Here is a 573,004-nt window from a genome sequence, read left to right on the forward strand (position 1 = left end):
CAAAACATTTGCAGTAAACAACTCATCAGAGTCAAATAGACAATATTTCAGATGAAGAAAACAAGACCAAATCTGAGATAGAGAGACAGCGAGGGAGAAAGAGATATTTCAGAACTAATAATACATCTAGCTGGGACTTTGATGCTAGTTTAGGTTTACAGAATGCACTCAAAATAGACAGTTAAAGATAGATAAGGTGCTAAGGCCTGTTAAAATCCTCTCTGTGACAGAAGGTCAATAGATTAAATATGTAAAAATAAATCTCACAAAATTGCATGTTTAATCATTAAAGTTATTTGTGGGTAACTGCCCTCCCTCAGTAAATTAGTCTGATGTATTGAATGACACTTTGAAGAAGTGAGAGGGCTCAAAATGTTCTTTTGTGGGGAGATGGTCAGCTTCAATGTTTATCATCAACAGTGAATCAGTGGCATTTCTGTAGAGTGAGCCAGCTGGGTGCTGAAGGGCATGGCTGCCAAACTGGGTGTGGGGCAGATGGTGAGGGAAGCAACTGTAAGACCTTATCCTCACCATTCTGCGTGTGGCAGCTATATTTATCCCCTGACAATCTCAGTCATAGTGACCATCACTCAGCCCATCCGTAAGAATTGCACTCAATCGCAATCTGTAATTTCATCACTTGGCATGTCCATATCAGCCCATCATTCCCATCAGGCAATGGGACCAACCCTGGTTCGGTAAGGAATATAAAGAAACATGCCAGGAGCAGCACACCTAAAAGTCATACGTGGATCTAGTGAAGACGCAACACACTCATGCTAAAGAGAAGTTTGCTGTAGACACAGTAAGACAAACCTACAAACAGTAAACCAGATGAAAGCTTTGCAGATTTATCAAATCCAACCTCAGGGGGTCGATGAGCATTTGTGGTGGCTCAGTGGGCAGCATTCTTACTGTGGAATCATTCAATCCCACATAAATCATTAACAAGCATCATGAAGATGCCTGATTAGTTTTCCTGTAACTTATGGAAGACACTTTGGGGAACTTGAACCACAAATGATTATCTGCAAAGCAGATCTGTCTGAAAAGTGGCACACCCTCGCAACATCATTCTGGCTGCCAATAGATCCATTTAATTTCTCACCATCGCTTTTTCAAGGGCAACGTGGGATAGGCAATAAATGCTGGTGCAGCCAGCAACACCCATGTTCCACGAGTGTGTAAAACAAAAATGGACGACGCTTATTCATCCACATTATGTATCTATCAATTTCAGAGTCCAACAAAGTCAATGGAAATAAAAATAAAGAGAAATGCATCTTGGGTGATTGAATAGGTAACATCTGTTTTACATTTTTGTTCAAAATTAAAATTGATCCCAAAGTCATTTTTCATAAAGAAAGTATACATTGATCTTAAAAATTCAAATATTCTTTTCAGAAATTTCAAACGGGAACCTTTGAACATTCTATGAAGTAATTTGTATTTGTTTTTGGAAATGCATGCTTATTAAGTCTGTAAAAAAATGGCAAACTGGCCAAAAGTGAATTAGATTTTCCGTTTCTTTGCAATTGGTATGTCAGGAAATTGCACACCCTCAGTCCATGATGTTCCTGCCAGATATTAAACATAGAATGGAAAGCAGCAATATAAAGGGCAGACAAAGTGGTCAGTGGGTCGACTGAGTTCAAGGGGAAGAGAGACAGGGGTTTACAATGCTGTTCAGGATGTGGACATCATTTGTAAGGCCAGAAAGTATTGTCAACTCTTAGTTACTTTTGGGAAAGTGAACCATCTTTTTAAATTAATCTGAATAACTCACTTGGCTATTTCACAGGCAATTAAATGTCAACCATCTTGCTGTGGGTCTGGAGTTTCGTATAAGCCAGACAGGATAGGAATGGGATATTTTATTCCTCAAATCCTGATGGATGTTTACCAAATATAATAGCTTTGTGGTCACCTTGAGGGATTTTGTTTTATTCCAGCTTTTATTTTCCCTCCAGAATTGTCTCTCACACGTGACATTTTTGTAAAATTGAGTTGATTGAAGACCCTGCTACCTGTGTCATCACTTGCTTGAATTCTTGTTTGTTTATCCCTCTTCCTCAGGATTAAAGATGGCCAGATCAATGGGCTCTGAGAAGATTGAAACGTCTAAAGTTCCACCTACAAGTGGTCGAGGGCCGGGCAAATGGCATTTTTGAAGGCTGCACTCTCCCTGATGCCTCAACACCACCTCTGTGAGTTCCAGTCAAATGTCCTTGATATGTTTAGTGCCTTCCCATGTGAGCCTCCTCCATTCAGTCAGCCAGAAACTAAGAACTCTAATGAGTAGGCCTATTTGACCTCTGCAGGGTGCTTTTGAGGCCATGAGCAAGAGGTTTCCACTGTCCTGCTGGGAGACATCTGTCTTGACCAAGTTCTCAGTCGAACAAGGTGTAGAGCTGGATGAACACAGCAGGCCAAGCAGCGTCATAGGAGCAGGAAGGCTGACATTTTGGGCCTAGCCTCATGAAGGGTCTAGGCCCAAAATGTCAGCCTTCCTGCTCCTATGACGCTGCTTGGCCTGCTGTGTTCATCCAGCTCTACACCTTGTTATCTCAGATTCTCCAGCATCTGCAGTTCCTACTATCCATTCTCAGTAGAACAGAGTCTGGTGTCAGCCATATGAATGATAAATCTTGTCCAGCAATCCATTAATGCCTCGGTGCCAGGCTTGTTGGTTTAGCAGAACATGCTGATGTTGTACATCTCTCAGTGCTCTGTGGTGCCTACTGCGGGTCATTCAAGTCTCCGTAGCACGTAGGAGCGTGGGGATCATTGCTGTCCGGTAGACCATGATTTCAGTCTCAGGATGCAAATGGGAAAGGAACTGGTTTAAAAACCAAGGATTGTTGAACAGCTTCTGCACTTTTTAAAAGCAACTAACCTGACCCTGATTATAACCATTATTTACACACTGCTTGTATGGAAGTATAGTTTGTAGATGAACTGGAGCTGAGAATTGTGGGCACATGGCGTTTGGTTAGAGAGAAGTAGATAATTGGTCTGTGGACCATCGACTAATTATCGATGAAAATGAGGCTGTCTGCCTGCCAACAGCTTTGTGATTGGCTCCCAGGTAGCAGGTCAGTTTCAGATAGTGAATGTTTGGGGAGAAACCATTGGGGACCTCGGGAGAAAAAGGAGCAGCTTTTGTTCTGCTATCAAAAATCATCTCTAGCCTGAAGGTCATCAGCCTTATTCCTTTTTCCAGTTGTTGTGCCTGTTATAGTTATAGTTGGGATATTATAGTTGGGATCCAGTCACCCTGTGCCTGCTGCATACAGGTAAAAGTATCCAGCAAAAGAAGATTCAGAAGCAGTGTTATGATCAGCACAAGGATCATCTCAGAAATCCATGTGTACAGGGATGACTGAATCACCTTTCCAGCTTTCCCCTCTGCCTGTAACACCAATATTTATTTGTCTGTCTTTCTCTATTTGTATGTATATGTGTATAGAAGGAGAGTTGATAAGGAGATTATGATATTAACTAGTAGAGTTACATGACAACAGTTCATAATAGTTAAGCGTAGCTGGACTCTATTCATTTGTAATGAATTCTTGTTAAGTAAATAAACCGGGTCTGTGCTTTCTGTTAACCTGGGTCTAAAAAAGCAGGTCAATCTTATGCAGTTTAATGAAATCTTTAACTTCTGCAACATCTCTGGGAATAGCAAACTGGATATCATAATCTTCTGAACAAACTGAGTCTTCTGGTCTGATGAATAATGAATTGCCTTAGTGTATTTACTCTGTCTGCCATAAACACAAGAGCATAAACACTTTATCCATTAACAGTGCAGGAGTTTCTCACAGGCATGTGTTTGTGGTCATGTGTCCTCTCAAAACTGATGCATTTGGGTCTTGTCTAATTGACTTTTTGACCTGGCTAAAACAACATCCTTCACAAAACTGACCAAAATCCATAAACCTTGATTTTTTAAAAAATCTAAAATTCCAAAATGATATATATTTTATCCCTTTTCATTGTAAAGTGTGCATTTCCTGACATTTCTTACTGTTCATCCTAATTGATGAGGGGAGGTATTGTCTTGTGTTGTAGATGGAAGATGACTTTAGTTTTCTGGATGTTTACTGAAAGATCTATTTTCCCATTTGCTTTCGAGGCATAGATAATGGCCTGGAGACCAGTTTCTGAGTGTGCACTACACACAAAGTGTCACCTGCACATTGAAGCTGAGGTTGATTTAGCTTCGGTTTTGGATCGTGTAGGTTGAACTGACCACTATTCTGTAGGTTATCTCTAACCCAGTGGGATGTGCGATGATAATTTGCCTATAATTTGTTATTTTGACCTGGGCATTTTTGAAGAGAGGTTTTAAGGCAGAGGTAGATAGCAGTCTACCATAACCACTAGAGTAACCAGCTTGTGAAGTCTTGGGTATTTTTAAAATTTGGATCAATAGAAGCAGCCTGAATGGGTGTGGTCAAGCTCTCATGGTACCTGGGTTTTTTGTTTCTTTTTCAGCAGTGTTTGTTGCAGGGGTCTCAGGAGGGTTGGAAGCTGCAGTAAATCTTTCCCAGCTGCTACCCTCTCTCTCCTAGAATTTCCTCTCGATGTTTTTCCTCCTGGGCTCCAGGAGTTACATGTGAAAAAATCTGTTTTCTGATTTTATGTTTTGCCAAGGGTGTGCTAATGGGATGTTAATACATTAAAACAGTTAATTAGTAATAGTTACAGTATCTATTGTTCTGTTAAGTTTTCCAGTAGAGTTAAGTTATTCCAATCCTGTCTTTCTTTTATTGGATGATTATGTGTTTTGCTTTTATTCCAGTAGTTTGACCAATCGAATTGCATCCAGCATGCAACATCTTACATTTACCTTTAAAATAAGAAAAAGTTAAGGTCTACCTTCTGAATATTTTAGACTATCTTCTGAATATTTTGAGGGGGTTTGGTCTGGTCCACAACAGAGGTGAGGTGTAGTATTGCAGTGAGAAAGGTGGAGGAGAGGGTAGTGCAAGGACATATCCTGGTTTGACCACAATCTTTGCTGAGATTGAATGTGTTATTATTCTGTAGTGCATGCTATGGTATACATGTCATTGCACAGCAGAGAGAGGATGGTGGCAGATTTCTGAGCCCCATTTGAGGACGATGTTGCATAAGCCTTTGCAGTCAAGAGAAATGCTCTTGAACAGTTGACGTAGGCAACAATGGTACCTTGCATTTGTCCTCGAAACTATATCTGTGGTGTCTTTTATTGGGCAAAAACCACACAGTGGCCCTGGAAGGAATACTTTGATGAGGATCCTTGCAATGATTCCCCTTGTGGCAAACAGGAAAAAGAACACTTTCCAGTCACTGTAATTAGTAATTATTTTCAGTTACTCCTTCAGTACTACACTGAGGTGTTAGCGTACATTTAGGAACATAGTTAACCACTTAATCCTGTGAGCCTGTTCCATGCCATTTAATTAGTTGTGAGCTGAGCCCTAATATCCACCTTTAACAACTTTGGTGAACAGAATTCTACCAATCTCAGTAAAAATAAAAATAAAACTGCGGATATTGTAAAACAAACAAAAACAGATTTCTAGAAAAACTCAGCAAGTCTGGCAGCATCTGTGGAGAGAAATCAGAATTAATATTTTGCATTGAGTGGCCCTTTTGAGGAAGGAAGGGTCACAAGAACCAAAGGTTCTGAGAAAGGATGACTCGACCTGAAACGTTAGCTCTGATTTCTCTTCACAGACGCTGCCAGTCCTGCTGAGCTTTTCCAGCAATTTCTGTTTTTGTTCCTATCAATCTCAGTTTGAAATTCAACAATTGATGTTGCAGTAATTGTCCAGCATTTGTGGATTAGATAACATAATACCCCTCTCAATGCTAATGTTTTGCATCTGAGAAAACATAAACATGATGATTGAGATGCAAGACTCTTTGGGATCTTGTCTGTTCTGGAGCAGAAATGAGATGACACACCAGTTAGTGCCATTTTTAGCTTCACTGCAGACACAATGTGCACTTTCCAGCAGCTGTCACCAGATGGCGATCATGGGACTCTGGTCGAATTTTCTCTTGAGGCCAATTTCAATGTAAAGACAACACTGCAGACTTTACTCGAGTGACAGACCTCATGACTTACCCCTGCCACTTCACCCCTTTGCTCGAACACAGCTTTCCCTGTAATTTGCTGCATCTGTGAGCTGGAAACAGAATCATGAGGACGGAAGGACTGAGAAAGAAAGAGTGACAGATAGAAAGGGAGAGTGAATCAGGTCCAAATATGGTGCCAAAATGAAGAGAGGAAAACAAAACAATCAGTAGAGGAATAAAGCCTGGCACCCGGTTTCCAGGGTTTAGCGACCACACCTGGAATACCATGGGCAGCTTTGGTCCCCGTGGTTAGGGAAGGATACACTTCCCTCAAGAAGTGATACAGTGAAGGTTCGCGAGATTAGTCCCTGGGATGAGGGGGTTATAAACAGCGGGAGACTGAGTAAATTCAGCTTATATTCTCTAGAATTGATAGGAGTCGGAGATGGTCTAATTGCAACATTCAAAATTCTGAAGGGGTTTGACAGGATAGATGAGATTGCGCACCAGGTGGGAAGCGATCTAAAACACAGCGATGTAGTTAAGGAGCTGATTAGTTAGGATGCAGACAAAAGGTAAATTATTTCACTCAGGGGGCTGTAAATCTTTGGTATTAACTATCCCAGTGGATTGTGAATGCACTATTGATTATATTTAAGGCTGGGATAGACGGATTTCTGGCCTCCCAATAAACTAAGGGATATGGGGAGCAGGATCAAAGAGTTGAAGCCTAAGGTTATTCATTGATCACGTGCAATGATTTCATTGAAATGTGGAGAAGGAGTAAGCCATTTGGCTGATGTCTTGTGTTCTTACAAATTTTTCTTTAAATTCTACGATGAAGTTAATTGGTAATTAGAGTGTAAATGCAGCAATTTGCTTAAATCTATCAAGAGGTTGAAAGAGAATTGCTATTTTTGCAAGACTAATGGTGGAACAGCATGCATCATCTGCAATCCAGACTGATTCACAAAACACCTTGATATTTGTGTTCTTTACCTCAAACTGCCAGGTCAATTTACTCATGACTAACAGCAAGCATCACGAAACTATATTTTAACAACAATCTTTGCATCAGTGACTAAAAGCAAGAGAAGTCTTAATCTCAGCATTATGGGTCACCCTTTTAGGAGAGAGATGAGAAGGAATTTCTTCCCTCGGAGAGTTGTGATTGTGTGGAATTGTTGAATGTAGGGCGCCGTCAAGGCTGAGTATTAAGTATATTCAAGGCTGAAATGGACAGACTCTTAAAGGCAGAAAAAGTGAAGTTGAAGATTATCAGTCCAGCCATGACCTAATTGAATGGCTGCATAGTCTCAATGGGCTGAATGGCCCACATCTGCTCTTAGTCTTCTGAACTTGTGGTTATTGATTGATGAGTGGAGAGGAGAACTGAAACACCTGCGAATGGGGTGCCAGGATACCTGTTTCAAACGAAACCCACATACTGTGGTTGCTGGAAATCTGAAAAAAATACGGAAAAGGCTAGAGAAAATCAGCAGGCCTGGTAGCATCAGTGGAGAGAGAAACAGAGTTAATGTTTTGAGTCCAGTGTGACTTTGCTTCAGAACTGGAGTAGTTCCTGAAGAGGATGAGTCAGAGAGAAATAAGCAGTTAACTGAATGGGCAAGGATTTGGCAAATGGAGTAAAATATGGGAAAAACTGAAACTGCCCACCTTGGCAGTGAGTGTAACAGAAGGATATTTTATAAATGGTGAAGGATTAGAGAGATCTGAGATGCAAAGGATTCTGAATAACCTTGTGCACAGAATGCAAATGGTTAGTATGCAGATACAGCAAGTAACTGGGAACGCTAATAGTACATTTTTGTTTATTTCTTCAATACATAAGGCATTGGTGAGATGAGATCTGGAGAAGCTTGTACGGTATTTGAAAATTAGGTTTACCAGAGGAAAAACCTGGATTGAGTGGATTGTCTTATGAGGAAAGTCTGGACAGGCTAGACCCTTGTCTATTAAGAGTCAACTTGATTGCAACATAGAGTCATGGAGATGTACAGCACAGAAGCGGATCCTTCGGTCCAACTCATTCAAGCTGACCAGATATCCTAAATTGATATAGTCCTATTTTCCAACATTTGGCCCTTTTTCCTCTACATGCTTCCTATTCATGTACCCATCCAGATGCCTTTTAAATGTTATAGTAGCACCAGCCTTCACCACTTTCTCTGGCAGCTCATTCCACACAAACCACCCTCTGTGTGAAAAAACATTGCCCTTTAGGTCCCTTTTAAATCTTACCGCTCTCACCTTAAACCTATGCTGTCTTATTTTGGACACACTTACCTTGGGGAAAGACCTCAGCTATTCACCCTATCCATGCCACTCATGATTTAATAAACCTCTATAAAGGTCACCCCTCAGCCTCCGAAGCTCCAGCAAAAATAGCCCCAGACTACTCATCCTCTCCCTGTAGCCCAAACCCTCAAACCCCAGCAACATCCTTGTAAATGTTTCTGTACCCTTGGAGTTTCACAACAACTTCCCAATAGCAGAGATCTAATTCTGAGGGACCTTGGTAGGAGTGGAGAGGATGTTTCGTATTATGCGGGAATTGAGATTTGTCAACCACTGTTTAAACATGGGCTGTCCAATTAAATGAGCAGAATTTGTTTTTCCCTGAGGATTGTGTGATAGAAGCAAAGTTTCTGGCTGTGTTTAAGCGGAGGTAAATAGATTTTTGCTAAGCAAAGGGCTGAGAATTTATCAGGCCGGGGGGTAAGAATGTGAAGAGATCAGTCAGATCTTATTAATTGATGTAGTATTGATATAAGCCTATTCCCTCTCCTTATATATTTATGTGTATTTTTGATCAACATAGCATGACTGGTTGGGCCATCGTTTATTACCCATGCACAATTGCTCTGGATAAGGTGGTGGTAAGCTGTCTTCTTGAATCACTGCAGTTCGTTTGGTGTTGATAGTGAGACAGTTGCACATCCTTTAGAATACTGCCTTTTATTTATACTTTGTCTGCCTATGTTCTTCATATCAAAGTGCATCTCCTCACAATTGTTCATATTGAGTTCTATCTGCCACGTACCTGCGCATTCTTCCTATGAGTCATCATTCTTTTGAAGTTCCACAATGTTCCATTCTCAGTTGACATAGAACATAGAACATTACAGCACAGTACAGGCCCTTTGGCCCTCGATGTTGTGCCGACCTGTCATACCAATCTCAAGCCCATCTAACCTACACTATTCCATGTACGTCATGACAGATGGCAGATTCTCCTGGGCATTGTGTTACCTGAAAACTTCAACATTGTCCCCTCCTGACTAAGATTGAAATTATTTATGCAAAACAGGAAAAGCAAGTGGGCCCAATACTGGCCGCTGGGGAATTCCAAGACAAACCATCTTCCAGACTATAACACTATAAGTCAAAGGAGCAGAAGTAGGCCATTCTTCCCATCAAGTCTGCTGGAACATTCAGTCAGATCTACCCTGTCAGATCCCCAAGGAATCTTGTATGTTTCAATAACATTACCTCTCATTCTTCTAAACTGAGTACACCTATTAATGCCTCCTCATAAAACAGTCCTTCCATACCCAGGTAAACTTATTAAACCTTCTTTAGACTGCCCCGATGGCAGTATATCTTTCTTTAGATAAGAGACACAAAACTGTTCACAATATTCCAGTTGTAATTTAATTAGTGCCTTGTATAGTTTTAGCAAGACTTCCCTACTTTTATGCTCCATTCCCTGAGAAATAAAGGGTAACAGTACATTTGCCTTCCCCAATATCTCTGAACTTGGATGCTAGCTTTTGTGATTTATGCACAAAGATTCCCAAATCCCTCTGTGCTGTAGCTTTCTATTAACTTTATCCATTTAAATAATATTCACACCTTCTGCTCTTCCTGCCAAAATGCATAATCTTACACTTTGCCACATTATATTCCATCTGCCAAATTTTGTCCACGCACTGAATCTGTCTGTATCCCTCTGTAGACTTGTTGTGCCATCCTCACCATTTCTCTTCTTACCTACTTTTGTGGCATCTGCAAACTTGGTTACAGAATATTCATTTTCCTCAAAAAAGTCATTACTATATATTCTAAATAATTGCGGTAACAGTAGTGATCCCTGAGACACTCCCTGAGCTGCAGATTACTTCCCAATAATGTTCCCATATCCCAACACTCTGTCTTCTATTAACTAGCCAATCCTCTATCCTAGCTAATATACTAATCCAATAACATGGGTAATTTATCATATTAAGTAACCTAACATATGAAACCTTATCAAATGTTTAGTCAGAGAGGCAGCTCTGGATTTGTTTGCTGTTCAAGGGAATCTATCTTGACTGTGCCCAAACCTTTCCTCTTCGGGGTAGTCTATTGTTCAGCTGCTGTTTTTCCTGTCAATCTTTACACAGAACATAGATCAATGCAATGTAGGAACAGGCCCTTCGACCCATGATGTTGTGCCGAAAATGATGCCTAATTAAACTAATTCCTTCTGCCTGCCCTTGGTCCAGATCCCTTTAGTTCCACTCTATCTAATAAAAATCTGTTCTTGTCCCCATTGAAGTTTGCTGTCTGCAAGCTGTTTATTCTTATTCCTGGATTGAGCAATGTCACCTTCTATCATCAACCCAATCATTATGATACAATGATTACAGTCTCCTCAATGTTGCCCATTGTGTCTTGCTATACTTGGCCCATCTCACTCCCAGTAGTAGGAATGTCTGAGGAATCCTCAGCGAAGAGAGAACTATGAAACAAAATAAAATTATAGCAATTATTCAAAGAGAACATTTTTCCTTAGAATTTACTAAGAAGGTTTAGATGACTGTCAATTTTCAAAGGAAAGATTTTCTTGCCTGTCCAAAGAGTATCAGATTATTGCAGGCTCTAATCTTTTCTCATCTGAAATGGAAGCCTATGTGAATAGGTTATGTGAATGAGGCAAGTTGGTACATGGTGTTTAACATAGATACTTGTGTGGTTTTCCATTTTGATCAGAAGAATAAAAAGGCAATTTATTATCTAAATGGAGAGAAATTCCAAAATTCTTTACAGAGGGATCTGGGTGTCCTCAGGCATGAGCAGCTAAAAACTTGTATGCAGGTACAGAATGTAAAAAGGAAGGCATTTATTCCAAAAAGAATGGAGTGTAAACAGAGAGATTTTGTTCCAAATGTATAAGGCATTAGTGAGACTGCATCTGGCGTGCTATGTACAGCTTTGGTCCCCTTACTTTAGGACAGATGTAATCACACTGAACGCAGTTCAGAGAAGCTTCACGTGTTTAATTCCATAGATGTCAGGCTTGTCTTGTGAGAAAAGGTTGAGCAGTTTCGGCCTATATTCTCTTGAGTTTAGAAGAATGAGACCCCTAACAGAGGTATAAATGATATTAAAGAGGATTGTCAACATAAGGAGGATGTCCCCTCATGTGCTGAGGAGCAGCAAATGGAGTTTATTTGAGATAAATGCGAGGCACTTCATTTTGAAAAGGCATACCAGGGCAGGACTTATATACTAAATGGTGAGGTCCTAGGCAGTGTTACTGAACAAACAGACCTTGGAGTACAGGTCCCTTCAAATTGGAGCCCCAGGTCGAAAGGATAGTGAAGAAGGATTTGGATATAAGCCAAAAGAACTGTGGATGCTATAAATCAGGAACAAAAACAAAGTTGCTGGAAAAGCTCATCAGGTCTGGCAGCATCTGTGAAGGAGAAAACAGGTTAACCTTTCGGGTCCAGTGACCCTTCCTCAGAAGGATTTTGGGATGCTTGCCTTTATTGGTCAGTGCATTGAATATAGGATTTGGAAGGTCATGTTGTGGCTGTACAGGACTGTGGTTAAGTCACATTTGGTAAACTGTGTGTAATTCTAGTCACCATGCTTTAAAAGAGTGGTGTGAAACTTGAAAGAGTTTTGAAAAGATTTTGAATGATGTTGCCAGAGTTGGACTACAGGGAGAGACTGAGTAGGCTGCTCAGAGAAGGTTCCATGGATGCTGAGTGGTGGACTAATAGAGGTTAAGATAATCATGAGGCACATGGATAGGGTGAATAGACAAGGCCTTTTCCACAGCGAAGGGCTGTTCGAAACTAGAGGACATAGGTTTAACATGAGAGGGGCAAATGTTAAAAGGGATCTAAGGGGAAACTTTTTCACACAGAGGGTGATGCGTGTATGGAATGAGCTGCCAGAGGAGTTGGTGGAAGCTGGTATAATTACAATATTTAAAAGGCATCTGGATTGGTATATAGATAGGAAGGGTTTAGAGGGATATGGACCAAATGCTGGCAAATGGGACTAGATTTATCTAGAATAGTTGGACCAAAGATTTGTTTCCATGCTGTACAGTTCCATGACTCTGTGACTTTATGTGCAGCAATCTAGAATAAAAGCTCATAGTTTGAGGATTAAGGGGTGGCAGATTTAAAACAGAAGATTAGGAGGAATTATTTATCTCCAAGGATCATGGATCTATGGAATTCACCACCTTAGAGCCCAATGGGCACTGGGACGCTGAATGAATTTAAGGAGATGTTTGATTTTTAATTAGTAACGATTGAAGCGTCATGGAGAGTAAGCAGGAGAGTGAAGTTGAGGCTAAGATAAGATCAGCCATGATCATATAAAATGGTACAGTAGACTCAAGGGGCTGAATGGCCTACTCCTGCTCCTAGTTCTTATGTTCTTATGTATCTGCTTTCCTTCAAATCATGCTCGTGAATCGGTAAAAATATTGAAAGATACTGGAGCAAGTCAGTCACTGATGCTGCCCGTGATACTACTTGTCTTTTGTCAATTTGTTAATGCCAGAGAAAATAAAGTTGCCATAATCGTACCTGATCTCTCATTAGACAGAGATGAACTGGTGGTGGTTTAACCTGAGGCTCACCACACCTCAGGCAAGTGGAGAGAGGAGTGCCCTTCACAGTAACTTCATTCAGTGCAGGATTTGGACCAATGCTGTTGGCATCAGCCTACATTGCTAACCAGCACCCCCAGCCAGCTCAGTTTAAGCAAAACCTCAATGGAGGAAACATGGTTGAAGAAATACATGGAGATTACAAAGTGGTTCCCATCACCATCATTGCATTAAGGAGTGAATCAGTAAATAGAGAAGTAATAGTTGTTGTGATGAAACCAATCCCAATAGAAAGACATTAAATTATCTTGGGAAATACCCTGGCTGGTTCATAAGAATGTAAGAAATAGAAGCAGGAGTAGGCTATCTGGCCCCTTGAGCATGCTCCGCCATTCAGTAAGATCATGGCTGATCTTTATTGTGGAGTCAGCTTAATTTACCCACACACTCACTGTAACCCTTAATTCCTTTACTGTTCCTAAATCTATCAGTCTTTGCCTTAAAAGTGTTCAACAAGGTAGCCTCAACCGCTTCAATAGGCAGGAAATTCCACTGATTCACAACCCTTTGGGTGAAGAAATTCCTCCTCAGCTCAGTCCTAACTGCTCCCCCTTATTTTGAGGCTATGCTCCCTAGTTCTAATTTCAGCCGCCAATAAAAACAACCTCCCTACTTCTATCTTGTCTATTCCCTTCATAATTGTATATGCTTCTATAAGATCCCCCCTCATTCTCCTAAGTTCCAATGAATATAGTCCCAGTCTCCTCAATTTCTCCTGTATGTTATCCCTCTCAGCTCCACGGGTGGAATAATCAGTGGAGTACAAAAAATTGAGATGCTACAGCAGGAACAAATTGCATTGTCTCTTGACTGTGTTGTGAATAGATCTTGGGTCCAAGAAATTAAACTGGAAGAAGGGAACTCTGTAAAATAAAAAAGGGAAATTCAGGCCTAAGGTGTAATTTTTTGAAAATTTTAATAGAAGTGATGATGATTAAGAAAATGACACTGGCAAATGCAACAGATCCTGAATTAAAAGACTAATATCAAACAGCCTATTCAACAATGGAATCATAACCTACACCTGAGTATTATTGCTTGTACGCCAAAATACGAATTACGAAATGGAGAACACTTCAAATGCCAGCCGACAAGGAGTGATCCCATCTGAGTATCATAACAAAGTTATACAAGTGACTCACTAAGTTGCAATAGCAGCTCACTAAGATATTTGGAAAACACAATCTAAAATACCCAAACATCTTTTATTGGCCTGGGTTACATAAAGTTGTGATCAAATTTTGATGCACATGCCATACAAGTTCAATGGTGATGATATCCTAATCATCACTTCAGTCTGCACCTTTAATTCCAATACCAGGTTTAGAGAATTTTTTTTTCCTCTCTGAGGGTCATGAGACTTTGGAACTCTCTTCTTCAGAAGGCATTTGAAACAACATCTTTGATTATTTGTAAGGCAGAGATAGATAGATTCTTGATAAGCGATAGGGTGAAAGATTATTAGAGGAAGTTAGGCATATGCAGTCATCAGATCACAATCTTACTGAACAATGGATTGAATGCCTGAATGGCCTACTCCAACATCTAATTTGTATGTTTGTCTGAAAACCAGGCTGCTTGAATTAGATCCAGACTGTTAATAGACACCACACCTATTAGCACACAACTAATCAGTAACAATTAAGGAAGCAAGTTGAATCCAACGCGAAATCTGTTAAGCATAGCCAGAAATGTTTAGCTCAAACTAGACATGCATTTCTTGAGTATTCTGTCCAGGATGTGTTACCAAGACACACTGAGAACACTCAACTCAAAAGTCCTGCCTGATTCTTCATGCCAGGCCTGATGGGGTTGATGCAGGGGTAAAGTTCGGTGCATCCATTTCTGGGTACTACCTGCTGCTTTAATGCCCTACACTAAAATGGTGAAGTCCGAAGAGCCCAGAGCTCTTCAGGCCACATGTGGTGCTGTGTCAGGAGATTTCCAAAACTCTTCCAAAGTTCGGTCTGGAAGCTTTGAACCTGCTGCCAAAAGTTGGGCAGACAGTTCAGTTTTGCCCCATGCTGTTTAATGCACAAAAGTAATATCCTGAGAAAGGACTCTGTAGGGAAAGTAAATCCAAAATCTTAACTACATGTCAGCAAGACAGTAGATGGTGAGGGCTGACTGTACACCAGCAAAGGGCCAGTTTAGGACTTTGTCAGAAATAATTACTTCACACAATGAATGATTGAAATATTAAACAAACATTTGGAGGAACCCTGCAGATTTTAAAAGGATGATGAATAGTAGGGTTCTGTAAGCTTCTCATCCTTGAGTAGTTGTACTACGCTGAATGAATATTTCTGGTGAATCACATTCAGATAAAAGCCCACCAGCCGAGAACTTTAACTTTAGACAGGTAAAACGGTGAAATTGGAACTTAATGGAGCAAAGGAGGCTCAGCAGATTGTTCCAACATCTGTTAAGATCACAGTGGATCGGTATCTTAACTCCACCCAGCCACTCATTTTATTCCATTGTCTAATAAAAAAAACTATCAATCCCAGATTTAAGATCTGTTGTTTATCATCAGAGAAGTTTCCAGACTTCCAGGATCCTATGCTCGAAAAGCTACAGGGCATAGTCTGAGAAATAGGGCCAGACCTTTCAGCAGAAATGTTAGGAAGCATTTCTACACACATGGGGTGAGAGAGGGTTGGAACTCACTTCCTCAAATGGCAGTGGATGTTAGGGTTAGTTGTTAACAGTAAATCTGAGGTAAACACATATTTGTTAAACAAAGATGTTAAGGGATATGCATCAAAGGCAGTTATATGAAGTTAGACAACAGATCAGTCCAAAGAAATGCTGACTAGGTGGATCGGCCATGCTAAATTGCCCATAGTGTTCGGGGTGTGTGTGGGTTATAGGGCGATGGGTCTGGGTGGGATGCTGCAAGGGGCGGTGTCGACTTGTTGGGCCGAAGGGCCTGTTTCCACACTGTAGGGAATCTCATCTAATCTAATCAGCCATGATTTCAACGTATAACAGAACAGGCTTGTGGGGACAGAATAGCTTATTCCTGTTCCTATATTCTTATCAGAAGTGATATCAAGCTTGTCTCCTGCATAGTCTGTCCCTGGTATTAAGGTTACGTTGCCTTGACCTAGACTTCTAGGCCAGTGGGAAATGTTTCTCTCGAACTACTTCATACATATTTTTCACAACTTTAAAAACCTCAAACAGGTCACCCTATATTCAAGCTAAAATAAACCTAGTTTAAATCTTCTCTCCTCACACTCTAATGATTGGGCCTCTGCTGACATTTTAGTGAACCTGCACTGTACTCTTCCAATGGTTAATACATCTTTTCTAAGATGTAATGCCCAGAAAGGTACAGTGTGTTCCAGATGAGATCTAATCAGCACTGTGTAGCTGCAGCAAAACCTCCTCCCCTCTTCACTCTAGCTCTCTTTTTATAAAGGGTCACACTCCAGAAAAACATAAAAGCTGACAATTTGCTGGGGCAGGATTTGTATCATTTTCCCAAAATTAATTTTACCTCTCACAAGAGGTTAAACAGTTAGAGGGTTCTGTAGTTACAATTGGCAGGGGAATGAAACTTAATGCAGGAGTTAGGGATACTGTCAACTGTGCTATTTTTGGATCTGGACAGAGGTTGGTAAATATTGCAGTGGGTTTTGATGGAGTGTCAAACATTACCTTACTACTTAAAGATTGTAAACTCTAAGTATATGCTCAGACTTGTGCTTAAAGCTAAAACTGCTCCCTATGCAATGAAATATTGGTCTCTGAGCTGTGGGTATCTGCACATACACTGGAGGTTGCTTGCTCCATTTCTCTAATTTAGAGCTCTTTACGCACTGAAACATTCCTCTATTTACATCTGTACAGAGTGGGTTAGCAAATAAAGCTGTCTACTGCAGAGTCTAAGACCCCTCGCGTCACATGCTCAGTCTAGGCTGCAGGTTTCTTTCTGACTGATGTCAGGGTCACGTTGTCAGTATCATCACCTTAATTTACATGAATCTCATTACCCCACAGTACATACAGGTCAGGGAGCTACCTCTGACATCAGGCTATTGGGAAGGGATAATCTCCTCATATTCAATATGGCAGCCCCGACACGGCAGGTAGTGTTTGGGCTCCTGAATCTATCCTCTCCAGGCCGGCCGCATCCTTCTCACTTTCTCTCCTTTCTTATCTTTATTTTTGTCTCTTTTCTACTTTTCTTCACCTTCTGACATCCTGGGGCAGCCAGAGCGGTGTCAGCAGGGTGCCAGCTGCATTGGTGGCAGTGCCCAGAGTAAGGGCTCTTGGCTATGGTAGGCCCAAAGCGTGGGGCCTTGGAGGAGTCCTTGTTACTGTAGCCAGAGGGAGATCTTCTTGAGGGCTGGGGCTGTGTTTGAAGACCCCTTGTACAGAAAATGAACTCCATTTAAGTAACTTATACACAGATTCATAGAGTCATCCAGCATGGAAACAGATCCTTCAGTCCAACTCATCCATGCAGACCAGTTTACCCAAACCAAACTAGTCCCATTTGCCTGTGCTTGGCCTATATTGCCCTAAACCTTTCCCATTCATGTATCTGCTCAAATGTCTTTTTGGGGCGCACGGTGGCTCAGTGGTTAACACTGCAGCCTCACAGCACCAGGGACCCGGGTTCGATTCCAGCCTCGGGCAAATGTCTGTGTGGAGTTTGCACATTCTCCCCGTGTCTGTGTGGGTTTCCTCCGGGTGCTCCGGCTTCCTCCCACAGTCCAAAGATGTGCAGGTTAGGTGGATTGGCCATGATAAATTGCCCGCGGTGTTTAGGATGTGTGGGTTACAGGGGGATGGGTCTGAGTGGGATGCTGCAAGGGTCGGTGTGGACTTGTTGGGCCAAAGGGCCTGCTTCCACACTGTAGGGAATCTAATCTAATCTAATCTAAATGTTCTAACTGTACCCGCATCGACCACTTCCTCTGGCAGCTCATTCCACACATGAACCACCCTCTGTATGAAAAAGTTAACTTCTTTTTATTCATTTTGTAACACAAATCGGACCAGATTGTGGTGACAAAACATCTGTCACTGTATCTTTCTAGACATATTTGGCAATAAATAACTCATAGTAGACAAGCGTCTGTATATCGCTTCCCCATGATGATGTAAACGTTCATATTACATAGTCACTTAAACATTTTACACTACATCTCCTCCCGAGACTCTGATTCTACATTAACTGTTGACATTACATTGCCCCCAAGACTAATGTTACCTTTTCCACAACATCTTATTATTTACATCTCCCTGTCGTGCATCTACGAGCAAGGGAAACTTGAACAAATCATTACATGGAACACAATAACTAGGAGCTGGAGTAGGTAATTCAGCCTCTCATGCTCTACCATTTAAAACAGTCATGGCTGATCCCATCTTGGCCTGAATTCCACTTTCATAGGAATGTAGGAACAGGAGTAGGCCACTCAGCCCCTCAAGTAATGTTCCTTCATTCAATGAGATCATGATTATCTATGGTTTAACTCCACATACCTGCCTCGGGCTCATATCTCTCAATACCTTTGCTTAATAAACATTTATCTGTCTCAAATTTAAAATTAACATCTGATCTCGCATCTACTGCCATTTATGGAACAGAGTTTCAAACATCTACCATCCCTTGTATGTAGCAGTGCTTCCTGACATGTCTCCTGAATAGTCTGTCCCTAATTTTTAGTCTATACCCTCAGTTCTAGAATCTTCAACCAGTGCAAATACTTTGTCTACCCTGTCTTTTCCTGTTACTAACTCGAAGCTTTCCATCAGATCATCCTTCATCTTTTTAAATTCTAGAGAAAACAGGCCAAATTTATTTAATTGTTCCTCATAACCCTTGAAGTCCAGGTATCATTTTGTAAACCCACATTGTACTCCCTCCAAGGCCAATATATTCCCCCTCAGCCTGCACCCCTTCACCCTCTAACCTGTTACTCATTGAAAATCTGTCTATTTCCTCTTTGCATTTATTCATTATTTGTTATGAAATAGACTGTTGCCAAGTGGCCTCATATAGGAGAAAAATGAAAGGTGGTGGAGGCCCATGGCCAAATTTTAGGAGGAACCAAAATTGGCCACGTAGAGATTAATGATGAAGTTCTATCTGGAGACCCTCACAGGGTTAAAGTCCATCAAGTTGTTCAACACATCTCCCTTTCACTTCCCTGTAGGGAAGTCATCAGCTCGATTTAGCAATAACCTACAGTGGCATGACCATGTGATCAGAGAATGGGAAATCACAGGCACAGACCTGTATTCCAAAGCTCTCGCAGGATGTTGCAGCATTCCAGAGAGCCAGCATTATATAGGGTTTTCTACTGGGATTAAGACAGACTGTTTAAGTACAAAACAGCATATTTAAGAAGTTATTATCCCATGTTCCAAAGATGTAAATTTGCTTAAGGGATTTTACTTCAGTCACCAGGTAAGGGAGAATCAGATAAACTATGGACAGGAAGACAAAGGCTCACAGAGAAATTATTCAACAGAATTCTTATGGTGGCTTGTCAGAGTTAACAAAATGGTGAGATGTAATATTTCTGCTCTCCATATTTATTTTGCGGGCTGCTAATTGCACCACCACAGCAGTCATATTGTTGAAGGTAATTCACAGTCAGTACCAGTGCTGCTTTCTGTCTCGCTAATCCCAGTTGCCTGAATCTGTCACAGGATGTACTGAAGCTAATGAAGAATGGAATAGTATTAGAGTCGTGTCAATCACCAAGCAGGGAATGGAAGGAATGAATGGATTTTTCTGTCTTGATAAAAGACATATTGGCCTTGGAGGGGATTCAGTTCTGATTTACCAAGGTGGTACAGAGGCTTAAAGGATTAATATATGAAGATAGTTTGCATTAATTTGACCGGTAGTTTCTTGATTTTCCCCTGTAGCTCAGTGGGTAACCTTGGTATCAGAAGGTTTTGTGCTCAAGCCCCAGTCTAAAGCCTTGAGCACAAGATTCAGATTGATGCTCTGGTGTATCATTGTTGAAGTGCTGCACTCTCAGAGATTAAAACAAGACCTTGTCTGTCCTTCTAAGTGGCTATAAAAACACTACTTAAACAAAAAGAATCAGCTGCAAGATAAAGGTGACTGTTTTTATCATAAGGCAGTTTTCTGACCAGGTATAGCATCAAGGAACCCAAGTAAAACTGGAATCAATGAGAATCAGGGAACAAACTCTCCATTGGTTGGAGTCCTTCTTGGCACAAAGGAAGATGGTTGTGGTTGTTGGAGGTCAGTCATCTCAGCTTCAGGATATTTCTGCGGTAGCTCCTCAGGGTAGAGTCCTAGGTCCAAATATCTTCAGATTTTTCTTCGACAACATTTTCTCCATCATAAGGTCAGATGTGCAATGTTCACCAGTGACTGCACAATATTCAGCACTATTTACAACTCCTCAGATTCCAAAGCCTGTGACTATTTGCAGCAAGACCTGCACAATATTTGGGCAAGTGCCAGAAATTGGCAGTCCTTTACAAAAGAGAGTCCAATCATCTCCAAATGATAGTCAACAGCATTACGATATCACTCTCCCATTGTGCGTACCATATGTCCCGTATCAGGATGCACTACGGCATCGCATCAAGACTCCTTCAATGGCATCTTCCAAACTAATGACCTCTACCATTGAGAAGGGCAACAGCAACAAGTGCATGGGAGCATCAACATTTACAACTTGCCCTCGAAGGCATTCATCATCCTGACATGCAACTACATCACTGTCAGAACCCTGGAATTCTCTTCTTGACAGCACTGTGAGCCTCCCTACATCCCAAGATCTGCAGTGATTTAAGGAAGTGATGGCAATAAATGTAGGCTTTTCCACTGACACCCATATCCCAAGGCAATTTAAAAAAAACTATCAAAGGAAGAAAGGATAGGAACGGGAGTAGGCCATTCAGTCTTTCAAGCATGCTCTACCAGTGTAGATCATGTTTGACCATGTAGCTCGATGTCATTGTCCCATGCTATCCCTACAGCTCTTGATATAGTCAAGAACTATAAATGTATCAATCTTTATTTTGACCTACTCAATGACAGAGATTCCATGGCCATCTGGCTAAGAGAATTCCAAAGGTTCATGATCCTCTTGGGGATCTCTGTCCAAAATGGCTTGCCCTTTATTCTGAGACTGTGTACGCTGTGGTTCCAGAGCCATCCTTTCTGCATCTAATTTGCCAAGCCCTTTCGAAATTTTGTAACTTTCAATGAGATCACCGCTCAATCTTCTGAACACCAGAGAATACAGGCTGTTTGATCTCTGTACATAGTTCCACCATCCCAGGTATCAGCCTGGTGTGCCTCACTGACTCATAGAATCCTAAAGTAATAGGGAATGGAAACAGACCCTTTGGCCCAACTCGTCCATGCCAACCAAGATTCCCAAACTAAACTAGTCCCATTTTTCTGTGTTGGCCCAAGTCCCTCCATGCCTTTCTTATTCACGTACTTATCTAAATTTCTTTTAAATGTTGTAAATGTACCTACATCTACCCTTCCTCGAACAGTTCATTCTACATATGAACCACTCTCTGCGTGAAAATATTGCCCCTTAGGTTCCTTTTAAATCTTTATCCTCTCAAATAAAAAATATGCCCCCTAATTTTAAACTCCCCCATCCTGGGGAAAGACCTTTGCTATTCACATTATCTATGTATCTCATGATTATATAAACCTCTGTAAGGTCACCCCTCAACTTCCTAAGCTCCAGTGAAAAATGTTCCAGCCCATCCAGATAACTCAAACCCTCTAGTCCCAGCAACATTCCAGTACTTGTTTTCTGAACTCTCTTCCTATAACAGGGAGACCAGAATTGTACACAACAGTCCAAAAGTAACCTCACTAATGTCCCGTACAACATCAACATAACATTCCAACTCCTATACTCAAACGTTTGAGCAATGAAGCAAGTGTGCTAAATGTCTTCTTAACCATTTTGTGATGCAACTTTCAAATAACTATGTAACTGAGCCCCTGGGTCTTTCTGTTCAACAACACTACCCTGGGCCTGACCATTAATATTTCCACCAAAGTGGAAAAGCTCACACTCATCTAAAATTTACACCATCTACTGTGTTCTTTTTTACTCAGTCAGTCTGTCCAAGTCTCCTTGAAGACTTTTAACATTACTACAGCGTATTCGCAAACAGTTTAGTGTTATCTGCAAACTTGGAAATATTAAAATTGGTTCCCACATCCACATCATTAGTACAGATCATGAATAGTTGTGGCCCAAGCAACTATTGTAGGAATACTTCAGCTACCATTAGCAGTCAACCTGAGAATAACATTTATTATTGTCATCCTTCTGTTAACCAATCCCCAATATATGCCAATATATTACCCGAGTTACAATTGTCATGAAAATGGGCTGTGAATATTAAACTTTGTAATTTGTATTTACCATCTGGGGATTACACGGACTAAAAATGCTACTTATCTCAAGTGGATGTTGTGATCATCTGACAAGTCTCAACAATGCACATCGAATATACAAAATCAGTTGCATCAAAATTACCATTAATCAAGGGATAGTAGAACACACTCCCCACATGGCACTGGAGTAGTATTAGCTCCTACACGGCCTAATGGAGAGGAATGCCCAATAGTGTATGCATCCAGGGCTTCAGCTAATGCAGAGGGTAAATACACACGGATAGAGAAGGAAGGTTTGGCGGTCATATTTGGAGTCAGGAAGTATCACCAAGACTTTTACTGACGTAAATTTCTAATAATTACGAACCACAAACCCCTGTAAGGTCTGCTTAAAGAGGACAAGGCAGTACCACCTATAGCTTCAGGCCAAATTCAGCACTGGGCTCTAATATTGAGTGCATATAATTACAAGTTGGAACACCCTTCAGGAGGCTGAGTAGCAAATGCGGATGCGTTGAGCTGCTTCCACCTGGCAGATACACCACCAGAGGTACTGCCACTGGAAGAATCGTAATAGTTTTAAATTTTCTGGACACACTTCCAGTCACAGCTGATAATATCAGACCTTCGGATGCAGAAATATCTGATCCTGGCGTAACTGAAACAGCCGGTAATGATGGGAGAAACCAAAGGACCATCACAACCAGAATTAAAACCTTTCGGGACCGTGAGGGACAAGATCACTGAAGAGGATGGCGTATTATTACGGGAAGCAAGAGTGATTGTCCTAAGCAACGGTCACTGCCAGAAACTTGCTGAATTACAACCATGGTCATCCAGAAGTTTCCAAAATGAAGGTGTTGGCCAGAAGTTATGTCTGGTGGCCAGGATTGGTTGCAGACATTGCCACATTGGTGAGACAGTGCCCAGAGTGCCAACAAGGACAAACGTTACTTCTAGTAGCTTCCCCACATTCGTGGGAATCGCTGGGTAAACCCTGGACTCAGTTACACAACAATAATACAGGTCCTTTCAATGAGCTCAATATTCTTTGTCAATATGACCCACTCAAAGCAGTTGGACATGCATTGAGTTAATTCGTCAAACACAGGGATGATGACAGAAACCCTGCATGCATCTTTTGCAATATGTGGGCTCCCAGAAGTGTTGGTCACAGATAATGGGCCAATTTTTATCAGCTGAGAATTTGAATATTTCCAAAAGTTAAATGGTATTCACCATATAAGGACAGCTCCATGCCAACCATCATCCAATGGTCTGGTGGAAAGAGTAGTCTAAACTTTGAAGCCAAGCATAAAGAAACAGCCTACGGCTCACTGGATGACTAACTGTGCCAGTTCCTATTTGATTATTGGATCACCCCTAATGCAACTGCAGGGATAGCTCCAGAAGAGTTGCTAATTGGGAGAAAACTCCACATCATCTGATCTTCCCAAACATGAGTGAAACGGCATCAAGAATACCAATGCCGGATATAAGAGTCCACTAAAAAGAGAGACAGTTTACATCAGAGGACAAAGTTTGGTGTAGGAACCACAGAAATGACGCTGCATAGGGAAGAGGCTTGGTCGATATGAGGTCAGGTCCAGTCACAAATATAGTTCAGGTAGGTGCAAGTTCCTGAAGAAGCACATGGACCATATGAAAGCTGCACACCTGCAACCAGTGTGGGAGCTCTTCGTCTGCTTTTCCAACTGCTCTGCAACACGTAGGTTCTCCCCCTCATCAAGCAGCGAAGATTCCTTGGAATCTGAGATGGAATGGTGGATGTCGTCACTTCAATGCCTTTGCTGCCTGAGGAAGAGAATGAATTTCTTCCAAGATGCTCTGGGTGAAAGAGGCGAGCTACTATATGTTACGCACCACCCATATCCAAGGCAGAGTTGGAGGAACCTTATGCCAGGTTAAATGCTCCAGAAGGAGCTACAATAAAAGGAACTGGCCTATATCCTTGGGCTCAGAGGGGGAGAGATTTCATGATTGTAATGCGGTCAGCCAGGTGGACTTCATAGAATGTGAGTTCCCTGACTGGGGCTATTAACCAGGTCCAATCAGGGAACACTGACTGACAGATAAGAACAGTGTCAGAGGTTCTTTTCACTCTGAGAGCTGGCTCTAAGGAAGCTGGATCAATGTCAAGAGTCTCCAGATGTAAGTAAAAGTTGACTTGGTGATGGGATACCAGCCTCTACAGCTTTATTTCGCTAGCTTGTAGTTCATTCCATCTGGATATATTTCTATTTTCATTTGCTTTAATTTCACTAGTGCTACATTAGTACTAATGCTTAGTTTTTTCAGTTTCTCATTCTTACTTCTTCCTTGGATCATTCTGTAAGTGCTAGCTGTTGCCACTCTGCAAGTTTTCCAATTGACCACAGCCAAATTTGTCTTCATACCTTAATAATTTTCTTTGTTTAGTTTTAAGATTTTATTTCAGAATGAACTACACCTTTTTCAAACTTAATTCAACATTCCTACATATTACGGTCACTCTTCTCCAATTTCTTTTAAGACCAAGATTAAAATCTTCTCATCATCTAATATCAAATCTGGAGGAAGTCATCCCTAGCACGCTGCAAAATAGCTATCTCTCAGCCAATTACATTAAGAGCTGATAGCCTAGTCATTATCACGTTGATGTTTATGGGTGTTGGCTGTGCATAAAATTGTGCTCCTGAGATGCTGCTTGGCCTGCTGTGTTCATCCAGCCTCACATTGTATTATCTTGGAATTCTCCAGCATCTGCAGTTCCCATTATCTCTCATAAAACAGCTGGTGTGTTTCCATATATCGCAACTATGACTGCCCTTCCTAGTAATTGTATTGGTTGTAAAGGGCATTCTGTCCATTTTGTTTAATGCCTTCACCTACTCTGCAGCCTGGAAGGTGTCTGCTTCTGAGATGATTGTAAATTAGCTCTGGAAGGAAAAGATGGGAGGATGTTAAGAAGATATGTCCACTCAAGGGATTTATATATTGCTGATATCATCTTTCGGTTCAATTTAAGAGCAGATCATAGAAGTATTCAAGGGAAAGCTGGATAAGTACTTGAAGCTGAAAGGAATAGAAGGTTATGCAGCTAGATTGAGATAAAGCAAACCAGACTCATACTCCTTGGAACACAAATGTCAGTGTTGAACAATTTCCTGTTTCTGAGCTGCACATCAAAGCAAAATGAAGAGCATGTGCCATTGTAAACATGCAATGTTCAAGTTGTACAAAAGGCTGTCAAAGGCTATCAGGGTCACAAAATATTGGCCCAGAAAGAAGTGAAGTATTTGGCTGGGAATGTACGTAGATTAGCAGTACGTAAATCCAACGCAAAGCGGAAAGAGACCATTTATAAGGTTGGGGCAGTCAGATTTGTAACAAATGTGTTTTATGGTTTAGAGTTCTTTTTTTGATATTCATTCAAGACATGTCAATATCACTGGCTAGGCTGGCACTCTTACCGATCCCTAATTGTCCTGAAAGAAGTTGAGATTCAACCACATTGAGTGCGCTGGAGTACTGTGTGTAATTTTGGTCAGCACAATGTAAGAGGCACGAGATTGCACTAGAGAGTGCGCAGGAGATTCACCAGGATGTTGTCTAGGGTGGAGAAGTTTAGCGATGAAGAGAGTCTGGACAAACTTGGGTTGTTTACTTTGGAGCAGAGAAGGTTGGGGGGGGAACCTCATGGTGGTATAGAAGATTATGAGGAGCAGGACAGGGTAGATCGGAAGCAACTGATAGAGCTGTACATTAGAATGCACCTAGAACTGTACTACTTCAAACTTACTCCGGACCAAGGCTTTATTTCTTACTATCGCCGCTCTCTTTATCTTTTGTTAGCCATTATGTCATGTCTCATCCCGTATCCAAACCTTCACATTTATTCTTCCTCCCCTTCTCGAGAGCATTAAAAACTGTCGTATTTCTACCCTCCAATCCACAGGAAAAACAAATATTAATTGCTTTTCTCTCTGTAGGTGCTGGTCTGTCCCAGAGAAAAAAACAGAAATTGCTGGGGAAACTCAGTAGATCTGGCAACATCTGTGGAGAGAAAGCAGAGTTAACGGGTCCAGTGACCGTACTTTCTGTTTCGAGTATTTCCAGCACTTTGTTCCTATCTCAGGTCTCCAGTAGCTGCAGTGTTTTGCTTCCGCAACAACACGGACATCTTGGCGATCTTGTTCCTCTATATAATTCTATGTAATACAGTTTGATACTATTGCAATATCTGCAATAGAGGGAAACAGGATCAGAAATAACTTTTAGAATGCTTTGTACCAGTGTCCATTACAAAGCAGTGTGAAGCGATAACAGTCGCAAAATAAAAAACATATTTTGCTCCATCTCATTAAACCAGTGAACTTTTTTGAATAAATTTGTATCAATTGAGGGCTTGCAACGCCCTATTTTCTATGCAGATTCCACCACAACCTGTTTCACAGCTCACTCGAAACAAAGTAACGCTATTACAGTACGCTGATGGGTGTGTCCTTACTTATTTGTATGTAAATAGTGCACACATCAAAAATAATATGCACAGACCACAAATTACCCAGGAGTTCCCTTTTGCTGAGGGCTGCCTTATGTATTTAATTAATGCACAGTAATTGATGGTTAAGGATATTTTTGTATAAAGCCATTTGCGGATTTTAAATGCAAAAAAGAGTGCATAACGGAAAGGTGGTGACTGATGGTCGAGTTCGATCTGGTAACGATTTTTATCTTTGCAGGTTCCTTTACACATTTTATTAAGTCCACACCAGAGGCAAGGTGATCCAGGCGTGCTGCATGCAAATAGCTTTACGCGATTGCTTGTATCATTTCTGTCCGATAAGGGGAATTAAAAACAGAGAAATAACATAACGTCCACTTATTTCTTCACATCAGCTCACCAAGCATTCTGGGAAAGTAAATCCAGAGTCTGGTGTTTAATTTTTGTTGTAATCTGCCTCGGGTCAATTTTGTTCTCATTCAAAGTGCCTCCTGCTAGGGAGGGAAGTGTGAATTATTTTAATTTCTGCAAGCTGAGCTATGACAAATTTATCTATTGGACTAAGGTAGCATGACGGGAGTTGCAGATGAACAGAGAGAGGAAGCAGGAATTATAGGTAACTGTAAGTAAATGCTGCCAATGAGGGATACAGGGATGAGGATCCCTTTGGATTATGGAGAAACATCCTCAGGACGCTGTAATTTAATTAAAACCTGCACTCACAGAAATGCAGTGTGGCCAGCACACCTATTGTGTCACATCTAGGCTTCTTATTGGCTACTGTTTTGGGGAGTGACTGGTTAAAAAGGCCTCCGCTTGCAAGGGGTCCCTGAGCATGAAATGTATTGTATGCTGAAGTTGACATGACTGCATTCTTTGGCAAAGTAGGTCAGAAAGGGGAAGAGAGAGAGAACTGAACTCTAAACGCTCCACAGTGTTGTCCTCACTTTTTTTGTATATATAAACAGATTTTAATTTATCTCATACCCCTGCCTGGCTCTCCCTCCCTACTGTCTCAAACACACTGTTAAGGAAACGGCTCATTGCTAGCTTTCTCGTGCGTGATCCTGAAAAAAAACTTTTCTGGGGACAGATAAAGGGGCGCTCTGTGTGTGCTTTATATGAAAAAAATCACAATTTCTGGAAGTCGCCGGTAGCTTATGAGAGAAATGTTCTGAGCAATCGATTTAACATTAAAGAGACAGATGTAAAATGAAAATTTCTGTTCAGAACAAAGAATGGGAAATTCTAGCCTGAGACACTGAAACCACAGGTCAGCTCACGGTTTTTATTTTATTTGTTTTGTTTTTGTTGACCCAAGAATTCTTCGCCAAATTGTTTTTTTTTAAAAGAGAAAACCCGTGACGGTTCAGTCACCTTGGTTCCAATCTGTAATATGAACACGTAGATTATTTACTTTGCCGGTTGTTTCACCAGATAGGGCATTTACCCCCCTCGTTTCATATAAAAAGAATCACCCCAAGGAAGGAACGCAGTCTGGGCTTAATGCCAAGGGCTGGCATTTCAACAGCCGTTGCTTTTCAGCATGGATTGAGAGGCTGTGGGAAGGGAGGGTGGTTCTGCCTCTCACTCTCGCCTTTGCTTTCTCTATCTCGCTGTTTCACTCTGTCTTCTCTCTCAATCTCTTTGTTTCTAATTCTACATCGCTATCTGTTGCTTCCCTACTTCCACCCCCGCCCCCCCCCCCCTGTCTAATTTCCCCTGTCGTTTTCTGTGTCTAGCTTTCTGTTTCCGTCGATCTCCTCTGTATCTCGGGGAACCCAGTACTATGGAGACATAGCTGGGTCTGAGAAAATTGCATGTGAAAACAGCAACACAAGACAGAAACCAAGAGAGAACCAAATCTGGGTCTCGGTCGCTGCCAAAGTTGAAAGGCTTCAGGAGGGACAGTTGCCAATGCCAGCGAGCTCCCTGTCTCAGCCAATCTGTCACATCATTGGTGAGGAACCTATTTGCATCATACGTTAATGAGCTTTGTTTAACATTTGGTTTCCAAGCCATTACAGCTTGTCATTAATGACTCTGTGTTTGTATGGAATAATTCCTTGTGGCTGTAGTGCAGCTAGCGCTCTCATTCCGGGTTGTGGAGGATGTACTGGGCTGGGGAAGGTCAGGGTGAACAGATCGTTTCATCATTTTGTTAGAGACCTTTCTAAATCATTAGCGATACATAACACTAACTCGTAACTATCAGCATCTCAGCTTCTTTTCCTCTTCTGACGCTTTCATACCCTTCCTTTCCCTCCCACCTCATCTCTCTGCACTCTTCAGCTCTCCCTTCCTCTTAAACCCTCCCTAGCTTTTCCTGCCGTGCCCCTCCCTCTTGTCGTTTGCCTTTTTCTTCCAGCCTTTGGTCTTTTTCTACAGCCCTGTTGCTCACTGCCACTATTTTCTCGGCCATCCTCCTGCGGTCCTGCTCCACCTCTCCCTCTGCCTTCCTCCCCTCTACCCTCACAGCATCGCTATGTTTGAGAAAGATCAGAGATGCTTGCTGAGAAGCAGCAATCGTATCTCCAATGCGGATGAATGTAGCATTTAGCAGATTGATGTGCATAGCAGATACCACAGTACAATGTTCTTAACTCTTTCCCCCACATTTACCTATTAATTGATACCAAAACGGCAGTGAAATCAGTATCTTGTAAACATTGAATTTAATACAGGTTATATTCTCATTTTATATACTCACTGCTTCGTGTGTAATATATAACAAATACGGCAGATATTTAGCCTTTTTTTGGACGGGTTTGCTGATGGGAAATGGCTTCTGGAACGTTGATTTATTCAATAGAATTGAAGACGGTCTGCCCCTTTTCACAATTTACACTGATTTGCATCTGCTTTATTGGAACAGTCAAGCGTGCGTGTGTGTGAGAGGGAGGGAGATGCAGAGGGGGGTAGGGAAATGGTGGAAGAGAAAGATAGACGGGACAGACAGTCGGTGGGAGAGGTGAAGAGAGGTGGAGACAAGGCGACAACATAGGTGTAACATGCGGGGATGTGACAGGTCGATGGAAGCGCGGCTGGTATCCAGTTGCTGTGCCACATTGCAGTGGGGTCTGCAAGCATTTTATCAGCACCACATCAGTATGCACCTGGCATGGCTGTTCTCATTTGCTCCCCTCGCTATAAATCTTGGAATCCGAATCGTGCATAATGCATCAAGAACACACCGGAGGGGAGGGGGGTGGGGGTGTTCCTGGGGAAGGAAGAGGGGCTGTGGGCGAGGAGAATGGAAGGGGTGGCGATTGTGGGAAACGGTTTCTTTTTTTGAAGATGAGCTTGTTTCCCTCCCACTCGCATCGTCGAGGACTCTTGGCTCAGTGCCAGAACCTAACGCATTATTCACCCACAGTCTCCCTCTAAGATTTTACAGCTGCAGCAGTCACGTGCTCCATAACAAAATGTACACCCTGCTCCTGCCTCCATAAATTAAGAATTCAGAGACACTTGTGCTCTGGTAAAGGTTACTGGATAATTGAGAGGAGCTTTCCTCTCCATTTCCAACCCCCACCACATTGGTTTTGTTATATTGCTCTCCCTTGTGTATGCTCTGAGCCGCTGGCCCCTTTTTCTTTGTGTGTGCATTTTGACAGAGGGAGAAAAATACCAACAAATAATAATGCTTTCTGCTCAGACAGGTATGGGACACATATTCTAGACCTTCAAAAGGAAATGGTGAAGTGCAATTTGATTTTTTTAAAACAATCTCACCTTTGTTTTGAAGTCTGTGTATGGCCTGGCTCCTTCTACCCCTCCCCTACCCCTGTAAGCCCCTCCCCCCAGTTCCTGCCTCTTATCATTCCCTTGCAGATCTCTACGCTCTTCCAAACCTGAACTCTTGCATATCCTCCAGTTCCATGCACCATGGATGTTGATGCTTCCAGCTATCTGGGTCCTAAACTCTGAAATTCCCTCCCTAAGACCTTGCTCCCCTTTCTCTCCCCTTTAAGATATTCATGAAAACGCCAACATTTTGACCAGCTTTTAGCCACCTCTCCTAATCATCGAATTACAAAGGCCCTTCAGCCCATTGAATCTGTACTGCCAAAAATACACGACTGCCAAGACTAGTCCCACTTCCCTGCACTAAGCCCATAGAGTCTTGAATGTTACCTCACTTCACTTGTTCATCCAACTACTTTTTAATGGCTGCGAAGTTTCCCACCTCCCTCCCAGGCAGTGCGTTTCAGACCCCCACCACCCTCTGGGTGAAAAGGTTTTTCCTCAAACTCCCTGCCTTTCTCTTTAAACACAGGCCCCCTTGTTAATGACCTTTCAACTAATTTGAGTAAGTGCTTTCTATCCGTCTGGCCCATGCCCTTCATAATCTTATACACCTCAGTCAGAATCCCCCCATCAACCTACTCTGCTCTGAAGAAAACAGTCCATGCTTATCCAGCCTCCCTTCACAGCTGAAATGCTCCTTCCCAAGGCAACATCCTGGTGAATCTCCTGATCCTTTGCTTTGGGTATCAGTTTTTGTTTGTTACCATTCCTTGAAATGCGTGGAACATTGTACTGTGTTAAGTGTGCCATATAAATGTAAGATGTTGTTCAATATGTTCAACGTTAACTACCGCTGATCATATACTTTCTGACACTCTCCACCCAAAAGGCCTTTTAACTGCATTGCAACTCTCAAATAAACCCTTCATTGGAAGAAAGAACAAAAGTTGCATTCATGTATTGCGTAAAGAAACAAAGTTGACATTTTGCTTCTTCATATGTGATTCTTCATATTGGACTGTCGCTTCATAAATGCTGAAGGACCTGCTACATTTCTCTGGCATCCCTGTTTTTATTTCAGATCTCCAGCATCTGCAGTACTTCGCTCTTATTTGTGCCCTGATACAGTGCCGGTTAGGGGGTGTAGTCAAAAAATTAAGGCCAGACCATTCAGGAGCAATGTTAGGAGCTCTTCTACACACAAAGGGTGGTAGAGGTTTGGAATTCTGTTCCACAAATGGCAGTAAATGCTGGATCAAATGTTAATTTTAAATCTGTTAAGTAAAGTAAGCAAGAATTATGGGATATGGGCCAAAGATGGGTGTACGGAGTTAGTCCGCATGATCTCGTTGAATGGGTTCAAGGGGATAGAACAAAGAACAATACAGCACAGGGTCCCTTTGGCCCTCCAAGCCTGCACCAACACAGTTTGCCCTTCCGTATTGAAACTTTCTTCACTTACAGGATCCATCTCCCTCTATTCCCTTCCTATTCATGTATTTGGACAGGTGCTTCTTGTTTTAGCATTGGTGGTGATCTTTCACCTGGATTCAGTACAGTAAGGAAAATTTGCAATTTCGTTTAAAGGTCTAGGAAATCTGAAACCGTTTGTAAGCAGTTTCAAAAGGAGTTTTAAGCACTTCTATCAACTGTAAAGTGATTCATTGTAACTTTCGTATGAAGTGCTGGTCAGTGTTAGTTGGTGACCCTCAGCCTGGAAGTAGTACCAACAAGAAAGAAGTTTACATAGAAAAGCTGTGAATTTTGTGAGAAAATCACTGTTGTAAAGTCAAAAAGCAGAATCATAAGCAGAAGAGCTTGAATATGATCATGGCAGAGACATGGACGCAAAGAGAAAATGTAGAGACAGAAAGAGAAATATGAGTTTCTTGTGAGCTGACAAAAAGGGGCAAATAAAACTGAATTTGTGTCAATAACTTAGGGATAGTAAAAGGCTGAGTGTTTTCATAGAGTCAGCCAAATTGAGGTGTTACTGTTTACTTGGGAGAAAGTAAACTTTTGAAAGCGGCACCATCAGGCTTATTGTGACCTGATGGAGAAGGGAACACAGAAGTGCGCTTTGCTTATTGTAACTCAAAGATGAAAGTTTGTTTTTGGATGGGTCCCTGATCTAACCTGGATAAATAAACAATTATCAGAGAATTGTGTGGCAATGTAGTGCCTCATTTTTGTGGGTAACAAGGCAACGCTTTTGGGTCTATAAGACATCTTTTGTTCTATTGATATTTGACATGATATCTATCTTTTTATTTGTAGCATTATTCATGGCTAGTTCATGTTAGTTCTATTTCATGGCCTTGTAAAAATTGCAAAAATTAAAAATTTTTGGTAATTTCTTCAGTAGAAGTCATTCAGCAAATTTGGCTAATGTAGATGATGGATCCCCGGCCCAATGAGATTGTAACAAAGTTGTGGGCTTGAGTCTGGAAGCAGACTCTAAGACTGTAAAACAGTGTTCCAGGATCTTTCTAGAATTTAACAAACAAGATTTCAAATTTGCTTTTGCTACATTGAATTGTCGCTGAAAAGAGAGACATGTTTCTGAAGCTTTTCCTTTTGCTTTCATCAGGACAAATGCAAGGATGCCAAACTTCAACTGACCACACAACTTATACTGTCAAGAAATAAGGGTGTTAACTGGTGGGAAAGTTGACTGTAATTGGGAGGTATTGTCTTTGGAGGAAGAGTGAGGCAATACAATCTCCCAGGCACCTGGGTAACACAAAATTGATGAAAGGCTTGAACATGTTCCCTTAGTTTGCAGAGAATGTGCATGAATGAATGTCACCTCTGTCAAATGTGTATTACTTTACGCATCCAATAGATTGCCATAATTGGCAGTTAATGCAGCTATTAGCACTCTGTCTGACCTAGAGTCATAGAGATATTCAGCACGGAAACAGACCCTTTAGTCCAACTCCTCCATGCCATCCAGGTATCCTAAAATAAATCCAGCCCCATTTGCCAGCATTTGGCCCTTATTCACTCAAAATCCTTCCTACTCATATACCCATCCAGATGCCTTTTAAATGTTGTAAGTATACCAGCCCCCAGCACTTTCTCTGGCAGCTCATTCCATACACGCACCACCCTCTGCATGCAAAAGTTGCCCCTCAGGTCCCTTTTAAATCATTCCTGTCTCACTTAAACTAATGGCCTCCCGTGTTGGACTCCCCATCCTGGGGAAGGGCCTTGTCTATTCATCCTACTCACACCCTTCATGATCTTATAAACCGCTGTAAAGTCTCCTCTTAGCCCCCTATGCTGTAGGGAAAGTAGCCCCAGTCTATTCAGCCTCTGTCTATAGCTCAAACCCTCCAACCCTTGAAAGATCCTTATGAATCTTTTCTGAACCCTTCAAGTTTTGCAGCATCCTTTGTATAGCAGCCAGGCAAGAATTGCACACAGTATTCCAGTAGAGGCCTAACCAATGTCCTGTACAGCCACAACATGACCTCCCAACTCCTATATTCAGTACATTGACCAATGAAGGCAAGCATACCAAACGCCTTCATCACTATCCTAACCACTTGCAACTCCACTTTCAAGGAGCTATGATACTGTCCTCCAAAGTCTCCTTGTTTAGCAACACTCCCCAGGTCCTTATCATTTTATCCTGCACGGATTTACCTTTACAAAATGCAGCACCTCACATTTATCTAAATTAAACTCCATCAATGGCCCACCTGATCACGATCCCATTGTACTCTGAGGTAGCCTTGTTCCACTTCGTATCATTTTTGAATTACGTTAGCTAACTCACCAGTTTTCTGATTAATCTTTGTCATTGTGTACCATTGACTCTGCTATCTCTATCTTGCTTCTTGAAATATAACCAATTCAAATCAAGATCATATTCTTTCTAACTTTGATTAATTTATCTGTTTTCTATTACCTCCCTATGCTTTTATGACCTTTTTGATGTCTTCTAATGTCATGTTTGCCTTCCATGTCCCCCTGCTAAATACCTATATCAGCTTATCAATGGCTCTCTGGAACCTATCTCTCCTTCCCTTCCATCTGATGTTTATCCCCTCGCCCAACCACGCCCCCCACCACTCCTGTCGGGTATTCACCATCCCTCCTAACCTTCCGCTCTCCGAAGCTGAATGCTCTGTACTCAGCAAAGGTCTCAGTTTTATCCCTCTGCGTCCCCACCTTAACGAATTTCAGGCATGACATGACGCTGAACTGTTCTTCGGCCATCTTCGCCTCCGTGCTCATTTCTTTGTACAAGAGTCCTCTCCCCACCCCACAGACCGCTTCGCCCAACTCCAACACCCTCCCTCCACCTGGATCCCTCCCTCTGGCCTTTTACCTGCACTTGATCTTTTCATTGAGAACTGTCGATGTGACATCAACCACCTCAATTTCCTGTCCCTCTCAACAAATCCAACCGATCTCCCTCCAAACTGACTGCCCTCCATGCACTCAAATCTAACCCTGACTTTGCCATCAAGCCTGCCGATAAGGGTGGTGCTGTCGTAGCCTGACGTACTGACCTCTACCTTGCAGAGACTGAGCGCCAACTCTCAGATACCTCCTCCCACCTTCCCCTGGACCATGACCCCACCTTGGCACATCAGGCCATTGTATCCAGCACGGTTACGGATCTCATTTCATCCAGTGATGTCCCCCGATCCGCTTCCAAGCTAACAGTCCCCCAACCCCGCACAGCTCGTTTCTACCTCCTGCCAAAAATCCACAAACAGGACTGGCCTGTGGGTAAAACTGGCAAGGTGAGCATTTATTACCAGCAGGCATGAAGAGTCAACCACAATGCTGTGCATCTGGAAGCTGGATCAGGTAAGGACACACAGAAACAGAAATTGTTGGATCAACTCAGCAGATCTGGCAGCACCAGTGGAGAGTGATTCAGAGTTAACATTTCGAGTCCAGTAACCCCTAAGAACTTTTCTTCAGGAGGTCAGGTCCCTAAAAGTCATTAGTGAATGTGGATTTTTATGCCAATCAACATCATTTGACTCTCATTGTTTCAGCCTGCTCATGCCCCACAGAGCTCGTCTCCTCCTACCTTGACTCAGTCTTCTCCCCCCAGTTCAATCCCTCCCCACATACATCCATGATGCATCTGACGCCTTACACCGGTTTCAAAGCTTCCAGTTTACCGGCTCCAGCCACCTCCTCTTTACCCTGGATGTGCAATCCCTTTACACATCCATTCCCCACCAGGAGGGTCTTAGGGCTCTCCACTTCTTCCTGGAGCAAAGACCTGAACCATCCCCACCCAACACCACCCTCCTCCACTTGGCCGAGCTTGTCCTCATCCTCAACAACAGTTCTCAGGAAGGGCCACCGGACACGAAATGTTACCTCTGTTTTCTCCTCCACAGATGCTGCCAGACTGCTGAGCTTTTCCAGCAACTTTGTTTTTGTTCAGCTTATCAAGGCTTCACCACCAAACATATGTTTTTATCTAGTATGCTCTAGTCTTACCTTCCTGCACTAGGCCTATAGCCTCGAATGTGCCCATCTCAGTACTTTTTAACAGCTGTGCGTTTTCCTCCCTCAGCTGTCCTACTAGGCACCACCACCTGGGTGATAAACCTTTGCTCAAACCCCCTCTGAACCTTTCTGCGTTTGAAAGTATGCCTCCTTGTTATTGTCTCTACAGTGGATTGTAGAATTTTTATCACATTCAACTTTGGTCACCATCTGACTTTTAATGAGTTCCAAATTCCACCATCTACATAGAACGTGGAACATTACAGCACAGTACAGGCCCTTCAGCCCTCGATGTTGTGCCGACTTGTCATACCAATCTGAAGCCCATCTAACCTACACTATTCCATCTACATCCATATGCTTGTCCAATGATGACTTAAATGTACCTAAAGTTGGCGAACCTACTACCTTTGCAGGCAAAGCGTTCCATTCCCTTACTACTCTCTGAGTAAAGAAACTATCTCTGACATCTGTCCTATATCTTTCACCCCTCAATTTAAAGCTATGCCCCCTCGTGTTCACCGTCACCATCCTAGGAAAAAGGCTCTCCCTATCCACCCTATCTAACCCTCTGATTATTTTATATGTTTCAATTAAGTCACTTCTCAACCTTCTTCTCTCGAACGAAAACAGCCTCAAGTCCCTCAGCCTTTCCTCGTAAGACCTTCCCTCCATACCAGGCAACATCCTTGTAAATCTCCTCTGCACCCTTTCCAAAGCTTCCACATCCTTCTTATAATGCGGTGACCAGAACTGTACGCAATATTCCAAGTGTGGCCGCACCAGAGTTCTGTACAGCTTCACCATAACCTCTTGGTTCCGGAACTCGATCCCTCTATTAATAAAAGCTAAAACACTGTACGCCTTCTGAACAGCCCTGTCAACCTGGGTGGCAACTTTCTTCTGCGACAGGATTCAAATCAAAATTCGCAGGACATGACTGTGCCTCTGGATTACTTGTCCAGCAACAGTATCACCACACCAATCCCTCCACCAAAGAAATTATCACTGCTTCTTGCCATTTCTTTACAATTGGCATTGTGTTTAACCTATGTATCCTCTAGCATCATTTCCCCCGATGAAGGCTATGAAAGGTTAAGGAGCGAAGACGGAAAAATGAGTTTCAACACAGATCAGCCAATATCAAATTGAATGTCCCTGTGTAGTTTCCCACTGACTAAGGAAAATTTGACGTGTTGGAATATTTAAAATTGGAACAAAATTTAAAATAATTAGATTATCGTTAGCACAAACCTTCCATGAAAATTCTGATAAGTGGACAACACAGTCCATGGAAGAAATTAGTCAAGGTTCCTGCTGTTTTCATGGATAATAATTTGAGATATCAGTTCCCACGTGTTAGTAGATTACATAATATTTGTGTGAGCGGGTTGGGCTTGTTGACTAGCGTAATTATTAGTTGCATGTAATTATAGGTTAATTGAAAGCACATAATTTTATTTATCATGTGGTTTTGTTGAGATTAGTTTATTTATTCATGGGATGTGGGAAAAACTGGCAAGGTGAGCATTGATTACCAACAGGTATGAAGAGTCGACCACAATGCTGTGCATCTGGAGGCCAGACCAGGTAAGGACATGCGGTTTTCTTCCTGAACAAACAGAAACAGAAATTGTTGGATCAACTCAGCAGATCTGGCAGCACCTGTGGAGAGTGAAACAGAGTTAAAATTTTGATTCCAGTAACTCCTAAGAACTTTTCTTCAGGAGGTCAGGTCCCTAAAAGTCATTAGTGAATGTGGATTTTTATACCAATCAACATCATTTGACTCTCAGTTTCAGATTTTTAAAATTGAATTCAAATTACACTTCTGCCATGGCAGAATTTGTACGCAAGATCTCACAATATTACCTGGGTCACTGGATTAAAAGTCTAGCAATAATACCACTAGGTCATCATTGCTCCCTTAGTATTAATTATTGGTCAGGAAAAAAGTTGCCACTCTTCCTTTGAAATAATTACTGGTGTAAGATCTTCTTATCATGATTGGAAAATCCCGTTCTGATCCTGATCAGACCCAAAAAAAAATGCAAACTTGCTTTCCTGCAATTTTTCTGAATGATCTCCTGATGGAAGATCCTTTAGAACTGGCTAAACGCAGGATTGCTTGGAGAGATCAGTGAAACTGTGGAGGAGCTACGTTCTTTGCTCACAGCATTATCTGCCATTTCCCAGCAAGTAAAGAGTCCAGAGATCGTGGGAACTGCCAAAGGTGGAGAATCTGAGATAATAAAGGTGTAGAGCTGGATAAACACAGCAGGCCAAGCAGCATCAGAGCAGCAGGAAAGCTGACATTTCGGGTCTACACCCACCTTCAGAAATCAGTCCAGCTCAGAAAGAGCCCAGATGCCTGGGAAAATGTCAGGGAGAGAAGGTGAACAAGTAAGTGGGTGAGGTGGGGGAGTGGCAGATGGGTCAGATGGTGGATAGGCAGGTGGCTGAGATGGGTGTGGATGTTGCTGGTCGGTGGGGGGGGGAATAGTCAGATTGGTTTGGGAGTTGCCTTGGGTCAGGTGTCGGTCAAGGGTATCAGAGATGCTATGGTCTTGTCGTAGGGTAGTTGGATCTGGTCAGTGGGATCTCAGGTCGGGTGGTTTCAGGGAAATAGTTGGGAAAGTGGGGTTGAGGAAGGCGTTGAGTAGTACGTTTTTAGTGTGAATCATTGGGAAGCCCATTACGTTGTTACCCAGGAGACAGACTAGGATTTTTCGGTCTAATATTTCCAGGATAACTTTCAAGGTATATAAAATGGGACTGTCTTGATGAAGGGTTCCAGGGAGCAGTGGAAATCTACTGTTCTCATAGTCTGGTCAGTTCCCACAGTCCACATGTTGGGTCTTCTAGTATCTTGGTGCTTGTTGTGTTTTCAACCATCCACAATTTTGGTGATTTGGGCCAGTATCTGGGAAGTTTTACATTCACCTGAGAGATCAGGCAACATGATGGTGGTGTCCCTTCCTTAAACTGCACACCTGGCAATACAACAGTTCCTTAATTATTTTGAGCTCAGTCTTTAATGTGGGGCGTGAGCCCACAAACATCTGAGCACAAGATGCTGCTCAGGGCCTTATGGTTTCTGTGTCATCTTTTACACTCAGGAAGAGTGACTGTCACACAGTCCTTGTGGAAAAGAAGTCCCGCCTTCACATTGAGAATAATTTCCATCATGTTGTGTGGCACTATCACTGAACTAAATGGGGCAGACTTCGCACAGATCTAACAGCTCAAAACTGGGCATCCATGAGGTCCTGTGGGCCATCAGCAGCAGCAGAATTGTACTCCAGCGCAATCTTTAACCTCATGGCCCGGCATATCCCCCACTCAACCATTACCATCAAGCCAGGCAATCAACCCTAGTTCAATGGCGAGTGCAGGAGGGCATGCCAGGAGAAGCATCAGGCATACCTGAAGATGAGGTATCAACCTGGTGAAGCCACCAAACAGGACTACTCACACACCAAACAGCAAAAGCAGCAAGTGATAGACAGAGCTAAGTGATCAATGCATCAGATCTAAGCTCTGCAGTCCTGCCACACCCAGTGGTGAATGGTGGTGGACAATTAAACAACTCACTGGAGGAGGAGGAGGATCCACACATATTCCCATCCTCAGTGATGGAAGAGCCCAGTATATCAATGCAAAAATAAGACTTAAACATTCACAACAACCTTCGGCCAGAAATGTCGATTGGATGATCCAACTCGGCCTCCTTCAGTGGTCCCCAGCATCACAGATACCGGTCTTCAGCCAATTCAATTCACTCCATGTGATATCAAGAAATAGTTGGAGCCACAGAATAGTGCAAAGGCTACAGGCCCTGACAACATTCTGGCAATAATACTGAAGACTTGTGCTCCAGAACTTGCCGCTCCCCTAGCCAAGCTGTTTCAGTACGGTTGTGACACAAATATCTACCCGACAATGTGGAAAATTGCCCATGTATGTCCTGTACACAAAAAACAGGACAAATCCAACCTAAACAGTTACTATCCCATCAGTCTCCTCTCGACCATCAGTAAAGTGATGCCAGTAACAGTGCTGTCAAGCAGCACCTGCTCAGCAATAACCTGCTCAGTGACACCCAGTTTGTGTTCTGCCAGGGTCTCTTAGCTGCTGGCCTCATTACAGCCTTGGTTCAAGCACGGACAAAAGAGCTGAATTCCAGAGATGAGGTGAGAGTGACAGCCTTTGGTATCAAGGCTGCATTTGACTGAGTGTGGCATCAAGGAGCCCCAGCAAAACTGGAATCAATGGGTGTCAGGGACCAAACTCGCTGGTGGTTGGAGTCATACCCGACACAAAGGAAAATGGTCATAGTTGTTCGAGGTCAGCCACCTCAGCTCCAGGGCATCTCTGCAGGAGTGCTCAGGGCCAAGGAACCGACCTAGGTAGGTTCGTTAGGTATGTCCTAGGCAAAACCATCTTTAGCCGCTTCATCAATGACCTTTCCTCCATCGATAAGCTCAGAAGTGGGGATGTTTGCTGATGATTGCACAATGCTCAGCACCATTCACAACTCTTCAGATACTGAAACAGTCCATGTTCAAATGTAACAAGATCTGGACAATATCCAGGCTTGGGCTGACACATGTCAAATGACACAAATACCAGGCTATGACTGCTAATCATAAGAGACAATCTAACCACTGCCCCTTGACATTCACTGGCGTTACCATCACTGTATCCCCCACTATCAACATCCTGGATGTTATCATTGACCAGAGACTCAGCTGGACTCACCACATAAACACAGTGGCTACAAGAGCAGGCCTGAAGCTAGGAATACTGTGGCGAGTAACTCACCTCCTGACTCCTTAAAGTCTGTCCACCATCTACAAGGCACAAGTCAGGAGTGTGATGGAATACTCCCCACTTGCCTGGATGAGTGCAGCCCCAACAACACTCAAGAAGCTCGACACCATCCAGGACAAAGCAGCCGCTTGATTGGCACCACATCCACAAACATCCACTCCCTCCATCACCAACACTTGGTAACAGCAGTGTGTACCATCTATAAGATGCACTGCAGGAATTCTCCAAAGATCCACAAGCAACACCTTCCAAACCCACTGCCACTTCTATCTAGAAGGACAGGGGCAGCAGATACATGGGAATGCCATTACTTGCAAGTTCCCCTCCAAGCCACTCACCATCCTGACTTGGAACTATATTGGCATTCGTTCACTGTCACCGGCTCAATTCCTGGAATTCCCTCCCTAAAGGCATTGTGGGTCTCCCAGCAGCACATGGACTGCAGTGGGTTCATGAGGCAGATCACCCCCACCATTTCAAGGGCAGTTAGGGATGGACAACAAATTTTGGCACAGCCAGCAACCCCCACATCTCAGTAATGAATAACAGCAACTCAAAGTTCTACTGCCCATCTGCTGATTTTCTCTAAGCTCAATTTACCCATTCTCTGATAATAAAATGTGAGGCTGGATGAACACAGCAGGCCCAGCAGCATCTCAGGAGCACAAAAGCTGACGTTTCGGGCCTAGACCCTTCATCAGAGAGGGGGATGGGGGGAGGGAACTGGAATAAATAGGGAGAGAGGGGGAGGCGGACCGAAGATGGAGAGTAAAGAAGATAGGTGGAGAGAGCGTAGGTGGGGAGGTGGGGAGGGGATAGGTCAGTCCAGGGAAGACGGACAGGCCAAGGAGGTGGGATGAGGTTAGTAGGTAGCTGGGGGTGCGGCTTGGGGTGGGAGGAAGGGATGGGTGAGAGGAAGAACCGGTTAGGGAGGCAGAGACAGGTTGGACTGGTTTTGGGATGCAGTGGGTGGGGGGGAAGAGCTGGGCTGGTTGTGTGGTGCAGTGGGGGGAGGGGACGAACTGGGCTGGTTTAGGGATGCAGTAGGGGAAGGGGAGATTTTGAAACTGGTGAAATCCACATTGATACCATATGGCTGCAGGGTTCCCAGGCGGAATATGAGTTGCTGTTCCTGCAACCTTCGGGTGGCATCATTGTGGCAGTGCAGGAGGCCCATGATCGACATGTCATCAAGAGAATGGGAGGGGGAGTGGAAATGGTTTGCGACTGGGAGGTGCAGTTGTTTGTTGCGAACTGAGCGGAGGTGTTCTGCAAAGCGGTCCCCAAGCCTCCGCTTGATTTCCCCAATGTAGAGGAAGCCGCACCGGGTACAGTGGATGCAGTATACCACATTGGCAGATGTGCAGGTGAACCTCTGCTTAATGTGGAATGTCATCTTGGGGCCTGGGATGGGGGTGAGGGAGGAGGTGTGGGGACAAGTGTAGCATTTCCTGCGGTTGCAGGGGAAGGTGCCGGGTGTGGTGGGGTTGGAGGGCAGTGTGGAGTGAACAAGGGAGTCACGGAGAGAGTGGTCTCTCCGGAAAGCAGACAGGGGAGGGGATGGAAAAATGTCTTGGGTGGTGGGGTCGGATTGTAAATGGCGGAAGTGTCGGAGGATTACCCATTCTCTATTTGCTTACATTGACAGTGCTTGGCATGGTCTCACTCTGCCCAATTTCCAATGCAGACATGATGGTCTGAATGGCCTCCCTTGTAAGCATAAACATTCTACTCTGTGATATCTGTTAGCTGTTCCAGTTTTACTCTGCACTCTATGTCTGGCCTCGTGAGATCTGTAATTCTCACCATTCCACCTCTGGTTGACATGCCTTCAGCTGTCAAGGTCTTAAACAGATGGGGAGTTGGTGCAACTGTATATTCAGAGACCAGAGAATGTTCTGGGGACATATTCTTGAATTCCGTCATGGCAGATGTTAAACGGAAATTCATTCGGAATCTAAAGGTGACCATGAAACTATTACTGATGGTCAAGGAGAGAAACCTATCTGGTTCATTAATACTAGATAACAAAGTGTGGAGCTGGATGAACACAGCAGGCCAAGCAGCATCTCAGGAGCACAAAAGCTGACGTTTTGGGCCTAGACCCTTCATCAGAATGTCTGATGAAGGGTCTAGGCCCAAAACGTCAGCTTTTGTGCTCCTGAATGGAATGTCTGATGAAGGGTCTAGGCCCAAAACGTCAGCTTTTGTGCTCCTGAGATGCTGCTTGGCCTGCTGTGTTCATCCAGCTCCACACTTTGTTATCTTGGATTCTCCAGCATCTGCAGTTCCCATTATCTCTGGTTCATGAATACTGTTTAGGAAGGAAACTGCTGTCCTTTTCTGGCCTTGCATACATGTGATCCCAGACAGACATTAATGGGGTTGATGATAAAGAATGGTCAATAAATGCTGTCCTGGTCAGCAATGCCCACATTCTTATGAATTAATAACAGATAGTTTAAAATCATAGAATGCCTATACAGAACGAAACAACTACGCAGAGGCCAGGAGCCTGTCACCAAGTTACCTCAGTAGCAGCAGTGGATACAATTGACAAGATGCACTGCAGAAATTCACAAACAATCCTCAGACAGCAACTTCCAAAACCGTGACCACTTCCATTTAGAAGGACAAGGGCAGCAGATACATGGGAACACCACCACCTCCAAGCCACTCACTATCCTGACTTGGAAATGTATTGCCGATCCTTCACTGTCGCTGGGTCAAAATCCTGGAATTCCCTCCCTAAATGCATTGTGGGTCAACCCACAGCACATGGGTTGCAGCAGTTCAACAAGACAGCTTACCGCCACTTTCTCAAGGGGCAAGTAGGGACGGGCAATAAATTGCTGGCCAGCCAGGGATGCCCACATCCCACAGATGAACAAATAAAATTCCGGAGAGGAGCTGGAGCAAGCTTCCAACTTCTTTCTTTCCTACCTGTGTTGCAGCCAAATACAGGCAAACATCTTTGCAATTAGGGCAAAGAACTCTGGATGTTTGAGATCTAAGACAAAAAAATAAATTGCTGAAGAAACTCAGGTCTGGTGTGGAGAGAAAGCAGAGTTAATGCTTTGGGTCTGGTGACTGTTCTGATGAAGAGTTACTGGACTCAAAATGTCAACCCTGCTTTCTTCCCTCAGATACCGCCAGACCTGCTGCATGGAGGGACTCCAGGAAAATTCCCATTTAATTGAGTAGATCTAGCATTTCCAATAATTTGAGAAGCAAGCAGATCAGGAGGAGATCATGGTTTCTGTAGATTTTCTTCTCTGTCTGTGCCCCTTTGATGGTTTTAAAATCACTCTGTGTGTAAAGTGCAGAAATGCAGTTTTTATGTCGACTGATCTCACTACCATGAATATTTGGCCAAAAAACTAAATAGATTTTCAAGATTACTTTTCCAGCTGTGGGGCAGTCAACTCTCACTCTGTCCAAAATCCCGAGCAACTACTTTCGATTTAACCTGTCAAGTCTTACGTACAATGGCATTTGCAATATTTTGCATTTTTCTTATTGGAGAAAACCGAGTTAACGTTTCGAGTCCGGTGACCCTTCCTCAGAACTGATGGTGGCTGGGAAAACATCAGTTTATATGCAGAAAATAGGGACGTGGGTGGGGTAGGGAGTAAATGACAAGATAGAGCCTTAAGAGAGAGAAAGACAGTTGGACAGACAAAGGAGTTGCTAACGATCAGGCTGGGAGGGGGAATAGTTGTTAATGGAGACTGTTGGTGACTAACACCAGGCCTTGTTATAGCTTAGATTCCCTATAGTGTGGAAACAGGCCCTTCGGCCCAACAAGTCCACACCGCCCCTTGAAGCATCCCACCCAGACACATCCCCCTATAACCCACACACCCCTGAATACTGCGGGCAATTTAGCAGTGGCTGATCCACCTAACCTGCATATCTTTGGACTGTGGGAGGAAACCAGAGCACCCCGAGGAAACCCACACAGACACGGGGAGAATGTGCAAACTCCACACAGACAGTTACCTGAGGCTGGAATCAAACCTGTGTCCCTGGCGCTGTGATAACAAAGTGTGGGGCTGGACGAACACAGCAGGCCAAGCAGCATCTTAGGAGCACAAAAGCTGACGTTTCGGGCCTAAACCCTTCATCAGAAAAGGGTGATGAAGGGCCTAGGTCCGAAACATCAGCTTTTATGCTCCTAGGATGCAGCTTGGCCTGCTGTGTTCGTCCAGCCCCACACTTTGTTATGTTGGATTGTCCAGCATCTGCAGTTCTCATTATCCCTGGCGCTGTGAGGCTGCAGTGCTAACCACTGAGCCACTGTCCCACCAAATCACACAGCCTGCCACTACACACCCCCTGTTAGGATGGAGGACCCTGGCTAAGTTATTGCAGTGTATCGCAGAGCTGTTACACACTGGGACCACTCTTTCATTGGATATTTGTAGATGTGGTGCCAATCAAGTGGGCTGCTTTGACCTGGGCAGCATCAATCTTCTAGAGTATTGTTGGCACTGAACCCATCCAGGCAACTGGAGAATAGTCCACTATACTTGTGACTGTGCCTTTGTAGATTATAGTGAAGCACAGGCAAAACAAGAGGTGAGTTACATGCTGAAGAATACCTAGCTTCTGACCTCTTCTTATAGCCACAACATTTATACAGCTAGGGCAGCTCATTCTGTTCAGTGGGGATTCACCTGTGCTGGTGCCATTCAGTATCAAGGGGTGATGTTTGCATTCTGTCTTGTTAAAATTGCCTGGCACTTGTGTGGTGTGAATGTACTTACCAGTCCAAGCCTGGATATTGTCCAGGTCTTGTTGCACATGGACAGGTTTTGCTTCAGTATCAGAAGAATCACAAATGGTGCTGAGCATCTTTTAATCGTAAGCAAACATGCTCATTTTTGATTCATGCCGTTCTTACAAATGTCTCTGAACTCATCATCGGCAAATTCCCTCTAATTCAGACAGATAATTGTGGGGAGTCTAAGTATGGTCACCAGGTCTACAACATGTAGAATGACAGTCTTTGAATGTTAAAGCCATGTCTTTGCATTAATAGCAACCACCTTGTTAAAGGTATCTGCGAATGAAAGGTTTATTTTGGCACGGTAATTTTCACCCATGCTTTTCAGATAATTCACACTTTTCACGAATATCTCCCAGCAGGTTTTCGATAAGCATTATCAAACACAACTGTGTGCCTTGGCACAATTTCTAATCAACAAATAGCATGAGAACATTGTCCATACAATTTTTAAAATATTTGCTTTTCTTCTTTCTCATTTATATTTCCTGATACCATTTAATATTTCCCTAAAACACCAACAAGAGGCATCTGATGAACATATGAACTATTTCCTGGAGAAGGCCATTTGGTCCTTTGACCCTATTCAGCCATTCAGTAAGATCATAGCTGATCTGACTCGTCCACATTTTCTCTGGGAATGGGTGGGAAATGAAGTAATATGATCAGCCATGGCCTTGTACAGCAGACTCCAGGGCCGAGTGGCCTATTCCACCTCCTAGCTCACATGAGTATACATGCATTCAGATATGGAGCATTTATTTTTGCTATTTTATTATTTTGTAAAGCCTAGCCTTATCTACAGATTCAAGATCAGATTTTGACTTTGTATCCCTTCCTTTTGGAGCTTAACGACCATTTCCTGTATACTTTTCTATCTTCCCATGTCTCTGTGATGTTTCCAAATTGAATTGCTAGCTCCCACGATTCATTTAAAAGCCCCTCCATTTCCCCAGCTATATTGCTCTTGTGAACATTGGCCCATTATAATTCAGGTGGAGGCTGTCTTTTTAGTTCAGCTGCTATTTATCCAAGTACTGGTGCCTAAGCCCCATGAACTGGAATCAATTTGTCCCACACTACTCTTTGAACCATATATTCATCTCTCTAATCTTATTTGCCCTATGCCAATTTGCAGGTGGCTCAGGCAAAATTCTGGAGATTATTAACCTTGAAGTCCTGCTTTTTAATTTAGTGCCTAGCTCCTGATCTTAACTATGAAGAACGCCTTTTGTTATTGTGCCCATATTACTTTGTTAAGGTGATGCAGAAAGTGCACGCCAGAGGGACTAGTATAGAATTGGCATAGTTTTGATATTACACACCCAATGGGCCAAAGGGCCTCTTCTGTACTGTTTGATTCTAGGTCGACATTCTGTAAGAGTTGAACAGCATTTTGTCCAGGCCTGATAAGTGGCAAGTAACACATGTGCCATTGGAAATGCGAGGCAGTTGTCATCTTCAAGAAGAGGGAATCTATTGCCCTAAATGCTGCCTATCATTGTTTCATTAGTAAATTTAGATATAAATGGAATGGGTAGGTTGCTTTATAGTGAAAGGCTTGACAGGCCAGGCCAGAATTTGCTGCAGCTTAGAGTAAAAGGCAATGTGATTGAAACATATAAAACTTTGAGAAGACTGTGGAGGAGGAGGTTAAGTCTTACAGAGGAATCTGGACCTAGGAGTCGCACATGTAAAACAGAGATTGGACAAAAGGCTTTCTCCAGAGTGTCATGACTCATTTTGGAACTCTGTTCCAAAGAGGCAATGGAAGAAGTGTCCTTGAATATCTTTAAGACAGAGGTAGACAGATGCTTCTTAAGTAAAGAAGGTGGAAGTTCACTGGGAGGTGTGGGGGTAGGGAGCTGGTGGTTTGGGGAGTGCTAGATGGAAATATGGAATAGAGGCTACAGTCAAATCAGCAATGATCTTACTGAGTGGAGTTTAGTTTGCAGGGACTGAATGGCTTACTCCTCCAAATGTGTACATTTGTATGTAGAAATGTGGATCTTGAACCCATCATTTATGTGACTAAATGAACCTCCCCCCCAACACAGATCTTTACTGAATGCTGCTATTCAAATTCAGCCAATTAGATTACCTGCCCATTATCCCTACTTTCTTTCAATCAGTTTCGTTTTACTGATAGAATTTTTGGACACAGATTTTTAGTTCACTGATTTACAATTCCCTGATTTCACTTGCTCGTCCTGTTTAGATAGTGGAGTGATGTATAGGGTTTTCCAATCGAAAAGTGCTGTGCCAATTTTAAAGAAATTTGGAAGACTATTAAATATCTCAAATATGCTCAACTACTTCTATTAATCCATAGGATAGAGACCACTGGGAATTAGTAACTGTTTAGTACCATTATACTGCGCTTTACCTTGGTATAATCCAAGTGAATCTCTGTTCCTGTTTAATAATCGTTTCCTTGGTGTTTTGTCATTAAGACCTCTTCCATCTCTGTAAATACTGACATAAATTATAAAATCCAGTATATCATTCGTTCAATCATTTTCACAGGAACATAAAAGTCAGCTGATAAGTTGTCCTATGAAGCCTTGAAAAATCATCTCCAAAAATGTGAGATAACAATGTGTAGAACTGGATGAACACAACAGGCCAAGCAGCATCTTAGGAGCAGGAAAGCTGATGTTTCGGGCCTAGACCCTTCATCAGAAATTCATCTGATGAAGGGTCTAGGCCCGAAACATCAGCCTTCCTGCTCCTAAGATGCTGCTTGGCCTGCTGTGTTCATCCAGGTGTACACCTTGTTGTCTCAGATTCTCCGGCATCTGCAGTTCCTATTATCTCCAAAAATGCGAGCATTATTTGCCAACAATAAATGCAAACTAAGTGGAATGTGTTTTAAACTCATGCATACTTTTGCAGTTTATTGTCTGTGCTCAGGAGGCCTATGTTGGAACTTTCCCAGATGACAACTCCTGGTACCTGTGCCAGTGTGTGATAAGGGATGTTTGTAGTGGTTCACAGACGCAAATTTTATATTGTTTGTGCTTTGCTTTGGACTTTTCCAATGGTTCGGCAGAGGATGCATCATCATAGATTATCTACAGAAAAGATACTGTTCCGTAATAACAAGAAGGCTAATTGCAAGACAGCAATAAATCCAGCTACATTTGGCCAGCATCATTACCAGAACCTAAGGGAGCTGGCACAGGTGCATTCCCTCTGAAAGCTGGAGTAGAATCTCCTTGTCTCCATCCTCAGACATGCTGGGTCTGACATCAGTAGAATGGGTGGTACCTGTGTAACATGGACATTAAACCCTTCAGACCTTTTATAATACCTATATTGCACCTTCTTCCAAGTAGAGTGAGAATATCTTCTTTTGTTGACATCAATATTTCTTGGAACTTCCTTTACAAATTCACTTTTGTAGCTCTTGCAATCTATTTGCAGCCTTGCAGTTTGTGTATTCCCCATATCCCTGAGCATGTATTGTAGTTTGCATCTTTTAAAAGCTGGTTCTTTCAGTTTTATGTTGACACTTAACTCTTCAGTCATCCATGTTGCTTTTTGGCAAGCATTAATTTGGCCCCTTAGGGGGTATAAATTTGTTCTTTATCAGATTGAATTATTTTTCAACACCTCTGTCAGACCTTCTGTTATTTTATCTAATAAGAGATTTGGCTGGTTTACACGAGGGACTGGGAACAAAGGAAGTGGGAACAGTGGCAGGCTGTACAGTCTTGTAAGTTATCCAATATGATCGTGGACTTTGGACTTGGATGCTCTCTCTACCCACCCATCATTTCTGTTCATTCCCCAAGAAACATAAAAACATAGAAAATTGGAGCAGGAGTAGGTTATTTGGCCCATCATGGCTGCCTACCAGTCAACTTGATCATGGTTGATCATCCAACTCAGTTCCCAGTTCCTGCTTTCACTTCATATCTTTTGATCCCATTAGTTCTAAGTTCTACAGCTAACTCCTTCTTGAAAACATTCAATGTTTTGGCCACACTTGGTTATGAATTCCACAGGATCACCACTCTGAGTGAAGAATCTTTTCTCCACCAGCATTTTACATCCACAAACCCCCACCCCCACCTGCCACAACTAAAACATAAAAGCTGTCCCTCCAAACTTCACATTAGCTCTGATAAAGAGACATCTAGACTTAAGACATTAGCTTTCTCTCTCTCCCTTGATGCTGTCTGACTCACTGTGATCTCCACCATTAGTTCCTCTCCCCATCTTAGTTCTAAATGGCTTACCCCATATCTTTAGATTGTGACCCCTAGCTCTGGGCACCCCAGTCACAGGGAACATTCTTCCTGCATTTACCCCATCTAGTTGTGTTAGAATTGTGTAGGTTTCGATGAGATTTCATCTCATTCTTCTCTAGCGAGTACAATTTTAACTGATCCAGTCTGCCTTCATGCATCATTCCTGCTATTCCAGGAATCTGTCTGGTAAACCATTGTTGTATGAGATCCACAGTAAGACATTTTTCCTCAGATAAGGAAACCAAAACTGCATACAGTACTATGGTGTGGTCTCACCAAGGCCCAATACAATTTCAACAGGACATCCCTGTCCTTGTACTCATATCCTCTCACTATGAAAGCAACATACCATTTGTCTTCTTTGTTGCCTGCTGTACTTGCATGCTTACATTTAGTGACTGATACACAAGCACTTCACCAGTTACAACCTGCCAACATGGAAATGCTCCATTTATTCCTACTCTTCACTTCCTGTCCATTACCCAATCCTCAATGCATCCTTATATGTTATTCACTGTCTTCACAGTCCTGGGACATCATTTCTGGTAATCTTCAGGGTAGTTTCCCAAGACCAACCATCTTCAGCTGCTTCCTCAATGACCGTCCCTCCACCATAAGGTCAGAAGTGAGGATGTTCGCACAATGTTGAGCACCATCTGCAACCATCAGATACTGAAACAATCTGCTTGCATGTACAGCAAGAACTGGACGCCACCGAGCTTTGGGTTGATAAGTGGCTAGCGACATTCATGTCAAACTAATGTCAGACAATGACCATGATAACAAAGTGTGAAGCTGGATGAACACAGCAGGCCAAGCAGCATCTCTGATGAAGGGTCTAGGCCTGAGCTTTTGTGCTCCTGAGATGCTGCTTGGCCTGCTGTGTTCATCCAACTTCACGCTTTATTATCTTGGGTTCTCCAGCATCTGCAGTTCACATCATCTCAGACAATGACCATGTTCAACTCAGGAGAATCTAACCATTGAGCCTTCACATTCAATGGCATTACTATTTCTAAAAATCCCAACAATCTGCAGGTTGTCAATGACCAGAAACTTAACACAATTTAAATATTGTGTCTACAAGAACAGGTCATAGGCTAGGAATTGTGCAATGGATAACTCATCTTCGGGTGCCTGCCTACCATCTACAAGGCACAGTCAGGAGTCTGATAGAATCCTCCCCACTTGCCTGGATGAGTGCAGTTATAACGGCGCCCAAGGACCTTGAAATCATGCAGGTAGAAGCGGCCTGCTTGATTCAAACTTCATCCACCACCACTTTCAACACTGATTCTGTTAATAACAGATACATGGTGGCACCAATGTGCGGACACCTGCAAGATGCTCTGCAGTAATTCACCAAGGCTCCTCTAATCAGCAGTTTCCAAATCCATGACCTCTGCTGCCTGGGAGGTCAAGGGAACTATATCAGCATTTCTTTACTGTCACTGGGTCAGAATCCTTGACCTTCCCCTCTGTGGTATTCCTATGCCCCAAGGACTAATAGAAAGCATCTTGCTGCCAACTTCTCCTGGATAAACAGAAATTGGCAATAAGTCCTGGCTGGGCCAGCATCACCTAGATGAATAGAAAAATAAAATCTACTGATTCCCCATTATCGACTAGTTACATCCTGAAAAAAAGTTTGTCAAACGTGATTTTACTTATTGTAAAACTATTTGAATTTGTCTGATGATACAGTGATTTTGCAATGGCATTCTTACAATAGATTTCAGCATTTCCCAGTTGTCTGATATCAGGCTTCCTGCTTCCCCGCTCCCACACTTCTAAAATGACAGTGTTCCATTTGCTACATTTCTATCCTCTAGGAACATTTTAGAGTCCAGGGAATTTTAGAAATCATAACCAGCATATCCACTGTCTGCAGCTATTTTTTTGTTAGAATAGGAAGATGTAAGCCATGAAGTTCTGGCAATTTGTGGGATTTTAGCCCTTGATATTTTTACAAGTATGCTTTCTCTTCTGACATTAATTACCTCCAATTGCTCACTCTTATTAACCCTTTGGTTGCCATCTATGTCTAGTATGTAATTTGCATCTTCTGCTGTAAAGACTGACGCTAAATGTTGGTTCAATGTCTCTCACACTTCCTGATTCCACATGATAATGACTCCACCCTTTGGCTCTAACCAAACTTATATTTTAGCCACTCTCCTTCTTATATACTTGCAAAAGCTCTTACCATCTGATTTTATGTACGTGGCTAGTTTACTTGGAAATGATTTTTTTTCTCTCTTTTTATCAACTTCTTGAGATCCCTTTTGTCAACTTCTAAAACACTCCCAATGTACTCAACTAGTACTGCAAAATTATAAGCTTCTTCTTGCAACCTAATACTATTGTTACTCTCATTGGTAAGCCATGGATGGATCTTTCTTGTTGAGCTTTTTTTTGGTGGAATGTATTATTTTTGTACATTGTAGAAATATTTCTCTAGTGGGGAAGTGATGGCCTAGTGGTTTTATCACTACGTTCCAGTGTACTGGGTCATGTTATGGGGACCTGGGTTTGAATCCTGCCATAAAATGAACCTGAAATTAGGAGTCTGATGGTAACTAAGAAACCATTCTTGATTGTCAGGAAAATCAATCTGGTTCACTGAAGAAGAGTCCCGAACCGAAACATCAAGCTTTCCTGCGCCTCTGATACTTCTTGGCCTGCTGTGTTCATCCAGATTCACACTGTGTTATCTCTATTTCCTTTAGGCAAGAAAATCTGCTAGCCTTACCTGGTCAGGCCTACATGTAACTTCAGACCTATAAGCAATGTGCTTGATTGTTAACTGCCCTGTGGGCAGTTAGGGACAGATAGTAAATGCTGGTCAAGCTGGTGACACTCCACATCCTGTGAATGAATTTAAAATATCAATGCTTCCTACTGTTTATTTATTGTCGTCGCTTTTAGCCTTTTAACCCAATCAACCTTAGCCTGCTCTCTCTCGTATGTACATAATTGGCTTAGTTTAAGTTGAAGATTATTTTTTGAGACTGGAGTATGTGTTTCTCAAATTCAATATTGAATTCAATTACAGTATGATCAGTTTTCCCATGTAGATCTTGTACCAGAGATTGCTCAATAGCCCAAAAGTACGAAACATCTAAAAACAAACTGTGGATGTCAGAAATCAGAAACAAAAACTGAAATGCTGGGTATAATTAGCAGGTCTGGCAGTATCCATGGAGAGAAAGCAGACTGACCATTTCAGGTCCGGTGACCCTTCTTCAGAATTCTAGTTTAGTTCTTTAGTCTGCTTGGCGCACGTCTCACCGAACAACCCAAACAAATTACCTGCAAGATTTTCCAATTTTAATTTCAACTCTGATGCCTCATGCCTTTATTGTTGTACCATTACAATGGAATTCTGTCTGTTACACTCCAAGTACATCTTCAACCACAGGGAAACTCAATCACTTGCAACCAAGCAGGTGACATAACCTTTGAAACCCCCATTTGCACAAGCAAAGAGCAAGAGCACTAGATATTCTCCCCAACCACCCACCCTAAATTACTGTTTCCATTCAGTACCAGCCCGATTTTAATAGCATCCTTCACCGTGGTACCCCAGTCAGTTTGCTCAGCCAGCATGCAATCCCTGCAGTCATCCACACACCTACCATGTACTTCATACCTGTTATTCCAAGCCAAGGGCCATGTTGGGTCTCCCAGTCTGCCTGACCCGTGATACCCTGTTGTCCCTGACTTTCAGTCAGCTTGAGCTTTCTACTGAGAGGTATTGTTGCCTCCCAGAATAAAGTATCCAAGTGACACTCCTCTCTGATGCCTGTAACATCGCAACATTGACTTCAACACAGCAATAACTATCATGAGGGGGCATAATTTTGAGGTGATTGGAGGAAGGTATAGGGGAGATGTCAGAGGTAGGATTCTTACACAGAGAGTGGTGGGTGCGTGGAATGCACTGCCAGCTGTTGTAGTGGAGACAGATACATTAGGGACATTTATGCAACTCTTGCATAGGCACAAATGTAGGGTATGTAGGGTAGTTTGATCTTACAGTAGAATAATAGGTCAGAACAATGTTGTGGGCCTAAAGGCCTGTACTGTTCTATGTAAACAAGCTGCAAATGTTTTTATTCATTCATGGGATGAGGATGTTGCTGGCTCGGCAGCATTTATTGCCCATCCCTAGTTGCCCAGAGGGCAGTTTAAGAGTCAATCACATTGCTGTGGATCTGGAGTCACATGTAGGCCAGAACAGGTGAGGATGACAGTTTTTTTCCCTAGAGGACGTCAGTGAACCAGGTGGGTTTTTCCGACAGTCATCATTCAACTATTACTTCTGGATTTTTAATACATTTGAATTCCACCATCTACTGTGGCAGAATTTAAAACCGGGTTCCAAAATGTTACCTTGATCTCTGAATTAACAGTCCAATGATAATACCACTGGGCCGTCACCTCCCCACAAAATTCAAACTGCAGGTTCGTATAGTAGCTATGTTCTTCTGGGTCTGAAATGCATTCTGCAATCTCTTCCATATTTTGTATGCTACATCGCATGCACTGCCATATTGAAACCATGGAAAGTACCTGAGGATCAGAGGGACCTTGGTGTGCATGTCCACTGGTCCCTGAAGGTAGCAGGACAAATGGATAAAGTAATTAAGATGGCATATGGAATACTTGCCTTAATGAGCCAAGGCATAGAGTTTAAGACAAAGAAGACTGTGCTGGAAATGTATAACACATTAGTTAGGGCATAGTGAGAGTATTGTGTGCAGTTCTGGAATCCACATTACAGGAAGGCTGTGACTGTACTGGTGAGGGTGCAGAGGAGATTTACTAGCATGTTGCGTGGCCTGGACAGTTTCAATGATAAAAAGAGTTTGGAGAGACTGGCGTTGTTTTCCTTAGAGGAGAGAATATTGAGAATGGCCAAGATTGAGATATTTAAAATTATGAGGGGCACTGATAGTGTAGACAAGAAGGAACATTTCATCTTAGTGGAGAGATCAATGTTTGGGGGTGTTAGATATAAGGTAATGTGCAGTAGGTTTAGAGGAGAGGGGTGGGAATCTGGAACTTTCTGCTTCTAAAGGTGATAGAAGGAGGAACCTGTATAACATTTGAGACATATTTAGAAGTGTCCTTGCAACACCAAGACAAGCAAGGTTATGAGTCAAATACTGGAAAGTCAGACCAGAATAGTTAAGTGGTTGTTTTTGATTGACTGAGACTCAATGAGCCGAAGGGCCTTTTTTCTGTGCAGTGGACCTCTGAGACTCTAACCTTATTTACATATTTGGTTACTGTACAAAGTAGTAATGAGCTAGCTGAAGAAACAGAAAGCTACAGTCTCGTCACTTGGATAGAAGAGAAGATATTTCTCGATGACGGGTGATAATTCAGAAACAAAAAGGAGTAGCTCCCTTTCCCTCAGCATCAAATTCTCACTTGCACCAAATTGCAACCTTCGTACTCAGTTCACAAAGCATCCTTTGCCACCAGACCAACTTGTGTGGTAACAAATTCTGTCAAGATTTAGGATTCACACTCAAGCTGCAACTGCTATGTTAGCTTCCTGTTGCAGTGATTGACATTCATTTAGACAACCAATTTTAGTTAATTGACAGGAAACCATGACTACAAGGTGATTTCTGGCAACGAGGTATTTTAATGGGCTTTCAGTTTCTTCTGCGGTTTCAGAGATCGAAGTCTAGTTGTTAACCTAAATTGCAGCTTTAGAAATACTTAGCAGAGAGATCCCACTTTCAACAACTTTGCAACTTTCTCCTCTGATCAGTCTGTGCCCTCTCCAAAGTCGACTGATCATATTGAAGTAGATTTTACTTCAATCCAAAGTTTCAATATCCATTGTGTCTTTCTTCCTTTAACCTATTGTGGTGAATTTGATTCTATTGTGATTGCTATGGGATTAACGCTCATGCATCTTTAAGCTGTTAGCCAAAATGGGCTAATTTCTGATTGAATCCAGTAAGGTGAGACAGTTCTTGTCCTGCAGTGGGAGTGGCCTCACCCCTGAGCTAGAAGGTTTGAGCTGAACACCCATTTTCTCAAGCCATAGTCACAGAGTCATGTATCGTAGTATGTCTAAGTAGGTTGATTTAAAAATATCAAGCAAAAGTTGACTGTTTTCTCAGAAAATAGTTCCAACCGTGCTGCTGAAGAACGGTGATAATGGGAACTGCAGGTGCTGGAGAGTCCAAGATAACAGAGTGTGAGGCTGGATGAACACAGCAGGCCCAGCAGCATCTCAGGAGCACAAAAGCTGACGTTTCGGGCCTAGACCCTTCATCAGAGAGGGGGATGGGGAGAGGGAACTGGAATAAATAGGGAGAGAGGGGGAGGCGGACCGAAGGTGGAGAGAAAAGAAGATAGGTGGAGAGGAGAGTATAGGTGAGGAGGTACAAAACCAGCCCAGCCTGTCTTCGCTTCCCTAATCTGTTCTTCCTCTCACCCATCCCTTCCTCCCACCCCAAGCCGCACCTCCATTTCCTACCTACCACCTCATCCCACCTCCTTGACCTGTCCGTCTTCCCTGAACTGACCTATCCCCTCCCTACCTCCCCACCTATCCTGTCCTCTCTACCTTGTGGGGGAGGGGATAGGTCAGCCCAGGGAAGACGGACAGATCAAGGAGGTGGGATGAGGTGGTAGGTAGGAAATGGGGGTGCGGCTTGAGGTGGGAGGAAGGGATGGGTGAGAGGAAGAACTGGTTAGGGAGGGAGAGACAGGTTGGACTGGTTTTGTACCTCTTCACCTATACTCTCCTCTCCACCTATCTTCTTTTCTGTCCATCTTCGGTCCGCCTCCCCCTCTCTCCCTATTTATTCCAGTTCCCTCTCCCCATCCCCCTCTCTGATGAAGGGTCTAGGCCCAAAAGGTCAGCTGAAGAACGGTCACTGGATTTGAAATGTTGACTCTGCTTTCTTTCCACAGATGCCAGCAGACCTGCTGAACTTCTCCAGCAGGCTTTACTTTTTTTTCCCCAATAAGGCTAATTAGTTAACATAAGAACATAAAAAAAAATTGCAGGAGCAGGCCGTCTGGGCCATTGATCCTGCTCTGGCAGTCAATAAGATCATGGCTTATCTTTTTGTGGCCTTACCTCCACTTACCCACCCGCTCACCATAACCCTTAATTCCTTTACTATTCCAAAATCTATCAATCTTTGCATTAAAACTCTGGGACATGTTGTTGGAGAAGATTTATCCCATGCCTGTGATGAGGAGAAATTTCTTCACTCAAAAGGTTGAGTATTCTTGAATTCTTGACCTTTAAATCATTGTGGGTGCTCTCTGAACTAATGTGATTAAAGCTGGGGAATATCAGGAATTAAAAGAAATCGGAGTGGGAAACAAAAATAGTTTGTTTCATTGGATTAGTTCAAAGAAGATTCACTAAAATGGTCCCCTGTATGAAGGGATTATGAGCAAAAATTAACACGTTGAGATTCTGTTCATTGGAATTTATGATCTCATTGAAACATGTGGGATTTGTAAAGGGTTTGACAGGGTGAATGCTGAGAGGATGTTTCCCCTCATGGGAGAGTCTAGGACCTGAGGGCATACTCCCAGAATAAAGGGTTGCGAATTTAAGACTTAGATGAAGAGGAATTTCTTCTCTCAAAGGGTTGTGAAGCTTTGGAACTCCTTGCCATAGAAAGCTGTGGGAACAAAGTCCTTGTGTATATTTAATGTTGAGATAAGGGTTATGGAGATAGGGAAAGAAAGTAGACCTGAGGAATGTCAGATCAGCCGTGATCCAATTGAATGGAGGAACAGGCTTGAGAGGCTGACCAACCTACTCCTGTACCTTTCATCAGAGCTCTGATGAAGGGTCTAGGCCAGAAATGTCAGCTTTTGTGCTCCTGAGATGCTGCTTGGCCTGCTGTGTTCATCCAGCTTCACACTTTGTTATCTTGGATTCTCCAGCATCTGCAGTTCCCATTATCTCTACTCCTGTACCTATTTCTTATTGGTGGGAAAGTGGAAGAGGTCCAAGATCAGCTGTGAATTGTTTTGAGTAGCAGGGCAGGCTTGATGGGCTGAATGGTCCACCCTGTGATTTTTTTGTACAAAAGTAGCCAAGATTTTGAAAATTTAGTACTTTCTGAAGATTTTCTATCTTTCTTATCCAATTCAAATTAAAATATAAAATGGCCCATTAATCCCACAATGTTTTTATTATCTCTTGCTCATTTGTGCATTTATACAATTTACCACTTTGTACATGCAAAAAGGGGGTCAAAACAGACATCCCTCACCAAATCTAAAATCCTTTTACTTCTGCCTATTAAGGCTCCACTGCTTTCTAACTCTCATTATTTTCTATCATTTGAAGTGATTCCATTGTTGACCAGAGTCACAACTTCAAATCCCTGCAGATGACTTTGTGATGCTCTGGAGGGAATGCAGAGGACATTCGCCTGGATGTTGTATGAGGAGGAGCATTTCAGCGATGAAGAGAGGCTGGATAAGCTCGTACTATTGTTTTTTTTGGCACAGAGAAAGTTGGAGGGTGAACCCAATAGATGTGTATAAGATTATGAGGGGCATGGACTGGGTCAAGAGAAAGCAACTGCTCTCCTCAGTTGAAGAGTCAATAACAGAGGGCAAAAGTTTAAGCAAATTTTTAAAGTAAAGGCAAGAGATTCGGAGGGAGCTTGAAGAAGAACCTTTTTTCACCCAGAGGATGATGGGCATCTGAAATGCACTGCCTGGGAGGGTAGTTGTGGCAAGGAACCTCACAACCTTCAAAAATACTTGGATGAGCGCGTGGAATGCCATTACATTCAAGACTACTGAAGGAAGTACTATATTTTGGGCAGTACAGATTTGATGGGCTGAAGGGCATTTTCTGTATTGTATGATCTTAAGATTCTATGACACAAAGCTTAAGGTATTGAGAACTGTCTGGAAGAAAAGTGAAAGACTTCAAGAGGACAGAGACAGGCTCAGAGAATGGACAAATATGGCAGATGAAATGCAAAACAAATAAATGGGAAGGGACACAACTAAGAAGTGAAAATGGGGGAAAAAAGCACAAGACAGTTGAAGGATTCTGAAGAGCCATATCAGACTCAAAATGTTAATTCTGTTTCTCTCACCACAGAGGCTGCCAGGCCTGCTGAGTTTCTCCAGCACTTCCTGTTCTTTTCTCATTCTGATCTCTGGTATCTGTCGTACTTTATTTTTGTACAGGTATAATTTCAAATAGAGTGAAAGAGCAGAGAGAGACCTAGAGATGTCTTGCACAGACCAAGGTGGCAGGGCAGGTTCAGAAAGTAGAAACAATATAAATAGGAGCACAGACAACAAAAGTGAGGACATCATTATGAAACTCTGTGAAAGTTCAACTGGAGTATTGAATTTGATTTTTGGCACCTCACTTAAGGAAGAATGTGAAAGAGAGTGGAGAGGGTACAGAATAGATTTAAGAGAATCTTCCAGGAATAGGGGACTTTAGTGGATAGATTGGAGAAACTGGGACAGTTCTCTTTAGACAAGTTTGAAAGGAAATTTGATTGAAGTGTTCAAAGTCAGAGGGGGCCTGGACAGAGTAATTAGAGACAGGCTGCTGCCATTGAAAGAGGTTTGGCAAATGGGATTGAAGATCTGGATGATTGTCTCATTAACTTTTACAGCTAATTCCACATAGAGCAGTGTATCAAATGAAAGACCTTCCTACCTGTGTGTGCATCTCTTAGTGTGTGCATGTGTGTCTTGTTTATGTGTGTTTATTAGTTGTACTTCGGTGAATGTGTGTGTGTGTTTATACACTTGCCATGACAGATAGCTGTTAACTTGTGATTCCAGTTTCCTGTAATGCTATTAAAACTGAAAAATTACTGGATATTGTTAAAATGGAGAAAGACTGCAGGAAATTACAGAATAGAGGGATTTGGAGGCTCTTGTGCACATGTCACAAGAAACTAGCAGTTCAGCAGATAACAGGGAAGGGAAATTGAATCAGTGATAATGGGAACTCCAAATGCTGGAGAATCCAAGATAACAAAGTGTGGAGCTGGATGAACACAGCAGGCCAAGCAGCATCTCAGGAGCACAAATGCTGACGTTTCGGGCCTAGACATGAAGGGTCTAGGCTCGAAACATCAGCTTTTGTGCTCCTGAGATGCTGCTTGGCCTGCTGTGTTCATCCAGCCTCACATTTTATTATCAGGGAAATTGAATGTTGACCTTCATTTCAAACGAATGGAGTATGAAAATAGGGATTTCTGCTAAAACTGTACAAAGTACTAGACAGGCTATAGCTGGAATACTGTGAACAGGTTTGGTCTGCTTGCCTAAGGAAAGATTTAGCAGAAAGCAATGCAAAGAAGGTTCACTTGGTTGGTTGCAGCAAAGGCGGGATTTTATTGAAAGAACAGGTTGTGTAGGTTGGGCCTGTATTCATCAGAATTTGGGAGAATGAGAGGTGACCTCATTGAAATGTGCAAGATGCTTAGGAGACTAAGGGCAACTGTGGATAGGTTGTTTTGCCTTGTGGCAAAGCCTAGGACCAGAGGACACCATCTCAGGATAAAGGATTGTACGTTGAAGAGATGAGGAATTTTCTCTCAAAGGGTAGTGAATCTGTAGAATGCTTTACTGCAGAAGACTGTCAAGGCTAGGTCATTAGCATATTCAAAGCTGAGGTAGACAAATTTTTAATCAGTAAGGGAATCAAGGGCTATAGAAAAAAGGCAGGAACGTGGAGTTGAGGATCGTCAAATCAGCCATAATTTTATTGAATTGTAGAGCAGACCCAACAGGTCGAATGGCCTACTTCTGTTCCCGTGTCTTATGCCTTAGCGTGCTGACAGCTACTTGATTGAATTTACCATTTAATAATTTCCTTTTGTAACCCATTCTTTAGTTTAAAACAATGACTTGCATCCTCAACACATAACCAGGGAGTTTACTCAGAGGAGTTGTACTTCGAAGAACATTTTTCATTTGGCACAAAGGACTGAAGTTTTGTTAATCTTAAATGTTGAATGAATTGAATATTCACACCATACTGAGCAAGATCCCAAGAAAATAAACTTTTGCACACCCTTGAATGAGGCATTTCACATCGTATGGACATCCCACTGGCCACCCTGTGCACAAAAAGATCCCACAACCAGTAATGGAATTAATCAGTAGCTAAACTGGGAGCTTCAGGAGATTGCAAACGCAGCAAACCATTCAGTTTTGTATGAAGAATTGCTGTCTCGTTTTGTTCCTAAACAGCCTAGTTCTAGCTTTGAGAGAATGTCCTTCTGCCCTTACTTTCTCCCACCACAGAAAATTGAGACTCCATATCTTCTCTATTGGACACTCATAGACTCATATTGGCTCAAGGGAAGGCGATGGCCTGAGTGGCATTACCGTTGGACTGTGAATCCAGACACCCAGGTAATATTCTGGGGACCTGGGTTTTAAACCCGTTGCAGCAGATCGTGGAATTTGAACTCAGTTAAAAGAAAATCTGAAATTAAGAGTGCAGTGATGACCATGAATCCACCATTGCTTGTCCATCTGGTTCACTAATGTTATTTAGCGAAAGAAATCTGCCATCCTTACTTGGTCTGGACATTTAGGGATGGGCAGTAATTGCTGGCCCAGCTGGTGATGCCCTCAATTCAGCTGTAGCTCAGTACCGCAGTCTCCCCTGAATCAGAGATCTATACGTATAAGCCACACCAGAGACTTTGACATTTCAATGCTGCACCAGGGGAGTGCTGCACTGTTGGGGATGCTGTTGTACAGGGCACAGGTTAGACCCAGGAGATGTTGGGCCGAGACCCAATGTACTTTCTAAGGTGGACATAAAGAATCTCTTGTTCTATTTGAAGATGACAAAGGAAGCTGCCAAATGTCCGGACTAACATTTATTCCTCAATCAACATGATAAGAGTGGATTATTTGGTCATTATCCCATAGCTTTTTGTTGCAGCATGCTGTGCACACATCAGCTGCTTTTTTTCCAACATTTCAACATTAACTATCCTTTGACAGTACTTCATTGGCTGTAATGTACTTTGGGACATGATGAAGTTACGATCAACTGTGGAATCAAGGGTTAGGGAGAAAGGGCAGGCAACTGGATGTGAGGAATTTTGGATCCCAGTGAATGGCAGAGCAGGCTTAAGGGGCCAAATGGCCTACTCCTTTTCCTGCTTCTTACGGTCTTTTGGTTGTAATAGTTGTGAGATTCTTGAAACAGAAAAAGATCCGTGTCCAGTCAAAAATTTTTATTAATAAAAATGAGAGCTGGTATACAGGGATCTTATCTTATTTCTTCCGAACAGCCTCCCTTGACTGATACATGTGGGTGTACTAATCTCAAAAGGTCAAAAGACACAGTGCAATTGCCAGTACTCTATGATAGACACTTTGGAAATACACTCTTCAATTATTTTCATGTTCAGTCTTAGAATGAAGTTTGAGGCCTTGCCTTCTATCCAGTAGGCTGGAACACCACCTCAGAGGTAAAGTGACAGTTATCTGATGCAGTGAGCAAGGAGGAGGAGATCGTCGGTCAGTCATCTTGTTGGAAATGCTCCGGAGCACCTCAAACGCCCTTCCTAGCCAGTTTCTATGGCTCATGACTTTCTCATTACAACATTCCAAGGTCTGAAGACATCTCCTCCCTTTGATTTTTCACTGTGGAATTTGACCATCCTATAGACTGAGGCTATGTAAGGGTTAATGTGTGTTGGGTGAAAGTTGATGGAAAGTTTACCGATTCCGAAGTGTTACTTTTTTTTAACCAGTTTACCAGTTCACAATGGATGTTATGTTCTTAATCAGCATAAAGTTGTCTCTAGCTGCGGCAATGAGAGGGTTAATCAAATCCCATGAGAACCACGGCTCATATTTATTTTTAAAAAGAGAAAGGCGATGATGATCAGGGAATGCAGCAAAAATGTGAATTGTAGAGAAAGCTGCAACATCAAGAAATGGCCTTTGACCCCAAAAACCCATCCCTTCTACCTCTTACCACCCCCACCGCCAACCCCTGTCTTAACTGTTGCACCCTCTGCACAACCCTCTTGCGGTTGGCTGTGGAAAGGAGGACCCTTTACCGAATTCCTGAGACAGGAGGCCTCCTTGTGAAGCAATGACTGAGGCGAAAGAGTCTGCAGGCTCTCTCTGGACTGTCATCCCATCGAAAAATGAAAACAAACATATAAACGGTGTTTCTTTTTCAAACAAAAGGGAAAGCGAGTTAAAGTTACATAACTTTGAAATGTCCCACTCCTTCCCTCCCACACACACACACACACACACACACACACACACACACACACACACACACTCTCTCTCTCTCTCTCTCTGACTTAAGGGTGACCTTATGTCACAAATAATGACTGCAGGTTAATTGATTCAGAAAGCCTTGTCTGGGTAGGTCTCTCCCTGGGCCTCTTGAGCCAGGCGAAAACATTCCAATGTACTGTGCAAAAAAAACCCAGCCTGGCTTAGGCGGGAGAAAAGCAGGAAGTTCCATGAGTTTTGATTATGTGTAGACTATTAGTTTTCCTGGTTCGAGTTCCATTCTCTTTCCCCCACCTCCACCCCCATTCCTCTCCTCCTCCTCCCTCCCTCTCTTCCCACCTCCTTTCGTCTTCCAAGCCTAGTACCGATAGCTGCTTTAATTGAGACCGTGCGCACACACACACACACACACACACGCACACATACACACACACACACACACACATACACACACACACATAAACACACACATACTCTCTGATTTCTGGTGTTGCTAAACATGCAGAACTGAACCGGATGGGCCATCCTGCTCTTTATATATAGACGTCAACAAAAAAACCTTTGTGTGTCGACAATTTCCTCGAAGTGTTTATTCTTTTAGGGTTCGATGCCTGAGGCTGAGAAGGTTGTTTTTTATTCACAGTGTAAGAACCGTACAGTGATAGGAATTCATGGAAAGGAGCCTCAATCCAGGAGGACAAAACAAAAAAAAACTTTCAGCACTTCCTCTGACTTCCACACAGCAGTAACTGGAACGCTTGTGAGTAAGACAACAAAACGAAATCTTTATTTTCTTCTCCAATGATGATTTGAACTGTGCATTCTTTATTTCTAAATTGAGAATTAGAATGCAGCAGATTTTAAACTTTTGGCTATACAGTGTTTCCCTTTTGCTGCATCTCGGATAAATCTTAAATCTCAGCAGAATATTTTATTCAGCTAAAGTCTCGTGTGCTTATTCGAAATGCAAGTCGATGAGTGAGTAAAGCATGAGTTTCTGCGTAATTTACAAGGGCTCTTGTTTCTCCTGATCTTACCAGTTCCCCATTCTCACTGTTCACACTTTCTTTCTGTTTTGTCAAACACCCACCCCGACGATCCCATCCTTGCCTCATCATCTAAATCACATTTTATCCCCCTTTCTCTCTCTCTCTCTCTCTCTGTCTCACTCTCTCTTTCTCTCCGCCCACTACGGCTGCAGGATCCGGTTAGGTTTCTTTGGCAGAATCTTTGCTCTCCATCTTGGCCCAGCTCCTTGCCTTCCGAGAGAAATGGCAGACCGGTTATGAACAGGCAGCTTTGTGTATGAATTCCTGGCCATTTGTGGGTCAGCTCCCGGGGGGGATTCTGTCTGCTTTCTGAACTAATGTAGAATGTCCTTTGTGTCTGCTGAATTGTCAGTTGCAAACCTCCTGTCCCTGTTTTTTTGTATACAAAAATGCTTTAAAAATGCAAAAGAGAAATCAAAGCCATTTCTTTTTAAGTTTTGAACGTGTATTAATTTGAGTGCATTTTCATGTGTGTAATGAATTTAATTTGGGTCAGGGAATATTAGACAGAGGTTACCTTGCTGGAATTTCAGCCAATCCCTCTGGTTGTGAATCGTGAATGGCTCGTGAACGTGTTGTGAGGGAATTTTTTTCTCTCTCGCTGTTCATTGCCAATTCCCCCCAACCCCCCACCTCTCCTCCCCTCACTCCGCCGCACACTGTCTCCCCGTCATTCCCCTCCACCCCCAACCCTCTCTGGCTGAGGACGGAGAAGCTGGTAGGACTGATCGAGAATGCGGTTCAGCTGTTCCAGAAAAGCAACTCTAACGCTCCTGAGGCACCAGTGGCCATTTTGAGGTCAGTGCTGAGAAACGTAGACATCGGCAGGGTTAACTGAAAGCAGCGAGGGAGCCCTGTTTGGCCTCCGTTCTGCAACTTTAGCAAAGCTTCCTCGCTGTTTATTTTTCCCTCCAGTGCCCTGTTTTTATGCTCAGATTTTTTTTTCTGCCTTCACAGCCCACTTTCGAATCAGTGTAGCTCATGGCACTTAAAATGCAAGTAATAACTTAATGGAAAGGAAAAGTGTGTGGTCAAGTTTGAAAGAGGGGGAGAAATACAAAATCTGCAGCCGCTTACAAAGAAATCAGTGACCTGTACTCTGCCCACCCTCTCCCTTGCTCTCTCTCTCTTTCTTTATCGTTCCCATTTGATTGCAGAGAGGAACACTGCTCACTGGACGATATGTGGTCAAAGAGACCAGTTCTTCATCAAGGTATACAGTCAGAAAGCGGGAGGTTTGTCAGTTTTAATCCCTGAAGGGTGATGTCTTGTGCTGAATTTGTGTAGCAACTCTTAATGTTCCAGAAGAATATTTAGTAACAGAATGCCCCTCTCCTTCAGTTTGATATTTTCATTTCAGAAGTTTGGGAGGTTATAGTCTGTCCTCCAAAACCACACGCAAACACACTGGAAACCATCCATTCATAACTTGTATCTGATCATTTCTTCCCTTCATCAAATATCTTCATCTTTCCACGCTTTCTCCTCCTCCTACCCTGCCACTACACAACTTCCAGCCCCTGCACACCACATTGAACTCCCACTTCACCTTGCCAACCAGGTGAATGTGTGCCTGGTCACGAGGTGACACTAAACATGAGTACATTGATGTCCCCACAGCAGCCTGGCCTGAGTTATTCCACTTCACTCGCTCCACTTCTAAGCCTCTCCACACCCCTCGTACTGTTCCATGGTTTTTCTGTTCTTTCCATTCTCACATGAAGATGTTAACTTGCTCTTGGGAGCCCAAATCTAAATCCTAACTGGCACCAAATTCCATTTGCTCGATGCCTCCTGGGCTTCCCAATCAACATTGGCTCCCAGGCCACCCAGGTGTGGAGTTTAAAATTTCATCCTTCTGTACAAGGCCTCCCAGCTTCTGTCACCTCTATCAATCCTTTAACTCTCTGTGACCTCTGCACTCTTCCATTCTTCTCTCTTATGGGGGGCACAGTGCTTAGCTCTGCTGCCTCACAGCGCCAGGGACCCGGGTTTGCTTCCACCCTCGGGCGACTGTCTGTGTGGAGTTTGCACATTCTCCCTGTGTCTGCATGGGTTTCCTCTGGGTGCTCTGGTTTCCTCCCACCGTCCAAAGATGTGCAGGCTGGGGTGGATTGGCCGTGGGAAATGCAGGGTGACAGGGATTGGTTGAGCAGGTGTTTGGTAGGTATGGGTGGGATGCTCTTCAGAGGGTTGGTGTGGACTCAATGGCCCAAATGGCCTGCTTCCACATTGTAGCGATTCTGTGATTCACTTCTGCCATCGCGTACAGTTTGATTTGTTGTCGCGCCATTGCCTTCTGTGCCTTTAATTGCCTGGAGCCAAAGCTCTGGGAGTCCCTCTCAAAACCACTCGACTCTTTTACCTCTCGCTGTCTCCTCCATTAAGCCGCATCTCAAAACTCTGCAGTCCAAGCTTTTGGCTGCTTGCCTCAGAGGTGGCTCAATGCCAAATTATGAAAGGCTTTCTATCAATGTAAGTTATTGCTTTTTTTGTTTTGAATGTATCAGCTCTTCTGAGAGGCCTTCCAAGATATTCTATCACCAGCTATCAGTGACTCCACCTATGTCAGGATGGTTCCAAACGCCATTGCACATTGAACTCAGCAGTTAGTCATGGAGTGTTTGAGAGAATGTTTGCTGTGATACAAAGTTACTAAGAAACTGGTCTTTCATACGTAGTAAGAATATTACTGTTACCACAAGGGCCAGAGACAAGTAACGACGATGGTTCCAATAATCAGAAACATAAGCTGAAAGGGCCATTTGTAAAAGTTGCACATGATTTCCTGGGAAAATACAAGTGATGTGGTCGTAATTTTCAATGTTACGAATAGAACTGAACAAAATCGATCCTTTTTAAATTAGTCTGTGTAGCTCTATAAGACGTCAGTAATGACTCTTTCAGCGCACTGCATACAGATGTGGTTGCCATGTTCCAGGAAGGATGTAATTAAACTGGAAAGTGTGCAAAATAGGTTTACAAGGATGTTACTGGGATGGGAAGGTTTGAGTTATAAAGAGAGGCTGGGATATTTTTCCCTGGAGCGCAGGAGGCTGATGGTGACCCTATCGAGGTTTTAAAAGGTATGAGAGGCATAGATAAGGTGAACAGCCAAGGTCTTTTCCTCAGGGTAAGGGAGACTGAAACTAGAGGGGCATAGGTTTAAAGTGAGAGGGGAAAGATTTAAAAAGGACCTGAGGAGCAACGTTTTCACACAGTGTGGTGTGTATATGGAAAGAGCTGCCAGAGGAAGTGGTGGAGGCCGGCTGTTAAGAAGGCATACAGTGTTTTAGCTTTTATTAATAGAGGGATCGAGTTCCGGAACCAAGAGGTTATGGTGAAGCTGTACAAAACTCTGGTGCGGCTGCACTTGGAGTATTGTGTACAGTTCTGGTCACCGCATTATAAGAAGGATGTGGAAGCTTTGGAAAGGGTGCGGAGGAGATTTACTAAGATGTTGCCTGGTATGGAGGGAAGGTCTTATGAGGAAAGGCTGAGGGACTTGAGGCTGTTTTCATTAGAGAGAAGAAGGTTGAGAGGTGATTTAGTTGAAACATATAAAATAATCAGAGGGTTAGATAGGGTGGATAGGGAGAGCCTTTTTCCTAGGATGGTGATGGCGAGCACGAGGGGCCATAGCTTTAAATTGAGGGGTGCAAGATATAGGACAGATGTCAGAGGTAGTTTCTTTACTCAGAGAGTAGTAAGGGAATGGAACGCTTTGCCTGCAACAGTAGTAGATTAGCCAACTTTAGGTACATTTAAGTTGTCATTGGATAAGCATATGGACGTACATGGAATAGTGTAGGTTAGATGGGCTTGAGTTTGGTATGACAGGTCGGCACAACATCGAGGGCCAAACGGCCTGTACTGTGCTGTAATATTCTATGTAATTACATCATTTAACAGGCACTAAGATAAGAAAAGGTTTAGATGGGTATGGACCAAACACAGACAAATAGAACTAGAGATAACAGGTGTAGAGCTGGGTGAACGCAGCAAGCCAGGCAGCATCAGAGGAGTAGGAAAGCTGATGTTTCAGGTCTGGGCCCTTCATCCAGCTCTACTCCTTGTTATCTCAGACTCCAGCATCAGCAGTTCCTACTATCTCCAAATGGAACTAGTTCAGTTTAGGAAGCCTGGTCGGCATGGACAAGTTGCACAGAAGGGCCTGTTTCCATGCCGAATGACTCTATCACTCTATGACGCTAAGTCGGATGTCAGGATTCAGAGTCAGGAATAGTGGAATTCTGCAGTAGGTTATCATGGAAGAACACTGGTGTGTTACTTGAGGGGTCAGTGAATAGTTCAATGTGTTTACAGAAAGGTTGGAGACTAAGGGACATGGTGGAGAGATGGTAAAGAGGGACACCTAGATAAGATAGGATTGAGGAATATGCTGAGCAGTGGGAAAGGTGGGGTTGAGGAACTCATTGAGAAGTTACTTAATTGGATCATTAGGATTCAGGAGCTCACTGATTGAGAAGAGATTATTTTATTGGACGTACTTACTTTTTACCGTTTCCTGAAGTGCTTACATTCAATCATGTAACCTTGTGAACAATTTCTTGTGATGTGCACTATCAAAGTAACAAGTTTCAACTATTGTTCAAAAACAACAGCACATTTAACATGGTAGCAAATGTAACCCCACTATTTAAAAAAAAGAGAGGAAGAGAAAAAAATGAATTATTAAGGGACCCATAGCCTATTGTCAGTAATGGGGAATCTGTTAAAGTTTATTATAAAAGATGTAACAGCAGAACTCTTAGAAAGCATTAACAGGATTAGACAAAGTCAATACAAATATATGAAAGTTCACTAATCTACTGGAGATTTTTGAGTGTGCAGCGAGAATAGTTAAGGGGGAACCAGTGGATGCTGAGTATTTAGATTTCAAGAATGCTTTTGATGAAATCCCACTTAAGAAGCCAGTGGACAAAATTAAAAGCACATGGGATTGGGGATCATACACTGGCATGGGGCGAAAATTGATTGACGGATTGAAAGGGTGGGAATATATGGGTTTTCAATGGCAGACAGTGACTGGTGGGGTACTGGCAGTTCCGAGGAAGGGTCACCAGACCCAAAACGTTCACTCTGATTTCACTTCACAGATGCTGCTTGACCTGCTGAGCTTTTCCAGCAACATCTGTTTTTGTTTCTGATTTACAGCATCCTCAGTTCTTTTGGTTTTTAACCAGGGATGGCAGGATTGTTAAGTAAGGAGAGATCAATTTGACTGGGCCTATATTCACTCGAGTTTAGAAGGATGGGAGGGGATCTGATTGAAATGTATAAAATTCTAACAGGACTAGACAGACTAGATACAGGGAGCATGCTTTCCCCTGTTCGTGAACCTGCTTGCGTGTGTGGTCAGGCTTTTGTATCTTCTGCCTGATGGAAGAGGTTGTAGGAGATCGTTATCAGGGTGTGAGGGGTCTTTGATGATGTTGGCAGCCTTTCCGTGGCTGTGAGCCATGTAAATAGAGTCTATGGATGGAAAGTTGACTTCCGTAATGGTCTTGGCTGTACACACCACCTTCTGTAGTTTCTAACGGTCCTGGGTAGAGCAGTTGCCAGACCAGGCCATTATGCACCCGGACAGTATACTTTCAATGGTGCATTTGTAGTGCCAGTTAGGTTTTGAGAGTATCTTTAAAGGAGAAAGTGAGGTTGAGATCTTTAGGGATGGAGTTGCAGAGCTCGGAGCCCAGGCAGCTTGGAAGTACAGCCACCAATAGTAGAATCACAAAAATCAAGGAAGTAAAAGGGACCAGAATTAGAGGAGGACTGATACCTTAGAGGGTTGTTGGAGATTGCAAAGACACAAAGGGGTGAGGCTATGGTGGAATGTGCAAAAAAGGATGAGGCTTTTAAAGAAAAATGGTTTCTGGATAGCATTCAATCTGGGTCAACATGCACAGGGATGATGGGTGAATATCACTTGATATAAATTAAGACACCATCAGCAGATTCAGAATTTTCTGAAGAAGGGCCTGGACCCGAAACATCAGCCTTCCCGCCCCTCTGATGCTGCTTGGCCTGCTGTGTTCATCCAGCTCTACACCTTGTTATCTCAGATTCTCCAGCATCTGCAGTTCCTACTATCTCTGAAACTAGGAATGTTAGATTTGTTGAGCTTAGGAAATGTTACTACTGAATAAATCAGATTCCAGTATGAAATCTAGCCTGATAGATCATATTTTGATTTTTTGCTCAGATTAATGATGTGGTCTTTCACTGAAACATAAACATGCTAAGCTGCAGATTTGATTTTAATCAGGAAACAGATTTTTGTTAGGAAAAGAACAATAAGCTAAAACAAACCAAGCTACCTTAACGTAACACAATCTAAAAACTTTCAAATGCCTAGCAAAACAAAATCCCATTTATTCCAGAATGCCATCAACATACTAATAGTTAAAATCTAGAAATTTTTATTTCCCTATCAAATAGGAACGTAGGAACATGAGTAAACCATTCAGCTCCTGACCCTGCTCTGCCATTCAGTAAGATCATGGTTGATCTGAGGTCTAACTCCATACATCTGTCTTGGTGACCCATACCCTGATACCCTTGCTTCATAAAAAATTGTTTATCTCAGATTTAAAGTTAATAATTGAATTGGCATTGACCACTATTTGAGGAAGAGAGTTCCAAACCTCCATTACTCTTTGAATGCAGAAGTTCCTTCTAACATCTTTCCTGAATACCCAACCCTAATTCCTAGACTGTGATCTCTGGCCCTACAATCTTCAACCAGTGGAAATATTTTATCTACCCTGTCTTTCCCTGTTAATATCTTGAAAACCTTGAATACATAACCCCTTAATCTTCCATATTCTGGAAAAAAAGGCTAAATTAGTCTACTCTGTCCTCATAACCTAACCCCTGAAGTCCACGCATTATCCTTGTAAACCTGTGCTGAGATCCCACCAGGGCTGTAAACATCCTTCCCAAGATCTGGTACCCAGATCTGCTCACAGTTTTCTCAGTGGGTCTAACTAGGGTTTTGCCTGACTGCAGCATAATGTCTGCATCTCAATGCTCCAGCCCTTTAGATATGAACTTGACTGCTTCTTTTTAGTCATGGCCCTATGAGATGCAAAGCCCTTTCTTTGACTCTCACAACTGAAATGTTAGGCTTTCTCACCTTAGTATAACCAATTACAGATGTTTAACCGACTTCTTTTGTATGGAAATTTTCATAAACTGAGAGTGCATAGTTCCTCAACTGCTTGAAACAAACTACTTCTTTCCAGGAGAAAAGATGCTTACATATAAACTGAATTCAAAAACTTTTTAAGTAAATTTAAGAAAAAAAAACTTGCCAGCCTTACTTTCTGCTATGATAACATCTCAATTACATTTCTTTTCCTATCATGAGACCTCACAATGTCTACAAACTTCCATTAACCCTCCAGGAGGCCTTTAATCATCTGCTTTCTGATACAGATTGATTTAAAATCACCATTCTGTAATGGCTAACCTAATTAATTATTTGACCCTTGCACACAAAAAGACCAAACCCATATCCCACTTAAGGAGGTAGAATCTTTTTTAAAAATAATAAATCACACATATTTCATTACACAGTGCAAAAGGCCTAACCAGGGGTTTCACCAGCAGATGAGCTGAGGCAGGGATGGAATAGAGTGATGTTATGGAGGTGGAAGTAGGTTGTCCTAGTGATGACATAAATAAGTAGCTGGAAGCACATCTTGAAGTTAAATGTCACACCAATGTGGTGAGGAGACTAGCTCAGTCTCAGGCTATTGCCAGAGTGTGGGATGGGGTCAGTCGTTCAGGAACAGAGTTTGAATTAGGATGTGGAAGCAATGGCATCAGTTTTTCCAATACTTAATTGAAGGAAATTTCAGCCCACCCATTTCTAATGCGGAATAAAAATTGAAAGAACTGCAGATGCTATAAATCAGAAACAACAAAAAACATTGCTGGAAAAGCTCAGTGGGTCTGGCACCATCTGTGGAGAGAAATCAGAGTTAATGTTTTGGGTCTGGGGACCCTTCCTCAAAATGTTCTGAACCTGATGAAGGGTGTAAACCTGAAATGTCAACTTTCCTGCTCCTTTGATGCTTGACCTGCTGTGTTCCTCCAGCTCAACACTGTATTGAGTGAGAGAGGTGGTGGTGGCCTGGGTATCATCATTGTTCATTTAAAAAGTAACGCTCAACTTCTGGATGATTTCACAGCTCATAGCTGATCTGTAAGCGGGAGTCTAGGCTAGTTCCTTTGGGATCCTAGAGCAGCAACCGAAAGACAAGCCATTCTCAGGTTCCATATATATATATATGTTTTTAATCAACCTGTTCCTCTTGAACCCAGGCTGCATAGCCCGCTGTGCCACAAAGGCCACCTTCCTTAAGCTGTACTTAAATAATTTGAATGAAAAGAGGTGAAAGCACTTCCACCCAGTGGAGAGTCAGTGGAAGAGGATGGTATGGTCAGTTTTGTCAAAGGCTACAACTGGTAAAGAAGTAGAAAATTTTTCGTGAGATGTTAAAATTGTGATAATGTCACTAGTAACCTAGAGCCGCACGCTAATACACTGACGACATGGGTTTAAATTTCACATTCAGTAAAGTCTGAATGGTGACCATTTAACCATTGTGAATTGCCACAAAAACCCATCTTGATCTCTAATGTTCTTTTGGGGAGGGAATGACACTGCTATCCTTACCAGGTCTGGTCTACATGTGACTTCAGATCTACAGTACTGTGTTTGACTTACACCTGCTGTCTGGGCAGTTAGAGACAGGGAATCAATGCTGGCCTAGCCAGTGATATCCACATGCAATGAGTGATTAAAGAAAATGTTTGCCTCTGTCACAGTCGTACAATGGTGACTTTTGTTTCATTTATGACTTTGATATTGTGATTGTGTTGGATACCTGATTGGAAAAAATTTAACTTGGAGTCCCAGGAGTGATGGGCACAGATGCTGGAGGTGACAACATGCTCCGGGTAACAGAGAGGCAAAGGTGGTAAAAGATGGGTGGTAATTTGTAAAAAGACCAGGGAAAATGTATTGTCTTTTCAGCAGATGAGTTGATGCTGGCAAATTTAACAGAAAACATCTGAAGTGAGCGAGGCATTTGGAATATTAGTCAGTATGGGGACCTGGAGGGGACACCGGATGGTCAGCTCTTCAGTGGAAGTAGGACTGAGGGAGCAGAAACTGAGTCTCATAGATAAGAAGAGTTGAAAGAGAGAAGGAGAAAGATGCAAGTCTATGGCTGAGGCTGGAGGCCTTAAGAGAATGTTCAGCCCATTGATCGTGAGGAAAGTTGGGTTGTGATTGAGGCAGCTGACTAAATAATCTTGAGCTTAGTAAGAAGACATTTATCAGCTCCTTGTATTTGATTTTGGGAGTGAGGGTTGGGGAGACAGCTTTAAATTTATTTACAGAAAGGGAAAAACACAGAGATCCTGGAATATTGATGAGAAGTTTCAGCAGCCAGAACAAGACAAAATTGCGCTTTATGTTTCTCTAAGTGAGTCTCATTGGCTAGGCCTGTATTAATTGCTATCACTTATTGCCCTAGAGAAGGGTGCAACCTTCTTGAACTGCTAAAGTTCACTTGTTGCAGGTAGGTACACTGCAGTTGGAAAGGGCGTTCTAGGATTTTGACCCAGTGACAGTGAAGGGATGGTAATCTTTTTCCAGGCCAGGATCATGTGGTGAGTGAACGTGGTGGGCTTCAGTGCATCTCTAACATTTGTTTTTCTGGATGGGAGCGGCCGTGGGTTTGGAAGGTGCTGACTGAGGAGCGTTCACAAATTTCTGCAGTGCATCTTGTAAATGGGACACACTGCTGCTGCTGCTGAGTGTTGATGGTGGAGGGAGTGAATGTTGAAGACGGTAGATGTGGTATTAATCAAGCGGGCAGCCTTGGATGGTGTCAAACGTCTTGCACCCATCCAGGCAAGTGATGTGGTCCAGCCAGATATCAGGTGGTGATGAGTTTAGCCTGTTGATATTTATATCCTTTCAATTCAGCGTCCCTGGGACTTAAGGAAGTGGAGATTCAGACCACACCGAGAAATTAGTCAGATTGAGAAAGAGAGTGGGTGTGAGTGGGAACTGGGCATCAAATTTGGAGGTGCAGGTCTGTTTAAATAATCAGCAGCTATCAAAATGTGTGGGTGAACAGAAAGATTAAGACTGTAGAGTTGAATGTACAGTTGGAACTTTTTTCCCTTTATCTGTCTTTGAATGTGAGCGTAGTCAGCATTTATTGACTATCTCTTATTAGCTCTCAATTTGAGTAACTTGCTTGGTCATTTCTGAGGGAAAATAACAGTCAACCACATTGACTTTGCTATGGACCTGATCACCATCAGTGAGATTAGCTTTCAATTCTAGATTTATTAATTGCATTTAAATTCCACAAACCAAAATGATAAAGACTGAAGAAAACAACAAAATAGAGGGATTTGGCAGTCCTTGTCCATTAATCACAAAAAGCCAGCATCCAAATTCAGCAGCTAATAGGGAAGGAAAATGAAACATTGGCTTTTATTTAAAAGGGAATGGAGTATAAATGTAAGATAACAACATGCAGAGCTGGTTGAACACAGCAGGTCAAGGACCATCAAAGGACCAGGAAAGTTGATGTTTTGGGCCTAGAACCTTCTTTAGAACAGACCCGAAATGTCAGCCTTCCCTGCTCCTCTGATGCTGCTCAGCCTGCTGTGTTCATACACCTTGTTATCTCAGATTCTCCAGCATCTGCAGTTCTACTATCTCTGGAGTATAAATGTAGGCGAGTTTACTAAAATTATATAGGGCACTAGTCAAGTCACAGTTGGAATACTGTGAACAGTTTTGGGCCCCTTATCTAGGAAAGCTGTACTGGCAATGGAAGCAGTCCAGAGAAAGTTCGTTCTGTTGATCCTGGGTATGGAGGGACACTGGTATGAGATTATTTTGAGTATATTCGGCCTGTATTCATTGGAATATAGAAGAATGAGAGAAGATGTCATTGAACCATGCAAGATTCTTAGGTGATTTGACATAGAAAGGCTGTTTCTCTTGTGGGAGAGTCTAGGAGCAGAGGGCATCATGTCAGATTAAGGACTTGCATATTTAGCAGAGGAGGGAAGAATGGTGGCAGCATCCATGGTATCATCAAAATGCATCATCACATGACACTACACCAGAGAGATCATAGAATCCCTGCTGTATGAAAACAAGCCCTTCAGCCCAACAAGTCCACCCTAACCCTCACAGCATCCCACTCAGAACCACCCACCAGTAACCAACCTAATCTACACATTCCTGAACACTACAGGAAATTTAGCATGGCTAATCCACCTAACCTGCACATCTTTGAACTGTGGGAGGAAACCGGAGCACTCGGAGGAAACCCATGCAGTCACGGGGAGAATGTGCAAACTCCACACAGACAGCTGCCCGAGGGTGGAATCGAACCTGTATTCTTGGCACTGCGAGGCTATGTGAAAATAGCAGTCCAGAAGTTAATTGGAATGGTTTTACAATAAGTTGGCACAAGACTGATGGGCTGAGTGGCCTCTTTCTGTGTTGATTGAACGCTGAGACCCAAATTATTCCCTCCATGTCTTGTCCCATTGGAGACATTCTTATTTGATGAAACAGGCAGAAATCTAAACTGGCTCTTTCCATTAGTGCACTCTATCAGAGAGGTAACACATTTAATTTCAGTACCATTTGATGGGGATGTGTATTGTTTCCTCTCAGTTTTGAATAAATAAAACTTTTCCCACCACCCAACAAAAGTCATGGATTGTCCTGGCCTTGACTTGTTATCCAAATCCCTAGATTCGTTTTTAATCATGAAGCTCTTCTTACCAAATGTAAGGAAGATTTGAGTTTAGAGGAGAGTCGACAAATCCTTGGTACTAAATATTGAGAAGTGTATTCAGAGCCTGACCTACATTATGTAAACGGTAGTAGATTCGCCAACTTTAGGTACATTTAAGTCGGCATTGGACAAGCATATCAACGTACATGGAATAGTGTAGGTTAGATGGACTTGAGATTGGTATGACAGGTCGGCACAACATCGAGGGCCGAAGGGCCTGTACTGTGCTGTAATGTTCTATGTTCTATGTTCTAGTGGTTTAGACATTTTCATAGTGATCAGAAATTTGAAGCTTTACCCTGTCAAGTTGTAAAGTCGAATTCTACAAATCAGGTCATTTTCTTGACAGTGCCAAGAAAAGTCAGCCTTGGAGAATTCCAGATTATTTTAAAAGTGCAGCTAATTCGTTGATAACTTTGCAGAAGAAAAGTCCTGCTACCCCCCATTTGATGTGAAACTTTATTAATAGGGCTGACATGTAGAATTGCACAAACTTCTCCAGCTCCATTCAACATAATTGGTCCACCCTGTATGCTCAATCTGAAACTCATTCCATCTCTTTCAAATGCATATCTTTTATTCCCTTTTCCTCATTTTCCAGCGAACTTTCAAAAACACTTATGCTGGTCATCTCAATCATTCCACATTCTACATTCTCACCAGTCACTGGATTCATTAGTGATAGTCTTATATTGGTGGCCCCTTTAGTATTGGTCTCTTCCCACAACAGAAATGTAAATCTTATCAAACTCTTACATTATTTTAAAGGGCTCTACCATATCAGTACTTTGGTATCTCCTTTCCAGAGATCAAAGCTCCCTTTTAGTCAATCCTTCCTGATAATTATAACCTCTTAGTTTCAGTATTGACCTGGCAAGTTTTGTTTCTACACTTTCTCCAGTGCTTCTGCTTAATTTTTATAAAGCTGAGACCAGAAATGACAAAGAGTATTCTGTTGTGATTGATCAATAGGGATACATGAGGCATCGTTGCATGAGTTCAGAATGGATAGACCATTTTTTTTCTATTATTCATTCACAGAATGTAGGTGTTGCTGGCCAGGCAGCATTTATTGCCTATCCCTAATTGCCGAGAAGGCAGTTAAGAGTCAATTACATTGTTATGAGTCTGGAGTCACATGTAGGCCAGACCAGGTAAGGATTGCAGTTTCCTTCCCTGAAGGACATTAGTGAACCAGAGGGGTTTTTCCTGACAATCAGCAATGGATTCGTGGTCATCGTTAGATTCTTAATTCCAGATATTTATTGAATTTAAATTCTACCATCTGCCACGGAGAGATTCAAACCCAGGTTCTCCAGAACATTATCTGGGTCTTTAGATTAACAGTCCAGTGATAATACCACTAGGCCATCATCTCCTCCAATCTACTGTACTCTGAGGACTCTAGAGTATGTCCACCACCAAAACAAAATGGCAACAGCATGTACCATCTGCAAGAACCTTCTTAAACCCATAACCTGCACCATCTAGAAGGTCAAGGGCAGTAGTTGCAAGGAAGCACCTGCATGTTCCCCTCCGAGGCACACACCATCCTGACTTGGAATTCTGTTGTCGTTCCTTTACTGTCACTCGGCCAAAATCGAGGACTCCTCATTTAATAACAATGGGAGTATATTTACACTACAAAGCCAAGAGCATTTCAGGGAAGTGGCTTACAGCCAACTTCTCAAGTGTAATTAGAAATGGGCACTAAATGCCCTTCAAATAAATATCTTTCAATCTTAGTTTTGACTTTTTCACTTGAGTCCCTAGCCTCCAATTCTTTCGGAGGAGAGGGTGTTCTATATTTCCATTGCTCTTTGAATCAAAAGGTATACTGGAGGTATACTTTCTCAAGGTATACTGGAGCCTTGGCTTTCCATGCTGTAGAATCCCATACATTTCTTGGGGATCTTGACAGGGTAGGTGCTGAAAGACTGTTTCCTCTGGCTGGCTAGTTGAGAACTAGTCAGTTTTGGATAAGATGTAGAGAAATTTGTTCGATTTTTAAAAAAAGACCATTAAGATGTGGGAGCAGAGGATGGCTCTTCAGCCTTTTGAGTCTGCTCCACCATTCAGCGAGTTTGTGGCTGATCTGATAATCCTGAACTGCACCTTCCTGCCTTTCTCCACCTTCTTCCCCCTCCGCCCTGAAACACATACTCTCAATTCCCTTACTGGTTAGTGTTACGAATCATTAGAATTTTCTACTGCAAAACTCCTGCAATCAGCAATCTGGGAATAAGGTAGGAAGATGTTGTGGTGAAAGATCAGAAATGGACTAACTAAATGATGGAACAGGGTCTGAATGGTTTCCTCCTGCTCCAATGTTTCTTATATTGGCATCATTACCTGTTTCATTCCACCTCGTTAAACCACTGTGAGACATCCTGAAGTCTTAAACAGTGCTTTATAAATGTGAGCCTTATTGTTATTGGAGAAGAGCTGTAAAACATATCTTGATAGTTTTGTAGCCTTCATTGAGGTAATGACAGACTTTACAACTTTCAGTGCAGTTACCACATGACTTCTCCAAAATGAGCTAACAGTTAAAACATCTTTGTGTGACAATGTTTTCTCCATCCTTCCCTTGCCTTTTAACAATTGAAGTCTTCATTGAATCCCTGACTTGAAATGGCATCACCCTAACACTAAAGCTGCAATCAAAAAGTTTAGTTTCCACCCTCGTGCCTTAAGACACCATGTAAAAGCCAAGGTCATCAAAACTTGAATACTGCTTGTATCATAGTAAAGTTTTGTAAGAAAAACTTGTTTTGTTTTAATGGTACTGTTCATCTCACAGGCAGCCGCAAAGCACTTTACAGTCAATGAAGTGATTTGAAGTGTGGTCACTGTTGGACAGTCAGAACCATGGCAACCAACCAATTTGCACTCAGCAAAGTCTCACATACAGTAATGAAGTTTTGATCAGATTACCTGTTGGTTGAAGACAGGATACTAAGTCATACTTACCTGCTTCTCTTCAAATAGTGTGATAGGATTTTTTTTACATGCAGTTGTGAGGTTAGATAAGACCTTGTCAAAGCCTTGTGGAAATCCAAATAGACCATGTCCACTGGCTCTCCGTTGTCTAACTTGCTCATTATCTTCTCAAAGAATTCTGACAGATTTGTCAGGTTTGACCTCTCCTTAACAAAGCCGTACTGATTCAGCTCTATTTTACCATGTACTTCCAAGTACGCCACAATCTCATGTTTAATAATGGACTCTTAAAATCTTACCTAGACCGAGGTCAGGCAAACTGGCTTATGCCTCCCTCTGTTCTTAAACAGGGGTGTTATATTAGCCAGTTTCCAGTCCTCTGGGACTCTCCCTGACTTCAGTGATTCCTGAAAGATCACCGCCAACGCCTCTATAATTTCCTCAGACATCTCCTTTAGAACGTTGGGGTGTAGTCCATCTAGTGCATCCACCTTCAGACCTTTCAGTTTCACCAACTCCTTAGTAATGAGCATCACACTCAAGTCTGCCCCTGGCACTTGAAGTTCTGCTGCGCTACTGGTGTCTTCCACTGTGAAAACTGATACAAACTACCTGTTCAGTTCCTGTGCTATTTCTTTGTCTCCCATCGCTACTTCTCCAGCTTCATTTTCCAGCGGTCCAACGTCAAACTTGCCTATCTCTTACCTATTTTTTTAAAAAAACTGCTTACCCTCATTTCAGTTTTTCCCCCCAGTTGCTTTTTTTTTAAAGTTATCCTCTGTTGGCTTTTAAAGGCTTCCCGATCCTCTGGCTTCCCACTAATCTTCACCACACTGTATGCTTTTCCTTTTGTTTTTATGCCACCCTGATGTCCCTTGTTATCTCACCCTCCTTCTATGCTTCTTCTTCCTTGGGATGAATTTCTGTTGTGCCTCCCGAACTACCCCCAGAAACTCCATCATTGCTGCTCCACTGATTTCCCCGCTAGGCTCCCATTCCAATCAACTCTGGCCAGCTCCTCCCTCCTGACTTTGTAGTTACCTTTACTCAATTATAATACTGTTACTTCTGATTCCAACTTCTCCCTTTCATCTGCAGGGTGATTTCTACCAGATTATGGTCACTGCTCTATAGGCGTTGCTTCACCTTAAACTCCCTAATCAAGTCTGCCTCATTACACATCACTAAATCCAGATTTGCCTGTTTCCTAGTGGGCTGTACCAAAAGCTGCTCCAACAAACTACCTCACAGACCTTCTACAAATCCCTTTCTTGGGATCCGCTATCAACCTGACTTTCCTGGTCCACCTGCGTATTGAAATCCTTCATGATTATTGTAAAAGTGACTATTTTGCTTGCCTTTTTGACATCTGATTTATTTTCTTACCCAAATCCTGATTGCTGCTTGAATGCCTGTATGTAACTCTCATCAGGGTGGTTTTCTTCCATGGCTGTTCCTCAGCTCTACCCACACAGATTCTATGCCTTCTGACTTTACATAATTTCTTGCTGTCGATTTCATTTCTTACTAACGAGGCAACCCTGCCCCCTCCATCAATTTGATAGGGCGTGTATCCTTGGATATTTAGTTCCTAGCCCTGATCTCCTTGCAGCCTGTGATACCCACAATATTGTACCTGCCAATTTCAGTTGGTGGAACAAGCTCATTTACCTGGTTTTGTACACTGTGTGCATTTAAATGCAACTTCCTCAGCCCCATGTTGACTGCTCCCCTTATCTGCTGCACCTGAAGTTAGATTCCTGACCCTTTCCATACTTTGTTCTACTGCTTGTTCTGGAATCTCGAATAACCTCTGCTGCGCCCTCACTCCCTTTACCTTTTCCCATAAATTTCCATGCAATGGAGTCCATGCTCCCCCTCCCCTTCCCAACCCCATTTAGTTTAAAGCCCTATCCACAGCCCTAGTTAAGTGATTTGCAAGGACTGTGGTCCAAGCATGATTTAAGTGGAGACCATCCCATTGGAACAGCTCTGTCCTTCCCCAGTACTATTGGCAGTGTCCCACAAATTTGAACCATTTCTTCCTTTACCAATTTAAAAACAAAATACTGTGAATGCCTGAAATCTGAAACAAATGCAGTGGCCTGGCAGCATCTGTGCAGAGAGAAAAACAAATATAATGTTGCGAGTCTGATATGATTCTGAAGAAGAGTCATATCAGACTCAAAACATCAACTGTGTCTCACTGTCTCCACAGTTGCTGCCCAGAGTGCAGAGGATCTCCAGTATTTCCTGCACTCTTTTCATTAACGTTCCTGTGGTTACTATGGACAGAGCAAGAGTTGCTTCTCATTGTCCCTCAATAGACATGGTGGCCTTCATCAGCCTACCTTAACACCCTGTCCATTCTTCCAGACACCCCCAACAGCTGTGCATTCCTCTCTCATCTCTCCCCCTCCAAACCCTTGTCCCAGGTTAGATCTTACTGACAACTACACAGAACAAGGCGTTGACCTCAAAATTTCATCCTTGGCTCTGCACCAACTGCCTCCAGAGGAATGACAAGATGTTGCGTACACTTTTGAAAGGCGTTCTCAGGGATCCAGAATGGCTTAATCACATAAATCAGGTGCCAGACTGTTGCTGCAGCTCATGGTACCAAAAATGAAGTCTTAAATAAGCATTATGGTCCTTTAGTGGCATTGTTCCACACTTCCACCACCCCTGTCATTCTGGACTGCATTCCTAGCCACTGACTAAACAATCCTCATCCAGTTCTCTGAAATGTGCTCTTCAGTGGGCTTAATGGATTATTTCTGCTCCTACATCTTTTGGTCTATTCAGAGACAGAGTAAGGGAATCAAAGGTGAAGGGTAAAAGGCAGGAAAGTGAAGTTGAGGATTATCAGATTAACCATGATCCCATTGAATGGTGGAGTAGATCCCACAGGCTAGTTCTGTTCCTGCCTCTTACGATCTGACAGAGTGAGGGAAGCAGATTCAGGAGTGACTCTCAAAACAAGGAGATTGATCAGTACTCAGCAGGGCTGAGAATTGCAGGACTGTTGAGATAGAGAAAGAAAACCCAGGATGATTAATTAGATAATAAAATGTGAGGCTGGATGAACACAGCAGGCCAAGCAGCATCTCAGGAGCACAAAAGCTGACGTTTCGGGCCTAGACTAGGCCCGAAACGTCAGCTTTTGTGCTCCTGAGATGCTGCTTGGCCTGCTGTGTTCATCCAGCCTCACATTTTATTATCTTGGAATCTCCAGCATCTGCAGTTCCCATTATCTATGATTAATTAGACCTCTCTTTCAATGGACCAATGCAAAAACCATGGGCTGAATGGCCTTCAACTCAAAATGGAAACGAGAAACTCAGGAGATAATGGGAACTGCAGATGCTGGAGAATCCAAGATAACAAAGTGTGAAGCTGGATGAACACAGCAGGCCAAGCAGCATCTCAGGAGCACAAAAAAGGGTCTAGGCCCGAAACGTCAGCTTTTGTGCTCCTGAGATGCTGCTTGACCTGCTGTGTTCATCCAGCCTCACACTCTGTTATATCAGCAACTCAGGATGCTTGAGCAGGGTTTGTTTCAGTGGCAACTAAGTTGGATGTGAGCTAGTTTGAGTCAACTTGGAAAAGGACCCAATTTTCAAACAGGAATAAGATTGAGGGAAACAGAAGCAAATTACTGCAGAGATAGTAGGAACTGCAGTTGCTGAAGAATCTGAGATAACAACATTTTCTGAAGAAGGGTCTAGGCGCAAAACGTCAGCCTTTCTGCTCCTCTGATGCTGCTTGACCTGCTGTGTTCATCCAGCTCTACACCTTGTTATCTCAAATCACTGCAAATGCTGGAATCTGCGGTGTCCAGAATTTTGTTGCCTTCAGCAGAGCCCAGCACCTGCAGTAATTTTCGCTCTCTCCCATGGATGCTGTCTGACCCGCTGTGATCTCCAGCATTTGATGTTTTCAACCGAGGGAAACAAGGACCTTTTCCTTAATTTCACAATTCCATGACAATACAAATGTAAAAGAGAGAAAGTAGTGCGGGAGAGAACCTCTTAAAGTCATAAAGCCGCAAGATTGGCTACGTTTCTCTGAAGTGAATCGATAACTTTGCAACATTCACTGCAACATTCCGCATCGACATTAAGAAGTGCAAAGCCTAAATAACGAGTTTTTATTTGTGGGCTGTGGTTCTGGGACAGCACCTATTGTTCCTGGGTGCTTATCCAGCGAGCTGTGAGGTCAGTCCTCTGCAAAAAGGAGTGTGATCTGATTAGAGCGAAAAAATAAGACGAGGAGAGAAAATGACAGGAAGGAGGGGGGCTGCTTTGAATTCTTCATGCATAAATTGTTCGATAGCTCCACTTATCGGCGTGGTACCAGGCTGTGCTCCCGGACACTCGCTTGCCGTAAAGCTCCAGAAACAGAAAGAGAAAAACCCTGTTTTTCAGGGCAGTCTTGCAGTTGTCCCTGTCTGGTTTTGAGTGATTCTCCGCATTGACCTGATTCACAGCAAGCATCTCTGCAGAGCGCATGGCTTCATTGTTTGCAGCTCTTGGCTGAAAAGGCGGTGCTGATAGAGGGCTCTGAGGTGTACAAAAACAAACAGCGGGGCGATGTTAGAGCTGACAGTCTCTTGGTAAGACTTTCGACCCTTCTAGGATTACAAAGACAGCAGCTTCTTTCTGAATGACTGGTGACAGCCTTCTGTTATAAATCCATTGCCTTGTTTACAGAACAAGCGAGTTAAAGACAGCTGTAATTTGTCTTTGATTCTTTAAAGCCCACCAGGTGTTACTCTGTATATAAAACGGAAAACAATTCATGTCTGATGTGAATAAACACTGGGAGCAGCGTGTAGCTCAGTGAGTGATTCTTCGTTAATTGCGGATAGTTTGTTTTAAGCAGCTTCCCCACTGAGGAGGTAGTGAATGGAGGCTCTGTCTTGATTTACTGAGGTCTGTAAACACTTCGAGCTGCGAGCTTATTCCTCTTCAATTCAAGTGCTTGTCTGAGACCTTAAAGGGCCCTTGTGCTGCAATGGTAGCGTCCCTGCCCCTAAGCCGAGAGACACGGATTCCAAACTCATATGCTCCAGAGCTGTGTAATATCATCTCTGAACGAGTTGTTTAGGGGAAAAAAAAGGTGAAATAACAAAAAAAACCTCAACTGAAGTACTTTTCCAGGCCTGAAGGCACAGTGTTCCATGTCCCTGGACCAAGTGACCTGAGATAACACGGTGTGAAGCTGCATGAACACAGCAGGCCAAGCAGCATCAGAGGAAGAGAAAGGCTGACGTTAAAGGTCTTGACCCTTCTTCAGAAAAATTTCTCAGATTCAGCACCTGCGGTTCCAACTGTCACTCAGTTCTAGGCCTACTTGCTCCAGAGGTGTGTAATAACATCTCTGAAGAGGTTGATAAGGAAAATGGGTTAAATAGCAAAAAGTCTTCTGCAACTACTTTTCCAGGGTCTTCAGGGCTCTTGTGGCACAGTTGTGGTGCCCTAGCCTCTGACCGAGAAGGCTTGGGTTCAAGCTCCAGCAGTATGCAATAACTTTTTCAACAGTTTTTGTTTAAGTATTTGTTTCTCTTCAAATCTAACACTTGTAGGCCTTTTGTGGTGCAGTGGCACAGTTCCCACTTCTGAGCAAATGAAACCAGGTCCCACTCCCGCCTGCTCCACCTTTCTGAACAGGCTCAATAATACAATACCTAGTACTTTTCCTTACTGCACCCTGATCTCTGCCTCACTCAGTCTTCTCTCTGACTATCTTCTGACAATGTTGACTATCACTAAGATATAAGCCTTTCCTTGTAAGACCTTCCCTCCATACCAGGCAACATCCTAGTAAATCTCCTCTACACCCTTTCCAAAGCTTCCACATCCTTCTTATAATGCGGTGACCAGAACTGTACGCAATACTCCAAGTGCGGCCGCACCAGAGTTTTGTACAGCTGCAGCATAACCTCTTGGTTCCGGAACTCGATCCCGCTATTAATAAAAGCTAAAACACTGTATGCCTTCTTAACAGCCCTGTCAACCTTGCATCACCTCACACTTGTTTAATGCAGACAAGTGTAAGATGATGCACTTTGGTAGGAATAACTGGAAGGCAAAGTACTGGGCTAATGGTAAGATTCTTAGTAGTGTAGATGAGCAGAGAGATCTCGGTGTCCATGTACACAGATCCTTGAAAGTTGCCACCCAGGTTGACAGGGCTGTTAAGAAGGCATACAGTGTTTTAGCTTTTATTAATAGAGGGATCGAGTTCCGGAACCAAGAGGTTATGGTGAAGCTGTACAAAACTCTGTGCAGCCGCACTTGGAGTATTGTGTACAGTTCTGGTCACCGCATTGTAAGAAGGATGTGGAAGCTTTGGAAAGGGTGCAGAGGAGATTTACTAGGATGTTGCCTGGTATGGAGGGAAGGTCTTACGAGGAAAGGCTGAGGGACTTGAGGCTGTTTTCATTAGAGAGAAGAAGGTTTGTTGCAGCTCTCTAAAGCTTTGGTTAGACCGCACTTGGAATACTGCGTCCAGTACTGGTCGTCGTATTATAGGAAAGATGTGGATGCTTTGGAGAGGGTTCAGAGGAGGTTTACCAGGATGCTGCCTGGACTGGAGGGCTTATCTTATGAAGAGAGGTTGACTGAGCTTGGTCTCTTTTCATTGGAGAAAAGGGAGGAGGAGAGGGGACCTAATTGAGGTATACAAGATAATGAGAGGCATAGATAGAGTTGATAGCCAGAGACTATTTCCCAGGGCAGAAATGGCTAGCACGAGGGGTCGTAGTTTTAAGCTGGTTGGTGGAAAGTATAGAGGGAATGTCAGAGGCGGGTTCTTTACACAGAGAGTTGTGAGAGCATGGAATGCGTTGCCAGCAGCAGTTGTGGAAGCAAGGTCATGGGGGACATTTAAGAGACTGCTGGACATGCATATGGTCACAGAAATTTGAGGGTGCATACATGAGGATCAATGGTCGGCACAAAATTGTGGGCTGAAGGGCCTGTTCTGTGCTGTACTGTTCTATGTTCTATGTTCTAAGGTTGAGAGGTGACTTAATTGAAACATATAAAATAATCAGAGGGTTAGATAGGGTGGATAGGGAGAGCCTTTTTCCTAGGATGGTGCGGCGAGCACGAGGGGGCATAGCTTTAAAAAGAAAGGTTTTGCCTGTATTTAGCAGTTTTGAAGACTTCAGAACATTACTGAACTCCTCATCATCAATAACATAAATTTGAAGTGTGGTAATGTAGGATGCATGGCAGCCAAATACCATAAAAAAGTGTCTTAAGTAGATAATATGCTTGTAATCTCCTTAACTGAAGGATTAACATTGGTTTAGGAAAGAAGGGACCTTCACGTTTTTCCCAAATTCCATTTTGGAATCTTTTACCTTCTGAGAGGGTCTCAGTTTAATGTCCGCCAAAAGGACAATACTCTGTCAGTAAGGCTTGGTGCTACACTGGGAGGGCTAATCTAGATTTTGACTTAATGTCTCCATTGTAGGACTTAAATCCACATCATGCTCCTTCTGACTCAGATCAGGATCAGAAGCAAGACGATTGAGTTTGTTCCACCATTCAATGAGGTCATGGCTGATCTCATAATCCTCGGGTCCAGTTTCCTGGCCTTTCCCCATTACTCTTGGCTCCTTAACTGATTAAAAAACTGTGCATCTTAGTCTTGAATATGCCTAAGAACGCAGCCCTTTTTTTAATTTAAGAGATAATAGGAACTGCAGATGCTGGAGAATCCGAGATAACAAGGTGTGGAGCTGGATGAACACAGCAGGCCAAGCAGCATCAGAGGAGCAGGAAAGCTGACATTTTGGGCCTAGACCCTTCCTGAAACGTCAGCTTTCCTGCTCCTCTGATGCTGCTTGGCCTGCTGTGTTCATCCAGCTCGACACCTTGTTATCTTTTTTTTTGTTTAACCTATTTTTCTAATTAACCTGCTCATAGATGTTATTACACATCTTTGGAGCAGGTGAGACTTAAACTCAGGACTCTTGATCTGGAATAGGAGCCCCACAGCACCACAAGATCTGTTAAGGCCTCTGCAGTAAAGAATTCCACAGGTTCACTCTGAAAGAAGAAATTCCTCTTTATCTTTGTCCTGACCCCTTGTTTTGAGATGATGCACTCTGTTCTTAGACAGCTTCACAAAGGGAGACCAACTGTCTACATCTACCTTGTCAAAACCCCAAAGAGTGCTATTTGCTGAATCTTAGATGACATCTGGCATCTTACTATCATAACGAAAATACTCAGAAAGTTTCTCCTGCTTGTGTTACACTGGGCAGGTCATGGCATAGCACTGTTATTACTAGAGTGGTAATGCAAAAATCCAAGACATGTTCTGGACGTCTGGATACAAATTGTACCACAGCAGGTGGTGGAATTTGAATTCAGTAAATAATCTGCAAGTCTAATGTTGACAATGAAGCCACCTGGTTCACTCTAATGTTCTTTAAGAAGGAAATTGGCTGGGTTCTTACCTGATCTAGCCAAAGTGTGACTGTCAATCCACAGTGTTGCTCTTAACCAGTGACCCCCACATCGTGTGAATGAATCAAAATAAAAGTTATTTAATTTCCTGGCTTTGACTTTTCACCCTTGTACCTTTCTCACCACTAAGCCACAAATCTTTGAGCAGCTGCTTCTGGCCTCTTTGAGGTTGTTACACAATCTATCGTGAGTTGTGATTGAAATTGAGAGTGACACTTGAATGTTCTGAAAATAGAAACCCTTAGGAGTTGCATGCATTACTTCTGCAGTTGTTATTCAGAGAGCAAAACCATGGAGCATCATTTAAATGTTTTCTGTTGCAGGAACACACTGACCATGATGATGAAGGTAGCACATGATGAAAAGAAAGATTAAATGAGTAAGTACATTTCCCAATAACATTGCCAGCTGTATATGACAGTGGTTTCTCCTGATTTATTGCTTTGAATGAATTAGAAAGCTGTTAGTTTTAGAGATGTTTGATGGACAACAACCTCAAAAATAGGTTAGTGTTAGAAAGTTCTTGGCATATCCCTTATTTTCCCCACTCTCTCACAAACTGCTGATTCATGCCTTATCCAAATAAGTGCCCATGATACATCAGACAGATGCTGAGTCACAGAATCATAGAACTGTACAGGATAGAACGAGGTTCTTTGGCCCATCAACTCTGCTCCAGCCATGTGGAAGAGAAATCGAACTATTCCCAATCTTCACTCCCTGGAATTTTCCGTCCTGCAATTACACATCCAATTCCATAAAACTGTACGATATAGGAGCAGAATTAACCCATTCAGTCCTTCCAGTCTGCTCTATGATTTGACCGTGGCTGATGTGTTTCTCAACCCCTTCAATGCCCCTAACTAATCAACAACCAATTTATTTCTGAGTTAAATACACTCAATGACCTTTATTTTAAAGGCTACTCTTGAACTTATTTCCACCAGCCTCTTTAGCAGTACATTCCAGATCCTAACCACTAGAACAGTTGACTTTTCTAAACAGGCCTAGTATGGAAACCATGTCTAGTCTTTTTAATTCTCTATTCGGGTGTGACTGAGACTCTACCTGCTTCATCTAAATTACCTTTATTGTCTGAGATGGTTTGATTTGGAATGTAGGCGTCACTGGCAGGACCAGCATTTGTTGCCCATCCCCAAATGCCCTTGAATTGAGTGTGGTTTGCTTGGTTATTTCAGACAGCAATTGGGAGTCACCCACATTTCTGTGAGCCTAGAGCCACACGCAGGCTAACGAATGGTAGATGTTCTTCCCTGGTAGAAAACATTGAACCAGATGGTTGATAGCCTCATGGACTGATTTTCAATTCCAGGTTTATGAATCAAACTTAACTTTCATGAGGTGTTGTGGTGGATTTGAACTCTAGATCTTAAGTCTTGCAAAGTCACCACCAAGCTACTACATCCCCTCAAACCACCATGCTACTGTTACCTTGATCTGAAGTTTGAGTTATTGATAGAATATAACCCTAACCACTTCTTGTATTTTCCTCACCTTATCGCCTTGCTCATTTAAACCATCTCCATTTACCATTGAGACAAAAGGAATTCTACAGAAAATAGGAGCAGCAGTAGGTCTGCCAGCTGCCCCCTCCGAGACTGTTCCACCATTCAATTGGACTTTTAAAAAATTACTCAGTGGAAATGGGTGTCATTGGCTAGACCAATACATATTTCCATCCCTAATTGATCAGAGGACAGTTTAGAGTCAACTTTTCCATTGTTACTCTTGTGTCACGTGAGCTAGACCAGATAAGGACGGCAGATTTCCTTCCCTGAAGAGCATTAGCAAACCAGATAGGTTTTCATGACAATCATCAGTGATTCCATAGCCACCTTTGAGCCAGCTTTATTTTATTTCCTGTTATTTTTATATTGAATTCAGATTTCACCAGCTGCTGTGGTAGGATTTGACCCTTGTCTCCAGAACATTAACCTGGGATTGTGGGTCACTGTTACCAACTCTAGGTTATGCTATTGCTTCCTCAACATCACTTTTATGTTCACTGGTGGGACATGACATGGTTGATCTTTTATCTCTACATTTTTTTCCTGCACTATTCTCGTATTTGTTGATACCCTTAATTTCTAGTTATCTGTTGATCTCGGTTAATGATTGAGCCTTGAGGGCCCTATCTTGCCTGAATGCCAAACCCTTCAGAATACCTGCTGTTGTTTTCAGATGTCAGCTGTAGCTCAGCTGCCAGGGCTCTCACTTCTGAGTTTGAGGACTGCGGGATTTAAGTCCCACAACATTTAGGCCGACATTCCACTTCAACTAAAAACAGAAAGTGCTGGCAAAAGTTGAGAGGCCTGGCAGTTCCTGTGGAGACAGAAACAGTTCATGTTTCGAGTCCGATATGAAACATTTCATACTCTACAAATGCTGCCAGGTCTGTAGAGTTTAACCCGCACTTTCTGTTTTTATTTCAAATCTCCAGCATCTGGAGAACTTTGTTTTTATTCCACTGCAACTATGTGGCTTTAAAGTCCGGTATTACTAACATGGCCAGAGCCATCTCCAGCAGCTAGAGCAGAGAAGGCTGAGGGGTATCTGACTGACCTGTACAAAGTTATGAGGGGCTTAGGTAGAGAGAAACTTCACTCAATATTAGAGGGCTCAGCAACCAGGGAGCACATCCTTAAGGCAAAAGGCAGGAGGTTTAGAGATGATTTGAGGAAAAGAATTTTCACCCAGAGAGTGGTGGATACCTGGAACTCATTGCTCAAAAGGGTGATAGAGACAGGAACCCTCAAGACATATAAGAAGTATTTAGATTTAACATGCTGAAATGTCACAGCGTTTCTCCCTACTGCAAACAGTCTGTAACTTTATGACTCACTTTAACTGTGACCCAACTGAAAATTTCCTCAAAGGGTCAATGAAACAATGACAGGAATGAATCGGGGTGAAGTTATGCTTGGAAACCTGCCACCAATGGGCAGGTGACCTCAGTTCTGGCAGTCAGTAATGTTCAGGTGGTGCCATTCCACAGCGGCACTGCCAGGCTTGATTCCTTCAGTTACAACAGGACCCAAGGAATTTTGGGACCCTGATGTGTTTATCTCTCCTTACCTTAAACCTGCTTCCTTCTCACAATATTTTCTCACTATTAATTGCTAATTTATACCCTGTTAATCTTCACATACAGTTTATTTCTGATAAGCACATTACCGATTCCGTGACCAGGGTGTGACCTATTTCATTTCCTTTCTTCTTTGATAATATTTGTTCAATGCTTGCCGAGCTGCTGCTTCTGTTCCAACAGCTTCATTGACCCTTATGTTCCTCTCCAATCTCAGGCATGATTGTGGATCCCACCCGCTTCAGGCATAGAGAGAGATATTAATGTTCAGAGCAGGCTTTGTTCAAACCGTCAGCAGGAATGTCCAAATTGTAAATACTTGTACAGCAGCCAGTTTTGTTATTTGCTCACTGATTCAATCTAATCGAGACCATAAAAATGTGTATGTTTTACACAAAGGTGATTAGTTGCTCAAATCTTGCAGATGCGTGTCTGTGTGATATGTCTGTCTGTGCCTGTGTCTGTGTGTGCCTGTGTCTGTGTGATGTGTGTGTCTGTGTCTGTGTGATGTGTCTGTCTGTGTCTGTGTCTGTGTGTGCCTGTGTCTGTGTGATGTGTGTGTCTGTGTGATGTGTGTGCCTGTGTCTAGGTGATGTGTGTGTCTGTGTCTGTGTGATGTCTGTGTCTGTGTCTGTGTGATGTCTGTGTGATGTGTGTGTCTGTGTCTGGGTGATGTCTGTGTCTGTGCCTGTGTGATGTCTGTGTGATGTGTGTGTCTGTGTCTGTGTGATGTCTGTGTGATGTGTGTGTCTGTGTGATGTTTGTGTCTGTGTCTGGGTGATGTGTGTGTCTGTGTCTGTGTGATGTGTGTGTCTATGTCTGTGTGATGTGTGTGTCTGTGTCTGTGTGATGTCTGTGTCTGTGTGATGTCTGTGTGATGTGTGTGTCTGTGTGATGTGTGTGTCTGTGTGATGTGTGTGTGATGTGTGTGTCTGTGTGATGTGTGTGTCTGTGTCTGTGTGATGTGTGTGTCTGTGTGATGTGTGTGTCTGTGTGATGTGTGTGTCTGTGTCTGTGTGATGTGTGTGTCTGTGTCTGTGTGATGTTTGTGTCTGTGTGATGTGTGTGTCTGTGTCTGTGTGATGTGTGTGTCTGTGTCTGTGTGATGTGTGTGTGTGTGTCTGTGTCTGTGTGATGTTTGTGTCTGTGTGATGTGTGTGTCTGTGTCTGTATGATGTGTGTGTCTGTGTCTGGGTGATGTGTGTGTCTGTGTCTGTGTGATGTGTGTGTCTGTCTGGGTGATGTGTGTGTCTGTGTGATGTGTGTGTCTGTGTCTGTGTGATGTGTGTGTCTGTGTGATGTGTGTGTCTGTGTCTGGGTGATGTGTGTGTCTGTGTGTGGGTGATGTGTGTGTCTGTGTGATGTGTGTGTCTGTGTGTGGGTGATGTGTGTGTCTGTGTGATGTGTGTGTCTGTGTGATGTGTGTGTCTGTGTGTGGGTGATGTGTGTATCTGTGTCGGTGTGATGTGTGTGTCTGTGTGATGTGTGTGTCTGTGTCTGTGTGATGTGTGCGTCTGTGTGATGTGTGCGTCTGTGTCTGTGTGATGTGTGTGTCTGTGTCTGTGTGATGTGTGTGTCTATGTCTGTGTGATGTGTGTGTCTGTGTCTGTGTAATGTGTGCGTCTGTGTCTGTGTGATGTGTGTGTCTGTGTGATGTGTGTGTCTGTGTCTGTGTGATGTGTGTGTGTGTGTGTCTGTGTGATGTGTGTGTGTGTGTCTGTGTGATGTGTGTGTCTGTGTGTGGGTGATGTGTGTGTCTGTGTGATGTGTGCGTCTGTGTCTGTGTGATGTGTGTGTCTGTGTGATGTGTGTGTCTGTGTGATGTGTGTGTCTGTGTCTGTGTGATGTGTGTGTCTGTGTCTGTGTGATGTGTGTGTGTGTGTGTCTCTGTGATGTGTGTGTGTGTGTCTGTGTGATGTGTGTGTCTGTGTCTGGGTGATGTGTGTGTCTGTGTCTGTGTGATGTGTGTGTCTGTCTGGGTGATGTGTGTGTCTGTGTGATGTGTGTGTCTGTGTCTGTGTGATGTGTGTGTCTGTGTGTGGGTGATGTGTGTGTCTGTGTCTGTGTGATGTGTGTGTCTGTGTGTGGGTGATGTGTGTGTCTGTGTCTGTGTGATGTGTGTGTCTGTGTGTGGGTGATGTGTGTGTCTGTGTCTGTGTGATGTGTGTGTCTGTGTGATGTGTGTGTCTGTGTCTGTGTGATGTGTGTGTCTGTGTGTGGGTGATGTGTGTGTCTGTGTGATGTGTGTGTCTGTGTGTGGGTGATGTGTGTGTCTGTGTGATGTGTGATGTGTGTGTCTGTGTGATGTGTGTGTCTGTGTGATGTGTGTATCTGTGTCGGTGTGATGTGTGTGTCTGTGTGATGTGTGTGTCTGTGTCTGTGTGATGTGTGTGTCTGTGTGATGTGTGTGTCTGTGTGTGGGTGATGTGTGTGTCTGTGTGATGTGTGTGTCTGTGTCTGGGTGATGTGTGTGTCTGTGTGATGTGTGTATCTGTGTGATGTGTGCGTCTGTGTCTGTGTGATGTGTGTGTCTGTGTCTGGGTGATGTGTGTGTCTGTGTGATGTGTGTGTCTGTGTCTGGGTGATGTCTGTGTGTGATGTGTGTGTCTGTGCCTGTGTGATGTGTGTGTCTGTGTGATGTGTGTGTCTGTGCCTGTGTGATGTGTGTGTCTGTGTGATGTGTGTGTCTGTGTGACGTGTGTGTCTGTGCCTGTGTGATGTGTGTGTCTGTGTGATGTGTGTGTCTGTGTGATGTGTGTGTCTGTGTGATGTGTATGTCTGTGCCTGTGTGATGTGTGTGTCTGTGTGATGTGTGTGTCTGTGTGATGTGTGTGTCTGGGTGATGTGTGTGTCTGTGTCTGTGTGATGTGTGTGTCTGGGTGATGTGTGTGTCTGTGTCTGGGTGATGTGTGTGTCTGGGTGATGTGTGTGTCTGTGTGATGTGTGTGTCTGTGTCTGTGTGATGTGTGTGTCTGTGTCTGTGTGATGTGTGTGCCTGTGTGATATGTGTGTCTGTGTGATGTGTGTGTCTGTGTCTGTGTGATGTGTGTGCCTGTGTGATGTGTGTGTCTGTGTGATGTGTGTGTCTGTGTCTGTGTGATGTGTGCGTCTGTGTGATGTGTGTGTCTGTGTGATGTGTGTGTCTGTGTGATGTCTGTGTCTGTGTGATGTGTGTGTCTGTCTGGGTGATGTGTGTGTCTGTGTGATGTGTGTGTCTGTGTCTGTGTGATGTGTGTGTCTGTGTGATGTGTGTGTCTGTGTCTGGGTGATGTGTGTGTCTGTGTGTGGGTGATGTGTGTGTCTGTGTGATGTGTGTGTCTGTGTGTGGGTGATGTGTGTGTCTGTGTGATGTGTGTGTCTGTGTGATGTGTGTGTCTGTGTGTGGGTGATGTGTGTATCTGTGTCGGTGTGATGTGTGTGTCTGTGTGATGTGTGTGTCTGTGTCTGTGTGATGTGTGTGTCTGTGTGATGTGTGTGTCTGTGTGTGGGTGATGTGTGTGTCTGTGTGATGTGTGTGTCTGTGTCTGGGTGATGTGTGTGTCTGTGTGATGTGTGTATCTGTGTGATGTGTGCGTCTGTGTCTGTGTGATGTGTGTGTCTGTGTCTGGGTGATGTGTGTTTCTGTGTGATGTGTGTGTCTGTGTCTGGGTGATGTCTGTGTGTGATGTGTGTGTCTGTGCCTGTGTGATGTGTGTGTCTGTGTGATGTGTGTGTCTGTGTGATGTGTGTGTCTGTGCCTGTGTGATGTGTGTGTCTGTGTGATGTGTGTGTCTGTATGATGCGTGTGTCTGTGCCTGTGTGATGTGTCTGTGCCTGTGTGATGTGTGTGCCTGTGTGATGTGTGTGTGTGTGTCTGTGTGATGTGTGTGTGTGTGTCTGTGTGATGTGTGTGTCTGTGTGTGGGTGATGTGTGTGTCTGTGTGATGTGTGCGTCTGTGTCTGTGTGATGTGTGTGTCTGTGTGATGTGTGTGCCTGTGTCTGTGTGATGTGTGTGTGTGTGTGTCTCTGTGATGTGTGTGTGTGTGTCTGTGTGATGTGTGTGTCTGTGTGATGTGTGTGTCTGTGTCTATGTGATGTGTGTGTCTGTCTGGGTGATGTGTGTGTCTGTGTGATGTGTGTGTCTGTGTCTGTGTGATGTGTGTGTCTGTGTGTGGGTGATGTGTGTGTCTGTGTCTGTGTGATGTGTGTGTCTGTGTGTGGGTGATGTGTGTGTCTGTGTGTGTGTGATGTGTGTGTCTGTGTGATGTGTGTGTCTGTGTCTGGGTGATGTGTGTGTCTGTGTGTGGGTGATGTGTGTGTCTGTGTGATGTGTGTGTCTGTGTGTGGGTGATGTGTGTGTCTGTGTGATGTGTGATGTGTGTGTCTGTGTGATGTGTGTGTGTGTGTGTCTGTGTGATGTGTGTGTGTGTGTCTGTGTGATGTGTGTGTCTGTGTGTGGGTGATGTGTGTGTCTGTGTGATGTGTGCGTCTGTGTCTGTGTGATGTGTGTGTCTGTGTGATGTGTGTGTCTGTGTCTCTGTGATGTGTGTGTGTGTGTCTGTGTGATGTGTGTGTCTGTGTCTGGGTGATGTGTGTGTCTGTGTCTGTGTGATGTGTGTGTCTGTGTGATGTGTGTGTCTGTGTCTATGTGATGTGTGTGTCTGTCTGTGTGATGTGTGTGTCTGTGTGATGTGTGTGTCTGTGTGTGGGTGATGTGTGTGTCTGTGTCTGTGTGATGTGTGTGTCTGTGTGTGGGTGATGTGTGTGTCTGTGTCTGTGTGATGTGTGTGTCTGTGTGATGTGTGTGTCTGTGTCTGGGTGATGTGTGTGTCTGTGTGTGGGTGATGTGTGTGTCTGTGTGATGTGTGTGTCTGTGTGTGGGTGATGTGTGTGTCTGTGTGATGTGTGATGTGTGTGTCTGTGTGATGTGTGTGTCTGTGTGTGGGTGATGTGTGTATCTGTGTCGGTGTGATGTGTGTGTCTGTGTGATGTGTGTGTCTGTGTCTGTGTGATGTGTGTGTCTGTGTGATGTGTGTGTCTGTGTGTGGGTGATGTGTGTGTCTGTGTGATGTGTGTGTCTGTGTCTGGGTGATGTGTGTGTCTGTGTGATGTGTGTATCTGTGTGATGTGTGCGTCTGTGTCTGTGTGATGTGTGTGTCTGTGTCTGGGTGATGTGTGTGTCTGTGTGATGTTTGTGTCTGTGTCTGGGTGATGTCTGTGTGTGATGTGTGTGTCTGTGCCTGTGTGATGTGTGTGTCTGTGTGATGTGTGTATCTGTGTGATGTGTGTGTCTGTGCCTGTGTGATGTGTGTGTCTGTGTGATGTGTGTGTCTGTGTGATGTGTGTGTCTGTGTGATGTGTGTGTCTGTGCCTGTGTGATGTGTGTGCCTGTGTGATGTGTGTGTCTGTGTGATGTGTGTGTCTGTGTCTGTGTGATGTGTGTGCCTGTGTGATGTGTGTGTCTGTGTGATGTGTGTGTCTGTGTCTGTGTGATGTGTGCGTCTGTGTGATGTGTGTGTCTGTGTGATGTGTGTGTCTGTGTGATGTCTGTGTCTGTGTGATGTGTGTGTCTGTGTCTGTGTGTGTCTGTGCCTGTGTGATGTGTGTGTCTGTGTCTGTGTGATGTGTGTGTCTGTGTCTGTGTGATGTGTGTGTCTGTGTGATGTGTGTGTCTGTGTGATGTGTGTGTGATGTGTGTGTCTGTGTCTGTGTGATGTGTGTGTGTGTCTGTGTGATGTGTGATGTGTGTGTCTGTGTGATGTGTGTGTGTGTCTGTGTGTCTGTGTGATGTGTGTGTGATGTGTGTGTGTGTCTGTGTGTCTGTGTGATGTGTGTGTGTGTCTGTGTGTGTGTGTGATGTGTGTGTGTGTCTGTGTGATGTGTGATGTGTGTGTCTGTGTGATGTGTGTGTGTGTCTGTGTGTCTGTGTGATGTGTCTGTGATGTGTGTGTGTGTCTGTGTGATGTGTGTGTCTGTGTGATGTGTGTGTGTGTCTGTGTGATGTGTGTGTGTGTCTGTGTGTCTGTGTGATGTGTGTGTGTGTGTCTGTGTGATGTGTGTGTGATGTGTGTGTGATGTGTGTGTGATGTCTGTGTGATGTGTGTGTGTGTCTGTGTGATGTGTGTGTGATGTGTGTGTGTGTCTGTGTGATGTGTGTGTGTGTCTGTGTGATGTGTGTGTGATGTGTGTGTCTGTGTGATGTGTGTGTGTGTCTGTGTGATGTGTGTGTCTGTGTGATGTGTGTGTGATGTGTGTGTCTGTGTGATGTGTGTGTGATGTGTGTGTCTGTGTGATGTGTGTGTGTGTGTCTGTGTGATGTGTGTGTGATGTGTGTGTCTGTGTGATGTGTGTGTGTGTCTGTGTGATGTGTGTGTCTGTGTGATGTGTGTGTGTGTCTGTGTGATGTGTGTGTGATGTGTGTGTGTGTCTGTGTGATGTGTGTGTGTGTCTGTGTGATGTGTGTGTGATGTGTGTGTCTGTGTGATGTGTGTGTGTGTCTGTGTGATGTGTGTGTCTGTGTGATGTGTGTGTGATGTGTGTGTCTGTGTGATGTGTGTGTGATGTGTGTGTCTGTGTGATGTGTGTGTGTGTGTCTGTGTGATGTGTGTGTGATGTGTGTGTCTGTGTGATGTGTGTGTGTGTCTGTGTGATGTGTGTGTCTGTGTGATGTGTGTGTGTGTCTGTGTGATGTGTGTGTCTGTGTGATGTGTGTGTCTGTGAGATGTGTGTCTGTGTCTGTGTGATGTGTGTGTGTGTCTGTGTGATGTGTGTGTGTCTGTGTGATGTGTGTGTGATGTGTGTGTGTGTCTGTGTGATGTCTGTGTGATGTGTGTGTGATGTGTGTGTCTGTGTGATGTGTGTGTGTGTCTGTGTGATGTGTGTGTCTGTGTGATGTGTGTGTCTGTCTGGGTGATGTGTGTGTCTGTGTGATGTGTGTGTCTGTGTCTGTGTGATGTGTGTGTCTGTGTGATGTGTGTGTCTGTGTGTGGGTGATGTGTGTGTCTGTGTCTGTGTGATGTGTGTGTCTGTGTGTGGGTGATGTGTGTGTCTGTGTCTGTGTGATGTGTGTGTCTGTGTGATGTGTGTGTGATGTGTGTGTGTGTCTGTGTGATGTCTGTGTGATGTGTGTGTGATGTGTGTGTCTGTGTGATGTGTGTGTGTGTCTGTGTGATGTGTGTGTCTGTGTGATGTGTGTCTGTGTCTGTGTGATGTGTGTGTCTGTGTGATGTGTGTCTGTGTCTGTGTGATGTGTGTGTCTGTGTGATGTGTGTGTGTGTCTGTGTGATGTGTGTGTGTGTCTGTGTGATGTGTGTGTGATGTGTGGTTTTTGAATGCTTTCACATGATGCAGTCAGGGGGCAACAAGCTCAGGTAAAGAATGTAGGTGACTTAAGGCCTATACTCACTGAGTTTCTCAGTGATGTTAACAACCAGAAGAAATAGCACAATTGAATGTTGCAACAGCACAATTGAAAGAAGTAGCAGAGGCCGCATTACACACCAATGGGTATATCCTGTCCCTGACGAAGAGAAGGAAAGATTTAGAGGAGCGGTTTTTTTCGGAACATCGCAATGGGATTCAAACAATAAAACGGGAACAAAAACAGAGGTTGCTGGAAAAGCTCAGCAGGTCTGGCAGCTTCTGTGAAAAAAAACCTCGAGAGTTAACGTTCTGGGTCTGGTGATCCTTCCTCAGATACTGGCGGAGCTTCTGTCAGTGTGGTAGAGCAAAGACCAGAGAAGGGGGAAAGGTTTTCAAGTGTGGTCAGTGAATAAGCTTATTCCCAGCTCAAAGGAGAAGAAGATATTACTGGTGATGCCATAATGGGAACTGCCGATGCTGGAGAATCCAAGATAATAAAATGTGGAGCTGGATGAACACAGCAGGCCAAGCAGCATCTCAGGAGCACAAAAGGAGGCTTGGGGACTGCTTTACAGAACACCTCCGCTCGGTTCGCAATAAACAACTGCACCTCCCAGTCGCAAACCATTTCCACTCCCCCTCCCATTCTTTAGATGACACGTCCATCATGGGCCTCCTGCAGTGCCACATGCCACCCGAAGGTTGCAGGAACAGCAACTCATATTCCGCTTGGGAACCCTGCAGCCCAATGGTATCAATGTGGACTTCTCCAGCTTCAAAATCTCCTCTTTCCCCACTGCATCCCAAAACCAGCCCAGTTCGTCCCCTCCCCCCACTGCACCACACAACCAGCCCAGCTCTTCCTCTCCACCCACTGCATCCCAAAACCAGTCCAACCTGTCTCTGCTTCCCTAACCTGTTCTTCCTCTCACCCATCCCTTCCTCCCACCTCAAGCCACACCTCCATCTCCTACCTACTAACCTCATCCCACCTCCTTGACCTGTCCGTCTTCCCTGGACTGACCTATCCCCTCCCTACCTCCCCACCTATACTCTCCTCTCCACCTATCTTCTTTTCTCTCCATCTTTGGTCCGCCTCCCCCTCTCTCTCTATTTATTTCAGTACCCTCACCCCATCCCCCTCTCTGATGAAGAGTCTAGGCCCGAAACATCAGCTTTTGTGCTCCTGAGATCCTGCTGGGCCTGCTGTGTTCATCCAACCTCACATTTCATTATCTAAGATATTACTGGGTCTGGTTCTGAGGAATGAGATCAGTCAAGTGGATCACGTCACCAGAGGAACATTTTGGGAACATTGATCACTGTGTACTTTAAGAATTAGGTTAGCTGTGGAGTAGAACAAGGAGCAGTCTAGGGTACAAATAAATACTTCATTCAGAGAGTGTGAATTTCAGTGACATGAGAACAGATCTGCCCAGGAAAATTGGACTCAAAGGTGGGAGGATAAAACTATAATACAACAGTGGGCTGCTGTAAAAGGAAAAAAAAATATTTAAGGTACAGTGTAGGAATGTTCCCACAAGGTAACAAAGCAGAGAAAATGCATTTGGCATTCCTGGAATGGTGATGTTGATAGCAGGTAAGATAAAGAAGACATAGGACAGATGTCAGAGATAATGGGAACTGCAGATGCTGGAGAATTCCAAGATAATAAAATGTGAGGCTGGATGAACACAGCAGGCCAAGCAGCATCGCAGGAGCACAAAAGCTGACGTTTCGGGCCTAGACCCTTCATCAGAGAGGGGGATGGGGAGAGGGAACTGGAATAAATAGGGAGAGAGGGGGAGGCGGACCGAAGATGGAGAGTAAAGAAGATAGGTGGAGCGAGTATAGGTGGGGAGGTAGGGAGGGGATAGGTCAGTCCAGTGAAGACGGACAGGTCAAGGAGGTGGGATGAGGTTAGTAGGTAGCTGGGGGTGCGGCTTGGGGTGGGAGGAAGGGATGGGTGAGAGGAAGAACCGGTTAGGGAGGCAGAGACAGGTTGGACTGGTTTTGGGATGCAGTGGGTGGGGGGGAAGAGCTGGGCTGGTTGTGTGGTGCAGTGGGGGGAGGGGACGAACTGGGCTGGTTTAGGGATGCAGTAGGGGAAGGGGAGATTTTGAAGCTGGTGAAGTCCACATTGATACCATTGGGCTGCAGGGTTCCCAAGCGGAATATGAGTTGCTGTTCCTGCAACCTTCGGCTGGCATCATTGTGGCACTGTAGGAGGCCCATGATGGACATGTCATCTAAAGAATGGGAGGGGGAGTGGAAATGGTTTGTGACTGGGAGGTGCAGTTGTTTATTGCGAACCGAGCGGAGGTGTTCTGTAAAGCAGTCCCCAAGCCTCCGCTTGGTTTCCCCAATGTAGAGGAGGCCGCACCGGGTACAGTGGATGCAGTATACCACATTGGCAGATGTGCAGGTGAACCTCTAGGACAGACGTCAGGTTGATAATAATACAATCATGGGTTGGTATAGAAAGTACAAAGAGGTAGTTTAAAAGAAAACAAAAGAGACAAAAAGAGAGTGTGAGAAGGGACTGGCAGCTGAAGTAAAGGGGAATCTAAAAAAGCCTTTTCAGTTTTCATGTAAATTTTAAAAGGAAGGGACCAAAAGAAGTTTTGATGCATGAAAGCAGCAAGAATGACTGGGTTATCAAATGAGCCTTTTGCATCTCTCTTTGCCTAGGAAGAATATAATGACTAAGTCTAGTGAAGGAGGAACAACACAGAGAAAGCTGGAGAAACTTAGCAAATCTAGCAGCATCTGTGGAGGGAGAAAATGAGTTAATGTTTCAAGATTCATTTGACTAGCTTACGTGAAGGAGAAGCTAGATGAGACAATATTTTAAAAAGTGCATTAGAAAAACTAACTACTTAAAATGATATAACACGGTGTGAAGCTGGATGACACAGCAGGCCAAGCAGCATCAAGCAGGAAAGTTTGACATTTCGTGTCGAGACCCTTCCCGTTGAGACTTAAAATGATAATTTTGCAGGACAATTTGGGATAGGGCTTAGGATACTGAGGGTTGTACGTGAGAAAATTGGAGAGCATGGGCCATATTGTTCCAATCCTCCAATATAGAAATGGTGGCAGATGTCTGGAGAATTACAGATGTTACACCATTGTTCAAAGCAGTGTATAAGGATAAACTGAGTAACTACAAGTCAGCCTCTCTGATGAAGGGTCTAGGCCGGAAACATCAGCTTTTGTGCTCCTGAGACGCTGCTTGGCCTGCTGTGTTCATCCAGCTTCACACTTTGTTATCTTGGATTCTCCAGCATCTGCAGCTCCCATTGTCTCTAACTACGAGTCAGCTGGTTTAATCTTGGCGGTTAGAAATAGTTTAATGGGAGAAAATGAGCAGTTACTTGGAAAAGTGTGGTTTAATTTGGAATCTAGCACAGAATTGTGTTGAACGAATTTTGATAAGGCAACAAAATTGGTCGATCATGGTAATGCTGTTAATATGGTGTACATGGACTTCCAAAGATGCTTGCTAAAATGCTGCACAATTGACTTGCCAATAAAATCTTCTCATGAAAACAATACATTGTGACATGGATAGAAAACTGGTTGAGTGACACGAGACAGAGATTAGTGGAGAACAGTTGCTTTACAGATTGAAAAGTGGTATACAGTGTTACTCTCAGGAATTGGGTGCTCAGATATATGTTGCTATGTTAATGATTTAGACGATGCAGGACATAATTTCAAAATTTGCACAAAATTTCAAGTTTTTTGAACTGTGAGGAGGACAGAAGTAGATGGAATGGGTGCACATATGGCAAAAGAAATTCAATATAGAGAAGTAATAAGTGAAGGGAAGAATGAGGGTATTCAACATAATAAAAAAGGCACAGTTCTATTGAGGAAGACCTTGGATATATGTACGTGAATTGTTGAAGGTAACAAGGCAAGTTCAGAAAGCTGTGAAAATGTCACTAGATTCTGGGTTTTATGAAAGAGGGAGAATACAAAGGTGAGAAAGTTATGATGATCATTTATTAAGGGTTGGTTTTGGTTCTATCATTAAAATGGAAGGACTTTAACCCGTTGTTTGGAATTGCTTTGCGTAATGAGAAGGGGTTTGACCACTGGGATTCTGTACATGGAAACAAATTGATGCACTTGATTCTGAGTTGCAAGAGATTTGCTTACTCCATTACTGGCCAATAACAATGGGAGTGAATGGGAACGATTTTAATCCAATGAGATTCTATGCAATAGGAGTGAATGGGATGGCATTTAGTCTGATGGGATTCTGTACAGTAACAGTGACTAGAATGGAGTTGGTCCAGTTAAATCCTGTGCAGAGAGGATAACTAGAAGTGGAATCATATGTTTGATTTGATTTATTACTGTCACATGTACCGAGGTACAGTTAAAAGTGTTGTCTTACATGCTTTACAGGCAGATCAAACTATACAAGTGCGGCAGGGTAACAGGACAGAGTGCAGGATATAGTGTTACATCTGCTGAGAAGATGGTAGAGAGATCAACATTATCATTAAAGAGAGCCATTCATAAAGTCTGATAACAGCAGGGAAAGAGCTTCACTTGAATATGTTTGTATGTACATACAAACTTCTGGGTATAACATTTGCTGATTTGATGCTGAATATTTATCAAGACCTGAAGAATGTGTAACAGTGGAGGTCTGACTGTGAAATCAAGCACGTTATGTGCTGTTTAGCACATAATATTGCACTATGTATAATGCACATTCATTTCAGACATACTGTATTAATTTTGACCTGGTATCTGCATTGCTCATAAAAGTAGGGCAGTTCAGAAATCTGAAAGTTAAACTTTAAAATCACAAATGTTGTGATCAGTAACAACATAAATTTATGTATCATCTTTAATAAAATGGCCCTTTGATGCTTCCTAGGACCGTGATGACACAAAGTATGACATTGAGCCTCATAAGATATTAAACCAAAGCCTTGGGCAAAAAAGAGGACAGCCAGTTAGAGAGGCAGAGAGTTTAAAGGAGGGACATACAAAGTTTGGGACCAAGGAAGCTGAAGGCACAGCCGCCAGTGGGAAATCAACTAAAATCAGGGAAGCTGAAAAAGCCAGAATATGAAGATTAGACATGTCAGGGAGATATGAGAGACTGGAGGAGATTACAGAGAGTGAGGACCAGGTGGGGAGGGAATAGCATATTGGTATTATCACTAGACCTAATAATCCAGAAACTCAACAGATGTTCTGGGGTGCCAGGCTCAAGTCTCATCATGGCAGATGGTGGAATTTGAATTCAATGAAGAATCTGGAATCAAGGGTCCAATGATGACCATGAGTCTGTTATCGATGGTCGGAAAGAAACCATCTGGTACATTAATGTCCCTTAGGGAAGGAAACTGCCATCCTTACTTGATCTGGTCTACATGTGACTGCAGACCCAGAGCAATATGGTTGATTCTTAACTGACTTTTGTGGCAATTAGGCATGGGCACATCTGTGAATAAATTTTTAAAAAATTGTCAACAGAGGGTTTTGAAGACAAGGATGAGAATTGGAAAATCAAGCAATTGGGAGCCAGTGTAGGGTTATCAAGTCACAGTTATTCAGGGTGGCGAAGAAGTCTTTTGGCACACTTACCTTCATTGCATTGAGTGTAGGACTTGAGAGATGTCATGTTGCGGCCGTACAGGACATTGGTAAGGCCATTTTTACAATATTGCATACATTTCTGGTTGCCCTTCTGTAGGAAGGACGTTGTTAAACTTGAGAGGGTGTAGAAAAGATTTATAAGGATGTTGCTGAGATTAGAGAATTTGAGTTAAAGTCAAAGGCTGAATAGGCTGGGACTATTTTCCTCTGCAGCATCAGAGACTGAGGGGTGACTTTATAGAGGTTTATAAAATCATGAGGAGTATGGATAGGCTGAATAGCTGAGATCTTTTTTTCCCTAGGGTTGGGATGTCTAAAACTAGAGGGATAGGTTTAAGGTGAGAGGTGAGGTTTTAAAAAAGACCTGACGGGTAACTTTTTCAAGCAGAGGGTGGTGCGTGTATGGAATGAACTGCTGGAGGAAGTGGCGGAGGCTGGTGCAATTGGAAGGCACCTGAATGGGTACACGAATAGGAAAGGTTTAGAGGGATATGGGCCAAATGCTGGCAGATGAGATTAGGCCATATTGGGATTTCTGGTTGGCACACATGAGTTGGATTGAGGGATCTGTTTCCGTGCTGTGTGAATCTATAATTCTCGGAAGAATCTGTTTGTGGTATTTTTTTCATTCAGAAAAGTATACTACAATCTTCAAAGGGTTTTTGGGGAGCTCTGGAACAAATGTGTGACGGGTACAGATTTATATTGTAGGCTGTACTGAGTCAACTGGTCTGAAGTGGGGCAGTGCTGTGAAAGGTTTTAGTATACCTGAAAGGGAGGATATTGACCGTGTTCTTCAGTCATGCCCAATGGCAAGTTGAAATCCTGAGTGGTGACAGGTTGCCACAGCTGAAAGTAACCCTATGCAAGTGAAGAAGCCTCTGACATTCACCATCGGGGCTTGGGCAAAATAAGCAGTCATGGGTCACTTGGATCAGAGCCATTGAGTAACCAGCATTCACAGAGTGGAATCTGACCCAGCAGAAGTCAACAGCTAGAGGGAAAGAGGGAGAAAACAGAGCTGCTTTTGCAGTGTTTTGGGTGTCTAAACTCAGCTGTTTAGTGTCAATGATTTGAATGTATTGACTGCCATAGGACCTTAGGACTGAGGAGCAGGCCTTTCAACCCTTTGAGCCAGCTGTTATATCCATTCCTAAATGCTACTGAACTGATTGGCTTGCCTTTTCAGAGGATAGTTAAGGACCAATCACATTGCTGTGGGTATGGAGTCAGGTATGGGCCAGACCAGGTAAGGACAGCAGATTTCCTTCCCTAAAGGACGTTACTGAACCAAATAGACTGTTATGACAATCAACGATGATCACGTGGCCGTAGGCTGTAATTCTATATTTTAATTGAATTGAACTGCCAAGGTGGGATTCAAACCTACATCCCCAAGATGTTGGTCTGGGATATGGATTGCCAGTCTAGTGACATTACAGTCTCCAATATGCAGGAATGTGGTTTCTGGTGATAATCAGGTCAGTCATGAACTAATTAAATGGTTTAGCAAGCTCAATGATCCAACTGGTGTCTCATCCTGCTCCTAATTCATATAATTGTGTATTCTCAATTGGTAAAGGAGCAATGTTAGTGGTTGACAAGGATGAAAAATAAGGATCACCTTCTGGAACTATGGCTACCCCTATTAAAATATTGCTGTTGTAATTAATGTTAAAAAGAGCCAAAATGAGTTAAATGCATCTCTGAAGGAGGTCAATTTATAGATGAAGGAGAGTTAGAACATGTAGGTCAGGATCCAGGTGAAGTGTGAATGAATTGTTTTAGACAATGAGAGCTGTGTTCAGGAGTTTCATTACTTACTCAAGTGAAGGAGATTCTGTTCCTGCTTACCCATCGTAACCTGTCTGTTGACAATGCATGTCTTTGGAGAAAGAAGATGAGTTTGAGTTACCTATTGTCAGATCATTGCTTGGGGAGTGAGTTGGATTCCCAACCCTTTCCCTTCCTGTTGACTAGGAACATAGGAACTAAAAGAGGTCACTCATCCCCCAGAGTCTGTTCCAACATTCAATTAGATCATGGCTGATCTACAGCTTGACTCCATCTACTGCCATTTGATCCTTTTGATACGCTTTGCCAAAATTTTTAAAAAATAAAGTTCGGTTTTAAAATGTACAATTTGTAAACCTCAGTGGTTTTATCTGGAAGAGTGTTCTAGACTTCCACTGCTCCTGAACAGCTTAGCTCTGATTGTTGAGCGATGCTGCCTTGTTTTAACTTCCTTGATAACAGAAGAAATGGAGTGATATAGAGAGAAATTATTGGCTTATTTGATCATCTTAAGCACACAGAGCAATGGTCATAGAGGTAGTGATACAATCAACTAAATAGGGAGAGAAGCTTGTTGACAGCACGGAAGCTTGTGGGAAAATGGGATTGAGGTGGAAGATCAGCCATATCTACTTCAATGGAGAGAAGGCTCAAGGGGCTGAATGGCCTATAGACGCTTCTATTTCCAAGGCATCGTGGAGAGTCATACAACATAGAAAAGACCCTTTGTTCCTGTGTCCTAAGGAGAGACGACTTCCTCATTTCAAACTTCTAGCTGGAGTGAATTTGGAGGTTGACTAAGAAAAGGTAAATAAGCCTGAGAATAGGGTTAACGTAGTACATAGTTGGTACTTGGAGAAGTTCATGTTGTTTGTGTATACATTGATCTGTGTTTTAGTGCCCTCTTTCGAGAAAAGCAGCTTAATGGCTGGTGTGAATTTGAGAAAACAAACCAAAGAAATGTGGCTCAAAATCGAGAAGAAAGGCTTCCATTGGCCAAGTGAAGAGTATGAAAAGGATGAAGATGGAAAACTTCAGCTGCAGGGGAATGAAGGTTGTGTGTGTTGAGAGAATGCAAACTGAAGGAAGTCAATGAATTATGAGTAAAGGTTTGAACAGAGTGGGTTGATGAGTGGCTGAGATAATTGATAGAGAAAGTAGAGGGAGTGAGAGATGAAAAGGCCTACAGGAAGAAATGAGAGATGAGGGGAAGAGGTTGGAAGATGAGTCATCATCTGCAGCAATTGAACAAAATGTTAGAACATAGTTTTGTTTGGAGACACCATGATTGTGGCAGATCTGTTAAAGATTTTAAAGATGTCAAAGCAATGACAAATTATGCAATAAAATATTTCCAGACTAACAGACCACAGCTAAAAAACACGGAAGGAAATAAATTATACAGTATGTCTGACATGGTAACAGACCATTTAACCCAACAGTTCACACTGCCGTTGATCTTTCGCAACCTTATCCCTCAAACTCTCTCACCATAATTCACCCAGTCCTTTCAGATATTAATTGTACTTTTTTAATCTTTGATGTTCTTGGAACATTTCAAATCACCTCACACCCAACTAGTTTTAAAAAAAGGAGCCAAAAGAACTGCAGATGCTGTTCTAACTGCTGTTATAACTGCAGTTCCGAGGAAGGGTCACCGGACCCCAAAACGTTAACTCTGTTTTCTCCTCCACAGATACTGCCAGACCTACTGAGCTTTCCAGCAACTTTGTTTTTGTCCCTAATTAAAAAAAAGTCTTCTTCATTACCGCAGAGGGCAGCATTTATTGTCCATCCCTGTTTATCCTTGATTCACTTATGAGGCTTTCTGAACATGTTGCTGGGGACCTGGGCCCTCATGTAATCATAATTGAGAATCATGCATTTCTGTCCCTGAAGGATGCCAGTCAACCAGACGATTTCCGTAAAAACTGGTCATTTTTCAGTCGTCATTGGATGAGCATATGGACGTACATGGAATAGTGTAGGTTAGATGGGCTTCAGATCGGTATAACAGGTCGGCACAACATCAAGGGCCGAGGAGCCTGTACTGTGCTGTAATGTTCTATGTTCTATGTTCTATTTCACAGTCAATTTTACTGATTTCTTTTTATTCCCGTTTAATGAATAAACTGAGTCTAAATGCCTCAGTTGTCGTGTTGTGGTTTGAATGCTTGATGAGTGGCAATTGTAGTCAGATTATCGCTCCATTCCTATTTCTTCGTGTTAACAATGACTGTTCTGATTGTGCAGTGGTTGTTCAATAACAATGACTGCATCTCTGACTGGAGATTCTGATCAATACCACTTCAGAAGTGCAGAGTATACCTTAAATCTGACAGGTCTCTCGTAGTGCAGGATAGTCAGGGTAAGTCAAACCATCCTCCTTCTTCACAATTTACTTACGAGGGGAAGATACTGGTGCCCTAGTGGTAATGCCTCAGAAATGGAAATTGAAATATAGGTTAATTGCTCTGGGGAATGGATTTGAAACCCATTCGGGAAGATGGTGAAGTTTGAATTCAGCTTGGGTTTAGAAATCTGGATTAGAAATCTGGATTAGAAAGCTTGTCTAATAGTGAATATGTAACGTGTTGATTGTTTCAAAAGACTCACAAATGACTTTTAAGGATGGAAATTCGCCATCCTTATCTGGTCTGGACTACATGTGACTCTAGACCCACATCAGTGAAGTTGATTTTTAACTGCTATCTGGATGATTAGGGATGGACAATAAATGCTGGCTTAGCCTGCGATGCCCATATCCCATGAATAAAGTGAAATAAGACTTGTATTCTGCAATTGAAATGTCCAGCATCGCAGACAGTCTGACTTTGACATACTCTGTGAAAGGGTCAATATGTGAAGTTAGGGTGCACCATGGGAAGGGAAATGATGGCATATTTAGAGGGGTGGGAAATGAATGGTTGAATGACATCAGTGGGTTGGGGTGGGATGTAGGAGGAAGGAGATTGATGGATCTGGTCATGGGAGATGTAGGGATCCAGGAGGGCTGGCAGAGTTAGGGAGTAGAGTGTCAGGTCCCATTGGAAAGGGGAGGTCCAATGGAAAGAGTGGTGTGTTGGGTCCTGAGGGAAGAGCAGAGGAGTAAATGGGGGGAAAAATTGAATGGTTACCCAGGGGTTAAATTATATTTTTAATTGTCTAGCTTTTTCTGTGTAAATATTTACGTAACTGCAGTGGAACTCTCTGTTTTGTCCAACATGACTGGGTAATTTCCGAGGCTTCCAGGCGTAGGGGAATTTCCTAGTGGAAATTACAATTTCCTGGGTAATTTCCTCGGAACTCATATCTCTGCCTCAAAAATGATTATATAGCCATGTGAAAATCCAGGCTATAACGCCTTTGGATTGTTGACCCAGTAAAGTAGCCACTGTGCCACCTTATCTTCTAACGACCCACTTGTGTTGAAGGGTGATGTTGAAAATGAAGTGGTGAAGCTCCAAGGATATCAGTGAGATAAATGGCCCGATAACTAGGCCTAGCAGCATTCATTGAGGGTTTGAATTCATCTGTGTTTCTTTAAATAGTGTCATTAGACCTCTGAGAGGGAAACTGCAGCCTCCGTTTCGAAGAGTTGAAAGACAGCACCTGTGATAGTGCTGTATTTAAGTGTCAGCTTACTTTATGATGCTGAAACCTCAAGAATGAACTGCGAACCACAGAGGAATCCAGGTATAATAGTACTTAAATTGCAAAAGGTGAGTATGCAGGAACAGCAAGTAGTTAGGAAAGTGAAGCGCATATCGTCATTTATTGTGCGATGAATACAAAAGTAGGGAATGTATGTAGGAGCAAATTACATCAGATGCCAGAATCTGTACTGAAAACAAAAAGTGCTTGAGATCACAGCAGTTCAGGCGGCGTCCCTGAAGAGAAAACTTTCTCTCCATAGATGCTAATTGACCCGTTATGATCTCCAACATTTTTTGTTTTTAGTAGGAGGTATATGACTTGGTTTTACAAGGCGTTGGTACGACTACTTCTGGAATATTGCGTACAGTCTTGGCCCTCTTTTATTTATAATAGGATGTAAATGCATTCCAGCAGTTCAGAGAAAGTTTAGTAGACTAATACTTGGAATAGGTGGGATACGCTATGAGGAAAGGTTGGACAGGCACAGCTTGTATCCACTGGGCTTTAGAGGAAAAAGAGGCAACTCACCTGAAATGGATAAGATCCTGAACTACAGAGATAACATAGAAACAATGTTTTCTCTTGTGGGAGAATCTAAAACTATGCAATCGCTGCTTAAAAATATTTAATATGTAGATGAGGAGCTTTGTTTTTCTTAGAGGGTCATAAGCATATGGAGCTTTTTCGTTTAGAGGGTAATATAAGCAGAGTCTTTGAATGTTTTTAAGGCAGAGGTAAAAAGACTAATCATAAGCAATGAGGGCAGTGAAAGGTCTTCAGGAGAAGGTGGGAATGTGAAATAATCAGGTCTGCCATGTTCTTATTGAATGGTGAAGCAGCCCTGAGAGGCCGAGTGGTCTGCAGCTGCTTCTAATTCGTGCGTGTGTATGAAATTGTCCGCGACGTGCTTGCTTTTTGTTGATAAAATGCTATGTGGAACTGGACAGAGAGTTTGGCCTTGGTTTAATATCTCAACGAAAAGACATCACCACTGGGAGTGAAGCAGGCCCACAGTACTGCATTTGGAATGCTAGTGTTAAATGTTGTGCTCCAGTTGAGAGTAGGAATTCATAGAAGCTCGAGGCTCAAGCCTGCGAGCCACCAACTGTATCACAGTTGACACCTGAAGTGCTATTTAGTGAGATTCTAAGGGAACAGAAAGCCTGAGTAGTGTGAGTTCTATGTTGTTGAAACCTTGGTAAGAGATCGTGAAGAAAATATTCAGTCATTGAATCTAATAGCATCAAAGGAGGCCATACTGCCCATTGTACCTGTGGCAGCTTTTTGAAAGAGCTATCAGGTGAGCTTCAGTTGCCTGCCCTTTCCACATAACCCTGTAACGTTTCCTGTTAACACTGCGAGCACAGTGGGAGCATTTGCTTATTTTTTTTCCCTTCTCTGCCTCTCTAACAGTGTGTTTTGCTTGCTGTCCCTGATTAGTGGGATGCCTTTCTTGCATCTATCTTACTCAGTAGGGTTTCCATGTTTCACTGCTCCTGAGCAGCAAGTGATTTCTTCCTGGTTTACAGTCAGGGGGAGGGAGGGCGAGAGCCTGTATCTTCTCCCCTGGCTGTCTGTCTTCTACCATTGGCTGGGTAAATGAGATATTCTTTTAATTAAAATGTCTTAGAGCACTACATTGATTCCAGCCTGCAGACCACTTGGTAAACACTAAAGAGTTAAAAGTAATTAATGCTCAGGGGAAAGTCCAATGCATATGGAATGGCTCAAGCTGTAGTAATCAATGCTTCATTTTCCTTTCAAATAAATTATTAATCCTATTTAAGACTTGAAGATCATTCTTATTCCTGGAGAAACCCTTTTCTCACCTGTCAGATATGTTTTTTTTATTTTGGGTGAGATATTAAACCAAGGCTTGAGGTGAATGTAAGAGAACAGATCTCGAGATGTTTCAAAAGTACTTTGTTATCTGTGGAAGGTTTTGAGATGCCTTGTCATCAGCAAAAGTGTCTATAAATGTAAGGCTGTCTTTCTTTCTCCTTTGCCTTGTTTTAAAAAATTTGTTCATGAGACATGGCATTGGTGGCCGGACCCAGAATTTATTGCCCGTCCCTAGTTGCCCTTGAGATGGTGATAGGTTGACCCACAATACCAATAGGGAGGAAAGTCTCACATTTTCATGCAGTGACAGTAAAGGAACAACAATATATTTCCAAGTCAGGACGGCGAGTGGCTTGGAGGGGTACTTGGTGTTCCCATGTATCTGCTGCACTTGTCCTTCTAGATGGAAGTGGTCATGGCTTTAGAAGGTTCTATCTCAGAAGCCTTGGTGAATTTCTGCAGTGGCATCTTGTAGATAGTACACAGTACTGCTACTGAGCATGAAGGGAGTCGATGCTTGTGGATGTGGTACCAATCAAACGGGCTGCTTTGTCCTGGATGGTGTCAAGCTTCTTGAGTGTTGTTGGAGCTGGTCGATGTAAACAAAAAAGTTTTGTTGCCTATTTCCTCCTTTCTTTGTATCACAACCTTCATTGTCAACCTTCCTTTCTCAACCTCTGTATTACCATTACTTCTGTGGACTCCCATTCCTCCTACTTTTTATATATATCCAACTTCTTATATATATCCAAAAATATTCACATTCTTGCTACTTTGCATTATAACTCAACTTATTACTTCCTCCTGTAATTCCTTAATTTAAAATGTTGCTGTGAGGCCATTGCTGAAGAGACATGAAACTGGAGCCTGAGAAGACGGTCCTGACTAGTTAGACTGTTGTTCAGTCAGCACTCACTTCCAGAGCTGTTTAAATTGTTGTTTCCCTTCTAAGTCGGGTTTCTTGTGTTTCAGTTTTTATGAGAGCAAAACAATAAAAGCCTCAACTTCATAGGGGCAATTTTTTTTCCCTCATGAGGGCTGGGAAGAAGTGGAAATAATGAGAAGAGTTGGCCCTGGTCAGATATATGCTCTATTCTCTCCACATTGTTTGTTAAATTCTGGGCAAGAAGGTCCATAGGCAACCTTGGTCTCCTCTGTTTCCCAGCTGGGACTATGGTTGGATGCTCCAAAAGCGGAGTCCTCAATTGGCAATCTTTAGGAAGCTCTAATTTGGGAGCTGGAATGTCAATGTTAACGCTGCAGATCAGCTAAGAAGCTCGACTACACTTGGCTGTCATCATTTAACAAATTGATTGATTGGCACCCAACCAGATCTATTACCTTGGCATTGGGTGGTGTATTGTTCACCACTAATATGCTCCCCACTCCCCCCACCTCCCACCCACCATAGTGAAAATCAGGATGTCGTGCCCCCTTTGTCACTTCTTAGCAACGTTTAAGTTCTGCATTGCTGACTTATAACTCTGCAAGTCACTGATACACCAGTTTGTGGCCACTTTACTATTTGACGCGGGAGTGTTGGTGAAGCACATAAGTGAGGTAGTGCTAGTGTATATCTGAGGTAGGGATAGCATCCACCTAATGCAAACCCAGGCAAGGTTCATACATAGCTGAGCTTGTATATGTGAGCCAGGGTTTGCATATGTCAAGTTGAGATGTTTAACCTGAAAATGGATATTACATCGAAAACTAATTTCAATGAAATAGATTGAGTAGCAGGAGAGAGATTAAAATTAGAGCAACAGAAATTATAATATCATGAAAAAGGGAAAGAACAAGACAGAGAAAGAAAGGATCAAGAAAGAGAGAGAGAAGTAGAAAAATGGGAAAGAGAGGAAGGCATAAGGAGAGAAAAGAGAATTTTAGGGAAAACTGTAGGAGAGGGAGTGTGAACTACGTCAGGTCAAACTGAGCAGCAGGAATCCTGCAATTTTTTCAAAAAAATTCATTCACAATATGTGGACATCTCTGGGCATGCCAGTATTTATTGCCCATCCCTAATTACCCAGAGGACACATCTGGATGGATATATGAATAGGAACGGTTTAGAGGAATCTGGGCCAAATGCTGGCAACTGGGACTGGGTCAGATTGGAATGTCTGGCTTGCGCGGACTTGTTGGACCAAAGCTTCTGCTTCCGTGATATATGACTCTATGTCTCCACGGTATTAAAGCATATCTGCTCTAAGTTGGCTGACCTGAGCTGGGATAGCAATTAGTGATTCCTTCGATCAGAAGGGGAGAAAGACAAGCTATGTTTCCACCACTGATTGTTACCTCATGCCGTGAACCCTGATGAGAAATGCAACTGTGTGTGTATCAGTGGAAGCTCAACACGGTATATTTAAACAGATTAAGTATTCATGACAACTTTTACCTCTAGGATTTTTATTTCCATCCAGTTTGCTAATTATAATGAGTTTGGCAGACTCGACTGAATTCTCAATTGGCATGTAATATATAACAGCCTCGTGTCAGTGCTAAATTGTCACTCTTACTAAGGGATCAGGGGAGATTGTGGCATTGTTACTGGACTCTTCAGCTGGAAGCCCAGGTTAATGCTGTGGTGGCATGGGTTCAAGATAGTGGAATTTGAATACAGTAAAAATCTGGAATTAAGAGTCTAATGATGACTCAGAATCCATTGTCAATTGTCAGGGGAAAAACCCGTCTATTTCACTAATATCCTTTAGGGAAGGAAAACTTCCGTACCTGGTCTGGCCTACATTTGAATTCATTGATCGAGTCCCTACCAGTGCGGAAACAGGCCCTTTGGCTCAACAAGTCCACACCGATCCTCTGAGCATCCCATCCCCTGAAACACACACCTAATCTACATACCCCTGAATACTACAGGCAATTTAGCATGGCCAATCCACCTAGCCTGCATAATAAAATGTGAGGCTGGATGAACACAGCAGGCCCAGCAGCACCTCAGGAGCACAAAAGCTGACGTTTCGGGCCTAGACCCTTCATCAGAGAGGGGGATGGGGTGAGGGTTCTGGAATAAATAGGGAGAGAGGGGGAGGCGGACCGAAGATGGAGAGAAAAGAAGATAGGTGGAGAGGAGAGTATAGGTGGGGAGGTAGGGAGGGGGTAGGTCAGTCCAGGGAAGATGGACAGGTCAAGGAAGTGGGATGAGGTTAGTGGGTAGGAGATGGAGGTGCGGCTTGGGGTGGGAGGAAGGGATGGGTGAGAGGAAGAACAGGTTAGGGAGGCGCAGAGACAGGTTGGACTGGTTTTGGGATGCAGTGGGTGGAGGGGAAGAGCTGGGCTGGTTGTGTGGTGCAGTGGGGGGAGGGGACGAACTGGGCTGTTTTGGGATGCGGTGGGGGAAGGGGAGATTTTGAAGCTGGTGAAGTCCACATTGATACCATTGGGCTGCAGGGTTCCCAAGCGGAATGTGAGTTGCTGTTCCTGCAACCTTCGGGTGGCATCATTGTGGCACTGCAGGAGGCCCATGATGGACATGTCATCTAAAGAATGGGAGGGGGAGTGGAAATGGTTTGCGACTGGGAGGTGCAGTTGTTTATTGCGAACCGGGCGGAGGTGTTCTGCAAAGCGGTCCCCAAGCCTCCGCTTGATTTCCCCAATGTAGAGGAAGCCACACCGGGTACAGTGGATGCAGTATACCACATTGGCAGATGTGCAGGTGAACCTCTGCTTAATATGGAAAGTCATCTTGGGGCCTGGGATAGGGGTGAGGGAAGAGGTGTGGGGGCAAGTGTAGCATTTCCTGCGGTTTCAGGGGAAGGTGCCGGCTGTGGTGGGGTTGGAGGGCAGTGTGGAGTGAACAAGGGAGTCACGGAGAGAGTGGTCTCTCCGGAAAGCAGACAGGGGTGGGTATGGAAAAATGTCTTGGGTGGTGGGGTCGGATTGTAGATGGCGGAAGTGTCGGAGGATGATGCGTAGTATCTGGAGGTTGGTGGGGTGGCGTGTGAGAACGAGGGAGATCCTCTTTGGGCGATTGTGGCGGGGGCGGGGTGTGAGGGATGTGTTGCGGGAAATGCGGGAGACGCGGTCAAGGGCGTTCTCGACCACTGTGGGGGGAAAGTTGCGGTCCTTGAAGAACTTGGATATCTGGGATGTGCGGGAGTGGAATGCCTCATCGTGGGAGCAGATGCGGAAGAGGCGGAGGAATTGGGAATAGGGGATGGAATTTTTGCAGGAGGGTGGGTGGGAGGAGGTGTATTCTAGGTAGCTGTGGGAGTTGGTGGGCTTGAAATGGACATCAATAACAAGCTGGTTGCCTGACATGGAGACTGAGAGATCCAGGAGCCTGAGATGGAGACTGAGAGACACCTAGCCTGCACATCTTTGAACTGTGGATGGAAACTGGAGCACCCAGAGGACTCCAGATCCACAATAGTGTGGGTGGCACGGAGGCTACCTCATAGTGCCAGGGACCTGAGCTCAGTTACACCCTCGGGTGACTGTCTGTGTTGAGTTTGCACATATTTGCTGTGTCTGCGTCATTTCCTCCCACAGTCCAAAGATGTGCAGGCTAGCTGGATTGGCTATGCTAAATTGCCCATAATGTTTAGGGATCTGTAGATTAGAGGTGTTAGCCATGGGAAATGCAGGGTTACAGGGAAAGAGTAGGAGTATAGAGCTAGGTGGGATGCTCTTCAGAGGGTCACTGTGGACTTGTTGGGCTGAAGGGCCTGTTTCCACACTGTTAGGATTCTATGACTCTATGAACATAGTGATGAAGAGTCGCTGGACTCGAAATGTTAACTTTGCTTTCTCCCCACAAATGCTGCCAGACCTGCTGAGTTTCTCCTGCAATTTCAGGTTTTGTTTCAGATCTCCAGCATCAGTTCTCTGTTTTACTTCAGGGAAGGAAATCTCTGGTCCCCTGCTGAAATAGATTGGATTTTATTCATAGGCTGCTGCATTGAACCGCTCTCTGGATGGGTCCAGATCATTGGGATGTGAGAAGTGTTGCCTTTAAGCCCACTCCCCATGAAAGAATATATAAAAATGTGCAAATTAGCAAGGAGCGGTTTTATACACAGGCACACATGTCTTATAAGGCTGTTATTCTTTACTGACCAACTTTAGGCATGAGTTTTTGAATCCTTAATGTGGCAGGCATTATAGGAATGAAATCTATTTATTACCATTTTGAGCAGAAGATTGCCTTTGATAGAAACTCAGCATGATAGCACAATTGGCATGACGTTTCATTGCATTGATGTTTATGGGACAAAATCTTGTGTGATTATAAAGATGTTACAATATCCCCTGAGGTGAATTTTTACACACCCCTTTGCCTTGTATCCATAAAGCATCCATCATCTAATGTCTTTTTGAACTCATTCAATTAGGGAAGATGCTGGCCTAGTTGTAACGTCAATCCTGAAGTAAAACATTTCAGGTCCAATGATCCTTCATCAGAACAGTTCTGAAGAAGAGTCACTGGATCCAAAATGTTAACCCTGCTTTCTGTCTAGAGGTGCTGCCAGACCTGCTGAGTTTTCCCAGCAATCTCTGTTCTTGTTTCTGCTTTCCAGCATTTGCAATTCTTTGAGCTTTATTTGTTCTCCAGTGGCTTTTTTTTGGTTCCAGAAGAATTTCCTGTTTTAACTTTTACAGTGCCTACACTGGTGATTGATCAGTGCAAAGATAGCAGCCCAATCTTTCTGCAGTCATGGGATTGTATCATCCAACCTGTACTGAAAAGTGGTGACTGATGGAATTTGTTTATAAAAACATGAACCACAAGCCAGAGGGGTAGGGCAGTGATAATGGGAACTGCAGATGCTGGACAATCTGAGATAACAAAGTGTGGAGCTGGATGAACACAGCAGGCCAAGCAGCATCTCAGGAGCACAGGGGTAGGGCAGTGCTAATTTAATTTTTGTTGTGTGCTAGGTTAAAGATTCTAGTTACTGACTGCTGCCAGGTACAGCTCAGCATGTCACGCATCTCCATTGGGGGTCTCCCCATCTTGCAGTGTCACTTCAGCAGAGGTCAGGTGCTGGTCCCAGAGAAATGATTCTTGGCTGTGCAGAACCTTACTCTAGGAGGATGAGACTGGTTTCATGCCAGGAATCCTACATGGAATTTCCCGGTAATCTATAGTTCTGTTCACTGTTAATCAATTGAGTTTAGTTATGAATGGAATGGCTGAGAGCTTGAATTATTGTCTTTGCTTTGTTGAGAGTAATTTGAATCTCTAGCATTTCTTGCAATTGGAGAGTGGGAAAGTCAAATAGATAGAGTAAGATATAGTTGAAGCGAGAAAAAGAGATTATGAGAGACATGCAGTGGGGATAATTTTAATTTTGATCGATAGCAAATTGGAGGCTCTCACCTATTTTCGATCTGGTGATAAATGTTAAAATTATGCCTAGTGAGTGAGAGACAGATGTAGAGAGACCAAATGAGAGTGAAAGAAAGACGAGGAGAGAGAGACAAGGCAGGGAACAGAGAGAATGGAAGTGAGGAAGCAAGGACAAAGAAAAAGTGAGTGACATAGAGAGAGAGAGAGAGCGAGAGCGAGAGAGACAGGCAAAGAGAAGGAAAGGCAAAAGGTGCAAGAGGTGAAGTACAGAATGCGTGAGGGAGAGATACTGCTGTGGAGTATCTGTGGGAATAGACTGCTCTTGGATAATAAGGTCTATTGCACAATAACAGTAAGTATGTTTGGCCAGACATAATTACTAGGACTATAGGCAGCTGCGACAGCTATATCTTCTGTATGCTAGTGTAGAACTAGATGCTACACACAGACTGTGTGTGATATCAGTAGAGTAGGTAGAGCCAATACAACATGAACATTAACCCCTTCAGAGCTATTACTTTGTATAGCATCTTCCCCCTGAGCTCTTAGTTCCCATGCTTAGCTCATTGTACAGTCATGTATATGGCTATATTACGTTTACTACTGTACCATCTGTTCCAGCTCCCCCAAGACCTTGACTTTACAAATGCAGTGGGTCCAGACAGTTCACCCATTTCTCAGAGTGCTCTCTCTTTAGACTTGAAAGAATAATAGGTTCCTTGTTTGAGGACTGCTGACCTGGTGCGGATCACTTCTTTGCTGGAGGATATTTCATGTCTTGGCTATCCTTCGTGGAAAATGTCACCTTCTTGTAGACCTTGTTCGTTGATCACATTATCTGGTTGAAGCTTAATCTCCTGAATTTCTTCTCTGGATGACAGATGCTATAGTGGCACAAGTACTTCATTCCTGTAGTGGCCTAGATTTATGAATCAGGAATTCACTTTCTGTTCAGAAGAGGTAGCATCTTTCGTGCAGTATCCTGGATGCTTCAACCAGGCAGTTTCTTCCTCTTGGTCATGTACTGGATCCAAGGACATCTGTCTGGCTCCCATCAGTTTACATGTAATGTCTCTCCATCAGGATTTTGATCAGTCTGAGCATCTTCCATCTGCCTTTGTGATTGTTTGATCGGTGTGACAGTTGTGTTGCTGAAAGATGGCCGCTCAGCCAGCACTATCTTTGTGGCTGCCGTTGACTGCTCTGCTTCAGAAGATGAGCATGGAGTATAGTTGTGCAGGTAACCTTACACACAGCAAGATCCCACAAACAACAGCAGGTCAACTGAGGAGGTAACCAATTTTGAACGTGTTGATAAAATGAGAAATATCAAATATTATATAGACCAGTAGGACTTCTCTGAAAAGGAGAACTGGGCACAATGTCAATGATCTCAGATGGCTCATTATAATTTACTGTCAAACTGGCACATCAGCCTGGACTATGGAGCAGGTCTCAAGTGTCAAGCTTATGTTTTCTTGCCTATCCAGTTACAACAAAGGCATAAAGGAGACCAATTTACGTGGCAAATTAGCCTTGGCCAAACCTTGCTCTTGATTGCAATCCAGTTTTCCCCTCAAATATTGCCGAATTTTGCCAATGACAGTGGATGCATGCCATGATACAGCTGGCCCATTTGTGCCAGCGAAATTGGTAATTGGCAGCAGATTATATGTTTTGGAAGGGTGCTTCTGGACATTACCTTCCAGTGAAAGTCAACACTCTCAGAAGGGGAGAGAGGATGCTTGTGGGCAATTCAGACAAAGGTTTGCACAATTTTATTTCCCCACTACCACCACACCCCCCCCCCCCCAACCCCTGCAGTGACTGTCCCTTTAAGCCTGTTGCATGACTGGGGGATTTAATAAAGTAAATGCCTAACTGCGATTCCTGGCTGGCATAGGTCCAACACTTTTGCATGCAGCTTTGACGCTAACCATTTCCATATGGGCTGCTAACACACAGCGAGGTATTTATGAGAGAATTATTCTTCTGTGAAAAAAAAACTGCACATCTTAGTGCACCAGTGAATCAGGAACTGAGCTCCCCTGATGCTCTGAGAGCATAGAGATCTAGCATTGAGTCATACTGCTTGCAGAACTCCAAGTGCAGTTTCTGCATTGCTAACTGATCTCATGGTGGTGGAGTCTAGGTGGCTGTCTTAACATTGCAAGGTACACAAGGGCAAGACTCAGTTTGCGTTGACTCAGGCTGCCTACATGCGTATCTTGAGCATTGGGTATGGATTGACTATGAATTCCACCTTTCTTTTTATCCTTTCGCCAATGTTTGTGTCATTGCCCAGGCCAACACTGGTTGCCTATTGCCCTTGAGAAGTGGCGGTGATCTGCTTAGTTTCAAGGGAGGTGTACCCACACTGACGTTAAGTACTGAATTCAGGGGTTTTATTTTTTAACTCCAGTGATGGCGAAGGAATGGTGATGTAATTCCACGTCACGATGGTGTGAAGGGAACTTACAGCTGGCAGTGCACCTGATGCCTTTGTCTTTCGAGACCAGGGAGGTTGTGTGTTTGGAAGGTGCTTTGGAAAGAGGTTCATTGGCACAGTGCAGAGCCTGTTGTAGATGGTATACACTGTTGCCACTGGACGTCCAGTGTATCAGTGGTGAACGGAGTAAATGTTTAAGGTGATGCTAATCAATTAAGCTGCTTTGTCTTGGATGGTGCCACGCTTTTCAAGTGTTGTCACAGCTGCAGCCAGTACTCCATAACACTTGTGCTTTGTGGGTCAAATCTGGGAAGTCGGGTCTTGGCTAACCCATTGTGGGATTGTCAGTCTCTGACCTGGCAAGCTTTTGTAGCCAACATATTTCTATCACTAGCCAATGGCAAACCCCAGAGTGCTGATTGTGGGGACTCAGCAATGACCAGTGCTGCTCAATATTGGGGGAAATGTGTTTGATGCCTGCTTGGTGAAAGTGGCCATTGGCTGGCACTTATTTGGCATGCATGCCAGTTGCTATTTATCAGTCCAGTCCTAAATGTTGTCTAAGCCTTGCAGCATATGGTTACAGGCTATAACAGTATCTGAGGAGTCGTGAATAGTGCTGAACGCTGTGGTGGCACTCCTAGCATACCTATAATAGACTGATGCATCTGCAACAGATAGATCAGAGAGAGCAAACATGCTATTCCCTCTTGTTGGTTCCCTCACCACTTGCCGCAGGCATAGTCCAGCACCTATGTCCTTTAGGATTGCACCAATTCCGTCTGTAGTGGTGCTGCCAAGCCTGTCTTGGCCGTGGACATTGAAGTCCCACCCAGAGTAGATTCACCATCCTTGCAAGCCTCAGTGCTTCCTTCAAGTGTTGCTCAACATGGAGGAGTCCTGATTCATCAGCCAAGAGTAGCAGTAGGTTGAGGTCAGCTGGACATTTCCATGTCTGTATTTGATGGCCTGAGCTTTCATGGGATCCAGAGACAATACTAAGGATTGTGACGACAACTCTGCCCTGACTGTGATGGTGGTGTCTAGGGCATTGTTTGTACGGTATTATTCTCTGAGTTTGACTACTTTAGCTTAACTCTCTCAATTTTGGCAAGAGCTGTCAGATGTTAGTGAGGAGGAGTTTGCAGGGGAGACAGGAGGGTTGTGTTTGTTATTGTTAACATTAGTGCCTAGGGCGATGCCAGATGGCCCATGCACTTTCATTCCTGTCCCTAGAATTTATAGAAGTTTGATACAACTTAGTGTCTTGCTGGTTTATTTCAGAGGGCAGCCGAGAATCAGTCACATTGCTGTGGATCTGGCGTTACTTATAGATCAGACCAGGAGGGCAGATTTCCTTCCCTAAAGGACATTAGTGAATCAGATTTTTATGACAATTGACAATCAGTATATGGTTGCCATTGGACTAGCAATTAATTCCAGACTTTCTTTTTATTGAATTCAAACTCATTTCCCCACACCAGTATCTTGGCTCCCTGAATTACTAGTCCAGTGTCATTACTATTAAATCACCGCTGCCCTTCGAGTTTTGAAAAAAGTCAGGGTTCTGGAGGATATTCTGGAGCTGAAGGCATAGTTTTGAAGTAATTCCTATAAGTAGCAAAAGTCACATGAAGAAAAACCTTTTCACAGTCACTTAGAGTCCAGAATGTATTGTCAGCATGTGTCGCGGAAGCAGGTTCAGTCGAAGCATTTAAGAAGGGAATTCAATAATAATTTGAAAAGGAGTAACCCACAGGGTTTTAGGGAGAAGTGGCACTAATCGAGCTACCCATTTGAAGGGTTGCTGTAGATACCTTTGGGCAAGAGGCCTCCTACTGCATTGTAACAAATCAGTGACTCTTTGATGACCAAGAAGATGCACTAAGGAGGCCAGAATTGGAAGGAAACAGGAGTCTTGTATGATTGTAGAGCTGGAGGAGATTACAAAGAACAAGAAAAGATCAAAGAAAATTACAGCACAGGCCCTCCAAACCTGTGCCGATCCGGATCCTCTATCAAAACCTGTTGCCTATTTTCCAAGGATCTGTATCCTTCTGCACTCTGCCTATTCATGTATCTGTCTAGATACATCTTAAATGACACTATCGTGCCTGCCTCTACCATCTCCGCTGGCAATGCATACCAGGCACCCACCACCCTCTGCGTAAAGAACTTTCCACACATTATCTCCCTTAAACATTTCTCCTCTCACCTTGAAATTGTGACCCCTAGTAATTGAGTCCCCCACTCTGGGAAAAAGTTTCTTGCTTTCCACCTTGTCTATACCCCTCATGATTTTGTAGACCTCAATCAGGTCCCCCCTCAACCACCGTCTTTCTGATGTAGATAGTCCTAATCTAGGATCAGAGATATGGGGAGGGGTGATCTGTGGCCATGTTGGAAAACGAGAATGGGAATGTTAAAATTGAGTTATTGCCGTACTGGGTGCAAATCTGGACACCGAAAAGTGAATCGGCCTGAGGCGATGGCATCAGTTTTGGGAGAGCTCAAGTTTGTGTTGGGTACAAAGTGGAAGTCAAAGAGAGCTAAAATCGTTGTCTCCAGATGCCGTGATGAGGTATTCAGGATCAGTTGAAGCCAAGTGGAAGATAGACATAATTGCAGAGATGATAGTGCACAATTTCAGCTCAGTGTCAAATAGAATGTCATAACTGTGTATGGTCTGGTTAGTAATTCACCACATGTAAAGAGTTTCAAGATGTTTCTGTGAAATATGATAAGGTGCTGTGCTTCCTTTCTACCACATCTTCACATGTTTCTCACTGACTGACAAGGGCAATCTGAAAAAAATGGCGCTGTTGCTCACATCACTCCCCGGACACTTATGGTCATTAAGAATTTCATCACATTTAAAGAGAGGCATTCTGCATAATATTCACTTTAAATGGGTGTTTGTGTTTGTAATGATAACTATAAAATGGAACAAAGGTTTCAATATTCTTTACTAACAGGTGTAAGCAAAAGAATAAGACACTCATCAAAGAACATGTCATAAAAGAAAATTAGGGGTGAGGAGGGCAATTGAGATGAATAAGCAAAGGGCTTTAGGTCTGAGACTCCACACAGTGGAATATAGATAGTTGAAGATGGCCATCAGCAGTGGAGCGAGTGTGTTGAGAGATTGGCCATGCTGAATAGCCCATAGTGCCCAGGGATGTTTGGGTTAGACATGGGGAAATGGGTCAGGATGGGATGCTCTTCAGAGGGAGAGTGTGGACTTGTTGGGCCAAATGACCTGTTTCCCCACTGTAGGTATTCTGTGTAAAAAGGTGGTGGAGTTGAGGTCATTGAATATTTTTAAGGTGGAGGTAGATTCTTGTTTGGAAGAGGAATCAAAGGCTATCAGGAATTTGAAACACAAACAGATCAGCCATGGTCGTAATGAATGGAGAAGGCTCGAGGGACTGAATGGTCTGCTTCTGCCTCAGATTTGTAGGTCTGTATATTATGGACGAGTTTGGTCAGGGTTGTTTTAGTGTTAGAGGAAGTCCGGCCTAGTTTTGGGAGATAGAAACACCGTCAAGGCCCTGGATTTGGCAAGGACAGACTGAGTTTTTGAAGACAATGTGGTGATAACAGTTTTGAAAGGAAGGAGAGCCATTTGCAACATCCACTAAAATGGAGGCCAGGAAGTGGGATGAAATGAACAGTGGTTTAGTGTGGATGAGATGGAAGAAACAGTTTTGCAAGGTGTCCCAATGAGGATGGGCTTGATTATTTCAGGAGGAATTAGAGATAAAATGTACAGAACAAAACAGAAGCTATTGGAAAAGCTCAGTAGGTCTGGCAGCATCTGTGAAGAAAAAAAAAGAGTTAACATTTGTGTCCAGCTCTGAGGAAGGGTCACCGGACCCAAAATGTTAACTCTGACTTTTTCTTCACAAATGCTGTCAGACCTGCTGAGCTTTTCCAGGAACTTCTGTTTTTGTTCCTGATTTACAGCATCTGCAGTTCTTTCAGTTTTTATAAAACCCACAGAGACAGACACCCTGCATAATCACCCATGCATTCAAAACTCTGCTACATAAATCCTACTTATGCCAAGTTCTGTTTTTCTGTCATTCCTACAGCCCACTCATCCTTGTGCTTGCTGACCCACATTGGACCCTGATTTGGCAATGTCTTGGCGCTCATATTTTCACCCTTGCTGATAGGGTGGTATGGTGGCTCAAAGGTTAGCACTGTTACCTGACAGCACGAGGGACCTGGGTTTGATTCCTGCCTCGGGGGTAGTGTGGGGTTTTCACATTCTCCCTGTGTCTCTGTGGTGCTCTGGTTACCTACCGTTGTCAAAACATGTGCAGATTAGGTGGATTGGCAATGCTAATTTGCCCACAGTGTCCAGGGATGTGCAGGCCAGGTGAGTTTGTCATGGGGAATATAGGTAGAGTGGGATGATCTTCAGAGGGTCAGTGAGGACTGAATGGGCCAAATGGGCTGCTTCCACACTGTTGGGATTCTAGTCATTGACTGACTTCAAATCTCTCCACTGTCCGCTATTAGTCTCCAGTATCAATTGAGATGTTCAGGAGGGCACTGGATGATTCTGGATGTGAGTTTGCTTGCTGAGCTGGAAGGTTAGTTTTCAGACGTTTTGTCACCATTCCAGGTAACATCATCAGTGGGCCTCCGATGAAGCGCTGGTGTTATGTCCCGCTTTCTATTTATCTGTTTAGGTTTCCTTGGGTTGGTGATGTAATTTCCTGCGTTGGTAATGTCATTTCCTGTTCTTTTTCTCAGAGGATGGTAGATTGGCTCCAAATCAATGTGTTTGTTGATGGAGTTCCAGTTGGAATGCCATGCCTCTAGGAATTCACGTGCGTGTCTCTGTTTGGCTTGTCCTAGGATGGATGTGTTGTCCCAATCAAAGTGGTGTCCTTCCTCATCTGTATCAAAGGCACCAAGATAGAAGAGGATGAAATAATGGTCTCCTTTGACCTAACAGCCCTGTTCACATCCATCAACATCAACCTGGCCAAAGAAACACTGATGACACTATTAGAAGAACCGAAGACACATACACCAGACACCACCAACCTCATCAGCAAGGACAACATCATCAAGCTAGTGGACCTATGCCTTACCACCCACTTCACTTTCAATAACAAAACCTACAGACAAACCAACGGTACACCCATGGGATCTCCGATATCAGGGTTCTTAGCAGAGGCAGTAATGCAGAGACTTGAACAAACAGCTCTGCCAATCATCCAACCCAAACGTTGGGTCCGCTATGTGGATGACACCTTTGTCATCACTAAACAAAACAAATGAGAGGAAACCTTCAAGACCATCAATAATACCCTTTACTGGCATAACATTCACAAAAGAGGAGGAAAACAACAATAAACTGCCATTCCTAGATGTCACAGTAGAGCGAACAGCCAATGGGGAACTTCAAACCAGCGTCTACAGGAAAACAACACACACGGACCAAATACTGAACTACAGGAGCAACCATCCCAACACCCACAAACGAAGCTGCGTTAGAACATTATTCCAACGAGCCACCACACACTGCAGCACAGAGGAACTACGCAGAGCAGAGGAAAATCACCTATACAGCGTATTCAAAAAGAACGGGTACCCTATGAACACAGTCCGCCGATTCCTCAGCAACAAGCCCAAACAAACAGACAAAACGGGCTCAGAAACCATAACCACTCTCCCCTACATCAAAGACATTTCCGAAATGACTGCCAGACTACTCGGACCTCTTGGCATCAGGGTAGCCCACAAACCCACCAACACACTAAAACAGCAGCTAATGAACTTAAAAGACCCTATACAGACAACAAATAAAACGAATGTCATCTACAAAATACCTTGCAAGAACTGTGACAAACACTACATTGGACAAACTGACAGAAAGCTAGCCACCAGGATACATGAACATCAACTAGCCACAAAACGACATGACCCACTATCACTCGTATCCTTACATACAGATGAGGAAGGACACCACTTTGATTGGGACAACACATCCATCCTAGGACAAGCCAAACAGAGACACACACGAGAATTCCTAGAAGCATGGCATTCCAACCGGAACTCCATCAACAAACACATTGATGTGGAGCCAATCTACCATCCCCTGAGAAAAAGAACAGGAAATGACATCACCAACGCAGTAAATGACATCACCAACCCGAGGAAACCTAAACAGATAAATAGACAGCAGGACATAACACCAGCGCTTCATCGGAGGCTCATGAATAATGTTATCTAGAATGGTGACGAAACATCTGAAAACTAAGCCTCCAGCTCAGCGAGCAAACTCACATCCAGAAACTCAACCTGAGCTACAAATCTTCTCAAAACTAGACGATTATTTGGATAAACGTAATGTGCAAGGGAATGGGCAAAGAACAAGAGATTGGCATTGGGAAATGATGCTCAGTTAATAAGTCAGGCAGGCATATTGGGCATAATATCCTCTTTCTGTGCCATAACATGCCTGTAATCTCTCTACTCTTCTAATTTTTGAGCATTTCTAATTTCGTTTACACTGTTATTTCTGACTGTGCTTTCAGTTCACAGCCACTTCAACTCTCTGTCCCCTTCTTTATGATACTCCTTATAACTCCCATTCCAACCAAGCTCATGATCATCCAGCCTAATGTCTGTGCACGTGGCGAATTTTGTTTGCTTTACAATGTGGTTCTACACTGTGAGAATAGCCCACCAGGTGTTTCTGCGAAGCAGCTGGGACATATTTAGGGGCAGCATGGTGGCACAGTGGTTAGCATAGCTGCCTCACAGCACGAGGGAGCCTGGTTCAATTACACCCTTTGGCGACTGTCTGTGCGGAGCTTGCATGTTCTCCCTGTGTCTGTTTGGGTTTCCTCTGGGTGCTCCACTTTCCTCCCACAGTCCAAAGATGTGCAGGCTTTGTGGATTGGCCATGCTAAATTGCCTGTAGTGTTCAGGGACATGTAGGTTAGGTGGATTATAGTGGGATGGGTTTGGGTAGGTGCTCTGAGGATCAATGTGGACTTGTTGGTCCGATGGGCCTGGTTCCACACTATAGGGATTCTATTCTATGATTAACAGTATCACGTTAAAGGTGCTTTATAAATGCATAAATTGTGTGGATTGTTGCTGGCTCAGCACTAGTACTGAATAATCTCTGCTCTTCTGAAAGCATTTTAATAACTTCACTTGTATTGAAATATGCCAGCATGCACTGAAAACAAACCACTGGACTACTTCTGAGTAGTTTCAGAACACAGTGGTGTTGTGACTAATCTCTTCTGAGACCAGTGATAGCCACCTTTAAAGGCAAGACTCTTTCCATTAGACCTGGATAAATACGGAGCTATTCACCGTAATGAATAGAATCCATGCCTAGGTGTTGCATATTGGGCTTCGCAAATAAAACGACACCAGGTTGTTCTAGGCCAACAGGGTTATTTGAAAACACGAGCTTTTGGAGTCTCTTTCTTTCTTCAGATGCTCGTGGAAGGGGAAGCAAAAAGACACGGAGTTTTTCAGTAAAAGATCGAAGGGTCAGACAACTGATGCGAGTTGAACAGACCTAAGATGCTGTTAAATCTTTAATCAGCGAGGGAAGGAGATGCAGGTTTCAATTTGTGAATATGAAAATCCCTCAATTTCTACCCAGAGACAAGTGAAGGTTTTATCATTGTGAAGAAGAAGCAGTGGTATCTCAGGTCAGACAATGGGTTTTAGGTGTGAGGCCCTGCTCAGAATCAGGAACAAAAACAAAATCGCTGGAAAAGCTCAGCAGGTCTGGCAGCATCTGTGAAGGAGAAAATAGAGTTAATGTTTCAGGTCAGATGACCCTTCCTCAGAGGGAACCTTTGTCTTTTTCCTTCATAGATGCTGCTAAGACCTGCTGAGCTTTTCCAGCTGATTCATGGCATCCACAGATCTTGAGTCTATTTTTTCGTTTAACATAGGAATTTATAAAACACCACCTTGACTGTCTACAAATTGTGTGCTTTTTGAACAAAATAGAATGTATGTGCAAATATAAATCTGCACATGCAAATTCACCCTGTAGACTTGTGTGTGTGTGTGTATAGAGTAATGAGGCCACTTTTAGTGCACCATGAACCCAAGATCTCTGTTGAGGCCGTCCTCATGGGTAAGGAACTTGGTACCACCCTCTGCTCAGGGACTCTGCATTTGTTCTGTATTCCGAAGTCCGCCTTGGAGGACGTTTATCCAAAGATCCGAAGACGAATGTCCTTGACCGCTGAAGTGTGACCCCACTGGGAGGGAACGTTCCTGTCTGGTGATTGTTGCAAGGCGTCCAATGATTCATTGTCATAGCATCTGCATGGTCTCAACAATGTGCCATGCCTCAGGGTATCCTTGCAGCATATGAGACAGACAACACTGGCCAAGTCACATGAGTATCTGCCGTGCTTGTGGTGGATGGTGTTCCCATGTGTTGTGGTAGTGTCCATGTCGATGATCTGACATGCCATGGAGAGGTTGCCGTGGCAGGGGTGTGTGGTTCGTGGTCAATGTTGTCCTGAAGGCTGGGTAGTTTGCTGCAAACAGTGGTCTGGTTAAGATTTGGCGGGTGTTTGAAGGTGAGAAGTGGAGCTGTGGGCAAGATCTTGGTGAGGTGCTCATTGTCATCAATAATGTGTTGAAGGCTGTGAAGAGCATGGCGTTTCTCCACTCGCGGGAAGCACTGGACGACGAAGGGTAGCCGATTGGTCATAACCAGTGTCCATCCTCTGAGGCGGACGTTATGGTTTTCTGCTGTGGCACGTTGGAACTGGCAGCTGGAACTGATGAGTTGAGCATCGTATGCTGTTCTTATGAGGGCATCGTTCAACAATTTCAGGTGTCCTTTGTGTTCCTCCTTAACTGATTAACAAATTGAAACCTGCATTTCCTTTCTAACTGATTAAAGATTTAACAGCATCTTAGGTCTGTTTAATTCGCATCAGTTGTAAGACCCTTTGATCTTTTACTGAAAAATTCTGTGTCTTTTTGCTTTCTGTCGCATGGGCACCTGAAAAAGGAGAGTGTCTCCGAAAGCTTGTGTTTTCAAATAAACCTGATGGGATATGACCTGGTGCCAGGTGATTTTTAACCTTGTCCACCCCAGTCCAACGCCAATACCTCTGCATCTTCACAAAGAAAGTCCCGGAATACAGAGGTATGAAAGTGAGGTGAAACATACAAACAGAAACATAGGAAATAGGAGCAGGAGTCGGCCGTTCAGCCCTTCAAGCCTGCATCGTCATTCAATATGACCACGGCTGATCATCGAACTCACTACCCTGGTCCTGCTTTCTCCCTAAATAGATGGTTGTGTTCATGCTCTGAAGTTGCCCTGAAAGACCATAAGATACCTCGGTGGAAAGTAAGGTGCTGTTCCTCCAGCTTTCATGGGACCGTGCTGGCTGAGGACTGCAATGTTTTCATGAAAACAAGCATGTATCAAGTCAGGTGTAACTCAGAGTGGAGCTGGAGGAACACAGCAGGCCTGGCAGCATCAGAGGAGCAGGAATGTTGACGTAACATCAGCTTCCCTGTTCCTCTGATGCTGCCTGGCCTGCTGTGTTCCTCCAGCTCCACCCTGCGTTGTGTCTGACTCCAGCATCGGCAGTTCTTACTATCTCCGTTTAACAAGGCAATTAATTTCAGCTTAATCCAATGATTGCTGATAACAAGTAGGAAACACTCAGATTGGTGACCTAAGCCATGGCCAAAACCATATGAGGAAGATTCTTAAAGGAGAGGTGAAGAGAAATTTCCAGAAGTTTAGCTGAGGAGGCTGCAGGTAGGGCTGTTAATGATGGCCAAGATGAGTCAGTATGAGTTATTGCTCCTGACTTAGATACTAAAAACCTACTCAATTGAAATCTGATAGTTTGGACAACTTGGGACCAATCCTATTGTAAGAAATTGTCTTATGCCATCAAGAGTATAAAAAGAGGGCAGTTGTACAAAACCCCAGAGCTGACTGCCAACCACCAGAGCTAGCTGCCATCTGCCAAAGCTAATGGCCTTCAAGTCTCAAGAGAAAATCGCTGTCTCTCACAGCCTTCTCAATGTCTTAGAGAAAGCACCGTTTAAATAACAGTATTACCGACAGCACAACTAGTTAGCATTCCTGACAGAAGAAGCAATGGAGAAGGCACAGAACATTCCAGAAGACATGTAACCTGGAAGTAAGTTCAAGAGACCAAATTCCCTTTTCTTAAATAAGATAACAGCCTACCAATAGAATCTTGCTTTATTTAAGAATAGTTAGTAGTTAGAAGGGATTTAATTGGTTTGTTAATAGTTTGGTTAATTTGTTCACAGTGAAAGTTAGAGGAGTGAATTGTTACTTGTTGATTTTTAAAATGAGCATCAGGGATTTATTTTATTTAGCCACTGAAAGGTAGGTTATACCAATTTCACAGATTATAGGGTGAGGTGCTCCTCCTTAGGTGTTCTGGTTTTTAGTTCTGAAAGGGGGTGGGGGCGTCAACCTCCGCTTTATAACAGATTGGGGGCTCATCCAAGATTTGAACAGGTTTGGGGTACGAAAGGTTCCAACAGATTTAAACAGACTTGGGGATTAGTGTCCTAGATTTTTAAATAAAGTAAAAACTGGAAAATCTGTTTAATTCCAATTGTGTATTGTTGGTTAAATCCAAAAGTGGGGAAATGGCTCTTAACATTGCCAAAGAGGTCCTGGGGGGGTCAAAGATGTTTCCTAAATTTGCCAAGAAAGTTGAGAAAGACAGAAAAAGTTGACACTTTTATAATTAGCAGACAGGCTAAAATTGGGGTTTAACTAGGGACAAGAAGAAAGCTGAAATTGTAACAAATTTGGTAAAGCATTTAGTTATATCAGAGAAACAGTCAAGTGCAGTAGAGTTAGGATAAATTAAATTACAATCAAGACAACTAGAGTTGGGGGTGAAGGAAGGGGAATGACACTTCCCAGCAGAGCAAAAAGAAAAGGAGCAACAAAGAAAGGGAAAGAGAGTTCCAGCCGAAGGCAAAGAAACAGAAAGAAAAATTCTAGCTGAAGAGAAAAAAATGGAAAGTGTTGGAGTTGGTAAAGATGATGTTGGAACTTGAAGCAAAAACACTGAAGTAACAGAAGTAAAAACACAAGGTAGAAGTATAAAGAACAAACTAATTGTAGCAAATAGCCTAGTAGGGATCTATACAAATATGCCCAAGCCTTACCAAAATTCAATGGAAAAGATGTAAAAACTTTTTTCATTTCCTTTGAGAAATTGGATAAATAGGTGAACTGGGTGCAGACCATGTGGATAATGTTAATTCAGACCAAGTTGGTCGGCAGGGCTAGTGAGGTGTTTGCATGCTGTCAGAGGATTAGTCAGGAGAATATGAAGAAGTAAAACAGGCTATTTTGAGTGTCTACGCATTGGTACCAAAAGCGTAGAGACAATGGTTCAAAATGTCAGAAAGGAACCAGGTCAGACTTATGTTGAGTTTGAAAGAATTAAACAGAGCAACTTTGATAGACGGTTGAGCACTAAAGATAGAAAAGAAATGAGTTCTTAGAAATAGTATTCTGCTGGGAGAATTTAAAAATTCACTTCCAGAAGTGATAAGAACTAATGTTGAGGAACAAAGTTAAAACAGCGGGAAGAGCCGCAGAGATGGCAGTTGAATACGCATTAGTGCAGAAATTGAAATCTAGCTTCCGATAGCAATTTCATTCCGTGACGGATAGAAATTGTGAAGGAGGGAGATCCTTCAATGAAAAAACAAAAAACAGATCATGCTGGGAACAGTTTACGACATGTGAAAAAAGAAACCCAAGGGGGTGGAACAGAGGCGAAAGACCTCAGGTATTTTTCCTGCAATGAAGTGGGACAAACACTGTCACGTTGCTGGTGGGTTAAGAAAGGCATTGAGAAAAAGGATGTGGTCAAAGAGGATGAAACAATGGAACTAGTTGAGATAATGAATGAAATCCCAAGAGAAGTCGAGGAGCTGCAGGAGAGCACACAGCCTAGTCATGGGCTGGACAGTAAGATAGTGCCTGATATTTTCAAAGACTTCACCTGTGTGGGTAGGGTTTACTCAGGTAGAACGGGGTGGTAGGTAAAGATGTTAAAATATTGAGTGATACGGGAGCTAGTCTGCCTTCTTTAGTAAGAGATGAAAATATTTGTACACCTTCAGAAATATTGCCGGAAAGAGTGGTATCCTGTGGGGTAATCGGAGAGAGAAGTGTTCCCTTGTGTAAGATGAGGCTGGAACGTCCAGTCAAGACTGGGGAAGTGATAGTGGGAGCGTTGGAAAAATTGGCTATTGCAGGAATACAGTTTATTCTTGAAAACAATATAGCTGGATCACAGGTGGCAGCGATGTAGTGGAAAAGCTAACCCAAAACCAGGGAACTGAGGAGTTAGAAGAACAATACACTGGAACTTTTCCGGATTGTGTGGTGACAAGATCCCACAGCCATAAGTTAAGGCCAGAAGGGAAAACCAAAGAGAAAGATGACCCATTTGAGGTCCAGTTAGCTGACACTCTGTTTGATGAGGTGGTAAAGGGAAACCCTAAACAGTTAGATGATCAGGCAGAGGTGTTTAGTTCTGAAAGACAAATGCAATTACAACAAAAAGCTGTGATGGTAAAGGATTTTAATCATACAGCCTACTTCGAAAAGCCATCAGAGTGTATTGCAGAATGATGTTACCTTAAGGATAAAATGTTATGGTGGAAATGGAGACCTTGGCAGGTTAGTGCAGAGGAGAAATGGGTGGAAGTTCATTAGATCATGTTGCCAGTAAATTACAGACAGGAGGTATAGTGGGTAGCATGTAAATTACCTGCAGAAGATCATCTAGGCCAAGATACAGAAGCATTTCTATTGGCCTGGATTACATAAAGATGTGGTTGATTTTGCTGTACCTGTCACATGTGTCAGACGGTAGGAAAGCCACAGGCAGGAATGAAACTAGAGCTTTTGATGCCAGTTCCCACATTTGAAGAACCTTTTACACGGGTTATAATTGATTCTGTCGGTCCTCTCCCTAAAACTAAAAGTGGGAACCAGTATTTGCTAACCATGATGGATATATCTATCAGGTTTCCGGAGGCTATTCCATTACGGAATGTTGAGGCAAAAAAGGTGGTGGAGGAGTTGCTTGCTTTCTTACCTGTTATGGACTACCCAGGGAGACTGAGCCAGACCAAGGGACCAATTCTACTGCCCAATTATTTAAGGAGGTCATGGATACTTTAGACATCCAATACTTCAAATCAAGTGTGTACCATCCTGAATCCCAGGGAGCATTAGAACAGTGGCATCACACCCTAAAGACATTGCCAGGATTACCCAAATGATTGGGATGAAGTCATCCTGTTTATATTATTTGCTATTAGAGATGCTTTAAATGAATCAACTCAGTTTACTCCATTTGAATTGATATTCACACATGAAGTAAGAAGACCTTTCAAATTAAATATGGAAAAGTTGATAGATCTGAAGTCAGAGATCTCACAGTTGGATTATATATCTGAGGTGCGAGAAATATTAAACAGATTAGGTGAATTAGCTAGATAACATTTGAATGTAGCACAGCTTCAAATGAAGCAGAATCAGATAAAAAATTCCAAATTTGAATGTTTACCCATGAGGATAAAGTATTGGTGTTGTTACCAATGGTAGGAGACCCCTTCAAAGCAAAATTTAATGGTCCCTATCAGGTTGAGAAGAAGTTAAATCAGGTAAATTATCTGGTAAAGATGCCAGACGGAAAAGAAATTGTCATATGAACATGGTGAAACTTTACTATGACCAGGAAAGGGAACCGAAGAAACAGGTATTGGGTTACTGCCACTCAGAGTAAGGAATCAAACTCACATGAGTTGAATGTTGATATGCATCAGAATAAATTAAATAATGCAGAAGCCCTTAAAGAATGGGAGAGAATAGTGACCTATTTGTTCCAGAAACAGAACTGAATTGAAAAACTTGTTACAGTGCTATGAGGACCCTATTTAGAAATAGAATGGGGAGGACTAAGTACATCAGGTTGACATAAGGAATGTTGTTCCAATAAAACAACATCCCTCATGGCTTAAACCTCTCAAAGCAGCACAGGATAGAAGGAATTGGAAGTGATATTCCAAAAAGGCATCAGAAAGTTGAGTCAAAGCGAGTGGATTTTGTTGATTGTGTTGGTTCCCAAACCTTATGGTACTCGATGATTTTGCGTAGCTTATCGGCATGTTAACCCTGTGACCAAATCTGACTCATACCTAATTCCAAGCCTGGAGGACTGTGTGGAAAAAGTAGGACAAGCCACTTAGGTCACAAAGTTGGACTTACTTCGCGGTTACTGGCAAGTACCTTTGTCAGAGAGAGCAAAAGAAGTTTCTGCTTTTGTAACCCTAAGTGGTTATCAATTTGAAGTAACGCCCTTTGGAATGAAAATCTCATCATTCACCTGTCAAAGGCTTATGAACAGAGTTGTGGCAAACTTTAGTAATTGTGCCGATTATATAGATAACTTAGTGATCTTTCGTCATTTGTGGAAAGATTGCATGGAGCATTTGGCAGAGCTCTTTGACTCCGGGAGGCAAAGTTGGCCAAAAACTTGGCAAAAACATAATTTGCGAAGGTGGAAGTGACTTTCTTAGGGCACAACATCGGACATGGACGGATGACACCAAGAAATGTGAAGATGAAGGCCATCGAGGAATTTCCAAGACCATCCTTGAATAAGGAAGTGCCACAATTTTTAGGATTGAACAGATTCTACAGGAAATCTGTACCCACTTAAGTAGTGTGGTGGCATTGTTGACAGATTTGTTAAAAAAAAACATAAAATTTCAGTGGACAAACCAATGCCAGGAGGCATTTGAGAATTTAAAAGCAGTGTTAACTACCACACCCGTTTTAGCCACACCAATTTTTTTGAAACCATTCAAAGTTGCCACTGACACAAGTGAAGTAGGTGTTGGAGCTGTGTTGTTGCAAGAGGATGATTGTGGAATTGAAAAGCTAATCAGTTATTTTTCAAGAAAATCTCAATGTCCACCAGAAAAAAGTATTCAATCATTGAAAAAGAGTTATTGAGTTTGGTAATTGCCTTACAACATTTTCATGATTACATTGCAAATAATGCATCAGAGATGATTGTGTACGCTTATCCTAATCATTTGATACTGCTGGAATGATTTAAGGAGATGAACACCAGATTATTTCATTGGAGTCTCATGTTACATGAACTTAATTTACAGATTATACATGTTGCTGTTCGTGAAAATATTATTGTAGATGCTTTTTTGCAAGTTTAAAAGAAAAATGCTTATAGAAGACAGAAATGATAGTATTCAATGTTTTATATGTATATATTTAGAGTTAGTATAAAATGTGTAACACTAGGTAATGAGCCATGGATCTAATAATATAATGGAATTCAGTTCTTTTAATAAATGAAGCTATCTTTTCATAATGATGGTTCATTTTTTTCTCAATGGGGAAGGTGTTGTGAAGTTAGGTAGAGTAATTGGGAGACAGGAAGTTATAATTTGGTGTTTGTAAAATGCTAATGAAGAAAGCATTGCATGGTCCCTTTAAAGGATGATGTGCTTTTTCTGTGCTTAGAGATTTAAAATGGATTTCATTGAGCAGCAGCTTGAAAGTTTGCAGGTACACAGAGAGTGCCTGATTTCAAACATTTATATTGAAAAGCCGCACACTAAGCAGGTCAAGCAGTAGTTTTCTTTAACTAAGACAACAGGCATTTGAATTTAGCCAATCAATTTGAACCAGCAGTTAGATACTGAAAACCTATTAAATTTAAATGTGATGGTTTTGATAACATAGGACCAATCCTATTGTAAGTAATAAAGCACAAAGTGACATGGGCAGCCAGACAAAGCCCCAGAGCTAGCTGCCATCCGCCAAAGCTAATGGCCCTCAACTCTCAAGAGAGAATCACTGTCTCTCACAGTCTCCTCAATGTCTGAGAGGAAAACACCATCTAAATAACAATGGTACCGACAGCACAACTAGTTAACATTCCTTCCAGAAGAAACAACAGTGAAGGCACAGAACATTCCGGAAGACATGTAACTTGGCTGTAAGTTCAAGAGACTAAATTTTTTTTTATATATGCTGGTGGGGCTTTATTTATTGGAACAGCATACCATTAGAATCTTGTTTTATTTGGGAATAGTTAGTAGTTAGAAGGGATTTATTTGGTTTCTTAATAGTTTGGCTAATGTGTTCACTGTTAGAGTTAGATAAATAAATTGTTACTTGTTGCTTTTAAAATGAGTGTTAGAGGTTTATTTTATTTAACCACTAGAAGTTGCTGAAAGGCAGGTTATACCACTTTTTTGCCCATTCTCTTACAGATTATAGGGCGAGGTGCTCATCTTTGGATGTTTTGGTTTTTAGTTCTGCCAGATGGTCTTAGAACCTTGTATTGCTGAACGATGGATCAGGAAGATTCCAGTCTCAGTCCCCAAGCGCCTAGAGAGATAATCAGCTCAACAGGGGAGAAAAATCCTTAAGCTAGAGAAAGCAAAGAGGAGGGGGAGGACCTTTGGCTTTTTGACTGGTCATCCAGTGATCCAGCATGTTTGGATAAAGATTATTTTCAAGATGATATTGTTTTGAATCTAAGATAACAAAGTGTGGAGCTGGATGACCACAGTAGGCCAAGGAGCATCTTAGGAGCACAAACGCTGACGTTTCGGGCCTAGACTGTTAGCTTGTGCATATGTCTTGTGGAATTTGATCATAGTGCAGCTCTATTTTTATGTTTTGTTTTAGAACAGAGTGAAACTTAATCTAGATCTACGTGCACTCTTGTTAGCCCTTCATTTATTTTTGTCTGAGTTATGTGATTTACTTAGTTATTTGGATTTATTTGGTTGAGCAGAAAGGTGGGAGAGTTAGGCTTTGCTCTTTGTGGGAGAGAATGGTGTGAGGAGATTTGACCTTGGTGACCAAAATCACAGGAGTCCAGAGAGAGTAGATCAAAGGAATGTGTTCTCGTTGGTGGGAGGGTTAAGAACCATGAAACCAAATTTAAGGTAATGAGCAAACACAGTTATGGAGACACAAGGAACTTTTTTTGCCTTGCTCAGCATGCAGTTATGATCTGAAATGTGGTTCCTGAGAGCATGTGGCAGGCAACCAAGGCTTCCCAAAAAGAATAGTGCCTGAAAGTAGGAGCAGGGAACAGCCAGTGGAGTGGCACTAGTGAATTGCTGCATTAGAAGGCCAACACAAAGGCCAAGTGTCAAATAGGTGACTATAAGACGTGGGAGCAGAAGAAGACCATTCAGACCATTGAGTTTGCTGTACCATGCTGGTATACCATACATCAAAATAGCACATTGGTTAGCACTGCTGCATCACAAAGCCAGGGACTCAGGCTCACTTCCACACTTGGCTGACTGTCTGTGTGGAGTTTGCATATTCTCCCTGTATCTTTTTGGGCTTCCTCTGTGTGCCCCGGTTTCCTCCTACAGCCTGAAGATGTGCAGGTTGGGTGGATTGGCCATGCTAAATTGCCCCTTAGTGTAAAGGAATGTGCAGGCTAGGTGGGTTAGTCATCGGAAATCGGTTAGGAGGATGCTGGATCTGGGTGGGATGCTCTTCAGATGTCGGTATGGTGTTGATGGGCTGAATGGCCTCTTTCTACACTGTAGGAATTCCGTGGTATCTATGATTCCAACCAATGAGATCATGGTTGATGTGATAACCCTCAACTCCACTTTCCTGCCTTTTTGTTCTAACCCTCGATTCTGTTACTGATTAAAAACATGTCCATCTCAAGTATCTTTTAGTATTCTTAAACACCCAGCTTTGACAACCTTCTATGGCAACGATTTCCAGATTGACCACTCTCTGTCAGAAGAATTTGTTCCTTATTGCTGCCTTAAATAGGCAACTCTTTATTCTGAGTTGATGCACTCTTGTCCCAGACTCTGCCACAAGGGCAAATGACCTTTCCATTGTCTTGTCTGTTTCAATAAGGCCACTTCTTATTCCTCAAAACTCCAATGAATCCTGGCCTAACCTACTGAACCTCTCCCAACATAACAGATCCTCTATACCTGCAAACAGCTCAGTGAGCCTTGTCTGGATTGCCTCCAATGCCAATATGTTTTTCCTTTCAAAAGGGGTCAAAATGAATGATGTGTGGTGCAGCTAATCTATGATTCCATATTTTGTCCACATACCTTTAAGCCTTTGATGAAGACATAGAGAAAGCATGTTTGCTGAAGCATCCAAGATAAATCACACTCATCAGAAAGAAAAGAATCCCCTCCTGCATTTCTAGATTTGCCTCCTCCATTTCAGTTCAACTACAGTTCAGTGGGTAGCTCCCTTATCCTGGAGTCTGAAAGTTGTGGGTTCAAGTCCCACTTGAGGAGCTTGTACAGAATTTGAGACTTGCAGTAGAATGCTGCGTTGTTGGAGGTTCTGTCTTCCCTGTTGAGGAACGAGACTGAAGCTCTGCTTGCTCTTTTTGGGTTGGAACAAAAGATCCCACGGCCACTATTTCAAAAAAAGGGTAATTGCTTGGGACTGAGTACCCCACAGTCAACATCACAAAAACCGGATTGTCGAGTTGCAACAGTGTCTGTGAAGTGCTTTCAGACATCTGGAGGTTATGAAAGGTGCTATAATGATGCATTTTTGTTTTCTTTTTGTCCCTGCTCATTTATTAGAATGCAAGGCGCGAGTAAGTGTTGGAGTTGATCCAGGTGTGGTGCTAATGCTGAGAGAAGGGGGAGAGGGTAGGCTGGGGATTTGTTGGCCAGGGGGTCCATTTTGTTCATCCTGACTTGATTATGCCCCCGTGAACAACAATTGTAAGTTTTTATTTTTCCATTTGATGGAGTGGTTTCTTGATTATTTACCTTAGGAATTACAGCGGAGCTCTGGAGGGGGGAGAACGAGAGAGAGAGAGAGAGAGAGAGATGGAGAAGAATGTCTTCCTTTTTCTTTTCACCACGCGGCTGTATCTTTGTCTGTGTTTGCCGAGAGCGACAGATTGCTGGGAGATTGTGTCCCAGGTCTGACTCACCACCAGCTGTCCGCAGTCTGTGTGTTGCCCATAAGGCTGACGGAAGCCAACCCAAGTGACGGGTCTTCGCTTGGGGCTAATATGGATGGGCTATCCATTGTGATTTCCCACGCACCCCAAATAAAACACAGTCTTTTCTCCCCTTTCTGTCTCTCTCTTTCTCTTTTTTTTTGTATGTGAAGGGCACGTTACTCCGCATGACTTCCCCCCACTGATGTGGTCATGTGCTCCCCCACCCCCCAACTCCCCCACACTCCCACCATTGCCATTTTATTAACGATTGATATGGAGATTGAGGGCAGGGGTGGTGCAGTTTCTCACATAAACCTGATCTGTTCATGAATGCAGCCCTCTGTTAGCTGTAACCCTGCGTTAGCTTAAGACTCTGCCAGCCAGCAACCAGACTGACAGACGGAAGAGAGAGGGAGAAAAAAAGCAGAAAGGTGGGGGGTCGGGGGTGGGGGGGGGGGGATGTTGGGGGGAGGGGAGGGGGGAGGTGGAAGAAAAGGGCAACGAGACCTTGACACAATCCAACAGGATTGTACAAAGCTAACAGAGCCCAGCCCTTTCTATAGAGTCCTGTCTCATCTTTGCACACAGCTGCCTAAAGTTTATTTATGTTCTTTCAGCTCTTTGGGTCTCCTGAACTCCCCTTCATTAAGGCATATGCTCAGCAACTCACAGCCAAAAAAGCCTTCAACAGATGTTTATTTCCTCATTAGGGGAAATGAGGAGATGTGTTTTTTTTCAATTTTACACAGAGAGTTATTATGATCCTGTACTCAAGGCACTAGAAGCTAATTCCACACTAACTTTCCAAAGAGCAACTGGCTGCACTGTTTTAAAAAAAACTGCACTGCTAAGGAGCGGCATTTGATTGGATGCCTGGTGCAGGCAGGATGGGCCGAACAGCTCGCCCCCTCTGTCTCTAAAGATTTTTGAAAAAGTTTAAGAGAAGTGTATGGACTTATTTTTTCTGCCTCTCTCTCTCTCCCTCCCTCTCTCTCTCTCTCTCTCTCACTGTCTCTCTCTCTCTCACTCAACCCTTTCCTGTTCATGTTTCAGAACAGGCATTCAATATAACAGAGAGAACTCAGTGTGGAATCTATACAGTCTGCTTTTTGTTGAGGCCATGCATGAAAATGGCTTATGAGTTCTGCACCCACCCCCCCCCCCACCTGAAGTCAGAGGTGCAGAGAGAGGGAGAGACCATGACTAAACCAAATTGGTTTAACCTCTACCCCTTCCCTGCTTTGCCAAAAGCATATTGAGGTTTTTTTCTGAGGAGCTGATGACCTTTCACCTGATCAGATGCTACTTCTAAAAAAAATTTTGTGCTGTCTTTGCCTCTCCCTTCCTTAAGGTATGAGGCCAACTGCAGCAGTACTAATGTATTGGGTGGCAAGGGTAAGCCTGACGAACATGACAGATCGGATCAGATGTAAGCCATCTTGAATTGTTCTACATTCTCCCCCTTTCCAATCAATCCCCAAATCTCTTTGTTGCCTTAATATCCAAACAATCTGTCACAATCATATTTAAACCTCCTCAATGACTGAGCACTCTCACCCCTCTAGGGTAGAGAGCATGTTTACTTTCTTGCATTGGCTTCCTCAGTCGTCACCTCCAGTGTGAAATGATTATCCATGTTTTCCAATCCTATTTTTCCCCATGGCCTCACTCCTCCCTACTGCTGTAATCTCTTCCAGTCTTTTGAGATCTATGTGTTCCTCCAATTCTTGGAATCTTCCTATTCCTAGTTTAAATTGCTCCATCGTTCGCAGCTGTACTTCGAGCTGCCCGGGCCCAAAGATGTGAAATTACCTCCTTCAACTTCTGCATCTCTCCCTCTCCCTCTAGTCTGTCTTCCTCAATGACCTTGCTCAAAATCTCACCTCTTTGACCAATCTTTTTGTCATCTACTCCTCCAATTTTTCATCTTCTTCTATCTCAGTCATTTCATTTCAATTATGCTTGCTTATCACTTTGGGACAGCTTGCTGTATCAAAGGTGCTAAACAAATGCAAGTTGTATAGAATTTCTAAAATTTCATAATAATCCAAATGCAGAAACGTTGTTGCTGCCCTAAATGGCTGACCCCTTAAACTGGAAACCCTCACCTCTCATTCTACTCATTGTAGATAACCTTTCAGCCTATCAAGCCCTCTCAGAATCTGTTTCCATTTCAATGAGATGACACCACAACCTTCTAATTTAGGATGGAGATTGGCTTTTTCCATTTCTCACTACACGCAGTTCCCACTGAGTCATCCCAAGTCATTAATCTGTAGGATAATTTGCCAATGCCCAGAAACCAAGGGTGGCATGGTGACTCAGTGGTTAGCACTATTACCTCATAGCACCAGGACCCAGGTTCGATTCCACCCTTGGGCGACTGTCTATGTGGAATTTGCACATTCTCCCTGTGTCTGTGTCGGTTTCCTTCAGGTTCTTTGATTTCCTCCCACAGTCCAAAGATGAGCAGGTTAGGTAGATTGGCCATGCTACATTGTCCGTAGTGTCCAGGGATGTGCAGGCTAGGTGGGTTAGCTGTGGGAATTGCAGGGTTGCTGGGATGGGAGTATGGTCTGGGTGGGATGATCTTCAGAGGGGTGGTGTGCACTCAGAGGGCATAATAGTCTGCTTCCACACTAGAGGGATTCTATGATGAAATGTCTAAAGACAGTAAGAGACTGGACAAGAAATGCCACTGTGCACAGTGTTTGTCCACATCCTGCAAATTAATAATAGAAGAAAAGCTGTTTAAGTGGAGCTCCTGCACCATCATGCAACACTGTAGTTAGTATATGCTTTTCCTTGATGTAGAAATGACAGCACAGGAATAGACCATTGAGGACTTTCCAGCACTGTAGACTGGATAAGGGAAGGACAAAGGGAGGACATGCAGCACCTCTATCCTGTTTGTGCCATTCATTGAGCTCATTGCTAATTTGTATCTTCACTCCACCCATCCAACATAACCTCAATTTTCTCTATAGCTTTCCTTTAGTCACCATAGTCTGTTGCACTGTGCTGTCCCTTTAAGATCTGCATGTCTACATACATACATCATTTAGAGGAAACTTTGGTTCAAATAGTGGAGGTGATGACTAAGTGATGTTGTTGTTAGCCTGTTAATCCAGAAACTCAGCTAATGTTCTGGGGACCTGGTTTGAATTCCACCATGGCACATAGAGGAAGTTGAATTCAGTAAATATCTGGAATTTGGAGTCCCATGTTGACCATGGAACCATTTGCTACTTTCAGGAAAGACCCATCTGGTTCACTAATGCCCTTTAAGGAATGAAGCTGCCATCCTTTTCTGGTCTGACCTACATATCTGTACCAGACCCACAGCAATGGGTTTGACTTCTGACTGCTCTCTGGACACTTGCCATTACTGTGGTTAATGGGTTTTTCCTGGACAATCATTTCATAACTATCATTATTGTCAAATTCAGACTCCACCATCTGCCACGGTGGGGTTTGACCCAAGTCCCAGATCATTACCAGGGTTTCAAGATGAATAATCTAACAATAATACTAGTAGGCTGGTGCCTCTATACACCAAAGAGATCGGTAAGATTATAAAAGGAGTGATCTCTCTCTCTCTGTCTCTCTCACATTCCAATAGAGGCATGCACTCTCTGAACTTAGTTGTACATTTGATGCTTTCCTTTGCAATTACTGCCTTGTGACTGGGTTCTGGATCCTAGCCCAGCTACTGCGCCTAGTTACAGTGATGCTGGTGTGGAGTTGCCTCGTGATGCACTGCTCCACCCCTCTCCATCAACCGGTAGCCCCTTAGGAATAGGAGGAGACCATTCAGCTGCTCCAGACTGTTCCGTCATTCATTCGGATTGTGGTGGATATGCCCATGATGGCTCTGACTATCAGTCGTGCAGACAATGAGGAGTCAAAACAATATTGCCTGTTTTCTCTTGAATTTCTATCGGAGGCAAGCCCAAAGAGACTCGTCTAGGCCCGAAACGTCAGCTTTTGTGCTCCTGAGATGCTGCTTGGTCCGCTGTGTTCATCCAGCCTCGCATTTTATTATCTTAACAGAGAGAGAGGGAGAGAGAGTGTTTTAGCTGGGGCTGGTCCTGTTGTCAGCTCGTGTTTATTTACATTCCAAAAGTAGTCACCGCACGGTGGTCAGAAGTGTAAAGCTTAGATCATTCATTGCCACATGTGTGTACAACACAGCCACACATGCACACTCACACAACACACACAAAGACACAGTACCTACCCTGCCACACGGCACAACAACTGTGAACGCCTGTCCACAGCAGTATATCAACACTGGTTTCAATTGCCACCTTGGTTGCAATTTGCTGAGTCAGCTCTCTCAGTTGAGCATAGGAACGATCTGGGCTTTATGATATTTTATGGCACTATTTTCCAAAGGATTGATGACCTAATGGCTCCATACCTTGCTGGAGAATCTTGAGGAATGGTAGGGTGAGTGGATGCAGTTGGGGGTTGGGGAAGGATGGAGGGAAGCAAGGAAGGGGAGTGGTGAGAATGTGTGTGGGGTGGAGCGGTTGGAGATAGATGATGTCTAGGTACAAGAGCATGTAAAATTGCTTTTAGCCTGTGACCGGGTTATCAATAATGCATTGGCAAATTTTCAGCATTCAGAGCTTGCGAGCGAGTCACAAGGGGTTATTGTGTAGCTGCAAGATTGAAGCTTGAGAAGCCAGCTTAAATAAAACTCATCTTGAACAATCCTTTTTTAAGAGGATGTCTAGGTTTGTCCCAAAGGACAGAATCCTTGTCACTTTGTGTGATATTTTTTGATTTTGTTTATGTTCGCCAGTTTGTAGAGGGACCCCTCCTTAAAGCCTCCTTCACCCCCTCCCTCGAACAAACTGATGTGACAGGCACACCTGCTTATGTTTTCCCATCACGAACATCTTGGGTAGCAGAGAGGCAGAATTAGTGAGTGCAGAAATGCAAAGCTGCCTCCTGTTACCTGTTATCGATCTCATTTTTCTTCTTCCTGTGCCATTCAATTAAGGCAGTGATGTTGATGGATATCTCTGCATTGCTGCAGTCTCTCCCTCTCCCTGTGCCTCCTGTAGAGTGCCAGATCAAGCCTTTTTCATAGCCCAGTGCAACTTGCCCGTGTGATTAAATTTAAGATAATTTTAATACCACCTTTCCACACACATGCTAACCCCATTTCTAACCGAGCGAACATCTTGAGGCATTCAAAAGATCACTCGATCTTACTTACTCTTCTTACTCAAGTGTCCGGTTTGCAAGTTAAGCAGAAAAAGGGGGAATGGCACTGAGCCATTGGCTGGCAGATATGATGGGTAAAATGGAGTCAGTCCTTCTGTGCCAAAATCCATGTTTCTAGTCTCTACAAAACATGGGATTTTCCCTTGAGCTTTGTTAGGCCATAAAATAGCACAATTGTGTCGCCAATAAACTGAATTTCTGCAGCACCTTCCACCTAGTTAAGAATATCCTATGCCATCCCACAGGTAGGATCAGCCATCCGAGCCAGCAACAGAAATATTTGCTGGAAGCTACAATAATGCAGGTGCTGGAAATCTGACATAAAAACAGACAATGATGGGATCATGAGGCAGAGTCTGTAACGAGAGTTCTTGGGTCAGAAAATTGAGGTTCACGTTAAATGAAGTAAGAAATAAGTGCTGCACTAAGTGTATGTTTTACAGTGAGCATTGGTATCTAAAGGGTTTGTTGAATTAAAGTCCATTTATCTTACCAACTAATCCAATGGGACCGTCTGACACCTCTGCAAGTGCAATGGCACGTACCGTCTCTGTCAAAGCTGCCTTCATTACAAAATTAATTGAATATTGGAAACATAGAATCTCATAGCACAGAACATACTTTAAAACTGTTGTGTCTGCAAACACTTCCTGGCTCTAAGAGCTTTTTACCTTGTGTTATATTTTCACTGCAATCTTGTGCCAACATTTTTGCATTTATTGAAGGTCCCATGTCCAAGCTCATAATGGAACCTGCCTTTGTAAACTTGTACACCTGTGATTCACTCCTCCACCTTGTGGGAGATTTTGCCTCAAATTTGCTTGACTTGGTTCTCGGGTCTTGATTGAAAAGAGACTCCTAACCTCCAACCAACCATAGTTCAGACATGTCCAATAGCTTGGTGGTAGATAAAAGGTTCAGCTGATAATATATTAACATCTGGATTTTCCTCCATCCATTTTGTAAATTTTGTACAGATAGTTCTGGTATAATACCTATCTCGTTCAAGCGAATTGGCTGTAACACAATTGATAAATAGCGGATGCTGTTTGGATAATGCAAATTTTTTGCTTAACAGTTAATAGTGATTTTCTGCAGCAATTTCCATATAACATGATTTTCTTCAACATGAATTTTTTTATAGCATGAAGTCACACAAGAATGCAACTGTTGTGTTACAGGAGAACTACCTGTAAATGTGGAAAGCACTGTCATGTAGTATTTTTCGTCTCTTCTGTTTGATTTGATTTGATTTATTGTTGCCACATGTACCTAAGTATTGTGAAAAGTTTTGTGTTGCATGCAGTATAGGCAGATAATAACATGTAAAGACTCACAGACCCCATTGGGCGTTTAGACAGAGCAAGGTATACAAGGTTATGGCTGCACAGGAGGTGCACAAAAGCAAGATCAAGATTGGGTTTGGAATTAGAGAGGTCCATACAACAGTCTAAAACAGTGGGGAAGAAGCTGTTCTTGAACCTGTTGGTATGTGCGTAGGGGGTGCTAAGCCTTTTGCTGAGGAATTTCCTAGCTGTTAATGCAAGGATGTTGGCAAAGAAGGAATGGCAGTCTGTGTCATAATCAGGACAGTGTGCGAAGCAAGGATCACAAGGATACAGATGTCTTAGAAACATAGAAAATAATTGCTGGAGTAGGCCATTTGGCCCATTCATACCTGTTCTGCTATCCAGTATGATCTTGGCTGTTCACCCAACTCTGTACTCTCTTTCTCCCTGTACCCTTTGAGATCTTTGGCCCTGAGAATTATTTCTAACTCCTACTTGAAATCATTCTGGATAATTTTCTACAACAAAAAATTCCACAGGTTCATTACTGTCTGGGTGAAGAAATTTATCCTCATCTCAGTCCCAAATGGGTGACTCTTTATTCTTAGATTGTGACATCCAGTTGTTGACTTGCAGTACTCTTTAGTATTGATGTTTGTTATTCGATTAATTTTCTAATGGCCTACTGACCTGTTTTTTAAAAAAAGGTTCAAAACTTTAAAAGAGAAACAGAAAAGGTTGAGTATAATGGTTGCAGGATGAGGGTTTGCAGTTAATTTTTGTTAGTTTCTTAAACCAGGAAAGGATAAGAAGATATTTGATAGACTTTATATAAAATATATGAAGAGAAATGTTTTCACTTGCCACGGGGAAAGTCTAGTGAGCTGCCTTCTTCAATCATGAAGACCATGTGCTGTAGGTCGACCCACAATGCAGTTTAGGCTTATACTTGCTAGACTTTAGAAAAATGAGAGGAGATCTAATTGAAGTCAATAAGATCACACTGGGCAATATAGAATGACAGGCTTTTGTTTTAGGCTAAGCGGTAGCAGATTTAAAATAGAGATGAGGAGGAATTGGTTCTCTCAAAGGGTTGTGAATCTGTGGAATTCTCTCCCCCAGAGTGTGGTGGGTGTTAGTGCACTAAATAAACTTAAGAAGGAGATAGACAGATTTTTAATTAATAATAGATTGAAAGTTAACGAAGGGTAGGCAGGAAAGTGGAGTTGAGATCGACCATGATTATATCAAATGGCAGAGCAGGCTTGAGGGGCTGAATGGCCTATTCCTGCTCTTAGTTCTTAGGTTCTTACACTGTTAGAAAGGGACTTCTAGGACTTTGTCCCAACAGGAGCCCATTAGCATGAGAGGTTTGAATAGTGTGCACTGACTTCTTGAACTGAATGGTCTCCTGTGAGGTCCTATTCTGCAATTTTATGCAATCACCAAAGACATTATGGGTGGCACGGTGGCTCAGTGGTTAAAATGCTGCCTCACAGCACTAGGGACCTGAGTTCAATTCCACCCTCGGGCGACTGTGTGGAGTCTGCATATTCTCCCCATCTCTGTGTGGGTTTCCTCGGGGTTCTCCGGCTTCCTCCCACATTCCAAAGATGCGCAGACTATGTGGATTGGCCATGCTAAATTGCCTGTAGTGCTCAGGGATGTGTAGATTAGGTGGGTGTTGGGGGATGGGCTGGGTGGGATGCTCCAAAGGTCGGTGAGGACTTGTTGGGCCAAATGGCCTGTTTTCATACTGCAGGGATACTATGAAATGCTAGTAAACTGCACCACCATGTGTCCTCTTTAATTTTTGAAACTTGTGATGTATGTGACAGGTAATAATAATAAATTATACTTATATTGCACTCTTTAAAGTAAAGCAATGTCCCATGGTGATCAACTGAGCCATGTTGGGAGACATACTGTCCGGTGACCAAAGTTTGATCAAAGAGTTTTAATGCACCTTTCAAAGGGGGGAAGTCAGGTATCAAAGTAGAGAGGGTACGGAGGATATTCCAATCTCAGGGCCTGTACCATTGAAGGCAGAGCCACTGGTGGTGGATCAATTAAAATTTGGGATACACCAGGGACAGAATTAGAGTATCTCAGATATCCTGCAGGACAGTTGGGCTGGAGAATATTTGAGAGGAAGGAAAGGACTTTGGTGAACCTGATGAATGATAATTTTTTTTAAAAATTGAATACAAATTTCACTACCTGCCATAGCAGGATTCAAGCCCATGTCCTCAGAAAATTAGCCTGGGCATCTGATTACTGATCTGCTGACATTGCCAGTATGCCATGGCCTTGACTGGGAGTCAATGGAGGTCAGTGTGTATTAAGAGATGATGGGGAATAGAACCTTCTGCAAGTTAAGACATAGGTAGCAGTGTTCTCAACAATGTCAAGTATACTGAGGGAGATCATGAGAAGTGTGATGGAATAAATGAGTTTATAAACATTGAAAGGCATGAGTGTGGATGCCACAAGGTGAGAAAATGGTGGCCGTACCAATGTCATGAATGTGAGCTCTCAAAACCCAGTATGACACAAAAAAGTTTGACTAGATGGGCTTCATTTTGGATTATTGTGGGGTGGGAGGGAATTTGCAGAGATAGGATATAATCAGTAGCTGGCGAACACATTCTGGAGTAAGTCCAAAAACAGTGACATCGGTAAAGCATAATGATGCAGTCTGGTTCCCAAGTGACTCATGGGTTACAGGAGTGGTGAGGGTTCAGCTGGTGCTGAGCTCGGAAGAATATACATAGCTTTGAAAAGAAAGATAAGTTGAGACAAAGGAAGGGGAGGAGGGAGGGGAACACCTGCTTTCTGGAGAGAGTTCCCTGATGCAGTTGCCCTTACACTAACGTTCCATGTCTTAGCTCCAAGGTGATATGCGAGGACTGGCTGCATTTTGTTGTTGAGACAGTGGTGAAGTGTGTGATCCCATGAAGCAACAAACTTTGAACAATCATAAGCACAAGGATAGCGGCTGGTATATGAGCTTTGACCTTCTACGTAGTTAAAGCTTTCCATAGATGCAAAGCTGACATAGCAGCAGTTCAGTGGTGTGTAAGGCAGTTGACAGAAGCCTTGTTTGCCAGAACCAACTCTTTCGAAATCAACACCCAAGTCAAATGACCCGCAGAACAAGAGAGCACTGCATGTTGCAGGCTTCCAATCCTAATCCTGCAGATTTTGTGACAAATATCTCTGTGCCTAAGAAAATCTTACACAGGCATAGGAATGAAACTGTACGCACACAGCCTGCACCGGTAGCTGTCCTCAAACCTTAGCTTCATTTGCTGGACAACCAGCCTAGCAGCATCAAGTTGATGCCAACAGTGTGGGTTCAATTCCCACCCTGGCTTAGGTTACTATGAAGGACAGTCCATTTCAACCTCTCCCCTTGCCTGACGTGTGATAGCCAGTCATTCCTCTCTCTCTGAAAGAGAGCAGCCTGATGGTCTGGTAACACTGGTGTCTTTATTGTTGTGACCTGTTCACCTGGATGAGGAAACCCTGTAGACAATTGAACAGTTTTGAGATAACCAAAGACTAGAGAGTAAGGGTTTTTCAATGTAGGGATGTATTGAAATATTAAAGTTTAGATGCCTGACAAGATCAGGGTGGTGCCACAAACATGGCCCAGAGTACAAGATTGCATGGATCATTCTAACCTGTTGCACCCATGCCCCAGACGAGACAGCAGGGCCTTGGAAAAGATGTTCATGCAGAAGAAGCCAAGGAGCCACTACGATTGAAGATTAACACTAAGGCCCATCTGGATAAGCCAGTAGATCAATGAAGGTAAAAATTGAAAGAACTGCAGATGCTGTAAGTCAGAGACAAAAACAGAAATTGCTGGAAAAGCTCAGCAGATTTCTGGCAGCATTTGCTGAGAGAAATCAGGGTTCATATTTCAGGAGCAGTGACCCTTCCTCAGAACAGATCAATGAAGATGTCTTATTGCACTGACTGATGTGCCTGTTTCCAGGTGATATGAAGAATGGATACCTGGAAGTTGTTATTGTGTAGAGAGTAATGGATGTTTAGTTGTAAAATTTAACAAATAGAGTATGTGGAAATTATTTTAGACAGGGTGCCGTAATTATAGGGGATTGAATGTGCAAAGACAATGTGCTGAGCCCACCTTGCTGCCGCTGCTGATGGCGTCGCTGCGACCGATCCCTTCACAAGAGGTACATTTTATAAAAAAATGGAAGGATAAAGGAGAAAAACAAATAAAAGCAGGCAGAGAGGACGAGCATTGGGCCAAGGCCCCCTCCTCGGTCGCCATCTTGGATGTCACCAACGGCAGTGTCAGATATATATGAGGGACTGAACATGCAAGGAATAGTCAGTGTTCTAAATGATTATTACATAGAGAGTAATAGATACAAGGGACTGAATATTCAAGGAATAACGGGCACTTTAAAGTGATGATTGCATAGACAGTAATTGGTACTTGGGATTGAATGTATAGAGAATATTAGTTCAACAATGGAGTTTCTCTATCTTTATTGCAGGCAAGTTACTTCAGAGTAATGAGAAATTATTGCAGTGTAACTCAAATTCACACACACACAAAAAATTCAAGTCAATTTTGCTGCAAAAACAAACTGTCCTACAGATTATTTTTTTCTGAACTGTGGTGCGTTTTCATTTGGGTTTTCCTGGTGTATATTTTGACTAGCATCTACAAAGCCAATGTTGAACCATATAACCAAAAACTGTAGAGTTCAGCTTGAAGAAGTGATATAAATTGGCATATTCTCCTCTTGCATTTGGCAGAATGAAAGGTGATCTAAATTTGATGTATAAAATTCTAAGTGGGATAGACAACATTAATACTGAAAGGTTGTTCCTCCTGATTTGAGAGTCTAGAACGTCGCCTTGTCGACTCAGAATGAATGGTGTGCCATTTAAAAAGAGGCTGAGAAGAAACTACTTTACTGAGGGGACTGAAAAGCTTTCAAATTCTCTACACCAGAGAACTATAGATGTTTGAGAGCCAGACGTAGTGGTCGTAGAGAGTACAATTTTGTCAAGAAAAGTTTAGACAGGTACATGGATGGGATGGTTACTGAGGGATGTGGCCCAAAAATGCACAAATGGGACTAAGTTAATTGTGAAAACTGGGGGGGGGGGGCATGGGCAAGTTGGGTTGAAGGGCCTATTTCTGAGTTGAATATGTTCAAGACTGAAACTGATCATCTTTTGGACATTATGGGAATCAATGGATTTGATGATTAGCTGGGAAAATGGAGTTGATCTAGAAGACTGGTCTCCTGAATGGTGGGACAGACTTAAGGGGCTGACTTGCCAATTCCTACTCCTATTTCTTGTGCATTATTCTCTGGTCAGTTCCATCCTTGTGTGTTGTGTTCAAGCCTGATCATGGGATAAGGGAGACTATGGATTTATTTGGGAGCATAACTGATTCATAGATCAAATGTTAATTTGTAACTCTTAATTTATTACTTATGAATTATAAATTATTACTTTATAATTTACATAATTATGTTACAAATTATAGAATTCATAACAGAAACTTATTTGCCTCAGAGAATTATGACAGTGTGGAATTTTCTACAGCATGGTGTAATTGAAGCAAATACCACATAAGGGAAAATTGAGGGAGAAGGGGTTGGAAAGAAGTGCTGATAGATTAAGGTAATGAATTGTGGGAAAACTCCTAAATGAAGCAAAAACACTGAGACATTCTGTGTAGTAAGAAATCTGTGCATCAATTGGACGCCAAAAAAGAAATTCCCAGATGGTTAGGTTAGAGTGCACCAAACATTTGTCATGGGCATCTATCGATCTGCTGTGAATAATATATAAAGAATAAGAATTAATCTGAAAATACTTTGTTCATTCTGGACTTCCTAAAATGGGGAAATATTTCACCCTCATGATTGATACACTGGTTCAGTGAATGTGGAATTTGTAGACGAAATGTTAAAAAAAATCACTCTTTAGTTGAACCCTTGACATCAGTACTCAAGTGCACCTGCAATTGATGCTTATTAATTACATTGGACTGTGGGGAGCTGCTGGCTAAGAGTGCTTGAGTGTTCCACTGGTGTTCAGTGTTGAACAAAAACAAAATCTACAAATGTTAACTGTTACGTGTGTGTTTATCTCTCAATTCAGCGACAACAAAAGCACAAATAACTCTGTCAGCTCCTGTTGACCAGGAAGACCAAGGTCAGAATCATTATAAAAAATGTGGATGCTGTAAATCAGAAATTAAAACAGAAGTTGCTGGAAAAGCTCAGCAGGTCGACCAGCATCTGTGAAGAGAAATCAGAATTAACGTAAGGTCAGTGCTGAGCCAGCATATCTTTGCAACGACAAGGGTTGCAGCTGCAGTAGACCTCAGTAGGCAAGGGAAAACAATACCAGCTCCATTTCAGTGACAGCGTAGGCCATTGACCCTCCCAGGCCCATGTAACCTATTTGCTAGAGCACTCCAAAATAACCTCTGCCCATTGCCTTTTATTTTTCTCAGCTTCAACGGTCCATTCAATCTGCTTTTAAAACATGAAAAGACCTCTGTTAAATCTATACACCTTTGGCAAAACATTTTATCCTCCTTTATTTATTTGATTAAATATATTTCACTGCCTGTGTTTCAAATTCTGGTCCTTGGCTACTGACTCTGTTTAGACATTTAAATTAAGCTTGAAACATTACCTGACTTGGAGTAGCAGCTTATCTGATGATGAAATGTTCATTTGTGCCTTTGTTACCTCTGGATTTAATGATTCCAATGCATTCCTAACTTCCGCCCTGCATTCTCATCCTCTATAAACTTGAATTCATCCAAACCTTTGAAAATAAAGTGTGAAGCTGGATGAACACAGCAGGCCCAGCAGCATCTCAGGAGCACAAAAGCTGACGTTTCGGGCCTAGACCCTTCATCAGAGAGGGGGATGGGGTGAGGGTTCTGGAATAAATAGGGAGAGAGGGGGAGGTGGACCGAAGATGGAGAGAAAAGAAGATAGGTGGAGAGGAGAGTATAGGTGGGGAGGTAGGGAGGGGATAGGTCAGTCCAGGGAAGACGGACAGGTCAAGGAGGTGGGATGAGGTTAGTAGGTAGGAGATGGAGATGCGGCTTGGGGTGGGAGGAAGGGGTGGGTGAGAGGAAGAACAGATTAGGGATGCAGAGACAGGCTGGACTGGTTTTGGGATGCAGTGGGTGGAGGGGAAGAGCTGGGCTGGTTGTGTGGTGCAGTGGGGGGAGGGGACGAACTGGGCTGGTTTTGGGATGCGGTGGGGAAAGGGGAGATTTTGAAGCTGGTGAAGTCCACATTGATACCATTGGGCTGCAGGGTTCCCAAGCAGAATATGAGTTGCTGTTCCTGCAACCTTTGGGTGGCATCATTGTGGTACTGCAGGAGGCCCATGATGGACATGCCATCTAAAGAATGGGAGGGGGAGTGGAAATGGTTTGTGACTGGGAGGTATAGTTGTTTATTGTGAACTGAGCGGAGGTGTTCTGCAAAGTGGTCCCCAAGCCTCCGCTTGGTTTCCCCAATGTAGAGGAAGCCACACCGGGTACAATGGATGCAGTATACCACATTGGCAGATGTGCAGGTGAACCTCTGCTTAATATGGAAAGTCATCTTGGGGCCTGGGATAGGGGTGAGGGAGGAGGTGTGGGGGCAAGTGTAGTATTTCCTGTGGTTGCAGGGGAAGGTGCCGGGTGTGATGGGGTTGGAGGGCAGTGTGGAGCGAACAAGGGAGTCACGGAGAGAGTTGTCTGTCCGGAAAGCAGACAACGGTGGGGATGGAAAAATGTCTAGGCTGGTGGGGTCGGATTGTAGATGGCGGAAGTGTCGGAGGATGATGCGTTGTATCCGGAGGTTGGTGGGGTGGTGTGTGAGAATGAGGGGGATCCTCTTTGGGCGATTGTGGCGGGGGCGGGGTGTGAGGGATGTGTTGCGGGAAATGCGGGAGGCGCGGTCAAGGGCGTTCTCGACCACTGTGGGGGGCAAGTTGAGGTCCTTGAAGAACTTGGACATCTGAGATGTGCGGGAGTGGAATGCCTCATCGTGGGAGCAGATGTGGTGGAGGCGGAGGAATTGGGAATAGGGGATGGAATTTTTGCAGGAGGGTGGGTGGGAGGAGGTGTATTCTAGGTAGCTGTGGGAGTTGGTGGGCTTGAAATGGACATCAGTTACAAGCTGGTTGCCTGAGATCGAGACTGAGAGGTCCAGGAAGGTGAGGGATGTGCTGGAGATGGCCCAGGTGAACTGAAGGTTGGGGTGGAAGGTGTTGGTGAAGTGGATGAACTGTTCGAGCTCCTCTGGGGAGCAAGAGGCGGCGCCGATACAGTCATCAATGTAACGGAGGAAGAGGTGGGGTTTGGGGCCTGTGTAGGTGCGGAAGAGGGACTGTTCCACGTAACCTACAAAGAGGCAGGCATAGCTGGGGCCCATGCGGGTGCCCATGGCCACCCCCTTAGTCTGTAGGAAGTGGGAGGAGTCAAAAGAGAAGTTGTTGAGGGTGAGGACGAGTTCAGCTAGGCGGATGAGGGTGTCGGTGGAGGGGAACTGGTCGGGCCTGCGGGACAGGAAGAAGCGGAGGGCCTTGAGGCCATCTGCATGAGGAATACAGGCGTATAGGGACTGGACGTCCATGGTGAAGATGAGGTGTTGGGGGCCAGGGAATTGTAAGTCCTGGAGGAGGTGGAGCGCATGGGTGGTGTCATGGACGTAGGTAGGGAGCTCCTGGACAAAAGGGGAGAAAATGGAGTCCAGATAGGTGGAGATGAGTTCCGTGGGGCAGGAACAGGCTGAGACCTTGTTCGCTCCACACTGCCCTCCAACCCCACCACACCCGGCACCTTCCCCTGCAACCGCAGGAAATGCTACACTTGTCCCCACACCTCCTCCCTCACCCCCATCCCAGGCCCCAAGATGACATTCCACATTAAGCAGAGGTTCACCTGCACATCTGCCAATGTGGTATACTGCATCCACTGTACCCGGTGCGGCTTTCTCTACATTGGGGAAACCAAGCGGAGGCTTGGGGACCGCTTTGCAGAACACCTCCGCTCAGTTCGCAACAAACAACTGCACCTCCCAGTCGCAAACCATTTCCACTCCCCCTCCCATTCTCTTGATGACATGTCCATCATGGGCCTCCTGCACTGCCACAATGATGCCACCCGAAGGTTGCAGGAACAGCAACTCATATTCCGCCTGGGAACCCTGCAGCCATATGGTATCAATGTGGACTTCACCAGTTTCAAAATCTCCCCTTCCCCCACTGCATCCCTAAACCAGCCCAGTTCATCCCCTCCCCCCACTGCACCACACAACCAGCCCAGCTCTTCCCCCCCACCCACTGCATCCCAAAACCAGTCCAACCTGTCTCTGCCTCCCTAACCGGTTCTTCCTCTCACCCATCCCTTCCTCCCACCCCAAGCCGCACCCCCAGCTACCTACTAACCTCATCCCACCTCCTTGACCTGTCCGTCTTCCCTGGACTGACCTATCCCCTCCCTACCTCCCCACCCACACCTTCTCCACCTATCTTCTTTACTCTCCATCTTCGGTCCGCCTCCCCCTCTCTCCCTATTTATTCCAGTTCCCTCCCCCCATCCCCCTCTCTGATGAAGGGTCTAGGCCCGAAACGTCAGCTTTTGTGCTCCTGAGATGCTGCTTGGCCTGCTGTGTTCATCCAGCCTTACATTTTATTATCTTGGAATCTCCAGCATCTGCAGTTCCCATTATCTCTGAGACCTTTGTTGGCCATGTCTCAAATTGCACTGCCTTTATTTTTCCACAATCTCTGGTTCTCGGATCTACAGTTTCTTGATTAAACATTATCTTGACGTTACAGTGCTTGTGCTTCTTTACAAAGCCCTCCTTATCTCTGAAATTTTCTCCAGCCACCCCCAAGTCCTCCAAGTTATCTGCCCTCACCCAATTCTGGTCTCAGGAGCATCCACAGTTTTAATTACATCACCATCAATGTTCATCCCTTCAGCTGCCCAGGCTTGATCTTTGACATCACTCTCCCTCCATCTCGCTGCCTGTATTTCCTCTTTTGAGATACAACATAAAACCCACCTCCTCGGTCAAGTATTCGGTAATCTCTTCACAATTTCTGAGAATTGTTACAGTGCAGAAGGAGGCCATTCAGTTCTTTGGATCTCTATACCACACCTCTGAAAGAGCATCTCGCTTAGCACCATTTTCCTGCCTTTCTACCAAAACCTGTGGCTCAGAGTCATAATTTGTTTTAAATTGCTCCTGTGAAGACCTTGAGATGTTTTGTTATATTAAAAGGGTGTGATGGTGGACTAGTAATGTCACTGGATGAGCAATCCAGTAGGCCCAGATGAATTCTGTTTTCAAAAATATACTTTATTCATAAAACAATCTTCATGTTCATACATTGTCACTAGAGTAGTTCAAATCTGTACAGTTTTTGCAGAAGGAGGACAAACAAACATTGGAGCTTGACTTGCCTGGCAGTTCCAACTCTCAAACCCAAGGCATTTCTTACTAATGCAAGGTACTATTTACATAAATTTTAGGCATCGGGAGGGCCCAAGAGCTGAACAGACCCCTGTTGTACTTTGTCAGAAAGACCTTAGACAGTGTTCTTTCCCCACTGCGCCTTGGCAACAGCTGCCCCAAGCTTTAGTGCATCCCTCAGCACGTAATCCCAGACCTTGAAATGTGCCAGCCTGCAACACTCCGTCGAGGTCAACCCCTTCCACTGTACAACTAACAAATTTTGGGCAGACCAGCAAGTGTGTTTTACTGAGTTGATGTTCCTCCAGGCACGATCGATGTTTGTCTTGGGCACAGGTGAATGCTTTAGTGATGTGCGCTGAAATCCCAGCCCTGTAGCTGGTGGAATTTGAATTTGGTGAATACAGCTGGAACATGAAACTGGTCTCGCTGATGTTGGCCAACATTCCACCTAACCTGTACAGCCACTCAGACAGTCTGCACATCACAACCTGTGTGCACACGCGCCATTTCCTGAACCTCCGATTCCAGAAGTTGCCGCTGCACATGGACCTCACTCCGATGCAAACAAGATCAGCGAGAATGCTGATGGTAATCAGTCAACAGTCATCATCGACTGTTGTAAAATCCTACCTAGTTCACTAATATCCTTTTAGGGAAGGAAATCTGTCATCCTCACCTGGTCTGGCCTACATGTCACTCCAGACCCACTCTCGAAGTGATCTGTGAAATGGCTGATCAATGGCAGTTAGAGACGGAGAGCACAGCAAAGGGAAAAATAAAACAAAAACTGATGTATAAGTGTTGCTAACATCTCCTCAGGCAGAACCAATTGTAGGTTAAAAAGCTGTATAGCTATTTCTACTGAAAAATGCGGACATTTAAAAAAAATTATTTCAGGAGGACACCAAAGTGGGGTGTGTGGAATAAATCCACCAGTGGGATGTAATTCCATACAGTCAGGAAGACGAACAAGTGAGAATATAATATCTTCCTTTTATTAATAAAAGAAGTGGATGTAAAAATCGAGTTATTAAAACTAATGGAACAACCTGGCAAAGAGGTGATGGGCTGAAGGGCCTGTTTCTGTGCTACTGAGATCTCTAAGTCTCTATTTATCAAGAAAATTAATCACGTCAATACCCCACATAACACAAGGTGAATAGATGTCTTTGATTAATTATGACTTTAATGTAAAGAGAAATTTAACTTGACCAATGATGTCTAATAGTCTCCAGTGCATCAGTTTAGGATGAGCACTGGAAAAAAAAACCTCAACTTCAATTTAGATTTAAATTGATGTAAGTTGATTACCTTCAGAAGAACAATTTTATGAATAATCACCGTCCCTCCTTATTCTTTCAGCCATTTATGTGAATGTCATATGAAATGATATTAATGACACGAAAATGAAACAGGAGCGTATCGATTTCAGGAATCATGATTAAATTGTGGAAAATAATTTCTGTCCCTTTTGTCATATGTGTTCCAATGATGCAGACAAAATGAAGTTTGGGAGATGTGGGGTGTCAATATAAAGAGTTCAGATGGAAATGCTGGTTGAGGTTTTGTTTTTAATTACCAGAACACTGGGTCAAGTCTTTCAGACTGGAAGCAGTTTTAAATACATTTGGAAAGCTTATCAACTCTTTCGCACCAAGTAGCACAGGGTCCCAGCAGGCAGCTGCTACAAAACTGCTTGTTCAGGTCATCCTGTCTTTCTCAAATGTCCCACAGTCATTCATTTTTGTGCAAAAATGCACAATTGGAGGGATTTCTTTTCCACTCGGAGTTTCCATTTTTTTTTCTTCTCCCTCTTTTTCTCTCTCACACACACAGACACACATGCACACCACATACATATTCCCTCCTCTCCCTGTGTCTCTCCATTCCCTATCACCCACCTCCCTCCCCAACCTCCTCTTCAGTTCTGCATTCACTCCAGACATGTATATACACACACACACACACACACACACACACACACACACACACACACACACACACACACACACACACACACACACACACACACCTGCACCATGGGAATTTGCAAGAAAGAGAGAGGGAGAAAGGACATTCTAGCCCGATGGAGAAGGCGTATCCTCCCAGCATCATGAGTACCCACCTCTTCATGTCACCATTACCACCATCAAAAGTCCACTGATGCCAGAGGTAGGAGGGTGAAGATTCCACGTTTACAGACAGATTTAGGGACCATCCTAACCCTCTGTGTGCCAACTGTGGATGTCTGCCTAGCACTCTTGTTTCCAACTAACCCCGAGGGTTCAAGTCCCATGCTGGGATTGAGCATAGAAAGCTGAGGCTGATACTCTCGTTGCAGTACTGAGGGAGTGCTGCGCTGTTGAAGGCACCATTTACCACGCACCAAGGACCTGGGTGGATGAATGCAAAAGATCCCATGGCCAATGGTTTGGGGAAGAGCACTGGGAGACTCTCTCAATCCACATTGCATTAGCACATTGCTGCTCGTGGAAGATGGCTTTGCACAAGTTGCCTATCACATTTCCGGCATCACAACAGTGACTGTACATCATTCGTCCCTCATTCAGATGTCTAGTCTTTGTGAAAGGCGTTATGGAAATGAAAGTTTTTCATTCCGGGATGGACTGTTCCCATGCAGCAGTGCATGGCAAGTTGGAAAATTGCTGTAGTTAGTCAAGAATATAATGAAACATGAGCACGTGGCTAACAGGAGAAAAGAAACAGAGAAAGTCACATGGCTGCTAAGCAGCCGTAAATGTTTTCTCAGACTGAGGGGATTTGGAAGGAAGAATTTTTTTTGAGAGAGGGGGGCTGCACATTTAGTCGACAAGACAGTCCAAAAGACAGATCAGACTTTTCCCAGTGTTGAACCTTTTGACTACAGGAAGGTCAAGGTTCAAGGGTCAAGGTTTATGTGGCAGCAGCACAGACCCCCTTTTGTGAAAAGTTGTTTCCATGTGAACGGCTAGACAAAACAAGAAATAAAAGAAGGGGTTTCTCGTCCGAATGCTTCTGCTTTCATTTTAAATGTGATGGGATTTGTAACTAATGAGTCTTCAGTCAGCCGACTTCTCCGGTTTTAATCGGCTCTCCCTTCTGACACCCCCCTCCAACACCCAACCCACCCCCCCGCCCCACTTCGCGCAACGCCCTTCCTTCCCGCCCTCTGATCCATCCTTCATTTCACTGCCCTGGATGGAGCGGTCACGGATACAATGTCCGCATCTGGACTGTCGCAGAATGTGCCGCGCTCTGTCAACTCGGCAGGCTGGCAGGTGCTATTCCTTGCATCGCCGAATCTCATTTTCTTGTTTGTTTTGGAGGGGAAAAAAAAACTAATGCAGCCTTGACGCCTCTGCCCTGATACTTCGGGACTGAAATCTTTGTTTGGAATGTGACGCCCTGCTTTCTCTCCCGACCCAGTCATGCAGCTTTGTTGAATGCTGTTTGTGAGTTTGGCCGTGAGATTGCAGAGAAAGACTGGGATTGAGGCTGTTCTTATAGCATGATGATTTTGGAGAGTGAGTATTTGAAGCGTTTGAATCTCTTGCCTCCGATTCTAGTTTTGTGGAGACGAATGTTGAGGGTAGTGGGATACCTTACGTTAGAGTTTGGTGGCATACTGCGACAGAGAATTCCTCCAGTCCTGTCTTCACTGTTCTCAATGTTAGCCAGGCTGAGTGGATTTCTTTGCATTGGCACAGAGAGAAAAGAAAACAGTCAACTTTTGCTTTCCGAAGCACCATTTTGAATTCCATCAGTTCCCCATAGGCCAGGAAATAAATTGTAACCAGCAGGAGATGCAAGGACTAGAGGTGGGGTGGGGGTATTTGGTGATGACGATTTGAGGGGAATTTGAAGGCAAGATTTGTGGTTCCATAATATCTCAAAGAGTTTATACAGTTTTGAGAAAGCTAGGGTATTATGTTAAACCTTCATAAATCAATGTCTAAGCCTTGGTTGCTGTAATTTGTTCATCTGTAGGCATCACACTTTAGGCAAAAGGTGAACATCTTGGAGGAGGTGCAGTGGAGATTTACTAGACTGGAACCAGGGATGAGGGAGCTCAGTTAAGTGGAGAGATTGCAAATTGGGATTGTTTTCCTTGGAGCAAGGAAGATCAGTCGGATATTTTATAGAGGTATTCTCAATCATAGGGTAGTTTAGAAGGGTATGTAATGAGAGAGTGTGTCCAGTGACTGGAAAGTTATTAACCAGTGAGGATAAGTATACAATAGTTGGCAGAAGGACAAGAAGGAGAGATTAAGTGATTTTTTTTAAAACCTGAATTTTCTATAGATCTGGATTGCACTGTCTGGTGGGAGATCAGGAGTCGGGGTGGGGGTGTGGAAGCATGATTTCTATAATAACGTTCAAATGAAGACAGTAGAGTAGGCTCAATGGCCTGTTATGTTTCAAGTATGGAAAAAGAGAAAAGCAGAGGCCCATGGAACTCTTTCAAAGAGGTATCACAGACACAGTGGACCAAATGGCCTCCTCCTGTGCTCTACCATTTCATAACTCTATGAGTAGCTGTGTAGATCAGAAAGATCTCATGGTTGATTGATGAAATTTGTTGAACTAGCTAATTTCCATACAACAGAGATGAGAGACGGACCACTCTAGGAGAGTGGGGCAAACATTTGTCCAGGAATCGAGCTCTGGCTACTAGTTAGTCTCAAGCTATTGGTTATCTTCATGAGGTAAACAAGTGAGGGTGTTGTTGGGGAGCAGTGGCAGGTTTACCTGCAATGCCTTCCATAAGGGAAGAGCTCACTAACATTTCTTTGCACGTGAAAAATAGATACTTGGCGTCAAACAGCTGATGAGCCACGTCCACAGAAGAGAGAGGAGCTGGAAAGACTGGAAGAAAACTGACAGGGAACGAGATGGCAGGAAAAATATTCTTTGAGGTGAATTTAAGACCATAAGACTATAAGACATAGGAGTGGAAGTAAGTAAGTAATTAGTTAGTAAGTGATTTGGAAGTAAGTAATTTGGAAAGTAAGTCCCCATATTAGGTATACAGGGGGATAATTCCCCTCTGAAGACCAAGTGGATGATAACTTGTTTCACCCAGGTCTAATAGCCAAAATTCTACAGTTATGGGAGAAATATATAGTGCAGAAGCAGGCCATTTGGCCCATTGTATCTATGGCAACTCTTCGAAAGAATCCATTTAGTTCCACTTCATGCCTTAACCTCACAACTTTCCTGTTTGAAAGTAGATATCCGGTCTCATTTAGAAAGTTACTGATCTTGGTGTTGTTGTTGTGAAATTACAATTCATGGATCAGAGAGATAGTTATGGTAAAAGGGGGGAAATTGGATCCTGAAAAAAATATTTTTCTCTCGTTAGTGGCAATATCAAGTGCAGGAAAGAGAGAGCTTCTTGGAAATTTTTTAACCCTATCATTGACAGTGATTGATTGTCAATGGTCATTAGGAAAGACTGTTTGTGTGAGTTGAATTGGGAAAAATTGGCATTGGCTATATCATGTTGAATTCCATTCACATTTTTAATTGCAGAAATAGTCAAAAACAGTGCCCAGGAATTCACATTAACAAACCCTGCTGTGGTATGTGGTTGAGTTTAAAATTCATACATTAAAACTGGAATTAAAAGCTAATGGTGGTCATGAGAATTATGGTAAATTGTTGCAGAAATCCATTGATTTACTCACGTCCTTGAAAGAAGGCATGCTCTTGTCCTCACCTGGTCTGGCCTACATCTGACTGTAGACTCATAGCAATGTGCTTGACTCTGAAGTGGCCTAGCAAGTCTCTCAGTCGTACCAAACACACACCACACAGACTGCAGCAAATGAAGAAGGAGCTCACTTCCTAAAGGGTAATTAGGGATAGGCAACAGATGTTGGACTTGCCAGTGACATTCACATCCAGTGAAAGAATAAGTAAAAGTCAATATTTAAATAGCCAAAAGTACATTTTAAAAATAAGTGGAGTTCAACTTCAAATGGTGTGCAATGAATTGGAATTCAGTTTTTCGGACCTGTGATGGAAATTAGCATCGGAAAATCTGATTTGAATTTGAAAGTCTCTGTGCTTGTATTAGTCTTTAAACTTTTCAAAGGTCATTCAATTCATTGCTCGATATCTTTATTTTATCTGTGATGCTTACACTTCTTGATTTTTCAGCCTGGATTGAATTTGTTGAGGATTGTAGAGAGTGGTGGAGGTTTGCAGTGTATTACCTGGGAGGATTGTTAAAGCAGGACACCAAACAGCGTTTTAAGATGTACTTGGCTAAACACTTGAAGTATCTTAACAGTCATAACTGTGGGCCTAATGTAGGAAAGCGGACTTGTGTAGATATCAGTGTTATTTGGTGGTGCAGATTCAATTGGCCGAAGGGCCTCTTTTGTACGGAATGATTTTATGGTCCGAGTTGCTCCCAATTTTGAGATGGATCTCGCAGCACTTGCTGCCTAATTCTGCCACTGATCTCACCATTACCCACGTGACTCAGAACATGAAGTTTCAGGATGATTAATTGTTCAGAATATGGAATCCCAGTGGTGAGCTATTTCATGGAATATTTGAGTTATTACTAATGATACAAAAATGCCAGTTGGATTATCACGTGGAACATATAGCATTGTAGTGTTATATCATTTGGAATACAGAAGATAGACTGTTTACAGATAAATGGAAGTATGAAGAGTAGATGTGATATTCATATCAGGAAATGCAAGGATGCACATTGCGATACCAGACTACATAACTAATTTATTAGTTACAGTTAGGAAAACAGGAGTTATTATACATTAATAGGGAACATCAAAGGCAAGATATTATACACAATATATTTGTACATCGCAAATATTTCTTGAGCCATACATAATCTTCTATATCTTTAATGGTCATTCCTTTATTGTAGGATAGTGACGCCTACTTCAGGATTCTCTAGCCTTTCAGGGGAACACTCTCTTAGCTTCCACCGTTCTAAGACCTGTGAGGATTTCAGATATTTCACCAACATCACCACTCATGTTGGACCAATATTGTAACTCATGTTCAACGTCATTCCAATGGATGAAAGAGCTTCAGAATTGGACTCTGCTGTTCCATATAGCAACATGCCTTAAAAGCAGTCAGATAGGAATAGAGGAAACTCGCATTTATATAGTACTTTACATGATCACTGGGTGCCTCAGAATGCATTCATTTTCAGATTGAATTTTAATTTTCTTTATATTTAAAGGCACAAAGATGTATTGAAATACAGTGGGAATATGATGTTAAGATAGAGGATCAGCCATGACCATTTTGATGGAAGAGCAGGCTCGAAGGCTGAATGGTGTACTCCTGCTCCTAATTTTTCTATTTCTTCATATCTTTGCACCTTGTGCAGTACTTGTTTTGAGGGGTGCTCTGTTGTAATGTAGGAAGTGCAATAGATAATATGTGCTCCGAAAACACCTCGCACTCATAATTATGGTAATGACCAGATTTTTGAAATGTTGTTTGAAGGAAAAATGATGACATGGAATCTTTTGCATTCATCTGAACTGGCAGAAGTGACTGCAGTTTAATTCCTCAGTGAGAAGATGGCACATCTGGCAGTGCCAAGCTTGCTCAGTACTGCATTGTTAGTGCCAACTTTAATTTCTGTTGTCAACAGTATCCAAACTCGATATACTGTAATACTTGACCCTAAAGATCTAACAGTAAATTGGTTATTGTACATAAGCTGGAAGCATCAGCTATGGGATGCTTGATATAAACTGAGGTGGACTATTATATGGAATCAAGAGAAGATGATCCCACAGGATAACAGTCGCATGGTGCACGATCAAATAAAGATCAAAAACAAAAGCTGTTGGAAAAATTCAGGAGATTTGGCAGCGTCTGTAGGAAATAAAAATCAGAGCTAATGTTTCACGTCTGGTGATCTTTTCGAAACGTTAAATTTGATTTTTTTTTCACAGATTCTGCCTGACCTGCTGGGCTTTTCCAGCAGCTTCTGGTTTTGTTCCCGATTTACAGCATCACCAGTTCTTTCAGTTTTTAAAGATCAAGGATATCAGCTCCTAGGTCATTGTATAAAATCGTGAATGTAAGTAGGTAGAATAATTTAGGAAGTGGGTTATAGATTAATAATATTGAGGGAGCTGATGGCCTAGTGGTATTATTGCTGGACTGTTAATCCAGAGACCCAGATAATGTTCTGGAGACCTGGGTTCAAATCCTGCTACAGCAGATGGTGGAGTTTGAATTCAATAAATATTAGGAATTAACAGTCTAATGATGACTGTGAATCCATTGCCGATTGTTGGAAAAACCCATCTTGTTCACACATGTCCTTTAGGGAAGGAAACTGCCATCCTTACCTGGTCTGGCCTACATGTGACTCCAGACCCACAGCAACGTGGTTGACTCTTAACTGCCCTCTGGGAACTTAGGGACAGGCAGTAAATGCTGCCTGGCCAGCAACTCCCTCATCCCGTGAATAAATAAAAAGAAAGGCAGACAGCTCTGATTTGGATTATGGAACAATTGGGGAAGAGTTATTGCATGGAATTGCGGCTGCTTACTGAGTACCCCAAACCCAGCAGTTCAGAAACTATAGTAATCAGAATCTGTTACATTAATGATTTTACTTCTTTATTTCACTCATGGGATGTGGGTGTCACTGATTGGGCTCGCAATCGCTGTGTCCCCTGTTGCTCATCGGGAGGTAGTGGTAAGCTGCCTTCTTGAACTGCTGCTATCCTACTTCTGCCCGTACCCACAATGTCATTAAGAAGGGAGTTCCAGAATTTTGTCTCAGTGACACTAAAGAAAAAAAAGACATCAACAGAGTAACCAGTCCCAGTACATTCTAATTGGTGTCTGTCTGAATCAGTTACTGTATTGTTTGGGGTCAGTTTTCTGAGAGTTAGTTTGTTGATCAGGGCCTGTCCTGCTCAGTAACAATATTTATTAGATTTTCTCAAGGGCCAATAACTGTATTGATTGGGGTGTGTCTGTGGTCAGTTACTATATTGATTAGGTTCTGTCTGTGGTCATTTGCCCTACTGATTATGGTCTGTCTGGGATGGGTTACTTTATTGACTGGGGTCTCTCTGGGGTCAGTTACCATCTTGATTAGTGGCTGTCTGGACTCTTACAACATACACTGGAGAAAATGGTGGACAGCTGTTTTGTTGAACTGCTAATCGGGCCTATCAATGCTGATAGGCACTTTGACCTAGCAACAGTGAGAGAGATAATATAGTTGCAAGTCATTACGGTGAGTGGCTTGGAGAAGAACTTAGTGGCGGTGTTCCTATGCATCGGATACCTTTGTTACTCTTGATGATAGAGTTTGTGGGTTTGGAAAATGCTGTCAACAGAGCCTTGTTGAGTTGCTGTAGCTTATCGTGTAGATTGTACTCGGTGCTGTCACTGTGCAATTGCAGCTTTGTCCATGAACTTCTTGACCTTAGTGGAGCTGCATCCATCCAGGCAAATGGAAATATTTCATCAGATTCCTGGCTCAGACCTTGTAGATGGTGGGCAGCATCGGAAAGGCAGAAGTTGGATTATCCGTTTTAGAATTCCTAGCTTTTGGCTTGTTCGTAACGTCACAGTATTTCTGTGGGTGATCCAGTTCAGTTCATGATCAGCAGTAATCCCCAGATTGATGATGAAGATGGCTTTACCATTAATGACCATCACTTCTAATGTTGTTTTGTAGGGAAGGTGAGGCAGTTGGAGATGGTTGAGTCAAAGACAATATCCTGAGCAATCCTTGCAGTGGCCATAACCATCTTACTTTGTGCTTACTCAGACTCTAACTAGCAGAATATTTTCCCTATGATTTGATTCCAATTCTGCCTGACCTCCTTGAAGCATTGTATTACATTTTACTGGATAAGTCATTATATTGATTGGGGTTTGTCTCGAGTCAGAGTTAAACAGCACAGAAACAGATCCTTCAGTCCAACTTCTCTGCGTCAATCTGACCTCGGCCCATTTGTCAGCATTTGACCCATACCCCTCGAAGTCCTACCTCTTGTAATTGTACCCACCTCCACCACTTCCTCTGGCAGCGTGTTAAATACACATGCCACCCTCTGCTTGAAACAGTTACCCCTAAGGTCCTTTTTAAATCTTTCCTGTCTCACCTTAAACCTGTGCCCTGTAGTTTTGGACTCCCCCACCCTGGGAAAATGATCTTGGGTATTTACCCTACTCAAGCCCCTCATGGTTTTAAATTAGGTCTATAAGGCCCCCCCCTCAGCCTCTGACACACCTGGGAAAATATCCCCAGCCTATTCAGCCTCTCCCTGTAACTCAAACGCTTTGCCCCGTCAACATCATTGTAAATCTTTTCTGCACCCTCTAGATTCACTTGTTGTATTGATTAGCAACTGTCTCAGGTTGGTTCCTTTACAATGTATGGACTAGGTTATCTTGTATAAGTTACTACATTGATTAGTTTCTATCTGCAGTCAGTTACTGTATTGATCAGGGTGTGTCAAAATCAGTAACTCTATTCATTAAGGCTTCTCTGAATTTATTATTTTGTTTCGTGACTATCTGAGCTCAGTTACTGTACTATTGATTAAGATACATCTGGTGTCAGGTACTATATTGATTAAGGTTTGTCTGGTGTCATTGATGATATTGATTAGAGCCAATTATTGTATTGATTCATGTCTATATGTATCCCTTGCTGAATTGATTCTAAGCTGTCTGGTATCAATTGCATTATTGTTTAGTGTCTTCCTGGGGTCAGTTACTATATAGAACATAGAACATTACAGTGCAGTACAGGCCCTTCGGCCTTTGATGTTGTGCCCACCTGTGAAACTAATCTGAAGCCCATCTAACCTATACTATTCCGTTATTATCCATAAACTTGTCAAGTCTACTACTGTTGCAGGCAGGGCATTCCACGCCCTTACTACTCTGAGTAAAGAGCCTACCTCTGACATATATCAATGTCATATATCAATCACCCCTCAATTCAAACCTATGTCCCCTCATGCTAGCCATCACCATCCGAAGAAAAAGGCTGTCACTATCCACCATATCTAATCCTCTGATCATCTTGTAAGTCTCTATTAAGTCATCTCTTAACCTTCTTCTCTCTAATGAAAACAGCCTCAAGTCCCTCAGCCTTTCTTCATAAAACCTTCCCTCCATACCAGGCAACATCCTGGTAAATCTCCTCTGCACCGTTTCCAATGCTTCCATATTCTTCCTATAATGCGGCAACCAGAACTGTACATAATACTCCAAGTGTGGCTGCACCAGAGTTTTGTACAGCTGCAACATGACCTTATGGCTCCGAAACTCAATCCCTCTACCAATAAAGCCTAACACATCGTACGCCTTCCTAACAATCCTATCAACCTGGGTGGCAACTTTCAGGGATCTATGCATATGGACACTGAGATCTCTCTGCTCCTCCACACTACCAAGAATCTTATCATTAGCCCAGTACTCTGTATTCCGGTTACTCCTTCCAAAGTGAATCACCTCACACTTTTCTGCATTAAACTCCATTTGCCACCTCTCAGCCCAGTTCTGCAGCTTATCTATGTCCCTCTGTAACCTGCAACATCCTTCCGCACTGTCCACAACCCCACCGACTTTAGTGCCATCAGCAAATTTACTCACCCATCCTTCTACGCCCTCATCCAGGTCATTTATAAAAATGACAAACAGCAGTGGCCCCAAAGCTGATCCTTGCGGTACACGACGAGTAACTGAACTCCAGGAAGAACCTTTCCCATCAACCACCACCCTCTGTCATCTTACAGCTAGCCAATTTCTGATCCAAACCACTGAATCACCCTCAATTCAATATGGATTGAAATCCAAGGTCACTCATTACAGTGTGGGGAACTTTTTGAAGTCGGTCACTACATTTGTTATCTGGTGTTATCAGTTTATCTGTGATCGTTTATAAGATTGATTTGCGACTGTTTGGGGTCGGTTGCAGTTTTGTTTAGCGCCTGCCTTTGATCCATAACTACATTTATTTAAGATCAAAAAGCAGCGATACAGAACATTTAAATATTTTAAGGCAGAGGTAAGTAGATTCTTGATTGTCATGGAAAGATTATCGGGGTATGCAGAAATATAGAGTGGAGGTGAAAACAGATCAGCTGTGATCTTATTAATTTGGTGCAGCAGGCTCAAAGGGCCATGGGGACTACTCTTGTTCCTTGTTTGCAAATTCACATCTGCCTGGGGTCTGTTACTGCATCGCTTCAGGATTTTCTGAAGTTTGTTGTTGTGTTCCTGGCCGATGATAATACCGGACAAGTCAGATTCCAGAATATGATCTGTCTTGACAGGGGGCGCACGGTGGCTCAGTGGTTAGCACTGCTGCCTCACAGAGCCACGGACCCAGGTTTGATTCCAGCCTCGGGCGACTGTCTGTGTGGAGTTTGCATGTTCTCCCCATGTCTGCGTGGGCTTCCTCTGGGTGCTGGTGCTCCAGTTTCCTCCCACAGTCTAAAGCTGTGCAGGCTGGTTGGATTGCCCGTAGTGTTCAGGTGAGTGTAGGTTAGGTGGGTTATAGGGTGAAGGGTCTGGGTGGGAAGCTCTGAGGTTCGGTGTAGACTTGTTGGGCCGAAAGGCTTGTTTCTGCACTGTAGGGATTCTAGACCGTACATTTTGTTTATCATGGAGATAAGTCACTGAACATATTCAGAAGAGGCTGCCAATGTATTCTTTTTATGAAATGACTTAAAAACTTGCTACTCAAAAAAAAGCACAAGGGTCTTGAACAGCGAGGAAATCTTGAATAGATTTCTGTTTACCAAATTTCTGCATTCATTCAATGTTATTTTCTTTAACTAATATGTTATCCTGAGACCCTTAAGCTGCTAACTCAGCTCTTATTTTTTTGAACATAGCTTTGCAACTTCATGTCTTCAGCCTCCTGGTTCTGGAATTGTCTTCTAAGTCACTCAGGAATGTCTTTTTCCTAACCACGACTGTTTTAGAGACTGCTAGGAATAGCAGTTTGGCTGTTAAGGACCTCTTCTCTGACTGAAAATTACACAGTGCTAACCTTTTTCTGTTCTGTGCTGACCTTGTGCTGCTGGAGCCCTGTCATGTCGAAACAGAAGTTTTTTTTCTCTCCTACCCTTTTTTGATATTTCCTTTCTTTTATTCACTCATGGGATATGGACATTGCTGACTGGGCCAGCATTCATTGCCTGTCCTTAATTGCCTTTGGGAGGGTGATGGCGAGCTGCCTTCCTGAGCTGCTGCGGTCCTTTCAAGGTAGACCCACAGTGTCAATATGGAGGGAGTTCTATGATTCAAACCCAGGAATAGTGAAGCAGTTGTGAAACATTTCCAACTCAGAAAGTTGAGTGGTGCAGAGGAAAACCTGCAGATGGTTTTGTTACCATATATCTGCTGCCATTATCTTTTCAGTTTGTAGTGGTTGTGGGCTTGGAAGATCCTGTCTAAGAATCTTTGATGAATTTCTGCAGTACATCTTGTTGATCTATTCACCGTAAGGGCTTTAAGATTTCACTTAAATGCTTATAAAGAAAACAAACATTCAGATGCCCCAATACTATTCTCAGAACACTCTAAAATGGAATCTAAAAAAATGCCTCCCTTCTCAGCATACAGGATATAGAAATACAAATCAAACTTAAATCTATATATAATTCACTCACTTTAAAACCCAAACTCTCAAACATTAAAAGTATTTTGTGAACTTTCATCACTCTGTTGTTTAGTCAGTCTGGGTTGTTATTATATTGATTGGGGAGTATCTAAGGTTAGTTATGACAATGGTTAGTGCTTGTTTGAGATCAGTGAGAATATTGGTTAGTATCTGTCTGGGGTTAGATACAATATTGATCAGAATATGGGATGAGTTACTACGTTACGTGTAAACTGTCTGTGATCAGTCATTATATTCATCAGTGAATTTCTGCTGTCATTTGCTTTGATTAGGATCTGTCTGGGGTAAGTTACTATATTGTTCAGAGTCTGTATGTTTTCATTTGATGTATTGATTAGAGTGTGTCTGAGGTCTACTTCTGTATTGATTAGGGTGTGTCTGGAGTCTGTTGCTGTATTGATTAGGGTTCTTCATCATAATGACTAGGGTCTGTCTGGCATAAGTTGCTGTATTGATTCAATTTGGTCTGAGGTCAGTTGCTGTATTGATTTGGCTTTGTGTGGGTTCTTTGACTATATTGATTAGTGCTTGTCTGCCATCGGTTGCTGATTGATTAGGGTCTGTTGGGGTTCTTTACTGTATTGATTGAGGTAAGCTACTATATTGGTTGGTGAATGTCTGATATCTGTTATGATATTGATTAAAGTCTGTCAGGTGTCAGTTATTTGCTGTCATTTAAAATATGATTAGTGTTTGTGTCAGCTCTGTTAGAACTGTGACTAGGGTCTGTCTGTGGTCAGTTATTGGCTAGTATTTCTCTTGCGTCATATGCTATATGTCTGGAGTCCGTTATTGTATTGGTTGAGGTCTATCTGTATTGATTAGAGATTATCTAGGTTCAGTTGTTATATTGCTTATGGTTTGCCTGTATTGACTAGGGCCTGTCTAGTGTCAGCTGCTATATTGAATAGGGTCCATCAGGGCTCAGTTAGCTTATTGATTAGAGTCTATCCCATGTCAGTTACAATCTGCCATTGTATGGCATTATCCTGGGTCTGGATTAGTAGTCCAGTGACACTAACACTACCCACCACCGTCCCTATTTCCTTATTCCCTGGTTACCATGTTGAATTAGGTCCCTCTGGGGCTTACTATGGTGCTTGCAGTTTGCTTGAATGAATATCTGCCTGGGTCAGTAACTACAATCGTTAGGTTTGTCTTGGCTTTGTATTGATAAGGATTCTTTTGAATATAGTTACTATATTGTTTAAGGCATGTCTCAGATAGGCCATTATGTTGATTATGATTTGTCTGCTGTCAGTTTATTGTTGAGGATCTGTCCACGTCCAGTTACTGTTGGTGAGGATCTGTCTGTGTTCAATTACTGTATAGATTGGTCCTGGATTTGGGTCAGTTTCAACATTGTTCAGTGGCTGACTGATGTCAGTATCTATATTGCTTTGGATCTTTCTGGGCTTACTTACTACATTAATTGATGCATGCCTGCAGTCATTTACTGAAATAAAACAAAAATCTGTGGATGCTGCAAATCTGAAATAAAAACAAAAATTGTTGGAGAAACTTAACAGGTCTGGCAGCATCTGTAGGGAGAAAGCAGAGTTAACATTTTGAGTCTTCAGTTTTTCCAGCAACTTCAATTCCTGTTTTCCACTATATTGTTTAAGGTCTCTCTGGGGTCACTTAGCATATATAGAGACAAGGTTCCACTGTGACGTGGTTGGCACCTGAATATTGAAGGCTATAAGATATTCAGGATGGGTTAGAAAATAGAAGAAGGTGGTGTGTGGCTCTCCTAGTTAATAATGATATTAACACAACAAAGGGGAATGACTTATGCTCAGGCAATCAGGATATGGAAAGCATTTGGGTAGAGAATAGAAATTAAAAGGCACAAAGTCACTTGTGAAAGTTGTTTGCATGCCCCCGACTAACCAAGTGATAGTGCGCGACATAAAGGAAGAGACAATTGATTTTATCAGAGAGGCAGTGATATCATGTGAGACATTTAGACTTGAAAAGTTAGATTGGCAAAGGGAGTCTCAATGAGGATTTCATAACAATTTCTTGGACCAGCATATTCCGAGAGAACCAAGCAGCATGCAGTACAAGATCTGGTATTCTGAAATGAAATGGGATTAATTAATAATTTCATAGTGATGGCGGTCCTGGGTAGCACAATATGATTGAATTTTACATTCATTGAGAGAAAAAGGAATGGATCTAAGATCTCTTTTTAATAAGGGCATTTATGACGGTATGAATGCAGAGCTGACTACTGCAATTTGGCAAATTTAGTCGAAGGGGAGTGAATAGAGATGCAGTAGTAGATATTTGAGAGAATATTTCAGAATTCACAAAATAGATATATTCCAGCAGGCAAGGAAAATTCTAACAGATGGACCCTTACCTACGATTAACTGGAATAGTTAAAGATCGTGTTAAGCTTAAGGGAAAAGCATATAATTGTGTCAAAATAAGTAGCAGGTCAGGAAATTTGGCAAAACATTAAAAAAAATTACTACAAGAATAGTAAGGAGGAACAAATTAGAGTTTGAGAGAAAGCTAACTAGAATCATTAAAACAGACAGTAAGAATTTTGGTAAATAGAAAAACAACAAAGTTAGCATTAAAGAGTCCGGGGAATAATATTAGAAAATAAGGAGATGACAGATGAATTGAACATCTATTTTGCATTGTTCTTCATAATAAGAGGATAAAAGTAATATCCCAGAAGTGACAGTAAATTTTTTTAAAATGAAGGGAAGTAAGAAATCAAGAAAATTGCAATCACCAGAATGTAGTACTGAGTAAATTGGTGGAGTTGCACACTGACAAGTGTCTAGATCTTGATAGATTCCATCAAAGAGTCTTAAAAGTACTTGTTGCATGGCTTTTAATTTTTCCAGAACTCCCTACATTTGGGGAAGGTCCGTTTAGATTGAAAGATAGCAAATATAACTCTTTTATTCAAAAGAGGACGGAGACTGAAAGCAGGAAACTACAGACTGGCCAGCTTAACATCTGTCATTGGAAAAATGTTTGAAACTATTGCAAGGTACTTAGATAACTTCAGGATGATCAGGTAGAGTCTGACATGGCTTTGTGTAAAGGAAGATCATGTTTAATCTTTCATTGGAGTTCTCTGAGGGCTTGATGTGCAGTGGATAAAGGGGAACCAGTGACTTTACTATACTTAGGTGTTCAGGTGACATTTGATAAAGTGTCATACCAAATATTATTGCAAAATAGTAAAAGCTCATGGTGTAGAGGACAGAATATTGGCATAAATACAAAATTGGTTGGTTCACCAAAAGCAGAGAGTAGGCATAAGCACGTCTTTTCTGGTTGGTGAGATGTAACGAATTGTATGCTACCAGGATCAGTGTTGGGACCTCAACTGTTCACAATTTTTATGAATGACTTGGATAAAGGCAAGGTAGCTATGGCTGTCAAATTTGCTAATGACACAAAGGTAGGTTGGAAAATATGTTGTGGAGTGAGTGTAAGGACGCTACAAAAAATATTGATAGGTTAAGTAAGTGGGAAAAGTTTGGCCAAAGGAATGTAATGTGAGAAATGTGTAATTGTAAATTTTGGCAGGAGGAATAAAGGAGAAGCATTTTATCTGATTGGTGAGAAATTTAGAGCTCTGCGATGCAGAGAAATCTGGGTATACTAGTGTTTGAATTCCAAAAGGCTAGCATGCAAGTACAACAAGTAATTAGGAAAGTTAATGAAATGTTATCCTGTGTTGTGAAGGGAATTGTGCACAAAAGGAGGAGTTTATGCTTCAGTTATATAGGGCACTGGCATACCAGTTCTGGAGCACTGTGTACAGTATTGACCACCTTATTTAAAGAAGGATGGAGACACAATGAAAGCACTTCAGAAATTTGCCAGACTTATCATCTGGAATGAGGAAAAGTTGGACAAGTTAGGTGTGTATTTGCTAGAGTTTAGAAAAGTAAGATGCAACTTGATTGAAAGATTTAACATCCTCAGATATCTTGACAGGGTAGATTTGGAAAGGATTTACCTCTTCTGTGAGAATCTAGAACAAAGGGCAGCTGTTTAAAACTAAAGAGACACCCATTTAAAACAATGATGAGATACAATCCTTACTTTCAAAGGGCCTTGGAGTCTTTGAGACTCTTTTCCTCCTATGGCAATGGAAATAAAACTTGTCAATAGTTTTAAGCCCGAGGTTGACATTCTTGTTATCAAGGAGACTAAAGGTTATTGGGGTAGATGAAATGTGGATTTGAGGGTACAAGCAGATTGGTCATGATCTTATTAAATGGCAGTGCAGAATCAAGGATACAAAAGTTCTTTTTTACATTCAAATCTTGATTAGGGACTACGTTTCATCAGTTACTGTATTGATTAATGTCTGACTCACCATATTGGTTAGGTTCTGTGTAGGGTGATTTGTGTTATTGATTAAGGCCTATCAGGCGTCTGTTAATTTATTGATTAGCGTCAGTCTGGGGTCAGTCACGTTATTGGGAGTCTGACTGGGGTCTACGAATATAATGATATGAGTTTGTCTGGGATCAATTATTATGTTGATCAGAGTCTATCTAGTATTAGAACTTGATCAATACAGTTATTATCTGGGCTCATTAACCAGATTGATTAGACCGTATCTGGGTTCATTTACTATATTGTTTATGATCTCTCTGGGTTCAGTTACTATATTGATTTTCATCTGCCTGGGGTCAGTTACTTAATTATGGACCCATCAAGATTTAGTTACCATTTTAATTAGCATTTGTCTCAGGTCAAATACATTATTAAATGAGTTTAGATTCCCTACAGTGTGGAAACAGGCCCTTCGGTCCAACAAGTCCACACCCCCTCTTGAAGCATCCCATCGTGATGGTCATTCTGGGTTAAGTATTTTATTTTTTGTTTCTGCCGTGTTCCAATTAATTATTGATTGTGTCCTGTCTGGGGTCAGTTACTACATTGATAAGGGTTTAGTTGAAGCCAGTTACTGATATTGACCCCTGTCTGTCCTAGGCCAGTTACAATATTGATTCATGTCTATTTGGAGCCATTTATGATCATAATTAGGGGCTGTCTGGGGTGACTTACTGAATGGATTCGTGCCTGTGGTGGGTCAGTTACCATATTGATGTCTGGTTTCACATGCTGTGTTGATTAGGGTCTGTTTGAGGTCAGCCAGTAAATGGATTTAGTTCTGTCTGCAGTTTGTTCCTGTATTGATTACCATCTGTCAGTGGTCAGTTATATTGATTAGAGTCTGTCTGGCTTCATTTATTATATTGATCGGAGTCTGTCTGGGGTCAGTTACTGAAGCGATAGGGTTTGTCTGGCATTAGTGACTGTAATAATGTATGTCTGTCTGGGATGAGTTACTTTATTGATTATCATTTGTCTAATATCAGCTGCTATATGATTTGGCTCTAACATGGGTCAATTGCTCTATTGACTAAGTTCTGTCTGGTTTCAAGCATTACAGTGATTAGTTATTATATTAATTAGGATCTTTCTGGAGTTATAATTACTTTAAACAACTTGTTCAAGGATGTTTGACACAACTCTGGAGCAGATGGGACTGGAACCAAAGCCTCCTGGCTCTGAGGTAGAGTCATTACCACTTCTCCACAGGACCCTCTTTTCCAAAGTTCAACAAATGTTATACTGATTAAGGACTGTTTGAGGTGAATTGCTTTATTGCTGAGTATCTGTCTGGGTTCAGTTATTGCATTGATTTGTGTCTTTTTGAAGTGAAATACTTTATTGATGAGTCTGTCGTGGGTTAGTTGCTGTATTGATTAGGATCTGTTTGGGCTTGGTTGCTATATTCTTAGTGGTCTTTCAGGGATCAGTTACTGTATTGATTAGGGTCTGTCTTGTGATCAATTTTGGCTAGGTCCTGCCTTGACATAGTTACTGTGTTGAGGATGGTCTGTCTGAGGTCATTTACTATACTGATTAATATCTTTCTGGGTCATGTACGTCATTGATCAAGATTTTGTTAGTTCAAGATGCTATATTGATTAAAATCTGATTGTGGTCAATTTCTATGTTGATTAGGTTGTGCCTTGTGTCAGTTGCTAGACTGATAATAGCTTCTATTTGGTTATTCATTATATTGATTTGTTTTACTATGTTCATTTACTGTATATGTTATGGATTGTCCAGTACCAGTTATTATATTGATTTCAATGTCCAGTTTTAATGGATCTTGCATTGAATGGTCAGAAACAATAGATGAACTCTTAATTGAACTGAAAAGAAAGGAGACTTCTCAGACTGTGTAATCTCTCCAGGTTCCCACTATAATCACTAATAGCAGATGTATCACCTTACCTTCTGTAACTCTATAAGCAGCTCTAGCCCTCCAGCCCAGGATAACCCTGACCTCTTGTTTGTTTCCTGCTTGACTTCACCCCACCACTGGCAGTCATTCGTCCATCTGGTGAGCTTTAAGTATCTGGAATTCCCTCACTTAATCTGTCTGTCTCTGCACATCTCCCACGTCCTTTACAGATGCCCCTTAAAATCTATCCATAGACCAAGCATGTAATCATGTGATCTGATGTCTCCTCCTTTGGCTCAGTGTCAACCTTTTGACGCTGGTTGTGTTCATATGAAGCCTAGGAATGGTATGGGTGGCATTTAAATGAAAAAAATAATTTTGTCAAATTTCTGAGCTCCATGTATTTGGGAAATGCTACCTTTCAAGCCTTTTTAAAAAGTTAATTCATTGAATGTAGATGTCACTAGCTAGGCCAACATTTTATTTCCCACCCTGCATTGCCCTGGAGAAGTTGCATTCTTGAATAGTTGCAGTCCTTGAGCATCTCAATGCTTTTAGGACATAAGAAATAGGAGCAGGAGTAGACCATCTGACCCCATAAGACAGCTCCATCATTCAGCAAAATGATGACTTACCTTCTTTCGAGTCTCAGTTCTACTTAGCCGCCCGTTCACCGTAACCCTTAATTTCTTTACTTTTCAGAAAGAATTTCCAGGATTTTGACCCAGCAACACTGAACAAATGATGAGATACTTGTAAGTCAGGATTTAAAGGGGAACCTGCAGGTGGTGGTTACCCATGAGTCTGCTGTCCTTGTCCACTTAAGATGAGTCTCAAGTCGTGGGTTTGGAAGATGCTGTTGGAGGAGCCTTGGTGGGTTTTGGTCATGCATCTTGTAGGTGGTACATGCTGCTGCTACTCTGTATCGGTGGTGAGGGGAGTGAATGTTTAAGATGGTTGAAAGGGTGTAAGCCAAGCAGATCACATTGGCCTGGCTGGTGTCAAGCTTCTCGAGTGTTGTTGGAGCTGTACCCGTCCAGATAAGTAGGGAGTATTCCATCACACTCCTGTCTGCCTTGTAGATGGTGGACAGGCTTCAGGAAGTCAGGAAGTGAGCCTTTTCTCATTGACAATTGGCCATTGCTCACTCTGCACTTTCAAGATTGTAACAGTGACTACATTCAAAGAAAGTTCCTCCATCGTTACTTGCTTTAGGATGACCAGAAATCACGAGTGACGAGAAAATGCCTTTCTTTCGATTTTTTTTGTTTGTTCCTTCTTTCTTTTTCCTTTTTTTTGTTTTCCTTCATTTGTTTGTTCTTTCTTTCCTTTTTAACCTTTCTGTTTGTGTTTGTACTGAAAATGGCAGCAAATCAGGGACTGCGTTCAAAGCAGCAGGATGTTTTGTTCTAATATTGATTGGCGATAAATTACTCAGACTGCAGCAAAGTCAAGGGACAGCAGAGGAAAAAAACTGAGCACTTAGCTAATAAATGTTGAAGTAAAACATTTTTCCAGCCTTCTAGTTCAGACTTCAGTCTGCCAATTTGCTTTGGCAGCTTTTCTTTCTTTCTCTGTCTGTGTGTGAAGTACAAGGATTTACTGGGAAAGGTAAAGGGACATTTTAACCTAGTATAAGTGCTTCGTACTGACTGATGTTCTCCACTGTCTAACCTGTTAAAAGTAACATCTCTGGCTGGGTTTAGAATGTGAAAGACACCAGACCTTGATCCAATTAGTCATTCTTCAATTGTAAGCCTAGAGGGTGAATCACAGACAGCTATTTGACCGTTGGTGTCATCACGAACCGTCCCGTTATTGGCTGACACCCACTTTAAAGTGGTGAGTGCTGGCTAGTGAAAGGAGACTTGAGAGCATATATTAGTGTCCCTGTCTACTGAAATAGCTGTGTCTGCAACAGATAAATCAGAAGGATTTATTAATATCAATCTGTCGAAGGTTCAGCTTGCATTTAGCAGGGAGGCCTGAAGGATTTGTCACTGTCACTGTCAGCCCAACACTATCTGTTACAGTGAGGCCTGACAGCATCTGTTACTGCCCTTGTTCTGTCTGAGTGACCCTGTGTCTGGAACAATGAGGCATGACAGGATTTGTTACTGAACCTCTGACTGCGTTCCACTGTACAGCAGCACTTCCAACTCTACCTCAGAGTGGTTCTGGAAGTTTCGTCGTCTGATGTTTTGCCTTCAAATGCTCTGCAAAAGACTTCCTCCCAACTCCATTATTCTTGTAAATAAACAAAATTATTAAAGCAATTTAGGGCCGGAGAGGTATGATGTTTTTGATTTTGTCCTTTTGATTTTATCCCTGCATTGCTCACAGCGTTGGCCACATTGAAATAGTCTTGTGTCAGCTCGTGGCTCAATGCTAGCAGACTTGCTACAGTCTGAAACACGAGCTTCTGCGTTGAAGTCCTGACTTGCAGTGTGGGCACATAAGATTACAGTACTGGGGAGCACTGTATTGTCAGATGTGCTGTCTTTCAGATGCACAAACAAGACTTCATCTACAGGCTTGATTTGAAGTGAAGGATCCCATGACATTGTTTTGATGAAAAAGTGTGGCAAGGTATATCGGCCACCATTTATTCCTCAACTGACATCATTGAAACCTGAACAGTCGGTCGTTGTCACATTGCTGTATGTAGGAGCTTGTTGAGTGCAAATTAACACACCCCATGTAATAACAGCAACTGGTCTTCTAAAAGCACTTAATTGGTTTAAAGCACTTCACGATGTTGGCTGGTTGGAAGAAGAAGTCTTCAATAAATGCCAGGTTTTCTTTAATTCCCAGAAGATTGGCATCCCTACCACTGTAACAGTTTGACCTGACAGGATGTATTACTGATTCTGTCTGAGTGCCTCTGCATTAGAAGTGGTACTTGACAAGCTTCATTAGTGGATTGGGACAGTGGTCATATCAGTGGACTAGTATTCCAGAGGTAATGGGAACTGCAGATGCTGGAAATTCCAAGATAATAAAATGTGAGGCTGGATGAACACAGCAGGCCAAGCAGCATCTCAGGAGCACAAAAGCTGACGTTTCGGGCCTAGACCCTTCATCAGAGAGGGGGATGGGGGGAGGGAACTGGAATAAATAGGGAGAGAGGGGGAGGCGGACCGAAGATGGAGAGTAAAGAAGATAGGTGGAGAGGGTGTAGGTGGGGAGGTAGGGAGGGGATAGGTCAGTCCAGGGAAGACGGACAGGTCAAGGAGGAGGGATGAGGTTAGTAGGTAGCTGGGGGTGCGGCTTGGGGTGGGAGGAAGGGATGGGTGAGAGGAAGAACCGGTTAGGGAGGCAGAGACAGGTTGGACTGGTTTTGGGATGCAGTGGGTGGGGGGGAAGAGCTGGGCTGGTTGTGTGGTGCAGTGGGGGGAGGGGATGAACTGGGCTGGTTTAGGGATGCAGTAGGGGAAGGGGAGATTTTGAAACTGGTGAAGTCCACATTGATACCATTGGGCTGCAGGGTTCCCAGGCGGAATATGAGTTGCTGTTCCTGCAACCTTCGGGTGGCATCATTGTGGCAGTGCAGGAGGCCCATGATGGACATGTCATCAAGAGAATGGGAGGGGGAGTGGAAATGGTTTGCGACTGGGAGGTGCAGTTGTTTGTTGCGAACTGAGCGGAGGTGTTCTGCAAAGCGGTCCCCAAGCCTCCGCTTGGTTTCCCCAATGTAGAGGAAGCCGCACCGGGTACAGTGGATGCAGTATACCACATTGGCAGATGTGCAGGTGAACCTCTGCTTAATGTGGAATGTCATCTTGGGGCCTGGGATGGGGGTGAGGGAGGAGGTGTGGGGACAAGTGTAGCATTTCCTGCGGTTGCAGGGGAAGGTGCCGGGTGTGGTGGGGTTGGAGGGCAGTGTGGAGCGAACAAGGGAGTCACGGAGAGAGTGGTCTCTCCGGAAAGCAGACAGGGGAGGGGATGGAAAAATGTCTTGGGTGGTGGGGTCGGATTGTAAATGGCGGAAGTGTCGGAGGATAATGCGTTGTATCCGGAGGTTGGTAGGGTGGTGTGTGAGAACGAGGGGGATCCTCTTGGGGCGGTTGTGGCGGGGGCGGGGTGTGAGGGATGTGTCACGGGAAATGCGGGAGACGCGGTCAAGGGCGTTCTCGATCACCGTGGGGGGAAAGTTGCGGTCCTTAAAGAACTTGGACATCTGGGATGTGCGGGAGTGGAATGTCTTATCGTGGGAGCAGATGCGGCGGAGGCGGAGGAATTGGGAATAGGGGATGGAATTTTTGCAGGAGGGTGGGTGGGAGGAGGTGTATTCTAGGTAGCTGTGGGAGTCGGTGGGCTTGAAATGGACATCAGTTACAAGCTGGTTGCCTGAGATGGAGACTGAGAGGTCCAGGAAGGTGAGGGATGTGCTGGAGATGGCCCAGGTGAACTGAAGGTTGGGGTGGAAGGTGTTGGTGAAGTGGATGAACTGTTCGAGCTCCTCTGGGGAGCAAGAGGCGGCCTCCTGCACTGCCACAATGATGCCACCCGAAGGTTGCAGGAACAGCAACTCATATTCCGCCTGGGAACCCTGCAGCCATATGGTATCAATGTGGACTTCACCAGTTTCAAAATCTCCCCTTCCCCTACTGCATCCCTAAACCAGCCCAGTTCATCCCCTCCCCCCACTGCACCACACAACCAGCCCAGCTCTTCCCCCCCACCCACTGCATCCCAAAACCAGTCCAACCTGTCTCTGCCTCCCTAACCGGTTCTTCCTCTCACCCATCCCTTCCTCCCACCCCAAGCCGCACCCCCAGCTACCTACTAACCTCATCCCACCTCCTTGACCTGTCCGTCTTCCCTGGACTGACCTATCCCCTCCCTACCTCCCTACCTCCCCACCTACACCCTCTCCACCTATCTTCTTTACTCTCCATCTTTGGTCCGCCTCCCCCTCTCTCCCTATTTATTCCAGTTCCCTCCCCCCATCCCCCTCTCTGATGAAGGGTCTAGGCCCGAAACTTCAGCTTTTGTGCTCCTGAGATGCTGCTTGGCCTGCTGTGTTCATCCAGCCTCACATTTTATTATCTTAGTATTCCAGAGGCCTGGGCTAACAACCCAGAAACGTGTACAAATCCTCCTAGAGCAACTGGGAAATTTATATGCAGTTTATTAAAACACGTAGACTGAAATTATTTAATATCAGGAATAGTGTGGTTGAAAAGATTTACTAATGTTTGATAGGGTAGGAAATCTAATAATCTTGTGCAGCCCAGAAAGTACAGTACAGAAATAGGCCATTCAACCCAATCAATTTGCACTATCATTTAAACTGGTAATTACATTTTCTCTGTTCCCTTCTCCCTGACGTACTTGTTGAGCTTTCCCTTTAACTGATACAGTTTGCTTTAAGCGCTAGGTGATGGCTCAGTGATATTACCGCTAGACTATTAATCCAGCAACTCATCTAATGTTCTGGGGAGCCAGGTTCAAATCCCTCCATAGCACATGGTGAAATTTAAATTCGGGATGGCATGGTGACCCATTGATTAGCACTGCTGCCTCCCAATGCCAGTGACCCAGGTTCAGTCCGACCCATGGGTAGCTGTCTGTGTGGAGTTTATACATTCTTCCTGTGTCTGCATGGGTTTCCTCCCACAGCCTAAAGATGTGCAGGTTAGGTGGTTTGCCCATAATATCCAGGGATGTGCAGGGTAGGTGGATTAGCCATGTGAAATGCGGGGTTAAAAGGTTAGGTGGGTCTTGGTAGCATGCTGTTCATTAGGTTGGTGTAGACTCGATGGACGCAATGACCTGCTTCCACATTGTAGGGATTCTGTGCTGATTCACCCCTGACGTTAGTGCATTTTAGATGTTTACCGCAATCTGGGTGGTGAAGTTTCTTCTGAATTTCAACTGGATTTCTTCGGGAGTGTCTCACCCGGATGACATCCACAAGTGAAATCTCACAAGTGAAAACATTGCCCATGAAATATAAACGGGAAGTTCTGGAGAAATTCACCAGGTCTGGAAAGCCTGTGGAGATAGAAACAAAAAGCTGCTCAGAAGAAGTCAGGTTGAACTCAACATTAACTCTGTTTCTCTCCCAACAGAAGCTGCCAGACCTGCTGTGTTTCTCCAGGATATCCTGTTTTAGTCCAGATTTCCAGCATCTTGCTTTTATATTTTCTTTTCACTCTAACAAAATCTTTGACAATAATAAAAACACTTCAGGGTAATCCTTTGGACATATTTTATCTGATAGCAGGGAGCAAATATTTCCTGTGGTATCATTCTTGCCAATTGTCTTTGCACCTTCTGGAGTATCTGTCTTTTTCATAACATAAAGCTTATATTTACATTTGAACTTCATTTGCCATTTATGGGCTAGCTTTGTAAAGACACTTTATTAATGCCCTTTTCTAATTTGTTGCTATCCTCTTCATAGCATTTTACAGTACAGTATCATTGAATCCCTACAATGTGGAAGCAGCGTATTCTGACCCTCCAAAGGACCTCCCACCCTATCCCTGCGTTTCCCACTGCTAACCCACCTAGCTTGCGCATCCCTTGACACTATGGGCAATTTAGCATGGCCAATCCATCTACCCTGCACATCTTTGGACTGTTGGAGGAATCTGGTGCACCCAGAGGAAACCCACACATGTGCTGGGAGAATGTGCACACACCACACAGACAGTAAGGCTGGAATCGAGCATGGGTCCCAGATGCTGTGAGGCAGCACTGCTAACCACTGAACCACTATCCCACCAATAGGAGGTCATTTCTACCCATTTTGCCTGTAATGGTTCTCACCAGAGCTACCCATCTCATTCCATCCTCCAACCTTGTCTCTGTAGCCCTTGAATTTCATGCCCTCCAGCTCTTTTTTGAAACCTCCGATGGAATCTGCGTCCAACACTCTCCAAGGCCGCACACTGCCAATTCCAACAACTTTCTAAGTAAAGATGTTTCTCCTCATCTCACTCTTCAGTGTTGACTAATGTCCCCAATTTGGTGTTATCTGCAAGTTTTGAAATTGTTTGTTTCCAAAGTCTAAATTATTAACATAACTTGTCAGCAGCAATGATCACTGTGGAACACCATTTCCCACCTTCTGTCACTTTAAATAAAATAAATATTCTTTACTCTCAATCTGCCTGCTTTCTGTTAGCTAGGAATCCATCTGATGACTTGTTCCTTGACTTCACGTTCTCTGGCTGCATTCATTTGTCTATTACGGGACAGCTTATTGAAAAGCTAAGTGAATTATGTGTGCTGTGGGGCTTCTTTGTGTGACTGCAGACCCTCAGGAATGTAATTAACTCCCTCAAATGCCATCTTAAATAACATAACAAGCAACTCAGCCAAAACTGCCACACCAAACTGAATTCATATGGACTTTAGCCATTCATGAAGCCACTTAACCCTACCAGCTTCTCAAGGACAATTAGGGTGTGTGATAAAAGCTGGTCTAGACAGTGAACCCTGCATCCCATGAATGAATAAAAATAAATAAATCTGATTATCGCTGCACAGTAACCGTGTGGCTTGATATTCCTTATTACTGAGTTTTTTTTACAGTCAAGGTGAGATATTATGCTAATTTAATCTGAGGACAGGGTGAGGGCATGATATTTTCATTGACTGACGCTAGAGGAAGCAGCTTCCTCATTGCTGTCACAACTATCGAAATCATTTAGCAGTTGGATTTACTGAGACTGAAGACCAATACGCTTGTTCCAATCTGTCACCTCTCCAAATTAAATAATGAACCCGGGAATTTTCCACCAGTGCATTTTGTTGTGTATCCTGCTGTCCAGCCCATCCAGAGTTGGGGCAATGATGACCTAGTGGTGTTATTGCTGGCCTATTAATCCAGAAACTCAGACAATGTTCTGGGATCCGGGGTTCGGGTCCCACCGTGGTGGAATTTGAAATTGATTAAATGACGTCCTAATGATTGACCATGAAGCCGTTGTTTGGGGAAAACCCATCTAAGGTCCTTAGGGAAAGAAACAGCTGCCCTTAACTGGCCTGGCCTGCCTGCATTCTGTGAATGAATTTAAACATACTGTGCTATCCTATAACATAAACCTGCTCACCCATTATTTCTGTGCTTGCTGGCCGAGATTAACTATTAGGAAACTAATTCTGTCTAATTCCCTTCAGCCTAACAATGCTCCAAGATCTTTGAATTCTGTCAGCTTCATCCCTCTAGAATTTCCATGCTTCTCCCCAGCCTCCCTCCCCAAAACACACACACACACACACACACACATACACACACACACACACACACCCACCCCTTCAATTTCCCTCACTGTGATGCATCTGGAGGTTCTCACTATGAGAAAGGTGTTGTATAAGTTAAACCTTTGTTTCAAAGCTTTAAAGATGGAAAAGTTTCCGAACGTTTTAATTGACCATGAATGGAATGACAATGAGTCAAATTTGTTAAATGCAATTAGCACTGTGTAAGGAAAAGTGTGAACCAACCCTGTGGGCTTTTGTAAACTGAATTGTGCAGAGCGGAAGAAGCTTATAAAGATCTCAGACTAATTATGTGAAAGTTTATAAAGTACAAGAGAGGTGTAATCATACCACTGCCTTCTGCAAACTCCGTCCAGGGGTCAAGGCAAGGATGCAAAGCAGAACTCAATTATAGGATCCAAATACCATTAGAATTCAAGGCAGGCAATTTGTTGGATGACAGAGTCAAGGTTTGAAAATTCAAAGAACGCCAGAAAACCACTTAATGGCGAAGTGTGAGAAGGGACTTTCTGAGCATTTCTCCTTTGTCTCTCAGGCTGTTGCACTCCACCTATTACCACAGAAACAGTTTATCTATTGCTGACTTTAAAAGGCGCCTTGGCTTCAAACAAGCAGAAAAAGGGCTTTAAGTTATTCCTTATCACAACTGGTGTCAAACCTAAAAGATATCGCACTTATTGAAGAGCTTTCTCAGACAGCAGAATCCTGTGGAAGAACTGCCCTGGAAGTGTGACAGATTGGTTTGAAGTCAAGAGTTGGAATATATCAAGAAGTTGTCTTGTTTGCTTTGCTGTTTATCACCTTCACAGAGACAGTCACCGGGCTATAGGCTTTAGAATGCAAGTAAGTGGCGTCAGTATTCCAGTGGCTGAGTACACGTTTGAGATTGATGTCGAGTTCAACTGTTTGAAGCAGACTTTCAAGTGTTCCACCTGTGTGACTTGAGTGCTGAGGGAGTGGTGGTTCGGCAGATGAAATTGCACCTTATCAACTGACAAAGATGAAGGAGGCCTTACAAGCCTGAATCTTCTCTGAAAATGCAGACAAACAATATTACACTGAGTCAGGTCCCTGTGTTTACCTACACTCAGAAAGGAGCATGACGTATTTTAAAAGAATCCATGGAAGAGATGACAGAGGTACTGGTGCTCAAATTTCATAAGACCATAAGAAGTAGGAGCACATTGAGGCCATTCAGCCCATTAAGTCTGGTCTGCCATTCAATCATGGATAATAATGTTATAATAAGATGTAGTGTTGGTGACAGAAAACAGCAAATGCTGGAGAAACTCAGCATGTCTGGCAGAGAAACAGAGTAAACGTTTTGAGTCCAGCATGACTCCTCTTATAGAGTCATAGAATGATAGAGAAATACAGCACGGAAACAGGCCCTTTGGTCCAACTCGTCCATGCTGACCAGCTATCCTAAACAAACCTAGTCCCATTTGCCAGCATTTGGCACATATCCCCATAAACCCTTCTTATTCATATATCTATCCAGTTACCTTTTAAATGTTATAATTTTACCAGCCTCCTCCACTTCCTCTGGCATTTCATTCCATACATCCTCTGTGTGAAAAGGTTGCCCTTTAGGTCCCTTGAAAATCTTTCTCCTCTCACCTTAAACCTATGCCCTCTAGTTTTGGACTCCCCCCATCTCGGGAAAAAACCTTGCCCATTTATCTTACCCTTACCCCTCATGATTTTATAAACCTCTATACGATTACCCCTCAGCATCTGATGCTCCACGGAAGATAGCCCCAGCCTGTTCAACCTCTCCCTATAGCTCTAGCTGTCTAACCCTGATAACATCCTTGTGAATCTTTTCTGAACCCTATCAAGTTCCACAATAACCTTCCCATAGCAGGGAGATCAGTATTGCACTAAGTGGCCTGACTAATGTCCTGTACAGCTACACATGACCTCCCAACTCCTATACTCAATGCACTGACCAAAAAGGCAAGTGTATCAAACCCCTTCTCCACTATCCTATCTACCTGCAACTGAGGAAATATGAACCTGCATTCCAAGGTCTCTTTGTTCAGCAACACTCCCTGGAACCTTACCATTAAGTATATAAATCCTTACTGACTTACCTTTCAAAAATGTAGCACCTCACATTTATGTAAATTATTCTCCATCTGCCACTCCTTGGTTCATTGGCCTGTCTTTTCAAGATCCCATGATACTCTGAGGTCCCCTTCTTTGCTGTCCACTTAACCACCAATTTTAGTGTCATTTGCAAACTTACTAACCGTACTTCCTATGTTCACGTCTATATGGGAAGTGCTTTGTTGGCTGTTGAGTATATTGCAATGTCCTCAGCTTTGGAAAGGCATTGTGTAAAAGGAGTTGATTTATTTTCATCATGACCATCAGTTTAAGGCTCAGACCTGATCCATAGTACATCAGTTCAACCCAGCAAGTGCCATATAAATGATTGATGGTTGAGTTCATCATCCCTGGATAAGGGAAGTTGTGTAGTATTCTTCTACTTCTTAAGTTCTGTTAAGAAATAGAAGCAGCAGTAGACCATTCAACCTCTTGGGTCTATTCTGTCGTTCACTGTAATCATGGCTGATCTTCTCAACGTCACTTCTCTGACCATTGCACCAACTCCCAAGAGACCAATGTTCTGCTCATCCCTGCCCTTAAATATGTCCAAAATGGAGCATCTGCAACCTTGAGATTATTGTGAGTTTTATTTAGGATAGATACGAGATGATGTCGTGCAGCTGCCCCAGTGTTTCAGGTATAAATACAGATTATTTTTGTATAAACATAAACAGTTTCAAGTGAAGAGACACTATACTTAACACATCTGTTTCAGGCACAATGACAGTCTGTAGGTATAGGTTTGTCACATTCTAGTGTAAGTCATACATATTCAGCTCACACCTAAACCACTTGCCCTCGAAGCAGATGTTTGTGGGTTCAAGTCCCTCTGTGGAATCTTGAGCTCACAATCTAGGCTGCCATTGGATGGAATCTTGTTAAGGTGTTGGAGGTCTCATCTGCCAATGAGATACTCACAAAGGCCTCTTTTCTTAAGGACAAGCACCACAAGCCAATGGGCTTTGGCAACACCACCTGCTGGAACCAGGGCAGGGTGGCAGGGTCTTGCCTACTGAGAACTGCCAGCTAATCAGAAGCTTGGGGAGATTGGGTGGTAGATTTGTGGTGAACGTTGGGGAAAAGTGCCTCAGAGTAGGAATCATTTCAGAGAGTTGCAGAGGGCTTGGCAGTGAGAATTGGAGGGTAGTTCTCAAGCAGCCTACCTATCGCGATTTCCCCCTGTCTCTTGATCAAACTTTGAGTGTCTTGCATTTAGCAATACATGCCCCAGAGAACTGACAGGTTGACTGCACACCCTGTGGCAATAGGCACGCTAATAACATACCTTCCCTTTTGTGAGACAACCAGCGAATAAAGGGGAAACCAATGGATATACTGTGCTGATGTCCAGAGGGCATTTGATAAGGTGCCTCAACAAGGATTATTGTGGAAATTAAAAGGCCATGGTGTAGGTGGTAACACATTGGCATGGACAGAAGATTGGCCAGCCAATGGGAAGCAGAGTTGTTAGAAATGGAACCTATTCTGATTGGCAAGATACAATAAATGGTGGACCACAGGGATCAGTGCTGGACCTTCAATATTTAATGTGGGAAAATGTAAAATTGTCATTCTTTGCAGGGAAAATAAAAGAAAATCACATTATCTACTGGCCAACATTTAGAGAGTTCTGACATGCAGAGGGATCTGGGTATCTTCATGCATGAATTGTAAAAAGGTTAACAACCAGATGCAGCAAATAATTCAGAATTTTAATTAAGTGTTGTCATTTATTGTGTGTAGAATTGAATACAAAAGTAGAAAGATTATGTCCAGTTACCAGGTTATTGGTGAGACCATACCTGGAGTACTGAACACAGTATTGTTCTCATTTTATTTAAGGAAGGATGCCAATGTATTGGAAGTAGTTCAGAAAGGTTCACTAGACTAATATCTAAGGTGGGTCTGTTGTCTTATGAAAAATGGTTGACAGGCTAGGCTGTTTTCCCCTGAGGAAGTTAGGATCAATGTGGACTCAATGGACTGCTTCCACACTCTTGGGATTCTATGATTCTATGAAGAGTAAGAGTGACTTGATTTTTAGATAAAGATATCAAGGTGTCTTGACAGGATGGATGTGGAAATGATTGGCTGAAATTTAGCATTTTTTTGGCTGAGTGCCACTTCTGCAGACTGGAGGATAATCTGCTGTGAGGACCAGCGAGATTTCTTGCCGCATTTTACCAAGCTCACTTCATTTAACTATCGACGCTGCCCCTATGACATCTCTCTCATCTGATTCTATCCTGACCTTGCTGTTCCCCGAAGAACTCATCACTCGGTGGATATCTGCCAAGAGACCAGCATCACTGGCACCTATGCCATCATTAAAAGGCAGCAATGTACCTGGATAACCATTGCCAGTCTGGCATTTTTCCTCACCAGCAGTGTATTGATACAGCAGCCACAAAGCCACACTGTTCATGGCAGATGTCTGACATTCCCTTGATGATTCTCTCGCCCTAGTTGCTGTTGAACCACCAGACCACCTGCACCCTTTAGTTACAGCCCATCTAAACACACTTCCTAGGTCACCGCTAATCTACCCCTATAGCCCACCGGAGACCCATCCACTTGGGGAATATCACATACATACAAGCAATCAGATAATTCCAAAGATGTGCTTTTATGTTCAGATGGCAAAAACAAAATCAAACCAAATGAAATGACGCCACAGTTTGCACCCACAATGCAAACCAAATGCTGGCAGCCTAACCAAGGACTGTTTTATATTCTGTGATAATCTGCTGTGCCCAGGTCTGGCTTTTTACCAAGAAACTTGCCCTACTGCAGTGAGTTGCTCCCAATATCGAGATAGACCTTGCTGGACTTCTCGCCCAATTTCGAAATCTTACCCTAGTTCACACCAAATCAAGCCCCGTTAAGATTCCACTCATAATTTCCTTTTTGGGAGAACCACAAATCACTGTTTAAAAAAATAGGAGATTGCCCATTTTGACAGTGATGATAATTTTTTAATAAGTGGTTGGTGAGTTTGGAACTCTTACTGAAATGACAGTGGAAGCAGAGTCTTTGAATGTTCTTAAGGTAGATGTAGGTAGATTCTTATTATGCAAATGAGGGAAAGGTGAAGGGATAACAGCGATAAGTGTAGTCTGATCAGCTGTGGTCTTATTGAATGGCAGAGCAGTTTCAAGGGGCTGCTTGGCCCACTCCTTCTCCCTAATTCAGTTGTTCCCATCTTCAAGCTGACCACCAGTGAGAGCAGAGGATTCTACCCTCTGTTGGTTCCAAGGGAGTGTTGTATTTCTAGAAATAGTGTCTTTCAGATGAGAGGTTAAACCAAAGCTCCATCTTCTCCCTGTTGATTTGGCTTTATATTTCATATTTTATGAAAAAGGCAAATCAGTTGAGAGTTGCTTATGAGCATTCCAACGCTTTACAATCCATTGTGGCATGAGTCTATGTTCTACCATCACATTATCTCTGCTTGCTGACCTACATGGTTTATTCAGGAGCTAATGACTTGACTTTTCATTCCTGTTGTCAAATTAGTCCATAGCCTCGCCTCTGATTTTTCCGCTAATTTTTTCCAGCCCTACAGCCCTCCAAGCCTTTCTTTGAACTTTCGTCTCTCATGCTTCACTGATTTCTGTTGTTTCCAGAGACCATTATGAAGAATGAGATGGCGGAGTATTTGGAAGCGTGTGGTAAAATAGGACTGAGTCAGCATGGCTTCATCAAGGGAGGTCATGCCTGACAAATCTGTTGGAATTCTTTGTGGAAGTAATGAGCAAGATAGACAAATGGAGAAATGCTTCAAAAATCTGAAGCACAAAGGGACTTAAGGAAATCCTGAGCTAGAAATCCTTAAGTTAACATATATGTTCTGTTGACAGTTAGGAAGGGAAATGCAGTGTTAGCATTTAATTTCAAGAGGGCTAGAACAGAAGACCAAAGATGTGTTGCTGAAACTGTGTAAGGTTCTGGAATATTGTGAGCAGTTCTGGGACTGTTTCTAAGGAAGGATGTTGGAGGGCATCCAGAGAAAATTTACAAGAATGATTGAAGTGAAAGGCTTGTTGTATGAGGAGCTGTTGAAGACTCTGGGTGTGTACTCAATGGGGTTTAGAAGGATGAGGGGGGAGTCTGATAGAAACTTATAGAATACTGAGAAGCCTAGGTAAAGTGGACGTGGAGAAGATGTTTCCATTAGTAATAGAGATTAGGACCCGATGGCACAGTCCTAGTAAATGGACAACCCTTTAGAACTGAGGTGAGGAGGAATTTCTTCAGCCAGAGGGTGGTTAATCTATGGAACCCATTGTCACAGGAAGGTGTAGAGACCAAACTGTAGAGAGTATTTAGGACAGAGATGGGTTCTTGTTTAGTAAGGGGATTGAAGGTTTATGGGAGACAGCTGGAGTGTGGCAGCACGATAGCTCCATGGTTAACACTGTTGCCTAACAGTACCAGAGACCCGGTTCAATTCCAGCCTTTGATGACTGTCTGTGTGGACTTTGCATGTTCTCCCCGTGTCTGTGTGAGTTTCGTACGGTTTCCTCCCACAATCCAAAGATGTGCAGGTTAGGTGGATTGGCCGTGCTAAGTTGCAGGTAGTGTCCAGGGATGTGTAGGCTAAGTAGGTTAGCTATGGGAAATGCAGTGTTACAGGGATAGGGTAGGGGGATGAATCTGGGTGGGATGCTCTGCAGAGAGTTGGTATGGATTTATTGGGCTAAATGGCCTATTTCCACACTGTAGGGTTTTTAAGGTGAGTTGGGTGGAGAAACATATCAGCCATTGTCAAATGGTGGAGCAGACTTGATGGGCTGAATGGCCTAATTCTGCTCCTACACCTTATGGTCTTAGATGAAAGTGGGCTAGTGTCTATAAGCCCAGCTCTCATTCTCAAACCTGTTATACCACGCCATGGGTTAGACATCCATAAATAGAGGAGAATCAGATACAATCGTGATGTTTGACAGACATCTTGATATATACATGAATAGGCAGACAAGAGGAGGGGATACAAACTCTCTGGGGGCAAGGACCTTTTAGTTCAGAAAGTCATGTTGTCAGCACAGGTGTGGTGGGCCAAAGGGCCTGTTCCTGTGCTGTACTGTTCTTTGCTTCTTTGTTCATTGTTCAGGCCCCTGAAGTCAACCCAGCCTTGTTAATGTGCAGCACTCAAAGTAGCTGGTAGATTCATTGAGTCATAGAGATACACAGCATGGAAACGGACCCTTCAGTGCAACTTATCCACGCTGACCAGATATCCTAAATAAAATTCTTCAGGAATGTGACAAAACACATTGATGAAGGTAGAACATTGGATGTGGTATATATGGATTTTAACAAGGCATTTGATAAGGTTCCCCATAGTAGGTTCATTCTGAAAGTAAGGAGGCATGGGGTCCAGGGAAATGTGGCTGTTTGGCTACAGAATTGGCTATCCAATAGAAGACAGAGAGTGGTAGTAGATGGAAGGTATTCAGCCTAGAGCTCGGTTACCGCTGGTATGCCGCAGGGATTTGTTCTGGGACCGCTGCTCTTCATGATTTTTATAAATGACTTGGATGAGGAAGTGGAAGGATGGGTTAGTAAGTTTGCCAATGACACGAAGGTTGGTGGAGTTGTGGATAGTATGGAGGGCTGTTGTAGGTTGCAACGGGACATAGACAGGATGCAGAGCTGGGCAAAGAAGTGGCAGATGGAATTCAACCCAGAAAAGTGTGAAGTGATTCATTTGGGATGGTCAAATTTGAATGTGGAATACAGGGTTAATGGCAGGATTCTTGGCAGAGTGGAAGAACAGAGGGATCTTGGCGCTCACATCCATAGATCCCTCAAAGTTGCCACCCACGTTTGTAGGGTTGTAAAGAAGGCATATGGTGTGTTGGCTTCCATTGGCAGGGGAATTGAGTTTGAGAGCCACGAGGTTATTCTGTAGCTCTGTAAAACCCTGGTTATACCACGCTTGGAATATTGTGTTCAATTCTGGTCACTTCCTTATAGAAAGGATGTTGAATCTTTAGAGAGGGTGCAGAGGAGATTTACCAGGATGCTGCCTGGACTGGAGGATAAGTCTTATGAGGAAAGGTTGAGGGACCTAGGACTTTTTTCATTGGAGTGAAGAAGGTTGAGAGGTGACTTGATTGAGGCGTACAAGATGATGAGAGCATAGATAGAGTGGGTAGCCAGAGACTTTTTCCCAGGGCGGGAATGACTATTATAGGGGAGATATTAGAGGTAGGCTCTTTACACAGAGAGTGGTGGGTGCGTGGGATGCATTGCCCCCCAGTGGTGATAGTGGAGTCAGATACATTTGGGACATTTAAGCGACTCCTCAATAGGCGCGTGGCAGTAAAATGTAGGGTATGCAAGATAGTTTGATCTTAGAGTAGGATAATAGGTAGGCACAACATTGTGGGCCGAAGAGCCTGCATTGAGCTGTGGTGTTCTCTGTTTTATGTTCTAAATCTAGTCTCATTTACCAGCATTTGGCCTATATCCCTCTAAACCCAAAACTAGAGGGCTGTCGGTTTAAGGTGAGAGGGGAAAGACTTAAAAAGGACCGAAGGGGCAACTTGTTCATGCAGAGGGTGGTGCACGTATGGAATGAGCTGCCAGAGGAGGTGGTGGAGCTTGGAACAATAACAACATGTAAAAGGCAACTGGATGAATATATGAGTATAAAAGCCCCTTTCCCCTAAGCAGTCCATATCCACCTATTATCTGCCTATTCATGTATGTGTCAAGATGCCTGTCACACATTGCTGTTACATCTGATTCTACCACTATCTCTGGCAGTGCATTCCAGGCACTTACCAATCTCTGTGTAAAGAACCTGCCACTCACATCTTCTTTAAACTTTCTGCTTTTTACCTGAAATCTATGTACCTAGTCATTGACATTTCTACCCTGAGTAAAAGACTCAGACTATCCGTTCTATCCATGCCTCTCATAATTTTGAAAACTTCCAGCAGGTTGCCCTTCAGCCTCTGTTGAAGTGAAAACAAACCAAATTTGTCCAATCTAACCTCATAGCCAATACCCTTCAAACCAGACAACATGCTGGTAAGCCGTTGCTATATCCTCTCCAAAGCCTCCACACCTTTCTGGTAGTGTAGTGACCAGAACTGTACTTAATATTCCAAATGTGGCCACACTAAAGTTCCATACAACTGTAATACGACTTGGCAATTTTTACACTCTCTGCCCCAGTAGATGAAGGTATGCATGCCAAATGCCATCTTGACCATTTTTATCCACTTACATTGCCACTTTCAGAGAGCTGTTGACTTGGACACCCAGATTTCTAAGGGTTTTGCCATTTACTGAATGCTTCCCTTCTGCATTAGGTAGTAATGAGGATTTGTCAGAATCATACCCTGGGGGAGGAGGGTTAAATTATAAAGACAAGTTACATAAGCCTGAATGAGTGTAGAAAATTGAGAGGTGGTTTAATAGAGATATTTAAAATGTTAATTCGATACAGTGAAATTTATATCCTGTACTCAAAGAATGCAGAATGTGGAGACATAACCATAAAACCGAATTTAGCAGAAAATCTAGAAACATATTTTAAACATGAAAATGAATATAAATTTGGTCTGTGGATGTTGTAGACAGTTAGCAGAACAGTCAAGGGCCTTAATGGCTGCCTTCTGTTCATATCTTCCCGATGGCATTGCCTCGCAGTGTGGTCATGTGATGGTGAGAAGCATTTATTTATTTCAGTGAGTTGGGGTGAGTAAATTGATTTTGAATGGCTGCTTATAGGGAAGCACGACACAGAATGCTGGGGCAGGGGAGTTCTACCTGACTGTTGTTCGTGCAGCAGGAAGATATGTTCGCCCTAACTGTGGGAGCTTTGCAACAAAGATAGGGAAACCATGGAGTATAAACTGCATGTTTAGGACCAGAGATAAGAACTATAGTTATGAGTAGACACTTGAAACTTTATGAGACTATTCCTGCTGCAGCACGGTTGGCCTAAGGATGATTTACAAAGGATCACGGTGACAGGCCTTTCAGACAAACACATTCTGCACCAGTGTTTATGTTTGTGTGGCCATCCTAATCCATTTCACCATTTCAACGTAGACGTTTTAGAGTATTTTGAAGGGTTTGTAAGATTCAGAGGGGAGGGACTGTTTCCTCTGAATGAAGACTCTGTGATGAGGAATCGATTTATCTAAAGGGCAACAAGGATGAGCAATAAATGCTGGCCCAGTCAACAATGTCTACATCCCGTGAGTGAATTAAAAAAAATTAAAATTTACCACTGAGAGAAATGAAAAATATTTGTTTTGAGTTGGAATGTTTTTCAACATGTAATAGTTAAGCTGGAGATCATTTTATCTTTTAGGGGAATAGTATCTAAAGCAAAGCAAGTCGAGAGGGCCATGTGTACAAGGAAAGGCAATAAAATTTGCCCCAGCAAAGATCCAATTGCAGAAAATTGGGGATAAACTGGATCGTGGGATGCAAACCTTTGTAGTTCCAGCTGTTCTACCATTTCCAAACTATTTGAAGGATACCTGGGGAATAAATCTTTTAAATAATATTTTCTTCAGGTTGAGCAACATTGAAGTTGCATTCAACGACAGAACTGTCAGTAAAAGGCAAAGACAGGGCAGGAGAGAGAAATAAGCAGGCACAACTTCTGACAGGACAGTCAGTGCTAATTCCAAAACAATTGGACCATAGTGAGGAAGATTAATTGTATCTTTATGTGGTGGTTCAGTTTGTGCATTTTTGATGACCTGAATACAAGTGGAGGTTAAAGGTTTTCAGGCACAGGAGGATGTCATTTCGCCCCTCAAATGGTTACACCTTTCAAGGAGAACATGACTGATCTGTCACCTAATTCCAATTACCCACCTCCTTTATATCGTCTTCGTGTGTTTCCTAATTTCACTTCTAAAAGAGCTGGCTCGAATTTTTAGATGCTCCCAAACGTCCCACAAAGGGAAATAGTTTCTGTCTGCTGACTCATTTGTTGGAAACTTTGCTGAAGTCACCCCACTCATAAATGTCAAGGACTACAATTCTAATTTGTGTATTGTCTCCTCTGTACCTTCACCCTCGCATTTATGATCCTGGTAAATATAACATTGCGCTCTTTCCAAGGCTATCTAATCCTTCCAAACATGTGTCACCCAAAACTGATCATTATTGGATAATTAATAATGTACTTCCCATTTAGGAAATTAAGTACATTCAGAGGAAAAGAGAGAGAGAGGCCCAGAGTGAGAGATGAAATCACCTTTTCCTCTGTTGTCTGCAATGCTATTATCTTGCAAACAGTAGCTTAGTGGTTACGGTATTGGATTTGTAATCCATAGACCGTAAATAATGATCTGGGAGTTTGAGCTCATGGAATTTGAAAAATGCACTATATTCAATAAACCTGAAACAAATAAAACCCAAAATCATGAATAGTGATCAAAAGCCTCTTGTGGTGCAGTGGTAATGTCCTTATCTTTGAGCCAGGAGACCCAGGTTCAAATCCCATCTTCTCTGGTGGTGTGTATTAAGATCTGTAAACAAGTTGATTGATAGAATATTTTAATAATGGTCATACATCTACTGGTCTGCTTAATTAGATTCTTGATCGAGCTTGAGGAAGGTAACCTGCCTTCCTTACCCAGTCTACATGTGACTCTGGTTGTTACAACATTATATTTGATCATTCAAGGGCAAACAATTCTGTTGTACACAAGAGCTCACTGTACCTTCCAAAGGATACAGCCAGACAGGTACTGAATTTTTGCTTTCCCAGCCATACTCCCATTCTGTGATTAAATGCAGAAGAACAATATGTATCATGAGATATTGCTATCAGGGTTTTTATCTGAACTGAATTATTTTTACCGAGGTAAAGATAGTTGCTATAATTTAAAGAGCCCTTGCTGATAGGTGGTTTGATGCCAAAAGGAGGTGCCATTTCCTCGTGTTCTCCTTGGATACACCACTCTCCCCAGGAATTGCCAAATCAGGGATAGCAATTACAGTAGCAACAAGTACTTACAGTGTGATTACGTTGGAGGAGGCCATTCAGCCCACCAGAGTCTGAATAAAAGCAACTTAGTGAGAATGTTAAGAGATTAGGAAGTGTTGATGTCCAAAAAGATCTGGTGTCCTATGACTAAAAGCTTGCATGCAGGTGCAGAAAGCAATCAGCAAATAAATTAGCAAGTAGTGAGAGGATTTGAGTAAGGGTAAAGATATCTCGCTTTGGTTGATACAATCTTCATGAAGCCTCGCCTACAGTACTATGCATTGCTTTGGCCCCTTACCTAGGGAGGAACACACTTTTCACAGAAGGAAGTGCAACACTTAATGTGACCAAATCTTCACATGGAGTGACAGTCCCATAAAGAGAGATTGAGGAAACTGTGATGGTGTTGGTGAAGAATGAGGATACATAGTTCCCCCAGTAAGGAGCAAGCCATTTAGGAGTGAGATGAGGAAGGACGCGTTCCAAGGGGAGCTTGTGGGGAGTGGTGTTCCCATGTATCTACTGTTCTTGTCCTTCGAGATTATTTGGTGCAGTATTCCTAGCCTCTGACCTGCTCTTGTAGCTGTAGTATTCATATGATGAGTCCCTTTGAGTTTCTGGTCAATGACAACCCCAGAATATTGAAGATTCAGAGCTGGTAACACCATTGAATGTCAAGGGGCGATGATTAATTTCTCTCTTTGGAGATGCTGTTCACCTGGCATAAGTGTGCTGCAAACGTATATAAAGGGCAAACGTATTTAAAGGGAGTTTGGTGTTTAGGTGGCTGATGGCAGGGCCGTGATGTGTGAAGCAATTAAAATTGGAGGTGCAGAAGGTACTAGAATCGGAGGAATGCATATTTCTTGGAGACGTTTTGAGCTGAAAAATAATTAATAGAGATAGCGAGCAGGTAATACCCTGGCAAGTTTGGAATATAAGGACAGTTTTTCAGGACCAGGAGCTCAAAGGTCAACAAACATAAATTACCTCTTGTACATACGGAATGTAAGAAAATAATTGAAGGTTTCAGAATCAGAATTATCGTTCCATGCTTCACTAAGCATAGTTACAGGAAATGGTCCAGGAATTCCCCTCGATTTTGTTCAGTTCTGTTTCCTGTTCATAACCAGGGCTTTAACAAAACAAATTTCCTGCCTGACTTGATTAATCCTCTGAGATAATGCAGAAAAAAGACCTCACAGATTTTTTTTGGCTTTCATTCTGGACATCAGGAATTTAACATGCGACGAAGGATTGAGGAAATTGGTTTTGGGGTACTTGTGGATAAAAGAAGATTGATGCCTGAAAACCTAAACTGTTTTAAATTATAAGAATCCTTGGATGATATATTTTGTTAGCTGTGTTGCGTGTTAAGAACAATTCAGAAGTGGCCTGAGACTTTTCTCAGACAGATGCCTGTTGTCTTTGTAAAGAGGAGAGGCTTTCTGTTCATTATTACCAGTCAGTCTGATGAGGCTATCTCTGGCGAAGACTACATTTACTTGTCCATTTGTAGTCACCCTGAGATGGGACAGTTAAGTCTTCCTAAACAGCTGCCATTCTTGTCCTGATGGCCGAGGAAAATCGGGATTTTGGTGCAAGCATGACGAAGCAATGTTCATGAATTTTCAAGTTGGAGTGAAAGGTGATTGTTGAGCCGAGGAGAGGCGAATGGTGCAGACTTGAGATTTGCGGTGCTCCCACAACAGTATGGCTCTTGAACTTCTTGGTACCTGAGGTCAAAATATCTGGTGAGAATAGAATACAATCCCTACAGTGTGGAAACAGGCCCTTTGGCCCGACCAGTCCACACCGACCCTTGTAGCATCCCACGCAGACCCATCCCCTATAACCCACCTAAGTTACACATCCCTTAACACTGCGGGTGATTTAGCATGGCCAATCCACCTATCCCACGCATCTTTGGATTGTGGGAGGAAACCGGAGATCCTGGAGGAAACCCACACTGACGCAGGAGGAATGTGCAAACTCCACACTGACAGTCGCCCGAAGGTGGAATCGAATCCGGGTCCCTGGCGCTGTGAGGCTGCAGTGCTAACCACTGAACTTCCTGTTGAAATAACTATTAGGGTTTATGGAAAAGTATGAAAGTAGGAGAAGGATAGAGGCCATTTGGCCCATCAAATGTGCACTGATTGTTGCAAAAAGAAAGCCAGCTGGTCCACTTATGCACTCTTTTCGCATATCCCTGTGATTCTTGATGTTTCAAACAAGTACCCAATTCCCTTTTGAAGGCTGGTGTTGAGTCAATGTTGACCATTCTGTTAGGTAGTACGTTACAAATCCAAACCATTCACTGCATGAAACACTTTCTGCTCACAGTGCCTCTGTTCTTTTGCCAGTTGTCTTAAATCTGTGTCCTCTGATTATTGCACCTTCAGCCACTGGAAACAGTTCCTCCACTTAATCTGGTAATTTTGAACACTTCTATCAAATCTCTGGTAAGACCCCACTTGGAATAGAGTGTGAGCAGATTGGGGCACCACGCCTTAGGAAGGACATAGTAATCTTGGTGGGAGTAAAACATAGGTTTAAGTTATGAGGAGAAATTATACAAATTAGGCCTGTTTTCTCCGGAATTTACAAGTTGAAAGGATATTCTTGGCAACAACTTCAAGATATTAACAGGAAAAGACAAGGTAGATGAAAATAAACTTGTTGGAGGTTCTGGAATCAGGATGCATAGGCTGAGAATTAGGACCAGACCATTCAGGAGAGATGTAAGAAAGCACTTCTATGGACAAAGGGTGGTGGATGTTTGGAACTCTATTCCACAAATGGCAGTTGATGGTAAATCAGTTGTTAATCTTAAATCTGAGGTAGCTAAAGTTTTGTTAAGTGAAAGTATTAAGGGATATGGGCTAAAGGCAGGGGTATATGGAATTAGGGCACAGATTGGCCTTGAACTCATTGAATGATGGAACAGCCCAGAGTGGTTGAATGGCCTACTTCTGTTCCTGTGTTCCTTTCAGCCTATCTGGTTTAAGGAAGACGATAATCCATATAATTCTAATGTCTTAACCAGCGGAACCATTATTCAGCCATATCTCCAAAACATCCACTTTGTTCATGTCTACTGCTGTGTATTCAGGAGAAGTTACAATCTGTAGACACCAGATCTACAATTATATAGGCTTTTGGTGAGACCATACCTGGAGTGCAGTGAGCTTTCTGTGTGTGAGAAGAATAAACTTGCATTGCAGACAGTACAGTGAATGTTCAATAGACAGATCCCTGGGATGATGTGTTGAGTAAATTGAGTATACTTTCTAGAATTTCTGAAGGATAATTTCATTGAAACATACATTAAGGTCACCATAATCACAGAGGACCATGTGGCTCCTCCCTCATCAGGGAGATGACCCTTTAAGGGTCACCGGACCCAAAACATTAACTCGGTTCTTTTCTTCACAGATGTTGCCAGAACTGCTGAGCTTTTCCAGCAATTTTGTTTTTGTTCCTGATTTACAGCATCCGCAGTTCTTTTGTTTTCTTTTTCAGTTAATTACTGCTTTGAGCCAAGGACAGTCACTTCCACCTCACCTCTGGAGTTCAGATCTTGTTTTTACACTTTTACCCAAGGGTTGCAACAAGGTTAGGAGCTGACTGGTACTGGCAGAACCCAAATTGCCTATCAATAAGCAAATTATTGATAATTAATATTGATACAGAATTAACTTATTTAAAGTTAAAATCCCAAGCTAATGTAGGGGATTTGAACACATGCCTGACTTATTATGACAGACCATTGGATTAGTTCTCCAGCAGTAATGAGAAAGAGTGCACATATTGAATAAATTGCACTTGGAGAATAAGTGATTGCCACGTTTAATTTTAGAGTAACATTTCTCCATAAAAGTTTATACTGTTAGCCTAACAGAGGGCTTTCATGACAGCTGTGCATGCTGGGATAGTCTTGCGGACATAATTGTCACCGGAAATGCTCATAAAAATCACAGGTTACGCATCCAGAAATGTACATAAGAGAAATTTCCAGAAAAGAAGACCAGAAAGAAGGATACGCCAACAGAAATTGCTGGAGAAACTCGAAAGGCCTATCAGTATCTTTGGAGAGAAAGCAGAGTTGACATTTTGAGTCCAGTGACCCTTCTTCAGAACTCCAGAAGGGTCACTGGACCTGAAATTTTAACTCTGCTTTCTCTCCACAGATGCTGCAAGAGTTGCAGAGCTTGTCCAGTAATTTATGTTTCTGATTCGGATTTCCAGCATCTGTGGTTCTTTGTTTCATATAAAAAGGATACATCACTTGACCCTATGTGCTGGAAGAATTTCCTAGTTTCTAGCATGTTTCATTTTTTTAAAAAAATCATTCATTAGATGGTGGTGTCCCTGGCTAGGCCAACATCTGTTACCTGTCCTCGTTGTTCTTGAGAAGGTGCTGGTGAGCTATCTTGTTGTATTGCTGCAATTCATTGGGTGTAGGCTCATCAAAAGTGCCATTAGTGGGGGAGTTCCAGGATTTTGACCCATTGATATCCTTCTCTATTTTTATGGTACATAGAATGCAGTGCATTAAGTATATAACTGATATCTGGGTGGTCTTCAGATGTAGTGGTAGTGTCCCAACCTCTGGGCCAGAAGGATTGGAATCAAGTCCCACCTACTCCCGGAATGTGCCATAACAACTTTGAACAGGTTAATTAAGAATATTCTTTAAATGATGCCCAAAGATTGAAACATCAGCTTTGTCCTTCTGGCTATATTTTTCTGTAACACTGAAGTCTTGTTGACTACCACCCCTCTTATCAGGAAACAAGGCAGTGATAGTAGACTGTTCAACTTGTCAGATTTACAGGCCACAGACAAATGAACATGCTTATTTATAATAATGCCAGTTGTTCTGCAGTTGTTCTGGACGAGGAGCAAATCTGAGTTGTAATGCTCCCTGTGTTGACGTAGTAATTAATGCATTGAGCATTCTGATCCAGTTTGGAGAGGGGCATGTCAAGTTAACATTTTCCAAAACTCTTCTGCTCTAAATACTTTTCTGCTATAATGTTGTAAAAATGCACACTGATAGAGGCACAGAGGAAGTAACAGAACTTATTGGACTTTGGTGAATGGTAATACCAGGAGTCCCTTTTTAGTAACCACTGAGAAGTAAGGATTAAGAATACAACAGAAGAAAATGAGGAAAGGGCCAAGATCAAAAATCATATGACACCAGGTTATAGCCAAACAGGTTTACTTGAAAACACAAGCTTTTGGAGTCTCGTTCCTTCTTCAGGTGTTAGCGAGAGTGGTGGCGTCAGACACTGAATTTGTAAGCAAAAGATCAAAGGGTTGTAGAACTGATTCGAATGTATTGAACCAACCTAAGATGGCTGTTTAAACTTTAATCAGTTAGAAAGGATTAATATGCCAACCCTATATTTCTATCAAGTCAGTGCCCCAAGGTAACTAAAGCTTTTATCAGTATACCAGAGGTGACATCTCAGGCCAGACAGAGCATTTTAGGAGTGAAGCCTTGTTTAGAAACTGGCTGCGTATTAATTGGAAGTGAGATTGGTTTTATTTGCAAAGTAAGAATTTATAAAATGCCACATTGACTGTCTACAATTGTATGCTTTTTGAACAAATTGGAATACATCTGCAATTACGAATCTGCAAATGCAAATTCACCCTGTTGTTTTGTTTGTGTGTGTGTGTGTGTGAGTGTGAGAGAGAGAGAGTGAGTGTGTGTGTGAGGGATAGAGAGAGTGTTCAGGGGCAGTGTGTCTGAGAGAGAGCACGTGTGTGTGTGCGCCTGCTTGAGAGACAGTGTGTATGAGAGAGGGTCTGTGTGTGTGTGTGTGTGTGTGTGTGAATGTGTTTGTGTGAGAGAGTGTGTGTGCATGCGTATGAGAATGTGTAGTGTGGTGAGGCCACCTGTAGTGCAACATGAACCCAAGATCCTGGTTGAGGCTGTCCTTGTGGGAATGTCCTTGACTGGCCTCAGATCTTCAGGTAAACATCTACCAAGTGGACTTTGGGATACACAACAACAGAGTCACTGAGCAGAGGGTGATATGTAAGTTCAGTACTCATGAGGATGGCCTCAACTGGGATCTTGAGTTCATGTCGCACTACAGGTGATGTGCCATGATTCACACTCACTCATTCTCACACTCTTACACACTCTCACTCTTTCACACTCTTACACACTCTCACTCACATACACAAAAACACAAACACAATTACACACGCACACTCTCACACCCTCACACATTTTCTCTCACACACGTGCACACACATTTTCTCTCAAACATACACATATACACACACACACACACACCTATTCTCTCACTCTCTCTCTCTCTCCTTCTCTCCGTCTCACACACAACCCCCTCCAACTCTCTGTGTCTCTCTCACTCTCTCTCTCTCACACTCACAAACACACACAAATCTGTGTGGTGAATTTATAATTGCACATGCATTCCATTTTGCTCAAAAGGCATACAATTTGTGGACAGTCAATGTGGCATTTTATAAATTCTTACTTTGCACATAAAACCAGTTTGACTTCAAGCTAACACACAGCTAGATTCTAAATAATACCCCACATCTAAAATGTGTTGTCTGACTTGAGATGTTACCTCTGGTATACTGATAAAACCATTAGTTATCTCGGAGCAGTGGCTTGAAAAAAAGTTGGGAATTTGCATATCAGTCCTTTCTAACTGATTAAAGGTTTTACAGCCATCTTAGGTTGGTTCAATACATTCAGGATAACAAAGTGTGGAGCTGGATGAACACAGCAGGCCAAGCAGCATCATTCGGTCCGCCTGAGACGGACCAACCTCAATACATTCGCAGCAGTTCTATAACCCTGTGATCTTTTGCTTACAAATTCTGTGTCTGATGTCACCTCTTACAGACACCAGAAGAAAGAGTGAGACTCTGAGAGCTTGTGTTTTCAAATAAAACCGTCGGACTATAACCTGGTGCCACGTGATTTTTGACCTAATTCACCCCAGTCCAACACCAGCATCTCCACAAGAGTAGGGAAGGTGGGTGAATCAGAAGTGAACCGAGCACAGAAAGAAAATAGGGAGATGAAATGTAAGACTGAATTGAGAGGAAAAACAATTGGGAAAGTAATAAACAGTATTGAAATGTAACATTTTAACGTTCTCTGAGAAGAAATTGCTTTGTCCATGCATGAATGAAAGTAAACAATTTAAATTGTTGGGTTTGTAGATTGGAAAGATTGACTGGAATTCCATTAATGATGATCATGTCAGTAAAAGAGTACTTCTCTTAATTACAAGCTTGAACTTTCTGGCATGAACTTAATGGGCAGTTAATGAGCGACTCCAGCAAGTTGTTAAAAATAATTGGGAGAAAGCAGGTGAGGTGCCAGTTGTGTGAAGCGAAGAGTGGAGTGACTTCAGTTGATCACTCCAATTTGAAGATTTGCAAAACACAGTATATCTTTCAGTTCTTTGCATTTATTGGAATATTTTCTTGTTAACAAGCAGTTATTTTCTTCGTGAGTTTTGCTTTTAATAACTGTTCCTTTTTAAGTAGAGACAGTTGGCAATATCCTGTAATATCACCTTGAGAAGGTAAGGATTCAGGATGTAGGTATTTTCCAGAGGTTGCTTAAACACATAATGGGAACAATAAGTTGAAACCAACATGACACCACCGGGTACAAAAATGCAGAGTGGAATGATCCACCATCCAGACTGAACAACTTCTGTAAAAACCACAAGAACTGCAGATGCTGTAAATCAGGGACAAAAACAGAAGTTGCTGGAAAAGCTCAGCGGGTCTGGCAACATCTGTGAAGAAAAAGCGGAGTTAATGTTTCGGGCCTGGTGACCCTCTTCTGAGTTGTTCCTCAACAACTTCTGTGTCGTTTATTAATGTGTTAGCATATAAGATGCAAGCATGTAAAGATATATTGTCTAAAGGAACAGGAGAGGAGTTTTCTGAGTGCTTTTTCTCTCCTCCAAATATTTTTCTGAATTTTCTGCTCTCCCAGGAGATCTCACATGAGCTGTGAGCAATGTTTCTGTTAAGCTGCGTGCACGTGTGGTTACCCGCTAGTCTAGTGCATACCACACAGGCCCTGTGAGTTAAAAGCAGTGCATGTGGTGGATGAGGTGGGATGCAGCTGCTCAAAGAATTTTGAAGTAATTACACATTGGAAAAACTGGTCATGCAAATAACAAAACTTTACATAAAGCACTGGTGGGCAGTGTGTATACATTATAGATGTATATAGTGGCTATAAGGCATTGGAGTTTTGTGTGATGGACAGGATGGAATCAGGTGTCTCTTTGCTATCTACCATTGCTCTTATGTATGCAAATATACATATTGACACACATACACTAGGAGCCATATGTGTATGCATACTGTATATAAACAAACACACAAAGCATGCAGACACACCACACTGTGGTCGGAAGAGTAAAGGTTTCGGAAATCTTTGGGACACCACAGTAGTGATATTTGAGGTTGTAGGCCTTGTCCTGATCCAAAACCCATCTGAGGGTTGTTTGAGTGTTGCCAACCATCCAAGATTGTGCTGGGGTCTTCAGGAATTAAAGATTAATTTGCTGAGCAACGCAGCAGTTAAATCCAGAAAGAAAAATCATAAGGACATGTGAAAAAAAATGTCTTGTGTTTTATATTATTTCTGTTGAGCATAGTGTTTTATTAGTGATGTTAGCAGGTTGACTGGGTGGGGTAGTTGGAGGCAGGGAGCCATTGATGAAGCCTCAAGAGACAAGTCCAACCAGATTTGGTAACTGGTCTTGAGGAAGATCAAGCCTGAGATTGCTGGTTCAATTCTGCAAACGTCCTCACAGATGATCAAAATCTCTTTGTACATTTTAAAAACCTTCCGTTACCCAAAAATGCCCAGCAAAATGTCCGGAATGAGAAAAACAAGCTCTGTTTTGAAAACAACAGGCTTCTATTAAAAATGAAAAGCTGACTTCTATTTAAAAAACAGACCTGCTATTTAAAAAGACTTGTGGTGTTTGGTTTACATTTGGGTTCCAGACTTTATAAGTGTGAAGACTCAGCCAAATGTCAAAAACACGAGTCGTAGCCACATTTTCTGTGAACACAGGGGCTATTTTGGGCCTTTAGAAATATCACGCTTTCAGAATTCCTTGCATTTGTTCAGCTTGAAGCAAAATATTTCAATAGCTAAAGTTATTGAACAAGGGCGTGTAGTATATTTATAAAAAGTAAGTTAATCTTTTATGAATACTGTGTAACAATAGTTGCACAATCACTATTAGATGAGCTTTTCATTCCTAATTATTATTCAGTTCGAACTTTGCCATCCACTATGAACATAGAACATTACAGCACAGTACAGGCCCTTCAGGCCTCGATGTTGTGCCGACCTGTCATACCGATCTGAAGCCCATCTAACCTACACTATTCCATGTACGTCCATATGCTTGTCCAATGATGACTTAAATGTACCTAAAGTTGGCAAATCTACTACTGTTGCAGGCAAAGCGTTCCATTCCCTTACTACTCTCTGAGTAAAGAAACTACCTCTGACATCTGTCCTATATCTTTCACCCCTCAACTTAAAGCTATGCCCCATCGTGCTCGCAGTCACGATGGTGAGATTCAAATCTCATGTTCCCCGAACATTAGCCTGGGGTTCTGGATTAGCAGCACAGTGACATTACCACAAAAACACCACACCCTCTCTGAGATTGGGAAGCAAGAACACAATTTGTATTAATGTGTGGGGATCTCAGAAGCCTATGAAATTCTAACAGGACAAGAAAGGATAAACACAGGAAGGATGCCCCCATTGACCAGGGAGTCCAGAACCAGCAGTCACACATTGAAGGTATGGAATTGGCCATTTAAGACTGAGATGAGGAGAGATTTCTTCACCCAGAGAGTGCGGAATCTATGGAATTCTTTGACACAGAAAGCAATTAGGACCAAAACTGAATGAATTCAAGGAGGAGTTAGATATAGTTCTTATGGATATAGGGATCAAAGGGAGTGGGGAGATAGCAACTGAGTCAAATGATCAGCCATGATTAACTTGAATGGTGGAGCAGGCTCAAAGGGCTGACTGGCCTACTCCTGCTTCTGTTTTCTGTGTTTCTAATGTTTACCATCTTCACCCCCTCAATTACATTGGTTATTCATCTTGTGTAATCACGACAATGCAAGCCTTGTGAACAATTGAAATTCTTTCCCTCAAAACACTGTTGTGGGGTCAGTTGGAGCTTTCACGACTGATATTCATTCTTTTAATGAGGAGTGTCAATGGAGCTTGGGAGGCTCAGTGAGGTTGAGGTATGGAGCAGCTGTGACATAACCAAATGGTGGGGTGAGATTGAGGAACAGAACGGGCTCCTCCTTTGTCTAAAATCCGTTTTCATTCTCTTGAACACAGACTATAAGATTCGAGGGAAGAATGAGGCCATTTAGCCCATTGTGACACTCCCCCATTTGATTATGGCTGATACATTTCCCGACTCCATTCTCCTGCCTTCTCCCCATAACCCTCGATCCCGTGATAACTAACTAAGAACCAGCGGTTAATAGTGGCATCCATATTGCTGTACTGAATGTGAACTATGGCTTGTTCTGGTTTGGTTTCACACTTTCACTGGCAAAGACTTGAGTTGCACTCGGTGTGGTATCTGCCAAAGCTGTCCATCTCAAAACTGAGCTGACCTCATTTTTCTTTTCTTGTCCAGCAGTGTTGTCCCGTCAGATGTTGACCAGCTGTTGGTTGTAGCTTTGGGGATTGTTTCCTGAGGCAACAGGATGGTGAGTAACGTCAATATTCAATACAAAAGATGTGATTCATTTCTCTTTCCAGAAAAAAAGGGATCGATTTTCCTTTGGTATTTAAATATTTAGCACAGTGTTGCCTTTCAAAACTTACCTCAGTGTAGGATGTGCAAGTGAAGATGCCACTATTAGTTTTTGAAATGATGAAAAAGTAAGTGATAATTTTATTAGACGAGCAATCCAGAGCCCCAGAGAAATGATCTGTGGGAAAAGTTTCCATGGTGTTTGAAATTCAATTTGGAATTTAAAAAAACTTAGCCCAGTTGTGGCCAACGTTGATTGTTAACAAAAAAAATCTGGTTTGCGATGTCCTTTGAGAGGAAGGATATCTGCTGACCTATCACCTCCCCACCTACACTCTCCTCTCCACCTGTCTTCTCCTCTATCCATCTTCAGTCCACCTCCCACTCTCTCCCTATTTATTTCAGAACCCTCTCCCCATCCCCTCTGTCTAGGCCCGAAACGTCAGCTTTTGTGCTCTTCTGATGCTGCTTGGCCTGCTGTGTTCATCCAGCTCCACACTTTGTTATCTTGGATTCTCCAGCATCTGCAGATCCCATTATCTCTGCTGCCCTTACCTGGTTTGGCCTACCTGTGACTCCAAACATACAGCAGTGTGTTTGTCGTCTGGGATGATTAGGAAATGCTGGACAAACACCCGCACCTTATGAACAAATAATTTTAAAAAAGGAGGGGATTTTCAGTGAACAGCGGATGCTATAAATTAGAAACAAAAAGAGAAATTGCTGAGACCTCGTTCTGACCCGAAACATTAACTCTGATTTCTTTCCACAGCTGCTACCAGACCTGCTGAGCATTTCCAGCAATTTCTGTTGTGTAACGGATTCCTGTGTTTGGTGAGGCCAAGCATTTGGCTATCAATTCTCTGAGGGGCTGGGATTTTATACGTTTTACCATCCCGACCCCACTCAGGTGCTAAAAATGACTTCCTACCAACCATTTTTAACACAATAACTATTGGGTACATGAGCATGGGCAAACCAACTGGCCCAAATATTAGACAATAAAATGTGGGGCTGGATGAACACAGCAGGCCCAGCAGCATCTCAGGAGCACAAAAGCTGACGTTTCGGGCCTAGACCCTTCATCAGAGAGGGGGATGGGGAGAGGGAACTGGAATAAATAGGGAGAGAGGGGGAGGCAGGCCGAAGATGGAGAGAAAAGAAGATAGGTGGAGAGGAGAGTATAGGTGGGGAGGTAGGGAGGGGATAGGTCAGTCCAGGGAAGATGGACAGGTGAAGGAGGTGGGATGAGGTTAGTAGGTAGGAGATGGAGGTGCGGCTTGGGGTGGGAGGAAGGGATGGGTGAGAGGAAGAACAGGTTAGGGAGGCAGAGACAGGCTGGGCTGGTTTTGGGATGCAGTGGGTGGAGGGGAAGAGCTGGGCTGGTTGTGTGGTGCAGTGGTGGGAGGGGACGAACTGGGCTGGTTCAGGAATGCGGTGGGGGAAGGGGAGATTTTGAAGCAGGTGAAGTCCACATTGATACCATTGGGCTGCAGGGTTCCCAAGCGGAATATGAGTTGCTGTTTCTGCAACCTTTGGGTGGCATCATTGTGGCACTGCAGGAGACCCATGATGGACATGTCACCTAAAGAATGGGAGGGGGAGTGGAAATGGTTTGCGACTGGGAGGTGCAGTTGTTTGTTGCGAACTGAGCGGAGGTGTTCTGCAAAGCGGTCCCCAAGCCTCCGCTTGGTTTCCCCAATGTAGAGGAAGCCACACCGGGTACAATGGATGCAGTATACCACATTGGCAGATGTGCAGGTGAACCTCTGCTTAATGTGGAAAGTCATCTTGGGGCCTGGGATGGGGGTGAGGGAGGAGGTGTGGTGGCAGGTGTAGCATTTCCTGCGGTTGCAGGGGAAGGTGCCGGGTGTGGTGGGGTTGGAGGGCAGTGTGGAGCGAACAAGGGAGTCACGGAGAGAGTGGTCTCTCCAGAAAGCAGACAGGGGTGGGGATGGAAAAATGTCTTGGGTGGTGGGATCGGATTGTAGATGGCGGAAGTGTTGGAGGATGATGCGTTGTATCTGGAGGTTGGTGGGGTGGTGTGTGAGAACGAGGCGGATCCTCTTTGGGCGGTTGAGGCGGGGGCGGGGTGTGAGGGATGTGTTGCGGGAAATGCGGGAGGCGCGGTCAAGGGCGTTCTCGACCACTGTGGGGAGAAAGTTGAGGTCCTTGAAGAACTTGGACATCTGGGATGTGCGGGAGTGGAATGCCTCATCATGGGAGCAGATGAGGCGGAGGAATTGGGAATAGGGGATGGAATTTTTGCAGGAGGGTGGGTGGGAGGAGGTGTATTCTAGGTAGCTGTTGGAGTTGGTGGGCTTGAAATGGACATCAGTTACAAGCTGGTTGCCTGAGATGGAGACTGAGAGGTCCAGGAAGGTGAGGGATGTGCTGGAGATGGCCCAGGTTAACTTGAGGTTGGGGTGGAAGGTGTTGGTGAAGTGGATGAACTGTTCGTGCTCTCCTGGGGAGAAAGAGGCGGCGCCGATACAGTCATCAATGTAACGGAGGAAGAGGTGGGTATTGGGGCCTGTGTATGTGCGGAAGAGGTACTGTTCCACGTAACCTACAAAGAGGCAGGCATAGCTGGGGCCCATGCTGGTGCCCATGGCCACCCCCTTAGTCTGTAGGAAGTGGGAAGAATCGAAAGAGAAGTTGTTGAGGGTGAGGACGAGTTCGGCTCGGCGGATGAGGTGTCGGCGGAGGGGAACTGGTCGGGCCTGCGGGACAGGAAGAAGCGGAGGGCCTTGAGGCCATCTGCATGAGGAATACAGGTGTATAAGGACTGGACGTCCATGGTGAAAATGAGGTGTTGAGGGCCAGGGAATTGTAAGTCCTGGAGGAGGTGGAGGGCGTGGGTGGTGTCACGGACGTAGGTAGGGAGTTCCTGGACCAAAGGGGAGAAAATGGAGTCCAGATAGGTGGAGATGAGTTCGGTGGGGCAGGAACAGGCTGAGACAATGGGTCGACCAGGGCGGGCACCTTCCCCTGCAACCGCAGGAAATGCTACACCTGCCACCACACCACCTCCCTCACCCCTATCCCAGGCCCTAAGATGACTTTCCACATTAAGCAGAGGTTCACCTGCACATCTGCCAATGTGGTATACTGCATCCACTGTACCCGGTGTGGCTTCCTTTACATTGGGGAAACCAAGCGGAGGCTTGGGGACCGCTTTGCAGAACACCTCCGCTCGGTTTGCAATAAACAACTGCACCTCCCAGTCGCAAACCATTTCCACTCCCCCTCCCATTCTTTAGATGACATGTCCATCATGGGCCTCCTGCAGTGCAACAATGATGCCACCCGAAGGTTGCAGGAACAGCAACTCATATTCTGCTTGGGAACCCTGCAGCCCAATGGTATCAATGTGGACTTCACCAGCTTCAAAATCTCCCCTTCCCCCACTGCATCCCAAAACCAGCTCAGTTCGTCCCCTCCCCCCACTGCACCACACAACCAGCCCAGCTCTTCCCCTCCACCCACTGCATCCCAAAATCAGTTCAACCTGTCTCTGCTTCCCTAACCTGTTCTTCCTCTCACCCATCCCTTCCTCCCACCTCAAGCCACACCTCCATCTCCTACCTACTAACCTCATCCCACCTCCTTGACCTGCCCGTCTTCCCTGGACTGACCTATCCCCTCCCCACCTCCCCACCTATACTCTCCTCTCCACCTATCTTCTTTTCCCTCCATTTTCGGTTCGCCTCCCCCTCTCTCCCTATTTATTCCAGAACCCTCATCCCATCCCCTTCTCTGATGAAGGGTCTAGGCCCGAAACGTCAGCTTTTGTGCTCCTGAGATGCTGCTTGGCCTGCTGTGTTCATCTAGCCTCACATTTTATTGTCTTGGATTCTCCAGCATCTGCAGTTCCCATTATCACTGGCCCAAATATTACATTGCACTTGTCATAAACGGTTGGCATGAGCACGTGGGAGGGAATAAAGCAGTTTTTTTACGAATTGAATTTTATTGCCATATGTACTCAAGTACAAGGATACAGGAGTACAGAAGAAGGTTTACAGTGTAACCATTCACACACCATCTTAGGTACGAATGTGTCTGGGTACAAAATCCTAGGTCTAAATTGGAAAAATAAATAAAGTTCTGCATTACAGTCCTGCTTGAAGAGAGGGCGAGAAATGAAAAAAAAAACCAGATGAAGCGGACGATTGCATGCTGGGTTTTAGGCCACGAGACTGGGCCAGGTTTCTCCTTGAGGCCAGGAGTCTGCTCTGGGCCTAAGGTAAACAGCCGCAGCCAATCCAATCTTCCTCATAGGTGCAATTTTCAGGCCCGGCAAGATTCTTGTAAATGTCCTCCGTACCCTCTCTAAAGCAATTATGTCCTTCTCAGTGGCATAGAGCCTATAGAGTCCTACAGCACTAAAACAGGCCTTTCGGCCCAAACTGGTCCGTGCAGACTGAAATGTCCATCCACACTAATCCCATTTCCCTGCACTTGGCCCATATCCTCCTAAACCTCTCCTATCCATGTATTTGTTCAAATACCTGTAAAATGTTATCAATGTACCCACCCTAACCACTTCTGCTAGCAGCTCATTCCGTATGCATACCACCCTGTGTGTAAACAAGTTGCCCCTCAGGCTCCCATGTATTCTTTACCCTCTTGCCTTGAATTAATGCCGTCTAGTCCTCAATTCCCGAACCTTGAGAAAAAGACTCAGTGCATTCAACCTATTCATGCCTCTCTTGATCTTCTATGCTTCTATAGGATCCAACTTCCTACAGTCTAAAGAAAAAAGTCCTAGCTTGTCCAACTTTTCCCTATATCATGGAATATTGTCATAGAATCCCTACATTGTAAAAACAGTCCCTTTGGTCCAACAAGTCCGCACTGACCCTTGGACCATTCCACCCTGACCCATTTCCCTATAACCTACCTAAGCTACGCATCCCTACACACTATGGGCAATTTAGCAAGGCCAATCCACCTAACCTGCACAGCTTTAGACTGTGGGAGAAAACCAGAGCACCTGGAGGAACCCCACGCAGACACGGGGAGAATGTGCAAACTCCACACAGACACTTGCCCGAGGGTGGAATTGAACCTGAGTCCCTGGCGCTGTGAGGCAGCAGTGCGAACCACTGAGCCACTGTGCTGCCCTCAAAGCTAACTCAGATCCTTGAGTTCTGGCAACATCCTTGTAAATTTCTAATGCACTGTTCCCAGTTTAATAGCATTCTTCCTGCAGCAGGGTAACCAGATTTGAACATAATACTCCTTGAACATAGTACAGCCTCGCTCAATGCCCTGCACAACTGCAACGTAACTTCCCAACGTCAATACTCCATGCCCTGACTGATGAAAGCCAGTGTGTCAAATGCTATCTTCACTGCCCTGTCTCTGTGACTCCACTTTCAGAGAATTGTGTACCTGAACTCCTAGTTCTTCCACTACACTTTTTAATGCCGTACCATTCACCAGAAAATTCTTACCTGGATTTGACTTTCCAAATTTTAACACCTCACACTTATCTATATTAAACTCCATTTGCCATTTCTCGGCCTACGTCCCCAGGCGATCAAGAACCTGCTTCAATTTCTGATAACCTTCCTAACTGTCCGCAATACCACCTATATTTGTGTCATCTGCAGACTTAGTAATCATGCCTTGTGCATTCTCATCCAAATCGTTGATATAGCTAACAAAAAGCAATGAACCCAGCACCGACCCCTGAGGCACACGCCTCCAGCCCGACAAACATCCTTCCACTCTTACTTTCCGCTTCCTACCATCAAGTGAATTGTGTACCCATTTTGTGATCAGAAATGATGGGAACTGCAGATACTGGCTCTCTGATGAAGGGTCTAGTCCCGAAACATCAGCTTTTGTGCTCCTAAGATGCAGGTTGGCCTGCTGTATTCATGCAGCTTCACACTTTGTTATCTGCGTATCCAATTTGCCTGCTCTCCCTGGATTCTGTGCGATCCAACCTTAACTACCACAGATGTTAGGCTAACTGGTCTATAATCCCCAGGTTTTTCTTTGCAGCCCTTCTTGAATAGGGGCACACTCTCGCTAACCTCCAGTCTTCTGGGTTCTCTCCTGTGACTAATAATAGTGCAAATATATCAGCCAGGGCCTCTGCAATTTCTTCTTTAGCCTCTTGCAGGGTTCTTGCATATATCTGATCAGGACCAGGAGACTTATCCACCTTCATACATTCTAATACTTCCAACGTCTCCTCTACTGTGATATGAACTGTCCCCAAGATATTGCCTCTAACGTCCCCTAATTTCTTGTATTGTGATGACTAGAACTGGATGCAAAACTCCAGCTGTGACACAAGCAGTATCTTGTATAGTTCAAGCATTATATCCCTGCTTTTGTATTTGGTATATATCCAGTGAAGGAAAGTGTCCAAATGCCTATTTTCCTGCGATATTTACCCCTACAACCATCTTCATGGATTTCAAGGTCTCTCACTTCCTCTACCCCTCACAATACCTTCCCAGATATTGTGTATTCCATTGCGTTATCTGACTTTGCCAAGCATTTGGGATGGCACGGTGCCTCAGTGGTTCGCTCTGCTGCTTCACAGCACCAGGGACCCAGGATAACAAAGTGTGGGGCTGGATGAACACAGCAGGACAAGCTGCATCTTAGGAGCACAAAAGCTGACCTTTCGGGCCTAGACCCTCATCAACTTTTCTGATGAAGGGTCTAGGCCCGAAAGGTCAGCTTTTATGGTCCTGAGATGCTACTTAGCCTGCTGTGTTCATCCAGCCCCACACTTTGTTATCTCCAGCATCTGCAGTTCCCATTATCTCTGACCAGGAACCCAGGTTCAGTTCCACTATCAGGTGACTGTCTGTGTGGAGTTTTCACATTCTCCCTGTGTCTGTGTGAGTTTCCTCTGGGTGCTCCAGTTTTCTCCACAGTCAGAGATGTGCAGGCTAGGTGAATTGGCCATGTTAAATTGTGCATAGTGTCCTGGGATGTGTAGGTTAGGTGGATTAGCAACGGGAAATGCACAGTCATAGGGAAGGGAGTGGGTCTGGGTGAATCACTTGTCAAATTGTTGGTGTGGATTCAGTGGGATGAATGGCCTGCTTCCACACTGCAGAGATGCTATGATTCTATGTAACTTCACACTATTCTTCATTGAATTCCATTTGTCACTTTTTCATCTACTCAACCAAGCTATTGATATCATCCTGCAATTGACAGTTGTCCTCTTTACTATCAACTAACTGCCCATCTTCTGAGTTTTTTGCAAATTTCCCCCATCATGCGTCCCAAATTTAAGTCTAAACCATTGACATATACCACAAGGAGCAAGGAACCAAACACTGAGCCCTGTGAAACACTGCTGGAAACAACTTTCCATTTGTAAAAACATCCAGCAACCTTTGTCTCCTGTCATTGAGCCAAGTTTGGATTCGGCTTACATTCCCCTGTATCCCACGGGCTTTAAATTTTTTGACCAATCTGTCATTTGGGGCCTCGCCAAGTGTACCACTAAAATCCATGTAAAAACGTCCAGTTCACTGCCCTCATCAATTGTCCATTGTTGCTTCGTCAAAAAATACAGTTAAGATAGTAAGTCACAACCTCCCTTTAACAAAATAATCCATGTCTGTCCAATTGACAGTTAAGCAAATCTCTCAATAATCCCAGTAATTCGTCCACCATTAATTTCACACTGATGGGCCGATAATTATTCGGTCAATGTCTCTCACTCTTTTTGTGCTAAGCTCTGCATTGCTACCACATCCAGCTGTGGGTGGAGTTGGATGGTTAAACAACTCACTCGAGGAGGAAGTTCCACAAGTATCCCCATTCTCGATGATGAAAGAGCCCAACACATCAGCACAAAAGGTAAAGCTGAAGCATTTTCAGCAATCTTCCAGAAAGAAGTACCAAGTGGATGATCCATCTCCGCCTCCTCCAGTGGTCCCCACCATCACTGATGCTAGTCTTCAGTCAATTTGATTCACTCCACGTGATATCAAGGAATAATTGGAGGCACTGGATACTGCAAAGCCTATGGGCCCTGACCACATTCTGGCAATCCTGATGATTTTTATTTCTTCTTCTTTGTTTCTGATGAAGGGTCTAGGCCTGAAACATCAGCCTTCCTGCTCCTATGATGCTGCTTGGCCTGCTGTGTTCACCCGGATAAATCTTTCTTCAAGGTGGAGGTTATATGGGTAGAATAAAACAAAGAACCACAGATGCTGGAAATCTGAAACAAAAACAGAAATTGCTGGAGAAACCTGAGTCTGGCAGTGTCTATGGGATGTAAGTGAGGCCCTGGAAGCAAGGCATTTAACTCTGCTGTCTCTCCGCAGAGGCTACCAGGCTCGCAAGGTTTGGCTAACATTTGGTAAAAATTGAGCTCAGAGTTCACCATCAGCCACAGTGGGATTGAAACCCATGCCCTACCAGTACATTAACCTGGGGTATTGGATGACTAGTCCAGTGACATTACCACTACTCTATTGCCTACCTCCTGAGTTAGGTAAGGGTTTAGGAGATCATGGAACCCGGACAAGTGAACTGCATTGAGATCCAGATCAGCCATGGTCTAATTGAATGGGCCAATTTGTTCAAAGAGCTGATCAGTCCTTCTTCCAATCTGTTAATGTTAAATCTGAGAGTTTTTTTTAAGCAAAGGTATAAAGGGTTATGAGCCAAAAGCAGGTATGTGGAGTTAGGCTACAGATTGTCTGTGGATCTCATTGAACGATGGGACAGGCTTGAGGGGCTGAATTGCCTATTCTTGTTCTTGTGTTATGTTTCTATGGTCAGAAACACACTGAGGTTTGCTGTTCGTGGAATCTCACCTCGCGCTGTGAAACAGAGGTTTCTGTTTAATTCCTCCCGCCGCAGCCCAAGCTCCTGCATGTTGCAATCTGCTGCAATGATCTGTGATCTTCCAGAGCATCCAGTTGGTTCCAGATGGACAATGCGTCTTTATGTTGTTTGTGGCTAGAGAGGCAACTGAGGGGGTGAGGTGGGTTGGGGGTGGTGGGGGTTGAAGTTGTGGATTCGGATGCTGTTTAAAATAGCATTCAATGAGACAGCAATTACGCCAAGCAAGCAGCCAAGTGTTCAAGCCAGAACAAAGGGACAATTCATCACAGCCACAGAATAGCCAACTTTGTATTACTCTTCATTAGTGATGGCCTGAGCCACTTACTGAAGTTTCTTTTATCAATGCTCCCTCCGTTAAAGTTCGCCAGGAAAGAAAACCCTCCCCTTTTAAAGAGTTGTGTTTGTTTTTAATGAAATTAATGGCAACGTTAAAACTGCTCACTGGAACTGCTTTCTGCTCAGTGCATCATCAGTAACACCTTTGCCGAAGTAAGGTTCAACGTAGATCATCTGTTTTTACTACCCTCTGCTCCAGACTCCAAGACCCTGACTCTCTTCAAAGTGTGCCCTCTACTGCTCCTATGTCCAATAGCAGCTGATCTCTGGTATCACGGGTTCTGTGTAGTGGACATCTTTGGAGCCTAGGGATAGTTTTGCACTAAAGAAAAATAGCAGCTGTCGGAATTGGAGAAACTGCCCCCAAAATTATTTCATGTGGAACCCTTAAGGGCAAAAGGCAGCTTGTATTAGTCTGGGGCTAATTCTAAATCTGGGCACCAAGGTATGACATCAGTGTTTTAAACCACAGCTCTCTTCAAACCCTATTTTGGTTTCAATCCTAAGGTAGGCACTTTTTAAAAAAAAATCTCTTCATATTCTGCCGAAAGGTGTAACCAAGTGACAACAAAGGCTATGGATCCTTGCTTCTGAAAACAAAATCAATGCATATACAAGACCAATTGCAGCTCAGTAATTGAGGGAATGTTGGGGTATTTGTGGTATGGTGGTCATGCCATTGTACTAGTTAATCTATGAACCACGGCTAATGTTCTCAGATCACAGATTTGACTTGCACTGTGGTAGATTGCGAAATTTGACTTCAGTAAAATTCTGGAATTTTCTTCCTTCAGTTGCCAGGAGAAATTGAAAAGGCTGTTTAAAAAGAAACACCTGTGTTCCTTTTAGCTTTACAAGTCAAGGAATAAAGTGCAAAAACAAACAAAAATGAAACAAAAAACCGTGGATGCTGGAAATTGGAAACAAAAGCAGAAATTTCTGGGAAAAGCTCAGCAGGCCTGATCACATCTTTGGAGAGAAAGCAGAGTTTGATTTGATTTGATTCATTATAGATTTATTATTACGCACCTCAGTACAGTGAAAAGTTTTGTTTTGTGTGTAGTATAGGCAGATCATAACATACAAAGATCACAGGGTGATAGAAAAGAGTGAGGAATACAAAGTTACGGTTGCAATGAAGGTGCACAAAGAGCAAGCTCAACCTAGTTCTGACATTTGAGAGGTCCATTCAGAAGTCCAATAACATAGGGAAGAAGCTGCTCTTCAACCTGTTGGTACAAGTTTTTAAGTTCTGGTATCATCTGTCTGATGGAAGAGGCTGGAAAAGAGTATAACCAGGGGTGGGAGGGGTCTTTGATGATCTTTCCGAGGAAATGGGAAGTGCAGATGGAATCAATGGATGGAAGGTTGGCTTGCTTGATGATCTAGGCTGTGTTCACAACTTTCTGTAGTTTCTTATGGTCCTAGGCAGAGGCAGTTGCCCTGCCAAACTGTGATGCAGCCAGACAGAATGCTTTCTGTAGTGAATTTGTAAACATTGGTGAGAGTCCTGATGAACATGCTGAATTCCCTTGGCCTCCTGAGGAGGGAGAGGTGTTAGGTGTTACATTGCAGGCACTTTGGCCCAGCAAGTCCACACTGACCCTCCAAAGAGCATCCCACCCAGACCCACCCCTACCTATCTCTGTAACCCTGCATTTCCCATGGCTAACCCACCTAGCCTGCACATCCCTGGATACTACAGGGCAATTTAACATGGTCAGCCCACCTAACCTGGACATCTTTGGACTGTGAGAGGAAACCGGAGCACCCAGAGGAAACATGCACAGATTCAGGGATAATGTGCAAACTCCACACAAATAGTCGCCTGAGGGTGAAACAGAACCTGGGTCCCTGGCTCTGTGAGGCAGCAGTGCTAACCACTGAGCCACCATGCCACATTGTTCTGTTTTCTTGACCATCACATCAACGTGCGTGGTCCAGGTCAGAATGGTGATCATTAGTCCTAAAAACGTGATGCTCTTTACCATCTCTGCCTCGGCTTCATTAATGTAGTTAGGGGCATTCCCTCCTCTAACGTTTAGGGTGCAGTGACTTCCTCAGTTCTGTAGAAGGGTCACTGGACTGAAAATTTTAACAAAAGCAAGGAAGTTGTGCTAAAAATTTTGCTAAACATAACTTTTCTTGCAAAATGAGTCATTGTGATGTAGAACAAAAAGAGAAGTTGCTGGAAAAAGCTCAGCGGGCCTGGCAGCATCTGTGAGGAAAAAAATCAGAGTTAATGTTTCGGATCGGGTGATAATTCCTCAAAACTGAGGACACCAAACCGACACTTTCCCAGTTACCATTAGTTCTGAGGAAAGGTCAAAGGACCCCGAAACGTTAACTCTGATTTCTTTCTTCACAGATTCTGCCAGGCCCGCTGAGCTTTTCCAGCAACTTTCTGTTTTTGTTAAAGATTAACAGCATCCGCAATTCTTTCAGTTTTGATGTAGAACTGCATCACCTGAAAATAAGGTGGCAGCATATTCAGTGATGGGAGATAATGGGAACTGCAGATGCTGGAGAATTCCAAGATCATAAAATGTGAGGCTGGATGAACACAGCAGGCCAAGCAGCATCTCAGGAGCACAAAAGCTGACGTTTCGGGCCTAGACCCTTCATCAGAGAGGGGGATGGGGTGAGGGTTCTGGAATAAATAGGGAGAGAGGGGGAGGCGGACCGAAGATGGAGAGAAAAGAAGATAGGTGGAGAGGAGAGTATAGGTGGGGAGGTAGGGAGGGGATAGGTCAGTCCAGGGAAGACGGACAGGTCAAGGAGGTGGGATGAGGTTAGTAGGTAGGAAATGGAAGTGTGGCTTGGGGTGGGAGGAAGGGATGGGTGAGAGGAAGAACAGGTTAGGGAGGCAGAGACAGGTTGGACTGGTTTTGGGATGCAGTGGGTGGGGGAAGCTTTCACCAGCTTCAAAATCTCCCCTTCCCCTACCGCATTCCAAAACCAGCTCAGTTTGTCCCCTCCCCCCACTACACCACACAACCAGCCCAGCTCTTCCCCCCCCACCCACTGCATCCCAAAACCAGTCCAACCTGTCTCTGCCTCCCTAACCTGTTCTTCCTCCCACCCATCCCTTCCTCCCACCCCAAGCCGCACCTCCATCTCCTACCTACTAACCTCATCCCACCTCCTTGACCTGTCCGTCTTCCCTGGACTGATCTATCCCCTCCCTACCTCCCCACATATACTCTCCTCTCCACCTATCTTCTTTTCTCTCCATCTTCGGTCCGCCTCCCCCTCTCTCCCTATTTATTTCAGAACCCTCACGCCATCCCCCTCTCTGATGAAGGGTCTAGGTCCGAAACATCAGCTTTTGTGCTCCTGAGATGCTGTTGGGCCTGCTGTGTTCATCCAGCCTCACATTTCGTTATCTTGGCAGCATATTCAAACAGTTCCAGGAAGGAGGAATGTCAGTTCCATGGAGAAATTGGAGAAGTTGAGGTTCTTTCTTTCCCTTCTTGGACAAGCGAAGGCTGAGAGGAGATCTGTTGGAAGAATTCAAAATCATGAAGGGTTTGGTTAGAGTAGATAGGAGGAATCTGTAGCACTTGTGAATGGCCCTACAATGGTACACATGGGTTTATTTAAAATAAGCAAAGCTGATAGGAGGGGGATAAAAAAGCTTTCTCATGCCCTGAGAGGCTAAGATTTGCAAAGTGCTCTCTGAGACTGTGGTGGAGTCAGGTTCAATCTGCACATTCCAACTGGGAAAGACTCAGCTCCAGCTGCGTGTACACTCTACAAGAATCACTACAGAAATTCACCAAAGATACCACAGTGCTGTTGGGGTTGGGGGTGTGGGTAGTTCCAGGATTGTGACACAGTGACAGCGAAGGAATGGCAAAATGTTTCCAAGTCAGGATAGTGAGTGGCTTGGAGGGGAAATTGTAGGTGATGGTGTCACCATGTATCTACTGCCCATGTCCTTGTAGATAGTAAAGGTCACAAGTCTGGAAGGTGCTGCCTAAGGAGCCTTGATTATTTTATGCATTGCATCCTGTGGATGGTATACAAAGTGCTGCTAATGAGTGTCGGTGGATTCTGTCAAGTCTGTTGCTTGCATTACTGAAGCATGGATGACCCCAGATGGGCCACTGACTTTTCTCACCTCCAGTTATTTTGTCCTTGCTGTGTATGACCTTTGTCACCCCACCACACTCCCCTAGCCCATCATTCACTCGAGAGCCCCTAGAATATTCCATTGTTCCTCGAACAGTAGAAAGTGCAATTCAGATGAATGTCTACAAATCAAAATTACAGGTTAAATTTGTTTTTGAGTTTTATCACTTGGCCCTTTTGTGTTGATTTACTATTTAATGAATCAGCATAGTACTTACAAATAACATTGAAAGCAATCTTTTAAGGGTTAAAATATTTTTTAATGTATTTCTACACATTATGTATTACTCATATATGTCAACGTTATATAAACGCTTAACCTGACAGGTCGCAGACACTGAAAACCATTTACAGAAAGAGTCCATTTGGCTTATTCTGACAATGCCAGTACGTGGTGGACTAATTTAGTCAGCCACATCCCCCCACCGTGCCCCTGTAACCCTGCAATTTTATTTCTCTCAAGTGCCAATTCAATTTCCTTTTTAATATCATTGAGAGGGACAATTGTTTTGATGAAATACACAGGTTAATCACTTGGTGAATCTCGATATTCTGCATGGACAATAATCTTCTCAGTTCCCTGCAAGCATTCAGATGTTGGGCCAGGGCTAATGATCCGGAAGGAATTTTCCCGACCAATTTCTGTGCAAACCTTTGAAGTCCAAGCTGTCAATCATTTTTAATTAAATCAGTAGTGGTAGGAATAATTGGATTGAACAATAATGTACAGATGCTCTCATGCCACCCAGGTTCCAAGTTTGTGTTCTTGCTTTGTACATGCACAATTTAATTTATATCTGGATTACAAGCTTTGTATCCAGACTAGTTTTGGATGTGTTCTGTCTTCTGCAACTGGTACCTGGTACTACTATTCACAACTTGCCATTTCACCGAACTCTCCCTCCAAACTGGTCTGTATTGCATAGCCCCTTCAGGCATGCTTCCCCTAATGTGTGCTTCACCCTAACTGTACCCCAACCCCAATAACATTGAGCTGAACACCATGGCCTTTTCTCATAGCTCCCACTGGCCCAGGCACTGTATGTCCCCTATCCTTTATCCTTCACCCTTTTGTGGGATTTGGGTATCACATCTTTAATTGCCCTTGAACCACATGGCTTGCTAAGCCATTTCAGAGGGCAGTTAAGAGTTAGTTGTAATGCTGTAGATTTGGAGTCCTATATAGGCTAGATTGGCTAAAGTTGGAAAATTTCCCTCCCTAAAGAGCATTGGGATGCTCATTTCCTTTGTGTTTGGTTCTCCTTAGATGGGAATTTGCGAACAATTATAACCATGCTCTTAGCTCAGTGGATTAGTTTGTCGAGGAATGAAAGTTCACATTTTAAGACCAGCAGAACAATATGATCCCTCCACCCTTTCACCATCTTTGAATCTCCTCTTGACAATAGTATAGGATGATGAGTCAGTCCAGTTTGCTCTTTGACTCTGGAAGTTTTAAAATCAATCCCTACTCCAAGACTCAAGCTTTTCAGCATGTGAATTGTCAGCCTATCATGGCTGTTCTGATGGGAACTGAGGATTCCACATGCCCCGTGAAGACTGGAGAATTCTCTGTATTTTCACCACTGTTCCTCATTGATCTTGAGAAAAGATCAGCAAAACGTCAATGCTTGTGGATGCTGACGATTAATGCCTGTCATATTTACATATTAAATAATTGGCAGCAAATCACAGAAGGCTGCTTTGACAGCACCTTCCAAACCTGTGACCTCCACGACCTGAAAGAACAGGCAGTGGGTGGATAGGAGCACCACCATCTGCAAATTCCCCCTCCAAGTCCCCTTGACTGGAACTGTATCTCTGCAGCATTCGCTGCCTCCTGGTCAAGAGCAAGGCTGGGGCTAGGATGGATGCATAATGTTCAGAGACTGGCACTCTTACTTGAGGGGGCCTGTTGTGCTCAGACTGGAGGGCTAGCTTGGGACCCTTGATTTCCATCCTTGTCCGTGACTTGTTATATCAAGGATGGGAAACAGTCTCTGGCCTGTTGGTGATGCTAGATTGGTAGATGCAAGCATAACACATCTCCATTCAAGAATTCACATGAGGAACCAGCAACTTGCACTAAAATGATGAGAAGAAACACAGATGTTATAGCTCCACCCCTTTTGGAGAATCATGTGGGTCTTTTAGTGGGATGGCTGAGACCAGAAACTCTTCCTGTGTGCACATGTTCACACATGAAGGTTTGAACTGAGTAATTGACCATGGAGCTCATGTAGGCCAACATCACCACCCACTGGCCAATCCTCAGTACTGCATGATCAAATCAATCATGGTTTCAGTGGGAGCCTGCCATGGTTTCCAGTCAAAGAGAAGCCCAAGACCTGCAAAATTCTTTCCTCTCTTCCTACTTTTGAAGTGGGTGCTGTGATCCTCTGGAAATTTGTTATTTCTTCAGCTTATTCCTCCACCACAGCAAACACGATGAAAATTCTTTGCAGAGCTGAAGGTATGATCAGGTCTCAACAACATGTCAGACTCCTCAATGTTTAAGAATTCATGGACTTCTGCTGAAAGTGCCTTTGGGATATCATCTACCTGTCACTAATTCTGTTGGTGAAGATTAAGTGCCCACAAAGTCAGCATTGTTTGCCATTTTATAAGCACCACATTTCCTCCTCTTTTCCCACACTCTTGCCCCAAATGAAAATGCGTTCATTAAGACTGAGCGAGGTGTAATTCTTTGTGGAAAAGTCTCAAAACGCAACCCAACAGGGACTTAGCACAGGCAGGTGAGGCGGGAGGACATGGCTTGGTGGCTTGGACATGTAAAGGTTGTAATGAATGCCCCCCGACCCCACCCCAACCATTGGCCAGCCCCAGCTCATGCACTTTGAAGCTTCCTCCCCAACCAAAGATCATTCATCTTCCCCAGGCTCAGAATTCAGGGGTTACACACCCTGTCCGTCCCCACCCACTTTCCTGCCCTGCAAGACAGGGAGACTGTAGATGAAATTGGACTGACACTACACGTTTGGAAGCCAACACAGCTCTCCCGTACCCACATCCTCAGGTCTACATAACCCATTGCCCTTTAGGGCTCTTGTGGCACAGTGATAGCGTCCCAACCTCTGAGTCAGGAGATCTGAGTTCAAGTGCCACCTACTCCAGACGCATCCCCGAACAAGTTGATGAGAAGATGTCAGTGTCAAGTTCACAAGGAAGAGGTATTAGAAATCCTTCAGAGGGTGAAGATAGATAAGTCCCCTGGGCTGGATGGGATTTATCCTTGGATCCTCTGGGAAGCCAGCGAGGAGATTGCCGAGCCTTTGGCATTGATCTTTAACTCATCATTGTCTACAGGAATAGTGCCAGATGACTGAAGGACAACCAATGTGGTTCCCCTGTTCAAGAAGGGGAGTAGAGACAGCCCTGGTAATTATAGACCAGTGAGCCTTACCTCAGTTGTTGGTAAAGTGTTGGAAAAGGTTATAAGGGATAGGATTTATAATCATCTAGAAAAGAATAAATTGATTTGGGATAGTCAGCACGGTTTTGTGAAGGGAAGGTCGTGCCTCACAAACCTTATTGAGTTCTTTGAGAAGGTGACCAAACAGGTAGATGAGAGTAAACCGGTTGATGTGGTGTATATGGATTTCAGCAAGGCGTTCGATAAGGTTCCCCACAATAGGCTATTGTACAAAATGCGGAGGAATGGAATTGTGGGAAATATAGCAGTTAGGATCGGAAATTGGCTTGCTGAAAGAAGACAGAGGGTGGTAGTTGATGAGAAATGTTCATCCTGGAGACCAGTTACTAGTGGTGTACCACAAGGGTCGGTGTTGGGTCCACTGCTGTTTGTCATTTTTATAAATGACCTGGATGAGGGCGTAGAAGGATGGGTTAGTAAATTTGCAGACGACACTAAGGTCGGTGGAGTTGTGGACAGTGACGAAGGATGCTGTAGGTTGCAGAGAGACATAGATAAGCTGCAGAGCTGGGCTGAGAGGTGGCAAATGGAGTTTAATGCAGACAAGTGTGAGGTGATTCACTTTGGTAGGAGTAACCGGAAGGCAAAATACAGGGCTAATGGTAAGATTCTTAGTAGTGTAGATGAGCAGGGAGATCTCGGTGTCCATGTACACAGATCCTTGAAAGTTGCCACCCAGGTTGACAGGGCTGTTAAGAAGGCATACAGTGTTTTAGCTTTTATTAATAGAGGGATCGAGTTCCGGAACCAAGAGGTTATGGTGAAGCTGTACAAAACTCTGGTGCAGCCGCACTTGGAGTATTGCATACAGTTCTGGTCACCGCATTATAAGAAGGATGTGGAAGCTTTGGAAAGGGTGCAGAGGAGATTTACTAGGATGTTGCCTGGTATGGAGGGAAGGACTTATGAGGAAAGGCTGAGGGACTTGAGGCTGTTTTCATTCGAGAGACGAAGGTTGAGAGGTGACTTAGTTGAAACATATAAAATAATCGGAGGGTTAGATAGGGTGGATAGGGAGAGCCTTTTTCCTAGGATGATGACGGCGAGCACGAGGGGGCATAGCTTTAAATTGAGGGGTGAAAGATATAGGACAGATGTCAGAGATAGTTTCTTTACTCAGAGAGTAGTAAGTGAATGGAACGCTTTGCCTGCAACGGTAGTAGATTAGCCAACTTTAGGTACATTTAAGTCGTCACTGGACAAGCATATGGACGTACATGGAATAGTGTAGGTTAGATGGGCTTGAGATCGGTATGATAGGTCGACACAACATTGAGGGCCGGAGAGCCTGTACTGTGCTGTTATGTTCTATGTTCTAAAGTGGAAGCCTTGAAGCCCATGATTGACATTCAACAGTAGCTTACTCTGGTGACTGTCCTTGCAAAGGCAAATTGGGAGAGATGGCACCATGGAGAAGGTAAAGCCAAATTAAATTTGGGAAGGCTTGAGAATGGGAAGAAGCTTTGAAACATATTGAGGAAATGCAGCAACTCCTCCTTACCAGCAACACCCTGCACACTGCAATGACATGGGGTTTTAATTTATCCCTTGTGTTTTCTGGACCAGGCTGAGTGAGAGATGGATGTTGGCCAGGGCCTGAGTAATGTGAGATGATGTGTGGTGAGTCCAGCATGTTATGGAGGTGACATGGGCTTTGGATTCCTCTGGGAGATGTAATGATGTAATCCAGAAGCCAGATTGATTTTCTGGATGTATGGGTTCAAATCCCATCATAGCAAATTGTGAAATCTAAATTCAGTTGAAATCTGCTACTCTAAAAGAAGTTGGCCTAATGGCAACTATGTCAATGGTTGTTTTTTTAAAAAAAGCCCATGTTTCACTGTTACCTTATATGGCCTCAATGTGGTTGCCTCTTAACTGCCCTCTGGTCAATTAGGGATGGTCAGTAAATGCTGGCCTACATCTCTTGAGAAAATTCTTTAAAAAGTCTTCAACATTTGGGTGTTTCTCACATTGTACTTGGGCTGTATAGGCCAATGGATGGGCCATTACCAACTCCATTGTGGTTGCACCTACCAAAATGGTGAAAGCTGAGATTAGAAGGTTTTTCTCAGTCTTGCAATTCCATTGTTCCTATGACTGGATGGGAAAAATCGAGGTATGCAATCTTTGCTTACAGCTGTAGTTACTGATAAATGCCGTATTGAACTGAAGTGGGAAGATTTCTCAATGGAATGGGAATGGGGAAGAAAATTCTCTGCTGAAAAATGCACTAAAGATCCAACTTCATTTTTCTCAGCCACACGGTATGGTGGGGAGCTGGAGAGCCTACAGGATCTCTGATTGTGGTATATCAGTTTAGCATCTTTTTTTCATTCAGCTAACTGGACTGTTTAGAAATGTTGAGATAAAATATAACATTGGGACATTGCATTTGATATACTAATTCTATGTATGTTGGACCGGGTGGCTAACCATTCCACACTGAGTGTTTCCTTTTGAAGTTTTATATTTTGCTTGATAGCTCAGGACTAGAACGTTGCTGAAAAGTAAAACATATTTGTCTTGCATGCATCAGGACAAATGCAAGATTGCCAAATTTCCAATGATCAGAACATTTTGCGCCACATGGGTAAATGGCACTGATTGGTAGGCAATTGGACCCTGGCTGAGACATTGCATGGAGAAAGCTGCATGAGCTGTCAGGTTTTCTCCTGTGGCATAAATTGTTGTCACTGTTTGAAATTTGGCATTCTAGCATTTCCCCAGATAAGTGTAGAATGAAAATTGTTGGCATCGTGTTTTCCTTTTACAGCAACTTTATATTCCAGTCCTTCACATCAATAAAAATTTGTTCATAAAGCTCTTGATGATCAATGAATGACATTCAGCAAGTTTGAAGCTCTTTTTCTCTGTTATTTTTACCAACCCTAATTAAGCAGGACTGTTCATCCCAGCTACCTCATCCTTCCCTAGACACCTTTGGCTCACTATCATAGCTCATGAATGGATCCAGGGCTCCAGAGTTTCTACTTGGAACCAGTTGTAGGTATCATTACTGTGAAATGCTCACTGACATTAGTCCTGACTTTAGCCTTGACCGATTTGTAACCTTGTCTCAAAAAAAAGGCTAAGGCGAGAGAACCAAGTTAATGTTTCAGGTTAATGACCTTCCATCATAACTCTCTTCAGGCTGTTTTCGAACAATTTACAGGGAATGAGACATCACCTTGATGTGTTGTTGTTGTAAGAAAACAGATCAGCCAAGTCATGCACAGGAAACCCCCACAAGCAACAATGTGATAACCATTCTTTCAGTGATGCAGGTTAAGAGGTGAGGATTGACCAGAAAGAACTTTGATGTTCCTCTGTTGGAATAATGGGACCTTTTACCCATCCTGAGAGAGGAAGACTAGTTAACATCTTCTCTGAGAGGTGTACCATTGCTGATACACCCTGAGCAAAGCTCTGGAGTGTTAAGCCTACATACTCTGAGTCTCTGAGCTGGAATGAAGATACAGAATCAGACACCTGCTGTAAGCTGAACTAAGGTTGTCACTGAAGCCCTGTGCTCACTCTGATGAATCTGGACTGCACCCTCTCTATCATTTTCCTGTATACCAGTGCCCTGAAAGTTTACAGAGGACTTTAGATGAGGTCTGAGCAAACCTTGACAACTAAAATATTACCATCACCCCTGGGGTGTTTCCAGTTTCTTCAACGTTGACATTGACCATTTGCTTCTACCCTACCTGTGCATTGATATTTAGCATTCTGTGCAAGGGCACTTAAATCCTTTCCTCCCTCACAACTCCCTGACTCTCGCCAGAAGAGATGTATTCTTACACGATAAAATAAAACTGGGAACAGTGGATGCTGGAAATCTGAAACAAAAGAAGGAATTGCTGTAGAAATACAGCAGAGCTGTGGAGAGAAATAGAATTGGTATTGGGTCCTTTCTTGGAAAATGTTCTTATTTGTCAACCTCACACTTCACCCCAGGCCAATAAAATCCACCTGCCAAATCTTTGACCAGTGACTACACCAGTCCACATCCCTTTGAAATAAAGAAGCTAGGAGCAGAAAAAGACCTTTCAGCCCCTCAAATGTGCTGCACCATTCATGACCTTCCAGCTCAATGCTATATTCCTGCTTCCTCCAAATAACCCCCTTTAATACCTTTAGTACCTTAGAACAATCTGTTCCTGAATCTACCAGTGACTTGGCCTGTTCAACCCTCTGTGGTAGAGAATTCCACAAGTCCACTGCCGTTTGAGTGAAAAATGTTTCCTCATCTCATCCCTAAATGGTCTACCCTGAGGCTGTGTCCCCTGGTTCTAGACTCCCCAGTCAGGGTAAACATCCTTCCTACATCTAGTCTGCCTGGCCCTGTTCGAGTTCTACATGTTTCAATCAGATCCCCTCCTACCCTTTTAGACTCTGGTTTGACTAGACCTGTATTCATTCACTTCACTCCTTTATAATTTGCAGCTCCCATTACAAGAACAGATTGGGCAGATTACTTTGATATCCTCTGGAGTTTGAAAAACTTCAGTTAAACATAAAATATCCGAGGGATTTTCACAGGGTGGAGGTGGAGATGAGCTTCTCTCTGATTGAGTTACCTTGAAAGAGGGAGTGTTTAAAAATAAGGTGTTTCACTTTTGGGACGGAGATGAGGAGTTTTTTTTTCTCTCTGAGTATTCTGTGTCTTTGGAACTCTCTTCCTGAAAAGATTTTGGAAGCAGAGTCTTTGAATAGAGGTGGATGGGGTTTTTTTTTGTTAAACGGGGTAACAGGTATCAGAGAATAGGCAACAAAATTTGCAAATCGGACATCAGATATGAAGGTTAGGCACAGATTCAGGAGTTCTGATTTTCTTGAAAATTTGTTCAAGGGAGATGGGCAGATCAGCATTTATTGTCCATCCCAAATTGTCCGGATGGCAGTTAAGAGTCAACCACATTGTTGTGGGTCTGGGATCTCATTCGTAAGGATGACAGGATTCCTTCCCTAAAGGACATGAGTGAACCAGCTGGGTTTTCACAACATGTGTCGTCTACAAGGTGCAGTGCAGAAATTCACCAAGTTTTCTTCAACAGAATGTTCCAAGCCTGTGACGATGATCATTTAGAAAGACATGGGCCGCAGAAACATAAAACTACAACCAATCACTTGCAAGTCCCCCTCCAAGCTACTCACTATTCTGACATGTAACTATTTCACTGTTGCTTCAGTGTCATCGCGACAAACTTGCGGAATTTCCTCTCTGACGGCATTGTGAGTCAACCTGCAGAAGATAGTTCAAAAACACAGATTACCCACACCCTTCTGAAGGATAATTAGGGACAGGCAATAAATGCTGTCTCAGCCAGTAATGCCCACGTCCAATGAATGAATTTAAAAATAAAAGCAACAATGGTTATCGTTAGAGCTAATGGGAACTGTAGATGCTGGAGAATCCAAGATAACAAAGTGTGGAGCTGGATGAACACAGCAGGCCAAGCAGCATCTCAGGAGCACAAAAGCTGACGTTTCGAGCCTAGACCCTTCTTCGGAAAAGGGGGATGGGGAGAGGGCTGTGAAATAAATAGGGAGAGAGGGGGAGGCGGACCGAAGATGGGTAGAGGAGAAGATAGGCAGATAGGAGAGTATGGGTGGGGAGGTAGGGAGGGGATAGGTCAGTCTGGGGAGGACGGACAGGTCGAGGGGGTGGGATGAGGTTAGTAGGTGGGAAATGGAGATGTGGCTTGAGGTGGGAGGAGGGTATAGGTGAGAGGAAGAACAGGTTAGGGAGGTGGGGACAAGCTGGGCTGGTTTTGGGATGCAGTGGGGGGAGGAGAGATTTTGAAGCAGGTGAAATCCACATTGATGCCATTGGGCTGCAGGGTTCCCAAGCGGAATATGAGTTGCTGTTCCTGCAACCTTCGGGTGGCATCATTGTGACACTGCAGGAGGCCCATGATGGGCAGGTCGTCTGAGGAATGGGAGGAGGAGTTAAAATGGTTCGCGACTGGGAGGTGCAGTTGTTTATTGCGAACCGAGCGTAGGTGTTCTGCAAAGCGGTCCCCAAGCCTCTGCTTGGTTTCCCCAATGTAGAGGAAGCCACAATGAGTACAGTGGATGCAGTATACCACATTGGCAGATGTGCAGGTGAACATCTGCTTGATGTGGAAAGTCATCTTGGCGCCTGGGATGGGGGTGAGGGAGGAGGTGTGGGGGCAAGTGTAGCACTTCCTGCGGTTGCAGGGGAAGGTGCCGGGTGTGATGGGGTTGGAGGGGAGTGTGTAGCGGGCAAGGGACTCGCGGAGAGAGTGGTCCCTCCGGAAAGCAGACAAGGGTGGGGATGGAAAAATGTCTTCGGTGGTGGGGTCGGATTGTAGATGGCGGAAGTGTCGGAGGATGATGCGTAGTATCCGGAGGTTGGTGGGCTGGTAGGTGAGGACGAGGGGGATTCTCTTTGGGCGGTTATTGCGGGGGCAAGGTGTGAGGGATGAGTTGCGGGAAATGCGAGAGATGCAGTCGAGGGCATTCTCGACCACTGCGTAGGGGGAAGTTGCGGTATCGTTAGGCTGGCTTTTTATTGAATTCAAATTTCACCAACTGCTTGGGTGGGATTTAAATTGATGTCCCCAGAATGTTACAACAACAAAAACGGAGGTTGCTGGAAAGGCGATAACAAGGTGTGGAGCTGGATAAACCCAGCAGGCCAAGCAGCATCAGAAGAGCACAAAAGAAAGGCTCACTTCCGAGGAATGGTCACAGAACCCAAAACAATAACTCTGATTTTTCATCACAGGTGCTGCCAGACCTGCTGAGCATTTCCAGCGGCTTCTGGTTTTGTTCCTGATTTACAGCATCCGCTGTTCTTTTGGTTTTTATTCCCCTAGAAAGTTCGCCTTGAATACTAGCCCAGTGACATTTCACTGCCTCGCAGACCTTGGTGAGGGAAATAGAGAACATTAATGTAGAAACTTAGCCTGCGAGTTATAGTAGGATTTTGTAGGATTGGCTATAGCCTGTGGAAATAGCATTACCAGTTAGTTTACTGTTCTTTTTGCCCTCTTCTTCCAATTCTATCGATTGGTGTTGGGGATCTTTGTATAGACATCAATGTTCTCCATAGAATCACATAGACAGTACTGCAGGGAGAAGCAGATCTTTGTGCCCATCTGGGCCATGCGACCCCATTTACCCCACTTCATATAATGCATTTATGTATATTAATTTCCTTTGCTCTCTCGTTTGTTTGTTTAACTTCCCTTTCATTGCAAGGAGGAAGCATAGAGAGGAGAGTTGTAAAAACACCCAGTTTTGTCACATTGTCTTCCTTCAGGGAACTGGGTTCAATCAGAAAGCTTCACTGTAGTTGTTATATTGTACTAACACGTTTGATGAGGTCCGAGCAGGAACACATCAGCGTGGGGTAGGCCATCTCGGACTGAGATGAGGAGAAATGTCTTCGCCCAGAGAGTGGTGAACCTGTGGAATTGTCCACGAAAGAAAGTGGTCAAAGCCAAATGGTTGACTGTTTTCAAGAAGGAATTAGATATAGTTCTTGGGGCTAAAGGGATCTAAGTGTACGGGGTGAAAGAGGGCACAGGGGACTGAGTTGGATAATCAGCCGTGATCACATTGAATGGTAGAGCAGGTTCAAAGGGCCGAATGGCCTAGTTACTGCTCCTAGTTCCTGTTTTCTTTGTGTTCACTTCCTTCACCTTCGTGCTTTCCCTAAAGCATTCCACAACAACCCTGTCCATCCCTCCAGTTGTACTGCACACAGTGAGCACCATGAGAGGTCATTGAGTATGGCAGTAAGGGGACTACTGAATGCGGTCTGAGGGTTGTGGAAACTGAGGGACAAGAGAACCAAGGAGTGAGGGGACTTGAAAGTGAGGGAACTGGGGAGGGAAGTGGGGGTGCAGAGTAAGGGGTACCGAAAGATGGGAGGCCAGGAAGTGAGGGACTGTGGTTTGAAGGGACTGAGGAGTAATTGGGGCTGGGGTGGGAGGGTGTCTGAGGAATGAGGGCATGGAGAGTGAGAGGATCAAAGGTTGAGAGGGGCCAGGGTTTGAAGAGATGGGGAAGGAAGGTGTTGGGGGGAGGGAGTGAGAGTCCTGGGATTTGTGGGAATCGAGGAGTGAGAGGGGACAGGGACAGTGGTGTTGGGGGTGGGGAGTGGGGGGAGGGCTTGTGGAGACCAGTGAGTGATAGTGAGTGAGGGTGCTGGGGAGTGAGTCAGGCGATCAGCGATTTGAGGGGGGGGTGCACTGGTGAGTGTGGGAATGAGGTGCCTGATACTCCAGCTACGATATGAGCAGGAAGGACTTGCTGCTGTTTTGTCTTTCTGTGTAGGCAGGCGATAGATTGGCAGCTGGGTCGGAGAAAGTCACTGTCTTGGCTCACTTCCCAGGTTCTGCTAGCATTTAGGTAGTAACGTCGCCTAGGACCCCTCCCCTTTTTTTGGGCGGGGGGAAGGGGGGAGCAAGGAAGAGTAGAGCCAAGATTTGACCGCACCCTACGTTCTCATTTAAAGAACAAAAAAAGCCCTGCTAGTCTCCTAACTCTGGAACGTCCATTTTCTTTCTTTTCACTGTGGTTTTAATTTTTTAGGAAGAATATTTTTTTTCGCTGGTGTTTCTGATCCAGAAACATGCAGCTTTATTTTGGCTGCTGACATCCCTTGTCCATTTTATTGTGCTTTCCACCTCTATACATGTCCCCTTCCCTTTGAAAGTTAACACCTCAGTACATGTTAATATATCGCATGGTACAATCTGCGACCTCAACACTTTAAACAGAGCGAGAGAGAGAGAGAGAGAGAGAGGGAGAGAAAGAAAACGGTGGGATCAGGAATGGCCTTCTGTGTTTCGATCAGAGAATCCAGTAGCTTGTAAGACTGGCAAAGTCTCTGGGATATCAGGCTTCAGACATTGGCAGCGAGGTAAGTTCATGAATATTGTGTCTGTTCCCAGTGAAAAGCCAATTAAATCTGTCTTGTTGATGGTGTTGCTATTTTTATCAGCAGCTACAATCTGTTGTGATTTTTCTCTCTCTCTCTCTCTCTCTCTCTCTCTCTGTCAAATCACTTTCGAATTGAGCAAATTGTAAATGGAAAATTTTGGCCGCTTCCCTGCTTGCAGTAGGGTATCGGCTGATTCGGTTCGTTGGTTTGTCCTGGGCCGGGAACTGAGTTTCTTTGGGCTGGGGTCATATCCGTGGGGGCCACGTTGTGGGTTCGGAGCTCGTGGCTGCACTTTTGCTGGAAGTGGCGCGGTAGAGGGAGCGGGAAGGGTAGGGAGGGGGTTAGAATCAGCCGGATTGCCATCCCGTCTCCTCGGAGACAATCGATTGTCCCTAATGGGCAGACTGCACTCTCTGAATCCACCCCCACGCCGCACATCAACCCCTTCTTGCCCATCCCAACAGCCCACCTGCCACACCTTTCTCTCTCTCTCTCTGTCTCTCTCTCATTCACACACACACACACACACACACACACACACACACACACACACACACACACACACACACACACAGAGCCTGTGTAGGTTGTTATGTGAAAATTCAGACTGCGAGATGACAGTGCGGAAGGACCCTTGTGCCTCACCCTTGCATTTTGTAGCACACTAAATCTGTCAGGTCACATCTGCATTCAGCACTGCAGGGTACTGGGAATCGGCGATGAGGCCCCATCGACCGAACGTGGCACCTATCCAAAGTCAACTTCCACAGAGGCAGCATGCAACAAAAAAAAACCCTGAAACCGTTGCCTTGCGCTCGAGATTATTCACTTCGTCTGGCATCGATCCACTGTGTGGAGGGGTCCAGATTGGGGATGGGTGGTCTGAAGAATGTTTTACAGGACCAACAGCGAAAACTGTAAATCTCCCACTTCTTGAAGCAATAATATTCATTTTATTTCATTAAATTGAAATTGAAGTTTGGTTCAGGAACTACACCACGCAGCTGAGTGGCACAATCTTAACCCATTCAAAGCCCATCCATTGTATCGGGTTAAATTCAACGTCGCGCACAGCACGTGACCTATCCGATCATTATGGTGAACCATTGAGATCTACTTTGTATTATTCCTCTTTTCTGTTCCAATCCGTGACACCTCACTCCACCTCCCCCCCTCCCCCACCCACCCCGGACGCTCTTGAGTCAACTGAGGCTTATTGGGTCTCCTTTCCTGAGTCAGGAGATCATGTGTTCAAAATCCCCTTCAGGGACCTGGCCGCATGCTCCAAGCCAACACTCACACAAGGCCGCGTTGAGGGAGTGCCACGTTCTCGGAAGTGCAGACTTTCAGATGAGATGTTAACTGTCAGGGCGGGCGTAGAGAAAATAGCTGATGGTGCACTGTCAGGGGAGAGCAACCACGTTCCCCCCAGTATTCTGGGCTAAAGCTCATTGTGCAGATTATCTGACTGTTCCCTTGCTGCTGGCTGTGAGATCTTGCTGTGCATAAATTGGCCACCACCAGCAATGACATTTGCTAGACCCCAGGATCAAGAATATGATCGCTTTGTCCTGGGTTTGCTGAAGCTTATGAAAAGCGCGATATAAATGCAAGTCTCTCTTTTTCCTGTTCGACCTCAGCTAAATGACCAGCCTTCATTGTGAGAGTGCAGAGAGTATGTGTGCGGGTTAGGGTGGGGGGTTGTGGCGGGGTGGGGCTTGCGGAGAGAGAGGTGTGGGGGTTTGGGGAGCTATTTCCATCCTCTCAAAATATCTGCAGACATCATCCGTAAGCCGGAGTCACTGGATAGCAATTGGGAATACCGGCTGCTTTTCGCATCCCCGTCCTCAGCCAGAGCTGTGAAAGTGGATGCAATGCCAATAACTGCTTCATATAGGAGTGCAATGGGCCATTTGGCCCCACAAGCCTGTCCTGATATCTCATAGGATCTTTGTTCCCTCAACTGGAGTGAACTTCCTCAACAAAGGCAAGGGATCGAGTCTGCACCCTTCAGTATTAATTCTTGGAACAGGGTATCACTGGTAAAGTCAACATTAATTGTTGATTTCTGCAAACAAACATGCAAATTAAGAGCCGATGCAGACCCTCAAACCTGCTAGACAGCTCAATAAATTCATGACTGATCTGATAACTCTACATTCCTGCCTATCTCCACTCGCCTTTTGGTTAGCAAGAATCTATTTACTTCTGCCTTAAAAATATTCAAAGACTTTGCTTCCACTGCATTTTTGGAAGAGAGTTGCAAAGACTCATGGCCTTCCGTGAGACAACATTTCTCCTGAACTCTGTCTGAAATGCACAGCCCCTTATTTTTGTAGCATAGTCCCTCATTCTGAACTCTCTTGCAAGAGGAAACAATCTCTCTGCAACATCAGATTGAGACCCCTCAGGATGTTATATGTTCCAATAAAGTTACCTTTTACTATTCTAAGCTCCACCAGATACATGTGCAGGCTGTTTAACCATTTCTCATAAGACACCTTGCTCCTTGAGAATATGTTGGTGAGCTACCTTCTTGAACCACTACAGGTCAGGTGGAGAACACACTTTCACAGTGCTGTTATAGGTATATTTTTTATACAGTTAAGATGCACAGTAGAAGGGCATTCAGTCCCTAGAGTACTTAAAAGGAGACTTTGCTGTGGCACCGTGACAGAAAGTGGGAAGCGGAGATGGAAATAGAATGGTACAGCACAGGAACAGTCCCTTTGGCCCACCATGTCTGTGCCAATCATAATATTTTTCTGAACTTATCCTATCTGCCAGCACACAGTCCATAGTCCCTCTAATCCCAGCTTGTCCATGTGTCTGTCTAAAAACCTGATAAATGTTGCTTCTACCACCTCCTCTAGCAGTGAATTCCAGGCACCTATCGCACCTTGTGTACAAAGAACTTGCTTCGCACATCTTTAAATATTTCCAAAATTGCTGTACAACCTCAACACGTCATTCTGACCCCCATACTCAAAAGGTCTGAGCAACAAAGGCACACATGCCAAATGCCGCCTTAACCACACTGTCTATGTGATACAAATTTCCAAGAATTGTGTACATGGACCTCTAAGCCTCTCTGTTCTACAATATTACCCAAGGCCCTACTTTTAATTGTACAAGTTCTGCTTTCATTTGTTTTACCAAAATGCAATACCTTGCATTTATCCAAATTAAACTCCATCTGCCACTGCTCAGCCCATTGACCCAGTTGATCAAGTCCTCTTGTAATCTTAGATAACCTTCTTCTTTGTGCATTATACTGCCAATTTGGGTGTCATTTGCAGACTTACTAACCATGCCTTCTATATTCTCACCTAAATCATTTAGACAAATGACAAAAGAAAAAGTGGACCAAGTACCAAACCTTATGGCACATTGCTGGTAACAAATCTCCAGTCTGAAAAGCAATCCTTCACCACCACCACCCTCTGTCTCCTGCCATTAAGCCAATTATGTATCTAATTAACAAGCTCACCCTGAATCCCACATGATCTAACTTCAATGATTAGTCTACCATGTGGAACCTTGTCAAAAACTTTACTAAATTCCAAGTAAACAACGTCTACCACTCTGCCATCATCAATCTTCTTGCTTACTTCTACAGAAAACCCCCTCAATCAAGTTTGTGAGTCACGAATTCCCTTGCACAAAACCATGCTGACTATTCCTGATCATTCTTTACGCTCCAAATGCATATAAATCCTATCTTTCAGAATCACCTCCAACAGCTTACCCACCATCAAAGACCTTGAGTAGAGAAGTTGGGATGTTCTGTCGAGGTTGTCCATGATGTTGGTGAGGCCTCTTCTGGAGTACTGTGTCCAGTTCTGACCACCCAGTTTTAGGCATGATGTTCCTAAGCTGGAGAGGGTATAGAAGAGATTTACCAGGATGTTTCTGGGAATGGAAGGTTTGAGTTATGAGAAGATGCTGGATAGGCTGAAACCTTTTTCATTGAAGCACTGGAGGTCGAGATGTGACTTTATAGAGGTTTATAAAATCATGAGGGCTATATATGAAGTGAATGGCACATGTCTTTTTGCCTCGGGTGGGGGATTTCAAGAGTAGGGAGCAGATTTTAAAGTGAGAGCAGAAAGATTTAAAAAGACGAGGGACAACTTTTTTACGCAGAGAGTAGTTGGTGTGTGAAATGCACTTTCAGAGGAAGTGATGGATGTGAGTACAGTTACAGTGTTTAAAAGACATTTGGGTAAGTACATGAAAAAGAAATGTTTGGCGGGATATGGGCCAAGTGCAGGCAGTTAAGACTAGTTTAGTTTAGGGTTATAGTTGGCATGGACTGGGTGGACCGAAGGGCCTGTTTCTATGCTGTATGACTCTATGACTCTGCTGGAAAAGCACAGGAGGTCCGGCAGCATCTGTGGAGAGGAAGCAGGGTTAACATGCCAGTGACCCTTCCTCAGAACTCGAACTGTTGACTCTGCTTTCTCTCGACCAATGCTGCCAGACCGTCTGAATATCTCCAGCAACTTGGGATTTTAAATCCAATTTCCAGTATCTTTGATTTTGTATTCTTTTCCCCTTAAACCTATGCCCCCTCATATTTGACATTTCTACCTTGGGAAAAAGACTCTGACTATCCACTCTATCTGTGTCTGTCATAATTTTATACACTTCCATCAGGTTGCCTCTCAGCATCCAATGCTTTAGGGAAAACAATCCAAGTTTGTTCAACCTCTCCTTATAGCTAAAACACTGCAATCCAGGCAGCATCCTGTTCAACCTCTTTTGCACCCTCTCCAAAGCCTCTACATCCTTCCGAGAGTGTGGTGACCAGAACTGCACACAGTACTCCAAATGCGGCCTAGAGAAAGACTTCTACAGCTAACTGTAATGCTGCGTCCTGTCAACAAACCTAGTAATAACACATCATAAGGGAGTTAAAACATTTTGATGCAGTGATAATGAATGAATGAATGAATGAAATCATGAACAGCAGCATGGTGGTTCAGTGGTCAGCGTGGTCAGAAATCAGACAATACCAGGCTATAGTCTTAACAGGTTGGACTATAACCTAGTATTGGCCGATTTCTGACCTTCCTGTCCCAATCGCAACACATGCACCTCCACACAGTAGCTAGCACTACTGCCTCACAGTGCCAGGGATCCAGGTTTGATTCCAGCCTTGGAGATCTGTCTGTGCGGAGTTTACATTCTCCCTGTGTTTATGTGGGTTCCCACCGGGTGTTCCAGTTTCCTCCCACAGTCCAAAGATGTGCAGGTTTGGTTGAGTGACCATGCTAAATTGACCCTGTATTATCCAGGGGAGTGCTTGCTAGGTGGATTAGGCATGGAAAATGCAGGGTCACAGGGAGAGGCTAAGAGGATAAGTTCTAGGTGGGATGCTCTGTGAAGGGTTTGTGTGGACGTGATGGGCTGAATGGCCTGCTTCCACACCGTAGGGATTCTGTGATTCTAAGAACACTGAGTTGTTGCAGTGCTTCTTGTAGATGGTACACATACCACTGACTGAGCTCAATGCTGTGGGAGGCTCTACCTCTTCTGTCTGATCCTTTTCTGCTTGAGTTGAAGTGGCAGTGTTGGAGAACTTTGTAGCTGGTGTGGCATCAATTGCATGGCCTGTCAGTTTGTGTTTTTTTAAAAATCTGATTTAGAACCTTTCAGAGAGGGAAGAATGAACAGCGCGGTGAGTAACAGCTCTGTTTTGGTGAACGATATGCTGTTTTTTTCCTGAGCTCTAGAGTAAGGGCTTCTGCGTAGGGTCAATGAGATGATGCGGTTTGCTTGCTAATGCTTACGCTGTCATCATGAAAGAGTTGGGCCAGACGCTGCTATAAGAGCAGAAGGAGCTGGGAATACCCAATGTGCCGAGAAGGATCTGCAGAGAAAGAGTCAATATTTCAGCTTCATGAGCTACCATTAAAACATCAAAAAGCAATGGGCCCTGACTAAGTCAAAGGGAGAAGAACGAAAGGGAAAAAGCTGAGATAAGCTGGAGGGCCGGAGAGATTGAATAATAAAAGATTTCATGATGTAAGGCCAAAGTGTTGTAATGAGGAATTAAAGAAATGAAAGATGAGTCTAAAGGAGTTGTGAATGGCAGGGGAGCAGCCATCCAAAAGCTAGGAGCTGAGAAAGAAACACAACAAAAAAACTGAACCAGCAAAAAGTAAATGGAGACATGTGGGCAGAGGTCAATCTAAACCTGTTGAACTCAACTTGAGGCCAGGAGGTTATTAAGTGCCCAATTAAAAGATGTTTGTGCTGAGCTTCATCAGAACACTGGCAACAACTTGGTACTGTGTTACTTCTGCACAACATGGGAACGTGAAGAATTCCAATGAGTCTGGAGCACAGAAGCAGGCTGTCTGGTCCAATAAGCCAATGTTATTGTTTTGGCTCTGCACACATGTCGTCTTCATCTCATGAATTTATTCCAGAGCTTCCCAAAGTACGGTGGTGGGGGTGGGGGGGGGGGGGGGGGGTGGGGGGGTTGGTGATGTTGGATCCCGAAGTTGGGGAGTGAGCCAGCACTTTGAGGTTGTGAAATAGAACATAGAACATAGAACAGTACAGCACAGGCCCTTCAGCCCACGATGTTGTGCCGAACTTTTACCCTAATCCTGAGGTCTATCTAACCCCCACCCCTACCTTATACATCATCCATCTGCCTATCTAATAGCCGCTTAAATGCCCCTAATGACGCCGACTCCACTACACTCTCCGGCAATGCATTCCACGCCCCTACCATTCTCTGAGTAAAGAACCTACCTCTGACTATATCTACCTTCACTCACTTTAAAACTATACCCCCTAATCCGAAGCAGTAATGGCTACAATGGGTTGTAGACCAAGTAACAACAGGGGACTGAGTTGGATGATCAACCATGGTCATGTTGAGTGGAGGAGCAGGCTCAAACGGCTGAATGGCCTACTTTCCTTGATACTCCCTCATCTCTTTACTTAGTTTCATCTTAGATGTACCCATCTTATTTTCCTCAACCACAGCCTGTGGCAGCAAGCCCTCCATACTGTCTAGGTTTTGGGTAAACAGGTTTTTTCAGTATTTATTACTGAGTTTATTGGTGACTATCTTGTATTTAAGGCCCTAGTTTTTGATTTTCTCACAATCCCTTGTGTAATTTTAAAGGCCTCTGTCAGATCAGCTCTCGGTCTTGCCCGTTCCAGGGAAGGTAGAGGCAGCCACATTAATATTTACAGATTGAATTAACCTCTTAGTTTCAGCATGGATTTTTTTGCATGCAACCTCCCCTGTGTTTGTCCATCATTTTGTAATGTGGCAGCCAGTTCAACATATGCATGTGTGTTATTCAATGTGCCCATCCTTTGCAAACTATTGAGAAGTAGACCTTTTACAGTCCAGCAATGAAAGCAAAATTATGTGGATACTGGAAGTCTAAAATAAAAACAGAAATTGCTAGAGAAAAATAATCAGGCCTTGACAGCATTTTTAAAATTTATTCCCAGGATGTAGGTGTTGCTGCCCAGGTCAGCATTTATTGCCCATCCTAGTTGCCCACAGGGCAGTTAAGATCAGTCACATCGCTGTGGGTCTTGAGTCATATGTAGGCCAGACCAGGTAAGGATGGTGGTTTTCTTTCTTAATGGGCATTAGTGAACCAGATGAGGTTTCCCCCCCAGACAATCAACATAGTCATCACGAGACTTTTAATGTCAGATTTTCCTAAAAAATTCAAATTCTGCCAAGGCAGGATTTGAACCAAAGTCCCCAGGACATTATCTAGGTCTCTGGGTTAATTAATTAGTCCAACAATAATAGACCATCACCTCCCCTACAGAGAAACCGCCTTGATATTTTGAATCCAAAGGCTCTTAGCCTCAGAAAGTCATAGGGATGTACAGCACAGAAACAGAACCTTCGGTTCAACTTATCCCTGCCAACCAGACATTTGGCCCATATCTCTCTAAACTTCTCCTATGCGTGTAGCCATCCAGATGCCTTTTAATATTGTAATTGTTCTTTAAGATAAAGTCTTTGTGCAGGGAAAACTCTTTAAAGTTCACTGATTATTCCAAATGATATGTTTTACATCTTTTAGTTTTTGAGTCTCATTTCCAAAGTGTCTTTGGCTTCAGTTCTTTGGCTTTGTGATGTCTGATCTTGACTCCAGAAAATCAGTGTTGGGTGTTCAGTCTTGTAGTCCAGGGTGACCTGGTCTTTAAACATAAGCATGTTTCAGCATAGATCCTGAAGCCTGGCTAATATTTCCCCTCTGCCTAGGATGGTGCATCTGAAGCCAATGTTGGGAATACCATAAGACCATAAGACATAGGAGTGGAAGTAAGGCCATTCAGGCCATCGAGTCCACTCTGCCATTTAAATCATGGCTGATGGGCATTTCAACTCCACTTCCCTGCACTCTCCCTGTAGCCCTTGATTCCTTGAGAGATCAAGAACTTATCAATCTCTGCCTTGAAGGCATCCAACGTCCCAGCCTCCACTGCACTCCGTGGCAATGAATTCCAGAGGCTCACCACTCTCTGGCTGAAGAAATGTCTCCTCATTTCTGTTTTACATTTACCCATACCAAGCATGCAAGCAGTTAATTCAGCCTTTCCAAGTTGCCCCACATTTCAAGTGAGCCACTTATCTGTACTTCATACCCGATTAGCTGTTTAAGCTTCATATACCCTTTAATATACTTACCTCATAAAAATATCTCAGTCTTTAAAGTTTCAATTTTCCCCCAGATCTGCAAGTCTTTGACAGAGAGAATTCCAGAATTCATGACCCATTATATGAAAAATTGATGTCTAATTTTGCTCTGGATTGTCCAAGGTCACAAGATAGTATGTTCCTTCATTTAATTCCTACCCATTAGCCATAGTGTTCCTATTACAAAGAACTGCTAAACCAACACTGGCTGCAGTAATTTGGATTGTTATTGCACTTCTAACAGAGTAAAATGTCCCAAGCAGCTTAACAGTAGAGTTATCGCACTAAGTTTACCACTGAACTGGGTATGAAGACTTACGTGAGCAAATCTTGGTCACAGGGATAGGTTTTACAGAGCTTCTAATAAGAAGTTGGGGGAGACAGTTAATTTGAGATGGAGTTCCAGTTACCTAGATACCTAAAGACACCTAAATATCTAGATATCTAAAGACATGGCCACTTATCGTGACACAATGAAAAATCAAGGATGCTCAAAAGGACAGATTTGGAAGAGTGCAGGGGTCTAAGAGCATCGTAAAGTGAGTTCTGAGGAAGGGTCACCGGACCTGAAACGTTAACGCTGATTTCTGTCCACAGATACTGCCAGACCTGCTGAGCTTTTCCAGCAGTTTTTATTTTTTGCTTCTGATTTGCAGCATCCGCAGTTCTTTTGGTTTTTTAAACCCATGAAGTTATTTTGAAGCGTAGGTAAGATCATAGAAACTGAGGTGTTGTCAGACCATGTGTCAAACCAGGTATCAATGTGGATTAGTGAGCACAGGGAGTGATAGGCTGATGTAAGTTAGCATTTGAGGAGCACTTTGGAATGCCCTCAAATGTACAGAGGATGCAAGATGGGAGAGCTGCCAGGAGAGTTTTAGCAATTCTGTAATTGATACTGCAGGCAGCTTAGAATGTTCCTGATTTATACCTCTTTGGTACAAGGCACAGTAATGGCAAAGGCAATTAACTAAATATCACGGGAAACAGACAATCATTTGACATTGTAATATTGCCACTCCTTCCACATCCCGTGCTTGGAGGAAAAAGAACTGCCACAATCAGCCATAACTCGGGGCCCTCCTGGATAATAAGGTCAGATTGTTGTCATACCTTTTCAACTGGCTTTTGTGTTCCATGCGATAAGCTGCCAATTCGTACTGAGTGACAGGAACAATTCGTTTAGCAGCTGCACTTCACAGTTCCCAGTACACTTGCAACTTCCTGCACTGGGGCTCTCCGATTTTCTAGTCAAGAAGGTCCGAAAAGTACAAGACAGCTCTAGAGTTACAAGAGAGTCAGGACTGGGATGTGAACAATGGAGAGGCGTTGATGCCATGATTGGCATACCTTCGGGACATCCAATGATGTTCATTTTGATGTCCGTTCCCTGTGGTGATGTAAGACAGGGAAACAAATGTGGGAATTATGAGTTCCCAAAAATAATGAGTTTCAGGGTGTTTGTTGAAGGATCAGTGTTATCCAGGGCACGGAGGTTAGATTCCTTACCCTTGTATGAAAATATGTCATGGGACCTTTTAAGTCCAATGGCAGATTTTGCGCTTAGGTCCCTGAAGTGAACCTTGAACCAACGGCCTTATGACTCAGAGGCAAAGGTGCTTCCCATAGAGGCAAACCTTTTTAAGGGTAACTCTTCCGTAGTTAAACCTGCCACTTTAATTAGTGGCATCTCACTGCTGTCAACTTTTTCTCTTCCACTTGCCAACAGGAAATTCCAGGTGTACAGGATAACAACCCGGCGATCAGAAGGAAAGAAACATTCGGGAGAGATTATCAACGCAACATGTGTTGGAGAAAGATTCATCAAGCTGTTATTTTGCTTTCTGGCCTGTGTGCAGAGCACTTGACAAGAAGCCCTTGTGCTTCTAGGAACTCAGCCAGCAAGCCTTATCCTTACATGACCCTCGATTGGGGCCCTCGTCTTATATTGTTTTCAGAAACAGGATTCTCGGTCTTCCTTGTAAGGAGAGACATCCTTTCGTTTTCTAGTGTAGCCATGTACTTGATGAGTCTTACAGTGCAAAACGAGGCTATTCAGCCCATTCTATTTGTGCGGGCTCTGTTCAGGAATTACCAGTCAGTTTTGCTCCCCCTGCATCTTGCTTTCTTTTTCCTTTTCAAACCGCTCTCAAATTTCCTTTTGAAGGTTCCTACTGAATCCGCTCCCCGACCCTTTCAGGCAGTGCATTCCAGGCCGTAACCAACTTGCTGTGCAAAAAAAATCTCCTAAATCTCCCCTCTGGTTCTTTTTGGCAATTATTTAAAATGTCTGTCCTCTGGTTACCAAACTTCCTGCCAGTGGAAGTAATTTCTCCGTAGCTGCTTAATCAAAACCTCTCGAGATGCTTGAAGAATGCAGAGGCCCATCAGCGCAAACTGCCCTCACCCTCCACCCCCAAACCCAGCGAATCATCATGTCCTCAGAAAAAAAGTAGTCCCTCATGCTAAAAGCTTTGTGCACTAAGAGAACACTGGACAAATATTGCGGAATGGAATCTTGAAAGTGCCACATAAAAACCATTTCTGAAATCCCATGTAACAAAACTGAGCTTCATCCCAAAAAGTTGCCCTTATTAACACTGAACAGCAAACCATTTTCATATGGGAGTTGCTTTTCCTCGGAGCAGGGTAAGGATTGCTGGGAATATGGCAGCCCAGGTTTCCCATTTAGTAAGGATTGCTGGGTATATGGGAACTCAGGTTTCCCATTTAGTAGGGATTACTGGGAATATGGGAGCCCAGGTTTCCCATTTAGTGGCGAGCGTGCTTATCATTGGGTGTTTAAAGAAATAAACTATCTTATCAGGGCATTAGCGTCATAAACTGATAGAGCTCTGTGGCACTGGAAAAGACCCTTTGGCTCTTCGTGTCCGCTGCAGCTACCTAACTGTTTAAATCTCATTTTCCAGCACTTGGCCCATAGCCTTGTATGTCTTGGCATTGCAAATATACACCTAAATACTTTGTCGATGTTATGAGGGTTACTATATCTCCCACCCTTACAGGCAGTGAGTTCCAGATTCCCACCACCCTCTGGGTGAGCAAAGTTTTCCCCAACATCCCCTCGAAACCTCTTGCCCCTTACCTTAAATCTATACCCTCTGTCTTTGATGCCTCCAACAAGGGGAAAAGTTTGGTCTTCTCTGCTCTGTCTATGCCCCTCATAATTTTTTATATCTCAAAGAATGTGGGCAATATCTTCCCACTCACCAAATCTTTGACACTCGGGATTGTCTTATAAATATCTAAAGAAATTCTTTGCCTTACAGGAAGTAAAGACTTTGAGAAAATGTGCAAAAGACCAGCGTGAAATGGAAGGTTCTACTAGAGGCCTATGACAACAAGGTAGAAGGTATGTCTCCCCTTCCATTTCATTCCACTGGGACTTAAGTTACTCCACAAGGAATAAGAGTAAAATCAGTGTGAGGTTGAGGCTGCTATTTCCATGCGTTTTAAACAATATCTTTGGAAGTTAATGGAATGAAGACGGGACAAAAGTTTGATTTTTGTCCTCACTTAAGTTTGCCCACTCAGACACACACACACACACACACACACACACACACACACACACACACACACACTCTCTCTCACTGTCTCTCTTTCTATGTATCTCTCTGTCACACTGTCTTTCTCTCTCTCTTTCTCCCTACTTTGTCTCACACACACACTTTGCCACTCTTTCTCTCCATGACACACTCTCTCTCTCTCTCTCTCTCTCTCTCACACACACACACACACACACACACACACACACACAGACACACACAGACACACACACACACAGACACACACACACAGACACACACACATACAGACACAGACACACACACACACACATTCACACACACACACTGTCTGTCTGTGTCTCTCTCTCTCTCTCTCTCTCTGATTCAGACTTGGCATTCAACTCTACCTCACACAGAGTTCATGATCTCATCCGGAGGAGGCAGTAAGCTTAAGCAAATCCCCTGATAGAAGGACGTAAAAAGGACCTTGCCTTGCCCTTCTATAGTGGTTGGTTTGATAGGAATGTATACAAGGGACTTGTAGAGTGGTTTAGTGTGCACCTCCTCTCATAAAAGCCCCACAAGAGGAATAACGGAGCTGTGGGAATGTCTTACGAAATGAGGAGGGAAAAAGATCAAATGTGTGCTGCATCCTGACACTTTTCATTTGAGATTAAGAAGCCTTGATGAGGGGCCAAGGCAAATAGTTGAAGAGGGGTCACTGAGAGAACAACAGGAGAGAAGATGAGGCAAGAAAGGAAGTTGTGGCATGGTCTTGTCAATCCAGGTTTCCAATGTCTTTCCTGACTGCAAGCTGAGGGAAGAAGCTGTCTGCTTTGAAGTGTTGCCCAGAGTGAGTCAGAGCAGGTTATGGTGCAATCAGACTTGATTTCAACATAGTGAGGAGGGGGAAATGGGATTGTAAAATAGGATAAGTTAATTTATGGAGAAGCAAAGGAGATAGGCCTAGAGTAGCATTGACCATAAAGGAGAAAAGGATTGCAACCAATAGACAATTTTGGTTAGAACTGAGAGATAAGCACTGGCCTGAAAGTTTCTCCTCTGCAGTGCCTAGTACAATGCAAGTCAGTATCTGTACATTATGCTCCATGCTAGGTTTATAAGCTAGTTTAGCCTGCCCGTGTCAAACCAAAAGCCACATGAAGCACGCAGGAGATTAGCTTTCATTTGGAAACAAGTTCAATCAGGTAATGATTGGGCGTAGTCTAATAACCTGATCATACACCAATTAGAATTGTTTTTCAAACTCTGCTGAAAAGGAATATTATACTCAGCTGTGCCCCTAGCCTGTGCCCCATTGAAGTAACTCACGAGCCTCCGTTTCTAATAACTAGCTTTAAATTCCGTTTTGTACGAGAGCGCTTATTAAAATCCAAACCATCCAGACTCCCAAGCCATTATGGAAAGTAATACTTGAATTGCGGCTGTTGTTCTGGAAATGAATGGAAATGGATTTGGTTCATTGGAATATAGTACAAAGAAAGTGAATGCAATGTGATTTGATCTGTGTGAATTGTACATGATGGGCAGCATGGTGGCTCAGTGGTTAGCACTGCTGCCTCACAACGCCAGGGATCTGGCTTCGATTCCACCCTCGGGCAGCTGTCAATTTGCACATCCTCTGCCTGGGTTTCCTCCAGGTGCTCAGGTTTCCTCCCATAGTCCAAAGATGTGCAGGTAAGGTGAATTAGCCATGCTGAATTGCCTGTAGTGCCCCATAGGGATGTGTAAGCTTGGTGGGTTATCTGTGGGAAATGTAGGGTTATGGGGTGGGTCTGAGTGGGATGCTCTTCGAAGGGTCAGTGTGGACCTGGTAGGCTGAATGGCCTGTTTCCACACTGCAGGGATTCTTGGAACTGTCCTGTTGGAATCCTACACAACCAGAGTTGATGGAAAAAGGTCAGGATTATGCAAATTTTACACAGTTAGAGTGATTGAGATGATATGGACTATTTGAGAGTATTTGGATGATTGGAGTCCCAGAAATGTGCATGATTGGGAAAGGGGTCTTATCCATTGGAATTTTAAGCAGTGGAATAAGTGTAGTAGTGTTTGATCTATTGGAACTCTGTGTGATAGCAGTGGTGGGAAGGGTCTTGGTCAATTAGAATTTTATACAATGGATTGAATAGGAAGGTTGTTCAATGCATTGAAATTATCACAATGGGAATGAATGAGAATGGGATTTGATCTTTTTGCTAGTTATGCAAAGGGAGGAAATGGGAAGAGAGTTGATCAATTGGCATTGTATATAATTAGACTCAATAAGAAGAGTGTTTGTTTCACAAGAATTGTGTAAAATTGGAATGAATGGGAAAATAGATAGATCCGTTAGTGTTCTATGCAATGGGAATCTATAAATTGCAATGAACTGGTTACAAAGTGACTGAGATGGGGAGAAAGGTATGTCAGAATACTTCACTTTTGGGCCCAGTAGAGCAAATGAAACGGGAAAAAGGCTCTTCTTCTTTGTTGAGACTTTGTTCTGTAAGCCTTGTATTGTGTAGGGCAGCATACAAATCAGCAAATTTAAAACACATTTAATCATGGTGAGGCCACATGGGAGTACTGCATGCAATCTTGGCATCCTCTGTAAGGAAAAATGTAACCCAGAGAGAGGGCAAGGAATGTTCATTGGAAAGGCTTCTGAGGTAAGGGCATTGTCCAATAAAGACAGTTTGAGAAGAGTGGACCTTTATTCCCTGGGTTTGAGAATAGTCAGCGTTGAGTTGAGGTAATTGAAACCGATAGGCTGGGGGTGGGAGATTTGTCACCTCAGTGTGTCCACCTGAGGAAATATTGCCCCATCAGACATGATTTTGGATTTGGTATAGTGCTGGATGGGGGAATGGATACAGCCTGATATATGGCCAACCACTGACAGATCAGAGGCTGCAACAGAAGCTGTTGGATGCTGAGGTGAGCTGTCTGAAAGGCCCACTGTGAAATATTAGGTGCTCTAGCCCTCATCACATCACCCTCTACACCCCATCCTTCCTACACATGCACCATCCCCACATCTCACCCATACCAAACCATGCGCTACCCATTCCGATGAACCCTTAGAGGCCCATGACAACTTTATGCCAGCATATATCCCCACCACCTTTTGCCTATGCATCCTTATTGCCAAACATCCACTTCAGGAAGACCTTAGGAACTATGTTAAAATGAAATAAAATGAAGACCTAAATATCTATTGCAGTCTTTGCTCTACTCAAAATGCTCCTAATCTTAAGCACTTTAAAACTCCATCACTTGATCAATTACTGTGGGAAGCAATCAAAACTTTAATAAGAACAGAATGATAGCCCTTGAGTAAATATTAATGAATAGCTATTGTTGTTGGTAGAACAGTATATTTCAACTCTCACTAACACAAACAAGTTTGTTTAAATTTTTGAATAGGCTACGATTTAAATAACTTCATCGCTTGACAGTTCTACAGTTCTTCTCCACATTCCTTGAGAATTTATCTTTGCTCCATAAAATTGTGGGTCCACCACTATAGCTTACATGTATTGCCAAAATAAAAATGGCTCCTGTTTCAATTCATTACTGAGCTCAAATAGCTTTGCCGAGTTCAGATTCCCTCGTTTAAGAATCACCCTAATCAGCCTGTTTTCCTCTTCCGGGGAAAATGATGTCATATATGTAGGTAGGGTTCCAGACCTCACCCACCATCTTTGAAGTTCCGCAGAGATTTTTTGACTCTGTGAAAATCCAGCCCATGAAATTCTTAATGGGTGATGACAGGGTAAATGCTGAAAGTATGGTTCCTGTGGCTGGGAATCTCTAGAACATGAGATCAACCGTTGAGGAATGAGATGAGGGGAAATGTCTTCACTCAGGATGGTGAATTTTGGTGTGCTGCAATCCAGAGAGCTGGGGATAATCAACTTTTCCATATAGTCAAGGCAGAGTTTAATAGATTTTTGAATACATAGGGAACTAAGGTTTATGTGGATTGTACAGAAGGTGCAGTGGAATTGGAGCACCAAACATGATTGCATTCAATCATTGAACAGGCTGAATGGGCCAAATGGCCCACTGTTGCTCCTATTTCTTACATGCAGTATATGTGAAGAAGATTAATGTGTGAAGAATTAATATGTGAAGAAGATTAATGACTGATTGGAATTCTGCATGCTGGGACTGAAAGGGGAGCAATTACTGATCTTATTTCATAAAGCAAATATCGAGATTGACGTGTTTTTAAATCGTGTTTGGTAAATTTTGTCACTCTGTTTTCTTAAATGATCTCAGACCACAGTCAGTTTTACCAGTCCTGTTTTTCTGGCTCATAACATACAGTACTCATCACAGCTGGTAAGAGAGATACTAACCACTGGATACATTTACATCAACGAACAAACATCTGGTATTTTATTATGATTCAGTCTTAGATATGTGAAAGGAAATGCTCATTAACTGAATATGAAGTTGAAAAGAAGAATTAGTGATAGTCTGGAACAGAAAACATGGAAAATAGATACTCAGGAAGTCAGAACTCAAGAATATCAGAAATATAAGCAGGACATTCAGCCCTTCAAGACTGTTCTGCCGTTCAATTAGATCATGGCCGAACTTAGTGTAGGAAATTAAATGTTTCAGATATGTGGTAATTATTGACTGCAGTGTTGAACATGCTCGACATCTGAACATCTGCAGCAGTCTGGGGCAGAAAATTCCAAAGATTCACCACCTTCTGAGTAAAGAAATTCATCCTCATCTCTGTTCTAAATGGTTTACCTCTAATTTTAAGACTGTGTCCCTGACTCTAGTCATGCTAGCCACGGGAAATATCCTGCATCTACTCTGTCAGTCCCAATGAGAAGTTTATTTGTTCGAATGAGATGACATTTCATTCTTCTAAATGGGAGAGAAATTATGTTTAATCTTCCCTCTTTTCCCTTTAACCCAGGAATTAGTTTGGTGAATCTTTGTTGCACTATCTCTATGGAGTTCTTGAACTAAGGTTCTTGGTTTCCAATATGGAGGTTCATTGGGGCAAGTTGCAAGCTGGAGTTACTGGGTACCCACTCTGAAGCCCATGACAGGAATTGTCAATGTCAGTAGATGGTAAAATAGAGAGCTGAATATTAATGAACTGGGATATGCAATTAATAAGGTTGTTGATAAGCAGTAATCATCCTTATTAGGCAACTATCCATTGTATCAGAGATAATGGGAACTGCGGATGCTGGAGAATCCAAGATTACAAAATGTGGAGCTGGATGAACACAGCAGGCCCAGCAGCATCTCAGGAGCACAAAAGCTGACGTTTTGGGCCTAAACCCTTCATCAGAAAAGCTGGGTGGGGAGAGGATTCTGAAATAAATAGGGAGAGAAGGGGAGGTGGACCAAAGATGGATAGAGGAGAAGATAGGTGGAGAGGAGAGTATGGGTGGGGAGATAGGGGGGGATAGGTCAGTCTGGGGAGGATGTACAGGTCAAGCGGGTGGGATGAGGTTAGTAGGTAGGAAAGGGAGGTGTGGCTTGAGGTGGGAGGAGGGGATAGCTGAGAGGAAGAACAGGTTAGGCAGGTGGGGACGAGCTGGGTTGGTGAAACAGCAACTCATATTCCGCTTGGGAACCCTGCAGCCCAATGATATCAATGTGGATTTCACCAGCTTCAAAATCCCCCCTCCTCCGACTGCTTCCCAAAACCAGCCCAGCTTGTCCCCTCCCGCCACTGCATCCCAAAACCTTTTTGATCACTTCCTGAACCTGCCCTGTCTGTATCCAACAATGTGTACCCTAGCTCTCCCTGCTACTCCAACCCTGCCCTTTTCAAACTGGAGTCTTTATATTGCAATTCCTTGTCTGCGAAACCAAATCAAACCACTTCACATTAAGTCTGCATTAAGTTCCATCTGCCACATGCCTACCCTGTCTGCTCCTCTGTGCCTATTCCTCATCTAGTAACACTTCCAAGTTTTGCGTCATCTCAAATTCTGAAACTGCGCCAAGCACACACAAATTTTTTTGTTGGGATGTGGGGTTAATGTAAGTTGAGAAAAGTTGTGATAATAACATTAATCTCTGGAAGACGCTGGGATCTCCGTGCAATCTAAAAAGTGCTAACTGCATATAAAATGTGTATATGCACATAAATACTGTACTTGATTTAAAATAATTGGCAGAGTAACCAATTTAAAGCATTTCATGAAATGACGTTGATGAGATGGAATCCATTTTGTTCATTTTGTGGTTTGTTGCTTAGCAACCAGCATAGGCTATGGTAAAATCTGTCCCCTCAAAATGGCTCCCTCTCTCTTATTCTGTTATTTATTGTTATTATTATTTATGGAGAGGGAGCTCCTTTTCAGTAGAGCTGAATATAAAACCAAATAAAAAGTATTTTACGACGCCACAGAGAAAAACTTTTGCAATCGAGTTGCAGTTCTCAAGGACTGTCCCGTAACCTCCATGAATTAATGATTAATTTCCAGGACAATGCTTTGAGAGGGTGTGCATTAGAAAGGTCTCTTTATTTTACTAATAGTTTATAAAAATATTAGAAATATGAGAATATCCCGAAATAGATGTCAGTCAGAATCTGTCCAATTCAGTCTGTTTGCCTCTCCATTCAGTGAGAGAAGCTGGTGTTGAAGCAGGAGGGTGAATGTTTTAAGAAATAACTGGTATTGGAAGTGTAAGGGGTGAAGAGTCGAGCTTATTGTGGTAGAGCCTCAGGAATGTACGTGCCAGCATTGGCAGCACTCAGCTGTTTCTGGGAGAACTGACTGATGGATAGCTCCACTGGGGGCCAAATGGGATTATTTCCAAAGGCATAACAATGGTAAGTGTTCCTCACCTTGGCAAACTGTGGAGACCAAGATTGGTTCATTTAATGAGCTGGTGCAGGCATGATGGGCTGAAACACTTGGTTCTGTGTTGCAACCATTTTGTGATTCAGTATGGTATTTACGAGTGAAGCACAAACAGTAGCTGGGTTTTATAAGGCCTGAATCAACAAGGACTTGAATTTTCATTGTGCTTTTAAAATCATAAAAACACACAAAGGCGCTTTGCAATGAAGGTGAAAAAATTGACACTTAAAAAGGTGTCAGGACAGGGAGCTAAAAGTTTGCTTGAAGGAGGAGAGAGAGATAGAGAGAGAGGGAGACAGAAAGGCAAAGCGATTTAGGAGCTACTGTCGTATTTATGATCAACGCCAAACAATCAGCCTTATACAGGTCACTACAGACTCATGGGCTTATTATTACTGGCTAAAATAATGAAATCAATCATCAGGGACAGACTTAAGCAATTTTTTTCTGACTGGAAACAGGAAAGTTCAGATGCAGAAGGATTGCTGATTTTAGGATTCTCTGAGGATTGGATAACGTGCGCCAGTAGCTTGGCCTGCACTTGAAGCAGAGTAAATTCAGAACCAGCCTGTGGAAATATTCGGTTGAAGCTTACCATATTTTGTGATGAAGCGATAGAGTTCTCTGGAGGGATTTTCATTGCGCGGCTTAGCAAGATTTTTGCCGTATCTTGATAGATGAGCCCTGTCGCTGCTCCACCCCTAAAGTGCCCTTTACATCTGATTTTTACAACATGTTACGACACCCACAGCTTGCAGAACAACTCACCACTCTGTAGACATCCATTGAAAGACTGGCTTCCATTTAGCCCGACTAGCTTTGAGGTTGCCATGCAGCTGGGTAAATGTTGGCCGTCTGGCACTGCCCCTCACTGGCAATGAAATAGCACAGCAGCTACACTGCCCCTGGCACAGAGCTGAAATGGTTGACGTTCCCTCACACATACCTTCCTATTCCCTTACTGCTGTTTAACTACCAGGCCACACGTTTTACCTGTTCTTAAATACCCTATATAACCCCTCTGAGTCCCCGCTGCTCTGTCCCCAGTGCAAGTTCCTCCTGATCACCTGCAGATTGTTATTGTCCTGTGGAGGATATATAGGCAAGCAATCGTACGGGTCCAAATGTGATTTTTTTTTATTGACAGAAAGCAAATGGAGCTCAAGGAAACAAATACAGTTTGCAGTTCATGCCCACAGTGTGAATCAAATGTTGAAGTTTGACCTTGGCGTCCATGATGGTCTTCAGCACCCAGCTCACATCTTACACCAGGTCCTCACTGCCTTGTAGCGCCCAATGCAGCTGAGCTCAGTTATGCACAAGGAGAATTTCCTCCAGTTCAGGGCTCTCCTCCTCCTCTTCCCTGATGATGATGGCTCTCATTCCTCCAGCTTGTCAGCATCTATCCCATCACCTCCAACTTTTCCATACCCTGTCTGCATTATACTGAGAGCCTGTCTCCCCCCAGACCACTCCAAGTTGTGCTGGACCTTCAGCAGTTCTCTTATCTGTGCCCCTATACCCTGGTTACTGCTTGTGCACCAGCTTGGTGAAAATACCATACCATCTGAGTGGCCAACACCTTACATTTCAAAAGAGACTGCCCACTGCACACTGACTCCCTTCCCATCCCTATATGCCACTATCAATCATCCCACTTTCCATTGCATTCTTTAGAATCCATGCCATCCTTGTATGCTTTGTGACCCTTGAAAGTTCCACTAGTATTGGGCCACTTTGTCAACATTCTCCTTCTAAATCATTGGCATCTCGAGAATTCAGAGTTTAGTGACACTGTTAGATTCGTATGCACCAGTTGCATGGTTCAATCCCTCTGGGCAATTAGGGATAGGCAATAAATGCTGCCTAGCCAGTGACACCCTCACCCTGTTAACAAATAAAGGAATCACCTTCGATGTATATCACTCACTCAACATTGCATATGGTAAAGAAATGTTTGCAAATGCCTGCTACATATGGTTGATCCTTCGGTGTCCAGCAGATACTGTGCTTTTGCCCATCAAATTGACACTGTCTGTGCTCACCCTAGGCATATCCCAGCCAATTTCTATTCGCATGTCACATCTAGAGGACAGAAAGTGATGGCAGGAAATGCAGCTCACAGTGGACATTGTCAGCACTGCACTCTGCCTGGTCACAAGCTTCCATGTCCGCCATTACCTTACGCAAGCGCAACTGCCATTTTTCACACATTCTCCCCATTTGGAGACCAACCATATTGAACCTAGATTCCAACTGGTCTCCTAGCCCCTTGAACACCGACATTACACCTTAATATCCACCCTGGTCCTGTACGTTCCCCCTGTGAAGGTCACTGCCACTAACATCCCTCCCATTGTCTGCTTCCAATGCTGTTCCCATCCCTATATGCCACTATCATAGCCTCCCACGAATCATGAGTTTCCACTTCTTCTGCTGTAAGTACGACCACCGCCCACATCAGAGGATCCCTACAGTGCAGAAATAGGCTATTCGGCCATTGAGTCCACACCAATCCACTGAAGAGCATCCCATTCATATCCATCCCTGTATCATTTGATGTAACTCTGTATCTCCCATGGGTAATCCACCTGGCCTGTGCATTCTTGGACTGTGCAAGGAAACCCCCGCAGACACGAGGAGAAAGGACAGATTCAATACAGACAGTCATCTGAGGGTGGGATCGAACTCGGGTCCCTGGCACTATGAGGGAACAGTGCTAACCAACTGATAAGATTCTACTGAAAATTTCAATGAGCAGCTGAATCAAACAAAATTCCTTGGGAATTTGGAGTGTATCGATTCATCCAAAGCAAAATCAATGGACTTGTTTTGGAAAATGAAATTCTGAGATGGAATTTGTGGATGGCTTGTGACGCTAGACCTATTTTTGTACTTGGTAACTATTGCCATATCTGCACAGTTCTATCTGGTTTCATTTACAGTGCTTTAAAGTGTCTACTCCACAGTTACAACTCAAGCTTCCAGTGACTTCAGTACTTTGTTCCCTTTCTCTCTGAGGGCCATACCTAGGCTAAACTAATCACGCACAATGAACATCAACAATATAGAGACTCATGTAATCAAACACAGAATAACTCAGCACTAGAATTTCCCAAGCTCTCCACAATTGGGGTTTTCCTTGACCTCTGTCCATGTCAGTGCCTGTTGCAGTCTAGATGATACAGATTAATTTCCACAGTTAAGCAAAAGTTCTATTATGAATGTATCATTTGATTACCAGGATAATGAAAGGTAATTGAAGTGGATCTCTGTTTACACCAGCAAATTTTCTCTTCTTGTGAAAGCTAGCAAAATTTTCCTTCTCCCGTTTGTTTATCTAATGCAGCTATTGGCATTCTGACCTGGGGAAATCAGGACAAGACCTCTGGGTCAGTACCTGGTCTTTGTTTTCAAACTCCACCGTGACCTCCTTATCCATGGCACCTTTTCCACCCGCATGCCCCTCCACAAATTCCGTGCTTTCCGCCAATTCAGACCTGAGTTTAGCTGCTCCATGTGGAACCTTATCAAATTTCCCATAGTCAATCCAACTAACCTGCACATCTTTGGACTGTGGCAGCAAACTACAGCAGCTGGCAGAAACCCATGGAGAGAACATGCAAACTCCACACAGGCAATCGCCTGAGGGTAGAGTTGAACCCAGGTCCCTGGTACTGAGAAGCGACAGTGCGAACCACTGAGCCTGCGCGCTGCCCCACGGTTTTGCTGAAGTCTTATTATTTCTTAATGTGTATTTCTTTGTTTCAGTTCATTAAGTTTTCCAGTTGGGCAGCTTTGAGGCAAGTTCAGGCCCAGGTTTTTGAGGCTTTAGCAACTCCTCAGCACAGTTTCCCTCACAAGGGCTTTATCTGTCCTGTAATGATGTGAGAAATAATGCATCAGACACGACTGGGGAGTCGATGCTGATGGTCAGGAGTGCTGCTATCTGACAGAGGTCATGGGTGGGTACTGGACTGATGGATGGGTTTAATTCGAAATAAAAAGCCAGGTAGGCCCAAGAGGCAGTTTGTTGTATTTAAAATTAAGAAATAATGAGGAAATAAGATTTGTTTTCAATGATTCTCCCCCAGCAAACATAAGAACCGTTCAACAGAGAAAAATACACAAGGTTCATATATTTCTCTTTCTCCTCTGTGATTCTCAGAGCCACAACACAACAAGAACAAATCAAAACAATACATCTCAGCTACTGTTCGGTGTAGCAGCTAAACTCAGGTCTGAATTGGCGGAAAGCACGGAATTTGTGGAGGGGCATGCGGGTGGAAAAGGTGCCATGGATAAGGAGGTCACGGTGGAGTTTGAAAACAAAGACCAGGTACTGACCCAGAGGTCTTGTCCTGATTTCCCCAGGTCGGAATGCCAATAGCTGCATTAGATAAACAAACGGGAGAAGGAAAATTTTGCTAGCTTTCACAATTTCACCTTTGATAAGGTTCCACATGGTAGGCTGTTGGAGAAAATACAGAGGCACGGGATTGAGGGAGATTTAGCAGTTTGGATTAGAAACTGGCTTTCTGTAAGAAGGCAACGAGTGGTGGTTGATGGAAAATATTCAGCCTGGAGTCAGGTCACTAGTGGTGTGCCTCAAGGATCTGTTTTGGGACCACTGCTGTTTGTCATTTTTATAAATGACTTGGACGCAGGCATAGCTGGATGGGTTAGTAAGTTTGCAGATGACACTAAAGTCGGTGGAAGGTGGACAGTGTGGAAGAATGTTGCAGGTTGCAGGGAGACTTGGATAAACTGCAGAATTGGGCTGAAAGGTGGCAAATGGAGTTCAATGCAGATAAATTTGAGGAAAAATAATAGGAAGGCAGAATACCGGGTCAATGGAAAGATTCTTGGTAGTGTGGATGTGCAGAGGGATCTTGGTGTCCATGTACATAGATCCCTGAAAGTTGCCACCCAGGTTGATAGTGCTGTTAAGAAGGCTTACGGTGTGTTAGGCTTTATTGGTAGAGGGATTCAGTTCCGGAGCCGTAATGTCATGCTGCAACTGTACAAAACGCTAGTGCGGCCTCATTTGGAATATTGCGTGCAGTTCTGGTCGCCCATTACGGGAAGGATGTGGAAGCATTGGAAAAGGTGCAGAGGAGATTTACCAGGATGTTGCCTGGTCTGGAACGCAGGCCCTATGAAGAAAGTCTGAGGGACTTGGGTCTGTTCTCATTGGAGAGAAGGAGGCTAAGAGGGGATTTAATAGAGACATACAAGATGATCAGAGGATTAGATAGGGCGGACAGTGAGAGTCTTTTTCCGAGAATGATGACTTCAGCTTGTACAAGGGGGCATAGCTACAAATTGGGGGGTGATAGATTTAAGACAAATGTCAGAGGCAGGTTCTTTACTCAGAGAGTGGTAAGGACGTGGAATGCCCTGCCTGCCAATGTAGTTAACTCAGCCACATTAGGGGCATTTAAACAGTCCTTGGATGAGCATATGAATGATGATGGAATAGTGTAGGGGGATGGGCTTAGATTAGTTCACAGGTGGCGCAACACCGAGGGCCGAAGGGCCTGTTCTGTGCTGTATTGTACTATGTTCTCTGTTCTATGTTCTATGAAATGCTAGGTTACAGGGATGGAGTTGGATGCTCTGTGGAAGGTCAGCGTGACTCAACAGGCTGACTGGTTTGATTCTGTGGAAACTAGATGGCTGCTCCAAACAGAAAGTGCTTAAATTCAGAACTGGAGAAACTCAGCAGGTCTGGCAATATCTGTGGAGAGAGAAGCAAAATTCACATTTCAAGTCTGCTGTGACTGTGCTTCAGTCTTATTGGACTTGAAACTCTGTGTCTCTCGACATGGATATGCCAGACCTACTGACTTGCTTCAGCATTCTCTGTATTTGGTTCAGATTTCCAGGGGCCTTTGCTTTTATTTTGAGCGCTTATGTTCAGAACCAGCCTTGCTGTGTGTAGATCGATAAGTTTTGGTGAGATCTCAGTATTTCTCAATGTGTATTTCTTTTCAGTTTATTAACTTTGCTGGATGGGAGACTGAAGCAAAGTGGTGGTCCAGTCTTTTTTGGTGGTCTTAGCAACTTCTCAGAGTTTGTAGTCTTGTGGCTTTGTTGTCACATTAAAAGAGTGATATGACACAGGTTTGAACTGTAGACTATACCCAGTGTACAGTGGATAGTTAGAATACAAGACATTCAGCTCCTATTGAATTAGATCATAGCTGTTCTGTATTGTTATTCCATCAACCCAGTCTTGGCCCACAACCTTAGTCATTAACAAAAGTTCATCCATCTCAGTTTTGACATTTTCAAATGATTGCTCACTCTCAATAGATTCTTGTGGATTCGTCTCCACTACCCTTTGTGTGAAGATGTGTTTCTCAGCATCACTCTGAACAGCTCCACTTTAATTTTAAGGGTAAATCCACCTGTTCTGGATGCCCTGCCCCACCATCATTTGTGGCTACGCTTTCAGCCGCCTACATCCTAAACTCTGGAATTCGTTCCCCAAATCTCTTCACCACGCCTTCCTCATTTCAGATGTTCCTTAAAACTGACTTCTTCAACCAAGCTTTTGATCACGAGTCCTACTGAATTAGCTTGGAGTGAGTTCTGTTTTGATAAATGCTGCAGAGAAGCACCTTCCATCCAGGCTGTGTTCGTGGTGCTAAATATTTGCAAGTTCGGGGCTCTTTCAACATACTTGTAGTTTCTGTAGCTCTGAACCAGGAGGCCCAGGTTCAAGCCCTACTTGCTCCAGAGGGGCAGTAACATCTCTGAACAGATCGACTTAGAAAATACGATATAAAATGCACTGTTTTTGTTGCTGGTGATGATCATCATCAAGCTGAACCAGACAGCCAAAGAGACATCTAACTGTGTACAATACAATGACTGCCATGGTCCATGATTATCAGCAGGCTGAAAAGAAAGAAAAATATGCATTTATAAATCACTTCTCGCAGCCTACCAGGTCTCTCAAAGTGTGTGCCAGCCAATGAAATGGCTTTTCAAATGTTACAATGTCAGAAATCCAATAACCAATTTGCGGTACAGGAATCTCCCATGAGCAATGATGGGATAATGAAAGATAATCTGTCATTATGACATTAAATGAGGAGGACATATTGGCCAGGATGTCAGAGAGAACTCCCTGCTCCTTTTCTGAATAGTGTCATAGAATCTTTCACATTTCACCAAACACCCTTCACAATCATCTTTCAGATGAGATATTGTATTTCTCAACTGCCACTACTGCACCTTGTGGTATCTGCCTCTTCTGCCAGTGAATGGCCCGGGGTAAGGGTTGTTTGAGGAAGCTCCCTACCATTAATTCTCTTTTGTCGCTATTTTATCCAGGGCCTGCTTAATGATCACTGGTGGACCATGCACAATCACAGAATCTTGACAGAAGTGGCACTGTTCCTAGTTAACAAGGTGGTGAATTGAATGATAGAATGAACACAAATAGATGACTAGCCAGGCATAATTATTCAGATTCATAGCAACTGTACAGAATACATCTGCTCCCTCTGAGTAGTAGATTCAAACTCAAATAAAAGGAGGTAATGATTATGTTATCATGATGCTTTTAAACCCGATACACAGGTAATGTTCATGAGACCTAGCTTTGAATCGTGCCACAATAGATGGTAGAATTTGAATTCCATGAAACATCTGAAATTAAGAGTCTAATGATGACCATGAAACCATTGTCAATTGTCAGGGAAAAAAACCCATCTGGTTCACCAATGTCCTTTAGGGAAGGAAACTGCCATCCTTACCTGGTCCGGCCTACGCATGACTCCAGACCCACAGCAATGGGACTGACTCTTAAATGCCCTCTGAGTAATGAGGGATGGGCAGTAAATGCTGGCCTAGCTAGTGATGCCCACATCCTGCGAATGAATAAGAATACTGTGGATGCTGGAAATCTGAAACACAGGTCGAAAATGCTGGAGAACCTCAGCAGGTCTGGCAGAGAGAGAAATACAGTTAATGCTTTGAGGCCTGTTTTTCAGTGTTCTATAGAACTCACATCTCCACCAATGGACTGTTTGTGGCAGCAGAATGGGTAGAGCTGAATGTACGTGACTGTTAACTCTTTCTGAACCATTGCCTTACTCTATCTTCGAGATGTGCAGGGGTGACTTTGTGTAACAAGTTTTATTTAGCCCTGAAAAATGTCTATGTGCTTTGGGCTTTTTTTTTTACAATTACTTTCCTTTATGCTGAGTCCACACCCAGGCTTAACTAATCAAGCACAGTAAACGTCAGTGGTAAACAATCTCTCATTACCAACACAGAATGATTGAACAATGCAGACACCAGCTCACATAGTGAAAGTTAGCCTAAGTCTTTGTACTCAAGCGCTCTGGAATGAGAATTTAACTCCGAGGCAAGGGAGCTACTAAATAAGACATGGCTGACATAGCAACTGTTGTCAGCCATGTCACTGACCAACAAGCTCCAAGGTTATCAAGGCACTGACTTAATCAGTTCCAACCTACGCATTGCAACTTGGAGAGAATAATGGCAATAATCTACATTTATGCACTACCTTTAATATAGTAAAACTGCACCTTGATGCTTCACAGGAGCCATAATAAAAAGACTTTAACACTGGAAATATTTGGGCAGATGATTCATATCTGGATTAGCATTTCAAAGAAGCATCTTGAAGGAGCAGGGCGGAGAAGAAAGCTGAAGGGGCCCTGGCAACTGACAGGTGTGTAGGCAAGAGGGTAATTTGGAACAACAGGAATATCTCAAAGGATTGAAAGACGGGGCTGTGGTGGTGGTGAGGTCAAGGTGGGATTTGAAACATTGTGTAGAAATAAATGTGGTAGAATTTGCACAGCACTTTTCACAACGTTAGGCTACTCAAAGCACTTCCTACCATTACAGGGTACGAAATACAGCAACCAATTTGCAGCAAGGTGGAGGTGGTGACACAGTGGTCATGTCACTGGGCTAGCAATGCAGAGGTACAGGTTGATACTTTGTACTCTTGGGTTCAAACCCCACCATGGCAGACTGTGAAATCAGAATTTATTAACAAACAGGAATTTAAAAATAAAACTAGTCTGCTGGTGAGCATGTAACCTCTGTCAATTGTCATAGAAGCCTATCTGGTTGACTAGTACCCTTTAGGGAGTCAGATCTGTCATTCTTAACTGGCCTGCATTTGACTCTAGACACACAGCAATATGACTGACCTTTTGCTGCTCTCCAGGTATTGGGAATCGGCAATAAATACTTGCCTAGCTATCAACAGCTATATCCCATGAAAAGGGCATTCTACTCAATGTCTCAATGTATCCTTGGCAGTACACCAGACTCTCGGTTGCACCGTAGAGTTTGTGCCAAGACTAAATTGATCAGACAGCAAAACGGAATCAAGACTAGAATCACTTCTGCCATTATCTTGGTGAGCGACAGTTCTGGTCGCCCTGTTATAGGAAGGATATTATTAAGTTGGCAAGGGTTCAGAAAAGATTTACAGGGGTGTTGCTGGGAATGGAGGGTTTGATTTATAGGCAGAGCTGGATAGTCAGGGACATTTTTCACTGGAGCGTAGGAGGTTGAGGGGTGACTTTATAGAGGTTTATGAAATCATGGGGGCTAGAGATAAGATGAATGGCAGATAACAAGGTGTAGAGCTGGACGAACACAGCAGGCCAAGCAGCAACAGAAGAGCAGGAAGGCTGACATTTCGGGCCTAGACCCTTCTTCAGAAATGGCAGGTTTCTTTTCCCTAGGTTGGGGGATTTCAAGGCTAGGGGGCATTTTTTATGGTGAGTGGAGAAAGTTTTAAAGAAGAAATGAGGGCAATGTTTTTAGACAGTGAGTGGTTTGTGTGTGGAACAAACTTCCTGAAGAAGTGGTGGGTGCAGGCACAGTTACAACATGTAAAAGACATTTAGTTGAATAATAAATGTTTGGAGGGATACGGGCCAAATGCAGACAGGTGGGATTATGGTCAGCATGGACCGGTTGGGCTGAAAGGTCTGTTTCCGTGCTGCATGATTGAGCTGGTGATGTTCCTTTTGTGTTGAATCTTGCCTTTTTTTACAGTTCATGCGATTGCATTGGGTTTTTTTGGAGGAATTCTTGCAACAAGGCTGAGTGAGATTTCTCACCAAATCTTAGCAAACTGGAGCTTCCAGTTGCCTGCCACTTCAACACATCATACCCTGTTCCCTGGCCAATATCTCTGTCTCAGGCTCGCTGCAGTGTTCCAGTAAAGCTCAGCGCAAGCTGGAAGAATGACACCTCATTTTCTGATGGGTACCCTGCAGCCCTCTGTACTCAATATCGAGTTCAATTATTTTAGGGCACAAACTCATGTCTGAGCCCCCTGCCCCACGCCCCCCCCCCCCCCACCACACACACACTCTCACACACACACACACACACACACACACACACACACACACACACACACACACACACACACACACACACACACACACACACACACACCAGGCCGTGTTATCACATAGTCTGCCATTACACACTACTGATTGTTAGCCACTAACAGCCTCCATTAATAGTTATTCACTCTCCTAACCAGATCATGATCCACTCAAGAACAAAAGCAGAAGTTGCTGGAGCAAGGGGAGGTAATGGTCTAGTGGTATTATTTCTGGTTTGTTAATCCAGAGACCCAGATAACATTCTGGGGACCCAAGTTCAAGTCCCACCATGGCAGATGATGGAATTTGAATGCAGTCAATATCTGGAAATAAGAATCGAATGATGACTGTGAATCTATTGCCGATTGTCAAAAAAACCCATCTGGTTCATTATTGCCCTTTCAAGAAGGAAACGGCTATCCTTGCCTGGTCTGGCCTATATGTGACTCCAGACCCACAGCAATGTGGTTGGCTCTTAACTGTCCTCTGTGCAATTAGGGATGGGCAATAAATGCTGCCTGGCCAGCAACACCCTCATCCCATTCATGAATGAAGGAAAATCTTAGCAGGTTAGCCACTTCTTTGTGTGTCCAACTGTTCTCCTGTCTGTTTGGACTCTAACCCCACCTATTGTTTACTCCATAACCCCTTCCCCCAACCCTATCTTCTGCAAAAAAGTCAACATTTTCCTGGCTACCATCAGTTCTGAGGAATGATCACCTGCCCTGTACCGTAAACTCTGATTTCTCTTCACAGATGCTGCCAGACCTGCTGAGCCTTTTCAGCAACTTCAGCTTTTGTTTCTGATTTTTGGCATTGCAGTTCTTACAGTTTTTACCAAATACACCTCAGTGAACACCTCTCCCATCCCCATGGTGACCTTATATCGGAATTGTACCCCTTCTTACCGTGCACTGTTCCCAGAACAACTCACCGCTCAACTAACTAACAGCCCTCAATACTCACACTGTCTGTTTTAAAGATGCTGCTGGCCATCTTGACACGTTGGCAATCTCACATCACCCTTCATTGTCGTGGCAGCTATAAAACCATGTTCCACATCTCACTCTTATCACTTTTTAACAAGCACGTCACTCAGTTTACTTGATCAGAGTGACATTCCATTGGGGCACATCTCTCTCTGAGTCCCTGCCCCTCTCTCCCCAGTGCCCAGTGTTGTCCTGTAAGGGAATATGACATATAGGCAAGCAATTGGACAGGTCCAAATGTGAGTTTTTTTTATTGACAGATAACAACTGGAGCACAAGGAAACAAATGTATGTTGCAGTTCATACCCACCATGTGAACCAAATGTTGAAGTTTGACCTTGACATCCATGATGGTTTTCAACACCAAGCTCACATATTGCAGCAGGTCCTCACTGCCTTGTAGCGCCCAATGCAGCTGAGCTCCGTCGTGCACAAGGCGAACGTCCTCCAGCTCAGGGCCGCCCTCCCTCATTCTTCTAGCTCCTCAGCATCTGCCTTGTTGCTTGCTCCAGTTGTGTACAGAATAAGGGTGATGAGATACACTCTGCTTAGACTGTGCTGGAAGGCTTCCTCAGCCCACTGCACCTAGCATCAGAACCGAACCTTCAGCAGCCGTGTTGTCCACTCAGCCTGGGCCTTGTCTGAGTCCTTTTACAACTGCATAGTGCATCAAGAGAACGTCTAAAGACAGCAAGAGATGGCTGTGAGTGTAGGTCCTGGTGGACACCCTCAGCATCAGCCCCCATCAAACCACCATTACTCTGACCCCACTATGCCCCTCAGAGCCTCCATAATCCCCTAGTATCTCTCACTACTAATTCCAAACATCGCCCCCATTGGGACAACTTGCAAAGCCTGATGGCAAGTCTCTAGATTTTAAATTAACTGCACACCACAGCAAATTGTTCAGAGGCTAATAATAGAAACATGGAATTTTTCAGCACAGACTGAGGCCATTCAAGCCTTTCTCTTGACTAGCTATCCAGCTAGGCTCAATCTTTCTCCATACACAGCACCAGAAACATTGACCTTTTTGAGCCTTTGTTCTGAGAGTTATTATTGAATCTGCCATGGAAAACTGTCTCCTCATCTAATCTTTATGATTTAACTTTGTAACATTTGGTCACCTTTATTAAGGAGCAGCATGATGGCTTAATGGTTAGCACTGGTGCCTCACAGTGCTAGGGACCTGGGTTCAGTTCCAACCTTGTGTGACTGTCTGTGTGGAGTTTGCATGTTCTCCCTGTGTCTGTGTGGGTTTCTGCTGAGTGCTCTGGTTTCCTCCCACAACCCAGAGATGTGCATGTTAAGGTGGATTGGCCATGATAAATTGCCTGCAGAGTTCAGGGATGTGTAGGTTAGTTGCAGGGAAAAATGAGGATAGAGTAGGGGAATGGGTCTGTTTGGGATGCTCTTTGAAGGGGCAGTGTGGACTCGAATGGCCTGCTTCCACACTACAGGGGTTCTTAAACCTCTCCTTTTGTATGGATTGGCAAATAAGCTCCTTTTTTAACCAAAAAAATCGAGACACAGATATGGAATTGGTTAAGTAGATGTGAGCTCCCCACTTTGAGTGAGTAAGCTGTTGTTGTGGTCAGGATGGGTGAAAAGCCATTCCTCATCGTCACCCCCACATGACCTCCTGATCCCTTATTCCACTCACCCAGAGAGGATGGTTTGAGCATCAGATAGACTGGGGACAAGCCTTTACTGAGGTAGTCAACAGAGACAGTGCCACTTTGGTTCAATGGGTAGCAGCATCATTCCCACTCAAAGGCACAAAGAGCTTGGCAACATGTCAGGAAAGTGGAGACTGCTGGAATTCAACCAGTTAAAACCGTCAGAGCCTCATAGTGCAGAGCACTGGGCTGTGTGCCAAGCAGGTGTTGCCATGACACCAACCTCCCAAAGGTGATGCATTTTGCCTAATTCTATAAGTTGCCAGCTGGTGTCAGGATGTGAAATAGACAATCTTCTGGAGCGAGGATTCCTTCTTTTGTTTCCCTTTTTGTGTGACTCAGAGATGAAGGTTCATGGGAACTACCTCTCTAGCTTACATTTTGGAAAATCAAATAGATTTGCCACAGGGAGAGATTGGAGACAGAGACCTACGAGAGAATGTTACAGAGGGATACAGTGTGATACACAGAGGCACAAGGCAGCAAAAGCGGGATGAGATTGTGGCAGGCAAGCAGGCATAGAAGAAAAGCAATTAGAAAGGCAGGCAGGGTCAGAATTCACAGGTAGAGATACAGACAGGAGGGTGGATAGACAGAGAGTTGGGCAGGGATAGAGAGAAGCAGAGGGAGGTACAGACAAAGTAATGTTTGCAAGTGCTAGGCAGGTGAAGAAGGCTGTAAACATAATCACAGAAAAAAAAAGACACAGAGTGAAATTGAGCAAAGAATCTGCAAAAGAGAGAAGGAGAATAAGGAAGCAGTTAAAAGGAATGTGTGACCGAGAGAAAGAGAGAGAGAGACAAAACCAGGGAGATGCAGAAACAGTGAAGATAGGCGTACAGAAGAGAAAGAGGAACAAGATAGAAAGCGATGGATATAAAAACAGGATGAGAAAGAGAGACAACAAGGGGAAATGACAGTGAGGCGGAGAGAGAGAATGGAGAGCAGCGTACATCTGCACAGCACACAAAATGGCGGACTGCTGAGTGACCATGCCCACGCTGAGAGAGAGCGGTTAAGCTCAGAAGCACAACTTTGCTATTACGCTGTTTGCTTGTCTTTTTTTTCCCCTTATTTTTGGCAGAGCACCAGGAGGCTGTCCTCTTCATGCCTGAGAAATTCTGCTGTTTATCTCCTAATTCTCCCCCGAAATAAAAGTTGAGGGGAGGGGAAACTAACAGGGAATCTGAAACTGATTGTATCACACGTCATGAGAGAGAGAGAATTTCTTTTGGTAGTGTGGGGTTGGCGGGGGTGCAGCGGAGGTAATTTCTTTTTTAAATCTGACCGTCCTGATGGAGGCGAGGGAGGGGAATGTATTGTGACAGGGCGCAACAAAGGCTTTGGTCATGGCCAAGCCAAAGGAACAGTAATAAAGTAGAGTTGTTGCAAAGCAAGGGGAGATCAGTACAAGCGGTCTCAGTGCCCTCTTCTCCCTTCACCTCCCTTTCTTTGATGTCACTCGCTCCTGGAGGAGCTGGTGGAATTATTCCCTGACCGGGGAGGAAGGGAGAGAAAAAAATACACGTTAAAAGTATTGGAACTGAAATGGTCAGAGGCGTTTCAATCAGTTTGAAGCACCTCCTGTTTCACTCGTGGTGAGATGACTGGTATAACATTAACTGCAGAGTGTTTCGTGCCTGGAATTTAAACTGGGATCGGTCATTTAAGGATTCCAACACTTCCTCCAAGATGGGATCTGTGTGGGGCGAAAGAAAGAACATCTGGAATCTTTTGTTATCAAAAAAAATTATTTTTAAAAGCCTTCCTTTTTCAAAGTTTCGGTGGGCTGAGTGAGGTTTTTGCAAGAGGGCAGGACGAAGGGGGCTATAGAAGCTCGGCTCTGAACTGTCCCCTTCTCTGAAACCCACACAGCGCCCCCATCTCAATCAAGCCAGCCCCACGCCCTCATCCTCAAACTCTTACCTCACTCCCCCATCCTTCCCACCCCCCCCCGATCTTCTAACCTTCTGCTTCTCCTTCTCGGCCTTTCTCATTCCTTTGGAAAATTTCAAACAGTAAATTCCAGTCATCGCTGGCACAGGATGTAGGAACTGATCCTCTTCCAATAACCGTGAGCCGGGGGAGACTATTTGTTTCCGGACCAGGTACTGAATCACTTTGATTTAATATATATTTTGCCTAACGAAGCATTGAAGTATTTTCTGGCCAACTGAAGTATTTTTGCCAATCAATGTAGCTATTTAAGTTGTTTGCTAAAGTGTTTTCGTTCACATTAAGGTGGTGCTGGGGCAGGCTGGCTGATTGTTTTGATTCAGTCAACAGTACCAGCAATTCTGTGGCCACAAAAGTAATAGTGACTTTGCTCTGTTTTTCCACATGGAGTATGCACGCTCAAGGCCAGAGAGCGATACGCTGCCCATGAGCCGGTCCGAATCTGTTTGTCGTTCATGACTAAACTTGGCAAGGGTGTCCTCCTGGTGAGATGCTCTGACTCAGAGGGTTCTACAGCACAGCCGTTCCAAAAAAACGGCTTAGGGATACAGTGAGACGCTGTTGGTGGCCTGAGTGACAGAGCTGGGTTCCTGTGAGAAAAGGGGAAGAAGACATCAAAAGGTTTGGAAAGTGGGAAACGGAATCACCTGAACAATTCTTGCTCCCCTCACTTTTTGTAGTGATGTGCTGCCCTGGATGGGAAGCGTGAGCAGTCGGCTAGTGAAGGCTGTGTTTTATCTCGAAGTGCCCATGCCCACGTGGAATATGGGCAGTGTCTAATGCGAATCGGAGTCGGAAGGAGGTCATAGCATTCCATCCTTGCTCATTCCTCTCAAACAGAAGTGGCCCTTGGCAGGCTTGCGGGATGTGGGTCCGGATGTCAGACAGGTTTTCCCATTTCTCCTGGCCAACTCTTAGCCAGGGGATGTCGGAATGTGGACAGGAGAATACTTGATTAGTCCTGCCTTCCCAATCAAAGAACCCACGATCGCTGTCTAGACTTGCCTATGAGTCATGGTCATTTGGGTGAAGCACAAAAGGACAAGCTGAAGGCAATGAGTCACACTCATACGAGACTCAGTGTTTCCAGGAGAGGGCTTTGATTGTATTTGATCTCCCATGTCACTGCACATGCTTAGTCAGAGATTATGTTCTTCCTGTTCCTCCCTTTTCGTATCTTTATGTTAGTTCCTTCTCCTCCTCTAATTCTCTCTCGAGCTCTCCTTTAGCAGCTTCTCCTTTGGGTCTCTGTTTCACTTTGTATTTTTGTTTTGGTAGGGTGAACGTTTGAGGATGTGTTTATGAGGAGAGGAAGGGAACTGTCAGTGACTATCGGCTGTATTTGAGTTGCAGAGTTGTGGCAAAAGTTTTCAAAGTGCCATTAGTCCCTCATGCTTTCCTCAAACCAAGAACCCTGATTCCTACTACTCCTCTGTCTTGCCACTCACTTTTCCTGTTTCACACACGAACTCATTCCTATTACTCCCCTTCACGTGCATTATACTATCTTATCCTCTCCCTTGCTCTTCTGTCACTCACTTTATCTCTAAGCTTCCGCAGATTCTCCCCAATGATGCCACGTTTCCTCTGCAAACAGGTTACAAAAGTTAAGGGATTATCCATCGTCAAATCAATTTCCTTCCTGCCATTTCCCTCCTACTCTACCTTCCTATCTGCTATCCTTAGAGGAGCTCCACGGTACGATAAGCTGACCATAACATAAAGGAGCAGAAATACTCCATTCATCCCGTTGAGTCTGCTCCACTGTTCAATGAGATCATGGCTGATCTGATGATTCTCCACTCCACATTCCAGCCTTTATCCCTGTAACCCTCGATTCCTTTATTCCTGTCTATCTCAGCCTTGATCCAGATTTTAAAACCCTCTGCAGTAAAGAATACCACAGATTTACTACCCTATTATATCTTTTAATAAGGCGACCTCTCAATCTTCCAAAGTCCAATGGGTAGAGGCCTATACACAACCAAAATTCAGAATGCCTATTTCTACACATCACTGTACAGACACCAAATGTGTGCACAATATGCAGAATGTCTGATGTATATAGAGCCTGACATGCATATGCCCTCAGTGACAGCACCTGTTGTACACAATGCCCATTTTCTGGCACCCCTCAGTTCAAAATGTTTCACTGGCTGATTTGCTGTAGGAGCAGGGTTTTGGACTTCATTGAATGGTAGATCCAACGTGAATGTCTTGAACCAGTGGGATTTAAGAATGAGAGAAAAACAGCAGATTGCCGGCAAAAGAGGGTGAATTAGAGTCATCTGTGGTATAAAAAGAAAAATAAAGAGAAGGAAAGACAGACTGAATTAAGACAGAAACGGAGGGAGAATGGAGACAGGAGGGAAAAGTAATTTGAAAAAGTAAAAACAGTTAAATATTCAGTGTGTGTGAATCTATAACTCCAATTGCTACCTGTTGCAAAAAGATTGAACACTTTAAACTGTTTCCTTTCTAGTCCAGAGAGGTTAATTGGCATTATGCTTATAATTATCATGTCATTAAAAGGGTACTTACACAGTTAATGACCAGATTTAACTTTGTGTGGTGATTTTAATGGGCAATTAATGTGCAAACCCAGAAAATTCTGGAGATTAGCAGTGCATGCAATGCCTCTTAATCTAGCAAATTTGCTGGATGGTTTCCGCATTAATAACAGTGTGTGTTGTTAATTACTGTTTCAATGCAGTTTGCCCAGATGTATTGATCCTTTGCCAGGCTGAGACCCTCAATGGCCACAGTGTTTAGTTAGAATCCTCTTCTTAACAGTGCTGTGGGACAACACTGCCTGGACGAAAAGTGGCTCCCTACCACCTTCTCAAGGAACATTGATGATGGGCAATAAGTAGTGGCCTTGCAAGTGGCGCTTGCATTCCATGAATTTCATTTTAAAAAGTCCCTCTGCAGGCTTGGTTTGAACAGTTTGTTAGATTAATGGTCGGTCTGCTGTACCTGCTCCAGATTTCAAGATCTTGGGATCACAATGCCTAATTGTTAAGTCAGTGTGAAACTGCAGTGAATAAAAGATTAACTGTTGTGTGGGCTAGGCTTTGAATGCAGAGAACTGCTTGGTTGTACGGGCACAGTTAAACTGTAAATTGTCTTAAACTACTGAAATTTTTTCTCCTTTCCTTTTTAAAAGAAAAGTATTGTTAACGTGGCACAGTGCAAAATGTTGTTGGAAGCTGTAATATTTTATTGTAGAAATTAGTTTAGGTAGAGAGATGTTTGCATCTTTTCAGAAAGAATGGATAGCCTGGTTCAGTACAAGCTGTGAAGAGAAAGCTTTTGATAGATTTTGACCTTATTTTTATACTTTACTATGCTATAATTTATTATTTATCATTCTTTTTATCAGAACTGACAGAAATTTGAGAAATGGTGACATAGCTCAGTTTGAAACAAATGTGCCTTCAACACAGGCTGAGGTGGTGTTGAATGCGAAGTGTAGGCATTTGCAGAACCTCGGCCCGAAACGACAGCTTTTGTGCTCCTAAGATGTTGCTTGGCCTGCTGTGTTCATCCAGCTCCACACTTTGTTATCTCTCATCATATGGTGGGAGGATATAAGTACAGTGTGACATTACAAGTTTACATTCTGAAGCTTAACTTGGATATACATAACAGAAAAAGGTTATTCAAAATTAAAAACTAAAACATCACGACCATCGGAATTATGATTTGCATACAAGAAACAACAGGGCTGTGCAAATGCAAGTCTTTCCTGATTTCAAAGGGTCTCAAAGTGTTTTCCAGAATCACAGAATTGTCACAGTGCAGAGGGAGGGTACTCAGCCCATTCTGTCTTATGCATTATGTGTTATAACTATCCTTCCAGCATTACCCTGAGACTCTGCTCATTATTTCTATTTAACTAATCGTCTCATGCCTCAATTGAATCTGGCTTCACTGCTCTTCAAGGCAGCACACTCCAGACTCAAATGGGTAAAAAAGCTTTGTCTCACATCATAGAGATAATGGGAGGTTAAAATTGTGATCAAGGGTCTCAGCCCGAAACGTCAGCTTTTGTGCTCCTAAGATGTTGGTTGGCCTGCTGTGTTCATCCAGCTCCACACTTTGTTGTCTCTCATCATATTTACTTTTGTGATCTCTTTAAATCTGCGCCTTCTCCTGTTATGAGTGGCAACAATTTCGTAGAATCATTGAAGCCCTACAGCGTGGAAGTGGGACGTTCGGCCTATCGAGTCCACACTGACCCCCTGAAGACAATTCCACACAAGCCCACATCTGACCCTATCCGTGTAACCCTGCACTTCCATGTTCCGGGATAGTGCGGGCCGTTCCCCATGGCTAATCCACTTAGCCAACACATCTCTGGACACTGGGAAATTTAGCATGGCCAATCCACCTAACCTGCACATCTTTGCACTGCGGGAGGAAACCAGAGCCCCCAGAGGAAACCCATGCAGACGCAGGGAGAAATGCACAAACTTTACACAGGCAGTCACCCAAGGATGGAATCAAATCCGGGTCCCTGACACTGTGAGGCAGCAATGCTAACCATTGAGTCACCAGGCCGACCTCATCTATTTCTCTCCATCTATTTTGTAACCGCAGGGTTGTATATCTGCAGTTATCCATATTGCAACATAAGAAATGTCGTAGCTAATTTGCTCACACCAAGCTCCCACAAACTGCAGTGTTGTAAAGACCACATAACCAATAAGTATTGACTAATATTCTATGAAGCCTTTCCCTCACTTTCTTCAAACGTGATGTGGAGGTGCCAGTGTTAGACTGGGGTGGGCAAAGTCATAAGTCACATGACAACAGGCTATAGTCCAGCAGGTCACCTGATGAAGGAACAGCGCTCCAAAAGCTTGTGATTTCAAATACCCCTGTTGGGCTATAACTTGGTGTCATGTGACTTCTGAATTTGCCTTCAAACAGTTGCAGAAGACCATTTATATCCACCTGAGAGTGCTAATATAGCATCAGTTTAATATCTGACACAAAAGTCAATCTCACTGACAGTGCAGCTCTCCATCAGTGGGACTGACCACCTGGATTATCTATTCAAGCCTCCGGAGTGTTACCAACTACGTGTGACAGAAAGTGAGTTAGGGATTTACAGGTTCTTTGGGAAAGTTGTTACAAATGTAGGAAATATGTATCGGTGAGGAGTGAAGCTAATTTCGAAGAGTGGACATGGGCACAGTGGGGTAAATGGGCAGGCTATGTGACGTAAGGTTCTATGATGCTTAAACATGCATAGCAACATGGAAAACGGGAATAGTAGTAAGCCTGTCGGTTATTTACTACACTATTTAATATGATCACGGCTGATCATCCCTGATCCTGCTGTCTCTTTTTACTCTTTGATCCTTTATTCCTTATAGATATATCTAATTTTTTTCTTGAAAGCATTGTTGTTTATGGCTTGAACTGCTTGCTGTGGCAGAGAATTTCACAGGGTCAATGCTCACTGAGTGAAGAAATTTCTCCTAATCTCAGTCCTAAATGACCTAACTCCCATATTTTTAGACTGTGACCATCTGATCTGCAATCATAGAATCCCCACAGTGTGGAAGCAGGCCATTCGGCCCATTGAGTCACACTTACCCTCCCAACCAGGCCCATTTCCCTAGCTTATACCTATAACCCTGCACTTCTGTGGGCACTCTGGGAAATTTAGCAAGCCCAAACCACCTTGCCTGCATATCTTTGTGTGGGTTTCCTCCCACACTCCAGAGGATATGCAAATTTCCCACAAACAGTTGCCCGAGTATGAAATCGAACCCGGGTCCCTGGCGCCATGAGGCAGCAGTGCTAACCACTGAGCCACTGTGGAGTTCCTGGACATCAGGAACATCCTTTCTGCTTCTCCCCTGTCTAGTCCTGCTGGAATTTTATGTGAGATTTCCTGTCATTCTTTTGAAGCCCAATGAGTACAATCCTAACCAATCCAGTATTTTGTCAGTTACCAGTGAATTAGAGCAAAGGATTCTCATTGCCCTGTTTATCCCTGACGCCCCTTCTATTCAGTCCAGCCAGCGGTAATTTAGTTTTCCACCATCACAACTTTATACTCCAGAATTTGTTTCCCACATTATACCAATGTTTTACAGAGCCCCAACTTGCAGAAGCATCCAACTAATTCAATTGTTATATTTGAATCTGAGATCGGCAGTTTCTATTAAGCATGGATATCAAGGGATATGGCATTAAGCCACAGGTCAGCCATGATCTTACTGAATGGCGCAGCAGGCTTTAGGGGCTGGATGGCCTACTCTTGTTCCAATGTTAATAATCTCCCCATTTCAACCATGACTGCAGTCACACACACTCACTGTTGTCACACCATTGTTGTTCTGTGCACGTGTGTCTCCATGCTGTAAGCTGCTTGAGACATCCCCCTCTCTGATGAAGGGCCTAGGCCCGAAACGTCAGCTTTTGTGCTCCTGAGATGCTGCTGGGCCAGCTGTGTTCATCCAGCCTCACATTTTATTATCTTCTACTCTGTCAAGTGCTCCCCATGAAATGGAAGTGTTTGGGGAACAGAGGTAACACCCCTGTCACGGGCCTATAAAAGATCCCGACCCCAAAAAGTCTAATTTGAAAAAGCACAGAGCCATTTCTCAACTGTGTCCTAGCCGAAAGTCACCCCTATGGTAAATGTGATGTGAAAAGAAACCCGGTAATCTGCTCTCGATCGTATTCCCAATTCTGGGATCTTACTACATGCATATTCATGGCCAGTTTGTTTCCACATTACAGCAGTGACTATACTTCAGAAAAAACGTTTTGCAGCTGTAGACAGCTTTGGTGAATGGTTTCATAATCAAGTCATTTTAGCTTAATGCCTATATTTCATTCCAAACCCTTCAAAGTGAATGGTGAAAAAGTGAATCTGAGATGGCTGAATGTTTGAATTCGTTTTTGTGGCAAAGGCAGTAATCCACACCTTGAATTATTTGTTTAGCCAACAACTACTTAGCTTAAAAACCGAAAGAACTGCAGATGCTGTAAATCAGGAACAAGAACAAAGTTGCTGGAAAAGCTCAACAGGTTAACGTTTCAGGTCCAGTGACCCTTCCTCAGAACTGAAGGGCTGAGCTGAGCTTTGCCAGCAACTTTGTTTTTGTTCCTGTATTTATTTTCGTACAGGCTTGTCTTAATCTTTAAGGATGGTGTTGTACTCGCACTCCAATACTAATAAGAAACATCAGAGCTTGGGTAAAACTCTGATGTTTCTCAAGTCAGGATTTCAAAGTTCTTGCAACATAGCGACAAAGCTTCCAGGTTCGGCTCTTGATCTCAGCAACTATGTGTAACCAGGGAAGGGGTTCAGAAGTTGTAGATATTTTCTGATTAACCTGTTCATGCATGTTATGGCATATTCCCGGAGTAGGGGGGAATTTGAATTTGGGACTTCTGGTCCACAGGTAGGGAAGGTGCCACCATTCTGCAGGACCCCTTGTACTCTGAGTTCCTGGATGGAAGATGAATCAAATTCTTCACAGTTCTGATTTCTAAATGCTGTTGAAGTATTGGAAGTGTGTATGTGCATGTCAACATAACTGGTGGCAGTTTAGGAAAAGGTTAAGCGCAACAAGATCTAGATGTCATGGTGGAACAGTTGCTGAATGTTGGCGTGGAGGCGCAGCAGGCGATGAGCAAAACTAATGGCATGCTGGCCTTCATAGCAAGAGGATTTGAGTACATGAGTAGGGTTACCTTGCTGCAGTTATGCAGGGCCTTGGTGAGGCCACACCTTGAGTATTGAGTTTTGATCTCCTACTCTCAGGAAGGACATTCTTGGGGAAGTAACTATGCAGAGGGTTGGTGAGGCCACAGCCAGGGTACTGTTTTGGTCAGCCAATTTGTATCCACATTACTCATAATCTTTTGATTCCATGAGCTGTAGCTTTTCTCACAAGTCTGTTATGTGGCCTTGAATCAAAATCCATCTGGAAACCTGTGTATGGCACAACAATGGCATTAGCCCCATCAAGCCTTTCTGTTATCTCTTCAAAACAATTCTAAGTTGGTTAAACGTGGCTTCCCTTAAAAATAACAGACTACCCTTTCAAATCAACACAACTTTTACCCTGTGTCAACAATTCCCTTCCAAGCAATTGTTTCTCGAAGCTTCTACATCATTGAAGTTCAACTGAGTGGTTTGTAATTGTTAGGCTAATTTATAGTCTTTTTGTTGATGGGGGTGAAATCTTTTGCAGTTTTCCAGTCAACTGGCACCTTTCCCATGAAAGTCAGTGCGCCTTCACTTTCCATTCTCACTTTTTTCAAAATCCTTTGATGCATCTTATTTGGTCCCCATGCCTTGTCTAACTTAGGGTACCTGCAATCACCCAGCAATCAACACTTCTTCCTTGCCACCAAAAATCAAGTATCTACACAAATCCCTCCCTCCTTGTCCAGCCCTCTGTTTCGAGCAGAAAACTGCGATGGAAATCAAGGATCAGAAACTGAATTGAGTCGGAACCTTCAGGACAAAGGAGGAGAGGGGAAAGAGAAATAATTGGCCGTGGGTGCGGGAGAAAAAAATTGTCTCCTTCTGTATTCAAGAATAGAAATGGGGTAAAGATAGTAAGACATACTGGCAGCAGTAACTCCTAAAACAGGAGAAAAATTACATCAGATTGTTACAAGATGTTGTAGAGAACTATAGATGGTGTTTTAGCAGCCTGTTTTACAAATATCCCATATTTGTTTCAACCTGGATTATAGTATATGTGGGAGAGAGTCACAGGCAGGAATCTAATTGAGGGATTTGTTCGTTTTATGTGTAGAACAATGTGGCTGCATACGCATTTCCCAAGGAACCTGTCAAGGACCAGCCTCTTTGCTTGCTTTATATTAATGATGTGGCTTCACAGGTTACAATTTCAAAATCTGCAGGTCAAACAAAGCTTGGAAGTATTGTGATAACAAAGTGTGGAGCTGGATGAACACAGCAGGCCAAGCAGCAGCTCAGGAGCACAAAAGCTGACGTTTCGGGCCTAGACCCTTCATCTTTTGTGCTCCTGAGATGCTGCTTGACCTGCTGTGTTCATCCAGCTCCACACTTTGTTGTCTCGGATTCTCCAGCATCTGCAGTTCCCATTGTCTCTTGGCAGTATTCTGAACTGTGAAGTGAATTACAATGGACTTAAGTAGGACAGGGGCAGGCTTGTGGAGCGGATGAATATCTTACACGTGAAATGGAATGCAGAGGAGTGTGAAGTGATTCATTTGGAAGAACCAGGAAAGGAGGTGTAAAAAAAATACACAATTTTAAAGGGGGTGTAGGAGAACAGGGGACAGATGAACATAACTCATTGGTGGTGACAGGCCAGATTGAGAAAGTTGTTAATAAGTTATAGAGTTCCATGAACTTTATAAATAAGGCCTAGAGTACAAAAGCAAGGAAATGAATTTTTATTCATTTATGAAATGTAGGCATCAGTGACTATTGCCCATCTCTACTTGCTCCGGAGAGGTGTTGATGAGCTGATTTTAACCATTGTAAAATGCTTCAGCTAGAGATTTCTAACAAATTCTGGGCTCTACATATTAGGGACCACATGATGGCATTAGAGAGAACACAGAAAGGATTCACGAGTATTGTTTTGGCAATGTAACAGGGATAGACTAGAGATGTTGGGGTTGTTCTCCTTAGTGAAGAGAAATTTGAGAGGAGATCTGATGGAAATGTTCAAAATCGCAAGGTAGGCAGAGAGAGGTTTCTAGTGTAGATAGGTCATGAATTAGAGGATACCAATTTAAAACGATTGGCAACAGGACCAAAAGTGTCATCGTTGAGGGAGTGGTCAGGATCTGGAAATGTCACTGCCTGAGAAAAAATCACATGACACCAGGTTGTAGAACCAGCTGGGTTTTTGAAGACATTTGACGAAGGAGTCTTGCTTCTTCTTCAAATATCTTCAAATAAACCTGTTGGACTAGAACCTGATGTTGTGTGATTTTGAACTTGTCCACCCCAGTCCAACACCAGCATCCCCATATCATGAGGATATGGTGGAGGCAGTGTGGATCCTAACTTTCAAAACGGAATTAGGTGAACATCTGAGTGGTGAAGGCTCACATGGCCATGGGGCAAAGATTTTCTTCTATACTCTAACCATTCTGGAGAGCAGAATATGGAGTTAACAGAAAGATTCTTGGCAGTGTGGAGGAGCAGAGGGATCTTGGGGTTCATGCCCACAGTCCCCCGAAAGCTGCCACCCAGGTGGATAGAGTTGTTATGGTGTGTTAGCTTTCATTAATAGAAGGGTTGAGTTCAAGAGCTGTGAAGTTATGCTCCAGCTGTACAAATGCCTGGTTCAGCCACATCTGGAGTATTGTGTCCAGTTCTGGTCACCTCATTACAAGAAAGATGTGGAAGCGTTGGAAAAGGTGCAGAGGAGATTTACCAGGATGGTGCCTGGAATGGAGGGAAGGTCTTAAGAGGAAAGGTTGAGAGAGCCAGGGCTTTTCTCTTTAGAATGATGAAGGATGAGAGGTGACTTGATAGAGGTGTACAATATGATCACAGGTATAGATAGAGTGGACAGCCAGAGACTTTTTCCTAGGGTGGAGGTAGCTTTTATGAGGGACATTGTTTTAAAGTGAGTGGAGGTGGGTATAGGGCTGATGTCAGAGGTAGGTTCTCTACTCAGAGTGATAGGGGTGTGGAATGCATTGCCAGAGAGGGCAGTGGAGTCGGCCTCATTAGGGGCATTTAAGCAGATATTAGATAGCATATGGATGGTATTATAAGGTAGGGATGGAGGTTAGGTAGACCTTAGGTTTAGGGTAAAAGTTCAGCACCACATCGTGGGCTGAAGGGCCTGTACTGTGCTGTGCTGTTTACGTTCTGTGTTCATTCTATCATTTCAAGAAGTACAGGCTAGAATATATTTGAGGAATCTAGGCATATGATATATGGAGCAATGGATACTCAAGGGTGAGTTACATGCTGCGATCTAATTAAGGGAGAATAGGGAGGTTAATCTATAGAATAACAGATACCCAGGAGTGAGTTTACAGACTGAATTGTAACTGATGCTTGTATCACGTAGGTCATTGTGGAAGTAGCTGGATGGTTGGAGCGTATTCGGAGAAACAGAAGCTTGTTTTGTTTGATCCTTGTTCTCTGCACAGCTCTAGTGGGCAATGTTACGACTTCTGATTTCACAGTTTCACAGGAAACTGTCATATGACTCTCCAGATTCTGACAAATGAAGACTAAACATCTACTTCCCTCTCTGTACAATATAGATAGAGCTCCATCTACAGAATTCATGCCTGGATGATAGATGCTGCATTTGGACGTCAGAGCCAAGGTAGTACATGTTTTATTATTTATTCTTCATAAGTAATGATTGTGTGGCCTCTCGGACTCCCACCCTGGTCTTCTGGATCAGTCCACAGAGGAAGCTGGCCACACAGATCCGGGAGACCTCTGGGATTGACAAGTGTTGAAGCCGCTGCCTCATCTTGTACCGATGCTATAGAATCAAAGTTATTCTGTTCATTGTAAAACAGTTTATTATCAGTGGTTGTGTAGTGGGGATGGTGGTGAGGGGAAAGTATCGTGAATTTGGGGACCACCTTTCATCTCTCAGAAAACATAGCAGTGTATGTCCCAGCCTTTTCGAGGGACATATAAATATACATCCATGTTCCTTCCATGTCCACTGCTTGATGGCAATGAATGGAGGAATGTCAGAGGCTGAGGGGTGACCTTAAAGAGGTTCATATAATCGCAAAACTAGAGGGCACAGGTTTAAGGTGAGAGCGAAAGATTTAAAAGGGGACCTAAGGGGCAGCTTATTCATGAAAAGTGTGGTGTGTGTATGGAATGAGCTACCATAAGAGGTGGTGGAGGCTGTTACAATTACAAGATTCCAAGGACATCTGGATGTGTAAATGAATAGGAAGGGTTGGGGGGGATATGTGCCAAATGCTGGCAAATAGGACTAGATTATTTTAGAATATCTGGCCAGCATGGATGAGTTGGACCAAAAGGCCTGTTTCTGTGCTGTACAGCTGTATGGATCTATGACAAGAGGGCACGTAGGCCCAAACTTTGAGCCACATCATTCAGGGGAGATCAGAAGGAAACTATCCTGCAGACAAGGAGTGGCAGAATCTTTCTCCGACAGAAGCACCAACTTGATTAACCCTTCACCATCACTGGGTCATAATCCCTCTCAAAGGATATTGGGGGTCTCCCGTCTTGTGGTTCAAGATGGCAGCCCTACACCACCTTCTCAAGGTGCACTTATAGATGGGCAATAAATGTTGCCATTGCCAGCTGGTACTCAATAAATAAAACAAAATTGTTTCACAACTGGGATCAATAGATTTTATTCTAGCCCACAAGTTCCAAGAATTTATGAAACCAAAGTGGGTGGATGCAGCTAAGGGATAGATCAGTCTTGAGACTGTTGAATGCTTGAAGGACAGAATGGCCTGTCCCTGCCCCTATATAACTGGCCTAAGTGCATACTAAATTGGCAAATCCCTGGTGCTACTCATAAACAGGTGATTTGAGATATTGCGATGGCTGAGGCAGATTCATGAGTGCGGGCAGGGGGTGGTACCTGGGTGAGCAACCACTAAGGTTATTGAGAGCCAACTTGTCCGTCTCGAAGAAATTGAACTAATTCGTTTGGTCCAAGGCCTCTTTTATGCCCTTAGAAATGGTCAAAATAAACAGGGTTCAGCGTCCGTAAGACCATGATACAGGAGCAGAATTAGGCCATTCAGCCCATTGAGTCTGTTCCACCATTTGATCGTGGCTGATATGTTTCTCAAATAACCCCTCCCCCCACCCAATTCTCCTGACATTTTTCTATCCAACCAAAAATGTAGACTGGGGTCCTATTCAAGTCACAGGAGGCAGATTCAGTTGTGGGATTTGCAAAGGAGACTAAATAATGATCTGAAGGAGGGAAGGCCTTGGGACGAGATGAGTTGTAAATGGAGGAAACGAGCGGGGACTCAACGGACCAAATGCCCTCCTTCTGTCTCATAATCATTCTGATAATTGATATCGGAAGAGGGTCTGAAACAGATGGCTGTTTCGCACTCATTGTGTTGCCCTTCCCAAACAGAGCCTGCCCCATTTTGAGACCAAGTCCACTCTGCTTTAGACTAGACAAGCTCACTGAGTATCCACCCCTCTTACTCCGCAATGGGCACCTCGCCCTATCTGCCACTCTTGCACCTCGTTTGAGTATCCGGGCAGTGAGAGTTACTATGTGTCATTTGCAGTTATTGTCCCCGAGCTGAATCCTTTCTTTTAACCCAGCACCTGCCTAAGCCCTGTTTTCCAAGTCACAGCCATCCATCAATATTCGGCAGGAATTGTACAAGAAGGGCTTCTGAGCCTGCCTGACTCAATCCCACTTGGGACCTCTCCGCTATGAAGCCTAACATTTGTGTAGTAACGTTCAAAGCTGTTCTTGCTTTTCTTGGCTGGCAGCAGTAGCCATGGCAACAGTTGCCATGGAAGGTTGTGTCAGACATAGCAAACTGTGCCAGACATGACAGACTGTGATCGATAGCAAGCTTCCCACTGTTATAACACATGTCATGAACTGGAGTTCCATTGCCCAGACAGATTAGCCTACAATCTTATTTTCCCCTTCAAGAATTTATCCAATTCCCTTTTGAAAGTGACAACCAACAGTCTGCTTCCACCGCCCTTTCAGGCACATGTTCCAGATCGTAATGTCTCGCTGCTGAACCTGAGATGTCGGATTAATTCTGTACTCACAGGCAGAATGATCACCCATCTGGTCACAGTCTAACGATCTGGACAGGTTAGATGGGTCCAAGCAAAATTCGCTGAGTTTAGAAGAGCGAGGAGGGGTATGATCTCCTACAAACCTAACAAATTCGAACCTGACTAGACAGGGTAAATGTAGGAAGAACATTACCGATGACCAGTGAGCCCAGAACTAGGGCTCACAGTCTAGAGAAACAGGATAAACCATTTAGGACTGAGATGAGGAGAAATTTCTTCACCCACTGAGTGCTGAGTCTTTAGAATTCTCTGCCACAGAAAATAGTCAAGGCCAAAATATTTTATTATTTCAAGGAGGAGTTGAGTAATATACTTGGGGCTAAAGGGAGCAAAGGATATTGGGGGAACAGGATATTGAGTTTGATGATCATAATGAAGAGTGGAATAGGGTTGAATGGTTTACTCCTGATCTGATTTTTCAAGTTTCTATAGTACCAGTTTTCAGCTGGTCGTGTGACCTACATTCCGGCTCTTTTCTCTTCCCACATCTTTTCACTTTGTTTCGGTCACAGTGTGCAATCAGCCACTGTCCTGCACCAGATGACTATTACTCCCCATGCTGACTTTCCTGCCAAGTGAAGCACCAGCTGAGGCCTGTATCATTCCTTTCCCAGCCTGCCTGGGACACTAAACTGGGTTACCTGCAGTCAGGATCGACAGAGAACTGTCCTGACCACCTTGCCTACCCTCAAATGTTGATGGCTTGGCCTCACCACCTGCCGTTCTTGTCTCAGGACAGTCCCCATCCTCAGCCTGCATGGCAATGAAGCCCTGAGCTTGGATACTCTCCTTGGCACCGAGCTGCAGAATAATCTGTTATTGGGGTGGTCTGGATTTCAGCTGCTCTGGTGTCTGCTACTCCTGAGCTCGACTCTACTCATGGCATCTTCTCGTGGTTAGGCCTTAATTGGGGCGATCTGGGCGTATCTCAGACAGATGAGCTCCTATGACTAGGTGGCAAAGGACATGAAGAGGGTTTTGATAGATAGATAGGGAAAAAGTTCTCCCACTGGCATAAGTCCATAACATACAGGTGCAAAATTAGGCCATTCGGCCCATCATGTCTGTTGCACCATCTGATCATGGCAAATATGTTTCTCAACCTCATTCTCTTGCTTTCTCCCCATAACTCTTGATCTCCTTACTAATCAAGAACCTATCTACTTATGTCTTAAAATACCCTTGGGGAGCTCACCTCACAGACCTCTGTGACAATGAGTTCCATAGATCAGTCACCTTCTGGCTAAAGAAATTCCTCCTCATCTCAGTTTTAAAGGGTTGTCCCTTCACACAGAAGCTGTGCCCTCGAGTCCTCGTCTCTCCTGCAAAGGGAAACATCTTCTCCATGTCTAATCTATCCAGACCTCCCAGTATTCTGTAAATTTCAATCAGATTCCCCTTCATCCTTCTAAACTCCACTGAGTTTAGGTGCAAAGTCCAGAACCACTCCTCATATGACAAGACCTTTATCCCTGGGATCATTCTTATAAACTTTCTCTGGACCATCTGCAATGCCAGCACACCCTTCCTTAGATATGAGGCTCAAAACTGCTCACAATATTCCAAATGTGGTCCGACCAGAGGCTTATACAGCCTCAGCAGTACATTTCTGCTCTTGTATTCTAGCCCTCTCAAAATGAATACTAACATTTCATTTACCTTTCTGACTGCCAACTGAATCTGCTCGTTAACCTGAAGAGAATTCTGAACTGTGATTCCCAAGCCCCTTTGTGCTTCAGATTTTTGAAGCTTTTTCCCAATTACAAAATAGTCTATGTGCCTATTCTTCCTACCAAAGTGCATAACCTGACACTTTCCCACATTGTATTCCATCTGCCACTTCTTTGCCCAGTCTGTTAGCCTGTCAAAGTCTTTCTGCAGCCTTTCTGCCTCCTCAACACTACTTGGCCCTCCACCTATCTTTGTGTCATCTACAAACTTAACAATAATGCCCCCGGTTCTCAGTTCCTTCATCCTTCCAATGCAGAAAGTGTTGGTAACCATGGGGGTGGTATGATTTAAGTTAACAGGGGATGATGTGAATTTTCTCAAAATAGCAAATTGCTCTGGTTTAGAATGCACTGCCTCCTCCTGAACTCCACCTCCATCACCTTCTGGAATGCACTAATATCGACACAGTGGCCTGATATCACAGAATCACTGAGTTTTGCATTTTTCTGTATTCTGTCCAAGGTCTTCACAAAGTCCAGCTGAGATTCAACATCATCTTACACCTATACCTGATGGCCTTAGTGATTAAGCCCAGGATTACGCTGTGCTCAAATAACTGCTGTCTCAACCTGCCATGCCACCTTTGATGATCTCTGTGCTGATCAACCCAGGTTTTGTTGCCTCTGCACCCCTTTTCGAGTTATGCCTTTTCATTTGCATTTGACCGTCCACGTTCTTCTTACCAAAATGTACCACTTCACAATTCCCTGCATTGATGCCATCTGCCAGCTGTCTGCCATTCCTCCAATTTGTCACTGTGCTTTTGGAGTTCCACATGGCCGTCCTCACAGTTCTCTAGGCTTCCACGCTTCGTATCATTCGCAAGCTTTGAAATCGTGCCGTCTATTCCTGGGTCTAAGTTTGTGATATTTCTCAGGAAAAGCAAGAGTTCCAATGACTTGGAGAACTCTACAATAAACCTTCTTCCAGTCCGAAAAAAAAAACAAAATCCATTACTTTTCGATTCCTGTCAGCTTGGCCATCCAGTGTTATGTTCATGTTGCTGTTATTTCATGTGCTGCAACTTTGTTGACGCAGCTGTGGCACAGTATCAAATTACTTCTGGAAACAGATGCACTTTTACCAACAAACTTTGCCGGGAGTAGATCATCAGAACATGGTCAATCTTGAGTGCAGTTCGGGTCTACTTATTCAGGCACTCGCAGTGTGCCCTGCAAGTTGCATATTTCTGTGGCTACCCAATGTCTTTGTCTCAATATCTAGCAAATAAGAAAGATTCACAGCTGATTAGCAGCACTCAGGCTTGATGTTTGTTAGATGATCAGGTGCAAAGAGCAATTTGAAGCACCAGAATGTCCCACCAGCCACATTGTCACCAAAGTAATAAGGGTCTAGGAAGGGTCTAGGCCCGAAACGTCAGCTTTTGTGCTCCTGAGATGCTGCTTGGCCTGCTGTGTTCATCCAGCCTCACATTTTATTATCTTTGTCACCAAAGTAGTCACATTAACTCTTTCTTAGTCACAGACACCGACTCTAACTGCAGTATTGTATTCAGTTCTGGACACTGCACTTCAGGAAGTATGGCCAGTGTTTGGAGAGGGTGCACGGGAGATTTACTAGAACGGCACATGTTCAGTCTGTGGAGACATTAGAGAAACTGGAATTGTTTACCTGACAGTGTCATAGGTCAATGGGAGAGTAACAGTAGTGCTGAAAATTCCAAAGGATTTTGAGAGACCAGATAGAGGGCGAAGCTGTTTTTCTTTTATTGGTAATGTGGTCAGGATCTAAAGGGCTCAGGTTTTTGACAATATAGCAACAACATATTACATCTATTTAAGATCCTTTAATTCTATAAATCATCACAATGCTGTTCATGTGTGCAATACAAAATAAGGCACAAAATATGCCATGTAAGGTAATATCAGATCTGATGACCAAAGGGCAGTAGGTTTTAAAGAATGTTAAGGAGAGAACTGAGGCAGAGACAGAGAGTTCATTGGCCAAACAGCCAAGAGGGAGATGGAGAGAATTGTTTTACTTAGTACATTGCTCGGAATGCCCAGCCTGAAAGGTGGTGGAAGCAGATTCAAAAAGCAACTTTCAAAGGACAATTGGATAACTCAGTAATTATAGAATAAATATGGGGTCATTGGAGTAGTTTGAAGGACTCCAGAGGAGGAGGAGACTGGCAGTGGGATGAATTCAGTATACTTTTCAAAGTGCTGGTAGAGGTACAAAGTGATAAATGACCTCTTGTATTTTATGACTACAATAATCTGTTTATGATTCAGGAATAAATGTTTGTCATCAGACTATGAGCACACACTTCTTTACAAACTACAGTGGGGTGCTTTATATGTGCTTGGACAGGCACGCACAGAAATCCTCAGCTTTACATCTTATTCAAAATGCAGTGTTCTCTCAATATTGCACTGAAAAGTCAGCTCAGCTTTTTGGTTAAATTGGAAGAGGGAGCTCCAAGTCACAAGTTTCTGATCTGGGGGTGAGGGTTGCCGCCTACTTCTTGCTAGCATATATATAGAGTGAGCCCCCTCAACCAAGCATCTGACTAGAGGAGGAGATGATAGTGATGCAGTGGGACTGTCACTGGGCTATAATCTGGGCTCCGTGCTATGGGGGCAACGGTTCAAATCCAATTGTGGCAGCTGCTGCGGCTCAAATTTGAAATGTGTAATCGGCAAGTAAAAACTAATCTCAGCAGCAGTGAAATTGGCACCATTGACATAATGCCATTTGATTCACTGATATTCTTCAGGGAAGGAAATACTTACGTGGTCTGGCCAACATATGATTCCAGATTAGGGTCAGACAACATGTACCAGCCTTACCAGTTTTGCATTCCTGCCCCAAACTTAATCAAGGCAGAACGACAGTGGAGTCTCCACTTGCAGTCTTTGAGCCTGGTTGAGTATCCATCCTGTCTACAAATTAATCCTACAAATCAGACACTCAAATTGATAAAACAAAGCAGACCTCTTTATACTGTAACAATGGGAGCTTATTGGAAAGTCCTCCCAATCCTTGGTACCACCTTTTTGTAAGAGATTGAGGGACCATTTTACAAGTAACGATCCTGCTTTCTCTTTGGGAATATTCCTACCTTTGTTGCGGGTTTCAGTCTCAAGTTCCATGTGATGTCCCAAGTGGAAACTTATAAAATATTTGCTGTTTGAGGCATAAGAAGACTCTGTTTGAGGGACTGTAAGATCAAACCTGGCATATTTTCATTGGCTGATACAGTAACATTAATCCACACTCCATGTAGGAAAACACTGTACCCACTAAGCTCAACTTGGGACAACAGGAGTATCGGAGAGTGAGAGCTGGGTCATTCAGAGGAATGTCAGGAGGAACTGCTTCACACAAAAAGGCTGTGGAAAATTGGAACTATCAAAACCAAGATTCATAATTTTTTTTGCAGTTCTGGCTATTGAGAGGTAAGAGGCTAAGTCTGGTGGATGGAGTTAGAGGACGAGAGGAGCCATGGTCCAACTGAATGGCAGTACAGGCTCACGATCCGATATTCAAAGCCTCTGCCTACCCCTGTGGAGAGATCCAATGTAAATGGATGCTGGCATCCATCAATAGGACAGAATGCAGAGTGAGTGTTTAGAGTGAGAATGAAACTGAGGGATATACACTATTGTTGAATATTTGTGTTGAATGGAACTTAACTAATGTAATCTACTTCTTGATGTCTGAGTTTGTCAGTGGGTTGACTTGGATATTTCAATAAAGTTTTGTGTTCTTTCGCTTTTCTCTCTCTCTCTCTCTCTCTCTCTCCTTTTTGTCACCCGAATCATAAGGACTGAAATTCCCAGCAACATCATCCTGTCATCGTCAGACGCTGCCAGTCGCCATAAACCCGTAGATCCGATCTTGTGGTCAAGTCTACTACGCAAGCTCGCTTCTATGGGTCTGTGTCAATATGGTCTTATAGCGGCCGTGGTCCTGGTAGACCCTTCCAGATTAAAACACGCGCAGCGAAGATCTCAAGTCCTTTTCTACCACATTTATGGTTTGGTATTTCTAACTACTCTCCATAATTCATTCTACCAGTATGTTTTCCATTCCAATGTACATTGCTTTCTTGCCGCAAATCAGTTGTCTTACTTTCTCCCAAGGTATGCCATTTTCACAGTTACAATTTTCCTGTTGGCAGTCGGGAATTCTTGCCCCCCACCCCCATGAGGTGCAATAGTAGAACACACTGAAGTGGGCTATTCATATTCTATTTTTCCCAGTATGTACCCGAGCTTCTCTCTTGCTTTGAACTATGTGGGCAATGGATACAAAGTTAAGGCACAGTACTAATTGAGGTGTTTGATAGGACAAGTAGAGAGAGACTATTCCTTCTGGTGGCACAATGGGAAGCAAAACTTTAAGATTAAAACCAGGCTGTTCAGGCTAATGTCAGGAAGCAGAAGATGGTGGCGATCTGTAATGAGCAATGTCAACATGCTGCTGAGGGTAAAGGTCAGTTGCAGATTTCAAAACCTAGATTGATCATTTTTTATTACGTCAAAATTGTATCAAGATTTATGGGGCCCATGGGATTAAATGGAGTTAAGGTAGAGATCAGCCTTGAATGACAGAACAGGACAGAGAGGCCAAATGGCCTTCACCTATTCCAGGGACGAATATCACCCTGTGATGCTCTATGATGCTGTCATTCAGCGGCTACAATTTATACCTCGTCCAAACTTTTCTTTCTGTCACCCATTACTACCCTGTTTCTCCTTTCACTATTGATCCTTTTGTCATTTAATGTCTCCTGCCTTCCTCCCACTCACAGACTTGCTCCTTTGTTCTTTTTTGTTTGCCCACTTTCCCTGCACTTGCTGGCGACTTGTCACATTCTGAACATTTCCCAGTTCTGATGAATTGTTGTTGAGCTAAAGGGTTAACTCTGTTTCTCTCTCCACAGATGCTGCAAGACCTCCTCAGTATTTTTAGCATTTTCTTGTGTTTGTTTGTGATTCCAGATTCCCTGTATCCGCAGTATTTTGCTTTTGTTGAATCTGGAAAATGCTTTGGATTATGTCGAGTTATGCAAAATTTAAAACACAATTACAGGCCATTTGGCCCAACTAATTCTCGCCAGTGTTTATAGGGATGTTTCCTTTCTTTTCATTTACTCCTGTTGATCTACTTTTCACTTTCTTTTTCACCCATGTTTATCCAACATCTGTGTTAGACTGGCCTCTAGCACAGACACACTGTTGTTCAAGGTGTATGAGTCTCTGAAATACATCTTTGACGTATTTCCATATGCTCGTTCCTATCCCCATCACGCCTGTCAGGCCTGTGGCCACTCAGGGGTGAATTATTAAGTCAGACATAGCAGGAGATTTGGAAACATGTAGTATGATCAGGCAGAGTCAACAATGTTTTATGAAAGGGAAATCATGTTTCACGAATTTGTTAAATATCTTTGAGGATGTAACAAGCTGAAAGGGAGCCACGAAGGTGGGGTGCATTTGATAATGTGCTACAGTAAAGGTTACTGCTCAAAATGAGTGCTCACGGTGCTGGGGCTATGGCTATTAACATGGACAGAAGATTGGCTGACTAATAGGAAATTGAAATTTATTTCATCTCACAGGTATCGGTGCAGCGGCCTAAACTGCTTACGACATATATTAATGACTTGAGTGAAAGGACCAACTCTATTGTAGCCACCTTCACAGAAGTAGTGGGTTGGCTAACTTAGTTGGCTGAATGGCTCCAGAGCGACGCCAACAGCGTGGGTTCAATTCCTGTACCAGCTGAGGTTACCATAAAGAACTCTCCTTCTCACCCTTTTCCCTCACCTGAGGCGTGCTGAACTTCAGGTTAAACCATCACCAGTTGCCTCCCAGATTGGGAGAGCAGCCTGACAGTCTGGTAAGACAATAGCACTTTACCTTTTTACAAAGACAGGTTGGAAAACCACTGTGAGCAGGGTGCAAACAGTCTACAAAGGAATATTGATAGTTCGGAAGATGGAGCACATTGTGGGATAATGTGAGAATGGCCACTTGGGCAGAATGAATTGAAAAGTATCATATTACTTAGGTGGAGAGACTGCAGAATACCCCGGTACAAATGGATCTGGATATCTTCATATATTAACCACACACAATTAGTACGCAGGTACAGCAAATGATTGGTAAGGCAAATGGAATGTTGGCCTTTATTGCAAAGGGATACTCATTGGTGTTTCAAAGAAGAAGAAATAATAATTATTGGTAAAAAGATTCTGCAAAAAATCAGTGCTAAGAAGTTGGTTCCTCTTGTTGGGTAAGCCACAACTAGGAGACTCAGTGTATACAGGAGGAATTTAAGACAGAGGTGAGGAGGAATTGCTTCTCTCAAAGAGAATCATTCATGTTTGGGATTCTCTTTGCCAGAGACCAGTGAAAGCTGGGTCATTGAATATGTTCAAGACTGGGTTTGATACATTCCTGATTGATGAGAGAGCCAAGGGTTGTGGGGTTAGGCAATCAGGAAAATGGAGTTAAGGCCACAGTTGGATCAGCCATGATATTGTTGAATGGTGGAACCAGTTCGATAGGCGAAATGGCCTCCTCCTGTTCCCACTTCTTATGAGAGAGGATTTATATTTCGAAGAAATGAAGAAACGATATGTGGTGTTGATTTGGAAGCATTTGCTTGCCTCCGGGTTGAGGTAGTAGGTTGTATAGTTTAGAATTACACCACGGGAGTTAACTGTACAATCTCCTAGCTTTCCCCGGAGCATGCACGATCCATCGAGGACACAACGCTGCAACCGTCCGAGAGAGACATTTTGACTTCCATGGAAAAAAATTGAACAAACCTTTTGGCACGCAAATATAAACATATGAAGGTTGACCTCTGTCAGATTATGGACACCTTCCAGTGCTTTGGCGTGAAGAAAATTTTTCAAATTTGGTCCGTGCTGAGATGGAAGGCAAAAATTACTCAAATCTGAGCTACAAATCTTGACATCTTCAAAGGCGAGATGAAGCAATAATGTCAATGACACAATTTTTTTGCGCAGCCTCACGCCTTTCCCATAACACTGCCATGATATGTGCCTTGGTGATGCGCAACCTTCCTATAAGTTTAAAACCAACTGATCTTTTTGCTGTCCATCCTGTACACCCCCCTTGTGGAGTGATGGGATGGACGGGAGTGTGTGAAAACACTGAATGGATGACTCCTGACATTCAGTCAAATAGTCAATTTTCCAACTCCAATATTATTATGATTAATAAATGCAAATTGCTCAGAAATAAATATACTTATCGTTTGCTTTTGACGCCCCTGGGATTTTATTTTGCTCCTGTTTTTGCTGTCAGCTGTGTCCTGAAGATTAATTTTCAATAGCTGGAGACTTTAGGGCAATCCTGAACAATTAGCAACCCAAGTTGGCAGCAGCAAAAAGAAAATGAAGAGGTAAGGGTCACATAATCCATTTAGGGTCACATAATCCATTTAGGGTCACATAATCCATTCTAGGGTCACACAATCCATTCTAGGGTCACACAATCCATTCTAGGGTCACATAATCCATTTAGGGTCACATAATCCATTTAGGGTCACATAATCCATTTAGCGTCACATAATCCATTCTAGGGTCACACAATCCATTCTAGGGTCACACAATCTGTTCTAGGGTCACATAATCCATTCTAGGGTCACACAATCCATTCTAGGGTCACACAATCCGTTCTAGGGTCACACAATCCGTTCTAGGGTCACACAATCCTTTCTAGGGTCACATAATCCGTTTTAGGGTCACATAATCCATTCTAGGGTCACATAATCCATTCTAGGTTTAGTTAAATCTTCTGCATTTCAACTTTCTTCCTGCCCTGTCCTGAAAACAGACCTGGGTCCATGTGCTAGATGACCTAGCGTTAATGATGTTGCCTTACCCGTCTTCAGGTATGAGCCTGCGTAGTAATCTGTTTGACCATAAAGAGTATAATCCCCAAACTGGCCGATAGATAAATACTGCAGGATCAATAATAAATGGCTCCCTTGTCTCTGAGCCAGTGTTGTGAAGGTTCCTACAACTTGAGGACTGTAGCTGTTCAAGAAGGCAGTTCCTTACCACCTTCTCCAGGGCACTGAGGGATGGGCAATGCAGGCTTAGTCAATTATCTTTGCATCTCATGGTGGCCCAATAGCGGTATCATGAGACCTGTAATCCAGAGCCCCACAGAACGTGGTGAAACTCGATTGCAAAAAAAGTGTCCGGAATATAAAAAAATGTTCGTAACCATTGCGAATTGCTAATGTTCTTCAGGGAAAGAAATGTGCCATCCTTACCTGGTCTGGCTGACATGTGACTGCAGGTTAATTTCCTGTTAACTGTCTCTGGACAATTAGGGATGGCTAATAAATGCTGGCCGAGCCAGCAACGTAAATGAAAGTAAAGTAACTGGTACAAATCTGGAGCAATGGAACGCGGGAACAAAATCCAGACTGACACTTTTTGTGTAGTACTGAGAGTGTACTCTCCAGGCTGGCTGCTATGTTTCAGATGAAAGCAAGGCCTGTGTCTACCTTGCTTTAGTCATTTCCATTTGTGAGAGCATGTTATGTAAAAATTGGAGTTTCCCAACACAATAGTGTTCTCAAGTAGCTTTTTTGATACCAAAACCTTTTGGGACCCTCTGAATGGTAAGGTGCTTTTGCATTTCCTAATGTCCTGAAAGGCACTTTTGAAATGCAGGCTTAATGCAGCAAGAGTCCCTGTGTGTGATCTCCCGGAACCAGTTCCAATCACCTAATTACATGGGAGAGAGATTTTCCACAGAAAGTTTACTTGGTCCTGTGTTGACTTCTGCAGTTTTCTTTTGTCTCTCCCAGAGGTTATGGGGCTGTAGGTCGGAATGCAGCCAAGTGTGGATGGGGAAGAGGCAGGAATCAGGTGTTCAGTTGTGATGCGCCATCCATCCGTGTTGTGTGGCAGAGGTGAGGTGAGGGAAGACCAACTGCCCTTGATACCAAGAGTGCATTTGACTGGGTGTGGCATCAAGGAGCCCTGGCAATACTAGAGTCAATGGGAAAGAGATTTTTCTGAAGAAGGGTCTAGGCCCAAAACGTCAGCTTTCCGGCACCTGTAATGCTGCTTGGCCTGCTGTGTTCATCCAGCTCCACACTTTGTTATCTCAGCCAATGGGAAACTCTCCTTTAGTTGGAAGGAAACCATAGAGAGATGTTTATTGGAGATCTCAGCTCTAGGACATCTTTGCAGAAGTTTCTGAGAGTAGTGTCCTTGGCCCTAACCATGTTCAACTGCTTCAACAATGACCTTCCCTCCATCAGAAGGTCGGAAGTGGGGATGCTCGCCGATGATTGCACAATGTTCAGCGTCATTCACGACTCCTCAGATATTGTAGCGGGTTACAGCCAAATGAAGCAAGACATAGACAGTATCCAGACTTGGGCTGACAAATGGCAAGTAATATTTGAGCCATACAAATGCCAGACAATAGCCCATTTCAAAGAGAGAGAGAGTCTAACCAATGCCTCTTGGTATTCAGTGGTATTACCATTGCTGAATCCTCTACTGTCCACAGCTTGACCAGAAGCAGAACTGTAGATTAGTTCATATATTAGTGAATATATATTAGCTATATAATTACTGTGCCTACAAGAACAGGTCAGGGCTAGGCTTATAGCAGTAACTAGCCCACCTCCTGATGCCCCAAAGTCTGCCCATCATCTACAAGGCACAAGTCAGAAGTGTGATGGAACACTCCCCACTTGCCTGGATGCAACTCTAACAACACTCAAGAAGCTTGACACCATCCAGGACAAAGCAGCCGCTTGATTGGCACCACATCCACAAGTGTCCACTCCCTCCATCACCAATGCTTAGTAGCAGCAGTGTGTGCGATCTTCAAGATGCACTGTAGACATTTGCCAAAGATTCTTAAACAGCACCTACCAAACACATGACCATTTACATCTAGAAAGACAAGGGCAATAGATAGAACTTACGGGTTCCCCTCCAAGCCACTCACCATCCTGACTTAGAAATATATCACTGTTACTTCATTGTTGCTGGATCACAATCCTGGAATTCCCTCCCAAACAGCATTGCCGCTCTGCAATACCCACATGGACTGCAGCGGTTCAAGAAGGCAGCTCACCCACCACCCTCTCAAGGGCAATTAGGGATGTGCAGTCAATGCTGTACCAGCCAGCCATGCCCCCTGCCTATGAATGAACGATTTTAAAAAAAGGGACCAACTTGTCCTGAGATAATGGGAACTGCAGATGCTGGAGAATTCCAAGATAATAAAATGTGAGGCTGGATGAACACAGCAGGCCAAGCAGCATCTCAGGAGCACAAAAGCTGACGTTTCGGGCCTAGACCCTTGTTGGTTTGGGATTTGTTATTTTGACCTTAGTGGAGGAGCAGGACACAAATCTCATACTTCTCCCACATCCGAACACTTGTTCCAGTCCTCTCCCACCGCCACCCTCCACCAATCCTGACCCCACTACCAAGCGTAGTGCTAATGGGTGAATGGTTATGAATTGTGCTTTTACCAGCAGTCCCTGAGGTTTACAGCAGGTCAAAAGTGGCAGGTTCTTCAGGAGAGCACTAAAAAAGTATCTGAGACTGGAAGTAAGATGAGGGTGTTCATAGATGAGTCAAGACAGGGTAGAGGTGGGTGATGCTACAGAATTTATAACGTGGTGAGGATATAGGGTCAGGGAAACAATGGTCAGACTCAAAACCATAAAGTGATCCCTACATGCCCACTGCATGGAAAAAAAGAGAAATGCCAGCAATGGGAATTACTGAAATGGCTGATGTGACAAATGGGCAAACTGTCAGTTGTGAGTTTCAGGCCAGTGTTCGCTTTTGTGTTTGGACTATATCTCGATGCTGACACAATAAAACTGAAGCTAGTTGTTAATTCTGTTAGCAGAATGTGGCACTGGCCATTTTATGATTCTTCTCATCTGGGTTGTAAGAATCTGCACTTATCCTGATCGTTGCAAACATAGAAAACCAGTCTTGGATCCACCTATAACCCCGATCCCATACTCACCCACAAACAATTTGTGGGCTGCCCAATTCAAGGGGCACTGGTGTGATGGAATGTTTTGATAATGCCTCCCTTATTTCTTCAATTTCCTTTGAATACCTCATTGCGACCTGTTTGCCATTACAGGAATGTAAGATAAAAAGCCACTGGTGTCTTTCAAGATTGCTGCTCACTCATAACAGCCAATCGTTTTGACAAAACACTTCTTCACCATCTCTCCACCAGCCCCAAACCCAAAACTACATACCATAATGTATAGGAGCAGAATTAGGCCATTGTGCCCATCAATATTCTAGAAGAATAAAAGTAGACTGAAATGAAAATTGAACACTGTCAGGAAGTGTCCACTAGTTCACAATGGACACGCTTGTTTGTTATTCTTCCATGGATGTTGGTAGTACTTATTTCCCCTTCACTAATTGCCCTTGAAGTTGAGCATTTGAGCACTTCAGAGGGTAGTTAAGAGACCCCATTGCTGTGGGTCTGGTGTCACATACAGGCTGGACCCCCAGATAAGGACAGGAGTTTTCCTTCCCTAAAAGACAAACAGACATGTCTCTGTGTCAATCAGCAATGGTTTCTTGGTCACCATTAGGCAAGCTTTTAATTTCAGAGTTATCAATCAAATTTAAATTCTACTCGTTGCCATTGTAGGATTTCAACCTGAATCTCTAGACCGTCAGCCTCTGGATTACAAGCCCACTGACATTGCCACCACACCACCATCTACTACCATCTAAGCCAACAGTAAGATGCTTACCTTCTAGATGATGTGATTAATGGCTGAATAACCATGTTTTCAGAGAGAAGGTTTTACTTGGTAGTTATGAGGTAGAACATACCTCTCAGAAATAGGGCACAACTGACTAATGCTTGGAAATCTATCATAACTGCCTGTTCTCACCTTCACTGTATAGCATTCTGACATACCTGTTTTTTTTCCTTTCATAAGCCTCAGTGCTTCCTTCAGGGAGATCTTAGCTTGCATCTCTGCAAACATCTCTTCTGACGAGAGATTCTAAGGCGACTGTGTGAAATTGTTTTGAGACAAGAGCATGAGAGAGAGAAGAGGACATGGAAACAGAGCAGTGGTGGGAATGGAGAGAGGTGTCTCTGGTGGGGGCAAATGAATGGCAGCAGAGGAGATTCTCAATTAAAACCTGAGGGTAAGAGGCAGAGTTTGAGCTAGTTGAAACAGCAGAAAATCCCAATGGGAAGCAGAGTTTGAAATGGCCGATGAAAGTGACATCAACATAAAGTTGACAGGTAGGTAGTGTTGTATTTTTTCACCCCCTGCTTTAAAAGTGCAGAGGAAAGGTAGGAGTTCTAGCTTCTTGTTTTAAAAGAAAACTTAAATAATTTCCTTCTTGCCTTGAAATTGGCACAGAAGTGATTTAACTCAAGGTATGGCAAAGAGCTCAGTCCCATGTGTTGCACAGTGTGTGGGAGGTCCTCAGACGCCTGAACAATCAGATCATGATTCACGTAAGTACTAAAAACATCGATGGAAAGAGGGATGAGGTCCTGCAGTGAGAATTTAGGGAGGTAGATTAAAAAGCATGATATCAAAGGTTTTAATCATTGGATTATTCCTGGTGCCCCATGCTAATGAATATAGAAATAGTTTGGATCGACCAGATCAACGTTTGGCTGAAAAGTTGGTGTAAGAGGAAGAAGTTTAAATTCCAGCATCACTGGGTCTGTTTCTGGTTAAATTGAGACCTGTACAGGTCAACAGATTGCACCTGAACCAGAAAGGGGGCCAGCATCCTTATGGGTGGGACTTTTGCTAGTATGGTTTAAACTAATTTGGCTGAAGTTTGGGATACAGAGTGGAAGTACATTAAAAGGGAAGGAAGAGGAACCAAGGCAGTATGGAAGGCTAGTTTGGCAAGGCTGGTTGGCATTTATTTTCATGCACGGAGTCTTACGATGAAGGCAGATCAGTGAAGGAGTTGATTAATTCATAGAGATGTTATGTAATTGCTGTTACAGAGACATGGTTGAGAGAGGACAGGGCAGCTCACTATTCTAGGGTTTTGAATCTTTTAAGCAAGATGGGAGCAATAGAGAAGTTGTGTACAGTACAGATCAAAGAATCAATTACTGCAATAGGGAAGGGTGATATCTTAGAAGGTTCGACCAATAAGGCCATATGGGTAGAAAAGAGGGCACAGTTACATTGTTAAGAATTAATTATAGGCGCTCAATCATTGAGAGAGATAGCAGGACAGATATGTACACAATCTCAGAGTGGTGTAAAGATAATAGGAGATTTCAACTTCCCCAATATTAAATTGGAAAGACAGTGTGTGAAAGGCTTAGAGGAGTGACCTCTAACCATTGAAGGTTAGAAGTATGAGATTATTTTGAAACATATAAAATCCAGAGGGCACTTGACATGGTAGATGCTTAAAGGATGTTTCTCCTTACTGGAGAGACTATGACTAAGAGACACAGTCTACCAGAAAGTTGTCTGTCATTTAAGACAAAGATGGAAAGAAATATTTTCTTTCAAAGGGTCACCGGCCTCTGAAACGCTCAGTTTCCCAGACAGCAATCAAGGCAGGCTGTTGTAAGTATTGAGGCTGAGTTGGAGATTCTTGATTGACAATGGAGTCAAGGGTTATTGGGCTAGACAGGAAAGTAGAGTTGAGGGCACAATCGGATGAGTCATGGTCATGTTAAATGGCAGACCTGCTTCAAGGGGCTGAATGGCCTGCTGTTGCTCCTGCTCCATACGTCCTTGATGAAAACAAATAAAGTTATGTAGTTATTTAAATTTCCAAAACCATCCATATGTCTAAAGCTGTCTTGCAGTCAATCATTCATTCAAATAAGAGATGGTGTGATCTATAATCTGTCATCAGATAAGACAACTCACCTATTTATCCAGGCCAAGAGGGATCCTCATCATTAATCACACCAAGCAATCTCTCCTTTGTTATCCCATTAGGGTGCTACTGACCTAGAGAATCATTCAGTGGCATTGTGCATCTTAAAATCTGAGCCTCACTTCAATTATACCAAGTTTTCCAGACGTTGAATCAAATCATTAGTAAATCAGGAGTATTCTGATCTCGAAGGGTCACGCACTTGTCAAAGTGATTTTTAATTTATTGGTTTTAAAATATTGATGACTGTGAATCCAGAATGGCTGTGACCCATTCCTCAGGGCCAGAGCTCGGTAAATTTAGGCCAAATATTTATATAACATGGGTGGCTGTATTGTGTTCACTTTCACACACTGCACTTTAGCAAGCACACCAAGATCTTGAAGAAGGTGTGAAGGAGATTTATTAGAATGGTGGCAGGGATCAGAAACATCAATGATGTGGAGAGACTTGGATTTCTCTCCTTCAAAAAAGTTGAGGGGAGATTAAAATACAGTGTTTGGACAGTGTAAATAAGAGAAGCTGTTTTCATCTGGAGCATTGGTAATCAGACGACAGAGATTTAACATAATTGACAAAAGAAGAGTAAAAGAGACATTTTTCTTTGTGCTCAGCGTTGTTGTGATCAATTACTTCAAGAGTGTTGAAAGCAGATTCAATAGCCTCACTCTAATGAGAATTGGATATATACTTGGGAGGGAAAAATATGTGAAGGGATTGAGATGAATTGGCTGTCTTTCACAGAGTTAGTACCAAAATGATAGGCTGAATGGCCTCCTCTGTGCAACGTCTTTCTCTCTGCATGTGCTTAATTTTTGAAATAAATACTTCAAGGAGAAAGAAGCGGGTGCAGGGTGCACTATTAAAAATAATGGGCTTTAAAGGATCTGATTTATTGCCACTTCTTTGGGCTGTGAGACTAGGCTTTGCTCTCTGTTTTGCCATTGCACTCTCGAGCACAGCCATGTTTCTGCCAGAGCGTTACCATGGGAGCCATGATATCAGACCAGCTCCAACAGCCAATTTGGAACCAGGGGATTCTGAAAAACAACTCAGGATTCCAAATCTTGCCAACTCTTCTTGCTGGAAGTCATCTTGAAGTTTTTAGTCACATAACCTCCTGCCTCTAACTGCCACACCCTACCAATTGATCTTTCCACCCATCTTGAATCTTTAAAGAATTGACAGATGAAAGAAAATCAACATTTTCTGGAAATGCCTCTGTGATTCTCTTTCCCTGTAGGACTTAATCCATCATGCCCGGAGTCTCCAGACCAATCTTGGAGTGTTAACTGTTTGTAGGGCTGGTCAACAGTGTGAGATTAGTTAACTAACTTGGTCACATTGCTTAGATTAGGTATGATCAACAATTCTGCATGATTTAGGTTAATCTGAACTACTGTTAAGTTATTTTGTCACAGATATTGCTCAGAGTGATCTTGGCAAGGGCCTGATTCTGCCAGTATTAGTTATGTTGGCTCTGGCTCAATAGAATTTCTGTTTCATAACGTGTAGATATTATCAAGAAGGCTAGCTTTTATTACTCATGCTTAATTGCCCTTGAACTGAGTGACTTGCTAGGCCATTTCAGAGGGCGACTGGGCATCAGTGCATTGCAGTAGATCGGTGTCACGTGTAGGCTAGATCAAGTAAAGAACAAAGAACAAAGAAAATTACGGCCCAGGAATAGGCCCTTAGGCCCTCCAAGCCTGCGCCGATTGAGATCCTCTGTCTAAACCTGTCATCTATTTTCTAAGGGTCTGTATCCCTTTGCTCCCTGCCCATCCATGTACCTGTCCAGATACATCTTAAAAGACACTACCGAGATTTTCTTCCTCAAAGGACAGATAACAATCTTGATAGTTTCATAGTCATCTCTACTGAGGCTACCTTTCAGTTCCCGATTTTATTAATTGAATTGAAATTCCACCAGTGTGGTGGGATTTGAACTGATGAGTATTTGTCCCAGGGCATTAGCATGGGCCTGTATATTGCTTGTCCTTTGACAATACTGCTGTTGAACCATTTCAGTCAAATGCTCGGTTTCTGTACAACATGCCAAAAGCATAGTTGTAAGTCTTTTGTTTCCCCACCCTTGGTATTCCCAGCACCTTAGCTTCTCTCTGCGTGGATACTTGTGAGATTCATACTCCAGGAAAATAGGAAGTGAACTAATGTTGCCAATTCTAGTTGAACATATCCTGGAGGCCAATGTACTGATCTGCTGCCATGAATACCTGGCTTTCCCATTCATGCCATGAGTCTATCCATCACTGTATGCTGTCATCCCACAATCTACAGTCTTTGTTAACTGATTGGATGTATCCTATTTCCCCCATCATTGTAACTGACAAATAAATACATCCTTTTTATTGTTTTTTTAAAAAAGCACAACTTTGCAATGACTCCTGTGACATTTCTAAGAGCTTTGCTTTCAGGAGCATCCCCAACATGGATGTTCAATGCCTTGAGATTGTTGAAAAGCCCTGGAGTTCTGGGAACCCTTGCCTGAAACTGCCAATCCAAATTCAAATGCAGTAGGGATCACTCTTGCTGCTGCCTGTATGTCTTCCTACGGGGAGATTTTCCATCCTGGAATGTCACATTCATCTGTCCTGCACCATCCTCACACATTCACTGTAGCTAACCTGACCGCTCTGTGACGCCCTTCACTCATCTACACCTTGGTCAACGCATCTTCCTGCTAACCCCAACTTTGCCCTTGAACATAGATCTCTTCCAGCTTTCACCAAATAGCCAAAATACTGTCGATTTTTTAGGAAGTCACCTTTCAAGTGTTAAACAGGGAGCAATGCCTATTGTTATTATCACTAACACTGTTATTCAAGAGACCCAGGTAATGTTGGCAGCATGGTGGCTCAGTGCTTAGCACTCCTGCCTCACGGCACCAGCAACCCTGGTTTGATTCCACCCTTGGGCAACTGTCTGTGTGGAGTTTGCACATTCTCCCTGTGCCTGCTCGCGTTTCCTCTGCGTGCTCCAGTTTCCTCCCACAGTCCAAAGATGTGCAGGTTAGGTGGACTAGCAATGCTAAATTGCCCATAGTATTCAGGGATGTGTAGATTAGGTGGGTTTGGGGAATGGGATGCTCTGAGGATCTGTGTGGACTTGTTGGGCGGAAGGGCCTGTTTCCACCCAATAGGGATCCTATGGATCTGCGTTCTCTGGGACCAAGTTCAATTTCTGCCATGGCAGATGGTGGTAATTGAATTCATTTTTTTAAAATCTGGAATTAAGAGACTAATGATGATTATGAATCCATTGTTGATTGTCAGGAAAAACCCATCTGATTCACTAATGTCCTTCAGGGACATCCTTACCTGGTCTGGCCCACGTGTGACATCAGACCCACAGCAATGTGGTTGTCTCTTAATTGCCCGCTGGACAATTAGGGATGGGCAATAAATGCTGCCTAGCCAGTGATGCCCTCATCCCCTGAATGAATAAAGTGAAAAAAAATTCTTCCTCTTGCAATTTCAACAGGCTGTACTTTTCTCTGGTCTTTTCTGGAATGTTTAGTGTACGTTTTAGCATCCACATTTCATGGGCTCCTATTTTCTTCTGTAGATCTTACTGTCCAGGTTTCTGAGCTGTACGTGAACGTAGCATTTTGTGATTTTTTTTGCTATAAGCTTGACTGTTCTTATTTTTAACATTTCATTCACCTTCACAAAATTCATTAGGGGTTAGGGAGTAACTAACTATTGGCTTGGGCCATTTTTACTCAACCCCTCTGCATCATCCCAGACTGATTGATACCTGCTCCTTGGATCGCAAGCATAATTTGCCTTCTTCTAAAACAAAGGTCATCACCTCTAAAGTGTGAATACACCACGTTACCTCATAGATGTGTTGGAGTACCTTTTATTTGTTCATTGGCTATGGCATCGCTGAAAAAGTCAATATTTGTTGCCCATCTATAAATGCCTCAAGATGGTGGTGATGAACTGCTGTCTTGAATTCTTCCAAAGTGGCAGTTACAGAGAGCCAAACAGAACAGAGAAATTCCCCATAATCAGCTTCCTTAAGAATTAGTGGTGAAACACACATGAACTATGTGCTACTGGGGCAATGTCTTGCTTGCTTTGAAGTACCAGTGTGTATGTTATCTGTAAAGGGAGGTGAAGCTGAGAAAAACATGATTTGTAATGAAACCAGGCAGCTGTAACATATCTCTTTTTTAAACTTTGTCTGCTTTGTAAAACGGAAACTAACTTTCCAATGTCCATTGTGTAATGCTTATTGTTACCAGAATGCTTAAGAATCAATTGGCAAAGGATTGTTGCCATAACTGTTGGTGGACGGATGTTTGCATAGTATAACATTTCTTTTTCGCAATTTGGTAACAAGATGCGAGTGTCATGAGCAAGACTAGCATTTGGTGCCAGTTGCTAATTCCCCTGGAGAAGGTGATGGTGAGCAGGTTTCTTGAACTGATGTAGTTCTTGGAATGTAGGGACAGGCACAGTGCTGTAAGGAATATGGTTCCAGGATTTTCACCTAGCAATAAGGAAGGAGTGATGATATATTTCCAAGTCAGGCTGCTGTCTGGTTTGGAGGGGAACTTGCTGGTGTTAGCTCTTCAACTGCCTGCAACCTGTGTCCTTCTAGGGGATAGAGGTCATGGTTTCGAAGTTGCTGTCAAAGAGCCCTTGGGGAGTTCAAAGATTGTGCACACTGCTGCCACTGTTTGTCAGTGGTAGAGAGAGTTAATATTTGAGGTAGGTTTGGAGTGGCAGTCAACTGGACTGCTTTGACCTGGGATGGTCAAACACCTTGAGTGTTGTTGAGGGGGCTGTCATTCAAACAAAGTGGGAGTATTCCTGACTAAAGCTTCTCGATGGTGGATGGGCTTTGGGGAGCCAGGAGACCAGTTACTCAATTCTGACCTGATCTTGTAGTCACCATATTTACATGACTTGTCCAGTTCAGTGTCTGGTTAATGGTGATCCCCAGGATGTTGATGATGGGGTGTTCAATCAAGGTAGTGCAATTGAATGTCACGGAGAGATGGCAAGATTCTCTCTTGTTAGAGATAATCATTTCCTGATGCTTAAGAGACATGAATGTTGCTTGCCACATCAGTCTAAGCCTGAAGGTTGTTCATGATTTGCTCTGTGTATATGAGGAGTTTCAAATGATGCTGAAAATTGTGTAGTCATCAGAATTTATTGTGACCTTATGCTGGAATGAAGGCCACAATTGAAGCAGCTGAAGAGGTTTGGGCCTGTGACACTTTCTGCTAGGTTTGAGTTACTAGGATTCTTTGATGCCACAGTTGGTCAAATGCTGCATTGCTGTCAAGGGCTGTTACTCTGACCTCTGCTAAGCTCTGTTGTCCATGTTTGAACCATGGCTATAATGTGGTCTGGAGCTGAGTTAACCTGGGAGAATATAAACCAAGTGCCAATAAAGGGCTTACTGCAGAGTAAGAGCCACTTAATAGTACTGTGGATGACCTGTTCCATCACTTTGTTGATCCCCAAGAGTAGATTGGTAGGACCAATCAGGAAACAGGCTGTACTAGGTCTAACATTGTGCAACAAGAGAGAAATAATTAACAATCTAATAGTGAAGGTGTCCTGTAATATGACTGAGTTTTAAATTTAATATGAGTTCTTGAGAATTAGATCTGGGACTACTTTAAATAGAGGGCCATTATGAGAGCATGATGTGAATTGTCAAATTATGTTAAAGGATAGGTCAATAGATATGCAATGGCAAATATTAAAGGAGATATTTCAGAATACATGATAGATACATTTCTACATTAAGAAACATTCCAAGGAACAGAGCCACCATCCGGGATTAACTCGTATGTATTTAGTTGTGCAAAGTCAGGTGACAGGTCGGAAGATTGGATGGAATTTAAGTAACAACTAAAAATGACTAATGTCCTTTCGGGAAGGAAACTGCCATCCTTAACTGGTCTGACCTACATGTGACTCCAGACCCACAGTAATGTGGTTGACTCTTAACTGCCTTCTGGGCAATTAGGGATGGGTAGTAAATGCTGCCAGGCCAGTGACTCCCTCATCCTGTGAATGAATAAAAAAAACTGAAAAATAAGAAGGGAGGAAAAATTGGAATATAAGAGAAAGCTAACCAGAAATATAAAAACAGATGGTAAAAGTGTCTGAAAATATTTAAATAATGTTATCAGTGTGGGTGTGGCTCTATTGAAAGTGAGCCTGAAGGTTTGATAATGCAAAATGAAGAGATGGCAGATGAATTGAACAGGTATTTTGCATCAGTCTTTATTTTAGAGCATACCAATAACCATCTCCGAAGCAGCAATAAATCAGTCAATGGAAAGGAGGGAGGAGCTCAGGAAATGAGAGAATGAAATGGTACTGAGCAAACAGTTGGAGCCATTGTTTGTTAAGTCCTGATGCACCTCATCCACGGTCTTGCAAGTAGTGAGATGGTTGATGCATTGACTTCCATTTTTCAAAATGCCCTTGATATGAGGAAGTCACTTTGCATTGGACAAACAGGGGAGGGAGGGAGAAAGGAGGAAAGCAGGCTGAATTTAAATACATTGAAAGCAGCCAAGAGAAAGTTTTTCAGACTGATATCTCAGATTGGTGGGTTGTCTTACTGGAAAAGCTTGTGCAGACTAAGTTTGTATCCATTGGAGTTTAGAAGAATAAAGGTGATTGGGCCTGAAAAGATTGATTTGTAAAGTGAAAATCTAGAACCAGCAGTCATTGTTTAAAAATAAGGAGTCAGTCATTTAAAAAAAGCGATAGTGCAATTTCTTTTTCCCAGAGGGCCATGTGATCATGGCAGTCTTTTCCTGAAAAGGCAATGGAAACAAAAGTGTTTGAATATTTTTAGGAAAGATGTGGATTCTTGGTGATCATGTAGATGAAAGGTTAAGGGGGTGGAGGTTACAATCAGATCAGCCATGATCTTATTAAATGGCAGGCTCATTGGGCAAAATGGCCGATTGTTCCACCTCAGTTATATACCTCCCGATCACTAGAGGACAGGGATATTTATGGAGCCTTCTTCTGCAGTGAGTTGTTTCATTATCATTCACCAATCTCAGTTGGATGTAGCAGGACTGCAGTGCATTGCCCTTAACTGATGGCTGTCGAATTTCTTAGCTGTATCGTATGCACGCTTGCCACATAAATAGTCTGGTAGTAGCTTCAGCAGATTGACACTTTGTTGTATGGCACGCCTTCCTGCATTCTGCTCATCACCCTCCTCTCAACCACACCCCCCCCCCCCCCCCCCCCCCAAAAATCCCCTCTGACCATTTCCCTGGCTTGTTGTTATCAGTAAAGTGCGGGTTATGCCAGATCATGTGGTTACAGACTGTGTTTGATGGGCCAAATGGCTTACTCATGCTTCTATTTTCTATAATTCTGCTGCTAAGCACACCCAGTACCCCTGTCCCATTTAATCTGGCAGTAATGCAATGTTACACAATGGAAAGATACCTCCATATGAAGATGGGTCTCTTTCAATGTACTTCAACTCATCCTATGAAACTAACCTTTTTTCCCCTCAAATGTTTATCAGCCTTTTTCTTAAATGCACTTGCACGTTTAAACAGAAATGAGGAAGTGTCTCTGCTGTCAGAGGGTTGTGAAACGATGGAATTCTTTGCTCTAGAGGGTGGCTGAGACTGAGTCATTAAGTATATTCGAGGCTGCGATGGACAGATTTTTATTCAATAAGGAACTCAGGAAATGGGGAAAGGGCAGGAAAGTGGAGCTGAAGATTGCCGGAACAGCCATGATTTCACTGAATGGTGGAGCAAGCTCATTGGGCTGAATGGCCTACATCTGCTCCGACATTGTTGTGGTCTTAGACTGTTCACCCCAACAACTCCCTGTGGAAGCAAGCTCCCCATTCTACCTACTGTCTGAGTAAAACAGTTTGTCTCATTCACTCTACTAGATTTGCTTTATTAGCTATTATTTTATACTTAAAATTAGGAAAGCCTTCTTTATTTCTTTCCAATATAACTCCTTCATAAGTTGCCCCCAGCCTCCTCATTTCCAGAACGAATGACCTTCCACCTGTTCAGTTTCTCCTGATAAATATAACCTCTCAATTGCGATATCACCTACTGGAAATCATTTTTGATTCTTTGGCATCTGCGTGTTCCTTTTCTTTTCTAGACTGCTGACCTAGAGCACTGTACACGATGAGGTGAATTTTAGCCCATAAAAGCAGGTTAGTTGGCATGGAGTGACATGACAAAGCCGAACAAAAATACCAAACCAGACCCTGACCTGCCCGCTCTCGGGTTTCTAGGCAAGGCAGGAGAATGGCTCGGCAGTCAACCTACTTTCAGGAAGTGGGGTGTTTGGCAGTTCGCATGTTATAATCAGCCGAGTTGGCAGTCTCACACTGAAGCTGCTTTTCCTTTTTTTGCAAGTTTAACCCTAGCTGGTCAGGTTTCCCAAAGCACAGGAAGCCCTGCTGCTGAGGGGAGAACTGCTTCGAGGAGAAGGCCAGGACCAGGAAGCACGCAGGGATGTTTTCTCAGAGAAGCTAGACCGTCTGCTGTGTGGTCAGAGCATTTCCCCCATGCAGACGTCCCACAGGGTGAGGGTTTGATTCCAGTATCCTCCAGGGTCAAGGCTTAAAGCTGCCCAGACGTTTGGAGATACACCGTTGTCCTACCAGAAGCCACCTCATGTGCAGCCTGCTGTAGGCTTTTTCAGAATCAACCAACGACCAGGGCTTCCGAAGAGTGTCACTTGTAGGTGGGAAACTGAATGAGCAAATTCTGTGACAGAAGTCAAAACTCCACAGTATCTGGGAAAACGTGAGCCCCCGCCTTCAATGACAAGGGTTACATGGTGGTGAAGTGGTCAGCACTAATGCCACACACAGCCAGGAGCCAGGTTTTATTCCACCCTCAGGGGACTGGGGGGAGTTTGCACATTCTCCCCATGTCTACATGAGTTTCCTCCGTGTACTCCGGTTTTCCTCCCGTAGCCCAAAGATGATAAATTGCCCATAGGGTTCAGGGGTCAATCATAGAATCCCTACACTGTGGAAACAGGCCCTTTGGCCCAACAAGTCCACATCAAACCTCAGAGCATCCCCCTATAACCCATCTAATCTACACCTCCATGAACACTACGGGCAATTTCTCATGGCCAATCCACCTAGCCTGCACATCTTTGGACTGTCGGAGGAAACCGGAGCACCCGGAGGAAACACATGCAGACACAGGGAGAATGTGCAAACTCCACACAGACAGTTGCCCGAGGCTGAAATCGAACCTGGGTTCCTGGAGCTGTGAGGTAGCAGTGCTAGCCACTGAGCCAGCATGTCATCCTAGATGTGCAGGCGAGGTGGGTTAGCCATGAGAAATGCAGGGTTACAGGGGTAGGATTAGTGTGAGTTAGATGGGCCAAATGGCCTGCTTCCATTCTGTAGGGATTCAATGATTCTATGTCCCCATCTATACAACCAAGTCCTGTACTGATTGGTGCCTTGTGTAATTGTACCAACTGTGAAAACAAATCAATGTAACTTGTGGCTTTGCAATTTTGTCCCTAGTCATGAACCCCTGTGTTCTGTTTATATTTTTTCAAGCCTTGTTAAATTTCAGTGATTCATGAGCCTGTGCTCCTCGACCTCACTACTCCCCTACTCCATTTAGATTCTCATTTTTTAAAGAGTATTTGGCTTCCTACCAAGTGCCTTAATTTAAATGTTGGCTGCCAAATGACTTAAAAAGAGGAAGTAGGTAAGAGAACACTTCATTGCCTACCTTTTGTGATCCAAGACGCTCGCTAAACTATTTACTGCTCCTGAAACCTTTAGGGAAACATTCTCATTGAAGCAATCAAGAAGAGCAAAGAAAGAAATAATGTTTACATCTGCAATGCGTTTCAGAACCTCAGGATGTCCCAAGCACTCTCCAGCTCATGAAACATTTTCAGAAGTGAAGTCAATGTTGTAATGCAGCAACAGATTTATACAAAGCATGACCCCACAAACAGCAATGTAATAATGTACAGATCTTTTTCACAAATAACGTTAATTCAGGGCTAAATGCCAGCAGACAAATCCAGTGTAGAATTAGGCCATTTAGCCCCTGTCACCTCCTCTGCCATTCATAAGATCTTATTGTGGCATAGGCTCCACATTCCCATGGATCCTCCCCCAAAAACGTTGACTCCTTATGTTATCGATCAAGAATCGATCTTCCTCTGCTTCAGATTAAATGACTCTGCCTCTATCACTTTCTGGTAAGAGTGATCCACAGACTAATGATCCTCTGAGAGAAAAATCAAATCATTTCCTCTCCATCTTCCATGGGCAATTTCTGATTTTTAAACTGCTTCCCCTAATTATGATTTCCAGCAGAAGAGGAAACATCCTTTCAGCACCCACCCTGTCAAGTCCCCTCAGGATCTTATATGTTTTAGTAAGATCACCTCCCATTCTTCTAAACTCCAACAGGTACAGATGCAGACTGTGCAACCATTCCTTATAAGGTGAGAACAAAAATATTCTTTGTCGTAGAACGAAGATTGTCTTTCTTCCCAAATGGTAAAGCATCTTGACAGCTTTTCTCTTTGCCATCTTGCGTTAAATTGTTCATCCAGGATTGCTACAAAGCATTCTAAGAAATTTACCTCAATGAGGGCAAGGATTCCCCAAACATAAAACTTGGGGAGAGACTTGAGAAGTTGGAATGATGTCTCCTTAGAGAAGGTTAAGAAGAAATGTTCCAACTTATTCAATATGGGTGTTCAATTTAATGACAGGTTTAATACAGTAGACAGGTAAGTAGGGTCAATAACTGAAGGACACAGATGATTTAAGATGATTGGCAAAAGAACCAGTTGGGAAGATGAGTTTTTTTTAATGCACTGCATTGTTAAATTGTGGAACTCACTGACTGAGAGGACAATAGGAGTGGAATCAGTAGTAATAAGCGCTTTGGATAAACAATTGAAAATGTATTGTTCTCTAGATCACAAGGAAACAGCTCAGAAATAGAATGAATAGGAGAGAATTTCAAAATCTGGCACAGGCCAAATGGCCTCCTCCAGTGTTGTGTCATTCTAGGATGGGTAGGTTTACACCTTTTCCCTCTATTCCTGCCTGTTCATGTGTCTGGCTGAATGCCTCTTAAATGTTGCTATCATATCTGCTTCTACCACCTTCCTTGGTAGTACATTCAGACACCTCCCACCCTCTGTCTAGAAAATTTTCCTCGCACATTTTTAAACTTCTCTCCGCTCATCTTAAACCTGCCCACTGATATTTCCAGGTCGTCCCTCAGCCTCCATTCAAGTGAAAGCAATCCGAGTTTGTCCAATATCTCCTCATAGCTAATCAATTCCAATCCAGGCAACATCTTGGTAAATGTCCTTTACACCCTCTCCAAAGCCTCCACACCCTTCCTTTTGCACGGCAACCAGAACTGCACACAATACTCCAAGTGTGGCTTGACTGAAGTCTTATACAGCTGCAACATGATTTGCCAACTTTTGTACTCAATGTCCTGACAAATGAAAGCAGGCATGCCACAAACCTTCTTTACCATATAACACTATTCATTTTTGAGGGAAGGCAATGGCCTGTTAACCGAGAGACCCAGATAATGTTCTGGGGACCCAGGTTTGAATCCCACCACAGCAAATGGTGGAATTTGAATTCAATAAAAATCTGGAATTAAGAATCTAATGATGAGTGTGAATCTATTGTCAATGGTTGGGGAAAGCCCATCTAGTTCATTAATGTCCTTTAGGGAAAGAAGCTGCCATCCTTCCTGGTCTGGTTTACGTATGACTCCAGGACTGCAGTAATGTGGTTGACTCTTAACTGCTCTCTCGGCAATTCAGGATGGGCAAGAAATGCTGCCAAGCCAGCAACGCCCTCATCCTGCAAATGAATTTAAAAAAAAATTCTTCCTGGCAAAGTGACCAATTTCACATTTTCCCTCATCACAGTCCATCTGCCAGACTCTTGCCAACTTGCTCAAACTATCTGCATCTTCCTTGCGCCCTCTTCAAAACATAATTTCCTGCCTACCCTTGTGGCATGTGCAAATTTAGCTGCCATGCCTTCTCTTTCGTCCAGTAAGTCAGAAGTCATGTGACACCAGGTTACAGTCCAACAGGTTTATTTGAAATCACAAGCTTTTGGAGTGTTGCTCCTTTGTCATGTGACTTCTGACTTTATCCACCCCAGTCCAACATTGGCACCTCCACACCATGGCTGTCCATGTCCACGTCTTTGATGTGAATTATAAAATGCTGCGGCTTCAGCACAGACTCCTGCAGGACTCCATTTGTCATATCCTCCCAATCCAAAAAAGATCCATTAATACATACTGTCTGTTTTTTGTAAGCTGGCCAATCTTCCCCCTGCACCATGAACTCTTACTTTGTGTCATAAACTTTTATGGTGACCTTGTTAACTGCCTTTGGAAATCCAAATAAAATACGTCTACAAGCTCCCCATTATCGACACCCCATGTTGTTCCTTCCAATTACACCAAAGCATTGGTTAAACGTAATTTTCCTTTCACAAAACCATGCAGACTCTTCCTGATTTCCTTTGTTTTTATGTGAAAGGCTGAGCTGTAGCTTCCTTAATGATTGATTAAGTCTAAAATCTTCTCCAGAACAGGTGGCTAGTGTGTGGTGCAGGCTAACACCAATAATGTAGGTCAATTGTTACCCACTAAGGAAGTTCTGGAGGCTTTGTAGTACCTGTTATGATACCACAAGGCACATGTAGTGATCCTCAGTGGACTTGAAGTGAGATTTCTTGGTTTAATGACCTGAAGGAAGGGAAGATATTGATGCCCACAATGCTGGGAAGAAAAGTGTCAAAGAAAGAAATGAATCCTTTTGAATTTATACAGTACCAATTTACTTTGCAAGGAAATGTTCAAATCTGAGTTATAACCATGGGATAGATGATTCTCTGATTTAGAGTCACCATGTAGGCCAGGCCAGGTAAGGATGGCAGATTTCCTTCCCTAAACAGCACCAGGTGGGTTTTTGTGACAATCAACAATTGTTGCATGATTACCATTAGGCTGGCTTTTAGTGTCATAGATATGTACAGCACAGAAACAGACTCTTCAGTCCAACTTGTCCGTGCCAACCAGAGATCCTAAATAAATCTAGTCCTATTTGCCAGCAGTTGGCTCATATCCCTTTAAACTCTTCCTATTCATATACCCATCCAGAACTTTAAAATGTTGTAATTGTATCAGCCTCCACTACTTCCTCTTGCAGCTCGTTCTATACACACATCACTCTCTGCATGAAGAAGTTTCCCCTTAAGTCCCATTTAAATCTTTCCCCTCTAACCTTAAACTTATGCCATCTAGTTTTGGACTCTCCTACCTTGGGGAACAAGACCTTTTCTATTTACCCTATCCATGCCCCTCATGACTTTATAAACATCTATCAAGTCACCCCTCAGCCTCCAACACCCCGGGGAAAATAGCCCCCGTCTATTCAGCCTCTCCCTGCAGCTCAAACCCTCCAACCCTGGCAACATCCTTGTAAATCTTTTCTGAATCCTTTCAGAGCTAACTGAAGTGAAATTTCAGCAACCACGGTGGGATAGGAACCTCTTTTTTCCTGAGCATTAGCATAGTTCTCTGCATTACTGGTCTATTGACATTACCATTATGCCACCATCTCCTCCATTCGATCTGCCATTATTACACCAATATGCAGTTTTTCTGCCATTAGAGGATGCTAACAGACTGTTGCCAATGGTGGGAGAATCTGGAATGCAGGGTCATAGCCTCAAGATAGACTGTCTGCCATTTGGGACTGAGATGAGAAGACCTCTCTCAAAGGGTTGCCAATCTCGGATATTCTTGACAGTGATTATGTGAGTGGCTGTGCAAAATAAGCCAAAGGTCAATTGGATCCTCTGACAATCAAATGATATGGAAAGTGGAGTCAATCTAGAAATTAATGCATGATCTTATTGAATGGCAGAGTGTGCTCAAGGGTCGTACTCCAATTCTGAATTCTTTTACTTTTACATTCAAGATACAACTAGCAATTTCCTTTTAATCATAAAGTATTCTCTTAATTAAATCCCTGTAGTCTGAATTGTCAAGGTGAACAGTTAAGGGTTTGCTGTGTGCAATTAACTAATGACAGAAGGTCAGCTGAAGGCTTCATTACACTATGGTTGTAACTAAATACTGGATTGTTCTATCCCCAGAGTGCAGAAAGTCTAGTCTGATGGAGATTTGTGCTAATAGTTTAGTTGTGGGAGGTTCTCAGGAATTCTTGAGACTGAAATTGCTACGGATTTATCATGGGTCATTCACTAACTCACATTTTTAAGTGTAGCGCACTGAATATGGTCTTTTCATTGTTGATGTCCTGATTCAACGTCAGAGTGGGAGTGGGACTAATTGGATTTTGTAGGGATCGACATAGCGATAACGTCACTCCTCTAGTAATGGTTCTGAGGACCTGGATTCAAGTTGCACCATGGCAGCTGGTGTGGAACATAAATGCAATTCTTATTTGAAAAGAAATTCTGAATTTGAAAACTACTGTCAGTAGTTATGAGAATATTAAACTGTCATCGATGGCTGTAAAAACCTACCTGCTTCCCGAGTGCCCTTTATGGAGGAACTGTGACATCCTTAACTGGTTTGGTCTTTATGTCACGTTAAACCTCCAGGAGTGTTGTAGTTGACTCTTAATTGCAATCAAGGATAATTAAAGGAATTGATAGACCATTAATATTTTCACCAGACCATTAAATCAAAAACCAAGGCAATGTTCCGAGGTCCTGCATTCACATCCTGCCATGGCAGGTATGATTTTTTTCTCCATTTTATTTTATTTATTCATTTGTGGGATGTAGGTGTCTCTGTCTGAGCCAACATTTATTGCCCATCCCCAGTTGCACTTGGGAAGCTGGTGGTGAGCTAGCTTCTTGATCTGTTGCAGTCCACCTGCTGTGAGTTGACCCCAAAGCCATTACGGAGGGAATTCCAAGATTTTGGAACAGCGAAGGAACAGCGATATACTTCCAAGTCAGGATGGTGAGTTGCTTGGAGGGGAACTTGGAGGTGGTGGTGTTCCCATGTATCTGCTGCCCCTGTCCTTCTAGATGGAAGTGGTCATGGGTTTGGAGGATCTTTGATGAATTTCTGCAGTGAATTTAGCACACACTGCTGCTACTGAGCTTCGGTGGTAGAGGGAGTGAATGCTTGAATTCAATAAAAGGAAAATATTTGGAGTTAAGAGTCTGATGACTTCAGTCACTGTTGTTTGTTATATTGGGAAACCCATCTGGTTTACTAAGTAAGCTGTTGGCCTACATGTGACACCAAACCACAGTATTATGGTTGACTCTTAATTGCCCTCTGGGCAATTTGCTGGCCTGGATAGTGATCCTATGAATGAATTTAAAAAAAATAGGGATGAGCAACAGCTGCTGGCCTTGTGATCCTGAAATTCCATGAAAAGATAAACAACAATAACATTTTCAAAGAGCCAGTGCTGGTTAAAATACTTTTATTTTGCTGTGCATATTGGGAATATTGTGTTTCATGTGTGTGACCTCAGAGAAGGTGCAAAAGACTAGACTGGTGTCAGTGACGAGGAACTTCAGTGAAATGGAGAGATTGGAGAACCTCAACAGAGCAGAGAAGGCTAAGCAGAGATTTGGCAGAACTATTTGAAGTCATGAAGAGTTTTACTGGTGTAAGTATGGAGGAACAGGTCTTGTGGCATAGTGGATAGTGTTCCTATCTCTGGGCTGGAAATTCAATGTCAAGTCCCACACCAGGACCTGCCAGCTAAGGGAGGTGTGTTTGTAATGTGGCCAAACAGTTTGGTTGATCTTCCAGAATGCCTGGTGGCGTGGTAAGAATGGGAGAGTCTCTCGTCAGCCAGCTAGCATGAGATAGTGACAAACTGCTGAGATACTTTGCTCCCGAGCACGAACTAATCCAATGGAAGTATACAGCCCAACACTTAGAAACAAGGACGGGAAAAAAGATGGCCAAACAAAGAGAAACTTATGCCAGTAGTAGAAATGTCAATAATTAGAGAATTTAGATTACAGGTAATTGGAGGAATAAAACAGAGGAACCTGTTTTTACTCGGTGAACTGCAGTGATCAGCAAACTGAGATGATGAGGAACCTGATTCAATAGTAAATTTCAAAAATGTACGGGCATTTGAAGCAAAAAGAAATTATAGAGCCATGGAGAAAAGTCTTAATTTAGGGTTAGTTGCATAGCGCAAGGAACAAGCAAATGGCTTACTTCTGTGCAGCGTCATTTTGTGACTATAACGCTGATGAGTTTTCACTGTTTTGTGCAAAGACTATTGGATAAATCCTGGAGCTTTGGTCCCAAGCATATAGCTCAGTCCAAAGGAACTGCAGAGAGAGAATTTGGCAGGATGCTACATAACCCTGACAACGGAGGTGGTGTTGATCATTAAAATGAACAGGTGGGGAAAATGAAAGATGTTCCAGAACTGATGTGTGCAATTCTGCAAACCACCGAAGGAGCTTACACTCGAAATGGATTCTGCAAGACTCTGCCCTTATTGGTTCTGCTTTTGTTAGGAGTGTGGTGCTTGGTGTCTCCATACTGCTGGCCTTCAGAGGTCAAAGCCCGTCCTCACATCCTTCACCTGATCACTCTCCGGTGATTCCTGCAGGAGGGAGCAGCTATTTTGATGTTGTCAAGGTGAGGTTTCTTGAAGCTGCCCATGCTCTCATAAGCTAGTCAAACCTCAAGCAAGCAACACCTCATGGCACTCCAGTCAAAAAAAATACCAGGGAGCAAACATACCAATGCATTAGTTGTTACAGGGAGAAAACCTTTATTGAAACATATAAGATCCTGAGCGTTCTTGATGGGGAGATGCAGACAGACTGTTTCCTCTTGGGGAAGAAACTATAACTTAAGTGGTTTCTGTTTAGAAATCAAGAGTGTCCTATTTCAAACAAAAATGAAGTGAATTCAAGGTGAGCTTGACGATCAAACTTGATCATGTTGAATGGTATAACAGGCATGAGGGGCTGAATGGCCATCCTCCAATTTTTTTTTGATTGTTTTCTTTTTCAGAGCCAAGAGTCTTTGAGATAAAGCCTATCTTCCTGAAAACACAGTGGAAGCTGAGATGTTGAATATTTTTGAGGCTGAAATAGTTGGATTCTTGCTAAGCAAGGGGATTAAAGGTTAATAGGTGGGAATGTGATTTGATATTTTACTTAAATCAGCTGTGACCTTATTAATGATAGAGCAGCTTGAGAGGCTAAATGGCCTACTCCTGCTCGTTGTTTGCATGTAACCCTGTGGAGGAAGCCGACAAAGGGGAAGGGAATTCTATTGTTTAATAGTGGAGCTTTCCACAATTTTCAGAGCCCGCACCTCCAGCTGAAAGCCTCAAACAACTGTTTGTCACGATAAGAGAGGAAAATGGGCTCAGAACAGCTGAGAAATCAATGCTGCACATTCATAAAGCACATTGATTGTGAAATCCGATCTTAAAGTGCAGCACCATCTTCTCAGAAAATCACTCACCTTAGGGGCTATCAAACCCCCTGGTGAGGAGTGGTCAGAAGGGAAGGCCCCTCCAGATCCAAACAGGCATTCATTCACCTTTGAACCAGCAAATACCTTCTCCAGATGTACAAGAACTGAACAGTGCAAAACATCGTGCTGCCTCAGCCAAAGTAAATCCACCTGGCAAAGATAACAAAGTGTGAAGCTGGATGAACACAGCAGGCCAAGCAGCATCTCAGGAGCACAAAAGCTGACGTTTCAGGCCTAGACCCTTCATCAGAAAGGGGGATGGGGTGAGGGTTCTGGAATAAATAGGGAGAGAGGGGGAGGCGGACCAAAGATGGAGAGAAAAGAAGATAGGTGGAGAAGAGAGTATAAGTGGGGAGGTAGGGAGGGGATAGGTCAGTCCAGGTCAAGGAGGTGGGATGAGGTTAGTAGGTAGGAAATGGAGATGCGGCTTGGGGTGGGAGGAAGGGATGGGTGAGAGGAAGAACAGGTTAGGGAGGCAGAGACAGGCTGGGCTGGCTTTGGGATGCAGTGGGGGGAGGGGAGATTTTGAAGCTGGTGAAGTCCACATTGATACCATTGGGCTGCAGGGTTCCCAAGTGGAATATGAGTTGCTGTTCCTGCAACCTTCGGGTGGCATCATTGTGGCACTGCAGGAGGCCCATGATGGACATGTCATCTAAAGAATGGGAGGGGGAGTGGAAATGGTTCGCGACTGGGAGGTGCAGTTGTTTATTGCGAACCAAGCAGAGGTGTTCTGCAAAGTGGCCCCCAAGCCTCCGCTTGGTTTCCCCAGTGTAGAGGAAGCCACACCGGCTACAATGGATACAGTATACCACATTGGCAGATGTGCAGGTGAACCTCTGCTTAATATGGAAAGTCATCTTGAGGCCTGGGATAGGGGTGAGGGTGGAGGTGTGGGGGCAAGTGTAGCACTTCCTGCGGTTGCAGGGGAAGGTGCCGGGTGTGGTGGAGTTTGCCTCCCAACTGGCAAAGACCCATTTTTAATGCAAGTCATTGATTACAACTGTGCTTCCCCTGATGTGACAGTTGAAAAGTTTATTGTGAGATTTGAGAAGTGTAATGAATGGATCTTTGTTGACTAGTGGCTGGAGGCGTTTAGCAGAGGCCGGAAACATTAGTTAAAATCCTGTTTTGATACCAGTTGCCTCCATTGGTCTTAATGTAAATACTTGAAGGATTGGACTGTTCTAATCACTCATTGACTGTTCATATTCATTATGGCCGATTCATGCCTCTGCATCTGAAAGCTGGGTTTCAAGCCATGCACCAGGGCCGTGACCACTACACTGCAGAATGACTTTTCTAATTGTGAGGGAGTGTGGCACCTTTACAGTTCCAATCCTTCAGGTGAGACAGAGCCTCAGCCTGCCCACTCAAGTGGATATGAAAGATTTTACAGCACTGTGTGAAGAAGTGCAAGGATGTCCACAAATGTCTCCTCATTCATCCCTCAAGGAACATCACAAAAGCAAGGTGTAGAACTGGATGAACACAGCAGGCCAGGCAGCATCAGAGGAGCAGGAAGGCTGATGTTTCAGGCCTCGACCCTTCTTCAGAAAATTTTTGAATAAGGGTCTAGGCCTGAAACATCAGCCTTCCTGCTCCTCTGATGCTGCCTGGCCTGCTGTGTTCATCCAGTTCTACACCTTGTTATCTCAGATTCTCCAGCATCTGCAGTTCCTACTATCTCTGACATCACAAAAGCGGATGGTTTGCTCATTACTTTCCTGTTGTTGTAAGAACTTACTGCATTTCGCTTGGTGGCTGTGTTCATCATATTACAACAGCAAATGCACTTCAGAAGTTATTTGCTAGGTGTAAAAGGTTTTGCGGTGTCCTGAAGTTGTGATAGGTGCTATGGAAATGCAAGCCTTTCTCATCTTACTGCTGACCTCTAAAGGATGCTTCTCAGTCTGACTTCTCTACCTCTTGTGACCTCATCCAAATGGGCTACCTATGTGTTATCACACCTCACTACTCCACTATCCAGTGGCCCATCTTCTGTCCCAGGATTTGCTGGGTTGGTCCATTTTTGCTGTTGTTCTTTCAGCATCATCTTTTGCACGGTTGTGTTTCGAGCTCAACCAACATGGCTTTGGGGAACCACCTCCATTTCACTCCAAGGAGCCTTTGTTGTCTTTGGACTTGGATGTGTTCATAACCCAATTCCCAATTACTTGCCCTCTCTACTGAAGCTGTAGATCAAAGCCCTTGCTTTCTGTACCACCTGCATACTACAGATGACCAAACTGAACTTTGCTATTGGTTGAAGACATCAGAATCAGAATGCGGCCATTCAGCCTTTTAACTCTTCTATGAATCAGAGATCATGGCTGATTTGTGTTTTAACTCATATATATATCTGTTAAATCTCTTGACAAGCAAAAATCCACTTTTCTGGCCCTTCACAGGAAAAGCATTTTCTAACTTCTCGTGAATCCACGTATATGCACTTTCCAAATGGGTGGCTATCTGTGTCACAACAAAGGACCGTTTTACAGCCCCCAATCCATCTCCTCTCCCTGAACAACCCTGCAGTGATAGCACCCAAAGATTGGCCAGGCTCAGGTGACCTCTGCCCAGCTTTCCTCAGTTTGGCTACCAGTCTATGCTGTGTGAGCCAATCTGTACCAGTGCCAGGCTGTGACCTTGGAAAGATAGCTTCCTTAGATTGCTATCCAGTGAATTTCACTGGGAAGGTACCATCTCCCATGACTTCCCCAACTCCCCTGACCCTCCCCACCTCCAGCCCACAACTGACATCTGGATTTCTCAGCCACAGAATGACCTCTCAAGTGGAATAGTGTCTGTGACCACATATCCCAGGGGTATCCAGTGCCATCAGAAGAGACAAATGAGGGGAAAATTGTCAAAGGCAAGGAGAAGAATTTTATTCCTGTAGCAATTGCGCGATGGAAGGTTTTTTTTTGCTACCACAGCAGATGCAGTCATCAATTCACAGGAGCTTCAGTCTCTGCAGTTAGGGAGCTAATCGATCTGTCTGGTACTGGCAGCTTCCCTTACACTGTGTCACAAGCTTTCTTCACTGCTTGATGAAGGTGCAGACGCTGGACCCCCACACGAGATCAATGCCATTGATTTCTTCAAAAAAAAAGAGAGGGGGGAGGAGTGGGTATGAGGGTGGGGGTGCTGATGTTGGAGGAAGAAAATAGACCGACGGAGGAATCCTGGATCAGCGACTGAACATCCAATTCAGGAACCCAGTTTTGTGTGTGTCTCTAATATATATGTGTGTGTCTGTGTGTGTGCGCGTATATATGTATATGGTTTTGTATGTTGATATCTGTCTGTCTATATAAATGATATGTGAATGGATATCTATATCTGTGAGTTTTATATATATATATATATACATATGTGCATTTTGTACGTATGTATATTTTATGTAGGCTGAATGCTGTAAGTACGTTGCAGGAGATTACAATGGTTTGGTTCTTCCAAGTGTTAAGTCTGTGAGTCTTTGTTTGAAATGAAAGATGTACTGCAAGTGAAGGGACCCTCTCCTTGGGCTTTCTTGACAGTAGTAATAGAGCAGATTGATTACAGCGTCTGCAATTCCATCTTATATTGATTCTATCTGGTCTGCATTCCCAACGGGACTCACAGTGTTCCAAAAAGGAGGCAGCAGACTTGAACCTGGCCACCATTACAGGTCGACACTCTTTATCTCTCTCTCTCTCTTTCTTGTTATTTTGACACCTGATATTGACTTTGATTCATTTAATTTGCCTTTTATTTCTTTTGTTTTAAATTATATGCGACTGCAGTAAGGTGTCCATGCCATGTTAAGCAATGCAGCTCTCTTTCCTTTTAAAGCGAAACAGGTTTGTTCACTTATCTCTCCTTGACTCCGCTTTGAAGAATGCACATTATGGCTGAGGGAGGCAGCCCTGCAAGCAAGGCAGGGACAGATTAGGTCGGGTACTTACCTTGAAATGAACAATTCTTGTCCGTTTGTTTTTTTCAAACTTATTTATTTACTTATCATGATAGCCAGACTGAGGTCACGACCCCAATTTGTCTGGGGCATTGTGGGTAGGGTGAGGGAAGGGAGAAAAATGCATTGAAGAGATAGAAAGGCCAAGTATATCGGAACGGTTTAACTGAGTGGGTCGTTTGAGTTCAGGAGTGGACCAAGATGATGGGAGACTGTGCGAGGCATAGGTAACAGCCTGGAGACAGAACCCATTGCTCCAAATGCAACGCAATCCAGTGATTAGACCAGGGGCTTTGCTGCTCCTTTCAGTTTTTTTGTTAAATAGCGACCTTCTTAAAAAAAAATTGTCAGAAGACTCTAACGGTTCAAAACAAAATCAGCTCAGCATCTTGCCAGCCTGCACTGTGCGAAGCTCCTGATTAATCCAGCAGGGTAAGGGTTAATGATTTAATTTCACTGTGCATTTCTTGTTGCATGTTACTCGTGCTTTGTATTTTATTTTAGTTTTGCCAGAATCTTCTTCTCGCCCTGGCGCTCTTGCTCTGTCTTTTCTCTCTGTCTATTTTTGTCCCTCAGATGTTTTTGGCTGTGTCTCCAGACTGTCTGTCTAACTCCATTTCTTTTTATGGGCTTCCCTCTCTCTCCCTCTCTCTGCTCTTTCTCTCTGGCTCTATTTTGTGTTCTGTCTATGTATCACTGATATATTTCCCTCTGTATTTAGTCTCTACCTTTATTTTCTCTATATTTCCATCCTGTTTCCTTTTTGTAGTCTGGGCATCTCACTGCCTCTCTGCTTCGCTTCCTCTCGACATCTCCGTCTGTGTTTGTCTGGCTTTTTCTCATCTGACTCTGTCTTGTTCTCTTTCTTCATCCCTTTCATTCTTTTGCCTCTCCCTTGCTTCCTCTGTTCTTCGTTCTTATCTCTTGTCTTTTTCTTTCTGACTTTCTCTCTATTGGACATTATATACCCCTCTACATTTCTCTCTCTGCCTTTCTTGCTATTTCTCTTTAGGTTTTCTTTTTATCAATTCTCTGTTTTTCACTGTTTCCATCTCTCGTCCAGTTGTCTCTCTATTTCTCTCAGTCTCTGTCTTGCTGTCTTTCTTCATTTACTCTCAGTTTCTCTCTGCCTGTCTCTATTTCTATTTCATTCTGTCTCTTGTTCTGTCTGTCTCTTGCTTTTTTTCTTTTTATCTCTCTTTTTCTTGCCTTTTTAAACTCTGTCTTCCTGTGTCTTGCTCTTTTCTGTCTCTTTTGTTCTCTCTTTTGCTCTCTTTTCTTGTCTTTCTTTCCTTCTTTCCCATTTTCTTTCAGCCTTTCACTCATTTTAGCCTTTCCATTGCTCCCTGCCTGTCTGACTTTTTAAAAAATTTTTAATCTGGTGAATAGGTTGGTTCTGTGGAGATTGATCAATGTGGCATCTACAGCACTGTGAGAACAAGGGCAAGATTGTGACTGGGATCTGGGAAAGAAATAGCGGCATCTGCAAAAAATACAATCTTTGTGGTGATCATATTCTCACCACGGGCAACATGGCCAAAGATCCGTAATTTTCTGTCAGGGTAGCGAACTGCAGTGCAGCACGGCATGTGTGGATTTAACAATGTGTCTTGGTGTGAATTTAGAAAGAAAATCCTCATTCTAATACAGCACGAATAATTGTACCTCAAAACTATATCAGCCTTTAATAACTTAAACGGGAAATTGGGATCAATAGGATAGGACAGGACACAAGCTCGTGGAACTTAAAATTCCAGTATTTAAAATATTTGTTATCAAGTGTGTAAATCTAGTGTGCAAATCAAAATGGGATTGTATGAGATCAAAACAGGAGAAATAAACTGCAATGAACGGATAGAGAGATATTGGGAGGAAGGGATAGAGAGATACAAGGCGGAGGGGATAGAGAGATACCTGAAGAGCTGGAATGCAGTGCAAAGAAATGGAGTGAGTGGAAAAGAAAATAAATAGTGAGACAGAATGAGACAGAAATTCAGAGGTCAAGTAAGAGAAATTGTGAATGCTAAAGGAAGGGGCAAAGAAAAATAATTCTAGTGAGATAGAGAGATATATAAAAGAGATATTAACTGGGAGAAGATTTGGGAAACCATGACAAGAGGCAATGATCACATGAGAAGAGACAAAGGGAAAAGAGAGACGCTTAAGACAGAGAGAGGAGACGGAAAGGGATAAATGGAGGGATGGATAAAAAAAAAGGTAGCAACAGCTAGCCAGCTGGAACGGGAGAGAGGACATAAGGAGTAAGGCAGAGATGGAAGCAGACCGGGAGAGGTAGAGGAAGGGGACTTGAATGGAGACAAAGGAGAAGTGTGCAGTAAGCTAGGAAGAGGGAATGGTATAGGAAGGGAAGATGGAGACTGGGAAAGACAGTCAGCGACGGGATTTTGGAGGGAATCCAAGTTAGTCATTCAGTCTCTTGGGATCAGTACAGATAGACAGATAAATGAAGAGAGAGAGAAATGAGATAGATACAGAGTCAGACAGGGATTCTGAGCATAGTTTTGCCAGAATGTTAAATTGCTCATGATTGGTAAATGCGAGCATCTACAGGCACCTTCTGTTTCTGCGCCATTTGATAATGCTGAAGCAAAAATGAAAAGGATGAATGGGTTTCTGTATTCAATCAGCCTAGCTCGAGAGAATTTATTTGGAGATCCATCATTTTGATCAAAAGGGAGTCAAATGTCGATGGTGCCACTTGGGCATCAGGGCGTAGAAGAGGGGCTGGAACACAGGGCAAGGGGGTAGTGTTGGGGAAGATTATGGAGTGGGGGCACAGGGCAGTAAGCAGACAAGACTGGAGAGAGGAGGATGTGATAGTAAGGATGGGGTGGGTGAGGATAGAGGTAATCTGTGCCTTTAAGAAATGGGGAGTTGGAGGGCAGGAGGATCGTGTTCTGTGAAGTGGGATGTGAAATGTGCCAAGTAAGTGGTCTACAGATTGGTGGCACTTGCAGAGTGGAAGATGGGTATGGGGGGAGCAGGGGGAATGTGAAGGAGTTGGTGAGTGGGCATGGCTGAGCTGGAAGAGATGTGAGAAAGGATGAAGTGAGTGAGAAGTGTGGGAGGAACACTAGGGGTTTAAAGGAGGAGAAGTGCTGAGTGCAGAAATGGGAAGGAGGCAATGATGACTTGGGGGGGGGTGGGTGGTGTGTGTTGGGGAGTGTCAACTTGTCAACATGATACAGCGCACTCCCTCTGTCCTTGTGTGGGACAGGGATTAGAAGTATATCCAGTCTGAGAAGCCAGCAACGAAGAAAGAGTGAAAGGAAAAGAGAAGGAATTTGGGAATGAAAGAGAAAAGAGGGAATTGTTATTTTTCCTTTGTGATATATGACTGCCTAATCGTGTATGTGTGTGACAGAATGCATCTGTATTCACCTACCTGTGTGTACGTGTGTTTGCATACGTGTTAATGTTTATATATGTGTGCAGTTGAGCCTGCTGTTGTCTGTCAGTCCTGTGTGCATGCCTCTATGTATGTGTGCGTGTGTGTGTGTTTTTGTGTCTGCGTATGTCTGTGTGTGCGAGTTTGTGCGTGTGTGTGTGTGTGTGTGTGTGTGTGTGTAACCTGCAAAGTAGAAGCTTTCCAACTCTTGCGCTGAAAAACTGTCAGTCCCAGTGGCTTTGAGCGGGCGGATTGATGCTAAGTCTGAGAGTTAATGATGAGACAGTCAAAATACCAGCCGATTATACCCCCCCCCCGCAACTTCTCCCCACCTCATAGACTCACACAGAGCCAGTGTGAGTCAGCATCCTCCCTGATCCTCAGCGTTCTAGTCAGCAACAAGGTATGTTGGAAATGATATGTGCCTGATTTTAACTCTGTGGAGCATGAGATCGATTCCCATGGGGAGTTGGGTGGTGGGGGGGGGGGGGGGTGGTTAGGTGGTTGGAGGTGGTGGGAGAGAGCAAGACAGGAAGCATTTGATTAAGATCACATTTACATTGCAACAGGAGTGAAAGAAAAATTCTTTTAAAATGTATTTTATTTCACAGCTCACTACTTGCTTCACAGAGTCTGGAGAAAGCGCTGCTTTTAAAAAAAGGGAAACAATAATTAAATGCTTTGCTAAACATCTTTTGAATTATTCTCACGACGCCAATTTTTTTCTCTCTCTCTCGGAAGCAGAGCGCTGCTCTGAAACAGACGGTGCTCTCTGCTTTCTCCATGTTACGGTACAGAAACGTCGGAACAAAGCAAGGGCGAGGATAGGGCTGGGACTGAACCGGTTTGCAATGCGGTCATTTCGGAGGCATGTGTATTTTGTTCGTAATCTCAGTGAGGAGACGCAGTGACTGACAAGATTTCGTTTCTCTGTTTCATGGCCAAAAAAGAAACCCCAAGATGCGCTGAGGAAGAGGGACAAAAGGAGGGTGGGGGGGGGGGGGGGGAGCCTCATTTTCTTAATGCTCTGGTTTCTGCAGTCACCGGAATGTGTGTGTGTTTATTTTTTTTCCGTTGTTTCTCTGTCTCCGACGTAAGGGAGAAAATAGCAGCGAATATTGATCTATAATGCATCGGCAGACAGACTAATGATCTCAGCAAAACCTGGGCGAGATTCCCCAGGGCTGCCTCTCAGGCACAATACTGCAGTGATACATTCTGTCTGTCTGCCTCCTTCTATCTCTGTCTTTCTATGTGTCTGCCCCTGTCTGTGTCTCTCCGTCTCTGCCTGTGTGTCTCTATCCACCTCTATCGCTGTCTGCCTCTGCCTCTGTTTGTCTGTCTCTCTTTTTGTCTTTCTTTCCATCTTTGCCTGTGTCATCCTTCTCTCTATCTCTGTCTATTTTTGTCTATCTTTTTGGCTGTCTCTGTCTCTTTCTATCTCTCTTTCCACCGTTCTGTCTCTCTATGTTTGCTTCTTTTCAATTTCTGTCTCTGTCTGTCTCTCCCTTCATCTCTCTCTTTCTCTGTCTTTGTCTGTCTCTCTGTCCGCCTCTCTGTCTCTTCTATTTCTGACTGTTTCTCTATCTGTATCTCTTTCCATCGCTTTCTCTGTCTCTTTTTGACTTTCTCCTTCCATCTGTCTCTACCTCTATCTCTCTTTGTCTGTCTCTCCCTCTCTGTCTCTCTATCTGCCTCTCTGCCTTTCTCGCCCTGAGATCGCTTGTCTGCTCCACATCGGATCAGCTGGCCGCTGTTTGAGACAGGATGCGCCTGGGTAGCGCCTTGCGAGTTTCTTCTGAGACTCGCTCGCCGTTGATGAGGGAGTCTGTGTGTGTTCGTATAAATCCACCTGCCGCTCTCCGCTGCTGAAAAGCGAGGGCTGGACGCTGTGTGAGCCAGGAGAGTGCGGTCCGCTCCCAGCCAACTACGCGGATCAGAAACCCGAGCGAAGGCAGTGTCGGACGCTGGGCTGCAGAAGGAGTGGTGGTTCAGTGTCAGACACCTGCATTCTCAGCGGGAGGTGGAGGATGAGGGCCAGGGTGAAACCAGAAACTCTGCCTTTGGAACTGTGCAGCCTGTTACACAAGGACAGGCTGCACTGCTCCTCCTTATCAATTTGCTGTGTAACGATTCAATATTGAAGAGGATCTGGCGAAGCTGTGGGGAGGGAGGGAGTTAATGTGGGGTGGGCTGGTGAAGACAAGTTTATTCCCTCTCCCCCCCTCATTTTCGAGTTGTTCTCAGCGGGCTGGGTCTGTACCGTTCCAACTGTAAGGGGTTGCAGAGTTGGCTGAAAAGGTGGATAGCAGCAGGGAATGTGAGAAGGCGCTTGGCCAGGTAGGGTCCCATCCCTGAGACTCGCTGAACAGCTCGCTCGGGACTAGCCCAGGAGAAGGGCTGAAGACGATGGAGGAACTTCTCCCAGTCCCTGAGACCCTAACTTGTGAGTCCGTCTTCTTTTAAATATCACAAGTTAGGTTCTTGGGATCTGGGCGGAGGGCACTGTCAACCTTATTTCCAAGGTGGGATGGAGGGGGGTGCTGAGTGAGGTCCCTCTCCCTCCCTCCCACCTCTTGACACAAAGGAACATCGTGATGAAGAAAATTGTGCCCCCCACCACATCACCACCCCAACTCCATCCACTTTTAATCCCACTACTGTGAAAAATCAATTCATGAAGTTCTCCCTTTCCTCCTCATGTATTCCCCATGTGAATAATGCTCCATAAATGGGGCTGCAGGAGGAGAACTGAGATTGTAGAGGAGATGCCCATTTTAAAGCCAGTGGTTCCTTTTATTTTGATGGAGCAGCTGAATTTTGTAAGGCATTTCCATGCTGTTGTGAAGCCAGTCATTGAGATTGAGGAAGGACCATTGTACACCTTCTGTGGTGCCAGGCTGATGGCAGAGGAGGAGGCAGCAGGTTCACTGGCAAATGGGGCAATCAGTTGCTGAGAAATAGCTGGTGTTATCAAGGCTCGGAAAGAACAACAGGAACAAGATTTCACTAACAGGCTCCAAATCTTTCAATCACTCTTATGAATGTGAACATTGGATATTGCTAATCAAAACTGTTCAGGAAGATGTCGTTAGACATCTCTGGAGCAGTTGGGACTTGAATGAAAGCCTCCTGGTTCAGTAGCAGGAGCTTTGTCATTGCACAAGTTTAAATAGATGATATTTTGTAATTAACCTGATTGGAGATGTCATTACACAACTCTGGAGCAGGAAGGATACAAATTTAGGACTCCTGACTCAGAAGTGAGGACTCTAACAGTGCACCAAACGAACCCTGGATGCAAAAATGTTGCTACTTTAATTTACTGGGAAAACCTGGTTCATTATAGACTAAATAAAAACTGAAAGAACCCTGGATGCTGTAAATCAGGAACAAAAACAGAAGGTGCTGGTAAAGCTCAGCAGATCTGGCAGCGTCAGTGAAGAAAAATCAGGGTTAACATTTCGGGTCCAGTGACCCTTCCTCAGAACTGATGGTAACAAAGAAAATGTTGGCTGTAACGCAGAAGATAGGTTGGGGGAGAAGGGTCAGTAATAAACAATAGGTGGGGATAGAGCCCAAAGAGAGAGAAGAGCAGTTGGATAGATGAAGGATTTGGTAACAATCTGGCTAGGATAGTGAATAGCAGTTCATGGAGCTAGTTAGTGATTAACAATAGGAAGTATGTAAGGCAGACTATGTGACAACAAGGCCTGGTGTATGAGATAGGGGCAAGGACACAGAAGAGTTCAGGTCCTAAAATTATTGAACTCGATACTAAGTCCAGAGGACTGCTGGGTCACCAAATGGAAAATGAGGTGTTGCTCTTCCAGCTTGCGCTGAGCTTTGCTGGAACACTACAGCAAGCCAGAGACAGATGTTCAATATCGAGTTCAATAGTTTATTGAACTTGACATTTGAACTTAAAATTGAACATCTCTGTATCTGGCTTGATGTAGTGTTCCAGCAAAGGTCAGCACAAGCTAGAAGAACAACACCTCATTTTCCACTTGGTGACCCAGCAGTCCTCTGGACGTAGTATCGAGTTCAATAATTTTAGGACCTGAACTCTCCTGTGTCCTTGCCCCTATCTCACACACCAGGCCGAATTGTCACATAGCCTGCCTTACACAACACCTGTTGTTAGTCACTAACAGTGTCCATTGACAGCTATTCACCTTCCTAGCCAGATCATTATCAACCCCTTTATCTGTCCAGCTGGTCTTTCTCTCTTTGGACTCCATCTCCACCTATCGTTTACTCTTTACCCCCATCCCCCACCCTATCTTCTGTCTATAAACCAGATCTGAGGAAGGGTCACTGGGCCTGAAATGTTAACTCTGATTTTTCTTCACAGATGCTGCTGGAGTTGTTGAGCTTTTTCAGCAACTGTTCATTATACACTAGGCCCATTTGGACTAATCATTCTGCACTTGCCCCTCAGTGCTCCCCTATATTCACCTCAAAAGTAACCTCACTGATACGCAGGTACAAATGAATAATTCATCACTAAGGAAGACTTTCTTTTACGTTTTGACTAATACACCCAGGTTTGCAGGTTTTAAACTTCTTCCAAGCATCTTATTGTTATTTCTGTTTGGAACATAGGTTCTGCTGCCGTTAAATTCATTCAGAATTCTTTTGTCTTGCTGATGCCCTGGTTAATATCAACATTTTAAAGATGAGCAGGGAGGTCTCCATGGTCTTCTGACTCCCTCCACTAAAGTCACTGCATCCAATCACCCTGCCATTTATCACATTGCTATTTGTGGGATCTTCTTGTGATTAGTTGGTTGCAACACTTCAAAAGTGCTTCTTTACCTGTAAAAGTTTTTACAATATTCTGAGGATGTATAAAGGGTGAGAGAATTCCAACTTTCCTTATTTTTGTTTATTTGTCTCAACAATAATTTGTACAATTTGGCTCAGACTATCAAATGGTTCAATTTTATTTTGTAAAGTTGCATGGATAAGTAAATCTTCCTGTGCTCAATTCCAACCTTCACTGTTCCCTCCAAGTACTGATTGCCCTCAAGCATCATCCACACTACCCCTCCCCAATCTTTCCCCACTCTACAATCTGGCCGGAAAGATGGGGATTAATAGATGCCCTGCTCATTAATCCTAGTAGCACCCTGGTGGGAGGTTTTCAGAATGGCACATAGCGGCCACAAGGGAAGTTGGGAGTCCTGGCAGAAACCAGCTGGCTCCAGTGGACAATAGATTGAACCTGGGGCCTTGTGGTCTGAGAGGGGACTAATGTATTAGCTAGAGACCTGAGAAGGAGCTGAATGGAATTGTTTATGACTGAAGGCATTTTTAGTCAAACTCCTTTTTATAGACATATTCCTTCAGAACCACTGCCTAGACCAGTAATCAAAAATGCCACCCTTTGTTTTATTTTTTAAACTTATTTTCCTTGTGCCAACTAAGTAAAAAATACAATGTCAGCCATCACACACTCACTTCACAGTGGCTATCTGAGGTCATTGCGGTTCGGTAGGTCATGTAAGCGTACCAACCATTATCAAACTTATTGTCTGTTCACTAAACTAGTTCTCTCTCACACTCACTCTCAACATTGTTTGAATACATCAAAGGAATTCTTTCCCATTAATGACCACACGTACTGACAAGAGTCAGTGATCATATTGCATGGTCAGCTTCTCAGAATAGGATTAGAATGAGCATGTGGTGGGGAACAAAGTTTCCCGTCACGCCTGTGCACTGTTCCAGCATTCACCTCTGCCTCTGCATACCAATTACCTTCACACTTGACCTATACCCCACCCCCCTCCATCAGCATCTCCCAGACATGGGCGTGATCAGAACCCCCATCATTAATCCTAATTTTGCTTTGTAACCAGTTGATGCTGGGTGATTGGGAGCGGGAGGAGGGGTAGTGAATTGAAAAGAAGGGAGACATGGTCTTCCTAAGATCTCAACATTGAATAGCTTATTGGGATGTGATCGCCACTGGATGCGCCATCCCCTAGTTAATGCCGTCCATTGAGAAGCTGGCCTTAAGCCTTCTCGAGCCACTGTATGTAACAGCTATGTCATATATGTAATGCTTTTGGATTACAGAATGCTGAAAGATTGACTCAGGGACGAGCTCAGGAAAGCATGTGTAACTTGGACAGCTGGGTAGGGAATCACGTCAACTTTGAATCAGTCATAACAATGCCAGATTATTTTAATAAGTATTCATGAAAGATACAAGGGATTGTAAGACTAAGCACAAATGCTTTATTAATGAGACAAAATAAATGCCTCCTTCTGTAATTCCATAATGACCAGGTACGCACAGGTCCAGAGTAAAGCTCTCTTTGTGATGTGCCTGTGCAAAACTCGTAGAATATGTACAGCTCCAGGTTAGATATAGAGTAAAAGTATCTCTACATTGTACTCATCAAACAATTCACCTACAGAGGCAGCATGCAATTAGAAAGAGAGTAAAACTCCCTTTACCCTGGCCCCATCAAACACTCCCAGGAGAGGTACAGAACAGGGTTAAATACAGAGTAAAGTATCCTCTACTGTTTTAAACTGAAGTTAAAGCTCCCTCCACATTGGCCCATCAAACACTCCAAGGACAGGTAAAGCATGTGGTTAGACACAGAGAAGGTTCCCTGTACACTGTCCTGTCAAAACAAGAGGGTGGCTTCGAGATCATGTTGAATGTAGGTAGTTAAAGGGGGAGAACATCAGAGTAGCTGTGAACCAGTTTCTGAAGTGATAACGTTGGATCAAAATTGTTGGGTTGTCATTTTTTGTGCAAACAAAGCTGTGCCTTATAACAAAAGCAAATCTTTGCATTGATATAGTGCCTTTGACATTATAAAATGTGCCAAGGCACTTTGCAGGCAGGTTTAGCCAACAATAGTTGACACTGAAACATGTATACAAGTGGCCTAAAACTTGGTCAGACTGGTAAGTGTTAAGGATGGTCTTAGAGAATGAAAGACAGTTAAAGTGTCAGAGAAGTTTAGGAAGGGAATTCTACAGTTTTGTAATTTCCACAGGCTGGCAGGATGGAGGAGTTCAGGTCAATAGAATTTGAATTGGAGGAGCCCAGACACACCGCTGTTTTTTTCATTCATTGATGGGATGAAGGCATCGCTTGACAGGCTAGCATTCCTAATTACCCAGAGGGGAGTTGCTTTGAATCTGGAGTCACTTGTAGGGGAGACCAGGTAAGGATGGCAGTTTCTTTCCCTGAAGGGCATTAGTGAACCAGATGGGTTTTTCCTGACAATTGATTCATGGTCATCATTAGATCCTTAATTCCAGGTATTTTATTTTATCTCCCTTGAATTCAAATGCCACCACCTGCCAAGGCAGGATTTGAACCTGGGTATTATCTGGGTTTTGGATTAATCATCTGGCAGTAATACTACCAGGCCATTGCCTCACCTGATTTTGGGGCTGGAACAGGTCATGGAGTTAGGGAGGGAATGAGGATTGAAAATTCAGACAAGAATTTTTAAAAGCAAGGTGTTGTCAGATCAGGTGTCGGGAGGCCTGTGAATTTCTTTCCGATCCTTCAGGGTGGGTCCTCTGTAAATCAGTCAGAGTGTCTGGTTGCAGTGGTCACGTAGCAGCTCAGTCACAGAAAAACATGAGACACCAGACAAAAGAAATAAGGAAGGAAAAATGGCTAATAGACCTTCCGACTGGAACACTGCTACTGCTCCACCCTCATTGGAATGCAGGGCCATCTCTGCAGCAAGCACCTCCAGGTCCCAGAAAGGATCAGACATATTTGCTGAAAGCATGCACTGGGGAGACAGAGATCTTTGAAGGAAGAAAAGCCTGGGAAGATTAATAGGTTGACAATGCAGTCATTTGTCCCATTTCTTTCCAAATCATATTGCTGATACATTTTGTAAAATACAATTCATCCCTGCGCCTTTAGAGGCATCGGTAACCTGATTTTACCTATAGATATCACAATATCGGCTTCCTACCTCCTGCTGTCCATCAACCTTTCCTCTCCACACTCCCATTCCTTCCCAATCCAAAGAGATAAATCGAATTATTTCCGAGCTGAACTTCTATTTACTATTCTTTATAATTCAAGAAGGATATCCACATTTGAACCATGTAACGTAACAAAGCCCTTTGGTGAGAAGAGAAGGTTGCGGGGGTGGGGGGTGGGGGGGAGGGTTGTGGGTGGTGGGAGGAAGCATGAGAGAAAGGGTGAGGGATGGGAAAGTGCATGCAATGAATACAAAGCGGGAGAGAGATTAGCTGTGTTATCAAGTCATCACTGGTAGGCAAACCAGACTGAACCAGACGAATTCATTAACAGGCGTCTGAAGCTATGAACTGAGTCCCCACTGCAGTGGTACTGAGGTATCAATGGAGCCGTAATATATATACCCCAGGTTTATATAGTCTATAGATTCAAATAAAATCCCAGCTTTTATTTTAGAAAAATTGTTTCATTGCCCTGAATCAGCATCAGTGGGAGTGTCTGTTCTTTAAATGTTCGAATAGATTTTCTCTTGCTTCTGTTCACTGTATAGATTTCCATATTTGATTTGGATTAACCCATACTGCTCTTAAAGGCATTTGATATTCAGTCTCTGTTGCGAGAAGGGTAACCATTATCACGTAGCAGGGTTATTGGTTAGCTCAGTTGGCTGGATTGCTGGTTTACAATGCAAACTGATGTCGGCAGCATGGGGGTTTCAGTTCCCACACTGATTGAGGGTGACATGAAGTACTGTCCTTCTCAACCTCTTCCCTTGCCTAAGGCATGGTGGCCATCAAGTTAAACCAGCACAGTGGTATCTGTTTAAGAGGAGAGCAGTCCTATGGTTCAGTAAGAATATAGCTACTTAACTTCACCTTTTATAATGGATGCTTTACCCCGTTCCTGAGTTTTGAATTGGAAGGTTTGCTTAGACAAACAACAAATGTTCCATGAAAGATGTGTCCTCTGAGGATGTTACCTCTTTAAACCAGGATTTGATCATCTGTTCCAATTTCCTCCATCTCTCAACCTCACCTGGAAGAGTGGATCCACTCCTTGGGACAAGCATGTCTCAATGGGGAACACAGTAAATTGCATTACTTCAGAGGATAGTAAGGGAGATGTCCTGGTTAATATTTAAAGCCGAAGTCACATCGCTGTATCTAATATCTCATTGTAATCATCGTGCTCCCTCAACTCCACTTTCCTGCCTTTTCCTGCTAACCCTTGATTCCCATCCTAATTAAACATATCTATCTCAGCCTTGATTATAGTTAACAACCAAGTACAGCCCTTTACAGTAAAGAACTCCAAACATTCACTACCCACTGAGAGAAGAAATTCCTTCTCACCTCTGTCTTAAATATACAAATCGGTATCCTGAGCTAATGCCCTCTGGCCCTAGACTCTCACACAATGGGTAGCTTCCTTTCTGAGTCTGCCTCAGACCATTAAGAATCCTGTACCTTTCAATAAGGTCACTTCTCATTCTTCTGAATTCCACTGAGTACGTGCTCAACTTACACAGCCTGTCCTCATAAGGCAATCCCTTCAGAAATGGTATCAGCCAAGCAAACCTTCTCTGGACTGCCTCCAATGTCAGTGTATTTTTCTTAGATAATGTTTCTTAGAAAACTGTTCACAACATTCCAGCTATGGTCCTGCTAGTGCCTCATACAATTTTAGCAAAACCTCACTGCTTTTATACTCTTTTCCCTTTGAAATAAGAGCCAACATTGCTTTACCTGCTGAACTTGAGTATAAAATTTTAGTGATTTATACACAAAAACTCCCACATTCCCCTGTTCTGCAGCTTTCTGCAGTCTCTTTCCATTTAAATAATATACAACTCCTCAGTTCTTCCTGCCACAGTGCATGACCTCATTTTCCCACATTATGGATCATCTGCCAAGTTTTTGCCCTCTGAATCTGTCTGTATCCCCATGCAGATTCTGTGTCATTCTCACCTATTTTTTGTGTCACCTGCAAACTTGGCTATAGTGCATTCACTTTCCTCATCCAAGGCATTAATATATTTTGCAAATAATCATGGCCCCAACTCTGATCCCTGTGGGATTCCACTGGTTTCTGATTGCCATCCTGAAAATGCTGCCCTTATTCCTGTCGGTCTTGTATTAGTTGGTCAATCCTCTATCAATGCCGATATACTACCTCCAAAACCATGGGCGCTTATCATATTAATTTGCCTGTGTGGTACCTTTTCAAGTTCCTTCTGTACATCGAAATATTTTACATCCACTGCTCTCCCTTTGATAATCCTGCTTGTCTTCTCTGTTCCTCCTGCCAAAGTGCGTAATCTCACAACCCTGCTTGTTATCTCCTCAAAGGATTCCTTTAAACTTGTTAGGCATGACTTCCCCTTTATGAAGCTGAACTGACCCTGCTCAATCATATAATGGATTTCTAAATTCTCTGCTATTGCATTCTTTATAATAGAGGCTAACATTTTCCCAATAACAGATATTAAGCTAATTGGCCCTTTTTTTTGTCTACTTCCTTTTTAATTAAAAGTTTCCTCAGTGATTTTTCCAGAATTTAAGGAATTTTGGACGATTGGTCCCAATACATTTATTATCTCTGTGTTAGTTTTTTTTTAATATCGCAGGATGCATCCCATCAGGTCCAGGGAACTTATCAATAGACAATAGGTGCTGGAGTAGGCCATTTGGCCCTTCGAGCCAGCACCACCATTCATTATGATCATGGCTGATCATCCACAACTCTGTTCGAAATGGCCTACCCCTTATTTTTAAAACTGTGTCATTATCGTTCTTTAGTCCCCATTAGTTTTCCTAGCAACTTTTCTCGACTGATAGTTGTTGTATTTATTTCCTCTTCTCCTTTTGCTGCTTGATTATTTAGTAATTTTGGAATGCTATTAGTGTCTTCTCATGTGAAGACTGGTGCAAAACATTTAGTCAACCCCTCTGCCATTTTCTGGTTCCCCATTATTAGTTCCAGAGAGAGATAGCCAGGGAACCCTCAACTTTAACTCCCTGGAACAGCTCATATGTGAGTATGGAAACCTCCTGCTAACTAGGACTAACAGGCACCATTATGTATAATATATATATATATGCATTTATGGATGTGAGTTTGCTCGCTGAGCTGGAAGGTTAGTTTTCAAACGTTTTGTCACCATTCTAGGTAACATCATCAGTGAGCCTCCGGTGAAGCGCTGGTGTTATGTCCTGTTTTCTATTTATCTGTTTAGGTTTTCAAATCTTCTCAAAACTCGCTAATAATTGCATTTAATTTAGTGGCTGCAAGAGAAGGTCAGAGGCTTCTTTGTGATAAGTTCATGTCCTGATGCCCCAAATCCTGTCCATTATCTACAAGACACAATGTGATGGAGTACTTGCTTGGATGAATGTAGCTCAAGCAAGCCTCAGGAAAATTGCCACCATTCAGGACAAAGCAGTCACTTTTTAGGCACATTCAGTCCTACCACCACTAACCCACGGTAGTAGCAGCGTGTACTTGACTCCAAGATGTACTGCGGAAGTTCACCAAAGATCCTTAGACAGCACCTTCCAACCCACGGCCACTTCTGTCTAGAAGGTCAAAGGCAGTAGATAACTGGGAACACCGCCACCTGCAAGTTACCCTCCAAGCCAGTTGCATTCTGGTGGGAAATCACAAGTGGATAAGATGGTCAAGAAAGCATGTGGCATGACTGCCTTCATCAGTTGAAGCGTAGAATATAAACATTAGCAAGTCATGTTGCAAATATATTGAACTTTAGTTAGGCCACATTTGGAATATCACATGCAGTTCTGGTTGCCAGATTGCCAGAAGGATGTGGAGGCTTTGGAGAGGGTACAGGAAAGGCTTACCAGGACGTTGCCTGGTTTTGGAGGGTGTTAGCTATGAGGTAAGATTGGGCAAACTTGATTTATTTTTACTTGAGTGATGGAGGCCAAAGGACGATCTGGTAGATGTTTACAAAATAATATGAGGTGTAGATAGAATGGATAGTCAGAGTCTTTTTCCTAGGGTAGAAATGTCAATTACTAGGGAACATAGGTTTACAGTAAAAGGGGGAAAGTTTAAAGAAGTGAGAGGTAGGTTTTTTTAGACTGAGGGTGATAAGGGCCTGGAGTGCACTGCCAGAACAAGTGGTAGAAACGGATACAATAGGAACAGTTAAGAGACATCTTGACAGGTATATGAATAGACAGGGGAAGAGAGAGATATGGACCACACAGAGGCAAAAGGTTTTTAGTTTAGAAGGGTATCATGTGTCGGTGCAGGCTTGTTGGACTGAAGGGCCGGTCCCTGTGCCGTGCTGTGCTCTTCTTTGTTCTCTGTATATCACTGTCCCATCAGCGTGACTGAGTCAAAATCTTAGACCTCCCTCCTGACCAGCCTTGGGGGGTATATTTACTCTGTAATAGACTGCAATGATTAAGGTGGCAGCTCACCATCACTTTTTCAAGGCAGCTAGGGTTAGGCAATAAATGATTTCACAGCCAGCAAAGCACACATCTCCTTAACGAAGAAAGGTCAGAACCTTGCTTCCTGATCCAGAGTGACTGACACATATGAGATTAAGGAATATACAGGAATTCATTCACAAGTTGCTGTGACAAACCCCATCTATCAAATGGGGGTGGCACGGTGGCTCAGTGTTAATGCTGCTGCCTCACAGCACCAGGGATTTGGGCTCAGTTGCAGCCTTGGGCAATTGCTTGTATGCAGTTTGCACACCATGACTGTGAGTTGCCTCTGGGTGCTCTGGCTTCTTCCGACAGCCCAAAGATGTGCAGGCTAGGTGGATTTCCCATGCTAAATTGCTGTATGGTGTGCAGGGATGTAGAGGTTAGATGGGTTAGCCAAGGGGAATGCAGAGTTACAATGTTGGGCTGGGTCTGGGTGGGAAGATCTTTGAAGGATTTAGACAGACTCAGTAGGCCCAAAGGCCTTTATCAGCACTATAGGGATTCTGTGAATGGCAAGCTTTGAACCACTGCATAGACAATGGTCCTTACTAAATAGGTTGAGCACTAGACTGTGCAGTCTACTCCCCACGACAGAGGCATCAGTACCCAACACCTTATACGCTTGTGGAGAAACAAATAATGTTGCTCATTACTGAGGAATGCAGACAAAGTGGTGGACTAATCAACTTAAACCCAGCAAAAGTGACTTTATTGCTAGAGCTCTAGAGATTTGCATTCATTAAATAAAATGCTGGAATATCAGCTGAACCTGACTACTTTGTGTTTCAGTATTTAAATGTTGAATCCTCAAAGATCCCTTGTCTACATGCCTTTGTTTAAGATATCGCCATTCTCTAACTCTGAAATTTCTTTAACCTGACTGGGGAGTTGTCACCTGTGATTAATTGTGTTTCTGGAGGTTTCATCTCATGGCCTACCCCCATGGTCCAGTCATTGGTCAGTCACACATCCATCTTTATGACCCACTGCAATCTGTCGTCAATCAAAAATCAAAATGAGTCATTAACTAATAGGACCTGTCAGCCAAACAACCATTTCTTTTCCATTTTCAAAACTTTTATATTTAGTGAAGAGTTTTATTTAATTCTTCAATAGGGTGTGGACATTGGCAGCAAGGATAACATTTACTGCCCAAACTAGAATTGCCCCATAATCTGAGTGGTTTCCTTCGCCATTTCAGAGTCAAGTTAAGAGCCAGCTACATTGACATGACTTTGGAGTCGTATGTAGGCTAGACCTGGTCAGCAAGGAAGATTTCCTTCCCTAAAAGACATCAGTGAACCTTTGCAAAAATCGCTGAGAGTTTCATCTCACCATTATGTAGAAAATAGGAGCAGGAGTAGGCCACTCAGCCCATCGAGCCTATTCTGTCATTCAACATGATCATGGCTGATCATCCAACTCAGTCCCCTGTTCCCGCTTTCTCCGCCATATCCTTTGATCTCTTTAACCCTGAGAATTATATATAACTCTTTGAAAACATTCAATATTTTGCCCTCAACCACTTTCTATAGTAGAGACTTCCACAGGTTCACCACCCTGGGTGTCTCCTCATCTCAGTGCTAAATGTCCTATCCCATATCCTTAACTTGTGACCCCGGTTCCAAACTCCCCAACTACTGGGAACAACTTCCCTGCATTTACCCTTCTAGTCCTGTTAGAATTTTATAACTTTCTCTGAAATCCTCACTCATTCTTCTAAACTCCAAAATATAGTCCCAACCAATCCAGCCTGTCTTCATACATTAGTCATACCATCCCAGGAATTAGCCTGGGAGATCTCTTTCTACATTACCGAGACCAGGTTTAAATTGAATTTAATTTCTAGAATTTGCTGTGCTTTCACGTTCTCAAAGCATCAGCCCCTAGATATGAGACTGCTACAATCTCTAGTATTGATGTGGGCGTGCTAATATTGGATTGGGGTGAACAAAGTCAGAAGTCAAGCAACACCAGATTATAGTCCAACAGATTTATTTAAAACCACAAGGTTTTGGAGCACTGCTCCTTCATCAGATGAAGTGATTTTTTTTAATGTCCCTGTGATTTTCCTGCCGGGTTGCATACAGGAGCCATTGAGTAGGATATTGACCTTTAGTTCCTGGAAACTACAAGCCATTCCTAGAATGTTGACAACGCTATCCTACCATCATCTGAAATGTCTGCATTCCTTGATCTCTGGGTTCTTGCAAATTGATTTTTTTAATGGAATCTCCACAGCATGCGGGATTCTATAAAAAAAACAATCAATTTGCAATAACTGGGTTGTTCAACAAGTCCACACCAACCCTCCAAAGAGCATCCCACCCAGACCTATCCCCCTACCCCTGCATTTTCCACAGTTAACGCACCAAACCTACATCTCCCTGAACTCTATGGGTAATTTAGCAAGGTTGATCCACTTAACTTGCACATCTTTGGGCTGTTGGAGGAAACTAGAGCACCCAGCAGAAACGCATGCAGGTTTGGGGAGAACTTGCAAACTCCACCTGAAGCTGGAATTGAACCCAGGTCCCTGGTGGCTGTGAGGCAGTAGTGCTGACCACAAAGCCACCATACAGTCCCTCTGGATTCAAATCCCTGATTTTGCATCACTCATCAATTGGCGATTGTGTCACCAGCTGTTTAAGCTTTGAGGTCTAAAATGCCTTCCTTAAACTGCTCCATCTGTTTACCACCCTAACCTCATCTGTCCTGTTTGATGACACTGCTTAGAATCTACTACAAGATTCATCCAGGATGAAGGGTCTAGACCCGAAACGTCAGCTTTTGTGCCCCTGAGACGCTGCTGGGCCTGCTGTGTTCATCCAGCTTCACACTTTATTATCTTGGGTTCTCCACCATCTGCAGATCCCATTATCTTAGAATCTACTACATTGTCCATGATTGATCCGAGCCTCTTCACATTGGTTTGATGTCAGATGTTGTCAGATTGACCCTCTGTGAAGCACCTTGAGATGTCTCACTAAGTTTCCAGTGGGATGAAGTACATGGTGTCCAAATAGTTACAGATGGAGAAAGGTGGAGTTCAGTGGGAGTTTCTGGGAGATAGGGAGGATTGACAGCGTAAAGGGATTGCACCTGGATCAGGACTTGGTGTTGGTGTCCCATGAGGTACCTGGGAACCTGATAACTCGAACTTGGTATGAGATAGGATAAGGCTGCCAGAGCTTTGTGTAAGCCAAGGTCCAAAGAGGGTGGAGGCGACACAGACACTGACCAAGAGAGCATCAGGAATATCTGAAGCTGACTGAGAAATGGGTGGAGACAATAATGAGAAGGCCCTGTTCCATATCAGTCAGCTGCACATTGCTGAACACTTCCTACTTGATGCACCCAACGTTTAGTGTCTGTGTTGACCTCTTAGACATTACTGTTTGTTTTAATGCCACAATGAATTATTTACATAAATCCAATAATCGGAACCCTGTTTGTACCACAGAAAGTTGAATTAATTTTGCTGAATGCAATCTGGTTTGTCAACATTGGGTGCTGATACAGTCCAAAGTGATTCAGTTTGTGGTGATAGCATCAGAGATAATGGGAACTGCAGATGCTCTGGTTGCCGTGGTGACAGCATTTTGTGTTCCAGATCTTCTAAGGTAAGACATGGAGTAACCTGTAGAATGAGATATTAACGTGACTCTGTGTACACCCTACCTATATACTTCCTATCTGGGAAGGGTCCATGTTAAATTACACCAGCTCAAGCTAATGTCAAATATGTTAAGAAGGAAGAGTACCAACACCATGCTCATTCAGCCATTTTTATTTGCGTGTTAACTCTACTTGAGGAACCATAGATTGACAAGGGTCTCCCCCTCACTGTTCAGCATTAACTTCTATCTGATTCATAAGTGGCTATCAAGCCACTTGCGCTGGTTGGCCAGTAGGAGGTGGCGGAGAGATGCAGGAAGGAATAGAAACATAGAAAAGTACAGCACAGTACAGGCCCTTCGGCCCACAATGCTGTGCCGTGGAATAATCCTAATCCAAAAATAAAATAACCTAACCTACATTCCCCTCAATTCACTGCTGTCCATGTGCATGTCCAGCAGTCACTAATGGCTCCGCTTCCACGACTACCACTGGTAAACTGTTCCATGCGCTCACAACTCTCTGGGTGAAGAACCTCCCTCTGACGTCTCCTCTATACGTTCCTCCTAACACCTTAAAACTATGACCCCTCGTGGCCGTCAATCCTGCCCTGGGGAATAGTCTCAGGCTATCGGCTCTATCCATGCTTCTCATTACCTTGTACACCTCAATCAGGTCACCTCTCTTCCTCCTTCTAATGAAGAAGAAGCAGGAGAATGACAGAATAGGAGAGGGGAGCAGAGTTAGAACAGCAAGAGAAAACAATGTTAAAAGAAAGATAGGTGAAGGGACAAAGAAATGAACAATAAAGATAGGAAGAAGGGAATCTTGGGGTGTCCAAAAATGAAAATAAAAGACCAGTTTAGAGTCTCGTTTTACAGTCATCTTATGAGTAATATTAGGACCAGCCTCAATTTGCATAATCAAATGCTGCTTGTGGAGCTAGTGTGCAAGATGGATCAACTGAGGGAAAGGCCAAGAAAAATAAAATGAAAGTACAGTCATAAAAAGACGAGCGAGGAAACAGTGAAGGATACAAAAAGAAAAAAAAAGGATGAAAATAATTTGGGAGCAGGTAATAGAAAGCAGTAAAGCCAAAGAGAAGGGGGAAGATTGGCATGAAAGAGTGATGAGGTACAGCATCTCTCCGTCTGTGCTGCTGTCATGCTTCAGGAATTTGAATCTTCTCAGTAACTTCGATGTCATTCGAAGCAGTGGGAATGTTTCTATGTGTCGGGGTGATAAGGCCAGTCACCAGACTCCTTCGGAATGTTAACAGAGCTTGTTTTGTTTGAAATTGTGCTCAGATGCACTTTTTTGTTTCTTAGTTGGGTGAGAGTTCGCTCAGATTTTTTTCTGACGTTGTGGTTCAAAGTTATTTTTGTTGGAGTCTGAGCCCAATCTTTCTGTCAGCATTAGAGCCCTTTTCTCTCTGACACTTACCAAACAAGAAAAATGAACAAGTTGCCTTCCTCCGATTTTTATGGCTGATCTTCAGATGCCCTTCTGCACTGAGAGAGAATCTGTGCTGAAGCCGTGCCTCCTTTTTTATGGCAGTGTCTGCTGTAGCCCGATAAGTTCCAGAACTTTGCAGCGTGTTAGTGTGAGCGCATGAGTGAAGTTGTGAGTGTATGAGTGTGTGAAGAGGGTTAGGGGCAAAAGTGGGCAGGGTAAGGGAGGAGCTAGCATGGCATCTAATTAGGATATTGGGTGATTAGGTTAGGTAACTAGGTGGTAAGAGGATGGGGTGGCAAGGGGGGTTAGGGGTGGGGGGTGTTGAGGCGGGTGCCGGGAGGGCTTGGGAAAGTCAGTAATCAGGAAAGGTGTCATGGGTTCAGAGACAGATGAAAGGGTTGGTGTGATTCAGATTGATGCAGTCAGGGCAGGTTGGGTCATAGGGTTGGCACTGCAGGGTTTTTGGGTGGGGAAATCGGCGAACCAATGAAGATGGTCACAGTGTTTGCAGAGGGGAGGATATGTGATTAGCAGGAGTCTGTTTGTGTGTGTGTGCGCGTGCGTGCGTGTGTGTGTGCGATCATAGATCATAGAATCGCTAGAGTGTGGAAACAGGCCCTTTGGCCCAACAAGTCCACACTGACCCTTAGAATATCCCACCCAGATCCATTTCCCTATAAGCCATATAATCTATGCACCCCTGTGAGGAGAGGAGGGTGTCAGTTGTAAAGTTTCCCAGGAGCTACACGTGTTTTTCATCTCTCTGACATTTCCTGGGGAGCTACTCAGGCACAATTCTGAATGGTTAGGATATTTGTAAGCCTCCTAAGTCCAGGGAAGTTGCAGAATCATCATCAGGTGTTTAAAAGATATGCCTAAGCAATTTCCCTAGAATCAGTATATCAGATTCCCAGCATGATGAGACTACTGAGGAGCCCTGGTGACTATCTTTGGGGATACATCATTCTCCACCCATCCGGAGACAACAAAATCTAAGTTGCGATATTTCAACAAGCCTATTTGGTGTGAGTCAGGAGCACCAATCTTTTCTTTTTTCTACTCTGTTCATTGACTGTAGATTCCAGAGATACTATTCACTCCAGTCCAGTGAGCACCAGTAGATTGTTTGTCTGCAGGGTATCACAAGCCAACTTTACTGGCAACGTGCAATCACAGGCTTGAATAACTCTTCAGTCTCTGAGTCTAAAGGTTCAAGTTGCTCTCCAGAGACTTGAACCCCTAATCCAAAACTGATTGTCCAAGTGTAGTATCGAAGGTGTTACTCTCCATCCTACCTGACCCCACCCCACCCACCTGGTATGGGGGACTTAAGGATAAGATACTAAATCAAAGTCAAGTACAAGATCCCAGCAGTGTTTGATGAGTTGAAGCAAATAGTGGAGATTTGGGCTTTATACTGCCCTAGCAGTGTTGGTAGGAATAGCAGGGAGAGCTTCACTTACATGTAACACTTGGATGAAGGGTCTAGGCCCGAAACGTCAGCTTTTGTGCTCCTGAGATGCTGCTTGGCCTGCTGTGTTCATCCAGCCTCACATTTGATTATCTTGGAATTCTCCAGCATCTGCAGTTCCCATTATCTCAGAGCTTCACTTACAGTTTACTTTCACTTTAAAAAAGTAAAGGTAGCTTTATATAGCAGCTAACTCCATGCTGTCCCTGTTATGGGAGTATTTGATGGGGACAGAGTAAAGGGAGCTTTATTTTCAGTTTACATTCAGATTGAAAGAGTAGAGGGGATCTAGCCCATACCTGACCCTGTGCTATACCTGCTTCTGGACCGTTTAACAGGGACAGTGTTGAGGATGATTTAATGAATATCTAATTCCATGCTGAACATGACCTGGAAATTTGAAATTATCTCATGTAGGGAGAGGTTTACTCTGTAGCTAACCCTTTGCAGACTCTGTCCTGAAAGTGTTAGATGAGGACTGTGTTGAGGAAACTTTACTTACTCTTTAAAAGAGTAGAAGAAGCTTTATTCTATATTTAACCCTGTGCTGATCACGTCCTGCGGTTTTTGATGGGGCCAGTGTCAAGGAAGCTTTACTTTCAGTTTAAAAGAGGAGAGGGAGATTTAGTCAGAATGTAACTGTGCTGTAACTGTTCTGGGAATGCTTGTAGACAGAGCTTTACTTTAAGTTTGAACGAGGACAGGGAGCTTTATCTAACCCCATGCTGTGCCTCCTTGATGGGAACGGTGTTGAGGGAACTATGCTTACATTTTAAAAGAGTAAAGCAAGTTTTACCGTGTATCTAGCCCCATGCTGTCCCTGTCTTGATGTTTGATGGGAACTGTATCAAGGAAGATTTACTTTCAGTTTAAAAGAATAAAGGTAGCTTTACACTGCATCTGGCACCATGCTGTGCCTACCTTGAGAGTATTTTCCTGGGAACATATAGAGTGAGTTTCAATCTGCATCTCTCCTGGAAGTTGGGAAAGAGTTTCAGTAGACTCTACCCATCCACAGCCATAAACAGTCAGGAGAATATTGAAGGTTAATGTAATTATCTGGTTAATGCTGATGAAGGAATATTCTCACTGCTGAAGAACACTGCTAGTGATTGTCAAGCAGCTGCAGATGTGACAGTCAAATATTCTGACAGTCACCTGAGGATTAGCAGTGTGTGCCAAATGAATCACAGGACTGACACCTTAGCATCTGCAAGAATTGTCTCACTGAATGAAAATCTATTTTCTTTGCAAAATCCCAGAAAACCCTGAATTTAATCTTGTCCCCTATTTGAAGGACGCTTTTCATCTGTTCACACACTCCTGTGAAATGTCAGCAGTGACAAACCGCCGATTAAATGTACCTCGAGACCTCGTCTTTTTCTCTTTTAAAAATAACTAACTTTCTCTTCGTTTTGCAGCACTGCTGTGCGGGTGTTCTGGTGTTGCTATGGTTACTGACCTCCTGCTACTGACCTCCTGCTCACTTGCCTGAAGAGTCCAGATGAAAATTGGCTTGTCAGTCAGTGAGGGGCTCACTGCAGTGCTACAGTTTCACCAGGCACCCTGGGGTGTGTATCTCTGTCTCCCGGTGTTACAGGATAATGGATATCCTGTACATCTCATGCCCCATTCCATGGTTCCCTCCCAAAACATGAATATCACACCTCAGTTAAAAATAATAAATTCACAACATTCGGATCTCATGAATCGCTTCAAATAGAAAGCAGTGTCTTACCACTGAGGTTTGAGGAGCTTCCACCATTATGACAGGATTAAAGATTCTGTGCTGTTATTTCTAAGAGAAGCCTGGGGACTCATCCTCAGCCCTTCAGGGAATTAAATAGCCCTCAACCAAGCTGAATAAAAATTGAATTCTATTTGTGGGATCTTCCTGTGCATGCATGGAATCATCTGCCATAAACGTCCACGTTACCAATAGTACCTGCTCTTCACAAAGGTGATATCATATTGGTATTAATGCTAGACTATTAATCCAGAGACCTGGGGAATATTATGGGGACCGGAGTTCAAATCCCATCATGGCAGGTATTGGAATTCAATAAAAATCTGGAACTAAAAGTCTAATCTTGTCAGTTGTTCGGGGAAACACATTTGGTTCACTAATGCCCTTGAAGGAAGGCAACTGCTATCCTTACCTGGTCTGCATGTGACCCTGGACCCACAACAATGTGATTGATTCTTAACTGTCCTCTGCCCAGAATTACACACAATCATGCAGTGGAGGTCTAAACAGAGACCCTGGATGGCATGGGGAATGAGAAATAGGCAGGAGTTGGAAGACTACGGTGAAATGAAAGGAGTTGGACAGGAATGGGTTATGGAGTCAAGGAGGCATGAGACTGTGAAAAGATATGCCATTCATAGCTTTTTCTAATTCATGATGCGGAGGTGCCGGTGTTGGACTGGGGTGGACAAGTTCAGAAATCACACAACACCAGGTTATAGTCCAATAGGTTTATTTGAAAGCAAAACCTTTCGGAGCCTCATTCCTTCTTCAGATGTTAGTGAGAGAGGTTGAATGAGACACAGAATTTATAAGTAAAAAAATCAAAAGGTCACACCATTGATGAGGATATACTACACAAACCTAAGATGGTGTTAAATCTTTAATCAGCTAGAAGGTTTTAGTTGATGAATATGTATATGTAATTCCCTGAATTTCTTACAAGTCACTGTCCCGAGAGAATTAAAGGTTTTATCATTATAAAAAAGACGTGATATTTTAGGTCAGACAAATGTCACCTCTTCTTTACACTGTTAAAACCTTTAGCTCTCTCAAGGCAGTAACTAGTAAGGAATTTGGGGATTTATGTATGCATATTCATCAGTTAAAACCTTCTAACTGATTAAAGATTTAACAGCATCTCAGGTTTGTTTAATACATCCTCATCAGTGGCATGACTGTTTGATCTTTTACTTGTAAATTCCATACCTCTCTCACTAACACCTGAAGGAGGAGTGAGGCTCCAAAAGCTTGTGTTTTCAAATAAGCCTGTTGGACCGTAACCTGGTGTGAGATTTCTGACCTTTTCTAATTCACTCGTGGGACATGGCCATCTGCTGAGCCAGCATTTAATGCCTTGTTGCCTTTGAGAAAGTGGTGGTGAACTGCTGCAGTCCATGTGCTGCAAATAGACCCACAATGTCATTAGGGAGGGAATTCTAGAATTTTGATACAACAACACTGAAGGAACATATTTCCAAGCCAGAATGGTGAGTGGCTTGGAGGGTTATTTGCAGTTGGTGGTGTTCCCATGTTCCTGTTGCCTTCGTGCATCTAGATGGAACTAGTTCCAGGTTTGAAAGCTGTTGTCTGGGGATCTTTGGTGAATTTCTGCAGTGCATCTTGTAGATAGTACACACTGATGCTACTGAGCATTGGTGGTGGGGGGAGTGGATGCTTATGGATGTAGTGCCAATCAAGTGGGCTGCCTTGTCCTGGGTGGTGTCGAACTTCTTAAATGTTGTTGATGGCTGCACTCATCCAGGCAAGTAGGGAGTATCCCAAATGCTGTCAAGTGGTGCTTGCAGGAGAATTAGGTTTGGAAGCAATTAGATTCTGTGTACTTAACAAGAGAAATTTTATATTCATATGTCACCAATATATTCATATGGCTCCGTTATACTTATGTAGCAATTATGAAGTAATTTTGCTTTAATGCAAAAATAATCCCACATTCTTCCCAAAAGAATTATAAATGGACAAATGATACTATCTAGCCTTAGGAGGTTGCTCAAATGTCCAAGAACCTGGTCACCAGCCCAGCTCGTCCCCGCCTCCCTAACCTGCCCATCCTTCCTCCTACCTCAAGCCCTACCTCCTACCTCATCCCGCCTCCTTAACCTGTCCACCCTCCCTGGACTGACCTATCCCCACCCAAACTCCATACCTACACTCACCTTTACTAGCTCCATCTCTACCTCTTTGACCCGTCTGCCTCCACTCCACCCAACTGCTCCTTTATCCGTCTTCCATCCACCTCCCCATCTCTCCCTATTTATTTCACAATCCCCTTCCCCTCCCCCATTTCTGAAGGAGGGTCCAGACCTGCACTGTCAGCTTTCCTCCTCCTCTGATGCTGCTTGGTCTGCTGTGTTCATCCAGGTCTATGCCTTGTTATCTCTGATCAAAGAGGTTGATTTTAGGAAGTGTTATAAAACAGGAGAGAGAGGCAGAGAGGTATAGAAGCAATACAGCTGAAAGCATGGCCACCAATGGTGAATTATTACTGAAAATGTAAAAGAAACCAGATTTAGACGAATGCAAGTTTTCTGGAGGGTTATATGCATTGGAATTAGGAGCAGTAGTACGCCATTTGGCCCATCAGCCCCTCAAACATGCTGTGCTCTGCCATTCAAGAAGATCATGGCTGATTGGATTATTCCACATCTTTCCTTATTCTCGATAACCTTTCACCTTTTGTTCTTCAAACATCTTGAAAATATTCAAGGACTCTGTCTCTGTCAACTTTTGACAGCGTTACAAAAACTCACGACTGTTTAGCTTATCTGTCTTAAATAGGAGGACCGTTATGCTAAAATGGTGACCCTTAGTTCTAGATTCTCCCACAAGAAGAAAAATTCCTTTTCATATCTATCCTATCAAGAGCCCTGCAGATCCAATAAATTTCAATTCAGTCTAAACTCCAGTAGATGCAGGAGCCTGTGCAATCTCTCCACACAAGACAAACATCTATTAGTCTCTTAATCTTTTTCTGAACTGCTTCTGTTTTATGGGTGCTAAAGGAGATTACAGAGTGAGGGAACAATGAGGCCATGGAGAGATTTGAAACCAAGAAAGAGAATTTTCAAAACAAGACCAGTTGTCAAAAGTAGATCTGTAAGAATAGGGGTGTTGAGAATGGGATTTGGGGGGAGTTGAGGCACAGGTGGCAGAATTCTGCATGATCCCAAATTTGCATTGATGTGAAGGGTAGTCCATGTGAGATGAGTCAGGACTTCATTGGAGTGGTTGAGTCCAGAGTTAACAAAGGCACAGATGAGGATTTCAGCAGTGGATCAACCAGGGGGTGGGTAGAGTCTGGTGTCATTAAGGGAATGGAAATAGGTGGATTTGGTGACGGTATGGACATGTGGCTGGAAGCTCATTCTGCGACTGAATAAGACACCGAGGTTGTCAACAGATTCAATAGTCTCAGACTGTCACTCAGGGAGATGGGTGGGGAACTGAATTTGGAGCAAGGAAAGAAAAACAATGGCTTCTGTCTTCACAGTATTTCATTGAAGGAAATTTCTACGCATCCAACATTGGACGCACCAAAGCAAACTGGTATATGAGCAAAACAGAAGAAAGATGGTGATACTTAGCTTTTGATTTTGCAATTTGTTCAATGATTGAAAGAAATATAATTTTTTGTGTGATGTTGCTGATGTCGCTATTCCATTATCTGCGCTGAAATTTCAATATCAGCAAATTTGATTATGTTTCAGTCACCCTTTATGTTGCTTTGCTTTAGCTTGTCCATGTTTTAGAATTAACAGGTTTTAATTTCTCACTCAGCAACACCTTTTATTTTGAAAGGTTTTTCCTCTGTCTGCATCTGCAGCAATTGGAAGTCCTGACAATTAACTTACAGGAGATCTCCACTGTGTGTGTGAGAGAGAGAGAGAGAGGGAGAGAGAGCAGCACCTTGCCCAAATGAGTATCCTACTCTTGTTAAATTTAATGCATCAACTGTGAGGAGAAACTGAAGCCTGTACCATCTCTGAGGCAGAAACAGCAGTGTTCAGGTTTCCCACCACTTGCAGTACCCAACAGTACTTTAAGCCACCTCCAACTCTCTATCATGAGTCAGCCACAAGTTCCCCTCCTCCACCACTGCCACAGAACCCCCAACATCTCCAAAAGACAGACAGAAGGGATACCATTGAAACTGGAAGCAGATGAGCCATGAAACTTGTAAGTCAGAACAAAAACACAGGTATTCATGGTAAGATTGTCAATATTTTCCCTTTGTTCATTTCTAAGTTATGTGGATGTTGAGTGTATTGGTACAAGGTAACTGCTTTGTCCCTTTCCTCCTCAGCTCAAGGAAGGGACTGTTGCTAGTGGAGACTTCCATTGGACTATATCCATCTGATAATTCATCCGACTGACCTGCACTTCACTTGTGAGACCAGTCAGGGGCATCAACAGGAGGTTTGTTTCTCTTAGACCATAAGATGTAAAGGAGCAGAATTAGGCCATTCAGCCTATTGATGCTATCCACCACTGGATCTTGGCTGATATGTTTCTCAACACCACTCTCCTGCCTTCTCCCTGTAACCCCCTCACTAATCAAGAGCCTACCAGTTGCTGTCATAAATACACTCAATGACGTGGTCTCAACAGCCTCCTGCAGCAGTTGGAGTTCCACAGATTCACCACCCTCTGGCTGAAGAAATGCCTCCTCATCTCATTTCTAAAGGGATGTCACTTCACTCTGAGCCTGTGTCCTTGTGACTTTATCTTCTTCATTTGCACTCTATTCAGGCGTCTCAGTATTCTGTAAGTTTAATCAGACTCCCCCTCCCCCCCAATTCTTCTAAACTCCAGAGCCCTTAACTGCTCCTTATAGGACAAACCCTTCAGCACCATGATCATTTTTGTAAACCTCCTGCATACCCTCTCCAGGGCCAGCACATTCTTCCTAGGGTACGGTTCCAAACTGCTCATAATATTCCAAATGCAGCTTTATACAGCCTTGGCAGTACACCCCTGCTTTTGTATTCTCGCCTTCTCAAATATCCTTTTCACAGTTTTCCTATTTACCTTTTTGTTGTTTGCCGATTATCTCTCCTTGTCTTTAGAACACATTGACTCAGAAACATAGAAAAATACAGCACAGAATGAGGCCATTCAACTCATTCATGTCCATGCCAGCCCTTTGAAAGTACTTTCCAATTAGCTCCACTTTCCCTACTTGTTCCTGGTAGCCACGAAGGCTTTTCCGTCTTGTCATTTTATTCAATTCTGTTTTGAAGTTACAACCGAATCCAGTTTTTCCAATTTCAAGCGGTTTTCGATGAATCATTTTATTCTTCAATACATACTTCACTCGATACTTCCAAGTCAAATACACATTTTATCGTGCTTAGTTGTTTTGTTACTTGTATGAACTACTCATTTCTTCCTGTAAGTTGAAATTTCAATTTGTTTTACTTGTTCATCTCCACATGGGGTGGAGAGTGGCAAAATGGGGTCATGTATAAGTGTCTCTTTCACCATTAGTGGCAATGTACTTTCTATACTACAGCATGCACCCTCTGGGATGATCTACTTCTTGGATTTTTTTTAGAGGGTAATGGTAAGGGTGGATGAGAGGGGAGAATGCCACTTCTGCCTTCGCGCTAGGGTAGCAGGCCTTTGGAGTTGCCCCTATTGCTCATGAAGAGGGGGCGTCACAAACACATGACCATTTCCCTCCACGAACTAATATGTCAGAGCATCTAAATAATGTGTCACCATACTCTCAGCGTCTTCCATGTCAGTGCTCCTCTCGACAGTTGGCTCTTAACAGAACATGTTAGTGGGAGACTATTTGACTGTGGAAGATTCACAGCTGAGCCTTCTTCTGTCTCAATCCTGATCTTCGCTTCCTATTCAGTGCTCACTAGTTGGGAAAAGTCTTCACGAATCCAAAGATGTGCAGGTTTATTGGATTGGCCAGGCTAACTTGCCCATACTGTTCAGGAATGTGTAGATTAGGTGAATTATGAGGGATAGATGTAAATGGGATGCTGTGTAGGGCAGTGTGAACTTGTTGGGCCAAAGCGCCTGTTTCCACATTGTTGGGATTCTATGATTTATGATCTAAACACTGGCTGACTCCTCCCATCACTAACCCAGGGCTGTAAATTAGTTACAACACCCACATCCTGAACACAATTGAGAATTGTTAATGCAGCGTGGAAATGGCTCTTACTGATGAAACCCTTTATCTGTGTAGTTTAACAATTCAAATTTCAATGTTGGTGGAGTTCCTGTACAATGCCTGATAATGGGAATTAAGTGTGTTTATTTTTACTGGGATCGCTTTGAATTATCCAATACCGCCTTCTGTCCTCCATTTAGCTGAGATTTCAGTGTTGTCCGATTCCTAATGTTGGGGGTTGGTTAGTTCATTTGTGTGGAATGTAAAGCAGAGTGACACCAATAGCATGGGTTCAGTTCCAGCACCAGCTGAGATTACCATCAAGGTCCTATCTTCTCACCCTCTATTCTCACCTGAGGCGTGGTGACCCTCAGGTTAAACCAGTTGACTCTGAGACACCCACTCTATGGGACTATGGTGACTTTATTCCTAATACCGTGCTAATGTAAAATATTATTCATGCCAATGTTAAAAAAACTTTATTTCAAATAAACTGTTTTTCTTGCAATCAGTATCCATTGTCTCTCTGTTTCATTGAATACTAGGACCCATTGAACATGTATAAATTATTTCTGTATGTTTGTGTGGATTAATTAAATGTACCAGAAAAAAGCACAGGATGTGTAGGACAGAGGGATATGTGTACACGATAAAGGAGCTGGTTTGTATTCACTCCAAGAGGAATTTACACTGATGTAGCATCTTCATGTAGTAAGACCTCATCAAGAGGATTTACAGGGTTGTTATCAAACACAATTTGGCAAACCATGACATAGGTTATCGGTAAATAAAGGGGCAGGTTTTACATAAAGGGGACAAAGAAGTAGAGAAGCTTACGGAGGAAATTGCAGCGCTCAGGAATTAGGGAGTTCTTACTGTGGTATCATTAACATGTGAGAGGCGTGTACTGTGTAATACTTTAAAGACAGGGCTAGTCAGGTTATTTTTACTAGCAAGGGAGTCAGTGGATAACAAAGTGGGGAGCTGGATGAACACAGCAGCATCTTAGGAGCACAAAGGCTGACGTTTCGGGCCTAGACCCTTCATCGGAAAAGGGGGATGGGGAGAGGATTCTGAAATAAATAGGGAGAGAGGGGGAGGCGGACCGAAGATGGATAGAGGAGAAGATAGGTGGAGAGGAGAGTATAGGTGGGGAGGTAGAGTTGGGCAAGAATGTAGAATTAAGGCCACAATCAAATCAGCCATTGAATTGCAGCAAGCCAATGAGCTAAATGGTCTATTTGTGTCTGTAATTCATATGTATGTACATTACTCTCAAATGAGTTGCAATTTTGGATCCAACACCTAGTCCAATCAGCCACCAATCATTTCTGAGTCTTTGCTGTGAATGTGCACAGGCTATTTGACATCGGGGGGAAGGGGGGGCCTTTTGCAGTCAATGCTGTGCCTATGTAACACCCAGAAATGAGGGGTTTCCATAGCGAACTCCTAGCCAATCACCTGCAGCTTTCTCTTTGACCCTGGAGCAGATTGGGTTGGGTGTAAATTGTGTGAATGGGAATAATTCTGGTGGTCGATCGGCGATCATCTTGTTTTGATCCACTGTGGTGGGATAATCCATCCATGTTCCCCCAGCCCTCATGGCAGATCATTACATTAACCAACGAAAGCTTTGTGGTTACTCCTCTGTAAACTGAGGCCCTAATTATATTCGGCACACAGATAAACCATGATAAGTCACTTTAAAACATAATCCGAACTTTTGAATATTAAATATTATAATAAGGAATGTTATTATTTTGTGGCTGGAAGTTGCTGTGATGAATTATAATTCTGCAATGGTGGCCATGAGTATTAACTGAAAGCAGGAAATGTAATGCTTCACAGCAAAGCAATACTGACCCCCTTATTGAGGGATTTATTTGTTTATTTTAATACACCCTGAGAAAGGAAATTGCCAATGGAATAAAGGGATTTGCAGCAAAATTCCTGACTTCAGCATGCCCCAACTGAGAGAGTCAGGGTCAGAAGTTCACTGTGCGCCTCGCTGTGGAACTGCTGCTCATTTTCCACATGAACTGTTCCACACACGGTTCATCAAGTCTGGAGAGCACGCATTTTCCTAAAGGCCTATTGTGCAGAGAGCATGAAGCTGAGGCATGGGATGCCAGGGAAGTTCAAAGCTGAACCCTACAACGAATTAGGCAAGGAATGCCAATCTCAAGAAATGTATCCGAGAAATGGCACCTTTAACAATTTGGCACCCCCTCGGTTATGTCACAGACTAAGGATACAGGATAGGCCATTTAGGACTGAGACAGGGAGAAATGTCTTCAACGAAAGAGTGGTGACCCTGTGGAATTGTCTGCCACAGAAAATTTTGCTTGAGGCCAAAACATTGAATGTTTTGAGAAGGGGTTAGACAAAGTTCCTTGAGCGAAAGGGATCAAAGGGTATGTGAAGAAAATGGGAACAGGGGACTGAGTCAACCACGATCAGATTGAATGGAGCAGCAGTGTGGAAGGGCCAAATGGCGTACCTCTGCTCCTATTTCCTAATTCAAGAGTTTCAATGTTTGTCTCAATGAGTGATGTACTGTTCATTCTGCTGTAGACCTGTAGTGAGATTTGGGCGGCAATATTCAAGCCTAGTCTCACTGACCATGGTGCCACGCCCCTCTCCTGGATAATTGGAATAGGGAGAAGCAAGCCGTTCCCACATTGAGATAACAAGGCATGGAGTTGGATGAACACAGCAGGCCAAGCAGCATGAGAGAAGCAGGAAAGCTGATGTTTCGGGCCTAGACCCTTCTTCAGAAATGGGGGAGGGAAAGGCCATTCTGAAATAAATCGGGAGAGAGGGGGAGGTGATTAGAAGATTGACAGAGGAGAAGATAGGTGGACAGGAGACAGACAGGTCAAAGAGGTAGGGATGGAGCCAGTAAAGGTGAGACCAAAACAGAATAGCCTTCGTCTTCACGCACCACCCCACCAACGTCCGGATCCAATGCATCATCATGTGACACTTCCGCCATCTGCAATCCAACCCCACCATCAAAGATATTTTCCCTCCCCACCTGCACATCTGCTAATGTGGTATACTGCATCCGCTGTACCCATTGTGGCTTCCTCTACATTGGGGAAACCAATCGGAGGCTTGGGGACTGCTTTGCAGAACACCTACGCTTGGTTCGCACGAAACAATTACACCTCCCAGTCGTGAGCCATTTTAACTCGCTGTCCCATTCCTTAGATGACATGTCCATCCTGGGCCTCCTGCAGTGCCATAATGATGCCACTCAAAGGTTGCAGGAACAGCAACTCATCTGGTCCATCCTGGGCCTCCTCCAGATTCTCCAGCATCTGCAGTTCCTAGTATTTCTGAAACAACTTTCCACTTTGACCTGCCACCAGGTCGGCCACAGGACAGCAGACCCATTCAAGCACCCTTATGTCTTGGGGTCGGCAGGGGGAAAGAGTTTGATCCTGTAATTTATGCCATGACTGCAGAAAGCAGCTGCACAGTCCTGAGTGTTACCATGCAGTTTCCACTGAAATCTGTGCTGCAGATCGGTTCAGGATGTGAAACAGCCACAAGGCATCTCACCCGAAGGAGTTGTGAAGAATCAGCGGCTGCTCGGTTACCATGGAAACTGTCAAGTCGACCTGTGAATGCCATTCATCTGAGCAATGTAACGTGCTCTGGGCATTTTTGAATTCAAGATCGAAATTGGCCCTCTGGCCCAATCTGCAGCGATATTCTAAAAGATGATTTCTACGTCAGTTGTATTTTCTGGAAGCTAATATGTAACAGAGAAATTAAATGATAGTCGAGCCCAGCAGATGTCTGAACTCATGAAGGTAAGACAACCCTGGGGTAGTGAAACCTTCCCATTGTGAATATCCAGCACTACGGACAAAAGGACCAGTCTAGAAAAGGACAGGGTGAGATACAGTGTAAAGCTCTCTCGACACTGTCACCATCAATCAGGGCAGGAGTGGCACAGGTTAGATACAGTGTAAAGTCCCAACGACACTGTCCCCATCAAACAGTCCGAGGACAAGTGCATCATGGAGTTAGATACAAGGTAAAGCCTCCCAAAAATGTTTTCACCAAACACTCGCAGGACAGGTACAGTGCAGGGTTAGATGTGGAGTGAAGCTCTCTCTGTGCTGTCCTCATCAAGCATTCACAGGACAGGTGCAACACAGGATCAGGTACAGAATGAAGCACCCTCTACACTGTCCTCACAAAACACCCCCAGGACAGGTAAAGCAATGAGGTAGATTCAGAATAAAGCACCCCCTACAGTGTCCCCGTCAAACACTTCCAGGATAGGTACAGGATAAGGTTAGAAACTGAGTAAATTTCCATCTACACTGTCCCTCTCAAACACTCAGGGGGCAGGAACAGCATGGGGTTAAATACAGAGTAAAGCTCCCTCTATAGTGCCCTCATAAAAGACTTCTAGGACAGGTACAGTGCAGGTTAGATACGGAATAAAGTTTCACATACACTGTCCCCATCAAACACTCGAGGACAGGTACAGCATAGAGGCATACAGCCCGGGGGCAGGCCCTTTGGCCCAACTCATCCATGTTGTCCAGGTTTCCTAAACTGAACTAGTTCCATTTGCCTGCATTTGGTCTTTATCCCTCTAAATCTTTCCAATCCATGTAGCTGTCCAAATGTGTTTTAAATGTTGTAATTGTACCCCCTTCTATCACTTCCTCTGGCAGCGCATTCCACATACACACCACCCTCTGTGTGAAAATGTTGTCCCTCAGGTCCCTTTTAAATTGTACCCTTCTCACCTCATGCCCTGTAGTTTGGACTCCCCTACTCTGGAGGAAAGAACTTGGCCATTAACCTTACTTATGCCTCTCATGATTTTATAAACCTCTATAAGGTCACTCCTCAGCCTCTTATGTTCCAGAGAAAACATGCCACCCTATCCAGCCTTTCCTTATAATTCAAACTTTTCAGTCTTTGTAACATCCTTGTAAATCAATTTTTTTGGACATTTTCCAGTTTAATAACATATTTCTTCTAGCAAGGAGGCCAGAATTGAATGCAGTACTCCAAATGTGGCCTTACCAATATCTTGCACAGTTGTAACACGACATCCCAACTTCTGTACTCATATCCCCAACAATGAAGGCAAGTGTGCCATTCATCGTCCTGTCTACCTGTGATGGCACTTTCAGGGAACTATGTTCCTGCACCCCTAGATCACTCCATTCAACAACAGTCCCTCGGGCCCTACCATTAACTCTCTAAATCCTGCTTTTGATTTTTAATCAAAATACAACACCTGACGTTTATCTAAATTAAACTTCTTCAGCCATTCTTTGGTCCAGTTGATCAAGATCCTGTTGTACTCTTGGAAAACCTTCTTCTCTGTCCAGTATACCACCTATTTTGGTGTCATCTGCAAACTTACTAACTATTGCCTCCTGTATTCTCATCCAAATCATTTACATAGATAACAAACAACAGTAGACCTAGCACCAATCCTAGCACACAACATTGGCCACAAAGCTCCAGTCTGAAAAACAACCCACCACCACCACCCTCTGTCTCCTACCATCAAGCCAATTTTGTATTCAGTTGGCTAGCTTTCCCTGAATCCCATGTGAGCTAACCTTACTGACCAGTTTACCAATCCTTATCAAAGATCTTGCCCAAGTCCATATAGACATCTACCACTTTTCCTTTGTCTATCAAACTTATTTCTCAGTTGCAACCATATAGCCTCACTGGATGATCCCTCAAGGATATTCTTGCTAACTACAACTGTGATGTTTTCTCTAATCAAAAATTCCACTCCCCTTTCTCTTCTATGCTTTCTATAGCATCTGCACCCCAAATTGAATTTAAACTTCACCATCTGCTCTTGTGAGATTTGAACCCACGTCCCCAGAACATTAGACTGGAGATCACACTTGCCATTCTAGTGACATTACCACTATGCTAAAAGGGAAAGTGCAGGGTTAGGTACAGAGTGAAACTTTCTGTACACTGTTTCCATCAAACACTTCTCACGTAGACACAATATGGGGTTAGATACAGGGTAAAGCTCCCTCTACTCTTTTAAACTGAAACTAAAGCTCTGTTGACACTGTCTTTATCAAATACTCCCAGGACAGGGTTAGTAAAATAACTTCACAGAGGCAGATAGCCCATCATTAAGTTCCCCTTTATTTACTCATGCACCACATACTGGCTTATAGCCAGCCAGGTCAGAGTCAGTACTTGAACTGAGGGGAGACTAAATCTCCTGTTAATATTGATCAGCCAAGGCTTTCCTGATTGGCCCAGGTTAATAATCCCATTCAAGGATCTCATAGTCAACAAGATCCACCTGATTCCAATCACTACAGTTAAATATAGAGTAAAACAAGCTCTGCACTCTTAAATGGGAAGTAAAGGTTCCTTTACTTTTTAAACTGAAAGTACAGTTTCCTCGACACTCTTCCCATCAGGACAAGGACATCATGGGGTTAAATACAGTTTAAAGCTCCCTCTACACTGTCCCTAACAGACACCATACAGCATAGGGTTACATCAAGAGTAGAGCTCTTTCTACATTGTCCCAATCAAAGATTCCTAGAGCACATTTGCTACAAAATGATTGAAGGTTATCTAATCACCTAACATAAAAACTTATAAATTGTTCCACTCACCTGGTATATATCCCATTGCTCTGATCTGTTCTGAAGCCAACAGAAGCTGTTAGATGAATGGCTAGCTGTTAAGTCAAGCTTTATTAATAGGAACACAGGATTTAGGAACAGGATTAGGCCTTTTGGATCCTTAAATCTACTCTTGAAATAGGAGTGGTCTCCTTAAGGCCCTGTGCAATTGCAGTAAATCTTACTTCCTTTTATATAGCATTCCCTTTATATTAAATGTCAACATTCTATTTGCTTTCCTAATAATGTGCTGCACCATAGCACTAAAATTTTTTAAGTCTTCAACAAGGACAGCCAAATCTGTCTCCGTTTCTGTGTTTTGCAATCCTTCTTGGTTTAAATATTACACTGCTTTCTATCCTCCTTTGCAAAGTCCACATTTTTTCACATTATATTCCATCTGCCAATGTATGCCCATTCATTTAATCTACGACTTTATTCCTTGACAGTCTCCTTATGGCCTCTTCACAATTTACCCTCCAACCTACTTTTATGCCTTCAGGAAATTTAGCAACAGTTCACGCTGCCCTTTCATCGAAGCCATCAATGTAGTTTGCAAATATTTGAGGCCCCAGCACCGATTGCTGTGGCATTCCACTAGCTATAGGATTATAACCCTAAAAAAGATACATCTATCCATAATCTCTGCTTGCAGTTAGCCAGCCAATCCTTTAGGAATGCTAATACATTATTCCCTTAAACCATTTGTTCTTGATCTTATTAATACGTTTTAGATATCATGTTTACCATATCTACATATTTCCCTTCATCGACTTTGTTTATTGTCTCCAATAAGAGAGAATCTAACCATCCTCCCTTGACATTCGATGATGTTACCATCACTGACTTCCCTAGCTATCAACATCCTGGTGGTAACCACTGACCAGAAGCTGAACTGGATTCACCATGTAAATAACACCATAAGATGATAGGATATAGAAACAGAATTAGGCCGTGCAGTCCATTGATTCTGCTCCACCATATGATCGTGGCTGATATTCTCTTCAACCCCATTCTTTTGCCTTCTCCCTCTAATCTTTAACCCACTTACTGATCAAGAACCTATCTCTATCTTAAATACACTCTGACTCGGCATCCACAGCCCACTGCAGCAATGAGTTCCACAGATTACCCACCCTCTGGTTGAAGAAATTTCTCTTCAACTCCTTCTCAAGGGTCGTCCCTTCCTCTGAGGCTGTGCCTTCAGGTCCTAGCCTCTCCTACTTGTGGAAAAATCCTCTCCACGACCACTCTATCCAGGCATCTCAATATTCTATAAGTTTCAACCAGATTCCTCTTCATCCTTCCATCTCCATTGAGTACGGATCCAGTGTCCTCAACTGCTCCTCTTATGATAACCCTTTCTTGTAAACCTCATCTGGATTCCCTCCAATACTGGCACATCCTTGCTTAGATACAGGATCCAAAACTGCTCACAATATTCCAAATGTGGTCTGACCAGATCCTTACACAGACTCAGTAGTAGCCTCTGCTCTTGTATTCTAGTCCTTTTGAAACAAATGCTAACATTGCATTTGTCTTCCTGTCTTGGTTACAAGGGCAGGTCAAAGTCAAGGAATCCTACAGTGAGTAACTTGCTCACCTCCTGACTCCCCAAAGCATGTCAACCATCTCCAAGGCGCAAGTCAAGAATGTGATGGAATACTCTCCATTTGCCTGGATAAGTGCAGCTCCAACAACACACTTGAAGCATGACACCGTCCAGAATAAAGCAGCCACTGCAAGTTATCCTCAAAGTCACTCACCATCCTGACTTGGAAATATATCACCATTCCTTCACTGTCACTGCGTTAAAATCCTGGAATTCCCTCCTTAAGGGCATTGTGGCTTAACCCACAGCAGGTGGACAGCAGTGGCTCGAGAAGGCCGCCTTCTCGGGGGCAACTAGGGATGGGCAATAAATGCTGGGCAGCCGGTAATACCCACATCCCATGAATGAATTGTAAAAATTTTCTAGAATGGCACAGTAGGTTGAAGGTCCTCAATGATCTACATTTGGTCCTATTTTGTATGTGTTTATGTGTACTCTTCCACATGAAACACTGCACATGGGCCATCTTGTAACTTCTCAGATAGACGGAAATATAATCTCATGGCCATCATCTTGAAGAGGAGGGTGGAAAAGCACAGCAAGCCAGACAGCATCCGAGGAGCAGAAAAGTCAACATTTTGGGCTGAAACCCTTTGTCAGGACTGTGGAGGGGCAGGGGACCCCAGAAATAAATAGAACAGACGAGGTGGGGCTGGTGGAAGGGTAGGAGAGATGGTGATAGATAGATTAGGTAGCGGGTTATTTGATTGGTCTGTGGAAAGGGTGGAGCGGATAGGTGAGTAGGAAGATGGATAAGGGTCAGGAGGGGGAAGACTGGACATGGGATAAGGCTGGGGGTGAAGGAATTTTGAAGCTAGTGAAGTCAGTCAATGTTAAGGCCATTGGGCTATAAGCTTCCAAGGCAAAATATCAGGTGTTGCTCCTGAAGTTTATGTTTGCCCTCCCTCTGAAAGTGTAGGAGGCCAAGACTGGACATGTCATCAGGGGAGTGGGAGTTGGAATTAACATGGATGGTAACTGGAAGGTTGGGTTGGATGTTGTGCACAGACCCTTAGCTATACCTGCCTCTTTGTAGGACCATGCCTTGCCTCTTCCTCCACGATACTGATGCCTGCATTGGGCTGCCTCCTACTCCCGTGAGGACCTTACAGAGTTGGTGGCGGGGGGGGGGGGGGGTGCCAGATGCATATTTGAGGTCTTGAATAGCCAAATCCTGCTCCTATTTCTTGTGTTCTTATGTGTCAGTTTTGTCCAGTTCCCATTCTAATAAAGAGTCATTGCACCCGAAATGTTAACTCTGTCCCCGCACAAGCTGCCAGACTTGCTGAGTTTCTCCAACAGTTTCTGTTTTAGGTTCAGATTTTTCAGCGTTCAGAGTCCTTTGGTTTTTCTTTTGTCAAGTTTGATGTGGAACAAAGAACAAAAGAGATGTACAGCACATGAACAGGCCCTTCAGCTCTCCAAGCCTGTGCTGATGATCATGCCCTGACTAGACTGAAGAAAAACCTGCCCATATTCAGCCCGTATCCCTCTATTCCCTCCCTATTCATGGAATCATCCAGATGCCTCTTAAATGTCACTAACCTGCCTGCTTCCACCACCTCCTCTAGCAATGCATTCCAGGCTCCTACTCCTCTCCGCATTAAAAATTTCCCTTGCACATCTTCCTTAAACTTTTGCCCTCTCATCTTGAACTTGTGCCCCCTTGTAATTGAAACTTCAACCCTGGGAAAAAGCCTCTGACTATCCACTCTATCTATGCCTCTCATAATTTTGTAGACCTCTATCAGGTCTCCTCTCAACCACTGTCTTTCCAGTGAAAACAGTCTTAGCCTTTTTAACCTTTCCTCATAGTCAATGGTCTCGAGACCGGGCAACATGCTGGTGAACCTTCACTGCATTCTCTCCAAAGCTTGCATTACCCTTCTGGTAATGTGGTGACCAAAACTGTACATAATACTCTAAATGTGGCCTAACAAGGGTGTTATATATGTAGGGTTTCTCCCTGCAAGGTCTATCAAGTTTTCTCACTGTATCTTACCAAACTCACCTCATTAACTGTCCACTGCACCTCTGATGCCCGATTTCTGATTCTAGATCCATTCTATCACATGTTGTGCCTAAAGCTACTCTCCATTGACAGAATATCCCAGAATAGTTGAGTATTCTTGGCATCAGGGCCTAGTTTCTAGCCGGTTCCTATCATTTGCCCCAGACACAGAAAAGAAGGGAAAATTGGCATCTGACTTGTGGGCAATGATGTGAAGGTCCTACTGGATAGGCTGGTACAGCGATGGGACATCTTCTTCCCACAGGAACAGCATAAGAGACCACATTACCAGACCATGCCAGCCTGGTACAATGTTACAACTCGGGTAAGTACAGTCTTAGCCATCTCATGGAATGCCCAGCACTGTAGAAAGAACATCAATGATCTCCTCCACTCTGCCAGTTTAACTGCCACCATCTTTTGTCTGATAGCTCACATCACTCTCTCTCTGCTACTGTACCTATTTAACCCAAGGCTGATGGCCTACCACTCTTGCCAGCAAATGCAACATCTTCCTTCATTCACCGTCAGTCAACCCAAACTCCCAACACTTTTAACACTGCACACCCTCTGCATGTCAATGTAGAGGATTCTGTCCCAATGAAACAACATACTACATGCTCCACTGACACATGCTCAATCAGCTTACAAGCCTCAGGACAGCATATCTACTATTAAATGCGATTCTGCACTTGGACATCATTTATTAAATAATCTAGACTGTAGTAAAATTATACCAGAAGCCTAAGATAATCAGTCAGGTTTGTATTGTGATACATTTGCACATTCTCGAACCTACATAGGACCTTGTCTATATATGCATGCACAAATTGCTTCTGCATATATAGACATCTTCTATTGAGAACAGGATTATCGAAACTAATGATCACTTCTGAATTCCATGCCACACTCTGACCAATCAAAATCTACTTACTTGATCTGAGAATTACAATTGACAGTTGACTGTTCTCACTGCATCTCCAAACCGAATATAGCCCAATCAACTTAAACCTTCCCTTGTGCTGTAGAAATTATGTTCCCTTTATTGTGTTTCTTGCATCCTGGTCTAGATGAGTGTAAGACAAAAAGTTTTAACTTCATGTTCTCCATTAGCAATGTTTGAATCTTCCAAGTCCAAAGAAGACAAAGTCTGGAAGAACTGTGAAAACACCAAAGCACCTGAATTCAGGATGAGACTTCGGGCAGAATGGCATTGTAAAGCTGATTATGTACACAAATGTATAAGTATTAATAATAGAAATTAACACATGGTTGGAGATGCTGTATTGGGATGTGCAGATCTATAAGGGTCAATATGAGGAATGCTTTAACAACCATCACTACGTTGATCTTTCATGGGCTTCTCACATGGAAGGATAACTGACCAGAGAATCCCAATAATATGAAAACAGGCCATTCAGCCAATTCAATCCATCGAAGAGCTTCCCAACCAGTCCTGCTCCCCAACCTATCCCTGTAACCCTGCATCTTCCATGGCTAATCCACCTAGCCTACACATCCCCGAACACTATGGGCAATTTACCACGGTCAATTCGCCTAACCTGCACAACTTTGTACTGAGGGAAGGAACGAGAGCACCCGGGAGAACCCCACATGAAATAAAGAGAATGCGCAAATTTCACACCGACAGTCGCCTGAGGGTGGAATCAAACCCAGGTCCCCAAGAGTGCTAACCACTGAGCACCATGCTGAGGTCTGCTCTCTACGTCTTCCTCAAAATGATGAAGTGTGTTGTGTGCTGTTAGGAAGGGAGTTCCAAGAGTTTGGCACAGTGACACTTAAGGAATGGCAATATGTTTCCAGGTTATACTAGTGTGTGACTTAGGAGGGAGACTTGTAAATGGTAGTGCTCTAGAGTATCCACTGTCCATGTCCTTCTAGATAGTGGTGGCTGTGAGTTTGAAAAGTGCTGTCAAAGGATCATTTAAGAGAATTATTGAAAGCACAGATAGGGTGAGGGGGAGTGGGTGGGATTTAGTTTAAATGGATTAATGATGAGGCCTTTTCATGGCCAGTCATGTCCTTGCAGCTATCTCTGCAGCAGAGTCAACAAAAAAATTACAGTTAAGTAGAAATTTTCAAATATGAATAGATCTCAAGGGCTTTGCAGATGCATTTAGATCATGATCTTTATACTCTTGAAGATAAATGGGGCAGAGAAAAGTTCACACTTGACTTCAGGGTTAATTCATAATTTGAATCAATTATATCTTTGAATAACTTTCCATGAATAATTTGTTACTTCAGAGTTGAAATGTATAACTGCTCCTGCAAATTGTTTCATTTAAGTGCTTATGCATTTTAACATAAATGCATTAAGATGAAAGACACTTGTTTGTGAAACATGACTTGTGCTAGTGTTTAAGAAGAGCCTGTTACCAATCTGTAGTTTGGTGTTCTGATGAAAAATCACAGAAGTGAAATGTTAACTTTGTTTCTCTCTCTGAGTGTTTTCAGCACTTCTTTGTTTTTATTTCTGATTGTTCTGTTTTACATATCAAAAAAATAAAGAGATTGTACACCAGCTTCTATGCATGGAGCAGAAGCTTTGTTCAATGTGGTTTGAAAATGCTTTATCATTTTTTTCTTGAGGCTTCCTAGAGTCATAGAGCTGTACAGCACGGAAACAGATCCTTCAGTCCAACTTGTCCATGGCGACCAGATATCCTAAATTAGATTAGTCCCGTTTGCCAGCATTAGACCCATATCCCTCTAAATCCCTCCTATTCACGTGCCCATTCAGAATCCTTTTAAATGTTGTAATTGTACCATCCTCGACCACCTCCTCTGGCAGCTCATTCCATACACACACTACTCTCTGTGTGAAAATTCCGCCCCTTAGGTCCCCTTTAAATCTTTCCCAATTTGCCTTAAACATATGCCCTCTAGTTTTGGACTGCCCTACCCTGGAGAAAAACACAACTATTCACCTTGTCCATGCCCCTCATGACTTTATAAACCTCCGTAAGGTCAACACCTTAGCTTCTGATTATCCAGGGAAAATAGCCCCAGCCTATTCAGGCTCTCCCTGTAGCTCAAACCCTCCAATCCTGGCAACGTCCTTGTAAATCTTTTCTGAACCCTTTCAAATTTCACAATATCTTGCCTATATCAGAGACTAGAATTGAACAGTATTCCAAACAGTATCCCAAAAGTGGCCTAGCGAATGTCATGTTCAAACGATTGTGGACAGTCGTTCATTTGAAGTGCTAAAGAAATACCTGAACTTATTTTTAAAAAGGGAGATTACTAAAAGGACATTGCAATCATTTCCTTTTCTGCTGCAGAATCTGATGCAAAACGTGAAACACCTGTGAATTCACGATGATTCCTGAATTCCTGACTTTGCATCCACGCAGTCCCGGTGACAACAATCTGTTTTAGTGACATCTATCTACAGATGCCAGACCACCAGTGGAAACTCATCATTATGGCTTATGTTGAAATAGTGGTCTATCCCTCTGGTTCTAAAAGTTACAAGAGAAAAGATACCAAATTAAATGACTTATCTATATCACATTTTAAGCAAAGAATCTACGGATCACCTTTCTTCAATAAACATATCATTAGTGTATTTTCAAAACAAAACTTGTTGGATAAAGATACAATATTGGATTAACATACATAGTAAAACAAAGGTATCCATCTTCATCCCTTGAATACTTCCAAGAAACCCACCAGGTAAGAGGAAAAGAATACAGCTTTCTCTACAAAGACAGGCTTTAAGAAGAACATTTTGGCCAATGAGATACTCTTGAAGGCAAAAAGAATAAGACATAAAACATTCCAAAGTCTGTCATTCTGATGTTCTGGCATGTGTAATCAAGTCACATATGAATAGCCTTGGAAGACACAACTTGCACAAGAAACACAACATTGAGATGTTCCTTTTATCACTCTTACAGAAGACCAAATAGGTTTCACTCCAAACTCAACAAGAGGGTTCTTTCCAGAAATAGGAGAGATCAGCTGGGCAGCCATTCCTCATGGGCTTCTTGTTTCCCAATAATTTCAGACAACAAAACATTCTGCATCCAAAACAGCTTCAGCACGGTATACAGCAAAGGAAGCAGTTATTAGCAGACTTTTATAAAAACAAAACTATAATATTGACAGTGTCCTTTCAACTATGTATTCTGAAGAATTCACTACAAGTATTTCCTTCAAAATCTAAGACATCCAAGAAATATTGAGCATCTTTGTAACATCATCTTATACGTTTTGTACATATCCTTTCCTCCTTCAAAAACCAAGTTATTGGCCAAAGTGATGTTTTAAAAATTAATCTCTATAGAGGAAGTTCTTTATTTCTATTAATTTTAATTGGCATGTGTTTGTTGGAGCTTATTTCGAAGGTTAAATACTTAATCTCTCCAATTGCAAACTGTGCGTTAATCAGCTTAAACACCTTTGCCAAGTAACACTGCTTTCATAATAAATCAATGTGTTTGTTTATTGAAGAAAACTAATTCTAAATTTAAGATAGGAAGGTAATGTATATAATTGGCCATATTGGTGCAAGGGTAAAGAAGTTAAATGGAGGTCATGATGAGTGGAATGGTGGGACTGTGCAATCCCCAATATTGGTTATAACACATACTTCAGAATACCTGCTCTTTCTTGCTTCCAGCAGCCTGTGTTGTTTTTATTTCTCTAAGTGATCATGCCAAGACACAGGACAGAGAAGATTCAAGAGACATGCAAAATCAAACAGCAAACAACTAAACATTACAGTATTTTACTTCTGTATCTTTGGGGAGGCTACTTGCGTGTAAACACAGCAGGCATTTTGTTACTGTGAGGTTTGCCAAACAATTGCAAGATTGGTAGATTGAATTACATTATTATTTTTCATGCAGGTGACTGCAAATGAAATGTGGGTCAGGAGATTGGGAGAACTCACTGCTTCTTTTTCGAACAGTGCTCAGAGTCTATTTGAATCACTGAAAAATGCCAAATTGTGTTAATCCTCTTCAAGTTTTGGCCCTTGTAACATCACACATTTTCTTTGTTCCAGTCTAGGCAGCCGTCTCTACAGTTATCCAGGCCCTAAGCTTTGGAATTCACCCTGTCTCAGTAACTGTTACTTCTTCCTTTATAAACCCCTCTTAAACCTGCCTCTTTGACCACTGTTTTTGTCATCTGCCTTAATAGCTCATATCTTTTAGACAAGTCTGACTAACGGCACTCTTGTGAAGAACCTTCAAATATTTTCTGACGATAAAGGTACTATATCAATGCAAGATGTTGAAATTGATTCGAAAGGACATCTTCAATAAGATGATGTTCCTAAAAGAGTGAATTGGGAACATCAATAAACGACCTTGAATGCCCATTTCCGCATTTCAACCTGATACAGCTTTTCTGCACTCAAAGCAATTCGCTTAGTTTCTAGTTTGGGTGGTGCTTGTCGCTAAGTGAGGACATGAGCCAGATTAAAACACATTCCTGCATTCTGTTTTTTTTTGTTTATTTATGTATTTGTTCTAAGTTTGATATAAGCTTGTGGTAATGAAAGAGTTACTGAAGAAAACTGCATGACACTCCCCCAATCTGATAATGTTAGACAGCCTTGGTTAGAGAATGGGGGAGTCCAGCTCTCAATTTTGATTGAATGTCATTTCCAGCTCCTGATAGTTTTAGTAAATATGTATAATTAGCCAATGCAGCTTTTGCGATTTGCTATCATGCATTATACAAATCACGTTAAGAAAAATGCCTATTCTGTTAAGACTCATGGGTGGTTCATCCTCTGCCATTGTTAACCAAATAGGCCCTGAGACTTAGTATAAGAAGCAGGGATGGTGGTTGCAGTGCTCTCCCCCAGTAACAAAAGCTTCCAGTTATAAAAACAGAAGTTGATGGAAAAGCTCAGCAGGTCTGGTGGTGCTGGCTCGAAGGGCCAAATGGCCTACTCCTGCACCTATTGTCTATTGTCTGGAAACATACGTGAAGAAAAAGTCAGAGTTAACTTTTCTGGCCTGGTGACCCATCCTCAGAACAGTTCTGAGCTTTTCCAGCAACTTCTGTTTTTGTTTCTGATTTACAGCATCCGCAGTTCTTTCAGTTTTCACAAGCTGCTAGTGGCTGCTTCTGCAAACACATGACAATACTGTTTTATTTTTCATTTGTTCACAGGGTGTAGAGGTTGCATTTATTGCTTATTCGTAATTAGCCAATACACTCCTTTTATTATTTCCTTTACAATTCTGCATCTTCCTCAATGGAGTTTAACAAATTGGTCAAACATAATAACTCTCTCACAAAAGTCCAAAAGATGTGCAGGTTAGGTGGATTGGCCATGCTAAATTGTCCACAGTTTCCACAATGTGCAGGCTAGGTGGGTCAGCCATGGGAAATGCAGGGTTACAGGGATAGAATAGGCAGGTGGGGCTGGGTAGAATTCTCTTCAGAGGTTTGGTGTGGACTCAATGGATCGATTGGTTTGCTTCCACACCGCAGGCATTCCATGATTCTGTCTGCTTGTGTTAAGTTTTGCAAAATGTCTCAGTATTTCTTCCCTGATCATAGCCTGTAACATTTTCGCAATGAGACATGTTAAGCTAACTGCTCTTTGGTTTTATGCTTTCTGTCTCCTTCTTTTCTGGAATGGGGCATCACATTAATAGTTTTCCAAACTACTGGAAACCTCCTGGAATCCAGTGAGATCTGGAATATTTTGACCATTGTCTCCATTATCTTTGCAGTCACTTCCTTCAAAACTCTTTGATTCAGGCCATCAGATCATGGTGTCTTAGTTGCTTTTGGCCCCATTAGTTCATCAAATACTTTTTCCCTTGTGATAGGTTCTGTTACAAGATCTTTGATATACTTTTATTGTCCTGCACTGTAAAGACTGATGCAAAATTTTGGCTTAAATTCCAATTCCCAATTCCCCATTATCAGTTCCCAAACACATCTTTTGAGGGGTCCACACTCATTTTAGTTAATTTCTTTCTTTCGGAATACCTTTTATGTTTCACTGCAATTTATAATCACACTCATTTTTTTTCTTCTTCTCTGTGATTTTAGTCACTCTGCTGTTGATTCCTGAAAGAAAATCCCAATCCTCTGGCCTACCTTTAATTTTCAAGCGTATGCCCTAGTTTTTGATTGCACACTTTCCTTGACCATTTTAGTTAACAACATTGCATGGTTCACTGTTCTCATTAAGTCTTTCATTTTGACCAGAATACAATTTTGCTGAGCATTACAAAATAGCTACCTAACTGTCTGCCACTGCTCATCTACTGCCCTTCTCTTAGTCTATTTCGCCAGCTTTGGACAAGTGAATTTAAAATCCTATTATGTTGTTATCACTGCCCACTAGAGGATCCTTAACTGCAAAATCTCTTACTACTTCTCCCTCTTATACATTACCAGATTGAAAATAGCATAGCCCTGAATAGGTTGTGCGAAGTATTGCTGTATGAAAAGTTCCCCAAAGTACCCTAAAATTACCTATGACTACGGGAGTGCCCTCCTTATATACCTCTTTTTTTTCCTGCTTTATAATTTCTCTGAAAGGGAGGCAACACTTTGGGAACCTGCAAGTGATACTTTCCCTTGTTATTCCTATATGTCATGCAAACTGATTTCACTTCACAATCTATGTCACTATTCACCACTGGGTTGATACTGTCATTTATGAAGAAAGGCCCCCCCCTCCCCCCCACCACTTTTACCTTTTTGCCTGTTCTTCTGGAATATCAAATAGCCTTCAATATTCAGTTCCCAATCTTGGTCACTGTGCAACCACTTCTCTGTAAATGTAATATGTAAAGACATATTCAATTATTTTCATTTATGTCATAACTCATTCATTTTGTTACAAACACTGTGTACATTTATATAAAGAGCCTTAAGTTTTTACATTTTAACATTATTACTTATTTTGGCTCTTATTTACTAATATTCTGTCCCTTTCTGTTACAGTTCCATTATTGTTCACCACTTTAATATTCTGCGCTCTGCTCCTTTGTTTCTTTTTGATTTTTTAAACTCCCCTTCAATTGTACCATTCCCACCATTAATTAATTTAAAGCACTTACCTACAACCTTATTTATGTGATTTACCAAGACAAAGGACACAGCAAGACTCAGTTGAAGTTAGTCACAGGAGAAAAATATTTTTCTCTTTCCCCAGTATTAGACCCAGTGCCCCATAAATCAGAACCCATTTCTCCCACACCAATATTTACCTGTCGAATCTTTATTACCTTCCACAATCTTATACATAGCTCAAGTAGTAGTCCTGAGATTGGGGAGGCGATGGCCTCGTGGTATTATTGCTGGACTGGTAATGCAGAGACCCAGATAATATTCTGGGGCCTGGTTTCAAATCCCACCACAGCAGATGGTAGAACATGAATTCAGTAAAGATCTGGAATTAACAATCTAATGATGACCATGAATCCAAAGTTCGATTGTCAGAAAAACCCATCTGGTTCACAAATGTCCTTTAGGGAAGGAAACTGCCATCCCTACCTGGTCTGGGTTACATGTGACTCCAGACCCACAGCAATGTCGTTGACTCTTAACTGGTCTCTGGGAAATTAGGGATGGGCAATAAATGCTGCCTAGCCAGAAACACCCTCATCCTGTAAATGAATAAAAGAAAAAAATGAAGAACAAAGAACAAAGAAAATTACAGCACAGGAACAGGCCCTTTGGCCATCCAAGCCTGCACCAATCCAGATCCTCTATCTAAACCTGTTGCCTATTTTCCAAGGATGTGTATTGCTCTGCTCCCTGCCCATTCATGTATCTGTCCAGATACATCTTAAATGACGCTATCGTGCCCGCCTCTACCACCTCGGCTGGCAATGCATTCCAGGCATCCACCACCCTCTGCGTAAAGAACTTTCCACACATATCTCCCTTAAACATTTCCCCTCTCATCTTGAAATCGTGACCCCTGGGAAAGAGCTTCTTGCTATCCATCCTCTCTATACCTCTCATGATTTTATAGATCTCAATCAAGATTCCCCTCAACCTCTGTCTTTCTAATGCATACAACCTTAATCTACTCAACCTGTTTTCATAGCTAGCGCCCTCCATACCAGGCAACATCCTGGTAAACCTTCTCTGCAACCTCTCCAAAGCATCCACATCCTTCTGGTAATATGGCGACCAGAACTGTACACAGTATTCCAAATATGGCCGAACCAAAGTCCTATACAACTGTAACACGACCTGCCAACTCTTGTACTCAATACCCCGTCCGATGAATGAAAGCATGCCATATGCCTTCTTGAAAACTCTATCGGCCCACGCTGCCACCTTCAGGGTACAATAGACCTAAACACCCATATCTCTCTGTGCATCAATTTTCCCCAGGGCTTTTCCATTTACCATATAGTTTGCTCTTGGATTGGATCTTCCAAAATGCCTGGATTGAACTCCATCTGCCATTTCTCCACCCAATTCTCCAATTTATCTATATTCAGCTGTATTCTCTCTCAGTCCCCTTCACTATCTGCTGCTCCACCAATCCCAGTGTCATCTGAAAACTTGCTAATCAGACCATTTCTTTATGTATATCACAAACAACAGTGACCCCAACATGGATCCCTCTGGAACACCACTGGTCACAGGTCTCCATTTTGAGAAACTCCCTTCCGGATGTGAGTTTGCTCGCTGAGCTGGAAGGTCAGTTTTCAGACGTTTCGTCACCATTCTAGGTAACATCCCTACCACTACAACTGTCTTGAGATGTCCAGCCAGTTCTCTATCCATCTGGCTAGTACACCCTGGACCCCATGAGACTTCACTTTCTCCATCAGCCTACCATTGGGAGCCTTATCAAATGCCTTACTGAAGTCCATGTATGTGACATCTACAGCCCTTCCCTCATCGATTAACTTTCTCACTTCCTCAAAGAATTCTATCAAGTTGGTAAGACATGACCTTCCCTGCACAAAATTATGCTGCCTATCACTAATAAGCCCATTTTCTTCCAAATGTAAATAGATCCTACCTCTCAGCATCTTCTCCAGCAGCTTTCCCACCACTGACTTCAGGCTCACCGGTCGATAATTACTTGGATTATCCTTGCTACCCTTCTTAAACAAGGGGACAACATTAGCAATTCTCCAGTCCTCCGGGACCTCACCCGTGCTCAAGGATGCTGCAAAGATATCTGTTAACGCCCCAGCTATTTCCTCTCTTGCTTCACTCAGTAACCTGGGATAGATCCCATCCAGACCTGGGGACATGTCCACCCTAATGCCTTTTAGAACACCTGACACTTCCCCCCACCCCCCTCCTTATGTTGACTTGACCTGGTGTAATCAAACATCTATCCTTAACCTCAACATCCATCATGTCCCTCTCCTCAGTGAATACTGACACAAAGTACTCATTAAGAATCTCATTCATTTTCTCTGACTCCTCGCATAACTTCCCTCTTTTGTCCATGAGTGGGCCAACCCTTTCTCTTGTTACCGTCTTGCTCCTTATATATGAATAAAAGGCTTTGGGATTTTCCTTAACCCCATTTGCTAAATATATTTCATGACCCCTTTTAGCTCTCTTAATTCCTCGTTTCAGATTGGTCCTACTTTCCCAATATTATTCCAAAGATTCATCTGTTTCCAGTCACCTAGACCTTATGTGTACTTCCTTTTTCCTCTTTCCTAGTCTCGAAATTTCGCCTGTCATCTATGGTTCCCTAATCTTGCCTTTTCTATCTCTCATTTTCTTAGGGACATAACTGTCCTGCACTCTAATCAACCTCTCTTTAAAAGCCTCCCACATATCAAATATGGATTTACCCTCAAACAGCTGCTCCCAATCCACATTCCCCAGCTCCTGCTGAATTTTGTTATAGTTGGCCTTCCCCCAATTTAGCTCTCTTCCTTTAGGACCACTTTCGTCTTTGTCCATCAGTATTCTAAAACTTAGGGAATTGTGATCACTATTCCCAAAGTAATCCCCAACTGAAACTTCATCTTCCTGGCAGGGCTCATTCCCTAACACCAGGTCCAATGTGGCCCCTTTCCGAGTTGGACTATTTACATACTGCTCTATAAAACCATCCTGGATACTCCTTACAAATTCTGCTCCATCTAAACCCTAACACTGAGTGAATCCCAGTCAATGCTGGGAAAATTAAAATCTCCCATCACCACCAGCTGTTGCTCCTACATCTGTCCATAATCTGTTTACATATTTGTGCCCCTATTGCACGCTTGCTGTTGGGAGGCCTGTAGTACGGCCCCAACATTGTCACCGCACCCTTCCTATTCTGAGTTCTGCCCATATTGCCTCACTGCTCGAGTCCTCCATAGTGCCCTCCTTCAGCACAGCTGTGATATCCTCTTTGACCAGTAATGCAACTCCTCCACCCCTTTTATACCTCCCTCTCTATTCTGCCTGATATCTTTCTGTACCTTTATGTTAAGCTTTTTTATTGATCCCTGAGCTGCTCGTAATCTCTCAGCAGAGCTTTTTTTTTATTTCTATCTGGTACTGACATGGACCATGGCAACCAGAGCCTTCCTCTCTGATTCCAAGTTCCGTACCAGCCCATTAGAGATGTTCTTAGCCTTGGCGCTATGCAGGCTACACAGAGGTCAGGGCTGTCTGTCTTTGTGACAGAAAACAGTAGGTATTCTGCTGACTGTGCTATCCCCTATTTCTACTCCATTTCAGTCACAGGCTGACATGGTAGCTCAGTGGTTAGCACTGCTACCAAGGGGTAGGTAATGGTCTAGTGGTATTATCACTGGAATGTTAATTCAGAGACCCAGAAAATGTTCTGGCAGCCTGATTTCGAATCCCACCATGGTATTTGAATTCAATAAATATGTGGAATCAAATCCATTGCCAAATGTTGGAAAAACCCATCTGATTTATTAATATCTTTTAGAGAAGAAAACTGCCAACCTTACCTGGCCTGGCTTACATGTGACTCCAGATTCACAGCAATGTGGATGACTCTTAACTGCCCTCTGGGTAATAAGGGATGGGCAACAAATGACTAGCTACTGACACTCTCATCCCGCGAATGAATAAAGAGAAAAAAAAAGCACCAGGGATTCTGTTCAAATTCACTTTTGGGTGACTGTCTGTGTGGAGTTTGCACACTCTCCCCATGTCTGTTTCGGTTCCTCTGGGTGCTCTAGTTTTCTTTTACAGTCCAAAAGTATGCAGGTTAGGTGGGTTGGCCATTCTAAAGTGTCCAGGGATGTGCTGGCTAGGTGGATCACCCATGGAAAATACAGTGTTAGAGGGATACGGTGGACAGGGGGGAGGGGGGTGGTGTCTGCGTGGGATAATCTTTGGAAAGTCGCTTTGTACTTGATGGACCGAATGGCCTGCTTCCACACTGTAGGAGTTTAGCAAGAAATTTCACTTTTCACCCCCATTTGGTGCTTGGGACCATGGTGCTGTGGTCAGTTGATTCATTCTCCCTGCAGTCTTTGTCCACATAAGGAACAGGAACATCATGCCTTTTGAACTAGCACACTGGCTGAAAAAAACCTGCAAAGCTAAGTTCTAAGCCATAATAATCATCTCACTTGGCGTCAAACCCTCCTGTACCCAACCACGGACCAAAGTTTATGAAATGATTCTGGGACCTTCACTGTCTCCTGAAACACAATATCCAGATAATTCTCCCCCTCCCTGATGTGTCGTGGTGTTCATAGCTCAGGTTCCAGCTTATCAACTCTGAACCAAAGTTCCTTGAGCATTTAACACTAATTACAGATATGTTCACTGTGACCACATTTGTGTCCAAAGGACCCAACATACTGGAGCTGCAACACATCACTTTTCCAGCCATTTCTATTCAATTTAATTTATTTATTTGGATGTTAATTATTTTAGAAGTGAAATTCCTAACTGTACCCTTAAGTTGTAATAATGCCTCCTGAGTTAAACCATTTTGCCAATCAAAACAGATGAAATGCACAGCAATCACCTACCTGCTTTCCTGTGATGTAAATGTCAGCTCTAACAAGAAGAAAAAGGTTAAAGAGATTTTTTGCCATTGATTTTTATCTCCTACAACTGCTGCCCTTTTCACACAGGTCTGCTCTCCCAGTCTGCTTCACAGTGACGTTGATCTACTTCACACTCCGCCCAGTCTGCTCCACAATGAAACTCTTTCACATTCCTCCCAGTCTCTTCCCCCAGAACTATTACAATTTTCCAGCAAAAGACATTGAGTATCTCCTGTATGATTTAATATTGTTACCATTCTAGTTATTTTAACATAGCTGTATCATTTGAGGAATAAGGTATTTTCTGTTGAAAACATCCTTTATATTTTTCATCTATCTTATTCACCACTCCTGCACACATTTTCCTGTTTGCCTTCAGTCTCAGGGTTGTACTTAAAGCTGCAATTTGACCTGTTGTGTTTTTAATCTGGTTCCTGTTCTGGAGTTACTCTTATGAACCCCAATAAGTCCCATGGGTTTCCCATGCAACTTTGAGCATTCTGAAAAAACAAAGTACGACTTTATTGCAACAGAAGCACTTAGGCTTTTGGGCTTCCATCCTCAATACATTCCAGTCTGAAGAGGAATACTTGAGGCATTCACAGGTATCCCATCCTGAAGCTGGTTGCATGCCTTCCTTCTACCCTCCCACCTTTCATCCTTCTCAGATTTACGGAGAAAAGGTTTTATTTTATGAATCAGCTCATAACCATCAGGCATCGCTGCTGCCTGTCTAGCTGTTGACTCTCTGATCTTCAACAGGCATGCTCATTAAATAGAGGAAGTGAATTTTTAACTTTTTCTCAGAGAATAATTTATTTCACAGCTTTGTACATGACATTTATTCCTAATGCATTTATCCAACACTCAAAATTACTTCATGTTATCCTTCCAGATTCTGCCCATGCTGTTTCCCTATGTTTCAAAAGCTCTGCCTGTGTGTCTCAGGAACTATATCACACACAGCTAGAGGAACCTTTTTTTTAATAATGCCGTAAGCCTCCTCTGAAAAGTGGTGCATAAATTGCGTGTACTCTTCCTGACAACCTGCTCTACATGAACTGTTTCTGTTCAACAATTTCTGTTATTTTGCCAACTTCACAAAGATAATAAAGAAATTCTGAACACAGTAGCAGAAATTGCTGGAAAAGTTAAGTAGGTCTTGCAGCATCTGTGGAGAAAAATCAGAGTTAATGTTTTGGGTCCAGTGACTGTCACTGGGCACAAATTATTAATTCTGATTTCTCTCCACAGATGGTGCCAGACCTGCTGAGCTTTTCCAGCAATTTGTGTTTTTGTTTCTGATCTACAGCATTCGAAATTCTTTAAGTTTTATTTACAGAAAATCTCGATATCTCTTTCCTTAATGTTTGGTAGCACCCATACATATTTAAATAACGCCAACCCTCTGAAGAGCAGATCTGCCCTCTAGCCCATGCCTGTGACACTGCATTTCTCAAGGCTAATCCACCCAACATGCCCTATCCTGGACACTATTGGGAAATTTAGCATGGCCAATCCACCTAACCTGCACTTCTGTGACTGTGGGAGGAAAATGGAACACCCAGAGAAACCCACACAGACATGGGGAGAATGTGCAAACTCCACACAGACAGTCGCCTGAGGCTGGAATTAAACCCTGATCTCTGGTGCTGTGACACAGTCACCTGAGCATAGAATTCTGTCTCCTGAAATTCTAGTTCCAGCTTCTTAAATCCTATTTTCCTTAATTTTCCCTCAATTTCAAGATGTTTATGTTCCATTTCTTTTTTGTTCCTTCTTCTATTCCAATACTTCTTTTTCTGTCTCCTCTCTCTAAATAAGAGACTGTACACAGACCGTGGAACCATACAGTACAGAAAGAGGCCCTTTGGCCCACCGTGTCTGTTCTGATCACGATGCCATTCTAACCTAATCCTATCTGCCCGCACGTAGTCTGTACCCTTCCATTCCTTGCCTGTTTATGTGTCTGTCTAAATGCATCTTAAACTTTGCTAACGTATCTGCTTTTACCACCTCCCCTGGCAGTGTGTTCCAGGCATTAACGCTCACTGTGTAAAAACTTTGATCAAGCATCTACTTTAAACATTTTCCCCTCTCACCTTAAACCTATTCTCCCCAGTATTTGAAATTTCTACTCTGGGAAAAAGACTCCAATGTTCTACCCTATTCATGCCTCTCAGTATTGTATATACTTCTAATCAGATTGCCCCTCAGTCTGCAACTCTGTAGCAAAAACTGTCCACATTTGCCCAACCTCTCCTTACAGCTAATACTCTCCAATCCAGGCAACATCCTGGTAAATCTCTTCTGCATCCTCTCCAAAGCCTCCACATTCTTCCTATAGTGTGGTCACCAAAGCTGAACACAACACTCTAAATATGACTATGTAAAGTTTTATACGGCTACAACATGACTTGTCAACTTTTATACTCAATGCCCCACTGATAAAGCCAAACATACCACATGCCTTCTTTACAACTGCATCCACTTTCGTTACCACATTCAGGGAACGGATTTGGACCTCAAGATCCCTCTGTATATCAATGTTCCTCAGGGTTCTGCCATTTACTGTATATTTTCCTCTTGCATTTCACCTCTCAAAATGCATCACCTCATAATTGTTCAGTTTTTCTTGTTCCCATTTCTAACTTCTCCATTTCCTTGTAACATCGAAGGTGATTTCATTCAATCATCCTGAACTCTGATGACTTGGACCAACACTTCCCTTTGCTTTTCCATCAATTCCAAGTTCTGTGTCAACAATCTCTGGTTTACAGGCAACTCCACCTTTAATTTCTTTGCCAATTCCATTAGCTTCACCTTCCTTAAAACTTGTAGATACTTTTAATCAACCTAATCAGATGGCACTTGAACATGGGCCTCCTAGCTCATAGGTAATGCCTTCAATTAAATCTTCTATAGCAATCAAGGATACCTACTGCACCTGTAAAAAAGCTTCAATTGCTTTTGATACAACTACGACAGGAAGAATACACTAATGTTCAAGCCCCACTTGCATCATTGACATAAATGTGTTTTTTCAATTGCTATAATGATCAATTGCTTTTTATTCTACTATCGGTTTTTACTGTAGAGAAAGAAACGGAGGCTAGAGAACTGAGGGAAATAAGCATTGATGTTTTGAAAACAGTTCATATTACAGAAGAGGAAGTGCTGGGTACCTTTGAAAACATTAAAGTGGATAAATCTCCAGGGCCTGATCAACAGTATCCCAGGACATTGTGAGAAGTTAGGGAGGGAATTGTGGAGCCCCTAGCAGTAGCTTTTGTATCAATGACAGCCACGGGTGAGGAGCTGGCTAATGTTATGCCTTTATTTAAGAAAGGATATAAGGCGAAGCCTGGGAGAAGCCTGGGAACTATGGGCCTGTGAGTCTGACATTGGTGATAGGTACGTTGTTGGAGGAGCTTCTGAAAGATAGGATTTACATGCATTTGCAGAGGAGGGAATGATTTGGGATGGTCAGCATGATTTTATGCAAAGGGAATTGTGTCTCACAAACTTGAATGAGTTTTTTGAGAAAGTAACCAAAAAGATTGATGAAGTCAGGGTGGTAGATATCGTTCACATGGACTTTAATAAAGCCTTTGGTAAAATTCCACATGGTAGACTAATTAATCAAGTTAGGTCACATAGGATTCAGGGTGAGCTTGCTCATTGGGTGCAAAATTGGCTTAGTGGTAAGGGTGGCATAGTAGACAGTGAAGAAGGTTACCTAAGATTACAAAGGGATCTTGATCAAATGGGCCAGTGGGCCAAGGAATGGCAGATGAAGTTTAATTTAGATAAATGTGAGCTGTTGCATTTTGGTAAAACAAACAAGGACAGGACTTACACAATTAATCGTACAGCACTGGGTAGTGTTGTAGAACCGAGAGACATTGAGGTTCAAGTACTTAATTCTTTGAAATTTGTATCACCATTGCTCAGATCTTTGAACATAGGAGTTGGGATGTCATGTTCAGGTTGTGCAGGACATAGGTGAGGCCTTTTCTGGAGTACTATGTGCAGTTCTGGTCACCCTGTTATAGGAAGGATATCATTAAATTGGAGAGGGCATTGGAAAGACTTACCAGGATGTTGCCAGGAATGGAGGGTTTGAGTTATAAGAAGAGGCTGGAAAGGCTGGGACTTTTCTCACTGGAGCTAAGGGATTTGAGGGGTAACCTTACAGAAGTTTATAAAATCATGAGGGGCACAGATAAGTTGGATAGCAAAGGTCTTCTTCCCTAAGCTGGGAGAGTTCAAAACTAGGGGGCACATTTCTAATGCGAGAGGAGAAAGATTTAAAAAGGACATGAGGGCAATGTTTTTTGCATAGAGAGTGGTCAGTGTGAGGAATAGACTGCCAGAGGAAATGGTGGATTCAGGTACAATTTAAAAGACGTTCTTATCAAATGTGCCCAAATGTGCCATTCAGATTCAGAATCCAAAAAGCAACAGGAAAATTTCTGAAGATGACTAAGGTTTCCACATTGTTAACGTCACACACCATTCTGGTGATATAAGACAGTTGGGAGCTTTTATAACTAATAAATAATATGTCTCAAAAGGCAAGATAATGCAAAAACCTAAAACTAACACGAGAGCTGTTGCCAACATGGTAATATGACACATCCTGACAGACAAGAACCCCAGCAAGTGTCACGCCGTAGCACAGCCTATGATAGTCCTCCTCACAGCATCTCTTGAATCAATAATTCAATGACTTGATAGAATCACAGTGAGGGCCAATATGCAATCTCATCCTGGCTTCCAGAAATCTTCTACTTGGTAGATGCCACAGTCAAGCAATGCCAGGACTACCAGTGCATCTACATGTCAGTATAATACAATTCAGAGCTTCAAAGCACAGGCACAATGACAGAACAGATGCACATGGTACAAAAATAATCAGTCAATAATCAAGCATCTGACTTTGAATTGAGATAATAGGCCATCTTTCCAGTTTATTAAAGTTGACATGCTGAGCTGGTTACTCAGCCCTTACAAAAATCAAAGTATTCCTCTTGAGTTGCACACTGATGTTATTGATTATAAAGTTGAAGACATGCTCAATGTTGATCTGTTGCACTTTGGCCAGAGCCAGTGTGAACCATTACAAACAGCAACTGCTGATGACAAGCAACCATAAGAGCTGGTGGCCTCATGGTATTTTTTATTCATTTATGGGTTGAGACCATCACTGGCTAGGCCAGCATTTATTGCTCATCCCTAATTGCTCAGAGGGCAGTTTAAGGGTCAACCACATTGCTGAGGACCACACCAAGTATGGATGGCAGTTTCCATCCCTAGAGGACATTAGTGAACCAGATGAACTTTTTCCTGACAATCAACAATGGTTTCATTGTCAATTTTAGACTTTTACTTGCAGAAATTTTTATTGAACTCAAATTCCATTAGCTCCGCAGTGGGATTGGAACCCGGGTCCCCAAAACATTACTCGTGTCTCTGCATAAATAGGTTACCATTAATACCACTAGGCCATTGCCTCACCTTTTAAAGTATATTTATCCACTTTGATCACAGAGACAAACTTGATAGATCACAACAAATAATTTTCAAGGGCAAACAAGTCCTAATCTCAAAAGCGTTTCACCAAAACACCATGTCCATATTGCAACATAGACACATGGATATTGAATAATATCATGGCTAGCAGATGAATCTGTGCACTGGCCAGGGATGAATCTGGCTACTCAATGGATGCATATGAAGCATGCCAAGCGTACCGAGCTCAGCAGTGGAGAGACTATTTTATATCCACATCATGTTCCATCCTCTCCTTGGATGAAAGGTGACAACAGAGTTATTTACTGTGCATTGAAGAAGAGTACATCCTTTTAAATTATTACTCCTCCAGGTTTTCCATTGTTCAATGACTAAGCAGCACAATGTGTGTGAACGTTACCAACATGATGAAGACTATTTCCAGTTTATTCAGTGTCCCAGATCAGATAGAGTGTGATAGTAGATTGCAATTCATTGGAAAACCATTCCAAGATTTGTGTATCTAAGAGGAGAATGATTGATATCATATCATCTCTCCACAACCCACACTGAAATGGCCTAACAGGATACATTACAAAACTTACCAATGATCATTAAGTTTCAAGCGACTGGGGGAGGTGATGGCCTAGTGGTATTATAAGACACCTGTGTTCAAAGACCGCTGTGGCAGATGGTGGGATTTGAATTCAAAAAAACAAACTGGAATTAAGTACCTAATGATGATTTCCCAGGTAGGGGAGTCCTAAACTGGAGCACATAGATTTAAGGTGAGAGGGGGAAGATTTAAAAAGGATCTGAGGGGTAGCCTTTTCATGCAGAGTGTTCCTGAACCAATCCAGTCCCACCTTCTTGTGTTTGGGGCATATCTCTCCAAAATTGTCCTTATTTTGTCCAAACGTCTTTAAATCTTGTAAATTTACCTGCATCTACCATTTCCTCTGGCAGTTCATTCAATTCGAGATTAAATGCTTATTTACCTCAGTACTGTTTTGAGATCTTGCTGTGCAAATATAAGTTAGCATATATTACCATAAAACATGGGAACAGAAGTAGGCCATTCAGCCCATTGAGTCTGCTCCATCATTCAAGGAAACCACAGTCAATCTGATAATCCTGAACTAAACCTAACTTTCCCGCCTTGTCCCCATGACCCTTGATTCCCTTCCTGGTTAATAATCAGTTTATCTTAGCCTTGAACATTATATCCTACATAATGACAGTGAGTACATTCCAGATGTATTTAATTGACTGTAAAGTGTTTGCAGCAAAACATGTATTCATGCAGCACCTTCAGCAAGGCGTTCGATAAGGTTCCCCACAGTAGGCTATTGTACAAAATGTGGAGGAATGGGATTGTGGGAGATATAGCAGTTTGGATTGGAAATTGGCCTGCTGAAAGAGGACAGAGGGTGGTAGTTGATGGGAAATATTCATCCTGGAGACCAGTTACTATTGGTGTACCGCAAGGGTCGGTGTTGGGTCCACTGCTGTTTGTCATTTTTATAAATGACCTGGAAGAGGGCGTAGAAGGACGGGTTAGTAAATTTGCAGACGACACTAAGGTCGGTGGGGTTGTGGATAGTGACGAAGGATGCTGTAGGGTGCAGAGAGACATAGATAAGCTGCAGAGCTGGGCTGAGAGGTGGCAAATGGAGTTTAATGCAGACAAGTGTGAGGTGATGCACTTTGGTAGGAGTAACCAGAAGGCTAAGTACTGGGCTAATGGTAAGATTCTTAGTAGTGTAGATGAGCAGAGAGATCTCGGTGTCCATGTACACAGATCCTTGAAAGTTGCCACCCAGGTTGACAGGGCTGTTAAGAAGGCATACAGTGTTTTAGCTTTCATTAATAGAGGGATCGAGTTCCGGAACCATGAGGTTATGCTGATGCTGTACAAAACTCTGGTGTGGCTGCACTTGGAGTATTGTGTACAGTTCTGGTCACCGCATTATAAGAAGGATGTGGAAGTTTTGGAAAGGGTGCAGAGGAGATTTACTAGGATGTTGCCTGGTATGGAGAGAAGGTCTTCCGAGGAAAGGCTGAGAGACTTGAGGCTGTTTTTATTAGAGAGAAGAAGGTTGAGAGGTGAATTAATTGAAACATATAAAATAATCAGAGGGTTAGATAGGGTGGATAGGGAGAGCCTTTTTCCTAGGATGGTGATGGCGAGCATGAGGGGGCATAGCTTTAAATTGAGGGGTGAAAGATATAGGACAAATGTCAGAGGTGGTTTCTTTACTCAGAGTAGTAAGGGAATGGAACGCTTTGCCTGCAACGGTAGTAGATTTGCCAACTTTAGGTACATTTAAGTCGTCACTGGATAAGCATATGGACGTACATGGAATAGTGTAGGTTAGATGGGCTTGAGATCGGTATGACAGGTCGGCACAACATCGAGGGCCGAAGGGCCTGTACTGTGCTGTAATGTTCTATGTTCTATGTTCTAATATATCTCAGAGCATTTCAAAGGATCATTGGCAGAAGAATTTGTCACTAGAATAGTCAAAGGGTTAGATTTTAATGCATGTTTTCAAGGGGAAAGACAGGTAATAAGGAGGAGAGCTTTGGGAAGGGAATTACAAGCATTAAGGTTGTGATGACTGAAGGAATGTCTCCCTGTGGTGGAGGAGTTAAAATCAGAGATGCAGAAGAGACCAGAATTAAAGGAGCACAAGGAGAGTTGTACAAAGGATTGTGAAAGTTTAGAACTTTCTTCCCCTTATAAGATATTGAGGCTGGGGATTAATTGAAAATATGAAAACTGCAGTTGGCATGTTTTGTTAGGCAATGTTAGGTAGGGAGTCCAAAGTTAGAGGGCATAAGTTTCGGGTGAGAGGTGAAAGATTTAAAATGGACCTCAGGGACAACTTTTTCATGCAGAGGGTAGTGTGGATATAGAATGAGCTGCCAGTGGAGGTGGTGAAGATGGGTGGAATTACAACATTTAAAAGGCATCTGGATGGGTATATGAATGGGAAGGGCTTAGAGGGATATGGGCCAAAACTAGCAAATGGGACTGGGTTAATTTAGAATACTTTGATGGCATGGACACGTTGAACTGAAGAGTCTGTTTCCATGCTGGAACCAGGTGGATCTTGTTGACCGAGCGAATCTTGATTAGGGTTGTTAACCTGGAATACAGTCAAAAGCAGAAGTAAAGTTATCCAATATTAAAATTAAGAATATCTAATCAATGGTGAACAACATTTCTGCCTCTCAAGAAAGAATTTACCCTGTAGAGATATTTCCACAAATCACAAAACAATTGTAACATACTAAGTTTTTCACTTGCCTTTCTTTGAGAATTAGTTGTCTGATCTTCTTTTAAAATGTTAAATTTGTTTTAGTATTCACTATTTTAGTGGTTAAAGTCCAACTCTCTAATCTTAGATACAAATAAATTGTGAGCTCTCCACAGAATGTGCTTGTTAGTAAATCACTGTGGCTTTGCACGGCTACCTTCAAAAGCATGATGTTTCTCTTATGCTTGTAAAAAAAAACTGCCCTGAAAGCCCTGGCTGACCAATATAAACAGGGGATTTAGAATCTCCTCAGTTCAGAGGACTGGCTCTGAGCTGGCTGGCCACAGCCAGTCTGCTGTGCACAAGGAAATAATGGCTAACTTAGTGATAGGATACCAGCCTCTGGGAAGTTATTTCAAAGGGAAAGGTATAAAAGGGACCAACAGGGCAACTTTTTTTTGTGCAGAGGATGGTGCATGTATAGAATGAGCTGCCAGAGGAGGCTGGTATGATTACAACATTTAAAAAGAATTTGGATGGGTATATGAATAGGGAGAGTTTAGAGGGATATGGACCAATTGCTTGCAAATGGGACTAGAAGAATTTGGGATATCTGGCATGGACGAGTTGGACCGAAGGGTCTGTTTCCGTACTGTACATCTTTATGACTCTATGTGCAATAAATGCCAGCCCGACCAGTGACACTCATGTCCCATGCAGTACTTAAAAGAAAAGAAAACAAGCTTGCAGAAGGTGGGGAGAAAAGGGAGTCGTAAATAAAGAAGACTGAGATAATTGAATCTTTTATCTTTAGCATCAGCTGATGTAGTCATGACTCCTGCTCAAAATCCATATGTCAATGTTTTTCTTCAAGTAAGTCATTAAAGGCTATTTTTATTGCTGGATAAATTGAAAGTTCAAGGGCAATGGGTAAAGGTCACAGTCAATCATTCAGACTTCGCTCCACAACTATCCGCTCCCCTCCCCTCCTATCATCTGAAACACAGTGCTATTTGTTCGAGTTCAAATGCTGCTTTGTATCATGCAGTCTGTCCACTGTTTCAACATGACTTAAGTTGCTGTGCTTGTCACAGCAAAGAATGAGCAGCAAACATGCAGACTAGTGGGTGGTGTGACTTCCACATCAGCTATAACTCTCCCTTTGCATCGTCTCCCCTGGCCTCATTCAGTCAGAATGAAACAGCAAGACAGGGCAAGAGAGCTTACCAGACAGCTAAAAAACAAGGAGACAGGGAGAGACAGAGAAAAACATAGAGCAAGAGGGAGAAAGCATGATAGAGAGATGCAGCTGATAGGGATAGATAGATAACACTTGTCAACTTTATAGAGTCATAAAGATGTACAGCAGGGAAACAGACCATTTGGCCCAACTTGTCCATGCCAGCCAGATATTCTAAATTAACCCAGTCTCATTTGCTAAAGTTTGGCCCAAATCCCTTCAAGCACTTCCCATTCATATACCCATCCAGATGCCTTTTAAATGTTGTAATTCCACCCATCTTCACCACCTCCACTGGCAACTCACTTCATACCTGCATTACCCTCTGCATGAAAAAGTTGCCCCTGAGGTCCATTTTAAATCTTTCGCCTCTCACCCGAAACCTATGCCCTCTAACTTTGGACTCCCTACCTAACATTGCCTAACAAAACATGCCAACTGCAGTTTTCATATTTTCAATTAATCCCCAGCCTCAATATCTTATAAGGGGAAGAAAGTTCTAAACTTTCACAATCCTTTGTACAACTCTCCTTGTGCTCCTTTAATTCTGGTCTCTTCTGCATCTCTGATTTTAACTCCTCCACCACAGGGAGACATTCCTTCAGTCATCACAACCTTAATGCTTGTAATTCCCTTCCCAAAGCTCTCCTCCTTATTACCTGTCTTTCCCCTTGAAAGCATTCATTAAAATCTAACCCTTTGACTATTCTACCATCAAATTCTTCTGCCAATGATCCTTTGAAACGCTCTGAGATATATTGCTTTGTTAAAGGCGCTGCATGAATATATGTTGTTGCTATAGACATTTTCCAGTCAATTAAATACATCTGGAATGTACTCACTGTGGGATATAATGTTCAAGGCTGAGATAGACAAATTATTTACCAGGAAGGGAATCAAGGGTCATGGGGACAAGGCAGGAAAGTTACGGTTAGTTCAGGATTATCAGACTGACTGTGGTTTCATTGAACGGTGGAGCAGACTCAATGGGCTGAATGGCCTACTTCTGCTCCCATGTTTTATGGTGATGTATGGGACCTTATATTCGCACAGCAAGATCTCACAAACAGTACGGAGGTAAATTAGCATTTAATCTCTAATTGAATGAACTGCCAGAGAAAGTGGTACATGTAGAACATAGAACAGCACAGCATAGTACAGGCCATTCAGCCCACAATGCTATGCCAAATATTATCAAAGAACAAAGAACAAAGAAAATTACATTACAGGAATAGGCCCTTCGGCCCTCCAAGCCTGTGCTGAACAAGATCCTCTGTCTGACCTGTCATCTATTTTCTAACGGTCTGTGTCCATTTGCTCCCTGCCCATCCATGTATCTGTCCAAATATATCTTAAAAGACGCTAACGTGTCTGCGTCTACCACCTCCGCTGGCAACGCGTTCCAGGCATCCACCACCCTCTGTGTAAAGAACTTTCCACGCATATCTCCCTTAAACTTTCCTCCTCTCACTTTGAACTCATGACCCCTAATAATTGAGTCCCCCACTCTGGGAAAAAGCTTCTTGCTATCCACCCTGTCTATACCCCTCATGATTTTGTAGACTTCAATTAGGTTCCCCCTCAATCTCCGTCTTTCTAATAAAAATAATCCTAATCTACTCAACCTCTCTTCATAGCTAGCACCCTCCAAACCAGGCAACATCCTGGTGAACCTCCTCTGCACCCTCTCCAAAGCATCCACATCCTTTTTGTAATGTGGCGACCAGAACTGTACACAGTACTTCAAATGTGGCCGAACCAAAGTCCTATACAACTGCAACATGACCTGCCAACTCCTGTACTCAATACCCCGCCCAATGAAGGAAAGCATGCCATATGCCTTCTTGACCACCCTATTGACCTGCGTTGTCACCTCAGGGAACAATAGACCTGAACACCCAGATCTCTCTGTTCATCAATTATCCCTATCCTGCTAAGATCAAAATACCCTGCATACCCTACATTATACCAGCATCCATGGGCCTATCCGAGAATTGCTTAAATGTCTCTAAAGCATCTGACTCCATTATAACTGCTGGCAGTGCATTCCACACACCCAACACTCTCTGTGTGAAGAACCTACCTCTGACATCTCCTCTATACCTTCCTCCAAACACCTTCAAATTGTGCCCCCTCATAATAGTCATTTCCGCCCTGGGAAAAAGTCTCTGGCTATCCAATCCACCTATGCCTCTCACCATCTTGTACACCTCTATCAAGTCACCTTTCATCCTTCTCCGCTCTAACGAGAAAAGCCCTAGCTCCCTCAACCTTTCCTCATAAGACCTGCCCTCCAGTCCAGGCAGCATCAAAGTAAATCTCCTCTGCACCCTCTCTAAAGCCTCCACATGTTTCCTAAATTGGGGTGACCAGAACTGAGCACAATATTCCAAGTGGGACCTAACCAGAGTTTTATAGAGCTGCAGCATAACTTCGTGGCTCTTAAACTCAATTCCCCTGCCAAAGAAAGCCAACATATCATATGCCTTCTTTACAATCCTATCAGTTTGAGCAGCAACTTCGAGGGATCTGTGGATGTGGACCCCAAGAGCCCTCTGTTCCTCCATACCGCCAAGAATCCTGCCATTAACCCTGTATTCTGCATTCAAATTCGGCCTTCCAGAATGAATCACTTTACAATCAGCGATAATGGGAACTGCAGATGTTGGAGAATCCGAGATAACAAAATGCAGAGCTGAATGAATGCAGCAGGCCAAGCAGCATCTTAGGAGCACCAAAGCTGACGTTTCGGGCCTAGACCCTTCATCAGAAAAGGGGGATGGGGAGAGGGCTCTGAAACTAATAGGGAGAGATGGGGAGGCAGATTGAAGGTGGATAGAGGAGACGATAGGTGGAGAGGAGACAGACAAGTTAAAGGGACGGGGATGGATCCTGCAGAGGTGAGTATAGGTGGAGAGGTAGGGAGGAGATAGGTCAGTCCGGGGAGGACAGACAGGTCAAGGGGGCCAGATGAGGTTAGGAGGTAGGAAATGGAGTTGCGCCTTGAGGTGGGAGGAAGGGATAGGTGAGAAGAAGAACAGGTTAGGGAGGCGGGGACAAGCTGGGCTGGTTTTGGGATGCAGTGGGGGGAGGGGAGATTTTGAAGCTTGTGAAATCCACATTGATACCATTGGGCTGCAGGGCTCCTCAGCGGAATATGAGTTGCAGTTCCTGCAACCTTCGGGTGGCATCGTTGTGGCACTGCAGGAGGCCCAGGATGGACATGTCATCTAAGGAATGCGAGAGGAGCTCGAACAGTTCATCCACTTCACCAACACCTTCCATCCCAACCTCAAGTTCACCTGAACCATCTCCAACACATCCCTCCCCTTCCTGGACCTCTCTGTCTCCATCTCAGGCAACCACCTAGAAACCTGCCCCCGCCTCCCTAACCTGTTCTTCCTCTCACCAGCCCCTCCTCCTACCTCAAGCGGCACCTCCATTTCCTACTTCCTAACTTCATTCTGCCCCCGTGACCTGTCTGTCCTCCCCAGACTGACCTATCCCCTCTCGAGCTCCCTACCTATACTCACCTCTGCAGGCTCCATCCCCGCCCCTTTAACTTGTCTGTCTCCTCTCCACCTATCTTCTCCTCTATCCATCTTTGATCTGCCTCCCCCTCTCTCCCTATTTATTTCAGAACACTCTCCCCATCCCCCTTTTCAGATGAAGGATCTAGGCCTGAAACATCAGCCTTTGTGCTCCTAAGATGCTGCTTGGCCTGCTGTGTTCATCCAGCTCCACACTTTGTTATCTCACTTCACAATCACTTGCACAGGAGACTTTCCTGACACAGCATGTGGATAGGCCAACAAGAGGTGAGGCCACTTTGGATTTAGTTCTGGGTAATGAACCAGGCCAGGTGTTACATTTGGAGGTAGGTGACCATAGTTCGGTTACGCTTACTTTAGCGATGGGAAGGGATAGGTATATACAGCAGGGCAAGAGTTATACCTGGGGGAAAGGCAATTATGAGGTGATTAGGCAAGGTGTAGGGTGCATAGGATGGGGAAGGAAACTGCAGGGGTTGGGCACAATTGAAATGCGGAGCTTGTTCAAGGAACAGCTACTGTGTGTGTCCTTGATAAGGATGTACCTGTCAGGCAGGGAGGAAGTGGTCAAATGAGGGAACTGTGGTTTACTAAAGACTTTGAAACTCTTGTCAAGAGGAAGAAGGAGGCTTATATATAAAGATGAGGCGTGAAAGCTCAATTAGGGCGATTGAGAGTTACACGTTAGCCAGGAAGGACCTAAAGAGAGAGCTAAGATGAGCTAGGAGGAGACATGAGAATTTTTTGGCAGGTAGGATCAAGGAAAACCCTAAAGCTTTCTATCGGTATGTCAGGAACAAAAGAATAACTAGAGTAAGATTATGGCCAGTCAAGGACATTAGTGGGAAGTTGTGCATGGAGTCTGAAGAGTTAGGAGAGACACTAAATGCACATTTATTGCCAGTATTCACACAGGAAAAAGACAATGTTGTCGGGGAAATACTAAGATACAGGCTATTAGACTAGACAGGATTGAGGTTCACAAGGAGGAGGTGTTACCAATTCTGGAAGGTGTGAAAATCGACAAGTCCCCTGGGCTGGATGGGATGTATCTTAGGATCCTCTGGGAAGCTAGGGAGGAGATTACAGAGCCTTTGGCTTTGATCTTTATGTCATCATTATGTTCAGGAATAGTGCCAGAAGACTGGAGGATAGCAAATGTTGTCCCCTTGTTCAAGAAGGGGAGGAGAGACAATCCTGGTAATTTACAGACCAGTAAGTCTTACTTCGGTTGTGGGTAAAGTATTGGAAAGGATTATAAGAGAGAGGATTTATAATCATCTAGAAAGGAATAATTTGATTTGGGATAGTCAACACGTTTTTGTGAAGGGTAGGTCATGCCTCACAAATCTTAGTGAGTTCTTTGAGAAGGTGACCAAACAGGTGAATGAGGGTAAAGCGGTTGATGCGGTGTATATGGATTTCAGTAAAGCATTTGATAAGGTTCCCCATGGTAGGCTATTGCATAAAATACGGAGTCATGAGATTGAAGGTGATTTAGTGGTTTGGATCAAAAATTGGCTAGTTAGAAGAAGCCAGAAGGTGGTGGTTGATGAGAAATGTTTATCCTGGAGTTCAGTTACTAGTGGTGTACCGCAAGGATCTGTTTTTGGGCCACTGCTGTTTGTCATTTTTATAAACGACCTGGATGAGAGCGTAGAAGGATGGGTTAGTAAATTTGCAGATGACACTAAAGGTGGAGTTGTGGATAGTGCAGAAGGATGTTGCAGGTTACAAAGGGACATAGATAAGCTGCAGATCTGGGCTGAGAGGTGGCAAATGGAGTTTAATGTGGAAAAGTGCGAGGTGATTCACTTTGGAAGGAGTAACAGGAACATAGAGTACTGGGCTAACGGTAAGATTCTTGGTAGCATGGATGAGTTGAGAGATCTCGGTGTCCATGTACATAGATCCCTGAAAGTTGCCACTCAGATTGCCAGGGTTGTTCAGAAGGTGTACGGAGTGTTAGGTTTTATTGGTAGAGGGATTGAGTTTCAGAGTCATGAGGTCATGTTGTAGCTGCACAAAACTCTGGTGTGGTCGTACTTGGAGTATTGCGCACTGTTTTGGTCGCCGCATTATCGGAAGAATATGGAAGCATTGGAAACGGTGCAGAGGAGATTTACTGGGATGTTGCCTGGAATGGAGAGAAGGTCTTATGAGGAAAGGCTGAGGGACTTGAGAATATTTTCGTTAGAGAGAAGAAGGTTAAGAGGTGACCTAATAGAGAGATTCGAGATGATCAGAGGATTAGATAGAGTGGACAGCGAGAGCCTTTTTCCTCGGATGGAGATGGCTAGCATGAGGGGACATAGCTTTAAATTTAGGGGTGATAGATATAGGACAGATGTCAGAGGTAGGTTCTTTACACAGAGAGTAGTAAGGGTGTGGAATGCCCCGCCTGCAACAGTAGTAGACTCACCAAGTTTAAGGGCATTTAATTAGTCTTTGGATAAACATATGGATAATAATGGAATAGTGTAGGTTAGATGGGCTTCAGTTTGGTTTCACAGGTCAGCGCAACATCGAGAGCCGAAGGGGCTGTACTGTGCTGTAGTGTTCAATGTTCTATGTTCATACTTTTCAGGGTTGAATTCCATCTGCCACCTCTTTGCCCAGCTCTGCATCCTGTCAATGTCCCATTGAAACCTACAAGCGCCCTCCACACTATCTACAACTCCACCAACCTTCGTGTCATCGGCAAACTTATTAAACCACCCTTCCACTTCCTCATCCAAGTCATTTCTAAATATCACAAAGAGCAGAGGTCCCAGGCTGAATACTTTCCATCTACTACCACCCTCTGTCTTCTATTGGACAGACAGTTTTATATCCAGATAGTCAAATTTCCCTGAATCCCATGCCTCCCTTACCTGTGTAGATGTAGGTAAAGTTACAAGGTTTAAAAAACGTTTGGATAAATACAGGACAATTTTGGAGGGATATGCCGTGAACGCAGGGAGGTGGGAATAGATTGGTTTGGGAGCATGGTCCCACACATGCACCATAATCTGCATGAAAATGTTACCCCTCAGATCCTTTTTATATCTTTCCCCTCTCACTATAAACCTATACGGTCTAGTTTTGGACTCCCCTACCTTGGGAACAAAGACCTTGGCTATTCACCCTTTCCATGCACCTCATGATTTTACAAATCTGTATAAGTTCGTCCTCAGCATTCACATTCTGGGAAAAAAGCCCCAGCCTATTTAGCCTCTCCCTATAACTCAAACCCTCCAGCCTTGGTAACATCTTTTCTGGACCCTGTCAAGGTTAACAACACCTTGCCGACAGAAAGGTGACCAGGTTTAGACTACCACCACTGACAAGGTAACTGCAGTGACAGGAAGAGGACCCAAAGTGGCCATTCATTGTCTGCTGAAGGACTGTGATTAGCTCTAGGATGCCTCAAACTTTCCTTACCATGAATAAAATAGCAGTGATAAGTGCTCCACCATTACCATGGCATCTAAATTCACCAAGTCAGCTGCCCTACCACTCTCAAGTTGCTGGGTGAGTAGAGTTAGGCGGGGGGAATGTCGGGGGGCTATATAAAATTCCAGCCACGGTTACCGCTGCTTGCAACAGATAGCAGGAGGAAGAGCGACTGAGCTGAGGAGCTCCACAGGTCTCAAATGGGCTGGGATTAATGCAGCATGGCAGTATTTGCTGATTGCAGTGAATGTAGCTCTCAGATGGAGGAGCTAGAATGGATTAGAGAATCACAGACCGTAATGGTATTGATAAAAGAGCGAGCAGGAGACAAGAAAGGTTACGACTGAGAGAGTGTGAGAGAGATTACTGTGCGGGACACGACAGCTCTCAGACATTGGCCCCTTCAGCATTATTCTTATCAGGCAGTTGCTATGGCAACAGCAAAGCTGCGAAAATCCTGTGGAGAATGGAAAGGCAGAAATAACCCAGACACTGGTTGCACTATTAATTTAATAACTGGGCGAGATCTAATGACTGAGGATTTTGAGAGGGAACCTGATAGTTCTGACAGTAAATGAGAGGATAGTGGTGACAAGGAAGGGAGGTGAGGTCGGGTGCCAATATTTACACTGATCGACTGGGAATGCTACGTTTAGAAAGATTGCAACAACTGTGTGTATTAATTATTCATGTCCATCTTAAATCGCATTTTCTTTACTCCTTCATGGAACGCATGAATGCATCCATTGGCCGGGCCAGGAATTATTGGCCACCCATAATTACCCTCGAACTGAATGGCTCGCTCAGCCATTGCAAAGGGCAGTTAAGAATCAATCCTAGTGTTGTGGGTCTGGAGCCACATGTAGGCCAGAGAATTTCCTTCCCTAAAGGGCATTTGTGAACTAAACGGGTTTTTATAACAACTGGTGATGGTGGCCTTCAATGACACTAATTTTTAATTCCAGGCTGATAAATTGAATACAAATTGCTGTTTTGGATTTGAACACTTGACCCAGAATTTTAGTCAGGGTCCTTTCAATTGCTGTTCCAGTGACAGTACTACCCTGCCCTCTCACATCCTGGCTGCACTCGTTAATAATCTTTTCCATCAAAAGATGAAAAGCACAGGCAATGCTGAAATAGGGTGAGGCAGCATCTGTGAAGACAGAAGTAAAGTTTCAATAAGTTAGATTTATTTCCCCTTGTCGAGATCAGAGGAAATCCTGAGGGCACACTTACCACAAGGCCTTCAACCTGAATTCCAACTCCTCCTTCCACAAGAATTCATAGCCCATCCAAATTGCTCACTCAATTTATCTCGGTCCCCTCCTCCCACATGCCAACCAGCCTCCAGCCTTCTCCTACCTAAAGTAGCCTTGTCACACAGTGGTGTTCCTGCCTCACAGCTGAAAGCTCTGGGTTCAGCTCCCACCTCAGGAGTTGGTGACCACTGAAGGTGCACCAGAATTCGGCAAACAGGCCAATGATTAACTTGCAAGTGCCCTAGACAGGCTGTGGGTAGGTGGTTGGAGCAGGAGAGTTTCATGATCAGCCAGAACCACGACAGCCTCCTGCTGCATTGAAAGTCCTGCCCATGCAGGTAGACGTCATGAGGAGCATCGTCCTCATTCCAAGAGGACTCACCCACTTGAAACTGCTCACTTGCAAACATTGTGCAGCAACCTCTCACCTCCTCCAGCCTTCCTGGGCCAGTCCTACCTTCTGGTGAAGCTGTTGGTGGCCCAGACTGGGGAGACAGCTTATAGTGTCAGCTGGACTTCTGGTGGGGTGGGGGTAGGAGTGGGTGTGACCACTGACATCAGACTCAGACAGTGAAATTAAATCTCGACAGTGTGTGAAGGATCCTGAATTAGAGGTTCCTCTTCACTTCCTGATTTATAGGTTCCTTCTCACTTCCTGAATTAGAGATTCCTTTTCACATCTTGAATTATAGGTTCCCCCTCACTGCCTGAATTTTAGGGTCCTGCTCACTTCATGACAGACTTACTCCTATGGGTCAGACAAGTACAACTCCTGCACCTGGTTTCTAGCCCAGTGCAAAGAGACTTGGGAGCTCTAGTCCAGGATTCTCTCAAGGTAAACTTGCAGGTTGAGTCAGTAGTCCGGAAGGCAAATGCAATGTTGGCATTTATTTTGAGGGGACTTGAATATAAAAGCAGGGATGTACTACTGAGGCTTTATAAGTCGCTGGTCAGGCCACATTTGGAGTATTGTGTGCAGCTTTGGGCCCCATATCTCAGGAAGAATGTCCGGGCCTTGGAGCAGGTTCAGGGGGGTTCACGAGAATGGTCCCAGGAATGGAAAGCTTAACATATGAAGATCGTTTGAGGGCCTTAGGGCTATACTCATTGGAGTTTAGGAGGATGAGGGGTGATCTAATTGAAACTTTCAGAATACTGAATGGCTTAGAACATAAAACATAGAACATAGAAAAATACAGCATAGAACAGGCCCTTCGGCCCTCAATGTTGCCTGACCTGTGAGCTAATCTCAGCCCACCCCCCTACACTATCCCATCATCATCCATATGCTTATCCAAGGACTGTTTAAATGCCCCTAATGTGGCTACATTGGCAGGCAGGGCGTTCCACGCCCTTACCACTCTCTGAGTAAAGAACCTGCCTCTGACATCTGTCTTAAATCTATCACGCCTCAATTTGCAGCTACGCCCCCTTGTACAAGCTGAAGTCATCATCCTCGGGCAAAGACTCTCACTGTCCATACTATCTAATCCTCTGATCATCTTGTATGTCTGTATTAAATCCCCTCTTAGCCTTCTTCTCTCTAATGAGAACAGACCCAAGTCCCTCAGCCTTTCTTCATAGGACCTGCGCTCCAGACCAGGCCACATCCTGGTAAATCTCCTCCTCACCTTTTCCAATGCTTCCACATCCTTCCTGTAATGGGGCGACCAGAACTGCATGCAATATTCCAAATGAGGCCCGCTTGGGAGAAGTTTAAGGGAGATATGCGTGGAAAGTTCTTTACGCAGAGGGTGGTGGGTGCCTGGAACGCATTGCCAGCCGAGGTAATTTAAAATGTATCTGGACAGATACATGAATGGGCAGGGAGCAGAGGGATATAGATCTTTGGAAAATAGGCAACAGGTTCAGATAGAGGATCTGGATCGGTGCAGGGTTGGAGGGCCGAAGGGCCTATTCCTGTGCTGTAAATTTCTTTGTTCTATTGGTAGGAGAGACTCAAAGGCACAGCCTTAGAGTAAAGGGAAAAGCTTTTAGAACGGAGATAAGGAGAAACTTCTTCAGCCAGAGAGTGATGAATCTATGGAATTCACTGCCACAGAAGGCCACTGGAGGCCAGGACATTGAATACATTTAAGGCTGAGGTAGATAGGTTCTTGATTATCAAGGGGATCAAGGGTTATGGGGAGAAAGCAGGAGATTTGGGTTGAGGAACTTGTCATTCATGATTGAATGGCGGGGCAGGCTTGGTGGGCCGAATGGCCTAATATCTGCTCCTATGCCTTATGGTCTTATGGCTTAGATTTGAATCTAATGTCCTAAGCACAATGTACCTCCAGGGCAGCTCTGAGGGAGTGCCACACACCTGCTTTTGCTGTCTTCTGCTTAAGATTGGAAACATCTCAACAATCTAATGTCTCTTTTCAGGATCTTGCTGTGCACTAGTAGGCTGCTGTCTTTCCTGCATTTCAATAACCTTTCACTTCAAAAGTTACTGAAATGGCCGTGAAGCAATTTTTGGATGTTCTGAGGTTGGGAAAGATGCTATAGAAAGGCAAGTCTTTATTTTGTAAATATTGGCATGGACAAGCAGCCTTAGTCCGGCCACAAAACTTGCTCCTCCTAAATACTGTACGTTCATCATTAGTTTCTGTGTGGACTGCTTGTAAATTTCAAAAGTGTAAACAAGACATTAAAAAAGCGCTTCAAATGACCAGGCTGCTCTCTAACTTACCTCTGTACTTAATTATGTTGTTGAAGGTTTCAGTGGGTTTTCATTAGTAGCTAAATAAACACAACCTAGGGCCACACCCCTACCCTGTCCCTGATTGAGCCCAGAATTGCCAACTTAATGAACAATCTATCACATTATCCACTCTATAGCAAGCTGCATGTTTTATTGTTACCCAAATTCCAAAAAATGCGGTTTGAAATAATATCGCATCTTAACTGTTTGTGATCATATTAAAGGTACTTTTAACCAGGGGTTTGATAGGGTACTGCTTGGTCAGTTTGATGTGTTAATCCATGGGGTTGCATTCTATCTCCTGAGCCAATAGAGTTGTGGGATCAAGGTCCACTCTAAAGATTTGAGCACTCTAACACAATCCTGTGTTTACAATCTGGTACTGGGGGAGTGCAGAACTGTTGGAGCTGCCACCTTGTTGATGAGATGCAGGGAAGAAAGTTCTTTATGATGGGTGAGTCCAGTAATCTAAAGTTACGGGATAGACTATTTCGGACTGAGTTGACAAGAAATTACTTCACCTGGAAGAGTAGTGAGCCTGTGAAATTCCATGTCCCAGAAAGTTAAGGCCAAAACATTGAATGTTTTCAAGAAAGAGTTAGATACAGTTGGAAGGGCCATTAGGATCAAAGGTTATGGGGAGAAAGCAGGAACAGGGGGCTGAGTTGGTTGAGCAGCCATAATTATATTGAATGGTGGTGCAGGCTCTAAGGGCTTACTCTCCTCCTATATTCAATGCACTCTTGTTTCCATGTTACATCATGGCCCCAACTCAAAAAGAAGAGGAGAAGGCCTCTTTCTGATGTCCAGGTCAATAAATATTGCTGAATCAATCTTCAAAGCTGTTTTTACTGGTCCTTAGCTGATTAGCTCACCACTACCTTCCCAAGGGCAACTGAAGGTGAGAGAAAAATGGCCCTTTTCCTGGAAATAGCTTTCTTCTTAGAATCACAGTGTGATACAGCATTGATGCAGGCCCTTCAGCCCACCATGTTTATCTGGGCCAGCAAATACCAAAATATACTAATCCCATTTACCTGTACTTCATCAACAGACCACAATGCCCTGGGATGTTAAGTGCTGGTACATATGTATCATAAATGTTGTGAGAGTACCTGCCTTCATCACCCTCTCAGGCAGCATTTTCTATACACCTATCACCCTCTGTGTGAAAATCTTTCTCTCAGATCTCCCCTGAATCACTTACTCTTCACCTTAAACTTACACCCACTAGACTTTAACACATCTATCATGGGAAAAAGATTCTCATGATCTGCCCTGACTATGCCTGGCACAATTTTGTAGACCTGAATCCGATTCTCCCTTAGCATCTTCTGCTCCTATTCGATCTCACTTCATGAATGAGACTTTCAATCCCAGGCAATATCCTGGTGAATCTCTGCTGCACTGCCTCCAGTGAAATCACATCTTTTCGATCATGTGATGCACAGAACTGCACACATTGCTCCATCTGTGGCCTAACCAATATTTTTTAAAGTTAACACAAGACTTCTTTCCTCCTACATGCAGTGCCCCAGCTACTGCAGGCAAGCATCTGATATGTCTTCTTCACCACCCGTTCAACCTGTGTTGACACTTTAAGGGGTCTTTGGACTTGTACACCACTATCCCTTTGCTTCTCAATTATTACTGGAGACCTACTGTTCATCGTGCATATCATACCATTATTAAACTTGCCGAATGCATCACCTCACATTACTGAGTTTAAATTCCATCTGCCGTTGCACTTCTTAACCTATACGCTGATCAATATTAGACTGTAGCCTGAGACAATCCTCCTCACTATTAACACCATCAATGTTCATGTCATCTGCAAACTTACTCATTAGACATCCAAGTCATTAATATATAGACGAACAGTAAGGATTCCAACACTGATCCCTATGATTCACTGCTGGTCACGGGCTTCCAATAACAAAAACAATCCACTACCATTGCCCTTTGCCTCATATTTGGAAGCCAATTTTGGACTTTTAGACCAGCCTCCATGTAGGATCTTGTCAAAGCCCTTACTGAAGTCCATTTTAACTGCACTATCCTTATCAAGACATTAATGTCAATATAATTAGATACCTTTTCAAATAATTTAATTAAATTTCTTAGACAGCATCTCCCTCCAATAAATCTGTGCTGACTACCCCGATCAATCCCTGCCTTTCCAAGTGTTGATTATTCCTACAGGCTTATTTGAAAACACAAGGTTTCAGAGCCTTACTCCTTCTTCAACTGAAGGAGCAGCGAGGCTCCGAAAGGTTGTGTTTTCTAACAAACCTATAACCTGGTGTTGAGTGATTTCTGACTGCGTCCACCCCGGTCCAACACTGGCACCTCCACATCTTGATTAATCCTGTCCTGCAGAATTTTTTTCCAATAATTTCCAAGCTACTGATGTTAAACCAACTGCTCTGTAATGACCTGGCTTATCACTGTTTCCCCTTTTGAACAAAGAAACCACATTAGCTATCCTCCAGTCATCTGGCTCTTTGCCTGTGGCCAGCCAAGTATTAACTATCTCCAACAGAGCCCCAGCTGCCTCCTCCCTTGTCTCCCATAGTGGCCTGGGATACATCTCATCTCACCCTAGGGTGTTTTTGTACCCTTATGCTCAATAAAACATCTAAAACTGCCTCTTGATTAATTTTGACATGTCCTAGAACCTCACCATCCCAACTGAAGTCTCCAGCTACAGTATCTTTCTCTAAAATGAATACAGATGAGACTTATTCATTTAAGACCTCACCCACCCAATCTGGTTGCACACACAGGACCCATTCTTTCTCTGATTTTTGTCTTACTCTTAATATACCTATAAAAAGCCGTGGGGCTTTTTATTAATCCTGTCTGCTAAAGATATTGTGTAGCGCCTCTTTGCCCTCCTAATTTCTTAAGCAATGCCTTCACCCTTTACACACTGAAGGGCTTACCCTCTTTTTAATGTGCCGTACCTGACATATGCTTCCTTCTTTTTCTTTATCAAACTTTCAATAGTCCTTGGCATCCAGAGGATGGACTTATTGTCCTTGGCCTTTGCTCTTAAAGGAACAGGCTGACCATGAATTCTCACTATACTACTCTTAAAAGATTCCTACCTTTCACATGTAGACATACCTGCAAGTAGCAGCTCCCGGTTCATCAGAGATAATGGGAACTGCAGATGCTGGAGAATCCAGGATAACAAAGTGTGCAGCTGGATGAACACAGCAGGCCAAGCAGCATCTCAGGAGCTCAAAAACTGACGTTTCGGGTCGAGACCCTTCATCAGAGAGGGGGATGGGGAGAGGGTTCTGAAATAAATAGGGAGAGAGGGGGAGGTGGACCAAAGATGGAGAGAAAAGAAGATAGGTGGAGAGGAGAGTATGGGTGGGGAGGTAGGGAGGGGATAGGTCAGTCCAGGGAGGACGGACCGGTCAAGGAGGCCGGATGAGGTTAGTAGGTAGGAAATGGAGGTGCGGCTTGAGGTGGGAGGAGGGGATAGCTGAGAGGAAGAACAGGTTAGGGAGGTGGAGACAAGCTGGGCTGGCTTTGGGATGCAGTGGGGGGAGGGGATGAGCGGGGCTGGTTTTGTGATGCAGTGGGGGGAGGGGAAGAACTGGGCTGGTTTTGGGATGCAGTGGGGCAAGGGGAGATTTTGAAGCTTGTGAAGTCCACATTGATACCATTGGGCTGCAGAGTTCCCAAGCGGAATATGAGTTGCTGTTCCTGCAACCTTCGCGTGGTATCATTGTGGCACTGCAGGAGGCCCATGATGGGCATGTCGTCTAAGGAATGGGAGGGGCAGTTAAAATGGTTCGCTTCCGGTTCATGTTTGCCAGATCCTATCTAATGATATTGAAATTGGCCATCCCTACCCCTTAATTTGAACACAACTTCTGCACTATCTTCATCCCTTTCTGTAATGACTTTGAAATTTATAGTTATGGTTGCTAACCCCAAAATGTTTACCCACAGAAACTTCAACCACTTAACCAACATTATTCCCATGAATTAGGTCTAGCACTGCCCATCTCTAGTAAATCTAAAAATCGAAAGAATTGTGGATGCTGTAAATCCTAACAAAAACAAAGTTGCTGGAAAAGCTCAGCAGGTCTGGCAGCACGTGTGAAGGAGGAAATGGAGTTAATGTTTTGCATCTGGTGACCCTCCCTCAGTTCTGAGGAAGGGTCACCGGACCCGAAACGTTAACTGGAGTCAGCCTATCCATGTATTGACATAAAAAGCTCCCGGATGTGTTTTCAAAATTCCACCCTGTCCAATTCTTCAATTGGCAAAGGCCACAGTGCAGTCCAGTCCTAAAGTTAGTGAGAGTGATAGAGAACAAGTGAATCAAATAAGGGCATGGCAACTAAGTGATTGCAATCACGAATTTCTAATGCTTGATGGAACTCAGGAAGATTGAGGACAGCAAAGAGTTCCTTGATTTTGCGATGAAATGTAAGATTCATGTTGATCAGGTGATGATTCCATCAAATTATTTTTATTCAATCAAAGGATGATGGCATTGCTGGCTCGATCAGCGTTTATTGCCCAGCCGTAATTTCCCAGAGGGCAGTTAAGAATCAACCACATTGCTGTGGGTCTGGAGTCGCATGTGGGCCAGACCAGGTGAGAACAACAGGTTTCACTTCCCTAAAGGACATGAGTGGGGACTGCTTGGTTGGTTGGTGAGTTGAGTCTGATTAGTTGAGACAGGGTCATGAAGCCGTCATTGTTCATAGATTAGAATTCCTACAGTGTGGAAACAGGTGTTTTGGCCTGACAAGTCCACGCTGACCCTCATAGCACCCACCCAGAACCATCCCACTATAACCCACCTAATCTACACATCCCTGAACACTATGGACAATTTATCATGCTCGGAATTAAGGCAGTTCCAGGACTTTCACCCAATGACAGTGAAGGAACAGCCATATTAGATTAGATTAGATTCCCTACAGTGTGGAAACAGGCCCTTCAGCGCAACAAGTCCACACCGCCCCTTGAAGCATCCCACCCAGACCCATCCCCCTATAACCCACACACCCATGAACACTACGGGCAATTTAGCATGGCCAATCCACCTAACCTGCACATCTTTGGACTGGAGGAGGAAACTGGAGGACCTGGAGGAAACCCACGCAGACACGGGAAGAATGTACAATCTCTACACAGACAGGCGCTTGAGGGTGGAATTGAACCCAGGTCCCTGGCGCTGTGAGGCAGCAGTGCTAACCGCTGTGCCACCGTGCTGCCCCTCGTTGAGGTGTATGTTTAGGTTGAAAAAAGCATGATGCCGGGACAAACTCAGCATATTTCATTTTCTCAGCGTGTCCTGAAATTGATTAAAGCACATGAGGAATTTTTGAAGTGTGTGACCACTGACGTCAGAGACAGAATGTGAAATTAAATCTCCACGGTGTGTGAAGGATCCTGAATTAGAGATTCCTCCTCACTTCCTGAATTAGAGGTTCCTTTTCACTTCCTGATTTATAGGTTCCTTCTCACTCAAAAACAAAGTTCACCATGACCATCATCATCATCATCACCATCTTTATTCAGCTCTCCCTATAGAACTGAGAATTCATTACAGGGACTTCATCACACACACAGGGTGCTCTCCTTTATTTGAGTAACCATCCATATAGCTTATTATTCTCCAGCCTTGGCAGGACCTATTAAAACAGGGATGTAAAAGTGCCTGTCATTGGACAACTAGAGAGATTTTGGAAATGGTTATGGAGACTGGGAATGTTTACAGAGATACCGGGGATTACTGGTGTTGGGGCTAATGAGGCAATGGAGGAATTGGAACACAAGGATGGGAATTTTAAACTTGGAGCATCGATCAGTAGTCGGTGATTGTCAGAAAACACAGTTGGCGTTGGGTGAATGAGACCAGTCATTGTGTTAGACATAGAGGGTTGTAAATGTGACAGTCCAAGTGTTATTGTTGTAGGTGATGAGGTGCTTGTGAAAATGTTGCTCTGCTTCTGGCTTACGCCATTAGATTTAACAGAGGATGACTTCAGGCCAATGACAGTATTTAGCACCGCCACACAAAGAGAAATCAGTACAGGTCACTGTGAAAACATTTTCTTTCAGGGAAAGCGTCTAGTGATTTGCCACATTCTTGGAGCACTTACAAACCGAGATCTTTGTTCTGTAACATTCCTGGTTTGAGATCATACTCTCCTTCCTCTTGATGTATTAACTTTAGATGCTGCACTGTTCATATTACAAGAAAACTCTAGAGCTCATCTTCCACCTGGACTCTTCATTATGTCACCCTCTTGTGGAGCAGAAATGTATGTACACGCTGTGTTTGGGGTTTATGTTCCTATTTGTATTAGCATATATATTTGTATATGTGCATATGTATTTCTACGAGTGTATGGCTGTGTGTGTGTGTCTGTGTGCTTATGTTTATAAATCTGCACACAGGTACAAGTCTGCATATATGCCTGTATATGTATGTGTGTACACATGACTCAGTCTGCATGTATACTTGTGCATGCTTGTGTATAGCTGTGTACATGTTTGTACTTCTTTCTGAGCGTGCGTGTGATTATAGTTAAAATATCCTCTGTTTGTTAGAGCAACATTGCTCACTTTCATTGTACAAGCAATCCAAAATCCAACATTCACCCCCTTTGCATCCACATCTGAAAGGCACACCATTAATAAGGACAACCCTCATTTTAACCCATGATAGTTGACACTCTTCAATGCAGGTTTGCTGGCTTATGTTTGTTGACCTCATAGGGCATCATGGTAGACCTTAATCCAAGGCAGATTTTCAAAAATCCAATAGACGAGTGTTTGACAGAGACAGTGTAGAGGAGCTTTACTCAGTATCTAACCATGTGCTGTACCTGCTCTGGGAATATTGGTAGGGAAGGTGCTTCATACTGTAACTAACCCCGTGTTTTACCTGTCCTGGGAGTGCTTGAAGGGAACAGTGCAGAGGCAGTTATACTCTGTATCTAACCCAACATTGTGCCCGACCTAGGTGTGTTTTGTTGAGTTAGTGTAGTGCAAACTTTACTCCATATTTATGTTGCACCTGTTCTGCGGTGCTCACTGGGGGTAGGAGTTTGAACTTTACTCTCTATCTCACCCTGTGATGTGCCTATTCTGAATAAATAATTCAGATTTTAAAAAGGCAAATGTATACACTTTGAGTGAGTAATGTTACTATCTGTCTTTCGTATTTATATCTGATTGATGGTCCTGACAATAAAATTACATTCGTGGATATGTTCATTTGCCTATTGAAATGATCCCTGTGGCACTGAACCTATGGGATTATGGCACTGATTTTTGTGTCAAACACGTCTTCACGCTGTCACAGTCTGGATGATTAAGTCCCAGAAGTGTCAGCTGCAATCCTGCTCTGATTTGTCTATACCTCTGTACCGTGATTTTAGATCTTTTTATGAATCACAAAAGCTTATGGGATGAGGATTAAGTAGAATGTGTGTAGGAGGATTAGTCAAGAGCAAAACCATCATCTTCGAAAATGTCAGTGCCAGCCCTGGCCACAGCCTCTGTCTTTGGCATTCCAATGATGATGAGCAATCCCATCTTCCCATGAGAATGACAGTATGCATATTCCCCCATCTGTTCAATGTTGCTGCCTTTTCCTGCAACAGTGAGGGAGGTGTGGCCATAAGTGTGGTGCTGTGAGTTTGGGTTCTACGTATGAACATACAAAATACACCATTCAGCCCTCGAGCCTGCTCCACCATTCAATAAGATAATGGCTAATCTGTCCGTTTTGAATCCATGTTCTCATCTCTCCCAATAACCTTTGATTCCCCCACGTAACGATAATCTATCTACCACTGCCATTAAAATATTCTATAACCCCACTCTACCAAGATAGGTGGACAAGGTGGTTAAGAAGACATAAGGGATACTTGCCTTTATTAGCCGAGGCTTCGAGTTTAAGGGCAGGAAGATAATGTTGAAACTTGTATAAAATATTGGTTAGGACACGGCTAAAGTACTGTGAGCAGTTCTGAATCCACATGAGAAGAGTGATTTAGTTGCATTGGAGATGGTGCAGAGTTGATTTACCAGGATGTTTCTGAGCTGGCGAGTTTCAGTTATGAAGAGATTGGATGGACTAGAGTTGTTTTCCTTAGAGCAGAGGAGACTGACAAGGGACAGGATTGAGATGTATAAACCTACGAGGAGCATAGATTGGGTAGACAGGAAGAAACATTTCCCCTTGATGGTGTCATAGATTCAAGGCAAGAGGCAAGAGGTTTAGACGATATGCCAGGGAAATCATTTTCATGCAGAGAGTGGTGGGAATCCTGAATTCATCGCCCATAAAGGAGGTGGGGACTGAACCTTCATAACACTTAAGAAGGAGCTAGCGAGTTTTGAGAAGATTTGTGGCTCAGGTTGAAGTTCTGGATATGAGTTTGTTCGCTGAGCTGGAAGGTTCGTTTTCAGACGTTTCGTCAACATTCTAGGTAACATCATCAGTGAGCCTCCGACGAAGCGCTGGTGTTATGTCCCGCTTTCTATTTATCTGGTTAGGTTTCCTTGAGTTGGTGATGTCATTTCCTGTGTTGGTGATGTTATTTCCTGTTCTTTTTCTCAGGGGATCGTAGATTGGCTCCAAATCAATGTGTTTGTTGATGGAGTTCCGGTTGGAATGCCATGCTTCTAGGAATTCTCGTGCGTGCCTCTGTTTGGCTTGTCCTAGGATGGATGTGTTGTCCCAATCAAAGTGGTGTCCTTCCACATCTGTATGTAAGCATATGAGTGATAGTGGGTCATGTCGTTTTGTGGCTAGTTGATGTTCATGTATCCTGGTGGCTAGCTTTCTGCCAGTTTGTCCAATGTAGTGTTTGTCACAGTTCTTGCAAGGTATTTTGTAGATGACGTTCATTTTATTTGTTGTCTGTATAGGGTCTTTTAAGTTCATTAGCTGCTGTTTTAGTGTGTTCGTGGGTTTGTGGGCTACCCTGATGCCAAGAGGTCCGAGTAGTCTGGCAGTCATTTCGGAAATGTCTTTGATGTAGGGGAGAATGGTTATGGTTTCTGAGCCCGTTTTGTCTGTTTGTTTGGGTTTATTGCTGAGGAATCGGCGGACTATGTTCATAGGGTACCCATTCTTTTTGAATACGCTTACATACAGATGTGAAGGACACCACTTTGATTGGGACAACACATCCATCCTAGGACAAGCCAAACAGAGACACGCACGAGAATTCCTAGAAGCATGGCATTCCAACCGGAACTCCATCAACAAACACATTGATTTGGAGCCAATCTACCATCCCCTGAGAAAAAGAACAGGAAATGACATCACCAGTGCAGGAAATGACATCACCATCCCAAGGAAACCTAACCAGATAAATAGAAAGCGGGACATAACACCAGCGCTTCGTCGGAGGCTCACTGATGATGTTACCTAGAATGGTGACGAAACGTCTGAAAACGAGCCTTCCAGCTCAGCGAGCAAACTCACATCCAGAACTTAAGAAGGATTTAGATATATGCCTGTGATGTCAAAGCATGCAAGGTTATGGGCCAAGGTTATGGAAAATGGGATGAGAATAGTTAGGTGGTTGCTTTTGATTGGTGCTGATGGAATGGGCTGAAGAACATCATCTGTGTTCAATGACATCATAAGACTATAAATTACAGGAGCAGAATCAGATCATTTGGCCCATCACATCTACTCCACCATTCAATTATCGCTGATGTGTTCTTCAAATTCATTCTCCTGCCTTCACCCTGTTACTCTTGATCCCTTACACTAATCAAGAACTTATCTATCTCGATATTTAATTCTTGGCTCCCACAGACTTCTGTGGTAATGATTTCCTTAGATTCACCAGTCTCTGGCTGAAGAAATGCCTCATTTCCATTCTAAAGAGTCATCCCTTATTTTGAAGCTGTGCCGTCAGGTGCTAGGCTCTCCTACTTGTGAAAATATCTTCTCCATGTCCATTCTACCCAGGTCTCTCAGTAAGTTTCAATCAGATCCCCCTCATCTTTCTGAACTCCATTCAGTACAGACCCAGTGTCCTCAGCCGCCCCTCATATGAAAGCCCTTTACCCTGGGATCATACATATAAATCTCCTCTGGACCCTATCCAATGCCAGCACACCTTTCTTTAGAACAACCAAAACTGCTCACAATATTCCAAATGCACTCTGATGAGAATGGCATACAACCTCAGCAGTTGATCCTTGCTCTTGTATTCTACCCTTCTTGAATGAATGCCAACTTTTCAAAGGCAACAAGGGACAGGTATTAAATCTGCTGAGCCAGTGACACCCACAAACCTAACTGCCAACTGAATCGCATGCTAACCTGAAGAGAATCCTGAACTAGAACTGCTTTGTGCTTCAGATTTCCAAAGCCTTTCCCCGTTTAGAAAATAGTCTACAGGTCTATTCTTCCTGAAAAAGTGCATAACCTCACACCTTCCCACATTCTACTCCATCTGCCACTTCTTTGCCCACTCTCCTTAACCTGTCCAAGTCCTTCTGCAGCCTCCCCACTTCCTCAACACCACCTGCTCCTCTACCTGTCTTTGTGTCATCTACAAAGTTAGCAACAATGCCCTTCGTACCTTGTCCAGATCATTAATGTATAACCAGGAGCTGATAGCCTCATGGTATTATTGCTGGACTGTTAATCCAGAGACCTGACCTCTGAGTTCAACTCCCAGCATGACAGATAGTGGAATTTGAATTCAATGAAAATCTGAAATTAAGATCTAATGATGTTCATTATCTGAAAATCTAATGTCTTTTAGGGGAGGAACCTTTATCCTCACCCAAGACCAACAGCCATGCTGACCACACTAGTGATGCTCTCATTTGCAAATGAATCTAAAACAACATGAATGGTTCTGTCTGAACACTGACTCATGCGAGCTCTACTCATCCCTGCCTGCAATCATGAAGATCCACTCTCTGCCTTCTACCAGTCAGCCAATTCTCTATCCAAGCTAGTATCTTGCACCTAACACCATGAACTCTGACCTTATTTAGCAGCCTCCCATGTGACACCTTTTTAAAAGCCTTGGAAATCAAAAGAGATCTAACTTGCTCATTACCTCCTTGAAGAATTCTAATGGATTTGTCAAGTACAACCTCCACTTGACGAAGCTGTGTTTACTCCACCCTATTTTTCCGTGCAATTGCAAGTACTCCACAAACTCATCCTTAATAATGGACTCTAAAACCTTAATGACTGAGATCAGGCTAACCAGGCTTTAGTTTCCTGTCTTCTGCCTCCCTCCCTTTTTAAACAAAGGTGTTACATTGGCCATCGTCAAGTCCTCTGGGAGCCTTCCTGATTCCAATGATTCCTGAACAGACATGACCAAATGCCTCTACTATCTCCTCAGTTATCTCCTTCAGGACTCTAGGGTGTATTTCAAATGGTCTGGGTGATTTATCCACCTTCAGATCTTTCAGCTTCTCCAGCACCTTCTCCTTAGTGATGGCCACTACACTCATCTTTGCCCCCAACTCTCTCGGACACCCAGTACGCTGCTGCTGTCTTGCACTGTGAAAACTGATTCAAAGTACCTATTCATTTCTTCTGCCATTTGTTTGTTGCCCATTAATGTTTAGAGTCATAGACGCATTGAGTTATACAGGACAGAAATAGACCCTTCAGTCTAACACGTCTGTGTCAACCAGATATCCTAAATTAATCTAGTCCCATTTGCCAGCATTTGCCCCATATTCCTCTAAACCCTTCCTATTGATGTACACATCCAGATAGCTTCGAAATGTTGTAACTGTACCAGCCTCCACCACTTTCTCTGGCAGCTTATTCCATGCACATACCACGCTCTGTGTGAAAATATTGCCCCTTAGATCCCTTTTAAATCATAGAATCCCTACAGTGTGGAAACAGGCCCTTCGGCCCAACAAATCCACACTGACCCTTGGAGCATTCCACCCAGACCCATACTGCTATAACCCACCTAATCTACATATCCCTGAACATTACGGGCAATTTAGCATGGCCAATTCACCTAGCCTGCACATCTTTGGACTGTGGGAGGAAATCAGAGCACCGGAGAAAACCCACGCAGACATGGGGAGAATGTGCAAACTCCACTCAGACAGTTGCCTGAGCTGGAATCAAACCACTGAGCCACCTTGCTGCCAAATCTTTTTCTTTTCACCTTAAACCTTTATTTTTAGACTCCTCTACTGGGGGGAAAAGACCTTGGAATATTTGCGCTATCTAGAGATTTATAAAATCATGAGGGGCATGGATAAAATGGCTGAAAGGTCTGAAGATGGATAAGTCACCTGGACCAGATGAACTACATCCCAGAATTCAGAAGGAGATTGCTGAAGAGATTATACAGGCATTGTTGGTGATCTTTCAGGTATGACTGGAGTCAGGGAGTGGTCCCAGCACACTGGAGAATGGTCAATGTAACACCCCTGTTTAAGAAGGGAGGGGGCGAGAAGACAGGAAGCTGTAGGCCGGGTTAGCCTGATCTCAGTCATTAAGATTTTAGAGTCCATTATTAAGGATGAAATTGTGAAGTACTTGCAAGTACGTGGTAAAATAGGATGGAGTAAACACAGCTTCGTCAAGTGGAGGTCGTACTTGACAAATCCATTAGAATTCTTTGAGGAGGTAATGAGCAAGTTAGATAAAGGAGAGCCAGTGGACATAATCTATTTGGATTTCCAAGGCCTTTGAAAAGGTGTCTATTTGGAGGTTACTAAATAAGGTCAGAGCTCATGGTGCCCGGGGCAAGGTAGTGACATGGATAGTGTATTGGCTGACTGGCAGAAGGCAGAGAGTAGATGTTCTTCAGGATGGCTTCTTCAGCCTCACTTCCCAATGGTCCAATGCCAACTCTCACTTATCTCTTACTTTTTATGTGTCTGAAAAAAGAACTTTTGCAATCTTCTTTTCTATTACGGGCTACCTTACCCTCATATTTCATCTTCTCCCCCCTTATTGCCTCTTAGTTATCGTCTGTTGGCTTTTAAAAGCTTCTCAATCCTTTGGCTTCCCATTAATCTTCACCACATTGTGTGCTTTCTGTTTGGCTTTTATGCTGTCCCTGACTTCCCTTCTCAATCCTTTGGCTTCCCATTAATCTTCACCACATTGTGTGCTTTCTGTTTGGCTTTTATGCTGTCCCTGACTTCCCTTGTCAGCCTTGGCCGCCTCATCTTGCTCTCAGTATGTTTTTTCTAACTTGGGATGAACTGCTGCTGTGTCTCCCAATTTACCCCCAGAAACTCCTGCCATTGCTCCTCCAACGACTTCCCGGCAATGCTTCCCTTCCAATCAGCTCTGGCCAGCTCCTGCCTCATGTCGCTTCCTTTACTCAATTGTAATACCGTTACATCTGATCCCGGGTTCTCCCTCTCAAACTGCAGGGTGAATTCTATCAGATATACAGATTTATCAGATTTATTTACAGCACGGTGGCTCAGCGCCAGGGACCCGGGTTCAATTCTCCCTAGGTTGGCTGTCTGTGTGGAGTTTGTACCTTTCCCCGTGTCTGCATAGGTTTTCTCTGAATGATCCAGTTTCCACCTACAGTCCAAAGATGTGCAGGTCAGGTGGATTGGCCATGCTAAATTGCCCATAGAGTTCAGGGATGTGTAGACTGAAGGGGATGGGTCTGGGTAGGATGCTGTGCGGACCTGTTGGGCTGCAGGGCCTGTTTCCACACTGTAGGGATTCTATGACTCTATCAGATTATTGTCACTGCCCCCTCGAGATTCCTTAACCTTAAGCTCCTTAATCAAGTTTGCCTCATTCTTCATCACCAAATCCAGAATTGCCTGTTTCCTACTGGGCTGTACCACAAGCTACTCTAATAAATTGTCTCATAGACATTCCAAAAATTCCTTTCTTGGGATCCGCTACCAATCTGATTTTTTCAGTTCACCTACATGTTGAAGTCCCCCATGATTTTTGTAATGGTGCCCTTCTTTCATGCCTTTTCTATCTCCAGCTTTATTTTCTTCCCCACATCCTGACTACTGCTGGGAGGCAGTACACAACTCACATCAGGGTCAACTTCCTTTGTGGCTCTTCAATGTAACACACAGATTCTACTTAAGATTCAATCTTAAGATTGACAAGTCGCCAGGCCCGGATCAGATTTGTCCTCGGCTGCTTTTGGAAGCGAGAAATGCAATTGCTTCGCCACTTGCGAAGATCTTTGCATCCTCGCTCTCCACTGGAGTCGTACCTGAGGACTGGAGAGAGGCAAATGTAATTCCTCTCTTCAAGAAAGGAAATAGGGAAATCCCCGGCAATTATAGACCGGTAAGTCTCACGTCTGTCGTCTGCAAGGTGTTAGAAAGGATTCTGAGGGATAAGATTTATGACCATCTGGAAGAGCATGGCTTGATCAAATACAGTCAACACGGCTTTGTGAGGGGTAGGTCATGCCTTACAAACCTTATCGAGTTTTTTGAGGATGTGACTAGTAAGGTTGATGAGGGTCAAGCTGTGGATGTGGTGTATATGGACTTCAGTAAGGCATTTGATAAGGTTCCCCATGGTAGGCTCATTCAGAAGGTCAGGAGGAATGGGATACAGGGGAACTTAGCTGCTTGGATACAGAATTGGCTGGCCAACAGAAGACAGCGAGTGGTAGTAGAAGGAAAATATTCTGCCTGGAAGTCAGTGGTGAGTGGGGTTCCACAGGGCTCTGTCCTTGGGCCTCTACTGTTTGTAATTTTTATTAATGACTTGGACGAGGGAATTGAAGGATGGGTCAGCAAGTTTGCAGACGACACAAAGGTCGGAGGTGTCGTTGACAGTGTAGAGGGCTGTTGTAGGCTGCAGCAGGACATTGACAGGATGCAGAGATGGGCTGAGAGGTGGCAGATGGAGTTCAACCTGGATAAATGCGAGGTGATGCATTTTGGAAGGTCGAATTTGAAAACTGAGTACAGGATTAAGGATAGGATTCTTGGCAGCGTGGAGGAACAGAGGGATCTTGGTGTGCAGATACATAGATCCCTTAAAATGGCCACCCAAGTGGACAGGGTTGTTAAGAAAGCATATGGTGTTTTGGCTTTCATTAACAGGGGGATTGAGTTTAAGAGTCGTGAGATCTTGTTGCAGCTCTATAAAACTTTGGTTAGACCGCACTTGGAATACTGCGTCCAGTTCTGGGCGCCCTATTGTAGGAAAGATGTGGATGCTTTGGAGAGGGTTCAGAGGAGGTTTACCAGGATGCTGCCTGGACTGGAGGGCTTATCTTATGAAGAGAGGTTGACTGAGCTCGGTCTCTTTTCATTGGAGAAAAGGAGGAGGAGAGGGGACCTAATTGAGGTATACAAGATAATGAGAGGCATAGATAGAGTCGATAGCCAGAGACTATTTCCCAGGGCAGAAATGGCTAGCACGAGGGGTCATAGTTTTAAGCTGGTTGGTGGAAAGTATAGAGGGGATGTCAGAGGCAGGTTCTTTACGCAGAGAGTTGTGAGAGCATGGAATGCGTTGCCAGCAGCAGTTGTGGAAGCAAGGTCATTGGGGTCATTTAAGAGACTGCTGGACATGCATATGGTCACAGAAATTTGAGGGTGCATCCATGAGGATCAATGGTCGGCACAACATTGTGGGCTGAAGGGCCTGTTCTGTGCTGTACTGTTCTATGTTCTATGTTCTATGTTCTACCCATTTTACTCAATATCACTTCTTGCTATCTTGCTTCTGAGGCAGAGAGTTCCAAAGTCACATAACCTACTGAAATGAAAAAAAAGTCACCTTTATCCTGAAAGGGTAACCCTAACTCCACTAACTGCAAATGTTTCCTTAGTTCTGGACTTAACAGCAAGAAGCATCCCTTCCATATCTGCCTTGTGAAAACAATTTGAGATCTTATAAAGTTCAAGCATGGTCACCCTTCACTTTTTTAAACTCCAGTTGGAACAGACCAAGTCTGTCCAATCTTTCCTCATTAGGCAAGCTGCTCATTTCAGGCATTGATCAATTAAACTACCAGTGAACCACCTCCAAATGATTTACCTTTTCCTTAAACAAGTAGACTAATACTTCACACATGTCTTTCCAATGGCCTGTAGAACTGAAGTTTTTTTTTGTAGTCACTGTCATATTTTCTTACTCCATTTGCAGATTTTTAGCCACTCACTGAACCCCATTGATATCAGTCTGCAGTCTTGCTATGCTCTCTTCATAACATATTTTTCTACCTATCTTTATGTCATATACAAATTTAGCTACAATACCTTCTTTCACCACATTTAAAAATCATTCTTTGCTTTGTAGGCATTTTTAATCAACCTGTTCAAACATATCTTTGGAGCAAGGTGGACCTCAAACCAGGGCCAGCTGGCTCACAAGTAGGGATGTTCGCCACAAAAACCCTGGCATTTCTTTCTTTTATTTTTAATATGCAGAAGTGCTCTTACACACAACTGAATGGACTTCTTTCCTTTAAGTCATTCTTATACCTTGTGAAAAACTGAGGCCTCAGCACAGGTACCCATGGGACTCCATTTGTCATCCTGTTAATCAGAAAAGCCACTTACACATTCTCTCTGTTTTCTGTCAGCCAGCCAGTCTTCTATCCATGCTGATACGTTATCTACAATACCATAGGTGAAGTGAGAGTGGCAGCCCTTGACATCAAGGCTGCATTTAACTCGATGTGATATCAAGGAGCCCCAACAAAACCTGAAACAATGGGAGTGAGTAGGCAAATTCTCTATTGATAGGAGGCACAGAGGGAGATGATCATGCTTGTTGGAGATCAGCTCCAGGACATTTCTGCAGGAATTCCTCAGGGTAGTGTCCTAGGCCCAATCATCTTCAGTTGCTTCATCAATAACCTCTAAAGGAGATTTGCTGGATTCATACCAGGAATGAAGGATTTCAGGTGCAAGGAGAGATTAGGGATGAAGTTTATTCTCCTTGGAGCAGAGGAGATTAAGAGGCGAATTTATTGAGGTATTCAAATTTGAACAATTTTGACAGGGTAAAGATGGTTGGTATGTCAGTGACTAGGAGTCACAGTTTCAGGATTGTCAGCAAAAGAGCTGGGAGTGAGATGAGCAGGAACATCCTTTACTCAGAGAATTGTTAGAATCTGTCCCTTTCTGCCATTCTCTGACCATCATTTTCCACAAAACGTAACTACTTTGCTTTCCTGCCTCCATTCAGCACCCTAATATAATACTTCATTCCCCATCTTCCTCAATTAGTTTAAAGGTCTATCTACTCTTAGTTTTGCTGCTGACTTTCCCAGCACAGTTCAGGTGCAGACCATTCCAAAGGTACAGGCCCCAATATCTCCAGTCCTCATGCAAATGCTCTCAAAGTGGAACCTACTTCTCTCATACCATTGATTAGAAGCTCAATTGGACTTGCCACATAAATGCAGTGGCTACAAGAGCAGACTGGGAATACTGCAGTGAATAAAACACCTCTTGACTCCCTAAAGCCTAACTACCATCTGCTAGGCACAGGTCAGGAGTGTGATGGAATACTCCCCACTTGCCTGGATGAATGCAGCTCCAACAACACTCAAGAAGCTTGACACTATCCAGGACAAAGTAGCCTGCTGATTGGCACCACATCCACTCCTTTCACCACTGAAGCTCAGCAAGATGCACTGCGGAAATTCACCAAAGATCCTCAGACAGCACCTTCCAAACCCGCGACCTATTCCATCTAGAAGGCCAAGCGCAGCAAGTACATGGGAACACCACCAGGTGCGAATTGTCATTGACCTACCATTGCATTCCTCCTCTCTATCCCTGCAGATGAATCAGCACAACTCTGTGTTGAAGACCATTTCTGAGGTACTGAAGGTGACAAGTTCACAGAATGTACTCTGGGTGGAAGACTTCAATGTCCATCAGTAAGAGTGAGCCAGCAGCAACACCACTAACTTAGCTAAGCTGAAGAAATGAGCTTTTAAACTGGACCTGCTGCTGATGGTGAGAAAGAGGCCAGAAAGACCCTGAATTCAGCCATCTACATGTCACAGGTGACAGGACACTTTTGGTGGGAATGACTACTTTACAATTTGTATGAAGAAGGAGCCCTGTATTTACATTGAGCATATTACTTGTTGTATAAAACTAAAACACTGCAGATGCTGAAAACTTGAAACAAACACAGAATGCTGGTAAAACTTGACAGGTCTGGCAGCATTTGTGGAGAGTTAAAGTGTCAATTCTTCTTCAGAACTGAAGTCAACGCATGCCCTTCATCAGGTTATGTGGCACTATCACCATTCTAGAGTACAAACAGATCTAGTAACTCAAATCTAGGCATTCATGAGGTATTGTGGACCATCGTTAGTAGCAGAACCATACTCCAACACAATCTGCAACCTCACGAGTTATGTTCCTTCTCATTTTTCTGGCTTGTGTGTGGACTTCTCAAGTCTGTGCATGGCAGTGACATCCAATACAGGAAGTCAACACATCCACACAACATTTGGTGTGTGCAGGCATGTGTGGGCCCTTCAGCTCATTGCCAGGCATTATTTCTTCTCTGCAGAGGACCAACCTGGCACAACGGAGGGTGCAAGAGGACTCAACGGAAGCAGCAACTGGAATGCCTACAAGTGAGGTGCCAACCTGGTGAAGCTACCAAGCAGGCTTCCTTGCATGCCAAGCAGAAAATGACAGAGCTGAGTGATTTCACAACCACCAGATCAGGTTTAAGCTTTGCAGTCTTACTACACCCAGCTATGAACAATGGTTAATATTTAAACAGCTCGTTGGAGAAAGAGACTCCAGAAGTACCCCCATCCTCAGTGATGGGGAAGTCCAACCCACGCCTGAATTATTTGAATCAATTTTCAGTCATCCAAGGCTGGAATTGAACCTGAGTCTCTGGCCCTGTGAGGCAGCGGTGTTGGCCACTGAACCACCGTTACGCCCTTGGTGGAGGCCAGTTACCTCAGTCCATGGTGATCACTGCAGGAGTTCCACAAGGTACTGTCCGAGGCACAACCATCTTTAGTTGCTTCAAGTACGGCAGTCTCTCCATCATAAGGTCACATGTGGGGATGTGCACAGATGATAGAACAATGTTCAGCACTGTTCACAATTCCTCAGATACTGAAGCAGTCCACATCCAAATGCAAAAAAAATCCTGAACAATATCCAGGCTTAAGCTGGAAAGTGGCAAGTAACATTCATGCCACATGAATGCTGTCTCCAACAAGCCATTGTTTATTAACATTCATAACATAAGCCTTACCACTGCCAAATGCACCATTATTATTAATCTGGGTTACAATTGACCAGAAACTGAACTGGACTCATCATGCAACTACAAGAGCTGGTCGTTGCTCGGAATTTTGCTGTGAGGAACTCACCTTCAGTCTTACCTTTTTGGTCCATTGTCTGCAAGGCACAAGTGAGGAATGCGATGGAATACTGCCCCGCTCTCCCGCACAAGTGAGGACTGTGATGGAATACTGCCCCGCAAGCCCGCACAAGTGAGGAATGCGATGGAATACCGCCCCGCTCGCCCGCACAAGTGAGGACTGTGATGGAATACTGCCCCGCACGCCCGCACAAGTGAGGAATGCGATGGAATACCGCCCCGCTCGCCCGCACAAGTGAGGGGTGTGATGGAATACCGCCCCGCTCGCCCGCACAAGTGAGGAATGCGATGGAATACCGCCCCGCTCTCCCGCACAAGTGAGGAATGTGATGGAATACCGCCCCGCTTGCCCGCACAAGTGAGGAATGTGATGGAATACCGCCCCGCTCTCCCGCACAAGTGAGGGGTGTGATGGAATACCGCCCCGCCCGCCCGAACAAGTGAGGGGTGTGATGGAATACCGCCCCGCTCGCCCGCACAAGTGAGGAATGCGATGGAATACCAACCCGCTCGCTCGCACAAGTGAGGAATGTGATGGAATACCGCCCCGCTCTCCCGCACAAGTGAGGGGTGTGATGGAATACCGCCCTGCCCGCCCGCACAAGTGAGGGGTGTGATGGAATACCGCCCCGCTCGCCCGCACAAGTGAGAAATGTGATGGAATACCGCCCCGCTCGCCCGCACAAGTGAGGGGTGTGATGGAATACCGCCCCGCTCGCCCGCACAAGTGAGGAATGTGATGGAATACCGCCCCGCTCGCCCGCACAAGTGAGGGGTGTGATGGAATACCGCCCCGCTCGCCCGCACAAGTGAGGGGTGTGATGGAATACTGCCCCGCTCGCCCGCACAAGCGAGGGGTGTGATGGAATACCGCCCCGCCCGCCCGCACAAGTGAGGAATGTGATGGAATACCACCCCGCTCTCCCGCACAAGTGAGGAATGTGATGTAATACCGCCCCGCCCGCCCGCACAAGTGAGGGGTGTGATGGAAGACCGCCCCACCCGCCCGCACAAGTGAGGAATGTGATGGAATACTGCCCTGCTCGCCCGCACAAGTGAGGGGTGTGATGGAATACCACCCCGCTCGCCCGCACAAGTGAGGGGTGTGATGGAATACCGCCCCGCCCGCCCGCACAAGTGAGGAATGCGATGGAATACCGCCCTGCTCGCCCGCACACGTGAGGGGTGTGATGGAATACCGCCCCGCCCGCCCGCACAAGTGAGGGGTGTGATGGAATACCGCCCCGCCCGCCCGCACAAGTGAGGAATGCGATGGAATACCGCCCCGCTCGCCCGCACAAGTGAGGAATGTGATGGAATACTGCCCCACCCGCCCGCACAAGTGAGGAATGTGATGGAATACCGCCCCACCCGCCCGCACAAGTGAGGAATGTGATGGAATACCGCCCCGCTCGCCCGCACAAGTGAGGAATGTGATGGAATACCGCCCCGCTCGCCCGCACAAGTGAGGGGTGTGATGGAATACCGCCCCGCCCGCCCGCACAAGTGAGGGGTGTGATGGAATACCGCCCCGCTCGCCCGCACAAGTGAGGAATGTGATGGAATACCGCCCCGCTCGCCCGCACAAGTGAGGAATGTGATGGAATACCGCCCCGCTCGCCCGCACAAGTGCAGTTCAAGCAATACTCAAGAAGTTCAGAAGCATCACACCTGATTGGAACCCCATCTGCAACGTCCAACTTTCATTCCTTTCACCACTGATGCACCGTGAAAGCAATGTGCGCCATCTATAAGATGCACTGCTGTAACTCACCATGGCTCCTTACACAGCTTCAATCTCAAAACAATAGAACAGCAGATGTATTGAAACAGCACAATCTAAGATCACCATTCCTTGAGTACATCACTGAGTCAAATTCTGCAACTCTCCTCCTAACAATGCTGTGTCATTCTAATACCCCAAGGACTTGAACAGTTCATGAACGCAGCTCACCACCACTCTCTCCAGACTAATTAGGGATGCTACCCTAATGAGCAATGCGTAAAACTCATGAATGATGTTTAAAATAAAAATCTCCTCCATATTCTTAAGCAATGCTTTTCAGGCCGTAACAACTTCATTGGTGAAGATTATCCTGTTTCTGAATACATTTTTGTTGATCTTTTACTGCATCCTCTCCATATCCTTCCTAAAATATGAGACCAAGCGCTGTGCACACTCCAGCTGACGTCTAACTAGTATATTTCACAAGTTCAATATCAGCTCCTTAACTTCGTACTTGATGCCTTACTAAATCAAGCCCAGGAAACTACACGCTTTTCTAAGTGTTTTCTGAACCTGACTGGCCATCGTGAGCAATTTACATGCATATGCGCTTGGGTCCCTTCGCCTCTGCACCCCTTTTTAGAATTTTACCTTGTCCCTCCAAGTTCTTCGCACCAAATAAATCACTTCACATTTCTTCACATCGAGTTACATCTGTCCACACATTCCATAAACTTGTCCATGTCTTTCTGAAGTTCCACATTAACTTCCTCATAATTGACAATGCTTCCAGGTTTCATCTCATCTGAAAATGTTGAAATTGTTCCCTATACACCAAGGTCTTGGGTATTAATCTATATTTGAAGAAGCAAGAATTCTAATACCAATCCCAGCGAAATCTCATAAATGGTGAAATCCTTACCACGGTCACCGTCTTATAAAATGATATGGCTCCGAAGATGCTGCTTGGCCTGCTGTGTTCATCCAGCTTCACACTTTGTTATCTTGGATTCTCCAGCATCTGCAGTTCGCATCATCTCTGATGGCTAAACTTCAGGTCACTGCTGCTTGCAATGTCTTATAGTCTGTTTGTTGACATGATTTCTTGGTTTTAAACATTACAGCCATTGTACTAAGGTGTGAGTGCTACCTATATGTAAACTCACACAACGTATACCCCAAAAATCAGACAAATGCCTTGAGTTTTATTAACAACACTATTTATATAGCTGTGATAGCATGAGGTCCAGGTTCTATCTCTACTCATATTACTGTACATTACGTATACTGAATATGCTACCCTGACTCCATTATCCACAGAGAGAGGTTCAAGGTGAAGCCAGTACCTTTGTAACAATAAAAGTTGCTGGAAAAGCTCAGCAGGTCTGGCAGCATCTGTGAAGAGAAATCAGAGTTAACTAGTGACGCTTCCCCAGAACTCGGTTCTTTCAGATTTAATTTCATTTTTACCTTTGTAACAATGCTGTGATATTATGTACCTGTTTTAAACGTACTCTGTCTTTTGGATCTGGGGTCTATGCAATGACACAACAGTCAGGACGTCTGGAACAAAATCTGGAATGTCCCACTGCCATTGATCCTACTTCTTGCTGTTAGCATAAGTTACTGTTATCAAGTGGAGCAGGATACCCTCACAAAGTCTTCAGCAGAATGAGCAAAGGTTCATTACATATTAACAAAAAGCTAGTAACACGACTTAATGAGATAGATAATAGCATTTTGCGAGACATCAAATAGACATCAAAATTAGGATTATGAACACATCACTGCTACTGAAACATCCTGGTACACACAATACTACACTAATCACACTGAATGCTTTGATAAACCCCTACCAGGAACAGTCCTTTATATGCCAATGGTGGAACTTATGTCATCAGCTAAAGCCTTTAGGTAATAACAACTGTTATAATCCCAGATGATTGGACTGACCGGAAAAATCAGATTCATGAATGAAACTGGCTTAACAGATGGTGTATTTATTTTGCAGTTAGTCAATATCATTGAAACATATTGACCTGAGCCTGCCTCTTGAATAGCATTCATAAGTTTATTACTCAAAATAAGAAATACACTTACAAATTTATACAGTTTGAACAGTCTTAACACTAACATCGAAACTAGGTTTCAATCTTATTCCAAACACCATCCGTCAAAGGGACTCAATCCCATGGAAAAATCGCTTCTATCTTAGTCTTTTAAATCTTTTGATAACTGACGCCTTATGGTTATTCCAGCTTGGACTGTTGAGATTATTCTTTCATAATTCTTTTCCAACTCAGCTAGTATGAACCTCTCACAATTCAGATGGCCTAATTAATGTAAGATAATAAAATGTGAGGCTGGATGAACACAGCAGGCCAAGCAGCACCTCAGGAGCACAAAAGCTGACGTTTCGGGCCTAGACTCTTCATCAGAGAGGGGGATGGGGTGAGGGTCCTGGAATAAATAGGGAGAGAGGGGGAGGCGGACCGAAGGTGGAGAGAAAAGAAGATAGGTGGAGAGGGTATATGTGGGGAGGTAGGGAGGGGATAGGTCAGTCCAGGGAAGACGGACAGGTCAAGGAGGTGGGATGAGGTTAGTAGGTAGATGGGGGTGCGGCTTGGGGTGGGAGGAAGGGATGGGTGAGAGGAAGAACAGGTTAGGGAGGCAGAAACAGGTTGGACTGGTTTTGGGAGGCAGTGGGTGGAGGGGAAGAGCTAGGCTGGTTGTGTGGTGCAGTGGGGGGAGGGGACGAACTGGGCTGGTTTAGGGATGCGGTGGGGGAAGGGGAGATTTTGAAACTGGTGAAGTCCACATTGATACCATTAAGCTGCAGGGTGCACCTCCCAGTCGCAAACCATTTCCACTCCCCCTCCCATTCTTCAGATGACATGTCCATCATGGGCCTCCTGCAGTGCCACAATGATGCCACCCGAAGGTTGCAGGAACAGCAACTCATATTCCGCCTGGGAACCCTGCAGCCTAATGGTATCAATGTGGACTTCACCAGTTTCAAAATCTTCCCTTCCCCCACCGCAGCCCTAAACCAGCCCAGTTCGTCCCCTCCCCCCACTGCACCACACAACCAGCCTAGCTCTTCCCTTCCACCCACTGCATCCCAAAACCAGTCCAACCTGTCTCTGCCTCCCTAACCTGTTCTTCCTCTCACCCATCCCTTCCTCCCACCCCAAGCCGCACCCCCATCTACCTACTAACCTCATCCCGCCTCCTTGACCTGTCCATCTTCCCTGGACTGACCTTTCCCCTCCCTACCTCCCCACCTATACTCTCCTCTCCACCTATCTTCTTTTCTCTCTGTCTTCGGTCCGCCTCCCCCTCTCTCCCTATTTATTCCAGAACCCTCACACCATCCCCCTCTCTGATGAAGGGTCTAGGCCCGAAACGTCAGCTTTTGTGCTCCTGAGATGCTGCTTGGCCTGCTGTGTTCATCCAGCCTCACATTTTATTATCTTGGATTCTCCAGCATCTGCAGTTCCCACTATCTCTGGCCTAATTAATGTGTTTACTTTGCTGTAACATAAAAACATGCTCAGAAATCATTGGAGAAATTTAGCAGGTCTGGCAGCATCATAGAATCATATAATTCCTACAGTGTGGAAACAGGCCCTTCAGCCCAGCAAGTCCACACCGACCCTCCGAAGAGCATCCCAACCAGACCCATCCCTAACGCTTTCCCTGTAATCCTGCATTGCTCAGAGCAAACACACTTAATCTACACATTCCTGAGCACTATGGGGCAATTTAGCACGGCCAATCCACCTAGCCTGCACATTTCTGGACTGTGGGAGGAAACCGGAGCATCCAGAGGAATCCCACACTGACGTGGAGAGAATGTGCAAACTCCACACAGACAGTCACCCGAGTGTGGAATTGAACCCAAATGTTTTGAGTCCAGTCACTCTTCTTCAGAACATGCACTTTGGTCTCTCTGAAATGGTCCATTTCTGTCTTTGTTTCAGCATTTGCAGGCTTTGTTTTATTTTAATACAAAGATGTTGTCCATTGATATCACAAATGTTCTCTCAGGAATATAACACTTTCTTGGATTGATGTATTTAGTTCACTGTTCCAAACTGACTTTCAGACCTTCTAAAAAAAATTCACATGACTAACCACACTCCATTTTAAAGGTAACCAAACTCTAACTTACTAACACTACATTAGATACCCTTATTTAAGAAAATATATCTTTTCACTCGATGCAGTTCACGTAAGATTCACTCAGTTGATCCCTTGTTTGGAAGGACTGTGTAACGAGCAAAGGTTTAAACAGGTTGATATGCTACTCATTGCAGATTGGAAGGATGAAAGGAGATCTCATTGAAATATATCGGATGCTTAAAGGACTTGACACAGGAGAGCATATGACTAGAAGGCGTAGTCTCAAAATGAAGAGGTGCCAATTTTAAGACTGAGATGGGGAAGTATCAAGCGTTATGGAGAAAGATCAGGAAAATGGATGTGAGCAATGTCAGATCAGCCACAATCCGTTTGAATGGTGGAGCAGGTTCAAGAGGTCAAGTGCTGCTATTTCCGTTCTTCAGTGCATTGCCTTACACAATTGGCAACTCTGATACAAGCTGTTATTTTCTGTTTCTGTCCCTCAGCCAATCTTAGACTCCCTGTTGCTACCATTCCTGTCATTCCATAAGTTATGACCTTTCTCACAAGTCTTCTGTGCCTTATTTTGAGTCTTGTTCTGGCATTTCTGCTCTCTTTACACAAAAGACATCCTTCCCAGCCCTTTGCAGCACCCGCAGCAGTCAGAATGCAACCTCCCCTTTATGAGGCGCGTGCTAGCTTTAAGTGGTGGCAGCTTGCATAATCTCAGATAGCTGCACTGAAGCACACAGGCAGGCAGCAATTTGTTTGACACAGGGCTGCATGTTGCTATAAATTACATTAGTTGGTACCACAAATGCTGCATGTTGCTCGCGTTGTTACAAATGGATGCAAGCCTGATTCCCCCAGTTGTTTTTGAGCCTTTTCCAACATTTCCTCACTGGAGGGCTTCCGGCAGGATTACAAAATTTTTCAGCGCCCTGGATCAGGGGAATTAGCACGGTGCAAACCTGCCCTCTTGTGGCACGCACTCGTGCCTCAGAATCTCACTTCAGTGTCTGCTATGACTTCTTCTGGGTTACACCCAGGAGATACTTAGCCCCTTGAAAATGTGAACCAAAGCACTTGAAATTTTTCAAATTCTATGCATCAAGAGCAGAAGTAGGCCATTCAGCCCCTTGAGCATGCTTCACCATTCAATAAGATCATGACTGATATGAGTTAACATCAAATCTGCATTCCCGCCTTCTGCTGATGACATTCAATCCCATGGTTGAGCAAGAATCTGTATACCTCTGCCTTAAAACTATTCAATGACTCTACTTCCACCATAGAAATTTAGAAGATAGGATCGGGAGTAGGCCTGTTAACCCTTTGAGCCTGCTCCACCATTCACTGCGATTAGGGCTGATCATCAAGCTCAATACCCTGTTCGTTCCAGGGAGTTCCAAAGATTCATAGCCATCTGAGAGAAAACAAAATTGCAAAATCTCTGTTTCAAATGAATGATCCCTGACTATGGAACAGTGATCCCTAGTTCGAGATTCTCCCATAAGAGGAAACAAGAGGATGCACCACAGAAAGTTTGTTGTGGAAACTGCTCTGCATAAGATCGCAAAAAAGTGACAGAGTTGTGAACGTAGCCAAGTCCATCACAAAAACCAGCCTTCCTCCCATTGACTCCGTCGACACTTCCTGCTGCCTTGGGAAAGCAGCCAATGTAAACAAAGACACCACCACCTGCCCACTAACCCCCCACCGCGCCCCTCCTCCGCCACCCCTGCCCAGTTACATGCTCTTCAACCCTCTTCCATTGGACAGTAGATACAAAAGTTTGAAAACACATACCAACAAATTTAAGGACAACTTCATATCAGACTTATAAATGAGCCTCTCATATTACAGTTGATCCTTCTCTGCACCTTCTCTGTAGCTGTAACACTATATCCCGATTTCTGTACTATTACCCTGATCATAGTCATAGAGATGTCCAGCATGCAAACACTCCCTTTGGTCCAACTCGTACATGCTAACCAGATATCTTGAGTTAATCCTATTTGATTTGATTTGATGTATGGTAGTCATGGATACCTAAGTACAGTGAAGAACTTTGTTTGTGAGCAGTACAGGCAGATCATAGTAACTAAGGACACACAGATCGTTATAACGCAGAGGTTGGCCCCCATCTAAGAACTAAAACCAAAACACCCAAAGAGGAGTACCTTGCCCTATAATCTGCAAAAGGAGTGTCAAAAGTGGTGTAACCTGCCTTTCAGCAACTTCTAGTGGCTAAATAATTAAATCCCTGACACTCACTTTAAAATCAACAAGTAACAATTTATTTATCCAACTCTAACAGTGAATAAATTAACTAAATTATTAACAAACTGAATAAATCCTTGATGTGAGTTTGCTGAGCTGGAAGGTTAGTTTTCAGACGTTTCATCACCATTCTAGGTAACATCATCAGTGAGCCTCCGACGAAGCGCTGGTGTTATGTCCCGCTTTCTATTTATCTGGTTAGGAAGCGGGACATAACACCAGCGCTTCGTCGGAGGCTCACTGATGATGTTACCTAGAATGGTGATGAAACATCTGAAAATGAACCTTCCAGCTCAGCTGCAAACTCACATCCAGAACCTCAGCCTGAGCTACAAATCTTCTGAATAAATCCTTTCTAACTACTAACCATTCCCAAATAAAGCAAGATTCCAATGGCGTGTTGTTCCAGTAAACACAAGTCTCATTTATATAAAATATATATCGGGGCGGCATGGTGGCTCAGTGGTTAGCACTACAGCCTCACAGTGCCAGGGACCCGGGTGCGATTCCCGCCTTGGGCGACTGTCTATGTGGAGTTTGCACATTCTCCCCGTGTCTGCGTGGGTTTCCTCTGGGTGCTCAGGTTTCCTCCCACAGTCCAAAGATGTGCCGGTTAAATGGATCGGCCATGCTAAATTGCCCGTAGTGTTCAGGGGTGTGTGTGGGTTATAGGGGGATGGGTCTGGGTGGGATGTTTCAAGGGGCAGTGTGGACTTGTTGGGCTGAAGGGCCTGTTTCCACATTGTAGGGAATCTAATCTAATCTAGTCTCTTGAAATTTTAACCAAGTTATGTGTCTTTCAGGAAGTTCTGTGCCTTCTCCATGGATTCCTCTGTCAGGAATGTCTTCTCCGTTGATTCTTTTGCCAGAAACATCAACTAGTTGTGCCATCTGTACTTTTGTTATTTAGATGGTGCTTTCTCCAATACATAGAGGAGGCTGTAAGAGCCAGTGATTCTTTCTTGAGAATTGGCAGATGACAGTTAGCTCTGGGATCTTTATTCCAACTGCCCGTCTTTTATACTCCTATAACACATCAATTTCCTGCAATAGGATTGGTTCTCTGTTGTCAAAACCATCAGATTTAAATTTAATTGGCTTTTGGTATCTAAGCATCTGGTTCAAATTGATTGGCTAATTTCAAAAGCCTATTGTCTTCGTTAAAAAGCTGCTACTTGGCCTGCTAAGTGTACAACCTAATGTTTCAATTCGTATGCCCTTTATGTACTTGCAATCTTTCAAATTGCTGCTCTGGCATCCATTTTAAATCTCTAAGCATAGAAAAAGCACATCGTTTTTTAAAGGGACCATGCTATGCTTTTCTCTCTAGCATTTGACAAACACCAAATTCTAACTTCCTGCCTCCCAATCCACAAGTTCTTTACCCAACTTCACAGCAAGGTGCTTCGACAGAGTGAGGCATACTGGTTACACTGCCAGGAGGTGCATGAAGCAAGATGAACATTACTAAGGCCAACATTCTTTGAAGATTGAGAGTTCATTCATCTGTCTAACAATGACAGGGAAGAAGCTGCGGAAGAGGACTGCATTACTGGGGTGGGAGGGGTCCTGATGATGTTGGCAGCCTTTCCGTGGCAGTGAGAAGTGTAAATCGGGTGCATTCTAGTCCCAGAGATAATGGGAACTGCAGATGCTGGAGAATCCAGGATAACAATGTGTGGAGCTGGATGAACACAGCAGGCCAAGCAGCATCTTCGGAGCACAAAAGCTGACGTTTCGGGCCTAGACCCTTCATCAGAGAGGGGGATGGGGAGAGGGAACTGGAATAGGGAGAGAGGGGGAGGCGGACTGAAGATGGAGAGAAAACAAGATAGGTAGAGAGGAGAGTATAGGTGAGGAGGTAGGGAGGGGTTAGGTCAGTCCAGGGAAGATGGACAGGTCAAGGAGGCGGGATGAGGTGGTAGGTAGGAAATGGATGTGCGGCTTGAGGTGAGAGGAAGGAATGGGTGAGAGGAAGAACAGGTTAGGGAAGTGGAGACAGGCTGGGCTGGTTTTGGGATGCAGTGGGGGGAGGGGACGAGCTGGGCTGGTTTTGTGATGCAGTGGAGGGAGGGGAGATTTTGAAGCTTGTGAAGTTCACATTGATACCATTGGGCTGCAGGGTTTCCAAGCGGAATATGAGTTGCTGTTCCTGCAACCTTCGGGTGGCATCATGGTGGCACTGCAGGAGGCCCATGATGGACATGTCGTCTGAGGAATGGGAGGGGGAATTGAAATGGTTCGCGACTGGGAGGTGCAGTTGTTTGTTGCGAACCGAGCGGAGGTGTTCTGCAAAGCGGTCCCCAAGCCTCCGCTTGGTTTCCCCAATGTAGAGGGAGCCACACCAGGTGCAATGGATACAATATACCACTTTGGCAGATGTGCAGGTGAACATCTGTTTGATATGGAAAGTCATCTTGGGGCCTGGGATGGGGGTGAGGGAGGCGGTGTGGGGGCAAGTGTAGCACTTACTGCGGTTGCAGGGGAAGGTGCCGGGTGTGGTGGCGTTGGAGGCAGTGTGGAGCGAACAAGGGAGTCACGGAGAGAGTGGTCTCTCCGGAAAGCAGACAGGGGTGGGAATGGAAAAATGTCTTGGGTGGTGGGGTCGGATTGTAGATGGCGGAAGTGTCGGAAGATGATGCGTTGTATCCGGAGGTTGGTGGGGTGGTGTGAGAGAACGAGGGGGATCCTCTTTGGGCGGTTGTGGCAGGGGCGGGGTGTGAGGGATGTATTGCGGGAAATGCGGGAGACGTGGTCAAGGGCGTTCTCGACCACTGTGGGGGGAAAGTTGCGGTTCTTGATGAATGTGGACATCTGGGATGTGCGGGAGTGGAATGCCTCATCCTGGGAGCAGATGCGGTGGAGGCGGAGGAATTGGGAATAGTGGATGGAATTTTTGCATTCTAGTTCCGTTTGCCAGCATGTGGACCATATCCCTCTAAACCGATCCTGCTCCTGTACCTATGCAGATGTTTTTTAAACTTCGTAATTGTTCCAGCCTCCACCACTTCCTCTGGCAGCTTATTCCACCCTCTGCATGAAAGTGTTGTCCCTTACGTCTCTTTTACATATTTCCCCTCTCACCTTCAGCTTATGTCCTCTATTTTTGGACTTCCTCATCCTGGGTAAAAGACCTTGATTATTCACTGTATCCATGCTTTGAGAAACCTCTATTAGGTCACCCCTCAGTCTACGACACTCCAGGGAAATTAGCCCCAGCCTATTCATGTTCTCCATACACCTTAAACCCTCCAACTCTGGCAACATCCTTGTCAACCTGTCCTGAGCATAATGTGAGGTATGATTTGCCTGGGATAGCACGCAAAATAATACTTTTCATTGTATCTCGGTATATGTGACAATATCAAATCAAATCAACTTTTCCACATCAGATATGTTGGGAATTTACATGTATCAATTATGTTGCCTCTTACTGTTCTAAACTCCTGTGGATGTAAGATTTGTTTGTCCAAGCTTTCTTCACAAGACAGTCAGCCCATTCCATGGAACACCGGTGAGCTGAGGGGACACTGGGGAGTTCTTCTTTTGCCTTCCCTCCTCAGACTATCTTTCATGACCAAGGATGATTTGCTTCCATTGCAGCTTGCTGGATTGTGAGATGGCGAAAAACAGAATGCACGGTCTGCTGGTTCTGCCCCATATGGGGCAGATGGTTCTCAGAGGGTTTTAAAACATTTCAAACCAAAACTTCAAAATGTTAACAAATGCAGAAGTTGCTGGAAAAGCTCAGTAGGTCTGGCAGCATCTGTGAAGAAAATAATCAGAGATAACTTTTCAGGTCCAGTGACCCTTTGTCAGAACAGGTCTAAAATGTTAAGCTCGTGTGGATAATGATGACAACTAATGATTGTAAAAAGTCACTTGTTTGACCTTGATTTTTAGGTAAGGGATTGTGCAATCCTTTACATGGTCTCGCCTATTCCAGACTGGCAGAAGTATATTTCCTACGGAAAAGGCTATCGAAAACTATGCCATTCCAAGGGCAATTAAGGACGGCAACAAACGCTGGCCATCAGCATGTGGTTCTATTTGAATACTGTGATAAGATTTTATGAATGGCTCATGAAATTCAAATGGTAAGTCACTAGTATTAGGAAACATCAGGCTAATTTTGTTTTGATTGACTGACAGGATGTGGGTGTCACTGGCTGGGCCCACATTTGCTGCCCATTCCTAATTGCCCTTGATGAGGTGGTGGTGAGCTGCCTCCTTGAACTGCTGCAGTCCGTGGGCTGTGCGTACACCCACAATGCCTTAGGGAGGGAATTCCAGGATTTTGACCTAATCACCGTAAGGGAATAGTGATATGTTTCCAAATCAGGATGGTGAATGTCTTGGGCGGTGGGGGGGGGGCGGGGGTGGCGGGGGGGGTGGATCTTGCTGGGGGTGTTATTCCCAAGTATCTGCTGTTCACATCCTTCTAGGTGGAAGTGGGTTTGAAAGGTGATATATGAGGAGTCTTGGTCAACTTCTGCTGCACATCTTGTAGATAGTACACACTGCTGCTACTAAAAGTCGATGGCAGAGGAAGTGGATGTGGTGTCAACAACTCATTTTTTGATCTAGGATAAGTTCTTGCTATCATATTTGTTGCATCTGGCACTAAACAAGATCAGCCATCACCCTTTCCTTCCAAACTGTTCTTTTGAAAACCCTTAAAAATGTAGTTCCCAGCTTTGATCTTCTTGCAATCATGTCTTCATAATACCTGTATAATCTTGAACTTCCATTTGTGCCGTTAATTCATTTACTTTGCTCTGAGTACTGCAAGCATTTAAAGCCCCCCTGACCCCACTTGACCCTGTATTCTGAGGTTTTTCTATGTTTGTATACTCTGTCCTTTACTCTCTCAGCTGCTCTGTCCTGCTGCAATATCCTTTTGCTTTGCCACTCTACATTTCCCTGTTCCAAATGCAAGTGTTGTTAACCTCAGGAAGAAGATATCAGTGTTTCTAGCCTTGGAATTGAAGTCACAGTTATGGTAAACTTATTGAAGCGTTAGGAAAAGGTCTTTACTTTGGTGTGAGTATTCTACAGGGGGTGCATTTAGCTGCTCTATTAAGGCTGTTTTAATAACTTGTAAATTAATGTTTTGGGATTAACAGAATTATACCATTATTGTGTTTAGCAGTCTCAGAATTTGCATTAAAACTGAATTGCTTGGTTTATTCAACTTTACCTGAATTTCTTTTGGTTAATAAACTTTTGTTTTATTGTTTAAAAATGTCTACAACATTACAAGCTTCAGTTTCCGTGACAGACCACATTGTTTGACACTGAAACAAAACAGGTTTAGCTTTCACTCTGAGATCTGGCTTGTCCTATAGTAATATCTGCTGAGTTCTTAAGGCACAGGTCAGAGACCATCACATTGCTGTGGATCTTCAGTCATGTGTCAATCAGATCGAGTAAGGATGGGAGATTTTCTTCCTTAAAGAACCCAAATTAACGCGATAGTTTTGTATTACAGCAATCCATGACAGTTTCCGTGGTCGCTATGCTGGAACTCACTAAATTTATTATTATTATTAAATTGTTAATTGAATTTAAATTGCAGCCAAGTTGGGGTTTGACTCTCTGTCCTGAATGTACGAATTACTCATTGAATGACATTACTCTTTGATCAGCTATGATTTAATTGAGCTTATGATACAGGCCCAAGGGGATAAATATCCTCTTCTTTGCCTCACTGCTTCTCTAAAATCATGCAATGAGAAGCAGTGTCTCCACTTTTTCTTGATCATTGAGTGATTTACATCTGTGTTTACAAGATGATGGTAGATTTTAGGGAAACACTGGGAAATTCCAAAGGCCATGTCAATTTGGGAACTGTCTTGTTTGTTTGAGAAGATAAAGCTGTTTTTATTTTCAAATTAAGGCATTGCTCAATAGTTCAGTGACGTTCCCCAGTCAACAGAGATGCAGAAAGCAGCAAGGACATGTTGGCAGGTCTCAACAGAAGAATAGGGAAATTAATACCCTCCAAACAAATTAAACCACCAAATACTGATGTGAGGAAATAATGAACTATTAATTGTGAGGCATTACATTAAGAAAAATAACTGCAGTGTATAAATCTACTGACTGCAGTGCGGGAGAATGAAACAGCAGAGTGCTTTATAATTTGTGTATTTATGTATTAAAAGCCAATGGAAATTCACCAGTACCATTCAAGCGTGAAGGCTAATAAATGCAGTTCTATGAAATTATCAGTAGATGTCAGTGGTTTACAATCTAAATGGGGAGATGAAAGCAACATCTCAAAAAATTTGCCATTCCAGGATCTCAAGGCACCCAGGATATTTCACACTTCAATATTTTACAGTGGTAACACAGTTGTTGTGCCAGTGATATTGAAAAAGATTTTTCAAAGTTTTGCACAGAAGCTTACTCAGAAAAAAATATTCAGGCCAAAGAAGATATTAAAAATGTGTTAGATGTTGAAGATAGAGAGATGGCAAGATTTGTTGAAAGAATTCCAGAGATTACAACCTAAAAAGTTGAAGCCATGGCTATCTATGAAAGTCATCAATGAACACCATTATAAGTGGAGTAAGTTCGAGATTTAGAGTGTTAGGGGACTGGAGGAGATTACGAGATAAGCGAGGGTTTAACAGTGAATGGATTGGAACATGATAGTGAGAAATTTAAAACTAAAGGATTAGTGGACCGGGAGGCAATGTAGGTCTGAATGAAAGTAGGTTTTGAAGAGCTCAATTATCTGGAAGATTGGAGACCTAATTTTTCCATGGGCTATTAGCTCGTTGACAAGGTTACTGTGTAGCACTTTCTCAAATGCTTTCTGCAAGTCAATGGAAATCACATCACCAGAACTGTCATCAAGTTATAGAGGTTTACAGCATGGAAACAAGCCTTTCAGCCCAATTTGTCTGTGCCGTCCAGTTTTCACAATTAAACTAATCCAATTTGCCTGCCTTTGGTCCATATTCTTCCATACCTATCCCATCTATGCACCTGTCTGAATGTTTCTTAAATGACAAAATTGTACTCATTTCCACTACTACCTCTGGCAGCGTCTTCCAGACACTCACCACACTCTGTGTGAAAAATTGCCCCTCTGGACTCTCTCCCCTCTCATCTTAAACCTATGCCGTCTAGTTTTAGACTCCCCTACCATAGGGAAAGCTGTTGGCTATCTACCTTATCTATGCCTCTCGATTTTACAAACCTCTATAACATTACCCCTCTGACTCCTATGCTCCAGGGAAAAAATTCCCAGCCTAGTCAACCTCTCCTTATAACAAAAACATCATCAAATGTCATTGTCCTCATCAACCTTCACTGTCTTCACATCAAAATATTCCAGCAAGTAAATCAAGCATGATTTTCTCTGTCCAAATTCATAACGGCTCTCTGTAAGTAACCAACATTGGCACAGTTGACAACTCATTTTGTCCCAAATTATCTTTAGAGATGTGTTAGCATCTATTACGTCAAGCTGACTAGCCTGTACTTAACAGATTTTTCTTCACATTGATCTGATTCTGGCTGATGGCAATTGCTAAACCTTCGCTTGACAGATCATAAGCTTAACTGTTTGCAGTTGGCTAACGTGGTTGTTAGCCATTGCAAATGTGCACAAGATGCTGCCAAAGTTCTGTTATAAAAGAGCACTAGTTTATGTTACAGAAACCAACCTGGCTATATACACAGCAAAATAAAGCTTCAATCTGTTTCCCAAAATTACATTTACAGATATGCAATCCCAAAAAAAATCATTCCTAACTGAACTCTAATTTCTTTAACCTCACTGACTCTTTCGTCTCATATTTTTGGACTTTATGATTTCTTTCAGTTCAATGGAATTAGAGGAGGTGGCAGTGGAATGGTATTGTTGCTGAACTAGTAGTCTAGGTACCCAGGGTCAAATTCCTCCATGCAGATAGTAGAATTTAAACTAAATAAACATTGAAATTATGAAAAACAAATTAATGATGACTGTGATAACAAGATCAGTGGATGAACACAGCAGGCCAAGCAGCATCAGAGGAGCAGGAAGGCTGATGCTTCTACACTTTGTTATCTCAGATTCTCCAGCATCTGCAGTTCCTCCTATCTCTTAATGATGACTGTGACTAGATTGTCACCTGTTTCACTTTAGGGAAGAAAAAACTGCTATCCATGTCTGATCTGGCCGATATATGAGGCTAGACCCACAGAAATGTAGTTGAATTGTAACTGACCCCTGCAAAGGCTTAGCAAACTATTCAGTTGTATCAATCGCTAAAAAGAATCTTTCTTCTTCTTGTAGAGTAGTATCTTAGATCACTTATGATTTACACTGACTTGTAGAAGGTGTCTCAGAAAGAGCTGCACAAATGGTTGTTAGTTACTGAAAATATGCAAATAATGCTGCCAAAGTTTGTTACACAAGAACACTAGTTTATGACAAATAAAACCTGGCTATACAAACAGCAAAGTAAAGTTTCAATCTGTTTCCGAGCAACTATATTTACAGATATACAATCCACCCAAAAAAAATCATTCCTAATCCAACTTGTCAATTTAACCGGCTCTTTCCTCTTGGATCATACAGTCCCTACAGTGTGGAAGCAGGCCATTCAGCCCATTGAGTCTTCACTGATCTTCAGAACATCCTACCCAGACCTGCAACCCTACTGTATCCCTGTAAGGCAGCCTTTCCCATGGCTAACCCACCTAGCTTGTGCATCCCTGGACAATGTGAGCAACTTAGCATGGCCAATCCACCTAACCTGCACATCTTTGGACTGTGGGAAGAAACCAACGTTCCCGGAGGAACCCCATGCAGACACAGGGAGAACATACAAATTCCACACAGACGGTTGCTCGATGATGGGGTTGAACCCCATCCCTGGTGCTGTAAAACTGTAGTGCTAACCACCGAGCCACCATGCCACCGTGCCACCCAACTTCTACTTTTTGACTTTATAATTTCTTTGCAGTTCTGCTGGCCTGAACCCCTTTTCAGATTTTGACCCCTTGAAATCTTCTATGCAAAACTCTTGTAGCTTGAAGACTTCAAAAACTAAGAGCTAGGTTGAGAACTGTTCTCCTGAATTGAAAACTTGATTCTTTGCCAGGATGAAACTCTGAACTGAACTCCTGATTCTTCGGAACTGAAGGGAACAAAAATAAACTAAGAGGCCTCTGGTCAGGTTTCTCTGTCTATGATGAATTCATCATTTTAAACATTTCATTAATGAAAATTACAAGGTATTTACCTCAGCACTTGACTGCAATGTATGTTTTCTTGGAAATAATGTGTTGAGGTCACTTCTCCAAATGAAGTTAAAGGAGGTGATGGTGGGCTGGTAATGTTGCTGGGCTAGTAATCTAGATACCTAGGTTCAAATTCCACCAGGCAGATGGTCAAATTTAAATTAAATAAATTCTGAAATTATGAAAAAAATTAATGATGCATGTGACTAGATTGTCACAGAAACCCACCTGTTTTACTTTAGGGAAGGGAAACTGCTGTCCTGGCTGTCCAGACCCACAGAAATGTAGTTTACATGTAACTGCTCCCTGCAATGGCCTAGCAAGCTATTCATTTGTATCAACCATTAAAAAATATCTTTCTTCTTCTTCTTGGGCAGTTGTATCTCAGATTTCATGTGGTTGAAACTGACTTGCAGAAGGTCTTTAAGGAAGAGCTATGCAACATGCTAATTTATAAGACCATATGAAATAGAAACAGGGGTAGGCTGTTTTAACTGGTAAAGCCTGGATCATAGTTGATCCAACATCCCTCATATCACGTTCCAGCCGTTTCCCTGCTGCCTTTGATTTCTCTACTGATCAAGAATCTATCCAGCTCAGCCTTAAATATACACAAGGACTCTGCTCCCACAATCCAAAGACTCACAGCCCTCTGAGAGAAAATGTCCTCCTCATCTCCTTCTTAAATTGGCTCCCCGTTATTCTGAGACTATGCCCTCTGGTCTTAAGACTCTCAGCATCCTCTCAGCATTTACCCTGTCAAGCTTTTTAGGAATTTTATATGTTTCAATGAGATCACCTTTCATTCTGCTAAACTCCAATGAGCAGAATTCCAACATTTATAGACATTGCTCATAATAAAGTTCCCCTCCATACCAGGGATCATCTAATGATCCTTCTCTGAATTGCTTCCAATGAAATGATATCTTTCCTCAGATAAGGGAACCAAATCTGATCACAGTACTTCTGATGTCTCAACAGTACCTTGTACAGTTGCAAAAAGACTTCCCTACTCTTATACTCCAACCTCCTTGAAATAAGGGCCAACATTCCATTAGCCTTCCTAATTACCTGCTGTACATATTCGAGACCTTTCTGTGTTTTGTGTACCAGAGCCTCCAATTTCCTTTGTTTTGCAGCTTTCAGCAGCTTTCTCCATATAAGTAATTCTGTTCTTTTTTCTCCCCTTCCAAAATGAACAACTTTGCATTTTCCGACACTATACTCCGTTTGCCAACTTTTTTGCTGACTTGCTTAACCTATTAATATCACTCTGTAAGCTGTTCGTATCCTTCTCACAAGCTGCCTTTCCACCTATTTTTGTCTCGAATGCAAATTTGGCTACAGTACATACACTTACTTCCTCCAAGTCATGAATATTTGTTGTAAACAATTGCAGTCCTGGCACTGATACCTGGGGAACCACATTCGGTACTGGGCACTAACATGAAAAAGAACCTTGCCCTCATTCACTGTTTCCTGCCCATGTGCCAGTTCTCTGTCCATACTAATATACTACCTCCCATTCCACAGGCTCTTATCTTTTGATCAATGTTTTCAATAGCTTTATAGTCATGTGCTCAGATAAGTACAGTGAAAAGTTTATAAGTCGCCACTTACAGTACCATCTTAGATATAAAGGTACATAGATACAGATTCTTCAGCCCAAGGCAAAGAAGTAAAAAATTCAGCATTGCAGATTGTAGGAATAAATTAGAAAATAGATAAATTAGAAAGTTGAGATAAATGGTCCATGCTGGCACCTAGCTCCAGTCCATACCGGGCCTTGATTCCAGACCATGCCAGGCTTCAACTTAAGGTACTCGAGGCCGGGAGACTGCTCTGGCATCACCTGGATACTGGAAGTCCACACTGAAGCCACGTTGCACCGAGAGCCGCCATCTACCATCAAAAAACCACCAGGCTGGGCTGAAAGACTGCCACGCTGGGCCACTAAGAGACTGCCATTCTGGAAGATTGTCACGCTGGGTTGAAAGACGGCCAAGCCATGCCAGGAAGCCACCACACCAGGCTGAAAGACCACTATGCCGTGCTGAGAGACTGCCACACTGGGTTGCTGAGAAACCACGATGCCAGGCCAAAAGATTGCCATGGCGGGCCATTAGACAACCATGCCAGGCCATAAACAGAGATGCCAGGCTGAAAGACCATCACGCCAGGCTTGGGGATCGCTACACCGAGCCAAGAAACCGCCATGCCGAGTGAGGCCACTACGCCAAGCCAGGACACCAGGCTGGGAGGATGCCTGATCGCATCCACACTGAAGCTGGGAGTCTCAGGCTGGGTGCTGAGGCCGAAAGTCTGAGCCGACACTGAGGCAGGGATTCTGAAGCCGAGAAGAAAAAGGAAAGAAGAGGGAAGAAGGAATAAAAGACACAAATGAGAAAAGAAAATAGAAAAGAAAAAGAAAAAGAAACAGATGGAGCAGACGAGCTCTGGCTAAAGTGACCAACTCCAATGCTATCTTTCTGAAGTACCTTTCTGAACATCTTCTGGAAGTTAAAATACAGCACATCTACTATTTGCTCGAGTGGTTCTGGAAGGTTTAAACTAGTTTGGCAGGGGGGTGGGAACCAGAGCTACACACCTGAGGGGAGAGGGGGCGTAGTAGTAGATGAGGCAGTAGCAGGATGCAGTGAATCTACCGGAAAGGTTTTTCTACTGATGGAATGAAGGGAACGGTTAAACTGTGTCTGATTTAACGCAAGGAGTGTCAGAAATAAGAGTGACAAACTTAGAGCATGGATCAGTACTTGGGACTATGATGTTGTGGCTATAACGAAGATGTGGGTTTCACAGGGGCAGGAATGGTTGCTAGATGTTCCAGGGTTTAGAACATTTAAAAAGAACAGGGAGGGGGAAAAAGAGGAGGGGGTGTAGCGTTGCTAATCAGAGAGTGCATCACAGCAAGAGAAATGAAGGCTGCCGAGGAAGGTTTGTCGACTGAGTCAGTATGGGTGGAAGTTAGGAACAGCAAGGGAGCAGTCACTTCACGGGGGTTTTCTACAGATCCCCAAATAGCAGCAGGGAGATCGAAGAACTCATTGGCCGGCAGATTGTTGAAAAGTGCAAACATAGCAGGGTTGTTGTTGTGGGTGACTTCAACTTTCCCGATCTCGATTGGAACCTCCTTAGTGCAGATGGTTTGGATGGAGCCGTTTTTGTCGGGTGTGCTCAGGAGGGTTTCCTTACTCAGTATGTGGACAGGCCGACGAGGGGGGAGGCCATTTTGGATTTGGTGCTCGGCAATGAGCCAGGACAGGTGTCAGATCTCGTGGTGGGAGAACACTTTGGTGACAGTGACCACAACAGCCTCACATTTACCATAGCCATGGAGAGGGAAAGGAGCAGTTACCAGGGGAAGATATTTAACTGGGGAAAAGGAAACTATGACGCTGTCAGGCAGTAGTTGGGAAGTACGGATTGGGAGCAATTGTTCCACAGAAGGGGCACAACAGACATGTGGAGACTGTTTAAGGAGCAGTTGTTGCAAGTGATGCATAAATTTGTTCCTCTGAGACAGGTAAGAAGGGGTAAGATTAAGGAGCCTTGGATGACGGGAACAGAGGTGCTCCTTGTCAAAAAGAAAAAGGCAGCTTACGTAAGGTGGAGAAAGCAAGGGTCTTGCACAGATTTAGAGGTTTACAGGCTTGCTTGGAAGGAGCTCAAAAGTGGACTGAGGAGGGCCAGGAGGGGGCACGAAAAAGGCTTGGCAGGAAGGATTAGGGAGAACCCGAAGGCATTTTACTCATATGTGAGGAATAAGAGAATGATCAGGGAGAAGGTAGGGCCGATCAGGGATAGCGTAGGGAACTTGTGCATGGAGTCTGAGCAGATAGGGGAAGCCCTAAATGAGTTTTTTGCTTCGGTTTTCACTAAGGAAAGGGACCTTGTTGTGAATGAGAACTTTGAGGAGCAGGAAAACAGGCTTGAACAGATCAAGATTGAGGAAGTTGATGTGCTGGAAATTTTGGCAAACATTAAGATTGATAAGTCCCCAGGGACAGACCAGATTTATCCTAGGTTGCTCCGGGAAGCGAGAAAGGAGGTTGCTAAGCCGCTGGCGAAGATCTTTGCTTCCTCACTCTCCATGGGAGTCGTACCAGAAGATTGGAGGGAGGCAAATGTTGTTCCTCTTTTCAAGAAAGGGAATAAAGAAATCCCTGGGAATTACAGACCAGTCAGTCTTACGTCTGTGGTCAGCAAGGCTTTGGAAAGAATTCTGAGGGATAGGATTTATGACTATTTGGAAAAGCATAGCGTGATTAAGTAAGTATTCTGCCTGGCGGTCAGTGCTGAGTGGTGTCCCGTAGGGCTCTGTTCTTGGGCCTCTGCTCTTTGTAGTTTTTATAAATGACTTGGATGAGGAGGTTGAGGGGTGGGTTAGTATGTTTGCTGATGACACAAAGGTTGGAGGTGTCATTGATAGTTTCAAGGGCTATTGTAGGCTTCAGCGAGACATTGACAGAATGCAGAGCTGGGCTGAGAAATGGCAGATGGAGTTCAACCTGGATAAATGCGAAGTGATGCATCTTGGAAGGTCAAACTTAAATGCTGAATATAGGATTAAAGGCAGGATTCTCGGCAATGTGGAGGAACAGCGGAACCTTGGTGTTCAAGTGCATAGCTCCCTCAACGTTGCCACCCAAGTGGATAAGGTTGTTAAGAAAGCATAAGGTGTTTTAGCTTTCATTAACAGGGAGATCGAGTTTAAGAGCCGTGAGGTTATGCTGCAGCTCTACAAAACCCTGGTGAGACCACACTTGGAATATTGTGTCCAGTTCTGGTCGCCCTATTATAGGAAAGATGTGGAGGCTTTGGAGAGGGTGCAAAGGAGGTTTACCAGGATGCTGCCTGGACTGAAGGGCTTACTTTACAAGGAGAGGTTGACTGAGCTTGGACTTTTCTCCCTGGAGAGAAGGAGGAAGAGAGGTGACCTGATCGAGGTGTACAAGGTAATGAGAGGCATGGATAGAGTCGATAGACAGAGACTTTTCCCCAGGGCAGGATTGACTGCCACGAGGGGTCATAGTTTTAAGGTGTTAGGAGGAAGGTATAGAGGAGATGTCAGAGGGAGGTTCTTCACCCAGAGAGTTGTGAGCGCATGGAATAGTTTGCCAGTGGTAGTCGTGGAAGCAGAGTCATTAGTGACATTTAAGCGACTGCTGGACATGCACATGGACAGCAGTGAATTGAGGGGAATGTAGGTTAGGTTATTTTATTTTTGGAATACTTATCATCTACAACCACTCTCTGTCTCCTGTCAGCCAACCAATTCTGAATCCAGACAGCCAAATCACCCTGTATCCCATACCTCCTGACTTTATGAATGAGCCTGCCGTGGGGAACCTTATCAAATGCCTTGTGAAGTCCATGTACACCACATCCACTGCTCGACCCTTGTCAACCTGTCTCGTCACCTCCTCAAAGAAGTCAATAAGATTTGTGAGGTGTGACCTGCCCCTCACAAAGCCATGCTGACTCCCTTTAATCACGCTATGCTTTTCTAAATAGTCATAAATCCTACACTCAGCATTCTTTCCAAAGCCTTGCTGACCACAGACGTAAGACTGACTGGTCTGTAATTCCCACAACATCATGGGCTGAAGGGCCTGTACTGTGCTGTATTTTTCTATGTTCTATGTTCTACTAGTTCCTCTGTATCAAACCTGGTCATGACTTCCTCAAGACTCTCTCACAGTTTCGCCAGACATGATTTCCCTTTTGAAGCTATGCTGTTTCTGCTTGATTATGATTTTCCAAATGCTCTGCCATTAATTTCTTAATAATTGGTTCAATATTTTTCTAAAAACAGATGTTAGATTATTTACCCACATTTTGCCTCCTTTCCTTTATGAATGGGGGTGTCACAGTGGCAGTTTTTAAATCTTTTGGTACTTTGCCAGAATCCAGCAATTCTTGGAAAATTACAACCAATGCACCCACTTTCTCTGAAGATACTTCTTTTAGAATTCTAGGATTCAAGCCATCAGGGCCAGGGGACTTATCTGTTTTGAGCGTCATTAGTTTATCCAATACTAATTCTCTAATGATAATCATAGTACTTAATTCCTCCCATGTATTCCTTATTACTAATGTGATGTTCGAAGTACCCTCCACTCTATATAGCCTGCGGCAAAAAGACATGCCATCTTCCGGAAAATTGAGCAACCAGCTTTTGTGGTATATTCAGTGTCTCTACTGGATTGATGACTTGCAGGGCATGTTGAACTGCTGCTTCATATTAGGTCTGAAATATTTCCCATCCTGTTGTAACCATTCTCTACTATCTTTATAGTGTTGATCTTCACAGCAGGTCAGTGATGTCCATCTGTTTCCTTTGCTTGTATATCACATCTAGTTTCATAAGGCAACAGGAGTCAAATTATGCCATTTGGCCCATCCCATTTGATCATGGTTGATAGGTTTTGCAAATTCATTCTACTGCCTTCTTCCCATAACCCTTGATCCCCTTAAGAATCAAGAATCTATCTCTGTTCTAAATACACTCACTGTCCTGGCCTCCTTAGCCTTCTGCAGCAATGAGTTCCACAAATTAACCAATCTCTGATTGAAAAATTTCCTCCTTATCTCAGTTCTAATGGGTTGTCCTTTCACTGTGAAGTTATGCCCTTGAGTTCTAGTCTCTCCCACTCATGGAAACACCATCCAGCAGAAAACTGCCCACTTGATTGGCATGACATCCACAAGCATCCACTCCCTCCATTTCCAATGCTCTGTAGCAGCAGTATGTATTATCTACAAGATGCACTGCAGAAATTCACCAAAGATCATCAGGCAGCACCTTCCCAACTCATGACCACTTCCACATTAAAGGACAAGGGTAGCAGTTAAATGAGGACACTACCTTCAAGTTTCCCTCCAAGCCGTTCACCAATCTGGCTTGGAAATATATTGTCATTCCTTCACTGTCGCTGAGTCAAAATGCTGGAATTCCCTCCCTCATGGCATTGTGGATCAAACCAAAACAAGTGGACAGCAGTGGTTCAAGAAGGCAGCTCAGCACTACCTTCTCACGGGCAACTAGGAATGGGCAATAAATGCTGGCCGGCCAGTGATGCCTACATTTCAAAAATGAATAAATTAAATGAAAACATCTTTTCCGCATGTACTCTACCCAGGCCTCTCATTATTCAGCACGTTTCAATAAGGTCCTCCCTCAGTCTTCTAAATTTCATTGAGGTTGACCCAGAGTCATCAGCCGCTCCTCAAATGACAAGTTTTTCATCCCTTGAATCATTCTTGTCAACCTCGTCTCGACTCCTCCAATGCCAGCACATCCTTCCTTAGATATACAGCCCAAAACTGCTCACCACATGCCAAATACAATCTCAGCAGGAAAAATCTGTCTTTGTATTCTAGCCCTCTTGAAATCAATATTAACATTGCATTTGCCTTTCAAATTGTCAATGAAACCTGCCTGTTAGCCTCAAGAGAATCCAGAACTTGGGCTCCCAATTCCCTTTGTGCAGCAGATTTACAAAGCCTATCCCATTTCGAAAATATTGTTCTTTCTGTCTCATTCTTTCTCGCATTGTATTCCATCTGCCATTTTTTTATCCACTCTCTGAGCCTGTCCATATCCTTCTGCAGTCTCCACACTTCCTCAACATTAACTGTCCTTCCATCTGTTTTTGTGATATCTGCAAACTTAGTAACAATGCCCTCAGTTCTTTCGTTCAGACTGTTAATGCATAATGTGAATGGTTATAGTCCCAATATTGACCTGGCAGAACTGCACTAGTCACTGCCTGCCAGCCTGAAAAAGATGTTATCTTCTGTTATCCCCACTCTCTGCTTTCTGCCAGTCATCCAATCCTCTAGTGTTGCCAGTATTTGCTAATAACACTGTGGGCCCTTATCTTAGTTAGCAGCATCTTATGAGACATTGTTGTAATTGGAATAATATTTTGAGAATATTATTTATTATATTGGAATAATATAATAATGTTGGTCCAGCTTTTTGAAAAAAATCCCAAGGTTTCATAAGTTGTTGATATTCTCATAGGCTGCTTGGTGCCTGTCCTCCAATCTCTCTCCAAAAGAAACCACAACAAAACACAACTCATAAAGCCATAACATCTTTAACAGTACTCACCTCTGGAGCTAGGTGAGACTTGTACTAGGGACTCCTGGCTCAGAAGTAGGGACACAATGACGGCACAACCTATGTACTCAAGGCTGGGATCTTTCATTCTATTTTTAACTTTCTCAGCTTCAGTTTTATTTGACAAGGTAGATTTTGGGGATTGGTCAGTGAGGTGGGAGGAGTGGACAGGTGGGAGTGAAGATGGACAGGTTGTGTCAGGTCAAGGAGGTGAGGATGAGAGGGAGTGTTGGTCATTGGATGAGTTTCAAAATCTCACTGATCAATCCCAACCACTGCCTACATGTACTCACCTATTACCACCCCACCTACCTTCCCCAGCGCTACCCCCTCCCCCCATTTATTTCTGATCTCCCCTCTCCTTCCCTATTTCTGAAGAAGGGTCCTGACCTGAAATGTCAGCTCCTCTGATGCTGCTTAGCCTGCTGGGTTCACCCAGCTCTACACTTTCATGTAAGCCAGACCAGGTAAGGATGGCAGTTTCCTTCCCTAAAGGGCATTAGTGAACCAGATTAGTTTTCCCAACAATCGAAATGGATTAATGGTTGTCATTAGATTTTTGATTTCAGATATTTATTAAATTAGAATTCCAGCATCTGCTATGGTGGGATTTGAACCCAGGTCCCCAGAACATTATCTAAAGTCTTGGCAAAGATCTGTAGCCTGGGTTGTGGATCAGGTTGTTGACTTGCTCACTGAACTGGCTTGTTTTTGTTTAGATGTTTCATCATTATACTAGGTAACATCATCAGTGGAGCCTCTGTTCAAGTGATGTTATTCTACTCTGCTTGGAATTTATATTGTCTGGTCCGTCACGGTGAACGGGAAATTTTGCACCAAAAATCACCATATCTAAACATTATGGACCAGCAATGAACGACAATCCTAGAACAGACCATCACCATCAATCAATACAAAACCAGAGGTAAGAACAGACACAAGTCGCAGGAGAGACTCACCAAACTGATGCACCACAAAGACAAGGTCAACAGCAAACCAGAAGCATGGACTAAAAACCTATCCAGCAGGCAACTCACAGAAACTGAGAAAGCTGTGCTATTACACGGGCTGAACTATAACCACAAAGATGCAAACAGAACAGACTTCATGGCTGCCCTGGAAACTACATTAGAAGACAACAGACTCACGGACAAAACACAACAAGTCATCCGACAAATTATAATCCCCACACTACACAGAAGGAACAAAGGAATCTGAACATATCAGAGAGAAAAGCACTAGATAAACTCAAGACAGACAAGAACATTTTAATCCTGACTGCAGACAAAAGGCACATGATCGTCATTATGAACAAACCAAACTACATTAACAAAGAGATAATGGGAACTGCAGATGCTGGAGCATCCGAGATAACAAAGAATGGGGCTGGATGAACACAGCAGGCCAAGAGGCATCTTAGGAGCACAAAAGCTGACGTTTCGGGCCGAGACCCTTCATCAGAGAGGGGGATGGGGAGAGGGCTCTGAAATAAATAGGGAGAGAGAGGGAGGCGGACCGAAGATGGATAGAGGAGAGGATAGGTGGAGAGGAGAGTGGGGAGGTAGGGAGGGGATAGGTCAGTCTGGGGAGCACGGACAGGTCAAGGGGGCTGGATGGAGGTGAGGGAGGAGGTGTGGGGGCACTTGCTGTGGTCCTGGGATAGGGCTGAGTGAGGAGGTGTGGGGGCAAGTGTAACACTTCCTGCGGTTGTAGGGGAAAGTGCCAGGTGTGATGGGGTTGGAGGGGAGTGTGGAGCAGACAAGGGAGTCACGGAGAGAGTGGTGTCTCCGGAAGGCAGACAAGGGTGGGGTGGGAAACTCCGCAGGAAGTGCTACACCTGCCTCCACACCTCCTCCCTCACCCCCATCCCAGGCCCCAACATGTCTTTCCAAGTCAAGCAGATCCGCCAATGTGGCATACTGCATCTGCTGTACCTGGTGTGGCTTTCTCTACATTGGGGAAATCAAGCGGAGGCTTGGGGACCGCTTTGCAGGACACTTATGCTCGGCTCGATTCCTTAGAAGACATGTCCATCCTGGGCCCCCTGCAGTGCCATAATGATGCCACCTGTAGGCTGCAGGAACAGCAACTCATATTCCGCTTGGGAACCCTGCAGCCCAAAGGTATCAATGTGGATTTCTCAAGCTTCAAAATCTCCCCTCCCCCTACTGCATCCCAAAACCAGCCCAGCTCGTCCCCACCTGCCTAACCTGTTCTTCCTCTCACCTATCCCCTCCTCCCACCTCAAGCTGCACCTCCATTTCTTAGCTACTAACCTCATTCCGCCTCCTTGACCAGTCCATCCTCCCCGGACTGACCAGACAGGCGCGGCATGGTGGTTCAGTAGTTAACACTGCAGCCTCACAGCGCCAGGGACCCAGGTTCGATTCCACCCTCAGGCAACTGTCCGTGTGGAGTTTGCACATTCTCTCTGTGTCTGCATGGGTTTCCTCCGGGTGCTCCAGTTTCCTCCCACAGTCCAAAGATGTGTAGGCTATGTGGGTCGGCCATGCTAAATTGCCCATATTGTTCAGGGGTGTGTGAGTTATAGGGGGATGGGTCTGGGTGGGATGCTGCAAGGGACATTGTGGACTTGCTGGGCCGAAGGGCCTGTTTCCACACGAGGGAATCTAATCTATCCCCTCCCTACCTCTCCACCTATCTTCTCTTTTATCCATCTTCGGTCCACCTCCCCCTCTCTCCCTATTCATTTCAGAATCATCTCCATCCCCCTTTTCTAATGAAGGGTCTAGGCCTGAAACGTCAGCTTTTGTGCTCCTGAGATGCTGCTTGGCCTGTTGTGTTCATCTAGCTCTATACCTTGTTACATTAAGAAAGCACAGGCATTGCTTGCAGATACAGCTACTTCCCAACAGGTGGCGATAGACCCAACACCACAGCTAGGTAATAGAATCACCCAGACACTGAAGCGATCAATGAATGCAGCACAAATAACCAAAACAGATTTCATAAGAATGAAACGAGAAAACACAAACACCCCAACTTCTATGAACTTCCTAAAGTGCATAAACCAGTCATCCCTCTCAGACCTAGTAGGAACTGCAGATGCTGGAGAATCTGAGATATCATCAATCTCAGACTTTGAGTTTTCCTCGACACTAGGCAGAGGTGAAAAGCCTTTGGTTTCTGACAGGCCTTCTGGCTGTTCTGAGGGGCCAGATATGTCTTGCTACTGCCCTGTTTGCCAGGTAACAGCTTTCAGGTGATCCATCTGTTTGTTCAGGACTGTATTACCCACCTTGACTTTGTAAGTCATAGGGCCTTACCTCGTGTCAACCTTGCCTCACACCAATACAGGGCCATTTCCTTGATTCTGGCACCAAACATGAGTTAAGCTGTCACTCTCGCTTAGATGCAGCATATGGTTGGCATCGGCGTTCCTGCAGCCATTTCACCCTCCCCAACTACGTTTGGGAATGTCATGTTTAACCTGGTGTGGAGTCTTCTCCCCATCAGCAACTCTGCTGGAGCAATCCCTGTTGTTGAGTGTAGGATGGTCGTAGAATCAAACAAGAACCGGGACAGTTTGGTATTGAGTGACACTGTAAGCTGCTTCTTTAAGCTTAGCTTCAACATTTGGACTGCTCTTTCTGCTAGACCATCAGATGACAGATGGTATGGAGCTGACCTTATGTGTGGAATGCCATTTGACTGCTGGTAAATGATGTCCATGGCCAATACTCCTGGAGTCCATGTATCATGATCAATGATCACAGCTTCTCATTGTCATCCCTGAGTTTGCTGAATGAACTTTTACACACATCCAACCACTTTGAATGGGCATCCACAAGGACCCATGACATTGGGCTGTTGAAAGGACTGGAATTGTCAACATGCAACTGAGGCCAGGGTTTTCCCAGCCACTCCCACAAATGTGGGGGCGCTGCTGGTGTCAATTTCTGTCCTTGTTGGCACTTTGGGCCATCAACACAGCTATGTCAGCATCTAACCCTGGTTACCACGCATAGCTTTTTGCTGGCAGCTTCATATTGGAAACTGCTGGATGACCCTGGTGGAGTTCAGCCAGTACATGGCAGTGAACTTTACTCAGAACAATCACCCTTGCTCCCCACAGTAACATGCCATCCTCTATGTGATCTGCTCTCATCGGGTCCAGAATGGTTTCAATCCTGGTTGTGATGGCCCTTCTGTTTTCCCCCATTAACACCAGTTAACTCCACCTAGGACAGGACCGTTGTGTGTCCACAGTTGGATATTGTCGGTGGTGACTGGAAGGTGTGCAAGAAATTTAAAACCAGAACAAACTCTTCCAGGAGAGGCATCACCGATGGAGCAAATGCCAATGGGAGGCAGCTCAAGAATTCTGCATCAGCCACTTGGCTTCCTGGATGATGTTCTAACCTGTGCGCGCTGAGAATAAGGGCCCAACATTGAATTCTGCTGGGGGCTACAGGTGGCACCATCCTGTCTTCCTTCAGTAGTCCTAGAAGGGGTTTATGATCTATTACTGCAACAAATTCCTGTCCATAAAGATACTGGTGGAACTTCTTCACACCAAAGATAACTGCCAAAACTTTCTTCTCTATCTGGGCATATTTGTGTCCGGCATCAGCCGAATTCCAGGAATTATGCAATTGGCCATTCCTCTCCATTGGGCCATCGGTGAGTCAACACTACCCTGATGCTGTATGTCAACACTACCTCTCACTGCAGATCATAGTGGGCCAACAGCTTAGATGACGATAGCTGCTTTAACACTTCCCTGAAGGCTACCTCTTGGTGATGTGACCACTTCCAAGGCTGACCCTTTTTCAATAGCAGGTGTAAGAATGCCAAGACGGAGTCCAGGTTATGTATAAATTTTCTGTAATAATTCACTAACCCAAGGAAAGACCTAAGCTCCTGTATAGACATGGGAACCGGGGATCCTTTGATCACCCTTACTTTATCTTCCAATGGGTGTAACCTGGTTTTGTTGACACTCACTTTCCACCTATCTTCTTTACTCTCCATCTTCGGTCCGCGCCCCCCCCTCTCTCCCTATTTATTCCAGTTCCCTCTCCCCATCCCCCTCTCTGATGAAGGGTCTAGGCCCAAAACGTCAGCTTTTGTGCTCCTGAGATGCTGCTTGGCCTGCTGTGTTCATCCAGCCTCACATTTTATTATCTTGGAATTCTCCAGCATCTGCAGTTCCCATTATCTCGGTCACTTACGGCACCTGGAACACACAGTTTTCCCTTCTGAGGTGTACGTCCACCTGAGAGAAATGTTTAAGCACCATGCCCAAGTTCTCTAACTGCTCTCTTTATTGGTCTTCCTTGCTATTAATATGTCATCCAGATAAATGGCATCCTGGGGTAGCCCTTGTAAAATGTTCTCTATGGTCCGCTGGAAAGGGGCACAGGCTAGTGATCCCCCAAAGTCTTGTATACCCATAAGGGTATTAACTGTTATGGACCTCCAGGACTCCTCATCCAGTTGCAATTGCAGGTAGGTTCATGAACAGCTTCTTAAAGGATAGGACTCCTGACAACTTTTTTGTACAAGTCCTTTATGCAAGGGATCGGGTATTTATCCAGCAGCAACTACAATGGCTTGCTGGCCCAGATCCTGAAGAACTGTTTCGCCACGTGGCTGAGACTTGGCTTTGTTGTGGGCTTCTGCTGTGGGCTGACCCATGGCCCCTCTGCTTAAGATATGCCCTGCATGAGGCTCTGTGACTGCTTACATTCAAATGGTGTTCCACAAGCTCAGTCAGACAGTTGAGGATGTCCACTTCCAATGGGATGCCCTGTAGTTCCTGTGTTCCACTTACCGCATTTTCTATTGACAAGGTCAGTTGTAGTCCCTATTTGAAGTCCATTTGGGCTTCAGCTTTTGCAGGGTCACGTCGTTAATCCCACATAGCAAACGGCCTCTCAGCGTCTCAGTCAGGGATAACCCAAAATCACGTGCCTCTTCCAGCCGTTTTAAACTCGTCAAAAACCCCGATATTCATTTCACTGGTTGTCTGACAGCCAAATGGAACAGATGGTGTCTCATTGTTAGAGGACTTTTGGGGTCATAATATTTCTCAACCAACTCCACCAACTTTTGAAAGGTTTTCGGGTCTAGTCCCTTTGGGAAAGTTAGGCCCCTTATGACCAAAAATACTGCAGGCCCTCAAGCAGTCAGAAGGATTACTTACTGCTTTTCGTTTGCTCCAATGTCATTTGCTTGGAAAACATATTGTATTCTTTCAAATACTGGGCCCTGACTTCGACAGCAAGGTCAAAGTGTCAAGCTTCCCCAATACAGGCACGATGCCAGAAATGCTTTCTCCAACTCTAAGATGACGACTGCAAGCTAATATTGTTCAGGCACATCTTGTTTTGCCCTGTCACTGTTGAAATAACTGCAAAGAGGCCAGTAAGCTGTCACCACATCACGCTTTATTTACTTGTGCACAGTACACAGTCGTCAGCCACCTCAGAGTCAGTCCCCTGAGGGACTGAGGCGATTCTAAATCTCCTGTTAATATTTTTATTCCTTTTTAAAATTTTTTTTTACCAGCTTGCTCCTCATAAAATCTTTGACATAATATCATGTGCAGATTACCAGGAATGAGTGGACTGAATGAGAAAAATAATTTGATGTGAATAAATGATTGATCAATTCACGAGGGATAATAACTGATTTAATATATTGGAGACCAATTCTGGGCCCTGTATTGTTTTCTGTCTAAAGAATTTGCATTTACATAGCAAATTATGATCACTACAAGGGGATTTATAAATAAATCATTACTTCTTTTTTGAAATATAGGATATCTTGTTAAATGCGGAGCCAGTGTGAAATAACTGCACGAAGGTCAGTATCACATCGCCAAGTGACCCTTTATTTACCTACTTATTTACGGTCACCAGCCAGCTCAATGTCCTGGTTATACTGGTCAGCCAGGGCTTTCCTGTTTGGCCGAGGTTAACAATCCCAATCAAGCACCTTGTTGTCAACAAGTTCCACTTGGTTCCAACCACGACAGGACATCAGCTCTGACTCTTGTTGAAAGCTTCCATTAGAGTTTTCCTACCTCTAGACTTTACTATTCTAATGCATGCCTTGCTAATCTCCTGAATTCTATCTCGATAAATTTGAAGTTATGGAAACTATTGCTTTCTGAGTTTTACATTGTACCAAATACCATGTGCCAATCAACACCCATACTCTCATTAATTTCCATTTAATCAAAGTCCTGATTTTAAAATGTCTTCCTTGTTTTAAAATCCTTTCCAACTCAGTATTTTCCTGAGAGATAGATTTTTGGTCACTCATGAAATCTGGGGATCTGGGAACGGGCAGGAAAGTAGTGTTAAGTAGAGTTAAAGTAGGTGAATGTTATTATTCCTTTAGCTCGACAACACTTCCATAACATCCCAGCTCCTTTAAATCTAGCTTCTTGTGCATAGAAACACCACCACCTGCACTCCTCCAAGCCACTCACACCCTGACTTGGAAATATATCACTATTTCTTTACTGTCATGATGTCAAAACGCTTCTAGATTAGATTCCCTACAGTGTGGAAACAGGCCCTTCGGCCCAACAAGTCCACACCACCCCTTGAAGCATCCCACTCAGACTCATACTGTTCTCCAACAGTATTGTGGGTCTACCTACACTGCACAGACTGCAGTGATTCAGGAGGCCACTCACCAACGCCTTCTCAAAGTCAACTAGGGATGGGCAATAAATGCCGGCATTACCCATATCCCACAAGTGAATAAAAGAAGTCCTGATTTTAATCATTGCATCATTGATGGCCATGCCACAATTACCCGGAATTCCTTCTCTATACCTACCCACCCTCCTATTTCACCTTGCTCCTTTAAGAATTTCCACATAAGCTGCATTTGTGACACAGCTTGGAGTGGTCATCAGATTTAATAGCTTGGATCTGGTCAAGTGGAGGTGTACACCACTGACTTATCCTAGCACTGATCCCTGTGGCATGCCACTGTCTACTGGGTGTCATCTTGAAAATGCCCCCTTTATCCAAGCTCTCTGTCTTCTATTTGTTAAGGTCAAAAGTCAGTCAACACCAGGTTATAGACCAACAGGTTCATTTGAAATCACAAGCTTTTGGGGTGCTGCCCCTTTGTCAGGTGAAGTGAATAATAAACCTGGCACAGACTTTATAAACAGGGAGATAAAAAGATCATACAAATAGTGTGAATAGGTGATGGTATTATCACGAAACTATCAATCCCGAAACCCAGGTGATGTTCTGGGGACCCAGGTTTGAATCCCACCACAGCAGATGGTGGAATTGGAATTCAAAATAAAATGTCTGGAATTAAGAATCTACTGATCACCATGAAATCATTACTGATTGTTGGAAAAACCCATCTGGTTCACTAATGCCCTTCGGGGAGGAAATCTGCTACCCTACATGTGACTCCAGACCCTCAGCAATGTGGTTGACTCTGAACTGCTCTTTGAAATGGCCTAGCAAGCCACACCAGTTGTACCAATCGCTACAAAGTCTCAAAGAAATGAAACTGGACAGATCACCTAGCATCGACCTAGGTACCAGAAAAGGCAACAGCAGAAACAGCCCTGTGGAGCCTGCAAAGTCCTCCTCAAGAACATCTGGGAGTTAGTGCCAAAATTGGGAGAGCTGTCCCACAGATTAGTCAAACAACAGCCTGACATGGTTATACTCACAGAATCATACCTTACAAACAATGTCCCAGACACCACCATCACCATCCCTTGATATGTCCCATCTCACCAGCAGGACAGACCCAGCAAAGGGGTGACACAGTGGTATACTGTCAGGAGGGTGTTGCTCTGGGAGTCCTCAGCATTGATTCTGGACCCCACGAAGTCTCATGGTTTCAGGTTAAACATGGGCAAGAAAACCTTCTGCTGATTATCATGTACCGTCCCCCTTCAGGTTATGAATCAGTACATTCAATGTTGAACAGCACTGAGAGGAAGCACTGAGGATGGCAAGGGCACAGAATGTACTCTGGGTGGGTGATTTCAATGTTCACCACCAAGACTGGCTTGGCAGCAGCATTACTGATTGAGCTGGTCGGGTCCTAAAGGACATAGCTGCCAGCCAGGGTCTGCAGGAGGTGGTGAGGGAACCAACAAGAGGGAAAAACATACTTGGCCTCTTGTTGGTCAAACATCCTTACTAATCTGCCAGCTGCAGTTGCATCTGTCCAAGATAGTATTGGTAAAAGTGACCATCACACAGTCCTTGTAGGGGCGAAGTCAAACCTTCATATTGAGAACAAACTCCATTGTGTTGTGTGGAACTATCACTGTGCTAAATGGGACAGAATTCTCACAGATCTAGTAACTCAAGGGTGGGCATCCATGAGGTCTGTGGGCCATCAACAGCAGCAGAATTGTACTCCAGCAGAATCTGTAACTTCATGGCCCGGCATATCCCCCACTCAACCAATACCATCAAGCCAGGGGATCAACCCTGATTCAATGGAGAGTGCAGGGGGGCATGCCAGGAGAAGCATCAGGCATACCTGAAGATGAGGTATCAACCTGGTGAAGCCACCAAACAGGACTACTCGCACACCAAACAGCAAAAGCAGCAAGTGATAGACAGAGCTAAGTGATCCCACAACCAATGCATCAGATCTAAGCTCTGCAGTCCTGCCACATTCAGTCATGAATGGCGGTGGATAATTAGATGACTCACTGGAGGAGGAGGCTCTACAAATATCCACATCCTCAATGATGAAGAGCCCAGCACATCAGGGTAAATGATAAGACTGAAGCATTCGCAGCAAACTTCAGCTAGAAGTACCGAGTGGACGGTCCATCTCAGCCTCCTCCAGTGGTCCCCAGCATCACAGGTACCAGTCTTCAGCCAATTCGATTCACTCCACATGCTTTCAAGAAATGGTTAGAGACACTGGATACTGCAACGGCTACAGGCCCTGACAACATTCCAGCAATAGTACTGAAGACTTGAGCTCCAGATCTTGCTGCTCCCCTAGCCAAGCTGTTCCAGTGCAGCTACGAGACTTGTAACTACCTGACAATATGGAAAACTGTCCAAGTAGGTTCCGTGCATAAAAAGCAGGACAAATCTAACCCAACCAGTTACTGCCCCATCAGTCCCCTCTCGATCATCTGTAAAGTGATGGAAGGTGTCAATAACAGTGTTATCAAGCAGCACCTGCTCAGCACTACTCTGCTCAGTGGCGCCCAGTTTGAGTTCCACCAGGGTCACTCAGCTCCTGATCTCATTGCAGACTTGGTTCAAACATGGACAAACGAGCTGAGTTCCAGAAGTGAGGTGAGAGTGACAGCCCTTTATATCAAGGTTGCATTCGCCTGAGTGTGACAACAAGGAGTCCTAGCAAAACTGGAATAAGTGGGTATCAGGGGGAAAACGCTCCGGTGGTTGGAGTCATACCTCAGCTGAACTCACACATTAACAGAGCGACTACAAGAGCAGGTCAGAAGCTGGGAATACTGCGGCGAGCAACTCACCTCCTGACTCCTCAAAGCCTGTCCATCATCTACAAGGGACAAGTCAGGAGCGTGATGGAATTCTCCCCACTTGTCTGGATGAGTGCAGCCCCAGCAACACTCAAGACATTAGACACCATCCAGGACAAAGCAATCCGCCTAATTGGCACCACATCTACAAGCATCTGCTCCCTCCACCACCAATGCCCAGTAGCAGCAGTGTGTACTATCTACAAGATGCACTGCAGAAATTCACCAAAGATCCTCAGACAGCACCTTCCAAACCCATGACCACTTCCATCCAAAAGGACAAGGACAGCAGACATATGGAAACACTACCACCTCCAAGTTTCCCTCCAAGTTACTCACTATCCTGACTTGGAAGTATATCGCCGTTCTTTCACTACCGCTGGGTCAAAATCCTGGAACTCCCTCCCTAATAGCATTGTGGGTCAACCCACAGCAGGATGACTGCAGTGGTTCAAGAAGGCAGCTCACCACCATCTTCTCAAGGGCAACTAGGGATGGGCAAGAAATGGTGGCACAGCCAGCAATGCCCACAGCCCACAAATGAATAGAAAATAAAAACAGGCCGAATAATAGGTCTCTGCAGTTGATCAAGAATGCCAGACGGTGTGAGTAAAGTGTCAACAGCTGAATAACCAGTGAAAACATGACCTTTAATCTGATTGAATATGACAGAAAGATAATTACAAAAATTTAAAAATAAGGTGGTGCTGGAGACATACCAAATGACTGAAATAACACATTAAGTATAAGAATCGCATGCCAGGGGTGTAACCAAATTAATAAGTAATCCAAAACTGTGCAAACTAATTCAGGTGGAGAAATCATAACAGTTTTTATCAAGGTGAAGGTGTCAAAACAGGACAGTAAGGAAGATTTTACAGAGCAGTATGGTGGGGGTCACATGTAGTGCGACATGAACTCAAGATCACGGTTGAGATTGTCTTCATGGGTCCGGAACTTGGCTGTCAGCCTCTGCTCAGTGATTCTCTTGTTGTTGTGTATCTCGAAAGCCATGCTGAAGGACACTTACCCAGAGATCAGAGGCTGAATGTCCTTGACCGCTGAAGTGTTCTCCGACTGGGAAGGAACATTCCTGTCTGGCATTTGTTGCATGGTGTCCATTTACCCACTGTCTTAGCATCCGCATGGTCTCGCCAATATACCATGTATTGGGTATCCTTGCCTGCAGTGTATGAGAGAGACAACATTGGCTGGGTCACATGAATATCTGCTGTGTACATGGTGGGTGGTCTTCTCATGTGTGATGGTAGTATCCATGTCGATGATCCGGCATGTCTTTCAGAGGGTGCCATGACAGGGATGTGTGGTGTTGTGGTCGATGTCCTGAAGGCTGGGTAGTTTGCTGTGAATGATGATCTGTTTTAGGTTTGGCAGTTGTTTGAAGGTGAGAAGTGAAGGCGTGCGGATGATTTTAGTGAGATGCTCGTCATCATCAATGTCACTTTGAGGGTTGCGAAGAATATGGCATAGTTTCTCAGCTCTGGGGAAGTACGGGGCAATAAAGGGTACTCTATCAGTCCTATCCTCTGGGTGTCTTCTGAGGAGGTCGTTGCAGTTTTTGCCGTGGCACGTTGGAACTGGTGATTGATGAGTTGGGCATTGTATCCCATTCTTATGAGGGCGTCTTTCAGCATCTTTGGGTGTCCATTGCATTCCTCCTCATCTGAGCAGATCCTGTGTATGCGCAAGGCTTGTCCATAGGGCACTTATCATGTTTAGGATGGAAGCTGGAGAAGTGTAGCATTGTGAGGTTATCCGTGCACTTGTGGTATAGTGAGGTACTCAGGTGTCCATCCGACTGTAACCTGGCGTCCTGTGACTTTTGACCATCCACCTCAGTCCAACACCAGCGCCTCCACGTCATGGCTACCATTGAAATCACAAAATACCGGCTCAAAGTGGAGAGAATGTCTGAAGAAGATTGTGTGTATTGACACTGAAATCAAGTTTCTGCAGAAATACAAGAAAGCAGAGAAGATGGCAAAAGGACTACAGATTATGAACCCACTCAATGCCTCATTCTACCGCAAGCCCATGGATAACTTCATGATACTGCATTTCTCTGGTTTCCACCCTAAACATGTTAAAGAAAGCCTGCACGTACACAGGGTCTGCTTAGATGACAGGGACGACTGACACCTAAAGATGCTGAAAAACGTCCTATTTTGACACCATCACTTTGATAGCTTGTTATGATCTCTCTACCTTAATTAATTTGTACCGTTTTGGATTACTTGTTACTTTGGTTAGACCCTCGGCATGCGACTCTTATACCTATCATGTTATTCCAGCTGTTTAGTTTGCTTCCAACACCACCTTATTTTTAATTTTTGGTCATTATCTCTCTGTCTCAAATAATTGGATTAAAGGTCATCCTTTCAGCTGTTTATCAGCTGTTAACACTTTACTTATACGATCTGACACATTTGATCACCTGCAGAGATCTATAATTTGGCCTGTCCGCACTCCACCAACACCATTTGTCTGATCTTTTGATCTCTCTGATTGTAAAGTCTATGCCTGGATGCTCTCTTCACTTCATCTGACGAAGGGGCAGTGCTGAAAAAGCTTGTGATTTGAAATAAACTTGTTGGACTTTAACCTGGAGTTGTGTGATTTTTGACCTTGTCCACTCCGGTCCAATACCAGCACCTCCACATCATTTCTATTAGTTATCCAGTCCTCTGTCCATGCTGATATATTACCTCCAACAACCTGGGGTCTTCTTTTATTTGGTAGCCTAGCGTACAGTATGTTACCAAATGCCTTGAAAAATTCAATCATATTACATTCACTACTTTCCCTTTATATTCTGCTTTTTACCTTTTCAAAGAAATTTAGTAGATTTGTCATGCATAATATTCCCCTCATGAATCCGTGCTGACACTGTTTGATCATATAATGTGGTTCTAAGCTGATCTGCTATTACTACCTTAATAATAGACTGAAACATTTTCCTAATAACAGACATTAAGCAAACTGGCTTAGTTACCTGTGATTTTCTGTCTATTTTCCTTTCTAAATATAGGTGTGGCACTGGCGACTTTCCAATCCTCTGGCAAAACGAGACTTTCCCACAATCTAAGGATTCTTGGAAGATTACTACAAATGCACTATCTCTTTAGCTAACTAATTTAATACCCTAGGATGTATTCCCTCAGGCCCGGGGGACTTATCTCCATCCTTTTATTTCAATTCCCTTGAAGGTATAGAGGCATTGCAGCCCTCAATTGCATTACAGTGTTTACCCTTATCAGACCCCGAAGATCTGGGCAATTGTTCCTTGTGTGAGATGGTACCATATATTGTTTTACTATTATGATCCTTCAGTTAAGAAGGCTTGGCATTTTTGGTTACTTGAAGTTTTTTTTAAAATGATGATAATTCTACATTAGTTGGTATTTACATAATGGGAAGTTGCATTGTCTCTCATCCTTTGGTGAAACTATTCTTTGAGTGGTCTTAGGCACTGGATCTCATTGCTGCTGTACTGTCCAATGGGCCTATCAGCAGTGGTGGACGCTGTGAGGTAAGTTGGCTTCACTTCACTCGGACTGGAGGACATTGTCTGTTTATCGTACTGGGAGGGGAATGCAACGGTAGAAATGCAAAACTGAAAGATGGTGTAAAACTGAAGGGGAATGTACTCTCTACTGTTGGGATTGGGGGTGTTGTGGGGATTGTGGAAGGGGGCCAGCAATGTGAGCTCTCAATGTGGAAGCACATAACTGTTAAAGTGAAGAAGGTGGCTGTTTGTCTCATTGTGGGCCACTGGCTCTCTAATGATCAATGCAACTAGTATCTCTCACCCAGGGGGGCAGGTAGCTCTGAAGATGGGTTGCTCGAGCAAAAAAATCTGAACTCTGTTCCTTTCTTTCTACAGATGATGCCAAACCTGTTGAGTTTCTCCAGCAGTTTCTGTTTGTAGTCAGTTGGCTAGAGAGCTGGTTTGTGAAGCTGAGTGATGTTAACAGTTTGGATTCAATTCCTGTATTAACTGAGTTTATTATGAAGCATTCTCCTTCTCAATATTAAACCCATTCCTTAATTATGGTGATACTTAGATTAAACCACACACAGTCATCTCTCTCTCTCATGACACAGCAGTCCAGTGGGATTCCGGTGACTTTAATTTTACCACTGACTCCACCTGTACCCTCTACCTCTGCCAATCATAGCCAGCAGGTTTTCTCCTTCCCCTTTGCATCTGTGCAATATTTATTTCTAGACAGTAATAATCCAAATCCCTCTGTGAGATCTGTGATTTAATCAGTTTCCACCACGTTCTCAGGCAGCGCATTGCAAATCCTAATCCCTCCATCTCATTACTTTTACCAATTTCTATCACCTTCATGAACTGCAGATGCTGGAGTCATGAGACAACACAGTGTGGAGCTGGAAGAACACAGCAGGCAGCATCAGAGGAGCAGGAAAATCAATGTTTCAGGTTGGGACCCTTCTTCAGAACTGGGGAGGGGCGAGGGAGCTAGGAAATTGGTAGAGGGAGGAGGGGTGGGGTTGGGGGAAGGAAGATGGGGTGTTGATAGGTGCAAGTAGGTAGGGAGTGGTGGGGATTGCTCAGTGCAATGGGTAGGGCGGATTGGTGGGAGAAAAGATGGACAGGTTGTGGCCGCCGATTTCCACAACCTGTCCATCTTTTCTCCCACCAATCCGCCCCACCCATTGCACTGAGCAATCCCCACCACCCCTTACCTACTTGCACCTATCAACACCCCATCTTCCTTCCCCCAACCCCACCCCTCCTCCCTCTACTGCCGTTGCTGGAGACTGAGATAACAAGGTGTAGAGCTGGATGAACCCAGCAGGCCAAGCAGCATCAGGGGAGCAGGAAGGCTGGCATTTCGGGTCTGGACCCTTCTTCAGAAATGGAGGAGGGGAAGGGGGCTTTGAAATATATAGAGGGAGGGGGAGTCAATGATAGAGGGTGGATAGAGGAGCAGATAGGTGGAGAGAAGATTGACAGGTCAAGGAGGAGGGGATGAAGCCAGTACAGGTGAGCGTAGGTAGGGAGTTGGGATAGGGGTTGGTCAGTGAGGAGGGAGGGGCAGGCAGGTGGGAGAAAAGACATACAGGTCAAGCAGTCGGGGATGAGATGGGCTGGTCTGTGGATGAGGTCGGGGGTGGGGAGATTTTGAAGCTTGTGGAGTCCACATTGACACCATCGGGCTGCAGGATTCCCAAGCGGAATATGAGGTGCTGTTCCTGCAGCCTTTGGGTGGCATCATTGCAGCACTGGAGGAGGCTGAGGATGGACATGTCATCCAAGGAGTGGGAGAAGGAGCTGAAGTGGTTCGCAACTGGGAAGTGTTGTTGTTTGTCAGGATCCGAGCATAGGAGCTCCACAAAACGGTCTCCAAGCCTCCACTTGGTTTTCCCCACGTAGTGGAGGCCACATTGGGAACAACGGATACAGTACACCACATTAACGGATGTGAGGGTCAACATCTATTTAATGTGGAAGTTTTTCTTGGGGCCTGGGGTGGAAGTGAAGGTGGAGGTGTAGGGGCAGATGAAGTACTTCCTGCGGTTGCAGGGACAAGTGCCAAGAGTGGTGGGGCTGGTGCAGAGTGTAGAATGGACGAGGGAGTCACTGAGAGACTGGTCCCTCCAGAAGACAGCTAAGGATGGGGAGGGAAATATATCCTTGGTAGTGGGGTCCGACTGCAGGTGGTGGAAGTGGCGAAGAATGATGCATTGAATTCAGAGGTTAATGGGGTGATATGTGAGGACAAGGGGAATTCTGTCTTTGTTGTTATTGTGAGGAGGGGGTGTGAGGGCTGAGGTGTGTGAAACGTGAGAGATGCGGCCGAGGACATTTTCAACCACTGTTGAGGAAAATTTGCAGTCCTTGAAAAATGAGGACATCTGGGATGTCCAGGAGTGAAATGCCTCATCTTGAGAGCAGATGCGGGGGAGACAAAGGAATTGGGAATAGAGGATGGCATTCTTGCAGGAAGGTGGGTGAAAGGAGGTGTATTCTCTGTAGCTGTGGGAGTCAGTGGGCTTGAAATAGATATTGGTTTCCAGGTGGTTGCCAGAGATGGAAACAGAAAGGTCCAGGAAAGGGAGAGAGGTATCTGAGATGATCCAGGTGAACTTAAGGTTGGGGTGGAAGGTATTAGTAAAGTGGATGAACTGTTTGAGCTCCTTGTGGGAGCACGAGGCAGTGCCGATTCAGTCATCAACATAACGGAGGAAGAGGTGGGAGATGGGGCCAGCGTATCTGCGGAAGAGGGACTGTTCTACGTATCCTACAAAGAGGCAGGCCCAGGTCGGACACATGTAGGTACCCATAGCCACCCCCTTTGTCTGTAGGAAGTGGGAGGAGTTGAAGGAGAAATTGTTTACAGTAAGGACGAGTTTGGTTAGGCAGATGAGGGTGTCAGTTGAGGGGGGCTGGTCAGTCCTATGGGACAGGAAGAAGTAGAGGGCCTTTAGGCCATCTGCATGGGGAATGCAAGTATATAGGGACTGGACGTCCATGGTGAAGATGAGATGTTGAGGAATCGGATGTTTTGGAGGAGGTGTAGGGCATGGGTGGTGTCACGGAAGTAGGTGAGGAGTTCCTGGACCCGGGGGTGAAAATGGAGTCAAGGTAAGTGGAGATGAGTTCGGTGGGACTGGAGCAGGCAGAGTCAATGGGTTGGCTGGGGCAGTCAGGTTCGTGGATTTTGGGAAGGAGATAAAAACGGGCAGTGCAGGGTTGAGGAACAATGAAATTTCCCTCTCTTCCCTACCTGCTGCTCACTCTGCGAATCTCTGAACCGCTCCACATTTTCCACCAACCTCACCACACACAGGACCTTTCCCTGCAACCGCAGGAAGTGCTATACCTGCCTCTACAACTCCTCCCTCAACTCCATTCAGGGCCCAAAGCAAACTTTCCATATTCAACAAGGAGTCACCTGTACATTCTCCAACCTGGTTGACTGCATCCGTTGCTCCTGATGTGTCTTCCCCTAGATCAGTGAGACCAACTGCAGGCTTGGTGACTGTTTTATGGAGCGTCTGTGCTCTGTACTCGATAATCGACAACACCAACCGGTCATTAACCGTTTCAACACCTCCTCCTACTCCCTGGATGCCATGTCCATCCTGGGCCTCCTCCAGTGTCACAGAAACTGGAGAAGCAGCACCTCATATTCCACTTCGAGACCCTACAGCCCAGTTTAAAATCTCCCCACTCCCCGACCTCATCCCATGGCCAACCCTCCCTCTTGTCCCCACCACCTTGACCTGGCACAACCTGTCAATCTTCTCCCCCACCTATCTCCACCACTCCCTACCTGCACTCACCTATCACCATCCCAGGTACCTTCCCCAGCCCCACCTACTTTCCTTCTATTTATTTCCTAGCTCCCTTCCCCCTCCCCAGATCTGGGGGTCCCGAGTGGAAACGTTGACCTTCCTGCTCCTGATGATGCCTGGCCTGCGGTGTTCCTCCAGCTCCACGCTTTGCTGTCTCACCCTCTCGCTCATGATCCTTCCACCAGTGGGCACTGTGGACCCACGATTGAACACCACAATCTCCCAGAAAGAAATATTTGACATCTATCCATCTTCGATCCACCTCCCCCTCTCTCCCTATTTATTCCAGAACCCTCTCCCCCTCCCCCTCTCTGATGAAGGGTCTAGGCCCGTACGTCAGCTTTTGTGCTCCTAAGACGCTGCTTGGCCTGCTGTGTTCATCCAGCTTCACACTTTGTTATCTGTCCCACCATCTCCATGAACGGAGTTCCTCGACCTCCTGGACAGAAACCGAAAGCGCTGGAGAAGCTCTCAGCTGCTGTCCTGTTTTAACCCAGGGTCAACAATATGTTGTCGCCCAGTTCTTTGCCTTTGGTGTAACCACACACACAAACACACTTCCAACTGACTATTTTAATTTATATTGATTGCATTCGACGCTACAGGAATAGAGGCGAGAGAATGCAGTGTTGGATGGATGTTATTTACCTCCGATTCCCTGATTTCCATGTGGCCTGAGACAGAGGGAGATTGGGTTGAAGCTGTTGCTAAGTGGGGGTGGGAATAGAGTCCGGAAGTGACGGTGTTTGGGAATCAGGTAGACTCCAGAACAACCTGAACAGTGGATACAGCGGCTGCAATGTATACAAAGCAGAGTGCGCTGGTTACATTGTCTCTCCTCTGTCTACTCACAGGTAAAAAAAACCTCAGGTCCTTCACAAATAACCTCGGCATATTCTCTCTCCTTTTCTTTTACTGTGTGTGTGTTCTTAATCCCACCTCGTCTTCTCCGAAAACTGGCTTTCCTCATCTCGCACCTTGCGCTCTGATCGCACCATTTAGCGTTAGTTTTCTTTCTTTTCCGTCACCCCTCCCCCCCACCCCCAGCAAGAAGCTGTACGTTCCCCACTGCCCGTTCTTTTTGGGCACTGAAATCTCTTTCTGCTTTGTGTGGCTCACCTCAGGGGGGAACGGCGTCGGAGGTCTGTCTGTCTGCGTTTCATTAATGCCGGTGATTTGTTTTTTAAACCCAGCTCTTGGCTGGGTCTCCTTTTAAAACATTTCTGGCCGCGTCGGGAATGTGCGTTCGTTCAGTCATTCTCTAATCTGGGTTCGAAACATTGCTAGGTCTTGCCCTGTGCTGTTTGTGTTTATGTTTTGTGTGATCAGCAAGTTGCCCAAACTGTGGTGTGTATGTGTATATCTTATAATTAAAGAATTATTTTGAATTTGTTTGAAGGCTAGCAGCTGTTTTGAGGGGAAGGAATTTAAACAAACATAAAGCAATTCAAGACTTGCATGATATTTCACAGCAAAAGTGAAATGTTTTGTACCAACTCTTGGATGTGTGTGTCACTTAAAAATGTGTGAGAGCTGGTTGGTTGCGAGCTGATGCAGCTTTTCATTGTGCTGTCAAAGCTGATTGTGCTGTCTGCCTATGGACAGTGGTAGGGACGGATGAAAAGCAGACTCCAGCAATAATAGGATTGCCTGACAAAATCCTCCCCTTTATTCTCCCCATGTTAGACAATGCCTAAGTCTTGATCACTGAGCTGGGTGGATGGGAAATTGCAATGAAGCAGAAATGCTGGTGGGAGGCAGAGGGTTGGAGGGTTGAGAGGGCAAAGTCTGAAAAGCATTGGTCCGCCTCCCCCTCTCTCCCTATTTATTCCAGTTCCCTCCCCCCATCCCCCTCTCTGATGAAGGGTCTAGGCCCGAAACGTCAGCTTTTGTGCTCCTGAGATGCTGCTGGGCCTGCTGTGTTCATCCAGCCTCACATTTTATTATCTTGAACAGTTACAACTTGGATTCACGGAGTGCACTTTAATTGGGTGAAAATTCTTTGAATTTGTTTTTAGTGTTCCCAAATCTGTCTCGAGTCTATTTCATTTTCTAAATTTTAATATACTCTATTAAAGTTAGGACTTGCCTTTGATTTCTGAATTAAAACATTTTTTAAAAAAAATCTGAATTTTTCAGCTGCTTCTCTTAAAATAAGTAAGAATAGTACTGACTTTTCAGAGGGTGGGGGAGAGGTCACAGGCTTTGAAAGGTGTACCAAGCTTAAATTTGTACAACTGACTCAAAAATGATGTTTAAAACTCTGTCCTGGTGTGAATTGAACTGGAGTAGTCAGTCTTTGACACCCTGAGGCTTATACATACAGTTTTTAAATGCTGATAAAGCACCCAACTTGCATATGGAAAATTTTCCTTTCCTATCTTGTTGATTATGTTTAGGTGGGAATATCAATGAGGGCGGGATGCATATAGATTGCTTGTGAATTTGCCCTTTGGCCTTTCTAGAGAAGGGCTTGCTTGTATGTAGCACATTTTATAGTCTGCCAGTGCCTCAAGTTTGTCATCAGTTTTGTAATGCAGGAAACATAGGTCCCAATTTGTATGCAGCAAGCTCTCTCTCGTAGCTTGTGATGATGATTACTAGATAAGCTTGTTTTGTGATACAAAACTCTGCGGGTCTGGCATTATCTGTGGGAAGAAACCAGAGTTAATGCCTCAAGTCTGGTGACTCTGTCAGAACTCCATCAGACTGTGTTTAGTGATTTGGTCAAGCTATAAATATTGACCAGGTAAAGGGGAAAAAAAAGAAAAATAGATGATTAAATTGATATGCCTGACTTTTTAACATTAACACATACATGAAGGCTAGAACTCCTTACTTTATCACTTTTAAAAGCTGTTAGGTCAATTCCACTATTATCAATGCAGGAAAGGACTTTTATGTTAATTGTCTTATTGTGAAACCTGCTTAGAAAAGCAGAATATGATTAACATAAATAGACATTGGGGGAGTGGAAGTTATTTTGTTAAATGCCTTTCATTGTTTACCAGTGTATGCTTTGCTTTACTTCCTCCTCACTGATCCATCCAGAGAATAAGCTTGGTATTCCAGTAACATGCTGATGCTAGGCAAACAAATTCAAATGAATCATGAACTAAATAAGCAGATGATCTATGTGAAATTAGACCATCAAGCACCCCGACTTTCACCCTAATACTGCAGTTTGTTTCTAGTGAGCGAGGTCAATGCATTGACCCAACAATCCAGCTGGACATGGAGATTGAGTACGTTCATGTCTTACATCAGTTCTAGTACTAGCATACACTGATCCACCCGACTGCTACCTTACTGAAGGAGACTCTCCTAATCCAGATGTATTGCTGAGGAAATGTTGCATGATTAGAAGTATCATCTTCGATGAAATGTTTTATAGGGGTGTTGGAGAACTGTAGATGTTGGAGCTGGAGGAACACAGGTCAGGCAGCATCAGAGGAGCAGGAAAGCAGTGACTAATGTCATATACTGTCACTGTGGCAGAAATGTGGGATGGATGGAACCAGAACAAGGGCATGCAGCTTAGTAAGAATGTTGCTGCCTATTAGGATGGAAATTAGTTATTTTTTCCATGAAATGCCTTAAGTCAGAGGTTTATAGCACTGAAACAGACCCTTTGGTCGAAGTTGTCCATACCAACCAGATATTCTAAATTAATCTTGGCTCATTTGGCCCATATCCCTCTAAACCCTTCCTATTCATATACCCACTCAGATGCCTTTTAAGTGTTGTAACTGTAACAGTCCCCACCACTTCCTTTGTAGTTCGTTCCATACACACATCATCCTGTGCACGAAAAAGTTGTCCCTCAGGTCCCTTTTAAATCTTTCGCCTATCATCTGAGAAAAAAAACCCTTTAGTTTGGACTCCCCAGCATGGGGGGAAAAGGCCTTGACTATTCACTGTATCCATGCCCCTCGCAATTGTATAAACTTCTATGAGGTTAACTCCCAGCCTCCAATCCTCCAGTGAAAATACATCCAGCCTATACTGTTTATAAAGCAGAGATTGGCCCCCTTCTGCTAACTAAAACTGAAACACCCAGAGAGGCTCCCCTTGCCTTATAATCTGTTGAAAGAAGTGTAAAAAGTGGTATAACCTGTCTCTCATCCCCAATCTGTCGTAAGTGTGGTTAAATGAAATGAACTCCTGCCACTCATAATCAACAAGTAACAATTTATGTGTCTAACTCTCGCAGTGAAGGAATTAACTAAACTATTAACAAACTGAACAGTTCCCCTCTAAGTACTAACTATTTTGTAGTGAAACAAAATTCTAACGCTATGCTGTTCCAATAACTATAAGTTCTACTTTATATAAAACAAAATGCTAAAAAAAAAATTAGAACTTAGTCCCTCAAAGTTACAGCCAGGGCACATCTTCGGGAATGATCTATGCTTCTCCGCTGATCTTCCGTTGTTCTGTCTATGAATTCTTCTGCCTGGAATATTAGCTGAGGGTGCTGTGATACCTTTATTTATTAAGAGCTGAGGTCTTATCAGATAGCAGTTGGTTCTCTCCTGATTTTCCACATGCCGTCATATTTTATGCACTTAATGACATATCTATTTCTTCGAGTGGAATTTGCCCTGTGTTGTCAGAAACATCAGATTTAAGCTTCATTTGTGTTTGGTATCTAAGGGCTAGGTTAAAATTAATTGACTGATTTCAAATCTGTTGTTCTGATTAAAAAAATACTGCTTTGCCTGCTAACTGTACAAACTTTTGATACAGATGTTACAATTCAGATGCTTAGTGCACCTACAAACCCACAAGCTACCCACAATCCTGTTTTTTCCCTCTCCAAACCTAGAATGACACATCATCTTTTAAAGGGACCACATAATCTTTTCTCCCCCTGTCATTTTACAAACAACAAATTCTAATGTTCTGCCTTCCAATCCACAAGCAATGCCTCCCTCCTTAAGAAAGAAATGGATCATTATTATGAAAAGGTGGCTTCATTTTTCTTTACACCTGAACACCATTGTTCCTGGATCCGTAGGTCATTAATCTAGAGTTATGCATTTCACACTAATTCTGTATGCATGTCAAATTGAACACTACTGTTTTTATTTTATATATACATTTTACTTTTAAACCCCGATATTGCAGTTTCACAATCCACAACATGTACCATCTGTAAATTAAATGCTTGTGATATAAAACTTGAATGAAATAATGTGACGTTCTTGCCCGTACGTCATGGCAAAAATGTCAGAGGATTGTGATCAGTGTACACAACCATTTCTGATGCATTGTTTGCAATGTAGACATTAAAATGTTGTAAGGACATTATCAAACTCTAACTCTTTTTCAATGGTTGAATTATTTTTCTAGTGGATACTTTGAGTTTATTTTTGAAAAATATCTAATTGGCCTTTCAATTCTACTGTCATCCTTCTGTAACAACACAGCTCCAACCCCTACATCACTTGCATCGATGAGATTTTAAAGGCTTTCAAGAAATTTGATGCGCCTAAAATGAATACAGTGATTAGCACTGCTTTTAAATTCTCAAATACCTCCTCGCATCATTGTGTCCACCAAAATTTCGTATTTTTTTTTAACAAATCCATCAGCGGTGCCAGCATGCTACTAAAGTTTGGTGCAAATTTCCTGTAGCACCCACTCAATCCTAAAAATTACAGCAGTTCTTTATTTGAGGATGGACTTGGAAATTCCTCATTGGCCTTTGTCGTCACGTTTTTCAGTGTCATCTATCCGTGTCCAAAGTTGTGCCCTAAGAATGTCACTTGCGCCTTTGCAAGTTCTGTTTTTTGCCAAGTTCATGACCTACTTTGCCTTCCTTAGTCTCTGTGCTAAATGCTTCGTGAAATGTGTCCACGAATGGCTAAAGATCACGAAGGCATCTATATAGACAACCACAATGAGTCAGTCCTGTCACCGCTCAGCTCATAACCATTGAAAGGGCATTGCTTTAGATTGATGAAGCCATTTGGGGTTACACGTGCAGTAACTTTTCAGCCCCTCCGACAAAGGTACTTGCCAGTAACTGCGAAGTAAGTCCAACTCAGATGAAAGTGGCTTGTCCTACTTTTTCCACACAATCATCCAGCATTGGAATTTGGTATGAGTGTGATATGGTCACGACATTAATAATCATCCAATAATCTACGCAGAATTGTTGAGTACCATCAGATTTGGGAACCAGTATGATCACCGAACTCCACTGGGCTTGACTCGCTGCTCTGGTGTCTTCTTGGAGCATTGCTTCCACCTCTGAGACTGTGTAGCTTTGAGAGGATTAAGACTGTAGAGGTGTTGTTTTATTGCAACATCATTCCCTGCTTCAACTTCATGTACTTTGGTATTCATTCTCCATATGGCATTCTGTTTCTCCATATGTCCTCATAGCACAATAACAAGTCTTTCAATTCAGTTCTGTGCTCCTGGGACAGAGAGCTCACTATCTTCTCCCATTCTTTAAGGATTTCCTCATTATTCAATTTATTCTGAAGCACATAAAAATTCAAATAATCTGAATTTGATTCCTTACTCTGAGTGGCAGTAACTAATACCTATTTCTCTGGTTCCCTTCCCGTGTCATAGTAATGTTTCCGAATGTTTACGTGATGTACTTGATTTTTTTTTCCTGTCTGGCATCTTTACCAAATAATTTACCTGATTTAACTTCTTCTCAATTTGACAGGCACTATTAAACCTTGCTTTGAAGGGATCTCGTACCATTGGTAACAGCACCAATACTTTATCCTCACAGGCAAACACACAAATTTTAGATTTCTTATCTGCTTCTTGCTTCATAATGTGCTGTACCACCTTCAAATATTGTCTAGATAATTCACCTAACCTGTTTAGCCTTTCTCTCACCTCTGATACATAATCCAACAGTGAGATCTCTGATAATGAACACATTGGATGAACACAGCAGGCCCAGCAGCATCTCAGGAGCACAAAAGCTGACATTTCGGGCCTAGACCCTTCATCAGAGAGGGGGATGGGGTGAGGGTTCTGGAATAGAGAGGGGGAGGCGGACCGAAGATGGAGAGAAAAGAAGATAGGTGGAGAGGAGAGTATAGGTAGGGAGGGGATAGGTCAGTCTAGGGAAGACGGACAGGTCAAGGAGATGGGATGAGGTTAGTAGGTAGGAGATGGAGGTGCGGCTTGTGGTGGGAGGAAGGGATGGGTGAGAGGAAGAACAGGTTAGGGAGGCAGAGACAGGTTGGACTGGTTTTGGGATGCAGTGGGTGGAGGGGACGAACTGGGCTGGTTTTGGGATGCAGTGGGGGAAGGCGAGATTTTGAAGCTGGTGAGGTCCACATTGATACCATTGGGCTGCAGGGTTCCCAAGCGGAATATGAGTTGCTGTTCCTGCAACCTTCGGTTGGCATCATTGTGGCACTGCAGGAGGCCCATGATGGACATATCATCTAAAGAATGGGAGGGGGAGTGGAAATGGTTTGCGACTGGGAGGTGCAGTTGTTTATTGCGAACCGAGCGGAGGTGTTCTGCAAAGCGGTCCCCAAGCCTCCGCTTGGTTTCCCCAATGTAGAGGGAGCCACACCGGGTACAGTGGATGCAGCATACCACATTGGCAGATGTATTGGTGAACCTCTGCTTAATATGGAAAGTCATCTTGGGGCCTGGGATAGGGGTGAGGGTGGAGGTGTGGGGGCAAGTATAGCATTTCCTGCAGATGCAGGGGAAGGTGCCGGGTGTGGTGGGGTTGGAGGGCAGTGTGGAGCGAACAAGGGAGTCACGGAGAGAGTGGTCTCTCCAGAAAGCAGACAGGGGTGGGGATGCAAAAATGTCTTGGGTGCTGGGGTCGGATTGTAGATGGCGGAAGTGTCGGAGGATGATGCATTGTATCCGGAGGTTGGTGGGGTGGTGTGTGAGAACGAGGGGGATCCTCTTTGGGTGGTTGTGGCGGGGGTTGGGTGTGAGGGATGTGTTGCGGGAAATGCGGGAGGCGCGGTCAAGGGCGTTCTCGACCACTGTGGGGGGAAAGTTGCGGTCCTTGAAGAACTTGGACATCTGGGATGTGCGGGAGTGGAATGCCTCATCGTGGGAGCAGATACGGAGGAATTGGGAATAGGGGATGGAATTTTTGCAGGAGGGTGGGTGGGAGGAGGTGTATTCGAGGTAGCTGTGGGAGTCGGTGGGCTTGAAATGGACATCAGTTACAAGCTGGTTGCCTGAGATGGAGACTGAGAGGTCCAGGAAGGTGAGGGATGTGCTGGAGATGGCCCAGGTGAACTGAAGGTTGGGGTGGAAGGTGTTGGTGAAGTGGATGAACTGTTTGAGCTCCTCTGGGGAGCAAGAGGCGGCGCCGATACAGTCATCAATGTAACGGAGGAAGAGGTGGGGTTTGGGGCCTGTGTAGGTGCGGAAGAGGGACTGTTCCACGTAAGCTACAAAGAGGCAGGCATAGCTGGTGCCATGCGGGTGCCCATGGCTACCCCCTTTGTCTGCAGAAAGTGGGAGGAATCGAAAGAGAAGTTGTTGAGGGTGAGGACGAGTTCGGCTAGGCGGACGAGGGTGTCGGTGGACGGGGACTGGTCGGGTCTGCGGGACAGGAAGAAGCGGAGGGCCTTGAGGCCATCTGCATGCAGAATACAGGTGTATCGGGACTGGACGTCCATGGTGAAGATGAGGTGTTGGGGGCCAGGGAATTGGAAGTCCTGGAGGAGGTGGAGGGCGTGGGTGGTGTCACAGACATAGGTAGGGAGTTCCTGGACCAAAGGGGAGAAAATGGAGTCCAGATAGGTGGAGATGAGTTCGGTGGGGCAGGAGCAGGCTGAGACGATGGGTCGACCAGGGCAGGCAGGTTTGTGGATTTTGGGAAGGAGATAGAAACGGGCCGTGCGGGTTTGGGGAATGATGAGGTTGGAGGCTGTGGGTGGGAGGACCCCTGAGGTGATGAGGTCATGAATGGTGTTGGAGATGATGGTTTGGTGCTCGGGGGTGGGGTCATGACCGAGGGGGCGGTAGGAGGTGGTGTCGGAGAGTTGGCGTTTGGCCTCGGACCACAACATTTCCCCCCACACTGGTCAAGAACGCCCTTGACCGTGTCTCCCGCATTTCCCGCAACACATCCCGCACACCCCGCCCCCGCCACAACCGCCCAAAGAGGATACCCCTCGTTCTCACACACCACCCCACCAACCTCCGGATACAACGCATCATCCTCCGACACTTCCGCCATCTACAATCCGACCCCACCATCCAAGACATTTTTCCATCCCCACCCCTGTCTGCTTTCCGGAGAGACCACTCTCTCCGTGACTCCCATGTTCGCTCCGCACTGCCGTCCAACCCCACCACACCCGGCACCTTCCTCTGCGACCGCGGGAAATGCTATACTTGCCCCCACACCACCTCCCTCACCCCTATCACAGGCCCCAAGATGACTTTCCATATTAAGCAGAGGTTCACCTGCACATCTGCCAATGTGGTTTACTGCATCCACTGTAAACGGTGTGGCTTCCTGTACATTGGGGAAACCAAGCGGAGGCTTGGGGACCACTTTGCAGAACACCTCCGCTCGGTTCACAATAAACAACTGCACCTCCCAGTCGCAAACCATTTCCACTCCTCCTCCCATTCTTTAGATGATATGTCATCATGGGCCTCCTGCAGTGCCACAATGATGCCACCCGAAGGTTGCAGGAACAGCAACTCATATTCCGCTTGGGAACCCTGCAGCCCAATGGTATCTATGTGGATTTCACCAGCTTCAAAATCTCCCCTTCCCCCACCGCATCCCAAAACCAGCCCAGTTCGTCCCCTCCCCCCACTGCACCACTCAACCAGCCCAGCTCTTTCCCCTCCACCCACTGCATCCCAAAACCAGTCTAACCTGTCTCTGCCTCCTTAACCTGTTCTTCCTCTCACCCATCCCTTCCTCCCACCCCAAGCCGCACCTCCATCTCCTGCCTACTAACGTCATCCCACCTCCTTGACCTGTCCGTCTTCCCTGGACTGACCTATCCCCTCCCTACCTCCCCACCTATACTCTCCTCTCCACTTATCTTCTTTTCTCTCCATCTTCGGTCCGCCACCCCTCTCTCCCTATTTATTCCAGAACCCTCACCCCATCCCCCTCTCTGAAGGGTCTAGGCCCGAAATGTCAGCTTTTGTGCTCCTGAGATGCTGCTGGGCCTGCTGTGTTCATCCAGCCTCACATTTCATTATGTTGGATTCTCCAGCGTCTGCAGTTCCCGTTATCAGTGAGATCTCTGACTTTGGACCAATCAACTTTTCCTTAATTAACTTTACTTACTTCACATCTGAATATCAACTCAAATGGAGTAAACTGAGTCGATTCATTTGGAGCATCTCTAACAGCAAATAATATAAATGGGATACCTTTGTCCCAATCATTTCGGTAATCCTGGCAATAAGCCCTCAGCAATGTCTTTAGGGTGTGATGCCACCGTTCCAATGCTCCCTGGGATTCAGGATGGTACTTGATTTGAAGTATTGGATGTCTAAAGTATCCATGACCTCCTTAAATAATTGGGCAGTAGAATTGGTCCCTTGGTCTCGCTCAGTCTCCCTGGGTAGTCCATAACAGGTAAGAAAGCAAGCAACTCCTCCACCACCTTTTTTGCCCCAACATTCCGTAATGGAATAGCCTCCGGAAACCTGATAGATATATCCATCATGGTTAGCAAATACTGGTTCCCACTTTTAGTTTTAGGGAGAGGACCGACAGAATCAATTATAACCCGTGTAAAAGGTTCTTCAAATGTGGGAACTGGCATCAAAAGCTCTAGTTTCATTCCTGCCTGTGGCTTTCCTACTGCCTAACACATGTGACAGGTACAGCAAAATCAACCACACTTTTATGTAAGTGTGATAATGGGAACTGCAGATGCTGGAGAATCCAAGATAACAAAGTTTGGAGCTGGATGAACACAGCAGGCCAAGTGGCATCTCAGGAGCACAAAAGCTGATGTTTAGGGCCTAGACCCTTCATCAGAGAGTGGGATGGGGAGAGGGAACTGGAATAAATAGGGAGAGAGGGGGAGGCAAACCGAAGCTGGAGAGAAAAGAAGATAGGTAGAGAGGAGAGTATAGGTGAGGAGGTAGGGAGGAGATAGGTCAGTCCAAGGAAGACGGACAGGTCAAGGAGGCGGGATGAGGTGTTAGGTAGGAAATGGAGGTGCGGCTTGAGGTGGGAGGAAGGGATGGGTGAGAGGAAAAACAGGTTAGGGAATTGGAGACAGGCTGGGCTGGTTTTGGGATGCAGTGGTGGGAGGGGAAGAACTGGGCTGGTTTTGGGATGCAGTAGGGGAAGGGGAGATTTTGAAGCTTGTGAAGTCCACATTGATACCATTGGGCTGCAGGGTTCCCAAGCGGAATATGAGTTGCAGTTCTTGCAACCTTCGGGTGGCATCATTGTGGCACTGCAGGAGGCCCATGATGGACATGTCATCTAAAGAATGGGAGGGGGAGTTGAAATGGTTCGCGACTGGGAGGTGCAGTTGTTTGTTGCGAACCGAGCGGAGGTGCACACTTTTATGTAATCCAGGCCAATAGAAATGCTTCTATATCTTATCTTGAGTCTTCTTCACTGCTAGATGACTTCCTGCAGGTAATTTGTATGCTGCATGCAATATTTCCTGTCTGTATTCTATCTGCAACACAATCTGGTGAACTTCTACCCATTTCACGTCCACACTAACTGCCAAGTCTCCATTCCTGCCTTACGAGTTTATCCTTAAGGTAAGAACATTCTGGAATACACTCAGATTCCTTTTCTGAGTCGGCTGCATGATTTCAATCCTCTTTATTGTCTCATCTTTTTGTGTAGCTCCATTAATCTTTCAGAACTGGATATCTCTGCCTGATCCTTTCCCTGTTTAGGTTTTTCCTTTACCGTCTTGTCAAACAGAGTGTCAGGTAACTGGACCTCAGATTCTTCATTTTTCTCAGAGATAGCAACATCTTTCTCCTTTGTTTTCCCTTCACATTTTAACTTATGCTTGTGAGATCCTGTCACCACACAGTCTGGCGAAAATTCCAGGATATTTTCCTTTTAGCTCCTCAGTTCCCTGGTTTTCTTTCCGCTTCTCCACTCCAATGGGGATCACTCCCACCTTTGATCTGGCTATATCATTTTCAAGAACCAACACTATTTACTCATGGAATATCCACTCTTCCAATCACTTTCACTGTCACTTTGCCAGTCTTGATTGGACTTTCCAGGGGAACACTAATTCTCTCTCTCTCCATTAGTTCTACAGATTATCACTCTCCTGGGCAATATTTCAGGAGGAATACAAATATTTTCATCTCTTACTATTAGAGATTGACCAGCTCCCATATCTCGAAATATGTTAACTTATTTACCTACTCCCCCTGTTCTACCTGAGTAAAGCTTATGCACACAAGTGAAGTCTTTGAAAAGATCAAGTGCTGTCTTACTTACCAGCCTGTGACCAGATTGTGCACTCTTGTGCAATTCCTCGACATTTCTCGGGATTTCCTTCACTTCTTTCACCAATCCCACTCATTTAGTCCTTTTTACCATATCCTTTTCCCCAGCACCTTTCTTAAACCACCAGCACTGTGACTTTGTGTGTCCCATCTTATTGCAGTGAAAACACCTGAGGTCTTTCACCTCTTTTCCACCCTCTGGGTTTCTTTGGTAAATTCTTCCCGTTGTGATCTTTTTTTTTTGTTTCTCACTGAAGGATCTCACTCTTTCCCAATTTCATTCCGTGTATTCGTCCAACATTTCTGCTGCTCTTCTCGCCGTTTTAACTTTCTGTTCCTCAATATTAGTTCTTATCATTTCTTGCAGTGACAATTTACACTCCTCCAGCAGAATAATCTCTCGAACATCGTCCTGTGCCTTTCCTATCTTTAAAACCCACACCCATCTATTGAAATTGCGATGATTAATTCTGTCAAACTCGATGCAAGTCTCTTTCGATTCCTCCTACTTCCTACAGACTAAAGGGGTGGCCATGGGTACCCGCATGGGCCCAAGCTATGCCTGCCTCTTTGTAGGTTTAGTCACAACCGCCACAACCGCCCCCAGAGGATCCCCCTCGTTCTCACATACCACACCACCAACCTCCGAATACAACATATCATCCTCCAGCACGTGGAATAGTCCCTCTTCCGCACACACACTGGCCCCAAACCCCACCTCTTCCTCCGTTATATTGATGACTGTATCGGCGCCGCCTCTTAGTCCCCAGAGGAGCTCGAACAGTTTTTCCACTTTACCAACAACTTCCACCCCAACCTCAAGTTCACCTGGGCCATCTCCAACACATCCCTCACCTTCCTGGACCTCTGTCTCCATCTCAGGTAACCAGCTAGAAACTGATGTCCATTTCAAGCCCACTGACTCCCACAGCTAACTAGAATACACCTCCTCCCACCCACCCTCCTGCAAAAATTCCATCCCGTATTCCCAATTCCTCCGCCTCTGCCGCATCTGCTCCCAGGATGAGGCATTCCAGTCCCGCACATCCCAGATGTCCACGTTCTTCAAGGACCGCAACTTGCCCCCCACAGTGGTCGAGCATGCCCTTGACCGCGTCTCCTGCATTTCCCACAACACGTCCCTCACACCCTGCCCCCGCCACAACCGCCCTAAGAGGATCCCCCTCGTTCTCACATACCACACCACCAACCTCCGAATACAACATATCATCCTCCAGCACGTCCGCCAACTACAATCCGACCCCAGCACCCAAGACATTTTTCCATCCCCACCCTTGTCTGCCTTCCGGAGAGACCACTTTCTCCACGACTCCCTTGTCCGCTCCACACTCCCCTCCAACCCCACCACACCCGGCACCTTCCCTTGCAACCGCAGTAAGTGCTACACTTGCCCCCACACCACCTCCCTCACCCCCATCCCAGGCAAGAAGATGACCTTCCATATCAAGCAGATGCTCACCTGCACATCTGCCAATGTGGTATACTGTATCCACAGTACCCGGTGTGGCTACCTCTACATTGGGGAAACCAAGCGGAGGCTTGGGGACAGCTTTGCAGAACACCTCCGCTCGGTTTGCAACAAACAACTGCACCTCCCGGTTGCGAACCATTTCAACTCCCCCTCCCATTCCTCAGACAACATGTCCATCATGGGCCTCCTGCAGTGCCACAATGATGCCACCCGAAGGTTGCAGGAACAGCAACTCATATTCCGCTTGGGAACTCTGCAGCCCAATGATATCAATGTGGACTTCACAAGCTTCAAAATCTCACCTTCCCCCACTGCATCCCCAAACCAGCCCAGTTCTTCCCCTAACCCCACTGTATCCCGAAACCAGCCCAGTCTGTCTCCACTTCCCTAACCTGTTTTTCCTCTCACCCATCCCTTCCTCCCACCTCAAGCCGCACCTCCGTTTCCTACCTACCACCTCATCCCGCCTCCTTGACCTGTCTGTCTTCCCTGGACTGACCTATCTCCTCCCTATCTCCTCACCTATACTCTCCTCTCTACCTATCTTCTTTTCTCTCCAGCTTTGGTCTGCCTCCCCCTCTCTCCCCATTTATTCCAGTTCCCTCTCCCCATCCCACTCTCTGATGAAGGGTCTAGGCCCGAAACGTCAGCTGCACATCATCATTCTCCTCACTAAGCCTATCTTCTACTTGCATTTCCATCATTTCCTCTCACCCATCCCTTCCTCCCACCCCAAGCCGCACCCCCATCTACCTACTAACCTCATCCCACCTCCTTGACCTGTCCGTCTTCCCTGGACTGACCTATCCCCTCCCCACCTCCCCACCCATACTCTCTCCACCTATCTTCTTTTCTCTCCATCTTCGGTCCGCCTCCCCCTCTCTCCCTATTTATTCCAGAACCCTCACCCCATCCCCCTCTCTGATGAAGGGTCTAGGCCCGAAATGTCAGCTTTTGTGCTCCTGAGATGCTGCTTGGCCTGCTGTGTTCATCCAGCCTCACATTTTATTATCTTGGATTCTCCAGCATCTGCAGTTCCCATTATCTCTGAGCTTTTCTAGTAACTTTGTTTTTGAACTTCATTAATAATGTTGAGCTTTTTCCCCAACTTTTGATTTACCAACTACATGTAGCTAAAATTAAACAGATTTTCCTCTTCTCACCTAAGTTCTATTCTATTTAATGATATAGGACGCTAGCCCTCAAGTCTGTTTAAATCTGCTGGGATTTTTCGTACCCTAAACCTGCTCAAATCCGTCCAGATTCCTCCAGATCTGTCCAATTTCTGGGCCCAATCAGTCCCAAAATGTCAAACCTGAGGCATCCAAATATGTTCAAATCCCAGACTTGTGCCTCCAATCTGCTATAAAGTGGAGGTCTAACCCTGTCTCATAACTAACACTGAAACAGCCAGAATGGCTGACCTCGTCCTGTATTCTGTAAAAGAAGTGTGAAAAGTGGTACAACCTGCATTTTACAAACATCAAGTTCTAACATTCTGCTTTCCAGTCCACAAATGCCTGACCAAACTTTGCAACAATACTACCTCTCGCTATTGCTCAAAGGCTTCAAAACTGTCTTTCCCTGATAGCAGGGGAGGTGGGATTGTTCCTTTTATGGCCTAGTTTTGTGTGTTTTATTAATCCAGTTTGGATTGTGGTAAGTGGGAAGTGCTGTACCTCTGAGAACTATAGGCCTATTTCAGTATATAGTTTTACCTCCCCACATGCCCTGAAGTCAAGACTCTTAGATTAAAATGACCTGGAGTTTACTGCTTTGCTGCAGTTTGACCAGAGTCATTGTTTGCCGTGGTGTCAGGTAACAGGTCAGTTTCTGTGGGTAATGGCCATGGCTGCGAGCATGATCCCAGCTGGCAAACTGGTATAGCAGGTTTTTATTTAAATGTATTTAAGACCTACATTGTGCAAATGTCGTGCCACGTCTTTTCAAAATGCACCGGCAATAATTTAGCCCCGTAATGCAGCAATGCTATTCAGCAACGTTGCACCGACACCAGTCAGATTTGTAAACCATCGAAGTTGTTGCTGAACTTTGTATCCCTGCTTCAGTCTGTGTTGTTACAATGTTATAGTGTAAATGTTACTGGTCTAATAACCCAGAGAGTATGCGCCCTGATCTTACCATGGCTGAAGCTGATTGGCTCCCTTGTTTAATCACGAATCTAAATGCACCGAGGTTAGGGCAGAGACGTTGAAATGAGGCCATAATCAGATCAGAGTGAATAGTAGAGACGTTCTGGGAGGCTGCACAACATGCTCCCAGTACATATGAATACAGATGAGTCTTTTTGAAAATCTGCAAGCTATCATTATGTTATGCCTTTGACATGACAAACCTCTGGGATGCTTCACTTGTAGTGAAGTAAAGAGAATGACCATCTGCTAAGGCTGGATTTGAAGGCCAGTGCCCAGAACATTTGCTGAGTTCATGGATTAATAGCCTAGTGATGATATAACCAGGCCATTGCCTCCCTTTTGTAAGTGGAGTGATTAAAATCAGGAATGCTGAACAGGCCAGAATTTAAGCAGTGCACCTATATTTGAGGGTTGTTTTGAGACAACGTAAGTTAAAGTCATCACAAAATGTTGCTTTGTTGTCAAAATCCTATCACCAGTATTAGCTTGCACATTAATATTAGGATTACTATGACATTTTTAATGTGGTAAGACCTTACAGAGCGCTTGAAAAACCTATTAACAAAGTTTTGACACACAATCACATTGGGACAGGTTGACAAAGGCATGATCAAGAATAGATTTTCTTTAAAAATTTACTCTTGGATAGTCCATGTCTCGAGCTGGGCCAGCACATTTATTGTTTCAGAGATAGTAGAAACTGCAGATGCTGGAGAATGAGATAACTAAGTGTGGAGCTGGATGAATACAGCAGGCCAAGCAGCATCAGGGGAGCACAAAGGCTGACATTTCAGGCCTAGACCCTTCATCAGAGAGGGGGATGGGGAGGGGGAGAGGGTTCTGAAATAAATAGGGAGCAAGGGGGAGGCAGAGCGAAGATGGAGTGAGGAGAAGATAGGTGGGGAGGAGACAGACAAATTAAAGAGGCGGGAATGGAGCCAGTAGAGGTGAGTGTAGGTGGGGAGGTAGGGAGGGTCAGCCCGGGGTGATCGGACGGGTCAAGGAGGGTGGAATGAGGTTAGTAGCTAGGAAATGGGGTTGTGGCTTGAGGTGGGAGGAGGGGATAGGTGAGAGGAAGAATGGGTTAGGAAGGCGGGGACGAGCTGGGCTGGTTTTGGGATGCGGTGGGGGCAGGGGAGATTTTGAAGCTTGTGAAATCCACATTGATACCTTTGGGCTGCAGGGTTCCCAAGCACACTATGTTCCTGCAACCTTTGGTTGGCATCGTTGTGGCACTGTAGGAGGGCCAGGATGGACATGTCATCTAAGGAATGCGAGGGGAAGTCGAAATGGTTCGCGACTGGGAGGTGTAGTTGTTTATTGCGAACCGAGCAGAGGTATTCTGCAAAGCGGTCCCCAAGCCTCTGCTTGGTTTCCCCAATGTAGAGGAAGCCACACCAGGTACAGTGGATACAATATACCACATTGGCAGATGTGCAGGTGAACATCTGCTTGATATGGAAGGTCACCTTGGGGCCTGGGATGGGGGTGAGGGGGGAGGTGTGGGGGCAAGTGTAGCACTTCCTGCGGTTGCAGGGGAAGATGCCGGGTATGGTGAGGTTGGAGAGGAGTATGGACTGGACAAGGGAGTCGCGGAGAGAGTGGTCTCTCCGGAAGGTGCTGTGTTCATCCAGCCTCACATTTTATTATCTTAGGTGGGGATGAAAAAATGTCTTTGGTGGTGGGGTTGGATTGCAGATGGCGGAAGTGCCGGAGGATGATGCGTTGTATCCGGAGGTTGGTGGGGTGGTCTGTGAAAACGAGGGGGATTCTCTTTTTTCCTGGTTATTGCGGGAACGGGGTGTGAGGGATGAGTTGCAGGAAATGCAGGAGACACGGTCGAGGGTGTTCTCAACCACTGTGGGGTGGGGGGTGTAGCGCGGAATGGGGGGTTGCCGGGGATGTTGCGGTCCTTGAAATACGAGAGACATCTGAGATGTATGGGAGTGGAATGCCTCATCCTGGGAGCAGATCGGCGGAGGCCAAGTGATTGGGAATAGGGGATGTAATTTTTGCAGGAAGGTGGGTGGGAGGAGGTGTATTGTAGGTCGATGTGGGAGTTGGTGGGCTTGAAATGGATATCGGTTGCTCAGTGGTTGCCTGAGATGGAGACTGAGAGGCCCAGGAAGGTGAGGGATGTGTTGGAGATGTACCAGGTGAACTTGAGGTTGGGGTGGAAGGTGTTGAATTAGCTGAACTGTTCGAGCTCCTCGTGGGAGCACGACGCAGTGCCGATACAGTCATCAATGTAACGGAGGAAGAGTTGGGGTCCTAGATCATCCTCCTTGGCCTACTGTGTTCATCCAGCTCTACACCTTGCTATCCCAGCATTTTTAATTGTTTATTCCTCATTACCCAGAAGGCACATGAGTGTCAATGAATTGCTGTGGGTCTGGAGTCACATGTGGACCAGCTAAGGGTGACTGATTTCCTTCCCTAAAGGACAACTTCTGACAATTGATTAATGGTTATCATTACGGTTGTAACTCCAGATTTTTATTGAATTCAAATTCTACCATCTGCCATGGCAGCATTTGGACCCAGATATCCAGAACATTAGCAGAGTTTCTGGATTAATAGTCTGGTGATAATACTACTCGACAATTGCCTCCTCATCTTAAAGAAAGGGAATGGTTTACAGAGGGAAGCCAAGAACATATAGACCAAACAGTTAGAGGTACAGCAGTGAAAATAGGAGGTGAGCAAGAGGACGGAGATCTTTATTTAAAAACTGAAAGAACTGCAGATGCTGTGTAAATCAGAAACAAAAACAGAAATTACTGTAAAAGCTCAGCAAGTCTGGCAGTATCTGTGGAGAGAAATCAGAACTGAGGAAGTTTTGAGGAAGGATCTCCAGACCCGAAACATTAACTTTGATTTCTCTCCATTGATGCTGCCAGATTTGCTGAGCTTTTGCAGCAATTTCTGTTTTTGTTTCTGATTTATACAACATCCACAGTTCTTTCAGTTTCTATAAAAATTAATCTTTCATTATTGAAAGCATTACCCATCAGAAAATAGCTACTAGGCTAATATCTGGAATGGGTGGATTGTATTAAAAGGAAAAGTTGGCCAGGCATGCATAGTGAGGCCTAGAAGTATAAGATGACTTGATTGAAATGCATAAGATCCTGAGGGGTCTTGCTGGGCGGACATGGAGATGTTTCCTCGTAGATGTTGATGTTTTAATTAGGAGACCTGATTATTTAAAAACTCCGGAAGGCAAAAAAAAAATTCTGAGGGTAATGAGTCTTTGGGATGTTCTTGTAAAGGCGGTTGAAACAAGTTCTTTGAATATTTTAAAGCAGAGGTGGATAGGTTCTTAAGTAATAAAGATTATCGGGTGGTAGGCGGGAATGTAGATTTGAGGTTACAATACGATCAGCCGACATCTGACTGAATGGCAGGGCAAAGTGACCTAGTCCTGCACTCTGCTCATCTGTTTCTTTCGTTGCTCCTGTCTAGAACCATCAGACAATTTTGTAGAATTTTCACGTGGTTTCATTGTGTGTAAGACTTTTATTTGGATAGTGCAGCTGATATCAAATGAAACTTTAATTCCGTGTCCACTTCAGACCTGTGTGGTACTTTTTACAGATTCTGTCTTTATCCAAGTTATTTCACATAATACTGGATTTCAAATAATTAATGGACTAGGTGCTACAGCAGTAATTTTTAGTCTAAAAGCACACTTTTTTTTGTTCCCTCCAAAGTGCTTTTTACAAGTATTTAACTGGTTGGAGTGCATCATGCACTTTAATTCTCTACACTTTACACAATTCTGAGATATCCCTTAATTTGTGTATTTTGTTTAAATTGTTCCTCCCACTGCTACCGGTACCACACCTTTAATTGCAATTATAATTTAGTGTTAAGTAACTCATTTCTACCTTGCTATTCTCCACCTGACTCTCTCTTACAAATATGCAGTTTTGTCAGCCTGTGGGCGCATACAGTGAAGTGATTGTGGGTGTTTGTATGTCCCGCTGCTCTGTGCTGTGTCTCTTGTTTATCTTTATGGTATTAAAACAGAGGAGTGAACTGGTACAAGCATGGAAATGGCGGCTTGGGTTGAAGATTGGAGTTTCGGTGCAGAGAGGGAACGCTGTGCACTGAAGCGAAAAGCGGGGTGGAATATAATGTGTGTGTTGCTGTGTAACTCTTGGAATTTCTTTGTGTAGACGTGGGGAAGTGATGTGGCTGTGGTTGGAAGGCAGAGCCCCTGTTGGGTGCTGAAAGATCAAAATAAACATGGCCTGATTGATTAATCACTGTGACACTGGAATGCCGAATTAAGCAGCCCACAGAGTACAAAATATGTCTCATGAAAGGGGGATTATCATGAGGGATTGTGTTCAATGATTTATCTTTTTGAATAATGCAGAGCTGCATTATGGAGTGGCTTTCGTACACTTTGGAGAGAAGTAATTTGCCTGTTCCAGAAATTTATCTGATTCCTCACCATGCGTGCTGGTCTGGTGTTTCATGTGCCTCATGTTGGGAAGGGCTTGATAGAGCAGAGTTGAGGGTAAGGAATTGTACCAACCCCTCAGAGAGCTCAGAAACTAACCGTATCACTGTGCTTGAGACTTGTTTATTCAGAGTTCCAGTACTGTGGGCATTGAATCTTGCTGCAGAAGCCTTGTGTGATTTGGAGCATTTGCTTTCTGCTGTCTCTTGCTCTGTGCTGTGTCTCTTGTTTATCTTTATGGTATTAAAACAGAGGAGTGAACTGGTACAAGCATGGAAAATTCTGGAGCAACACAGCAGATTTGCCAGTTTCTGTGGAGATAGAAACAGAGTTAAAGTCGAGACCAGAATGACTGTTCTTCGGAAGTAATTCACTCTGATTTGGATTGGAAATTGGCTTGCTGAAAGATTGGATTGGAAATTGGCTTGCTGAAAGAAGACAGAGGGTGGTAGTTGATGGGAAATGTTCATCCTGGAGACCAGTTACTAGTGGTGTACCGCAAAGGTCGGTGTTGGGTCCACTGCTGTTTGTCATTTTTATAAATGACCTGGATGAGGGCGTAGAAGGATGGGTTAGTAAATTTGCAGATGACACTAAGGTCGGTGGAGTTGTGGATAGTGACGAAGAATCCTGTAGGTTGCAGAGAGACATAGATAAGCTGCAGAGCTGGGCTGAGAGGTGGCAAATGGAGGTTAATGCAGACAAGTGTGAGGTGATGCACTTTGGTAGGAGTAACCGGAAGGCAAAGTACTGGGCTAATGGTAAGATTCTTGGTAGTGTAGATGAGCAGAGAGATCTCGGTGTCCATGTACACAGATCCTTGAAAGTTGCCACCCAGATTGACAGGGCTGTTAAGAAGGCATACAGTGTTTTAGCTTTTATTAATAGAGGGATTGAGTTCCGGAACCAAGAGGTTATGCTGCAGCTGTACAAAACTGTGGTGCGGCCGCACTTGGAATATTGCGTACAGTTCTGGTCACTGCATTATAAGAAGGATGTGGAAGCTTTGGAAAGGGTGCAGAGGAGATTTACTAGGATGTTGCCTGGTATGGAGGGAAGGTCTTACGAGGAAAGGCTGAGGGACTTGAGGCTGTTTTCATTAGAGAGAAGAAGGTTGAGAGGTGACTTAGTTGAAACATATAAAATAATCAGAGGGTTAGATAGGGTGGATAGGGAGAGCCTTTTTCCTAGGATGGTGACGGCAAGCATGAGGGGGCATAGCTTTAAATTGAGGGGTGAAAGATATAGGACAGATGTCAGAGGTGGTTTCTTTACTCAGAGAGTAGTAAGTGAATGGAACGCTTTGCCTGCAACGGTAGTAGATTTGCCAACTTTAGCCACATTTAAGTCATCATTGGATGAGCATATGGACGTACATGGAATAGTGTAGGTTAGATGGGCTTGAGATCGGTATGACAGGTCAGCACAACATCGATGGCCGAAGGGCCTGTACTGTGCTGTAATGTTCTATGTTCTGATGTTCTATGATACCCTCTCCACAGACATTGCGAGACACTAGTTTCTTCTGCATTCCGTGTTTGTCTGAGATTTTCAGCATCCCAAAGAATTTTTGCTTTTTGGGATGAACTGCTGCACTGAGAGCTGTCTTTGTTCCAAATTGGTACCAACTGGAGGTTAGAAAGGGACCGTGTGTATCACTACATTGAGCCCTACAGTATGTAAGTAGCCAATTCAGCCCATTGTCTCTGCCTGCTCTTTGAATTGACTAATCGATCAGTCCCACTTCCCTGCTGTACCAGTAAAGGTCACAAAAATGATTCATTTTCAAAACTTTTGCCCAATTCACTTTCGGAATTCACCATTGGGTTTCCTCCCACCAGAGAATGCATTCAGGATTGTATAAAATGTAACACTTTTTCATGAACTCTTCTGTGGGAAGGACAGCTCTCTAAACTATGCTGTTTATCTGGGGTACCTTTTTAAGCATATCAAAATGTCACAAGGCACTTCAGTCAAATTCACACAAAATTTGACATCAAGCCATGTAAGATGTTAGGACAGATGACCAAAGGCTTGGCAAACAAAGTAGACACATTTGAAGTGGGCAAGTGAGAGATCTGGGGAAGGAATTCCAGAAATTCTCACTTCGACAGCTTATCACTGGCTGATTTTCATCTTGTTTCTACAATGGCTGGTTAAATCACTTAACTGACCCACTGGGTTCTGTTAACCTTAGCAAAAAGCAAACAACTTGTTATCATTGATCTCTTAATCTCTAATCTACATGCTGTAAATTAGTTTAGAACATTAATTCCTTAAAACATCACCTTGTAGAAGATGACCAGAAGCGCACAGGATGTTGTGAATACTTGTTTTTAAAGCAGTGTTATCTTAAAATCCCACGACTGTGCGTATCTCAAATGTTGTTGCCATTTGTGTAGAAGTTATGGTGAATGCTGTTATCCTTGATGCTTTTGACAGTAAACTCTGGCCCAATATGAAATGTTTTAGCAGTCGCTGGGGACATTTAAGAGACTGCTGGACATGCATATGGTCACAGAAATTTGAGGGTGCATACATGAGGATCAATGGTCGGCACAACATTGTGGGCTGAAGGGCCTGTTCTGTGCTGTACTGTTCTATGTTCTATGTTCTATCTCAAAGCACAGCAAGTAGTTTTCAGGTGATCCCACGTCATGGGTTGAAAGACCAATTGACAGACCCAAGCAGGTAATAGACACTGATCCAATGTGGTGCTGGAGTATCCAAGATAATAAAATGTGAGGCTGGATGAACACAGCAGGCCCAGCAGCATCTCAGGAGCACAAAAGCTGACGTTTCGGGCCTAGACCCTTCATCAGAGAGGGGGATGGGGTGAGGGTTCTGGAATAAATAGGGAGAAAGGGGGAGGCGGACCGAAGATGGAGAGAAAAGAAGATAGGTAGGGAGGGGATAGGTCAGTCCAGGGAAGACGGACAGGTCAAGGAGATGGGATTCTCCAGCATCTGCAGTTCCCATTATCACTGGCACTGGAGTATGCTGCTTTGTTGGAGGTTCTCACCTTCTGTGTGCTCAATTGGTTGGGCTGAAAGAATTTCACAGCTTGAAGGAGAGCAGGTCAGATCTCCCCTATTGTCTAGGCCAATATTTCTCCCTCAACCAATGGCGAAAAGCATTTATATCACAGTCAGATGAAGGGGCTGGGCCCGAAACGTCAGTTTTTGTGCTCCTGAGATGCTGCTTGGCCTGCTGTGTTCATCCAGCTTCACACTTTATATCACAGTTTCCTGCTGTTTGGTCCATGCGATGTAATGCATTACAATGCAATGAAGTTATTGTAGACACAGCAGATATGAACTAAACTCTGGAAAAAGTTACATTGAATCCATTTCAGCCTTGAGTACCCTTCCAATGATGTGATAATGTAAATGGGTTTTGGTGAAGGCAGAAGTATACGGCTGAGGTTGTATTGGATCAGCTATGATCAGAACAAACGGTGCAACTGACTGGTGGGTTGAATGTTCTGCTTCCATATAATTTTTGTTTCTGTAAACTAAGTTGTAAATGCACTGTCTCATTCCTTGAAGTTTTAGTTGTTGGAGGTTTTAAAAATGTAACACTACAACTGTTTCTCTTAAGTTTTAAAAAGAAATTGCTCTTCCACGAGATGTGAGTACCTCTGACCAGGCCAGTACAGACAATCTCCCCGAGTTGAGATTGACCCCATTCTTGACTCCATTTGTAAGTTGATTTGCATGTAAGGTGGAACACAATGTAGGTCAATATAAAATAGCAGTTCGTGAGTATGAAGTTACATTTATAGGTCAGAGCTTTAAAATTACACCCCTGTGTGGGATTGCTTTCATAAGTAGAAGGCGGTGGGGAGGGGTTGCAATGGCCTGGTGGTATTATCGCTGGACTGCTAATCCAGAGACCCACGTAATGTTCTGGGAAGATGCTGCTTGGCCTGCTGTGTTCATCCAGCTCCACACTTTGTTATCTAATGTTCTGGGAAGCTGGGTTTGAATCCGGTCATAGCAGATGTTGGAACTTGAATTCAACTAGTATGTGGAATTAGGAATTTAATGATGACCATGAAATCATTGTTGATTATCAGGGGAAAAACCCATCTGGTTCACTGCCCTTAGAGAGGAAACTGCCATCCTTACCAAGTGTGGCCTACATGTGCCTCCAGACGCACAGCAATATGGTTGACTCTGAAATGCCCTCTGGGCAATTCGGGATGGGCAATAAATGCCGCCTAGTCAGTGACGCCCTCATCAGAATGTACTTTTTTAAAAAAATTCAAATGTTTTATAATTCAGACATTCATAAACCAGGGACCTGAATTTCAATTAAAAACTGAAAAGTCTGTAGATACTGTAAATCAGAAACAAAGAACAGAAGTTACTGCTAAGCTCAGCAGGTCTGGCAGCATCTGCATAGAGAGATCAGTGTTAAGGTTTCGGGTCGAGTGACACTTGCTCAGTTCTGGTCGATTGGTCAATAGACAACAGACAATAGGTGCTGGAATAGGCCATTTGGCCCTTCTAGCCAGCACCACCATTCATTATGATCTTGGCTGATCATCCACAATCAGTATCCTGTTCCTGCCTTACCCCATAGCCCTTGATTCCACTATCTTTAAGAGCTCTATCTATCTCTTTCTTGAAAGTATCCAGAGAGTTGGCCTCCACTGCCTTCTGGGGCAGAGTATTCCATATATCTGCCACTCTCTGGGTGAAGAAGTTTTTCCTCAACTCTGTTCTAAATGGTCTACCCCTTATTTTTAAACAGTGTCCTCTGGTTCTGGACTCACCCATCAGCGGAAACATGCTTCCTGCCTCCACAGTGTCCAATCCCTTAATAATCTTATACGCCTCAATCAGGTCCCCTCTCATCCTCCTAAACTCAAGTGTATACAAGCCCAGTCGCTCCAATCTTTCAACATATGATAGTCCCACCATTCCGGGAATTGACCTTGTGAGCCTACGCTGCTCTCCCTCAATAGCAAGAATGTCCTTCCTCAAATTTGGAGACCAAAACTGCACACAATACTCCAGGGCCCTGGTGAGACCGCACCTGTACAGCTGCAGAAGGACCTCTTTGCTCCTAGACTCAATTCCTCTTGTTGTGAAGGCCAGCATGCTATTAGTTTTCTTCACTACCTGCTGTACCTGCATGCTTGCTTTCATTGACTGATGTACAAGAACACCTAGATCTCCCCTTTGCCTAACTTGACTCCATTTAGGTGCTTCCCCTTTACCTAACTTGACTCCATTTAGGTAGTAATCTGCCTTCCTGTTCTTGCTACCTAAGTGTATAACCGCACATTTATCCACATTAAACTACATCTGCCATGCATCCGTGTACTCACCTAGCCTGTCCAAGTCGCCCTGTATTCTCATAACATTCTCTTCACATTTCACACTGTCACCCAACTTTGTGTCATCAGCAAATTTGCTAATATTACTTTTAATGCCTTCGTCTATATCATTAATATATATAGTAAACAGCTGCGGTCCCAGCACCGAACCTTGTGGAACCCCACTGGTCACTGCCTGCCATTCCGAAAGGGACCCGTTTATCTCTTTGCTTCCTGTCAGCCAGCCAATTTTCAATCCAACTCAGTATTTTGCCCCCAATACCATGTGCCCTAATTTTGTTCACCAATCTCCTATGTGGGACTTTATCAAAGGCTTTCTGAAAGTCCAGGTACATTACATCCACTGGCTCTCCCTTATCCATCTTCGTGGATACATCCTCAAAAGATTCCAGAAGATTAGTCAAGCACGATTTCCCCTTCGTAAATCCATGCTGACTCTGACCTATTCTGTTACTGCTATCCAAATGAGTCGTAATTTCATCTTTTATAATTGACTCCAGCATCTTTCCCACCACTGACGTCAGGCTAACCGGTCTATAATTTCCTTTTTTCTCTCTCCCTCCTTTCTTGAAAAGTGGGACAACATTTGCCACCCTCCAATCTGCAGGAACTGATCCTGAATCTGGTCACTTGATCTGAAACGTTAAATCTGATCTCTCTGCGCAGATGATGGCAGACCTGCTGAGCTTTTCCAGCAACTTCTGTTTTTGACCTCATGTTTGTTGCCTGTCAGTAATTGCCCTTTAAAATGAATGAACTATTCAGCCATTTCAGAGGACAGCTGAAGAATTAAGCATGTTTCTGAAAGGCTGAATACAGATGTAAGCCTGACCGGTATGGATGGCAGTTTATTTCCCTGAAGGATGTCAGAAACATAGGAACAAGAGTACCTGCTCCACCACTTAACAGATGATGGATGATTGAACACTTCCATGTGTTTTACCCATACTATATTCATAACTTCTTACATCATTGATAATCTTAAACCTATCACACTACTTGCAGTTTTGGAGTATTTTGTAATTTCAATAAGATCACCTCTTATTCTTTTATATTCCAGAAAATATATAGACCTGGTTTTCTCAGTTTCTCTTCATTGAACAGTCTGAATGTTTGATTTAACTCTGCCTGTATAAGTCACAGAAAAGATGTTATTGCCAGCTAGCTCTTTTCTTCTTCCATCCAAATCTAACTTGCACATCCTTTTATTTTGTAATGTATCACTAGATGCCCTCTGCCCTTAACCCTACGTTCACTTGCTCTTGCCTCAAAAAAAATTCAAATGTACAACAGCACCTCCTGACTTATTGATACTCAAGGTAGCATCTGCGGAGAGTTTCCAGGACTCATTGAAATTCTACCAATGCAACAGTTGCTGCAATGTCACAGGAACATTGTTGGCTATAATTTAACTTTCTCAGCAGATGATGCGGAGTTTGCATACCAGAGTGTTTGATACCAAGCCTGGGTGTGGTGAGCTGTTGCAAGTAGCCCGCAGTGGGCACTTGGGCTGAGGCAACTCTTAGCAGTTTGATTAGTTGGACCTTGGACTGAGTGACAATCCTTTAGGAGGAGGTGAGAAGCCCTAAAGACAGCGGGGATGGATTGACCAGGTTGGAATGGTGGCTGATGGTAGGTAACCTTGTCCGTGGGTCTGGAATGGTGTAAACCAGCTGGGACTGTTGACTGGACCAGGACTAAAGTGGTGGTCCCTGTTACTGCTGGTACGCTTATGGTAGAAATGTAACACTTCGGGTAGTCTGTCAGTGATATTCCAGTTTGGACAGGCTAGACAGTGTAGCAATGAGGTGCACAGAGATCAAATACAGTGTTCAGCAGCTGGACAGTGATAGATTAGGCTAGGAGGTTACCAACAGGAGTTAGAGCTTAGTCTCACTCCTTTTAGGAAAGGAAGACGTCATGTGATGAAACTTATTGCAGCTGAACCTATAGCAGTACACTTCCATTGCATGGAAGATCAACGTTTCCATGTCACTGGTGTTTTTAGTATTGATTCTGATGGAATGAATATCAAAAACCTGTCAAAATCTCATGCAGCTCCTTTTGAGCAGCATTTGCAATGGTGAACTTTGCTTTGAGTGTCATGATGTGCATGTGCCGGAGTTGGACTGGGATGTACAAAGTCCAAAATTACAAACACCAGGTTATAGTCAACCAGGCTTGTTTGAAATCACAAGCTGTTGGAGCATACCCCCTTCGTTAGGTGCACCTTCTGGCTATAAACATGCAAAGACTTTATAGCCTTATTAGATGAAGAGTCTTGGATTATTAATCTGTCTGAAAATGTACCCTTCAACTTGCACACACTAATTTAACTCATTGCAGCATATATGATGGTGTCTGGCACAGCACAGTTTGCCCCATTAATCTTCAAAGCATTCAGCTTCATGACGCTAACTGGTTTTGATGACTGTGTGTGCAGCTGCTCTGAAGAGCCTCTTTTTGTTTAGGGTGAAAGGTTTAACTACACAATTGATGTTTCTGGTTCCAGCATTTAATTGGGAACTCCCCGGTTGGTGAACAAAACACCACTCAACCAGCTTTTTTTTAAAAAAGTATCCTTTCCACAGTTTGGACTTTAAAACGCAAATTTGACTCTTGTTGAGGTGCCTGTAGCAATGAAATGTGTTCCTGCTTTGGTTATGGGGTTTCATGTAACTCTTTCTGATGATGGTAAGCCAAGTAGACTAAATGGGGCTGATTGGACCTCAAGTTGCAAGGTCACAGCTGTTTGTTTTTTAATCGTTGAAATAGTTTATTAATCATACTGCACTTAGTTGTTGGCAGTTTACTGAGTGAAGTACAATTTTCTGGACCTCGCTTTAAAAAAATTAGATTTTAAAATTCTGTCTTTTGCCTTTTTGTGTCCTGATTCTCCAAATTTTTTTAAATGTTTCAGTAAAAGCAAGCTTCTGTCTCTTAGCATTATCAGATCCAGAAAGGAATGTGATGGAAAACAGACCTCTTCTTTTAAAACAAATTGAAAGTGCTGTATTTGGATCTATTATTTTGGGTTTGTATAACGGCAGTGTCATGGGAATTGATGTTAGATTTACTGTCACAAGATAGCATGACACAACAGTATCTCTTCTTAAACCATTCCGACAGAAAGAAGCAAAGATTTATTCCTCATTATCACAGATTCTCCATCTTACTTCCTTGACCATTTACAATCTAATTGGTTGTTTCTTTATTCAAAATAACTACAAGTCTATCTTTAAAAGTTAATCTACCCGATTTTGAATTGACACAGTGTATTGGAAACGGTTCTGGTCTCCATAATGCAAAAAAAATTATATGAAGCAGAGTTGATAGAAGAAAAGTGGCTGTTTATGAGACTGGTAAGACTGGTGACCCTTCTGTGGAACATTTTTGAGGGGTTAACTTAATTAGGGTCTTTTAAATGTATGAGATATTTTGACAGGACAATTTGGAGATAGCATCAAAAACTAGGGATCTCTAAATGAAAACACATTATATGTGAAGGTGAGATGGCACTGAAGAATAACAGCTTTCATCCCATTGGCAGCAACATGGCAAAGGGGACTCGTGCCTGGCCACCAGGCCCATGCTGGAGCACTTAATGACTGTAAAGTTGAACACTCCTTTATTTGAGATAATGGGAACTGCAGATGCTGGAGAATCCGAGATAACAAAGTGTAGAGCTGGATGAACACAGCAGGCCAAGCAGCATTTTAGGAGCACTCCTTTATTTCTTTATTTTTCTGCTTTTATATTCTACGTTTTGGTTTATTTTTTGTGTTAAGATAGCACTGGAGAGTGGTGCCACTGTGCAACACTTTTTACATGTATTTTGTTACAAAATACAGTGAAACCATAAATTAATAGAATAATTATTCTAGTCCTCCATGTGAAGACATCCAACTGAGAACCTCTTAAACAAAATTGCACGTTTTGGTTAGATTGAACTAGCTTCTAAGGAGTTGTCAAATTATGGCTTACTTTTAAACAATTGTTGGAAATGTTGGCCTTTATCATCTAGAAGATTAGAACATAAAGACACAGAAGTTATGTTGCAGTTATACAAAACCCTGGTTAGACCCCCACTTGGAGTATCATGAATAGTTCTGAGCACCACACCTTAGGTAGGACGGGTTGGCCTTGGGAGTACAATGTGTGTCTACAAGAATGATACATGGACTTCAGAGGTTAAGTTATGAGGAGCGGTTATAAAAATTAGGCCTGTTTTTCTCCAGAATTTAGAAATTTAGGGGGTGAACTGATTTATAGACTTCAAGTTATTAGCAGGAAAAGACAGGTTGAAGAAGATAAATTATTTCTACTGATGGGGGATTCTAGAACTCAGGGATGTAGCCTAAAAATTAGGGCCAAGCCTTTCAGGAGAGATGTTAGGAAGCACATCAAGGGAAGCGGGTACTGGATCAGTTGTTTTAAATCTGAGATGGGTAAATTTTTGTTTAGCAACAGTGTTAAGGGATATGAACCAAAGGCAGGTATGTGGAGTCAGCCATGATCTCATTGAATGGAGGAACAGGCTCAAGGGGCTGAATAGCTTTCTCTGTTCTGATGTAAATTTTTGAAAAAGGAGTCGCTATATTAAATTAGCAAGTATACAAGGATCTGGCCATCCAGTGGTAAATCGACTGTCTAACAAGGTCAGGGTTCACTACTATGGAGGTGCCGATGAATGGATTCACCCAGACTCTTCAGTCTGGAAAGAACATGGTTATCAGACGAATGATGTTTGACCTGATTTGGTTTTCTCCTGAATGATTTGCCTTTCCACAGTTGCATTTGACCAAAGTAGTTATCAACAAACATGTTTTTTGCGACCAAGGCTTAACTTTATGGGGGTAACATCCACCATCATGACCACTCGGCTCTGCTGTCCATCTTCGCAGTGCAGCATCATTGCACCCATAACTGAATTGATTTATTTATCATCTCATTTAGCTAGGGAGATACAGTAAAAAGTCTTCTGTTGCCCCAACCCGGCACCATTTTGAGGTACAAGAAAAATAAAAGGATGTACTTAAATAGAGTTCATCTTTGTCGGCGGGTGTCCAAAACATGGCTTCAGGACTTTTTTTATAGAAGATTACAGCACAGTACAGGCCCTTCGGCCCTCGATGTTGTGCCGACCTGTCATACTGATCTGAAGCCCATCTAACCTACACTATTCCATGTACGTCCATATGCTCATCCAATGACAACTTAAATGTACCTAAAGTTGGCGAATCTACAACTGTTGCAGGCAAAGCGTTCCATTCCCTTACTACTCTCTGAGTAAAGAAACTACCTCTGACATCTGTCCTATATCTTTCACCCCTCAATTTAAAGCTATGCCCCCTCGTGCTCGCCGTCACCATCCTAGGAAAAGGTCCCTGCTGTGGACGTACCTTAGCCAAGACTTGCTGCTCTGGGCATCACAAGCACTGCATTTGATGATCTGTTGCCACCAAGAGACCATGCTCTGGGCCTACTGCAGCCAGGAGTCCCCACTCTGCCCCTCTGCCATTCCAGGAGTCTACGCTTTGGGCCTTCAAAGCGACAGTACCCATTCCACCATTGCTGCAGCTGATGCCCCTGCTGCTAAGCAGTTTCAACTCTATTTATTGGGCTACACAAACTACTTCTAATAGTTTGTGTAGTTGCAATTGAAAATGATTGATGTTCAATAGACTGATACCAGATTAGCAGTGAAATGTAACGAGTAACTTGGCTTGCAGCTCAGTCACAGCTTGGTAAATGCGTTTCCAAAGAATGTACATTGTTAGTGTGTAAGGCTTAATATTGTGTAAGACATTCCCAGGTATTCACTTCAGAATAATGAAGGAGGTGTGGTATGTGTCCAAGTTAACTTGGTATGTGACTTGAAGTAATCTGACAGTGGGCAGGGCATTATGGTTCCTGCCATTGGGGTTAGTGAAGGAGACTTTGAAGGTCCTGCTCATGAAGTAAAAGATGCTTTTTCATTACTTTGAGGCAGTTGTTACTTGGTTCCCCAGACACACACCCTGTACCGTGAGATATTTATCATGGTGTAGTAATAGGTTTCTGGGCTGTGTATTTACACAATAAGTAGTGTCAATTGCACTGAAACCTCAAACCCTTCTCCACCTACGTATTTAATTTCTCTTAGCCCATTTAAATTGATGCATTGGTCTTTAAAAGTGTGATTGGCAGCTTTCTTCATTCTTGGCTACATTCCAAGATATGCCATGGAAAAATTGTGAAGATTACCTTAACTTTGTCCAGGGCTCAGAAGCAAGTACTGGGTATTTATTGATTGGCAAGAACAGAGATACAGAAAACAGGAAGCAGAGGTCTCTTGGAGTAGAGTGTTTGTGTCCCCATCTCTGAGGCCAGGGTTCAAGTCCCAGCTACTTCAGAGGTGTGTAATAACGTCTCTGAATGTATCGACTAGAAACAGGAAATAGCTCAGGGTGGGCAATGAGACAGGCAAGACTAAGCAAGTTTCTAAACTCTCCATATCAAAAGAGTATGTGTCTTTGGTTTCAATGTTACCTGCTTGCTTGGATTATATTAACAATCACCAGTACTAACTGGCCAACCAGGAAAAGACACATGAGATATTAGGAACTGCAGATGCTAGAGAATCCGAGATAACAAGGTGTGGAGCTGGATGAACACAGCAGGACAAGCAGCACCTTAAGAGCAGGAAGGTTGACATTTCAGAAGGGCCTAGGCCTGAAACGTCCGCCTTCCTGCTCCTAAGATGCTGCTTGGCCTGCTGTGTTCACCCAACTCCACATCTTGATACATTGGAAAAGACATGAAATATGTTTACTGCATCTCTTGCATTTCCCGCACCTCTGCCCTCCCATCCCGTTTCCCCCTCCCAACAAAAATAAAGCCAGAATCCCCCTTGTCCATACATCACCCAACTAACCTCCACATCCAACATATCATTCCACCACCTACAATACAGTCACACAACCAAAGATATATTTTCTTCCCCAATCCTATCTGCCTTTCATAGGGACTGGTTTCTTTGCAACTCCCTTGTCTGCTCCACACTGCCCACTAGCCCCAGCGATCTGGCACCTTTCTCTGCAACCGCAGGAAGTGCTATACCTGCCCATACATCTTCCCCCTCACCTCCATTCAAGGCACCAAACACACCTCCTGCAGGCTCACATGCACATCCGTCGATGTCGTCTATTGCATCTGCTGCTCCTGAAATGGCCTCTTCTATGTCGCTGAGGCTTGGAGACTGCTTTGTAGAGTACCTGCATTCTGTTCATGACAAAGAATAACACCTTCCAGTCGTGAACCATTTCAGGTCCCCCTACCACTCCCTGGACGACATGTCCATCCTGGGCCGCCTCCAATGTCACAATGACAGCACCTGGAAACTGGAGGAACAGCCCCCATATTCCACCTTGGGAACCTACAACTCAATGGCCTAAATGTGTACTTTACCAGTTTCAAAATCTCCCCACCCCCAGCCCCATCCCATGACCAACCGTTCTTCTCATTCCCACCTCCTTGACCTGACGCAACCTGTTCATCTTTTTCTCCCACCTTACTGACCAATTCCCACCACCTCCTACCTGCACTCTATCACCTACCTTCCCCAGCCACACCTCTCCTCTATCTCTCTTCATTTCAGAGCCCCCTTACCCCTCACCATTTCTGAAGAAGGGTCCTGACCTGAAACGTCAACTTTCCTTCTCCTCTGATGCTGCCTGGCCTGCTGTGCATCTCCAGCTCCACAATGTGTTACCTCTGACTTCAGCATTGGCAGTTCTTACCATCCCTAAATATGTTTACCTTGTCAGTGTTCCTATTCATGGACCACTAAACTAAACTGAACTGGGCGGTTATTGGATGAATGATCCATTCCCTGTTGCCCCAGAAAAGTGTGAAGTGATTCAGTTTGCAAGGTCAAATTTGAATGCAGAATACAGGATTAATGGCAGGATTTTTGGCCGTATGGAGGAACAGAGGGGTTTTGGGGTCCATGTCCATCGATTCCTCAAAGTTGCTGCTCAAGCTGACAGGGTTGTAAAGAAGGTGTGCTGGCTTTCATTCGCAGGAAAATTGAGTTTAAGAGTTGCGAGGTTATGCTGCAGCTCTATAAAACACTGGTTAGATCACACTTGGAGTATTGCGTTCAGTTCTGGTTACCTCATTATCGCAAGGATGTGGAAGCTTTAGAGAGAGTGCAGAGGAGATTTACCACGAAGCTGCCTGGACTGGAGAGCATGTCTAATGAGGAATGGTTGAGGGAGCTAGGGCTTTTTTCATTGGAGCAAAGAAGGATGAGAGGTGACTTGACAGAGGTGTACAAGATGATGAGAAGCATAGACAGAGTGGATATCCAGAGACTTTTTCCCAAGGCGGAAATGACAATTATGAAGTGGCATAATTTTAAGGTGAATGGAGGATGATCAGATGTTACATTAGAAAAAGGGAGATGTCAGTGGTGGGTTCTTCACACACTGGTGGACGTGTGGAATGTGCTGTCGGCAGTGGTAGTGGTGTCAGATACTTTAGAGGCATTTAAGTGACTTTTGGATAGACACATCAATGATTGTAAAATGTAGGTTATGCAGGGTAGTTTGATTTTAGTAGGATAATAGGTCGACACAATATCGTGGGCCGAAGGGCCTGTACTGTTCTATGTTCTTTGTTCACACAATGTGAGAGTAAAAGAGGATTCCACTGAGCAGATCAATACTTGCACATCACTGGTCTTTGTCTTGTTATTGATTTCACTTTCTTTTCCCACTTGTGATCACTCATAAACTTACTTTCCATTTATTTGAAATGGAATGTAAATGTTCCTTTTGATTCTGCTGCTTGTTTGTAAGCTTGACTAAGTGACAAAAGACAATGAGCGGGCTGTGGTTGGATGAATGGCTAAAAGTCAAGTTCCATCTTGGTTGATCCTCAATGTGTAATATTCTGGATTCCTCACATTTTAAGGTCACTCCTGGGACTTGTTTATAAAATCACAAAGGGCCTGGCTAGATGATAGCCAAGGCTTTTTCCCAGGGCAGGGGAGCCCAAAGTGATAGGACATAGGTTTAAGGTGAGAGGGGTAAAGATTTACAGGGGACCTGAGGGGCAATATATTCACACAGAGGGTGGTGTGTGTGTGTGTGTGGAATGAGCTGCCAGGGGAAGTGGTAGAGGCTGGTAAAATTACAACATTTAAAAGGCATCTGATGGCTACATGGATAGAAAGGGTTTAGAGGGACATGGACCAAATGCTGGCAACTGGGACTAGATCAGATTGACATTGGCATGGACAAGTTAGACTGAAGGGTCTGTTGCCCTGCTGTACAACTCTGCCTCTAAGAATACCTCAAAGCTTCACAGAGGATACTGAGAATATTTGTTTGAGGAAGATGGGACTTCAGCTGTATGGGATAACAAAGCGTGGAGCTGGATGAACACAGCAGGCCGAGCAGGAAAGCTGACGTTTCGGGCCTAGACCCTTCTTCAGAAAAGGCTGCATGGATGGATTAGAGAAACTCAAGTTATTCTCATCAACCCAAAGGATGAAAATTTCAGATTTCCAATACCTGAACTAGTCTGATTTTGTAATATTATTTGGAACTTGTAACATTATTTGTGGCAGTCAACGATTAGGGTATTGCCCTACTTCAGTGTCCTTCCACGTTGACTTCTCCATTCCTCCAGATGCTGCCTGGCCTGCTGTGTTCTTCCAGCCTCCTGTTTGTCTGCCTGGATTCCAGCATCTGCAGTTTTTTTTCTGGCCTCTAACTCTCAAATGACAGTTTAGTCTGGTCCTCCATTCAGTGGGTCATGGAAGATTCTGTTACCAATGAAGTAAATTAAGAAAAGGTTGACAGCAAGAGTACTGGAAGTAACATTTTTCCAACATAAGCATGTGTACTGATGCTACTGAGCATCGTGCAGACAGCGAATCCCGGGCAGAGACCGGTGCTGGGGAGGCAGACCTGGAACTTAACTTGGAGCAGCTGAGTGCTGGTATGGAATGGCCTGGGGCCTGCCGCGGAGCGGGGATGGCTGTTGGGTTGGGGTCTGGCGCGGACGGTCAGACCACACATGGGCAGGTCCCGCGCAAAGCTGTTACACTGTAATGTCTGTTTGAAATTTCTGACCTCACCCTTTAATGATGTCTTATTTTTAATTTATTTTTCACCTCAAAGTATTGCAACTACTCTTATTCCTCTGCTGTATCTGTGAATTGTACCTAAGATGTTGCCGGAAGAAGGCAGTCATTGTAAAGGCTTTTCACTGTAATTTTACAATTAGTGTACATGTGGCAATAAAAGGGAATTGTATTGTACAAATTCTAAAAGTATGTGTTTTGTTATGCATATGCATGACTTCAGAGTTAGAATGTTAATTGACGATATTCTATCAACCTTACTTTTGGGTCGGGCTTTTACACATCATGCTCATTGCATTCCGTTCAGTTTCTGTAGAACTGGTTACTCTTGTAGTGATAACAATGTCACAAGAATTCTGACAATGTTATCTTGTTACCTAATTTACCCACTACTGTCATTTTGATTCATTTTCATTGAATTTTTCCCTCTTTCCCTCTTGGGTGGGGTGGATTTTACCATTGTCAACCATTCTCGGGGGCGGTACATTCTGACTTCTAAATTGGAAATGTGGAGTTACGAGTCTTACTGAAGTGACTTAAATCTGAGATAATGGGAACTGCAGATGCTGGAGAATCCAAGATAATAAAGTGTGAGGCTGGATGAACACAGCAGGCCAAGCAGCATCTCAGGAGCACAAAAGCTGACGTTTCAGGCCTAGACCCTCCTTCGGAGAGGGTTCTGAAATAGAGAGGGGGAGGTGGACCGAAGATGGAAAGAGAAAATGGGTGGAGGGGACACTGTAGGTGGGGAGGGGATAGGTCAGTCTGGGGAGGACGGACAGGTCAAGGAAGCGGAATGAGGTTAGGTGGGAAATGGAGGTGCGGCTTGAGGTCGGAGGAGGGGATAGGTGAGAGGAAGAACAGGTTAGGGAGATGGGGACGAGCTGGGCTGGTTTTGGGATGCAGTGGGGGGGAGGGGAGATTTTGAAGCTGGTGAAGTCCACATTGACACCATCGGGCTGCAGGATTCCCAAGCAGAATGAGTTGCTGTTCCTGCAACCTTCGGGTGGCATCATTGTGGCACTGCAGGAGGCCCATTATGGACATGTCGTCTGAAGAATGGGTGGGGGACTTAAAATGGTTCGCGACTGGGAGGTGCAGTTGTTTATTGCGAACCGAGCGGAGGAGTTCTGCAAAGCGGTCCCCAAACCTTTGCTTGGTTTCCCCAATGTAGAGGAAGCCACACCGGGTACTGTGGATACAGTATACCACATTGGCAGATGTGCAGGTGAACATCTGCTTAATATGGAAAGTCATCTTGGGGCTTGGAATGGGGGTGAGGGGGCAAGTGTAGCACTTCCTGCGGTTGCAGGAGGAAGGTGCCGGGTGTGATGGGATTGGAGGGGAGTGTGCAGCGGACAAGGGAGTCATGGAGAGAGTGGTCTCATCCGGAAGGCAGACAAGGGTGGGGATGGAAAAATGTGTTGGGTGGTGGGGTCGGATTGTGGATGGCAGAAGTGTCGGAGGATGATGCATTGTATCCGCAGGTTGGTGGGGTGGCATATGAGAGGACGAGGGGGATTCTCTTTGGGCGGTTATTGTGGGGGCGGGATGTGAAAGATGTGTCGCGGGAAATGCGGGAGACACGGTCAAGGGTGTTCTCGACCACTGTGGGGGCAAAGTTGTGGTCCTTGAAGAACGCGGACATCTGTGATGTGCGGGAGTGGAATGCCTCATCCTGGGAGCAGATGCGGCGGAGGCGAAGGAATTTGGAATAGGGATGGTATTTTTGCAGGAAAGTGGGTGTGAGGAGGTGTATTCTAGGTAGCTGTGGGAGTCGGTAGGCTTGAAATGGAGATAATGGGAACTGCAGATGCTGGAGAATCCAAGATAATAAAGTGTGAGGCTGGATGAACACAGCAGGCCAAGCAGCATCTCAGGAGCACAAAAGCTGACGTTTCGGGCCTCGACCCTTCATCAGAGAGGGGGATGGGGTGAGGGTTCTGGAATAAATAGGGAGAGAGGGGGAGGCGGACCGAAGATGGAGAGAAAAGAAGATAGGTGGGGAGGTAGGGAGGGGATAGGTCAGTCCAGGGAAGACGGACAGGTCAAGGAGGTGGGATGAGGTTAGTAGGTAGGAGATGGAGGTGCGGCTTGGGGTGGGAGGAAGGGATGGGTGAGAGGAAGAACAGGTTAGGGAGGCAGAGACAGGTTGGACTGGTTTTGGGATGCAGTGGGTGGAGGGGAAGAGCTGGGCTGGTTGTGTGGTGCAGTGGGGGGAGGGGATGAACTGGGCTGGTTTAGGGATGCGGTGGGGGAAGGGGAGATTTTGAAGCTGGTGAAGTCCACATTGGTACCATTAGGCTGCAGGGTTCCCAAGCGGAATATGAGTTGCTGTTCCTGCAACCTTCGTGTGGCATCATTGTGGCACTGCAGGAGGCCCATGGTGGACATGTCATCTAAAGAATGGGAGGGGGAGTGGAAATGGTTGGCGACTGGGAGGTGCAGTTGTTTGTTGCGAACTGAGCGGAGGTGTTCTGCAAAGCGGTCCCCAAGCCTCCGCTTGCTTTCCCCAATGTACAGGAAGCCACACCGGGTACAGTGGATGCAGTATACCACATTGGCAGATGTGCAGGTGAACCTCTGCTTAATGTGGAATGTCATCTTGGGGCCTGTGATAGGGGTGAGGGAGGAGGTGTGGGGGCAAGTGTAGCATTTCCTGCGGTTGCAGGGGAAGGTGCCGGGTGTGGTGGGGTTGGAGGGCAGTGTGGAGCGAACAAGGGAGCCACGGAGAGAGTGGTCTCTCTGGAAAGCAGACAGGGGTAGGGATGGAAAAATGTCTTGGGTGGTGGGGTCGGATTGTAGATGGCGGAAGTGTCGGAGGATGATGCGTTGTATCCGGGGGTTGGTGGGGTGCTGTGTGAGAACGAGGGGGATCCTCTTTGGGCGGTTGTGGCGGGGGCGGGGTGTGAGGGATGTGTTGCGGGAAATACGGCAGACGCGGTCAAGGGCGTTCTCGATCACTGTGGGGGTAAAGTTGCGGTCCTTGAAGAACTTGGACATCTGGGATGTGTGGGAGTGGAATGCCTTATCGTGGGAGCAGATGCGGCGGAGGCGGAGGAATTGAATAGGGGATGGAACCATTTTCTCCCCTTTGTTCCAGGAACTCCCTACCTACGTCCGTGACACCACCCACGCCCTCCACCTTCTCCAGGACTTCCAGTTCCCTGGCCCCCAACACCTCATCTTCACAGTGGACGTCCAGTCCCTATACACCTGCATTCCACATGCAGATGGCCTCAAGGCCCTCCACTTCTTCCTGTCCCGCAGGCCCGACCAGTCCCCCTCCACCGACGCCCTCATCCGCCTAGCCGAACTCGTCCTCACCCCTTTTGACTCCTCCCACTTCCTACAGACTAAGGGGGTGGCCATGGGCACCCGCATGGGCCCCAGCTATGCCTGTCTCTTTGTAGGTTACGTGTAACAGTCCCTCTTCCGCACCTACACAGGCCCCAAACCCCACCTCTTCCTCCGGTACATTGATGACTGTATCGGCGCCGCCTCTTGCTCCCCAGAGGAGCTCGAACAGTTCATCCACTTCACCAACACCTTCCATCCCAACCTTCAGTTCACCTGGGCCATCTCCAGCACATCCCTCACTTTCCTGGACCTCTCAGTCTCCATCTCAGGCAACCAGCTTGTAACTGATATCCATTTCAAGCCCACTGACTCCCACAGCTACCTAGAATACACCCCCTCCCACCCACCCTCCTGCAAAAATTCCATCCCCTATTCCCAATTCCTCCGCCTCCGCCGCATCTGCTCCCACGATAAGGCATTCCACTCCCACACATCCCAGATGTCCAAGTTCTTCAAGGACCGCAACTTTACCCCCACAGTGATCGAGAGCGCCCTTGACCGCGTCTGCCATATTTCCCGCAACACATCCCTCACACCCCGCCCCCGCCAGAACCGCCCAAAGAGGATCCCCCTCGTTCTCACACAGCACCCCACCAACCCCCGGATACAACGCATCATCCTCCGACACTTCCGCCATCTACAATCCGACCCCACCACCCAAGACATTTTTCCATCCCTACCCCTGTCTGATTTCCGGAGAGACCACTCTCTCCGTGGCTCCCTTGTTCGCTCCACACTGCCCTCCAACCCCACCACACCCGACACCTTCCCCTGCAACCGCAGGAAATGCTACACTTGCCCCCACACCTCCTCCCTCACCCCTATCCCAGGCCCCAAGATGACATTCCACATTAAGCAGAGGTTCACCTGCACATCTGCCAATGTGGTATACTGCATCCACTGTACCCGGTGTGGCTTCCTGTACATTGGGGAAAGCAAGCGGAGGCTTGGGGACCGCTTTGCAGAACACCTCCGCTCAGTTCGCAACAAACAACTGCACCTCCCAGTCGTCAACCATTTCCACTCCCCCTCCCATTCTTTAGATGACATGTCCACCATGGGCCTCCTGCAGTGCCACAATGATGCCACCCGAAGGTTGTAGGAACAGCAACTCATATTCCGCTTGGGAACCCTGCAGCCTAATGGTATCAATGTGGACTTCACCAGCTTCAAAATCTCCCCTTCCCCTACTGCATCCCAAAACCAGCCCAGTTCGTCCCCTCCCACCACTGCACCACACAACCAGCCCAGCCTGTCTCTGCCTCCCTAACCTGTTCTTCCTCTCACCCATCCCTTCCTCCCACCCCAAGCCGCACCTCCATCTACCTACTAACCTCATCCCACCTCCTTGATCTGTCCGTCTTCCCTGGACTGACTATCCCCTCCCCACCTCCCCACCTACACTCTCTCCACCTATCTTCTTTACTCTCCATCTTCGGTCCGCCTCCCCCTCTCTCCCTATTTATTCCAGAACCCTCACCCCATCCCCCTCTCTGATGAAGGGTCTAGGCCCAAAACGTCAGCTTTTGTGCTCCTGAGATGCTGCTTGGCCTGCTGTGTTCATCCAGCCTCACATTTTATTAACTGATGTTCGAACTTTTTTAGACGATCTATTAAAAACCTTGCAAAAAACCCCACTTTCACTGCTAGGTACAGTTCAATGTAGCTAATGTTTCGGAACAATCAACTGAATGAAACGAAACAAGCTCTTGGAACTCTCCATTCCTTAAATGGTGCAGTTTTTGCAGAATATTGGCTTGCAGTGCAAATTACAGAAAACAAAAAAGACATAATATTGAATTGATTTTTAATTACATGCCCATTCTCTAAATTTAATTGGGCATTTTGTTTTCTGAGCTTCTTCACCCTGACTCCAGGGAATTGAGGATTAAAAATCTAGGCTGATACTTCCAGCGTTGTACTGGAGGTGTGCTGCACTGGCTTTCACATGACCAACTTGAAATGTTTTGCAGTAAAAGGTTTGTTTGAGCCAAGTGTTTGTGTTTTGCAAACAGAAAGTTTTTTGTTTTAGCCTCTGCTATTGGGTGAATCCTTCCGCTTCCCTTAAAACTTGATTTGTATGATTTGTTTTGTTTTGTTTTTCAAAATGCGAAAAAGGTCAAATTGCAGAAATGTAGAAAACCACATTGTTCAAATCACCTTTGCGGGGACAAGCAACAGTGTTAGGAATTCATAAGCAGAAAAACTGCCAGAGCACAATATAAATTAGCTGAAGGATATTGAATAGACCATCTGGTCCTACTTTAAGGTCTTTGAATTAAAAATAGGCAGGAATTCGCGTTTTTTTTATATTGGAAGGTGCCATCTGTAAGTAATTGGCCTGTGAATTATTTAATTCTTTAGGTAATGTTGGCTTTTGACCTCCAATCGGCATCTGCTTGGGGCCCAGTTCTTATGATCACCTTCCAACAGGAGAAGCTACCTGCTGATTTTGCATTAGAAATTTTTATCAATAAGTGGTTGCAGCAATTCACTTTGAAGGAATTCTCAGTCTATGCCACAGCATACTTGGTGTTAACTTTTATCTTTGCCATGCAACTGTGCTTGAGATGCCAGGCGAGTGTCGAGTATCTGATTAATGACTGCTCTGCATTCCTTGCTCACTCATCAACAATTGAACAAGGGCATCATATAGCAGAGAGAAAAAAAAATTAGCTGGCGCTCTCACTCCAGTTTGAGGGAATGGGCTGAAAGGTCAAATTGCCCTGTTACAATTTGTAATGAAGGTCTGAAAACCTTGTTTACATTCCACTTCATCTTGACTCTCTTGCATTTTGCTTGTCGATTCAGCAACTCTCTAGTTGAAGTAACAGCGAATTAATCTACAACTTAAATGAATCAATCCTGCTGCACTGACTTTTCCATTCCATAAAGTCTGAGTGACCTTGCATTGTCTCATCCCTTGCATGGAAGTCACGGGGTCATTTGCCTTTTATCTCTGTTCTTCCCACTGCTATCCTTCAGATTTCATTTGAGTTGCTTGCTTCTTCGGATCAGCAATTTGCAGTTTTATTTGGAGTTGGTTTAACTTTGGTATCTCTAGTCAAGGTGACAGTATAGATTAGCCAATAAGAATGAATGCAGTTTGATTTTTGAAGGGAGTTGCAGCCTACTTCTGAACTTGACAGCTGGGCAGCTGCAGTGCTAAATCCTCCAAAAACCAAGCTGACTGTCCCATTAAAATGGAAAGAATTGTAGATGCTGCAAATCTGAACCAAAAAAAAGCTGGAAAAGCTCATCAGGTCTGGCAGTATCTGTGGAGAGAAATCATAGAACGTAGAACTGTAAGCGTAGGAATGGGCCCTTCAGTCCACAATATTGTATAAAACATGATGCCAACCGAAACTAATCCCTTCTGCCTGCCCTTGGTCCATATCCCTCCATCCTTTGCATATTCTTGTGCTTATCTAAAAGTCTCTTAAATGGGGCTTGAAACTCAGCCTGAAACTTTAAGTCTGATTTCTCACCACGGATGCTGCCAGACTGATTGACTATCGATGCTGTACTGAGGGAATGCTGGGGGTGCGCAAATACAGTCATTGTGCAGCCAACCTATCCTGCACAATTGCAACACCTCATGTGTTTGAATAAAAATGCTTTGGCCAGAAATCTGTCCTTCAGCTGGGAGAGGCAAAAACTCAGGAGGCCAATTTCCATGTTTTTTCTCTGCACTAGCTGGCCCAGGTGATTGCCGTATTCGTTCTGTTTGGCACCCTCCTCTGGCCAATCAGACTGGACTCTGAAAATATCTACCTTTATTTGTAGGAGACAGTCTTTGCCTGATCAGAAACAGATCCAGTTCTGACTTGAAGTCAGTCAATTGGGTGTTGAAATAAATATCAAATTTGAAAGGCATGTTGTTTCTACTGCTGTGCAAATAATCAAAACATTAACTCTTTCTGTCTCCACAGATGCTGTCAGAGCTGCTGAGTTTCTCCAGCATGCTGTGTTTGTTTCCAATTTCTAGCACCTATAATGTTTTACTTTCGCTTACATAACCTTTGTCCCATCTCCAAAGACACCTGGGTAGATACGTTGGGCTATTTGTGAACCCTATTTTCACATTTTCATCAAATAGATATTGAGCTGTTGCATTTTAGTGAGAACACCGATTTGGAGGATCCAAAGCACTGAAGTCTCCATAATGAACATTTGACAATGTGAACCTGCCTCTCAATCCTTGGAGGAAGTCACTGAAATCCATGTAATATAAGCTCAAACTCCTGTTGAAGAGTCAAAGTCTTTAAATATCCTACACGAGGGTCATCCACATAGTGCTTAACTTCAGTCACATCCCTGCCTAATGTTACCTTGAAGATGTACATGTGTGCCTCAGTATAATCGCTGTCCCCTTTGAGACATGTTCTTGTACAATGTAAATTTCTTCAGAAGCAGAAGGGAGCATGTGGCTTAAAGTCAAGTGAGCAGCATTTCTCCATCAGCAAATTCTAGCTTGGGCCCCCTTGCTGCTAGAAACCTTTTGCCTCTCAAATAAGATGTTAAACCTGAAGCCTTCTCTGTCTCTCAAGTAGATGTAAAGGATCCCAAGGCACTATTCAAAGAAGTGTACAGGAATTCTTCTCTGAGTTCCTGGCCTTTTATTTTGTTCAGATTCCTTCCTGAGAAGTGAGGGTCTTTTCTTGTTGCCCTGCTATGGGAAGGCTATTATTAATGGGGAGCACTCGGAAAAGATTTACCAGGATGTTGCTGGGATGAGAGGGTTTGTGATATAAGGAGAAGCTAGATAGGCTGGGACATTTTTCACTGAACGTAGAAGTTTGAGAGGTGATCTTACAGGGCTTTATAAAATCACGAAGAGTATGGATTAGGTGATCAGTAAGGGCTTTTCCCTAGGGTGGGGGAGTTCAAAACTAGGGGGCATATTTTTAAGGTGCAAGGAGAAGGTTTTAAAAAGGATGTGGCAATTTTTTTTACACAGTGTATGGAAAGAGCTGCCACAGAAAATGATGGATGCAGATGCAGTGACAACATATAAAAGATGTTTCAATAAGTTCATGAATGAGAAAGGTGTGGAGGGATATGGGCAACAGGCAAATGGCAGTAGTTTAGTTGGGAAGGCTGGTCACCATGGACTAGTTGGTCCGAAGGGTTTGTGTCTGTACTGTATGACTCTGACCAGCATTTACTGCCAGTCTGCAGTTCTTCTTGAAGCTGGTGATGAGCTAGTTTTAGTCCATGAAGGCGTAGGTACTCAATTCTGTTAAGAAGTAGGATTTAGGTCCAACAACAGTGAAGGAGCTATGATTATTATCCCAAGTCAGGATGGTGTGTGACTTGGAGGGAAACTTGTAGGTAATGGTGCTTCCATGTATCTGCTGCCCTTGTCCCTCTATTTGGTAGATTTTGAGGACTTGGAAACTGATGATGAAGGAGGTTTGGTGAGTTACTGCAGTGTATCTTTTAGATGGTCAATGGTGAAGGTCGTGGATGTTGAAGGTAATAGGGTGCCAACCAAATGGGCTGTTTTCACACTGAATGTTGTGAAGTCTGTTGAAGTGATATTGGAGCTGAACTCGTGCAGGCAAATGGAGCATTCTCTCTCACTCCTGGCTTATGACTTTTAGATCTTGGACTGGACGTGTCTTTTGACTGATAAGTTTTTGTTAAAAGATGACCTTGACATTATGGTGTGGTGGTGTGTGGAGTTTAACAATGCAATGGCTGCCTTCACTTTTTACACCAAAACAAACTATCTCAGAGGTTCCCTGATCATCCCTGTTTGATAGTAGCCTGCCCCTGTAGGACTTGCATCGACTTTTAAACCCCACACTTCTCTTGAGACTCCCCTAAATTTCCCTTAATCCCACCATTCGGCAGTTCTCAGCTGGCGAGGCTGTCAAATGTAGAATGATAGAATCCGTACAACTTGGAAAGCGGCCGTTCAGCCCATAGAGTTTTCACCGATCCTTTGAAGAGCATCCTATCCAGACCTACCTCCCTCGCCCTCCCCCTGTAACTCTGCAATTGTCACGGCTAACCCGTCTGACCTGCATGTCCTTGGCAATTTGTTATGACAATTTAGCATGGCCAATCCACTTAACCTGCACATCTTTAGACTGTGGGAGGAAACCAGAGCACCCAAAGGAAACCAACATAGACACAGGGAGAGCGTACAAATTCTGCACAGTCAGTCACCCAAGGGTGGAATCGAACCAGGATCTAATGCTTTCACAGTGAAAGCCACTGGGCTTCCCACAAAAGTTCTCATTATCCTTCCATTTGACCTCCTTCACACCCTTTTGGGGTACCCCTCAAAATCTGCCTCATTCCTCGACTTTCTGGATACTTTGGCTCAAATTTCCTGTTTGCGGTTCAATGTCAAATTTTTGTCTGGTGGACCTCGTGGTGTTTTATTATGTTACAGGTACTGCGTAAATGTAAGCTCCTCTCTCAGCCAATATGGCACATGCATAGGATTTTGTGCAAAAGTAGATCAATTTTTATATTTTGGGGTTGCAGGGAGGATGTCTGGTGCGAGGTGGAAGAATTAATTTAATTTTTTTCAGCGCAATGTCTTGTGAAGATTTGCAAATTGTCTAAATATAATTGCACAGTTTACAGTCTTCCCTTTTCAGGCATGACTGTGTTCTTGGCCAAACTTCAGTTTGGGAATCAACTCAACTATTCCCTAATTTTTTTACTCCTTTTTTGGATTTTTATTTCGCTTCCAGTCTTTGGTTTTGGCACACATGCTATTTCAGCATTCAGAAATGTGTGTTTGTATCTCAGAAGCAGTTGGTGTTGCAATATCCTGGGATATTTCTTTCTCAATTGGTTGAGGAGGCCCATCAATGATATCAGACAATCGGGCAATGCTTCCAGTACAATATAGAGGTACTGCTGTGTTACTAGTTCCAGATGACTTGAGGCCCATCTGCCCTTGGGTAAATGTAGAAGATCTCAAAGCACCATTTCAGAGATGAGTAGAGGAGTCACTTGAAATATTTACCATATAACATTACAGTGCAGGATTGTCGAGAGTCACATCTTTTGGATAAAGGGCTGAGTGATCCCCCATCTTCCTGCTTGGTGAATAAAGAAGATCTTGTGACGTTATTTTTGATTCGAATTATAATCAGGTTTTATTGTCACTTTTACTTAAGCATAGGGATAGAAGAGTAGAGTGAAAAGTGTACAAAGTCACCATTTCCAGTTCCATCTTAGATACAAAGATACCTAGGTAAAAAAATCCCTTTATTTTTCTAATTTATACCTAAAAGGCAGGGGAATTCTCCCCAATATCTATTCCATTAATCAATGTTACAAAAACAGATTGCGTGGTCTCTGTTACATTGCTGTATTTGGGAGCTTGCTCTGTACCAATCTGCGGGCATTACATCACAATGGTGACTGCACTTTGAAGTTATACATTTAGCGCAGACATTTCCTGCGCTGTTTCTGTGACCAAACCATGAAAGTAGCTTGTTGTGAATTTGGGACATCTCAAGGTCATGAAAGGTGCTTTTTTTTTTCCATTTTATTCTTTAATAGGATAACGGCAGTGCTGCCAGAACCAACATTTCTTACAGTTGCTAATGCGCCCTGAACTGAATGCCTTGTTTGGCCATTTCAGAGGGTATTTAGAATCAACAGATAGTGACAGGTAAGGATGACAGACTTCCTTTGATAAAGGAACTATCTTGACAAACTATCTCAGAGGTTCCCTGATCATCCCTGTTTGATAGTAGCCTGCCCCTGTAGGACTTGCATTGACTTTTAAACCCCACACTTCTCTTGAGACTCCCCTAAATTTCCCTTAATCCCACCATTTGGCAGTTCTCAGCTGGCGAGGCTGTGAAATCTAGAATGATAAAATCCGTACAATTTGGAAAGCGTGAAACAGGAGTGGCTTTACAACACACACTGTGACAACTTTCATGGGCACCACAACAGATTAGTTTTCTTTCCAAGTTTATTAATTATATAATTTTAAATTTTACCAGCTACCCTGGTGAAATCTGAATTCTTATCCCATGAGCGTTATTCTGGGCCTCTGAATTACTAGTCCTGTGACTTTTTTTCTTTATTCGTTCATGGGATGTTGGCATCGGTGGCCAGACCAGCACTTATTACCCATCCCTAATTGCCTGGAGTGAAGAGTCAACCACTTTGCTGTGGGTCTGGAGTCACACATAAGTGGGACAAAGTAAGAATGGCATAACAAGATGCAGAGCTGGAGGCAGACAGCAGGCCAGGCAGCATCAGAGGAACAGGAAAGCCGACGTTTTGGGTCTGGACCCTTTGTCAGAAAATTCAGAAGGTAAGAATGGCAGATTCCCTCTCCCTAAAGGAAATTAGAGAACCAGGCAATCAATTCACGGTTGTCATCATCAGACCCTTAAGTTCCACATTTTTAAAGATTGAATTCTGGGTCTCCAGAACATTTAGCTAAGTCTCTGGGTTAATAGTCGAGCGATCGTACACCAGGCCACTGCCTTCCCACTACAGTTATAGTACACCTGCAGTTCTCTACAGCATACCACTGCCCCCCCCCCACCCCCCGTATAAATATAAGTCTTTCCATCCATAGTAATTTTCATGATTACTGAACTTCCAAAAGCCATTTGCAATCTGAGTAATTTGTGTAGTTGCTGTTTTAGTTTAATGATTTGCACACAAGCAGTTGATTGATTTATTGACATGTACTGAGATACAGTGAGAAGTGTGATTTTGCTTGCTATACAGGTAGATCGTATCTTACAAAGTGTGTCAGAGTAGCAGAACAGATTGCAGATTAGTGTTAGATTTGCAGAGTAGACTTAGATTTGAGGTTTAGAAGAGCAGAACAATTATGAAATATGAAACAATAAAATCTGCTGTAGACAGCTTGCAAAATGTCATGAAACTTTTGGTGCCATCTTGATTAATAAACAAGAAGGCTTCGAAATTGGATGGGTGTCTGCTCTTGATAAATGTTTAGTGACTGCAAAACATCAACATCTTGTTAAGACTGGAGTGTAAATCGTGGACAAGATAATTTAAAAAAAAGATTCAGGATGCCAAGCTTTTACAGAAACTATAGTCTGTATCTTGGCAAAAAGCTCCACATTGGCAAGGAGATGAAAACTATATTTACAAAAGGCAAAGTGCACAGTATTTGTTCTAATTTTGGAGAATGCACTGTCTCTGCATGTGGGCATTTGCTAGCAAGGTGTCATTTATTGCTGAGCCCTGTTAGATAACCTTCTTCAATTGTTTTGGTCTGTGTGGTCTAAGTACACACCAGGGCAAATATTTTCATCCTGTAGTGGTTCAGGGATAGTTCCAAATCAGAATGATATGCAAATTGAACTGGAAGGTGGTGGTGCTCTTGTGCATCTACTGCTCTTGTTGCTCTGGATGGTTGAGGTCCTGGGTTTTAGGAGGTCCTTTCGAAGGAACTTGCGGCATTTTGTCTATGGCCCATTTGCAGCATTAATACATTGGTTTGCAGGTGGGTAATTTAACGGTTTGGCATATTTATGACCATCTAATCTGCTTGCTTACATAAAACGTTGGAGGAGGCCATTTGGCCCTACAAAAGACGATCTGTCATTGAATATGAGCGTGGCTGATCCTCTATCTGAATCCATGTTCTTGCTTTCTCCCCAGGCCAGTTGGTGCCTCTTAAAACTAAACAAAAATCTGTCCTTTTCTTGGAGTATATTCAGTGACTCTGCCTCAACAGCCTTCTGTGGTAGAGAATTCCACAGGCTTATTACCCTTCGAAAAGTCAACACTTCATTAGTCCTACCCCACATTCTGAGGCTGTGACCCTTGGCTCTAGACTCCATAACTGAGGGAAACATCGTGAGCAAAAACAAAGTTGCTGGAAAAAGCAGGACCGACAGCATCTGTGAAGGAGAAAGCAGAGTTAATGTTTCAGGTCCAGTGACCCTTCCTCAGAACTCAGTGAGACACCCTTCCTTGATCTAATCTGCCCAGCCCTGTTATATAATGTTATTCCTTTCAATCCAGTTACCCAACAACTGAGCAGGAAGGAGTAGGCAATATAAAAATGCTAGCCTGTCAATTATATAAATATTAATAAAACCAATAACTGTGGATGCTGAAAATCTGCAATGAAAATAGAAATTGCTGGAGAAACTCAGTAGGACTGACAGCATCTGTGAAAAGAAAGCAGAGTTAACGTTTCAGGTCCAGTGACCTCCTGCAAAACTATTCTGATGAAGAGTCACCAGACCTGAAACATTAACTCTGATTTCTCTTCATAAATGCTGTCAGACCTGCAGAGTTACTCCAACAGTTTCCAGTTTAGTTTGTCAAATCTTGTAAGAAACCATCTGGTTTGCTAATGTCTTTTTTTTTGGGAAAGAAAATCTGTCATCCTTATCTCCTTGGCTGTGACTCTGGAGTCTTAACTGCTCTCTGGATAATTAAGGATGGAGAGAAATAGGTGATGTCCACGACTCTTGAACAAATTTAAGAAACACAAAAAAAAATCAGACCTAGCGAGTTTGGGAAAGGGGTGGGGGGAGAATTGTAAGGCTTTGAGAATTGTATGCAATCATACATTACAGCACAGGGCAAGATCATTTGGCCCATCCAGTTTATACTGGCTCTTGAGCTTTGAGTTCTTCCCACTCCCGGCTCTTTCCGCATCACCTTTCCCTCCACACCCCCTTCCTACTCCTCCAAAGACATGTCCAATTCCCGGTTGTAAGTTACTATTTAATCTGTTCCCACTACTCCCTCAGGCAGTCCATTCCAAAGTTAACTTTATCTTAATTACTTAAATATGCCTCTAACTCCTTTTCCAATCATGTTTAAACCTTGGGCTTTTGAACTTTGTCCTCACTGGAAACATTTTCTTTTATTTACTCCTCCAAAAACCCTCCGTAAAACCTCCTCTTGATTTTCTCTTAACAATTGTGGCTTCTTCAATATCCTGTTCACATCCTCTGAGGAACAGCTCACCTGCAAGTTTTTTTGAAGACACGTCATGAGTGAGCAATCAGTTGAGATTGACCGGAAAGTGACACTGATCCTATTTGAGTTATTGCTCATTGAGGAACAAAGTTCCCCGTTCTGTTGAAAGTTTCAATGCTCAGTTTGTTAAATGTTGACCAAAGTGTGGGGTTTCAAGGTCACTCAAACCTACAGAATGCAGCAATGTGCTAAATAGCATGAAGTACCTGATGACTCGGACACAACCACCCTTTATTCTTCCTTCCTTTTATTCACCCACAGAAACTAAATATTTACTCAAATGATAAGTAATCACAAGCTTTTGGATTTAATTTCCCGAGCTCTAATTTGATGGGATTTGTTTCCTGGATTCTACTTGGGAGATTGCCCTGTACTTGGATTGTATCAGATTTTGCTCTTAGTTATAGAACATAGAACATAGAACATAGAACATAGAACATAGAACATAGAACATAGAACATAGAACATAGAACAGTACAGCACAGAACAGGCCCTTCAGCCCACAATGTTGTGCCGACCATTGATCCTCATGTATGCACATGGTATACGAGTTGTTCACATCTCTCAGCTATGAGAAGGATATCAGTAGTTACCCAGCTTTACTTGTTTTAATTTGTAGTCAGCCAGGTGAGCCAACAAAACCCCACTAGAAACAATGATGGGTAGATTTTAAATCCGAGGAGGTAAGGGAGGAAGTTCCAGAGTTTAGGATCAATGTGGCTGAAGGTTAAAAAAAATGGCAATTGATGGAGAAATTCAGTAATTTGGCAGCATCTGTGGAGAGAAAGCAGAGTCGGTGTTTCCAGTGCAGTGATCTTCCTTCAGGACTGCTGAAGGTACCTGCTGTCAATGACTGGGGAGCAATTAAAATCAGGAAGTCAGAGGATCACTAAGACCTTCAGGGGCTCTTGAGCTGGATAAAGTTGCAGAGAAATGAAGAGGCCTAGGCCATAACGGCACTTAAAGTCAAGAAAAACATTCTAAAAGTTGGTCAGAACGAGGATGTCAGTGCTTAATGTAAGAAACTCACTCGTCTCTGTTGCCTTGTTACTTCCTTTCCTCCAATTTCTTCCCTTCAGGCTCATCGAGAGACAGGGGAGAACCTTTGTCTCGATCGGTGACTGGGAGATACTTCAGTTGACCAATCTTTTAATTCGGGTTCAGTGGCAGCTTCTGACATCTCTGAACATGTCATTGTTGTGACTCTTGTTGAGGTCTCTTTAATAAAAGAGGTAGTTGATAAAGGATTTTCACCTGTGTGCCATGAAATAATACAGCAATGTTTCAACTTGCAAATTCATTCAGATCATTAGATATCTGTATGCAAAATCTGAACATGATGTAAAAACATGATAAATGAGCAATAACTCAAATAGGATCAGTATCACTTTCCGGTCAATCTCAACTGATTGCTCACTCATGACCATTCTCTTTCCATCTTCCTTCTCCCCTTTGTCTGAACTTTGCCCTCTTGGGGCTTGCTATAGTCATGGGACCTGTACTGTAACTTACCTTAACTTTAGAAGTAGCTGCATGAAACATGCTGTTCGAAGTGATATGCTGAACCTGAGCCAACTATTGTAAGGACAGAAAAGAAGAATTAGAACAGCAGTGTACAACTATTCAGATTCAGTGGGTTCTGCATTTTTCACTCCATAACACTAAGTGAAATGCAGTTATGAGATAGAAGTGGACTTTCTTCCAGTTTCTGTGGCAAACTGAGATAACGACAGAATTAAATAAGAAATCTGAACAAGTAAGTGTAGCAACCCTACTATTGCGCTGGGGAAAGAGTACTACATATCCTATTGGCAGCCTAGACCTCCACTGAGGAGCAGAAAAACCACACTGGAGAGATTTTGAATGTCTTGAAAACATAATCTGAGCTTTTCACTAAGTAATATTTATTGAAACACTAAGAAAAGGATCACAGCAAAGTTACAGAATACAAGTACTAGGGAGGCCATGAGCGCATAAGAATAAAGAGCAAATATATAGTTTAACTGCAAAGAACAACATTAATTTGCACGCATGTGCATGCTCAAGGCACAAAGCCACCTATAAGATGACTCCTGGTAAGATGTCAGCCAAACAGTTTGACATTGTCGGGTCTAAAGATGATAAGTGGTTCTTGATTCTCAGAATGAAGAAATGCCATATTGATGCCAGGAAATGATGTGACATGGTCTTTACAGACCTCTGAAAAGTCAGAAATCACATGACAACAGGGTACAGTTCAGCAGGTTTATTTGAAATTGCAAGCTTTCGGAGCACAGCCCCTTCATCAGGCTCAACACTGAAAGCTTGTGCGATTTCACATAAATCTGTTGGACTATAACCTGGTGTCATGTGACTTCTGGCTTTGACCGCCACAGTCCAACACTAGCACCTCCACATCATGTGAAAAATAATGCTAGGAGACCCAAAATATGAAGTCATTGAAGGTAATGTTCAGGCTGTATGACTGATCAATACATAAACCAAGGGGACAAATGAGGTTGAGTCCAAAGCAATGAGGAGAATAAGCATCTGCATGTAACCCTGCTTATGCCCGGAGAGATTCTGAGTTTTGCCGGCCGCAAAGATGTTGATTGATGAAGAGGTCCTAAAAAATTACAGAGCTACTTCTATGGGTCTTGGTTATTTTCCTGGTGAATATTATTTGTAAGTGGATGAAAGAATGAGACTAATACAACATTTGCAGAGCAACAGTCCATATTGGGTGCATTAGAACTATGAGCAAAGGGAATAATCAAGGACAAGACAACTCTTACACATTTTGGATTAGCAACATTGTGATAGTCAACAAACCTGGAAAGTTGAAAGAATGCTGAGATTCAAAGAATCTCTAGCATTTTCAAGATATCTCACGGTTCCCGCCCAACCGTTGAAGAAATTTTACCTCAGTGCACCGAGTCAAAGATCTTTATGTAAGATGGTCAGTGATCCCCTTGGAGTGGGAGCTATTGTGGATGATCTGCTCGTCCGTGGATGTAGAGCTGAACTGAAAGTGATCTGTAGGACACTGAGAAACTAGTGTGACTACCAGAGAGAGCTCACTAGATGAAGCTGAATGAGAAAAAGATGATAAAATAAAGAACTGGGGATGCTGGAAATTGGGGGCGGGGGGACAGGAAAACACAAAAATAGCTGGAGAGACTATGGCTTTACTAAATATTATAGCTTTAAGAGGCATAATTTTTTTTAAAATGAAGACCGGTTGAGTCAGAGGTGCAGAGTGTGGTCTGTTCCAAGCCAGTAAACAGTTTGTGAGGCCTTGAGTTTGTAAACATTGGAACAGTAGAAGCAGCCTGAAGGGACGAGGTCCAGCTCCCACAGAAACAGAATTTTAGTTTAACTTTCAGTAGCTGTTTGGGTTTGGACACTGCTATACATCTTGCCCTGCTACAGCAAAACATATATCTTCTGTCTCTCAGATTATTTTGCTTGATGCTATTTCCTCCTGGAATGGAGAATTGCCTGTGAGAAAACCTATTTTACTGAATCTGCCTGTGCAAAGGTTGTGTTTGTGGAATGTTACTGTATTGGAACAGTTGCTGTTTAGTTGTTAAATAATTTATTATTTTGTTATGTTTTCCAGTACAGTTAAGTTATTCTAATTCTTCTTTCTTTTGTTTGTATTTAACTATAGTATAAGAATATTGTGTTTTGCTTCATGTCTTGTAGTCTGATCATTTGAATTGCATCTGGAACACAATGCCTTTTAAAAATAAGAACATGCTGGGGTCTAGGCTATCTTAATACGTTTTGAGGAGATTTGGTCTGGTCCGTGACAATAAATCAATCAAAAGTTGTGAAAGCGGTGCATTTATTAGTTAGATTCCTGACTACCAAGCAAAGATCTTGCTTAATTTGTCATCAAAGTGTGAATCTTACTTGGACCATCGCTAAGGATGCAAAGTGTTGTGGGAACACAATAGGAAGCAACTATCATTGAAGTCAAACTAATGGTCACTCCAAGAGACTTGGAGTGACCCTTACACAACATAGTGAACCAATGGTATGTGCATCCAGACCGTAAGCACAAACTGTAAAATGCCACACACAGATTGAGACAGTATGCCTAGTTATTGGTTTGCTCCTGAGCATTTTAATCTGATACCTGTTATGGAGAAACAAAGTGACAAGAATGCAGTGTGACTGCAGAGCATCTTCTATAATCCGCTTCTTTAATCCATTTTTATCTGCTGCAATGCATCTACAAAGACTGTTACTTTGTTTGTAAAGTTAGGATTTAGGAGTGTTGCACAAGTCAGAGGAGCAAATAAACATTGCTGAAATGCTGTCCAGAACAACAGTTCCTGTCTAAGAAAGTTTTGGATGCCAGGACAGGTTATGAATCATTGAGCATTCACTGAGAAGCAAAAGCTCAACATACTTTGGAAATCATTAACTGAGCAGAGACATTAAGTCTGAAAGAGAATGGCTTGTCCGAAGTGATCAAACTCATTTTTAAAAAAAATCTTTGGGATGTGTGTGCCAAATGCCGGACCAGCAACCATCATTCGTTATCAATCATTTCTGTTACATCATTCAAAGAAAACTAAAGTAACTTTCCTTTTCAGCTATACTGTATGAAAAGGAAGGGTTTAGAGGGTTATGGCCAAATGCTGGAAAATGGGACGAGATTAGTTTAGGATATCTGGTCAACATGGGCGAGTTGGACTGAAGGGTCTGTTTCTATCCTGTACAGCTCTCTGATTCTATGTTCATTTTGTACTGAATCACTGTCTCGAAAAGTGAGGGTAAATGGCCTAATCAGCCCACGACAAGTGCTCACCCGAACTAAAGAACCGCCATGGACAGGACCAGTGTCACCCACAAGACCCCTGCAGAGACTGTGAGAAACACTACATCGGACAAACAGGAAGGAAACTAACAACAAGGATACATGAACACCAGCTGGGTACAAAAAGACACGACCAATACTCACTCATCTCAATCCACGTGGACAAGGAGAACCATCACTCCGACTGGGACAACACCAAGATCCTGGGACAGGCTCGGCAGAGACAAGCACGAGAATTCCTGGAAGCATGGCACTCCATGAAGCAGGCTATTAATAAACACATTGAAACCGATCCCATATACATTCCACTACGGAGGAAACCCGGAAGTGAGGCAATCCATCGCATCAGGCCCCAGAGTTTAAAAACCAGGCAGGAAAACACACCGACGCTTCATGAGAGGCTGCACTGAGGACGTTACCAAGCACGGTAATGAAATGTCTGTGGAACAACAAACCAGCTCGGCGAGCCAACGAACCTCAACACACAACCTGAGCTACAGATCTACTCCAAAACCCTAGCCTATGATTGCTGGATGAATTTTTATACATCCTTTTGAACAAACATGTAATGTAATGTGTGGCATTTTACAGTCCTCTTTCACCACCTCCTGAGTATAAAGAAATTATAACCAATGCCTCTAATTTCCTCTCTGTCTTTTCTCTCTGTCTCAACATCCTTGGATGTGTCTCATTCAGCCCTGGTATTGTATCTGGTTTAGGTACTCACAGCCTATCCAAAACCTATTACTCATCCACTTTGAATCTTTCTCATGTCTGAATTTTTTCTTCTTCCATCATGCTTGGTAGAGACGGATACAAAGCATTTATTTCATACCTCAATCTTGTCCCTGCCATTTCTTATTTGTTTCGGATTGCCTATTAATCCTTTACTCTAGGTCACTTTATGGTTCATGCATAAGTGATGATGTCTGCCTGAATAGTCTGTCCTGTTACACCATATAATCATTTGCAAGCCATTTACTATCAGTGTTGCAGAGAAATACAGCTTGCAAGTGGAACATTACTAAATTTGGCAAACACAAAAGGAAGGGATAGTGTGCATAATAGAAGGGATGGTTTTACTCACTGTGTTGCTCATTGAGAACAGTCCAAAGCTTCTCTCAACTAATCCCATTCCTCACTCTTGTCCCACCTCTCCTTATGCTTGAAATATTTACAATTTTTATTTGATAATGTCTTTGGGAAGTACCCTGCAACTTTTTCTTACTGTGTCAAAATTGTGTATTCATGTTTTTTAAAAAAACCTGCTTTTCCCTTTTTAAGAGGATGCCATGATCCCACGTTAAGTGCTGAAACTTTCCTTACTTTAGCCACTCTCTTTGAATTCTCTCAACCTGAATCCTTAAAATCTGTGACTATTTTAACTTGATATTCCATGACATTGGTTTCATTTGAGCAGGAATGGGTGAAACAAGAAAGGCTGTCCAAAACCTTCCACTATTGCATTAACCTAAGAAAAGCAAACATTTTGTTTTTAAGGCAACTAGGCAGGCTTTTAATGGTCTTATATTTCTTGATCTAATTAGCAGTATACAACTGACTTTAAGACCATTAGGAACAAGACTAGGCCATTCAGCCCCTCAAGCCTGCCCTCCCGCACAGTGGCTGAACTGACATTGCTCACGTCCACAGTCATGCCTTTTCCCCATAACCCTTGATTTTCTGAGTGATCAAGAATCGATCTATCTCAGCTTAAGTACACATGAGGACTCTGTTCCCACGGCTCTCTGTGACCTGTGTGAAACCTATTGAAAAAAATACTTTTAAAGTTTTCAACATAAATTTTGCATTTAACTTTTTCTTAATCTGATGAGAGGTGTTATTACACATCTCCAGAGCAAGTGGGGCTGGAACCCAGGTCCCCTGATCCAGGGGTTTGGATGTTACCACTGTGTCACAAAGCGGCCCCCCACTGAAACAATTCTAGCAACCCCAGAGAAGGCAGTCACACTGAGTCCTGCCGAATTTTCACCATTTCCCCCCCCCCCCCCCCCCCCCCAGCCCCAGACCTCCCCCTGACTGAGGATGAACAGTCAGTCCTCAGCAAGGGGTTCACCTTTGTCCCCTCCACTCTCACATCAATGAATACCAGTCAGGTTTGGACGTCAAGCAGTTTTTCCGCCGCCTTCGCCTCCACGCTTACTTCTCTAACCGGGAGCCTAACCCTCCCTCCACTGACCTCTTCACCCACCTCCAGCACAAGTCCTTCTCCTGGACACCACCCCCAGGCTCCTACCCTCCCTCAACCTCTTCATCTCCAACTGCCATTGAGACATCAATCACCTCAACCTCTCCCACCCCTCTCACCCACTCCAGCCTCTTGCCCCCCAGAACGTGCAGCCCTCTGCTTCCTCCTCTCCAACCCCAACCTCACCATCAAACCTGCAGACAAGGGAGGCGCAGTTGTAGTATGGCGCACTGACCTTTTACATTGCTGAGGCCAGACGCCAACTCTCCGACATCACCTCCTACCGCCCTCCGGATCATAACCCCACCCCCAAGCACCAAACCATCATCTCCCAAACCATCCATAACCTCATCACCTCAGGTGACCTCCCACCCACAGCCTCCAACCTCATTGTTCCCCAACCCTGCACTGCCCGCTTCAATCTCCTTCCCAAAATCCACAAACCCGCCTGCCCTGGTCGACTCAGTCTCCACCTGCTCCTGCCCCACCGCGCTCATCGCCACCTACCTGGACTCCATTTTCTCCCCCTTGGTCCAGGAACACCCTACCTACGTCTGTGACACCACCCATGCCCTCCAGAACTTCCAATTCCCTGGCCTCCAACACCTCATTTTCACCATGGACGTACAGTCCGTGTACACCTGCATTCCCCATGCAGATGGCCTAAAGGCCGTCCACTTCTTCCTGTCCCACAGGCCCAAACAGTCCCCCTCCACTGACACCTTCATCCGCCTAGCCGAACTCGTCCTTACCCTCAACAACTTCTCTTTTGATTCCTTCCACTTCCTACAGACAAAGAGGGGGGTAGCCATGGGTATCTGCATGGGCCTAAGCTATGCCTACCTCTTTGTAGGTTACGTGGAACAGTCCCTCTTCCATACCTTCAGTTCACCTGGGCCACCTCCAACACATCCCTCACTGTCCTGGACCCCTCTGTCTCCATCTCAGGCAAGCACCTAGCATCCGATATCCATTTCAAGCCCACCCACTCGCACAGCTACCTAGAATATACCTCCTCCCACCCACCTTTCTGAAAAAATTCCATCCTCTATTCCCAATTCCTTTGCCTCCGCCGCATCTGCTCCCAGGCCGAAGCATTCCACTCCCGCACATCCAGATGTCCTCGTCCTTCAAGGACCTCAACTCACCGCCACCCCCCCCGGCAACCACTCCACTGCAGTGGTCGAGAACACCCTTGACCATATCTCCCTTATTTCCCGCCACTCATCCCTCACACCCGACCCTCGCAATAACTGCCAAAAGGGAATCCCCCTCATCCTCACATACCACCCCACCCAACCTCTGGATACAACGCATCATCCTCTGACACTTCCGCCATCTACAATCCGACCCCACCACCCAACACAGTTTTCCATCCCCATCCTTGTCTGCCTTCCGGAGAGACCACTCTCTCCGTGACTCCCTTGTTTGCTCCACACTCCCATCCAACCCCACCACACCCGGCACATTCCCCTGCAACCACAGGAAGTGCTACACTTGCCCCCCCCCCCATCCCAGGCCCCAAGATGACTTTCCATATCAAGCAGATGTTCACCTGCACATCCGCCAATGTGATATACTAAGACCATAAGACACAGGAGTGGAAGTAAGGCCATTCGGCCCATCAAGTCCCCTCCACCATTTAAATCATGGCTGATGGGCATTTTAACTCCACTTCCCTGCACTCTCCCTGTAGCCCTTGATTCTTTCTGAGATCAAGAATTTGTCGATCTCTGCCTTGAAGGCATCCAACGTCCCAGCCTCCACTGCACTCCGTGGCAATGAATTCCACAAGCCCACCACTCTCTGGCTGAAGAAATGTCGTCTCATTTCAGTTTTAAATTTAACCCCTCTAATTTTAAGGCTGTGCCCACGGGTCCTAGTCTCCCTGCCCAACGGAAACAACTTCCTTGCGTCCACCCCTTCTAAACCATACATTATCTTGTAAATTTCTATTAGATCTCCCCTCAACCTTCTAAACTCTAATGAGTACAATCCCAGGATCCTTAGCCGTTCATCATACGTTAAACCTACCATTCCAGGGATCATCCGTGTGAACCTCCACTGGACACGCTCCAGGGCTAGTATGTCCTTCCTGAGGTGTGGGGCCCAAAATTGGACACAGTATTCTAAATGGGGCCGAACTAGAGCTTTATAAAGCCTCAGAAGCACATCGCTGCTTTTATATTCCGACCCTCTTGAGATAAACTACAACATTACATTCGCTTTCTTTATCACAGACTCTACCTGCAAGTTAACCTTTAGAGAATCCTGGACCAACACTCCCAGATCTCTTTGTACTTCTGCTTTGCGAATTTTCTCACCATTTAGAAAATAGTCCATGCCTGTATTCTTTTTTCCAAAGTGCAAAACCTCACACTTACTCACGTTGAATTTCATCAGCCATTTCCTGGACACCACTCCTAAACTGTCTAAATCTTTCTGCAGCTTACCCACTTCTTCAGTACAACCTGCCTGTCCACCTATCTTTTTCTCATTGGCAAACTTTGTCAGAATGCCCCCAGTCTCTTCATCCAGATCATTTAATGTATAAGGTGAACAGCTGCGGCCCCAACACTGAACCCTGCGGGACACCACTCGTCACCGGTTGCCATTCTGAAAAAGAGCCTTTTATCCCAACTCTCTGCCTTCTGTCAGACAGCCAATCCTCAATCCAAGGCAGTAGCTCACCTCGAACACCATGGGCCCTCACCTTGCTCAGCAGCCTCCCGTGAGGCACCGTATCAAAAGCCTTTTGGAAGTCTAGATAGATAACATCTACTGGGTTTCCCTGGTCTAACATACTTGTTACCCCTTCAAAGAATTCTAACAGGTTTGTCAGGCACGACCTCCCCTTACTAAATCCATGCTGACTTGTTCTAATCTGACCCTGCACTTCCAGGAATTTAGAAATCTTATCTGCATCCGCTGTATCCGTTGTGGCTTCTTCTTCATTGGGAAAACCAAGCGGAGGCTTGGGGACTGCTTTGCAGAACACCTACGCTCGGTTCGCAATAAACAACTGCACCTCACAGTAGTGAACCATTTTAACTCCCCCCTCCCATTCCTTAGACGACATGTCCATCCTGGGCCTCCTGCAGTGCCACAGTGATGCCACCTGAAGGTTGCAGGAACAGCACCTCATATTCCGCTTAGGAACCCTGCATCAATGTGGATTTCACAAACTTCAAAATCTCCCCTCCCCCTACTGCATCCCAAAACCAGCCCAGCTCGTCCCCGCCTCCCTAACCTGTTCTTCCTCTCACGTATCCCCTCCTCCTACCTCAAGCCACACCTCCGTTTCCTCCCTCCTAACGTCATCCCACCCCCTTGATCTGTCTGTCCTCCCCAGACTGACCTATCCCCTCCCCACCTACACTCACATTTACTGGCTCTATCCCTGCCCCTTTAGCTTGTCTGTCTCCTCTCCACCTATCTTCTCCTCTATCCATGTTCGATCCACGTCCCCCTCTCTCCCTATTTATTTCAGAACCCTCTTCCCCTCGTCCATTTCTGATGAAGGGTCTAGGCCCGAAACGTCAGCCTTTGTGCTTCTAAGATGCTGCTTGGCCTGCTGTGTTCTTCCAGCTCCAGCTGGGGTGGTGGGGGGAGGGTGGCAGTTGCGGGGAAGAAGGGAGAAGGGTGGGGGGTGGAGAGAGAGAGGGGTGAGGGCAGTGGACAGCAATGAGAGAAAGCAGCAAAAAAAAAGTAAGCCCACCATTCTAAAGGGAAAATCTTATTCAAGAAGTAGGAAGTGCTGGGATAAAAGTGTGGGCGAAGCAGAGAAAAGCCCACTACACTTAGAAAATACAGAGGTTGATGTGAAGAAAACTCTGTTCGGTGTAACTGAAGATTCCAGAACATGAGAAGTTCTGATGGTTGCATATGTAAGGAAATCTGCACTGTAGAAAACCACCGCTATGATAAAAGATATTCAATTTGACAAGAAATCTGCAATGGGGAATGTATCCGAGGCATTCCTAAGGAATCTAAATGAAGCAGGAGAGACAGAAGGAAGTAGCAAGAGCTGCAGGTGCTGGAGTCAGAGTTAGTACAGTATGGAGCTGGAGGAACACAGCAGGCCAGGCAGCATCAGGAGCAGGAAAGTTGACATTTCAGGTTTACACCCTTCATCAGCCCTGTAAACCTAAAATGTCAACTTTCCTGCTCCTCTAATGCTACCTGACCTGCTGTGTTCCTCCAGCTCCATACAGTGTTGACAGAAGAGACAAAACTCGCTGACATTCATGAGAGTAATCATGTCAAATCCACTGTGACTCTTTCCGACCAACCTGAATGTTGTTTTCAGTCGGAGGAGAGCTGGCTTTCTCTCCTGCCATATGATGGGAAAGAGAAATGAGCTTAAGAACTACCTTCTGTAAATATTTCATGAATGATATTGTTAGTTAAACACACCTTCGCCCTTTGGACTCTATGCCTTGCCAACTTTGAGCTGTTGCTTTCACTTTCCTGATCACTGAAACTGGACTTGGTTTCCCTGGCCTGTTTTGGTTTTAGTCTCAAGGTTGCAAACTGTGGGGGGAAACGTTCGCCATGAGCTTCAAACAAAAAAGTCATAACTTGAAACGGAATTGTTGAAGGAACACTGCTGTGTTTAATCAGTCAGCCTGGTTTAGGGAAGGTGGAATCTAGCAAGGATCACAGCATTTGATTGTAGGTCCTTCACAGGAAAGTGTACATTTATCAAGAAGAGGTGATTATATGCTCTAAGTTGGAGCTGGTGTGAAATCAGCAAGGGCAGGATGATAGCAAGGCTAAATGTGTGACAGAATACTTAGTACTTTTTGATGTGGTGAATATTTAACCAGAGTGGGAGTCTGATCATGAAAATGTTTGAACAATCAAGTTAGAGGTGTGGCTGAGTGTTTCAGCTTTGGCTTCGCTGAGGGTGCGGGGTGGTGGTTGGTGGGGGCAGAGACTATGGACATTATAGAAGTGGAAATAACTGACGGAAGAGGATATTTAGCCAAAAGCCCACCTCGGGCCTGAATACAGTGTTGAAGATTCAGATTTTCTGGGTTCAACCTAACCAACTAGAGAGAGAGTGTGTGTTCTAGAGCAATTTTTACAGAGCTGGAGAACAAAGGAGAAAATGTTGTGCCCCGATTATTACAGAGGATTGAATGTTGTTCAGTGTGTTCGAACAGAAACTGAACATACCAGCCCCATTATCAGCCTCCACACTTGCATCTTCATAGGTCCTGTAATGTTATCTCTTCACAACAGTCCTGGTGTGTAGGGGGCCTCTGTGTTGCTTGCACTTGCTGTGATAATGTATGCTACTGTGTAATTACACTGCTAATGATTAACAGCATTGCATTCATTTGTATGTCTCTCTCTCTCTCTCTCTCTCTCTCTCTCTCTCTCTCTCAATCCCTCACTCATTCACTGAAATTTTGGGACATTTGCTTGCAGGGTGGTGTTTAGCCTCTCTGTATGATAACAGCACATGCTTTATGTTACCTTGTGCTTTTTTTTAAAGTCAAGGTTGTTAAACAGTGCAGTATTGCTGGCATGGATTCTTTCTGGCACAGGGAATGCTTGTTTTATTCTTGTATGTTTGATCCCAGATGGGAGCTGCATTCCATGGACAGCAAGTGTAACCTTGAGGTGGTTTCTGATCAATGCAGGACACAAACTAATTGACGTCTGTAGTTTAATTTCATTGTTGGATCAGTCCTTTATTCTACCCCCATCACACAGTTTTCACTCCTCATTGAATCGAGAATATTGTTCCTGGTCTGGAAGTCTTTGCCCAGCAGAGGGAAGAAAGTCGGAGGAAGAGGGAAGAAAGTCACATTTTAAAAAATGAATTTGGAATTTCTCAGTGCTTTTCACACACATGGGGCATCCCAGTATGTTACTGCCAACAAATCACATTCAGACAGCAGGCCTCATAATGCCTGGCAATCAATTTGTGCACAGCATGCTCCCACAGACAGCAATAAGATAACGGCCCAAGAATTTGACTGGGAATGTTGAGCATTGAATATTGCACTAATTTGTGCATTGTGCAATATTCTCAGCCCCATTTATTGGGGTACAATCATAAGATGTAGGAACATATGTAGGCCATTCAACCCATCAAGTCTGTTCCACCATTGAATGAGATTATGGCTGATGTGATAATCCTCAACCCCACTTTCTTGCCTTTTTCCCATAACCTTTGATTCTCTTACTGATTAAAAATCTATCTGCCTGTAATATACTTTATGACCCAGCCTCAACGGCCCTTTGCAGAACAGAATTCCACAGATCCATAAGCCACAGAAGAAATTCCTCTTCAACCGACTTAAAATGGGCAACCTCTTATTCCAAGATTATGTCCCCTTGCCCTACAAGGGGAAACAACCTCTCTGCATCTAAGATCAGAGATAATGGGAACTGCAGATGCTGGAGAATTCCAAGATAATAAAATGTGAGGCTGGATGAACACAGCAGGCCAAGCAGCATCTCAGGAGCACAAAAGCTGACGTTTCGGGCTTAGACCCTTCATCAGAGGCTCTGATGAAGGGTCTAGGCCCGAAACGTCAGCTTCTCTGCATCTAGTCAAGTCCCCTCAGAATCTTGTATAACTCTCTTTAAGGTCAGCTCTCATTCATCCAAAATCCAATATTAGCAGACCCAACCTACTCAACCTCTGCGCAAGAACACTCTATCATTGCCAGGATCAACCTAGTGACCTTTGGTTTAACTCAAAAGTGAAAAGTATTGCCTGCCTAATCTGAGAACCTGACTAAATGCTGAAGTAACTGGATCTTTGGATGGCTTTTCAACTCAGTTGATGGCCAGTCCACTGAGTGAAAATTAGTGCATTTATATAGTGCCATTCACATTCTTAGGATATTACCAAAGTGTTTTGAAGCTGAGAGATTAGTGCTTTTTTCAGTATAACTATCTTTCCAAGTAATCCCAGCAGCTGATTTTGTGCACAGCAAATTACCAAAAACAAAAATGAGATAAATGATGAGTAATTGAGAGGTCATGGAATTTAATTATTGGCCAGGACACCAGATGACTTTCCCACTGTCCTCTGAATATAACTCATTCTTCACATGCATCTTTTCAATTCAGTGAAACACTATCAACTTCATGTACATTTGGGAGAAGGAAGATCTACAGTTGAACTCCTGAGGAAAATCCTGTGACTTCTTCCCAGTATGTTTGCAAGCACGTGATTAAATATTCAAGGATACATATTTGTTCCTGACCAGACTATACCTCAGAAATTGGTCATTGTCTCTTGGTAATCATTTGATATCCAACAACTCGAACACCTGCCCTGAGTCCTGATAGACCAGTAATCTGTTTCAGCCTGAAATGCGTTCTGTGAGGAAATATTTTCATTGTTATTGGAGAAGAGGCAGAAACATTCCTGTAAGGGAAGCCTCTGATCACCCATTGGTCTTTCCTTTCCCAACCTCTGTGATTTTTTTTTTGGCTCCTTTCATCTCTGTAACCTTTTGTGTTCTTACTGCTCTGGGACTTTGTTTTCACTCCCACTGTTGTTCCTCTGTCTATAAATGATTGAGTTCTATTGTCCACCCTCAAAACACTCAAATTCCGTTACAGAAATATTCCTGCATCTTCTCCAATAACAAAAAAAACAAAGAAAAATTACAGCACAGGAACAGGCCCTTCGGCCCTCCAACCCTGAGCTGATCCAGATCCTCTATCTAAGCCTGTTGCTTATTTTCCAAGGATGTGTATCTCTCTGCCCCCTGTCCATTCATGTATCTGTCTAGATACAACTTAAAAGACACTATCGTGTCTGTGTCTATCACCTCCGCTGGCAACGTGTTCCAGGCACCCACCACCTTCTACGTAAAGAACTTTCCACGCCTATCTCCCTTAAACTTTCCTCCTCTCACTTTGAACTCATGACCCCTAGTAATTGAGTCCCCCACTCTGGGGGTAAAAGCTTCTTGCTGTCCACCCTGTCTATACCCCTCATGATTTTGTAGACCTCAATCAGGTCCCCCCTCAATCTCCGTCTTTCTAATGAAAATAATCCTCATCTATTCAACCTTTCTTCATAGCTAGCGCCCTCCATACCAGGCAACATTCTGGTGAACCTTACCTGCACCCTCTCCAAAGCATCCACATCCTCTTTGTAATGTGATGACCAGAACTGTATGCAGTATTCCAAATGTGGTTGAACAAAGTCCTATACAATGCAAATATTTCCTCCTTTGGCTCAGTATCTGATAATGAATGAAACGTTCTTCACCACAGTAAAGGTATTGTCTAAGTTGTTCAATGGTAAAGATTTCTGAAGATTCGTACCCTTAGAGTTAGAAATTTCTCATCTTAGTTCTAAATGATTGTTAGCTCAAGCTGAAACTGTGCCTCTATGGCCTCGACTTCCCAGCTGAGGGAAAACAACCTCTCCATTTTTTTTATCCTGTCAAACCCTTCAGAATCTTGTATGTTTTAACAGGAACACCCATCATTCCAATAAACTTTAGGTCATATGCCTAAATTACTCAGCTGTTCATCAGAAGACAACTCCCTCCTCCCAGGGACTAATCTGGAGAACTTTCGCTTTACTGTTTCCAAGGCAAAAAATGTTATTTTAATTAATTTGTTCAGACTTGTTATAACGTAACTTCTGGGGGCAACTTGAACTCAGAATTCTGGCCTAGCTGTGGAGACACCCACCAGTGTTCCTTAAGAGCTTTGCTTCCAATTCAAGTATACCTTTTCAGCATGGAGGCCAAAATTGCACACACTATTCCAGATCCCGGCTTCACGAAAGCTTTGAACAATTGTGGCAAAACTTCTTTAATCCTGCATTGAAATACCCTTATGGTAAAGGTAAAGGTGATATTTTGCTTCCTAATTGCATGCCTTACAAAATCACAAAAGGATGCCATTCAGCCCATTGTGCCTGCACAAGCTCGCTGACAAAAGTAATTATACTCATTCTATCTCCTGCTTTCTCCCCGCATTCTTCCATATTATTTTTGTTGTAATAATCATCCAATGCCCTCTTGAATGCCTCTGTGTACTAACTTTGTATACTTTATACAAGCTCATCCGAATCCCTCTATCTGCCATTTTTCTGAATGAAATGAGCCAAAAGCAGCAAAATGCAACATTGTGACTTCATTCTTCAACCTTCTTCCTTTTTTCAGTCATTGTCTGTTGCCTGACCCTCTTCTCTCTCTTTTTTTTTTCCCCTCTCTTTCTTTCATTTCTCTTTGTCTTACCCCACTTTGGAAAAATTGGAGAGGTTAACTGCCATCATGTAGCAATCCTAAACATTAACTTTGCTAGTTACAGCAATCTTTGTGTCATTGACCCAGCTGTATCCAAACATGAGCCAGGTCCTGTCCACTGTTCAGTCCTCACTCACGTACATTGACTCCTGGCTTAATTATGTCTCTGACCTTTCTGGCCTTTCCTCTCCCCACCTCTTGTGATTTTTTTTCACCCTCTGTAACCTTTTGCATTCTTACTACTCTGGGACTTTTTTTTTCACTCCCACTGTCATTCCTCTGTCTATAATTTATTGTGATTTCTGTTGTCCAGCCCCTAAACTCTCAAATTCCCTTAGAAATGTTTCTGCCTCTTCTCCAATAACAATGAAATATGTCCTCCTTTGGCTCGGTATTTAATAATGAATGAAACATCCTTCACCACAGTACAGGTATTTTCTTAATTTGCTCAATCTTGAGTACATACCACTGAGAAGTTTCCACTGAAGTAAATTGGAACAATATAGGGAAAATAATTTGTTTCACTAGTTTCAGTTTATTAAATTTTTGGGGGGAAAAGATCACTTGGGGGGGGGGAGGGGTAGGTGCATGGGTTTGGGGTTGTTGTTAGTGTAGTGTGAGAAATTGTGAGGAAGAATTTGTCTACACAGTTCTGACACTTTTTTACATCAGTGCAGCAGTTTTTGGTCTAGTGTAAAGAAATACTGTCTGTGAAACAAAATACTCGTAAGTTAGCTCGAGAAGGTAGGAGGAGTATTTGTACATCTGATCAAAGGAGTATGGATTTTGTTTCAAGACCCATGGGAGTAAGGTAAATCATCTGCAAAACGTCTGTTTTTTATACATCCAGAGTTTATAAGCAAAGTACTGGTTCAGGAGTGAAAAACTGAGGGAAATCCCCTTTTTCCCAGATATCCTGAAGGATATTCCAGGGTGAAAGGAACGTTTTTTGCGATGGTTTGTATTCTGTTTTGATATTTTTTTTCAATCAGCAATCAGGATTGTTTCAGTTTCCCAGTAGGAGTTAAGCTCTCTGCTGGCATAATGGGCAGTTACCAGGCAACTGAACATCCCCGTGAGAGCACTTCCCAATCCTTCAGAGAGCGTTAGGGAGATGGCTAAACAATAGGCTTGCTGTATATGACACAGTAGGCTGCACGTACAAAACATCACTCTGAAAGAGACTTATTACTTACACAAGCAATCACTGTTAGAATCTCAGCCGATGATAACACTGCACAAGTGAGATTTCAGAGTTAGACCTGACTTGATTGACTATAACAATTAACTTTGATTATTTATTAATATGGCCAGTCACTGATCGTATTCATAAATTATCAACATACTTTTAACCAAAAAAAATTTTACTTCACAAAAATCAAATGACTAGGTGAGAATTATTTTGAAGCAGGTCTGGCAGAAACTGAAGAGAAAGTGGAATTAATGTTTCAGGTTCATTGACCCTACTTCAGAATTCTGACAGTTCTACTGCTAAGCCACATGAGCCCCTGCATAGACCTTGAAACTGGCTACATATGAATTAGGGGATTGTAATTTGGTTCCTTGGGTCTGCTGTGATAGTCATTCAGGAAGAGACAGTGACTGAAGAAAGCAACATTGAGTGAATTGAGATGTGCCAGCAAGAAACTGATTTATCGTTGGCCCTGCCTCTGAACCTGGAGGCCTGCATTCAAGCCTCACCTGTTCCAGAGGTGTGTAATGTCTCTGAACAAGCTGATTAGAAAATTACCTTTGAGAGACTAAGTGGCCTCCTCCATTTCCCATTAGTTAGACTCAAAAAAAAAACTTGCTGCCAAGCTACTGAATGGTATGTGTGGAGATTTCAAGAGAGGTGCAGTATCCATTCATTACTATCGTAAATTGGTGAGACCTGGTATTACTGTTGATCACATAATTAATCTATATCACTGAGCAAATAAGTGTGAGCTGAGTAAGGGTATTGTTTCAAGAAAGTAGCATAAATCTTGTTTTCAGCATATTTTCTTAGCAATTCATGGTAAGTGGTTCCTCAAATGTGAAATTGAACATGCAGCAGTATGAAGATCTTAGTCTTAACCCCTCTTGCTTTGGGTCCCTTGATGTGGTCTATAATGAGTTGTGCAGAAGGAAAATAATAAAACCTGTTTATAGGCTTATTATAACCTCTAGAAATAACAGATTGCTTTATGGCCATTGAAGTAAATTGGATTGTACTCACTGGTATAATGTGGGAAATCCAGTGGCCAATTTGAATGGAGCAAACCCTGGGAAAATTAGGTTTTGTTTTTAATTGAGGGTTGAGTTGTGAATATTAGTTAGAGTACTGGAGGCAGTCACCTGCTCCTTTTCAAGATAGTGTGTTTTACATCAGTGAAGGAAGTGGACTGGATCTCGGCTTGTCATAAATCTCAGTGCAGAAGTCTATGATTGAAGCCTCAGAAGCCCTTGTACACCATGCGCATGTATGTGAGAGATGATACCATCTTTTGTCATTCACCACACTGAGTGACCTCCTGTGTGAGATTCTCCTAAAGCTCCTACACACATTTGCAACAGAGCATTCATCACCTGTTCAGCCTCTTGCAGCCAGTTATAAGTAAAACCATACAATATGTGGTAATCTTCCATCTGAAAGATAGTGGCACCCTTTCTTCTGTTTTCGCCTTTCAGGGTACAAAGAAATCCATGTTCCCAAATGTATTGGCAATCTGAAAAGTGTGGAAGTGGAAAGTGCGGTTAATCTGAAATATACAGTAGGTCTGTCTGAAAAGGGAAGAACTTGTAAACTTGTAGTGGTGATCAGATGAAGCGAAATAGCTCAGAGGAGAAGGAGAAGCTAGAAAGTGTTAGGGAAAGTTGTGAAAAGATGCTTCGAAACTAGGGGCTTGAAAGCAAGGAGGTAGGTGGCCAGACAAACTGGAGACTGACTGGACTGGAATTGAGAGGCTAACTGTACAAGGTTGGGGAAAAAACTGCCAAAAGAAATGCGGTTCTAAACTGCAGTCTGGAAGCAGTGTTCTGCAACAAAGAATTGAGCCAGCACTTTTAATAAAGAAAACTTCCGAAGACTTCAAGAAGTGTGTGGACACCTCTGTCAAACATTTGTACCTTTGATTAGATACCGTGGCTTCCTTTCATTTTAACTTTCTATCTGAATGTTGGTTATAGTGATGGGAGGAATTTGATCATAAAGATAATGAGGGGGCAAAATCTTAGGTGAATTTTAAGGTGAGGGTGAAAATTTAAAACAAATACTGCAGATGTGAAACCATATAAATCCTAGCACTTGTTTTCAAAACATTTGTGGTTTCTCGTGCCACTGTCCCCCTCTAATGTTGCCCCATTAGTATTTGTTTAGTTTGGATTGCATAAATTTGTAAATCAACTTCATACTTATTCTGTACATTTAAATTTGCTAAAGTTACTTTCTTGTAGATCTTTAATTTTGTCATTGGGATGACATATAGTATCTCTTAATGCTAATCATGGATTCTGGCTGACTGGAAGCTAGTCTTCTGCAGTTCAGGTTGTGATGAATGGTCATTAATATATTATTTGGAAACTTGGATATTAAAGTAGAGGTAAACGGGTTTTTGGTTTGAGTACTGTGAATGCCTGACTTGTTTCATTTCATATTGTCAGGAAGGGTCAGAAAGTCATTTGGAACAATGAGTTAAAGACATTCCAAGAAAGCACGTGGCTTAAGCTAAACGAATTAACAAGGTATCCAATTCAAAAGGTGCTACTTGTTTTGAGTTTTTATGACCTAAAAAAAGATGGTCAAGGGTCTAGAAACTGGTTGAAGAAGAGAAGATCTATATCAGCAGATGTTCTGTTCATCTTGTTAAAAGTTGTTACAGCCTCTAGTTTGTTTTCTAGAGTTCAGTGAGAAAAGTCAGAGAGTTAGCCTAGTAGTTTTGTCTTTCAGGGAGAGATAGTAATGGAGCAAATAATTTTTATGCGTAGAAAATTGCTGAAAGAAAATGCAAACGATCTTGTCAGTTCAGCAAGAAATTTTAAAGTGAGGAGAGGAATAACATTTCGGGGTTGAGTGTACAAATGATATTGCTGGAAAGAGAGTTGAATTATTTTCTTTTTTATGACATCTTTCCAAATTTGTCATTAGTTCTTTTTCTGTACTGTTCCATTAAAGAGCATAATTGTTTTTGTCAAAGGTACAGCCTCATGTGAACGTGTTCAGTGACTAACCACATTACACCTTCTGGTTTTTAAAGTCTGTCGAACCAAATTTTAGTCTGGGGTTTAACTCGTTCACTCTTACCAAGTGCAGAGATTATGAGAGTAAATAGCACTTGAAAATGCAGAGAAACAAAGGACCCAAAGCCATGACCTAATGCTAAAACTGTTAGAGATCAAAATCCTGAGACCTGTTGCTGCTACCACGAAGGGAGTAACGTCATCACAAGAACTGCTGTCTCCTGCCAAATCGTCGAGTAGGCAGCAGGGAAAACAATATGTGGCAGCGGTTTCCACATCTCGAAACTGAATTGGAAAAAACCTTACTCCCTGTAACTCATTCCTTTTCGTACTTAGCAGGAACCTGCTTCATTTCCTAATAATGTTTGCACTGCTCGATTCTGTAGTTTTCCAAAGGTACATATTGCCTGGATGACTGTACAAGAGAGAGCTTTCCAAACTTCGTTTCTTTTATGTGTTGGCACTGTTGGTGCTCGAGCCCTTGTTGAATCAACTTCTGCCGTTCCTCATGGTTTCCCTGGCAACTTCGTTTCTGGGATAACTTTCGAGTTGACTTTTATCGAGAGTGACACTTTCTAGAGAGTGCAGATGTTTGTTTTTAATCTGTTCCTTTTACAAATTGTGAAGTGTTTTTGACATTCAGTAATCTGGAACAGCATCTAAGTAAAGTATATCGTGACTTAGTTGCAGTGTTTTATATGGACAAGGTAAAATGAGATGGTGTTTGACTCATCCTCCTTGCTACTCTGTCAGGATTCCTCTTTATTTATGCATGTTGGGAAAATGCTCTGTTCATGTGCAGTTGACATCTGGTTTGCAAGATGTGGGTCAAAAGCCATTCCAAGAGCCTAAAAGTAGAGTCACTAGGATTTGCCATGACTGACTTCAAGTGAAGCTTGGTCTGAATGGATCGACAGACTGGTTGCTATTTTCCTTTTTGTGTGCTATCCCTATCCAGGAGGTTGCTGCTAGCACAGATCCCAGTGCAGTGAAATAAAGTGCCCTAGATTTGCCAGACAGAGCAGGATTTGTGGTGCTTATGCACAGATCCCTGAATGTAGCAGGACTGAGCAGTAGGATAGTTAAGGCATAAAGGGCACTTGCCCTAATCACTCGGTCTAGATTATAAGAGTAACGGGGTTAATGTTGGAACTATACAGGACTTTGTTTCGGCCACAGCTGAAATATTGTGTGCAGTTCTGGTCACCACACTTATAGGAAGGATGTGATTGCACTAGAGTGTGTGCAGAGGAGATTCACCAGTATGTTGTCTATGCAGAGCATCTTAGCTACAAAAAGAGGTTGGCAGAGCTCAGGTTGTTCTCTTTTTGGAGCTAAGAAGATTTGAGGTGGTGGGGGTAGCTGTAATCAGGTACACATGATTGACAGGCATGGACAGGGTGGATAGAAAGCAGCTGGTACCCTTAGTTGAAGGTTCAATAACAGCATAGAACATAGAATAGTACAGCACAGTACAGGCCCTTGGGCCCACGATGTGCCGACCTATTATCCTACTAAGATCAACCTGCTGTGCATACCCTATGTTATACAATGACCACTCTGCTCCTCCTCTCCCTTCTAGATCTTTGCCAATGGTTTTTAAATCTGAGACCTGTATTGTTCTGTTGTACCAAGTATAGTTTCTTTTCATCTTTAGAAACTTTTTGATCACCATGAAAGCCTCTAATTAGGTGACCATTTTCATCTTTCACTGTTCCAAAGGAAATGCTCCTACCTTTTACATCACTCAATCTGGTAAATTTTCTCAGTAGATAGTAGGAACTGCAGATGCTGGGGAATCTGAGATAACAAGGTGTAGAGCTGGATGAACACAGCAGGCCAGGCAGCATCAGAGCAGCAGGAAAGCTGTTTTTTTGCTTCCAAATCTTCTTTGAACTCACTTTAAAAGCCTTTGCATAATTTCTGAACCATTGTGCATCATTTTGTGCACCATGTTTCTGTCGGCCATCTTGTTTTAGGGGTATAATGAAAGGTGGGGTGATCTTTGCTCTCCATAGTGATTCTTACTCATGTCATGCTTCTTGAGTGAAGATTTCCATTCGTTTAGGATTGCACAAAGGCCTCACCATGAAATGAATAACCTGCAGCAGAGCATAGCACACGATTCTGGTGAACACTTCCATCGGTATACCATCTCTTGAGAAGAGGCCATAAGGCAAAACTCTCACTTACCTCAAGTGGACATAAAATCCAAACTGACTTATTCTCACATAGTGACTAAAACATATCCCTTAACCAACATGGTCTGATTATTGTTGAATTGTTGTTTGCTGTGTACAGATAGGCTGTGGTAGTTCTTACAGCCATGTGTAATGCAAAGTAGGGATGCTCTGAGGTTGAGAGACGTTCTATACAATGTAAGACCAATTAATTATACAAGCTACAGAAGATATTTCTGTAAGAAAATAACCAAATGAAATATGGTAGGAATTGATTTTGTAGCTTTAAATTGTATATATCCCTGAAGATTTAAACTGCACTCCCCTCCTTTTGAATAATGGAATGGTTTGACGGTGGTTGTTTTGTTAATCCTGCAGAGTCCAGTATTTCCTTTCCTTTCTACCCCCCTTTTAAAGTGGTGCAAATATTGACTTTTACGCTGAGTAACTGCAAATAATGAGTAACTTAAAATAATTGCTTGGATGGGAGGAATTACGACAACACGCAAGAAGCTTGACACCATCCGGCACAAAGCAGCCTGTTGTTTGGCATCACACCTACAAGCTCAATAGCAACAGTGTGTACTATCCGCCAGATGCACTGCAGAAATACACAGAAGATCCTCAGACTGCATTCCCCAAATCACCAACCACTCCATCCAGGACAGCAGATACACTCAAACACTCAGCACCTTGCTTCCTGACTTGGAAATATATTACCAATCCTTCACTGTCACTGGGTCGATCCTGGATTTCCTTCCATAAGCGCATTGTGAGTCAACCCACAGCAAGCGGACTGCTGCAGTTCAGTAAGGCAGCTCACCATCACCTTCTGAGGGGAAATAGGGACAGTCAGTAAATCTGAAGTTCAAAAACTGTCTTTTTCTCCCTTTCTTCTAGTAGAACTTTTCTTGCTGTCCTCGCTCTTGCACTTGGGCGCTCTCCTTGCTTCTTTTTGCTTCTAATTCAAGCTGCTTCATTTGCAGTTGAATTTCAGCCGTATCCAAATAGTCTGATTTACTTTTCTGGAAATGGTCAATGTTGAGCTATTGTTGCAATTTACCTCCCCTTTCTTCACAGATAAAGGCAACTCCAACTCCAGGTGCCTACCAAATATAAGCTTTGTCTTATTCACTTTCTGTAAACTATTTCAAGTGACTTCTTTCACATCCAAGAAACTCTTTAGCCTCTGAAAGAGCCACTATGACACAGGGCAGGCCCTATTTAAACCAACCAAATGCAACACCTGAGAAGAGAACCCCAACACTCACCACTCACTGTTTGAGTCCAATTACTCTAAAGCCAACCTGGATTTAGAGATTTTGATCCCAACAAGACACCCAGTTTCTTGTGGACCAGACCAAACACCCTCAAAGAATATGAAAGAGATAACAACTTAAACCCTAACCGTTTGTTGTTTAAAGGCAAGTATAAGGCATTACGTTCAAGATGTGTTCTGATTGATCAATCTACCAGGCTTTGAGCAAAATGCAGTTCATCCTTACACTATAGCTAAAATACAGTTTTATTTTATTTTTTATTTTATTTGTAACACTTAGTCTGTTATTTAACCACCGCCCATTAACTGTTTGAATGTAGCAGCAACTTATAAACACCCCTGCTGAAGGCAAATTGAAAGCAAAACTTGAAAACATGTATGCAGCAATTCAGAGAGAACTTAAGATTTTGCCACAGCAGGGAGAACTGAAATCCCAGATCTACCAGCTGATAGCAAAACCTGGAAACCCTTGGTCTGTGTGAACCTGACTCCGCCCACTCATGTTTCTTCTTTCTGTTTGGGGGGGGGGGGGAAAAAACCTATGGAAGCTACCCTCCTGTGCATAGAGCAGCCGGCTCGCCACCTGGTTTGCAGCATTTGCTTTCAAGAGAAACAGGACATATCTCTTCAAAGCACATCTCATCACAGTATGGGTTTAGAGCAAAATAAACAGACACCTCAAACTACATGAAGGGTAAAGCTGGAATAAGCAGGAATAAGGATGTTTTGCAATGTTGCAATATTTTGAAATTGAAGTATAAATAAATGCGTAAGACAGTTTCACATTTGTTTCTGGCATCTCTAGATTGCATAATGGAGTGCACAGAAGGCAGGGGCTTGAGCAAGAGTGTGGAAGGTGGAAGTGTGCAAAGGAGTGCAGTGGTGCTGTGAGTTCATGTGTAGAATAGGTAAATGCTACTGTGCCAGCTTGCCCTCTAGAACCCTGTCTCATGGATGTAGTTGGACCCACAGCAAAACGTTAATGCCAACTTCTATCTTCTGCTGCAGGATGGTCGCAGGAGTTGACAATCCTCCCAACCACAAATCGTAAAGAGGCAGGTGATGGAGACAACGTGATGTTGGAATGCCGGTTTGAGCTAGACAAAACAGACATCGGCCCGCTGGATATCGAGTGGTCAAAAACACCCAATGATCCAGCAGACTCGCCAATCATTGTGAGTATTAAACCTGAGATTTAACAGCTAAATATGCATAGAGGCATAAATATTAAAGGTTAATGTGCAGTTATTGGACAGTCATTTACACCAGCATGCAATCTGTTGACAGATCCGGAAATCCTGATTTCAACTAATTTTGAGAGAAAATGTCAGAATTGCAGACATCTGACTGTGTCTGCTTGTTTCTTGCTCTTTCCTTGCTCTGTACTCTTTGTCCTGGTACTTGTGCATGGCACACTTGCTTTCTGAATGCACACTCTGTCTTTGTCTCTGTCTCTGTCGCAATGAAACACAAGATTCTGAAAGGACTTGATACAGTCGAAGCTATTTCCTTTTAATTGGAGAACCCAGAAAATTAAGTCACAGTCTTCACGTCACTGTTTGAGCTGAGATGTGGATGAATTCGTTCATTCTGGGAGGCCTGTGAATTATTTTGGAATTTTCTATTGCAGAGAGCAATGGATACCCTGTCATTGAGAGTATTCAAAACCAATATGGACAGGTTTTTAGAACTCTGGATGGAATTGAGTTAGATGGGGATTGAGTGGGAAATTGGAATTGATAAAGAAGATTATGCATGTCTTAATGATTGTTGGAGCAAGCTTCAAGAGGCAAATGCACTACTCTTTGTTTTCCATCAGCTTAACACCACAATCTCTGCATGCTCTCTTACCATCTATTACCTTTAGGTATTCAATAGACAATAGACAATAGGTGCTGGAGTAGGCCATTTGGCCCTTTTGAGCCAGCACCACCATTCATTATGACTATGGCTGATCATCCACAATCAGTATCCTGTTCCTGCCTTATCCCCATAGCCCTTGATTCCACGATCTTTAAGAGCTCTATCTATCTCTTTCTTGAAAGTATTCAGAGAGTTGGCCTCCACTGCCTTCTGGGGCAGAGCATTCCATATATCCACCACTCTCTGGGTGAAGAAGTTTTTCCTCAACTCTGTTCTAAATGGCCTACTCCTTATTTTTAAACTGTGTCCTCTGGCTCTGGACTCACCCATCAGCGGAAACATGCTTCCTGCCTCCAGAGTGTCCAATCCCTTAATAATCTTATACGCCTCAATCAGATCCCCTGTCATCCTTCTAAACTCAAGTGTATACAAGCCCAGTCGCTCCAATCTTTCAACATATGATAGTCCTGCCATTCCAGGAATTGACCTCGTGAACCTATACTGCACTCCCTCAATAGCCAGAATGTCCTTCCTCAAATTTGAAGACCAAAACTGCACACAATACTCCCAGGTGCGGTCTCACCAGGGCCCTGTACAGCTGCAGAAGGACCTCTCTGCTCCTATACTCAATTCCTCTTGTTATGAAGGCCAGCATGCTGTTAGCTTTCTTCACTGCCTGATGTACCTGCATGCTTGCTTTCATTAACTGATGTACAAGAACACCTAGATCTTGTTGTGCTTCCCCTTTACCTAACTTGACTCCAAGCTTGCTCTTAATGCTGAAAAGTACCCCAGTGTGCCTTCTGGAGGTGAAAATGCTGACACTGTTTTTCTGCTCAGACACTATCCTACCTGTGTTATTGACCTTACTCTCTGTCTAACTGACTCAACTGGGCTGCTTAGTGACTAAGTGTTTTCTAATCGAACAGGTCATTGACTATTCGGGGGACAGGACTTATGAGACACGGCTTGAAGATATGAAAGGTCGTGTGCACTTCAGTTCACCAGATCCCAAAAATGGTGACGCTTCCATCAATATCACCAGATTGAGACTCAGCGATTCTGGACGATACCATTGCAAAGTGAAGAAGTCTCCTGGTTCAAAGACCATATCAATCACGCTGGATGTTATGAGTAAGGAATTTTGTTTTTTTTACTTCAAATGGATTTATAACAACCAGTAGGCCATTCAGCCCTTCAGGCCACCTCTGCATTTCAACATGTCTTCATACTCCACCTTCCTGCCCTCTTTCCACAACGCTTTAACCCATTACTAATTTAAAAATCTGTCTACCTCATTCTTAAATTTATTCAGTGTTCTGTTGTTCACCACACTCTGGGGAAGTTAATTCCACAGATTGATGACCCTTTTGAGAGAAATAATTCCTCCTCATCTCTGTTTTAAATCTGCCACTACTTATCCTAAATGTGTAACCTCTCATTCTAGGTTGACCCAAAGGAGGAAATATCCTCTCCACATCTACTTTGTCAATCCGCTTTAACATCTTATTCACCTCAATTAGATCTCCTCTCGTTCTTCTAAAACCCAGAGGTATATGCCTAAGCTGTTCAGTCTCCCTTCATAAGGCAAACCCCTCATCTCTGGAATCAATCTAGTGAACATCCTCTGAACTGCATCTGCTGCAATTACATCCCTCCTCAAGTGAAGGGACAAAAATTATGCACAGTACTCCATGTGTGACTAACTAATGCCTTGCACAGTTATATCAACCCTTCCCCACTTCTCTACTCCATTCCTTTAACAATAAATGCCAAAATTCCATTTGCCTTCCTTATAACCTATTGTACCTGCAGATTCGTGCATCAGGGCACACAGGCCCCTCCAGACCTAAAAACTCTGAGGTTTCTAGATAATAAAATGTGAGGCTGGATGAACACAGCAGGCCAAGCAGCATCTCAGGAGAGGTTTCTCTCTGTTTTACATAATCAAGTGCCTTTCAGTTCTTCCAATCAAAATGGATAACCTCATACTTATCCATGTTAAATTCCATCTGCCAAATTTTTGCCCTTTCACTTACACTAATCATAAATTTTTAATCCCTTCATTGCAGCTTACTTAACCACCTACTTTGGTGCCATCTGCAAATTTGGCTGTAGTACTTCTATTCCTGCATCTGAGTAATTAATGTAGATTGTAAATAGTTCAGGCCCTGAGGACCAAACCCTGTAGTATCCCATGAGATACATTTTGCCAAACAGAAAAAGACTCATTTATTCCAACCCCCTTCCTCCTGTTGATTTAGCTAGCCCTCTTTCCAAGTTAAAATTGCTCTAAACCCCATGTGATCTTATCCTGCATATAAACTTTTTGTGTGGCACCTTATCAAATGCCTTCTGGAACTCCTGCCATACACTAACTAACCCCTATTATCCACTTTGCTTGTTATATCTTTGAAAAAGTAAATAGCCAAACATTAGTTGCCTTTAATTGAAACCATGATTAATCCGATATAGAGAGATAGTAGGAACTGCTGATGCTGGAGAGCCTGAGATAACAAGGTGTAGAGCTGGATGAACGCAGCAGGCCCAGCAGCATCAGAGGAGCAGGAAAGCTGACATTTCAGGTCTGGACCCTTCTTCAGAAATGGGGGAGGGGAAGGGGATTCTGAAATAATTAGAGAGGTGGGGGAGGCAGATAGAAAATGGATAAAGGAACAGATAGGTAGAGAGGAGACAGACAGGTCAAGGAAGTGGGGATGGAGCCAGTAAAGGTGAGTGCAGGTGGGGAGTCAGGGTTGGGGTTGGTCAGTTCAGCTACACTCACCTTTACTGGCTCCATCCCCACCTCCTTGACCTGTCCGTCTCCTCTCTGCCTATCTGCTCCTTTTATCCATCCTCTCTCTGTCGTATTATAATCAATATATCAATTATCTCTGCTACTTCCCTTCACACCCTCGGATGTAGGCCTTCAGGCTCTGGGATTTATCTACTTTTAATCTTAGTAGTTCGCTCTTTGTTTTTGTCTCTACTTGTGATTGTTTAAGCCCTTAATTTTCTGTAGCCTCTTCATTAACCCTCACTATTAGAATGGTACCGTTGTCCTCCACCATGGAAACTGAGGCAAAATATTGATTTAATGTCTCTGCTATTTCTATGTTCGCCAATATTAACTCCCCCCAATCTCCTCCTCCCAGGGACCATCTCATTCTCCTATAAATTTTTGCTACATATTTTTTATATTCTGCACTCTTTGTCATAATTTACATTTGCTTTTGTTATGAATTTTTTTTAGCACCTCTTAGTTGATCTTTAAAAGCTTCCCAGCCTGCTACTGGCCTTTTGCAATGAGTTGCCTTAGGTTTTGCTTTTATGTTATCTTTATCTCCATTGCTTAGCCATGGATGTGTTCCACCCCACTTACAAGCTTTCTTCCTTTCTGGATACATTTTAGTTAGGAGAAATTGAATATCTCTCTAAACATCTGCCACTGACCTAAGCAGACCTACCCTTCCTACATAATCCACTTGGACTAAATCTGTGCTTATGCCTATATAATTATCATTGATTAACTCCAGAATGCTGGTGTGGTACTCCATTTTCTCAATTTCAAACTGAGTTTGAAATTCTAGCATGCTATGATCACTCTTCCCTCAAGGATCCTTTTATTATGAGATCATTCATTAGTCTCGCCTCATTATACATCAGATTCAGGACAGGCTGCTCCCTATTCATTCCTCAACATATTGCTCCACGAAGCAACCTCTAACACGTTCAATGAACTCCCCCTCAAGACGATACTTTCTTTATCTAACTAATCAATGTATCAAATCAAAACTGATGCTATTCAACAAACTCAATGAGCCACCAGGAAATTACTTACAAACTGTTGACTGCCAAATGAGGTAGCTGTGATCACTAACCTCCTAAAATCAACATGAGGAATTTGCTGATGGAAGTAGTCATGATCCCTAACTCATGATGGATTTCAGTTTGCCCCTGCCATTCAGCATCTTGAATTCCATCTGTGCTTCATGTTTGTGCTGTAGTGAGACCAAGCGATCTAAGATGTTATGTGGATGGAAACCATGAAGTTGGAAAAGATGCAATGTTGAAATGTTCAAGTCAAGGAACTCCCCCCATTATATATACCTGGACTAGACAGGGCCCTACAAATCTGATGCCTCCTTCTGCAGTTGCAGGTAAGTACATTTTAAACTGAGTTTATTGGGCTTCTATAGTGTATTTGTGAAGGTGGTGGAGGGTGTAATGTTGTAATGTGGGATGCTGGCCTATGATTACATTGTGCTCTCAGACTCCGTGATTGTTGAAACATCACAAAGTGTTGCCTAGGTGTCAAAGGTTGTTCTTGCCCAGCTGCGCATCAAGTTATCATCCGGAATGAACAGTCATGAACTTGGCATGAAAACTAGCAACCTTAATTTTGCACCTGGGAGACGAAAGAGTGCCTAATCAAAAGCTGTCCCTCAAGCTTTGCCAAGCAACTGCCAGGCTATGTCTATCACCAATAAAAGACAGTCTAGTGTAGGGGTGATAGTATCTGTTGCTCACAATGCTGTACTTTTTAATCCATTCATGGGATGACTCACTGGCCGGGCCATTCAGAAAAACCCAGGAAGCAGTTAAACGTCAACCACTTTGCTGTTGATCTGAAGTAGCATTTAGTCTAGATCAAGTAAAGATGGCAGACTTCCTTCCATGAAGGACATGAATGAACCAAATGATTAAATCTATTTAATTGAATGAATGGGTGAAGACTCTCATTCACTCTCTGGCTTTCCCTGCCTGTACCCCCTCAATGCCTCCCTTCAGTGATTTGGAGATGGGGCAGCACTCTGAAAGCTTGTGATTTCAAATAAGAGATAATAAATTGTGGAGCTGGATGAACACAGCAGGCCAGGCAGCATCTGAGGAGCACAAAAGCTGACATTTCAGGCCTGGACACTTCATCAGAAAAGCCTGTTGGACTATAACCTGGTATCATGTGACATTTGACCTTCCCTACAACGATGCCTTCAAATCTGGACTAAAGTTGACTTTCTCAAACTTCCTTCCTATTAACCTTCCAGTGCGATGAGCATACTGTCCCTGAAATAGGCTTATGGTGCTGATACTTCTTCCTGACTTTCTTTCTGAGAAAGATGAACTGGTGATTGCTCTCTCTCAAATTTTTGCACCACTTGCTGCTTGCAGACTTCCAAAAGACACCTAACCACTAATTTGTGGCTTCAACTTGTTGCCATTATTTCCAGTCTTCACGCAGGTTTCTTGGATTTTAAATAACTGTCTTCTTTTTCCTCTGCAGATGTGGTCTCAGGAACTCTGAAATTCAAAAACGCAACAGCTGATTACTCCGGTGACTACGCATGTACGGCTCGCAATAGAGTTGATAGTTCACAATGTGTCGTCAGGTTATCGGTAACTTCCTGTAAGTACTTTTATTTCCAATGCAGATTTTCTTTTAAAGTTGATATTGTTGTTTTCCAGAAAGCCTTCCCATTGGCTCATAGTTCCAAAGTTGTTCCTGAGGTAGCTGTTTGGGGAACTAGAAAGAAAAGACATGCATTGCTATCGCACCTTTGATATCTTGGAGTTGTCCCTTCCATGGAGTTAAGAGCTTTATAAAACCAACAAACGCCCACAAGCTCCCATAAGTAGCTCCTGACCAGATAATCCTTCGTTATTCCTCAAATGTACAAGAAGATGATCAAGCAGCCAGGTCATCCCAGAGAATTCCTGTGAATTTTTAAGATTACCTTTTTTAAAAAACAAACCTGCAGATTGCATTGCTTTGAGAAATGTAATAAACAGGTTGGGCTTTTATGAAAATATGAAGACTATTGGTCTGATACTCGGCCTCAAACCTCTGTAGCCTTGTTAACTTTTGCTTGTTGTCTGAGCAGTATTATTAGGCTGGAAGAGGCAATTAGAAAGAATGCCTTTCTTTTAAAGAAATGATTGTTACAATTTGCAGTGCACTGTGTGAAAGGCTGGTGAATGCAGATTTGATGTTAACTTTCAAGATGAAACAGAACAAACACCAATGGGCCAACATTTGCAGGGCCATAGGAACAGGCAGGGTCCTGGGGTCTTTTAAAGACCAAGCATGACGGGTAAACTCCTCTCCTATGCTAACATACAAATACGAGCATATCTACATAGAAATTGGGAGCAGAAGTCAGCATTCAGATTCTTGATCTTGCTCTGCCATATAATAAGATTGTGGTAGATCTGTTTCTGTTCTGAATTCTACATTCCCATCTATTTCCAATAGCCTTAGATTTCTGTGATTGCAAGGGAAATCAGTCGACCACCAAGTAAAAAATATTCATTGACACTCCCTCCTGAGGAAAGATTCCAAATTACTGTATAAACTGCAGAAAAAAATTAGCCTCCTGTTTGATCTCAAAAGGAAAACTCCTCATTTTTAACGGTGTGCCCTCTTTTTAGTTCTCAATTCACCCACAAGAGGAAAATCCTATCCATGTTGACCTTTATTGGTGACCTCTCATGTTCCCACATACTTCAATCGAGTCACACCTCACTCTTTTATAAGCTTCAGTGAAAATATGCTCAGTCTGACCAGCTTTCCCTCGGAGTACAATCCATTCACTGCAGTCATCAATCTGGTAGAGCTCCTTTGAAACACTTCAATATATTTATGTCCTTCCTTTAAATAAAGAGACAAGAACTGAACACTGGATATGCAAGATGTGGTCTCACTAGTATCTTATATAATTGAAGCATAGCATCCTTGCTTTTTATGTTCCATTCTTCTCATTAATCATCATCAATGACAATCAATCACTAACGAGTATGATTGTCTATTTTAGAAATCCCATGTCACTGGACATGGGTTCTGTTGTTCTTTAGAACATAGAACATAGAACAGTACAGGCCCTTTGGCCCATGATGTTGTGCTGACCTATTATCCCCTAAGATCAAACTACCCTGCATACCCTAAATTTTACTGTCCACCATGTGTCTATCCAAGAGTTGCTTAAAAGTCTCAAAAGTATTTGACCCCACTACGACTGCCAGCAGCACATCCCACGCACCCACCACTCTGTGTGAAGAACCTACCTCTGACATCTCCCTATACCTTACTCTTATCACCTTAAAATTATGCCCCCTTGTAACAGTTGTTTCCACCTTGGCAAAAAGTCTCTGACTATCCATCCTATCTGTGCCTCTCATCCTCTCATATATCTCCTATCAGGTCACCTCTCATCTTTGCTCCAATGAAAAATGCCCTAGCTCCCTCAACATTCATAAGACCTGCCCTCCAGTCCAGGCAGCATCCTGGTGAATCTCCTCTCCACCTTCTCTAAAGCTTCCACATCTTTCCTATAATAGGGTGACCAGAACTGGACACAATATTCCAAGTGATTATGGGAACTGTAGATGCTGGAGAATCCAAGATAGCAAAGTGTGGAGCTGAATGAACACAGCAGGCCAAGCAGCATCCCAGGAGCACAAAAGCTGACGTTTCGGGCCTAGACCCTTCATCAGAGAGGGGGTTGGGGAGAGGGAACAGGAATAAATAGGGAGAGAGGGGGAGGCAGACCGAAGATGGAGAGAAGAGAAGATAGGTAGAGAGGAGAGTATAGGTGAGGAGGTTGGGAGGGGGGAGGGGACGAGCTGGGCTGGTTTTGCAGTGGGGGTAGGGGAGATTTTGAAGCTTGTGAAGTCCAAATTGATACCATTGGGCCGCAGGGTTCCCAAGCGGAATATGAGTTGCTGTTCTTGCAACCTTCGGATGGCATCATTGTGGCACTGCAGGAGACCCATGATGGACATGTCGTCTGAGGAATGGGAGGGGGGAGTTAAAATGGTTCGCGACTGGGAGGTGCAGTTGTTTGTTGCAAACTGAGCGGAGGTGTTCTGCAATGTGGTCCCCAAGCCTCCGCTTGGTTTCCCCAATGTAGAGGAAGCCACACCGGGTACAATGGATACAATATACCACATTGGCAGAAGTGCAGGTGAACATCTGCTTGATATGGAAGGTCATCTTGGGGCCTGGGATGGGGTGAGGGAGGTGGTGTGGGGGCAGGTGTAGCACTTCCTGCGGTTGCAGGGGAAGGTGCCAGGTGTGATGGGGTTGGAGGGGAGTGTGGAGCGGACAAGGGAGTCGCGGAGAGACTGGTCTCTCCGGAAGGCAGACAAGGGTGGGGATGGAAAAATGTGTTGGGTGGTGGGGTTGGATTGTAGATTGGGGAAGTGCTGGAGGACGATGCGTTGTATTTGGAGGTTGGTGGGGTGGAGTGTGAGAATGAGGGGGATCCTGTAGGGGCGGTTGTGGCGGGGGCGGGGTGTGAGGGATATGTTGCGGGAAATGCGGGAGACGCAGTCAAGGGTGTTCTCGACCACTGCTGGGGGGGAAGTTGCGGTCCTTGAAGAACATGGACATCTGGGATGTGCGGGACTGGAATGCCTCATCCTGGGAGCAGATCCGGTGGAGGCGGAGGAATTAGGAATAGGGGATGGAATTTTTGCAGGAGGGTGGGTGGGAGGAGGTGTATTCTAGGTAGCTGTGGAGTCAGTGGGCTTGAAATGGACATCAGTTTCTAGCTGGCTACCTGAGATGGAGACAGAGGTCCAGGAAGGTGAGGGATGTGCTGGAGATGGCCCAGATGAACTTGAGGTTGGGGTGGAAGGTGTTGGTGAAGTGGATGAACTGTTTGAGCTCCTCTGGGGAGCAAGAGGCGGCGCCGATACAGTCATCAATGTAACGGAGGAAGAGGTGGGGTTTGGGGCCTGTGTAGGTGCGGAAGAGGGACTGTAACACGTAACCTCCAAAGAGGCAGGCATAGCTTGGGCGATTCCAAGTATGGTCTAACCAAAGTTTATTGTACTACAGCATAAGCTTGCAGCCCTTAAACTCAATTCCCCTGCCAATGAAAACCAACACACCATACACCTTCTTTACAATCCTATCAGCTTGGGTGGAAACTTTGAGGGATCTGCAGATGTGGACCCCCAAAATTCTTCTCTCTTCCTCCACACAGCCAAGAATCCTGCCATTATCCCTGTATTTTGCATTCAAATTTGACCTTCCAAAATGACTCACTTCACACCTTTTTTTTGGGTTGAATTCCATCTGCCACCACTTTGCCGAGCTCTACATCCTGTCAATATCCCACTGCAACCTACAACAGCTCTCCACGCTGTTCACAACTCCACCAACCTTCGTGTCACTGGCAAACCTACTAATCCACCCTTCCGCTTCCTCATCCAAGTCAGTTACAAAGATCACGAAGAGCAGAGGTCCCAGAACAGATCCCAGATCCCTGTGGAACACCACTGGTCACCGAGCTCCAGGCTGAATACTTTCCAATTCCTACCACTCTCTGTCTTCTATTAGACAGGCAATTCTATATCCAGACGGCCAAATTTCCCTGAATTCCATGCCTCCTTACTTTCTGAATCAGTTTACTATGGCGATCCTTACCAGATGCCTTGATAAAATGCATTTACACCACATCCACTGCTCTGTCTTCATCAATGTGTTTTGTCACATCCTTGAAGAATTAAATAAGGCTTGTGAAGTATGACCTGCCCTTCACAAAGCCATGCTGACTGTCTCTAGTAAAACTGTGCTTTTCCAAATAATCATAAATACTATCTCGTAGAATCCTCTCCAATAATTTGCCCGCCACAGAAGTAAGACTAACCGGTCTGTAATTCCCAGGATTATCCCTATTCCCTATCTTGAACAAAGGAATGACATTTGCCTCCCTCCAATCTTCTGGAACTGCTCCAGTGGACAGTGAAGATGCAAACATTATTGCCAAAGGGGAAGTAGTCTCTTTCCTCTCTTCCTGTAGAAACCTTGGGTATTTCCCATCAGGCCTAGGAGACTTATCTATCCTCGTTCTTTTCAAAATCTCTAGCACATCCTCCTTCCTAACATCAAGATAACCAAATGTGAGGCTGGATGAACACAGCAGGCCAAGCAGCATCTCAGGAGCACAAAAGCTGACGTTTCGGGCCTAGACCCTTCATCAGAGATCATCATCTCCTTCCTAACATCAGCCTGTTTCACACTGTCCTCACCAACATCAAGGTCCCTCTCTCTGGTGAATACTGAAGCTAAGTATTCATTAAGAACCACCCCTACCTCCTTTGACTCCGCGCAGAAATTCCCTCCACTATCTCTGATTGGCCCCACCCTCACTCTGGTCATTCTGTTGCTCTTCACGTAAGCAAATATACGCCTTGGGGTTTTCCTTGATCCTACCAGCTAAGGTTTTCTCATACTACCTTTGTGTGGCAGGTCAGCCTGATCGTAGACCCATGTGTTCAACGTGTCCAAGAAGTCGGAATAGTACGCCTTAATTGTTCGCCTTCCTTTCTCTGGTTCCTTTTCCGTACATAATCTTGCCCATGGATTTTTTCTAAGCACTGCGTCCTTTTGTATAGGAGTTCCCTTCCCAGTCAGTTCCTTCTGAGCAGTAGTCTCATGGTGACCTCTATGTTGCATTTCTTGCAGGAAACCTTCAGGGAAGTATGCTCATTCATCTGTAGCTACCTCATTCCCACAAGTTTCTGTGTACGATCACGATTTAGATATTTCCATGCCGAATTCCTGCTTCCATTATTCTGCAATTTCCTCGTGCTGCAATTTCAGTACATTCCATTCTTAAAGCTCTGTTCCTGCTTCTTGCAAACTCAGCACAGTTTACATGGGTTGACTGTTTTACCCATAGTTCTCATATTTGTTCACATTGTACAAGTCCATTTGTCTATAGAGTGGAGGGACTATCTTGTTATAAAAGCTTAAACAGGTTGGAACTCTACTTGTTGGAGTGGAGAAGAGTGAGAGGTGATTGCCTTGAAACATTCAGGATTCTTAATGGGCTTGACAGGGTACATGCTGAGAGGAATTTTCCCCTCGTGGCAGAGTCAAGGACCAGAGGACCCAGTCTCAGTACTGGGGTGCCAATTTAAGACAGGGATAAAGAGAAATTTCTTATCAGTGTTGAGACCTTTGGAACCCCTTGTCACAGTGAGCAGTGGAGGCTGAGATAGGTTCGCAATCAGTCGAGGAATCGAGGGTTATGGGGAAAACACAGGAAGGTGGCCATGAGAGAATTTGGACCAGCTTTGATTCTATTCATTGTCAGACCAGTCTATTTTGTATGGAGTATGTTCCCAGAAGCAATTGCTATCAAGAATTTTAAGGGATGAGTTGGGATGCAAATGAAAAAAGGCGCCATCACTGATCTTGAATGTGAAATGTAAAGGTGGCGTTGCCATAGTCCCAGGGAACCACAGGACTCCTTTTTTATCTGAAAGCCAACTGGCGGTGTTTTAACCTGAAGGTCACCATACCTCGGACAGAGGAGGGGGCGAGAGGCTTTGGGTGTTGCTGAGGTTGAAAATGTTGCACCTTTATGACACCCTCAGCCAGTGACAGAAATTAAACCTGCATTGTTGGTGTCACGCTGTATTGCAAACTAACCATCCCAGTCAACTGAGCTAACTGGCCCCTTTTGGACGGGGAAAGTGAAGAATGTAAATCAGGAACAAAAACAAAGTTGCTGGCAAAGCTCAGCAGGCCTGGCAGCATCTGTGGAGGAGAAAACAGAGTTAACGTTTCGGGTCCGGTGACCCTTCGTCAGAACCGGACCCGAAACGTTAACTCTGTTTTCTCCTCCACAGATGCTGCCAGACCTGCTGACCTTTCCCAGCAACTTTTTATTTGTTCCCGATTTACAGCATCCGCAGTTCTTTCAGTTTTTATAAAGTGGAAGAATGTGTTGACTGTTGAAAGTGAAGACTGATGCCCTCACTGATTAAGATCTGGAGTTCATCATTGCTTTTTTTTAAAGCTTCCAACAATGCCGGGAAGATAGCGGGAGCCATTATTGGTGTGCTGCTGGCTTTACTGTTGCTGGCCATCGTTGTCTGGTGCTGTCTTCGGAGGAAGAAACAGAAAACCTACGAGAAGGAACAACCTTATGAAATAAGGTAATAACACATAATTGCTTGATAACATAACAGTTGAATATTGCTTGGAAAGAAAACAGGACTTGCTGTTAGTTTTTGTCATCAGGACGGGTGCAAGAATGCCCAATCAAGAAGGGAGCAACACTTTAGAGTCACCGGGCTGTACATGGAAATAGAACCTTCGGTCCAACTGTCCAGGATGACCGCATATCCTAAACTAGTCTAGCCCCATTTGCCAGCATTTGGCCCATATCCCTCTAATCCCTTCCTATTTACCTTTTAAATGTTGTGCTTCCGTCATTTCCTCTTGCAGCTCACTCCATATACATACCACCTTCTGTGTGAAAATGTTGCCGTTTGGGTCCCTTTTAAATCTTGCCCCTCTCACTTTAAACCCATGCCGTCTAGTTTTGGATGTTCCCATCCCAGGGAAAAAACGTTGGCTATTCACCCAATGCATGAGCCCACATGATGTTATAAACCTCTATGAGCCTCTGGCAGCCTCTGACGCTCCAGAATCTTCAGCGTCTCCCTACAGCTCAAACTCTCCAAACCTGGCAACATCTTTGTAAATCTTTTCTGAACTGTTTCAAGTTTCGCAATATCTTTCCTTTAGCAGGGAGACTAGAATTGAATGCAGTATTTAAAAGTGGCCAAAGTAACGTCCAGTACAGTTGCAACATGACCTCCCAGCTCGTATACTCAATGCATTGATCAATGAATGCAAGCATACCAAATACTACCTTCACTGTCCTATCTACCTGCGATTCTACTTTTAAAGAATATGAACTTGCACTCTAAGGTCTCTTTTTGTTCAGCAACACTCCCTAAGACCTTACCGTTAAGTGTATAAGTCCTGCCTAACTTGTCTTACCAAAATGCAGCACTTCACACTTATCTAAATTAAACTCCATCTGCCACTTCTTGGCCCATTGGTCCATCAGATCGAGATCCCATTGTACTTTGAGGTAACCTTCTTGGCTATCCACTGCATCTCCACCTGCAAACTTACTGACCGTGCCTTCTACATTCACATCCAATTCATTTGCTTTTTAGCATTTATACCAATGGATCCAGCACCAATCCTTGTGCCCTCTACATTCAAGCGAATTCTGTATCCAAAAGGCTAACTCTCCCTGTATTCCATGTGATCTAACCTTGCTAACCAGTCTACCACGAGGACCTTGTCAAGCACCTTACTTAAGAACGTATAGATCATGTCCACCACTCTGCCTTCATCGATCCTCTTCGTTACTTCTTCAAAAAGAATTCAAGTCAGGTGAGACAGGATTTCCTTCATGCAAAGCCATGTTGATCTAATCTGTCCTTGCTTTCCCAGGTACATGCAAATCCTGCCCTTTCAGATTCCCTCCAACAAGTTGCCCACCACCAATATCAGGCTAACTGGTCTACAGTTCCCTGGCTTTTCCTCGCCACTTTCCTTAAGTAATGGCACCACGTTAGCAAACCCCCAGTTGTTCAGCACCTCACCTGTGGCTGCCAGTGATGCAAATATCTCAGCAAGGCACCCAGCAATCATATCCCCAGCTTCTTACAGAGTTCCAGGGTACACCTGATCAGGTCCCAGGGAGTTATTTACCTTTTGTGCGTTTTAAGACGTACAGCACTTTCTCCTCTGTAATATGGACACTTCTTATGAAGTCGCTATTTATTTCCCCAAGTTCTTTAGCTTCCATATCCTTCTCCACAGTATGATGTGGAGGAGCCGGTGTTGGACTGGGAGGCACAAAGTCAGAAGTCACATGGCACCAGGTTATAGTCACAAGCTTTTGGAGTATTGCCCCTTCATCGGCTGAAGTGAGAGAGAAGCAGACTGACACAGATTTATGGGCAGAGAGATCAAAAGATTATCCAAAGGGTGTGAGTGAAGTGTTGAATAATAAGTTTCTGTAGGTGATCCAAAGTGTCAGACAGTGTGAGTAAAGTGTCAGCAGCTGAGTCACAAGTGAAGGGATGACCTGTATTCTGATTTAAATGAAGCAGAGAGATAATTAAAAAATAATAAAAATAAGCTGATGCTGGGGACGAACCAAATGACTGGAATAACATGGTGGGTATAAGAGTCGCATGCTGAGGGTGTAGCCAAAGTAAAAAGTAATTCAAAACTTGAACAAAAACTTAAGATAGAGGGATCATAACAATTCCTCATGGTGATGGTGTTAAAGCAGAACAGTAAGGAAGGCTTTGCAGGTACAGAACCATGTGGTGGGGTCACATGAAGTACGACTTGAGGCCATCTTTATGGGTACAGAACTTGGCTATCAGTTTCTGCTTGTCAATTCTGTTGTGTTGTGTATCTTAAAGTCCACCTTGGAGGACTTTTACCTGAAGATTGGAAGCTGATGGCCCTTGACTCATGAAGTGTTCCCCAACTGAGAGGGAACATTCCTGTCTGGCAGTTGTTGCGCAGTGTCCATTCATCAGTCCCCACAGTAAATTCACTTGCAAAACATTTATTTAGTATCTCGCCCATCTCCTGCAGTTCCACACATAGGTAGCGTTGCTGATCATTAACTGATCTTATTCTCTCCCTAGTTACCCTTTTTGTCCTTAATGTATTTGTAAAATCCCTTTGGATTCTCTTTAGCCCTGCTTACCAAAGCTATCTCACATCTCCTCCTGATTTCCCTCTTCAGTATACTCCTTTAGTCTTTAAACACTTCTAGGGAGTCACTCGATCTCTCCTGTCCATACTTGTCACATGCTTCCTTGTTATTCTTAATCAAAACCTCCAGCATTCCCTGCACCTACCAGTCTTGCCCTTTTACCCTAACAGGAACATACTGTCTGTGGACTCTCATTGTCTCATTTTTGAAGACTTCTCACTTCCCAGCCATCTTCATGTGCAAATATCCACCCCCAATCAACTTTTGAAAGCTGCTGCCCGATACCATCAAAGTTGGTTTTCCTCCAATTTAGAACTTTAACTTTTAGATCTGCTGTATCCTTTCCCATCCTGAAACAGTCCCAGCGTGCTCCCCCACTGACACCTCAGTCACCTGCCCTGCCTTATTTCCCAAGAGTAGATCAAGTTCTGCTCCTTGTGTAATAGGTACATCCGCATATTGAATCAGAAAATTTTCTTGTGCTCTTAACAAATTCCTCTTCATCCAAGCCCAACACAATGGCAGTCCCAGTCTATGTTTACAAAGTTAAAATCTCCAATCATTACCACTCTATTATTGTTACAGATAACTGAAATCTCCTTACAACTTACTTCTCAATTTCCTGCTGACTGTTAAGGGGCATATAGTACAATCCCAGTAAGGTGATCATCCCTTTCTTATTTCTCAGTTCTACCCAAATAACTGTCCTGGATCTACTCCCAGGAATATCCTCCCTATGTGCAGCTAATCAAAAATGCACTCCCTCTCCTGTCTTGCCCCCCCTTTCTATCCTTCCTATAGCATCTATGCCCTGGAACATTAAGCTGCCAATCTTGCTCGTTCCTGAGCCATGTTTCTGTAATTGCTGTAGTACTCCAGCCCCGTGTTCCCAACCATGCTGTGAGTTCATCTGCCTTACCTGTCAGGCCTCTGGCATTGCAAGAAATGCTGTTTAATTTATCAATCCTACCTCATTCTCTGCTTTGTTTCTGCTCTTTGACTGGCTCCTTTTCCCAACTGTACCAGTCTCCGACTGATCTCTCTTTTTTTTCCTCCCCTCACTAGTTTCCTGGATTCTCAAACCCGCCCCACCCACCCCCTGACATTTCAAATCCCCCCGATCAGATCCAGCAAATCTCCCTGCCAGTGTGTGTTAGTCTCCTTCCAATTCAGGTGCAAACCATTCTCCTTATACCGGTCACCTCTACCAGACAAGAGTTTCCGATGAGACAAGAATGTCAGTTATACTACATGAGGTAAGGTTGGCAAAATTTATTTGCGTTAGCATTACCAGTCATGCCCTTTGAAGTTTAGCATTTTTGTTCGATGGGGAACAGGAATAATATTTCTGTTGTTCTGGAAAATACAGATCAACATCACAAAATAGTTTCTATTCATGGGACCTGTTGAGAGACTTGGATTGCAACATTTTCTTTCAAAAGTCAAAGAATTGACTAGACTCCAGTGTGTTTATTTTTATGAATATTCACTTACGGGCTGTGGACATGGTTGTCTAGGCCAGAACTTATTACCCATCCATAATTGCCCAGAGGCCTATTAAGAGTGAACCACATTGCTGTGGGTCTGGGGCACATGGGCCAGACCAGCTAGGGACAGCAATTCCCTCCCCTAAAAGGGCATCAGTGAAACAGGTAGGTTTTTCCCCAAATATTGGCAACAGGTTCATGGTTATCGTTTGACTCTTAACTCCAGCTTCTAACAAAGTTCAAACTCCATCACCTGTCATGGCAGGAATCGAACCTGGGTCCCCAGAACATTGGCGGGGTCTCTGTCACTGACTAGTAGTTCAATGTCACTAGGCTATCACCTCCCCACAATGGCACCTTAATCGGCACTTTGATAGCCCAAGGCGTTTTGTCTGTGGAAGTGAGGATTTTGTTTGATGCTGTTGACTCTCTGCGTCGTGTTTTAAAAGATTTTTCACTCCTTGTCTTACAGGGAGGATGTTCCGGCTCCAAAAAGTCGGGTTTCAACGGCTCGAAGTTACACAGTGGGCTCGCAGCGTTCTTCTCTGGGCTCCATGTCGCCCTCCAACATGGAACCCTACAAAACCCATTACGATCGACTGGCCACAAACGACGTGGAACATGTGCCCAATCACAGCCCGAATATCAACCCTTCGTACAAGGTAGCTGCTCCTAGTCTGAATCGCATGGGGGCTGTTCCTGTCATGATCCCAGCACAGCATCGCGATGGTTCCATTGTGTAGCGCCCCTTTCAAAAACCTTCTTGCCCTGAGCTTTCTGATACACTACGTGAATTGAGAGGATTAGCTTGGATTTGATGGTCCACTAATATTGTGATTGCCTTTTGTACTGTGTGCCCAGTTACAAAGTGTCCTACTTTTTATTCTTACCTGAAGCTGTCGAGAATTATCTGTACCTGTTAAGTGTTCTCTGTGAATTTTTATACATAATTTGTTTTAGGAAATCCTTGCACAAACACATCAGGAAATCCTTAGTTGGCCTTGGTTCACTTTAAGTTTGTTTGTTCCAACTTGGTGTTATGATGTGGAGCATGCAGTATGGAGAACTGGGAGGTGGGCTGGGGATGGTGGGGGGTGGGTAGTGAGGTCAAAGGCAGGAAACAGCCAGAGTTCTTCCACCTAAGCAATATCTTAAGCGTACAATTGTGTGGCGTTTGGTGCTATCCATTTTAGACAGTGGTGCTGCCTGCAACCAGACGTTTTTTTCTTTTTGAACGTTGTTGCCAATACATGAAAAGAATGACAGATCCTATGGAATCATATCTCTGCAGACACTAGGAGTGAACTTTTCATTTGCATTAAATTGCTTGTGATAGATGGCCCTCATTTGTACTTTGTAGCTTTAGCATCAGTCCTCTCAAAAACTGACATTGAAATGGGTGCCTTCACACTTTCTTGGCTTATAAATTAATTCAATTTTTACTTTTTTTTCTATTCCTTTTGAGAGACATGGTGTACAAATGAGACTTTGTTTCTCTTTCCTCAAGGTTGTGCAGGATGTGTCACTCCCCTTTTTATCCTATTGGTAAACCAACTAGATGTCTCTACATTAGGTTCCTTTTTTAAGTTAGTAAATAAAAGTAGATTCTGGATTTGTTGAGATGCCCTTTACCATTATAGTAGGACAGAATGTCACAACTTTTGAAAGCATAATGAAAATATGGTAAAATAATGTTTATGCATCTTGTATTATTTTGGTCAGTACTTTTGCTTAGGGAAGGGTGGTTGTTACGGTGACCAAGTAAAGTGATCCTGAAGATTGAGGATATGATGTACTTGGTCAGCCTTCCTCCTCCATGGCTCACTGGCTGAGACGTTCAGTCTAATGAGTCTAGTTGAATGGTCCCATTGAAGAAAGTCATTGATATTAAATCATAGAAAACTTAAGGTACACAAATAAGCTAAATATTGGCAAAATTGCCCTTTCTTGAGTGCAGTTTTACGGCTTTATTTTCTTTCAGGCATCCAGTAATGAACAGTAGCAGACCAGAAGGGCACGATGCCAATTGCTTGATGTTGAATTAGCTGTTGTGTTGCTGAAGTTGGTGACCTCGATAATCCTGAGATAGTGGGAGAGTCGGGTAGAAGTGATAGAGTCAAGCTAGTCGTCCCTTCTGGGCTGCTACCTGGTGTGTCTCCAATCTTCCAGGCAAAAGTGCTGAAAATGTGTGCAATATGGGAGACCATTAAGAAAGAAGAATCACTGGGATTATGGAAATAGTTAAAGGACAAGCAGTAGAGTGTTAATTTGGACAGAGGTGTTTTCAGACTTCAGGACACTGCGTCACAATCATGCCGCAGAGTCAATGTTAGAGTCGACTGTTTATACTAGGCTACGTTACAAAATTTTCACATCCCAGGAACAGCATTTGCAACGCACCTCCACAAACAAACAGCCTTGTTTTGGTGGGGTGTGAGTGGGTGTGTGTACTGAATGGCAGACAACAGTCCCACAGGATCTAACACCTAGTTGCATGTTTTTGGATCAGGAGAAATCCATATTGGAGTGAGGGAATAGTTGGAGTTACTTTCCTATCATTGATTTGAAGAGGAAGTGATCAGGAACTAATTACTACTGCTGTATCAGAGCATTGAAACCCTTTTTAAGCTCATAATTCTCTACATTCAGCTTCTCCTGCACTATGTTTTCCCACTTTGTCTGAGGGGTGGTATAACACTGGGCAATTTTGTTATCCAAACTATATTTGAAGGAAATTTGAGCAAGTGCATTCATCATCCCAAAACCCTGCTGTATACCTAAAAGGCTGAGCTTTCAAATTTTAATGTAAATCTTTAGTAATAGGTTGGAAATTTGATTTTAATGTTGAGCTGTTTTGTGGGTGTTATTTTGTCTTGGTTGAACCCTGCTGCATAAAGTTATGACATTATTCTAGCTGCAGGTTACCTCACCAAGAAGAGATGGTACATTGAAGGATTTAAGTTAACTTTTCTCACCGATTGCTTAACTGAATGAATGGATTGTGATGCAAAAACTGCTGATGTGGATTTTGGCTTTGTGGTTCTATTTCACTTTTACATGGATTGGAGTCCTGACCTTCAGCTATAGCTGCGTTTCTTTTATTAGACCGTGACACAGGGACAGGTTTGGCTTGTGTGTTGATTTGGATGTGTAGAAGCCTGTTTTCAATCTCATCAAATTCTGATTCTATTATGCAGCAGCTCATGTTCTGAAGGCTTCAGATGCTTTTTCAGATGGCTGACAGGCCAGCAAATTTCTAGGTTTGACTTTTGATGTCTCTTGTTGATCAGTGTCATGATTTGGGAACTGTCCTGTGTGTTCGGAGCCAAAAGCAGCAGCTATGGTCAGGGTAGGGTATAGATGGGTCTGTCTCCTAGTTGTTGACATTACTGAAGATCAGAAACATGAGAGGACCTAGTGAGATAAGGATCCAGTCAGTGATGCCTGTAAGAGCCAGGCACCCTGCTGAAATCTCATTATGTGGATCATTAGAATCCCTACAGTGTGGAAAGAAGCCATTCAGCCCATCACGTCCACATCGACCCTCCAAAGAGCACCCCACCCAGACCCCTACCTTATCCCCGTAACACTGCATTTCCCACAGCTAATCCACCTAGCCTGCACATCCCTGGACAGTGCGGACAATTTAGCATGGTATTCACCTAACATGCAGTTTGTACCGTTTACAAGATACAGTGCAGCAACTCACAATTCTCTTTGGCACACATTCCAATTTGGTGACCTCAACCTGCACATTTCCTTCCAAGTCTCTCTCCAGCCTGATTTGACCTTTTTTCTCTCCCCCCAAGATCAACACCTATAAATCCTTTCCTTAACAGCAGTGTGGTTATCCCTTCACAACAGGGTTATAGCAGTTTGAGAAGATACATTAGCTTCACTTACCAACAAAGAAGAGTGTTTAGATTGTTGATTACTATATCTGTTCAAAACCATGAATGTCCAAGGACAATTAACTGTTTTGCAATCTAAATAATAGAACCTACCAAAGTCAACTCACTGCTGTAATTTCTCAAAGAAGATGGGCAGCAACCAATTTAAAGCTGGAATTCATTGTAGACTTGTCAAACCACACATCTGCAAGGTCACCCCATTGTACAACGAGTTCTAATTCTATTTCTGCTTAATAATCCATTTTAAACAGCCACATCTACAGTCCTCTGACATCGATTGCCCTTGAGTCCGAACACTCACTTGAGGGTGGTATGACTCAGGAAATTCCCACTCGTTCCACTTCGGGTTTGTGTCAAGATAGTTGCTCTTAGTTGGACTGCTGTGTGAGGTTTTATGCTGGGAGGGGTGAGCTAACCAGAATTCCAGCTTAGCCCTATTAAAAAGGACTCATGAGTTTTGGCTGAGGAGAACAAATGTGGGGATTGGGATTTAGTTGCATTGTTTTCTGGAGTGGAATAGTTAATGTGGCCTCTTGCCCCCAGTTGACTGGCCAGTGTCCCAAGGGAAAGTATGAGCCTTCAGAAAGGGATGGTGGGGAGATGGGCATGTGGGCAGACAACGGACAACAGAGGTTTTTAAACATTTATGAAGGAACATATGCTTTAAACAAACATGCAACTGTGGCAGAGGCTGCTAAAGAGCTTGCAAGTTGTTGACACAAATTGTATGCACTGACTCTCATACTTCCCTTGTACTTTATAAAGTGTGTTGTATCTTTCAGCTTAAAGAGGTATACTTTTTTGATTATTCTGTTATTTCTGTAGCTGACTTTAAAATGAAGTTTTTAAATAAACATTTGAGATGATGGAAACCTTGGCTACTTGGTATTTTATAAGGAGTTAAAGATCAGTACAATGCATTATGAGGAGCAGTCTGAATTTGGGAGAGTGTTTCTTTCTCTTTCTCCTTTTCTCTGTTTCTTTCTCTTTCTCTTTCTATTGATCAGAAAATAGCAAAGGGATTTTGGATACAAACTGATTCCCTGAGAATTTAAGTTAATATCAGGACAGGAAAAGACTATTCACTCCTTTGAGCTTGTTCCACCATTCAGGCAGCAGAGTGGCTCAGTGGCCAGCACTGCTGGAAGGGGTGAGCTCACAGCACCAAGGACCCAGCTTCTATTCCACCCACAGGCGACTGTCTGTCTGTGTGGAGTTTGCACATTCTCCTCGTGTCTATGTGGGTTTCTTCCCACCATCCATAGATGTGTAGGTTACGTGGACTGGCCATGGGAAATGCAGGGTTACAGGGATAGGGTCTGTGTGGAATGCTTTTTTGGGGGGGCTGTGTGGACTCACTGGGCCGAATGGATGCTTCCACACCATAGGATTGTAGTTAGGTCATGTTTGATCTGTACCTCAATTTCCTCAGTCTGCCTCATATCCTTGACTGGAATAAGATTTTTAATTTATCTTTCTTCTTGCCTGAACTTGCCCCAGCTTTTCCTACTTCCTCCCCCCACAAGAACTGAGGGAGTGAAGAGTATCCAAGATGTTCAATGCTCTGTTTGAAGACGGGTAGGCAGTAGTGATACAGTGATATCACCGAGCTAGCATTTCTCTACCCCGGCTGATGTTCTGGAAATGTGATTTCAATTCCCACTAAGAGTCAAATGCCAACCCAGTACACAAATCTCTACCAGTGTCATTTGTTGTAGAAACTCATCTGGTTCGCTAATGTCCTATATTTTTTCAGGGGGGAAAAATGTTTTGCTATCTTTACCTGGTCTGGCCTACATGTGACTGCACACCCAAAGCAATGTGATTGATCTTATCTGTCCTCTGAGCAATCAGGGATAGTCAATGAATGCTGGTTTTGCCAGTGACACTAATTTTCCATGTACAAATAAAAATGTCCTTCCTAACGTCACCCTTTGAAGAGCCTAATTTTAGAAACCAGCATAAAAAGGATGAGTGTGACAACTCTTGAGTACTTGAACTGAAACCATCCAGCAATATCATGAGAACATATTTGGAAAGATATGTCCTATTTTGAATATGTTTCATGCATTCTGAGCTGGAATCATTTTGTTATATTTTGTGGGATGTGGGTGTTGCTGCCTGGCCAGCACTTAGTTCAAAGGCAACTGGGGGTGGTTTGCTAGGACATTTTAGAGGGCAGTTGAAAGTCAGCCGCACCGCTCTGGGTTTGGATCCACATGTGGGCCAGACCAGGTGAGGATGGCAGATCTCCTTTCCTGAAGGGCATTAGTGAACCAGCTCGGTTTTTGCAACAATTGACAATGGTTTCATGATCATTAGCAGATTCCTGAGTCTAGATTATTATTGAATTCAAAATCCATCTGCCATGGCCCAGGCCTCCAGAACATTAGTTAAGTTTCTGGATTAATTGTCTAGCAATAATATGATTAGGCTTCCCCCTCATTGGTTTCGTTAGAGCAAACTGAAGATGAATTAAACCATCAAATGAAAGAGGTATGGGCCACCTCCCTTTGATAAGGTGTGTATGAGAAGAAAGAGCTTGCGTTTATAAAGTGCCTGGCATGACCATGGGGATTTCCCAAAGCGCTTTCTAGCCCATTCTGTGCTTCTAAGGTTTAGTCATTGTTGTAATGTAGAGAAACATAGGAGCTAATATTTGGGTAGAGAGCACAGTCAAACAGTAATGTGCAAGTCTTTTCTTTTCCCAGTAGTGTTGGCCAATGAAAGACCATTGGTCAGGACATTGTGGGAGAACAGCCAATGGTATTACCAGATCTTTGAAATCTAGTTGCCAAAAAAATGAACAATGATTCATTTGAAAAATGTTGCTTCTGACAGTGCAGAACTCCGTTAGAACTGCAATCCTTACCACCAGGTAAGGAAAGGTGACTCAGGACCCCCTCTTTTATTTACATCAGCAAGAATGTAATCACAGCAGGCATTTGGTAAGGAACTAATTAAAAAGTTTTCTTGAATGAAGGAGCAATTTTATCTGTTAATGTGAGAAAAATAATGAAGATGTGGCATCAAGCATATATGCACACAGATTAAAAAGGGATGGAGTCAGTATAAAAGGAAGATTAAGCAAATATAAAGTTTAGAAGTATCTGAGGTGTAGGCTTTTAACCAGAGACCACTGTTGTTTAATTGATGCCTTGCAATCTCACCAGGAATGAACATTTTTGTTGCACTTGCTATAGTGGCCACAGTAGTCCTGAGCCCCAGCCAGTATGGTAGATAGTGAAATTTGATTTCATTAAAATTTTTTTAAAAAAAGCTAGTGTCTTGCTGACAATGTAATTATTATATTGTTTACGAATGATTTTTAGAGAGTCTCTGTTCTTATCTGGTATGGTCTACATGTGACTGAAGATTCATGAAATGTGGTTGACTCTTAGTTGCCCTCTAAGATGGACTAGCAAGCCACTCAGTTATTAAAGAAAAATCTGTAAAGTCTGAAGAAAGGAATAAAAACAGACTGACCACCTGCCGTTACCTTATGCATTGGAAATGACAGCAAAAAGCACAGCCCATTGACTTTGTTGCTAACGTATATGGGGAAAATTAGGAGGGACATTTCTCAGACTAGTCAAGCAACATCCTGATGTGTCTGAGTATGACATTCCAGACCCCACCAACACCAGCCCTAGACAGGACAGATCCAGCAGGGGTGGCAATGCACTGGTAAAGAGGTATACCTATGGGTCATCGACATTGACTGCCAGCTACATGAAATCTCATGGCATCAGGTCAAATTTGGGCAAGGGAACTTCCGGTTGAGGCCATGTACTGAACCCCCACTCCTTCAGCAGATGAATCATTTCTCCACTGTGTTGAACCTGACTTGGAGGAAACACTGAGGATGGTAAGGGAGCAGTTTGTACTCGGAGTGAGAGTGTTTGATGTCCAGCAACAAGAGTGGTTTGGTGGCACAGCTACCACTTGAGTTGGCTGATGGCACTGAATACTGTAAAGGCTATGGGCCCTGACAACATTCTGGCAATATTACTGAAGATGCCGAATGGCCTGTTCTGCACTGTTTTGTTCTATGTTCTATGTGTGCTTCAGACCAAACATTAACATTAGTGACGAAGATAGAAATTACTGGAAAAGCTTAGCAGGTCTCAACAGCCACTTCCTTAGAATGGTTCACATGACCTGAAACATTAGCTCTGATTTTTCCGCATGGATGCTGCCAGACTTGCTGAGCTTTTTCCAGCAATTTGTATTTCTGTTTCTGATCTATAGCATCTGCAGTTCTTTCAGCTTTTACCCAACATTAACGAAGCTGTTTCGGTATAGTTACGAGATGGGACTCTACTGGACAATGTGGAAAATTGTCCCAGTATGTCCTGTTCATAAAAAGCAGGATAAACCCAACCCAGCCATTTACTGACCTAGCAATCCAGTGTCAAACATCAACAAAGTAATGGAATACGAGTGTCATCAACAGCATTTTCAAACGACACTTGCAAATAAAGCCTGCTCACCGGTCTTCAGTTTGGCTTCTGCCAGGACACCTCATTTCAGCCTTGGTCCAAACATGGACAAAAAAGCTGACCTGCAGAGGCAAGGTGAGAATGACTGCCTATCACATCGAGGCATTATTTGTCTGATCGAGGAGTCCCAGCAACACTGAAGTCGATAAGAATTAGGAGAAAAAAAATCTTACCGGTTAGGGTCATACCTGCCGCAGAAGAAAATGGCCATGGGTTGTTGGAGGTAAATCATCTCAATTCAGGAACATCTGTGTATGAGTTGCTCAGAGTAGTCCCCCAGACCCAATCTACTTCAGCAATAACCTATGTTCAAATCCCATGGACTAATAAAACAATAAAGCCCTTCTGATCTTATGATCCCCATAAAGCTAGAATTGGGGATGATTGCATAATGTTTGCAACTCCTCAGATACTGTTGCAGCCTCTTTGCACATGAAGCAAGAGCTGGACAATGTGCAGGTTTGGGCTGACAAGAGACAAGTAGTGTTTGAGTATGCCATCAATTATGCAATTACAACTGTTGGGTTTTCAGCAGACTAGAGATAAACAATATTTTTAGTGAAGCCTCTGTAACTATATGACTTTGGTAACAGAGATCAGAATAGGCTGGTTGCCCCAAAAGGTCTGTTTGTTTAGCAGCACCCAAATCACGTTCACATACGTCGCACCTTCTAAACATTATCCTCTATCTGTTTCTCCCTTCTGTTTATCATGTCCCTCTGCAATGTAGGTGTTATCCACAGCAACTGCTCCTACCTTTGTGATAAGAAGGTGTGGAGCTGGATAAACACAGCAGGCCAGGCAGCATCAGAGGAGCAGGAAAGCTGACGTTTTGGGTCTGGACCTTTCTTCAGAAGTTGGGAAGGGAAGGGGGCTCTGAAGGAAATAAATTGAGAGAGCGAGAGAGGCGATGATAGAAGGTGTATACTGGAGCAGTTAGATGGAGAGAAGACCAACAGGTCAAGGAGGCGGGGATGAGATGAACTGGCAGCAAGTTGGGATGGCATTGATCAATGAGGTGGGAGGAGTGGATAGGTGGGAGAAAAGACAGATAGGTCAAGGAGGCGGGGGTGAGAGGCGTTACTGATCTTGGGATGAGTTCAGGGGTGGGGAGATTTTGAAGCTTGTGAAGTCCACATTGAGACTATTGGGCTGAGGGTTCCCAGGTGGAATATGAGTTGCTGTTCGTCCAGTTTTTGGGTGGCATCGTTGTGACACTGGGGGAGGCCTAGGATGGACCTGTTGTCCACGGAGTGGGTGGGGGGTGGTTAGTTGAAGTGGTCCACGACTAAGAGGTGTTGTTGTTTGTCACGAACCGAGCGTTGATGCTTCACGTATTCCACCTGGGAACCCTATAACCCAATGGTCTCAATATTGACTTTACAAGCTTTAAAATCTCCCCACCCCCAACCTCATCTAAAGACCAGCCATCCCTCTCATCCCTGCCTCCTTGACCTGTCCATCTTTCCTCCCACCTCACTGACCAACCCCGTCCCAACTCTCTACCTATCTCACCTTTACTGGCTTCATCCGCGCCTCCTTGACCAGTCTGACTTCTCTCTACCTATCTGCTCCGCTATCCACCTTCTGTCATCGCCTCCCCCTCTCCCTATTTATTTCAGAGCCCCTTCCCCTCCCCCATTTCTGAAGAAGGGTCCAGACCCGAAACGTCAGCCTTCCTGCTCCTCTGATGCTGCTTGGCCTGCTGTGTTCATCCAGCTCTACACCTTGTTAGCTCATACTCCAGCATCGGCAGTTCCTACTATCTCCTACCTTTGTGAGTTTTTCTGACTCAGTGGGAGATTGCCGGGAATGAGGGTAGGAGTAATTGTCTCCTGAATTTCCTACTTGCCTCACTTACTATTGATGCCCTCAAGTTTATTTCTCTAAAATGCTTCTAATGAGTTATCCCTCAGCCTTTATTTGAGAGAATAGATGCCCGATCTTCCCTGTCTACGTTTTAGTGAACATATCAGCTTTCGTGCAGCACTCAAGCTTTCTCCACCTCCAACTTCATCTCCCCTGATTCTGAGCATTCCCTAACCAACATGGGGGCACTTTATAAAGCAGCAATTTTATTCCTATTATTATAAAACACTAGCTCAAAACTTCAGATGCCAGGGTAAGAGTGGCATTAACATTTGAGTGAGGACAAACACATTTAAGTAATTCTCCATTTGGTGTAGTTTAATTTCCTTTTTCCTGCTCCTATATTTCATTAAACACAAGGGGATAATGTACACACCTACAGGTCAAAATGTTACTTAATATTGATTGGGTTTTGTTGCTAGGCTGTAAAGCTGGAAAAACCTGTTCAATCCAGAAGAGCTCAGGCTCTCGAATAATACTGCCTTCTCTTGAAACCTTTTTGAAATTATTCAATTGTGGAATTTGGTCATTGCTGGGAAAGCCAGCATTGTATTTATTGCTCAGTGGGCAGTTAAGAGTCAGCCACATTGCTGTGGTCTGGAATCACGAGAGTCATTCGTGAGCCAGATGGGTTTTTGCAGCAATTAGCATTGGTTTAAGGCCTCTGATTTCCCAATTTTCATTAGATTGTAATCCCACCGTTTGCCACAGTGTGATTCAAACCTGGGTCACACAGGTTAATCTATCCATATTACCACTAGGTTATCACCTCTCCTTCTTGTTGTCTGCTTTTTATTTTCCTATTCATTTTTAAAACTTCATGTCAAAATGCCTTGGTGGAATTTGAATTCTTATTCTCGGGAATATTAACCTGGGCCCCTGGAATGAGGAGGCCAGTGATGCAATCAATGCGTTACCATGCCACTTGTCTCTCGGTACCTTCCTTGAGTTGTCATTCTTCAGCGGTGAGCCTACACAGTGTGTATGGACAGGCTATTTGACCTTGGTATGCATCCTCTCCTTGTTCTACCATGCAGATGTCACCTGTATCATACTGGTTCTCAGCACAAGTAGTATACTTATCAAACCTATTCCCAGTCACCATCATCACAAGCCAAAAAGCATTAAAGGCACTGGGGCACCCCAATACACTATCAGATGGATGATTTTAAATCTAGTTTTGGTTGAAATACAGGAAGCACACAGGTTTCCAGAACGTTATAACAAAGTGTGGAGTTAGATGATCACAGCAGGCCAAGCACACCTGGAAAGTCCCACAGTCACCTTAGAGATGAGAAGAGGAGCTACAAACAGTCTTGTTCAGCTGTTCTTTCCCCATAGCATTGCGTGTAATTGTCCAAAATGCTACCTCTTTAGAGATTAGTGTTGAATCTGATGCGATCTGTCTTCCAGCTAGTACACACACGGATTGCAATAGTTTGTTGGGGTTACGATACAACCTCCTGATCTCACTCTGAATCGGTCAATGGTGCTCTTTTCAGCAAAGAAGCCCAAACCGAACACTAGCTCCCCCTGGCTGTGGGGTTATCTAGCAGCCTTTCTGCAGCCTCCCTGTTTCCTCAAAACTTCCCGTCCTTCCATCTATCTTTGAGTCATCTGCAAACCTCACAACAGTGCCCTCAGTTCCTTTGTTCAGATTGTTTATGTAAAAGATAAATAGCTCTGGTCCCAACACTGGCCCCTGTGGAATTCCACTAGTCACTGACTGCCAATCAGAAAAACGTCTCCTTTATCCACATTTTCTGCCTTCTGCCAGTCAATCCATGCCAGTACCTTGCCCCTAACACAATTGGCTCTTTTCTTATTTAGCAGCCTCCTATGTGGCACATTGTCAGAGGCCTTCTGGAAATCTAAATAGATCATGCCCTCTTGCTGTCCTTAGTCTAACTTGCTCCTTACTGCCTCAAGGAATTCTAACAGGTTTGTCAGGCGTGAAGTCCCCATGACGAAGCTATGCTGACTCAGCCCTTTTTTTATTGAGATAACAAGGTGTAGAGCTGGATGAACACAGCAGGCCAAGCAGCGTCAGAGGAGCAGGAAGGCTGACGTTTCGGGCCTAGACCCTTCTTCAGAAATGGTCTCCAGCATCTACAGTCCTACTATCTCTGAACCTATATTTTTTTCATTTTTCATTCATGGGATGAGGGCTTAACTGGCCAGGCATCATTTATTGCCCATCCCTAATTGCCCAGAGGGCAGCTTAGAGTCAACCACGTTGCTGTGGAATCACATGTAGGCCAGACCAGGTAAGGATGACAGCCTCCTTCCCTAAGGGACATTAGTGAACCAGATAGGTTTTTCCCTGACAATCGACAATGGATTCACGGTCATCATTAGATTCTTAATTCTGGATATTTTATTGAACTCAAATTCCACTGGTTGCCATGGCAGGATTTGAACCTGGGTCTCCAGAACCTATAACAAAGTGTGGAGCTGGATGAACACAGCGGGCCAAGCAGCATCTTAGGAGCACAAAAGCTGACGTTTCGGGCCTGGACCTTCCATCTTCGATCTGTCTGCCCCATCTCCCCCTCCCCCTTTTCTGGTGAAGGGTCTAGGCCCGAAACTTCAGCTTTTGTGCTCCTAAGATGCTGCTTGGCCGGCTGTGTTCATCCAGCTCCACATTTTGTTATCTCGGATTCTCCAGTATCTGCGGTTCCCATTATCTCTCCCCAGAATGTTATCTGGGTCTCTGGATTAACAGTCCAACAATAATATCATCAGGGCCACTGCCTCCCCATTTTACCATGCACTTCCAAGTACGCTCTATCTCGTCCTTAATGACTCTAAACTTTTACCAACAACAGAGGTCAGGCTAACAGGCCTATAGATTCCTGTTTACTGCCTCTCTCCCGTCTTAAACAGGAGTGTTACACTAGCCATTTTACAGACCTCTGGGACCCCTCCCTGACTCCAGTGGTTTCTGGAGAATCCTCACAGTTTCTGTCATACTTTGGGAGTGGTTTGCTTGTCCTCCCTAAAATGGTGGATATTTCACAGCTGCCTGCCTTCAAATCCTCCATCGAGACCAACTCATCCAAAACTTATTGCTGTGATCCAGACTCGTGCCAAATCCCATTCCCCAACTTGGTGAGTTGCATACATTGCTGATCCACCAAGTGTGTTCACATTCCTATCTGGGTTTGCCTCTCCCCATTTCTGTAACATAGCACTCATCCTCTGCCTCTCTCCTTGTCTGTGTAACATCAGTGCCCATCCACTGCCTTTCTCTGTAGCATCAGTGCTGACTCCCTGCCTCTGTAACATTAGCGCCCACCCTCTGCCTCTCACCCTGCCTCTGTAACATAGCGCCCACCCTCTGCGTCTCTCCCTGTCTCTGTAACATCAGTACTGACCCTCTGCCTGTCTCCCTGTCTCTGTAACATCAGTGCCCACCCTCTGCCTCTCTCCCTGTCTCTGTAACATACTGCCCACCCTCTCTCCCTGATTCTCTAACAGCAGCACACACCCCTTCCTCACATAACAAAGTGTGGAACTGGATGAACACAGCAGGCCAAGCAGCATCATAGGAGCAGGAAAGCTGACATTTTGGGCCTAGACCCTTCATCAGAAAAGCTAGATATGGTCATGGTTAGGGCCAAATTGGGAAGGCTTGAATGTGGACTGTAGCCCATGGGCAGGTGCTGAGGAAGGTGATGTGGCTGCACTACCTGGTCTGCTTCAGGACATGGTCGAGTGGTTTCAAGGCTGAAGAGATTACAAGAGAGTTGCAGTGGGAGAGAGATCCCCTTTTCTGATGAAGGGTCTAGGCCCAAAACATCAACTTTTGTGCTCCTGGCATGCTGCTTGGCCTGCTGTGTTCACCCTGCTCCACACTTTGTCATCTCCAATATCTTGATTCCATTACCTTCCTCATAATCCATGATCATCAGTCTTACTGTGTCCTTGCTTGCCTTGACACCCATTTCTGTCTGATACTTTTCCGGTGAAGCACCTGGTGAGGAGTGGCACGGTCGCTCAGTGGCTAGCACTGCAGCCTCACAGCTCCAGGGACCTGGGTTCGATTCCAGCCTCGGGCAACTGTCTGTGTGGAGTTTGCACATTCTCCCTGTGACTGTGTGGGTTTCCTCCAGGTCCTGTGGTGTCCTCCCACACTCCAAAGATGTGCAGGCTGGGTGGATTGGCCATGCTAAATTGCCTATAGTGTTCAGGGATGTGTAGCTCACAGGGGTTATAAGGAGATTGGTCTGGGTGGGATAGTCCAAGGTCGGTGTGGACTTGTTGGGCTGAAGGGCCTATTTCCACACTTTAGGGATTCCATGTTACAATGTGTTAAAGTTGTCATTCAAATGCAGGTACTTGTCGGTGTGTGGCTTGTGATTTGCTGCCCTCTGGTGGTTTTAATAATTACATTCCAACAGCTCCCATCAGGGACTCTAGTTGGAGTACTGAGTTATAGTTGAATCACAAATTCATACTCTACACCCTCTCTGAGAGGTGGACTCCTTGGTGAATGAGCTCTGCAAAAATTTTTGCTGTGCAAATGTTAGATGCAGTGCGAGCGATGGAAGGAGTTAATGTTTAAAGAGATGGATCTTGATGAAATTCCAATTCTGATTACCAGTTGGAGATATTTGGAAAATAAAAGGCCTGGAGTTCAAAGTTAATCTCAGTGATGCAGCCATGAAGCGTTCATCAATTGTTGTAAAAACCCCCAAAAAGACCAAAGAATAGTGGGTTGCTGGAAATTTCTCTCCACAGATGCTGCCAGACCTGCTGCACGTTTGCAGCAGTTTCTTGTTGTAAAAACTCATGTACAGCTGGAGAACTGTGACCTGTTTGAGTCTCCTTGTTTAAAGGATAGATATTATTTCATTGGAGGTCAGAAAGTGATCCCTGGTAAAGAGGGGATAAAAACCGGAAAGAGCTACACATGCTGGAAATCAGAAACAAAAACAGAAATTGCCGGAAAAACCAGATCTTGCAGCATCTGTGGAGAGAAATTGGAGTTAACGTTTCAGGTCTGGGGACTATTCTTCGCAACAGAAGAGGTTTTCTGAAGAAGGATCACAGGACCCGAAAGTGCTGCCAGACCGACTGAGTTTTTCCAGCAATCCCTGGAGTGGAGGGACTGTCTTATGATCAAAGGCTAAACAAGTTGGAATTCTATTCATAGGCACATGGAGCGTTTTGTGGCAGAGAGTCCTTGTGGATATTTAGGGCTGAGATAGTTTCTTAATCAGCTGGGGACTCAAGGTTATGGTGAAAGTGGTTGTGAGGAATGTGAGACCAGCCATGATCCTACTGAATTGTGCAGCAGGCTCAAGGGGCTGAATGGTTCAGTCCAGTTCCTATTTCTTAAAGTCTGATGGTCTTTCAGGGAAGGAAGTCTGCTGTCCTTACCTGGTCTGACCTACATGTGATTTGTGGCTTGCAACAATTCTCAACTGCCCTCTCAATGGCCCTGGCAAGCTACTTGCCAGAAGTTCAAGGACAGTAGAGGAATACCTGCTGGTCTTGCCAATGATGCCCATATCCGGTAAAAGAATAAAGAAACAAAATGGTTTTGACAAAGCTCAATATGGCTCTGGAGAACTATGCTTTACTTGTGGCTCTCAAACTTTATTCATTCAGATTCCACAAGCGAGTCAACTTCTAGCTAATAGCCTGATAGAGACCTGCCCTGCTGTTCAGTGTGAATATGGCTGACCTTCAAGCCCCCACTTTTGTACCACATCCCCATTTCTCTTCATTTCCTTAGTCCCCTAAAACTAATAATTCTCAAATTAGAACATAATAAATGGGCAACCCCCGGGACAGAGGAAGCCGAAGATCTGTGATCGTCTGAGTGAAGAAATTTCTCCTCAACTCAGTCTGAAACAGCTGATATGTGGGCAGCATGGTGACTCACAGCGCCAGGGACCCAGGGTTTGATTCTATCCTCGGGTAACTGTCTTCGAGGGGTTTACGCACTCTCCCTGTCTGTGCAGGTTCCCTCCCACAGTCAAAAGGAGTGTGGGTTAGGCTGATTGGCCATGGTAAAATGCAAGGTTACAGAGATATTGTGGGGCATGGGTCTGGGTTCTTTGATGGACCAAATAGCCTCTTTTCACCCTGTAGTGATTCTATGAGATTGCGACCCTCCAGTCAGGGTCATATCTTTCCTGTAAGTGTATTCCGAACCAAGCATCACAGATCACAGTTGCTCTTTCAGAACCAAATGTGTCTTGTATATTTTGCTATCTTCTCTAGAAAATAGCGTATTGTCATTCTTTTATAATTCTAGCTCAAGTGCGTTGGGTGCTAGCTCAGTTGGCTGGACGGCTGGTGCACGATGCAGAGTGCTACTTAGAATGTGGATTCAATTCCTGAACTAGTTGAGGTTACCATGAAAGTCTCTCTTTCTCGACCTCTCCCGTTGCCTGAGGCATAGTGACCCTCAGGTTAAACCATCACCACTCATCTGTCTCTATGGAGTCCACAGGGCTATGGTGACTTCCCCCTTATCTGCATAATGTTTGCAAATGGAAAGACTCCTTCATTCTGTATGTGGAAAACCCACTCACAATTGTGAGTCACCCAACCACCTGATTAATTCACGTTGTAGCAGAGCCCATCACGAGGAAGAATAAGTCTGAAAGGAGATTACTTTTGTATGCCTGAGATAATGGGAACTGCAGATGCTGGAGAATCCAAGATGGCAAAGTGTGGGGCTGGAGGAGCACCTAGACCCTTCATCAGAAAAGGGGGATGGGGAGAGGATTCTTAAATAAACAGGGAGAGAGGGGGAGGTGGATCAAAGATAAAGGGTCGAGGCCCGAAACATCAGCTTTTGTGCTCCTGAGATGCTGCTTGGCCCGCTGTGTTCATCCAGCTTCACACTTTGTTATCACTTTTGTATGCATTGGTTAGCTCATGCAGAAGTACTGAGCTGCAAGGACAAACCCTATTGTCTTTGTCACCCAACAACCCATAGCTAGTACGCAGATCAAACAAGTGTTTTTTTTAAGCTTGTCTTGAGTGAGACTGCAAGCCTCACTGAGCACAGGAGGCTCCAAATGGATGCCCATTATCAGGAAAGCATTACATTTTGTTGATGTGGTCATGTTTGTTTTCACTCACTGATTGGACGTGAACATCGCCGATGGAGCTTGTCCCTAGTTGCCCTTGACAAGATGGTGGTGAGCTGCCTCATTTAACATTTGTTAAGAATGACCAACCCAGTTTACACGCTGTGTTTAAAAGTTTGCCCTTGACACCTTATGACTGTACCAGACATTCACAGTAGCATGTGAAAGTGAGATAGGTTTTCAGAAACCTGTGATATCTGTGCAGTGGATCAGCTAAGCACCTACCCAAGGATTCGGCGTGTTGGTGGATGCTGGCTTGTGGATGGGAGCACAGCAAATAGCTCTTTCCCGAAATATAACAAAAAACTGTGGATAGTGCAAATCCGAAACAAAAGCAAAAATTGCTGGAGAAACTCAGCAGGTCTGGCAGCATGTGTGGAGAGAGAAACAGAGTTAACGTTTTGAGGCCAGTGAAGTGGCTCAAGAAGCTTGACACCATCCTGGGGACAAAGCAATCTGCTTAATGGTGTCATATGTACTCCTTCCACCACCAACACTCAGTAGCAGCAGTGTGTACTATCTACAAGATGCTCTGCAGAAATTCACCAAAGATCCTCAGACCGCACCTTCCAAACCCATGACCACTTCCATCTAGAAGGACAAGGGCAACAGATACAGGGGAACACCGCCCCATCCAAGTTCCCCTTCAAGCCACTCACCATCCTAACTTGGAAATATATCACCGTTCCTTCATTGTCGCTGGGCCGAAATCTTGGAATTCCCTCCCAAACGGCATTGTAGGTCAACCCTCAGCACAGGGGCTGTATCGGTCTCAGAAGTCAGCTCACCACCACCTTCTCAAGGGCAACTAGGGATGGGCAGTAAATGCTGGCCCAGCCGGCAACACCCACGTCCATGAGTGAAGAAAACAGAACTTGACGCTCCCTCTTGAACCTGTTAACCAGTTACACATACCAACGCAGATAAGATTTTACTTCTGAGGAAGGGTCACCAGACCCGAAACGTTAACTCTGTTTTCTCCTCCATAGATGCGGATCTGCAGATGCTGGAGAATCTGAGATAACAAAGTGTGAAGCTGGATGAACACAGCAGGCCAAGCAGCATCTCAGGAGCACAAAAGCTGACGTTTCGGGCCTAGACCCTTCATCAGAGAGGGGGATGGGGAGAGGGTTCTGAAATAAATAGGGAGAGGGGGAGGCGGACCGAAGATGGATAGAGGAGAAGATAGGTGGAGAGGAGAGTATAGTTGGGGAGGTAGGGAGGGGATAGGTCAGTCTGGGGAGGGTGGACAGGTCAAGGAGTTAGGATGAGGTTAGTAGGTAGGAAATGGGGGTGCGGCTTGAGGTGGGAGGAAGGGATGGGTGAGAGGAAGAACAGGTTAGGGAGGCGGGGACGAGCTGGGCTGGTTTTGGGATGTAGTGGGGGAAGGGGATCTTCGATCTTCCTCCCCCTCTCTCCCTACTTATTTCAGAACCCTCTCCCCATCCCCGGCTCTGATGAAAGGTTCAGGCCTGAACTGTCAGCTTTTGAGCTTCTCCACCAACTTTGTTTTTGTTCCTGATTTACAGCATCCGCAGTTCTTTCGGTTTTTATTTGGGATTTTACTTCAGTCCTCTCTATGTGTCTCTGCATGTGTGACATAAGTCAGCATTCTCCCTCTCTCTCTTTAGGAATATGGACAAAGGGCAGAAGAAAGATCCCAGGCATATAACTCGATGTCCATTGTGTGACGAAGCAGTCCCCATCTACAGAATCATTTCTATTCTAGCAGAACAGTTCAAATACTTCAACTCATTCACAGGATGTGTGGGAGATGAAATTATTCCTCTTTGATTATAAGGATTTGCCAATCAATATTGTACAATTATAATACCAGCTTGTCGCTCTTCTGAAATGTTTAAAATGTCAAATTGATTGCCGTGTGAAGCTTTGGCTCAGAGGAATGAAATGTAGCCAGCAGCTTCTGCTCATTGTGATATTCCCACTGACTACCACCTATGTTTAAGACACATTCTCAACAGCCTGTCACCATCATTCCGCAGAGCTCTGGGGCAGTCACAGAGCAGAATGAAGGCCAAACATAGTTCTTGGTTTCTCCAGGCAGCTGAATCAATCATCTCCTTCCTGGAATATGCAGAAACAGGAGGCCATTCAGCCCCCCAAGATTGCTCTTTGACTCATGACTAACATAGACTTCAATCATAATTAGTTGCATCTTCTAATCCCACTGCCCAACAGCGGTCTATCCATCTCAGCCTAAGAAGGTTTGAAAACTTTCAGCTTTTAGAATTAATTGGGGATGAGGGCTTTTGGTTCTCACTATTTGTGAAAAGCATCCTGATTTTGCTCTTGAATGACCTGGCTCTAATTTGAAGATGCTGTCTCCTTACCTCAGATGGATTCTTCTGATCGGATTTGTTAGCGCTTAAAATATCTCAGTTACATCATCCATAAATAACCCAACTTTCAAGCAGTAAGTATACACAAATGTTGGTGGCATAGTGGTAGTGGTTCTGCCTCAGGTCCTGAGGCCCACGTTAATACATTAATGCTTTAAGTTCAAACCCCTCACAGTAGCTGGTAGAATTTAACCTCCATTAATAAAGTCAGATTTAATTTTTTAAAAAAGTTACAGCAAATGTGCTGTGATCCTATTGTTGCAAATGCCAATTTGGTTCACTCGCCTCCTTCAGGGAAAGAATTCAGTTATTGTAACTTTAAAATGTCAATGCACTGAGTGGCTGGTTTGGGATGCAAAGTGATACCATCACAATTCCTGCACTGCCTGAGGTTACCATGAACGTCCTTTCCTGTCAACGTCGCCCCTCACCTGAGGTTTGTTGACCCTCAGGTTAAACTCAACATCAGTTTTCTCTCTCTAGTGAGAGAGCAGCCCAATGGCTGTCTGAGACTATGGAGACTTTACCTTGCCCTACATGTGACTCCGGGTCCACAGTGTTGGCCTCAGAAGTGGCCTACCAAGTCAGTGAAATAGCAATTGTGGATGGCCAATGAACACTGGCCTCGCCAGTGATACCCACACTCATTGAGAGAGGATATAGAAAATGTCAACATGTTAAGGTTAGCCTAAGGTGGCATTCTCGTGTATCTGTTGCCTGTGTCCCTCTGGTAAGTACAAATTATCAGTTTGGAAGATGCTGCTGAAGGATATTCAATGAGTTGCTGCGGTGAATGGAGTGCAGCAAAATAAACTGCTTTGCACCATTGCACACAACTGGCTTCAAAAAACTGGACAAAGGGAGTGAACTTTACCATAGACTGTCTGACTGTACAGCAAAAACACAATATCCCCATCGATCATCATACAGCAAGGACAGGCTAAAATTGCAGGTGCAGTTTCTTTATCAGAAAATGCATCTAATTTCACAATTTTCATTTCTATTTTGTAAGTTCTGGTGTGTTAGTTCTATTGTAATCATTTTTAAAAAATAAATCAAGTGATGGATTCAATTAACACTGAAAAGTTAACTGTATGTGACATGAGTGGTTGGCTCTTAAACTGTTGAGGAGGTTCAATGATTAAGCCTGTGATCTGAGTTGACCGATCCAACAGAGTTACTGAGAGGGTGTTTCACAGTCAGAAGTTCTGTTTGTAATTGCAAAGCATTCCAAGCCACTGTGTAGAAGATGACCAGGAGCTCAGTTATGGTTAACAGAAATGACTCACTTCCTTGCTCTCATCATCCCCCAGCCCCAACAATCCTCAATATTGTATGGCCCCCAAATCACCAAATCCCTCAACGCCATTTCCCCAGAATGCAAATCACCAACCCGGTTTTAAACTCAATCGAGTCTCACAGCGTCACTGACCAGTGACGATCTCCCTCAATCATTCAAAATTCCCCAAGATATACGGATGGAACTTCACCTGGAAACTATTGAAGGGAAACTCTCTTGCAACCACTGAAGAAACATTTGGATGTTTAATTTGGTGAAGGATAAGGGGTTACATCTTTCTTGATGGATGAACAAAGAATGGCCAAAAGAAAAACATTGCCTCTTATTTTGTTCCAAGTCTCATTCTCCCTCCGTCCCTTCAGTCTCTGATTTACAATCAACTCCTGGTCCAGAATCGCTTTGAGGTTAAAGTTATCATTTTTGTTTTCTGACTCACACCCCCTCCTCAGATCCATGGTCTCCACCAGCTTCACAACCCTCGGAGGTCAATCATTGCTCAAACGCTGGCTCCATTTCCTGCACTTCAGCTGTCTGGGCCCATAGCCTGGATACTCTTTCTGTCACCTTCTGTTTGCCTCCAAGGCATATCTTTTCAACTAAGGTCTCAGGGGTGTGTACTCATCATTAGAATGTCTGACAACTCTGTTCGAATTCTTCAAGAGGCTGATGACCAAGTTAGACAAAGGAGAGCCACTGTACACGATCTATTTGGATTTCCAGAAGGCCTTTGATGAGATGCCACTCAGGCAGATGCTAATTAAAATAAGAGCCCATGGTGCCAGTGGCATGGATGGAAGATTGGCTGACTGGCAGATTGGATAAAGGTGTCTTTTTTCAGGGTGACAGTCAGTGACTAGTCTAGTTCTGCAGGTGTCAGTACAAATGACAACTATTCATGTTATACATTAATGATCCAGACAAAGGAACTGAGAGCATTTTAGCTAAGATTGCAGATGACACAAAGACGGGCGAAGAAACAGGGAATATTGACAAAGTGGTTGGAGGCTTTGCACTTTGGCGGGAAGAATAGTGGCATTGACTGTTTTCTAAATGGAGAAACGCTTCGGAAATCTGAAGCACAAAGGGTTTTAGGAGTCCTATTTTAGGATGCTCCTCAGGTTAACATGCAGACTCAGTCAGCAGTTGGGAAGGTAAATGCCATGCTGGTACTCATTTTAAGAGAACTAGATTACGATAGCAGAGATGTGCTGCTGTATAAGGCTCTGATCGGACCGCATCTGGAATATTGTGAGCAGTTTTGGGTCTCATAATCAAGGGAAAGATGCAATAGGGTTAGAGGGGCTCCATCAGAAACTTACAAGAATGATGCTGGGGATGAAGGGCTTGCTGTCTGAGGAGAAATTGAGGACTCCACGTCTGTAAACGATGGAGTTTAGAAGGATAAGGGGGAAATCTCAGAATACTGACAGACCTCAATAGAGAGCACATGAGATAGTAGGAACTGCAGATGTTGGAGAATCTGAGAGAACAAGGTGCAGAGCTGGATGAACACAGCAGGCCAGGCAGCATCAGAGGAGCAGGAAGGCTGATGTTTTGGGCCTAGGCTCTTCAGAAAAAGGAAGGAGGGTCTAGGCCTGAAACGTCAGCCTTCCTGCTCCTCTGATGCTGCTTGGACTGCTGTTTTCATCCAGCTCTACACCTTGTTATCTTAGAGAGGACATGAAGATGTTTACACCAGTAGGAAATGAGGACTTGAGGGCATAGCCTTAGACTAATGGGACAACCCATTTAGAATTGAGAAGAGGAGGAATTTCTTTCGCCAGAGCACAGTAAACCTGTGGAACTCATTGCTGCAGAAAGATGTGGAGGCCAAATCATTAGGTGTACACAACACAGAGGTAGAGAGATTAGAAAGGGGATCCAGGGAGAAAGTACAATGGGCTTGAGAAACACGTGCCATGATCAAATTGCAGAGCAGAACCCGCAAAATTATTTAATTCTGATCCTATCCTTTTTCAGTCAGCATCAGTATGTGTCTGTTAACTCACCTGTGAAATAACTTGGCTCATTTTTACCATTTTAATAACGTAACACTTGCATTTAGCCATGACCAAGTGATAAAGAAACTTCATTACAGATCTGTTGGCGTTTTCCCTTAACAACTTCGAGTCTTCTCGACTGTGCTTTGAAGGACTTCTATGACACAGTGGTAATGTCCCTATTTCTGTACCAGGAGGCTTGGGTGTGTCAGAATACATCTTAACAGTTGATTAAAAATATCTAAGAGGGTGTTGCTATTCATGATTGTTTCGTTTCACACTATCCTTGTCTGTTGCACCAAGGTTTACCATAGGATGGCAGACTTTCAATGCTGCTTTATTGCAGGGAGTGCCAAGCAGAACTTGGATAATTATATCAGAGACAGTGGCAACTGCAGATGCTGGAGAATCCGAGATAACAAAGTGTGGAGCTGGATGAGCACAGCAGGCCCAGCAGCATCAGAGGAACACAAAAGCTGACGTTTTGGGCCTAGACCCTTCATCAGAAAAGGGGGATGGGGAGAGGGCTCTGAAATAAATAGGGAGAGAGGGGGAGGCAGACCGAAGATGGATAGGGGAGAAGCTAGGTGGAGAGGAGACAGACAAGTTAAAGGGGCAGGGATGGAGCCAGTAGAGGTGAGTGTAGGTGGGGAGGGGACAGGTCAAGGGGGCAGGATGAGGTTAGTAGGAGGGAAATGGAGGTGTGGCCTGAGGTGGGAGGAGGGGATAGGCGAGAGGAGGAACAGGTTAGGGAGGTGGGGACAAGCTGGGCTGGTTTTGGGAATGCAGTGGGGGAAAGGGGAGATTTTGAAGCTGATGAAGTCCACATTGATGCCATTGGGCTGCAGGGTTCCCAAGCGGAATATGAGTTGCTGTTCCTGCAACCTTCAGGTGGCATCATTGTGGCACTGCAGGAGGCCCAGGATGGACATGTCATCTGAGGAATTCGAGGGGGTCTTGAAATGGTTTGCGACTGGGAGGTGAAGTTGTTTGTTGCAAACTGAGCGTAGGTGTTCTGCGAAGCAGTCCCCAAGCCTCCACTTGGTTTCCCCAACATGGACGGAGCCACAACAGACACAGTGGATGCAGTATACCACATCTGCCTGATGTGCAAAGTCATCTTGTGGCCTGGGATAGGGGTGAGGGAGGAGGTGTGGGGGCTAGTGTAGCACTTCCTGTGGTTGCAGGGGAAGGTGCCAGGTGTGGAGTGGACAAGGGGGTCACGGAGAGAGTGGTCCCTCCGGAAAGCAGATAATGGGTGGGAACGGGGAAAATGTCTTGGGTGGTGGGGTCGGATCGTAGATGGCGGAAGTGTCAGAGGATGAGGCGTTGTATCCGGAGGTTGGTGGGGCGGTATGTGAGGACGAGGGGGATTCTCTTAGGGCAGTTATTGCTGGGGCGGGGGGGGTAATGTTTGAGGGATGCGGTGCGGGAAATGCAGGAGACACAGTTGAGGGTGTTCTCGAGCACTGGGGTGGGGGGGTGTGCTTGGAGAGTTGCAGTCCTTGAAGAATGAGGACATCTGGGATTTCCAAGAGTGGAATGTCTCATCCTGGGAGCAGATGCGGCAGTGGCAAAGGAATTTGGAATAGGGGATAGAATTTTTGCAGGAAGGTGGGTGGGAGCAGGAGTATTCTAGGTAGCTGTGGGAGTCAGTGGGCTTGGAAATGGATATCGGTTTCTAGGTGGTTGCCTGGAGATGGAGACAAAGAGGCCCAGGAAGGTGAGGGATGTGTTGGAGATGGTCCAGGTGAACTTGAGGTTGGGGTGGAAGGTGTTATTGAAGTGAATGAACTGTTCGAGCTCCTCTGGGGGAGCAAGAGGCAGCGCCGATACAGCCAATGTAACAGAGGAAGAGGTGGGGTTTGGGGCCAGCGTAGGTGCAGAAAAGGGACTGTTCCACGTAACCTACAAAGATGCAGGCATAGCTCAAGCCCACGACTACCCCCTTTGTCTGTAGGGAGTTGGAGGAATCAAAAGAGATGTTGTGGAGAGTGATGATGAGGCGGATGAGGGCATTGGTGGAGGCGGACTGGTCGGGTCTGCGGGACAGGAAGAAGTGGAGGGCCTTGAGGCTATCTGCATGAGGAATACAGGCGTCTAGGGACTGGATGTCCATGGTGAAAGTGAGGTGTTGGGGACCGGGCAAGTGGAAGCTCTGGAGGAGGTGGAGGACATGGGTGGTGTCACGGACATAGGTGGGGAGTTCCTGGACCAAAAGGGGGAGAAAATTGAGTCCAGATAAGTGGAGATAATGAAATGTGAGGCTGGATGAACACAGCAGGATCTCAGGAGCACAAAAGCTGACGTTTCGGGCCTAGACCCTTCACCAGCCTCTCTGATGAAGGGTCTAGGCCCAAAACGTCAGCTTTTGTGCTCCTGAGATGCTGCTGGGCCTGCTGTGTTCATCCAGCCTCACATTTCATTATCTTGGATTCTCCAGCATCTGCAGTTCCCATTATCACTATTCCAGATAGATGGAGATGAGCTCAGTGGGGCAGGAGCAAGTGGAGACGATGGGTTGACCAGGGCAGGTGGGTTTGTGGATTTTGGGAAGGAGATAGAAGCGGGCGGTGGTGGGGTGGGGAACAATGAGGTTGGAGGCTGTGGGTGGGAGGTCACCTGAGGTGATGAGGCTGTGGATGGTTTGGGAGATGATGGTTTGGTGTTCAGGGATGGGGTCATGATCCAGGGAGTGGTTAGAAGGATGTGTTGGAGAGTTGGCATCTGGCCTCAGCAATGTAGAGGTCAGTGTGCCATACT

The 573,004-nt window shown here is 43.8% G+C and overlaps 1 protein-coding gene and 2 long non-coding RNA genes across 12 annotated transcripts; 2 read left to right on the forward strand and 1 right to left on the reverse strand.

Moving 5' to 3' along the window:
• The first annotated feature begins 27,389 nt into the window (after window positions 1–27,389).
• On the forward strand, window positions 27,390–348,532 carry LOC132210430 (uncharacterized). 7 transcript variants are annotated; one of them, XR_009446537.1, is made up of 8 exons: window positions 27,390–27,499; window positions 28,626–28,843; window positions 63,914–64,030; window positions 87,945–88,000; window positions 206,824–206,896; window positions 244,626–244,708; window positions 278,018–278,082; window positions 346,198–348,532. It is a non-coding gene; the product is annotated as an uncharacterized LOC132210430 (long non-coding RNA). The 7 variants fall into 7 exon arrangements; XR_009446535.1 differs by lacking the exon at window positions 27,390–27,499 and having other exon boundaries at window positions 28,457–28,843; XR_009446536.1 differs by lacking the exon at window positions 27,390–27,499 and having other exon boundaries at window positions 28,457–28,843; window positions 206,827–206,896.
• Window positions 348,533–360,880: 12,348 nt separating this feature from the next.
• LOC125456926 (uncharacterized) lies at window positions 360,881–468,032 on the reverse strand. Of its 2 annotated transcripts, none has more exons than XR_009446542.1 (3): window positions 467,402–468,032; window positions 366,010–366,087; window positions 360,881–361,791 (listed from the first exon to the last, which is right to left on the reverse strand). It is a non-coding gene; the product is annotated as an uncharacterized LOC125456926 (long non-coding RNA). The 2 variants fall into 2 exon arrangements; XR_007248542.2 differs by lacking the exon at window positions 467,402–468,032 and adding an exon at window positions 377,394–378,219.
• cxadr (CXADR Ig-like cell adhesion molecule) lies at window positions 455,660–568,017 on the forward strand. Of its 3 annotated transcripts, XM_048540517.2 has the most exons (8): window positions 455,660–455,822; window positions 530,288–530,454; window positions 532,072–532,276; window positions 535,150–535,302; window positions 536,427–536,549; window positions 542,956–543,094; window positions 547,660–547,849; window positions 566,213–568,017. In XM_048540517.2, exons 1-8 carry the CDS (start codon window positions 455,768–455,770, stop codon window positions 566,270–566,272), a joined length of 1,092 nt encoding a protein of 363 aa, XP_048396474.1. In that variant the 5' UTR covers window positions 455,660–455,767; the 3' UTR covers window positions 566,273–568,017. The 3 variants fall into 3 exon arrangements, with proteins under 3 accessions (XP_048396474.1, XP_048396473.1, XP_048396475.1); XM_048540516.2 differs by lacking the exon at window positions 566,213–568,017 and having other exon boundaries at window positions 455,663–455,822; window positions 547,660–551,960; XM_048540518.2 differs by lacking the exons at window positions 455,660–455,822; window positions 566,213–568,017 and adding an exon at window positions 456,018–456,110 and having other exon boundaries at window positions 547,660–551,960.
• The last annotated feature ends 4,987 nt before the right edge of the window (window positions 568,018–573,004 follow it).

This window comes from Stegostoma tigrinum, chromosome 12, assembly GCF_030684315.1.
Source record: "Stegostoma tigrinum isolate sSteTig4 chromosome 12, sSteTig4.hap1, whole genome shotgun sequence".
NCBI lineage: Eukaryota > Metazoa > Chordata > Chondrichthyes > Orectolobiformes > Stegostomatidae > Stegostoma > Stegostoma tigrinum.

What these genes read in the sequence shown, in the direction of transcription:
- cxadr (XM_048540516.2), top strand. Translation starts at nt 455,768, where the DNA reads ATGTATACAAAGCAGAGTGCGCTGGTTACATTGTCTCTCCTCTGTCTA. An exon ending in TCTCCTCTGTCTACTCACAG is followed by an intron (nt 455,823 to 530,287) that starts GTAAAAAAAACC and finishes CTTCTGCTGCAG; the next exon opens with GATGGTCGCAGGAGTTGACA. An exon ending in GAACAACCTTATGAAATAAG is followed by an intron (nt 543,095 to 547,659) that starts GTAATAACACAT and finishes CTTGTCTTACAG; the next exon opens with GGAGGATGTTCCGGCTCCAA.